The 527,325-nt window shown below is 38.3% G+C and overlaps 1 protein-coding gene and 1 pseudogene across 3 annotated transcripts; one reads left to right on the top strand and one right to left on the bottom strand.

Annotated features, from left to right (window-relative positions):
* Positions 1-62,287: 62,287 nt before the first annotated feature.
* On the top strand, positions 62,288-525,150 carry NELL2 (neural EGFL like 2). 3 transcript variants are annotated; one of them, XM_027542640.1, is made up of 21 exons: positions 62,288-62,306; positions 139,793-139,878; positions 140,347-140,475; positions 200,833-200,983; positions 236,142-236,315; positions 236,406-236,502; positions 239,457-239,529; positions 239,700-239,782; positions 241,260-241,388; positions 243,099-243,201; positions 297,743-297,834; positions 303,928-304,030; positions 317,389-317,517; positions 360,780-360,905; positions 424,393-424,515; positions 427,258-427,353; positions 498,203-498,343; positions 509,557-509,750; positions 511,674-511,850; positions 513,571-513,795; positions 524,436-525,150. In XM_027542640.1, the coding sequence occupies exons 2-21, from the start codon at positions 139,824-139,826 to the stop codon at positions 524,484-524,486; spliced, it is 2,451 nt and encodes an 816-aa protein (XP_027398441.1). In that variant the 5' UTR covers positions 62,288-62,306; positions 139,793-139,823; the 3' UTR covers positions 524,487-525,150. The 3 variants fall into 3 exon arrangements, with proteins under 3 accessions (XP_027398441.1, XP_027398442.1, XP_027398443.1); XM_027542641.1 differs by lacking the exon at positions 62,288-62,306 and adding an exon at positions 138,925-139,090 and having other exon boundaries at positions 524,436-524,573; XM_027542642.1 differs by lacking the exon at positions 62,288-62,306 and adding an exon at positions 139,257-139,402 and having other exon boundaries at positions 524,436-524,573.
* Positions 187,093-187,572, bottom strand: LOC113893028 (annotated as a pseudogene).
* Positions 525,151-527,325: the final 2,175 nt, after the last annotated feature.

Below are 527,325 nucleotides of genomic sequence, written 5' to 3'. Positions count from 1 at the left end.
ATACAAGGTACTTGGCATTGCTGATGTTCTGTGCTCTTTCTCCTCCATTTGGGCTACACTGGTCCCAAGAGAAGTCAGAAAGAATCTAAGGAAATAATATAGTAACTTTTTGTTTATAGTGCACCCTATCTTCTACTTTCTTCTTTCTACCTTCTCAGCCTCAGATCAGCTTTCAACCATGATGAATAGCAAGAGTGAAGAAAAAGTAAGTAGCACAAGTAAGGTGAAATCAGGAGTATTCGCCTGGTGAGTATGGTGAGTATTTTTGAATATACTGGAAAAATCTTGCAGAATTAATTTACATCCTTTATAAACCAGTTCTAAAATAAGCACCTACCTGAAGGACAAAATGCTAGCCGCACCCCCCCTCCCCCCGCCACAATGGTTCTTAGCTTCCAGCTGTTAGTTGGGTTCCATTACATTATTATTTTTGGTTATAAAAGCTATATATGCTCATTATAAAAAGCACACTGGAAAATATAGCTGACAAAGAAAAATTTATGTGTAATTCTACCATCTGGAAATAGCCAATTTAGCTCTTTTGTGAAAATTTTCCCCTTTTGAATGTATTTATATGTAGATGTGTGTGTGTCTAAACAAATTTGGATCATAGTGTATGTCTAGGTTATCTTGCTTTTTTTTAACTCAACTTTATAGAGAATAGTTTCCCATGCTGTTAGAAATTCTTTAAACTTTTTATGACAGCTGTATGGTATTATTCCTTTATAATTCCTTCACTTCTTGAGGTGGACCAAGGGATGGGGCCAGGAGATGGCAGGTCATAGAAAGAATGATCATGGGCTCTTGTACCAGAAATTTACTTAAGAAAAACAATCTGATGCTTATTATTTCTTTTAACTGTTAATAAACAAAAGCCCAGCAAACATAAGACATAGAATGAAAATCGAGGAGTTAGGGCTTATGCTTTCAGTGGTCTTTAATATCAAGGAGTATCAGATATACAAGTGGAGAGCCTCTTCCGAAAAGCCACCGTGATGTTTATCAAAATGTCCTCCCATCCATGCAAAATCAAAGGGGTTTTTTGCACATGGGTTTCAGGAAGTAGCCAGCTACAAATATAACTAATATAAGGTAACAGTTTACCTCTCTTTAATCATGTTTTATAGTCACACTGATATATTATTTAACTTTAAAAAATACATCCTTTTGTTCACAACATGGGCAGAAGCCCAGTCAGCTGATGGGTATCTGACATGTGTTACCATTTTGAAGGCTTGGATGATAAGGCATTTTTGCCTATTTAGTCTAGAATCTCCCAGCTCTCACAGCTCTATGGATATTCTCTCAAACATGCTTGAACAACAGGAATTATGGAGAGAATCATTTGAGATCAGAACATTCCAAGGTTAAAATACAGCCTTGAATGTTATTTAAACCCAAAGCAGAACCATCAAGTGCTTGATGCTAATCAAAAGTCAAAAAATTAAGCATGTTAAATCTGAATAAAGTGCAGTGATACAGTTAATTCATAATATGTATCTAATCCTATTACAGGAGCTTCCCTGGTGGCGCACTGGCAAAGAATCTGCTTGCCAATTCAGGAGACATGGGTTTGATCCCTTGGTCAGGAAGATCCCCTGGAGCAGGAAATGGCAACCCACTGCAGTATTCTTGCCTGAAAACATCCCATGGGCAGAGAAGCCTGGTGGGCTACAGTCCATGGGGTCACAAAAGAGTTGGACATGACTTAGTAACTAAGAAACAACGACAATCCCATTACAATGGATTCCCATTGTGGTTTCCTAGGGATGTTGTAACAAATTACCACAAACCATAGCTTAAAACAGCAGAAGTTTATTCTCTTGGAGTTGTGGAGGCTAAAATCCAAAGTCAAGATGTCAGCAGGGCCTTGGTCCCTCAGAGGTTTTAGGAAACCACCTCTTGAGCTTCTGGTCCCTCTAGGAATTCTTGGTTGGGGCTGTGTGACTTTAATCTCTACTTCTGACTTCCTGTGGTTTTCTGTCCTATGTGCTTGTGTCACAAACTTCCCTGAGTCTTTCTTTTATGAGGACATTTGTCATTGGATTTAGAGCTGAGGTTCAGCAATATCACATCTCAAGATCCTTAACTTAATTGCATCTGCAAAGCACCGCACCCCCCTCCCCCCATGTTTTTTCAAATAAGGTCACATTCACAGGTTTCAGGAGTTATGACATGGGCATACTTTTGGGGGGAGCTACTATTCAACTCACTGGTCCTCCCAGATGGCTCAGTGGTAAAGAATGCTTCTGCCAATACAGCAGACAAAGGAGATGTGGGTTCTATCCCTGGGTCTGGAAGATCCCAGGAGAAGGAAATGGCAACCCACTACAGTATTCTTGCCTGAAAAATTCCATAGCAGAGGAGCGTGGCAAGCTGCAGTCCATGGAGTTGCAAAAAGTTGGATACGGCTAAACAGCTGAGCACATTCAACCTACTACATCTATGTTCCACAATATCATAGCATAAGATCTAGAATAAATAAAAACAGGAGACAGACTTCTGGCTTCCCTGATAGCTCAGTCAGTAAAGAATCTGCCTGTAATGCAGGAGACGCTGGTTTGATTCCTGGGTTGGGAAGATCCCCTGGAGAAGGGAAGGCTACCCACTCCAGTATTCTGGCCTGAAGAATTCCATGAACTGTATAGTCCATGGGGTTTGCAAAGAGTCAGACACAACTGATCGACTTTCACTCTCACTTTAGACGCCTGTGGCATCACCTATGATGGAATGTGGCTATATTGCTTTGACGTAGGCTTTTGTATCAACCAATGCAAGGATATTTGGGGCAAGGAAATTTTTGTAAAAATTGCCTCCATTTTGAATTTCTTTCTACACTGGGAAAATGTAAGAAAATACAGCACTAATTTTTTTAGAGCCCTCACATGGATTCCAGATGTTGACCATTTAATCCAAGAAGGTGTTTCCTTATTATATGGATGTGGTGCACATCAAAAAATTGGCATTGTTTAATTTATGACTCACACGTGAACCATTGTTTTTTGTGATGTAGTTATTTTAAGTGATTCATAAACTAAACAATGCCAATATTTTGGACACGTACCATATTTGTGTAATGAGGAAACACCTTCTTGCATTAAATGGTCAACATCTGGGATCCATGTGGGAATTTCTTTGAAATTTTAAGTCAAGACAAATTAGCATGGCAACATTTTCTCAGAGAGGCAGCTAGCTTGTAATCAAAATGCAGAGTGAACTTGGTACTATATTGTGGTTAAGAAAATAGGAATATTTTTGACAGAAAACCCAATGTTGTTTTTACAGCATTATTTTGAGGATGCATAAATGGAGGTGTGGAGTGAAATACAGTATGGGCAGCATTGAGTCAGCAATGAAAAAATCAGCTAAAGTGTACTTTCTTAGTAGTGGTGGCCCATTTGGTAACACAAAGTTGTTAAATGAGCATACCTTTTGACCAGACAATTCCATTTACTGGAATTTATCTTATGAAAACAGTCAGAAATGTGCAAACAGATTTGCACACAAGGATGCTCATCATAATACTGGACTTTATGTTTTAGAGCAGTTTTGGGTTCACAGCAAAAGTGAGCAGAAGGTACAGAGATTTCCCATATGTCTCCTGTCCCACGTATGCACAATCTCCCTTACTATCAACATCTCGCACAAAAATAGTACATTTGTTACAATGAAAGAATCTACATTGACACACCATTATCACCTGAAGTCCCTAGTTTACATTAGAGCTCATTCCTGGTGTACATTCTATAGGTTTTGAAATATGTGTGACGTGTAACTACAATTATAGCATTATACAGAGTAGTTTCACTGTCCTTAAAGTCCTCTCATAATATGTTTTGATAGCAAAAGCAATTTGATAGCAACAGGGGATGGTTAAAATCAGTTGTAACAAATTTATGCAATGAAATCCTAAGCAGCCATTGAAAATGTTGTTGAAGAACAATGATTAATAAAAATGGCCATGATTCATTGTTAAAGGGAAAAACAGATTACAAAACAATGTTTTAATACCTAATTTACTTATGTTTGTGTGTTTAAAGAAAAGCCTATACACCCATGTTTTAACTGTAACAGTCTCTGAGTAGTGGGATTAAAGATGACATTTGCTTTTTTTTTTTCACCTCCATTTTCCAAATAATCTACTACAAATACATTACTTTTAAAAAAATTTATTCATTATTTTAAAAATCTTTAAATTTATTTTTGGCAGCAGCACATGGCATGTGGGGTCTTAGTTCCCAATGAGGAATTGAACCTATTCCCTTTGTAGTGGAAGTGTGGAGTCTTAACCCTGGACTGACATGGAAATCCCCCAAATTGTATTACTGTTAAAATTAGAAAACACATGTTGACTTGAAAGTCTCACAGACATCTCAAATTTCAACAAGCTCTTCTTTGACCTCAAATCTTTACTGGTATTTCCTTCTTTTGGTGAAAGTAAAATAGGACAAACAGTTGCTGAATTCAGCAACTTGGGAGTCAGCTTGACTCTTTGCTCTCTGCCCCCCTCATATGTAATTAACTACCCAGTTCTGCATATGCATTCTCCTAAACATCTCTTCAGTTTGTCCCCATTCTAGCCAACTCCATAGTTGCAAATGCATTCCAAATCACCACTCCCTCTTGTGTGCGCTTGTTTCCTAGACGTCTCTTTGCTTTTCTTCTAGCTCCCTTCCAGCTTCTTCCTCAGGCTGTAGTCAGAAGGATCCTTTTTAAAAGTATAATCAGACTGATTATATTCTCTGCAGCCAAAGATGGAGAAGTACTATATAGTCAGCAAAAAACAAGACCAGGAGCTGACTGTGGCTCAGATCATGAACTCCTTATTGCCAAATTCAGACTTAAATTGAAGAAAGTAGGGAAAACCACTAGACCATTCAGGTATGACCTAAATCAAATCCCTTATGATTATACAGTGGAAGTGATAAATAGATTCAAGGGATTAGATCTGATAGATGGACTGCCTGAAGAGCTATGGACGGGGGTTCATGCCATTGTACAGGAGGCAGGAATCAACACCATCCCCTAGGAAAAGAAATGCAAAAAGGCCAAACGGTTGTCTGAGGAGGCCTTACAAATAGCTGTGAAAAGAAGAGACGTGAAAAGCAAAGGAGAAAAGGAGAGATATACCCATTCGAATGCAGAGTTCCAAAGAACAGCAAGGAGAGATAAGAAGCCTTCCTCAGTGATCAGTGCAAAGAAATAGAGGAAAACAATAGAATGGGAAAGACTAGAGATCACTTCAAGAAAATTAGAGATGCCAAGGGAACATTTCATGCAAAGATGGGCTTAATAAAGGACAGAAATGGTATGGACCTGACAAAAGCAGAAGATATTAAGAAGAGGAGGCAAGAATACACAGAAGAACTATACAAAAAATATTTTCACAACCCAGATAATCATGATGGTGTGATCACTCACCTAGAGGCAGACATCTTGGAATGTGAAGTCAAGTGAGACTTATGAAGCATCACCACAAACAAAGCTAGTGGAGGGGATGGAATTCCAGTTGAGCTAATTCAAATCCTAGAAAATGATGCTGTGAAAGTGCTACATTCAATATGCAAGCAAATTTGGAAAACTCAGCAGTGGCCACAGGACTGGAAAAGGTACATTTTCATTCTAATCCCAAAGAAAGGCAGTGTCAAAGGATGCTCAAAATACTGCACAATTGCACTCATCTCACATGCTAGTAAAGTCATGCTCAAAATTCTCCAAGCCAGGCTTCAACAGTATGTGAACCGTGAACTTCTAGATGTTCAAGCTGGTTTTAGAAAAGGCAGAGGAACCAGAGATCAAATTGCCAACATCCACTGGATTGTTGAAAAAGCAAGAGAGTTCTAGAAAAACATCTACTTCTGCTTTATTGACTATGCCAAAGCCTTTGACTGTGTGGTTCACAACAAATTGTGGAAAATTCTTAAAGAGATGGGAATACCATACCACCTGACCTGCCTCTTGAGAAACCTGTATGCAGGTCAGGAAGCAACAGTTAGAACTGGACATGGAACAACAGACTGGTTCCAAATAGGAAAAGGAGTACGTCAAGGCTATATATTGTCACCGTGCTTCTTTAACTTATATGCAGAGTACATCATGAGAAATGCTGGACTAGATGAAGCACAAGCTGGAATCAAGATTGCTGGGAGAAATATCAGTAACCTCAGATATGCAGATGACACCACCCTTATGGCAGAAAGTGAAGAGGAACTAAAGCGCCTCTTGATGAAAGTGAAAGAGGAGAGTGAAAAAGTTGGCCTAAAACTCAACATTCAGAAAACAGATCACAGCTTCTGGTCCCATCAATTCATGGAAAATTGATGGGGAAACAGTGACAGACTTTATTGTTTTGGGCTCCAAAATCACTGCAGATGGTGATTGCAGCCATGAAATTAAAAGATGTTTACTCCTTGGAAGGAAAGTTATGACCAACCTAGACAGCATATTAAAAAGCAGAGACATTACTTTGCCAACAAAGGTCCGTCTAGTCAAAGGTATGGTTTTTCCAGTAGTCATGTATGGATGTAAGTGTTGGACTATAAAGCTGAGTACCGAAGAATTGATGCTTTTGAACTGTGGTGTTGGAGAAGACTCTTGAGAGTCCCTTGGACTGCAAGGAGATCCAATCAGTCCATCGTAAAGGAAATCAGTCCTCTGAATATTCATTGGAAGGACTGATGTTGAAGCTGAAACTCCAATACTTTGACCACCTGATGTGAAGAACTGACTCATTTGAAAAGACCCTGATGCTTGGAAAGATTGAGGGCAGGAGGAGAAGGGGACGACATAGGATGAGATGATTGGATGGCATCACCAACTCAATGGACATGAGTTTGAATAAGCTCTGGGAGTTGGTGATGGACAGGGAAGCCTGGCGTGCTGCAGTCCATGGGGTCGCAAAGGGTGTGACACAACTAAGTGACTGAACTGAACTGATTCAGGGCATTTCTACCCATTAAAATCTTTCCATGGGTATTCCTTAAGTGCAGGTCAAGACTAACCTTTCTCTCATAGTTACGGTGTTCTCTGAAATCAGATTTCCGCTCATCTGGAAAAGACTCTGATGCTGGGAGGGATTGAGGGTAAGAGGAGAAGGGGACGACAGAGGATGAGATGGTTGGATGGCATCACTGACTCGATGGACGTGAGTTTGAGTGAACGCCGGGAGTTGGTGATGTACAGGGAGGCCTGGTGTGCTGCGGTTCATGGGGTCGCAAAGAGTTGGACACGACTGAGCGACTGATCTGATCTGTCTCCACTTCTCCTTTCCTAAATTCCAACCATGCTGAATTTTCTTTATTTACTTCAGTGTGTTCAGCTCTCATAACTCTCCCACATCTTTACCCAAGCTGATCCCAGGGTACTCTACTGCTATTCTCCCCACATTTCTCGTTACATGTTCTTACTTATCCTTCAGGTCTTCCATGCTGTCCCAGGTTCAGCCCCTTACCATAAACTTCCTACTTCCCAACACCTGTACTGCCTTTGTAATTGCCTATTCATTTTTTGTCTTCCTAATCTTACGAATCTAGATAGACTTTAAGCTCTATAAGGTCAAGAAACCTGTCTGCATTTTTCCTCTTTCCATCACTAAAAGCTAGCAGGGAGCCTGGGATTGGATTTGGTAATTCCACAATAAATATTTGTTGGTTTGATTTGAAATTAAATAATATTCAAGAGTTTTATCTCCAGTTTTCCCCACCATGCACTTGTCTTTTATACAGCTGTCTTGTTAAATGACAATAATGCATACATGAGGAAAAGAGTAGTAAGAGAGGCATGAAGAGCACCTGCTTCAGCATCTTAGAGATGGTTGTGACAATGTCCAAAGTGTGACAGGCTTAGTGTGAAATGCTTGTAGTTTTCATTTGTATCTACTTATTTACCTGGCTGCATTGGGTCTTGGTGCAGGATTTTTCATTGCTGTGTGAGGGCTTCTCTAGTTGCAGTGCATGGGCTTCTCACTAGTTGTGGCATGGGCTGTAGAGTGCACAGGCTCAGTAGTTGGGGCATGCGGGCTTAGTTGCTCTGCGGCATATGGGATCGAGTTCCTTCACCAGGGACTGAGCCCACAATCTCTGCATTGGAAGGTAGATTCTTAAACACTGGACCACCAGGAAGGTCTCTGCTTGTAGTTTTCTGAAATACAGTCTTTTTCTTCTTGAATTGTATAACTGAGCACAAACTCAATTTATGAAGGAATATGTAAGCAATTCGTAACATAATAATAGCTTTCTGATAAAGGCAAATTAGAAAGAATATTTGTATTAGACAGCTTAGGCTATCATGACAGAATACCACACTGGATGGCTTAAACAGCAAAAATGAATTTTCTCACAATTCTGAACGTTGGAAGTTCAAGATGAAAGTACCCGCAGTGTTGGTTTTCGGTGGGGCATCTCTTCCTGGCTTGTACATGATCAACTTCACACTTTGTGCTCATAGGGCCTTTCTTTTGTGTGTGTGCAGGGAGAGAGAAGTATCTGGAGACTCTTCCTTTTCTTATAATTTTTTTTTAAAGACTTTGAAAGTTGCTCAGTTGTGTCCAGCTCTTTGCAACCCTATGGACTATACAGTCCAGGGAATTCTCCAGGCCAGAATACTGGAGTGGGAAGCCTTTTCCCTCTCCAGGGAGTCTTCCCAACCCAGGGCTCAAACCCAGGTCTCCCGCATTGCATGTAGATTATTTACCAGCTGAGCCACCAGGGAAGCCCATAATGATGCATCCTATTGCATTAAACCAACCCTCCTACCCCACCGCTGCCACTTAATGGCCTCATTTAACTTTAGTTTACTTCATCTCCAAATATAGTTACCTTGGGGGTTAGGGCTTCAGTGTAAGAATTTTGTGGGGAACACAATTCAGTTCTTAACAATATTACCTACATCTCATTCTATTCTATATTGATAATATTATAAATATTTTAACATATAGAAGTATATAAAATACTTTCAAATTAGATTCCTATGGCTGTTGTAATAAGACATAACTACAAACTTGGTATCTTAAAACGGCAGAAATGTATTCTTTCATAGTATTGGAGGCAAGAAGTCCAAAATCAGTATTAAGAGCCTGAAATAGCAGTGTTGGCAGGGCTTGATTCTTCTGAAGGGTCTGGGGAGAATATGTTCCTTCCCCCTTCCAGCTTTTGCTGCCTCCCAGCTTTCCTTAGCTTGTGACTGTACCACTCTCATCTTCCTCCATGGTCATGTGACCTTGTCTTGTCTGTGTTTTCTCAACTTCTGACTGTGTCAGATCTCCTCTGCCTCCTGATTGTAAGATTACATGTGATTGCATTTAGGGTAACCATAATTCAGGATAACCTCCCAGTCTCAAGATCCCTAAGTCAATTACATCTACAAAGACCCCTTTTCCATATAAGGTGAAATTTACAAATGCCAGGAATCAGGATCTGATATCCTTGTGGGGAGCATTTCTCAGCCTGCCACAACCAGTATTTTAAAATATCCTAGTCTTTTACAATTCAATTCAGTTAAGTTCAGTCACTCAGTCATGTCCGACTCTTTGCGACCCCATGGACTGCAGCACGCCAGGCCTCCCTGTCTATCACCCAACTCCCGGAGTCCACCCAAACCCATGTCCATTGAGTCAATGATGCCATCCAACTATCTCATCCTCTGTCATCCCCTTCTCCTGCTGCCCTCAATCTTTCCCAGCATCAGGGTCTTTTCCAATGAATCAGCTCTTCACATCAAGTGGCCAAGGTATTGGCTTTTCAGCCTCAACATCAGTCCTTCCAATGAGCACCCAGGACTGATCTTTAGGATGGACTGGTTGGATCTCCTTGCAGTCCAAGGGACTCTCAAGAGTCTTCTCTAACACCACAGTTCAAAAGCATCAATTCTTCAGCGCTCAGCTTTCTTCACAGTCCAACTCTCACATCCATACACGACCAGAGGAAAACCATAGCCTTGACTAGACGGACCATTCTTGGCAAAGTAATGTCTCTGCTTTTTAATATGCTGTCTTGGTTGGTCATAACTTTCCTTCCAAGGAGTAAGCGTCTTTTAGTTTCATGGCTGCAATCATCATCTGCAGTGATCTTGGAGCCCCCCAAAATATAGTCAGCCACTGTTTCCACTGTTTCCCCATCTATCTGCCATGAAGTGATGGGACCAGATGCCATGATCTCAGTTTTCCAAATGTTGAGTTCTAAGCCAACTTTTTCACTCTCCTCTTTCACTTTCATCAAGAGGCTCTTTAGTTCTTCTTCACTTTCTGCTATAAGGATGGTGTCATCTGCATATCTGAGGTTATTGATATTTCTCCTGGCAATCTTGATTCCAACTTGTGCTTCCTCCAGCCCAGCATTTCTCATGATGTACTCTGTGTATAAGTTAAAGAAGCAGGGTGACAATATACATACAGCCTTGATGTTCTCCTTTTCCTATTTGGAACCAGTCTGTTGTTCCAGGTCCTGTTCTAAGTGTTGCTTCCTGACCTGCATACAGGTTTCTCAAGAGGCAGGTCAGGTAGTTTGGTATGCCTATCTCTTTCAGAATTTTGCACAGTTTATTGTGATGCACACAGTCAAAGGCTTTGGCATAGTCAATAAAGCAGAAATAGATGTTTTTCTGGAACTCTCTTGCTTTTTCGATGATCCAGCAGATGTTGGCAATTTGATCTCTGGTTCCTTTGCCTTTTCTAAAACCAGCTTGAACATCAGGAAGTTCACGGTTCATGTATTGCTGAAGCCTGGCTTGGATAATTTTTTTTTTTTACCTTTAAATTTCTTTTTTCTGTTATTTATTTTAATTGGAGGCTAATTACTTTACAATATTGTGGTGGTTTTTGCCATACATTCACATGAATCAGCGAAGGGTATACCTTTAAATTTCAATTACTAACATAATAGTCAAGTTATATCCTAGTACTCTGGAACTGTTCCACAAATCCATCCCTATTTAAGAGTTCATGGATGCATTATTTTATTTTATTTTTTTTCCTTTTTTTAAAATTTTATTTTATTTTTAAACTTTATAATATTGTATTGGTTTTGCCAAATATCAAAATGAATCCGCTACAGGTATACATGTGTTCCCCATCCTGAACCCTCCTCCCTCCTGGCTTGGAGAATTTTAAGCATTACTTTACTAGTGAGTGAGATGAGTGTTTAAAGTAGTTTCTTTTGGTCAAAACTGTATTTTTATATTGTGGGTCTGTGAATATACAAATCTTCTTTATAATGAAGAAACTCAAGTCATAAACATCAAATCAGAAGCCCTAACACCATTATTTTAAATAGGATATGATTGTCTTTTCTCTCTTTCTCTCTCTCTTTATATATATATATCAGATCAGATCAGATCAGTCGCTCAGTCGGGTCCAACTCTGTGACCCCATGAATCGCAGCACGCTAGGCCTCCCTGTCCATCACCAACTCCCAGAGTTCAGTCAGACTCACGTCCATTGAGCCAGTGATCTATATATATATATATATATATATATATATATATATATATATATATATATAAAACTTTTAAATTCCTTTCATGTAATTAATACAACTGGCCATTTAATTGCTCACTTGTACTAAAAGAGTTAGCTAATAAAATTCGTGTGCCCTATATACAGGGGAGGCCAAACAAACCGAAATATCAGAGTTTGGAGCAGAGAAAGGTTTATTTATTGTAGGACCATGCCAGGAGAAGGGAGTGGGACCTGGAGGTCATTCCCCCCTCCCCCAAACCACCCAACTACCTGAAGAGTATCAGGAAGGCCTTTTTAAAGGCAAGGACTGGAGAGGGGTATCCCAGGGTATGTGATCAGCTTGTGCAGAATTCTCTGATTGTTAATGTTAAGGTAATAAGGCAGTTAACATTATCAACCCTTTGACACCAGAAGGTCTGGGGGCTTATAATCATCAAGTAGTTCATTTCTTCCATTTGATGGTGGTTTTTAGCATCTGAAGAACTCAGGAAATATGCATGAGTCATCTGGGTGCTTCAGAGAGGAGCTACAGCAGAGGATATGGGGGAGTGGCCTGCCCTGGGAAGGTTCCATAAGGTCCTGCTTGGTTACAAAAAGGGATTATACGTTCACTTTAAAGGTTTTTTCCTGTCTTTATCATCTTCATTTATTTTAAGTTCAATTTCTGTTTTATTGTATGATCTCAATGATTTTCTCTAGGTATTTTGAATCACTGCATTTCTGAAGATTTTATTCCTTTTTGCCTAATTTCATGTTATTCTCTCTTCTTCCCTGGTGTGAAATGTCTATAGTAACTAGACTGTATGCTACTTCTTTATGCCATATTTTTTCTCCTTTGTAAGATTTGTCTTGACTTATCTTTGAGAATTTACATCTTAGGGTTTATTTTTTTACTTTTATTTCAGCAATGGAATTAAGTTTGAATTATGAGTTCCACAACTATTTGTTAACTTCATGTTTCATTGAAGACCAATTGCATCTTCCTCTCCAAGTGAGCTCAGCTTCAGACTCAATGAATGCACTGCTTTTATCTAGACATCTAAATGAGAAGCCTGCGAGTAACCCTGGATGTCTTTTTCTGTCTACCTGACTCTCTCTCTCAAAGTACAACCAACTCTAAACATGTACCCTATATCCAAACATCCTAAACATGTATTTACTTCTCTCCATACCACATTCTTTGTTCCAGTATAGGACATCCTCTCTTACCTGGAATAAGCTTATAATTTGTCTCTCCATTGCCAACCAAGGAAGAGACTAACTAGCAGTAATCTGTTCTTCACATTTTACTTTGATCTCTCTAAAACAAGATCTGTCACCTAGCACTATGAGCATTTGGGGCTAGATCATTCATTGCTGTGCAGGACCTTATAGGATGCCACCAGTAGCCCCAGTCTCTACCTACTAGCAAATCCTCCTCCTCCCCAAGTCATGACAATAAAAAATATCCAAATGTCCCTGGGGGAGGGAAGATTCCCCTCAGTAAAGAGACACTTCCCTAAAATATAAATTTTAGCATGTCACCCCCCTCCAGGTATGTCACTGATTGCTTATTTAATTTATTAAAAAAAAAACCAAAAAACTATGTGTTTGCAAGTCTCTGTCCTAGACTATAAGAATATCATGGTGAGCAAGTTAAATGTGGTCATTACCCACACAGTTTATATTCAGTTTCACTGAACAATCTAAGTCAATAAAAAAGAGTAAATTATAATAAGTTCTAGAAAGGAAACAAAATAGAGATGGCCCAGACTTTACCCTGAGTGGTAACATTCCAGGTACATTGTGAAAGATAAGAAAAAGTTAGATGTGCAAAAAATGGTGGGAGAAAGGTTCTTGGCAGGGGAAAGATGATGTGCAAGTGCTTTGAAGCAGAAGAACAAGCTGTGTTTGAGGAACTGGGGTAGAATATATGGACACGAGCACTGCAGAGGGGAAAAGTATGTAGAATTGGACAGGGACTAGATCAAGATGAGTTGTATAAGACGTGTTAAGCAGCATTCTAAGTGCAACAGAAGCTATGGAAGAGTGAAGGAATGATTACTTTTTAAAAGTCACTTTCTTGTGTATGGAGAATGGAATGGGAAGTGATAGGCAAGAGATTAAAAAGTAGGCAGAAAGAGGAAGGGAGGAAGGAAGGAAGAAGGAAAGAAAGGGAGAAAGAGAGAAAGAAAGAGAGGAAGTTAAACAGAGTCATCCCCCTAAAACTGAGTTCCCTTGCTGAGTCTATGATTAATCTATCTATAACTTTATTCCCTTCTTGTTTTGCCCCTGTTCCCCTTAATATGGTAGACTATCAGTGAAAAAGGGCCCTATGGGTCCTTCCCAAGTACAAAAGCCCCTCTGTGTTCCCTGTTTCTTGTTTTTATTAAAAAAAAAAAAAAAAGGCTTTAGTCTCCTAGACTTTCCCTGAGTTCCAAAGAGCAGGTTCAAGCAGTTAATGATTAGGACAATAGGGTCACAGGACTCCTAGTTCCTCCTGAATATATATATATATATATATATATATATATATATAAAACAATCTAGATGCATATCTTTGAGTTGTTCTGTAGGAAATAGGATCCTCTCCCCTCAACCAGGTGGAGGATGATGAATACACGTTATGATCACACATGCTACTAACCTCTCCCTTAGCTGTGTCTTTAAACACCTTTGTCTGAAAGCCATTGTGGCATTCAAGTATCCTGAGCATGAGCTGCCCATTCTCCTTGCTTGACTCCCTGCAAATAATTTAGCTGCAAACATCCGCTGTCAGAGTTTGACTTTCTGCGCTGTGGGCACATGAGCTCTTGCCCTGTAATTGAAGAAGGAAGGAGGAAAGGAAGGAATGAAGGAAGAGAGGGAGGGGAAAAAGGAAGGAAGGAAAAGGCTATTTAGTAGAGTAAATGGAAAATGAAGAAATGATGGTGGTATGAACAAAGCTAATGGCATTTTATTTATTTTATTATTATTATTGGCTACGTTGGGTCTTCATTCTTTTCACAGGCTTTCTCTGGTTACAGTGAGCGGGAGCTACTCTTCATTTCAGTGCACAGGCTTCTCTTGTTGCAGCTCACAGGCCCTAGAGCATGTGGATTTCAGTAGCTGCAGCACACTGGCTCAGTAATTGCAGCATACAGGCTCAATAGTTGCAGACTATGGGCCCTAGAGGAGAAGGCAATGACACCCCACTCCAGTACTCTTGCCTGGAAAACCCCGTGGATGGAGGAGCCTGGTGGGCTGCAATCCATGGGGTCACAAAGAGTAGGACACAACTGAGCGACTTCACTTTCACTTTTCAATTTCATGCATTGGAGAAGGAAATGGCAACCCACTCCAGTGTTCTTGCCTGGAGAATCCCAGGGATGGGAGCTTGGTGGGCTGCCGTCTATGGGGTCGCACAGAGTCAGACACGACTGAAGTGACTTAGCAGCAGCAGCAGCAGCATGGGCCCTAGAGCATCCAGGCTTCAGTAGTTGCAGCAAGTGGGTTTGGTAGTTACAGTTCATGGGCTTTAGAGTGCGGGCTCAATAATTGTGCATGGGCTTAGATGCTCTGTGGCATGTGGAATCTTCTGGGACCAGGGATCAAACCTGTGTCTCCCATATTGGCAGGTAGATCCTTATCCACTGCACCACCAGTGGATAAGATGTCCTAATGGGATTTTTTTTTTTTTTTCTGATGGCATTATAAATGGAAAGAAATTAATATATTTGAAATAGGTAGTGAAACTAGAGTCAGTGGGACTTTCCAATGGATTAAATGTGATGAATGATGGAAATGAAGAGGTCATGAAGATTTTGAGGTCTGTGGGTTGAGCAGGGAGATGAACAATGAAGACATTTACTAAGATGGTGAAAGTATGGGGAACGAGTTTGGACTGGCAATTCAATTATGGGCTCATGAAGCTGATGAGTCATTCAATGAACATTGTCTGAAGGTGGTTATAGGAAACTAGGCTTGAGAGGTGACGTCTATACTGGAGATACCAATTACAGGTCAAAATATAGGTGGTGGGAAACTACGGGGTGGGAGGAGTATAGAGAGAAAACACAAGACGGCTGTGGAGTAACTGTGAAGAATGCCAGCAAAAAGTTTGTGAAGGCAATAGCCTGTTGTGAGAAGGAGGAGGCACTGAGGTAAGAGGAGGTGAAAGAATGCTTTGTGTCAGGAAGCCAAGAGAAGATTATTGCAAGGAAGAGAAGGCTAACTGCCTCCGCAAGTACTTCTGAGAGGTAAGATAAGAACAGAGAAAAGTTCTTTGCATCTGACAACAGAGAATGAAAATGACATTGACAAAAGTAGTTTTAAATGTAACTGAAAGCGACTGCAGCCCACTGAATATGTTGCCAAACCCAGCTTTGTTGTCATAGTGAGGCCAAACAAAACCTTAAATGTTTGGAGCAGAGAAAGGTTTATTGCAAGGGCCACACAAGGAAAATCAGGCCCCTTGTGACTCAAAAAAACCTGAACTCTCCTATAGTTTTCAGGGAATGGTTTTTAACAGCAAAATCTGGGGTGAGGGCTGCAGGGTTTGTGACTTTCTTCTGATTGGTAGGTGAGGAGGTGACAGGGTAATGTAGGAATCTCAGTCTCCAGCCATCTTATTCCAGCCAGTCTAGGGTCCACATACTTGTGCTCAGCCTGAAGTTACAATCCTCCTGGAGGGGGCCCCAACTCCTGTGTAAGAACCAGTATCAGACTGCTATGCACGTCCCCTGAGGAGGAATCAGGCCACTTCCCCATGGCTATACAATTGATTCTCCGTTTCTTGACTGCCTTTCCTTTGTTTCTATATTCCCTTGCTCTCCTGATTAGTAACTGTTTGAATCTTCCCTCCTGAACTCAGTGAAGTTCTGGAAGGCTGAAGCCTTTTTCCTACAAACAAGAAACGGGGGACATGGAAAGGGTTTTGTACCCACGAGGGTCCTGCAGGGTCCTATCCAGTTTCAAAGAGAGAAAAAGTTTGAAGCAGTTTTGCTGTGATGGGGATGAAAAGACAGTGTGGAGTGTGGAGGGGCATATACAATGAAGTGAGGTCCCTTTCTTTTAAGTCAGAGCTACTAGAGAATATCAGGGTAACAGTGGAGTGCTACAGTTGAGAGGGAATGTTGACAATGTAGGAAAGGGAAGGAAGGAGACAATCTTGATGACAGCAAGAGGGTTTGGATAAAGGGCCATGGGTAGAAGAGGGCCCTTCCTTCAGGAGGGGAGAGCACTTTCTCCACTGGACTCACAGAGAAGAGCAGTGCAGAGGCATATCTGTGTAGGTATGTGGGACCCTTTCAAGGTCCGAGAGTGTGCTCTTGTCTAACACTTGGAAATGAATTGTTCAAGGAAAACACATCCTGACAAAGCAAAAGAATTTATTGGGAAGGTGCGCCCAGACAGAGAGCAGCGGGAGAAGTGCTCTGCCACATGGCTCACAGCCTCAGGTTTAATGGTAATGGGGTTAGTTTCCACGTTGTCTCTGGCCAATCATCTTGCTTGTTCCCACATTTGGTCTGACTTGAGGCCACCTGATTCGAAGAGCTGACTCATTGGAAAAGACTCTGATGCTGGGAGGGATTGGGGGCAGGAGGAGAAGGGAACAACAGAGGATGAGATGGCTGGATGGCATCACCGACTCGATGGACATGAGTTTGGGGGAAATCCGGGAGTTGGTGATGGACAGGGAGGCCTGGCGTGCTTCAGATCATGGGGTCGCAAAGAGTCAGACACAACTGAGCAACTGAACTGAACTGAACTAAGGTCCTGCCTGGTGGCGTGCCCATCTCTCAGCCAAGATGGGTTCAGCATGAGGGCTTCTGGGAGATTAGCAGGCAGCTCCTTCCTCCTTGTGGCCCTCCTCAATTCTCCCAGCTAATTTTCAGCGGCAGCAGGTGTTGCACAGTGGGGCCTCCCATTGTGAGACAATTCATGCAAGCAGTTCTTGTCCGGCTTGGCTAAGGTGGGTGGTTTCTGTCACCAGTTCCCTAACAAAGTCTTTAATGGCAAGTGAAGGTGAGGGATGAGGGAGGGTATGGGAGGTTAGGGGATAAAGGGAACGAAATAGGGAGATTGAAATAGGGGATAGGGAGGGAATCTATCAGAGAAACAGTAAGGCATCTGGGTCTTTTTTGTGTTCTTGTTACCGAACTCAAGTTCATTAGTGTGCCCTTCGCACAGAGAGGCCAAACCAAAAAGTCGGAATTTGGAGCAGAGAAAGACTTACTGCAGGGCCAGGCAAGGAGAATGAATCGCTTAAAAACTCCAAACTGCCTGACAGTTTTGGGGAAGACATTTTATAGGAAAATTTGCATAAGGGCTGAAGGGCCTATGACTTCCTCCTGAGTCATTAGTGGTGAGGTAACAGGGTGGTGTTCCAGGAATCTTGATGCTTACTCCTTGGAAGAAAAGTTATGACCAACTAGATAGCATATTCAAAAGCAGAGACATTACTTTGGCAACAAAGTTTCGTCTAGTCAAGGCTATGGTTTTTCCTGTGGTCATGTATGGATGTGAGAGTTGGACTGTGAAGAAAGCTGAGTGCCAAAGAATTGATGCTTTTGAACTGTGGTGTTGGAGAAGACTCTTGAGAGTCCCTTGGACTGCAAGAAGATCCAACCAGTCCATTCTGGAGATCAGCCCTTGGGTTTCTTTGGAAGGAATAATGCTAAAGCTGAAACTCCAGTACTTTGGCCACCTCATGCGAAGAGTTGACTCATTAGAAAAGACTCTGATGCTGGGAAGGATTGGGGGCAGGAGGAGAAAGGGACAACAGAGGATGAGATGGCTGGATGGCATCACTGACTTGATGGAAGTAAGTCTGAGTGAACTCCGGGAGTTGATGATGGACAGGGAGGCTTGGCGTGCTGCGATTCATGGGGTTGCAAAGAGTCAGACATGACTATGTGACTGAACTAAACTGAACTGAACCATCCTCCATCTCGATGGGGGTTGATCCTTTAGAAGAACTCAAAGATTTTGTTCTGTATGGTCCTTGAGAGGGAACCAGCATCCTGCTTTAATACTGACTATTGTTTCTTGATTGCTCCTCCTTTGTTTCTGCATTCCCTCCCTTCTCCAATTACTGTTTGATTCTGCCCTGTGGTATTCAGGAAGGTCTAGGAGGATGAATGAAACCTATTTCCTACAAACAAGAAACAGGGCAGGGGACACCACAGAAAGTGTTTACACCTTGAGGGCCCCAAGGGTCCTCCTGAGTTTCAGTCCGTGTTATGAATTTAAAGAGAAACTAGTAAGTTTACACATATAATTTTTCTTTACCAATTTTCAGATGCCAGTGCATGTATGAGGAAGGCAGATTAACAATCAGGGTTTTGACAAGAGTGTAGTATGGAGGGAGAAAAGAATAAGAGAGCTCAGGGTCTTTGGAAAGAGTGTGGTTATGATGGTTGACCATGATCTATGCTAGATGAGGGATGGGCTGAGGAAAGGGCTGAGGGCAGAGACTGGCTGTTAGAAAGTGGTGGGATCGACGTAGTGGCGGTCTTTGTTGTTATTGTTGTTCAGTCCCTAAGTCATGTCCAACTCTTTGCGACCCCATATACTGCAGCATGCCAGGCTCCTCTGTCCTTCACTATCTCCCAAGTTTGCTCAAATTCACATCCACTGAGTTGGTGATGCTACCTAACCATCTCATCCTCTGCCACCCTCTACTCCTCTTGCAGTCGATCTTTCCCAGCACCAGGGTCTTTTTCAATGAGTTGGTTCTTCACATCAGATGGCCAAAGTGCTGGAGCTTCAGCTTCAGCATCAGTCCTTCCAATGAATATTCAGAGTTGATTTTCTTTAGGATTGACTGGTTTGATCTCCTTGCATTCCAAGGGACTCTCAAGTCTTCTCCGTAACCAAAATTTGAAAACATTAATTCTTTTGCCTTCAACCTTCTTTATGGTCCAACTCTCCCATCTGTATATGATTACTGAAAAACCATGACTTTGACTATATGGACTTTGTTGGCAAAGTGATGTCTTTGCTTTTTAATGTGTGTCTAGATTTGTCATAGCTTACCTTCCAGTATAGGTCGTTATCTTGGGAATATAGAAACAAGAGATCTGGTGACTGGAAAGTGTGATGCTGTAATATTGTCTTATTATAAGAATATTGAGCAGAGATCCCTGTACTACACAGTGGATCCTTCTTGTTAATCTGTTAGTGTGTCCCTGTCAATCCCAGACTCCCAATTTATCCCACTCTACCCTTCTTTTCCCTTTGGTAAACATAAATTTGTGTCCTAAAAAAATTTAGAAATAATGAGGTTTCTAGTACTTATGAGATCTAGGTTGGAACCATGTGGATAGATGGCTGCTAGGATGGAGAGAAAGGTCATTAATGATAAAGAGGTGAAGGAGCTGAAGATTCCCATTGCTTTTAGAATGAAGCTTAAATTCTTTAATAGGACATTCACAGGTCTATGTGAAATTATCCCTGCTTTATTCTCAATCTAACCATCTCCTCACTCCAGACTCTTTACTGCATCTTGCTCTTCACACTCTTACTATATTCATGAGTGAGGTATGTAAGTAAATTATGTACACTTAATTACACTCTTTCACTCCAGGTGGACAGCTCTGCCACGCTTTCATCTTAACTAGACAAACTATTTGTCAATGTGCTCTCCCACTTGCTGTTGTGCAATTAGATATTAGATATCTAATAATAAACTTTGTACCTACATGTACAATTTTGCCTCCATGAGAAATGCATTTTTCACTGGGGGTAAAGATCCAGGGAAAGATAGCTTCTAGCCTCTAGCTCTTGGCTCACTTCTGCCTCACTGAGATCAGTTTGGAAATGTGAAGAGAGCAGTGGACCATATAGATGAGTGGTTCTCCAGGGACATTGTAATGTCTGGAGATATTTTTGATAATCATGACTGAGGTTATACTGGTGGCATCTTGTGGGTAGAGGTAGGAATAATGCTGAACATCAAATAGCGCATAGGACAGTTCCTATAGCATAGATTATCTGGCTCAAAATGTCAATAATTCCAAGACTGAGAAACTCTACCATAGATAAAGACATGTCCACATAGAGCCACAAAACTTTGAACACAATTTAAATAAAGACATGTCTACAAATACACATGGAATTTTGAACAAAACTTCAGGGGTTTCCTTAATAAACCAACTCTGAGTCAATTGCTGTTGTTTAGTCCCTCAGTTGTGTCTGAACTCCTGTGACCCCCATAGACTATAGGCCACCAGGCTTGTCTATCCTTTGGATTTTTTTCCAGGCAAGAATACTGGAGTGAGTTTCCATTCCCTTCTCCAGGGGATCTTCTTGACTCAGGGATTGAACCCACATCTCCTGAATTGGCAGGCATATTCTTTACCACTGAGTCACCTGGGAAGCCCCTGAGTCAGATGATCTCAGGTCAAAACCCTTTGCTGGAAGATTCTATGTAGTCCTATATCAGAAAGATAGACTTCTTTGAGCATTATTTCAAACAAGTGAATTAAATTTTAGAATAGTATCAAAAATGTATTTAATGCTTGACAGTCTTCTACAAAAGCACACATTTTTACAAAAACTTTCCACGTTATTTTCAAATCAATGCATATTTTAAGCCAAATATGATACAGATGTTTTTGATTCATATATTAATACATCAAGATGTTTTGTATGGATCATTTAATGTTAGCAAAGTCTCCAAAGGGTCATTTAATTTTCAAAGGTGGGAGGTCATATTTTTCCATTAGAAAATTCACTAACATGGGCTCAAATCATGTTCAAGTGCACAGTCCCATTAGGATTTGGAAAAAACAAGTCATCTCTTCTTTATTTTATCATGCTTATGCAATATGCAAGTGCTTGGGGAATGACTTAAGAAATGGCTAAATAGATCTTTGTTCTATTATATCACCGATAAAGTTTAGGTTTAAGTCTTTTTGTAACTGTTGCCTTGTTAAAACAGTTTAAAAATCCCAGGAAATGGCGTAAGTTCTTTGTTGAACAAGTGTGCTAATAACTTTCATAAAAATCTCACTATTTGGAATTTATAAAACTTTCTGCTGCAGTCTAGGAATTCATTTAAAGGTTGATTATATCAGTCCTGCATATATATTAAAAGGCACATTTCATTGATCATTCAATAATAGGCTCTGACTTCAGAAATGTATTATTAAATGCATGCTATTTACTATTCAAGTGTCTAGGATAGAAAAGCAAGCAGATTTAAGAAAAAGCACTTCAAATCACTGAGCAGTCTTTACATTTTTAATGCCATTGAATAACATACATGTCACTCCTTATGCTTTTAATTTTAGTTTGTATGTCTGGTTGGTAGAATATGAAGGCATATTATATGTAGCATTTTATTCCTCTAAATAAGGAGCTTAAAGTGCAAAGAATGATGATTATGATTGCAGTTAAAAATATTCATTATATTAGAATTTGAGAAGGGAAAATGAAGAACTGAGGCAAATATTTGGTTTTCATCTATTCAGTCATTCATATAACAAATATTTATGTGTTCCAGACTCGGAACTAGGAATTGCAGATAATATAAAAATGCATTGAATGGGGATCATCTCCTCAATGAGTTCACTATTTGAGATGGGAGATAAGGTAGGACATTCATTCACTCAGTCAGTCAGTCAACAAATGAGTACTGAGCACTTATTATGTTACAGGTATAGTTCTAAGCTCTAAGGAACCTTCAGCTTATTAAATAGCCAGAGTCTCTTTCTTTAAGTAGAGTACACTGAGTGTTTCTCGCATTGGGAAGATCTGATAAGAGATTGATGAGAAGAAGGCTGTTCCTTCAGAGGAATATGAGCAATGATGTACAAGAAAGGTATTAATTACTGAGATGATCATGATGGTGTGGTCACTTACCTAGAGCTGGACATCCTGGAGTGTGAAGTCACATAGGCATTAGGAAGCATTACTATGAACAAAGCTAAACAGAATTCCAGCTGAGCTATTTTAAATCCTGAAAGATGATGCTGTTAAAATGCTACACTCAATATATCATTAAATATGGAAAACTCAGCAGTGGACACAGGACTGAAAAAGGTCAATTTTCATTCCAATCCCAAAGAAAGGTGATGCTTAAGAATGTTCAAACTACCGTACAATTGTGCTCATTTCACATGCTAGCAAGGTTAGCATGTGAAATCCTTCAAGCTAGGCTTCAGCAGTATGTGAGCTGAGAACTTCTAGATGTACAAGATGGATTTACAAAAAAGGCAGAGGAACCAGAGTTCAAAATACCAAAATTCATGGGACCGTGGAGAAAGCAGGGGGTTCCAAAAAAAATCTACTTTTGCTTCACTGACTATGCTAAAACTTTTGCTTGTGCAGATCACAACAAACTGAAAAATTCTTAAAGATGTGGGAGTCCCAGACCACCTTACCTGCTTCCTGAGAAATCTGTATATGAGTCAAAAGAAAACAGAAGGGACATGGAACAACAGACTGGTTCAAAATTGGGAAAGAAGCATGACAAGGCTGTATATTGTCTCCCTGCTTAACTTACATGTAGAGTATATCATGTGAAATGCTGAACTAGATGAATCACAAGCTGGAATCAAGATTTCCAGGACAATTATCAACAACCTCAGATATATAGATGATATCACTCTCATGGCCGAAAGAGATGAATGAAAGAGCCTCTTCATTAGGATGAAAGAGGAGAGTGAAAAATCTGGCTTGTAACTCAACGTTAAAAAAACTAAGATCATGGCATCCAGTCCCATTATTTCTTGTCAAATAGAAGGGGAAAAGTGGAAGCAGTGACACATTTTGTTTTCTTGGGCTCCAAAATCACTGTGGACTGTGACTTCAGTGATGAAATTAAAGGATGCTTGCTCCTTGGAAGAAAACCTATGACAAACTTAGTGTACTGTAAAGCAGAGATGTTATTTTGTTAAAAACAATAAAAATGTATAGTCAAAGCTATGTTTTTTCCAGTTGTCATGTATGAATGTGAGAATTGAACCATGAAGAAGGCTGAGTGTCAAAAAATGGAAGCATTCAAACTGTGGTGTTGGAGAAGACTCTTGAGAGTCCCTTGGACTGCAAGGAAATCAAACCTGTCAATCCTAAGGGAAATCAACCCTGAATATTCACTGGAAGGACTGATATTGAAGCTGAAGCTCCAATATTTTGGCCACTTGATGCAAAGAGCTGACTCACTGGAAAAGATCCTGATGCTGGGAAAGATTGAAGACAAAAGGAGAAGGGGACAGCAGAAGATAAGATGGTTAGTTATTAATATCATCACCTACTCAATGAGAATGACTTTGAGCAAACTCCAGGAGATAGTGGTGGACAGAGGAGCCTACTGTGCTACAGTCCATGGGGTTGCAAAGAGTCAGACATGACTTAGTGACTGAACAACATACAGCTAATGGCCATACTTCCTTTACTCACTGAGTATATACTATGAGTCAGATACTGTGATAGGCTCATGTAATTCTTCAATATCCATTGAAATAGGCATTGTATAAAATGAATAAAGCGAGAGTTAAAGAGACTAAATATTTCATTCAAGATCATAAGCCATGTGTACTTTGTACTGAATTTGCATAGTTTATCTTCAGACTAAGTTGCTTGTGCCTTAGTATATAAGTACTGAGGAGCTACCAAAGGCTCTTTGGCAGTGCTTTAGGAAATTTGACCTGGCAGTAGGTGGCGGCCGTGGTAAAGAACCCACCCACCAATGCAGGAGATGTAAAAGATGAGGGTTCAATCCCTGGGTCAGGACAATCCCCCGGAGAAGGGCATGGCAACCCACTCCAATATTCTTGCCTGGAGAAGCTCCATGCCATAGGGTCGCAAAGAGTCAGACATGACTGAAGCGACTGAGCACTCACTCACACATAGTATGAATAGCAAGGAAGGATGCAAGATTAATGTAACCTTACTGCCTCTGAATGTTTTTCTTGATGTCTTTCTCCAAGAGAGATGTCTGACAATCTGGCATAAATGCAGTTTGACTTCTACATGTGGCACTTGATTATATTTGATTTTGTATTTTACAGTACCATGTAGATATGTCTTTGAGAACATTATCATCTTCTTGAAAATTGTAGAAATAATCTGTTCATCATATCTGTTGACAAACTCTTTCCATTGCTGAGGAGAACCCATGGCACATAATTTGAGCATAGATGACTCCATCCTTCAGATACAAAAGAGGACACATGGGCCAGGCCTAATTTGAGCACCTCATTTCCCTGACCATAGTACTTAGTTCAGGAAGAGTTGTCAATGAGCTGTCAAGAGTTGACAATGGAAATTGCCAAGTCTGAACAAAGAGAAAACAGAGAGCTATTGAGAGAGTTTCTTTCTTTCTGTGGGCATTGCTAAGATAGCAGGATGTGGGCTTTGGGGCTGCTATTCATTGTGCCTAGAAGATCTTTCCAAGATAGGAGGAGTGAGAACCATATATGAGCAACTGGATCCCACTGTGCTTGAAGGCAGAAACCTATGGGCTTTTTGTTTACATAAGCTAGTGAAAAATCTATTTTGCTAATTGGTTTGATATGGGGTTTTATCACTAGCAATTGAAAGAGTCCTAACTAGTAGAATGACATGACATTGATTTCTCATATCATTCATTGTGTCTTGGCCATAACATACTAATTGGTGAGCCCCAAACTCACTGAATTCAAACAATTAAGGATACATAGACAAAAATACAAAATACTTTCTGTCTTAGTTAACTACTTACTTCTATTTCATGAAAATATTGCATCACAAAATTCCCAAGTAACATACGAGGTGGTGGTAGAATTTTGCTTTTTAATAGAATGCTGACATTTGGCTTTTTGAGGCTAATTGTAATACAGTTTTCCAAGGAAATACAGCAATTCAGACATATTATAAGCTTGATGGAAATGGTGGAAATTAGATTTATGAGAAGCAGCTTAGGGTATTCAGGTTGTGAATCACAGAACATTTTCATTCAAGACAAAATAATATAATCTCATTAACTAGAAGCCTATGGTAACTTCAGAAACCCTGAAAACTGGTGAATAATCAGGCTAAGATACTGAAATAATAAATTTATGTACTCTGGGATGAAGCAACAGATGGACAGAGCAATGGTAGTTTAATCATATTTGCATAAAACCATTGCCTCCTAAAATTCACAGCAGGGTGAGCTTTGGGTAGACTCTATTACAGGACTGTTGCTATAAGTGTGGGAGATTGAGCGAATATCCCAGTCTTAGTAGGACTGAATGATCTCCACAATTAAGGTCAAGAAGGTTTCCATGAAGTCAGAGACTATGGCTTTGTACTGAAAGTGGGCGGTAACCAACAGAAGTTCAGTCACTCAGTCGTGTCCAAATATTTGTGACCCCACTGACTGCAGCACGCCAGGCTTCCCTGTCTATCACCAACTCCCAGAGCTTGCTCAAACTCATGTCTATCCAGTCGGTGATGCCATCCAACCATCTCATTCTCTGTTGTCCCCTTCTCCTCCTGCCTTCAATCTTTCCCAGCATCAAGGTGTTTTCTAAGGAGTCAGCTCTTCACATGAGTGGCCAAAGTATTGGAGCTTCAGCTTCAGCATCCATCCTTCCAATGAATATTCCAGGATTAATTCACTGGTTTGAAATCCTTACAGTCCAAGGGACTTTCAAGAGTTTTCTCCAACACCACAGTTCACAAGCATCAAATCTTCAGCACTCAGCTTTCTTTATGGTCCAACTCTCACATCCATACATGACTACTGGAAAAACCATAGCTTTGACTAGACGGACCATTGTTGGCAAAGTAATGTCTCTGCTTTTTAATATGCTGTCTACGTTGGTCATAGCTTTTCTTCCAAGGAGCAAGCGTTTTTTAATTTCATGGCTGCAGTCACCATCTGCAGTGATTTTGGAGCCCAAGAAAATAAACTGTTTCCATTGTCACTGTTTCCATTGTTTCTCCATTTATTTGCCATGAAGTGATAGGACTGGATGCCAAGATCTTTGTTTTCTGAATATTGAGTTTTAAGCCAGCTTTTTCATTCTCCTCTTTCACTTTCAACAAGAGGCTCTTTAGTTCCTCTTCTCTTTCTGCCATAAGGATGGTGTCATCTGCATATCTGAGGTTATTGATATTTCTCTCAGCAATCTTGATTCCAACTTCTGCTTCATCCAGCCCAACATTTTGCATGATGTACTCTATAAGTTAAATAAGCAACATGACAATATACAGCCTTGACGTACTCTTTTCCCAATTTGGAACCAGTCCACTGTTCCATGTCCAGTTCTAACTGTTGCTTCTTCACCTGCGTACAGATTTCTCAGGAGGCAGGTAAGGTGATCTGGTATTCCCATCTCTTTAAGAATTTTCCAGTTTGTTGTGATCCACATTCAAGGCTTTAGCATAGTCAATGGAGCAGAAGTAGATGTATTTCTGGAATTCTCTTGCTTTTTCTTTGATCCAACAGACGTTGGCAATTTGATCTCTGGTTCCTATGCATTTTTGCATTTCTTTTTCTTGGGTGTGGTTTGATCACCACCTCCTGTACAGTGTTACAAACTTTTGTTCATAGTTCTTCAGGCACTCTGTCTCTCAGATCTAATTTCTTGAATCTATTTGTCACTTCTATTATATAATTGTAAGGGATTTGATTTAGGTCATACCTGAAAGGTCTAGTGGTTTTTCCTACTTTCTTCAATTTAAGTCTGAATTTTGCAATAAGGAGTTCATAATCTGAGCCACAGTGAGCTCCCGGTCTTGTTTTTGCTGACTATGTAGAGCTTCTCCGTCTTTGGCTGCAAAGAATGTAATCAATCTGATTTCAGTACTGACCATCTGGTGATGTCTGTGTGTAGAGTCATGTCTTGTGTTGTTGGAGAGGATGCTTGCTATGACCAGTTTGTTCCCTTGGCAAAACTCTGTTAGCCTTTTTTCTGCTTCATTTTGTACTCCAAGGCTAAAATGGCCTGTTACTTCAGATATTTCTTGATTTCCTACTTTCATTCCAGTCCCGACTTCACTTTCACTTTTCACTTTCATGCATTGGAGAAGGAAATGGCAACCCACTCCAGTATTCTTGTCTGGAGAATCCCAGGGACAGGGTAGCCTGGTGGGCTGCCGTCTATGGGGTCGCACAGAGTCAGACACGACTGAAGCGACTTAGCAGCAGCAGCAGCATGATGAAAAGGATATCTTTTTTTGGTATTAGTTCTAGAAGGTCTTGTAGTCTTCATTAGTGCCTGGGGTATAGACTTGGATTACTGTGATATTGAATGCTTTTCCTTGGAAACAAACAGAGATCATTCTGTCGTTTTTGAGATTGCACCCAAGTACTGGATTTCAGACTTTTTGTTGACTATGAGGGCAACCCCATTTCTTCTACATACATCTTCTTCTTGCCCACAGTAATAGATATAATGGTCATCTGAATTAAATTCACCCATTCTGGTCCATTTTAGTTCACTGATTCCTAAAATGTTGATGTTCACTCTTGCCATTTCCTGTTTGGCCTCTTCCAATTTACCTTGATTTATGGACCTAGCATTCCAAGTTCCTGGGCAATATTGTTCTTTACAGCATCAGACTTTACTTCCATCACAAGTCACATCCGGAACTGGGTGTTGTTTTCACTTTGGCTCCATCTCTTCATTCTTTCTGGAGTTATTTTCCCACTCTTCTCCAGTAGCATATTGAGCACCTACCAGCCTGGGGAGTTCATGTTTTGGTGTCCTGTCCTTTTGCCTTTTCATACTGTTCATGGGGTTTTCAAGGCAAGAATTCTGAAGTGGTTTACCATTCCCTTCTCCAGCGGACCACGTTCTGTCAGAACTCTCCACCATGACCCATCCATCTTGGGTGGCCCTACACAGCATGGCTCATAGTTTCATTGAGTTAGACAAGGCTGTGACCCATGTGTCCTTCAGTTAGTTTTCTGTGATTGTGCTTTTCATTTTGTCTGCCCTCTGATGGATAAGGATAAGAGGCTTGTGGAAGCTCCCTGATGGGAGGGACTGACTGTGGGGGAATCTGGGTCTTGCTCTGATGGGCAGGGTCATGCTCTAAATCTTTAATCCAATTTACTGTTGATGGGTGGAGCTGTGTTCCTTCCCTGTAGTTTGGCCTTAGGCCAAACTATGGTATGGGTAATGGCTGTAATGGAGACCTTCTTCAAATGGACTTATGCTAGCACATCATAGCTCCCAGGACTGTTGTATTCAGTGCCCCTGACCCCATAGCAGGCCACTGTTGACTTATGCCTCTGCTAGAGACTCTTGGACACTTACAGGCAAGTCTTGTTCAGTCTTTTTTGGGGTCCCAGCTTCTTTCTCTTGGGTCCTGGTGCACACAAGGTTTTGTTTGTGCCTGCCAGGAGTCTGTTTCCCCAGTCCTGTGGAAGTTCTGTAATTGAATCCCACTGGACTTCAAAGTCAAATTCCCTGGGAGTTCTCAGTCCCTTTGCTGGATCCCCAGGTTGGGAAATCTGTTGTGGGCCCTAGAACTTTTGCAACTGTGTGAGAACTTCTTTGGTATAATTGTTCTCCAGTTTTTGGGTCATCTGGTTGGTGGCTCTATGGTGGGGCTAATGGCGACCTCCTCCCAGAGAAGTTATGCCACATGCTGTGCCTCCCACGTCTGCTATAACCAGAGCCCCTGTCTGTGCAGCAGGCTACTGTTGACCCGTGCCTCCATAGGAGACACTCAAATGCTCAAAGGCATGTCTGGCTCAGTCTCTTGTGGGGTCCTTGGGACCTGGTGTGCACAAGGTTTTGTTTGAGCCCTCTGAGTGTTTCTGGTGGGTATGGGGCTTGATTATAAATGCAATTTTGCCCCCCCCCTACTGTCTTGTTGGGGCTTCTCCTTTGCCCTTGGACGTGGGGTATCTTTTTTTGGTTGGATCCAGCATTCTCCTGTTGATGGTTGTTCAGCAGCTAGTTGCAATTTTGAAGTTCTTGCAGGAGAAGAGAAGCACACATTCTTCTACTCCACCATCTTAGAGCAAGAACAGAAGGTTTCTTCATTTCCCTGGAAAAACAGCAGAAATGTCTTCTACTTGTTACCAGTATATAAGCAGTTAGCAATATTTTTTTAGTACTAATTATATGCTAACTATATCCAGTTTGTTTTTCTCTTATTTATTCCATCCCCAAACCATGCTGCATACCAATGGCATATTATTCTTAAAATAATCATGATAGCTATGATTGGTATCTTATGCTTTTAATACTTTAACACTATTTTCCATTCCCAGTTTAAATACAATAGAAATATTAGGAGCTTTTCTCTAAAAATTATCTCTTCACCATATTTATTTCACATTTCAATTGATAGTATATCCATCTTTGCCACTCAATCACCTAATGTAATCAGGCCTTAAAATTGCTCTTCGGATGTCTGAGTCTGGGCTTCATTTAGGGAGTTACTGACAGTGGGGTTCTACAATGGACTTAACAGTTTGTATCTACTTCCAGTCAGATAATCCTGGACCTGACTTCATTCATTTCCTGTAGTGTTTTTTAAATGTTATTTTAGCAGCTTTATTAAGGCATTATTTATATATAGTAAATTACACATATTTAAAGTGTATAAAATAATACATTTTTACATACTCATATACCCATGAAAACATAACCACAATCAAGATAATTAAAATATGCTTCACCCCCCAAAGTTTCCTCATATCCATTTGTAATCACTTCTTTCCATTTCTTTCCATTTTTTCTCAACCTTGTGCCTAAAAGTCTACTGTTCTGCTTTCCTTTAATTTGCACTTTCATTAATTCTTATTTCTCAGACTTTTATATAACTGAAACCATACAGTATGTATTCTTTTGTCTGGCTTCTTTTGCTCACCTTAATTCTGAGATTCATGCATGCAGCAAATCAACATATCATTCTTTTATATTGCTGCATAATATTCCATTGTATGGATACACTTCAATTTGTTTATTTTTTATTCATTTGTTGATAGACATTTGTTTCACTTTTTAACTATGACAAATAAAGCTTCTAAAACATTTGTGTACAAATGTTCATATGAATATATACTTTAATTGTTCTTAAGTAAATACCTAGAACCAGAGTAGCTGAACAACAACAGCATTTCTCTTCAACATTATACTGCAAGTTCTAGTTTGTTCAACACTGTGAGAAGAAATAAAAGGCATCCATATTGGGAAGGAAGAAGTAAAACAGTCTTTATTTACAAAAGACATGCTCTTTCATGTAGAAAATTCAATTGAATGTATAAAAATCTGTTCAGTTCAGTTCAGTCAGTCAGTTGTGTCCGACTCTTTGTGGCCCCATGAATCGCAGCACGCCAGGCCTCCCTGTCCATCACCAACTCCCGGAGCTCACCCAAACTCATGTCCATTGAGTTGGTGATACCATCCAGCCATCTCATCCTCTGTCGTCTCTTTCTCCTCCTGCCCTCAATCCCTCCCAGCATCAGAGTCTTTTCCAGTGAGTCAACTCTTCTCATGAGGTGGCCACAGTACTGGAGTTTAAGCCTCAGCATCAGTCCTTCCAGTGAACACCCAGGACTGATCTCCTTTAGAATGGACTGGTTGGATCTCCTTGCAGTCCAAGGGACTCGCAAGAGTCTTCTCCAACACCACAGTTCAAAAGCATCAATTCTTTGGTGCTCAGCTTTCTTCACAGTCCAACTTTCATATCCATACATGACCACTGGAAAAACCATACCCTTGACTAGATGGACCTTTGTTGGCAAAGTAATATCTCTGCTTTTTAATATGCTATCTAGGTTGGTCACAACTTTCCTTCCAAGGAGTAAGAGTCTTTTAATTTCATGGCTGCAGTCACCATCTGCAGTGATTTTGGAGCCTCAAAAAATAAAGTCTGACACTGTTTCCACTGTTTCCCTATCTATTTGCCATGAAGTGATGGGACCAGATACCATGATCTTAGTTTTCTGAATGTTGAGCTTTAAGCCAACTTTTTCACTCTCCTTTTTCACTTTCATCAAGAGGCTTTTTAGTTCCTCTTCACTTTCTGCCATAAGGGTGGTGTCATCTGCATATCTGAGGTTATTGATATTTTTCCCAGCAATCTTGATTCAAGCGTGCTTCTTCCAGCCCAGCGTTTCTCATGATGTACTCTGTTAGAACTAACAAATTAGTTTAACACGGTTTCAGGATACAAGATCAATATATATTGTATATTGTACATTTTATTTCTATCTATCAGTAGATAGAACTGTACTTCTATATACCAATATAATCAGAAATTGAGGTTTAAAAATATCATTTACAACAGTTTATAAAATTAAAAACCTGCATTAAAAAGATTCTATTACCCCACGCCACCAAGCAACCTCATATACCATTCATTTATGTCCTACAATTCAACTTAATCTGCTACTCTCTACCTAGTAAAAGCATCAGATCTTTCAGGACTCAGTCCTGCAAGACTGATCATGCTACCCAACTGAAGATACCAGGTGCAAGTTCAGGTTGCCACCTCTGCTTCTTACTGACTGACTATAAACAGGAGGTTCCTTCTTCCCTTTTCTTGAGTTTGATTAGTTTGTTAGAGCAGCTCACAGAACTCAGAGAAACATTTTACTTACTAAATCACCAGTTTATTACAAAAGGATATAACTCAGAAACAGCTAGATGGAAGAGAGGCATTGGCAAGGTCTGAGGAAAGGGTGGGGAGGTTCCATGCTCTCTGAGAGCACCATTCTCCCAAGATCTCCACACGTTCACCAACCCAGAAGTTCTCTAAATTCCATATTTTGGGGTTTTATGGAAGCTTAATTACACAGACATAATTGATTAAGTTATTTGCCATTGGCCACCAACTCAACCTTCAATCCTTCTCCCATTTCTGGAGGTCGGGGGGGTGGGACTGAAAGTTCTAATCCTCCAATAACATGATGGATTCCCTTGGTAACCAGCCTCCATCCTTAAGTGCTTTCCAGAAGTCACCTCATTAACAAAAATTCAAGTGTGGTCAAAAGGGGTTTGTTATGAATATCTCGATACTTTTATTACTGTTACCACTTGAGAAATTCCAAGAATTTTAGCACCTAGAGTGCTAGGAACCAGGACAAAGATCAAATATACAGTTCTTACTACAAATCACAACATCACAGGGATAAACCTGATAAAATATGTGAAGGATGTGTACACTGAAACCTGCAAAACATTGCTGAAATTTAAAAAGACCTCAATAAATGGAAAAATATACATGTTCACTGACAGAAGATGTAAATTAGACTCAAAACGAGTTTTAGCTTCAATGCAAGCTCAGTCAAAATCCCAGAAGGGTTTTAGGCAGAAATTGACAAACTAGTTCTAAAATTCATATGGAGATGCAAAGGACCTAGAATTGCAAAAACAGTTCTGAAACAGAAGAACAAAGTTAGATGATAAACAGTAGCTAATTTTAAGACTTACAAAACTGGAATAATCAAGAAAATGTGGAATCAGTGTCAAGATAGAAAAACAGATCAATGGAAAATATTACAAAGTCCACAAATAGACTCACACATGTACACACAAGTAATTTTTTACAAAGATTCAAAGGCCCTCATGGCTCAGCTGGTAAAGAATCTGACTACAATGCGTGAGACTTGGGTTTGATCCCTGGGTTGGGAAGATCCCCTGGAGAAGGGAATGGCTACCCACTCCAGTATTCTGCCCTGGAGAATTCCACGGACTGCAAAGAGTCGGACACGACTGAGTGACTTTCACTTTCAAAGGCATTTAGGTGGAGAAAAGATAATCTTTTTAATAAATTATGCTTGAACAATCAGATATCCACATGCAAAAAAATTAACTTCAATTCATCCCATGCACAATATATATAAATAAAATACATAATTCAAGTAGATAAACAGATCTAAATATTAAATCTAAAAATACAAGAGTGATCTCATGAAGATGGTGATGTAAGTTATTCCTGACCTCACTGCCTCTCACAAGAAGACCAACTATCCATAGACAAGATATAATTATGAAAATCCCAGAACCTGAGGATGAGGCTAAGGCATACTTCTGGACAATGAAGGACCACATTAGAAGAGTAAGAAGTGCTGCTACACTTTGACTATGTTGTTTCTACCCTAACTGGCAAATGCCACACCTAGAAAGATTCCCTGGGTCGTCATAACAATATGTTATACTAATGCAACCACTGAAGGTGTTTTAATGGTTCAGTAGTACACTTGGCAAAGTAGCAAGGTGAGGAAGGTGGGATAAGTTATGTATTAATAATACAGAATCTAGAAAAATAGTACTGATGAACCTATATGCAGAGCAGGAATAGAGATGCAGAAATAGAGAACAGATTTTGGACACAGCAGAGGAAGGAGCAGGTGGGATGAATTGAGAGAGTTGCATTGGCAAATATATATTACCATGTGTAAAATAGATAGCCCATGGGAAGCTGCTGTGTGGGCACCGGGAACTCAACCTGGTGCTCTGTGATGACCTAGAGGGGTTGGATGAGGTGGAGGGTAGGGGGAGATGGGTTCATATGTGTACTTGTGGCTGATTTACATTTTTGTATGGCAGAAGCCAACACAGTATTTTATAGCAATCTCCCTCCAATTAAAAAGAAATTAAAAATTTTTAAATAAGTATATGAGGAGCCATCAAGAAGAAAAAGCTAATATATCAAGGGTAGAAAAGTTGAGTTCAATATACTCAGTGGAAGGGTACAGGCATGAACAGATGTTCTGGCTATGATTTAATATTGAAAAGATCAATTGCTCGATTGATCCATTTGACATTTCAGTGGTTTAGTATTTTAAGTATGTGTACATGATTCTTTTGTCTGTGTACTTATGTACAGAGAAGTTCAATATTTCAAAGTTGGTTGTTTAGAATTTTTGTGTTGAGCCCCTTAAGAAATGTTGCTTGTAGGTCAAGGAAAGCTCTTAGATGCACTATCCGATAACCATTTAGTTCCTTTGGAGGAAGAATGAATGACAGGTATTTTTGAGATAATTTTATTATTCCTGGTGCTAATGGAAAGAAGCTTCATTGTGCTGAATTGAAGGAATAAATGAACATGGCCCTTCTGCCTTTTTTGTTTCTTTGAGTCCAGAGTAAGAGGATCTGGACCGCATTTTGGGGATGGTCCCTTTTCCTCCATGGTCTAGAAAGCTGTAAAGTTGGGAAGCTGCCCCTCGCTTGGGCTGGGCTTCTCTCCTTGGCTCACCTCTGAAAATCCAAGCAGCTCCGATGGGCTGGGTAAGGTGGGTGGGCTAAACCTGCCCTCCTATAGACACGATTTCTCTCTCCTTTTCTGTGTTGCTATAGCTCCTCTTCTGTTCTCTTCTGGCAGCCAGCATTCTCTGGATCAGCCTTTTCCTGCATTGAAAGAGCCATCAAGAGATGGCTGAGATGAATGCTAGAGGGAGAAGAAAGCAAACTCAGTTTCTTAAAAATTATTTATGTGGTTGTACCAGGTCTTAGTTGTGGCATGTGGGATATAGTTCCCTGACCAGGGATCGAACCAATGCCTCCTGCATTGAGGTGGCAGAGTCTTAGCTATTCAACCACCAGGGAAGTCTTAGGTTTAGGTTTTATTTAGTTTGAGGTCTCTCAGGTCTCCTTCCCTCTTGTAGGAATCCTCCAGGCAATCACACTGGAATTCTAGTTTGGAGTTTGGGTCTAAATCCCTTGTTAGAAATGGTGTTCCATTGTCTAGTGAGCTCCTACAATTACCTTTTCTCTGGCAACCTGACCAGAGAAGGATGGTTGATTTAGGACAGTATTTAGGTGTCTGGAACTTAGGCCATTAACCTCTCCCAACACAACCGTCTATGGTATCCCATTTCAGTGACACTTATAGTAGAGACAAGGTAGTTTGCGGAAAACCCACATAGGTAAGGATCATTTAGAGTATTCTTTCAGAAGTGCTTTCCTTGATAATTACAAGTGCCTAAGCACTTGTAATTTATTAGCTTTCTTTGTAATGTAAGATAAGGTGTTCTAGGCTAGAAAGGTTCTCTGAATTGAGAACAAAAGACAGTTTTACCTATGGGGATTGAGAGGCTCAAGGTCTGGATTTCTGTCCTCACTCTACAGTTAATATATCTATGTGTAGATATATACAATTCAAGGGATCCTAAAACATGGGTACCTTCATCCCCTAAAGCCAAGTGTGTCTATGTATACACATCTTACATATGCATATAAATTCATATTTGTATCTAAGTTTTTATGTAAACTGTCTAGATAAGCACACAAAACTATGGCCAAACTATATAATAATTTAAAAATTAAGATTCTAGGCTTGAGATGCAGTCATTAATCACTTATGTGGTGCTTTCTGGAACTCAGCTTTTTCTACATTGTATTTGTATGGTGGATTGAATGCCTTCAAGATCAATTCTAATTCCAACTCTAAAATTTTGTAACTCTGAAACACTATGGTAATAATAAAATCTTTGTAATTGTATACACAGTTGTCTATCCCATCATTTATATTGAATCCAATCCCTAAAATATTCAAGTCGAATGAGGGGACACAAAAAGATAATGAAACATGGTCCCTTCTTAAAGGTGTTATCAATCCAATAGGGGATTTAACAATAAGAAAGCTGAGTGCCAAAGAATTGATGTTTTGAACTGTGGTGTTGAAGAAGACTCGGGAGTCACTTGGACTACAAGTGACAAGGAGATCCAACCAGTCCATCCTAAAGGAGATCAGTCCTGAATATTCATTGAAAGGACTGATGCTGAAGCTGAAGTTCCAATACTTTAGCCAACTGATGCGAAGAACTGACTCACTGAAAAAGACCCTGATGCTGGGAAAGATTGAGGACAGGAGAAGGGGATGACAGAGGATGAGATGGTTCAATGGTATCACAGATTCAATGTACAGTTTGAGCAAGCCCTGGGAGTTGGTGATGGACTGGAAAGCCTGGAGTTCTGCAGTCCATGGGGTCGCAAACAGTTGGACACGACTGAGAGACTGGGCTGAACTGAACAATGTACAAATAGTTTACACTTAGTAGGGCAACCAGACACAATTTCTTTATAATATGTTAAATTAAAAACTGAAATTTTCAACTCTTGATTCTTCCAGATTGTCCCTCACGCTTCAAGACACCACTTCCTCCAGGATGTTTTTAGACCTCTATACTGGACTAGTGGCTTTAGCTCTGTATCCCGAGAGTCTATGTATTCATTTATTACAGATGTCCCATATTTTATTTAGATTATTTCCTGGATGTTTCTCTTAGCCAGGAAACTGTAAGTTTTTTTGAGGGTAAGAGTAATGTGTTATTTATCTTTACATTCCCAGCACATAGCATATTGTCTGGCACATAAAAAATTCTTGCTCAATAGTGCCTGACTCTTTGCAATCCTAAGGACTGTAGCCCACTAGGTTCCTCTGTCCATGGGATTTTCCAGGCAAGAATACTGGAGCAGGTTGCCATTTCCTACTCCAGGTGATCTTCCTGACCTAGGGATCTAACTCAAGTCTCTTGTGTCTCCTGCATTGGCAGGCAGATTCTTTACCACTGCACCACTCGGGAAGCCCTAAAAAATTCTTAGCCAGTGATAATTGGGTGGAACAATAATTGAAATGGTTAATTTTGCAAAGCTGTATTCCTTGATATAAAGTATAATTTTATGAAGTTCATGAAAAATTTTCACATCTTTTTAATTTAATCTTCACACCAACTATAACATCTAGATCCTGTTTTTTTTTTTTTTTCCCCAATTTATAGGTAGAAGGAAAGAGACTCATACGTTAGCAATAGACTAAACAGGGAAAATCCCTAATCATAGGACCAGTATTTTTTGTAAATTACACAAACGTTCTTTGTAAGCTGTAAAAGACGTGCATACATACATACAGGCTTCTGTATTCTATCACTTTAAATTTTCTTTTTGCTTCTGTTAGCTTGTCACCCTCTTTTCTGCCAATTGGTAGAGTAGAAAGAGCTCACTCTGACCACTTCAACAAACATTACAAATTCCCCACACATCAGATGCAGTGGGGAATCCCTGCCAAGCAAAGGACAATAGAGTTTCAAGTCAATGAAATGAAATTTTGAATAATACAGGGAGATTAAATAACTATGTTTTTAAAATGAGGTTTCAGATGACAGCTGTGCCAGCTGACAAGCTTATCTACAGTCCTTCTCTGAGAAATGCTGTCTTTTTGACAATAGTGGCTACAGTCTTGCTGTTAAATACAGAATGCTCTAGTATATTCCAGGTGATCCTGACACTCTGATTTCAACGATAAGCCCAAGGATCAACATCTGACCTGGAGTCAAACCTTCCTAGGATAATAGTGGCATTTGGAGTGCCAATATATTCACTGTTGGCCAGTGGATGCTTAATCAAATTCTTATTCTTGGGAAATTCAAATGCAAATCTGATGCATTCTGTCTCAACGTCTTCATTGTTTACTTTCTAGTCCTGCTTCCTGGTATCTTGAAGGTACTCTCTCCACACCAGAAACAAAGATTTAGGAAATTGCTCACCAAGTTTGAGACCAAAGTTGCCAATGCTTGCACAAAAATCTTTGAGTAGGAGATTTTATATCCTATTCAGACAACAACAAGTAAATCTGAAGAAGGAGAGAGAGGAAAGGAAAAAGGAGGGTGGCTGGCAGGAGAAAGGAACAGTAGGGAGTGGATTTCTTCAATTGAGAAGGAAAAGGAGGATCGCAAGGAATAAATAGTGAAGTGAAGGGACTTCAGTGGTAGTGCAGGGGCTCAGACTCCGTGCTCCCAATGCAAGGGACCTGAGTTCGATCCCTGATCAGAGAACTAAATGCCACATGTCGCAACTAAGAGTTTGCATGCTGTAACTAAAAGATCCCACACGCCACAACTAGAAGATGAAAGATCCTGTGAGCCACAACCAAGACCCAGTGTAGTCAAATAAATCCATAGATGTTAAAAAAGGAAGTTGGAGAGGTCCAGCCAAGCTGACATGGCGGGGATAGGTGCCTCAGTGGCCTGTGGCTTGAGGTCAAATTAAGGTTCAAGATGGACACTTAGAACTTCAGAAATTGGGAACTTATGCTTCTTGTATGCAGATGGGGGCACACTATGATGGAACTAAACCAGGCAATGGGAATGTCCCTAAATTCTGGGGCAATCGTAGACCCACTGTCATTGTCACAGAAACCTTAATAAGTTGACAGTTGTTGTAGGCGTAGTGGAAGAAAACAGAGGTGGGATAATTGAGTCTCTATAATCTGAAAACACTTAAATATTGATCAACAGGTGAAACAAAGTGCTGCCAGCACACTGTATGTTTTAGGTTTGATTTGCAGCTACTAGGACTGTCTCCTCTAACGCCTTAGTTCCTTCTATACATATTACTATAATAAACACCCAGCAGCCAAGTAATCAGAAAATATCACTCTATTCTTTGCAAACTTCAAAAGATTAATGTAGCCATCTCTAATGAAACATGGGAGAGGGACTAGTCAGGATAAACCTGATTACATTGCAGTAACTGTCATATAACCCCAAACCTCAGTAGCTTAAAACTATAGGGTTTATTTGCTATGAATGCCCATTGTGGATAATCTGAGGGTTCGACTCTCCAGTGTGCTCTCTTCAGGACTCTGATGAATCTGCTCCAGCTGGAGGTCGCTGGTCACTGCACCAACGATAAAGAGACCCAGGTACTCTTTATTATTATGCACTGGCTCCTTAAAGTATCTGCCAGGCACGTACACTCACATTTCATTGGCCGAAGCAAGTCACACGGTCACATGTAACCTCAAACAAGCCCATAGGTGTGTCCTATTAGGTGCCAGATATGTTGTGGACAGCACCAATGGTGACTGCAGAAAGAAGGGGACAGCCAGATAAAATAGACTTTCTGTGATTTTGAAGCAATGCAATATTACCATCTTGAATATTTATTCCAAAAAAATGGACCATTTGTGCTATGGTTTGGAGATCTTTTGTCATATAAATTTATAGCTTTTTTTGAAACAGTACTTGTATTAGGATAGTCTTTTGCAAGAAAAATTATGACTAAGCTTTCTGGGCTTCCTTAGGGCTCAGATGGTAAAAAATCCATCTGCAATGCAGGAGATCAGGTTCAATCACTGGGCTGGGAAGATCCCCTGGAAAAGGGAATGGCTACCCACTCCAGTATTCTTGCCTGGAGAATTCCATGGGCAGAGAAGCTGGTGGGCTACAGACCACGGGATCACAAAAAATCAGCCACAACTGAGAGACTAACACTTTCACTTTCATAGATTATATTAAGACTCACATTTTGTGTTTTACATTTCAAACTCATAGAATGGACTTGAAAAATCATTTTTTTTCCAATGAGCAAAAGTAGTTGTAATTGAAAATATATGAGGAAATAATGACAAAAGAGACTAAATATATGAGGAAACAATGACAAAAGGAGACTACAGTCAGTTCTTACAATGTACAGTGCTTTACATTATTCACTTACGCTAAACAGACTCTGGTTCATATTTGACTGAGAAATCAAAAGCTATACAGACAAGCAACAGTTAAGCAAATTCAGCACCACCAAACCAGCTTTACAACAAAAGCTAAAGGAGCTTCTCTAAGCAGGAAACACAAGAGAAGGAAAAGACCTACAATAAATAAGCCCCCAAAATTTAAGAAAATGTCCATAGGATCATGTTTGTGCATGCTAAATTGCTTCGATCGTGTCTGAATTCTTTGCAACCCTATGGACTGTAGCCCGCCTGGCTCCTCTGTCCATGGGATTCTCCAGGTAAGAATACTGGAGTGGGTTGCCATGCCCTCCTCCAGGGGATCTTCCTAACCCAGTGATCAAACTTGGATTTCCTGCATTGCAGCGGATTCTTTACCACTAGCGCCACATGGTGGAGAAGGCAATGGCACCTGACACCAGTACTCTTGACTGGAAAATCCCATGGATGGAGGAGCCTGGTGGGCTGCAGTCCATGAGGTCGCGAAGAGTCGGACACGACTGAGCGACTTCACTTTCACTTTCCACTTTCATGCATTGGAGAAGGAAATGGCAACCCACTCCAGTGTTCTTGCCTGGAGAATCCCAGGGATGGGGGAGCCTGGTGGGCTGCAGTCTATGGGGTTGCACAGAGTCAGACACGACTGAAGCGACTTAGCAGCAGCAGCAGTGCCACATGGGAAGCCCAATAGGATCATACATATCAATAATTACCTTAAATGTAGATGGATTAAATGCATCAACCAAAAGACATAGACTGACTAGGTAGATGAAACATGTGCATGTATACACTTGCACTTAACACATCACTTGACTTAAACTCCCAAATTGTATGTAATTATTTTATATTGTTAGGTTAATCGTATTTCCATATGGCTTGCAATTGTAATTATTTTTCATCTATTGATTGTGAAAACTGATAACTATCTTTTACTATTGTGATTCTGTAATTGTTATTCATTTTAAAACCTTGTATTAATGATCCATCAACAGAAAATAATAAAATTCTATATTGCTGTAACTACCATTTAATAGAAAAACCTATAATCACTTTTTAAAATCCAGACGCATTTTAGAGTTATCTTGGAATTTTTTGAAAAATACAAAATGTCCAGGTATTGTTTTTTACTCCAAAGCTCCAGATGTGATTATAATAATCAGCTATGTTTAAAAACAGCTGTACTATCTGATGATGTTTTACTTTTATCTAGTTTGTTCACTTTTTATTTTTCATATTTAGTGTTCCCATCTTATTCAGTTTGTTTTCCAATTTCTCCATTTCTTTGTTTTGTTATTGTTCTTTCTCAAGTCTCTATCAAGTGTAGTAGAAAAGCTTTTGTGTGTGTATATATATATATATAAGTATATATATACATATATATATACATATACATATATATATATATATATATATATATATATATATGCTTCCCTGGCTCAAACAGTAAAGGAAAAAAAATCTGCCTGCAATGCAGGAGACCCAGGTTTGATCCTTGGATTGGGAAGATCCTCTGGAGAATGGAATGGCTACCTACTCCAGTATTATTGCCTGGAGAATTCCATAGACAAAGGAGCCTGGCAGGCTACAGTCCATGGGGTCACAGAGTCGGACATGATTGAGCAACTAACACTTTCAAACATATATATATATATATGGATATATACATATCCATATATATATATGCAATGTGCATATAATTTATATGTAACTTATATAATATAATATTTTAGAAAACATGAATTTTTGCTTAGCTAAAAAATTTATGACCTTTTGGTTCTACTTTTTAGACTAAGTATGAATAGAATGTTATATTGCTAACTTATATTCACTCATAACTTTGATATGGTTCCGTTTTTTCTGGCATCTAGTATTATTGCTAAAAGTCTAGAAAGTTTATTATTTTAGTAACTTTTATTATTAAAATTTTTTGAATGAGGCCTGAAACTTATAATCCAATTCTGACAATAAAAAGAAATACTATGTTGCAAAAAAAAAAAAAAGGAAATTAACATGTGACACAGTATTAACTAAAGCACAGATTTTGCTAAAATTTCACAAAATTTTAACCTTGTGTCCATTATTTGTTCTCATACCTTATTCAAGATTCTACATTGTATTCAGTTGCATTGAGCAGGTTCAGCTGCATGCAACAAATTCTGATACTTTTTAAATTTTTGTTCTGTTATAAATATTTTCTAGTTTTCCTTGTGGTGTCTTAGTACACCCATCATTTAAAAGTTGACATTTAATTTCCAAATACATGGGGTTTTTAAAGTATCCTTGATATTAATCTCACATTTTGATATTATTTTCTCATTTGAATGCTGTGCAATTACCCTCAGTGGTTTTTTGGTCTTTTAACTTTATTGAGGCTTTCAATGGGTAAGTCAAAGATCTCTCTTGGTAAATGTCACATTGCATTTGAAAATATGTGAGCTACTTTCAAATATCTTTTGATATTTATTTCTAACAAAGTTCTACAGGTATAAGAGAACAGAGTCTGTATGATTTCAATACTTTCGATCCATGAAATTTTTGCACCTTATGTCCCTGGATATGTTTCAGTGTCTTCTGGTTTATAGTCTATGGGAACTTGAATAGAATTTATATCCTGCTGTTGTGTGAAAATTGTGTAAATCTTAATTATGTTGAATTAGTTTGCAGTGCTTTTCAGGTCTACTATATGCTTCTACTTTGATGTCTATTCATATTATTAATTTTTGAACTTTTATATTGAAACTACAACTAAAAGTCTTAATTTTTCTGTTTAAAAAATTGTAATATATATAGTGGAACTATATGTAACTTTGTTCTCTATTTTCTAAGTTTCCTATAAATGTGTTATCATACTTTCATAGTTAAAAAAACTATCTCAATTAAAGAAAAAAATTTTCAGGTCACTCTAGATTTAAGCAGATATTTCATAGAAGTATTATATATTGAAACATTTTGAAAGTTTTTTCTACCATATGAAGATCTATAGAAATTATCATAAATTTGTATTCAACAATAGTTGGACCATAAAGAAAGCTGAGAGCCAAAGAATTGATGCTTTTGAACTGTGGTATTGGAGAAGACTCTTGAGAGTACCTTGGACTGCAAGGAGATCCAACCAGTCAATCCTAAAGGAAATCAGTCCTGAATATTCATTGGAAGTACTGATGCTGAAGCTGAAGCTCCAATACTTTGGCCACTTGATGTGAAGAACTGACTCACTGGAAAAGACCCTGATGCTGGGAAAGATTGAAGGCAGGAGGAGAAGAGGATGACAGAGGATTAGATGGTTGGCTGGTATCACCGACTGGATGGACATGAGTTTGAGCAAGCTCTGGGAGTTGGTGATGGACAGGGAGGCCTGGCATGCTGCAGTCCATGGGGTTGCAAAGAGTCGAAAATAACTGAGCGACTGAACTAAACTGATTCCGCAATAGAGCAAAACTAGCTTTCAGACACATTTTCAAGTCACACAATAAAGTAGAAATTAATAATAATTTTTAGGAATTCCAGTATGGGGATAAATAGGTTTTCTTTTTCACTTTTCAGGGAATATAAGGAATGAAAGCCTGAAATTATATTTTCTTAGCTCCAAACTGAGTTCATCATCATGAAAAGAAATCATGATTTAACTATTCAATGTGTCATATCTATAGCAGGCCCTTAACTAATTGTAGCCGTCTTAACTGGGTGTGCCAGATGTTGCCTGGATGTGTAAGCCACACAAGCATCATAACATTTTGTAGTAAAAAATTCCTGGCATCACCTCAGTCAGTCCTTTCTTGTGCAGGAGAGCTGTAGGGAGAAAATAACAGAAATGAATTTCTAAAGACTATAATTCTTGAAGATTTTCTGCTTAATGATTTTTATACCCCTCTCCCTCCACTGTTGCAGAGATTACTAAAAAAAAAAAAAAAAAAATTAACTTTAATCCTTGTAAAAAGCCCCAGGAATATTATGGCTAACATTTCAAAGCTCTTCTATTAATGCAGGAAACTGTTAGAGTGCTTTGAACGTTCACTGTTTAGTTTCCTAATTATTTCAGTTTAAAAATTTGACTGAGGTTTACTCCTGCTTTGAAAGTTCATACAAATGTTAAAGGATACAATTTGCTTCAAGATTAATAAGAGCCAGTGATGGTGTTGGATATTTCCATACCGTTTATAAGTATTTTCTAAGTGGATGATAATTTAGCAAATAGATATTTCTGTTAGAGTTAGTCTATTTAAATCTGAAAAGTCATGTAAACCTGGAAGCGGAGCCTTAATTTCCTTGGAGGATTATATGTCTTTTTAACTTTTTATTTTGAAAAATTGGGGGAAAAAAACACCTATAGAATATCTTGAGGGTGTATCACTTGTTAGCATTGATACTTTTATTTTCTACTTCATTTCGTATATGTGTATGCACTTTTGTTAATTTTGCAAAATCATTTAAAAATAAGTTGTAAGCACCGGTCCTCTGCATTCCTAGGTATGTCAGAATTATCTCCTAAAAAGTAGGATGTTTTCCTATATACTGCAATGCCATTATTGCACCCACAGTTTTAACATTAATACAATATTATTATCTAATATACAGTCAATACTCAAATATCCTCAATTGTGCTGATGATATTCCTCATATTCCCTCTTTAAAAAATTCAGCATCTAATCAACGATCATATATTTCATTCAGTTGTCTTGTTTCTTGAATCTCTTTAATCAAAAGGAGTTTCCAGGCTTTTGTTTTGTCTTTCACATTATTGACATTTTTGAAGAGTCACAATCAGTTGTCTTGGAGAATGTCCCTGGGTAATGATCTTTTCATCCTGCTGCTGCTGCTGCTGCTAAGTCTCATCAGTCGTGTCTGACTCTGTGCGACCCCAGAGATGGCAGCCTACCAGGCTCCCCCGTCCCTGAGATTCTCCAGGCAAGAACACTGGAGTGGGTTGCCAATTCCTTCTCCAATGCGTGAAAGTGAAAAGTGAAAAGTGAAAGTGAAGTCGCTCAGTCATGTCCGACTCTTAGCGACCTCATGGACTGCAGCCTTCCAGGCTCCTCCGTCCATGGGATTTTCCAGGCAAGAGTACCGGAGTGAGGTGCCATTGCTTTCTCCACTTTTCACCCTAACCAATGCTAATTAATTAGGTAACTTTTCTGGAAAAAAAAATATATATAAGCCATTTGTGCTAAGATTTTATAGCCACCTGTACATTTCTGATGCTGCACATCATCTACAACAGATTTGGATTAGAAGTGGATTAGTGTTATTTTCTGGAGACATTCAAGAACTTAGATGATGAGGGTAAGAGTCATTAGATATACCCTGTTTGTCTCCTTGGCTCCCACATAGCTCAGTTAATCCAATAGGTCACTGTTATAGAAAATTTCCTACAGTTACACTCTTTCTCCCAGTGTTTTCTCTACCTAAGAATCTGATAGTTATATAACATAGTGTTTAACTATTCTGAGCCACATTGCCCTAGATTTGAATTCCAGCCCCACCCTGTTTGAAACCCATTTCTCTTGTGATAAAAGAACAGTGCCAATGTCTTACATTCAGAAGAGGGACCGATTTTGAAACTAGCTTCATTACTGTTACTTGAATCACTGTGGCTATGAAATACTTTTGTTACTCATCCACTACCAGTGGCAGTTGTCTGCCACTGAACCTGTGTCTGGCTCTCTGCTCTCTTCATGCTAAGAACAAACCAACTTTTCTATTTCACTGATATGTGAACACTGCCAGCTATAGAAACTAAATTCAGAGAAAGTCACCACTGGCCTCTGCCTTACTAGATAGTAAACCACTCTGAAACCAAGAAAACAAAGCATGATATAGAACTGTACTGAATGCTTCATATTATTTTTAATTTAAAAAATGGCATCTTGTTTTCCCACAGATGGGGAAGTTTTGCAGAAAATTCTTGGGAAATATTTTTCAGTATTTTTTAAACTGTGCTTTAAATTTTTATTTTCAACTAAAAACAGAATATATGCTTGTGACAAAATCATTCAACATACTGTAAAGTAGAAAGTGGGAAATAAAAATGGCACAGAACTTTCATATGCAGATATAAGTAATGCTGACCTTTTGGTATATTTTTACCATCTACACTTTTTATATACCATTTTTTATCTTATAGTCATTTTGTCATCATTTTTAAATACATAATTATTAACATATCATATATGTACACATATATAAAGATAGTTTTTGTAGAGTTCTATATGTATACATAAACACACATACATACATAATTTTTATGTAGTTATAAGGACATAAAAATAAAAATTAAGAGGCTGAGTATTTCCTATTGCAAACAATGAAAGAGAATTCTTCTTTTGCTTAGAGCATTTACTTGTATTTTTAAAGTACTTTCTCCTCTCTGCAATGTATATAAATTCTTTTGAGGATTAGATAACTTTTGTCCCTTTTTGAACCAACGATGTCTTCTTCAGTGAACTGGGAGCCACCTCTTAGGATGAAGACACTGAGAGGGACAGTTTTTTGTGTTTTTAGCTCATGGTTATTTTCTCCTTCCACCTTATACTGACAAATATCAGTATAAGGGTTCTAGTTGTTTCTATTTCTCAGCAACAATGAGACTTTGAAAAAGTTACAGATTCCTGTAATTCTCCATTTATTCTTCTATAAAGTGAAGCTAGTCACAATAGTTCTGTCTGGTATACACGTATATGTGTTCAGTTCAGTTCAGTCACTCAGTCGTTTTGGACTCTTTGCAATCCCATGGACCGCCACACGCCAGGTCTCCCTGTCCATCACTAACTCCTTGAGTTCACCCAAACCCATGTCCATTGAATCAGTGATGCCATCCAACCATCTCATCCTCTGTTGTCCCCTGCTCCTACTGCCCTCACTCTTTCCCAGCATCAGGGTCTTTTCAAATGAGTCAGCTCTTCCCATCAGATGGTCAAAGTATTGGAGTTTCAGTATCAGTCCTTCCAGTGAACACCCAGGACTGATCTCCTTTAGGATACACTGGTTGGATCTCCTTGCTGTCCAAGGGACTCTCAAGAGTGTTCTCCAACACCACAGTTCAAAAGCATCAATTCTTCTGAGCTCAGCTTTCTTTATAGTCCAACTCTCACATCCATACATGACTACTGGAAAAACCATAGCTTTGACTAGATGGACCTTTGTTGGCAAAGTAATGTCTTGCTTGTTAATATGCTGTCTAGAGAAGGCAATGGCACCCCACTCCAGTACTCTTGCCTGGAAAATCCCATGGACAGAGGAGTCTGGTAGGCTGCAGACCATGGGGTCGTGAAGAGTTGGACATGACTGAGCGACTTCCCTTTCACTTTTCACTTTCATGCATTGGAGAAGGAAATGGCAACCCACTCCAGTGTTCTTGCCTGGAGAATCCCAGGGATGGGGGAGCCTGGTGGGCTGCTGTCTATGGGGTCGCATAGAGTCGGACATGGCTGAAGTGACTTAGCAGCAGCAGGTTGGTCATAACTTTCCTTCCAAGGAGTAAGCGTCTTTTAATTTCATGGCTGAAGTCAAAATCTGCAGTGATTTGGAGCCCTCCAAAAATAAAGTCAGCCACAGTTTTCACTGTTTCTCCATCTATTTGCCATGAGGTGATGGGACCACATGCCATGATCTTAGTTTTCTGAATGTTAAGCTTTAAGCCAAATTTTTTCACTCTCCTCTTTCACTTTCATCAAGAGGCTTTTAAGTTCCTCTTCACTTTCTGCCATAAGGGTGGTGTCATCTGCATATCTGAAGTTATTGATATTTCTCCCGGCAATCTTGATTCCAGCTTGTGCTTCTTCCGCCCAACGTTTCTCATGATGTACTCTGCATATAAGTTAAATAAGCAGGGTGACAATATACAGCCTTGATGTACTCCTTTTCCTATTTGGAACCAGTCTGTTCTCCATGTCCAGTTCTAACTGTTGCTTCCTGACCTGCATACAGGTTTCTCAAGAGGCAGGTCAGGTGGTCTGGTATTCCCATCTCTTTCAGAATTTTCCACAGTTTATTGTGATCCACACAGTCAAAGGCTTTGGCATAGTTAATAAAGCAGAAATAGATGTTTTTCTGGAATTCTCTTGCTTTTTCAATGACCCAACGGATATTGGCAATTTGATCTCTGGTTCCTCTGCCTTTTCTAAAACCAGCTTGAACATCTGGAAGTTCACGGTTCATGTATTGCTGAAGTCTGACTTGGAGAATTTTGAGCATTACTTTACTAGCGTGTGAGATGAATGCAATTGCGTGGTAGTTTGAGCATTCTTTGGCATTGCCTTTCTTTGGGATCGGAATGAAAACTGACCTTTTCCAGTCCTGTGGCCACTGCTGAGTTTTCCAAATTTGCTGGCATATTGAGTGCAGCACTTTCACAGCATCATCTTTCAGGATTTGAAATAGCTCAACTGGAATTCCATCACCTCCACTAGCTTTGTTCGTAGTGATGCTTCCTAAGGCCCACTTGACTTCACATTCCAGGATGTCTGGCTCTAGGTGAGTGATCACACCATGGTGATTATCTGGGTCATGAAGATCTTTTTTGTACAGTTCTTCTGTGTATTCTTGCCACCTGTTCTTAATATCTTCTGCTTCTGTTAGGTCCATACCATTTCTATCCTTTATTGAGCCCATCTTTGCGTAAAATGTTGTCTTGGTATCTCTAATTTTCTTGAAGAGATCTCTAATGTTTCCCATGCTGTTGTTTCCCTCTATTTCTTTGCATTGATCACTGAGGAAGGCTTTCTTATCTCTCCTTGCTAGTCTTTGGAACTCTGCATTCAGATGCTTATATCTTTCCTTTTCCCCTTTGCTTTTCACTTCTCTTCTTTTCACAGCTATTTGTAAAGCTTCCTCAGACAGCCATTTTGCCTTTTTGCATTTCTTTTTCTTGGAGATGGTCTTGATCCCTGTGTCCTGTACAATGTCATGAACCTCTGTCCATGGTTCATCAGGTACTCTGTCTATCAGACCTAATTCCTTGAATCTATTTGTCACTTCTACTATGTAATCATAAGGGATTTGATTTAGGTCATACCTGAATGGTCTACTGGTTTTCCCCACTTTCTTCAATTTAAGTCTGAATTTGGCAACAAGAAATTCATGATCTGAGCCACAGTCAGCTCCTGGTCTTGTTTTTGCTCACTGTATATAGCTTCTCCATCTTTGGCTGCAAAGAATACAATAAATCTGACTTCAGTGTTGGCCATGTGGTGATGTCCATGTGTAGAGTCTTCTCTTGTGTTGTTGGAAGAGGGTGTTTGCTATAACCAGTGCGTTCTTTTGGCAAAACTCTATTAGCCTTTGCCCTGCTTTATTCTGTACTCCAAGGCCAAATTTGCCTGTTACTCCAGCTGTTTCTTGACTTCCTACTTTTTATAGTCCAGTCCCCTATAATGAAAAGTATCTGTACATAAGTAATGGGATATTAAGCTGAAAGTTTTAGGCAATTACAGGGAAGAACCAATTTTGACTTCATGTTGGATCTGTTTTATTTAAGTTTTGCTTTCTGTTGCTTTTGTTCACTAAAAGCATACTATCCATATATAATAGTCTGCTTTGGGGGAACCCTGTCCTTCTGCCTGAATGTTAAACCAAAATACCTTTGTTCAGGACCCTGTCCACCTGTGGGTGGCTGCTGCTGCTGCTGCTAAGTCACTTCAGTCGTGTCTGACTCCGTGTGATCCCATAGACGGCAGCCCACCAGGCTCCTCCATCCATGGGATTTTCCAGGCAAGGGTACTGGAGTGGGGTGCCATCGCTAGGAGAAGAAACGAACACATTCCCTACATAAGGTTGGCCATTCCAGGACATATTTTCAAGATTAATGGCCTTTTTGCTTTACTTCCTTACCTTTTCCCATCTCTATTTGATAAAAGAACCTGGCATCCAGACCCTGATAAGATGGCTATTTTGAGATGTTAGTCTGCCATCTTCTTGGTCTACTGGCTTTCTGAATAAAGTTGTATTCCTTGCCTCAACACCTTGTCTCCAACTTATTGATTTGTTGTGCAGTGAGCAGAGTGAGCTTTGACTTGATAACAAGACAATAAAATAATATTGATACACTGTGCTAGGGTGCCACATCAAAATGAAGATTCTGGACGCATGTGAACAAAACATCAGTTTTGTGACTTTCGGACCTTTTACCTAGTGGCAGGGTTATCCACTGTCACGTTGCCTGGAACTGAGGGGCTTACCAGGATGCAGGATTTTCAGTGCTAAAACTGGGACAGTCTCGGGCAAAGTGGTAAGACTGAATCTCCTATTGATGCCAAAGGTGGAAAGTAAAAAAAGGAAGTATACGTGAAAAGATTTCTTAAGAGAGAAATTTTGTCAAGTTGTTTTATCAATACTCTCCTTTAAGGATGTAGAATGGAGATTTTTATTACCTTTATTTTAAGCCTGGAGCAGAGGGGTTCCAGTGCCACTATTTCAGGAGTTTGAGATGTATCTCTTGGATTGTGGGAGACCCAGAGCTGAGGTCTAATTGTGTAGGAGACATTGCTGTGAGCCACTTTGTGGAAGAGTAAGCACAAGTTGCTGTATCTGGGAAGTAAATGCACTCACCTCTAGCTGTGGGTTAGATATGTGACTGTTCCTTGTAGACTAGATATGGTCCAAAGAGCGAAGAGAGCTGTCTGGAGCCACTGGAAGTCCTGTCCAAGAGAATTTCCTGGAAGAGACTCTGCATAGGGGGTAAAACCAAAATCCAGGGACTGAGGGGAAAGGGATTAAGTGAATAAGAGGTATTGTTTCCCTCATTGAAGTTATAGCTCAAGCAGCCCAGCAGAAGTGTTTCTGATAAAGTTTCAAAAACACCCAGAAGTAAACAGGTCACCTCTAAACATTTGCCTGGTCCAGAGAATTACAGCCGTTTTGTAATAGTGTGTATGTGTGCTTACTTGCTCAGTTGCATCCGACTCTTTGCGACCCCATGGACTGTAACTCCTCTCTGCATGGAATTCTCCAGGCAAGAACACTGAAGTGGGTAGCCATTCCCTTCTTCAGGGGATCTTCCTGACCCAGGATTAAACCCGGATCTACTGCATTGCAGATAGATTCTTTACCATCTGAGCCCCCAGGGAAGTCCTTTTCTGTAACAGTCAGTTCTAGCCAAACATCAAAAACCAAACATCATATTCTTCATCCTCCCTAGATGGGAAAGTACAGGATTGAACTGAGCTGGAGGCAGCTGCTGCTAAGTCGCTTCAGTCGTGTCTGACTCTGTGCGACCCCATGGACGGCAGCCCACCAGGCTCCCCCATCCCTGGGATTCTCCAGGCAAGAGTACTGGAGTGGGTTGGCCCCTACAAAGGGAAGGTCATGAGAGGACCATGGGATATGATGAGGGAGCATTGGAAGGGGATAGAAAAAGAAAACGAGTGCCCACACATAAAAGAAAGGCACTGCCAGGGAAGGAGCAAAGACAAACTTACAAAATTGACTTACCCCTCATCTGCCCTATTGTTTCATAAATAAATTAATAATTAATTATCCAAGATTTACTGAGTCTTCTCACAGTGATATGGACTACGTTGGGTGCTGAGAATACAGCATTGAACAGGGCATTCAGGGAACTCGTGGTTCAGTTTAAAGGATAGACAGATACCCATACAATTAATTACATCCAGTATGATATATGCACAAGCTGGATAGAATTTTTATTTCTTTTATTCATGTACTGGTAGAATCAAGGTTTCATCTTTTATAATGACAAATCAATAATTTCCCAAGTACAGGGTTTTATGGTAAATCTAAAATGAGAAAATGTGGTTTTAGGCCTGAGGCCAGAATGGATCTTTTCCATGTAGGTTTCTTGTAGTGAATGGCCAAGCTGACATCTCCCAGACCCAGGTGGGAGATTCCCTAATGGCTCTGATGGTAAGGAATCTGCCTGCAATGCAGGAGACCTGGGCCAGGAAGATCCCCTGGAGAATGGAATGGCTACCAATAATTTTGTTTGGAGAATTCCATGGACAGAGGAGCCTGGAAGGCTACAGTCCATGTGGTCAGACATGACTGAGTAACTAACACTTTCACTTTTTCATCAGACCCAGGTGGAAAAGCCAGTCATACCAAAGCATGTGTCCAAGGGCCCAATCTGGAGGCTTTATTGCCTGAAGTCTGGTAGAGCTAGTCAATTAAATAGTCTTAGTTAAGGTCTTTGCAAATCAACTAGATTTCAATTTATTATGGTTATTTACATATTTAAGGTACTGGGCTTCCCAGGTAGTTCCAATGGTAAAGAATCTGCCACCAACTCAGGAGATGTGGGTTCAATCCCTGGGTGGGGAAGATACCTTGGAGAAGGAAATGGCAACCCACTCCAGTATTCTTGCCTGGAAATTTCCACACACAGAGGAGCCTGGTGGGCTACAGTCCATGGGGTCACAAAGAGTTGGACATGACTGAGCAACTGGGCACACACATGTAAGGTACAACATATTATCTTTTAGTTAAAGTCTATGATGATATTTTTTTTCTGTATAGTTAATATCTGCACATATGCCAGAGAAGGCAATGGCACCCCACTCCAGCACTCTTGCCTGGAAAATCCCATGGACGGAGGAGCCTTTTGGTGGGCTGCAGTCCATGGGGTCGCTAAGAGTCGGATACGACTGAGCGACTTCACTTTCACTTTTCACTTTCATGCATTGGAGAAGGAAATGGCAACCCACTCCAGTGTTCTTGCCTGGAGAATCCCAGGGATGGGGGAGCCTGGTGGGCTGCCATCTATGGGGTTGCACAGAGTCGGACACGACTGAAGTGCCTTAGCAGCAGCAGCAGCAGCAGCATATACCACTGATGAGGGATAGATAAAAGATGTGATATTTGATATCAACATCAAAGAGGTAATAGTCCATGCTTAACATGTGTGTGATAGAACATTAGAGAAAAGGTAGTGGCGGTGGGCTGCCATCTATAGGGTCGCACAGAGTCGGACACGACTAAAGCGACTTAGCAGCAGCAGCAGCAGACCTGAGACAACAAAGACTGACGGCAAAGTGAAGGGAGAGGGGACCCAGAAGGTGAGGCTGAGTGAAAGTTAGAACAGAATTTATTTCTCTAAGTGTTGCACTGGAGCACACAGTCCTGCAAGGCCTGTACTTGTCTAGCTTCAAGGCTGGAGGAGGAGGCTGGAGCCAGGTGACAGAGACACCAATGGTTTGATGGACAAGGGGAGCTTACTTGTTGGAAACAAGGTCCTGCAGCGACAACCCCTCCCCCCACCCTGTGTGCAGCAGACATGACAGCAGTGTTTGCTCCCAGGGGAGGAGAGATTACCAGCTATAGGGGAATCTGCCATCAGGTTGACTGGCTGGTTACTAGGGAAACTAACGGAGGGGCACAGCCCTCATCACTCCTTTGATAAGGGCAGTCACTAGCTAGATCAGGGACAAGTATGTAGGCAGGTCTGTCATGTGAGTAGGGTTTTGGTAAAGCAGGCACTGGTTGAGCAGAGGGTGTACAGAGAGCAAGAGAACAGCTATCTTGAGTGGCCTAACCATACACAGAGTTTTAAAATTACATGAGAAAGGATGCATATTGATTTCCTATTGCTACTGTAACAAACTACCACAAACTTATTGGCTTAATATAACACAAATTTGCTATCTTAACAGTTCTGGAGGCCAGAAGTCTAAGAGTCTCACTGAGCTTACCCCAAGGGGGTTCATACCCCCTTGGGATAATCCAGGAAAATTTCCTCATCTCAAGATCCTTAACCTTAATCACATCTGTGAGTCCCCTTTGCCATGTAAAATAACATAACTATAGAACTTGATATTTAGAGCATGGACACCTTTGGGGATCACTATTGTGCCTACTTTTGAAAAATAACACCATTCATTTAAGGTTTCTATTAAAATTAAATGAGATAAATGAATGAAAGTGCCTAAAATTGTGCCTGGCAGAAAGCAGAAGCTGGATAAACGTAGTTAACACTGAAAACAATTCAATAACCAGGAACTGGGAAGATGTAGCTGAAGATTAGCAGCACTAAAGAGAACGAGAAATGAGTATCTGCTTTCAAAGGATGCTTCTTGTATATCTTTCTTCTGCTGTGAAATAAATCATCTAGGCATAGTAATCAGAAGCTGTCACATTTGGGAGACCAAAAGGTGGAAACTTGGCTGGAGTGAAAAACTGGGGGCTAAAGGAAAGCCCAGACCCTGATATCCAGGAGACTTCTGGAATTCATAAACCTTTCAGAATGATTTTAGAGGCATGAACTTTTGTAACACTTTACAATTGAGAAAACTGAGGCTCAGAGAGCTTAAGTAACAGGTTCAAGGTCACACAGTTGGTTAAGGGTAAGCAGGGACTCAACCCAAGCCATCTGTTTTGAAATTTGAAGTTTTAGCTTTTAAACTCTTCTACTCCATATTTTTAACTGACATTTAAAATATAGCCTTTTTTTTTTTTTTTTTTTACAAAGGTGACTTTTTTTTTTTTTTCAATATCATTTGGAATGTTTTTTAAGAACTGGAGGCTTAAATCACTCTACTAAGAAAACCTATCCCATGGGTTAGCATGTGGCCATCTCTAAACTAGTTCTCTGAAAACAGGGAAGACATTTAAGTTGCAAAATCCATTTTCTCACTTTGGAATTTTAGAATGTTTAATAGATGACTATTGCATTTTAGAAAAGCTTGTTTGAGTCTTCATTGGATGTCTGATACTAATTCTTCAACAACTAGCAAGAATGTAGATAGTGTGAAAAATTAACTGTACCTGGTTAAAGTCTTCCTATGAATAATTGGAAAAAAGTAAATTTTTACTAATTCTTCCTGTGCTAAAATAAGAACTCAATATATTTTTGGAGGAGGTTGTTGAAACTAAGACCAGTTGTTGACCACTAAGACGTAGAAAACTGAGCCATTTAGTTATTAAACATTAGACCTTTCATCAAAGGAAATATACTGTGTTAGGATTTCTCCAGAGACAGAGAACCAGTAAAATATCTTAAGGGGTTTCCTACGTGCGTCTAGTGGTAAAGAACCCGCTTGCCAATGCAGGAGAAGTAAGGGATGAGAGTTTGATCTCTGGGTCAGGGAGATCCCCTGGAGGAGAGCATGGCAACCCACTCTAGTATTCTTGTCTGGAGAATCCCAGGGACAGAGGAGCCTGGAGGGCTACAGTCCATGGGGTCACAAAGAGTTGGACATGACTGAAGTGACTTAGCACGCATGCACAGATATATATCTTACATGAGGAGATTTATTATGTAACAGGGAAGAGCAAAATATGACTCTATATTGGATCTTTTTGTTGCTTTTGTTATTAATATTATAATCACTAAAAGGATACTGTCTATAGTTATAAGCATATACAATGATCTGCCTTAAGAAGCCCTGCCCCTCTGCCTGAATGTTAAAGTGCCTTTGTTCAGCTCACAGAGGAGACATTGTGACCCTGCCTACCTGTGAATGGCTGCAACAAAAGAAGAAAGTAGCACATCCCCTTTCTGATGTTGACTAAGCTAGAGATACTTTGCAAAGCTTATGGTCTTTTTACTTTACATCCTCACCTCCTCTCCATCTCTGTTCTATAAAAGAAACTGGCATCCAGACCCTCTGTATCATTTAGCCATAGAAGACTCTTGAGAATTCCCTTGGACAGCAAGGAGATCAAACCAGTCAATCCTAAAGGAAATCAACCCTGAATATTCATTGGAAGGACTGATGCTGAAGTTGAAGCTCCAATACTTTGGCCACCTGATGTGAAAAGCTGACTCTTTGGAAAAGACCCAGACGCTGGAAAAGATTGAAAGCAGGAAGAGAAGGGGTCAACAGAGGATGAGATGGTTGGATGGCATCACTGACTCAGTGGACATGAATTTGACCAAGCTCCAGGAGATGCTGAAGGACAGGGAAGCCTGCCGCGATGCAGTCCATGGGGTTGCAAAGACTCGGACACAACTGAGCTAACGAACAACAACAATCCAGACCCTGAGATGGTGCTCTAGGACATCAGTCTGCCATCTTCTCAGATGCCCAGCTTTCCAAATAAAGTCTCTATTCCTTGCCTCAACAGCTTGTCTCCTGACAATTGGCCAGTCCTCCAGTGAGCAGACCCGAACTTGGACTCAATAACAATTATAGGAATTGGCTCATGTAATTATGAAGGCTGAGAAGTCTCACAATCTGCTGTCAGCAAGCTAGAGAACACAAAGCCAGCAGTGTACTCAGCCTGAGAACCAGGAACACTGCTGACTGAGAAGAGATGCCCTAGTTCAAGCAGAGGTAGCGAATGAGTCTGTCCTCTGCTTTTTTGTTCTACTCAGACCCTCAGAGGATTAGATCTTGTGAGGGCCATTGACTTCATTCAGTCTGCAGATTCAAATGCTAACCCAGAAGTGTTTTTACCAGTTTTACTACATCCCCTAACCTAGTCAAGTTGACACATACAATTAACCCATACAAATATACCTTTTAACTTCATTGTGAACAACCCCCAAAGCCCTTATCTGTTCATCCTAAGTGTGGAGTGTCCTTTGGTATCTGATCACTTCTCAGGTACCATTACAGGTACCATTCTGATCCAAACCACCTTCATGTCTCTCTAGAGCTCTGTTCCAACTTCTGATTTGTCTCCTAGCTTCCATCTGTGCCCTTTGCAGCCTATTTGCACACAGTAGCAAGGGTGTCCATGATCTCACTGAGGTGGTGACATAAGTGATATCTTAATTCCCTGCCCAGGAATTGAACCTGGGTAGCCTGGATGAAAGCCAGGAATCCTGGCCACTAGACCAGCAAGAGTGAGAGGTTAGAAGCTATTTTTCCCTAGATCTTTGCCCCTAGTGAAAAATGCATTTCTCAAGGAGGCAAACTGTAAATGCAGGTACAAAGCTCATTATTAGAGACATAGCACAACACCAAATGAGAGCACAGAGAGAAACAGTTTGTTTTGCTAAGATAGAAGCAAAGCAGAGATGCACACCCAAAGAGAAAGGGTGTGTGCATCCCCACAGTGAGCAAGAAAAAGAAAGAAAGTGAAGTCACTCAGTTGTGTCCGACTCTTTGCGACCCCATGGACTCTAGTCTGCCTGGCTCCTCTGTCCATGGGATTTCCCAGGCAAGAATGCTGGAGTGGGTTGCCATTTCCTTCTCCAGGGGATCTTCCTGATCCCCAGTGAGGAAGAGTACAGTAATGAGGTAGTTAAATCATTTATATAGGTCAGTTCTTCTGGGTCTTTACCTTTAACCAATTAATCTGATTTCTTTTTCCACAACTGACCTGCCCTAGGACCCTCCTCAACAGGCGTGTGGGACATTTTTCCAAGATGGATTCTAGCCCAGAGGCCTATGGGATCATGTATTAGCTTCACATATTATGGGATGGTGCCCCCTCCTTCTGACCACCAAGGAGTCTTTCTGCACATGTGAAATGTTTCCTTTGCTTGAGGTGTGTGATCTCCCTCCTCTTTTAACAGGGCTTAGTCGCACTCTGTCCCTGCCATAAAAATGCCCAATATCTGATTATTTACCCTATTGCTGTTGCTGTTTTCTGAAGGATATGTATTTATCTCTCTGACTGAGGCAGGTCTTAGCTGTGGCACATGGGATCTTCTCTGCGTCATGCAGGGACTTTCATTGTGGTTCTCCAGCATGTGGGATCTTAGTTCCCTGACCAGGGATCAAACCCACATCCCCTGCATCTCAAGGTAGATTCTTAACCACTGGACCACCAAGGAAGTTCGTCTTGCTGGTTTTTATATTGAAGTGTAGATCTCAAAATATAGACCGAAATCCAGTCATAAAGATGTAGTCCTGGAGTCCATTTGTCTCTTGCTTCAGGAAAGGTAAACAAGAGGCTGGTAATGAATGGACAGCCTGGAGTTCATCTTCTTACTCCAGGAGGAGTGAATAGGAGGCCAGTTGTAAATGCCTAGTCTGCTATGTCCCTAGTCCCTCTATCTTCTTCTTCATCTCTATTCAAATAAAGGCCCACATAGTCTCCCTAAGATGATGTCTTGCCAATGTCTCAAGCCCTGATTCCGGGCTACTCCTCTGAGCTCATTACATATACCATTTCATACCAGCTCACTCTGAACTGCAGCTCTCACCCTTCCTCAAACATGCGAATACACTTCTGCATCATGGATTTTTCACTTGTTTTTTCTTCTTTCTTTCTTTTTCTTCTTTCACTTTCTTCTTCTAGATCACTCTGAGCTCTTTGCTTTCTGCTCTTCTTCCCTTCCTATATGTTGACACGTTAACAAAGCCTTCCCTGACCACCCTGTATAAAATCACACTTTCCCATTCCCTGTATGTCCCTATCTTCTTAATGTGCTTTTCCCCTTCGTAACACTAATATTCTATTTATTTACACATTTATTTGGTTACTGTCTGTCACTCCCTGCTCCAACCCCACACCCCCTTGAAGAACATAAGCTCTGTGAATAGGGCTGGGACTTAGTTTTTTGTTTTATGCCATACACCTAGTGCCTTGGCATTTGGTAGGTTTGTTTAAAAGGAATGTTATTTTGTCTCCAAAAAACAATGAACATTTATGGTAGAGAAAGTAAAAATACAGAAACATACAAAGAAAGAATATGCACCCCCACAAAAGATATCTATTACTAACATTTTCTTGAATTTCTTCCAGGTTTTTCTAAAAATATATTCTTTTCTTTCTGAGAAATCAGGATTATCCTTTATTTAAATCCAGCCTTTTAATAAACTATATTGTGATCATTTTGACATTATGCATGGTTTTTTGTTTGTTATTTTCCCTACTAAATTATACAATTTTGGGGCCTATTATGTTTTCCAATTGTTCATATAACTTTATCAAATAATAATTGTATATGTGCATTTATAGCTAAAGGATATGCCGTGATAGATGCCATGTGAAGAAACCTGAAATAGACATTCTACTCACATGAAATAAATACTTCAAGTATTACAAAGAAGTCCATGGTGGCCAACATAATTTCCTAAGGGGATAATTTTCTAGGTGAAGGTTACCGTGTTGTCATGTCAATATTTCAGGTGCCAAGATGGCTGAATTTGTGCCAGGACACTTTAAAATTGCTTTATGTTCAGTCTATGGATTGTTGAAATCGCAGCTTGCTTTTGGTTACCTAGAAAAAATGTATGTCATTAAAATACTCTTTATATGCAACCCTGGGAACAAATCCCATGCATAATGTATTCATAAAAAGTTCATTTTATTTATAGCTTGTCACATTATATGGTATAAGGAAGCACAGTTCTGATGTGCTTCAATTGAATTATGCTTCTCTTTTTGACAGAATAGGGAAATATATTTGTAAAAATGAATAAACATACCTTGAACTGCCTACCTTTTGAGAAGGAGGCAGAGGCAAACACATTAACATTATTCTGTTATTAAACCATTTATGGCAATAGGCATTTTGGACATTTAATAGCTGCTTGTTTTCTAAATTGGGTGCCTGAAATAGTTTATGTCAAAATCTGACGACAGTGACTTGAAAAAGCAGTAAACTCCTGGAAAAACATTTTCCAGAGTTACAGTTTTATAACTACAAGGAAATGAAAAATGTTACCTTTTCTGGCATTTAATCCTTTGATGTTTAATTCAATGTAATTCAAAGATTAGTTTTTATAATTGACTGCTGTGGCAAATTCTCTGTTTCACATAATGATAGAGTGCTTATTGTTGTAGGACAAAATGTACCAGTGCAGTATTTGAGTAGTTTTTTAAATAGCAATATTGACAAACATCCAGTCAAATAAATTTTCTTCCTCAACAAATTCATTAATTTATAAATCAGTATCTTTTATGCAACGTAGACTACTAAAGTGAGACCAGAGAGGAGATGGAAGTACTTTAAATACTTTAAGATGAATATCGGTGTCTATCTATTAGAAACTTTGAGGTCTAACAAGGTCTAAATTTTAGTGTATTACTATTTATTTAGTGTATTACTATTATTATTAATAGTGTAGGACTATTTATTACCCTTTGCAATTCATGGGCCATTAATTAATTACCATACCACTTACCTCCTATGTTGATATTCTGAAAATACATGCTCCTGGTTATTTGGGACTCCAGAGGAGTAAAACAGGTGGGCCAGTGGAAATCCATTACTATTACAAGAAAAAGAAGATGGAAAGAAAAAACTAAAGAGCAAAGCTCTAAGCACATGTCCTTTTCACAGAGCCTCGGTGCAGAAACCAGTACCAGGTGAAACTGGCAGAGGTCGGTTAGGCAGGTTGACCTTCCCACTACATGCCTTCCCACTGCTGGTTCTGGCGTCTGTAATTCATGATGAGGCCACACGTCCGTTGAGAAACCAGAGGTATGCAGATGAAAGTTGCAGTTAGACATATTAACTACATAAGTGGGAAAATGTTAGAAAGATAGGCTACCATCCGATATTCATGAGAACTATTAAACCTCAATGCCCAAAGTACAAAACACCGCAGGTTTAGGAGCAGTACATTTTTCTGGGGCACCTCACATTTCACCAGGTCTGGTTCTTACTGGTCTGGAGTCTGGATGGATCCTGACAGAGATGTCAGATTTTATCAAAGGTAGCTGGAGACAGCACTGAATACACCCAGAGTATCAGAGAGTCCAGTTGTATTAAGTTAAATAAAAATAAAAAACAAGTACAACTTCCTTTATCAAATAGATTCTGTTTTTGAAGCATCGTCTATACCAGGTACTATTCCTTTTCCAAATAAGGAAACTGAAAATTAGATCAAATACATTATTCATCATATCATGCTAGTAAACGGCCAAGCTGGAATTTGAATACATCTGTCTAATCTCAAAGCCAGTATATATTATATCTTATTATTTTCTAATTCTGACATACAATTTTTCTCCTTCAGGGCAACATATTTGGATACGAGTAAAAATTTCTAGGTGGGAATTTGTTTCTCGACTAAGCAAGTCAGGCATTAGTGACCCAGAAGACATCTTCACCTAGCTTCAAATAACTGAGATCCATCTCTCTATGTTCCAGTATTTCAGCCTCAGTGCCGGATGCTGGTTTGTGTCGGCAAGTAAACTTCATCACAGCCCTGGAGCTGTTTCCTTCCGCGACCCCCAGAGGGCAGCATGCATTAAGGATCCCCCTGAGTCCTCTAGTGGTCGGTTAGAAGCGCTAACTTTGCCTCGGGGGAGCTATGTTCCCAGGAACATTCTCAAAGCTCCGCGGGTGTTGCCCAGGGAAGAAAGGCTGTGTGACACCACCTAGAGTCACCCTTATACTTCCCTTTGGGTGCCTTCTGGGGTATGTCCACAAGCACTGCCCCAACTCAAGATGACTTCTCAAACCTGCCAAGTGTGCACTTTCGGATGCTACAGGGTAGACTCTATTACTAAATTTCAGGAAGAATCCAATACAGGTATCTAGACGATGTGGCAGCAAGTCCAACATTTATTTTATGTCCGTCAAAATGCACAGGGTAGTTTATTTAAATTGATTCCCAGAAGCAGCTCTGAACATCTACTTCCCCAAGGTAAATATTTGAATAGCTCTAGTGATATCCTTCGATTACATAGGGTGGTATAATTATGATTTCTGGGATATCTTGGAGTGTATTTATGGGGTATATTTAAAATAACATTGGCAAGCCTTACATGTTTTAATGTAGGAATGTAAAATTTCCCTTTAATATAATCATGATGACCTAGTACAGCAATTTCCTTATTATTAACTTAATGGCTTCTCAGGTGGCTCAGTGGTAAAGAATCCCCCGGCCAAATGCAGGAGACATGGGTTCGATCCCTGGGTCGGGAAGATCCCCTGGAAGAGGAAATGGCAACCCACTGCAGTATTCTTGCTTAGAAAACCCCCTGGACAGAAGAACCTGGGGGGCTACAGTCTATAGGGTCACATTAATACAGTAACTCTAGATTATTCTTATTATTTTGGAATATAAACATATGTCTATTTAAATATATGTATACTTTAACATATGTATTTTGGCTATCAAATATAGATAGCAATTATAAGTTTATTTTACTGCCTCCACTGGAGTTTATTGATATTATTTTATTATTATATTTAAAATAGACCAATTAACAGTGTTAAGTGCTGTAGAAGAGACAAATAAGAATATGACATGATTCCAAACCTCAGAGTTTGTGGGGAGAAGTAAAGTATCTAGATAACCTTTAAAGAGGATGTACAGTAGAATTCCATCATCTTAGCAAAATGGAAGCAAACTAAGCAATCCTAGAAATAGAAAAATTACAACTTAAATGGTGCTGGCAATAGTGTCCATCATTCAGTGATTATCTGAAGTAAGTATGGAAGGAAAGACGTGAATCTGTGGTTCCCTCATGTCTCTGTTCTGTGGGGCCTCTCAAGTTCAAGCATATCACTGAGCTGAGTGTGATTCTAACTTTTAAAGATATGCATGTATGCATTTTTCATATATAATGGACCCTAAAAGCAAGCCAACTACTTCATCTGGTGCTCAACCAAAGAAACAGGAATCTGTTCCAAAGCTGGAGGAAAAACTTGTGCTGAACAAACTCGTGGTCTCCAGTGGAATGCCTGTCGAAGGACTTTTCCAAGGTAATTTTTATTTTTATTTTATTTTTGATTATTCATGACTTTCTTATTTCTGATTTTAGGATCTAAGAGGTGTGATTTGATTGTAAGATAAGTATCATCAGAGAAATATATAAATTTTGCCACACAGTAGGAGGCTCTTAAAGATTTCTGGATAAAGGATGTTGTAACATTGAGTTTGGAAGATTAATTAGGCAATAATATTCTAGATAAACCAGAAGTTGGCAATTAAGATGATTGAGAAGCTACTGTGTGGAAGTCAATGAAAAGGAATAACTGTCAGACCTCTGGTGGAGGTAGGATAAGTAGGATAAGTTGACATTTAGGTTTGAAAAATAGGACAGGGGTGAGATAATTTCACGAGGAAGAGATAGCAAATGATTTTAAGTGTTGCTGAAATTTCAAGGAGGGATGGGTGCTAAATTTATAGAGATCAAAGTTTAAACCTCAAATTAGGATATGTGGTTTCTATCAAAGGACTTTTGTTAGATTTATAATGTGTGTAACTAACACACACACTACAAAAGTTAGCTCATATTTAGTTACATAGTTCATTCCTTATATGCTCAAAATAGTAAAAGTATTAAGTTGTTTCCGTCATGTTTGACTCTTTTGAGACCCCATGGACTGTAGCCCACCAGGCCCCTCTGTCCATGGGATTCTCCAGGCAAGAATACTGGAGTGGGTTGCCATTTCCTTCTCTAGGGGATCTTCCTGACCCAGGGATTGAACCCACGTCTTTTACGCCTCCTACATTGGCAGGCAGGTTCTTTACCACTAGCGCCAAGTATAGGAAACTGGGATTTTCTTAGAAATGACTATTAAAGTAGTTATTAGTGACCTTTTTATAGAATGTGGGCTGATGTCAGATTGCAAGCCAAGTAATGAGTTGGAGCTGAAGATATATAGGCTTTGCTTTTGAGAAACTTAGTGATAGGAGCAAGGAGGCAGAAGAGTATGATTAAAAGGCAAGAAAGACCTGGAAGACAGCTCAGACCAGCCTAATGTTCTCATTGCAACTTTTGGATTATTTTTCAATTATTCTTTCAGCCTTTCTCTTTGCACATACTATTTTGAAATCATTTGATATGCCACAGATTTTGTCCATGTAATAAAACAAATTGGAAAATACCATGCAGTATTTGCAGCCAGGCAAAACTACATTTAGTGCATTATCTGAGTGGAAAGATCATGCAAAGATTCAATCAAAGAAGATTGTTTCCCTGACTCTTTAGTCACTCCTAAAGTGTCTTTCAAGTTTTTCCTATCTGTGAAATGCTGTAGTTCTCCATTCCCTAACCTAGAAGTCTTTGAAACAGAGGGGTGGGAGATGCAGATCTTACTGTAGCAGAGACATTTCTCATTTCAGACATGTGGGATTAAGATGATATTGCAATATCAGACATTTCCCAAGTGCTCACGCTCTTTAGTGGGATATGATTTTGTCAACCAAACAATATTTTCCATCGGACCTATTCAGGCACTTAGAACACTGATTGATCATAGGAAATTAGCTCTAGCTTATAGAGCATAATAGGTTTGACGAGATAGGAAACAGGATCATTGCCCTTAAGGGAATGAGTCAGGCAAAATGGGAGGAAAATGAGTTGGAAATCTTTGCCTTGAACAAATTAGCGAATGTGAGCAAAGCATCCTATTCTGAGATGAGGAGTTAAATAAAGTAGTTTTACCTGGCAGATGACAGGTTTATTTTAATTTAGAATTTAAAACATCCATTATCACACAGAGCCTGGAGATAGAGCAGGTATTATGTTTTTATTGCAACTTTCAGGAAATAGCTCATTCTGTCTTCTCTCTCAAAATCTTTAGCTCATGGAGGTCCAGGAGGTAGGACTTTCAGTATTAAAACTGGGCAAGTTCTAGGCAAACTGGGACAGGTTGGTAACCTATATTTGGATTAAGGCTACTGACTGTGTATGTCCTTCCTTCTTGCAGTAATCTCCTGGTCAGTCTTCCTCATTTGGTGAAGAATTTAACATCTAACTTACATTCTTCTTTCTATCACTATTCCTGTTCATGTGGAAAATCCATCCAATGCCTGAATATTTTGTAGTTCCTTGACCTTTTCTCCTACAGTCTTTTCCTTAGCCTTCTCCCTGAGCTCCGTTGCCAACTCTTATGGTCACACTTTAGATTATGTCATTATGAATAACTGCTGCTCTCAAAATCTCAGTGTCTAACATCCCAGTCATCAACCACCTCTCCTCTCTTTCCAGTTCACTGTCTCTATGATAATTCTTTGATTACAACAGTGCTTCCAATCCATGCCTTCCTTACCTCCCCCTCTGCCTTACTTAAATGGTAGAAATCAATATTGCTTAATCCCAACGATGTACATAAAAATAGAGTCATTTAGTGGCTAAAGATGTGATCTCCTTCAATCCTGCGTCCAATATTTATTAGCTACATTGCCTTGGAAAAGTTTCTTAACATCTCTGTACCTCAGTTTTCTCATGAGTGCCCAACTCATAGGGTTGTTGTGGGCTCACAATAATAATAAAGGTAAGATGCTTAGGCAGTGCTTGGCACATGATAAACGTTCAATAAATGTTTCCCAAGCTTGGAGTTGATGGCTGGAGAAAAACATCTAACAATTCTGACTGATCTCTTTTAAATTTTATGACTGTGTGTCTCAAGTGGGTCTTAACGCAGTTTCAGTCAACCACAGTTCCCATTTCCTTATTGATTTATTTTCTGTCTTCAGAGATTACTATTTCATACCTTTTTTTCCCCTCAAATTTTCAACTCCTCTTCCCTGCTCCTCACAATCAGTGGATGATTTTGCTTCTTATCTCCCTGGTAAAGCAGATGCAATCAGAAGGTAAAGCTGTTTTCCCACCAACCAGCCCACCCACATCTGTAGCCTTCGGATGCAATGAAAACATCTCTTTATTTTAGGAAAATCCTTTACTTACTCAGTGGATTCCATTAATTTTCACTTTATCAAGAACTTTACTGCTCTGATTGCCTCTTTTCTGTCCTGCATCATCACACGTCTTCTTTTTTCTCTGCTATAATGTTGTTGTTGTTCAGTTGCTCAGTCGTGTTTGACTCTTTGTGCCCCATGGACTGCAACGTGCTAGGCTTCCAAGCCCTTCACCATCTCTTGGAGCTTGCTCAAACTCATGTCCGTTGAATCAGTGATGCCATCCAACCATCTCGTCCTCTGTCGTTCCCTCTGCTCCTACCTTCAATCTTTCCTAGCATCAGGGTCTTTTCTTCACATCAGGTGGCCAAAGTGTTGGAGCTTCAGCTTCAGCATCAGTTCTTCCAATGAATGTCCAAGGTTGATTTTCTTTAGGATTGACTGGTTTGATCTTCTTGTGGTCCAGGAGACTCTCAAGAGCCTTCTCCAACACCACTGTTCAAAAGCATCAACTCTTGGTCATTCAGACTTCTTTATAATGTACTCTGTTATTAATCAACAACCTTAAACAAAAGGAGAAAAGAAACCTCCCTTGCTTCTAGACCCTCTGTGGCTACCAACTTATTTACCATCCTTTATAGCAACCCTCAGTATTTCCACAGTCTCAGCTCCCATACTTACGACAATTCTAATCAAATTTTCATTTCGCTATTCCACCTAAAACCACCTTTGTGAGCCAACATTGGCTTCCATCTTGTCAAATTGGATCATCCATTCTCAGTCCTTATCTTACTCTGCTTGTCACTAGTGTTTAACACAACTGACCACGCCCTCTTTATTGCACCTTTTTAAAAAACTTGGCTTTACGAAATTATACTATTTTGATTTATCATCTACCTTTCTTCTCAGTGTCCTTGACTGGATTCTTCTTTGGACTATTAACTGCATTTTAAATAACAGAATTCTCCAGAACTTAGTCCTTTCTCCCTTGGGTTTGCTGAAGAGATTAAAGTGACTGAAACCAGGAGAAATTAATTTCATAGGCTTTTATGAGGCAATTAGAACTGTGTTATGAAAAAGAAAACAAGCATACTTTGTAGGAAAGTCATTTATGATTATTTTTTGTTAAATTTTATTAATAATCTGATTGTCTGATGGAAGCAATTTTACTGTGATAAATTCAGTTCTACAGTGTTATCTGAGCACTGGCACTGAAAAGGAGAGAAGGAGAGGGGCTATGCGAAGATGAAGCAGAAGGGTCTTTGCCAATACAGTCCTGAAAGTGGTCAAGTTATTACCCTAATTTATGGTAATTTCAGAACTAAATCAGTATGAGAATGAGAACCAGAATTCTTGGTAGTTCCAGGTCTTTGGTTGGTTGATTAATTTCAACCTGCCTCCAAGACTGAAAAACAATAAAGAATAATGTGTAGCTAAATTGCAAGTTTAAAAGATGTTAAAGTGGAAAATTGTGGGGGAAAAAAACAGCATGAAAATATCTTTTCTTGGCATTTTCAACTTAACTACCCCAAGAGCTGCTAAAACAACATATTCTTCTCTTTTTCAACAAGATCTCAAATATTTCAACCAGCCACTACTAGAATTTTTATATTGGTAAAATGGGATTTTCTTGTTGGAAAGTAATTTTTGATGAAGAACCAACTAGAATATAGGTGGCTAATTCACTTTATTATTAAAATCCCAAAGCTGAAGCTTTGAACAAATGTATTTTAGAAACATGTAAACATTAATGTGCTTAATCACCTTTGAAGTTTTCTGTATAACACCTAAAAGATCTGAGAGTTTGTCTATTTAGATTTGAATATGGTGAATGTTGTAAAGATTGGAAGTTTGGATAGATAGTTTATAACAAACAACTCTAAAAAATATTATCAATAGCAGTGCTAATAGTGATAACTACTCTTTACTGAGCAACTGTTTACAATTCACTATTTACATCTGTTATATCTTTTCTTTCTTTCAATAACTGGGTGAGGTAGTGTTATTTTCCTCTCCTGAAGAAACTGAGATTCAGACAGGTCTGATAATTTTTCCAAGAAAATGAGAAATATGCTCCTAGTCCTCTTACTTTGAAAGGGAAAAGAGAAGGAAACAATTAAGCACCAGATACCTGAACCTCTTGTGTTACTCCCTCCTTTAACCAGAAGTAGGAGTTCAAAATGGACTGGAATATGAGCACTTGTAACACGTAGCGCTTTGTGTTGCAAGAGTACAACTTGAAACCATTTAAACTGGAGAGACTGGCTGTGTGTTATAATGACTGTTCCCCATTTCAGCATTGCATTTGATATGTGGATGTGTGAATTCTTGACCCTATAGAAAACTGTAAGGATTATTTCATGTCAAGATTTTTTCTCTCATTTAATGATTGCTGAAGCATTTCTTCTTTACAAATCAGTTTATAAAACTGTTGGCCCTTGCTTAAAGTTGCTGAATTAGGGAATTGGGTAACTGATCCACATATGTGTAGAACAATCACACTGGTAACATTTCTTATTGTATTTAAAAATTTTTTTAATTTTATATTGAATTATGATTTATTTGACTCAGTGGTAAAGAATCTGCCTACGGTGCAAGAAACACGGGTTTGATCCTTGATCCCTAGGCTGGGAAGATCCCCTGGAGAAGGAAATGGCAACCCTTTTCAGTATTTTTCCCTGGGAAATCTTAGAGGAACCTGGCGGGCTACAGTCCATGGGGTCGCGAAAGACTTAGACAAGACTTAGGGATTAAACAACAAAAACAACGTGATAATCTCCAGGTCCATCCATGCTGCTGCAGATGGCATTATTTCATCCCTTTTTGTGGCTGAGTAATATTCCATTGTGTATGTGTATCACCTCTTTATCCATTCATCTGTTGATGGACGCATAGGTTGCTTCCATGTCTTGGCTATTGTAAACAGTGCTATAGTGAACACTGGGGTGCATATATCCTTTCAAACCATGGTTTTCTTTGGATATATGCCCAGGAGTTAGGGTTGCTGGATCATATGGTAGTTCTATCTTTAATTTTCTCCATACTGTTGTCCATAGTGACTGTACCAGTTTACCTTCCAACCGGCAGTGTTGGAATGTTCCCTTGTTTTCCACACCCTCTCCAACATTTATTGTTTGTAGACTTTTTGATGATGGTCATGCTGAGTGATTGAGGTGACATCTCATTGTAGTTTTTATTTGCTTTCCATGTGCCTCTTGGCCATCCATATGTCTTCTTTGGAGAAAAGTTTATTTAGGTCTTCTGCTCATTTTTTTGATTTGGTGTTGCATTTTTTATTTTGAGCTGCATGAACTATTTTTACATTTTGGAGATTAATCCCTGTTGATTGCATCGTTTACAAATATTTTCTCCCATCCTGTGGGTTGTCTTTTCATTTTGTTTATGGTTTCCTTTGTATGAAAGCTTTTGAGTTTAATTGCCTTGTTTATTTTTGTTTTTATTTATATTACTCTAGGAGACAGATCAAAAATGATATTACTGTGATTGATATTAAAGAGTGTTTAGAGCTTTTTAGTATATAGTCTTGCATTTAGGTCCTTAATCCATTTTGTCTTAATTTTTATCTATGATGTTAGAGAGTGTTCTAATTTCATTGTTTTTCACATAGCTGTCCAGTTTTCGCAGCATCATTTATTTAAACAACTATCATTCCCTCTATTGTAAAGCCTTCTCTATTTTAGTATCCCAGCATGCAGCAAGTGTAGGACACTTCTGAAATAAGAAGTTGAACTTGTTTAACCGTGGTTTCTCTAGACATCTTTACTTCCATTTGCTGGTTACGAGTTGGTGAGCTTTGTTTCTTGTTGCCATCAATAACACCAATGTGGATATCTTGAGGTGAGTGCCTAAGTGTGGCCAAATAAAATGGAAATAAAAGTTAGTCAAATAAGACAGAAATTGAATTCCAGATTGTTTGGTGTTAATGATTTCTAACAAAGTCTCCTTCTGTGTGTCTTAGTTGCTTAGTCATGTCTGACTCTTTTGCGACTCCGTGGACTATACAGTCCATGAAATTGTCTAGGTCAGAATACTGGAGTGGGCAGCCCTTCCCTTCTCCAGGGATCAAACCCAGGTCTCCAACCCAGGTCTCCTGCATTGCAGGCAGATTCTTTACCAGCAGAGCCACAAGGGAAGCCCATCTCTCGTGGCTGCTGCTAATTATTCTGTTATCCTGTGTTAATATTTTAGGTAAAAAAAAGAGAGTCCAGGTGAGGGCTGGGGGCTGAGGAGTGAGAACTAAAAGTTGAGAGAAGACAGAGGTGAGGAGGAGGGAAATGTACCACACTGAGAGATTTGTCGTCTTCTTAGATAATATTATTTTTCCTGGCTTTTATCTTTTAGTTCTCTAGCAAGAAAGCAAGCCACATTTTTAGATTTTTTTATTTGATTAAAAAAGACAATTTAGAACATTTAAGAAAAATTCATCTTCAAGTTCCCCACCCATAAATTAAGAACATGTAGATAGAGAAACAATTTTTCTTTTCTCCACTGCCTTTGTTTGGGAGATGGAGTTTTAAAAATAGACTCAGGCCTGAAAATCCCAAAACAAGAGCTTTGTAAATGACAACCTTAGAAACAAATCAGCACCACTACTGGTTAATGCTGCTCTTGTAACTTAAGGAACGCCGGAATCATTCTTACCCATGCGCTTATCACTGTGGCCAGACATGAATACTATCATAAAATATAACCGATTCAACTCAAGAAACGCGTTAAGCGTTGAGTATTCACTATGGTTGGTGTTAAGTATAATAGGGTGAGAAAGACCATCTTATTATTCAAAGAACTCCCAGTCTTAAGAGAAGCAGGCAGGTGAATATTGCTCAGAATTATTCATATGGAGTTAAGTTCCGTATTTGGTCACGAGCATATTGTTATGGGACCACAGAGGAAGAAGTTGTTCAATACCATAGAAGGGATATCTGTGCTCTAACCTTGTATGGACCATTAAGAAGGCTGAGTGACGAAGAATTGATGCTTTTGAACTGTGGTGCTGGAGAAGACTCTTGAGAGTTCCGTGGACTGCAAGGAGATCAAACAAGTCAATCCTAAAGGAAATCAACCCTGAATATTCATTAGAAGAACTGATGCTAAAGCTGAAGCTCCAATACTTTGGCCACCTGATGCAAAGAGCCGACTCATTGGAAAGGACCCTGATGCTGGGAAAGATTGAGGACACGAGGAGAAGGGGACAACAGAGGATGAGATGGCTGGATGGCATCACTAACTCAATGCATATGAGTTTGAGCAAGCTCTGGGAGATGGTAAAGGACAGAGGAGCCTGGAGTGCTGCAGTCCATGGGGTTGCAAAGAGTCATGACTTATAGCGACTGAACAGCAATGTTTTTTTGGGTTTGTGTGGGATACACAGTCATCTGTAAAGTACTTTGAAAAGTACATTAGAGGATAGGATTCACCCAGGGTTTTGGCATTTGGTTCTATCCACTGTTTTGGGAGAACGAATGAAAATTTTTCTTCTCTTTCTCTTACCTCTTAAGGTTCTATTCCATGTGCTGTGGACAGCAACTCCTGGAGTGGCCTTCCTCAGCATGTCCTCCACCTTGAAATGATATGTGTTCTTCACTAGTCTCCTAAATGTACTTAGGGAGGGACTGTGTATATCAGTCATCTCACTACTCATGCCTACCGAGTTCTTGACATACTGTGGCCTCCCAATGGTGGTGGTTTAGTTGCTCAGTTGTATTCAACTTTTGCAGCCCCATGGACTGTAGCCTATCAGGCTCCTCTGTCCATGGAATTCTCCAGGCAAAAATACTCAAGTGGGTGCCATTTCCTACTCCAGGGAATCTTCCTGACCCACAGATCAAACCCAGATCTCCTGCGCTGCTGAGTTACCAGGAAAGCCCAGAAAAGCCAAGACCTGAAGCATTATTCCTTTTTCATCCCCCTTTTCCCTTTCTCTTTTCAGATTACTTCTTTGGTTTCAGAGCAACCTCTAATAACGATATTAACCTCGTATTTCTCTCTATCCAAAAAGGACAAAAATCACCTGGTTTCTGTATTATGTATATTAATACTCTAGTCTTATACCATCCTTTGCTGTATGACAAACATTCCAGATTTAGTGTTTTAAAATAGTACATCATTGAAAGATACTTCCCTGATGACTCAGTGGTAAAAAAAAAAAAAAAAAAAAAATCCACCTACAATGCAGGAAATTTCTTGGACAGAGGAGCCTGGTGGGCTACAGTTCATGGGGTTGCAAGAGTCAGACGCTACTTAGCAACTAAACTCACCACCAAAAGAAACTACAGTCGGTGGTCAAGGTATTCAGTCACTTTTTTCCTAACAGTATCAAAGCAGTTTGCTAATTAGGTACTTTATTCCACAAGATGGCGCTGTAGTCCTTTTGATTATTTGGAGTCAGCAACCCAGGGTTTTAAAGTATCTGCCCCTCCCTCTTTTTACACATAAAAGTGACATAGAAGTATCTAAGAGTGTCATTTCATAAAAGACCAGATTTACTATCTGATTTTAAAGAGGTCCATAGGAATAACCATATAGTCAATAATAGGCATTAGTACACAATGAATAATTACCATAAATAAGATTCACAGTGTGTTTTTTTGCATTATTTTTCTTTGAGGACTTCAGTTGTTTATCAAGAGAAAGAAAATTTGTTAAACACAGTCTAACTCAAATATGAATTAGGATTTATTTTTTTAAAACATTATGGATAAAATTTTAATGTTCTTTAATACTACTTGTAGTTTGGGTGTTGCGAATAAGTTGTTGAATTCACTTGGCATTTTGTTGTTGTTTATACTCATGTAGAAAAACATCTTAGAGGACTAATTTTTTGACTAAATATTTTGGTGTTCAATTGCATTCTCACATTTGTTCTAAACAGTTTTTCACTTTGACTTTAAAAGCTTCCCTAAATTTGCATATGAATTTGCAGTTGAGTCACATTTATAATAGTGATCTAGAATCCCTTTTATATGTAAAGCATGGTTTTAATTGGATCTACTCAGGAAAAAGGGCTTCCCTAGTGGTTCAGTGGTAAAGAATCCTCCTGCCAACGCCCGCCAATGCAGCAGTTGGGGTTTGAGATCGCTGGGTTGGGGAGATCCCCTAGAGAAGGACATGGCAACCCACTCCAGTATTCTTGCCTGGAAAATCCCATGGACAGAGGATCCTGGTGGTCTACAGTCCATGGGGCAGCAGAGAGTTGGACACGACTTAGCCACTGAATCAATGAATGACTCAGGAAAATAAAACTTCACTGCTACTTTCAAAGAGTCTTCTAAATGTGAAAAATAAAAGATTGCTGCTAAAGAAATGTTCCTTAGACTTTGTATGACCCCATGGACTGCAGCATGCTAGGCTTCCCTGTCCGTGTTCACGGTCTCCTGGAGCTTCCTCAAACTCACGTCCATTGAGTTGGTGATGTCATCCAACCACCTCGTCCTCTGTTGACCCCTTCTCCTCTCTTCAATCTTTCCCATCATCAGGGTCTTTTCTAATGAGTCAGCTCTTTGAATCAAGTGTCCAAATTATTGGAGCTTCAGCTTCAACATCACTCAGATTTTTAAAATTTGGGAAGCAAATTATTTTTTTAGATTTACTTTGATATTACTGGGCCCACTGAATGAAAGTAACATATTGACCCCAAATACTGAAGATTTTAATGAATGCCTGACATAGTTTCTCTGTTAGAATAATAAATTTATTCAATTTAAAACATCCAACATGAAGAGAAAACAAATTACATAAATTCTTAATTATGTTTAATTGCAGTGAGCTTGTAATGCAGTTCTATTTATTAAATCACTTGAGTTGTCAATGTCTGAGACAGTTTGTGTTTATGAATTGCACATTTGTAAGGAGTGAATTCGTTAATGTGCTAATTAGAAAACTCTTGTAAAAGATTCCAGATTGTGGTTCACTTCTGTCCATTTACTCCTATATGGATCTTGTAATGATGAGTCGGTAGAAACGCTCTGGTTAAGTTTAAAATCGCTAAATTCACATTAACAGATATGTTCGTGCTTTTAGTTGGTGATTGAAGTATTTAAGCCATTTATACTCTCATTATTACTACTACCAATTACTTTTCCAAAAGGTCTACTATGTGTCAGGCACATCAAGCAAGTATTTAACTCACACAATAATGGTACGGAGCAGGTACCATATGGAGCAGGCTTTCGTAGATGAAAACACTGAGACTTAGAGAAATTAGATAATATAGCAAGAGTCAGGCAGCCGGTGAGTTGAGGCCAGGATGTGAATGCAAATGAAAGCCTGTTAACCATTTCAACCACGTACTTATATTGTGTATGTAATTACCGTGCCATGTGGCTCTTGGTCCAGTCTTCAAATTTAATATGAAATATTATGTTCTTAAGGTGTAAGGAATAACTTAGACTTTCTGTTCTACTTAGGGCACAATGAAAGGGCTTTTGCAAAGCAGATTTGTTATTATGATACAGGCAGCAAGCAGAGCATCTCTGGGGTGAAAAGGAAGTTCCTTTTTCTTCCTTCCTTTCACCCTTTAACTTTTGGCCATGTCACTTTGTCAGTATATGAAGTACAGGCTACTGTGGCTCTACTGGGAGGACTTGATTGTATTACTTTAAAAAGTACTTATCAAATTCATTACCTTTTGACAGACTTAGTTAAAAGATGAAATGTTTCTATTTCAAAACATTGTTATCTTCTTAAAAGATATGTTTTAAAAAATACTTGGTAAACTGACAGCTGGAGAGCTTTTTGTGTTATTTATTGGGGGAGATTTTCTACTTATTCTGTTGCAAAGTATGTAAAAGTTGTTAAAGGAAGCACAGCTGTGAATATCTCTGAAATGTAGCTAGGTGGTCATTTAGAAGAGATGGATATGGGTAAAGTCTTCATGCTGCTGCTGCTAAGTTGCTTCAGTCGTGTCCGACTCTGTGTGACCCCACAGACAGCAGCCCACCAGGCTCCCCTGTCCCTGGGATTCCCCAGGCAAGAATACTGGAGTGGGTTGCCATTTCCTTCTCCAATGGATGAAAGTGAAAAGTCAAAGTGAAGTCGCTCAGTCGTGTCTGACTCTTGGTGACCTCATGGACTGCAGCCTACCAGGCTCCTCCGCCATGGGATTTTCCAGGCAAGAGTACTGGAGTGGGCTGCCATTGCCTTCTCCGAAAATCTTCATAGGCTTCATAAATAAGCCTTAAGAAAGTTATGTCATGCTCAGTCCTTAAGTCCTGTCTGACTCTTTGTGACCCATGGACTGTAGTCCGCCAGGCTCCTCTGTCCACGGAATTTTCCAGGGAAGAATACTGAAAAAGTTGCTCTATTTCCTACTTCAGGGGATTTTCTCAGCCCAGGGATTGCAATTGCATCTCTTGCATCTCCTGCATTGGCAGACAAATTCTTTGCCACTGAGGCACCAAGGAAGCGCTAAGAAAGCTTGTGCATGCATGCAGGCTAAGTCACTTCAGTTGTGTCCAACTCTCTGTGACCCTATGGACTACTTCTCTGTCCATATGATTCTCCAGGCAAAAATACTCATGTGGGTTACCATTTCCTTCTACAGGGGATCTACCCAACCCAGGAATTGAACCTGCATCTCTTGTGTCTCCTGCATTGGCAGGCAGATTCTTTACCGCTATCTCCATCTGGGAAGCCCCAAGAAAGCGTGCTGTGCTGTGCTGTGCTTAGTCGCTCAGCTGTGTCTGACTCTTTGCGACTCCATGAACTGTAGCCCTCCAGGCTCCTCTGTCCATGGGATTCTCCAGGCAAGAATACTGGAGTGAGTTGCCATGACCTCCTCTGGGGATCTTCCCAATCCAGGGATCGAACCCAGGCCTCCCACATTGCAGGCAGATTTTTTACCAGCTGAGCTACCAGGGAAGCCCCAAGAAACCTTACTTCCTTCTACCTAAATTAACCCAAACCCTAAAGATTCTTCGCTGCCCTAAATGATGCCAGAAAGGTCAACAGCTACAAGCACAATGACAGGTATGAAGCAGACAGAACATGCCTAGTGCTGGAAGGTTTAAAGAATCAAATCTTTCTTCCCTTCATCCATCTGTCTGGCTGCTATTTGATAGTTCCTTAGTATTTGTACCGTATTAAATTCAGTAGTTATTGACTCCACTGTTACAGGTGCTGTGTGAGGTACTGCAAGCCTTAGCTTACACACAAAATTAAATCATCAGTTCAATATATTTGCCTCAGTATGTGATTATATCTTTTATGGGACTGCTGATTCAACTGTTTGGGGCTGTAGTCCTTGATTTTTATTGTCAGCTTGTTTAAGCAGGTGATAGTCTGTCCACTGATAAAGAGTTGATGGAATTTATGTATTTGGGTGACTGAATTGATTTGATTTTTTGGTTTTTAAAGGATTTGGCATGTGTTTTAGACACAGTCAGTCACATGTCTAGGAAATAAAATGCTGCATTGCATCTACATCATAGTTTAGTAGGGGTAGTAGTAAGAATCATATAATAATGTTTATAATAGTAAATTACACTACATTGGTGGGAAACAAGCTTCATGTGTTATGTTAGTGCTATAAATATTCTATTCAGGATCTGCCTTAGCAACTTCATTTCAAGAAATACAGCGAAAGTGTGTGTTATCTTGGGCAACACACTATTATCTCTCTCCCTTAGTTCTGTCCTGTGCAGGATAAAGAAGCTGCACTAGATGATCTCAAAGTTAAAGTCCAATACTGAAGTTTTACACTTTTAGGATTTGATTATCCTTCTGAAAAAAAATTTACTGGACTACAGTTGATTGGCAGTGTTGTGTTAGTTTCATGTGTGCCGCAAACTAACTGAGTCAACCATACATATACACACATCCACTCTTTTTTAGATTTTTTTCCCATGCAGGCCATTACAGTGGAGAAGGCAATGGCACCCCACTCCAGTCCTCTTGCCTGGAAAATCCCGTGGATGGAGGAGCCTGGTAGGCTGCAGTCCATGGGGTCGCTAAGAGTAGGACACGACTGAGTGACTTCCCTTTCACTTTTCACTTTCATGCATTGGAGAAGGAAATGGCAACCCACTCTAGTGTTCTTGCCTGGAGAATCCCAGGGACAGGGGAGCCTGGTGGGCTGCCGTCTGTGGGGTTGCACAGAGTCAGACATGACTGAAGTGACTTAGCAGCAGCAGCAGCAGCAGCAGCAGGCCATTACAGAGCATTGAGTAGAGGTCCCTGTGCTATATAATAGGTCTTTATTAATTAAAGTGTGTTTGTCAATCCATTCTCCTAGTTTATCCCTCCCTACCCAATTGCCCCCTGGTAAAAGAGGAGAGTGAAAAAGTTGGCTTAAAGCTCAACATTCAGAAAACGAAGATCATGGCATCTGGTCCCATCACTTCATGGGAAGTAGATGGGGAAACAGTGTCAGACTTTATTTTTTGGGGCTCCAAAATCACTGCAGATGGTGACTGCAGCCATGAAATTAAAAGACGCTTACTCCTTGGAAGGAAAGTTATGACCAACCTAGACAGCATATTTAAAAGCAAAGACATTACTTTGCCAACTAAGGTCCGTCTAGTCAAGGCTATGGTTTTTCCAGTGGTCATGTATGGATGTGAGAGTTGGACTGTGAAGAAAGCTGAGCACCGAAGCCTTTGAACTGTGGTGTTGGAGAAGACTCTTGAGAGTCCCTTGGACTGCAAGGAGATCCAACCAGTCCATTCTAAGGCAGACAGTCCTGGGTGTTCTTTGGAAGGAGTGATGCTAAAGCTGAAATTCTAGTACTTTGGCCACCTCGTGTGAAGAGTTGACTCATCGGAAAAGACTCTGATGCTGGGAGGGATTGGGGGCAGGAGGAGAATGAGGATGAGATGGCTGGATGGCATCATTGACTTGATGGACATGAGTTTGAGTAGACTCCAGGAGTTGGTGATGGACAGGGAGGCCTGGCGTGCTGCGATTCATGGGGTCGCAAAGAGTCGGACACAACTAAGCAACTGAACTGAACTGAACCATTAAGTTTGTTTTCTACATCTGTAACTCTATTTCTGTTCTGTAGATAAATTCATTTGTATCCTTTTTTAGATTCTACGCCTTCCCTGGTGGCTCAGAGGGTAAAGTGTCTGCCTGCAATGCAGGAGATCCAGGTTTGATACCTGGGTCGGGAAGATCCCCTGGAGAAGGAAATGGCAACCCACTCCAGTATTCTTGCCTGGAGAATTCCATGGATGGAGGAGCCTGGTAGGCTACAGTCCACGGGGTCGAAAAGAGTCAGACATGACTGAGCAACTTCACTTTCACTTTCTTTAGATTCTACATATAAGTGATGTCATATGATATTTGTCTTTTTCTGACTTATTTCACTCAGTATGACAATCTCTAGGTCCATCCAATGCACTGCATATGGCATTATTTCATTTTTTTATATGGCTGAGTAATATTCCATCATATATAGGTAATACATCTTTATCCACTCCTCTGTTGATGGACATTTAGGCTGGTTCCATGTTCTGGTTATTGTAAATAGGGCTGCAGTGAACACGGGGGTGCATGTGTCTTTTCAAATTATGGTTTTCTCCATATATACACCCAGGAGTGGGATTGCTGGATCATATGGTAGCTGTATGTTTAGTTTTTTAAGGAACTTCCATACTGTTCTCCATAGTGGCTGCACCAATTTACCTTCCCAACGGTTTAGGAGGGTTCCCTTTGCTCTACACCCTCTTTAACATTTACTGTTTGTAGATTTTTTTGATGTTGCCCATTCTCAATGGTATGAGGTGATACTTCATTGTAGTTTTGATTTGCATTTCTCTAATAGTTAGTGACGTTGGACATCTTTTTATGTGCCAGTTGACTGTCTGTGTGTCTTCTTTGAAGGAATGTCTATTTAGATCTTCCACCCATTTTTTTAATTGGGTTTTCTTTTTTTATATTGAGCTGCATGATCTGTTTGTATATTTTGGAGATTAATCACTTATGGGTTATGTTTTTCCTTCTGATATTTGAAATTTTTTTCTTGGCACTTTTTTTTTTGTATTTTTTGTTTTATGTTTGTTTAACTGAAGTGTAGTTATTTTATAATATTGTGTTAGTTTCAAATATATAGCAAAGTGTTTCAGGAATACACACACACATATAAACACACATATGTATAGTTATTCCAAGATACTGAGTATAATTCCCTATGCTATATGGATGGTCTCGGTTGTTTACCTACACACATAGTAGCTTATATTTGTTAATCCCAAACTCCCAGTTTGAAGAATTTTACTATTAGGAAGTACCCAGCAAGTTATCTTACACATAACTTGTATCTCAACTTACACAGCTGTTGAGTCACTATGTCATGTCTGACTCTTTGCAACCCCTTGGACCATAGCCTGTTAGGGTTCTCTGTCCATGGGATTTCCCAGGCAAGAATACTGGATTGCCATTTGCCATTTTCTTATCTGTATTTTACACATGCTGCTGCTGCTGCTGCTAAGTCTCTTCAGTCGTGTCCGACTCTGTGCGACCCCATAAACGGCAGCCCACCAGGCTCCCCTATCCCTGGGATTCTCCAGGCAAGAACACTGGAGTGGGTTGCCATTTCCTTCTCCAGTGCATGAAAGTGAAAAGTGAAAGTGAAGTCGCTTAGTCATGTCCGACTCTTAGCGACCCCATGGACTACAGCCCACAAGGCTCCTCCATCCATGTGATTTTCCAGGCAAGAGTACTGGAGTGGGGTGCCATTGCCTTCTCCGTATCTTACACATAGGAGACAATAAATATAGTTGAATGAATAAAAGGTCACATTAGATCAATATCAACGTTACATTCTTTTGGTGATGGTGGTGGTGCATTTAATATCTATTAATTGAGTATCAGTTACATGCTGGGCACTGATCTACATGCCTGGGAACCAAGCAGCAAATTAGGATTAGATTCCCTTTTCTTATTTAGTTTTACAATCTAGTGGGGAAGGATGGATTAAAAAAACCTTTTAATAGCAATGATTTTAGGTAGTAGCAATTGTCCTGCAGGATAGCAGTAAAGACCTGAGGTGGGCGGGTGTGTATAGATCAGATGTTCAGGGAAAGCCGTTCTGCTATGAGAAGATTGAGCGAGAATATTCCAGGCATTGGATAAAGCTAAAACAAAGATCTTGAAGTTAGATATAGATTGTCATTTTCAAGGGGCACATGATAGATAGCTAAAGAGCAGAGGAGAGTTCTGAGATGAGGCTGGCGTTAGGCAGTGTCAAAATGGTGATGGATCTTCTGCAACTCAGTGAGGAGTTTGGATTTTATTTAGTTACAGTGAGAACAAGAGAAAGTCTTAAGTGTATACCTAATTCTCCCATTACATAAATGCATATTCTGAGATTGTGGATATTGAGTCATACTTAGCTGAAAATTTCCTTCTCCTCCCTGTGTCCATAGTGATGCCCTATTACTTTTAGAGACTCACTTCTAAAATTACTTCATTATGTCAGGAATGAATGTTTTTCCCTGCTCATGAATTGAGGATTGCAATATTTCCAAAGGCCACTTTGAGAAATGAGAAGCAAATGCAGTAAACTTTAAGAGGAGGTAAAACTATATTTGTAATCCCTTTTTGTTTGTTTGTTTTATAAAATTCAGCATTTACAGACTGTTTTTGTTAAGTGAGAATTCTGGAACAGTGGAACTCAAATTCCTTTTTTTGTGATAAGATGTGAAGGTTTATGATTTCCTTTTAAAATTCTCCTTCATATTATAAAGTACAGTAAGATAGACTCATCATGGAAATACAGATTTTACTTTATACTGGGGTAGAGGAGCCTTCTAAATATCTCCTCACAATGAAGTAGAGAGAAGGGAAGCTCAAACTGAAGTGCACTGATATTCTTTCATAAGAGTTTCATTCTATTTAATATGGGATGCCAGTAACTATTAAAAGATAATTGGGAAGTTGATTTAGCTACTATTAAAGTGAAGCTCACTGATAGTGAGGTAAAACTTGTCTGTAATGATAGGTAGTGTCTGCTACTGCTGCTAAGTCGGTTCAGTTGTGTCCAACTCTGTGCGACCCATAGACGGCAGCCCACCAGGCTCCCCTGTCCCTGGGATTCTCCAGGCAAGAATACTGGAGTGGGTTGCCATTTCCTTCTCCAATGCAGGAAAGTGAAAAGTGAAAGTGAAGTCGCTCAGTCGTGTCCAACTCTATCGACCCCATGGACTGCAGCCTACCAGGCTCCTCCATCCACGGGATTTTCTAGGCAAAAGTACTGGAGTGGGGTGCCATTGCCTTCTCTGAGATAGTGTCTAATTCAGCACAAAGTTTCCCTTTAAAATGTGGAAAAGTGACTTATTACGTTTAAGTGCTGATGTACTGGTTTGAACCAAAGAAAAGTAAAAGTAGTGCGGGAGAAGTCAGTTAACGTCTCTGAGCTTCTGTTTCCTCACCTACGAAAATAAAATGGAACAAATGACTTCTAAAAAGGCTTAGAATTCTGAAATTTTTTATTCTTTGCAATCATCTCTGGTAAGTATGTAAATAGTAGGGAAAGAAGAGAGTGTTTATGAGTTTATAATCAATTTTTGAATAAAGGATGATGAAAAGGGACAGAATAGATAAATTTTAAGATGAAAGGCTCTTGAAGGATGGATTGGTTTTAAATAATCTTTGTTTTGTAAATATTAAGAAGGCATCTTAAAACTTGCATTTCCCCCCTGAACCCCTGAATTAAGTGGAAAATAGATTCTATAAACATCCCCTAATGTTGCCCATTTCAAAAGCAGTTTCTGGAAAGAAAACTCTGTATGTGTTATTGCCTCCTGCATGTGTTTTCACACTTTTATAACCCAAAGTTAGTTTTGTGAATTAGTCATGGTATTAAGTCATTGCACTGTTTCTTGCCTCTCTTCTGGTCATCAAGTTCTCAGTAATCCAAAGGAATATTGAGAATAAAAGAGCAGTTCAAAGTTGAGAAGGGATTGAGAATTCAATCTGGTGACAATACTTCTCTTGGGTTTGAGTTTGTATATTGATGTTTGTTTATAGGCTTCCCTGTTGGGTCAGATGGTAAAGAATCCTCCTGCAGTGTGGAAGACCTGGGTTCAATCCCTGGGCTGGGAATATCTCCTGGAGAGAGCATGGCAACGCACTCCAGTTTTCTTGCCTGGAAAATCCCCATGGACAGAGGAGCCTGGCAGGCTCCTTGGGGTCACAAAAGTCGGACACGACTGAGTGACTAAGAACAGCACACTGATCTTTATACAGAAAGCTTGAGTATTACAAGGCAAGTTGATACCTTATATGAAGAATGTATTCAAAATTTACTTGGGGTTGACAAATGTACAGAGTAAATGCAAGTGGTTTAGTTGCTATAAGTTTATCATTGATGGATATCTGAAGCAAATTAAATTTTATCATCACTGTTAAGTAAAATTTAGCATCTCAATGTTAAAAGTAAAATTCAGGAGATTTGATGTTTTTAAGCATGTGTTTAATTTTTTAAAGCAAATTAAGAAATGGAGAGCTTATTTTCAAGAAAATTAAAAATATTTCCTCTAGATTGTAAAGAAATTAAGGATATATCCAAGTGCCTTAGTTTCTCAAGACATAATCCAAGACCTTTCTCTCTTCTCTCTAAGTACTTTGATCAGTCACCGTCTCTACGTCTGTGATTCCTTCCAGTGATGTCTTTGGCCCAGGCCTCTCCACCAAGACCTAGACGCCTCTGTGACCCTGTTTACTCAGCATTGGCCTGTGGATATGTCATCAGAATCTTAATTCAACATTAATTCAGCATAGTCAAAACTAAATTCTTACCCATCCTTTGCTACCTGATTCTCTTCTAGCTTCTTTTCAGAAGAAATGATACCTCATTGACCCAGCAGCACAAACCAGAAACCTTGTTCTCATCCTTAACTCTGTCACATTTAATCCATTACAATCTTCTGCTTGTTTTTTTTTTTTAATACTTATATAATCTTTGAATCTTTCTTTGTAGCTAGTTTCCTGCTCTGAGCTACCCTTATCTCTCATCCAGACTGCTGTACAGCCCCCAACTCATCCCTCCACATCCATTCTTGTTAACTTTCAAAACCTAGTCAGGAGACAGAGAGAAATTTTTGAAAGGCAAATATGCTTATTCACTCTCCTTCTGAGAACCCTGCCAAAATTTCCCATTGTCTACTTGGAAAGGGTCAAAATGCTTAATCCTTAATCAGTGCTCAATACTTAATCAATGATCTGGCCACTGCCTGGTTCACCAGACTCACCTTGATGGAGCCTCCACTTTCACTTTTTGGCTCTTAGCCACTTTGACCTATGAATTTCTAAAATGTACTGTATTCTCTTCTCTAAAGCCTCAGGGCCTTCATAAATGCAATTTTCTTTGCTTAGAACACTCTTCCTGTCTGTTTTTTTAAATTAACTTTCATTCGTCCCTGGTGAGCAGTTAACTTCTATTTATAACACTGCCCAAATATAATTTCCACAGGGAAGGCTGTTTTGATCTTTTAGAAAAGGTCACATCTCCTTAATAAATATTCTGTTATTCTGTACCATTTCTCTTTCATTCATTCATTCTTTCAGGAATTATAGGGTGTCAACAATGTCATGTACTCTTCTAAAAACTGGAGATGGAATGAGAGGAGACTTAACCAGTCATAGAAAAAAACAAGTAATTTCATTATGTAGATGAAGATTAGAAAGAAAATTAAACTATTGTGTTAGGATGACTTGAAAGAGGTGCTTTAGGTAGGATGTTTGCATTCAGTTTCATGAATGTTAGTTTGTTTAATGTTTGTCTTCTCTGCAAGAACCCAAGTGCCCAAGAACTAGGACTTCATTGCCTTTGCTCACAGTATCTGCAGCACTTGCTTGGTGCAGTGCTCAGCACGTTGCAGATGCAATAAGCATTGCTGAGTGAATGAACTAACCTACTGTGTTAGTGTCTTGGGGTTGCCATCACAAAGTATAAAGACCAGGTGGCTTAAAACAGAGATCTTTATTCTATCAGAGACTAGAAAGCTAAAACCAAGGTGTTAGCAAGGCCTGACTTCCTCTGAAGTCTGAAGAAGAATCCTTCCTCACCTCTTCCTCGTTTCTGGTGTTTGCCAGCAATTCTTGGCATTCCTTGGCTTTAAGCTGCATCACTCTAGTCTCTTCCTTCATTATACCACCTTCTTCTCTTTGGGTCTATCTGCTGTATCTCTGTGTTCAAATTTCCCTCTTCTTATCAGATCAGATCAGTCGCTCAGTCATGTCCGACTCTTTGTGACCCCATGAATCACAGCACGCCAGGCCTCCCTGTCCATCACCACCTCCTGGAGTTCACTGAGACTCACGTCCATCGAGTCAGTTATGCCATCCAGCCATCTCATCCTCTGTCGTCCCCTTCTCCTCCTGCCCCCAATCCCTCCCAGCATCAGAGTCTTTTCCAATGAGTCAACTCTTCGCATGAGGTCGGCAAAGTACTGGAGTTTCAGCTTTAACATCATTCCCTCCAAAGAAATTCTAGAGCTGATCTCCTTCAGAATGGACTGGTTGGATCTCCTTGCAGTCCAAGGGAGTCTCAAGAGTCTTCTCCAACACTACAGTTCAAAAGCATCAATTCTTCGGCGCTCAGCCTTCTTCACAGTCCAACTCTCACATCCATACATGACCACAGGAAAAACCATAGCCTTGACTAGACAAACCTTTGTTGGCAATGTAATGTCTCTGCTTTTGAATATGCTATCTAGGTTGGTCATAACTATCCTTCCAAGGAGTAAGCATCTTTTAATTTCGTGGCTGCAGTCACCATCTGCAGTGATTTTGGAGCCCAGAAAAATAAAGTCTGACACTGTTTCCACTGTTGCCCTAATTACCACTGTCATCCAGGATGAGCTCATCATTTGATAACATCTGCAAAGACCCTATTTCCATGTAAGGTGATATTTATAAGTATGTGGGTGGAGGTTACCACTGTAATATATCTTTTGGGATATATATATATTTAGTGTATATATATATATATATATATATATACTAAAAGTTAAAGGAAAATTAAAAAGTTAATATTTTAAAAGTTTATACAGTTTTAAGACTTATTTTTAAATAAGTTGTATATGATGTACAGAATTTCCCAGGTGGTGCTAATAATAAAGAACCCACCTGCCAATGCAGGAGATATAAGAGACATGGGTTCAATCCCTGGGTTGGGAATATGCCTTGAAGGAGGACATGGCAACCCACTCCAGTATTCTTGTCTGAAAAATCCCATGGACAGTGGAGTCTGGTGGGCTACAGTCCATGGGGTTGCAAAGAAGCAGACACTACTTAGACATATATGATGTACCAGACATACATGATGTACAATTATTTGAGAAGGCATTCCTATTTTACTTTGAGTAAGCATGATAAATTATTTTTATTTGTATAGACTATTGGTTGAGTCATAACCACACCAATATCTGTGCCATCCTAAAAAATCAGTACCATGATGTGAACCAAATTCATCTCGTATTCTCTTTTCCCTTAGCAGACAAGCACTTACTTCTTCATATATTAAAAATAGATGAATGTGGAAGGATATTCATGACTCTTGCATCATAAAAATTCATCCTGACATTCTTGCAAAGACTGTGTGTGGAATATTGACATCTTTTTGTTATAAAATGACAGTTTTAGTACAAATTGTTCTCACTGTGACCAAGCAGGAAGAGCAAACAAAAGAAAAAGAATATGTTACAGTACTACCCACACATGAAGTGAACCTGTCAGGCAACAGGATGGCAGAAGTACTTTCTAAAAAGGTGGAGAAGCTCTTTTGTCTACGATGGGGAGAGGGGAGATGACTAATATTGTCTGCTTTATGCTCTCTATCTTAGGAAAGTATTCCTGATTTTCCCACTGAATGCCATCTTGCCCTCTCTTGCATTCCATTGCACATTGTTTTTAGTTTTCTCAAATGACCCTTACCTCAGATTTATTGCTCACACTGCTATAAGTGCTTTACATTAATTAACTCAATTAGTCCTCATGACAATCTGTGTTCTCATTGCACAGATGAGAAACTGAAGCACAGAGAAATTACATGACTTGTTAGGTTAGAGTCACAGTTCAACCCAGTTTAACTCTTGAGTCTTTGTTCTTACTGATCATACTATACTGCCTGTGTTGTTAGCGAATGTTAAACTTATTTTATACCCCTACAGATTGTAAGCTTCTGAAGATGGTCACTATACCTTTTTTATATTTGTATCTGACATAAAACCTAGCTCAGTGTCTTGTGTGTAACAGATACTCAATAAATGTTTGAAAATAAATTGAAGTTAGACCATGGTTTGCACAAGTCTATCCAGTGTCTGGGGCTCTGAGTTCCAAAGCATAGTTTACTTGAGAAGATGTTCATTAAAAAAAAAAAAATTATTTATTTGACTGCGTTTGTGGCATACAGGATCTTTGATCTTTGTTGCAGCATGTCGTATCTTTAGTTTTTCCATGTGGGATCTTAGTTCCCTGGCCATGGATCAGACTCAGGGCCCCTGCATTGTGAGTGAGGAGTCTGAACCACTGGACCACCGAGGCAGTCCAGTTTTGATGCTTCCAGCTCCAGGTGCTTCGTTCCTTCACTCTCTCCCCCAGTGTCGACTGAACAGATATAAAAATGTGCACTTAGGATGAGATCCTAAATGTTTTCATTGAGGATAGCTTAAAATGTTGTCCTCTTTAAAAATATTTGTATTATTCAGGAATCAATCACTCTAATAATTTCTTCCATCATTAATAGATGGGGGAGGTATTTATGCAGTAGCACTCCCCCTAAGCTACAAAAATTGTACCAATTTTCATGTAAAATATCATTTTATAAGTCTGTTGGTAACTTTTGCACTTGTTTGCACTCTCTTCATGTATAAATATGTACATGTGTGCATGCTAAGTTGCTTCAGTTGTGTCCAACTCAGAGACCCTATGGACTGTAGCCTGCCAGGCTCCTCTGTCCATGGGATTCCCCAGGCAAGAATACTAGAGTGGGTTGCAACTCCTTCTCCAGGGGATCTTCCCACCCTAGGGATCAAACTCACGTGTCTTATGTATCCTGCACTGGCAGATGGGTTCTTTACCACTAGGGCCACCTGGGAAGCCCTATGTATAAATATAATATTAATTAATAGTAAATAAAAACTTTAATCTTCAGTTTTGAATTTGGCAGTTCTGAAATAATGTAGCCATGTTTGTATTCATTCTATTATCTAAGAATTTAAATGAATCTTGCCTTTTTACTATGTGATATGTGTATCACAAGCCTGTGGGCAATAGATGAGCTTTAAGAAAGCTAAAAATAAATAAAATAGGAATGTTAATAAACCTTGTAGCACATAAATATTTGGATTCATTGAGCATTTATTAATTTTAGATGAAACTACATTAGAAAACCTTTGTTACCTGAAGGTTGTAATTAAGTGAATAATATATTCAAATTCAATACAAAACAACTTTTTCCACATCTTTTTACTGACAATTCTTTAGTAAGAAACTTCAAGGAACTGAAGACTTAAAAAGTAATGATAAAATATGCAAATATAGCATTTTATAATTCTTTGTGAAGAATTAAAATTTAAAAAGATATGTCCAAATGGATTATCTTCGGCAGCTCATTATTATCTTCTTAATCTATTCTGGCATTTGTGATTTCATCATTTTCTTAAGAAAGTGCACTTGTCTCTTAACCTTATTTATTGTTCTGTTCCATTTGTATACTTGAAAATTCCATCTTAGTTTCTGTTAAAATACATGCACTCTAAATTATTCCTTTCTCTTTCTCTGTAGAATATTCCTCTTTCTTTTAAGAATTTCTTCAGTGTCTGACCTAAGGTTTATCTATGTGTAAAGACTTTGTTTTGAGAGTCATTTTTTTGTACTACCATCAATTATCTATGAAAATAAACATCAGTATGATTATGGAAAAAGTGAACTTGTTTTCTGTAGGTTTTTTTTTTTGTGTGTGGTTTCCTTTGGAATTTGGGTTTGTTTTTAGCATTGACTTATGTATTAGTTTGCTAGAACTTGTTAAAAAACAAAATTCAACTGAGTAAATTTGAAGACCTAATTGGCTTTATTGAATGATTCATGAATCAGACAACATCCCGTCTAGCAAATAGAAAGGAAATTACAAAGAGCTGCAAAGAAGGAAAGGCTTTTAAAGTCAGAAATGGGTGGGATAGGAAATCATAAATAAAGTAAAGGATTATTTCTGACAAGATCACCTTCCTTTGGGAGATAGGTTCCCTGGTGGCTCAGAGGTTAAAACATCTGCCTGGAATGAGGGAGACCTGGGTTCGATCCCTGGGTCGGGAAGATCCCCTGGAGGAGGAAATGGCAACCCACTCCAGTATTCTTGCCTGGAGAATCCCATGGAGGGAGGAGCCTGGTAGGCTACAGTCCATGGGGTCGCAAAGAGTCGGACACGACTAAGCGACTTCACTTCACTTCACTATCAGGCAGAGTCTGTCACTAGTGCTGACCAAGAAGTTCCAAGATGACTGGTTAAGACTGCATTCCTAGGAGAGACTGAAATTGTAGTTAGATTAGGTTTTAAGTCTTGTTTTGCTGATCTGGGGCTTAGCACAATTTACCCCATTTAGGGCCTGTTGTCTCTTTTTAAACTGGAGGCTATGACAAACTACCACACACTGGATGTTTGTACAATAGGAACTTATTGTCGTGTAGTTCTGGAGGCTAGAAGTCCAAAACCAAGGCAATTGTAGAATTGGTTTCCTCGGAGAGGGGTTCCAAGCCTTTCACCTAGCTTCTGATGGTTTTCTGGCCATCTCTGGTGTTCCCTGTCTTGTGTTCGCCTCACCCTGATCTCCATCTGTTACTTACACAGGTTCTGGGATTCTTTAATCAATAGAAATTGATGAGGCCGGATGATAAATTCAGGCAAGGCTTTAATGAGACTCATGCTACAACACAAGGGAGTGAAAACAAGTGACAAGTGCTCCTTGGTTGCTCCCTGAGTGGGGGACAAGGTGGTTCTTTAAATGAGGTGATGGTAGGGGTGGATCGGTGAGTTGGGTGGAGGGGGTGGCTTTAGGTGTTCTGCTTACCCCCTCTGGTGGTTCTGTTTGCAGGGTGCACACTCAGAACCCTGCTTTTTCTCCCAGCACCTCAGAAGTGGCATTTGTTTTCTGGCCTTCTTGTATCTTATTGTTCACTATTTGACCCAACTGCACATGTGTGCAGTTATTTTTAGTCCCTTATAGTTTCTTTGTATTTTGTTGCTCTGGGAGACATTTGTCCAGGTGCAAGCACTGCAGCGAAAGGGTCCCAGGTCCCAGCCTCTCTTACCTTCACGTGCACCTGGCATTTATTTCTGTGGCTGTGTCTCTGTGTTCAAATGTCTCCTTTTTGTAAGGATAGAGTCATATTGGATTAGGGCTCACCCAACTGACATCATGTGATATTGTAATGTACAATAAGAAATATATATTTGTTCTTTGTCACAATTTCCTACAGAGATCTCCTAAAAACCTTGTAATTTCCTAAGTGTAATTAAGGTGTCTTTTGTTATGTTAATGAGGTAACTTTTAGAAAGCACTTAAGGAATGGGGGCTGGTTGCCAGTGGTGTCAGACATGATTAGAGGTTTGGAACTGTCAGGCCCATCCCTCAACTTCCAGGGAGGGGAGAGGGGCTGGAGGTTGAATCAATCACCAATGACCAATGAATAAATCAGTCATGCCTATGGAATAAGTCTGTAAAAGCCCAAAGGGTTTGAAGAGCTTCAGGTTGGTGAACACACAGTGGTGCCAGGAAATAGTGCTCCTGATGAGGGCACGGAAACGCAACTCCTTTTTCTCATGCCTTGCCTTCTGCATTTGTTTAGTCAGGCCCTTCCTGAGTTATATATTTTATAATAATAAACAGACAATCGAATGGGTTGGCCAGAAGGTTTATTTGGTCTTTTCTGTAAGATGGCTCTAGGAGCACTTAGTCGTCTTTAACTTCATTTGCAACAATTTTGTTAGATTATACTCTGACAAGTGTCATATCAGCGTGCATTTAAAAAGAACATCAAAACTGGTGAATTTTTGTGTAGCCATTTTAATATTGAAGATGGAAGATAAAAGCAACATTTTTGGTGTCTTACGCTTTATTATTTCAAAAAAGGTAAAAATGCACTTGAAAAAAAGATTTGTACAGTGTGTGGAGAAAGTGCTGTGACTGATCAAATGTGTCAAAGTGGTTTGTGAAGTTTCATGCTGGAGATTTCTTGCTGGATGATACTCCATGGTCAGGTAGAACAGTTGAAGTTGATAGTGATCAAATCAAGATGGACAATAATCAGTGTTATATTATGTGGGAGATAGCTGACATACTCAAAATACCCAGATCAAGTGCTGAAAATCATTTGTACCAGCTTGGTTATGTTCATTTCTTTTAGGTTTGGGTTCCACATAAGTTAAGTGAAAAAACCTTCTTGACTGTATTTCCTCATGTAATTCTGTACTGAAATGCAATGGAAACATTCCAGTTTTAAAACAAATTGTGACAAGCAATGAAAAGTGAATACTGTACAATAATGTGGAATGGAAGAGATCAAGGGGCAAGTGAAATGAAACACCACCACCAACCACATCAAAGGCCAGTCTTCATCCAAAGAACGTGATGTTGTATTTATGGTGCGACTGGAAGGGAGTCCTGTATTATGATCTCTTTCTGGAAAACCAAACTATTAATTCCAACAAGTACTGCTCCCAGATCAACTGAAGGCAGTGCTTGACCCCAATTGTCCAGAATTATTTAACAGAAAATGCATAATCTTCCATCAGGACAACCCAATACCAAATGTTTCTTCGATGACCAGGCAAAAAACTGTTAAAGCTTGGCTGGGAAGTTCTGATTCCCTTGCTGTATTCACCAGGCACTGTACCTTCAGATTTGTCTTTACAAAATTCTCTTCATGGAAAAAAAAATTCAATTCCCTGGAAGACTATAAAAGGCACCCGAAACAGCTCTTTGCTCAAAAAGATAAGTTTTGGGAAGACGGAATTATGAAGTCGCCTGAAAAATGGCAGAATATAGTGAAACAAAACGGTGAATCCGTTGTTTAATATAGTTCTCTGTGAAACTTAAAAATGCGTCTTTTATTTTACCTTAAAAGCAAAGGAACATTTTGGCCAACCCAACAGAAAGTGAAATGGAGGGAGTCTTATGATCCTCCAATTTATAGCCAGTTGGTCAGAAGCATAGGTAATCCAGGTTTGTGACTAGGATCTGAAGTGGCAGTGCAGTCTTCAGTCTTATAAGACTGATTTCTTAACTTGTGGAATCTGGTATCTACCCAGAGATAGTGTAAGAATTGAGTTGAATTGTAGGCCGCCCATCTAGTGTCCAAGAATTGCTTATTGATATGGGAAACACCTTCTTCCTATGCCATTCTCCACATATTGGAGTTGATACCAGAATCTGTGTACTTCAACTTGATCATCTGCAAAGACCTATTTCCATGTTTTATTTTTCCATTGCTGAAAAATCTAAGGATTAAAAACGTGAAAGTTATTAGAGATAGGCAAGTGTATCATTTAGGATATTTGTGGCTACAAGGAACTGAACACCCAGAAAGTGTCTTACACAAAAACTTGATTTTTTCGCCTTTGGAGAGATCTGGCAGAAGGGTGATTGAAAGTCTGGTTAGCTGAGCAATGTGGAGGACTCAAGCTCTTTCTGTCTTTTCACTCTGTCATTCTCAGCATGCTGGTTGTCTTTGTCAGGTCATATGCTCATGACCTCAATAAGGAAGGTGGAAAACTGCATATGTGGTCTTAACGGTGCCTGTATAGGGAATCAGGAACTGCCTGTAGGGGGAAAGAGTAGTAGTGAATGACTGTTTGACCATGTCCGTCATAGGAGAGATGCTATTAATTTTCTATGCATGTCATCTTATGGAGGCTATTAATAAGAAGGCTCCTTTTTTAAGTTAAAGATACGTAATTCATGTAGTCTGACATAAAATCATTAGTGAGCAAGGGTAGAAGAAGGAGGCTTCATGGTGTGTTTGGATATGCAGTGGCTGGAGGTACTTCTAATGTACTTTCTCTGCACAAATATGAAAAGAAGATAATAAGGTTCTGAGGTTTTCCTAGTTGGCAGGAGAATCTACGTGTGTGTATGTGTGTGTGTGTGTGTGTGTGCGCGCGCACATGCATGTACATGGATATATCCCCAAATAATGTAAGGCTAATGAGGTCTTTATACAACTCAAATGATTAATAAAAACTATAACAGATTAGTATAAATTATAATATAAGTGTATATGACTTTATGAAACCCTCCAAAACATTTTGCAAGCTTTGGTGTTATACAAGTTTCAGATTTAGTGGGTTACTTTCCAGATAGAAGAGAGGCTCATTAGCAAAACAGTTTGTTAACAAGAGTCCCTTTATCTTTACTCTAAATGTGAGGCTAATGCAACAGGGAGGAGTTGTATGTTAGGATGAAAAACACGGCATGATCAAATTTAATTGTGAATACCGTGTTTCTCATTAAGTTTAGGCCACTGCCACAATCTCAGATTCAGCATCCATTAATGCTTTCGGCCTAAATAAATTTTTACTGTGATGGTCACATTCACTTTTTTTGCAAGTCACACGTCACAGGAAATTTAGCTAAAGTGGAGATGTTTGCAGTGGAGTGACTAGTACCATGAAACGACTGAAAACATTCAAACAAAATGGTATTACTTTTATACTGCAGCCCAAACTACCACAAACTTAGTGGCAGAAAACAACATTGTATAATCATCAAGGAGTGTGTCATCATCTGTATATCAATGGTATAATTGATATGGTATAATCAACTTGGTGTGGAGTGAACGTAGTCTACTGCGATGTTTCTCAACCCTGGCTGCATATTAGAATCACCTTGGGAGCTTTGACAATATACTGATTCTAAATCAGAGTCTCTCTGGGTTAGGCCCCAGACACTGTGATTTTTTTAATGCTTTATTATCAGTAAATATCCCAGGTAAAAGTATTTAGTTTGGGTGCCATCACAATGGAATGAATAATAGGCTGAAGGTGAAATGGACCATTTTGGAAAATGGTGAATTCTCCTTCAGTCAACATGTTTCAGTAAAAGTAATACAGCTGCGTGGCAAGAATGTCAGAGGAAATTTGAGAATGGATACTTGGTTGGACTGGAAAACCTTCAACATCTTTTTTGACCTTGTGAATCTATGAGTCTATGATACTGGTATTTAATAAGTGTTAAACATGACTTATAATAAGTCAACCAGAAGGCTTTCAAATTTTGAGGTTTTCTTGACTTCCATACTCCATATAAATGTCTTTTGAAAAATGGGCATGTTGGGCTCTGGAAGGTAGTGTAATGCTAGATTCAATGAGGAGAGCTAGAGAGATGTATGTGTTAGAGAAGACAAGCTGTAGAGACTTTACTGGAAAGAAGAGCTAAGAATAATTCAGGGCCATTACCTATTTCATAGCAGTTTCCACATTTCTCTTGCTTTATTTACTCTCACCTTGTTTATAATAGTTTCTGTTTTTTAAAATGTGAGTTTAATGTGATGGTTGAGTAGTATCAATTTCTTTTCAACTTGGATCCTGAATCCATTTCATTTACTTGATTTCTTTTTTACTTACTGTTCAGGTTGCTTTTATATTTTCAGCACTCTTGCCTTTATATATCTTCTTTCATTCAATTTCCCTTGTCTATTTCCTTTATGAAATTTTAATTTCTATCTCAGCTTCTTCATCTTCATTACTTTAAACCAGCCGTTATTTGCAGTTTTTATACAGGTAAGGTTGGCCCATTGATTGCCTATCATCTGCTGAATCAGCACACTCTAATACATATTACCTGTTAAATTATGTAGGCTTTTCCAGTACTTTAACTTTGATTTAAACATACTTGAAATATATAATGCAGATTTTAGAAATTTAAATATAGTAGGTGATGAAATGTTACATTTTGGAAAGTGGTGGTTGTGAATTCACATTAAAGGTGTGTGGAAAAGCTCTTAGATTATTCTGCAGCTAGGCAACTTCCAGCCCAACTTTATTTGTATCATGTTGAAACAAATTACAGGGATTGATGAGTGATGTCATTTAAGAAGTACAATGGGTTGACAACTTTATACACATAATTAACACAAATTACCGAGCAGTAGTGGTGGTTATTTTATAATGCTTTCCCTACTTTGCACATCTGTTTCTACAAAATGCAGACAGCAGAGTCTTTGAAGGGACCATTCAGCATCCTAATGGCTGATTCTCACCAAAGTGTTGTCTGACCTCGGACTCTGCATTTGTATTTTGAAGAAGCTTCAGAATAAGTTTCAAGTTACTGGAAAGAAAAGCGTAATCTCCATTTACTTCAAAGTATATTAATTTCAGTTCTGACATGTCCTGACAGTTACCAGTTAAGGTAAAAGTTCACAGAAGATACAGACTAGAATGGGAAATTTTTAGGAACACATTACACGTGTTTCATTTCTTTATTAATGTTCCATGGTTATTGTTTATGATCAGGTGGTAGTCAGAGGGATGAGAAGACATACATGTTCTTCATTTGCTGAGAAAGTTAAGATAACCTTGAGTATGAAATAAAGCAAAGTGCAATTAGAAAGCAATTCAAATTGACTCAAACTGGAGTTAGATACATATTTGTATCACTTTAATTGCCTTCAGTTTTATAAATTTTGCTAATCTGAAATTTGCAAAAAGTATATTATTTTTGATCATTATATTATACTTTTCCAACAAATATTATGAAAATGAGTTCTCCTGAAAGTTTCCTCTATACTAAATCTCTCTAGGCTTTATTTTTGATGGCATCTTCACTGATGTCTTCTAAAATTATAGGTCCATCTCAGCCATCTCTCCAAATAACAGGAGTATATATGCAATAACCTATCTACTATCTTCACTTTCAGTTGACATTCACCAGATGTTTACTAAGCAGCTACTGTGTGTTAAGGGTTTCCCAGGTAGCTCTAGTGGTAAAGAACCCGCTTGCCAGTGCAGGAAATATAAGAGACATGGGTTTGATCCTGGGTTGGAGAGATCACCTGGAGAAGGGCTTGGCAACCAACTCCAGTATTCTTGCCTGGAGAATCCTAAGGATAGAGGATCCTGGGCAGCTACAGTCCATAGGGTCGCAAAGAGTTGGACACTATTGAAGCAACTTAACAGGCATGCACGCACGTGTGCTAAGCACTGTTCTAGCTTCTGGGAGGAATACCACAGGAAACAAAACAAGAGAAAAATCCTGCCTTCATGAAGCTTTCATTCTATTAAGAGAAACAATGAAATAAATAAGGAAAATACATAGGATGTTAGATGATGTAGAGAAGATTCTGGGAAAGATGATAGAAAATATATTCATGGGATGATTTGCAGTTTTAAAAGAGATAGTGGTCAGTTTTCCAAAGAAAATATACAGATGGCCAGCAAGCACATGAAAAGATGTTCAATATAATTAGTTACTAGAGAAATGCAAATCAATACTGCAGTGAGATTTGATTTACATTATCACCTCATGTGTCAGAATCGCCATCATTAAAAAAGTCTATAAATGATAAATATCGGAGGAGGTGTGGAGAAAAGGAATCCTCCTACACTGTTGGTGGGAATGTAAATTTGTGCAGCCACCATGGAGAATGGTATGAAGGTTCCTTTAAAAATAGAGTTACCATATGATCTTGCAATCCCACTCCTGGGCATATATCTGGAGAAAACTCTAATTTGAAAAGTTACATGCCCCCAATATTCATGGCAGCACTATTTACATTAGCCACACATGGAAGCAATATCTGGGCTAAATGTCCATCGACAGATGAATTGATAATGAAGATATAATATATACATATAATATAATATTATCAGCCATATAAAAGAATGAAATAATGCCATTTGCGGTGACACGGCTGGACCCAGACATTATCATACGAAGTGAACTGAGGCAGACAGGGAAAGACAACTATCATATAATATCACTTATACGTGGGATCTAAATATGATACAAATGAACCTATTTAGAAAGCAGAAATAGACTCGCAGACATAGAAAACAAACTTATGGTTACCAAAGGGGATGGGGAGGGGAGAGCTAAATTAAAAGTTTGAGATTGACATACACACACTACTATATACAAGATAGGTGAACATCAAGGACCTACTGTATAGCACAGGGAACTATACTCAGTATTTTTTAATAACTTATAATGAAAAATAATATATATATATATTCAGTATGTATAACTGAATCACTTCACTGTATACTTAAAACCAATACAACATTGTAAATTAACTATACTTCAATAAAGGGCTTCCCTGGTGGCTCAGTTGGTAAAGAATCTGCCTGCAATGCAAGGGACCGAGATTCAATCCTTGGGTCAGGAGGAAGGGAACCCCTGGAGAAGGGAATGGCTACCCACTCCAGTATTCTTGCCTGGAGAATTCCATGGGCAGAGGAGCCTGGTGGGCTACAATCCATGGCGTCGCAAAGAGTTGGACATGACTAAGTGACTAACACTTTCACTTCAATTAAAAAAAAAAACAACACAACTTTGTTATAACAGAAAAAAGAGGTAAAACCTTATAGATAAGGTGACGTTTGCACCACATAAACATCTGCAGGAAGAGCATTCCAGGCAGAAAGAGCAGCATGTGCCCAGGTCTGACTGACTTGTTCTGGAAACAGTAAGGAGGCCAAGGAGACTGAAATGGAACAGGGGAGGAAGACTGGGCTCAGAGGGGTAACGTGGATCAGGTCATGGAAAATTTAGCAGGGACTTTCCTTTTACTTCAAGCAAGATGGGAAAGCACTGAGAGTTTTGTGCAGAGTAACACATCAGACTTCTGTTGTAATGGGATCACTCCTTTGCATGCTGTTTGGGGCACAGACTAAGGGGAAGCATGGTGGCAGAGAGAGCAATTAGGACGTTGGTTTGGATGAAGGTGGTTGTGGGCTGACATGGTAAGTGGGCAGACTTGGAATATATGTTGAAGAGGGGCAGAAAGGACATATTGGACGATTGGATGTGGAATGTGAGAGAAATGATTCCAAGATTTTTGACCTGAGCATTCAGAATGATTCATCCAATTTTCGTGGAAATGCTTTTATTCAATCTGGAAGAAAAAAAAATTAGACTTTGTTATTATGAAATGTCTATAAGAAAAGTGAAGTCGCTTAGTTGTATCCAACTCTTTGCGACCCCATGGACTGTAGCCTGCCAGGCTCCTCCATCCGTGAGATTTTCCAGGCAAGAGTGCTGGAGTGGGTTGCCATTTCCTTCTCCAGGTGATCTTCCCAACCCAGGGATTGAACCTGGGTCTCCCGCATTGCAGGCAGACTCTTTACCATCTGAGCCACAAGGGAGCCTCCAAGACTCTTAAGTTTTAATCCTCAGAATTTGAGTTCTTAAGCTCTTACAATTTTACTTTTTTTTTTTTTTTTTTTAATTTAATTTTTTTTTTTAATTTTATTTTATTTTTAAACTTTACATAATTGTATTAGTTTTGCCAAATATCAAAATGAATCCACCACAGGTATACCTGAGTTCCCCATCCTGAACCCTCCTCCCTCCTCCCTCCCCATACCATCCCTCTGGGTCGTCCCAGTGCACTAGCCCCAAGCATCCAGTATCGTGCATCGAACCTGGACTGGCAACTCGTTTCTTACATGATACTTTTAAGGTAATTCTGAAAACCCTTTTTTCTCAAGAAGTACAGTGATCTGAATTTTCAAGCAGCAATGAATTCAATGTAAGCCATATTGCTTTCTTTAAAATATATTAATGTTCATGAATTTTTAAATTATGAGTTTTTGGGTTACTTTGGTGGTAAATTCACAACTATTTCTAGTTTGAAACATAATTCTTCATCCTACATTAGTTTCCCAATTAGCTGACCACTATTTTTTGGATTGAAAAGGAGAAAAGTTACTATATTGCATTCATCTTTGTTTCTAACTGTAGTTTGAAAGCTAACTTTCTACAGTAACTTTTTTTTTTTCTGGATAGAAAAATAATGCATACTGATTTTGGACAGTTTGAAAAATAGGAGGAAGTACTATAAGAAAACTAGTGATCAACTTTATTCCTTCATGCTTCTGTTACTTTTTTATATCCTGACTTTTCCAACCAGGTGTGGGGACAAAATAATGAAAGCTCAGAGACTCTGGCTCACTACCCAGGGTAAACATTGATGTTTCAGTAAAGTTTCCTACTTAAGGGAAGAACCCAAATGGCCTTGTTTCATCTCATTTTCACCAATCTCTAAACAGGCTAAAGATTTATTATGGAAATTTCCCAGAATAAATGTGCAATAAAATACTTTGGGAAAGGAAAGAAAAGCACTCCTTCTGATCCTAGTGTATTTACTTACTTAACATAAAGCCACCGGAGAAGGCAATGGCACCCCACTCCAGTACTCTTGCCTGGAAAATCCCATGGACGGAAGAGCCTGGTAGGCTGCAGTCCATGGGGTCGATAAGAGTCGGACACGACTGAGCGACTTCACTTTCACTTTTCACTTTCATGCATCGGAGAAGGAAATGGCAACCCACTCCAGTGTTCTTGCTTGGAGAATCCCAGGGACGGGGAGCCTGGTGGGCTGCTGTCTATGGAGTTGCACAGAGTTGGACACGACTGAAGTGACTTAGCAGCAGCAACATAAAGCCACATTGTGCTTATTCTATATCTAGCACTGATCCAAGCACTTTGTAAATGTTAACTTATTAAATTTATCTAATCATCAGAGCAACCCCTGACATAGGTAATGTTGCAGCTCCCATTTTACAGAGAAGAAAATCAGCACAGATTGGTTAGGTAATTTTCCCAAGGTCACACATCTAGTAAGTGGGATATTTAGGATTTAAGTTCAGACAGTTCTACTTTTAAGTCAGTCCTGACTGCCACTATACCCTGATGATTTTGTGTCCCTTACAATAAGAATTCAAGTTCATTTTTGTTTTGTTCAGATAAACCCAGATAGAATCTTATATTTTTATTCCTATGATCATAATTTGAATTTATAAGGCTGGTATATTTTTATTCACTATTAGGCTTAGCATGTAGAAGGTACTAAAAAAGTTTATTGAGTGAGAAATATATATATATGTATATATATACATATATATATCATATGGTATGGAATCAGTTTATATTGTAGTGATATTCTCATTGGCCCAGTAACATTTTTCAGAATACATTTCCACAAAATGTTAGTCTTCTAATATTCCCCCTAAAAAGGCGGGGGGTGGGGGAGGTGGGGGGCATTTCTGTGGTCAAATTAATCCATAAAACTGTGCATTTTCTTTTGAGATTGACAATGTGTAGTAATATATTAAGAAGTGCAGAAAAGTCTAGAGTGAAAAGATCCTTTAAATTTTGTTTAACATTATTTGATCAGAGAGACATTTTTTATGCCATATCTGACAATATTCCATAAAACTAGTATTTATGGAACACACTTTGGCAAATAACTACTTAACAGGAGTAAAAACAGTCTGCTTAGTCTAACAGACTACTTAACTATTTAAAAATAAATTACAAGGCTACATTTGCAATTTCATTTTACAAATATACCATCCATTGTTTCTCCTCATAAGCCACACCTCTCTCTTCACTATTAACCTAAATGTGCTGTGTATTTATTCCTCCAGATTTTGCTGATGATTTTCCATCTGCATGAGCTTCTTACTTCCCAAAACCAACTTCTCCCAGAACACAGACGTACATAAACCTTCCATCTGAGCCCTAACTCAGTCCTCCAGGCCCAGTTCAGATATCATCTATGGTCCTCCTCTGACTCAGCTTTAATCACCCTTCGTTTTTGGTGCCTTAGCATTTCATATGCAAATGTATATTGCACATATATATTTTTCTTATATGTGTGTCCTTCCCTCTAGTTTACGGGTGACTTGAAGGCACAAATGTGTCTTTTACTAGCTTTTGTTTCCTTACCACATAGTAAATATTGTCATGACAGATAGCTATCCTGGAAAGCTTCTTTAATTTTCATTTTCAGTTGACACTTACACAACATGGGTTGATCTGTGCAGATCCACTTATATGTGATTTTTTTCAATGATAAATACTACAGTAGTATGCCAGCTGTGGCTGGTCGAATCCACAGATGTGGAACCACAGATATAGAGGAACTGTAGATACGGAGGGCTGACTATGAACTATACTTGAATTTTTTTTCAAGGGTCAACTGTGCTTTTGATTCTGATACATTGACCCAAACCAGGTTGCCTGTAAGAGTTTTGTAGCTTTCTTTCTAGAAGTGGTGAAAATTAAAGAGATACTTACTTTTTGATGAGGTTTATCTCTGTGAAAGATTATAATTTGTGAGTATAATATGTAATGTAACTGGGAATATTTAGAGTTAAACTGCTGCTGAGTCACAATGCCATCGTAAGCTAAATGGTCACCACTAGAAATATATAGTATTTCTCATAGTCTCCTTAAGCTTGAACAATTGTGAACAGTGGCCAGAGTGATCGCAACAATTGTCTGAAACCTGCAGATTTCCCTGTTGACATATAGTAGTAAGAATATGCATAGGAGGAAATAATCTCATGTTAAATGGCTCAAACGTTTCCTTCCTTTGTATTCCTCCTGCCCCAGTATTTGAAAAATAGTACTTAATTTTTAAATATAACTACAATTTCCTTTTTAAACATACTTAATAAAGCATTGTATTGATTTCATAATTTCTCTGTTCTTATGTGCTCTGTGTATAGGTACTTTTTTTAAAGATAAAATACTTTAAAAGTAAATCTAAATAAATTATGTCAGTTGACTCTTCTTTCAGTGAAAGTTGAGGTACATTAGTCATATGGTTCATTTCTGAAGGACTCTTCCTACAGAATGAAGAGGTGTGAGCCAGCCTTAAAAATGTTCAGATGATTGACCCATGACTTAATAGATACAATTTTAGTCCTGAATGTGTAAATAGCTTTCAATTACCTGTCTTTCTAGTGTGGTCATTAATATTCTGTAAAAGGCAAAAAGCAGGTTCCCATTCCTTATGATGAATACCTACCTTTAGTAGTACAAAGATTCTTCAACTCATTTACTTTAGATTCCTTGTTGAATATAACCTTATTAATTGAGTATTTTAGCTCCTGGCTACTTCACTACTCCCATTTCTCCTGCCATAATTCTTAAACACTTTAATATCCATGTGAGTCATGTTTTCACTACTCTAGACACTTGATTCCTTGACACTGTCTCCTTCAGAGATCTTGCCCTCCACTGTTCCTCAAATACATCCTATGGTCATTCAAGACCATATCCTAATAACTGCAGTCTTGCCCTGGTCTGGATTCCAAGCATCCTTCCCTGATTATTTATCCATAGTTTATTTCCTAAAACCATGATTGAACAATCTTTTGACTCCTACCTACCTACTATCCTTCATTTCCTCATATTTTACCACCTTTTAAACCTATCTTAAATTTCATGATTAATCACTATATAATTCTCTTGTGAGAGTTGGTCCATAAAGAAGAATGAGGGCCGAAGAATTGATGCTTTCAAATTGTGGTGCTGGAGAAAACTCTTGAGAGTCCCTTGGGCTGCAAGGATATCAAGCCAGTCAATTCTAAAGGAAATCAACCCTGAATATTCATTGGAAGTACTGATGCTGAAGCTCCAATACTTTGGCCATCTGAGGCAAAAAGCCAGCTCATTGGAAAAGACCCGGATGCTGGGAAGGATTGAAGGCATTGTGTAAAGATAGGAGAAGGGGGAGGAAGAGGATGAGATGGTTCGATAACATCACCAAATTGATGAACATGAATTTGAGCAAACTCTGGGAGATATTGGAGGACAGAAGAGCATGGGGTGCTGTAGTCCATGGGGTTGCAAAGAGTGGGACACAGCTTAGCGGCTGAAGAACAATTCTCTTGTACGTTCCCTCTATTCTTTTGCCATCTTAGGACTGGCAAAAGTTTTGATCACTGAAATCGAGCAGACTTATAATTCTGCCTGGAAATCATACTTCCCCATGCCACTCATACTTTCATACTTACACATGTCTGTTTCATATCTGCCCCTCTTTCCCCAATCTCTAAAATCTCTGCCTCATCCTAACTTCTACTGAGAAAACAAGCAGCAGAAGAGATCTTCTTTAAGCTTATACCATCACATTTAACCACCTTCTGCCTTTGTGTGCCTAAGCTCTGTCTTCTCTTGTTAGTGTGGATGAAGAACTATCCAGGTTTTCCACAAATGCCAATCCTTTACTGGTGTATTAGAGTCCATTTTTAGAATGTACTCAAGAACATCACTCCAGGGTGATTCTCCCTTTTTTTCTCTCAGTCATCAGTTTTCTCTTCTGCAATGGTCTGTCTCTCCATCTTACAGATATACTTTTAAATTTTGAATTGTAGGAAAATTGCTTTACAGTATTGTGTTGGGCTCTGCCATACATCACCACGAATCGGCCACAGGTATACATATGTCCCCTTCCTCACAAATACGCTGTGATAGCTTGTATCTTACAACAAAAACAAAGGACAACCTCCTTTGATCCTACTCCTCTCCTGCTACCACTGCATTTTTCTCCTTCTCTTTATAGTAAAATTGCTCCAAAAGGTTGTTTATCCTCACTGTCTCTAATTTCAGTTTTCTCATTTTTCTCATGAAAATCCCAAACTGGCTTATGCCTCCATCATTCAACTGAAATTGCTCTGGCCACCTTTACTATTGACCTCCGTGCTACTAAATCGAAAGATCAAACATCAGTCTTCATTTCTCTTGACCTAAAAGCAGCACTTGACACTTCCATGACATTTCTTCCTTTAGTTTTGCTCCTGATTCACTGGCGTATTGTTTTCAGTCCTTTTCTATGCCTGTTTTTTCTCTCTGTCTTTTTTTTTTTTTTTTTTTAAAGCTTTTAATGTTGGAGTGCCCCAGAACTCTTATTATTTTCTTTCTGTCTACTCTCATAGTTCTTGTGATCTCATTTGGTCTTATAGCTTTAAATGTCATCTACATGTCAATGACTCCCTCATTTTTTATTTCCTCTGTGTGCCTTTTCTGTGAATCTGCATCATGAAACTTCAGCTGCCAGTTTAGTGTCTCCCTGTGGACATTTAATAGTCGTCCCAAGTTTATTGTATCCCAGACTTACCTTTTGATTCTCACTTCTCTTCCCCTAACCATTTCTTCCTCTAGATTTTCCATCTCAATAAATGCCTGTTTTAGATAAGTCACTTCAGTCATGTCCAACTCTTTGTGACCCCATGGACTGTAGCCTGCCAGGCTCCTCTAATCCATGGGATTCTCCAGACAAGAATACTGGAGTGGGTTGCCATTCCCTTCTCCATTTATCCCTCCTAGTTCTTCATATAAGATACTATAGCATTCCTTTGATTCCTCTCTTTTCCTCATGCTTTACATCCAATTTGTTGTTAAATTCTGTCTGTTCTGAATTCAATGTATTTTCAGAGTCTCATCACATTTACCCACTGTTTCCCTGGTTTGAGCCTCATCATTCTCCCTGGATTATTGTAGAAGTCTCCTAGCTTCTCCACCCTTCTGTTTCTCCTTCAGTCTTTGTCAGAGTAGCCAGAATGGAACATTTTCAATAGAACTCATTTGATGTCATTCCTTTGTTCAAAATCCTTTAGTGAGTTTCCATTTCACTGAAAGAGAAGACAATGTCTTACAGCTATTCACAGGCTCATGTGACTTGGTGCACTATTACATTTTTGACCTCATCTCCTTTTACTTTCCCCTTAACCCCACCGATATTGCTGCTTCTCCAGGCACACTGTCTTCTGTTCCTCAAGTATGCCTAGAACATTCTTTTGCAAGGCATTTGCTGTTCCCTCTGCCTAGAAACCCTCTTCTCTAAGATACTGTCACAACTCACTCCCTTGCTCCTTCAGGTCTTGACAGCAGAGCCCATTGGGAAGCTGGAGGAGGGCTCCACTTCCACAGTCATTCAGAGGTTTAATCTCCTCTCATCATGTGGCTTTTGTTGTATTTTTTTTTTCTTAAATCTTCGAGAATCTCAGAGCATTGTACTGGGGATTTTTGCATCTGGCCAGCATGCTAGGAAAGAGAGAGAGTATGGAGGTTTTAGGAGCCAGTCTTGGAAGTGTTGTGTATCACTTCTATCCATATTCTGTTTGGCCACAGCTCAGTCAAGAGCATTTCCTAAATACGGGAGCTTGGGAAATCTATTCTTATTGTGTCTTTAGACTAAAAGAAAATTGAGTTTGTTGAACATATAGCATTATTTCTATCACAGTGTCTAGTCTAGCTTTTTCCCAGCCCACCCCACCATATTTGAGATATTTAGTATAGTGAAATACAGTACAGTCTTTCTAAAATAATATTTAGTTTTAAATTTGCTGTCTTTATAAGCAAAAGAGCCCAAACGTGTCCTAGACATTTGATAGCTTTGTTTTGGCTTCTCCCGACCATACTGACTAATTTCCCTAGATTTTGAAGTTACTAAGTTTTAACACTGGAAAACATTTCTCTTTTCCACATCGTATTTTGGAAGTGTCAACCTTCATTGGTTTTCTGTTGTTTCTGAGAATGTTATGATTAGTTTCTACATTGTGTTCTGTAATCTGGCATCCCTGACAGGCATTTGACCAAGCTCACTAGATGATTAATAATTTATATTATCTTGTCAAATTTGAGAGGATTCATAGCTTCTTTTTAAGATTCTGATTTTACCAGCATTGTATACATGGGCTTTTTATGAAAGCATGTAATATGTATTTAGTATTTATTTGTGCAGGAGAACAAAGAACATTTCAAAGTTTTCTTATTGAGTCACTCTTGTGCTTAAAAACCAACAATTTTCTATTGTCTTCAAAATAATATCCAGAATTAATTTGGCTTTCAAAGCTACGAGCTTTACTTATCTGTGCATCATCTCCTATTTGTCCACTTAATACATCTAAACTAGACCTTTATTCTTCAGACAGGGAGGAAACATTTGCCTGTAATATACCATCTGTCTGGAATGTCCCTCATTCTCTCTTCTACCCTTTAAAAACCAAGTTTTTTAAAGTCCAGATCAAACCCTCCATTATCTGAGAAAACTCCACTAGTCTCCCAGTTAATCTATGGCCTTTGTCCCCTGAGTTCCTCTATGCTTTAAGTAACTTCTTTTTCATAAAACCAGTTATGTTTTGTTTTGCCCAGTAGTTTTCAGATGTAAACATCTATATCCCTGAGGCTAGACTATGCATTCCTTGAGGGCACGTGCCCTTAGAAATAGATAACATTGTAGCTTTTATCACTCCTGTGTATGCATTAGCCGTATAATTCCTTTAAATAAAGTTAGTTGATTTGGATTAAAATTTTGAAATTATGTTAATTTCTGTCATTTATTAAGAAAGGTCAGTTAACTAAGAGATGGAAGTCTTAGAAACCTCCTGACAGCTTTTTAAAAGAAGGCTATAAAGACTAATAGAGTTTTGCCAAGAAAATGCACTGGTCATAACAAACACCCTCTTCCAACAACACAAGAGAGGACTCTATACATGGACATCACCAGATGGGCCACACCGAAATCAGATTGATTATATTCTTTGCAGCCAAAGATGGAGAAGCTCTATACAGTCAGCAAAAACAAGACCAGGAGCTGACTGTGGCTCAGACCATGAACTCCGTATTGCCAAATTCCGACTGAAATTGAAGAAAGTAGGGAAAACCATTAGACCATTCAGGTATGACCTAAACCAAATCACTTATGATTATGCAGTGGAAGTGAGAAATAGATTTAAGGGCCTAGATCTGATAGACAGAGTGCCTGATGAACTATGGAATGAGGTTCATGACATTGTACAGGAGACAGGGATCAAGACCATCCCCATGGAAAAGAAATGCAAAAAAACAAAATGGCTGTCTGCGGAGGCCTTACAAATAGCTGTGAAAAGAAGAGAAGTGAAAAACAAAGGAGAAAAAGAAAGATATAAACATCTGACTGCACAGTTCCAAAGAAGAGCAAGAAGAGATAAGAAAGCTTTCTTCAGCGATCAATGCAAAGAAATAGAGGAAAACAACAGAAAGGGAAAGACTAGAGATCTCTTCAAGAAAATCAGAGATACCAAAGGAACATTTCATGCAAAGATGGGCTCAATAAAAGACAGAGATGGTATGGACCTAACAGAAGCAGAAGATATTAAGAACAGGTGGCAAGAATACACAGAAGAACTGTACAAAAAAGATCTTCATGACCCAGATAATCACCATGGTGTGATCACTCACCTAGAGCCAGACATCCTGGAATGTGAAGTCAAGTGGGCCTTGGAAAGCATCACCACGAACAAAGCTAGTGGAGGTGATAGAATTCCAGTTGAGCTATTCCAGATCCTGAAAGATGATGCTGTGAAAGTGCTGCACTCAATATGCCAGCAAACTTGGAAAACTCAGCAGTGGCCACAGGACTGGAAAAGGTCAGTTTTCATTCCAATCCCAAAGAAAGGCAATGCCAAAGAATGCTCAAACTACCGCACAATTGCACTCATCTCACACACTAGTAAAGTAATGCTCAAAATTCTCCAAGCCAGGCTTCAGCAATATGTGAACCGTGAACTTCGTGATGTTCAAGATGGTTTTAGAAAAGGCACAGGAACCAGAGATGAAATTGCCAACATCCGCTGGATCATGGAAAAAGCAAGAGAGTTCCAGAAATCATCTATTTCTGCTTTATTTTTTTATTTTTTATTTTTAAACTTTACAATATTGTATTAGTTTTGCCAAATATTGAAATGAATCCGCCACAGGTAAAAGCCTTTGACTGTGTGGATCACAATAAACTGTGGAAAATTCTGAAAGAGATGGGAATACCAGACCACCTGATCTGCCTCTTGAGAAATTTGTATGCAGGTCAGGAAGCAACAGTTAGAACTGGACATGGAACAACAGACTGGTTCCAAATAGGAAAAGGAGTACGTCAAGGCTGTATATTGTCACCCTGCTTATTTAACTTATATGCAGAATACATCATGAGAAACGCTGGACTGGAAGAAGCACAAGCTGGAATCAAGTTTGCTGGGAGAAGTATCAATAACCTCAGATATGCAGATGACACCACCCTTATGGCAGAAAGTGAAGAGGAATTAAAAAGCCTCTTGATGAAAGTGAAAGTGGAGAGTGAAAAATTGGCTTAAAGCTCAACATTCAGAAAATGAAGATCATGGCATCCGGTCCCATCACTTCATAGGAAATAGATGGGGAAACAGTGGAAACAGTTTCAGACTTTATTTTTCTGGGCTCCAAAATCACTGCAGATAGTGACTGCAGCCATGAAATTAAAAGATGCTTACTCCTTGGAAGGAAAGTTATGACCATCCTAGATAGCATATTCAAAAGCAGAGACATTACTTTGCCAACAAAGGTTTGTCTAGTCAAGGATATGGTTTTTCCTGTGGTCATGTGTGGATGTGAGAGTTGGACTGTGAAGAAGGCTGAGCGCCAAAGAATTGATGCTTTTGAACTGTGGTGTTGGAGAAGACTCTTGAGAGTCCCTTGGACTGCAAGGAGATCCAACCAGTCCATTCTGAAGGAGATCAGCCCTGGGATTTCTTTGGAAGGAATGATGCTAAAGCTGAAACTCCAGTACTTTGGCCACCTCATGGGAAGTGCTGACTCATTGGAAAAGACTCTGATGCTGGGAGGGATTGAGGGCAGGAGGAGAAGGGGATGACAGAGGATGAGATGGCTGGATGGCATCACTGACTCGATGGACTTGAGTCTGGGTGAACTCCGAGAGTTGGTGATGGACAGGGAGGCCTGGCGTGCTGCGATTCATGGGGTCACAAAGAGTTGGACACAACTGAGCGACTGATGTGATCTGATCTGATAGAGCTAACCTCAGCTGGATATCCTGAACTAAAATATACATTTTTTTCTTTTTTTAAAGTTTGCTGTGTATTTCATATTAGCTTACACTAGCAAATCTATTTAGCAAGCAACAAGAATTGTTTAGTTGCATGATTTTTGTGAAGTGGCACAACTTTTAGCCTTTAAAAAATGACATCTTGCTTTCTCATTTAGCAAAACCAAGGTCTGCCCTAATGGCCCCGTCTCCCTGTCTTACTGAATAGTAATTACTTCTCTAACTGCTCTGACCTAAATGGAAATCTCTGACTTATTTGCTTTTTTCTTCCCTTGTAACACATTGAATTCTTTATTTTCTCTAGCCTAATAAGAGAAATAGCAACCAATAGAAAATAGGTCTTATAATCAGACTGCTACTGCTACTGCTAAGTCACTTCAGTCATGTCCGACTCTGTGCGACCCATAGATGGCAGCCCACCAGGCTCCCCCGTCCCTGGGATTCTCCAGGCAAGAACACTGGAATGGGTTGCCATTTCCTTCTCCAATGCACGAAAGTGAAAGTGAAGTTGCTCAGTCGTGCCCAACTGACTCTTAGCGACCCCATGGACTGCAGCCCACAAGGCTCCTCCGTCCATTGGATTTTCCAGGCAAGAGTACTGTAGTGGGGTGCCATTGCCTTCTCCGTATTATCAGAGTATAGCACTTTGTAATACCAAATACAGCAAAATATTTTCTGTTTGTAGATGTATGTATTGTGTTTTATTAATTGTGCAATTCAGTATTTACCAGTGTAGACATGTTAGATGATAATGTAATCCAGTTGCCTGTTTCATCTCTATTTATTTTGGCAATATAATGCCACCACATAAAGATCGAATGACTCCTTTAAGACTGTGAATCTCAAAGAAGAATATGCCGTAGGGCAGTGGTATTGGTATGGAAGGTAGGAGGGTAATATATGCTTTCATAATATAAATTTAGAAAATAAAATTTTTAATCAACTACACTCCAATATAAAATAAAAATTAAAAAACTCAGCAAAAGTTTTATTGAGTGGTATGGATACAGATCATAGGGACAGGGAGGCCTGGCGTGCTACAATCCATGGGGTCGCAAAGAATCGGACATTACTGGCTACCTGAACAGCAACAACAATGGATACAGATTAGAATCCCCTGGGATTATGTTTAAAAAGGGAACATGAGATTAAATGAGTTGGAATATTATGCCTTTAGGACTTCTCACTCAACTGCATGGGATGGTGACAATTGTAAGACAAACTTTTTCTTTATTTGTTTGTAATGGAGATTTAGACCAAATTGTGATTTTGCATTTATCTGTAATAATATATGTTTTATTTAATCATCAGTATGAATACTAGTCAATTACACAGGTAGATATGGAAAATTGAAAGCTAATTTTAAGTACAGCTAAGATAAATAGAATTCTTGGATTCAAACTAGGAATTCCTCTTTGCATTTCAACTGTTTCACTCGTTTGTTTTAACTGAATTAATGGCTCTTTACTAAATTGCTTTAATGTCATCATTTCATCCTTTAAATAGAGTTGACCTTCACTTATCCAGATAAATAGATACTCATCTAGCACAAAAGCAAGCACTCAATCTGCTACTGTTTTCTAAGAAGCAAAGGGAAAGGCTGCAGAAAACTTCCTTTCTACTTTACTTCCTATGTTTTCTCCTGGCCATTTCCAACCAGTCAAGTGTGAAAACAAGTATCACCTGTTTTGCTCCCACCTCCCTTGTGATTCACACCTCTCACCTATGTGTTTACTGCTCATTATATCTTTTAGCTCCTCTCTTCATTGGCTCTTCTTATCTCTGTCACTACAGCTTCTAGACTGAGTCTTAGGTAGAATTTCTCTTTAAAAAATTTATTTATTTATTTATTTGGCTCCAGTATTCTTGCCTGGAGAAACCCATGGACAGGGCAATCTGGTGGGCTACAGTCTGTGGCATCGCAAAGAGTTGGACGTGACTGAGCATGCATGCAGCAGGAACACAACAAGCATTGGGTCTTGGTTGTGGGGCACACGGGATCTACACTGTTGCAGATGCAGGATCTTTGATTGCAGCCTGTGGGATCAGGTTCCTTGACAGGGATCAAACCCAGCCCTCCTGAACTGGGAGCATGGAAGAGAAGTCCTAGCTAGCTAGAATTTCTTATGGAAAGAGGATTTACCAACCCTTCTCACAATCTTTTTATCAATAGTGAATTGAAAATTCAATATTCAGTACACTCAGTTTCTACTCCTACATCATATTACCGTGCTTTTTAGAAATCAGAATGTAATTGAGGTTTAATTTTTTAATCAAAACTTTTTGTATAAAGATTTATTTTACTTGTATCAATGTAGACAAATATTTATTTTCATATTGAATTATTTACTTAAGTATTTATTTTCTGGCATTCACTGATTTTAATTGAATAGGGTTTGTAAATTGTAGTTACAATCTATTAACTATCATCAGATTACTGATTTGAAAAATCCCACATATAGCCATAGGCATCAGATAAATCAATTTTGAAGTTTTACAGAAATGGCAGTAATACAAATATTAATGCTTGTAAGCCAGGTCAAAATGGATATATTATATTAGGCTATTATGAATTTATGTCCTAAATTTAAGGCAAAATGTCACCATAGTGAAATTAATAAATTTAGAAAATCTGTACCTGCTCTCTTACTTTAGAGATAAATTAGGGCAGAACTTATCTCTTTGCTGCAGAAAAGTAGGAATGAAAAAATAATCCATAAAATATGGAAAACCTATTTGGTTAGCTTAAGAAGGTATTTTAAAGCAGAAAAGCCTGATATATATTTTTGTTATTATTAATACTGATTAAAGGCCAAATTCTAAGTTTGAACAATGAGAAATATGAAATTCTATGTCAGAATGTTTTGTCATCTGGGCATAGCATTGGAAACTCATCTCAAAAAGACTAACATGTTATGAGTCCATTTTTTTGACTGAAGGGCTGAAAGCATCCATATGGGAAACATACAGGGTCTGGTGATTTTATGTCCTTCTTCCCTGTCCTTATTCTAGTCTTATGTAAACCAGTGTTCTTGGTCTTATGCTTACCAGCTTAATTCTGTATCTTCATATCTTAGAACCATGCACAACACTTTCTCTAAAGTAGATTCTCAGTAAATCATTGTTGAAAAAATAAATGAATACTCAAAAGATACTCAAGTGAAGATAAGAAAGCAAATAAATTGTTCTAGTTCTGTGAAAAATACTATTGGCAGCTTGGTGGGAATTGGATTGAATCTATAGATTGCTTTGGGTAGTATACTCATATTCACTATATTGATTGTTCTTTCCATGAACATGTCATCTAAAAGTCTACAAACAATAAATGCTGGAGAGGGTGTATAGAAAATGGAACCCTTTTACACTGTTAGTGGGAATGCAAACTGGTATAGGCACTATGGAGAACAGTGTGGAGATTCCTTAAAAAACTGGGACTAGAGCTTCCATATGGCCCAGTAGTGCCATTGCTGGGCATATACCCTGAGGAAACCATAACTGAGAGACACATGTACTCCAGTGTTCATTGCAGCAGTATTTATAATAGCTGGGACATGGAAGCAACCTAGATGTCCATTGGCAGAAGAATGGATAAGAAAGTTGTGGTACATATACACAATGGAATACTACTCAGCTATAAAAAGGAATGCATTTGAGTAAGTTCTAAAAAGGTGAATGAAACTGAAGCCTATTATACAGAGTGAAGTAAGCCAGAAAGAGAAACACAAATACTGTATATTAACATGTAAATATGGAATTTAGAAAGACGGTAATGACAATCCTATATGCAAGGCAGTAAAAGAGACACAGATGTAAAGAACAGACTTTTGTACTCTGTGTGAGAAGGCAAGGGTGGGATAATTTGAGAGGATAGCATTGAAACATGTATATGACCATACATAATACAGATGGCCAGTGCAAGTTTGATGCATGAAGCAAGGAACTCAAAGCTGGTGCTCTGGGACAAGCCAGAGGGATGGGGTACGGAGGGAGGTGAGAGGGTGGTTCAGGATGGGGGAACACATGTGTACCTGTGGCTGATTCATGTGGATGTATGGTAAAAAGCATCACAATATTGTAATTATCCTCCAATTAAAATTAATTTAAAAAGGCAAATAGATAAAATTTCATAGGTTATTATGGCATTTTTTGTAATTATTCAGAGTGATCTGTTGTGCCCTCTTTTTCTTATCTAATTTTTCTCTCATTTATCTATCCTCATTTACTTCATCCTTAAAAGTTTCTTTTATTGCCTTTTGGCCTAACTTCTAACCTTTCCTGCCATACCCAGTTCCCTGTTCTCTCTTCCCCTAGTCCCTGTTCCCCACCCCTCACCCCCGTCCTTCTGACTTCTTAAGGTAGGAATATAAACCTTATTCATTCGCCATATCAGCAAACATATTGAAATCTATACTGGGCCAGGCACTAAACTAGGTTCTGGCACCTCAAAGATGAACAGCAATTCCTGCCCTCAAGTAGGATACATTCGAGGTAGATGGAAGATATGTAAGCAGAAATTTTTGTAAAACTGTGTGATATTTGTTACGTCAGAGGTGAATACCTAGTATTAGGATTTGAAGAATAGAGAGCTGGAAGCATTCAACCCCAGCTGTGTGCATGTGTGTGTAAGTAAGGAAGGTGATAATCACGTGAGTCTTGAGGCTGGATGGAAGTGCATCAGGTATGGTGCGGGATGAGAGTGGGGATGCAAAGTGAGATTTGGAAGGTTATTCTTGACAAAGCAAATGGCATAAAGCGGAAAGCTTAGCTGCTTTTGTACTTAGCTCTCTTCTGACTTTCATTCTTCCCTACCTCCCATCCCATCTTACCCCATCTTCCCTTTATTCCTTTTCTATTTCTACCTCCATTAGGCTCAGGGGCTAAATAGTTCCTGGAAGGATGCAGTCGGACTATTAAAATAAGGGGTCATTTTTCACTTTTGCTACCCAAAGAGTCTGAAAATGGTATTTTATGTTTTTTCTAAAGATATAAGACATTTTTGTTACACTTTCTTATAAACTGCTGTAGAAAAAATCTGTTCAGTGCATATTTATTGTATACCTGCAATTTTCCTGGCAGTTGGGATTTGATGATAAAAGGAAGGTAGACATAATCTCTGTCCCCATGGTGGTTACATTCTAGAAGGGAACACTGACATTAAACAAATAGTTATAAAAGTGACAAGCTCATGTAGTCTGTGGTATATATCTATACTAGGGGAAATATGGAGTGTGACGTGAGAGAGAGCTTGTGGTTTTTACATGTGACCAGAGTACAGAGGGCTTCCCTGATAGCTCAGTTGGTAAAGAATCCGCCTGCAATGCAGGAGACCCTGGTTTGATTCCTGGGTCCGGAAGATCTCCTGGATAAGGGATAGGCTACCCACTCCAGTGTTCTTGGGTTTCCCTTGTGGCTCAGCTGGTAAAGAATCTGCCTGCGATATGGGAGACCTGGGTTCGATCCCTGGGTTGGGAAGATCCCTGGAGAAGGGAAAGGCTACCCACTCCAGTATTTTGGCCTGGAGAATTCCATGTACAGTCCATGGGGTCACAAAGAGTCAGACACAACTGAGCCACTTTCACTTTCAGAATACAAAGAGTGAGAGGGAAAGTGGCAGGAGATTAAGCTAGAGATCTGAGTGAGGATAGATTATGTAGAGCCTTGTAGACCAAAGTTATTCAAAGTGTGAGGCTAGTTTTAAGCTGTTGATAATGGGTCCACATGAGGTAACTGAAGAGCAAATGTTTAGAAACTCTGATTACATTTTGACACTATCACAATATCTAAGCAGGTGTTTGCAGTTTCAGTTTTATGTGGAAGTGTCCTCTCATGGTGTGACAGTAATAACAGAAAAGCATTCTGGAATTAAATACCTGGATTAAGAAGCATGTAATTTAACACACTACCTAAAAAATTATTTTACTGAAGTCTAGTTGATTTATAATGTTGCATTAATTTCTACTGTACAGCAAAGTGATAGTTATATATTACATATATATATTCTCTTTAATATTCTTTGCCATTATGATTTATTATAGGATATTGAACATAGTTCCCTGTAACACAGTATTTTCTTTATCAAGAAAGTCTTGATGAGAGAAAAAAATATTAGTTGAACAGACAGTATATTTAGTGATGTAGCAAAAACTGTGAGATATGGTAAAGCTGATGTGTTAAATTTTACTACATTGTTCTCTTTACTTTATGATGACTTGAAGGACATGAAAGCTGGTCATAAGCATCTGTTTTTGCATGCTCAGTTATGATTATAGAGGGAAAAATTTCAGTTGAGAATGTTTAAGTCACAAAAGAAGCTCTTAATCTTTTTGCAAGATAAGAAATCAATTTTATTTCAACATTTTAAAGTTATGAATTGGACAGCACAGATTTGTATATATATCTGATGTCTTTGATATTTTAAATGATCTAAATACATTCAGGTAAGGAAGTAATGCAAACTATATTTCATTAATAGATAACACTGAAGGGTACAATTAAGAGTTTGAAGCTTAGAAGAACAGTTTCTTTTCAATTATTCCACAGTTTAACAAAAAATATTGATGGCATAACTGATCTTGTAATTTTGACATTTGTGAAAGTGAAAGTCACTCAGTTGTGTCTGACTCTTTGTGACCCCATGGACTGTTGCCCACCAAGCTCCTCTGTCCATGGAATTCTCCAGGCCAGAATACTGGAGTGGGTAGCCTATCCCTTCTACAGTGGATCTTCCCAACCCAGAAATTGAACAGGGGTCCTCTGCATTGCAGGTGGATTCTTTACCAGCTGAGCTACCAGGGAAGCCCCACTTGACATCTGTGAATACTTTACAAATTTGATAGAAGTTATGGGATTTTACTTTATATCAAAAGAAGACCTATGCATAAATAGTAGTGGATCCAACTTTCCTTTCCATTTTTGAAAAATGATGTAGGTTTAGCCATGACTTTACATGACAAATTGTTGTAACTATTTACTGATAAAGAATTAAAGATGAATTTTGAAAATATACATCATTTGCTTCACATTAGATAAAAATTAAGAACAAATATCCTGAGCTTACAGTGACTCATTTTCTTCCATTCCTGCCAGTATATCATGTAGGACTGATTTCTCTATGATGAGTGTTAATAAAACAAGACATAGATGTATGCTATCCCCTGAGAGCAGCATTGTCATCAATCCAACCCAGATAAGTTAACAAGCAGAAAACATTCAACTGTTGATATATGCAGTGTTCATTCAAAGCGTGTGTAAAGCAATTTAATACAGGGGATTTCTATTTTCTTTATAAATTTTGTTCTTTATGATTGTGAATAACAAAAGTTATGCACATAATCAACAATTCTCCATTTTAATCTCCTATGTGAAAGTTTTCTATAAACAATGTGCATAGTTTCTATAATTTTTCTCTTTTATGTCTGTTCTGATTAGATCTATTGAAATGTAATTTTAGGTCTGTTGAGTTTCTATGCCTTAAAAAATTTTTTTTCTAGAAGTTCATTTTATTATAGTTTACAAATATAAAATTTTGAATCTCTAATCTGTTGATTCATGATGGTTTAGAAATAAAAATTTGTCCATCACTTCAATAAAACTGGGAAAAAATTAGTCTGTCACCACAGACAGTTTGAACAAATCTTCTGTAGGCAGGTTTAGGGTTTTGGACACTGTCCCAAGGGCAGGAAGAAGCTTTTGAAGGTTCAAATATAACTGGTATCCCCATTGTTCAAGGTGCTATATGGACATTCACAATCAGAAGGCTTGGGAGACCCAGCTGTTAGGCTTGCTTAGGTGCTTAGAACAAGAGCGCAGCTAAGATTTGGACATGATTTAGTGACTAAACAACATCAACAGTCTCAAACCTTAGCCAGCTAAGTTGAAGATAGTACAGTGTTGCTCTGCAATACTTCTGACTTGCAACATCTACCTACTCTGCATAGGAAAGAAGTACCCATTAGATCTCAGAAGTACTTCAGTTCAGTTCAGTTCAGCTCAGTCACTCAGTCATCTCTGACTCTTTGCAACCCCATGAACTGCAGCATGCCAGGCCTCCCTGTCCATCACCAACTCCCGGAGTCCACCCAAACCCAGGTCCATTGAGCCAGTGATGCCATCCAACCATCTCATCCTCTGTCGTCCCCTTCTCCTGCCCTCAATCTTTCCCAGCATCAGGGTCTTTTCAAATGAGTCAGCTCTTCGCATCAGGTGGCCAAAGTATTAGAGTTTCAGCTTCAACATCAGTCCTTCCAATGAACACCCAGGACTGATCTCCTTTAGGATGGACTGGTTGGATCTCCTTGCAGTCCAAGGGACTCTTTAAGAGTCTTCTCCAAAACCACAGTTCAAAAGCATCAATTCTTTGGTGCTCAGCTTTCTTTATAGTCCAACTCTCACATCCATGTGTGACTACTGGAAACACCATAGCCTTGACTAGATGGAGCTTTGTTGGCAAAGTAATGTCTCTGCTTTTTAATATGCTGTCTAGGTTGGTCATAACTTTCCTTCCAAAGAGTAAGTGTCTTTTAATTTCATGGCTGCAGTCACCATCTGCAGTGATTTTGGAGCCCAAAACAATAAAGTCTGTCACTGTTTCCTCATCTATTTGCCATGAAGTGATGGGACTGGATGCCATGATCTTAGTTTTCTGAATGTTGAGCTTTAAGCCAACTTTTTCACTCTCCTCTTTCACTTTCATCAAGAGGCCCTTTAGTTCTTCACTTTCTGCCATAAGGGTGGTATCATCTGCATATCTGAGGTTACTGATATTTCTCCCGGCAATCTTGATTCCAGCTGTGTTTCCTCCAGCCCAGTGTTTCTCATGATGTACTCTGCATATAAGTTAAATAAGCAGAGTGACAATATACAGCCTTGACGTACTCCTTTTCCTATTTGGAACCAGTCTGTTGTTCCATGCCCAGTTCTAACTGCTGCTTCCTGAGTTGCATACAGGTTCCTCAAGAGGCAGGTCAGGTGACCTGGTATTCCCATCTCTTCACTTAATTGTGTTAAAATAATGTTAACAATTGTCATTTAAGTGAAAGAGACTCTTTTATGCTAAATTATTATTAGAAAAATTATGATTATATGATTATGGACAATTAGTAAATATTTGAAGGGTTAATTTGTCTGTTTTGTTTAGAATAATAGAATTTTGGAGCTGAAAAGAACTTGATGTATTTAACTTAGGCTCAGAGAGGTTTTATAGAAAGAACTGATAAAGAGTTTGGTCTCAGATGCAGAGACTGGAGTTATGCAACCACAAACCAAGGAGTACCTGAGGCTCCTAGAAACTAGAAGAAGCAAAAGGATCCTCCTCTAGAGGCTTCAGAGCATCACCTCGATTTCAGACTTCTACTTTCCAGACCTGTGACAGAAGTTTCTTTGTCTTAAGCAACCTAGTTTGTGGTAATTTGTTATGGCCACCCTAGCAAGCTAGTACATGTGCTGATAGAGTGTCACGAAAAACAAGTTTCTTTGGTATATGAACTTCCAAAGAGTTAAACTGACATCCTCTCTATGGTTACAAAGTTTTAAAAAAGGGTTTGGATGTTGGAATCAAATTGCTGTGTTTCATATTCCAATTGTGCCCCTTACTTGATATGACCTTAGGCAGTTTGCCTAATTTCTCTATGCTTTGGTTTCTTCATCTGTAATAGTTTGATGATGATAAATAATAATATAATAATAATAATTGTACTTAGTCTATAGGAAGAAACAAGATGCTACAATAGTTAAACCAAAGGAAAAAAAATTTGATGTGTGGATAAAGGAAGTAGGCAAAAAGATTGAAAATATGACTGTAATGTTGAAAAAATGGTTGCTAGTCATATTGATGCAGTTTTCTGGGGGAGAGAGAGGAAACTGAAGAAAATGAAATGAATTTCCATGCTTCATCCTAAATTGGAGGCATTTTGAGGCACGTTTTTATGTATAATCAATAAGAGCCTGAAGTACTAAGATAAATAGCAAGCAAAAGTAAGTTGTCAATTCCTTTTTGTTGCTAAAAAAATTTGTGTTACGGAACTGCTGCTAATTTTATACAAGAAGTTTTGCTTAGAAACTGAGACCTTAGACCTTAGACTTTAGGGAAAAAATCATATGTTGAACCCATTTTGAATGTATAACAGTGATCCGAACATGAACAAGGGGGCTTTTGCTACATCTTAGCAATTATGTAGAATGATCTGTAGAAGATACTGAGGAGGTTTTACATGCCCTTAAGGATTATGTCCTGTTGATAGAAAGCTTAAACACTCTAGTAAAAACTAAGTAATAATAGCTACCATTTTATTGAATGCTTACTATATGCCCAACACATACTAGGTGTGTTTATATATGTTATTTGAGTAATCAACATATTTACTGACACCTACAATGTGCCACGCACTGCTGTAGCTATTGAGCATAGATCAGTGAGAGGTCTGGCAAGATGGTGGAGGAGTTAGGAGGACATGGAGTTCGTCTTTCCCCACAGATGTATCAAGAATACAAATGGAACAGTTCTCACAGCGCACCTGCTGAATACAAGCAGGGAACCTTGGACACCTAAAAGGACAAGAGAGACCCCCATGTAAGTGAGAGTCTAAAATAAAGACTGTTACAAGAGACAAAGAAGGATACTATATAATGGTCAATGAATCAATCCAAGAAGAAGATATGACAGTTATACATGCACCCAACATAGGAGCACCTCAATATACCAGGCAAATGCTAACAGTCAAAAAAGGGGGAAATCAACAGTAACATAGTAATAGTGGACTTTAATCCCCCACTGACACCAATGGACAGATCACCCAGATAGGAAATTAATAAAGAAACACAAGTCTTAAATGAAACATTAGAACAGATGGACTTAATTGATATTCGCGGGACATTCCATCCAAAAGCAGCAGAATACACTTTCTTCTCAAGTGCACATGAAACATTCTCCAGGATAGACCACATCTTGGGTCACAGTCAAGTCTTGTAAATTTAAGAAAGCTGAAATAATATCAAGCATCATTTCTGACCACAATGGTATGAGATTAGAAATCAATTACAGGAAAAAAAAAACCTGTAAAATACACAAAAACATGAAGGGCAAACATTTTACTAAAAAAAAAATGGATAACTGAAGAAATCAAAGAGGAAATAAAATAATACCTAGAGACACGTGGCAATGAAAATACAATGATCCAAAACCTATGGGACACAGTGAAAGCAGTTCTAAGAGGGAAGTTTATAGCAATACAATCTTACTTTAGGAAACAAGAAAAATCTCAGCTATACAACCTTACTTAGCAACTTATACCCAAAGAGACTAGGGAAAAAAGAACAAGCAAGACCCAAAGTTACTAGAAAGAAAAAAATCATAAAGATCAGAATAGAAATACCTAGAGATGAAGAAAATAAAAACAAAGATCAATAAAATTAAAGGATGATTCTTTGAGAAGATAAGCAAAATTTATAAACCTGTAGCCAGACTCATCAAGAAAAAAAGGGAGAGGACTATGAAAAAGGAGAAATTACAAGTGACACCACTGAAATACAAAGGATCATGAGAGTACTACAAGCAACTGTATGCCAATAAATTGGACAATATAGAGGAAATGGACAGATTCTTACAGAGGTACAACCTTACAACCCTGAACCAGGAAAAAATAGAATATATGAACAGATCAATCTCAAGTATGAATTGAAACTATGATTAAAAAACTTCAAACAAATGAAAGTCCAGGACCAGATTGCTTCGCAGGCAAATTCTATACAACATTAAGAGAAGAGTTAGCACCAACCTTTCTCAAACTCTTTCAAAAATTGCAGAGGAATGAATACTTCCAAGCTCATTCTACAAGGCCATCATCACTTTAATACTAAAAACAGACAAAGATATTACAAAAAAAGAAAATTACAGGCCAATGTCATTGATGAGCAGAGATGCAAAAATCCTCATCAAAGTATTAGCAAACCAAAAACAACAACACGTTAAAAGGATCATACACTATGATCAAGCAGGATTCATCCCAGGGATGCAAGGATTTCTCAGTATACACAAATCAGTCAATGTAATATAGCAATTAACAAGTTGAAAAATAAAAATCATACGATCAGCTCAATATATGCAGAAAAAGTTTTTTAGAAAATTCAACACTGATTTATGATAAATATTCTCCAGACAGTGGGCATAGAGGGAACCTACCTCAACATAATAAAGCCATGTATGACAAACCCACAACTATCTTCAGTTCAGTCACTCAGTTGTGCCCGACTCTTTGTGACCCCATGGACTGCAGCACACCAGGCTTCCCTGTCCATCAGAAACTCCTGGAGCTTACTCAAACTCATGTCCATTGAGTTGGTGATGCCATCCAACCATCTCATCTTCTGTCATCCCCTTCTCCTCCTGCCTTCAATCTTTCTCAGCATCAGGGTCTTTTCCAGTAAGTCAGTTCTTTGCATCAGGTGGCCAAAGTATACATCATGCTCAATGGTGAAAAGCTCAGAGCATTACCCCTAAAATGATTAAGAAAGATGTCTACTCTAGACATATTTATTCAAGATAGTTTTGAAAGTCCTAGCCATGGCAGTCAGAGAAGAAAAAGAAATAAAACAAATCCAAATTGGAAAAGAAATAAAACTTTTACTGTTTGCATATGACATGATACTATACCTAGAAAACCCTAAAGATGCAACCAGAAAACTACTAGAGCTCATCAACAGCATTAAAACATGTATAATATCATATAAGAAATGAATCGCCAGTCCAGGTTCGATGCAAAATACAGGAAGCTTGGGGCTGGTGCACTGGGATGACACAGAGGGATGGTATGGGGAGGGAGGTGGGAGGGGGTTCAGGACGGGGAACACGTGTACACTTGTGGTGGATGCATGTTGATGTATGGCAAAACCAATACAATATTGTAAAGTAAAATAATAATAATAATAAAAGAAAAAAAATTAATTTGGTAAAGTTGCAGTATACAAAATAAATACCCAGAATCCTGTTTCATTTCTATACAGTAACAATGAAAGATGAGAAAGAGAAAATAAAGAAAAGATCTTATTTATCATTGCATTAAAAAGAATAAAATATCTAGGAATAAATCTACCTAAGGGGGCAAATGACCTGTACTCAAAAATCTGTTAGACCTTGATGAAAGAAATCGAAGATGGTACAAAGAGATGGAGAGATATACTATGTTCTTTGGAAGAATCAATATTGTCAAAAGGACTATACTATCCAAGGCAATCTACTGCTGTAAGGCAGCACCCATCAAATTACCAATAGCATTTTCCACAGATTTTTACTTTTACAGTTTGTATGGAAGCACAAAGGACCCTGACAGCCAAAGCAACCTTCAGAAAGAAAAATGGAGCTGGAGCAGTCAGGCCCACTGACTTCAGAGGAGACCACAAAGCCACAGTACAGTGTGGTACTGGCACAAAAAGGGCACAAAGGAGAGGGAGCCAACAGAGGGTGAGATGGTTGGATGGCATCACCCACTCAGTGGACCTAAGTATGAACAACCTCTGGGAGATAGTGAAGGACAGGGAAGCCTGGTGTGCTGCAGTCCATAGAGTCGCAAAGAATCAGACCCAACTTAGTGACTGAACAACAGCAACAACTAGCACAAAAACAGAAACATAGATTCATGGAACAAGAGAGAAGGTCCAGAGAGAAACCCACGTACCTATTTTCACCTAATCTATGGCAAAGGATGCGAGAATATACAGTGGAGAAAAGACAGTCTTTTCAATAAGTGGCTCTGGAAAACTGGACAGCTACATGTAAATGATTGAAATTAGAATAATTTCAAACACCATACACAAAGATAAACTCAAAATGGGTTAAAGACCTCAACATAGGTCCAAATACTATAAAACTCTTAGAGGGAAACATAGGTAGGACACTCTCTGACAAATCACAGCAAGATCTTCTTGATCCACCTCCAGAGTAATGAAAATAAAAGCAAAAATAAACAAATGGGACCAAATTAAAATTAAAAGCCTTTGCACAGAAAAGGAAACCATAAACAAAATGAGGAGATAATTCTCAGAATGGGAGAAATATTTGTAAAATTAAGCAATTGACAAGGCATTAATCTCCAAAGTATACAAATAACTCATGCAGCTCTATATTAAAAAAAAAAAAAACCCAATGTAAAACTAGGCTGAAGATCTAAATAGACATTTCCTGAGGAAGATATACAGATGACACAAGAAAACATGTTCAATATTACTAATTATTAGAGAAATGCAAATCAAAACTGCAATGAGATATTACCTCACACTAGTCAGAATGGTCATGATCAAAAAAAATCTATAAACAATAAATGCTGAAGAGGATATAGAGCAAAGGGAACCCATCTATACTGTTGCAGGGAATGTAAATTGATACAGCCACTATGAAGAACCATATGGAGATTCCTTTAAAAACTAAATGATGCCTTAAAAAACTAAGTGATGCCATCCAACCATCTCATCTTCTGCCGTCCCCTTCTCCTCATGCCCTCAATCTTTCCCAAAATCAGGGTCTATTCCAATGAATTGACTCTTTGCATTAGGTGGCCGAAGTATTGGAGGCTCAGCTTCAGCATCAATCCTTCCAATGAATATTCAGGGTTGATTTCCTTTAGGATTGACTGGTTTTTCTCCTTGCTGTGCAAGGGACCCTCAAGAGTCTTCTGAGGCATGGAGAAATATCTATTGTATAAATGACTAAATTAGGAGAATGAGGCTTATGTGGTAGCTTTGAAATTAATTAGTTGTGTGATTTTTTTGAACAGATTGCTTGACTTGTCTGCATCTTGGTTTGTAAAATGAGAACTTTCCAAGCTTTCTTACTAAATGACCATGAATGATAGCCAGTATTCCCAGCAAGTCCCTGATTCTGTGAAGGCAAGTCAGCTCATACAGGGAAAGGAGGAGGATGACCTGAAGACCCAATGCACCATGAACGCATTTATTTCCCTGCTCACTCAGCAGTTCTGTCTTCCTCTTTGCCTTCTCAACTCCAGCTTTCAGCCAAGACAGTAAAGGTGGAGATAGAGTCTGTCTCTGTCAGGGTGACATAACTCTTGAGGTTTTTCTTCCTGTCAGAGGATTTGATGATATGTGTGAATAGACACTTTGGCCAGGCTCATGCTGAATCTGGGTTCCTCCCAGCCTCTTTAAGACACTAACATAAACTTATCCTTGTTCTCAAGCCTTGCATTTGGACTTGGCTTGTCTGGCCTTTCCATCTAGTAACTATATGTTCATCAAAAAGAAAATTCTAATGTCAGTAGCTAAGCACTAAGAATTATGTGATGAGTCAGAAAAGATTTTGAATTATTGTGTCTTGAGGCCTGAACTTAATAAATTTCCTTGAAGATGTGGGCTATGAATAACCTTAGAAAAGGAGAATGATTTTTGCTGATAGCAGAGGCAGAATCAAGTAAAAATCTTCCTTTGAAAATGGAATTTTTAATGACTTCTATATTTACCATTTCTGGAGTTACGTTTACAAGATGAAGGGGAAAATCTGATATAAGTAAAGTTGGCTGCAGGATATCATTAGGAATATTCTCACCTTTAGCCTTCCTGGGGAAAGTTACTTTGTCTCTTATAGGCAAAGCCCTCTCCTTTAACAGAAAATTTTGAGCAAGGCCAGAAGCCAGCAGACCAGCTGAGTCCACATGGATGCTTTATTCTATTCAAATGAACACTAAGTGCTGCAGCGTATTGGCAAAAGCAACCAATGCTCAATCTGCTTGCCTATTGGCAGGTAAAAATAAGGGCTGCATGGTGGAATATGTTTTTAAGCCGATGACGCATGGCTCTTGCAGACTAGAAACATTTGATAAGCCAGTAAGTCAGTCCTCGTCTCAGAACTATATATGTATATATGTAAAATTAATATATATATATATATATACACACACACATATATATATTTCAACCCACAAGACTCACTAGCAAATAGTGCTATTTAGTTAACCATTTACACATATTCAGTTCTGTTTTCCTTGCCTGTTCTCACAGACTGATTTTAATTCATGGTATTTTGCATTATGTTAACTGAATCACAAAGAGGAATGACAGAAACAGGCCAACCTTGATGTGGCACAGTTCAATGTGACAACAGGGGAACTAGCATTTATATATCACACAGCAATTTTCAAAGTAGGCTTGACCGCCTGCAGTCCTGGGATAGCTAGACTTGACCACCTGCAGTCCTGGGATCGTTATTATGCTATCTGGATGGAGGGAAGTTGTGTTTGGCTCAGGAAAGAGGTGCTGGGCCAGGGCCTTGACTCCAAGCTCCTCATCAAGTTCCAACTTGTTTCTTTTTGCTATGCTGCTCCTAGAACTGGATTTGAAGCACTAACTTCCCTTATTTTTCTTAGAGAGTTTCAGTTAGGTTTTGTGAGTGGTTCAAAGCATGGGTAGAATATAAAAAATGTTGACTGAAACCTAACCTTCTTCCATGTCCCAGAGGGGTATGGTATTTCTTTTCCCTTCTACTGTCACAATGAGGGTACTTTGGCAGGAAAGGCATCTTTGTTAAGTAAATTCTCTTTTCTCATTTACCGCTCTTTTTTTCCCCATATTTTACATAATCATTCTCATTTTGAGATGCTGCTTTTACTAATCTTTATTCTTTTATATTTTTTCTTTTTTGCTATTTTAGTGTTATCAGTCTCCTTTCATGTTTTTGTACCCCTTCTAGTTTAATTCTACTTTTAGAATCATTCTGTTATAATCTGTGATTCTGTTGCTTTGACAAAACCTCACCAAAAATTTCTTGGAGTGTTCAGTTCAGTTCAGTTGCTCAGCTGTGTCCGACTCTTTGCGACCCCGTGAACCACAGCATGCCAGGCCTCCCTGTGCACTAGCTCCCAGAGTCCACCCAAATCCATGTCCATTGAGTCGGTGATGCCATCCAACCATCTCATCCTCTGTCATCCCCTTCTCCTCCTGCCCTCAATCTTTCCCAGCATCAGGGCCTTTTCCATTGAGTCAGCTGTTCGCATCAGGTGGCCAAAGTATTGGAGTTTCAGCTTCAACATCAGTCCTTCCAATGAACACCCAGGACTGATCTGCTTTAGGATGGACTGGTTGGATCTCCTTGCAGTCCAACGGACTCCCAAGAGTCTTCTCCAACACTACAGTTCAAAAGCATCAATTCTTCTGCACTCAGCTTTCTTTATAGTCCAACTCTCACATCCATACATGACCACTGGAAAAAGCATAGCCTTGACTAAACAGACCTTTGTGGACAAAGTAATGTCTCTGCTTTTTAATATGCTGTCTAGGTTGGTCATAACTTTCCTTCCAAGGAGTAAGCGTCTTTTAATTTCATGGCTGCAATCACCATCTGCAGTGATTTTGGAGCCCAGAAAAATAAAGTCAGCCTCTGTTTCCACTGTTTCCCCATCTATTTCCCTTGAAGTGATGGGACCAGATACCATGATCTTAGTTTTCTGAATGTTGAGCTTTAAGCCAACTTTTTCACTCTCCTCTTTAACTTTCATCAAGAGGCTCTTTAGTTCTTCTTCACTTTCTGCCATAAGGGTAGTGTCATCTGCATATCTGAGGTTATTGATATTTCTCCCAGCAATCTTGGAGTGTTGAGTCCTTTCAAATGACACGTGGGGCAAGGAAGATGTTAAGAGTCTATGGTTGGTTAAATAAATCTGAGCCACTCTATCTTGAGCCCTGGAATAGAAACCAAGGTTCTCTGATGATTCTTAATATAAAATGAAGGAAATGAGAAAATGAGTCAGGAATCACCCTCTTATCATCCCGAATTTGTCATAGTCAGCAGCACATGAAAGTGTTTTAGGAGTTCATTGCTTTTCAATGATGGATCATGTTCCATTGTATGAATTTACCAAAATTTAGTCTGTGGACATTTGGGTTCTTTCTACATTTGGTTAAAATTTATAAAGCTACTATGAGTCTCTGTTTTCATTTCTCTTGAGTATCATTTGATTCCCTCCAATAAAGTGTAAGAGTTCATGCCACTTTGTATCTTATTGGCACTTGGAATTCTCAGTCCTTTTAATTTTAACTATTTTAATAAGTGTGCCCCTCATTGTGGTTTTAATTTGTGCTTCTTTAATGACTGCCGATATTGCACTTTTCATGACTTTCTTTTTGCCATCTGTATCTTCTCTTGGTAAATCGTCTATTTAAACATTTGGGCTTCCCAGGTGGCACTAGTGGTAAAGAATCTGCCTGCCAGTACAGGAAATGTAAGAGATGCAGGCTTGACCCCTGGGTCGGGAGGATCCCTTGGAGGAAAAAAATGGCACTCTACTCCAGTATTCTTACTGGAAGAATCCCATAAACAGAGGGGCCTGGTAGGCTACAGCCTATGGGGTTGCAAAGAGTTGGACATGACAGAGTGTCTGAGTGCAGCACCATTTAAATATTTTGGCTGTTTTCTTCTTAAATTAAAAACTTTGTCTTACTGAAGTATGACTTCTTTATACAATATGAATGCATGTGTGTATGCTTAGTCACCCAGTCATGTCCAATTCTTTGCAACTGTGGATTGTAGCCCACCAGGCTCCTCTGTCCAAGGGACTCTCCAGACAAGAATACTGAAGTGGGTTGCCATTTCGTCCTCCACAGGATCTTCCCCACCCAGGGATCGAATGTGAGTCTCCTGTGTATCCTGCATTGCCAGGTGGATTCTTTACCCGGAGCCATCAAGGAAGCCCATATATTAATAATGTGAATATGAGTCATTTATTTGATATATGGTTTGCAAATATTTTCTTATATTCTGTATTTTGTCTTAATTTTCTTAATGATGTCTTCCAAAAAGTTAGTTTTAAATTTTGAAGCACAATTTATCAGTTCTTTTAATGAATGTAAGTTTTGTGTGCTGCTTAAGTAATCTTTGCCTAACCCAAGTCACAGAGATTTTCAACTATGTTTCCTTCTAAAAGTTTTAAAGTTTTAGCTTTTATACCTAAGATTATGGTCCACTTCAGGTAAATTGTTGTATATGGTGCAAGATAAAGACTGTAGATAAGATTTCTCTCCCTTCCTCCTTTCTTCTCCCCTCTCCTCTCCTCTCCTTCCCTTTCATACTGTCTCCTCTCTCCCTCCCCTGCTTCTCCGTCTTTTTCCTCCCTCTTATCTTCCTTTCCTTCCTTTCCATACAGATGTCCAATTGTTCAAGTATCATTGTTAAAAAAATCCTTTCTCCATTGAAATATCTAGTTGCCTTTGTAAAATAGCAATAACTCATATATATATATATATATATATATATATATATATGAGTCTATTCCTATATTCTTATTTAATTCTACTGGTAGATATATCCCAATACCAGACCATCCTGTGTACTTAAGCTTTATAGTATAATCTTGAAGTTGGTTAGCAGACATTTGATCCTGTCCAAAATATCTGTAAGACATTTGTTCTATGCCAGAGGATCCTTGGCATTTGGTCCCATACAAAATATTCAGGAGTATATTTTGGTTCATGCCAGATGGTTTTTGGAACAGGATGGAATATCAAGGATCTTTTGTTACGGACTAAATGTCATGAACATTTTAGACAGGACCAAATGCCCTGCGAGCTTGAAATAAGATAATGAAAATACTCTCAGTTCAGCCACTCAGTCGTATCCAACTATTTGCGATCCCATGGACTGCTAAAAAGCCTCTTGATGAAAGTGAAAGTGGAGAGTGAAAAAGTTGGCTTAAAGCTCAACATTCAGAAACTGAAGATCATGGCATCTGGTCCCATCACTTCATGGGAAATAGATGGGGAAACAGTGGAAACAGTGTCAGACTTTATTTTTTTGGGCTCCAAAATCACTGCAGATGGTGATTGCAGTCATGAAATTAAAAGATGCTTACTCCTTGGAAGGAAAGTTATGACCAACCTAGATAGCATATTGAAAAGCAGAGACATTGCTTTGCCAAAAAAGGTTTGTCTAGTCAAGGATAGACAAAAAGATAGATAAAAAGGATGCTTTTTCCAGTGGTCATGTATGGATGTGAGAGTTGGACTGTGAAGAAAGCTGAGCGCCAACGAATTGATGCTTTTGAACTGTGGTGTTTGTTTGAGAAGACTCTTGAGAGTCCCTTGGACTGCAAGGAGATCCAACCAGTCCATTCTAAAGGAGATCAGGCCTGGGATTTCTTTGGAAGGAATGATGCTAAAGCTGAAACTCCAGTACTTTGGCCACCTCATGAGAAGAGTTGACTCATTGGAAAAGACTCTGATGCTGGGAGGGATTGGGGGCAGGAGGAGAAGGGGATGACAGAGGGTGAGATGGCAGGATGGCATCACTGACTCGATGGATGTGAGTTTGAGTGATCTCCGGGAGTTGGTGATGGACAGGGAGGCCTGGCGTGTTGCAATTGATGGGGTCGCAGAGTCAGACACGACTGAGCAACTGAACTGAACTGAACTGAACTGAGTCAATTATTGCTATAGAGCAAAGTGATTCAGATATATATATATATATATATATATATATATATATATATATATATATAATTGTTGTTCATTTGCTAAGTATCGCCTGACTTTTTCCACCCCATGAACTGCAACATGCCAGGCTCCTCTGTCCTCCACTGTCTCTTGAATTTGCTCAATTTTCTGTCTGAAGAGTGAGTGATTCTGTTTAACCATCTCATTCTCTGCCACCCTTATCTCCTTTTGCCTTCAATCATTTTCAGCATCAGGGTCTTTTCCAGTGAGTTGGCTCTTTGAATCAGGTGGCCAAGGTATTGAAACTTCATCTTCACCAACAGTCCTTCCAATGAATATTCAGGGTTGATTTCTTTTAGGATTGACTGGTTTGATCTCCGTACAATCCAAGGGACTATCAAGAGTCTTCTCTAGCACCACAGTTCAGAACATCATTTCTTTGGTGCTCAGCCTTCTTTATGGTCCAATTCTCACATCCATACATGACTACTGGGGAAACCATCAGTTCAGTTCAGCTGCTCAGTCATGTCTGACTCTTTGCGACTCCATGGACTGCAGCACACCAGGCCTCCCTGTCCATCACCAACTCCTGGAGTTTAGTCAAACTCATGTCCATTGCGTCCGTGATCTCATCCTCTGTCTCCCCTTCTCCTCCCGCCTTCAGTCTTTCCCAGCATCAGGGTCTTTTCAAATGAGTCAGTTCTTCACATCAGGTGACCAAAATTATGAAGTTTCAGCTTCAGCATCGGTCCTTCCACTGTATATTCAGGACTGATTTCCTTTAGGATGGACTGGCTGGATCTCCTTGCTGTCCAAGGGACTCTCAAGAGTCTTCTCCAACACCACAGTTCAAAAGTCAATTCTTTGGGGCTCAGCTTTTTTTATAGTTTAACTCTCACATCCATACATGACTACTGGAAAAACTGTAGCTTTGATTATATGGACCTTTTTTTTGCAAAGGTATACACTGTCCAGGTTTGTCATAGGTTTCCTTCCAAGAAGGAAGCCTCTTTTAATTTCATGGCTGCCGTGACCATCTGCAGTGATTTTGGAGCCTCCAAAGATAAAGTCTGTCACTGTTTCCATGGTTCCCCCACCTATTTGCCATGAAGTGATGGGACTGGATGCCATGGTCTTCATTTTCTAAATGTTGAGTTTTAAGCCAGCTTTTCACCCTCCTCTTTCACCTTCATCAGGAGGCTCTTTGGTGCGTCACACTCTTTATGACACACCATAAAGGTGGTATCATCTGCGTATCTGAGGTTATTGATATTTCCCCAGTAATCTTGATTCCAGCTTGAGCTTCATCCAGCCTGGAATTTCGAATGATGTACGCTCCATTTAAGTTAAATAAGCAGGGTGACAATAAACAACCTTGATGTACTCCTTTCCCAATTTGGAGCCAGTCCATAGTTCCATGTCCACTTCTAACTTTTGCTTCTTGACCCGCATACAGGTTTCTTAGGAGATAGGTAAGGTGGTCTGGCACTTCTATCTCTCTAACAGTTTTCCACAGTTTGTTGTGATCCACACAGTCAAAGGCTTTAGCATAGTCAATGAGCAGAAGTAAACGTTTTCTGGAATTCCCTTGCTTTTTCCATGATCCAGTGAATGTTGGCAGTTTGATCTCTGGTTCCTCTGCCTTTTATAAACCCAGCTTGTACATCTGGAAGTACTCAGTTCACATACTGCTGAAGCCCAGCTTGATGGATTTTGAGCATAACCTTGTTAGTGTGTAGAGTGAGTGCAATTGTATGGTAGTTTGAACATTCTTTGACATTGACCTTCTTTGGGATTGGAATGAAAACTGACCCTTTCTAGTCCTGTGACCACTGCTGAGTTTTCCATATTTGCTGACATATTGAGAGCAGCACTTTAACACCATCATATTTTAGGGTTTTAAATTGCTCAGCTGGTATTCTGTCACCTCCACTAGCTTAGTTCATAGTAATACTTCCTAAAGCCCACTTGACTTCACACTCAGGATGTCTGGCTCTAGGTGAGTTACACACCATCACTGTTATCCGGGTCATTAAGACCTTTTTTATATAGTTCTGTGTATCCTTGCCACCTCTTCTATATACACTTATACATTCTTTTTCTCATATTCTTTTCCATGGTTTATCACTCGGCATTGAATATAGTTCCTTGTGCTTTACAGTAAGACGTTGTTTATCCACTGTCTGTATAAAAGCTTATATCTGCTAACACCAACCTCCTACTATATCCTTTCCTCAATCCTCTTCCCCTTGGCAACACTCAGTCTTTTCTCTATGTTTGTGATTCTGTTTCTATTTCACAAATAGGTTCATTTGTGTCATATTATAGATTCCACACATAAGTGATATCATATTGTATTTGTCATTCTCTTTCTGATTTGCTTCACTTAGTTGATAATCTCTGGTTCCATCCATGTTGCTTCAAATGGCATTATTTTGTTCTTTTTATGACTGAGTGGTATTTCTTATACAACTATTGTTAATTGCTACCAAAAAGCCCACTGACATTTTGATTGTCTTGAATCTGTAGATAAAGATGAGTATAACTGATACCTTAAAAATGTTAACTCTTCTAATTAATGAGGATTATAAATCTTTTCATCAATTTAGGTCTTCTTTAATTTCATTCAGCAAAATTTTGTCATCTTCTATATAAAATATTGTGTATATTCATATTTTTCCATGAATATTTTATATTTTTAATGCTATTATAAAATGGTATAGCTTTTTAATTTATATTTTCAGTTATTCCTTGCTAACATATAGAAACAAAATTTGTTTCTTCATGTTGGTCTGGTAACACTGCTAAACTCACTAATTCTAGTAGCAAATTTTTAAATGTAGATGCAAAATCATCTAAGGAAAAATCATTTCTTCCTTTCTAATTTAATGACTTTTATTTCTTGGCTCACTGCATTGATTAGAAACTTCAACCTAACGTTACCTTGTTAATGTAGAATCTTTTAAAATATCTTTTACTGTATTGAGGAAGGTTCCTTCTACTTTTACTTTGTAGTTCGTTATTCAGTTTATCATCAGTAGTCGTTCAATTTTGTCAAATGCTTTTCTTGCATCAATTGATATGACCACATAATGTATCTTCTTTAGATTTAAATGAGGTGGATTACACTGATTGATTAAAATACATGACTTAACCTTGTATTCCTGGGATAAACCCTACTTCATTGCAATTTATAATTTTTTTTACAGTTTGCCAGATTGGATTTACCAATATTTTGTAAGGATTTTACATGTATGTTCAAAAGATACATTCTGTGTGTTCAAAAGCTGTATTTTGTGTCTATGTTCTAATTTCCTTTTTTGTTTTATAGTGGCTTTGGCTGATTTTGGTGTGAGTAATGTGAATCTCATTAAAAGAGTTGGGAAATATTCCCTCCTCTTCTATTTTTTGGAAAGTTTATGTGATGCTGTTTTTTTTTTCTTTAAATGTTTGGTGAGATTTGGCACTGAAACTCTCTGATACTGGAGATTTTCATTGATTATGAGAGTGGAATGTGGGGAGTTTCTGAATATAATTTTGTATTTTCTTATATCTTCCTTCAGTTCTGGCACAATTTCTCTTGGGTTTCATGTACTTGGAAGTTTTGTTACTAGGTGCATGCACACGTAGGATTGTTATGTCTTCTTTGTGAATTGACCATTTATTTTCATGTAATGTATCTCTTTATGTCTGGTAATTTTCTTTGCTCTAGATTTAGTTTTTCTGATATTAATATAGCCACTCTAACTTTCTTTTGATTGATGTTTGAATCAAACATGAATGTCTGTATATCTGTATATCTTTTCTTAATACTTTGCCTTAGATCTTCCATATTATATTTGAAATAAGTATCTTGTAACAGCCAATAGTTGGGGTACATTTTTCAAGTCCATTCTGACAATTTTGGTCTTTTAATTGTTGCGCTTTTAGTTCATTTACATTTAGTGCAATGTGTATATGTTTGGATTTTGGTTTTCTAGGTTATTTCTTTTCACTTTGTTGCTTCATTTGTCTGTTCCTCACTTAATCCATTTCCTGTCTTCTTTCAAGTTATCTGAATGTTTTTAATATTTCATTTTTAAATCTTGTGTCTTTAAACTATATCTCTTTTTATGTGTGAGTGTGAAAATCGCTCAGTTGTGTCCAACTCTTTGTGACCCTATGGACTATACAGGCCATGGAATTCTTCAGGCTAGAATACTAAAGTGTGTAACCATTCCCTTCTCCAGTGGATCTTCCCAACCCAGGGATGGAATCCAGGTCTCCTGCATTGCAGGCAGATTCTTTACCAGCTGAGCTTTCAGTGTTCTGGAGAATACAATATGCATACTTACCTTTTCAGTGTCAACTTAGACTTACGTTACCACTTCAGTTGAAATATAGAGACTTTTCCACTGTATTGGTCCCTTTTTCTTCATCTTTTTATGTTGTGATTGTCTTGCGTATTAAATATACGCCCATTGAAATCACTTTGGAGAACTTTAAAATTTTCTTTCAGTCATTATAGTAGCCAGAAGAATGACTTCCCAAAGATGTCCACACTCTAATCACTGGAATCCAGGAATATGGAAAGGGAACTTTGTGCATGTGATAAAGAGCCTTCATGTGAAAACTTATCTTAGATTATGCAATAGCCCCAGGGTCATCATATTAAATCCTTAGAAATTAAGGACCTTTCTGAATTGTAGTCAGAGAATCAGAGAGAATGTACTGTGTGAAGGACTTAGCCCACTGTTTCTGGCTTTGAGGATAGGAGAAGAGAGCAATGAGCCAAGGAATGCAGAGACTCTCTAAAAGTTGAAAGATGTAGAAATGGATTCTCTTGTAGAAAGGGATACAGCTTTGTCAATGCTTTGAACTTAGCCTGGTGACTAGTGTTAGATTTATCTACTGTACTATAAGATCATCATTGTATTATTTCAAGGCACTGGTTTGTGGTAATTTGCTATACCAGCAATAGAAAACTAATAACACTATCAAATATATTTTATAAGACTCAAGAGAAGAATAATCTGTTATATTTATCCAGATATTTACCACTGCTATCTCTATTTCTTCTTTCCTGATATGCTGATTGTCTTTCTATTATCATTTCTTTCTGTCTGAAGGACTTCCTTTAGCAGTGTCTTAGAAGAGGTTTGTTGGCAATTGGTTCTTATAGATTTTCTTAGGCTGAGAATGCTTTCCCTTCATTTTTATTCCTGAAGAATATTTTCACCAGTTATAGAATTCTTTGCACAATTTAAAATATGTTATTCCCTTCTTTCTGGCCTTCATGGTTTCTGATGAGAAGCCTGCATTCATCCAAATTGTTGCGTCCTTGTAAGTAATATGTCATTTTTCTCTGTTTGCTTTCAAAATTTTTTCTTTGTGATAGTTTTGTATTTCTATTGTTTTCAGCAGTTTGATTATGATATGATTAGCCATAGATTCCTTTGCATTTATCCCATTTGGAATTCACCCTGCTCCTTGAATCTCTTGTTTATGTCTTTTTGCAAATTTGAGAACGGTTAGGCCATTATTTCTTGAAATATTCCTTTTTTTTTTTTTTTTTTTGCTATTGAACTCTTTCCCTTCTCCTGGGACCCTGATTATATTAAGGTTATTTTGTCTCAGGTTCCTTTTTCTATATTCTATATTCACATAAGTACAAACAAACAAAACAAAAGCAAAACCAAAAATCAACCAAACAAAAAAACTTGTTTCTGTTATTCTGATTGGATCATTTCATCTGATCTATATTTAAGCTCACTAACTCTTTCCTCTGTCATCTTCATTCTGTTACTGAGCCCATTCTAATGAGTTCTTAAATTTTGGTTATTATGCTTTCCATTTCTAAAATTTCCACTTTGTTCTTTTTTAATCTCTTCTATTTATTTGCTGCCACTTTCTATCTTTTCATGTGTTTGCCTTTATTTTATGGAGTATTTTAAAATAGCCTTTTAAGTGTCTTTTTCAGATAATTCCAACATCTATGTTATCTTGGCATTGGTAAATGTTGATTTTATTTTTCTCATGTAAGTTGAAGTTTCCTTCATTTTTCATATGCCAAATAATTTCAGATTATATCTTGAACATTTGAATATTGTTAAGTGCTTTGAATTTTAAGTACTATAGAGCACGTCATTTTTTTTTTTTTTTTAGAGCAGGCAGTTGGCCTTGTCAGATTTAGACTGTGAGTTTTGACTAGCCTTCTTGGAGAGATTTCAAAGACATTATAGTATATTCAGTTTTATCTCATGTGTGTATCACCCAGAGGCAGTCTATGACTTGAGTGATGGTATATTTCTTAGAAGTAGTCACTGCCACTGTGGTGGTACTCCAAACTCTGGTCTTCTTTCTCAGTTTTCCTGCTACTGCCTAATTTTCAGAGTCCTCATATACGCTATGCATTCAAATACTCCAACCATACCAGGTTTGGAATCATTAAGTGGGAGAGAAAGGGTGAGGTCTGCTTTTCCCGTCTCACCCAGGATTAGATTCTCATGCATACTTTAATTCTTCAAAGCTTTTCACTCTTATTTGTTTAAACATTTCCAGTGACACCATCTCCTTCCATTTTCTATAGTCTCTTATTTTACGTCTCTGAATAATTGTGTGTTGGCTCTTCTAATTGTAACATTCTTCATGTTTTCCATCTCCTTATCATTCTTGCCTGATTTTCAACAATATCTTGAGATCTCATTTTTTATTCCTACATTTCCCCCCTAATTTCCATCTTTATCTGCTGCTTTTTATAGCCAATGCTTTTAAAAATGTAATTTTTAAGATATATGTTTATTTCTAGAGGGCTCCCCTGGTGGCTCAGATGGTAAAGAGTTCCCTGTAATGCTGGAGACCTGAGTTTAATCCCTTGGTCGGGAAGATCCCTTGGAGAAGGGAACAGCTACCCACTCTAGTATTCTTGCCTAGAGAATTTCATGGACAGAGGAGCTTGGGGGATTACAGTTCATGAGGTCACAAAGAGTTGGACACGATTGAACAATTAACACTTTCACTTTATTTCTAGAAGTTCTATTTGGTTTCCTTTGAAATCTGCCTAATAATTACTCACATAGTTCTGCACCTTCATTATTTTTTCTATGCCTTAAAAACTCTAATGATTTAAAATATATTTTTTAGTATTTTTTGATTATGCTTTTCAGATATACTGAGTTCATGAGATACTAATTCTCTTTTTTTTACATGTGTTTGCCTCCTGAATGATTTTCATGGTATTTTACTTCAATGCAATTTATTATTGTTATTATTTTGTGCTTATATTTTCATCAGAATTTTTTCTTTTATATGCCAGAAGTTGTGGAAGCTCCCCTAATAGAATTCTTACATTTGCTTCTTCAGGACATGCTGGGGGTTTTATTCTAATTTTTGATTTTAGAATTTCTTATACCAGTGAAGATGTAATTTTAGATCATGTGCTCATGTCAAGGCTTGAGATTTGACATTTTTTATAGTTAGAACCAGACATGGAACAATGGACTGGTTCTAAATTGGGAAAGGAATATGTCAAGGCTTATGTCAATATACAAGTATATTGTCATCATGCTTGTTTAACTTATATGGAGAGTACATTATGTGAAATGCTGGACTGGATGAAGCACAAGCTGGAATCAAGATTGCTGGGAAAAATATCCATAACCTCAGATATGCAGATGACACCACCCTTATGGCAGAAAGCAAAAGGAACTAAAATGCCTCTTGATGAATGTGAAAGAGGAGAGTGAGAAAGCTGGCTTAAAACTCAACGTTCAAAAAATGAAGATCATGGCATCCAGTCTTATCACTTAATGGCAAATAGATGGGGAAACAAGAGAAACAGTGACAGACTTTATTTTCTTGGGCTCCAAAATCACTGCCTGTAGACTGCAGCCGTGAAATTAAAAGATGCTTACTCCTTGGAAGAAAAGCTATGACAAACCTAGACAGCATATTAAAAAGCAGAGACATTATTGACAAAGGTTCGTCTAGTCAAAACTATGGTTTTTCTCATAGTCATGTATGGATGTGAGAGTTGGACTATAAAGAAAGCTGAGCGCCAAAGAATTGATGCTTTTGAATTGTGGTGTCGAAGAAAACTCTTGAGAGTTCCATGAACTGCAAGGAGCTCCAACCAGTCCATCCTAAAGGAAATCAGTCCTGAATATTCATTGGAAGGACTGATGCTGAAGCTGAAACTCCAATACTTTGGCCACCTGATATGAAGAACTGACTCACTGGAAAAGTCCCTGATATTGGGAGAGATTGAAGGTGGGAGGAGAAGGGGATGACAGAGGATGAGACGGTTGGATAGTACCACTGACTCAATGGACATGAGTTTGAGTAAGCTCTGGGAGTTGGTGATGGACAGGAAGTCTGGCATCCTGCAGACCATGTGGTCACAAAGAGTCGGACATAACTGAGCGACTGAACTGAACTGATAGATGACTTTGTTTTCCACCTACAGTCATATGCAGCTGGCAAACATTCTTGTTCTTGGGTCAACATGCAAAATATGTGTGTGTATATATATATACAATATAATACTTCAAATCTCCATATTCTTATTGAAAGGCTCAGTAACATCCTTATGGCTTTGGCCATAATTCATTGTTTCTAGTTCTCGTGTGGATGATAAAGTTCTACTCCATTGTCTTGAGGTACGTACTGCATCTGAAACCTCTGTGTCCTACCCTCTGATAATCATCACCTGAATCAGTTTTTTTTTCTGCCAATTTTCAGTTATCTTTATTTTTCCCTGGCATCTGGGAATTTTTTCTTTCTTTTTTAATTTAAAGTTCATCTGTGAATAAAATATTCTTAGAAATTTTATTTAGCTTTGAGATGTATTTATGAATACAGGGTTTGTAGAAGCTACCATTTTGACTGAACTTTATGTGGTTAGTATTTATATTAGTTTTCTCTGAATACTGAAACAAATCACCACAAATTTAGTGATTAAAGCAACAGAAATTTATTATCTTACATTTCTGTAGTTTAGAAGTCTAAAATAGATTTCACTGGGCTACATCAAGATATTGGCAATATTGTGTTTCTTTGTATGTGTGTTCAGTTCAGTTCAGTCACTCAGTCATGTCTGACGCTTTGCGACCCCATAAACTGCAGCACACCGGGCCTCCCTGTCCATCACCAACTGGTGAAGTCTACCCAAACCCATATCCATTGATTCAGTGATGCCATCCAACCATCTCATCCTCTGTCGTCTTCTTCTCCTCCTGCCCTCAATCTTTCCCAGCATCAGGGCCTTTTCCAATGAGTCAGCTCTTCACATCAGGTGGCCAAAGTATTGGAGTTTCAGCTTCAACATCAGTCCTTCCAATGAACACCCAGGACTGATCTGCTTTAGGATGGACTGGTTGGATCTCCTTGCAGTCCAAGGGACTCCCAAGAGTCTTCTCCAACACCACAGTTCAAAAGCATCAGTTCTTCTGCACTCAGCTTTCTTTATAGTCCAACTCTCACATCCATACATGACTACTGGAAAAACCATAGCCTTGACTAGACGGACTTTTGTGGACAAAGTAATGTCTCTGCTTTTTAATATGCTGTCTAGGTTGGTCATAACTTTCCTTCCAAGGAGTAAGCGTCTTTTAATTTCATGGCTGCAATCACCATCTGCAGTGATTTTGGAGCCCAGAAAAATAAAGTCAGCAACTGTTTTCCCATCTATTTCCCATGAAGTGATGGGACCAGATGCCATGATCTTAGTTTTCTGAATGTTGAGCTTTAAGCCAAAATTTTCACTCTCTTCTTTCACTTTCATCAAGAGACTCTTTAGTTCTTCATTTTCTGCCATAACAGTGGTATCATCTTCATATTTGAGGTTATTGATTTTTTTCCCGACAATCTTGATTCCAGCTTGTGCTTCTTCCAGCCTAGCATTTCTCATGAGGTACTCTGCATATAAGTTAAATAAGCAGGGTGACAATATATAGCCTTGACATACCTCTTTTCCTATTTGGAACCAGTCTGTTGTTCCATGTCCAGTTCTAACTGTTGCTTCCTGAGCTGCATACAGGTTTCTCAAGAGGCAGGTCAGGTGGTCTGGTATTCCCATCTCTTTCAGAATTTTCCACAGTTTATTGTGATCCACACAGTCAAAGGCTTTTGCATAGTCATAAAGCAGTAATAGATATTTTTATGGAACTCTCTTGCTTTTTTGATGACCCAGCGGATATTGGCAATTTGATCTCTGATTCCTCTAAATATGTGTGTATATGTATATTTATTTTTTCCTCTGATTTTATCTTTCAGTTTTCAATGTCACTTTGTAAATAGTGTTACAATTCATTACTTTGGTTGTACTGCTATAGAAAGATCTTTAATTTCCTGATGAATAATTTCCTTTGAATTAATTCAATTCAATTACATTAATTTCATTTGTGTAGTTTTGAAAGTTTGTGAAGTTACATAAAACAATACTTCATCACATTTAAGTACGGATCTACTTCTCAAAAGTTTACAAAATTAGAAATAGAATCATATAGAAAAACTGATAAGGAAAGATCATTTAAATTTAATTTGGAAAAACTTCCAGATTCTGATATTTTTCCTTTAAAAATTCCAAGGACAGAGCTAAATATGTTCCACTCATCCTTTTATAGTATGCTACTAAGTTGCTTCAGTCATGTCCAACTCTGTGTGACCCCACAGACTATAGCCCGCCAGGCTCTTCTGTCCATAGAATTCTCCAGACAAGAATACTGCAGTGGGTTGCTGTGCCCTCCTCCTATTATAGTATAATTGAGTATATATTGCCCTGCTGGAACCTCAGACTCTACCCAGTAGGTATTTTGGTAACTGTGTAGGCTCCTTTCGAGAATTCAGAATGTACTTGTTTGGATGGAAAATTAAGAAACTCAATTGACCTTTGTTTGTATGCTGCTGCTGCTGCTGCTAAGTCGCTTCAGTCGTGTCCGACTCTGTGCGACCCCATAGACAGCCTCCTACCAGGCTCCTCTGTCTCAGGGATTCTCCAGGCAAGAACACTGGAGTGGGTTGCCATTTCCTTCTCCAATGCCTGAAAGTGAAAAGTGAAAGTGAAGTCGCTCAGTCGTGTCCTTTGTATAGATTAACATTTTAATCGCTTTTCAAACTTCCTCAATATGGGACTTAAGTGTCATTATTCAAAATTTACCTCAAAATTTAAAGGAACCTCTATCTATCGATCTACCATTTTTGTCTTTTTTTTGGCATAGGCAGGCACCCTGACTGCTGCCCTTGCCTCATGCTGTGTTCTTGTCCTGGAGAACCGGAGCCCGGACCTGGGCGCTGTGTTTGGCAGGGGGCGCGCGAGGTCCCGGAGCTGTCCAGCAGTTCCCGGCTAAGTTCTCCCCTGCTCTCTCCGCGCGGGGGAAGCTCTCCAGCGCCCCGCCCCGGGCAGGGAATCTCTCCCCGGAGCTCCCAGGGCTTCCCAGGCTCGCCATCAGTCTCCGCCCGTTTCTCCCTACTTCTAGCCCCACCGCGGGAGTCTAGCTGCTTTAGTATCTTCCTCCGCAAGCCTCCGAGAGGGATTCCCCTCTCTAGTCCGCGGGGCTGCGCTTCCCTCCTTTGCCTAAAGGGCGGGCGAGCGCGTCTCCATCTAGCCTCGCCTTCTGCTGTTGGGTGGTCCTTTCTCTTTCTCCGTCTGTCTTTCTAGACACGCGCCCAAAATTGAGGGGTGAGAGCAACGACCGCCCATCAACTTAGCACCTTGAAATAAGATCTTTCGATCCCGAAGGAGCTTAGCGTAGCCGGGATCGGCGAGAGAGGGAGGACGCGGCGGAGGTTGTCGCCGCTCCGGGGTCCGCTAGACGGGGCTTGGGGACCGAAAAGCCCGCGTAGGAGAGGGACGCGGGGCGCCGGGCCTCGCCCTCGGACTGCCTCCCTTCTCCTCCTCTCCCCGCCTCCCCGACACGCCCCTCCCTCGCCGAGGAGCAGTCTCTCAGCGCGTCTCCCGGCGCTCTCTCCATTGTCTCTGCCTTTACAACAGGTTCGGGCGGCGGGGAAGACGGGCGGGTGCGGGGCCGCCCCAGTCTGGGCTTTCTTGGGGCTGCCTCCTTTCCTCCCGGAGTGTGCTCCTTCCGCTGCTCTGATTGGGCTCAAGAGCTAATTTCCCGGCGGAGCAGCCCCCGGCGAGGCCGACCCCTCCCTCCGGGCCCCGTCCCAACCCGCGCCCGCCGCCTGGGCTCTGCGTGTGGGAATGATGTGCGCATTGGAGGGTCTAAGTTCTTCACGTGCTTGGGGGGTCCTCCCTTTTTTTTCTTAGCAACCAAATCGTACTAATCTTACTAATCAGTAAATCCAAGTCAGCGGCAGGAAAGACAAGCGATATTTTTTTCCCGCTTGATTCCAAGAACCTCTTCGATTTTTATTTTTAAAGAGGGAGACGATGGACTGAGCAGATCGGCACCATGGAGTCTCGGGTCTTACTGAGAACCTTCTGTTTGCTCTTCGGTCTCGGAGCAGGTGAGTGGCCGCAGAGCTGGGGCGGGAGAAGGGTTGGCTCCCACCTCGGGGCAGCCCCAGTTGCCTGGGGACACCTCGCTTTCCCTCCACCTGAAGTAGGTCTGGAGTGGGAAGCTTGGAGTCGGGGGTGGGTTTGGATTTGGATTTTTTTTTTTTTTTTAAATCCCTGTGCTTATCTTGGAGACCGCAGGGCGGGTCACACCCCAAGTCTAGGGTCTGAGGGCCGAGGGGAACTTTGCACCGAGCAGGGTTTAAAGTAGGTCACGGAAATGGGACTGGGTGCTCCGCTATTTAAAGCTGGGCTGCTGATCTCTGGTAAGGCTCTCAGCGGCCGCGGAGGCAGTCGCCTCTCGTCTTCAGTTTCCAATATTGTCTCGAAGACGCGGTTCTTTGCTGCCCTGAAAGAAGAGGCTTGTATTCTGATGGAGCTTTTTCTTTCTTTTCTCCTCCCTTCCCCACTCCCACCAGTTTGGGGTCTTGGTGTGGACCCCTCCCTGCAGATTGACGTCTTAACGGAGTTAGAACTTGGGGAGTCCACGACCGGAGTGCGCCAGGTCCCCGGGCTGCACAATGGGACGAAAGCCTTTCTCTTTCAAGGTATGAGGAGCGTGCTCAGTCCCCAGCGCTGTTTCAGTTCGGATAACCCCGGGAGGAGCTGGCCTGGCCGCTCCTCCTAACTTCTGTTCTGCCTCATGGATGACAGTATCTGAGCTGAGACGTGGAGGGGTCAGTGTGAAATACACACATCTTCCACCTCTTTTTAAGTGGCTTGTTTCTTTCTTCTCCCACCCCCTCCTCTTCCTTACTTTGTACTCTTGCCAGTCTAATAGATAGTTCCTTAATTACTGTGCAGAAACTCCGATGGCAGATGGTTGATTCTGGAGTCTGGGGAACAATGAATTATAGCAAACACCACAGCTGGGTGAAATTGATTTAGGTAGGAAATAGGGTAGCTTAATCTTAGTTAAGACATTGCTCTCTGAAAGTTTCAGGTACAATGGTGCTCAGTTGTGGACGAATTTCTTTATGTGGGTAGCTTTGTGGGAAAATTAAATCTTTCAATAGTTGTAAGCACTGTATGTCACAAACAATATATTTAAGATTCCTCATTGAAAGATAATGATTCTTCTCCATCGATAACAAGAGAAAAGAAATAATATTCTCTTAAAGTATTCTTTGTCTCACCATTAATTGTGTACTTAGGAATTTAAAACGTTTTTGTTGAAGTCAATGGACTGGCTATACACGTGTCTGCATTTAAATTTACCTGTTTTAGGTAGTCAGAAGCAAACTCCAATGAATCAAACCTTCAGCGTTGATTCACCAACACTTTTGAAGGTTTCTTGGTTTGTGGGGAGATGCTGTAACATGAATATTCTAAAAGGTAGCTAAACACATACAGGAAGAGTAGTTTCCCATATGGTGAAGTACAGATAAAGGCATAAGAGAAATGGAATTTGGTTTAACATATTTGGTGGACTGACTAAAGCATCTTTTCCCCACCCCACCCAGATTTTTCTTTTGTGATTTTGGTGCTGTGCTTTCAGAAACACGGCAACTCATAATTAATGAAGAGTTGGATATGCAAAATAAAACTTCTTCAGCAAAATTACCACCAAGAAATAGGCATAAAATAAAACTTGAGTGTTGCTGTAGAGGTGTTGTTGCTCAATATAGCCAGTATGTGTCACCATGGACAGTAATACCAAAGCTTACAGTTGGAAAAGGAGGAAACTGACCTGTGTTGCATTTATTTTAAACAAGTTTACTCTTACAATATGTTAAATGTAATTTTCTCTTTTAATTATGATGCACCCACTAAATGTTTTTATTATGACAGATATTTGTGATAATATTTTATTTACTTAAGTCTTTTTTTTTTTTTTTTTTTTGGTGGGGAGTGTGTGTGACTTTGATATTGAATCCTTTAAAAACAATGACCAAATCTAATAAAGGAAATAAGATTAGACTGTCAGCAAAATTCACAGAGTGGAATAAAGGTCTTATTAGGGTTAAACTCCTGTTTTTTCTTTTTCTTCTCCTTTTTTTTTCAGTCTCTGATTTTTCAATCCCTGTGAACTGTAAACAAAATTATTTCAGGACTGCCAGATTGAGTAACTGGAAAGCTTTATGGAAGCCAAAGCTCCTGATAAATAAATGGCATTGAAGTGTCCTTAAAATTTTGAAAGGTCCTTTAAATTATATTGGTGTTCTTCTTGGCTTTCTCTGAAGAGTGTCTGAGCTGTCACAAATAGAAACCTTCAGGACTGTGCATTTTATGTTCTAATGCTAGACAATTTCTCGGAAATAGTCAGAAGGCACCAATATCTTTTCTGGTTAATTTTAAAAAGAAATGTTTAGTATTCATTTTTATTTAAATTGTCAGTTGTTCAAGATCCGCATTGTGTTGCAAATGAGTTGTCCATAGTTACTATGTATCGGCGCACACTGATGAACTGCTTTTGTTTCTGTGTTGGTACCAAGACCAATATTTAGAAAGATTAAATGCCCAAGAAGCAAGGTTTTAAGAGATTTGGAGATGTGAAGTTTTATTTCTTGTCTAACTGTCAACCTTATTTCATATAGCCAATCAATTAGCAAGTTTTTGCTACTGGGTGGGGACTTCCCAGGTGGCACAGTGGTAAAGGATCTGCCTGCTACTGGTTTGATCCCTGGGTCAGGAAGATCTCCTGGAGTGGGAAATGGCAACCCATTCCAGTATATTTGCCTGGAAAATTCCACAGACAGAGGAGTCTGGCGGACTACAGGCCATGAGGTTGCAAAGAGTCTGACAGGACTGAGTGAGTGAGCTTGCACACATGCCCGTGTTCTCAGTAGGCTTATGTTACTAATGTGTTTATTATGCTGTAATGATTTCTCTTATTCTCAGATTGAGAATTTAAAATTGACAGCAGGTGGGTGTTTGAGCCTGCTTGATAGTTCTGTATTACCTTGGAAAGTTCTGTTCTCTGCAATTAGAATGTGGAAACTTGTTAAGAAGTCAGTTCTGACTCCTGTTGCTTCACTGGGATTTCATGAGTTTTAGAAAGACAAAAACTTTTAACCTCTAAAGACTTTATGGATTTGTTTTATAGTGAATTGAGGGTGCTGCAGATATTTTTGTATAGTTTGTAAAATGTCATAGCAGGAATAGTAACACATTACAAAACCTGTGAGATGCTCTCAGATTTCACGTAAACCTAGCAGATAAGTTAGTTTGTGCTGTCAGATATGTTCTAAACAGGTGGGAGAGATTTTCGAACCATCAATTTTCTTCTGCAGTCATATTGTCTTTTGTCTCTTATCTTTGAAGAAATCTCAGCATATAATTTCCCAATGACTTTTGCTCATTTAATATTTTGGTTACTTCATTCTTCGCTTTATTGGTTTTTAGGATGCTTGTAATTTGGTACTTTTCAAATTTAAATACTTCTTTGTAAATTGTCATGCAATATGAATCTACTATTATTTAATAATCATACTTATTATATATATAACAAAACAAAGAGAAATGTGTTTCAAAGTTATATCTGATCTTTATACAAAAGTTGTTTTGTTGTTGAAATTTGGTTTAAAATTGTTTTGGAAATTGAAGTAATAAGATACTAAATTATATCATCCATTGATACATGTGGCTTTTGATCTGTGCCAGTGATAATAATTTTCAAAAGAAACAGGTGAACAGGCAACAATTTGGAATCTGTATCAAGATCTTCCATGTATTTCTAGCTGTAATCTGACTAAGCCACCAAAATATACTTATGTTTTTAACAAATGGAGGACTGGATGCTGAAGAATTCTGAAATGTTGAGGGCTAGTACAATGATAAATAAAATTCTACCAACCTTGTTTACGGTCGAGGGCATATGATTTTAGATCTTTGGTTTTAACATTTGCCCTGGCTGTGTTCCCAAACTAGATCATTTCCTCTTTGGTTTAATAAAATTTCTTCTGGGGTGTCCACAGATTTTTATAATACCATTAGTCTCCACAAAAGAAGTAGATAAAATAAAAGCATATTTCCTCCCTGATTTGGTAATTTGGAAATACATTTTTTAGTAATTATTTTTAAAGAACTTTAATATTTTAAAGGGAAAAAGTATTCCCAAGTGTATCCTGATGACAGTATTTGAAAATAAGAATGAAATTGGACATCTGGTGGTGGGTCATTGGCTTGATGAGGTGGTAGCAACTGCATAAGGAATATGAGTGGCAGTGAATATTTGTCTTCAGTGAATATTTGACCTTCAGCAAAGGTCAGAGAGTATCTGTGGACTTAGAAACAGTGATCATTGGTGCCCCATTAGAATAGAATAGCACAGTGACTGAGGGACCAGTCACATGTGACTAAGGGCTAAGTGACTGGGCTTAGAAACCAGATGGAACAAGTGGAATTTCATTATTTGTGTTTCTGTCATAAAGTTAATTTCTATAAGCTTCAGTACCCTCAATTATAAAATTAATGTTGTTATGAAGAATTTTTTGTGCAATTACTGTTCTGCTAGGTATTAGGCATATAACAAATGAAGTTAGAACTTTCATGATGCCTTCAAAGTAGTTATTAAACAAACAATTACGCAGATAATAATTTAATCACTATTAAGATAAATGATATGAAGAAAAACTACATCTTGTTTAGGGAGTTGTAGGATCAGGGAAGCTCTTTGAAGAAGAATTGCTTAAGCTGATAGCCAAAGGATACCTAAGAGTAGTCTGGGGAAGAGGAGCTGTGGGGATTCAGAAAGACTAACATGGGCAAAGGAAATAGCATGAGCAAAGATCTTTTCCTTGAATGAGCATAGTGTATTTGAGAAAATGGAAGAAACCCAGAGTGGTGGAAACCTAAGCATTGTGATATGAAATGAAGCAAATGAAGATAGCATGGATCGGGTTACACGGTATATCATATTTATACAAGAGAATTGAAAGTTTATCATTATGCAATACATATTGTGGCAGGGTTAATAATAGTCCCTCAGAGATGTTCATATCCTAGGAACCCAATTATATGTTGTGTTACTTGTCAAGGGGGAATTAAGGTTGCAAACCAGCTGCCCTTAAGATAAGGAAGTTTTCTTGGATGATCTAGGTAGGCCTTGTGCAATCACAAAGGTCCTTTAAATGTGAAAGCAGAAGCTAGAATAGCCAGTGTCAGAATGAGGCAAAGAATGACTAGACCTGGACATTGCTGGCTTTGAAGATAAAAATGGGCCACGAGCAAAGGAATGTGGGCAGTCTCCAGAATTTGGAAAATGTAAGAAAACAGATTTTCATTCAGTGTGTCCAGAAGGAATACAGCACAGCTGACACCTTGATGTTAGTCCAGTAAGATTCCATTTGTACTACTCCAGAAATGTGAGATAATGAATTGATGTTGATTTAAGCCACTAAGTTTGTGGTGATTTGCTACAGCAGCAATAGGAAACTAATACAGGTTTTGATAAATGGAAGTGGGAGATGCTATAAGAAGTAAAACCATGGAAATAGCTTTGAAATTGTGCAGTAGGCACACGCTGGAAGAATTTTGAGAAGCATGATAGGAAAAAAAGGCTAGATTCCTTTGAATAGACTGTTAGTATAAATAGGGATGTTGGCTGTTCTACTAGTGAGGACTTAGAAAAAGATGGAAGGACATGGTAGAGAAAACCCAAATCATCTCAGAGAATACCTGAACTGTCATGAACAGACTATTTGTAGAGAGATGGGCAATAAAGGCAATGCTAGTGAGGGCTCAGAAATCAGGAACATGTTACTGGAGACTAGTGGAAAGGATATCCTTGTTAGATAGTGGGAGGAAACTGAGCTGAATTCTGCCCTGCCGTTATGTGGAAAGTCAAACTTGTAAACATGAATTTAGATATTTAGCTGAGATAATATATATGCAGAGGTGCAGCCTGGCTTTCTCTTACTGCTTATAGTAAAATGTGAAAGGAGAAAGATAGATTGAGGGAAGAATTGTTAAGCAAAAAGAACTTTACATTTGAGAAATTCTTAGCCTATCCAGATTGCAAAATATGCTGAAATTAGGAGATTTGCTGGTAGGAAAGCCTTTTTTTTGGAAAGAAAGCTGGTAGTGTGACCTAAAAACATCTTGGTAGTGCCTCAGAAGTAAAGCCAAAGTATTCAGTTCCAAAGAGGGCTCTTTAAAGAAATTGAACATGTGACATGAATTCCCTCACATATCTCAGTGGAAGCCCGTAATAGAGATAAATCTATCCAAGAGGTATTTGGGCAGGAACCTCTTGTCTGTTGGAATAAATCTCAATGACATATATGGGAAATGCACAAGGTTCTTAAGAAGATCATACCAGCAATAACACTTCTGGCCTGAACGGGGAAGTGAGAGGATTTAATGACAGAAGGTTGTTGGACCCCCTAAATTCTACAACTAAGATACTGATTAAACTGTTCAGCTGTAAACATGTGCTACCTTTCATGGGCAGAACTGAGACCCCAAAGGCAAAACTTACAGCCCAGAGGTTTATTCTCGGACCTTGAAACCAGATGCAGTTTACTTGGCTGGATTTCAAAATTGCACGGGTTGGGTGTCTAAATTTTTTAACTTGCATTTTCTCCCTTTTTGAATGGGAATGTCAATAACTGTTATCCCATGTCTATCTCACCATTGATTTTGGGAGGAGATAACTTGTTTCTTGAATTTCACAGATGATAGGAATTGTGTCTGAGGATGGATAATATCCAAAGCCTCAATTTTTACCTGATTTAGATGGTGAGATTTGGAGCTTTCGAATTGGTAAAATTTAGACCAGATTTTAAACTTAGAGTTGATATTCTAAAGGCTTGATTGAGTCTTTTGGGGCTTTGGGGATAGAGTAAATGTGGTTTCATTAGGGATGGACAGGTTGTCCATTTACAGGATAGATTGTGGTAGGCTGGATAATGATCCTCCAACTGTCTATGTACTAGATCCTTAGAACATGTGAATATGTTATGTTACATGGAGGGATTAAGGTTGCCAAAGGAATTAAGGTTCATAATCAGTGGACTTTAAGATATGGGCATTTTCCTGGATTATCTGGGTGAGCCTCATGTAATCACTCAGGGGGTTTCCCACTGGGTCCTGGAGGTGGTTCCCCCCAGGACAGTACGCTGGGCCATGGCCATGGCCATGGAGGAGGGAGGCAGAAGAGTCAGTGTGATGCAATGTGAGAAAGACTTGATTGACCCTTGCTGACTTTGAAGTTGGAATGTGGTCATAAGCCGAGGAATGTGGGCAGTTTCTGGAAGCTACAAAAAGATAGGAAATGGATTATCCCCTGGAACCTCCAGGAGGAACATAGCCTCACAGACACCTCGGTTTTAGCCTAGTGAGATTCATTTTGGACTTCTGAACCTCTAAAACTGTGAGATAATAAATTTGCATTGATTTAGCCATTAGATTTGTGGGGATTTGTTACAGCAGCAATAGGAAAGTGATGTATATGTTAAACATTTATTTTGTAAGTGAATTAAACTTTCTTTTGAGCCTGCCTTCAACTATGCCTGAGAATATATTTGTGCAATGACTGGAAATTTGAAGTAGCCAGTTAAAGTTAACTTAGTCGTTTGGGACTTAAAAGTTTAAGTATAAAGTCAGAGTCTTTATACTGTATTATTAGTCTTTAAGGGATTCTCTCTATCATTTAATTATGAGTTCAAACGAGTTGCCAGTCCAGGTTCAATGCACGATACTGGATGCTTGGGGCTAGTGCACTGGGAAGACCCAGAGGGATGGTATGGGGAGGGAGGAGGGAGGAGGGTTCAGGATGGGGAACACATGTATACCTGTGGTGGATTCATTTTGATATTTGGCAAAACTAATATAATTTTGTAAAGTTTAAAAATAAAATAAAATTGTAGTTGGAAAAAAAAATAAAAACTGAAACATGAAAAAAAAAATATGAGTTCATTCTCAGAACAAACAGTAAAATCAAGTGATGGGTTTTTTTTTTGTTGTTGTTTTTCTTTTTAAAAAATATATCCTTCCTCCCCACAACAGGTTAATCCAGAGGTTGAGAGGGAAAATAGAAAGCATGCATATTTTGGAAGTAGAATGGGTAGCACTTAGCATGGTGTTTGGCACCCTGTGAGTGCAGTCCTCAGAACTATGGACTACAAGAATAACTAGAGTTTTCCTATCAAAAGTGCCAGGGATCTCTGTACGATGCTAACGTGGGAGGAGCTGGAACAGTCTTGACAGGCTTTGACAGGAGAATGGTCTTTTCTTTTTTTTGGCTGAGCCAGAATTCCCATGGCAGGGGAGCCTGGTAAACTATAGTCCATGGGGTCGCAAACAGTTGGACACGACTAAGCAACTAAGCACACACACGGCTTGTGGGATCCTAGTTCCCTGACCAGGGATTGATCCTATGCCCCTGCAGTGGAAGCACGGAGTCCTAACCATTGGGCCACCAGGGTTGTGGCGTGCATCTTCAAAAATAGCTGAAGTGAAGGGCATTTCTTTGGCTTTATTCCATCTCCCACTGGCTCCTTTACCTCTTGCTGGTTCCAGACCCCATTTTTGCAGACACCTATTTTTGGGGGGTTATTTTCTATCTGTAATTCAAATAATTATCTGTCAATATGGTAACTGATAGCTTAGGTAATAGATATTAAAGCCTTGTTAAGGTGTGATATGTCTTCTATTGATTTTCAACTTAATTGATTCATTAATTCAACTTAACAAGTATTTATTTCACTGCTACTGTGTATGCTGCTGCTGCTAAGTCGCTTCAGTTGTGTCCTACTCTGTGCTACCCCATAGACGTCAGCCCACCAGGCTCCACCATCCCTGGGATGCTCCAGGCAAGAACACTGGAGTGGGCCGCCATTGCCTTCTCCAATGCATGAAAGTGAAAAGTGAAAGTGAAGTTGCTCAGTCGTGTTCGACTCTTTGTGACCCCATGGACTGCAGCCCACCAGGCTCCTCCATCCATAAAGAAGTCATAAAGTATATTAGAGAAAGAAAGATGTCTACATAAATTAGTACAGGAGGTAAAGTAGGAACTAAAATTTAATTGTAAATAGTGAAAAAGAAAATTTGAAACTGTAGCATAAAGAAGATAGAACTCTGAAAATTATTTGTCCTAGTCTATAGTTGATGAAATGTAGACAATAATTTAACCATGAGCCAATTACAAGAACAAATAGAATAAAGTCAAGTGTTGGGGTTTTGTTTGCTTATTTTTGCAAAAATACCTAAGGACTGTTCTTAACCTTCTATGAGAAATCTTTCAGTTTGAGGTATTTATTATTTTGGTCAAATTTTTATTTTTCATGTTAAAAATTTATCTATCTGTGTCAGATCATCAAAAGGTAGTGCCTTTGAATCATGTAAGCATTTCTCTTACATTGTTTTTACTGACTTTATGAAACTTTTCATCTTTTGCTAGGCTTCAGTTTAGAATTGACATTGAAGAGATAGATGCCAATCGTATGTGGAAACATTTTATAAGCAAATGGTGTATTGGGGGATATTTTTGTTATGGTAACTTTTGCGTCACATTTATTGAAACTCATATGTGGACTACTGTAATTAAAAGAATTAGCAAGAGAGCTGATGGGAAGAAAAGCACTACTCTTCCCTTTCTCATTAAGGCTGCTGCCAGGAGCTGGATATGGGTACTTGCTGAGTTGTTCTTGATGGGAACCTTCCTGACAGTCTTCATTCTGGGAAGGGATAGGGAGCCCAGCCAACCACGTGTCTCTCCCTTCAAAGGAAAAATTTAGAAGGAAGACAACAATTCAGTGCTCAGAAGGTCACACTTAGCTTGTCTAGCAAAGGGAAGAAATTATGGAGGCAATTCCAAGTTCATATTGATGTGCTGTAGTAGTTTCTAGTAGTCAGGAACATAGACTTCAGAGCTAGATATCTCAAGGTCAAATCTTGGTTCCTTTGTTAACTAGTGTGAACTTTAACTTGCTACTTATCTCCACTTCCACTGAGATAATGACGGTACTATTTCTTAGAGCTGATGTGTAAAGTATATCAATAAAACTGTGCATGGCATTTACCAAACATTCAATACTCATATATTGTTTTTATTTTGGAATCGGCTTAGCAGCAGGTCAATCTCCCTTGGATTGTTTTAGGGGCTCCCTGGTAGGAAAGCTGGGTTTTGTGGAGGAACTAAGGTAAGGTGACTTGCCGTGTGATGTGGGGATGAAGGTGAAGGTAAACTGGAGTTGGGGAGAAACTGGCCCTGCAGCAGCTCCTGTTCTGTTTTTTCTGTTTGGGCTTTATTGGGGTGAAGAGGACATGCTGATTTGGGTAGAGAGAGATGGAAACAATGGGTCCATTTGTAGAGGAAGAAGTATAATTTGCCCTGTTGTATACTTTTCACAAGTGGGGGTGGGGCATAGAGTAAATCAACAAAAGATTCAGAATATAGTTCCTCTATAGTCACCCCAACACACATTGCTTTTTTTTTTTTTTAACCATCTTTTATTTATTTATTTATTTTTTTAGGGGGTTTCATCATTTTCCATGTTTTGAAATAACTTAATTCTTTTTACTTTTTTTTTTTTAATTTTTTATTCCTTTATTTCTCATGTGTTCCCCATCCTGAACCCTCCTCCCTCCTCCCTCCCCATACCATCCCTCTGGGTCATCCCAGTGCACGAGCCCCAAGCATCCAGCATCGTGCATTGAACCTGGACTGGCATCTCGTTTCATACATGACATTTCACATGTTTCAATGCCATTCTCCCAAATCTTCCCACCCTCTCCCTCTCCCACAGAGTCCATAAGCCTGTTCTATACATCAGTGTCTCTTTTGCTGTCTCGTATACAGGGTTATCGTTACCATCTTTCTAAATTCCATATATATGCGTTAGTATACTGTATTGGTGTTTTTCCTTCTGGCTTACTTCATTCTGTATAATAGGCTCCAGTTTCATCCACCTCATTAGAACTGATACAAATGTATTCTTTTTAATGGCTGAGTAATACTCCATTGTGTATATGTACCACTGCTTTCTTGTCCATTCATCTGCTGATGGACATCTAGGTTGCTTCCATGTCCTGGCTATTATAAACAGTGCTGCGATGAACATTGGGGTACACATGTCTCTTTCCCTTCTGGTTTCCTCAGTGTGTATGCCCAGCAGTGGGATTGCTGGATCATAAGGCAGTTCTATTTCCAGTTTTTTAAGGAATCTCCACACTGTTCTCCATAGTGGCTGTACTAGTTTGCATTCCCACCAACAGTGTAAGAGGGTTCCCTTTTCTCCACACCCTCTCCAGCATTTATTATTTGTAGACTTTTGGATCGCAGCCATTCTGACTGGTGTGAAATGGTATCTCATAGTGGTTTTGATTTGCATTTCTCTGATAATGAGTGATGTTGAGCATCTTTTCATGTGTTTGTTAGCCATCTGTATGTCTTCTTTAGAGAAATGTCTATTTAGATCTTTGGCCCATTTTTTGATTGGGTCATTTATTTTTCTGGAGTTGAGCTGTAGGAGTTGCTTGTATATTTTTGAGATTAGTTGTTTGTCAGTTGCTTCATTTGCTATTATTTTCTCCCATTCTGAAGGCTGTCTTTTCACCTTGCTAATAGTTTCCTTTGATGTGCAGAAGCTTTTAAGTTTAATTAGGTCCCATTTGTTTATTTTTGCTTTTATTTCCAATATTCTTGGAGGTGGGTCATAGAGGATCCTGCTGTGATGTATGTCAGAGAGTGTTTTGCCTATGTTCTCCTCTAGGAGTTTTATAGTTTCTGGTCTTACGTTGAGATCTTTAATCCATTTTGAGTTTATTTTTGTATATGGTGTTAGAAAGTGTTCTAGTTTCATTCTTTTACAAGTGGTTGACCAGATTTCCCAGCACCACTTGTTAAAGAGATTGTCTTTAATCCATTGTATATTCTTGCCTCCTTTGTCAAAGATAAGGTGTCCATATGTGCGTCGATTTATCTCTGGGCTTTCTATTTTGTTCCATTGATCTATATTTCTGTCTTTGTGCCAGTACCATACTGTCTTGATAACTGTGGCTTTGTAGTAGAGCCTGAAGTCAGGTAGGTTGATTCCTCCAGTTCCATTTTTCTTTCTCAAGATTGCTTTGGCTATTCGAGGTTTTTTGTATTTCCATACAAATTGTGAAATTATTTGTTATAGCTCTGTGAAGAATACTGTTGGTAGCTTGATAGGGATTGCATTGAATCTATAAATTGCTTTGGGTAGTATACTCAGTTTCACTATATTGATTCTTCCAATCCATGAACATGGTATATTTCTCCATCTCTTAGTGTCCTCTTTGATTTCTTTCACCAGTGTTTTATAGTTTTCTATATATAGGTCTTTAGTTTCTTTAGGTAGATATATTCCTAAGTATTTTATTCTTTTCATTGCAATGGTGAATGGAATTGTTTCCTTAATTTCTCTTTCTGTTTTCTCATTATTAGTGTATAGGAATGCAAGGGATTTCTGTGTGTTGATTTTATATCCTGCAACTTTACTATAATCATTGATTAGTTCTAGTAATTTTCTGGTGGAGTCTTTAGGGTTTTCTATGTAGAGGATCATGTCATCTGCAAATAGTGAGAGTTTTACTTCTTCTTTTCCAATTTGGATTCCTTTTATTTCTTTTTCTGCTCTGATTGCTGTGGCCAAAACTTCCAAAACTATGTTGAATAGTAATGGTGAAAGTGGGCACCCTTGTCTTGTTCCTGACTTTAGAGGAAATGCTTTCAATTTTTCACCATTGAGAATAATGTTTGCTGTGGGTTTGTCATATATAGCTTTTATTATGTTGAGGTATGTTCCTTCTATTCCTGCTTTCTGGAGAGTTTTTATCATAAATGGGTGTTGAATTTTGTCAAAGGCTTTCTCTGCATCTATTGAGATAATCATATGGTTTTTGTTTTTCAATTTGTTAATGTGATGTATTACATTGATTGATTTGCGGATATTGAAGAATCCTTGCATCCCTGGGATAAAGCCCACTTGGTCATGGTGTATGATCTTTTTAATGTGTTGTTGGATTCTGATTGCTAGAATTTTGTTTAGGATTTTTGCATCTATATTCATCAGTGATATTGGCCTGTAGTTTTCTTTTTTTGTGGGATCTTTGTCAGGTTTTGGTATTAGGGTGATGGTGGCCTCATAGAATGAGTTTGGAAGTTTACCTTCCTCTGCAATTTTCTGGAAGAGTTTGAGCAGGATAGGTGTTAGCTCTTCTCTAAATTTTTGGTAGAATTCAGCTGTGAAGCCGTCTGGACCTGGGCTTTTGTTTGCTGGAAGATTTTTGATTACAGTTTCAATTTCCGTGCTTGTGATGGGTCTGTTAAGGTTTTCTATTTCTTCCTGGTCGAGTTTTGGAAAGTTGTACTTTTCTAAGAATTTGTCCATTTCTTCCTCGTTGTCCATTTTATTGGCATATAATTGTTGATAATAGTCTCTTATGATCCTTTGTATTTCTGTGTTGTCTGTTGTGATCTCTCCATTTTCGTTTCTAATTTTATTGATTTGATTTTTCTCCCTTTGTTTCTTGATGAGTTTGGCTAATGGTTTATCAATTTTATTTATCCTTTCAAAGAACTAGCTTTTGGCTTTGTTGATTTTTGCTATGGTCTCTTTTGTTTCTTTTGCATTTATTTCTGCTCTAATTTTTAAGATTTCTTTCCTTCTACTAACCCTGGGGTTCTTCATTTCTTCCTTTTCTAGTTGCTTTAGGTGTAGAGTTAGGTTATTTATTTGACTTTTTTCTTGTTTCTTGAGGTGTGCCTGTATTGCTATGAACTTTCCCCTTAGGACTGCTTTTACTGTGTCCCACAGGTTTTGGGTTGTTGTGTTTTCATTTTCATTCGTTCCTATGCAAATTTTGATTTCTTTTTTGATTTCTTCTGTGATTTGTTGGTTATTCAGCAGGGTGTTGTTCATCCTCCATATGTTGGAATTTTTAATAGTTTTTCTCCTGTAATTGAGATCTAATCTTACTGCATTGTGGTCAGAAAAGATGCTTGGAATGATTTCTATTTTTTTGAATTTACCAAGGCTAGCTTTATGGCCCAGGATGTGATCTATCCTGGAGAAGGTTCCATGTGCGCTTGAGAAAAAGGTGAAATTCATTGTTTTGGGATGAAATGTCCTATAGATATCAATTAGGTCTAACTGGTCTATTGTATCGTTTAAAGTTTGTGTTTCCTTGTTAATTTTCTGTTTAGTTGATCTATCCATAGGTGTGAGTGGGGTATTAAAGTCTCCCACTATTATTGTGTTATTGTTAATTTCTCCTTTCATACTTGTTAGCATTTGTCTTACATACTGCGGTGCTCCCGTGTTGGGTGCATATATATTTATAATTGTTATATCTTCTTCTTGGATTGATCCTTTGATCATTATGTAGTGACCTTCTTTGTCTCTTTTCACAGCCTTTGTTTTAAAGTCTATTTTATCTGATATGAGTATTGCTACTCCGGCTTTCTTTTGGTCCCTATTTGCATGGAAAATCTTTTTCCAGCCCTTCACTTTCAGTCTGTATGTGTCCCCTGTTTTGAGGTGGGTCTCCTGTAGACAACATATGTAAGGGTCTTGTTTTTGTATCCATTCAGCCAGTCTTTGTCTTTTGGTTGGGGCATTCAACCCATTTACGTTTAAGGTAATTACTGATAAGTATGATCCCGTTGCCATTTACTTTATTGTTTGGGGTTCGAATTTATACACCATTTTTGTGTTTCCTGTCTAGAGAATATCCTTTAGTATTTGTTGGAGAGCTGGTTTGGTGGTACAGAATTCTCTCAGCTTTTGCTTGTCTGAGAAGCTTTTGATTTCTCCTTCATACTTGAATGAAATCCTTGCTGGGTACAATAATCTGGGCTGTAGGTTATTTTCTTTCATCATTTTAAGTATGTCTTGCCATTCCCTCCTGGCTTGAAGAGTTTCTATTGAAAGATCAGCTGTTATCCTTATGGGAATTCCCTTGTGTGTTATTTGTTGTTTTTCCCTTGCTGCTTTTAATATTTGGTCTTTGTGTTTGATCTTTGTTAATTTGATTAATATGTGTCTTGGGGTGTTTCGCCTTGGGTTTATCCTGTTTGGGATTCTCTGGGTTTCTTGGACTTGGGTGATTATTTCCTTCCCCAGTTTAGGGAAGTTTTCAACTATTATCTCCTCAAGTATTTTCTCATGGTCTTTCTTTTTGTCTTTTTCTTCTGGAACCCCTATGATTCGAATGTTGTAGCGTTTAATATTGTCCTGGAGGTCTCTGAGATTGTCCTCATTTCTTTTAATTCGTTTTTCTTTTATTCTCTCTGATTCATTTATTTCTACCATTCTATCTTCTAATTCACTAATCCTATCTTCTGCCTCTGTTATTCTACTATTTGTTGCCTCCAGAGTGTTTTTAATTTCATTTATTGCATTATTCATTATATATTGACTCTTTTTTATTTCTTCTAGGTCCTTGTTAAACCTTTCTTGCATCTTCTCAATCCTTGTCTCCAAGCTATTTATCTGTGATTCCATTTTAATTTCAAGATTTTGGATCAATTTCACTATCATTATTCGGAATTCTTTATCAGGTAGATTCCCTATCTCTTCCTCTTTTGTTTGGTTTGGTGGGCATTTATCCTGTTCCTTTATCTGCTGGCTATTCCTCTGTCTCTTCATCTTGTTTAAATTGCTGATTTTGGGGTGTCCTTTCTGTATTCTGGCAGTTTGTGGAGTTCTCTTTATTGTGGCTTTTCCTCGCTGTGTGTGGGTTTGTACAGGTGGCTTGTCAAGGTTTCCTGGTTAGGGAAGCTTGTGTCGGTGTTCTGATGGGTGGAGCTCTATTTCTTCTCTTTGTTCAGTCGCGCTGTGGGGAGGGAGGGAGGGATGCTGCAAACAAATAACACTGGCGTGCGCTCGCAGTGCCTCAGCCACACTGGGTCTGCCCCCGCTCACGGCGCGTGTAGCCTCCCTGCCCACACTGCTCGGGCTCTAGGTTGTTCCGCCGGGAACAATTCGAGGCTGGCCCTGGGTTGCATGTACCTCCCATGTCCAAGCCGCTCAGGTTCAGGCACTCGGGTAGTCCTCAGAGGCACAGACTCAGTTGGGCCTGAGTTTTGTGCTCTTCCCAGGTCCGAGCAGCTCAAGTGATGAGGTGTTTGGCGAGCGCCAATGCTGTGACTTATCGCCTCCCCGCCACTCGGTTATCTGGGTGTAAAACCGGCGCACCTTCTCAGGCAGATGTTAACCGTCCAGACCCCCAAAAAGTTTTAGTTAGCAAAGAAGCCTGCTTACAGTTTTATAGATAATGTCTCTCTGGGGCTGCGATTGCCCCCTTCCGGCTCTGGCTGCCTGTCACCGGAGGGGGAAGGTCTCTGTTCAATTCTTTGTTCCGTGCGCGGGCCTGGCGGTCTTAGGTTAGGGCTGGCTTTTCGCGTGGTAGATATCCCACAGTCTGGTTTGCTAGCCCAAATTATTTCGCTCAGATAGTGCTCAGGGTATTCAGGCCAGATTCTTACTCTAAGCGATGCAGCCCGCGCTGCGCCTCCCTGCCCAGCCCCTGCTTGCTAATGGCGCGTGCAGGCGTCTGCGCTGCTTCTCCGCTGGGGGAGTTACCGTAGGACTCGCAATCTTCGAGTTTTAAATTGTTTATTTATTTTTTCTTCCTGTTATGTTGCCCTCTGTGCTTCCAAAGCTCGGCACAGATTCGGCAGTGAGAAGGTTTCCTGGTGTTTGGAAACTTCTCTCTTTTTAAGACTCCCTTCCCGGGACGAACTCCGTCCCTCCCTCTTTTGTCTCTTTTTTTGTCTTTTATATTTTTTCCTACCTCCTTTCGAAGAGTTGGATTGCTTTTCTGGGTGCCTGATGTCCTCTGCCGGCATTCAGAAGTTGTTTTGTGGAATTTACTTGACGTTTAAATGCTCTTTTGATGAATTTGTGGGGGAGAAAGTGTTCTCCCCGTCCTACTCCTCCGCCATCTTGGCTCCTCCTCCCCACACATTGCTTTTTAAGTGTGTTAAAAGTCTAGCTTAGATTTTGAGTCTCATATGTACAGAGGATAAGATGGTTGGATGGCATCATAGATGCGATGGACATGAGTTTGAGTAGGCTCGGGAATTGGTGATGGACAGGGAAGCCTGGCATGCTGCAGTCCATGGGGTCGCAAAGAGTTGGACACGACTGAGCGACTGACCTGAACTGAACTGAGTTGTATATAGATTTTGTGTCACAGTATAGTGGAGAGAAGCATTAGAAGTTCTCAGAAACAACCCAGTTTTTTTACCTGTTTCTGTCTGGGTAATCTTGGCCTTCCTTGGCAAAGTACAAATTTGGTCTGTTGGTGGGAGCTGGTGATAGAGGATAAGATTCTGTGGAACCTTGAATGGTGGTTGCAGGGCCAGTGTAGTGTTGGCAGGACCCTTGGGTGGCCCTGTGGGTCCTTTATGTATTAAAGTCACTTTCCCTACATTTCCTGCTACATCTTTGACTTCTCTTGAACATATCTTGTTGGAATGATTTTTTCTCCCCATAGTCTCTCTGCTAATTTTCATTCCAGTGTCACTGGGACTCTGATCTTAAGTAATTTACTGTCTTGTTTCCTTATTGAGACAATAAGTTCCCCAGGAGAAGGATCATGCCCTCTATTTTTCTTGGTCACTAACAACTCTGCCAGTTCCCTTCTCTGGATGGTTCTTCCTCTTTCTTTTTCTTGGTGAACTTTTATGTATTTTTCAGGACTCGGCTAAGCTACTAATCTTTCCTTTGGTGAAACTGTTGTTTCTTCTGTGCTGTCTTAGCTTTCTCTACTAAAAGAACCACCTCACTGTATTGTAGCTAGGTTTTTTTCTTAATATAAAAACTCGGACCACTTCTATTTTCTTGCTGCTACTTCCCTGGTCCACACCACTGCCTTCTCTGACCTGGATGATTGTAGTAGCTTCCTAAGTGGTCTTCCTGTTTACACTCTTGCCCCCTTTCAGTCTGTTTTCAGCATAGTTGCTAGAATGATCCTTTCAGAACATAGTTCACATCACGTCACTGCTTTGCTCCAAACATTTAATAGTTCTCCACTTCACTCAAAGGTGAAGTTCTTATTATGTCCTGCAAAGACCTACATGAACACTCCTACCCTGCCCTGTTACTCTCTGGCCTGCTGTTCTCCCCCTTGCTCTTGGCTTTAACTCTACTGGCCTCCTTGCTGTTCCTTAAACAGGCACAGCACTCTTGTGACTCAGGCCCTTTGCACTGGCTGTTTATTCTGCCTGGAATCCTACTGCCCCAGATATCTAAATGTTTTCCCCCTTTTTTCAAATATTTTATCAACTATCAATTTGTTAATGAGGCCTACTCTGAATGCTGAGTAAAATTTCAACTTGTCTTCTACCCCACAAGTATTCTTGATATACTTTAGTCTGATCTGTTAGTTTTCATAACATTTATCATCTAGAATGATGTGTAATTCAATTATCATATTAATTGTTTATTCACCCTCTTCCCTCTAAAAAGTAAGCTTCATAAGAGCGGGGCTTTGGGAATGTTTTATTCACTAATAGATCAGTCAAGTGTCTACCATATAGTAGGAACTCCATAAATATTTGTCACATGAATCTCCTTGTCTTGCTGACTAATCCGAAATCTCCTGAGGCTTGGAACTCTACCTTGTTCCATCTTGTGGCCTCCTGGCCTATTGTGGTGGCAAGCACAATGTGCTCAGTAAACCATCAGTAAGTGAATATTTGAAGCATTGAATTGAGTCCATTTGGTCATGACAGATCTGGTTGTTTTTGTGTGATGTTTTTATGCTTTATATTTATGTAACTTTAAAGAAGGCTGAAGAGCTCTTCTACTAAATCAAAACACTTCTATTCTCCAGTCATAAGAAAAGGCAAGAAGTTTGAGATGAATTGAAAAAGCGAGTTCTGCTTAACTTAGTCTCTGAATTATTCTGAGATGGCTCTTCTCCATCCCAAGATGAAGTGTGCCACAGGGAAAACAGCAGCATGGTGAGGAACCTGAACGTCATGAATACTTCTTGACAATGAGAGTTTACAGTTTTAGTTTAATATGTTGTGAATTCACCATTTAGCAGAGACACTCATATTCATATGAATGCACTAAGAGAGATTTCCAAGACAAGATTGATTTGGGTTATCCATGCTGTGGTACTTCTCCGCTACTGTAAATGAACCAAACTGGAGTCCTACCCAGAGGACAGCAACCAGAGAGTTGAGAGGTTTGGAAACCATGTCAGATGAGGAACAGATGAAAGAACTTGGGAATTTTAGCCTGGAGAATAAAAGACTGTAGATGTGACCCTGTATTTTAGATATTTGAAGGGTCGTCATGTAAGGGAGGACTTAGATTTATTTTGTGCTGTTCTGGAGCAAAATTTTATCCTGGAGAATAAAAGACAGTGTAGATATGACCTATATTTTAGATATTTGAAGACTAGTCATATATGGGAGATCTGAGATTTATTTTGTACTGTTCCAGAGCAGTGATTCCTAAGTATTAGTCTGATGATCAATGGTTAATTAATTACCTTGTTAGAAATACTCTCAGACCTTCCTAAACTAAGTTTGTATCTCTGGGGTTGAATCCTAGGAATCTACATTTTCAAAAAGCTTCCTGTGATTCTAATGTTCAGCCAAATTTGTGAACCATTGTCTAAGCTGTCCAGTAGAGCAGACACTGGCCACTTGTGGCTCATAAGTACTTGAAATGTGCCTGATACAGACTGAGATGCAGTGGAAGTATCAAAATATACTTGGAGTTCTGAAGGCAATCTATAAAATCACAATATTTTAATATGGATTATATGTTGAAATAATATTTTGATTAAATAGATATATTATTAAAATTAAAATGATGTGTTTCTTTTACTTTTTTAGTGCAGCTAATAGAAACTTAAATTTATTTATGTGACTCACATTTGTGGCTCTCATACTCCTTATACTAGGCAGAACTGTTATAGAGGACAAAACTAGGATCTGCAAAGAAAGTTAAGAAGGGACAAATTTTGAGTTGACATAAGGAAAGCATTTTTAACATATAAATTCAAAAATTAAGAGACTTATTTTAAGCAATATTTGTCCATCCATCCATCCATTCATTCATCCAATAAACGTGCTTCTAATAATACTCAAATAGAGATTAAATGACCTGTATCAAGGAAAATATTTCAGTGGGGGAAGGGTGGGGATTAGGCTGAATGATTTCTAATGTTACTTTAGTTCCAAATGAATGTGAATTATTATCTTTTCTCTTTTACTTAACTTTTCTTTCTATTGTAAGCACGGGTATCCAGGACATCTTCTTTTTCATCTCTCTGACAATCTGTGGCTCTCTCTTCAAAGCAGTTCCCTTTTAAAAAGCATCTTGGATTGTTCTAATACTCTGAAGTTTGCTACTGAGAGACATCTTGTCATTGACTACTGTGCTCTGCATTGTGCATCTCTTTTATAAATATTCCTTCTTTTACAAAATTGAGATATAGTTGACTTTCAATGCTGTGTTAATTCTGCTATACATCTAAGTGATCCAGTTAAGCATATGTACATTCTTTTAATATTCTTTCCGTTATGGTTTATCACAAGGTATGGAATACAGTTCCCTGTACAGTAGGACCTTGTTGTTTATCCATTCTATACATAACAGTTTGTGTCTGCTAACCCCAAACCGCCAGTCCACTCCTTCCTCCCCCTGCCCTGGCGCCCTTTGAGTCTGTTCTTTACGTCTTTGAGTCTGCTTCTGTTTTATAGATAGATGTTTCATTTGTGTCATATAAATATTCTTTCTTAATAAAGTGATCCACTTTATTTCTTCCATACATGGTGTTTGGTTTTTAATCTTTTTGCTTGTCTATTTAAATGGAGAATCCCTTTGGCAAACAGTATGTCTAATTCTATGTTCTTATAGTCTAACACATTGTACTGATGGACCATTAAATGTCCCAGAAAAAGTGCCAAATAGATTAAATATTTCAGAGCAGAACATAACCTATATTTTTAGAACTAATTTAAATTTCCGGCAGTAATTGGTAGCTGAACATCCTCACTTTGAGTTGTGTGTGTTGACATACACTTGTAACAGAGCAGAGTTCTTCCTGGAGACTGACAGATTGTTTTTTTTTTTTTTTTTTTAAAAAAAGGCACGTAAAAATGGTTGCTGTGTGCTACCAATGAGAGGCAGTGCTCCTAGTAATTGAATGTTGAACCTGAATGTTTCCTGAGAGCCTGTTGATTTTGGAGGAGGACATGTTGTTTGCTGATATGCTTTGGTATTTCTTTCTATGTTTCATGAAATTGCTAGTTATACTATAAATACAGATTTATTTAAGTGTATGACTAATCCTGAGAGGCAGCTTATTTTATGGTACTGTCATTCATATATTTGTTCTTCCTTCTGAGACATTTTCAAAAGTTGGGTTAATATATATTAATGTTACTGCTTTTGTTTATACTGCCTATACTCTGATGTTCAGAGTGAATTTATATAGGATACTTAGTAGATAATTCAAACATCTTAGAAAAGCACTGTGACTCTAGGCTTTCTGATTTTGCCTTTTAGGAGAAAACAGAGATTTTTGTTACAGGAGAAGAAACATCATACCCCCAAGTAAAAGGGACAGATACTTTAAGATGTCTCAAAAGTGGAATTGTTTAATCCAAATTTGAGACCAAAGAATCCACACTTGGGCTTGTCAGGGGTTTTAGGACACTTCTGTTTTATTATTATTCTAAAAGAAAACACACAGACATGACTTTACCAAATTTCTTCAACTTAAAATTAAAGGTTCAGAAATTGGAACTCATTTTAATTGGACTTTTAACATTTCAAACTCAAATGTAATTTGCTTTTAGCATAACCCTTACCAAATCCTTCTTGAAGTCCATCACTAATTTCTATGATGAACAATAATCCTGAAAAGATAGGACATTGTTTTAAATTGCGATTTTCATAGGCAATTATGGGTTAAAATTAAGAATTATTTGAGGTTGAAATGAACTGGTGATAAGCACTTGAGTTGGAGTGTGAAGATGACGTATGGGAATTTCCAAAAAATCAGGCCTATAAAGGGGACGAAAACACAGAATAGATGTGTTTTTATTGCTCCTCACCTTGAAAACACTGACTGTGATGGAGAGGTCAATTTTTTTCAAGTTGCTGCAAAAATTTCATTATCCTTATCATAGATACCTCTCTACAACAAAGTATCTCATAGTCCATTTCATCCCTTTGCTGCTGTGGGTCCACTTTTTAATAACTGAGTTGCATTTCTGGTGAAAATAGTGTAATTTAAATTGTTCTTTGATAACACACATCCAAATTAGAATATGTTTCAGAGACTAATGGAAAAAAATGAGTGTCGACTCTGTGAATCTTTGACCAAGCAGGGAACTGTTGTATGGGAGAAAGAACCTGCCTATTTAATGACAATTACTTTTTGTTATTTTGGTCAGCAAATTAGTGAAGTTGGAGGGCAAAGTTGGGAGAAGGCCAGATATTTTGTGGAAAGTTGCAGGCGCAGTCTTGTTTCTAAAATTTTCTGGGATTGATGTTAATTAATTTCACAGGCATCAGACAAGTAAAAGTCGGATTTTAAGTAAACATTCACTCTCTGAGCTGCCTCATAAAGAAACTGGAGGGAATGTTTAAATTGTAGCCATCTGTATGTAACAAAGCTTTTCTCTTGTGGGGAAAACACAGAAAAGAGGGGCAAATACAGATCTAACTCTAAAATTTTTAGACTTTCTGAACTTGTATAACTGTGCAACAAATATATACTATTGGGAGATATCAGAGGCTTCATTTTCTTTCCACGGTGTCTTAGAAGAAGTAGGTAAGGAAAATAAAATTTGTTTTTCTCCAACAGTGTGAGATGTGACTCCATGGAAGGAAACGTTTGTATTGTTAAACTGAGATACTGCTTTTCAGGTTCAAGTCTCTCTATTCAAAAAAAAAAAAAAGTATATCGAATGCTTTGTTGATATTGATGACCACTGGACAATGACTGCATTTAGGTTCTAATAGATTAAATGGAGAGGATTCGTAAAATAAATCCATAAAAATATGAGAGGACTATGGAAAGTCTGTAATAAATGTTCTTTGTTCTTGTGGCAGAGGGACTTATTTTTAATTATAGAAAGCAGAATGGAATGAAAGCAAAGATCAAATGTTTTTGAAGGGCAAAATCCGTCTTTGTGGCATTGTACGTATTGAAGAAGAATAAGATATGGCAGATGACGCACAAACAGATTCAGCTGTCAGTATGTGATGCATGAAAAGACCTGGGTAGTGCTGGCTCTGGAACTGGGTCTCACTGGCACACTATGCTGCCAACATTTGGAACTGAAATAGGCCATCTTGCACATGGCATATCCTCCCTCTGTAGGAGGACTGGGTTTATGATAAATGTTAGTCAGCCACTATTCCATCCTCCAGAGAGACCCATGAAACTTTTTTGCATTTTGATTTTAAAAGCACTGTATCTTTGGAACTACAGTTTAATTCTGTCTATAGCTAAATGCTTGTTAAGTCGCTTTAGTTGTGTCCGACTCTTTGCGACCCACTGGACTGTAGCCCGCCAGGCTGCTTGGTCCATGGGATTCTCCAGGCAAGAATTGTGGAGTGGGCTGCTATTTCCTCCTCTGGTCTATAGTTATCAGTTCAGTTCAGTCGCTCAGTCGTGTCTGACGCTTTGCGACCCCATGAACTGTAGCACGCCAGGCCTCCCTGTCCATCACCAACTCCCGGAGTTCACTCATACTCACGTCCATCGAGTCGGTGATGCCATCAAGCCATCTCATCCTCTCTCATCCCCTTCTCCTCCTGCCCCCAATCCGTCCCAGCATCAGAGTCTTTTCCAAAGAGTCAACTCTTCACATCAGGTGGCCAAAGTATTGCAGTTTCAGCCTCAACATCAGTCCTTCCAATGAACACCCAAGACTGATCTCCTTTAGGATGGACTGGTTGGATCTGCTTGCAGACCAAGGGACTCTCAAGAGTCTTCTCCAACACCACAGTTCAAAAGCATCAATTCTTTGGGGCTCAGCTTTCTTTATAGTCCAACTCTCACATCCATACATGACCTCTGAAAAAACCATAGCCTTGACTAGATGGACCTTTGTTGGCAATGTAATGTCTCTGCTTTTTAATATGCTGTCTAGGTTGGTCATAACTTTCCTTCCGAAGAGTAATCGTCTTTAATATAGCTATAGCTGTAAATAAATTGTTGGTGAAAAGTGAAAATTTAGCACGATGCTTAAAAAAGACTGAAAGAAGATAATACTTGACTTTTTATCATTCTGTTTAATATTACCATGTGCTAACAGTGATGATAGTAGTGGTTTAGTTGTGAAGTCATGTCCAGCTCTTTGCGACTCCATGAACTGTAGCCTGCCATGCTCCTTTATCCATGGGATTTTCAGGCAACAATACTGGAGTGGGTTGCCATTTCCTTCTCCAGGGGATCTTCTCTATCCAGGGATTGAACCCACGTCTCTTGTGTCTCCTGCATTGTAGATGGATTCTTTACCACTCAGTCACCAAGGAAGCCCTGTATTAACAGTAGTGGGCTATCTTTTTTTATATGTACATATATTGTTATTGACATGCCTTTATAAGTAAAAAAAAAAAAAAAAACAACAACAACAAAATCTGGACTTGTTTTCAGTTTTAGTCCATTTAATGTTTCAGTATTTTTTCTGATAGAAAATGTATAGAAATGACTACCATATCCATTACCACATTTTCCCTGAAGTTTACCATTAATTTTTATTTATGAGTATGAATTCTTTACTCACCTTATCTGTGGTGGTGGGTGGGTGAGTTTGGCAGACTAATCCAGTTAGATCTTGTTTACTCTTTCCAAGATACTTTGTGGTGACCAGATGAAAAAGCAGAGACATTACTTTACCAACAAAGGTCCGTCTAGTCAAAGCTATGATTTTTCCAGTAGTCATGTATGGATGTCAGAGTTGGACTATAAAGAAAGCTGAGCATCAAAGAATTGATGCTTTGGAACTGTGGTGTTGGAGAAGACTCTTGAGAGTCCCTTGAACTGCCAGGAGATCCAACCAGTCCATCCTAAAGGAAATCAGTCCTGAATATTCACTGGAAGGACTGATGCTGAAGCTGAAACCCCAATACTTTGGCCACCTGATGTGAAGAACTGACTCGTTGGAAAAGACCCTGATGCTGGGAAAAACTGAGGGTGGAGAAGAGGGGGATGACAGAGGAAGAGACGGTTGGATAGCATCACTGATGTGATGGACATGAGTTTGAGTAGGCTCTGGAGGTTGGTGATGGACAGGGAAGCCTGATGTGCTGCAGTCCATGGGGTCACAGAGTCAGCCACGACTGAGCGACTGAACTGATTTCTATTACAAACAATAACTGTCTAGGGTTCCTTTGTTAATTCTTTGAACAAAAAAAGAAACATTGATGAATTACTTGAGTAATACAATATGGATAGCATTCTAATCAGATTTCATTCATAATTATACAAATATGTAGCTACAATATAAGCGTGTTAAGCATGCTGTATGCAAGATAATAGATAGGCTCACAGAGCTCTGGATAACCCCAAGAGCTAAGTCATATTTGTCTGTTTCATCTAATCCCTTCTCTGGATTTACCACTTTCTTCCTAAATTGTACTTGCTCCTTGCTGATTCCCTTTGGCTATTCTCTTTCATTGACCTCTACGTTGTTGTCATTGTTGTCAAAGGTTTATAGAGTTGTTATGGGCTCCTTTTAATGGTATTGCCAGGGCTTTGTTGCAAGTTCCTGTCATTTTAAATTATGTATTCATTTTGCTACTGTTTATCATGAACTTCAAGTTGGTAAATTTTACAACAACTGTGAGAAACTTCAGTTTCATGAACTTTTGAGCTGTACTCCAATGTTTTAGTATATACTTCCAATATTAATTATTTATAGAGGGAAAAATTACTTTTGTATTGACACCTACTTTAATGAAAAAAGCCTCATGCTCTAATTAAATTTAATTTCTAAAAATGAAATTATAAAAAACTTTAATAAAGTTTATTAACACAGTGAGTAATATATAAGACAAATCAACGTATTTTTGAAAGGACTCTTTTAATACCATTTAAAAAATGACTAAATATACTGAATAGACATCATTGTCACTCAGTCTCTTACACTTTTCCACTTATGCAGAGATTTCTCTTTCCACTTAATTCATTTTTATGTTTTTGGGATTATTTATGTCTGCATTATTTTTGTAATCCTGAAAAATAGTAATTAGAAAATATTTTTAGTTCTGTCTCTCAAAATGGTTATTATTCCCTATAGGACTGTGTTCCTCTATACATACATGCTTTTATTGAGATACAATTAACATGCAATTGAATGTATAAATTTTGAGTGCTTAGTTTTAATTGTTGATAATTGTCTACAATTGTGTATCTACTATCTAAAACAAGTATAGAATATTGCCATTCTCCCAGAAAGTTCCCTGGGCTCCTTTGTAGTCTGCTTTCCACTCCTTGCTCCACAACTATGCTCTGATTTCTTCTGTGATAGGTGAAGATCGCCTATATTTTGAAATCATGCAGTAGGTATTCTTTTGGTATTTCTTTTCTGGCTTCTTTCATTTAATGCAATGTTTTTGAGTTTTTTCGTGTTGTATGTACCAATGCATTTCTTTTTATTGCTGAGTTTTATTCTATTGTATGAATGTACCACAATTTGGTTATTTCTTTGTTGATAAACATTTGGTATTTTTCTAGTAAGAAAAATACTGGTTATGTGAGTAAGGCTGCATAAAATTTCTTGTACAAATCTCTTTTGGACATATGCTTTATTTCTCTTGGGTAAATACCAAGTGAGAGGTTAGGTGAAAGTTGCTGTGTGGATGTATATTTAACTTTTTAAGAAACTGCCAATCAGTTCTTCAAAATGGTTGTACTGTTTTGTATCCCTGTGGTCACACAGAAATGCTCCACATCCTTACCTTATCTTACATTTGTTTTTGTAGTCTTTTTTTAGTCAGTTTTTGTGGGTATGAAAAGTATCTTATTTTGGATTCAGTTTTCATTTTTCTGGTATAGCACAATATATGATTTATTTTTGTGAAATATCTGTTCAGTTGTTCTGTCCAATTAAAAATAGGTCGTTTATCTTTTTATTGTTGGTTCTTGTAGAATTTCTTTGTATATTGTAGATACCAGTCCTATATCAGATATATACCTTGTAAGTGTTTTCTTCCAATTTATGGTTGTTTGTTCATTTTCTTAATAGAGTCTTTTAATGAGTAGGGACATTTACTTTTAATGAAGTTAAATTTATCATTTTTTTTTCTTTTATGGTTGGGGCATTTTGTGTCTTGTCTAAGAAATCTGATGTTCATTTAATTTTAAAAACCTCTTAATTTGTGAATTCCTTCTTCCCAACATGTAAATTCAGCAGAAAGAAACAGATCTATACCACCTTAAAATTTTAAAGCTACCGTAGCAAAACTGTTGCTTACGTGGTCAGGGCAAGTAAGATAAATAAGCTCACTGAACCGTTTATGAGATTATAAGGAGTACTGAGGTTAATAGCTAAATGGAAAGTTCAAGTTTCACTTAAAGCTATTCAAATTCAAATTTACATGCCCGGAGATGGATTGGCCAGCTGGGGGAGTTTGTAATCCCTGCCTTAAAGAACTACTGAAATAGAGTTTTATTAAATGATTTTTGTCCTATGACCGCTGCTTAAAGCATGAGCTCTTTTCAGGTGAGGAGGAGTAGATTAAAAGAAAAAAATCTAGTTTCTCAGATATTCTGGCCCTTTTGCCTTTTTCTACAGTGAAGATGGTTCATAACGAGAGAGATATGGCTTTGGTGACTTCATACCCAAAGGAAAGACTTGAAATCTTTGGGAGGCTTGTTGTCTGATTCCTCTATCTGCATGCGTGCGTGCGTGTGTGTGTGTTGATGTCCATCCCCCTGCTGCTCTCCAGGGTGATGTCCCAGGCCCACCTGTTGCTACTTGGCTGGCAACTGTGGCTCAAGCCTGTGTCTGCTATTACCTGTACACTGGCCTTTGTACTTGTGCACTCCATCAGAGCCAGTGGAGTCACCTGGATGACTGTCTTATCTTGGTCCTGCTGATGCTATAGAAGAGCCTCATGAGGTCTGGCTGTGACTGCCACATGAACATAGTCTGGCTATCTGGCTGCTTTGCATCACTCTCTGTTAAAGCAACCTGACCGTTTCTCTGATCTGTTCTCTGGCAAGGTCCAAATCCAGATCTTGGGAAAGATGAATCCCAAGACATCCCCCCTGCTTGGCACAATGCACTGCTAAGTTTACCCTGGTGGAGATCTCTATCAGGTGCTATCAGGGAATATCAGAGATCTCTAAGAGCTTGGTTCTTGTTATATACAAGGAATGACTTGAGAAATTTATAAAATCCTCTCTGGAGATAGTAGCAGGTTTGCAAGACTGTAGTCAATGCAAAATCCTATTTTTGACTTACAGAAATTGAATATTACTTAGGCTTTTTTTCTTTGCACTCCTTCTGTACTGAGCCAAAATCTTCCTCCTAGGCAGAAGGATACTTAGGCTAGCTGAGGTGAATGCATTCAGAAAAGTGCACTAATAATTTATAAAATATTCTCCCTGTTACTCATAAGAAATAGAAATAAGTCCACAGTGTTAAATCTACTGTGTTAATCTCAGTGGACTTAAACAGTAAATAGCAATAAGGTGTATGATTACAGTGCTTAAGAAACATGCATCTTAGTATGGAAGAGAGAATTAATAGAAGTAAAATACATATAATAAGAGAATAATCCAATGTGCTTACTTCATAGGAATGATGATTTACATATTCCATTCTTAAGGCTGATTGCATCCTTGCTGTACCATGGCATGGGGTCAGTCACTACCCTGACAATAGTAATAATGGTGATTGTATAGCTGAGTCTCTAGCTATTCCTGTGGTTCTTTTTCTGTCCTGGCTTTTCAGCCCTGGAACTGTTAGAATCATAGAGAGTTCTGGTATCATGCATTATGTAGCATGGGAGAAAACTTCACCTGATAGTCAGCTGCTATCTCTATGTCACCACAAGTCGTTCTGAGATTAAAAAGTCACCTTCCAGAGATCCTTGGCTGATACTGGCTTTAGAACATTATTGTTTGTGAGATGTCAGAATGCCATGGGTGATAGATGGATTGTTTTTAATTCTGGAAAGTGGTGTAACTGAAAAATTCAAAGTAATACCTGTATATATCATAAATGCAGATTTCAAATGGAAATGGAAAGATCATTTAGAAAATTTAAAAATTATTGGTCTGAGAAAAAACAGAAAAAAATGTTTTTTAGGATTTATTTTGCATTGCTCATCTTAAATGGGTTCCATTGCTTACAATAAAATGTCATAACACTTTGATCCGTTGTCTGAAAGGGGAGAGTATGGAAGAAAAATTATATATTTTTTAACTTGGAACCCAGGCTGCTCTGCTGTTGTGGCAACTTTAAAATACGATAGATTGCAACAGGAGCAATACCACCATGATAAATGAAAATGTTCCAGAGGAGCTCTGCTGATCAATATTGCTAGTGATCCATAAAGTGAGGACTTTCTTAGCGGAGTTTGACGTGGTTAGAAACTCAAAGCAAATTTGTGCATCATAGTACTTCTTTCCAGGTGATCCCTGCCACTCTAAAGAACGGGAGAAGAATCCCCATCTGTGGCATCAAACATCTTCATAAACGCAGAATGTCCATGTTGATGCTGACCCCATAGACTGCCTGGCAGTGCTAGAATTTTCCCTTAAGATAAATGTATCATTAACCGTGATGGCTCCAAAAGAACGTTTGTGGTCTTTTGGGGTCAATAATCTCTAAGTATATAGTAGCATAATGAACTGCAGATGCTGTGAAAGCACTTTTGCAGACATCTGGCCTATAAGTTGTCTTTTAAATGGCCTTAAACCATGTACATGGCCAAGTCAGTAACTTCAGTGGATCCACTCCAATCGTTAGTCAGTATGGTTATTAGTTCTCTTGGTAAAAATGTTCCAAATCCATTTTTATTATATTAACATTTTTATAAGTCCAGAATCAGCACTGCCTTACCATGGAGCTCAAGTCATTTTCTAATATAAAGTCTTGAATTTTAAGTGCCTTCAGGATTAAATCCTTGACATAAATGGAGAATAACCAGAGAAAGAAAAAGTACCACTTGGCTCAAAGATATTCCTTGGAAATGGAGGCAAATTGAATTTGCTGTTAAAAGATCTTTTGGATGACTCTCATGTGAACATAGAGTAAAAAAAATAATAAGGCTGATTGACCTTTAGTTTTTGCTTTAGGACTATGTGTGTTTTTTGTGTGTGTCTTTATGAAAAGGGCTTCCCTGGTGGCTCAGATGGTAAAGAATCCACCTCCAATGTTGGAGACCTGAGTTTAATCCCTGAGTTGGGAAGATCCTCTGGAGAAGGGAATGGCTACCCACTTCAGTATTCTGGCCTGGAGAATTCCATGGACTGTTTAGTCCATGGGGTCACAAAGAGTTGGACACGATTGAGTGACTTTCACTTCACTTCATGAAAAATCTCTGGTTCACAAGGTTCCAAATCTTAATTAGTGTTGGGTCATTTCCTTTGCTTCAGAATAGCAAGTTTCCATTGCATTAAAAATGCATCTTTTACCTTAAGGACCGTTTCTTGCCCCCAGCTTGCTTTCTAAATTGTAAGTGTCCAATAAAAACGTGTGATGTGTGGAATTGTCCAACATGGTAGCCATTAGTCCAAAAGGGTAGTCATTAGTTCAGTATGGTAGCCATTAGTCCAATATGGTAACCAAGCATGGTACTGCACACTTGAAATGTGTCTCTCGTGAATGAGGAACTGAGCTTTAAATTTTTATTTAAATTTGGTAGCTTACATTTAATAGCCTTGCATGGCTAGTGCACTGATACACCTACCGCAGGCCACGGTGTAGACTGCTCTGTATGCTGCACTGTACGGAGCAGCAGAGCTCTAAATACTGTCCCTCATTCCTGTCACCGTCCTATTCCTCTTGATGGACTTTAGGTCAGAAATGGCAACATGTGATTAAGAAAGACTTTTTACTCAATTAATCATCTTTATCCCTTTACCACTCATTTTGGATGGAAAGGTCTTTTGTTTGACACATAAACAATAGGACAGTTGGCTTTTTTGAGTATAGTTTGGAGTCTGTATTATTTAATCTCATTTTCTCAAGTTAGAAGTGATCAAATACTTTGAAGTTTTCTAGTTTGTATAGAAAAGGAGACTCACCTTCTATTTAGGAAATTTAGTGGAACTTTAGAACTCTCATTATTCACATTTTTGAGTGGTTAATACAGTTGATTAAGAGGGTATATCCAAAAAACAAAACAGTATGTCCAAAATATTTAGCAAGGGACAGGTTGGAATTATCTGCCAGTGTATGGCTTCCCAGAATTAAAATAAGAGACTGGGTACCAATTGTAATTTAAGAGATAGTTTCCTTTTATATCACATGTACACACTGATGAATACTCTCTAAGGTATTATTCTTTAATAATATGAGAAATAGAAAATAGAAGTTTACTGTGACCAGGTCCTCAGAATCGAATACTTCTTACTACAGTCATGATTTATTTGTTATAGACTGAATTTTAAAACTGAATAGACTTTGGAGAAGGCAATGGCACCCCACTCCAGTACTCTTGCCTGGAACATCCCATGGATGGAGGAGCCTGGTGGGCTGCAGTCCATGGGGTCGCTGAGGGTCGGACATGACTGAGTGACTTCACTTTCACTTTTCACTTTCATGCATTGGAGAAGGAAATGGCAACCCACTCCAGTGTTCTTACCTGGAGAATCCCAGGGATGGGGGAGCCTGGTGGGCTGCCATCTATGGGGTTGCACAGAGTCGGACACGACTGAAGCGACTTAGCAGCAGCAGCATGCTGTTCTTTAAAAGTATTTTTCAGATTCTAATTTATATATGGTGAAATGCACAGACACTAGGTGTATGGCTCAGTTAGTCTGATAAATGTGTGTATCTATTTATCTCATATTTCATGCCTCTAGGAACTCCAGCATTTCTCATGTAAAACAAATTCAAGCAGCATAGTCCCTCTTTCCAGGTGATCCCTGCCACTCCCCTCTGCCACCTCCACTTTTGAGGAAACTCTGATCTCCATAACCATTGCTCAGTTTTTTTGTTCTCTTTTCTGTGTCTAGATTCTTTTTTTCGGCATAATGTTTAAGAGATTCATTCATGTAGTACATCTGAAATTTGTCTTTTAAAATTGTCATTGTATACGTATATCACAACTTGTTTTTACATTCTTTTGTTGGTAGATATCTGGTTTGTTTCATTTTTAGCTATTATTAAAGCTGCTGTGAAAATTCCTGTTCAAGTCTTTTTTGTATACGCACTTCCATTTTTGTTAGTAAATTGAAGGAGTGGAATTGCTGGCTCATAAGGCTGGTATATGTTTAACTTATTAAGAAACCATTCAACTGTTTTCCTAGCACTTGTATCATTTTGTATTCCCTCCAGCAATGTCTGAGCATCCCAGTTGCTCCATGATTTCTCTTAGCTGTAAGGCTGTTAATGAGTATATAGTGGTATCTCTGGCTTTAATTTACATTCCCTAAAGATGAATAATGCTAAGTACCTTTTCATGTGCTTATTGCTCATTCATATATCTTTAATGAAGTTTCTGTTCAGTTCTTTTACTTAATTTTATAGTATATATGTATGTATATATATATGTGTATATGTATATATCTATATATAGAGAGTCATTTCTATCATCTCTAGCTCAGCTGTTTTTTTTTTCATTTTTAAAAAATTTATTTATTTTGTATTGAAGGGTAATTGCATTCCAGAATTTTGCTGTTTTCTGTCAAAACTCAACATGAATCAGCCATAGGTACGCATATATCCTTTCCCTTTTGGGCTTCCCTGGTGGCTCAGATGGTAAAGCGTCTGCCTGCAATGCGGGAGACCCAGGTTCGATCCCTGGGTTGGGAAGATCCCCTGGAGAAGGAAATGGCAACCCACTCCAGTACTTTTGCCTGGAAAATTTCGTGGACTGAGGAGCCTGGTCCATGGGGTCGCAAAAAGACCCAGGTTCGATCCCTGGGTTGGGAAGATCCCCTGGAGAAGGAAATGGCAACCCACTCCAGTACTTTTGCCTGGAAAATTTCGTGGACTGAGGAGCCTGGTCCATGGGGTCGCAAAGAGTCGACTTCACTGAGTGACTTCACTTTCACTTTGAAACTCCCTCTCATCTCCCTCCCCACCCCACCCCTCTAGGTTGATACAGAGCCCCTGTTTGAGTTGCCTGAGCCATACAGCAAATTCCCGTTGGCTATGTATTTTACATATGGTAATGTAAGTTTCCGTGTTACTCTTTCCATACATCTCACCCTCTCCTTCCCTCTCCTCATGTCCATAAGTCTTTTCTCTATGTCTGTTTCTCCATTGCTGCCCTGTAAATAAGTTCTTCAGTACCATTTTTCTAATGAAATCTTTTGATGAGCATGTTTTGATTTCCTAAGGTAGCTGTAACAAATTACCGTACACTTTGGGGCTTAAAACAGTAGACATTTATCCTCTCAGATTTCTGTAGGCCAGAAGTCTGAAATCATGATTTTAGCAAAACTCCCTCTGAAGAATCCTTTTTTGCCTCTTCCTACTTTCTGGTAGCCTTCAGCAATCCTTGCTATTCCTTGGCTAGTACCTGCAGTATTCCAGTTGCTACATCTGTCTTCACGCTGCCTGCTTCTTTCTCTGTGTGTCTGTGTTTCTGTGTCTCCATGAGTTACATGGCCTTTTTATAAAAATATCAGTCCTTGGATTTAGACTCTTCCTAAATCTTAAGGTATGATCTGATCTTAACTAAGTCCAATAAGGACTCTGAAGTTCTAGTGAACAAGTCATGGGGAGACACTATTCAAGATAACAGACTTGTCTATTTATTTTCTTAATGAAATCTTTTGTTAAACAGAAGTTTTTCACTTTGATGAAATCCAGCTTATCTGTTTTTTTTTTTTTTTTTTAATTGCTGATGCTTTCTGTGCTCTGTATAATAAATCTTTGTAACTCAAGTTCTAAAAAGATATCCTCTTGTGTTTTCTACCAGAAGTTTTGTACTTTTTAATTTTACATTGAGGTCTATCATGCCTTTTGAATTTCTTTTTGTTTTTATAGCATGAGAAGGAATTCAAGGATTATTTTCTTTTACATATGGACATCAAATTTTTTCAGCATGATTTATTGAAAACATTATCTTTTGCACTTTGAATTTCTTTGTCAAATTTGCTTTTGTCAAAATGTATTGAACAGACCTCTTTTTCTAGACTCTCTGAGCTATTCTTGTATCACACTGTCCTGATTACCCTGCATTTAATGGTAAGTATTGAAATCTGGTAGTGTAAGCCTTCCATTTTCTTTCTTCGCTCCCCTCCTCTTTGCTTTCGTCAAATTTTATTGAACAGACCTCTTTTTCTAGACTCTCTGAGCTATTCTTGTATCACACTGTCCTGATTACTCTGCATTTAATGGTAAGTGTTGAAATCTGGTAGTGTAAGCCTTCCATTTTCTTTCTTCGCTCCCCTCATCTTTTTCAGAATTGTTTTGACTATTGCAGACTTTTTGCACTTTCTTTTAAAGAGTACTGAGTTTTTTTTTTTTTTTTTATCAGGCAGATACTGGAGGATTATCATTTTTCTGTTAAGGTTTAGTTTTAAGATTTGTTAAGATGGCTCTAGAGTGGCCATTACTTTATAACTAGAGTGGTTCCACTTACAAGGCATGACCTTTCTGGCTTGTATTCTCTTGGAGTTTCACTCTGGATGGTCATAATCCCAGGCTTGTGTATGACCTCTGTACTCTATCTGGCTCCTACTCCACTGGAGCTGGTCTCTGCTGATCTCTTACAGTCTGGCTCAGTGTGTGCACAGCTTAGTAACTGGCCCAAGTTGATTCTTGGGAACCATATGCAGATTCCTGGAGCTCTTCCCCTGCATGCACATCTATTTTCTACCGCTGTATGGTGAAAACTGTGGCTGTGTCTTTGAGGCCATTTGTTTCTCTATGTTTGTGCCTCAGCTAGGAGGGTACATTTAAGCATAAAGCCAAGGTTACCTTCTTGCAAGGATCACAGTATCATGGTATCTGTTGTCCAGTGACCAAAAATAGTTGCTTTCTCCATTTTTTTCTAATATTAATTATAGTTTTACATAGAAGTGGTTAAGTCTGATAGCCATTTCTGCATTGTGGCTGAGACAAGAAGCATGCACTATCCTTTTGGAAACTGTATTACCAGTCAGATTCTTGATGATATCTATTTTTAAAGGATTCAATCTATAGAAAATTGAGGCAAGGTTCATGATATAGAAGTAAAGATGTGGAAAGACCACGGGGTGCACTTAAAGAAGTTTGGTTACTCCTGGCAATCACAGAGATTGCAATCATTTTGAAATATCATACCACAAAGCCTGCCTATTTCTGCTTTCTTCTATCCATTATACTTTTTGCTAATAGATTTCTGAGGCATTGTCCAGTGTACAGGTGTCCACTGGTGTATTTGTTTTAAACTGTTGAATTTTAATAAAATTATTATGATTTTCTCCCAATAGGTAGTTATGCCACCAACAAAACACTGCTTTCAGGAAAAAAAAAATCAAGCCTAGGGGTCTGCCTGCTCTTAGTGTTTTGCAAAACTACTTGTTATCTCCTCAAATTCAGACACAAACAACTGCCTTAGAAAGACATTTTTAGCATTTTAAAAGATATCTTTTCCGTGTATTTGACCTATTCCTGCCTTGGCAGAAAGGAAGGAAAATGAATTGCTGCAGTTACTGTAGCACCTTTAACTTATTCATAATATAATTTTAGAGATCTATAAAAAAGTGGTTGAAATTTATGTTGGTCAAGTAACCTTTATGACTCATTGCTTAGTTATGGTTAAGAGCAGATACAATATATATTATGCCATTTAGAAAGGAAGATAAAGAGCCTTGTTTAGGAAAATAAATTTCAACATCAAAACAATAGGTATGCATTTTGAACCTAATGTGGGCCAGTTTGGATTTTAACTTTTGGGTGTGGAAGAGACATTCATTACTTAAAAAAGCTCACTATATACAATGACTAGGATGATTTAGTCAGTATTCCTCAACCATGTGTATTGTATAAACCTTTTCCAAAGGAAAAAAATTCTTTCTGACTCCCATTATGTATGTAAATTATTTGTATTATATTGTTCCTTAAATTTATGTAAATATAAAATAAAGTATAAATTCTTTGTGCTAATAGTGCATATACTAGTTTTAATCAAAACATATTTAAAATTTAAATACAAACAAAGCTATAAATTCAAATTAACAACATTAGTTTCACACGATAGGTGATGTTTTACTGAAAAGCTTAAATTGTTTACAACATAAATGCGGCAGTGACTGCTATGATGCAGGTTCTTTTAAGCCCTCAACTGTCTCATCACTTTGCTGTGAATACTGCAAAACCTTTCTTGGTATTTATCCAGTATTGTAATTTGATCATCTCTTGACCTGAAAGCAATCATGTGTGTGTGTTATTTACCTGTATCATTTTATATTTGTCTCTGTCAATTATAATAGTACTGTTGGGGTCACTGTAGTTAAAAACAAAAATATTAAGGCAGTCACTGAAATTTGATGAGAGTGCTCAAGAAGGTGGCTTTCCAGATGTGCAAGAGTGTATTAATACTAACGTTAAATTTTTGTATCAAAACAAGTCACAAAATGATACAATTCTTACAGGTAACTTATGGACTCTTAAGAATTCATCCATGCACATACAATTAATAAACTGTTTTGTAGAATGTATTTAAAGAGGCAAAGATTAGATGCAGGGAGATTAGAAGAATACTGCAGTAGTCTAGAATTGGGGTATCAGGAGCTTGAACTTGAGTGGAAGTAGTGGAAATGAAAGAGTTAGTGGGTGGTGACTGGTCACTGGCCCCAAAATTCCAGTTTGTTTGAAAGATTTTTTTAATTCATTTAGCCATTCATTTCTTCATTTGGTGATTCATCACTGAGGAGACTGTCTTCTGTGATGACTAAAACATCTTATTTTTGTCATCTGTCATTTCCTCATAAGATTATTGAGTATGATCTTGGTACATAAGTTCTTGGTAAATTAGGATTATTATTAATCCACTCACAATTATTGAGGTTGAATTTTAAATTAAAATTAAGTTTTAAATTATCAATATAGTTTTAAATTGTGTCAGGAAGTAGATTAAATTGGGGTAGATAAAGCCTGAGTACTGTTGGCAAGGTGTTCAGAGTGTAGTGAAGGACACTGATGTGGAATCAAGTAGTTTTCAGTCGCTCAGTCATGTCTGACTCTTTGTGACCCCGTGGACTGCAGCACACTAGGCTTCCCTGTCCATCACCAACTCCCAGAGCTTTCTCAAACTTATGTCCATTGAGTTGGTGATGCCATCCAACCATCTTATCCTCTGTCGTCCCCTTTTCCTCCTGCCTTAATCTTTCCCAGCATCAGGATCTTTTCCATTGAGTCAGTTCTTTGCATTAGGTGGCCAAAATATTGGAGCTTCAGCCTGAGCATCAGTCCTTCCAATGAATATTCAGGACTGATTTTCTTTAGGATTGACTGGTTTGATCTCCTTGTAGTTCAAAGGACTTTCAAGAGTCTTCTCCATCACCACAGTTCAAAAGCATCAATCAAGTTAATACCCTGCAATCTGCTAAGCTTTGTGGTTCTGAACTCTACAGCTGTCAGTGGACTGGCATTCTGAGGAATAAATCAGCACTTCTGCCAACTCTAGTGGGATCTTCAGGAGCAGGGTGCTTGATTAAGCTGGAACTCGGAAAGCATTTAGGTGTTTGTATGACAGACCGACAAGGCAAGGAAGGACATTCTAGGCTGACACACAGCATTTGCAAAGATATAGGGAGTTCAAGAGCATGTGTACTTGGAGGCACGCAAGTACTTCAATATGGTCAGACTGTGACACACACATAGGAGTGTGGGCTGGGATGCAGTTGGAAAGGTAGTGACAATAAGGCAGTGGTGAATTCCGAGAATCCGAATGGAAACCTGACCTGTGGCATCTGTCTTGCAAGTGATGCCATTTGTTATGGGAGGAGCTGAGAAAGCCAGGGTTAAGCAGTGCAGCCAAGCCCAGTTGCCAGGTGCTGAGTAAGTGCAAAGTTGCTTCAGTTGTATCTGACTCTTTGCGACCCCATGGACTGTAGCCCGCTAGGCTCCTCTGTCCATGGGATTCTCCAGGCAAAGATACTAGAGTGGGTTGCTATTTCCTCCTCCAGGGGATCTTCCTGACCCAGGGGTTCAATCCTGGAAGGCAGCCGAATCTGTGTCCCCAGATGTCAGGCAAATCATGTCATCCTGGGCAAGAAGAGCAGAAATAGTATAGTCCTTTTCAGTGGAGTCGTTAAACAAACTTTTCACTGTGATCAGAGTCCTGACAGCACACTGAAGTAATGATAGTTTTCAAGTGAAAAATTCATTAAGTTGTGTTAGAAGTTTGAAAAATCATCCAAGAATGGAAAGAACTTTGAAATATTAAGAGATTATTATCAGTAGAGAAAATACACAGAAAATACAGTACCAGAAAATACATATTTTGTATTAGTATTTCTGGATGGAACTGAAACACCTTTTGGAAAGCATTTATGTTTTGATATTACTCAGTATTCACATCTTGCTATCATACTTAAGATAAAATAGAATTTTTTTGGCTTTACATACTAGTACTTGTGTTCTTCATCAATATTTATGAAGAGAAATCTTCAGTTCAGTTCAGTCCCTCAGTTGTGTCCGGCTCTGTTTGCCACCCCATGAACTATAGCATACCAGGCTTCCCTGTCCATCACCAACTCCCAGAGCTTATAAAACTCGTGTCCATCAAGTCAGTAATGCCATCCAACAGTCTTACCTCTGTTGTCCCCTTCTCTTCCTGCCTTCAATCTTTGCCAGCATCAGGGTCTTTTCCAATGAGTCAGTTCTTCCTATCAGGTGGTCAAAGTATTGGAGTTTCAGCTGCAGCATCAGTCATTCCAATGACTATTCAGGACTGATTTCCTTCAGAATGGACTGGTTGGAGCTCCTTGCAGTCCAAGGGACTCTCAAGAGGCTTCTCCAACACAACAGTTCAAAAGCATCAATTTTTCGGCACTCAGCTTTCTTTATAGTCCAACTCTCACATTCATACATGACTATAGGAAAAACCATAGCTTTGACTAGATGAACCTTTGTCGGCAAAGTAATGTCTCTGCTTTTTAACATGCTGTCTAGGCTGGTCATAGCTTTTCTTCCAAGGAGCAAGAGTCTTTCAATTTCATGACTGCAAACACCATCTGCAGTGATTTTGGAGCCCCCCAAAATAAAAGTCTCTCACTGTCCATTGTTTCCCTATCTATTTGCCATGAAGTGATGGGACCAGATGCCATAATCTTCGTTTTCTGAATGTTGAGTTTGAAGCCAACTTTTTAACTCTCCTCTTTCACTTTCATCAAGAGGCTTTTTAGTTCTTCTTCGCTTTCTGCCATATGGGTGGTGTCGTCTGCATATCTGAGCTTATTGATATTTCTCCCGGCAATCTTGATTTGAGCTGGTGCTTCATACAGCCTGGCATTTTGCATGATGTATTCTGCATATAAGTTAAATAAGCAAGGTGACAATATACAGCCTTGACATACTCCTTTCCCAATTTGAAATGAGTCTGTTGTTCCATGTCTGTTTCTAACTATTGCTTCTTGACCTGCATACAGACTTCTTAGGAGGCAGGTAAGGTGGTCCGGTATTCCCATCTCTTGAAGAATTTCCCACAGTTTGTTGTGATCCACACAGTCAAAGGCTTTGGCGTAGTCAATAAAGCAGAAGTTAATAAAGCAAAATCTTATGGTCACTTAAAAGCATTGATCTGGGTGATCGTTGCAAATAATTCTGTTTTTATGACATGTTGCATATCATTTATATATAATTTATCATCTCTGTTTTCTTCTAATACAGTTTTCATTTTCTTTAGTACCATCGTTATGTATAAGTAACATGAAAAAATAAACACAGACTGTTTTTTCTAATTATGACTATAGTGCTTTAGTTGTCTTTAAAATGTTTGTTCATAGTTACCAAGGTTACCAAAGGGACACATAAATATTCTTCAGAAATGTAGTTAATACAGTGGTACAGAATAACCCTTCCCAGATGGTAGAAAAGAATAAGAGAAAAATTTTACAAAGATCATGATGAGAACAGGAAGTAATGTAATATAAATTCACTCATGTGGCACAGATTGAAGTGTGTGTGGGGAGGTGTGGGAGATGCACAAAATTAAATTCTCTCATCACACTCTGAAAATTGCCATCTTGCAGTCATCAAGTCCTCCTCCTTCTCAGATGTTGAAGCTCTGCTCTCAGACCAGCAGAAGAAAATTTCATAGTTCAACATATTCCCACTTAGTTGATGAACTCACTTACAATTGTGGCTGCTAAAAGCTGTTCATGTGCATGTGAAATGACTGTTCATATCTACATCTGTTAGAGAAGTGTTTTATTCTTCCCGTGACTTTTCTGTCATGCATAGTGTAGTAAAAGTGTAAGTATTTTAGTTCTACTAGAAGAGTTGTAGATGTGTCCCTGTATCTGGCATTGAGGCTTGATTATCTATTTATTCCAATTTATATATCAGTTTACACACATCAGTTTGAATTCTTTGAATACCAAAGTGTGTGTGGTATTAATTGGGCACTTACTGTGTGCCAAGCACTGTTCTAAGTAGTAAATGTGTATGTGTATATATATATGTGTGTGTATATATATGTATATATATATACTAATCCTGAAAATGACCCCATGTACTATTATTATTATTCCCATCTTGTAGATAGTAATAATAGATGGGAGCCAAAGCCCAGAGAGGTTAAATAGTTTGATTAAGCTAAAAAATGATGGCAATAGCATAGACATTCAGTATACACTAAAAAATGATGGCAGTAGACATTCAGTATACACTCACTACAGAGTACACATGCATATTCAAAAATGCTTATTCAAAATATATGTCCATTTGTGCTGTGAAAGATTGGTACTCACAATTTGTAAATTTCCTGTGTAATTCATATTGACATTACTTACAAAAAACGTTTTTCCCAACGAGTGGTCGTTATTGGGTTTTCAATATAGTCAATGACGTGAATGTTCTTACTGACCTTTCAAGGTGTGCTCCACTGACATAATTTCAGACATGCTTTGTGCTTTGGGGAGTACCAGGATACCAAATTCTGGTACTGTATTATCAGTGGGTTTTATTACCTTTATTAAAGAATAGTTCATCCTACATATTCTGGATACTAAAGACAGGTAGAAAGATTTGATATTAAATGCTTTGGACTTCACTTTTTAGATAAATTTTTGAAATGAGAGAGAGAGAAACTCTGTGGGTTGAGGTTTGCTCCTGTTGTCTTAGAGTGGAGGCTTCTATGAAGAGCATTGACAGCATTACAATCAAGTTACCTACCCCCTGCGCAGGTTTCACAAATGCCATCTTCCTCTTGGAGCTCACATCTTTTGGAAACTATTCCCCACTGATTTGTGCCTCTACTTTAAGATGATTTTAGGATACTGTAATAAAACTGGCACAGTATAAGTCCTTAATGCTGAATAACAATCTGAATTGTTTTAATGTAGACAATCTAATCTGTTTAGTTCTGTAAGAAACACTGAAATTCTCAAAAATAGGACAGACAAGTCAGGACCTTAAACCATCAGAAAACCAAAATGTAGTTCTAGTCCTCCAGAAATATTTGAAACAGTATCTGGAATGTGAATCAACTTGTTAAGAAAAACACTTCAGGTTATTCTTCTGCAGTGTTTGGTTTCAAGGCAGCCATCCAGATGCACAGCGATGGTGATCATGAGATGAGATGGTTTGAGAAAGTGTCCACAGGACATCTGGCTCCTAATAAGCAGTCACTAGATGCTAGCTTGTGTGCTCGACGGGCAGCTGTGATGGAGAGATTAAGGGTGTTCTCTTGTGGATAACCTGAGTTCATATCCTGGCAGAACCATCTATCAGCTAGAATCCTAAACAGTGGTTCTCAACCAGGGACAGCTTTGTCCCCCATGGCACATTTGGCAATGTCTAGAGACATTTTGGGTTGTCACCCTTCAGGATGGGCTTCTATTGGAGGCCAGAGATACTGCTAAACATCACACAGTGCTCTGAACAGCCTTCTCCTTGCCCCCTCCCCCCTCACCCCCGCCTCCCGTGAAAGAATCATCTGGTTTGAAATGTGAATAGCACTGAAGTTGAGGAGCCCCAGCCTAGAACAAGTAACATTGTCTCTCTAAATAAGGACAATAACAGTGCCTCCTTAGCAAATACAAAGAAAGGACTTAGGAAAGTGTCTCACCTACAAAGCACATCAGAAATACTAACTCTTGTTATTCTTTAAACAGGTATTTGTAGGAGATTCACTGTGTGTCAGGCACTAGCCTAGGTGCTAGGTGTACAGTTGAAGTGGAAGGATAACAGTCCCGGTCCCTCCCCTCGAGGGGCTTGCTGTTTCTGGCTTCAGGGGTCACTGCAGAGATGACACCCCTCTTTAGGGGCAGCAGCATCTATCCCTGTTGGGGCCACCTTGTGCTCTCTGTGCCTCCCTCGCCTTGAAGTACAAGCTCCTTCTTCATCTCTTTATAAAAATCTCTCATTTAGAAGAATCCACCAAAAGCAGAAAAATATTAGCCCCAGCTTTCTCCTTCCACTCATCTGAATTTGAGCATCACAAACTCACCTGATCCACATGCAGACACCGTCAGTATCTCCAAGCATCTTTTGCCAGTGAGGAAGACTTTCATGCCAGTGGCTCTCACTTAGAGAATGCTCTTCACTCTGGGACTACTTCTCTTCCTTCTTTATGGCTTTGGATATCTTAGTCTTTTTCCATCAATGTTGGGACCCTTGAGTTTCTTCTCTCACCTCCTTCCATTATCTGCTCAGTGCTGCCAGCAGCACCGCAGGCTTCTGCCCTTGCTCCTGTAACTTAGTGTGACTCAGGGAGGGAGCGTTTCCATTCCCTTTACAGGTGTTGTTTAGGGAGGAGACATTCTTAGGTCCTAAGTGCGAAGATTAAATGTGGTTTAATCTGGAGGCCAAGCTGTAAAGAGTGGTCTGTGTCAGCACATGTAGGCTGGGGTAACTGAGGCTTTGTATGCCACCATTCCCAGTTCCTGAGTCAGTTCTGACCAGGACAGAGAGTTTATGGGGACCTCACCCCACTAGTGTGGGGGTACAACCCATTCGAATTCACCGTGCCAATGCCTGGAGCCTGGTGTTGTGCAGCCATATGCCTGCAAAGTCATGCCTCCTCCTTACGTCCCACTCTGTTGGTCTAGTTCATATAACTGGGCCTCTGCTTTGGTTTTGTCTTAGCCCCACAGCTCTCTGAGTAACACAGTGTCCCTGCAAAGGCTGATCACAGAACCATGATCTGTTCCTGACCACCTGACTAGACTTTCCATTCCCACCTCCCTCCCTCCCACACGCCTTATGCTTCAGCGGTATAAAACACTGGCAGGTCCATGAAGGATCTGTGCTTCTGTGTATCACGTGCTTTGTACAGATTGCTTCCTCTGCCTGGATTGCCTGACTTGAGCCAAGCCAGAATTCCTGTTTACTTCTTTGACTGTTAGGGATTGAACTGTTGGCTCCCTTCTTCAGGATCTAGTCTGCAGCTTGCTCAGTTATTCCATCCCTCTACTTCATTTTGGCTTTCATATTTCTCCCTTGCCCATTGAGGTGCCAGGTGTTCTGAGTTCAGCCTCCTGGATTTATGAAACCAGAATTTACTGGATTTAAATCAGCCACAGCATACTGCAGTAGGTTGAGTCTTTTCAGGACCTAGCCATCATGTGAAGTATTGCTTCTGAGTGAAAATGCAGGCCAAAGTCCTAAAAACTGATGGATCAATGATGTTTTAGAAATAGCAACATTTATAAATTGTAGATTGACCAGAGCAAAAATGTGTGTGAACTTATATACACAACACACATGAACACATACTATTTATCTTTGGCACTTATGCTCATACTTTATGAAATAAGAGAGAAAAATGAAATAAGAATACTAAAAATAAGAATTCAGAATAAAAAGAAAATTAAAGTATATTTCTAGTGAATGAATGTGAAGTTGTGTAGATAAGGGAGAGAAGGTATGCAAATGAGGAAAATGTGAGTGAATCATTTGCTGTTGATATTTAAATAGGAAATATTACTGTTGATGTTTGGGCTTAATTTCCTAAATTGGAAATATATCTTTGGAATATATGGACAGGCATATCTAAATGTGGCATTAAGGTGGAAATACCCATTTTATCTTCCAAATGCTAGAAAGAAAACAATTTTGTGGAACTAGAATATAAACAAAGAGGAATAAATATATGACATAGGGTAACATTCAAATAGGAAATTCTGGAATGAAAAGAAGCAGCTTGTTTTAGGTTATACTCAGATATTGGGGTTTCAAAAGAATTTCAAACTCTAGCAATTTTCCTAACTTGGACTAATAAGACTGGTACTTATAACACTATGGGCCACGCCTCTCAGGACCTCTGCATAAAGCCGAGTGCGCTGCCAGTTGTCTTTGCCTGGGTAGCAGGCATTGCCTGGGGCTGCACAGTGAGCTCAGGGTTGTATGCCTTGCTTCAGTGGGGAATTAAGAGGGGATGGGAGTGACACTCTCACTCAGCCAAGGTGGGTATGTTGTTTTATCTTGCAGACCTTGAAAAGGAAAATTAATTCAACTCTTTTCAACAAGTATTTTTCAGACTCTTTCTCTCTGTCTTGGACTATAATCGCCAGTAGTTAGAAATTGAAGAGAACTAAAAGGTGCAGTTGTTGCCCTCAAGGAGATAAAACCAGTTTTTCTGAGGATGTAAGACTGGCATATAAAGGAATTAGACAGGAAACAGAGAAAGATATAAGAGAGCAAAAGCGCTACACTGAAAAACAATGAAAAAGTCCATAATAAACAATCAGAGCTCTAGACTACCATGAAAGCAAAAGAACTGTCAAGAAGGCAGGATGTGACATGTTAAATCCTGATTTCTATATAAATCCAGGATAATTCTGATGCCTGGTTCTCCTCTCTTTTAAAGGGTGTAAAATGTAGTGAGGAAGCTATCTGTAGACCATTGTGTAGACGTTTTGCCTGAATAGTTTTTTTCATAAGAAAGAAAACCAAGAACATTAATTTATCAAAATGTTCTGAACATTTTGTGTAGGTCAACTCACAACTATCCCAAAACTGACGGTGGAGCTGAGGGAAGACAGGTCCAGTGCTTTCATTTGGTTCTAGAAGGTGTTTTTTGCCATTCAATTAGAAATTGTTTCCTCTGACATTCTGGAAATTGGTGACGTTTCTAAGAAAGTCTCAAGCCACAGTGTAATCACGTGAGGGGGAGGTTTTGTACCTCTCATTAACTGAGACCCTCTATTACTCCTTTTTCTAGGAACATGCTCATCTCAGTGCTACAAAAGACTGAGTTCTTTTCATAAATCTAGATTCCCTCTCCATACTTGCCAGTTTATATTCCAAGGGGAAAGGAGAGAGTCTTTGGTTTTAATATATAGCAATATAAAATATTACTGTAAATTTTTTTTTACATTTGTTTGGGTTATCATCTGTTCTAGATTTTAAATAATAAGTATTAACCTAAGTGCAATGCAAAGGAATATTTGAAGGCAAAATAAATCTCTAACTTCTACTTAGTTATTTGAGCAAACAACAAACACTGTTTTGAAAAGGCATAGAAGTAGATGGGAAAATCATCAGTGAACAAGACAATTGTCCACATATGTATTTTCTACATGAACTGTGCCAAGAAGGAGAATTACAAAGTTGATCCCTGCACTCAGGAAGCCTGTCACAGAGTGAAGGACAACAGGATATGCCCCCAATATAGATATTAACAGCAGTGATGAAAGCGAGTTAATGGGAATTTTCTCCTCCTTTTTTGATTCTATAGCATCTAGACCTGCTCTAATTAAGCAGATCATTACATTTTTTTGGTCTTACATTCTCAACATAAGTATAACTAAAGATATAAAATAATTTCTTTTTTAAAAAATTATTGTAGTTGATTTATAATGTTGTGTTAATTTCTGCTGTACAGCATAGTGACTCAATTATTCATATATCTTTTCATATTCTTTCCCATTGTGGTTTATCACAGGATATTGAATGTGGTTGCCTGTGCTGCACAGTAGAACCTTGTTGTTTATCCATCCTACATATAATAGTTTGCATCTGTTAATCTCAAACTCCCAATCTATCCCTCCCCTATCCTCCCTGTCCTTTGGCAACCACAAGTCTATTCTCTATGTCTGTGAGTCTCTTCCTGTTTCATTGATAAGTTCATTTGTGTCATATTTAAGATTGCACATGTAAGTGATATCATATGGTAGATGTCTTTTTCTAGTTTATTTCACTTAGTATGGTAATCTCTAGGCCCACCCACATTTCTGCGAATGGTATTATTTTATTCTAAAAGAATTGCTGTTTATCTAAGGGAAATTTTATCTACATTTGTTGCTCCTAGGGTTTAGTAAACTGTGGCCCTGTGGGCCAAATTTGGGGCATGTTTTTTATATGACCTTTTGAGCTAAAAGGGCTTCCCTGATGGCTCAGATGGTAAAGAATCCACCTGCAATGCAGGAGACCTCGGTTTGATCTGGAGAAGCACATGGCAACCCACTCCAATATTCTTACCTGGAGAATTCCATGGACAGAAGAGCCTGGTGGGTTACAGTCCACAGAGTTGCAAAGAATCAGACACAGTTAGACAGTGATTAACATTTCACTTTTTGAGCTAGGAATGGTTTTTTAAATTTTTGTGTGCTCAGTCTCTCAGTTGTGTTCAACTCTACATGACTCCCTGGAATGTACCCTATCAGGGTCCTCTGTCCATGGAATTCTCCCAGCAAGAATATTGGAGTGGGTTGCCATTTCCTCCTCCAGGGGATCTTCTGGACACAGAGACTAAACCCGCATCTCTTGTGTCTCTGGCATTGGCAGGTGGAGTCTTTACCACTGAGCCACCTGAGAAGCCATTTAAAATTTTTATTTTATTTAGTTTTTTTCTTATTAATACAGTATTTATTTGTCTTCCTTCTGTCAAGCTCTGAGCCAACCACTTTCCCCAGGTTGCCTGGGGAGGTACAGGAAAAGAAAAATACAGGGCAGATGAGACACGGGAGAGCTATGGGAGGTGGAAACGGCTCCTTCACACGGCAAAGAGGATGAGAAAGGCCACCATCAGGCAAAAGAGCCCCATGGCCTCCGAGAGGGCAAAGCCCAGAATGGCATAGGAGAAGAGCTGCTGCTTCAGAGAAGGGTTCCTGGCATAACCAATGATGAGACTCCCAAACACGGTCCCAATTCCAGCTCCAGAGCCAGCCACCCCTACTGTGGCAGCCCCAGCTCCAATGAACTTGGCTGCTGTGTCAATGTCCCTTGAGATGGCACTGGTTTGGAAGCTGCGGCTAGGAGTAAGTGAGGTGGTCAGGGGACGGGGAACTACTGCCAAGCTGCTGTGGCTCTCATCCGTCAGTGTCTCCGGACGTCTTACCACCACTGCAGACAGTGATCGGCTCAATAGTGTAGAGGTTCTCCTGATCAAGGAGGGGGTGGAGACGAACTTGGCGCAAGTGTACATTTTCAGGGGATGAAGGGCTGCAGCAGGAGAGCTGCTCCCAGTGCAGAGAAGACAGAGAGGGGTGGGGAGGGGGTGGGCCATTTAAAATTTTTAAATGATTGTAAACATAAATATTGGAGAAGGAAATAGCAACCCACTCCAGTATTCTTGCCTAGAGAATCCCAGGGATAGGGGAGTCTGGTGGGCTGCCATCTATTGGGTAGCACAGAGTCAGACACGACTGAAGCGACTTAGCAGCAGCAAACATAAATATGAATATAAAAGAGTGTGTAACAAGAGATGTATGTGACCTGCAGAGCTTAAAATATTTACTGTCTGGCCATATACAGAAAATTTTGCTGATGCTTGTTTTATTTACTTTGTTTTTAATTGAGTTATAATTAACACACATATTATATTTGCTTCAGGTATACAGAATAATGATTTGATGTTTTTATGCATTATGAAATAATCGCCACCTTTAAGACCAGTTATCATTCATCACCAAAGTTAACTTTAATTTTGACAATGGTGGTGGTTTAGTCGCTAGGTTGTGTCTGACTCTTGTGACCCTGTAAAACTATCTTAGCGATCCCTATTCTTTATTCTTGTCAATTAATAGGTTCAATTGAATGTTGGAGATACATAATAAAAATCTCATCTTGTATGTTTCTTCCTTCTTTTTACACTAATAAATCTACTAAGCCAATCTAAAACTAACATGCTGCTGTGCTGCGCTTAGTTGCTCAGTTTTGTCTGACTCTTTGTGACTCCATGGACTATAGCCTGCCAGGCTCTTCTGTCCATGGGGATTCTCCAGGCAAGAATACTGGAGCAGGTTGCCATTCCTTCTCTAGGGCATCTTCGCAACCCAGGAACCTTGGTCTCCTGCATTGCAGGCAGATTCTTTACCAACTAGGCTATGAGGGAAACCCATAATTGACTATATTCCCTATGTATACTTTATATCCCTGTGACTTATTTATTTTGTAACTGAGAGTTTGTACCTCTTAATTCCCTTCGCCTGTTTCGTCCATTCCCTTTGGGTAACCACAGATTTATTCTCTGTATCTGTGAGTCTCTTCTGTTTTGTTTTGTTTTTCAGATTTCACATATAAGTGAAATCATATGATATTTGTCTTTCTCTGTATGAATTATTTCGCTTAATATAATACTTTCCATGTCTATCCATATTGCTGCAAATGGGAATATTTCAAATTTATAGATGATGGAAAGGAAGAATGAAGAATTAAAAATTCTTTTTATTTTATGGCTGAGTAAATATTCCATTGTATATATGTACCACATCTTTTTCCATTCATCTATTGATGGACATTTAGATTGCTTCCATATCTTGGCTATTGTAACTGGTACTGCAATGAACATACGGATATATATATATATATATATATGTATAGTGAAAGTGAAGTCGCTCAATTGTGTCCGACTCTTTGCGACCCCATGGACTGCAGCCTTCCAGGCTCCTCCGTCCATGGGACTTTCCAAGCAAGAGTACTGGAGTGGGGTGCCATTGCCTTCTCCAATATATATGTATACACACATACATATGTAGCTTTTCAATTTATGCTTTTGTTTTCTCTCCTTAAATATCTGGAAGTAGAATTTCTGGATCATATGATAGTTCTAGTTTGAATTTTTTGAGGAGACTTCATACTGTTTTCCAGAATGTGTGCATCAATTTACATTCCCACCAACAGTGCATGAGAGTCCCCTTTTCTCCACATTCCTACCAACACTTGTTCCTTGTTTTTTTGATACCAGCCATTTTGACAGATGTGAGGTAGGGCTACATCAGAGCAGAAAGCTTTTCCAAAACAAAAAAATCCATGAACAAAATGAAAGGCAGTCTACTGAATGGGAGAGGATATTTGCAAACAATGTATCTAGTAAGGAGTTGATATCCAAAATATATAAAGAACCCATAAAATTAAAAAAGCAACCCAATTAAAAATAGGCAGAGGACTTCAATTGGCATTTTTTTAAAAATTATTTTAACTGGAGGATATTTACGTTTTGAAAGAAGACATCCAGATATACAGAAGGCAGATGGAAAGGTACTCAATATCAGTAATTATCAGAGATGTGCAAACTGAAACCAAAATGAGATGCCACCTCACATTTGCTGATACTTGTTTTAAAGAATGACTCTTCAAGGAGCATCTGAGGAAACTTGGAGAGATGTATTACCTAGGAAACAGGCTAATAAGCTGCTGTAACAGAGACACCTCAAATGTAGTGTTTAATAAAGGAAGAAGTTATTTTTCTCTCACCTTAGCAGGCTAGAGGCAGGCCATTGCTTTCTTGGATGATGGGTATCTTTGCCATGTGAGATTATTCAGGGTCCCACAACGCACTTGTCCTCATTGAAGAACTTCACTTACTACTGCAGTATCCTGATTCCAGTCTGAGGGAAAGGAAAGTGGTGAGCAGTCGGTCTCCTTTTTAATATTAAAATCTGGATCATAGCACGTATCACTTCTACTCCTTTTTGCCAGATCGGAGTCACTTGGCCTCTTTAGCTGGAACATAGTTCCTAGCTGAACAGCCATGTGCCCAGATGAAAGTATGGAGTTTAATTGCTAAAAAGAAGACAATTATTGCTAATGGAGGAAAATGAGCAGTCTCTGCACAGTAGACAGTTCACTGTATTGAATTATTCCTGATCTTTGTTGCTGAATGCTCACTTCATAGCAAGTGCTCAATATATATTTATTGAATTAATTAAAGTGAGCCAGAAACTGGAGGCAATACTTAGCAAAGGAAGGAGCACTTAAGGAGAAACCCAAGTCTTGAAATGGGAGAGACCTAAGCTTGGTAAGATTAGATTTAAGGCTCCTGGAAATGAGTAGTGGAGATTAAGGTGAAGTTCAAAGATAACCTTAGACAGTGAGTGAATCTTCTGTGCTTTATCTAGGGATAGAATCCTCACTTAAATAGTGAGTGTAATTTATAAAAACTCATAGGAGCAGGAAAAACTCCAGGAGGATGATAAAATAGGATGGAGGAGGGTATGAGGATGAGTGGGAGTTGGAGTGGTATACAGTCTGCTAATGAGGAAAGTCCAGTAACCCCTACAGTTCAAAGGCAGGCAGGCATCATTTGATGGATCTAGCATTCTGACACTTTTTAACAGGATTCATCTATTCCTGAGGATTAGCAGAGAGAATTGGCAAGATCCTGTCTGAACATCAGAGCTTCAACCAAACAGATGGGTGTGCAGGACAGAATTTTGAGTTCTAGGCTAGAAAACTGAAGCAGTGGCTCAACTTTGTAGATTGGGCCAACATAGCAGGGCTGGGAAATGATTTATTTTAGAGGCTGTATAAATTCTCAGAGCTATTTTATTATTATTGAATCTCTGAGCAGTAAGACTTAATTCTGAGCTTCACTTTTAATTTTCTGGCTTAATTATCATAACTGGTTCAGAAATGGAGGGGAGATAGATACGGGGCCTGGGGAACAAGGACAGAGGTAGACTTAAGGGCTGGTGTCTGAGACTCTGGATTGAGAAACTGATTATGCTATGCCCTGTATCCTTTGGTACTTTATAATGCTGTTTTCTTTCTTGCAGTGAAAATAATAATCATAAAAGAGCACAGTTTCAATAGGGTGATAAATCATGATAACTGATATTTTGTTGTCTTGTTATTCTAAAGTAATTTGATTATTGTAATTAAAGAAGGATAAAAGCGGAGCAAATTCCCAAAATTGATGTCTCAGGTCAAATTGGCCTATTAGGTAGAAGATGAAATTGTGTATTTCAGCACTTCAGCTCTGCATAATTGATGGGGAACTGTATACTGTCTCTTTGGCTATTCAGCAAATATTCTGTTAGAATCTGCCTGTGCAATCTGAGGTTGCACCATTTATAAATTTCACATTTTATAGATGTAAAACTATCTTAGCGATCCCTATTCTTTATTCTTGTCAATTAATAGTTCAATTGAATGTTGAGGATACATAATAAAAATCTCATCTTGATCCTATGTTGTTTTTCTTTCTTTTTACATTAATAAATCTACTAAGCCAGCTAAACACTAACATATGTGTGGATAAAAAGATAGCCAGCTTTGTGAATGAACATATTGTTTTTTCTGTCTTATCCTTCTCACGGACTGTATGAATATTTGATGAGGCTTCAAATAAAATAAATGAATGACATATGGTTCACTTAAAAAACTGTTATATATATATATATATTTCTTTTAAATTTCTAGTTACTCTTTTAATAGAAGAACTTACAAAGAGTAATTATATATGTATTAAAGATATAGCTAGGTACTATATATGAGATATCTTATAATAGAAAAGAGAGGTTACATAATCGATGAATTTATACACGTCACTGTTAAGGTGAGCATTTTGTTAATGTAAGCAACACCTCATTCATCCTAACTGTATCAATATAGGAAGGTGCAGTTGAGCCTCTTCACCTGTTAATGATCAATAGTAAGATCAATAAAAATTCATATATTCTCCTTTTTTAAAGAAATTCAAACATTTCACTTATTCAAGTTTATAATTACTTTAATCACAGCAAAAGCATGTTTTGTAAATCATGAAAGTCCATGAATTTAAGTTTCCTTATGTATTTAAGACATTGACTAATGATATTAGCTAAGACATTGTATACAGTTTGGGTTCAATTGTATATAATATTTTGGGCTACTTTAAATAAAGATGTAGCAAATTACTAATTCTCAGATCTACTACTTATGTTCAAATGATGTTGTTGAGACTACTATCCATAAGTAATGAGGCAGGATCAACAAAACAGTGCAGCCAGTCTACTGAAGTTGTAAATGATGTCATCATTTTAATCATTGACATTGTCATTGTCATCAGTCATCATATTCTCTTCTATTTGCTTAGTATTTCTGTCTATTTGATCTTATTCTTGAGCAGTATTGCAACTGAGAGAAGAGATGATAAAGAGAAATACTGTTTTGGCTAATTTACCTTCTTAATTTTGCTGGTAACAAAACAGCTGCTAATTTCACTGGTGAAGTTCTGAGGGACTGGTAAACACTAGCTAAAAGTATTAATATGATTATAAACTCAAGCAGCAGTTTTCATGGAAGCCAGTTTTCAGAAAGTTGCTTGTTTCCATGGAATCAAAACAAACAAAAATAAAGTAACATTAATATCTTCTCTTATTTTAAACTTCAAAGTGTAGGGCTTCCCTCATAGCTCAATCAGTAAAGAATTTGCCTGCAATGCAGGAGACCTGGGTTTGATCCCTGGGTCGGGAAGATCCCCTGGAGAAGGAAATGGCAACCCACTCCAGTATTCTTGCCTGGAGAATCCCATGGACGGAGGACCCTGGCAGGCTATAGTACATGGAGTTGCAAGAGTCAGACACGACTTAGTGACTAAAGAGAGAGAGAGAATATCTTGTCTGGTGGCTGTTGTGTATATAATTTTAAGCTTCAAAGTGTAGAGATGTTTTCTTATTTTAACCCCTTTACACCTTGACTACATTTTGTTCTGCTTTAATAAAATTCTGATAATTTACTTAAAGTCAATCATATAGTTGCTAAATCTAGTAGTAGAATCTGCTATTTGTTTTTGTTTCTTTGACTAGTTAGTGGATGCTTTTGTTTCTGATTTTTTATTATATGTATTTGTGTATGTCTATTTGTGTGTTGGGGCTTGCCAGGTGGTGCTGTGGTAAGGAATCTGCCTGCCAATGCAGGAGATGCAAGAGACTCGAGTTTAATCCCTAGGTCAGGAAATCCCCTAAAGTAGGAAATGGCAACCCACTCCAGTGTTCTTGCATGGAAAATTCCATGGACAGAGGAACCTGACCACTTACAGTCCATGGAACTGCAAAGTTGGACATGACTGAGCATGCACACAGGTATTCACAACACTAAGCCAACAAATCTTTTTGGTAAATAATATGTGAAGATATGTTTATTTTGCATTGAATCAAATTATAATTATCTGTGGATTTGAAATAAACTTTTGAGATTGTTTTGGATTTAATGAAGGGATGTTTCCAAGTTGACCTCCCAAGAGTGTGTCTTTGTACTCCCCGAACCCGGCAATGTAAAGAAGCATGTAGATGTCTAAAGGGTGAGGATGTGGCATCCTTAGATGTGTGTTTGCTGATGAAAAAGTTGTGGATTACTCATACATTTTGATCAGTAACTTTTTGAGGAAAATTATCTTTTAAAAAACTTTAAAATTTAGTGCCATTACACCTCAGTTGTTTCAATATTAGCTGAGAGATTGTGTGATATGAGTAGTTTTATAGATCTGCAAATCCTAAATTGAGCCAAAGATCAAGAAAAATGTATTTGTTTATCTTCAGAATAAATTTTTTCATAAACGTTAACTTAAAATGAGGGTTTATCTACTTTGTAGAGTATGTATCAGCCATCATGGCCTGGGTTGGGATCCAGGTTCTGTCAACTGAATTTGGTAGGTTTGTTCCCATGTAATTGCCTAGAGTACTCTACTGGAGAAGGTTGTTGAGAGGACATGACCGCCAGATGACCCAAAAGCCAGATCAGGGCAATCAGAAGCTCCTCACCCTCTCCCATCCTTGAAATGTGCATTCCAGGGTACCCACAGTGGGAGCTCTTTTCAACCATACGGCCACCTTGAAGAAGCAATGTGTTTTTGAGACCATCTGGGAGTTATATGTGACTGAACCCAGTTTAAGGTTTCTATATAAACTTTTAAGATTCTGGTAGGCAAGTGTGGAGATCTGTTCATCTTGCAACTGCCCAAGACAAGCCTGGTGTCTAAGTTCCTTTGTTTGTTAAACCTGCCACCTATCAATCTGAAGCTGTCTACCTCTTCCTACAGTCTCTCTTTGCCCTCTGTGTATGTGGCCAGTTTTAGATTTCATTCAGGAAGTTCCTGAAGTTTTGAACCAACAAGTTCCTCATATAGTAAGTTGATAGACATCAGCTCTGATTTTGAGCCTCTAGTGGAGATGAGTGATTTGGTTTCTCTGCACTGCTTTCCTTATCTGTAATTTTTACTACTGTAGAGCTACTAATCCCATTTATTCAAAGTTGCTGTGAGGCTTAAATGAGATTGCTCATGTTGAAAGACTTTGCAAACTGTATATTCTGTGTTAGTCCAGTTTTTATGGCTTTTAAAATTTTTATTTTGCTTTTAAAGTTTTGGACTCTAAAGGCATGGGAATATTGAAGGGAGAGCAAGAGCAATAGACAATAATGATAATAGTTATAACAGCATACGTTTCTAACCTGAATTTAGAAGACAACCTTTCCCAGTTAGAGACTGGGAAAATAGGGTATTTTGGTGAGTTTTGGAACATTCTAAGTTAACCATTCTATGCCTGAGATAGACTGTTTTTAATGATTGAATCTGCACATTTTATCTGTATTAGTCTGATTATGTGGCAGGAAATCAATTTAGGTTTCTACATACTGCAGATAGGAGAGAGACCTGTCAGGGAACAGAGACTCATTAGATTCATGATGGCAGTAGCAGTGATGCAGTTTAAGTGCAAAAGAAGAAAAGAATTATTAACAGTTGCTTTGTTATTGGGAGATGGACAGATTCCTTCTTTTACTACTAATGCACCAAAATTAGTACTTAAAGAAGCTCCAGTTGGATTCTTTATCAGTAAACATCCATATTTGTGACCACAGATACACTTGCATTCAGCTGCATTTTGATTTAGAAAGAAACCAGTCTCGCTCCATTTCACCCTCACTCTGTTTGTGTGTGTAGGGGGTTACTCTGCATTCACGTGTGAGCTCATGTCTTCATTCTGGAAGTCGCATGACTAAAAATGAATATTTTGATGTGATTGCTTCTGACATGCTTTATTATTTATTAATAACTACTTGAAAATGCCACTTGTGTTTTTGGTGGGATTTTTATGCACTGCACACAATAAATATGGAAAGCATGGAAACAAAGTTTTGCTTTAAATTCAAGCAGTTCTGCAATTAAAAAGACCTTGTATAGCATGGGCGTGTTGGTAAGTTCTTCTGTGCAGCTTCCTAGTAGTATTTAAAGACCCTTTTCTTAGCCTGTTTTTCTCTAAACAGGCAGTTCAAATGATCTTTGTCAGTTCTTCTTTGAAAAGAAATTCAATTCACTTTGACTTTTGTCCGTAAGAGAATGATCAGTTCTCTAGAAACAGAGGGTGGTAGGCAGGATTTATTCTAAGAATAATTTCATTGCCAGAAACTTTTTTTTATCAGACTCTTAAAACAATGCAGTGTTTACATTGCCCAAAATTTTATGTCAATTTTCATATGTGGAAACTTGTATTTTGTGGAGTGTGAGATACTTAGAATGAAAGTAAGCTCAGAAAGTCACAAGGGTATAATGGCTCTTGGTAGTTTGAGTAGGTACCACAGGCTCACTGCTTGTGAGAGTAATAATAATATGTATCATAATGTGAAAAGCCAACACATGGTGTTGCTACATGCCAAACACAGCTAGTCATCTGATAGCTGGCATTGGAAACTCATTATTCTGAGTTCAGAACCACCACACACATTCTATTTTTTATACGTGGTTCCTAACAGGAGGCCTTGTTGAGGAATTGCTTAATATATCCCTGAATTTAATTGTGAATTCTGAAAATTGAAATGATAACAAAAATAAAGTAGAATTATTCTCACATGGTGGTTTCTCTGCCTTGATTTTCTGGTGAGGAATAGAGTTGGGTCTTGAAGTAATAATCACGGGAACTAAGAAGTCTCTCTGAACATTATATAATCTTTGAGATGAAAATAAAAGGCAAGAATGCTAACTTTACGAATTGGGAAACAAATGCAAATGAGGAAAGTGACCTTTCTTAAAATCACTACTAAGCCAGTCACTTAAGAAACTAAAAATGTTATATAATTACTTTTTTCTACATTATTTTCTGTGTTCACATTCTTGAATTTACTTTTCTGCTTGTGAGAGGCAGTTGAGCATAGGTTAGGATGTGTTCAGAAGGCAGGGCAATTTAGTGGAAGGAATATGGGACCAAAAATTGTCATCCCCATTACACCTCTAGCATGCTGGATGCCTTTGGGTGACTCACAGAATTGTTCCTTGGTTTGCTTTTCCCATTGACAACTGTGATAACAGTTGTCCTTGTCAAGCTTTGTGAGAATAAAATGGAATGTGGGTTCAAAGGGGAAAATATATTATTTACACATTTTTGAAAGACAAATGTTGTATGGTATAGATGTGCAGCATTATGTAGTACGTATATAAAGTTAAATATGCTGTCCCTGCTGTTCTACAGATCTAGTGTCTTTATGGTCCATCCTTTTATCCTCCTCTCATTCCTGTGATTCCTATGATTTACTCAGGCATGCCTATCACTTTAGATGCTGTATTCCAATGACCTCTACATTTATACTGCCAACCTTGACCTCTCTCTTGAGATCAGGTTCTGTAGTGCCAGCCTCCTGCTGGACATGTCCCCATGCACGTCTCTGAACACCTCAGAATGACCGTTTCTAAAATTGAAATCCCATCTGGGTACCATTATGCTTGTCCTGCAGTTCCTTTCATTCAGTCTCTCAAGCTGGGAATTTTGGATTCAATTTTTTTCTTTTTTTTTTTACCTTTGGCATGTCTTTTATTGGTGACCAAATTATTTAGACTTTGCTTTCTAAAGACTTCTTGAATTCAACCCCTGCTAAGTTTTCTGAGCTACTCACAGAGTTCGGGCTCCCTTCAAGCCCTTGTTAGACTCAGACATAATGGATTCTTGAAAAACATGTTTTTCGGGGGGAACAATAGATATAAATATCATTAGGGTGAGGTAAGGGGTGGTGGAAGATGCTGTTCTATTGACAGAAAGCTGAAAATTATTCTGCTTCCTATAGGTGCTCTCCCTGTCTCATTCAATAACCCCCCTTCACTGTGTCTTAGGCTTCTGGACTAGGAATGCCAGATTCATGCCAGCCCCAGTTTTTAAACCTTTATAACCATGAACTTGGTTAATCAGGATGGAAAAAAAGAATTTCATTTTTCCTGTCAGTAAAGTGTAGATTGAATGGAGCTTCTGCAGGACATGTTCCATGTTGGAGGGTCTGTTCTTGCAAGTCATCCTAATCCTCATAGAGGGAGCAAAACAGGAAGTGTAATGGGCCAAGAGGAGAGCTTGGACAGGTGAGAGAGCTTGTCCTGAACTGTGACCCCATGAATGAATAGGTTTAAGTCTAAGCTGGATAGAGATCTTCTGGGACCCTGCCTACCACCCTGGTAGGATAAAGGATGGTTCTGCCTTGCAGGTCTCCTTAAGCACTTCCTGAATCTCAGTGCAAATAACATCTGGTGTTTACTTGGCCCTTCTTGCATCAGCGTTCCTGACAGGCAGTGAAATGACCAGTAAGTAGCTCTATATCACCATTCCTGGTAAATGCCAAAACATGTGAAACTTAACGAAAAGTCAACAATCATGTGAATTATTAGTCTCTCAAGAGTTTTCCCTATGTTCATTTTTTTTTTTTCAAATAACCTTCCATATGGCTACCAGAGAAATTTTTCCAAAATGAAGATTGAACAATTTTTACAAAATAATTTCCCTTCAACTACACTTGCCTTCACCATGTTTTCAACCATGGTGATGTACATTTTTACCAAGGATATTCAAATATAATCCATTTTTATGTCCTTCCTTTCATCATGGGTCAGTCTTCACATGTCATTTCATCTGAAAACAAGACAAACAAAACCCACAAAAATAATACAGCCTCTCAACCCTTCACGAATCTGACCCCAAAAGCAATGGAAAATAACAGAGGTTTTCTTTTGAGTAACAAATGATGAAACTTTCTAGAAATCCTCTTTAAGCATCTCTTCTCTAAAGTTCTTCCTTGTCAGGCAGCTGCTATCCTTTTCTCAGTTTCTTTCTCTCATTATTGGAGCTTAACCTCACTGGGCCACGCCTTTGCTTCTATTGGTGGCTCTGATCATCATTTCCATATTCAATGTAGTTCTTCCTCTGTTTCTCTCCTTGGAGTCCTCATCTATCACCCTGTTCAGCAAGACAAAGGATTTTGCTCAAGCTCTACCTTGAATCAACTCAAGCCTGAAAAGGGGAGGGGAGGGGGGAGCATAATAAATATTTATAATTCAATTTTAATTTGCTTCTATCTATAAGTTAGAATGAAGTTTTGGAATTTGTGAATAATTCACTTGTATGTAAATTGGAGTAGATTAAAAGTTAACACTAGGTAAATTCTTCTCAGAGTCACATCTTATGTGCCTCCTTGAGGCAGCAGAAGGTTTTGGAGCTCAGAGGAATTGGATTGCATCTCTGCAAAGCCTCTCTTCTCCTTCCTGGAGTCTGGGGAGAAAGTATTACACTAACCATGGCTGAAATTGCAGATTATTGTTATGCTTTTTGTTGTGACTGTGGGATAGAACTGAAGAAGTTTATTTTTGGAAACACCGAAGTTTCTTTGTCCTGAAACTTTGAACCAGTATCCTGAACCTGATTTCCTTGTCCTGGGTTAGGTGCCTGTTCCTGAATCAGTTACTGTGGACAGGAAGAGGTGATGCTGTGATAGATCAGAATCCTTCTAACACAGAGGAAGCTGTGGGTTAGGAGTGAGGTGGGATGGTTTTTCAGTGGTACATAAGAATTATTATTATTTATTTTAATTTTTGCATCCAGAGATTAAATCGTGGATGATGACAAAGACAAGTATCTGTTACACTGGCACACAAAGCCCTGCCTATCCTATCCAACTTTCCTGCCCAGCTCCATTCTGCAGTGGCTGCTGTTTGGTTTTTCAGCCGTATCATGCCCTTTCACACCTCTCTGCTTTTTCATCAGCTATTTCTATGGCTGGAATGGTTTTCCCTCTCTTCTCTACCTGGTGAAGAAGTTGAAAGTGTTAGTCACTCAGTCATGTCTGCCTCTTTGTGACCCCATTGCCTGTAGCCCGCCAGGCTTCTCTGTCCCTGGGATTCTTCAGGAAAGAATCCTGGGGTGGGTAGCCATTCACTTCTCCATGCAATCTTCCCAAGCCAGGGATCAGACCCGGGTCTCCTTCATTGCAGGTGGATTCTTTACCGTCTCCTCCTGACCAAATGCCATTTGTTTTATGAGCTCCTTCCCTCCAACTGATGTTGGCTACTTTTCCCTCTGTGATCCAAGAACACTTTGTATTTACCTGAAAGAACACTTTGTATTTATGCTGAAAATGACAGCATTTCTTTTATTTTATTAGGATTATTTGTCCCCTATATTTTATGACTATCTTGAGGGCTTCTCCATGTCTGTGCATTCCCAGTGATGGACACAAGCCAGATGGTTACATTTTATTCCATAAATTTATGGGGCTGGAAAAGTGGGAACGTTAGATTAATCCTGTAATCTCTGTTTCATCAAGGTAGTTATTCTGAACCTGATTTCTGCTACACTGTTCCGAAAGGTATGCTTGGCAATGTGTGGGAGAACTTTGGGTTGTCACAGTGACTAGGATTGGGTGCCACTGGCATTCTCTGGGGGTAGAACCAGGGGTTCTACAACTAGGAAAGTGTTGTGCTTTGTTGGAAGATGGCTTGAATGATAGGCTTTGTCATGTCCACTAAGTCTGTCCCTGGCTATTTTCCCCATATCCTGTGAGTCTTGAGGTTGGAGCTGCAAGACTAAACCAAAGAGAAGTGCAGGATAAAAATCTACTCTCCCACTCAAATCTCTTGTCTAGTTGCTCTTTAAACCAGGGGAGAGGGACGTGGGAATTAAGTTCTCTGCATTTCTTTCAAAAATATGGTATGATAATTTGATCTTAACGTTTCATCCAGTGCACAGAAGGCTGAGAGTGACTAATTTCAATGATCTTTTTAAAAATCTATTTATAGCAAGCCTTCTGGCTATAGATATCAATGTGTAAGGTAGCGCATTGATTTAAATCCAGTTTTCTGTCATAAGGTGTCAGAAAAGCTAAATGGCTCTATCATGGTCTCTTAGGTCCTTTTTTCGGAAGGACATCTTTCTGTTCTGTTTTGACACTGATGTGGCCATGGTATCCAGGATATAGGAAGAGTGTGAGCAGAAAACTTGGAAGCTCACTTCTTCAAACAGGCTTTTTTGACAGGCTTCTTTGATTCCTTGTCTCAAAGACATTTTTGAAAAAAGATCCCTGAAATACAAGCTCAGTCATTCATGTGGTTTACTGTCTGTGTTATGTGTAGCAAAAAGTGTTTTTTAAAGAATTTACCAGGAGAGTCTGGAGCTTGATATTTATCAGCAATTACTTGTAATGTTTCTGAAAGATGTTGCCTATAAAGGATAAAGGACCACATTCTAGTCTATTTACTGTTTGTTTCCCTTTTTAGATACTCCCAGAAGTATAAAAGCCTCCACTGCTACAGCTGAACAGTTTTTTCAGAAGCTGAGAAATAAACATGAGTTTACTATTCTGGTGACCCTAAAACAGACCCACTTAAATTCCGGAGTGATCCTTTCCATTCACCATTTGGATCACAGGTATGTGTGACTGCTGGAGTTTCCTGTGTTTTCATTTTATATAGTGAAATTAACACATTAAAGAGAACTAAATAAAAGTGAGATAACAGGGTTGGTTTAAAACAGCAAGAATAATTTTGCTATATTATGCAAAATCACAAACACAGGTAATTGAGATCAGCCTAAAAGCAGAAGGAGCTGCTGTTTTTGGTGTTGCTAAGAGCATACAGAAGTTACCATTTTATTAAAACCCATTTATTAATCACTAACTTCTTCATGAGATATGCTATTCAATGTTAAAGTCAAGCAAACTTCTTAATTGATAAACAGATAGCCACAAAAATACTGTATTCTATTTCTTTAAGATATTGCTTGGGTTTAGAGTTTAATAGTCTTAAAATTTTAATCACGGACAAATACATTCTTTTTCAACATGTTCTTAGACTGTGATAGTTACAGCTATTCTTGGATGTGTGTTGAATCAAAATGCTATCTGGTATTTCCTAGTTTCTCGCACATGTGAGAAACATGATTTGGGAGCTGGTGGGAGTAGTGAGGAGGAGTGGAGAGGGAGAAGAAAAAATTCATTCATGACACTTAGAATGTACATAAATTGCTGCTAAATAATATCAAGCAAGTTAAAGTGATTCCTTCCTGAAAGAATAGCCAGGGTTCTGACAATGAAATTTCTTTCATTGTTCGTATTTTGAGTACCCACTTTGTGACTCTTGGTAGACCTTGGGGCAAATTACATAACCTCAGTTTCCTCATCTATAGTACAGGGATGGTAGTAATACCTTCTTCATAGATTGTTGTGAGGGTCAAAGAGTTTATATATGTAAAGTGTTTTACATATATAATGGATTTAATGTGATGTGAGCAGAAACCTCTTTTCCTGGTTTCCCTTATGAGAGATGGGACAGTCTGGGACTTTGCAAATCTTTGCTAAACACTGAAGGCCAAATATATGTGGAGAACAAAATATAGAAAATCAACTCATAGAATAGGGTTTCTGATCACATTCTGCCTAGATTACTCACAGTATTTAAGATCCCATCTAATTTTATCTTTAACCCCAAAGGATTATGGTAACATCTCAAGCCTCTCACTTGGGTTTTTTTCCTCCCAGGTTTTGGCTTGTTTTTCGGAGGAGGATGTCACCCAAACATTCACTGAGTAGTTGACTTAGTAAAAAGGGAGAGTTCCATCTCCCAAGGATTCACTAGGATTTTCCCTCTTGGTATGTTTCTGTTCCTTGTCTTCAGGTGATTGATATCCTTGCTTATACCACTGTGACCCTGCCCTTCTCCATTGGGCTTTGGGCAACATGATTCACATACAGCAAAGGATATTGTTCCTTCACAGAGCAGCCTGATTTATTTCTGATTATTTCTGTTTGCTGAGAAAATTTCCCCTGTATTTCAGGCACTATATTTTTCTGCCCTGTGGCTTTTTCCCACTACCCCATTTGTAGATATTGAAAGGATGTGGTGGGGTCCAGCTGCTTGCTGCTCAAAAGCCAATAAACAGGCCAGGTTGGTGGAAAGGAAAGTTTGCTTTATTTCAGATGCCAGCAACTGGAAACGGGGCAGATTCAGATGGCTATCTGTCCAAAAACCAGCTCCTCCCCGCTGGCAACCAGTGGGGCAACAGCTTTTATAGACAGGAGGGGGCTACGTGCAGAGACAGCACAGCCAGCTCCGACAGTCATCTTCAAATTGGTCATCAGTGGTCTGACCAGTGTCATCTTGGTTGTTTTAGGTGTGGTTAATCTTCAGTTTCAAGGTCCACTTGTTCCCTTTTCTTTGAGACCAATTCTCAAAATCGTGGCAGCTTATGTCCAGGGCACAGTCTTGTCATCATGCAGTTAACTTCTCCGCCTGGTGTTTTGGTATCTGTAAGATAGCTCACTGGATATGCCTCAGAATATTATCTATAGCCCTTGAGAAAGTGCTAGAGGTCCTTGACTTTGCTTAATGACTGCATTATTATTTGGTTTCCTTTGATTGTTTTCTTTTGTTTCCATCTGTTCTCACTTTTCTGATTAAACTTATTCTTTGACTAAAGTTTTCCACAGACAAAAGGCAGGCAGAGGACATGGTGGGGAGAGCAAAGACCGCAGGGTCCTGCTTTGTTTCATAGGGATGTGAAACTCGCCCATCCTTCTTCCAGGTGATACCCTCAAAACCATCCCTTCTAAATGGACAATGTTTTGTTTGGTCCTTGGGTTGAATATATTAACTCTACAAATGCTTGACCAGCATGGATTTCATATTATCTATGTACTTTCTATCTGATGCTTCTTACAACAGTTTCAAATTTTTTTTTTTTAGCACCTTAGACATAGTAAGGGTATATTGATATCCCCAGCCTTTATCAGATAGGTCCTTGAAGGCAGATTGGTGTCAGACAGATCCTTTCTTACTGTTCCTATAAAGTAGACTTGTTAAAATGATATGTAGGGCTTTATATTGACTTATTTCAATTAAAAATAATGTTTACTTTTTTCAAATTAGCATAGCGATGTATTTTCATTGTAGAAAAATTGGAATACTGGTAAGTATAACAAAGAAATAGGAGAACTCATACAAATCATATCACCCGAAGAAGACTATGTTGAAATTGTCATATTTTAATCCAGAATTGTCTTTGTACAGAGATATGCCGTATTTTGTTTGATCAATTTCTTACTTGTGGGTACTTAACTCATTTCTTTTTTAACTTTAATAAATAGCACCAACGTGAATATATTTATATGAATCGTTGTGCTTAGCTCTCATGCTTTCGAGTTATTCTTGCTAAATTTATTATTAATTATTTATATTATCTATAAATATCTATTATTAATTATTTATATTATCTATAAATTTGATAACATTTACATAAATAAATACTGCATTTGAGATATAGGATATTTTTTATAATATTAAAATCATCTGTATTGGTAATTCACTTTCTCATTTGCTTAGCAGCAGCAGCAGCAGTAAGCAAATTATTAAAGGCTTATCATGTGCCAGGCAGGGTGCTCAGTGCATTCCATGTGTTAATTCCTGTTATCATCATGTATTAGATAATGGTTCAGAGTATGGACCTGGAGCTGGACTGTGTGCATTCCAGTCATAGCTCTAAGACTGACTGGCTTTGTGACTCATGTAAATTTCATACCTCTTCTGAACCTCAGGTTCCTCATCTGTAAATTCATATAAAGTACTTGATAATCCTAGAGAAAAAATTCCACAGAAGTCGATCATATGGCAAAGTCATTATTCTCATTATCATTTTACAGATAGGAAAAATAAGCATTAGAGATTAAGTTGTCACCGTATAAAGATACCAAATAGTTATTGCCTATATTCCCCACACTGTGCATTGCATACTCATGACTCATTTATTTTATAACTGGAAGTTTGTACCTCTGAGTCTCCCTCACTTATTTATCTCCTCCCCTCAAACCCTCTCTACTCTGACCACCACCTGTTTGTATCTATAACTCTGTTTTGTTATGTTGATTGTTTTAGGTTTTACATTCCATATATGAGTGAAATCATGCAGCATTTGTCTTTCTCTGACTTATTTCACAGTTGGCATCATTCCGATTCTTGAGTCCAGAATTTTTAACCTGTCCACTGTGATAGCTCCTGACCTCATGTTACCCTCCCAAACCTTGTGCTTTGTTGTGTTTTTTTTCCCTATTATTATTGCTGACATTATCTTTCTTTCCTTAAGTCTTATTCGCACCGGTCTCTTTAGTTTCATCATTTCCTGAATGCTTGTTTATTCTCTGCTGATTTTTACAAAAGATTAAAGTGGTATATAGAGAGATATCTATCTGGGCTTCCCTGGTGGCTCAAATGGTAAAGAATCTTCCTGCAATGTGGGACACCCAGGTTCGATCCCCTGGAGAAGGGAATGGCTACCCACTCTAGTATTGTTGCTGGAGAACTCCATTAACAGAGGAGACTGGCAGGCTGTAGTCCATGGGGTGGCAAAGAGTTGGGTACAACTGAACAACTAATACTTTCACTTTTACTTTCATAGAGATATGTACAGGACAATAAGATAAAAATAAAATGAAATATACAAATTAGGGCAAAGAAAAAATAGACACCCAGTTGGGTGATTAAGGAAATGCAACTATTCTTAATTTTGAGGGCAGAGACGTATTTCTCCTATGACCTATTTTTATTTTTTTTAGTTACTCAGCTCTTTTATTTTCATTTAACTTTTGAAGCCTCCTGTGACCTTTTATGGGAAAATGTATTGAGTGCCTTTAAAGGATCAAGTTCAGAAGACCTTGTGTCAACTGGTTGCATTACCACACAGTGCGCTTCAGAAAAATCAAGTCTATAACAATGCCAGTAACATGCATCTATGTTGAGGGTGTTTGAAGCAATACTGCCTGCAAGGCCTTAGGCAGCGTGCACGAAACTTCTGTGCAACCAAGTTTTACTGCTCAAGATGACAATAGCACCTCCTGTATGAAATCCTGATAAAATACCTTGTCTTCCAGGCAATAGTCCACATAGATTGCTTTTTCAAATGTCTTGAAAATATTAAATTCAAGTTAGACTTCTCTGATATATCCCAAGTTAGAGTTATTCTTTGTTGACAGTTAAGTGAGACTTAGTATTGAGCTTCAGCAGCAATTGAGTTGGAGGAAATACTGGCATTTTTTTTTACAAAAATTGAGGAGCCAACAAGGACATGCCCGAACAGAAGGTACCTATGTTTGGCTATGGTAACTGAAGTAGGTGATTCCCAAGGCCAGGGCCAGGCTTTTCCTGGGGAAGTAGCACAAGTTCCACTCTCAAGTACTGATGGATGAATCCTCTAGAATGTGGAAGTTTTAATTATGCTGCAAATTTGAAACGTTACATGTAATACTTATAGTGAATTTTACAAATTAGGAAAAATCACAAAGAAGGAAGCAAAAATCATCAGTAATTTTACTCTACTGGGGATCAGATCAGATCAGTTTTTACTAATACTTTCAGTTATACATGTCTATTTAAAATGAATAGATATACTATTTAAAATAGTATAGCCCTGGAGAAGGAAATGGCAACCCACTCCAGTACTCTTGCCTAGAAAATTCCATGGATGGAGGATCCTGGTGGGCTACAGTCCATGGTGTCACAAAGAGTCGGACATGACTGAGTGACTTCATGACTTCACGACTATTTAAAAAAGTGAATCACACTGGACATAATATTTTATAGCTTTTTAAAATTTAGCAAAGTATTTTGAGGATTATCCCATTGAATAAACATTTGTTTATAATCTATTTGTTAAAGACCAAAGAGTATTCCATTGCCAGATGTAAAGGAGGAGTGCAGGAGGAAAAGATTGGGAGTTTGGGATTAGCAGATGCGAACTGTTACATATGCAATGGGTAAACAATGGCCTGATATACAGCACAGGGAACTATATTCAATATATTGTGATAATGTAATGAAAAAGAATATGTATGTGTAACTGAATCACTTTGCTGTACAGCAGAAATGAACACAGCATTGTAAATCAAGTATACTCCAATAAAATAAAAAAAAGCCAAACGAAGTATCCCCAGAGTGTTAAATTTTAATCAGTAGAACTATCTGAGGTAGCCACTAAGATGACTAGTTTGCAAAACATATCCTGGATAAGTGAATACATTTATGTGCTTCATGGGATGGTCAGCTGTAAACTAGTTAAATGTTGAAGAATGGCCATCAGAATAAACAAGAGATCTGTTATCCTTTACCTGGCAGTGATTAGATGTGGGTCCAGCTCTCCATCACATCTGTCTTAGTTCACAGAAGAGCTCTTCCTGCTTATTTCCTAGTTGCTTTTGGGGATGGTTGTGGTGAGGTGGTAGCATTCCGCTGACTTTGAGTTCTTGACTGCTTGGTAGAAAGCAATAACTTGAATGATTCCCCATTAATAAGGCTCTGTGAGTTCAACCACATAGTGCCTGCTATGGAATAAACCCTAAATAAACATTAATGTTACTACTAGAGATGAGATGCTGCTGCTTCCCTGATCCTCATGTCAGTGCCTGACTTCACTTTCATTTCCATGCGATTGATGATAGTGAGTTCCGAGATATCTGGCTATTTGCGGCTTGCTCTGATGCCAGATGCAGTAAGGAGAATCAGAGAGAAATAGAGGCTGTGGGTTATGTCAGCTCCAGTACTGGCAGAGATGAAGAAAAGTGGCATCATTCAGCAGGAGTATAAATGCCGGGCACAGAGGCCTGTCTGCTCATCATCTATGTGTCATTCCCTTTCTTTCTGCTCATCCAAAGCGTGTTCACACTCCAGAACTTCACGCAGTGCTCCATGAAGCTTTTACTGACCTTCCCAGTCTACATTCATCACTTCCTCCATGAACCTCCAATGCCTTTTTGAAATTTGGGCCACTCCTTTTGCCATTCTAACATATAACATCTTACCTTGTTTCAATGTTTCACATATATACATATGTATTATTTACATATGAGACACTAGAAATATCATTTACTGCCTTTGATCACAATCATAGCAATTATTTATTGAAGATTTAAAAAGTTAAAATTTTAAAAAATTGGTAACACATTCTGTGGTTCAAAATTGAAAAGACACCATAGGATATAGAGAAAAAAGGCTACCTCCATCCATGTCCATGGGTACTTGATTTCTGTCCCTGGGGCCAACCACTATTATCCTTAAAAGACATTTTGAAAATAAGAAAAACATAAACAGGAAAATATCTCTCAGCCCATCAGTGGTGTGCTGGAGTGGGCTGGTACTGGCTGACAGGAGTTGAAACTTTGTGAGCTGACTGACATTACTGCTGTAGCTTGAAGAAGGCTATGGACATCAGCAAGTGCTACAGAGCAGAGCTTTTTAAAAAATATGCATTTTTATTGATTATTCTTTTTTTAATGAGTCCACTTTTTTATATTTTCTATCTTCCCTAAAGAAATGGATAAATGAACCAGTATCTCAGAATTATTTCTCTAGAGAACAGAGGGCCAAACGTTAAACATTTGCCAGTGTCACTGTGTGTAGTTCTGGCATCTAGAGACAACCACAACAACTCTCCAGGATGTAGCTTTCTAATCCTTTTCCCAGGTGTACTTATGCATTTGTGTGAAATTGTATGTAGCTGACAACATTGTTTTATTAGATTTTTTTTCCCTTTGTTGTGGAGGATTACACATAAAGTTTGCATACTCCATTTCACCTGCCATGCTGTCATGCAAAGTTAGATGCTAAATAAATATTTGGTGGATGAAGAAATGAGTGAAAGATCAAGAGAAAGATCATCATGACTGGACCAGGAATCGTAAATGACATGAGGAAGTTTTCTCCAGGCTAGGGCAAATGATCTGGAGAATGTTCAAATTGCTCTATTGATGCAGGGTGCCTAATCTGTCCTGAAATGTCATTAGCTCTAAGCATGAGGATTTCACTAACTGGCAGGTCCTGCCTCCAAATGACAAGTTCTTAGCGAATAACGACACCTATAATGAGCTACATGGCAACATCTCAGCCACAGTGTAAAAACTGGAAACCTAATCACAGAACTTTGTTGGTTTGGACATAGGAGACTAATGGATGTGCTCTGGGTTCGGGGGTGTCTGAAGTGAGCTAAAAGCAGGATGGAAGTGGGAAAGGCAGGCATCACAGTATCTTGGGATTGAAAGTGGGCTTAAGTCACATCTTGGTATTGAAACACAGCTTGAAACAAAGTGGCATCATTATGAAGCTGCTAGGAACCTTGTCAGGGCTTCCCTAGTGGCTCAGATGGTAAAGAATCTTCTTGTAATGCGGGAGACCCAGGTTCAATGCCTGGGTTGTGAAGGTCTGCTGGAGGAGGGAATGGCTACCCACTCCAGTATTCTTGGAGCTTCCCCGGTGGCTCAGACGGTAAAGAATCTTCCTGCAACATGGAAGACCCGGGCTTGATTCCTGGGTTGGAAGAAAGGAATGGCTACCCCACTTTTGCTCATTAGCAGTACCCTGGTGCACTGTGTGTAGGATCTCATTTGGTCTCCCAACCTGAGATGCAGGTTTCAAATGATGTTTTCAAGTAGGAGCTGCTATTAAAAACTGGACCACAAATGTCATGTGAATACAGTGTAAAAAGGCTGTTGGCTCTTCTGTCATGTCTGTATATGTTTAACCAACAATAGTTTTACCTAAAAAAAACAGACAGTAACATACGGTACTTTATGTCTGAAAGAATTAAGACCCATAGGCAGATCAAAGGAGTTTTCTCATCATTACAGTTTTCTGACTATTGTGTTTTGAAAGGAATAAAAAAAGACTATAGAGAAATAATTCTATGATGTTAGTTCACTTACTTATGTATACCAGAAACATAGAAGAGAAATATGAAAACAGTAAATACTCATTGAAAAGTGAAAGTGTATTTGTAAGTAAAAATGCATAATAAAATTTCCCCAAATTCCAAAAGGACTGTTTTGTTTTTCCATTTTACAAAACTACAGTTTCTTCAGAATAAGTAAAATCCTTTTGTTGTCCTTTGGTGCTGATTTGGTACAGTCCCCTAGATTATATTCTGTGATTTATAATACTTCTCTTAAGATAGTCTTGGGATTTATATATATAAATTGATTTTCATGAGATTAATATTAGAAAATTTCCTGATATGCAGATATTATCTATGCTTCTAACTTTGAATGTTTTGCAAATAGGATACATGGAAATAATTTACGGCAGTAGGTGTGCAACTATATACAGAACTGTCTTGCAGTTTGCCATGGTCTTCTATATTAATAAACTTAAGGTGAAATAAATGAGATTTTTTTCAACTCTCTTAGTAGTAATTATTGTACATTTTGAATGAGTAAGAATGTTTTTATGTATGAGGCTGATAAAATATGTCTTCATATTTGTGAGTGAGCGTCATGTATTAAGCCATTTCTTACTTGATATTACTCAGTAAAAATTAAATTTACTGGCAATATTTGCTTGGCTTAATGGTTCTGAACTAAAAGATGACTGTTTATTTTGGATAAAATTACCAGACTGATGTTATAGTTACTATACTCTTTATTTTTTGGTTGCACTTTACTTAATAAATAACATTAAACATAATAGGATTTATAAATTAAAATTTCAAACCCAAATTCTACATAATTAAAAAAAACTGCCCTTATATTGTGTTCTCTTAAAGTGTGTTTCAACATTATTATTTATCTCTAACAAAATTGCATCTTTAATTATTAGGAAAGTTGCAATATATATTCTAATGTGGTTAAACCTACATATACCATTCATTATAAGGCAGGGTGAGTTGCTCATCAAAGAAACTCAGTTGAAGTTAAGACTCAGCAAGCAAATGAGATTTCTCTTATTACTTATATGTACCAAATTTTTATATAGGTTAAGTGATAGAAAGAATATAGAGAGCTAATATAATTAATAAACTAGTATAATATAGTTAATATAGAGAGGTTATTTCATGGAGCACAGATCTCTTTCTCATGCTGAAGAAGCAAGGCATTCTTCTTCTGGTCAGCATTCCATTCTTTCTTCAGAGCCAATGAGTGAATCCATTGGCTGCTGCTGCTGCAACTAACCATGGACTAAGCAGCCATACTCACAGCCACACATCACATGTGTGGGCTATTCACTTCCCTAGACAGAGATGAAGAGGGCCGGGGTATTTCTGGGTTCCTTCTTGTTTTGACCATATCCAGTTATCAGGCCTCAAATAGCTTGGGCCATTATGAGACCCTTCTGCGGCATCCATCTTGTACCTTGTACTTCCTTACCTGCTCTCTTCACTCGGCATGATAGAATACCAGTCCCTTGGCTGTATTGGCCCATGTATCTACTAAAATACAGTTTGCTACTAATTATTTTAAGGTATTTTTCTTACACTAAAAATACTTCTAATAATTAAATTTTTAAAAATATGATTCTTCACTTGGGAATGGAAACTTTCAGAATGTTATTTTAATTCTTTTTTTTCCTTTAATAAGCCCTTGAGATTTTATTATTTTCACTTTCATCATTTTTGATGATGCTGACATGTTTAAATTTTAGGGGGAAGCAGATCTCCCAGATTGCCTTCAAGTAATAAGTTTATGACTAAATGATTTACCTACTGTGTTTCATATAGAATCTTTATGAAATGATATTGAAATGAATGAAGTTTTTTTTTTTTTCAGTTATTACCCCAGAATTTGTCTAGGATGAATTCTAAGAAATGCAATTTGTTGGGTAACTGGTTATAATAGATTTTTCCTGTATGTTAGATAATATTTTTTTTTCTTTTTAGATACACAGTGTCTGTGTGTGCATGCTCAGTTGTGCCTGACTCTTTGTGACCCCATGGACTGTAGCCTGCCAGGCTCCTCTGTTCATGGAATTCTATAGGCAAGAATACTGGAGTAGGTTGCTGTGCCCTTCTTCAGGGGATCTTCCAGACCCAGGGATTGAACCTGGGTCTCCTGCACTGCAGGCATATTCTTTATCATCGAGAGCCACTAGGGACTAAACTATCAAAATAAGAAAGTGATGAGTTAGAATGGACTGTGACTATAACCAACTACTATGGCTATTTCAATCAGTGCAAAAAAAATAGAGGAAAACAACAGAATGGGAAAGACTAGAGATCTCTTCAAGAAAATTAGAGATACCAAAGGAACATTTCATGCAAAGATGGGCTCAATAAAGGACAGAAATGGTATGGACCTAACAGAAGCAGAAGATATTAAGAAGAGGTGGCAAGAATACACAGAAGAACTGTACAAAAAGATCTTCATGACCCAGATAATCATGATGGTGTGATCACTCACCTAGAGCCAGACATCCTGGAATTTGAAGTCAAGTGGGCCTTAGAAAGCATCACTATGAACAAAGCTAGTGGAGGTGATGGAATTCCAAATAGCTCAGGATTTGACCTATTTCAAATCCTGAAAGATGATGCTGTGAAAGTGCTGCACTCAAATGCCAGCAAATTTGGAAAACTCAGCAGTGGCCACAGGACTGGAAAAGATCAGTTTTCATTCCAATCCCAAAGAAAGGCAATGCCAAAGAGTGCTCAAAGTACCACACAATTGCACTCATCTCACACGCTAGTAAAGTAATGCTCAAAATTCTCCAAGCCAGGCTTAAGCAATACGTGAACTGTGAACTTCCAAATGTTCAAGCTGGTTTTAGAAAAGGCAGAGGAACCAGAGATCAAATTGCCAACATCTGCTGGATGGTGGAAAAAGCAAGAGAATTCCAGAAAAACATCTATTTCTGCTTTATTGACTATGCCAAAGCCTTTGACTGTGTGGATCACAATAAACTGTGGAAAATTCTGAATACCAGACCACCTGACCTGCATCTTGAGAAACCTGTATGCAGGTCAGGAAGCAACAGATAGAACTGGACATGGAACAACAGACTGGTTCCAAATAGGAAAAGGAGTACATCAAGGCTGTATATTGTCACTCTGCTTATTTAACTTATATACAGAGTACATCATGAGAAATGCTGGGCTGGAAGAAGCACAAGCTGGAATCAAGATTGCCGGGAGAAATATCAGTAACCTCAGATATGCAGATGACACCACCCTTATGGCAGAAAACGAAGAACTAAAGAGCTTCTTGATGAAAGTGAAAGAGGAGAGTGAAAAAGTTGGCTTAAAGCTCAACATTCAGAAAACTAAGATCATGGCATCCCGTCCCAGCACCTCATAGCATATAGATGGGGAAACAGTGGGCACAGTGGCTGACTTGATTTTTCTGGGCTCCAAAATCACTGCAGATGGTGATTGCAGCCATGAAATGAAAAGACGCTTACTTCTTGGAAGGAAAGTTATGATCAACCTAGACAGCATATTAAAAAGAAGAGACATTACTTTGCCAACAAAGGTCTGTCTAGTCAAAGCTATGCTTTTTCCAGTGGTCATGTATGGATGTGAGAGTTGGACAGTGATGAAAGCTGAGTGCCGAAGAATTGATGCTTTTGAACTGTGGTGTTGGGGAAGACTCTTGGGAGTCCCTTGGACTGTAAGGAGATCCAACGAGTCCATCTTAAAGCAGCTCAGTCCTGGGTGTTCATTGGAAGGACTGATGCTGAGGCTGAAACTCCAATATTTTGGCCGCCTCATGTGAAGAGATGACTCATTGGAAAAGACCCTGATGCTGGGAGGGACTGGGGGCTGGAGGAGAAGGGGACGACAGAGGATAAGATGGCTGGATGGCATCACCTACTTGATGAACATGGGTTTGGGTAAACTCCGGGAGTTGGTGATGGACAGGGAGGCCTGGCATGCTGTGATTCATGGGGCTCGCAAAGAGTCGGACATGACTGAGCAACTGAACTGAACTGAACTAATGGCTATTTTTGTGTGTACTAGGTATGTGTCTCAATCTTATGGTATTGGATGGAGGTATCACTTCATGGGAAATAGATGGGGAAACAGTGGAAACAATGTCAGACTTTATTTTTTTGGGCTCCAAAATCACTGCAGATGGTGACTGCAGCCATGGAATTAAAAGACGCTTACTCCTTGGAAGAAAAGTTATGACCAAGTTAGATAACATATTGAAAAGCAGAGACATTACTTTGCCAACAAAGGTCTGTCTATTCAAGGCTATGATTTTTCCAGTGGTCATGTATGGATGTGAGAGTTAGACTATGAAGAAAGCCTAGTGCCGAAGAATTGATGCTTTTGAACTGTGGTGTTCAAGAAGACTCTTGAGAGTCCCTTGGACTGCAAGGAGATCCAACCAGTCCATTCTGAAGGTGATTAGCCCTGGGATTTCTTTGGAAGGACTGATGCTAATTCTGAAACTCCAGTACTTTGGCCACCTCATGTGAAGAGTTGACTCATTGGAAAAGATTCTGATGCTGGGAGGGATTGGGGGCAGGAGGAGAAGGGGACGACAGAGGATGAGATGGCTAGATGGCATCACTGACTTGATGGACGTGAGTCTGAGTGAACTCTGGGAGTTGGTGATGGACAGGGAGGCCTGGTGTGCTGCGATTCATGGGGTCGCAAAGAGTCAGACACGACTGAGCAACTGAACTGAACTGATACATATAGATATACGTATCTAATCTGGTATGTGTTTAATTTTCTTATGAATGTATATATATGTTTCAGGACAGATTTTAATACATAGTAATCTCATTAGCAGTTTAAAGTATCTACTTACCCACTTTCTTCAACAGTGATTTGAAAATTTGCCAATCCAGTAGGCAAAAAATAACACTTTGTTGGTAAGATTGAATACTTTCTCATATACGTATTGGCCATTCATATGTCTTCTTTTGTAAATAGCTTATTTAGGTAATTCCCTGGTGGCTCAGACAGTAAAGAGTCTGCCTGCAATGCGGGAGACCTGGGTTCATTCCCTGAGTCAGGAAGATCCCCTGAAGGATATGGCAACCCACTCCAGTATTCTTGCCTGGAAAAACCCATGGACAGAGAGGAGCCAGGTAGGCTACAGTACATGGGGTTGCAAAGAGCAGGACATGACTGAGTGACTTCAGTTCTTATTTAGTTAATTGATTAATTAAGTTCTTTTGGCTATGCTACACCTTCGCTGCTGCCCTTGCTTTTGTCTAAGTGTGGTGAATGGGGGCTACTCTCTAGTTGCGGTGCAGGGGCTACTCTCTAATTGTGGTGCATGGGCTTCTCATTGCAGTGACTTCTCTTACTGCGGAGCACAGGCTCTAGGGCATGCTGGCTTCAGTAGTTGCAGCTCTCGGCCTCTAGAGCACAGGCTCTGTAGTTGTGGCACACAGGCTTAGCTGCCCAGCAGCTTGTAAGATCTCCTGGATCAGGGGTTGAACCTGTGTCTTCTGCATTGACAGATGGATTCTTTAGCACTGAGCCACCAGGGAAGCCCAACAATGTATTTAGATACATTGTTTATTTTTGTACATTTTCTTACTGATTTAAGTGAACTCCATTTAATAAGAATATTAATTTCATATCATCTATAGTTTTCATTTGCTTTGAAGTCTTTATGGTGATTTTTGCTGTGCTAATTTTTTTTAATTGATATGCAGTCAAATCAATAATTTCTGTCTCTAAAGAGTGAAACTATACAGTCTCACTTTAACGACATAGTGAAGAGAGAATATATTTTCTTTCACCAAAGAAAAGAGAAAACCAATTAGAAAATTCCAGGAAAAGAAAATTTTAAATTGTGTTTATGAGAAATTTCTGGTCTACTATATAAAATAGAAAATATGGCATGATTTTGAGTAGTTTGGGTGAAGTATGAAAAATTGTATGTGTTCTTGATTCTACCTAACATTCGTCTTTGGATGTTGACAAGTTTGTGACAATAGACAGTACAATTTTTGACTCTGCAATGAATACTAGTACATAGGCATTAATGCAAATACAGTTGATGAATTTACTATTGATCTTTTAATTGGAGATCTGAAAAGAGGACAGTGGTATATCTGTATTTAACCTTCTATCTTAATCTGTCTCATAATACTCAATAAATAGTCCACCTGCAATTCAGGAGACCTGGCTTTGATCCCTGGGTTGGGAAGATCCCCTGGAGAAGAGAAAGGCAGCCCACTCCAGTATTCTGGCCTGGAGAATTCCATGGACTGCATAGTCCATGGGGTCGCAAAGAGTCGGACATAATTGAGCGACTTTCACTTTCATTTCACTTCATACTCAATGAATGATTTTTTTGTTCTGATTAATAATGAAAAGAAATGGCCTTCTTGAACTCAGATCTAGGTATACTTATCTAGTGTAATAGCTGGGAGGTAAAGCTGGAGGTCCCTGTGCCAGTTACCTGAAGCCAATTCTTTTCTCATGTATTTGTAACATCAGTTGTAGGACCAAATCTCTGAGGTTGGCTTCTGGGCCTTGTATTCTGATCTGCTTGTGATTCCCACAGCAAGAGCACACTACTCTGATTGCTGTAGTTTTGTAAGAGTTTCTATGTCATAGTTCAGGTCTCTGTTCTTCCTGTTCAGATTTTTTTTTTTTTGGTTATGTTTGCAACTTCATTCTGTGGTATAAACTTTTAAAATCAATTTAATAAGTTTTATGAAAAAAATGCTATTTGGATTTGTATTGGAATTACACCATATTTATAGATTGTTATATGTTACCATTCTCCTGATACTCATTTTTTAAAATCCAGGGATATGACTTATCTTTCCATTTTCTTTCATATCTTCTTTATAACTATTTCCATAATGGGTGTACACATATTTTGTTAGATTTTCCCCTAGGAACCTTTTGGGCTGTGTGTGCTCTTACTCAAATGGGATCTTTATTTTTCCATTATATTTTCTATTTGTAAAAGACTTAAATTGCTATAATGGACTCTGTTTGCTATCAAAAGTAACTTCTTTTTATAGTATTTAACTTGCTTTATCTTTTGTCTCTGTAAAAAAGTTGGATTCTTTGGTTGCAACTCAGTATAATAAGAAAATTTTCAAGATACATTCAAAGTTCACTTAACTCTCTTTTCTTAATCTGCCATACATTGATATGCACTGACATTTCAATGATCTTTTCGAAGATGAATGTTGAGGGACTGTTGTAATGTATTTTAATTCTTTGGCATTAAGACTCTTCTCTCTTTAGCCTTATGATGTCTTTATTAAACTTCCCAAATGCTCTTTAGGACTTTGATCAATCACATAAAATCATTTTTCAAAATACTCATTTAAAAAGGATAATCGACTTTCTGCAGTTTATTATGAAGTGAGAGGAAATAGAATTCACCTTATTTGTAACTTGTCTTGTTATTTTCTATAGTTTGGTGAAACATATACCTTTTTAAAAAGTCCACGCAAAATATTATTTTGGTGTCCTTATTGTCATGGAGTTTATATTATCTCCATTACTTAATAAATCTTTTTTCCCTTGATGGTGTGTGTACTTAAATTCCATTGAGCTTGGCAAGGAGTCATATTTTTATGGTTGAAACCATATATTAGTATATTTCATAGCAGTTGAATGAAAGTCATTCAGATTTTGCCTCTTCGTTTTAATGATGTTTACCCATTGAGCATTTTGAAAAAGGAGATGATTGACCTGCTGCCATTTTTTCTTCGTATCTTAACTTTTGATTAATTTAAGACTCTAGAGGGTTCAGGATGGGGAACACATGTATACCTGTGGCGGATTCATTTTGATATTTGGCAAAACTAATACATTATGTAAAGTTTAAAAATAAAATAAAATTAAAAAAAAAAAGACTCTAGGTGTTATAAAAATTGTGTTTGATTATTATTGAGGATGCTAACTGCACCAGAGAACACATGAATCACTGAATATTTTTAGCTTCAACCCATTTAATTTCCCTAAAAGAATAAGAACCCTAAATAGCACCAAAAAGAGAGATGTAGGTTCTGAGGAAACAATTTACTTTGGAGATACTTAAACTATACATTTTGAAGCACTGAACACTATGTTTAAGATATTTTTTGCTACTATGATATCTGAAAAATGACTGTCATTTCTAAAATTTACTGTTCTTTGATTAGTGATTTGTACATTTTTAATATATTTGCTAGTAAGTTGATGGCATCTCTGATTTCATGAATAGTTTCTAAATATCTTTTTGCCATTTTATACCAGCCTTGTCATTTTTCTTGTTTATTTGTAAGAATTTTTATATGGTAAGGATATCAACTCACTGTCAGTTATATATGCAGGGGAGTTCCCAGGTTAATGATTGCTTTTAATTAAAAAAATTTTTTAAATCATTTCAAACCTGCAGAAGGGTTTACAAAGACAGTACAAAGAACTCCCACATCTTCTTTTACCAGATTTCTAATTGGTAACATTTTTGGCCCATTTTCTCCATCATCCTCTATCTCATTTCAATATGCCTTTTACCGGCAATATACTCCATCACCCTTAAATACTCTACTGTATTTAAGGGACAGTAGAGACAAGGGGACTCTCCCTGTATAACCAACATACTTCTTCTAATTAAGATGTCAAAACTGACAGTGTAATATCATCCAATCTCAGACCTCACTTAAATTTCACCAACTATCTAAATAATGTTTCCTTTTCCTTCTTAGACCATGACTCCATTCTAGAACACATATTGCATTTGGTTGTCATATCTTATAATTTCCCTCAATTTGAGCAGTTACAGTCTTTCCCTGTTTTCGGTATCCTTTATGGTCTCAGTATAGGCATTTTATTCCATGTTATCACCCACCACCTGGGTTCATCTGACGTTTCCTCATCACTCAAGCTATGTGTTCTTAGGAATATCACAGAAATGATGCTGATCACCTCTGGACATAAACTGTGTCAATTGTCCTTCTGTTGATGATATCAACCTTGATCACCTGGTCACACTGATGATCTGCCAGGTTCTACACTACTTTTCCCTTTGTTTTTCATTAGTATTTTATTGGGAGATAATTCAATTTTATTCCAATATCCTATTCCTCATCAGAGCTTCATCCACCTGCCTTAACATCCATTAACTGTTCCCATCTGTATAAGATATGATTGATACCAAGTGACATGAATAAAATGGAAAATCGAGTTCATTCTAACTCAAATTCATTTTTTGTATTGTCAAAAATTTAAAGAATATGTGTTGTATAAAAATATATTTCTTTTTTTTAAATTTTATTTTATTTTTAAACTTTACATAATTGTATTAGTTTTGCCAAATATCAAAATGAATCCGCCACAGGTATACATGTGTTGGTAATTCAAACTTTTGTATCTCATACCTCCTTTTAAGTGTAGATCACCATTCACCATGCAGGGCATCTGTATATTAATTGTTCCTTCAGCTCAGTTGGTAAAGAATCCGCCTGCAATGCAGGAGACCCTGGTTCGATTCCTGGATCGGGAAGATCCACTGAAGAAGGGACAGGCTACCCACTCCAGTATTCTTGGGCTTCCTTGTGGCTCAGCTGGTAAAAAATCCACCCGCAGTGCAAGAGACCTGGGTTCGATCCTGGGTTGGGAACATCCCCTGGAGGAGGAAAAGGCTACCCACTCCAGTATTCTGGTATGGAGAATTCCATGGACTGTATAGGCCGTGGGGTCACAAAGAGTCAGACATGACTGAATGACTCACTTTCACTGTATTTTTCCTTAATGAAAGGTATTAATTTATACTGAATGAAATTCAGAGAAAATAGTATTTTATTTCCATAAAGGTGCTTTGCCTAACTTTTCTACTGTTTTCCTAATAGCTTTATATACAGGATTGCATTTATTGAACTAAAAAGACCTTTGTAAGAACAAGATCTGAGTGTATATAAGATACATTTTCAGGCAAATTTTGATGGAAATAAGTTTCTATGACATCTAGTTATTGGGTTTTCATTGTTTGACATTTCTAATAGGTTAAAAATGCATGTCAGAATTCAAGGTCTATTGCAGGAGTTTTATTCAATCACATTAAGAAAAGATGTGTTTATTATTAAGTTCTCCATTTCTAACTAGACTTGATAATGTAAAGTTGTTTTTTAGTCACTAAGTCATTTTTGAGTGTTTTGCAACCCCATGGATGGTAGCCCACCAAGCTCCTCTGTCCATGGGATTTCCCAGGCAAGAATAGTGAAGTGGGTTGCCATTTCCTTCTCCAGGGGATATCCTGACCAGGGACTGAACCTACATGTCTTGCTTGGCAGGTGGATTCTTTTATTGCTGAGCCACGTGGGAAGCCCAGTGTGGAGTAATAGGACAGTATAAAATGTCTGGCCATATAAAATAAAGATTTGGCAGAAATATAAAAATTCTAGACATGAAAAAGGAAGCCCTACAGTTATAGCAATTCATCATCCAAGGAAGTATAGATTCAGGAAAATGATGAAATGGGAACTTCTTTGAGGACCTGGACTTTGTCTGTTTTTCCCCAGTATTCTCTGTGCCTACTATGGTGCTGCTGTAAAGATGGCTGGTAGATGTTTGAGGAATGACTGAATGAGATGTGCAGAGCATCTGCTTATATCTGGTTGTGTGGTAGCTGGATGTTTTCTTAGATTCATTGAAATGTTTTCTCTGTATTATAAGGCTTAACACTTTATTAGGTTTTTACCTGGTGTCATATTGTCCTCTAAGCACTTTACATGGATGAATCTCATTAAATGTGCATCACAGTCTTGGAGGTAGATACCATTCTTAATATATTTTCCAGATAAGGAAATGGAGCCTTGAGAGGTTAAGTCTCAAGTCCAAGGTTATAATAAGTGGCAGAATCAACATTTGAACCAAGCTGCCAGGCATCAGAGCCCATTCTTCTATAACCGCTATCTTTACAGCTTCTTTCTCTGTTTGTTTTAGAGCAGCACCATGGCCTTTCTACTTCCTTAAAACCCAAGAATTCTATTTTTTTAAATTGCTGGATAGTTGCTTTACAATGTTGTGCTGATTTCTGCTACACAACAATTCTAATCAGCCATAGCTCTCTCTCTCTATATATATCTTCTGCCTCTTTAGCCCCCTCCCATCCCATCCCTCTAGGTCATCACAGAGCACCAGACTGGGCTCTCTGTGTTATGTAGCACCTTCCCAGTAGCTATCAGTTTTATGCATGGTAGTGTATACAAGTCAATGCTCCTTTGACAGGGTTAATACTCTTGCTTTCTATTGCTTTTGAAGACAGCAATCATGTATTTTTCTTCCATTGAACTTTTTGTTATAGTAAGAATTTTTATCCAGAAATTTTCTCCCTTAAAATTTATTTATTTCACCAGCATCATCATGGCTTGTTGAAGTTGATATAGTATTAAAAAAGTTGTTGTGGTCTGCATGATTGGGAAAACATTTTGTCTTTTCATTTTTTAAATCGCCTCTCCATAAAAGCTTGGGCTAAAAATTAAAACTAAGATTCCTACCTTTTTGGCCTTTCCGTAATAGAACTGGGGCCAGATTGGATATATTTTCTATAGTTAGGGGGAGTCCGGTGCCCATTTCAATTGGGAACACTTAAAGTAATAGGCTCACTGAGAGCAAGATGTCACCTCAGTGGGTGACCCATGAATCCTGTTGCCTTCTTCCTTGGTTCTTATTTATTCCGAACAATAGAGGAGACAAGATGACCCATGAAACATGTCAGAAAACAGATACTGCGGTGTTGACAGCTTACTCTCCCATGTGACTAATTCCTTTCTTTCAGATACAGCCTGCCTAGAACTTCTAGCCATCTTACACGCATCAGTGCTTCCCCTTTATTGTGTGCCCGTAGTTTCAGAACGTGTTACATACAGAGCCGCCGGAAATTCCTACATGGGCCAACCTCTGTTGGCCTAAAGAGCTCCTATCGATTTTTTAGAACCTTAGCAAAGCAAAATGTTAACTTAAGAGGAAAATTTGAAATGGGATAAAATACTTCCTGGAATCAAAGGGCATTGAGGGTCTGTGGGAGTCACTTAGTCACTCCGGATGGATGTATTCCTAAAAGCATCATGAATCATTGTTTTAGGTGAAGGTGAAGAGGAAAAGTTACCACCTTGAGAATATAATTTTCATCCAAAAATATTATTTATTTATACTTTGAGATAGTACTATTGCATGCACACCTTATTTCACTTGAAAAGCCACTTAAGTATCTGGAAAGTGAAGAGACCATTGCTTTATTCTCTTGATATTATACATGAACACACACAGATAAATCCCAATTCATACAAAACTATAATGATGTTTAATTTATTTACATAAACATATATGGATTTTAAGAGATCACCAAGTTCTTTCCTTCACGCGGAGCTGATTTAAGTCATTCTCACAGGTTAAACTACATTCAGAACAGATGTTTAACTGTGCGATGTTTTGTCATTTTTTTCACAGAAAACCTTGACTTAAGAAATCAAATTCAGAAGTTAAAAAATGATGCATAATGGACTTTTTAAAGTAAAATTAAGTTCATAGTGTCTTATATACTAAAGGATCAAGTAACTAATGATTCCTCAATGAGTGTATTATTCCCTTCCTGACTATGCTCTACTTTTCTAAGTGTATATATTTTTAGATCCTTTCAACTCAAAGTGGATGTTGTGAGAATTTGATGTATAAAATGTAATTTCTATATTTTTTCAACCCTGCTTGACCTAAATCCAGTCCCTTATGATTATACAGTGGAAGTGAGAAATAGATTTAAGGGACTAGATCTGATAGACAGAGTGCCTGATGAACAATGGACAGAGGTTTGTGACATGTACAGGAGACAGGGATCAAGACCATCCCCAGGAAAAAGAAATGCAAAAAAACAAAATGGCTGTCTAAGGAGGCCTTACAAATAGCTGTGAAAAGAAGAGAAGCCAAAAGCAAAGGAGAAAAGGAAAGGTATACCCATTTGAATGCAGAGTTCCAAAGAAGAGCAAGGAGAGATAAGAAAGCCTTCTTCAGTGATCACTTCAAGAAATAGAGGAAAACAATAGAATGGGAAAGACTAGAGATCTCCTCAAGAAAATTAGAGATACCAAGGGAACATTTCATGCAAAGATGGGCTCAATAAAAGACAGAAATGGTATGGACCTAACAGAAGCAGAAGATATTGAGGTGGCAAGAATACACAGAAGAACTGTACAAAAAGGATCTTCATGACCCAGATAATCACGATGGTGTGACCACTCACCTAGAGCCAGACATCCTGGAATGTGAAGTCAAGTGGGCTTTAGGAAGCATCACTATGAACAAAGCTAGTGGAGGTGATGGAATTCCAGTTGAGCTATTTCAAATCCTGAAAGATGGTGCTGTGAAAGTGCTACACTCAATATGTAAGCAAATCTGGAAAACTTAGCAGTGGCCACAGGACTGGAAAAGGTCCATTTTCATTCCAATCCCAAAGAAAGGCAATGCTCAAAAATGCTCAAAGTACCACACAATTGGACTCATCTCACACGCTAGTAAAGTAATGCTCAAAATTCTTCAAGTCAGGCTTCAGCAATATATGAACCATGAACTTCCAGATGTTCAAGCTGGTTTTAGAAAAGGCAGAGGAACCAGAGATCAAATTGCCAATATCCTCTGGATTATCAAAAAAGCAAGAGAGTTCCATAAAAACATCTATTTCTGCTTTATTGACTATGCCAAAGCCTTTGACTGTTTCTATCACAATGAACTGTGGAAAATTCTTAAAGGGATGGGAATACCAGACCACCTGACCTGCCTCTTGAGAAACCTGTACACAGGTCAAGAAGCAACAGTTAGAACTGGACATGGAACAACAGACTGGTTCCAAATAGGAAAAGGAGTACGCAAAGGCTGTCTATTGTCACTTTGCTTATTTAACTTATATGCAGACTACATTATGAGAAACACTGGGCTGGAAGAAGCACAAGCTGGAATCAAGATTGCTGGGAGAAATATCAATAACCTCAGATATGCAAATGACACCACCCTTATGGCAGAAAGTGAAGAGGAACTAAAAAGCCTCTTGATGAACGTGAAAAAGGAGAGTGAAAAAGTTGGCTTAAATCTCAGCATTCAGAAAACTAAGATCATGGCATCTGGTCCCATCTACTGCTGCTGCTGCTGCTAAGTCACTTCAGTCATGTCCGACTCTGTGTGACCCCATAGATGGCAGCCCACCAGGCTCTCCCATCCCTGGGATTCTCCAGGCAAGAACACTGGAGTGGGTTGCCATTTCCTTTTCCAATGCATGAAAGTGAAAAGTGAAAGTGAAGTCGCTCAGTAGTGTCCAACCCTCAGTGACCCCATGGACTGCAGCCTACCAGGCTCCTTCATCCATGGGATTTTCCAGGCAAGAGCACTGGAGTGGGGTGCTATTGCCTTCTCTGTCTAGGCCCATCACTTCATGGCAAATAGATGGAGAAATAGTGGACACAGTGGCTAACTTTATTTTTCTGGGCTCCAAAATCACTGCAGATGGTGATTGCAGCCTTGAATTTAAAAGACCCTTGTTCCCTGGAAGAAAAGCTATGATCAACCTAGATGCATATATAAAAAGCAGAGACATTACTTTGCCAACAAAGATCCATCTAGTCAAAGCTATGGTTTTTCCTGTAGTCATGTATGGATGTGAGAGTTGGACTATAAAGAAAGCTGAGCACCGAGGAATTGATGCTTTTGAACTCTGGTATTGGAGAAGACTCTTGAGAGTCCCTTGGACTGCAAGGAGATCCAACCAGTCCATCCTAAAGATCAGTCCTGGGTGTTCATTGGAAGGACTGATGTTGAAGCTGAAACTCCAATACTTCGGCCACCTGATGTGAAGAGCTGACTAATTTGAAAAGACCCTGATGCTGGGAAAGATTGAGGGCAGGAGGAGAAGGGGACGACAGAGGATGAGATGGTTGGATGGCATCACCAACTCGATGGACATGAGTTTGGGTAAACTCCAGTAGTTGGTGATGGACAGGGAGGCCTGCCATGCTGTGATTCATGGGATCGCAAATAGTCAGACAAGACTGAGCAACTAAACTGAACTGAATCTGACCATTAACACTCATCACAGATGGTTTCTCAGATCTAGGGATAATATACTCCAGTTTGTTTCTACAGAAGTAGAATTATGTATACTCAGTTGAAAATGAAATTCATGTTTTATATAGGTCTTTTAAAATATTTCTTCAATAGCATCCTTGAATTCAAATGAAGTGATATCTCAATTAATAAATCCCTTGGAACCAAATGTATTTCATTACTTAATGTTAAATACACAAAGCTATTAAATACACACTTGTGTACATGTGCACACACACAGACACACCCCTCCTCCAAGTCTTTCTAAAGAACTAGTGGCTTATATTTAAACGACCAAATCTTTAAATTTTCTTGTCCAACATGTTGATCCGAGTTGTAATAAAAGTGTGACCATTTCTGATATTAGAGCAATGTTATATATTATAAAGGGATAGAGAGTTGGAAAGGGGCTTCCCTGGTGGCTCAGCAGTAAAGAATCTGCCTGCAGTGCTGGAAATGCTGGAGACATGGGTTCTATCCCTGGGTCAGGAAAGTCACTTGGAGGAGGGCATGGCAACCTATCCAGTATTCTTGACTGGAGAATCCGCATGGACAGAGAAGCTGGGCTGGCTATGATCCATAGAGTTGTAGAGAGTTGGACAAGGCTAAAGTGACTGAGCAAGCACATACAGTGAATTGGAAAGGTCTTAGAAAGAAGGAAAGGGTGACCCTTTCTCAATCTACCATACTTCAGTATAAGCTCTCTTGGTGAGTTAGTAAAGGTTTATACTTGTAACTGGGCTTCCCAGGTGGCACTAGTGGTAAAGAACCCACTTGTCAATGCAGGAGACACAAGAGATGTGGGGTTCAATTCCTGGGTTGGGAAGATCTCCTGGAGGAGGGCATGGCAACCCACTCTAGTATTCTTACCTGGAGAATATCATGGACTGAGGAGCCTGGTGAGCTACAGTCAATGGGATTGCAGAGTTGGACACAACTGAAGTGATTTAGCATGCACACACATATTTCTAACTTCCCTTCTAATATCATTAACATCTCTATCTTGGAGCAAGGACTAGAAGCAGAAAAGCTTTGGAGATGCCATCAGGAGTGGAATGGAATGAATCCAGTCTCCAAACAGATGCCTTGAGTTTTCAGCAAGTGGGGATTTTATTGACATGTCCCATACTCATAGGTCATAAATATAAGTTGGAAATCACTGAAAAGATCTTTTTCTTGTATGAATGTCTAAGTAATGCTCCCTAGTTTTTTAAAAGAACAATTATATTCTTTTAGAATTGCAGTCACCTTTGCTATAATCCACTGAACCTGATATATATGAGCCTGTTTTTAAATTGGAGAAGGCAATTATCTGTATGTTTCCATCAGTCCATGTTTCTACTCATGTGCCAACTTTGCAGTTTTAACTACTGTTGTTTTATAATAATTTACATATGGTAGTGTAAACCCTCCAGGTTTTTTGTATCACTAGATTATATTTGCTAATGTTTGTTTCAGTTCAGTTCAGTCCCTCAGTTGTGTCTGACCCCATGGACTGCAGCACGCCAGGCTTCCCTGTCCATCACAAACTCCCAGAGCTTGCTCAAACTCATGTCCATCAAGTTGGTGATGTGATCCAACCATCTCATCCTCTGTTGTCCCCTTCTCTTCCCCCTCAATCTTTCCCAGAATCAGGGTCTTTTCTAATGAGTCAGTTCTTTGCATCAGGTGGCCACAGTATTGGAGCTCTAGCTTCAGCATCAGTCCTTTCAATGAATATTCAGGACTGATTTCCCTTAGGATTGACTAGTTTGATCTCCTTGCAGTTCAAGGGACTTTCAAGAGTCTTCTCCAACACCACAGTTCAAAAGCATCAATTAAAAACATCAAGTAAAGTTTGTTTAGGCTTCTTATATATTCTTATGAAATAAATTGATTTGTAGTTTCCCTTTGTTGTAATGTCTTTGTCTAGTTTTTGCCTCATAAAATGTGCTAGGATGTGTTCCCTTTTTGGTAATCTCTGGAAGAATTTGTGAAAGATTGCTGTTCTTCATCCTTAAAGTATTCAAAATAATTCAGATCTATCCATCTGAGACTGGAGTAATGTTTGTGGGATGATTTTAGTTATAATTCTCCTTCTTTTTAGGTTTAATGTTCATAACCCTGACAAAGGCCAGCATGCCAACTGCATTTTAAATTGTGTTTCCACTCAGGGCATTACTTCACTATTTTGCACTATTACTTTTGCACAATTGCAAAAGTAGTATTCTTTTGCACTATTTTGCACTATTGCTTGTACCCTCTCTATTGGCTATTTCCACAAGCATATAAATACACCACAATATTTATAGTCTCAGTAGCAAGCCAAAGCTAGAGCAGCAAGCCAAACCTATTCAACTACTGCTCCTTTGTTTCGCTTTGGTTTCTCTAGTTCTCTCTCCTCTCATTCTTTATTGAACCCACTCTAATGAGGCTCTGACTTTCTGCTTCACTGAAAATGTACTTGTCAAGGTTCCTACTGATGTCCTTGTTGAAAAATATATTCTTCACTTCGGAGTCCTTAATCTATTGCAATTTGATTATTCTGTCCTTTCAAACTCTTTTCTTGAGCTCCCACTTTTCTGGTTTTACTTCCTAACTCCTTCCTCTTCACATCTCTGACATCTGGATGTAGATCTATATTCTAAGGCTTGATGTCCAGACTTCTTCCCCATATTCATTTAATTCCTAAGTGAATTAAATGAATTCTCATTCTAAGGGCTTTAAGTCCCATCTCTATGTAATAGTGGATTCTTAATTTTCTCTTGTTTTGACCTTTGCCCTTGAGCTCCAGACTTGTATATGGAACAGCCCACCTGCGTCTTCACTTGGATAAGTTGGAATATCAAGCTGTGCCATGTCAGAATTCAAACTTGTTATCTTCTTGCTTAAACTTACTCTTCATTCAGTGTTCCCCATCCCAGTAAATAGTAGCTTCTTTTTTCTAGTTGTTCAGGCTAAAAACTTGAAACCGTTTCTTGATTTCTCTCATACTGCACATTTAATCCTAAGAAAATCTCTTCTCCATTTTCACCACCTTCCCTGGTCCAATGTACCCTTGACTTAACCCATGTGGCCTCCCACCATCCACATAGTTTATTCTAGACACTGCAGCCAAACTGATTATATTAAAATCAATTTTAAAAACCTCTCCAGAAATCAAACTTATATTGTAAAACAATCATCAATTAAAAATAAATATATTTAAAAAAACCCTCTTAAAAAAATAAAAAACCTCTTATTGTTTTCTATCTATGCTGCTGCTGCTGCTAAGTCACTTCAGTTGTGTCCGACTCTGTGCGACCCCATAGACAGCAGCCCACCAGGCTCCCCGGTCCCTGGGACTCTCCAGGCAAGAACACTGGAGTGGGTTGCCATTTCCTTCTCCAATGCATGAAAATGAAAAGTGAAAGGGAAGTCGCTCAGTCGTGTCCGACTGTTCGCGACCCCATGGACTGCAGCCTACCAGGCTCCTCCATCCGTGGAATTTTCCAGGCAAGAGTACTGGAGTGGGGTGCCATTGCCTTCTCCATTCTATCTATGCTAGGCAAACTTATTTATTAGACACTAAGGCCCTAAATGGTCTGCCTCTCTGAGATCTATGCCTTTTTGATCTAATTTTGTATTATTTTGACTCTACCTCTTTCCCCTCTAGCCACACAGGCGTCAGTGACATTCCTTGATTTGCCAGGCAGGCTCCTGCCTCCGGGTCACCATTCTTCTTCTGGGTTTCACTAGATGTCACTTTTTCAATGAGGCTTTGCTTGAACATCCTGTTTAAAATATCATCTTACCATAGTCCTTATCCTCTTCTACTTTAATTTTCTTCATAGATTTTTTATCACCATGCAGCCTACTTATTTGGTATATTTTGTTAATTTAATTTGTTTTAATATAAATGTAATGAGGACTAGTATTTTTTTTTCTTGATAAGCTTCCCTTTATTTATTCATTATTTTCACTTGATTTTTTAAATTGAAAGATATTAGCTTTACAGAATTTTGTGGTTTTCTGTCATACATCAACAAGAATCAGCCATAGGTACACCCATGCCCCTCCCTCCCGAACCTCCCTTCCATCTCCCTTCCCATCTCAACCTTCTAGATGGTCACAGAGCCCCTGTTTAAGTTCCTGGAGTCATACAGCAAATTTCCATTGTCTAACTATTTACATATGGTATTGTAAATTTTCGTGTTACTCTCTGCATACATCTCATCCTTTATCTCTTTGGTTTACTTGTGTTTCCCCAGGACCTAAAACAGAGCGTAGGACAAATAGGCATTCAGAAAATATTTGTTGGATGAATAAATGAGTTAGTGGTGAATGAATATAACAAATCCCTTTGAAATGTGTATGCTACTTGAATCAGCAATTTTATTTGTAATAACTGTGCAGGTTTACAAAGAAACATGTACTGAAATATTTTTTATTAAGAGTGAAAAGCTGGAAACCATAATTGGAAATTGGATATTAAATAGATCATGGCACAGCTATACTATGAAATACCATGGTTTTATTAAAGAGGATGTGACTTTATTGACTTGGAAAGATGTTCACAGTGTGATTAAAAGACAAAGACTACAAAAGATACACACAAAAATATTAATATTGGTCATCTCTTGCCAGCAAGACCATTAGAGATCTTAATTTTCTTTGTGTTTTATGTATCTTCCGAGTTTTTGTATAATTATAAACAATTATTTTATATCATAAAAGTTGTATACATATATAGAATCAGGTTTTCAAATCTTTTACAAGTAACCATATTCTCAGCTTGGAGTCTATGAATGGACCTCGTGGGATTGTGAACCCTTTGTAAAATCTGTAAGCCAAATTTTTGACACACTTGCATGTGTACATTTTTGATCATCAAAGGAGTCCATATCTCCCAGTTGATCTTCCTCAGCCTTGCAACAGTGTGTTCCTGAGTTCATTCTTGATAAAGTGGGGAAGACTCATCTTTTTTGAGTTTGCCCCTTCTTTGAACCCTTTTTCTCCAGGATTTCACTAATTTCCACCAGCTTGGTCTCACTCACAACTAAGTGAATGGAGGTTTTGAGAGGGCCCAGCATTCAGTCATTACCCCTTATCCAGCAACTGTTCAACTCCTTGATTTTTGTAGACACCTGTGCTGTGAACTGAGTACCCACTTATTATCAGTGCTTTATCATATCTATTCTTTCTCTATTCTTGTATAAGACCTTTCGCAAAGTGATTCTTTCAAAATACACATGATGCCACAAAATTCTCCTCCCCTCCAGAATTATAGCTCAAAGTGTTGTTCCCTAGCATTTTTTTTGTGTCATGCTCCTCTCATCATTAGTAGTAACAAATTACCCCCATTTCATGCATGGCCATTTTCTCTTTTATTTTATTGTAAACTCAGTTCTGTGGGGTACTAATATGGTGAGGTTTTTATTCAAGCCATCATGTTTGATGCCAGGGCTTCAATCATGAATCAATTCCATTTGCTACAGCACTTTCCCTGGTGATATAATTTTGGCTTCTAGCTATATTATTCATGAAGTAGCTTTGTTACCCTCACGGATCTAGCTACATTGCTCTTCTTGCAGCAGGACTTTTATAGTAGTAGTATTTTTAGTTTTGAAATGGCTAAACTTAATTTTCAGCTAATAATGTGTTTATTATTGAGACTCTTCAAGCCTCAGTGTTATTTGGCCTTATTCATTGGCATATTTTCAGTGTCCATAGTAAATATTTGCTGAAATAAATGAATGAATAAATCTTAGTTTAAAAACTATCTTCCCTTTGTGTTTCAATATAAGGAAGGTCTTTATTTTATAAAAATGAAATGATTGGCCTTAGGAAGTGATGAATTATTGATTACTGGGTCAATTCAAACAAATTGAATGACCCAAATGGGAATATCATAGATGAAATTCAGATACCTTTATTTGGCTAGATTCTCATCAAAATTTTCTATCTGATATTCATATTTAAGTTAACTTCAGCCCTGAAAATTTGCTGATGTTTAGATAACATGCATAAATATGTCATAGGAAATATAAATCATAATCATGACATATATGGAGTGCTTTTTCAGAAACTGTGTAAGTTAAATACTTATACCTTATTTCATTTTCAAAATGACCATATAAAACCACAACTTTTATGACCCCTGTTTGATAGGGAAGGAAACTGAGGGTTGGAGATTTTTTACTTGTCCAATTGTGAACTATGGAGACAGGATTTAGACTCTGAAGTCTTTGCTGGATTATACTGCCTTGCGGATGACCAAACACCATTAAAAACTAACAAAAATAGCATCAACATGATTCTAATGAAGGATGTCAAAAGGTACACATTTTACTCCCAACTCTTCCATTTCACTCAGTACTTGAGGGAATCATTGGGAGAGGTGAGGTGAAACCGCCTTTTTCGTTCTGATAAATGAACACAGCTGCCTAATTTAAAATAATTTTGGCTCTACCACTGGACTTCATGTATCATTTTTACTGGTTATACTATTTAAGTTAAATTTGGATGATGTTGTTGGTTGGTCTCTAAGTTGCGTCCAACTATTTTGCAACCCGGTTGACTGTAGCCCACTGGCCTCCTCTCTCCATGGGATTTTCCAGGCAAGAATACTGGAGTAGGTTGCCATTTCCTACTCCAGGGGATCTTCCTAACACAGGGATCGAACACACATCTCCTGCTTTGCAGGCAGATTCTTTACCACTGAGCCACCGGGGAAGTCCTTAGAGACCCCCATAATACCAGTACTGTCAACTCAGTTTCTATGAGAGTGGATTCATCTTCTGTTTTTTATCTGCAACATATACCTTGTGATTTCTGCATTTTTTTCAACTAAAAATTGTATGCTTTCAAGCTGAATTTTATGTTAGAGAATTTTGTCCCAATAAAAATATTTTAAAAATATATTCAAATTGCTTGCTATTTACAGAATTGGTTATAAAAGGCTAGACTTTATAAATGATGCCTAATTGGGACTATTGATAGAAAATAAAAATAGTTATCATTTATTGAGTTCTTTGTTTTTGACGCCACACTTGATATGGATTATGCCACTGAATTTTACAGATGAGGGAACTGAGGTGGTGAGTGGTCAGGTCATGGGTAGTAGTGAGAGGTGGATCTGGGTTTTCAGTTCCAAATCCTGTGCACATCAGTCCTTTGCAATTGTACCATTCATGAACCACACTAATAATATAGTTGACACTAGAAGTGCTTGTGGCTTTTCTTCAGGTAACTAATTTATAACTGAGTTGTAGCTTAATGTATTGAGATGATCTGATCATTTTTCTATTTAGGTGTTAATTTAAGGTGGCAAAAAAATTCTCATTTCATGTTGTGTGTAACCTCTTTGTCAGTTGAGACATGACCTTATTTTTATCCTTTGATCTTGAGTTATGAAGGAGATTCTTAAAATGAATGATGTCCTGCCACTGTTGCCTATTTCTCCATAGCCTAATCTTAGTTTATATTTCTGCCATTGCAAAGGATATTTGATTAACAAGGGCATAAATTATTATAAAGGGTGAACTTTATTTCTGATTTTAGTTACCTCTCCAAATTATGAATGACAAATCAGGGAGACATGGTATGTTGAAATGTGACAAATTATCTTCTTAGAATTTAAAATGTGATTTTAATGTAAGGCAGTAAATGCTCATTAAATGTAAGAGGGAAAATAAAGCACAATACAAAGAAAGTTAAATATCATACATAATTCTAGCACTCAGTTGCTATTAAAAATGTTAATACATTTTATTCCAATTATGTATTTTCCCCATGCCACAGTTATAATGTACTAGTAGAAGTTCTTGCTTGTAAGGTGAGTTTGGAGGTGGCGGGTAGGGAGGGCAGTTTACAGAACTGATGGGAAGCTGAGGTGCCAGAATTTGGAGCAGGCAATAAGCAAAGGTGCCCTGGCAGGCCAGCAAACAGGAAGCAAGGTGCAGTGACCTTAATGTAGCGACTGGGATGCTGTGTCCCACTGCAGTGCAGGAGTCTCTCCTCCCTCTCTTCCTCGCTGTGCTTCATCCAGACTCCCACTCCCAAGGAAGAGTGTCAGATTGCTAGGATGTGTCATAGGACTGTCCCTGGCTGTACCACAAGGAGGAAGAGGGAGGATTTGACCTTTACTTTTTTTTAAATTGATTTAATTGGAGGCTAATTACTTTTTGAAATGAAAAACATAACCAATGTGTTTTGTGTGTGCTGAGTAGTGTTCTGAGTGATTTCTTAAACTGACTCATCCCAGTCCTCATGGAAATCCTTTGAGACAAGTGCAGTTAGTATCCTTGTTTTCTAGCTGAGTAACTAGATGAGGCACAGAGAGATGGAATAGCTTACTGTTGCCAGGAGGGCTACCAGGATGTGAATTGGAGGTCAGGCTTTAGGATTTGCGTGTTTAACCACACTGATCTGCTGAGGTGGTGGGAGTTGGGAGTAGGGCTTCCCACTTAGATGCCGCCGAATGGAGGATAGGTGCAGTTTTGCAAATCAATAATATTTATTAAATACTCACCACATGCCAGACACACATCTGTTTCATATCATTTTTCATATATTTTTATCTTCACTATATTTTTTTGTGTGTATTACATATCTATTTCATTAAAACCTTGAGTGTATGATGCAGATAAAAATGTAAGTTTTGGTAAAATATTTAATTTCTTAAGGGTTGTTCTTGTTTGTGGAGCATAGTGTCAGCCTCTGCTATTAAGGATAATTTTAGTGTCTCAAGTTTAGGAATTCAATACAGGTGCCAGTAGTTTCTAGAGGAGGAGACCAGACCAACAGCAGTGGTAGAGTTCTTGCCTCTATGTGTAAAAGAACAGAAGGTATATAACAACAGGGCCATGTGTTTGCTGATGTTATTTTCTTTTAAACTGCAAACACCTATCTATCATTATAGAATTCACCAGTCGAGTTGATTAAATAATGAATACTTGTTTCCAAATAACAAGATAGAAAGGACTCTCTGGTTTCTTCTGTATCAAAAACCAAACAAGTTGGTGTTTTATTTATCTTTAATAATTTCTACACATATTTTATATACTTGAATACTTAATTTTTTATCTTAACATAGAATTTTACTATATATGTGTGTAAGCAAGTATTACATTACAGAAGAAGGAGAAACTTCAGGGTTATAAAAATATTTGAGAGATTCTTCACATCCTTTCCCCCCAATTGTACTCCCCTGAGGTAACTACTGTTAACATTTTGGCATATATCTTCCTTGATTTTTTTTTCCCTCCATATACACACAGTTTTGTCAAGCTAAATGAGATCCTATAGAGCTTTTATTAATATAATTAATAATTAACTATGGCCTTGTTCATGTCAGAATTTTGTTCTTTCAGAGGGTGGTATAATGTTCCAGAATATGGATGGATTCCCCTATGAGTGTATGTTGTGGTTGCTCAGTCATCCAGTCATGTCCGACTCTTTGCAACCAATGGATAGTTGGTATTTTATCGGGTTTTTAGTGACAGGCTCTCACTTTTTTTCTTCTCTACTCTCACCAGCCTTTGGTTTCCTTTGCTAGTTCTTCCTCAAAATGTTAATGTGTCATTCAGTTCAGTACAGTTCAGTCGCTCAGTCGTGTCCGACTCTTTGTGACCCCATGAACCGCAGCATGCCAGGCCTCCCTGTCCATCACCAACTCCCGGAGTTTACTCATACTCATGTCCATCCACCGACATCCACCGACTGATGCCATCCAGCCTTCTCATCCTCTGTCGTCCCCTTCTCCTCATTCACCTGTTATAATTCCCTAGGTAATCCCAGTGCCTTCATGGCTTTCAATATAGTTTATATGTCTATGACTCCCAATTCCTGTCTCCATATGAACCTGTCTTCATCTCAGACTTGTGGATCTAGCTGTCCTCCCTGCATGTCCTCTTGAATGTCCATTAGGCACTTTAAACATAACATGCATATGTTTAAAAGTTGATTCAGTTATCCTGTTCTTAATTTGAGAATGCCTTGATTTCTTTTTATTTCTGAAAGATAATTTTGTTGGGTATATAATTCTAGGCTAATAGTTTTTTCTTTCTTCACATGAATAATACTTTGCCACTTCCTTCTGGCTTTCATTGTTTATTTTAGGGAATTCATGACCATTCTAATTTTTTTTTCTATACATAATTGTCAATTTTTTTTCTCACTACTTTCGATGTTTTTTTCTTTATGTTTAGTTTTCAGAAGTTTAGTTACGATCAGTATTTCTTTGAGTTTATCTGTTTGGGGTTTGCACAGGTTCTTGAATCGGTGAGTTTATATCTCTTACCAAATGTGGAGAGTTTTCAGCCATCATTTCTTTAAGTACTTTTCAATTTCACCTTCTTTCTCCTCTTCCATGAACTCCAATTATAAAAATGTTAGAGCTTTTGTTTTAGTCTCCCAGGTCTCTGAGACTGATCTTTTCTTTTTAGTCTATTTTCTCTCTACTGTTCAGATTGGATAATTTTTGTTCTATCTTCTAATTACCTGATTCTTTTTTGATCCCCTCCATTTTTGCTGTTTAGCCCATCTCTTGAGCTTTTTATTTCAGTTATTGTATTTTTTCAGTTTTAAAATTTTCTTGGTTCTTCTTTATTTGGTGCTTCTATTTCTTTGCTGAGGCTTCTTCTTCTTCTTTTTTCATTTGTTGCAAGTGTATTGAAATGTTTGTAGTTGCTCTTTTTTTTATCAATGCTTATTTAAAATATTTGTCAATTATTTTAACATCTCTATCATCTTGTGGTGTTGATATCTATTGATTGTCTTTTCTCATTATATTTGAGATCTTTCTGAATCTTGGTATGACATTGATTTTTGATTGAAGCCTGGATATTTCTGTATCATATTTCCAAACTTGGATTGAAACCTGGTTATTTTTGTATAATGTTCTGAGACTTGGATCTCATTTAAGCTCCATATTTTATCAGGTTTTCTCTGACACTGCTCTGGCAGAGGCTGAGTGGGTGTCATCTTGTTACTTCCAGGTGGAATTAGAAATCCAGGTTCCCTACTTGCCTTCAGTTGACAGTTGAGGCAGTACTTTTATTATTTCTGGATGGGAAAGTGGAATCTCCACCTCTCCCCAGGGTCTCTACCAGACACAGTGGTAAGGATGCTGTCATTACTGCTGGGTGATGATGAAAATTCTGACTCCCACTAGGCCTCCTCTGAGAGGGCAGTATACTTTGTTACTAGGGATGGAACATGGTCTCCACTGATGCCATGGTTCATCTCATTAACCTTGGCTGATAGGGTTTAAATTCTTGGTTCTCTCTCCTTGGCTTTTGCTGACACCACTCTGGCAGAGGTGTTGCTCACATGATTCCTACCTCAAAAGACTGGAAATCTATCACTTAGCCTTTGCTGACATGTTTAGGGATAGAGTCATAGCTTTTCCTGTGATGCTTGGCTGGAATAGAGTGGTTGTTCTCTAAAAATGTTTCTCTTTACGGGCTTCTCCTTTTTTTGGTATTTTAGCTAACACAAGTAGGCTTTTGGGAGGAATTGTTTTGTCCACATCCATTGCTATTTTCAAGTTACTGATTTCTTCAGTTCCAAGACTGAGATATATGAGGCAAAAAGAATACCCAGTACACTGACCACTCTTTTGTTACTTGGGCCCTGAGTTCCCTAATTTTTTTTTTTCCATCTCTCAGATTCTTCTTATTGCGTGTTTTATGATATACTGTTTAGTTGTACTTACTGGGAGGAATAGGAAAAGTATGTCTATCCCATCTTTCTGGAGACAGTAGTCATGTCCATCTTTTTTGAACTTTGTTTTCAGTGGGCCCCATGTAATTCTTCTCTGCAGGTACCTGGAACTGGAAAGCAGTGGCCATCGGAATGAAGTCAGACTTCACTACCGCTCCGGCAGCCACCACCCTCACACAGAAGTGTTTCCTTACATTTTGGCTGATGATAAGTGGCACAAGCTCTCCTTAGCCATCAGTGCCTCCCACTTGATTTTACATATCGACTGTAATAAGTAAGTGAAGTGTTCTCAGTTCAGGAAACGGAAGAGTCTAAGAAGTAACGGTTAATACATATCACTTATCTGATGTTTTTTTTATTGTAGAATATATGAAAGAGTTGTGGAAAAGCCTTCCACGGACTTGCCCCTGGGCACTTCATTTTGGCTGGGACAGAGAAATAATGCACATGGATATTTTAAGGTATATTTTGACTAATATAAAATGTAAATACAAATGCTTTCTAATGAGCTTCTAATGAGTTTTGCTTTTTATGGTGTAAGCAAAATAAATAGATTTATGTAGTGTTTTTCCTACTGGTGTCTATTTCTGTTTTATTTTTTTAACACTGATGTTTTATTTAGCTGGTCAACTCTATTCTCTTTTATTATTTTTTTTCTTAATGAATTTGAGCTTTAGATATGACAGAGGTGATTAGTCTCTCAAGGCTCAATCAGGGCAGTTAACATACTCTTGAAATTAGGCATTCAAAATAATAAAAATCTAAAATGTTAATATACAAATAAACTCTCCACTTTTGAAATATAACCTTTGATGATGCTTTCATAAGGGTGTTAATAATAGAGGTTTAAAACTTTTCAATATTCATTACTCATAATCTCCTTGTACTTCTGAAAATGAGAAAGGAATACATATAATAATATATGCACAAATCTATCAAGGCTAGAAAGCAGTTATAATTGATATCTTTTTCTTATTGTCTATTTAGAGATATACTCTGTATAACTGCATCACAGGATCTAATGGATATCCCATTTAACTCTGTATTTTAAGGATGAGGAAATAAGGTCCAGAAAATTGCTTGACTACCAGCTCATAGCTCATTTTCCTCCAGTGATTCTGACACTACCTATCATACAAAAATTAATTTTTAGAAGGTGATAAGTGATGTGTTTAACTTATGGATTTCTAGTTAGAGAAGGTACAAGTAGCTTGAAAGTTGTGTTCTAAGAAAGATTTGTAAACCTTGAAAGGTGTTTTATTTACTTTATTAAAGAATATATTTTTTTTTTTTGCTGACAACGCAAGAGACTTTACTGAGAAGAGGTGCCCTGGCAGAGAGCATGAGCGTAAGGGAATCCAGGAGAAGTGCTGTGCCACATGGCTCACAGTTTGGGTTTTATGGTGAAGGGATTAGTTTTTTGGTTGTCTCTGGCCAATCATTCTGACTCAGGGTCTTTCTTGGTGGCACATGCGTTACTCAACCAAGGTGGATTCCAGTGAGGAGGTGGGACCTGTGGTGTCTCCTTTTGACCTTTCCTGACTTCTATGGTAGTCCAGTGTTAAGAACCCATCTTCCAGTGCAGGGGGCGTAGGGTTCCATCCCTGGTCATGGAACTGAGATCCCATGCTCTGTAGGGCAACTAAGCCCGAGCACCCCAACTAGAGAGAAGCCCATATGCAGCAACCAAGACCTGAAGCAGCAAAGTAAATAAATAATTTTTTTAAATGTGTTTTTAAAACTTAATTAGACTGTTATCTGGTAACCAGGTGCTTTGACTATGTTATTTCATTGAACCTTAGTCTTGTTGCAGGGCCTTTTAAAAAAAATCTCTTTTACACATGCATAAACCTGTTCAGAGAGGTTAAGTAACTTGTCCAAAGTCAGTCATGGGGATTTGATCCTGTGTTTGCAAATCTTGAAAAATCAGTACTCTGCCCACGTGGTGTGCTAGGTCACTCAGTCATGTCCGACTCTTTGCAACCCTCTGGACTGTGTGTGGCCCACCAGCCTCCTCTGTCCAAGGGATTCTCCAGGCAAGAATACTGGAGTCGGTTGCCATTTCCTTCTCCACTTTTTCCACATATAAAGGAGAGCAAATTTGTGCTCCAGGTATCAAGTTTCTCTTCTGTTTAATCATGGCAGTCTTTCCCCTGGAGCCCGATGTGGCCTCAGAAACCTTCTCACACATCAGTTATGTGTACTTCTCTAGAGTTGGGCATTGCACCAACCATAGAACTGTACATGGAAGCCTTGCTTTCATTTTGATGCTTTCAGATGATAGGAGATTGTTATATACAGGTTGCTTCTCTAATCCAAACCCCAAACAAACAACAGATACAGCAATTGCCATGCAGTATACTTAAATACTGACATTCTTTTTGTACCACGCTATTAATCTGATTAAATATGTAGAAGATATATAGGCCAGGATTTGACTGGTAAATCTTTGTAGGTACATCAAAATTGTCTTAATAACATATTGGTACTCTGGTCTTGGTCACCTCTGTCATTAAACATTCTGTTTGCATTTTTCAAAGGGAGAAAGTGAAATATTAATTAAAATATATAAAGATGATGAAGGAAGAAAATGGAGTGATGAATGAAAGGGACATATAGAGTATCTGATGAGGTCTCTACCTTTTGGCTATTGCTTTGAGAGTCTTGTGAACTGGAAGCTAATTATATCTTCATGAGGAAGGATGAATGTAAATTTCACATATAAACATGTGATGTGAACTTCTGTGTAAAATATGTCATTTCAAGTTGGCATTTTAAAAAATTTCATGCTAACCTTTCTGTATTCCCAAAGACTCATTACTCAGTCTTGCTGTAGCTGTTTAATAAATGTCTTATCCTTTTTAAATTGAAGAATTCACTTTAAAAGATCTAACTGAGAAATGAGAAATACTCAAATAAGCATTGTTCTTATGACTTAGTTGTTCTCTTTTCTTCTTGATGATTGTAGTTAACTTATATTTGTCAAAACTAATACAATTATGTAAAGTTTAAAAATAAAATAAAATTAAAAAAAAAAAAAAATTGCTTTCAGTTTTACTGTTGCTGAAACCTGAAGTGATTTTCAGGTTGATTTTTAAAGGTCATTTTCAAGTATTTCTTCAGGCTAACTAAAAATAGCTTCCCCAAATAAATGACTATTGCCTCTTAATTATATCTTGACATTTAATCTTAAGGGTTTAAAAATATTATCAATAAGAAAGTACATGGGCAATCATCTATTTTGCCTGATGTTTTTCTTTCCCTTTGGTTTGAAGTCAAAGCCATGTATTCAAAATATTTTTTTCAGGGACTTGGGTGAGTCTATCCTATAATGTTTCCCTTCATGAACTTGACTATTGAACATAATTTGGGTAGATGAAAGTAATACATCTTTTTAAAAATTTTTCACACGCAGGGTATAATGCAAGATGTGCAATTACTTGTCATGCCCCAAGGATTTATTGCTCAGTGCCCAGATCTTAATCGCAGTAAGTCCATTAGTTCTCTCACTATGTAATGAAAAGTGTGCTTCTTGCTTAATTTTGTCCAAAATGTCAGTTTGCAATTGGAGTTCTCATGTATTAGTTGTCAGCATAGACTTAACCAGATTGAACTCCTTATAAATATAACTTGACTGATGCGGTGTTTGTGATTCTAGCCTGTCCAACATGCAATGACTTTCACGGACTCGTGCAGAAAATCATGGAACTGCAGGACATTTTAGCCAAAACATCAGCCAAGGTAAAAGCTCCTTAGAAATAGAGTGTGGGGGAGTGTAGCTCAGAAATCCTTGAGGTTTCCTACAGTTTCTTTTATAACCACAGTTGTTCACCTTTGAGATTTTTCTTATCCCCTACTGTGTACTTGAACTGAATCAAAATCCTTGCTCAAGGAAGGGGCTTATAAATATTCAAACCCAAGCCATCTGTATAACAAATGACTCAGTAAATCAAGAATGAGGCAGATTACTTGGTTTTTACACTGCTTACTACAATAGGATTTATTGTTTAATTTAGTTTTTATTATTATTTAGGTTTTTTTTTGCAAGGAAGGAGACAAGAGGATATTGTAAAGAATATGGACCCTAGAATTATGTCGGGGAAATGGTCACACAAAAGCTTTCTACCATTGTGTTACCATTGTAGGATCATTGGCTGTCTTAACCATGTGTCAAATTTACCTGTAGTTTCACCAGGCTGTTGTCATGTTGCATAGCAGATACCGATGACCTAAAAGTTATGTTGCATATGGATGATTTGTTTCTGACAAATGTAATGTCTAAAATTTATGTTTGCACTTGAGCAAACATAGCCATGAAATTAAACATTTTTAAAAATGGAAAATGTTTCTCTGTATTGTGTATGATGCGATTTTGACTTAGACTTCTTTTCTGTTTTATCATAAATCATACAGCATACTTTTCTCTGCTTCCCCCCACACACAAAGTGAAGTGAAAGTCACTCAGTTGTATTCAACTCTTTGCGACCCCATGGACTCTACAGTCCAGGGCAGAATACTGCAGTGGGCTCCCTTTCCCTTCTCCAGGGGATCTTCCCAACCCAGGGATTGAACCCAGGTCTCCCGCATTGCAGGAGGATTCTTTACCAGTTGAGCCACAAGGGAACCCCCACCCCTACCCCCCTGCTACACTCACAAAGGCAGGAGGCAAATTTACTACCAGAAGAGGAGAAAAATCCTTTCTTTTAAATTAAAGGCTTAAGTCATTTGCAACAGCATGGGTGAACCTAGAGATTATCATACTAAGCAGAGTAAATCAGAAAGAGAAAGACAAATACCATATGATTTCACTTATATGTGGAACCTAAAATATGACAGAAATGAACTTATGTATGAAACAGAAAAAGACTCACAGAAATTGAGAACAGACTTGTGGTTGCCAAGGCAGAGGTGGGTGAGGGAGGCATGGATTGGGAATTTGGGATTAGCAGATGCAAACTATTATATAATATACAGAATGGATAAACAATAAGGTCCTACTGTATGGCGCAGGGAACTATATTCAATATCTTGTCATAAACCATAATGGAAACAAATATGAAAAAACAAATTAAAGCCTTAAGTATATCTGTAATAGATGATGAGCATAGCCATCATTACTGCTATTCACCTAAAAAGCAGTCAGATGCCTGTTGGAGTGTTTTGCCTTTCTGTGTCGCTGGAATGCTGAACAATACAAACCTCTTCCTTTGTACTGCAGCTGTCTCGAGCCGAGCAGCGAATGAATAGACTGGACCAGTGCTACTGTGAGAGGACTTGCACCATGAAGGGAACCACCTACCGAGAATTCGAGTCATGGACAGACGGCTGCAAGAACTGCACATGCCTGGTATGGCTTCTGCCGGAGTTCAGACTAATAGAACTCAGATGCCCCTACTCTTTAAAAATGTATTAAACCAATGTCATCATGAAAATTTCAAGACCCATTTCTTCAAAACACAACACTGAAGTGCCAGCAAACCCAGTCAAATCTGAAGAACCGTGTATTGCATTATTAAAGACACTTCCTAGCTTATAAAGATTATTGTGTTTTAAGAATGCTATAAAGTTTTAAGTTTATTGTCCACATGTGAAGGTAATGATTTAAATTGGGTCAGTAAAAGGATTCCCAGAGGATTCTATCCTGTTATGCTTAACTTTACCAGGGATTTCCCCCTCATGTTTTTATTAACACATTTTGATAAAGCTAAATGAAATGCAACAGGAAATACTGTGACCAGATTTGGCTGTATAAATAAATAATAAAGTTATTTAGCTTTAAAAATTTACCAATACAGTGGAGCATAAACTGTAGAGTTTAAATAAATATGATTTCTCTAATTGTTCACTAATTAGGTAGAATGGTTAGAAAGTTTAGTCACTCAGTCATGTCCGACTCTTTGCGACCCCATGGACTATAGCCTACCAGGCTCGTCCATCCATGGGACTTTCCAGGCAAGAGTACTGGAGTGCATTGCCATCCTTCTCCAGAGGATCTTCCTGACCCAGGGATCAAACCTGGGTCTCCCGCATTGTAGGCAGACGCTTTACCGTCTGAGCCACCAGGGAAGTCCCAAGGTAGAAGGTAGAATGGTTGGTGTATTATTATTTCAAACATATAAGTTTATTTTCAAAGAAAAGTTCAAAATGAGTTTGGTTTTGAACTTTAAACTCCACCTGAATTATTTGTGAAAACTGGTTGGCTATAAAGAAGTCAGAAGTCAACATTTTTTCCCAAGTTCATCTAGTTTACTCGAACGTGGAACATCATGATGTTAAGACGGTCAAAGTTAATGGTGAAATAACGGTCCATGTGCGTGTGTGTGCAGGCTTTGTCCGATTTCTATTTAGAAACATATTCCTACCAAAATTACATTTCACAAATACAATAAAACCTTTTCAACTTGTTAAATGGGTGACCCAAATCAAATTGAGTAGTAATGTGGTGAAGTCATAGTTTTTTGAAAAGACTAGAAAAGCAACTAAACTACCTGGGAGTTCTGGGTGACCTTCAGGAATCAAATTCACTGAGGTACCCTTTAGGTTGGTACCTCTTATGATAATTGTCAGCGTCCATTCATGGTGGTGGTCTGTTTGAGCTCAAATATCCCTGGGGGGATTTTTGCATCCTGAAACTGGGTCTCCAGCATGGCAGCTGCTATTCCAGAAATTTTGTTTGTTGATGCTAATTTTGTGAGTCATCTGGGGAGACATAAGTACCCCAGGCTGGCTCTCAGCCTGCTGTTTCCCTGCCAGTGGTACCCTTCCTTCCACCCCTGTCCTCACTCACTTCACAATAGGAGGTGAGACCTCTAGCTTAGTTGCTGAGCAGAAGATGGGGTCAACCACCACCTGTGTTATGACCCAACTTGTGTTACTGTGGGTCTCTGTATATGGATTTTACTGTAATTTTACTGTTAAATTATGGTTTTACCAAAGAGAATAGTGATATTTATGACATTTTACGTGAAGAATTTGAAATTTAAGAAACAACTTAAAAATACTTGAAAACTACCAAACTACAACTTGGAAATTCTTTAAAATACTGTTTTCTTCTCAGAATGGAACCATCCAGTGTGAAACTCTGATTTGCCCAAATCCTGACTGCCCCCTCAAGTCGGCTCCCGCATACGTGGATGGCAAGTGCTGTAAGGAATGCAAATGTGAGCATAACTTTTATGGTGAATATTTTCTTGGCAAAACTAAAGTTTGTATTAATAAATATCCACCCATCATTGGTTTAATCTGGGTAAGCTAAATAGCTTTGAGAAATGATGAAAATAGGAAGAATCCCTTCTTTATTTTGGTTGGGCAGTTCTTTTCCACTTAAAAATATTGTATTCTAGCAAGAAAATTTTTCTTTGAGGAATCTATTCTGTTTAGTGACATTAGTAGCAAAAATATGTAGTCAACTTTGTAGAAGATATTTCTCTAATTAACAGTGCTTGATACAAATACCTCCCAACTAGGTTAAGAATAGTCCACACTCAGCCAAGATAACCAAGAAAATCCGTGATACAAATGACCTTTACAAAACTCGCTGTATGTCCAAATCACAGAAGTGCACAGTAGTATAGAATAGTCCAGTGGGGACGGCCATGGCCTTGATCCATAAAAAGGTGCTCATGCCACTGAATAAAGAAGCTGTCTGACTTTCAGCGTCTGTTGTATACAGTTCGCTTCTGATGTCTGAAAATGCTCTTTGAATCCATAGCTATCATTAAATGGGTTCTATACAATTTACTTAGTAAGAGAAAACATTGCATCTATATTACTTATACTTTAACAGTTGCCTCAAGTCCTTTTTAAAAGTAACATTTAAAACTTAGCCTTTTTAAAAAAGCCAAGAAATAGTATCATGTGAAACCTGGGTTGTCATAAAATTTGTAGAATATATAAGGGTATGTAGAGTTAGTGTTAGTCAGTCGGTTGTGTCTGACTCTCTGTGACCCTATGGACTGTAGCCTGCCAGACTCCTCTGTCTGTGAAATTCTCCAGCCAATAATACTGGAGTGGGTTGCCATTCCCTTCTCCCTGGGATCTTCCCAACCTAGGAATCGAACCTGGGTCTCCTACATTGCAGGTGGATTCTTTAGTATCTGAGCCATCAGGGAAGCTCAGATAAGGCTACGTAAGTGCCATCTAATCTTGCACATGTGTGTACACCCAAGATAGAAAGAGAGGAAGAGTAAGGAGCTCCTTTTTTAGGGTTCTTTATGCTTACCTTGCTCTGCTGATGTTGCGATACCTTACTTTTCCCTACATAGGGTGCTCCTTCTGGTGAGAGTGACAAGTTATTACAGAAAATTCAGGAAGTCACTTTGTAGTTTACTGATTTAATTCCCCCAGGAGCTTATTTATATTTAATTTTGTTAGACTTTACTTTGAACCAATCCATTTCACGAGAGTGTATTAACCTAGTCACCCAGTGTATTAACCTAGTGTATGAACCAGGAAGGGTTATATATATGTCACTAGCTAATTTCCCTGGTGAGGGGTAATCTGAGTTCTTCCTTGAAGTTGTATTAATAATGAAAAGCTTGTACCAACATTCTGTGGTTTTCTTTGTAGATGCGTGGAGGTAGAAAGAAGAAAGGTCCTCTATAGGACTTTATATTGGTTACGTGACAGTAGCGGGAGTCAGTTTTTGCTTTTCTTTCTTTCATCTTTTCCACTGATACTTCTATATTTTTACCTATGAGTATGATAGCTTTGCATTAAGTGATATTGATTTTATTAGAAACAGGCTGATTGAAATAATGAACCATCATGATAGATGAATTAGTCAGAAGTTGTAAATTTTAGTTGTGGTTTTACCATTTGTCTCTGTTACCAACAGTAAGCTGCCTATTAAATCAGACTATGCTTGAAATCTTCTTCACAATAATGTAGTTAGACTTAATTAAATGGTAAAATATTTTAAAATTCATTAATGCAAAGTGCTTCTGGCAGACTTTGGTGTTAATGATTGGAAATCAGTTGTATTTCCTACATAAAAGTGAAAGCTGCACCTGAGTGACCAGTGAAAGGACCACAGCATCACTGGAATTTGAGTCTTTCATTTCATACTGCTGAAAAATAATGAGGATTAAGTGACTGTCTTTTTGGTCACATTCAGTGATATGAGTGCCATGGAATATAGAGAATTTGTGTCCCAATATTGAGCTGGCATGCTATTTTTAGTAAATACCCGTAGAGTTTTTTCATAAGAGAAATAAGTATTTAGGTCATATGGTAAATATTAGAGATAATTTGGGATTGTGTCTCCGCATGCACAAATTTTTTCATTTAAAAAATAGAAATACATAACTTCCTATTGAGTAAATTTATACATGATATAATTTATCCTTTAAAAAAGTGTACAATCCAGTATATTTTAGTATGTCTATAAGGTTGTTCAACCATCACCACTACCTAATTCCAGAACATTTTCATTGTGCCAGGAAGATACCCTCTAACCATTAAGAATGATTCTGTACTTCACTCTTCTGCCACTCCCTGGCAACCACTCATCTACTTTCTGTGCTTATTCAGGGCATTTCATATGAATGGGATTAAGCAATATGCACATGCATAAATTTAAAAACAGTCACTAAAACATTTCAGGAAATGTTCTCTTGAAAAGTTTTGCAAAAAATATTTTATAAAGGATAAATAATATTCAAAATAAATTTAATAATAATTAGCTGACTTGTTTACATAGTTCAGGTCTTCATGTGCTAAAAGTAGGAGAAGCCAATGGTTAGACGGATCTACAATGTTCTGTATGTGTGTGTTTTACTGTTATGTACGAGGGGAACAGTATCATTTTCCTATACTAATTTTCCCAGTAGAATCAGTGTTATAATTTATGAGAACTTAATTTCAGTGGAATACGAATTCTATGTTTTACTTTTTAAAACACAACCATAGCCTTCCTCTTCCACAGTGCCCTCATTCAGTCTTCAAAACTCTTTGCTCAATAGCCTCTTTTAGTTCAGTTCAGTTCAGTTGCTTAGTCGTGTCCGACTCTTTGTGACACCATGAATCGCAGCACACCAGGCCTCCCTGTTCATCACCAACTCCCGGAGTTCACCAAAACTCATGTCCATCAAGTTGGTGATGCCATCCAGCCATCTTATCCTCTGTCATCCCCTTCTCCTCCTGTCCCCAACCCCTCCCAGCATCAGAGTCTTTTCCAATGAGTCAACTCTTCGCCAAAGTACTGGAGTTTCAGCTTCAGCATCACTCCTTCCAATGAACACCCAGGGCTGATCTCCTTTAGGATGGACTGGTTGGATATCCTCACAGTCCAAGGGACTCTCAAGAGTCTTCTCCAACACCACAGTTCAAAAGCATCAATTCTTCGGCGCTCACCTTTCTTCACAGTCCAACTGTCACATCCATACCTGACCACTGGAAAAACCATAGCCTTGACTAGACGGACCTTTGTTTTCAAAGTAATGTCTCTGCTTTTGAATATGCTATCTAGGTTGGTCATAACTTTCTTTCCAAGAAGTAAGCGTCTTTTCATTTCATGGCTGCAGTCACCATCTGCAGTGATTTTGGAGCCCCCCAACATTAAGTCTGACACTGTTTCCCCATCTATTTCCCATGAAGTGATGGGACCAGATGCCATGATCTTAGTTTTCTGAATGTTGAGCTTTAAGCCAACTTTTTCACTCTCCTCTTTTACTTTCATCAAGAGGCTTTTGAGTTCCTCTTCACTTTCTGCCATAAGAGTGGTGTCATCTGCATATCTGAGGTTATTGATATTTCTCCTGGCAATCTTGATTCTAGCTTGTGCTTCTTCAAGCCCAGCATTTCTCATGATGTACTCTGCATATAAGTTAAATAAGCAGGGTGACAATATACAACCTTGACGTACTCCTTTTCCTGTTTGGAACCAGTCTGTTGTTCCATGTCCAGTTCTAACTGTTGCTTCCTGACCTGCACACAGGTTTCTCAAGAGGCAGGTCAGGTGGTCTGGTGTTCCCATCTCTTTCAGAATTTTTCACAGTTTATTGTGATCCACACAGTCAAAGGCTTTGGCATAGTCAATAATAGCCTCTTTAATGACATAAAATTAACAAAATATATTCTGTAGTGAGAACAGTTTAAAGAGGTTAATCATTTATTGTTTCTAAAGCCTTTGGAAGGTAAAAACATGTAACCTAACACTGAATGTTGTCTGGCAAGACTGAAACGAACAACACCAGTACATGTGGCCAGTCATTTTTGGTGTTCTTTATTTAATGCTTTCAGCCTTGCTTCACCAACGTTGTTTGTGCAACACTGGGCAGCCCTGTTTTGTAGCCTGCTCTGTATGTTTCCTCTGTAACTTCAGCTCTAGCCTTTTATCCAAATATAAATACTGTTGAACGGTAGGAAGGTTGTTATTTTGGGAGAGAAGTCAGAGAGAACCAAACCTGTCACGGATCCTTATTTGAATCTACGTAAGCAAAGTGTTGGAAGGAGGGGCTTAACTTTTGTGCCCTTATAATTGAGCTACCATGGTGGAGTTAGGATGAAACCCAAAGGCGGGGCTGCACCAATGCCAAGCCGTTAATGTGTTAATAATCACAACTATAACAAAGCCCTAGCTCTTCCTCACGTTGGAAGGCATGTACTTTGCTCCCCATTTGATCTTTATAACAACTGTATAAAGTAGGCATTGTCTCCATCTTCCTAATTAGAGGGATTACATGACTTGTCCAAGAACACACTTCTAGTTAGATGTTCCAGAGAAATTCTATCTGAAAGTGCTGCGCTTTGCCAGCCTACCTCCCTCGTTAAAAGCATCTGCTCTAATTAATCTCAGTGATCTACCTTCATCAATTGGTAGCTTACCATACAAAGGCCATTAGAGTCCTGGCTAAGTCTAGGTGAAGTTACAATGTAAACAGAGTTTGCCTTTGTCCATTTATCTTCTCCCATTTCAGCCACCACCACTATACTGTTTATTCCAGTCACAGGCTCTCAACTAGTCAATAGTAAGATGGACACAAATTCAAGGCAGCCCCAGAAAATGTAACTGTACATTTGTTCAGTAAATGTAGCTGTTTATATTGATAAGCATTTTGGGTGACATTAAATCTGAAATAGGATGAAGTCAAACTAATTAAAGTACATAACATCTCAACCCATTTAAAAATTATCAGAAAATAATCCATTATAATTCTATGAAATAGAAAGCTACTAAAATCATTGAACTTTGAAAAAAATTTAAACTATTCTGTGCATTCATTTTATTTTATTTCAGTGAACTGTAGATTCAAGTTTGAACAGAGTACTGCTTCACAGCAAGGTGATTCATGAATACAGAGAACCAGAAGCAAATGAGAACTAACATTGTAATGTCTTTTACAGAAAAGGCTATGTTTTAATAAACTACAACAGGGAAGGCAGATTTCCTCTCCATTTCTAGAAAGGCAACAAATACAGGAAATGTGAATGTGACCATCAAAATTGTTTGGTGCTCGCTTGTAGCCATAGTTATTTTAATTGATGTTTTCTCAGAGGACATATTTATATGAATAAATTATAATAATTATTTCGGTTGATTAAAATCAGAGTTTGAATACATAATCAGTTCAGTTCAGTCACTCAATCATGTCCAACTGTTTATGACCACATGGACTGCAGCACACCAGGCCTCCCTGTCCATCACCAACCCCCGGAGCTTACTAAAACTCATGTCCATCGAGTCGGTGATGCCATCCAACCATCTCATCCTCTGTTGTCCCCCTCTCCTCCCAGCTTCAATCTTTCCCAGCATCAGGGTCTTTTCCAATGAGCCAGTTCTTTACATCAGGTGGCCCAAGTATTTTAGCTTCCGCTTCAGCATCAGTCCTTCATGAATATTCAGGACCAATTTCCTTTAGGATGGACTGGTTGGATCTCCTTGCAGTCCAAGGGACTCTCAAGAGTCTTCACCAACACCACAGTTCAAAAGCATCAATTCTTTGGTGCTCAGCTTTCTCTATAGTCCAACTATCACATCCATACATGAGTACTGGAAAAACCATCACTTTGACTAGACTGACCTTTGTTGATAAAGTAATATCTCTGCTTTTTAATATGCTGTCTACGTAGGTCATAGCTTTTTTTTCAAGGAGCAATCGTCTTTTAATTTCATGGTTGCAGTCACCATCTGCAGTGATTTTGGAGCCCAAGAAAATAAAATCCATTACTGTTTCCATGGTTACCTCATCTATTTTCCATGAAGTGATGGGACTGGATGCCATGTTCTTAGTTTTTTGAATGTTAGAAGCCAACTTTTTCACTCTCCTCTTTCAGTTTCATCAAGAGGCTCTTCTTCACTTTCTGCCATAAGCGTGGTGTCATCTGCATATCTGAGGTTATTGATATTTCTCCTGGCAATCTTGATTCCAACTTGTGCTTCATCCAACCTGGCATTTCTCATGATGTACTCTGCATATGAGTTAAATAAGCAGGGTGCCAATATACAGCCTTGACGTGCTCCTTTCCCAATTTGGAACCGGTCTTTTTTTCTATGTCCCTAATTGTTGCTTCTTGACCTGCATACAGATTTCTCAGGAGGCAGATCAGATGGTCTGGTGTTTCTATCTCTTGAAGAATTTTCCACAGTTTATTGTGATCCATACAGTGTTCTGTGTTGATTAGACATTGTACAGTTTTAAACTTAAAACACTGTCAGCTTAGGTAAAATGGACTTACCATTCCTTTTGAGTGGTTAAGCATGTGGGTTATAGAGTTAGATTTTCTGGGTTTGAGTTCTGGCTCCACTGCTTATTAGCTTATTAGCTGTGCAGCTTTGGCCAAGTTACTTTACCTCTCCCAGTCTCAGTTTCCTCATGTTATATCTCAAGGTTGATGTAAGGACTGAATGAATTGTAAAGTGCTTAGAACAATGTTAGCTATTATTCCTGTTTTTATGAAAAGAATCATTTATTTTTTTTAATTTATATTTTTATTCAATCTAGTGAAACTATCTCATTTGGTTATAGATCTTAAAACTGCACAGGACCTAGAGATCTTCAGAGCTGCACTTTGCTTTTGTTGAGGTAAATAGGGACAGTGTAAAACACGAACAATGAAGCTAGGGAGGTTAAATGACTGTTCTGAGATCAATTATTTTGTAACGTAAGGTTATATTTTTTCCCCCAAGTTCTGTGCTAACACACATTACTACTATCTTCAAGACCATTCCTCCCTCAGTATTTTGGGTGGATCTTGATCAGGGTTGACACTTGGAACCAATGCATTATGTATTTTTTGGTGTTTGGCATTCATTTAAACTCACATTTGCAAGATTCTTCCATATTTTTTTGCATGTAGATGTTGATTTTTCATGTTTCTTGTTGTGTATGTCCCATTTGTGTTAATATATCACAGGCCAATCTGTTATTGAAGAGTGAGTCAGGTGGTTTCCAGTTTTTGACTCTATAAATGTAAATGTGATGTACATGTTTTTGGTGTCGTGCGTGCCTGTTGGATATTTACCTTAGAGTTGTTTGGGCACATAGTAAAGCTGTTTCATTCTGCAACAAAACTGTTTAACCCTTCAGCAAAATTGTTTTGCCAAACAGTTTCCCTAAGTGACCTTTCCAGTTTGCCCTTCCATTAACAATGTATAAACATTCCATTTGCTCCACAATCTCATCCACACTTGACATTCTTGGTCTTTTTAATTTTAAGCATTCAGTTCAGTTCAGTTCAGTCACTCAGTTGTGTCTGACTCTTTGCGACCCCATGAATCGCAGCATGCCAGGCCTCCCTGTCCATCACCAACTCCTGGAGTTCACTCAGACTCACGTCCATTGAGTCAGTGATGCCATCCAGCCATCTCGTCCTCTGTCATCCCCTTCTCCTCCTGCCCCCAATCCCTCCCAGCATCAGAGTCTTTTCCAATGAGTCAACTCTTCGCATGAGGTGGCCAAAGTACTGGAGTTTCAGCTTTAGCATCATTCCTTCCAAAGAACACCTAGGACTGATCTCCTTCAGAATGGACTGATTGGATCTCCTTGCAGCATTAGGACATATTATATTGATACATCATGTTGTACTGTACTTCAAATTTGCATTTCCCTGACAACTAGTGAAGATGAGCAATTTTTCATATATTTATGGACCAATTTCCTTAATTTTAAATAATAGAAAATAAGAGTAGATTTTTAAATACAAATAAGTACAAACATTTCCCCGAAGATCATTTTTCTTTTTCTTTTTTTTGGCAGGAGATGTTAGCTTGGGTGGTTTGATTCTTTTATTTTCACATTAGTATGCAAATATGGATGATCTAGCTCTCTCACTTAAAAAGAGTAGCAAAGTAGGGATTAAATGACTATCACTCAAGAAATTTGGGTTTTTTAAAAAAAAGTAATGACAGGAATGAAACTGACTCAGAGACTTTTAAACATGTGAATACAAAAAGGAAGGGAAAAAAAGCAATGGTATATAATTCACCAAGAATCTCTTTGTTCTTAAAAAAAAAAAGCCTAATTTATATCGGTGACATTAAAAAAGAAAATAATTTTGGAGAAACATAACCAATAAGCTTAGCTGTGTCTAAAGTAATTCTGGAAGCATGGGAAATATGCAGTATGCATTGGGGGGTCTCATGCATGAACACAATTATAAATTAGTTGGCTTTATATTTCTCCACAAGGGGCTATGTGACCAGAATGCTAATGCTGACTTGGGGGATCTATGCAGTAACGAAAAAGGTAGAAATAATAATCAAGAGGAAGATGTGTTGTTTTACATATCCCATGCAATATTTTTGGATAGTTTCCTGAATGTCTGTAGTTATTAAGGAATAGTATGTCAGCAAACAGTTGAAAGAGCTTAGTGCTAATGATGTTGCTATAAATCATGTGCATGGCCTTGGTTTGAATTGTCTTTTCTCATCAAAATTACCTTAATTTAGTATTTAAAATAATATTGAATACATCATAGAATTAATACCCTTTCTTAATTATATAGGTATGTGTGAAAAATGGGCAAAAAAATAGTTCACTTGTGTAATACTTAGTTAAGGTCATTGAGCTTGTGATAGGGAATACTTTCACTAAAGACAAATAGCTAAGTTTTATTAAAGAGAGATCTCATCTCTCTTTAATAAAGATAATCCTGTAGGCTTCCTGAACACCATCATTAATTTTGTGCTAATATTTTTTCATAAACTCTTCAAACAGGCATTTGGTATCCTGCTATCTTTTAGGCATTTTAAACACTGATAAATTTCACATCAGTGGAAAAAATACTGGACTGGAATATATTAGTAAGCAAGAATAATTAACAATATAGCCTTCAGATTAATGACTTATGAGACACCACATGATACATTTTAATGATCTTTAGAAAAAATGAAAAATCTATTGTTAAGTAGTTAGCCAGCGGAGCTGACATGCCAGGGAAATACAGGGCAGAATTACAGGATGATGGCAATGTCATAGCAATTTGCTGGTGTGTTCTCTACTTCACAGTCCTGAGATGTGTGACTCATTCTCTCTTCCTAATCCTACTATAACACTTTTAATATCTTAACTAAAATAATAATTCATACATTAATATTCAATCCATCTAAAAAGATATAACATAAAAAGTAAAAATCCCCCTTTCCCCCCCACCGCTGAGCTTGTAGTCCTTGTGTGTCCGTCAGAGGATTTCAATGAGTCCACTCATATGCACATGTAGGCTTTTCATGCACAGTAAGTGATGTCATACAGCTTTCTGTGCTTTGATCTTGGATATGTTTCCTTATCAACAAATGTTTAAAAATGGCTGCATGGTACTCCGCTGTACAATGTATCATAATGAGCCTTCCCCCTCAAAGTCTATCTTGATTGTCTCCAATCTGTTTTTGCTGTTTTTCTTATGAAAATCAATACTGTGGGATGTCACGCATGTATAATCTTGGGGTGCTTTTTTGCCCCTTTATCTATATGGTAAATTGCTGAGTGTGGCATTGCTGGGTCAGAGACTGTGGCACTTTTGAATATTGCCAGCTCTTGTGCTACAATTATTTTCTTGCTCTAAGTTACAAAAAGCTGGTGCAGCCTGTTCTTCCCTCTAGTAAGGAGCACTTGGTGGCAGCGCTGAGGGAAACCTGAAAACACCACTTTTCTCTCAGTGTCATGAGTTCTTTGAAAAGAGCATCGGGGACATTCTTCTTTTTCCCAAGCAACCTTGACAAGGTAATATCAATTCATGGGAGAGTCCTCCATGAAAGATAGTCTATAAAAGCCTGAACTTTATTGTTTTACCACAAACAACATTGTCTGGTGAGCTGATAAAATTAATTGCCATTCTACATCTTTGGTAAATTCTGTAGATAGCATGAGGATATATTGAATTTATTTATTTTTCCTGAAATGAAAGTGGTCTTCCAGAAGACATAACACAGGTACAGCCCTCTGATTTTGAGGCATTATACTGGGCCTATTTAATCATGTTCTATTTTAAAATAATAGAGAATACTCAGCCTCTAGTTCTTCACTCTGAATTGTAATTTCTCTTCATTATTAAGGTTCTTGAATAAATGTATTTTGTGGGTTTTATTATTTTTCATGCCCCATTACATTTTCTCAAAAGAATGTCTCTGCCCATCTAATGACATTGCTTAAATGGCCTAAAACTCTTCAGAAGAAAGCTTTATGCAAATTTGTCTATAATAATAATTAAATCAAACTGTCTAGCACAGCTCTAAGAGAATAAAAATGGGACTCTTTAGGTGATTGGAAAGCTCGTCCTTCTTAGTAGTATAAGGCTTTGAAACAAGCGAGAGGATTTCAGATTTATGCCAAAGCAAAAGATCCATAATCTGGATATCATTCATATGAGACACAATTTAAGAGAGAAGACAAAACACTTATCTTAGGCAGAAAATGCAGCTTCTTATCTGCTGCGTTGGTAGGTAATTGTTTTAAAAATGAGCTTATTTTCTTCTGAGAAGAGATCAAACAAAACAGCATTTTGAAATCAGAATAGGGAAAAATAAGGTATATGCAATTTAAAGCATCTTACCAGTTGATTTAAGCAGTTATGTTGAATGTAGTAAGTCAGGAAGACCAGCTGCATAATAGAGGTAAGTGGACATCAGAGTGCCCATTGGAGAACAAAGCCACAATTCCCACCAACCCCAAGAGGAAGGACAAAGCAGCAGCTCAGCTGCCTCAGCCTCTCCAGTGGATGCTTTGAATACTGTGTGTGGCCTGTGCTCCCTGGCACATATTTACAGACTGTGTAAAATTAGTATCGATTAAAAATTAGATTTAGAGAACACAATGATATTAGAGTTCCGTGTGAGGAAGGGTCAGTAAGGAATTCTCTTTTTCAGTTTAGAGACGCTTGTAATAAAGTACGATTCAGGCACATTTCTTTTTGTACAAGTGCTGGCCCTTAATTCAAAACTATTTCACTATTAAAAATACATATGAAATCATATAAAATTGCTTTAAAAGTTGTTACTGGAGTTGGTGGTGGTAAGAATAGAGCTGCATTCAACTCAGGAAATGATAAACTTGTAAAATCTCTCTTCTTTGGAATGGTTGCTATAAACCCATGGCCTGCTACTAGAATATTCTATCCACATTATATTCTAGAACCTTTGCCTAGATTTTGCTTCTAAATCGCAACAGCTGCTATTTACACTCTCTTCACCGCAGTTGCTGGAATGTTGCCTTTATTGAGGAAATGGATATATGGTCTCTGGAGTTGGAGCAACACCAGGTTTTTAGGATTTGATGTTCAGATCTTGGCCTTATTGTTTGTTTTATAATTTAGTTACATTGTTGGTATAAAAACATTTCTGGGCTGGCTGACTTCAGCGTGGTGCTCAATTATAAATATTATTTCAAATTGTAAAGGCATGTCTCACAAACACTTATGCAACAAACTCAGCAACTTAGGAAAGAGAATTTTATGTCTCCACAGCATAACAGATCATATACAGATATAATATTTATGATTTTAACTGTTGTCAAGTGACCCCAATGATCCATGGTACATACATTTGTAATTTTGCTGAGATCTGAATTTCCATTCATCAAGCTGTGAGGGCTATATGCAGGAATGCATCACTTAGCTCAGTGCTTCTCAAATTTTAATGGGAATATGAATCACCTAGGGATCTTGTTAAAATGAAAATTATGATTCAGTTGTTCTGGAGTGCAGCCTGAGAGTTTGCATTTTCAGCCAGTTCGTGGGTGATGCTGTTTTGGGGAACACTCTTTGATTAGCAAAGATTTAGTTAGTGGTTGTGCTTTCCTGGTTGTTTAGACTCTCAGTGGAGCTTCATTTTTCTGTCTTGGAAAACAAGTATGTAGTAAGGTCTCTGAATATATGTTTTAGGATTTATTTTTTAAGCTGACATTTATTATTTTCCGAGCATGAAAATTTAACATAAATCATCCTGCTGTCTCTCATAATGCTTTCCCATTTACAGACGAGGAAAGGAAAGGTCAGAGAGGTTACTTCACTTGCTGAAGACAATATAGCCAGTAAAGTGGCAGCACTACAATTGAGCACGTGCAGTGTTTCTCCTGTATTGCTTCATGTGTGTGTGACATGTTTCATTAATGGAAGTAGAAAATCAGTATGAATAGAGAAGTAAGAAAAACTTAGGGTGTTCCAGAGACAGCAGTTATGTGTTAAAATGATATGTAAATACTTAGGAGATAGAATATAACGCTTATTTCTATATGCAGTAAAAAGGAGAGAAAGATCAAATGTCAATTATCCATTATTCATTACTAAAATGAAGTGTCTTGTCTGTTATAGGAAGCAGAACTTTTCATTGCTTTGTAGTATCTTCTATGTGGGGCAGAAACTGTTGATCCTGGTAGTTCAGGAAGAGAAATCTTAAAAGCAGATGTCTTCTGGTTGGGATTTTTATTTGATTTTGGCAAAGAACAGGAGAAGTACTTTGAATTAAAACTTACATGTGTTTACAAAAAGATCCGGACCTACCTGGAATCTTGACTGGAATTTTTGAAAATCTGTGGTCATGGAGAATTCTTTATCCTTAGTCCCCCAATTTTTTTTTCTTCTTTTTGAAGTTTTCTTTGCATTTTTTAGATTAAATGAGGTCCTTTCCTAAATATTTTTGGTGGAATAATCCACGCCGGTCTGATTTCCTAGGCCTTTAGTAGCTTTCTAAATCTTATGAGTTATCTAGCTTTAGTTTTGTCAGGTTGGTGTGCTAAGATGAATTGTGCTTTCTTAATGTTAAACTGTTTTCATTGAGCTTGCAACTATTCGTGCCCTCCCCCACCCCCTCACACACACACTGAAGTCTTTGGTCTTTTTATTCTAGGTCTTGTAAGAACAAGATTAATAAAAGCAACCTAGTGTTAGAAAACTTGAGAACAAAACTTTCCGTCAGCTTGAATTCCCTTTTCTCTTTTGCAGAAATTCCCTGATCAATCCATGCCTTAGAATTGTGCTCTATGTCACTTAATTCCTGGGGTGATTTCAAAGATGGTGGGCCAAAGGAGCTAGTGAATCTGCGCAAACATACTTCATGGTGTAAAACTGAGTGTGTGCACATGGACTTGCATATTTTCTCAACTTTTATTCAACCTATTCAGGTCTTTTTGACCAGTTTTAGGTCCTCATAGTTTATGGTAGTATCATTTGTAAGAAGACATGAAAGAGGAACTTTTTCCCCTCCCTGGAATTGTTATTGTTAGATTTGGGAAGCTAATTCTTTATTATGTTTGGAGGAAGAGAATAAAAGAGCAGTGGGTAACACATTCTTTTCACACTGTTTAGTGGGTAAGTGTCATGTCCTTAAACCAATAAAAATGTGTGCTTTTCTGATCACAAATGAGTTTATCTCACAGCAAGCAGTGCTAAGAATTTCTCATTTGTGTTTATGCCTATAGTCTACCTCCAGTGTTTCTCAGGCCCCGAATCTCAGAAAGGTCACTTTGATTTGTTGGTTGGGAAGGAGGGAGGGGGTAGTCTAGTATAGAACAAAATGAACATTGTACTTGTTCACTGATTTATTTCATCTCTTAATGTCCCTTCGAACAAGGATTTTTAAATGCTGTAGGGCTTGGAGCAGGAGGAGACAGTCAGCTGAATGTGGAATGGAATTGGATTAACTCTCCTGGCTGAGTTTACCATATGCCCAAGAATGAGTTTAGGAGCTAGAGAGCTTGGAATAATCCTAGAAATAGTAGTATGGGGATGATTGCTCTATGCATATGGAAATTGTGTGAAATAAAGGTGAAATTATATGTCTTGCTGCTGTATCTCTTTCTTTCTAATTTTCATTCATTATTAAGTACCACCTACGAATTAGTTTCTGCTAGACACTGGAGATAGAGTGATGAACAAAATAAGATTTGTCTCTGCCCTTGTGAACCTAATAATCAAGTTGGGGAGACAGACATTAATCATCTTATAATCAAGTATGCAGTGCAATGTTGCAGCAGTAAGATGTTGATAAAGCACCTGCAGTAAGTGAAATTCATCTAGCATGGAGATCAGAGAAGGCATCCTTTAGAAAATTATGTTGAATTGAGATCTGATAAATAAATAGCATTATACCAGTAAAGAGAAAAAGGAAGAAATGTTCAGGCTGAGAGAATTTAATGTGCAAAGGCTCTGTGTATGGAGATAGGATGTTGTGAAAGGAGGCTGATGTGGTTAACGTGCAGACATGCCACTGGAGAGGTAAGAAGGACTGGAATAAGGAGTGTTATTTCTTTCCCAAGGGCAATGGGGTGCAAGTTACATATGATATTTTGCCTGTTTTTGCAGTTATCCAGAGAAGAGACGATGGTAGCTTCATTAAGTAGAAGTGATATATGTTTATGGTAGAGCCAATAGGATTTTCTGATGGCTTGATATGGGTGTGAGTTAGAAGGGTCAGGATGACTAAAGTTTTTGGATTGAGAAAGTAGGAGGATGGAGTTGCTATTGGCTAAGATGAGATCATTGCTAATTGAGTCGGATTTGGGATGGTGGCTAAAATCAAGACTTTAGTTTAGATGTGATTTGACAGATGTATTAGCCATTTAAATGGAAATATAGACAAGCAGTTATATTTTAGTCTGAAGTCTGGGACAGAAGTCAAAAGTAGAGTTAAGAATCAATCTGAATAGTTGAAATTTTTCCTATGGTTGATGGTTGTTGACAATTTGTGTTTATTTTTTGAATTAATTTTTTATCTATATTGTCCACTTTAAAATTCAATTCTTTGTATTTTTGTTTCAAAACAGCTCTTTTTATAATAAAACTCATGTTATGTGTGTTGCAAACATATTTTCATAATGTTACTTCTTCTATTCAGTGTTTTCCAGCGTGAAGAAAATTTAGAATTTTATGTAATTGAATCTTCTTGTCATGCTAAAAAGGCCTTTTCCTCTTTTTATTCATAAAAAATATTTACTTTATAATCTCCCAGTGGCTCCTTCTCCTTCAGGTTTACACAATCTGGGATTTATTTTGTGAATCTGAGGTAATAATTCCAACTAACTTTCCCAAACAAGTTAAACAATAATTCCAAAATCATTTGTTGAATATTATTTTGTTTACTGTTTAACATTCCACTTTATATTATATAAAGTGAAATTGTTAGTCACTCATTTGTGTCCAACTCTTTGTTACCCCATGGACTTTAGCCCACCAGGCTCCTCTGTCCATGGAATTCTCCAGGCAAGGCTACTGGAGTGGGTAGCCATTCCCTTCTCCAGCGATCTTGGCAACCCAGGGATCGAACCTGGGTCTCCTGCACTAAAGATGGATTATTTACTGTTTGAGCCACCAAGGAAGTCCATATTATATAAATATTTACATATTTACATGTATTTAAGTTTGTTTCTAGAATTTCTCTTATTTTCTATTAATCTATCTCATGGTACTGATTCTACAGATTTTAATTATTGTAGTGTTCTAGCATGAGTTTTTATCTGGGAAAACCATCATTGTTCTTTCTAAAAACTTCTTTGGCTTATTTTCTATCATTCATGCTTCCAGATGACATCTGCATATCATGAGAATTACCTGTCCCTAAATGGTTTTCAAAACTCAGTCATATTTGCATCTGATTCTGATATCATTTTTTGTGATAATCCTTTGACAGATACCACAGAAAGTATTCTGTGGCTGTTTTTGTTTTTTTTTTTTGTATGTATCACTGAGAGCAGTTTCATGGTTTAAGATTTGCAAAATTTCAAAGCTGAAGTATTTTGGGGTGTTGACAAGTTCAAGGGTATGGCTATGGTGAGAGTGTTTAACTGGTGAAGGAATGAAATTTGCATTCCAGGAAGCAAGGAAACTTAGTTTCTAGGTATTGAATAGATTTTTCTAAAGACCTTTCAAAGTTTCCCAAGACAAAGTGGAGAAATAGATTGTTTTTTAGGTTCTGATAACTCCATCATAGGCAGGTGACACTAATGAGGAGGAGTGATAGAGAGGGATGGAAAAAAAGGAGGATGGATTCCTCCAAAGGATGAATGTTTTGGAAGTAACACTTCCTTACTATCTCAGGCACACACGTGGTGTTGGAAAATGAAAAATCTAAATGACATGGTTCCATAGGAAGAAACATTATCCTTACTGAAAATATAAGTTTCAGTCAGAGGAGGGAAGTGAAGGGAGCATTCTGTGAGGTGCTAGGTTGTGAAGGATATATAGACAATGGTTAACATGGAGGATTGGAAGCCCTGAGGATAAGTTGGGTTTTGCTTTGTAGCAAAACATCCCCAGACTCCGTTTCTTAAAGCAATAGTTTGATAGGTTGGAAATCTAGACTGGGCACCTGGGTTTTTTGTTTTTACTTAATTTGGTTAGTCTAGTCTTGGCCAGGCTTGCTCATGTATCTGTGGTTAGCTGGTGGGTTAACTTGGTTTAGGATGACCTCACATTTTGTGGCTGGGATAATGGGAGTCTCTTTCCATGACATCTTTCAACACAGCAGGTTAGTCCAGGGTTATTCATCTGATGCTAGCATATTTCTACATCCAGGCTTGCAAAGTCTTTTGAAATCTACGCTAGGAACTCAGCTGAATGTTGTTGAACACTGTTACTTCTACAATGCATTTTGTTGGCCAGGTCAAGTCACAAGGCAATTGTGATGATGGAGGACCTGTAAAGTTATTTAGAAGGGAACATAGAAACAGGGATCAGAAAATGATAGTTTTTTCTACAGTCTTCAATACCCAGGAAAGATGATTGAAGGGGAAGGAAGTCCAAAGAGGTATAAGGATGAAAGCAGGAGAGATGTATCTGATTGTTGCTTTTGAATTGTGGTCAAGAATGAAGGAATGTGAAGTATAGTGGACTTCACTGAATTCAAGGACTCTATTTTTACTTTGGCATTAACTTTCAACACTGGTACAGCTTGCATGCATTCTCAACGGTATTAAGAACTCCGTAAACCTAGTGGCCCACCACCATGGCTGAGGCAATTCCTGATGGAGGTAACAGATGGTATGTAGTTGTTGTCCAGTTGCTCAGTTGTGTCCAACTCTTTGAGACCCCATAGACTTCAGCATGCCAGGCTTTCCTGTCCTTCATTGTCTCCTGGAGTTTGCTCAAACTCATGTCCATTGATTCAGTGATGCCATCCAACCATCTTATCCTTTGTTGCCCTCTTCTCCTCCTGCCCTTGGTCTTTCCCAGCATCAGGGTCTTTTCCAATGAGTTGGCCCTTTGCATCAGGTGGCAAAAGTATTGGAGCTTCAGCATCAGTCCTTCCAATGAATATTCAGGGTTGATTTCCTTTAGGAAATGGTTTGACTGGTTTGAGCTCCTTGATTTCCAAGGGACTCTCAAGAATCTTCTCCAGAACCACAATTTGAAAACATCAGTTCTTCAGCATTCAGTCTTCTTTATGGGCCAACTCTCACATCCATACATGGCCACTAGATGGTATATTGCACATGCCCAGTTGCTCAGTCATGTCCGACTCTTAGTGACCCCATGGGCTGTAGCCCACCAGGTTCCTCTGTCCATGGGATTTTCCAGGCAAGAATACTGGAGTGGGTTGCCATTTCCTCCTCCAGGGTGTCTTCCCAACCTAGGCATCGAACTCGCGTCTTTTGTGTCTCCTGCATTGGCAGATGAATTCTTTACCACTGAGCCACCTGGGAAGTCCAGATGGTATGTTAAAGGCATGAAAGTTTGCTTTTTGGAATAGTGATTCAAATAGAAAAAAAGAGGAATGTAATATGGTGCCTTTAATGAAATTCTATTCCAGAAATGCAAGGATCAGAAGTGGGTAACTCCTAGAAGGTCAGTCTCAAGTAGAAGTAACAGTGGGTGAGTGACAAGTGAAGAGAAAGGCTTCCAAAGAAATTGTAACCCAGGTTTATATAGAATGAATTGTTATTCTATTTCATACAAGGCAGGGTTCATTTGGCATTTATTTCACTTGTCCATCACTTGACACAGTATCAATACACAGTAGATGCTCAGTAAATGCTTTAGCATCATTTATTGAATAAGATGTTTCATAGTTTGGCCCTTTCCTGAGAATTTTTATCGTACTCTATTTCATCTATACATATGAACAGTAGGTTTAGATTATTATATTCATGCATCTTTTGAAGAAAGAATAATTGATTGCATGTTACTACTCTGTGGCAAGTGTATTCTTTCTATATTTTAAATTGGGGCTTTAATAAAGCAGAGTAACCAGGGGTTATGTGTGGCAGCAGTTGACACAGTTGATAGCATTCGGAAAAGCATTCATCCTGAAAATAACAGAAGAAACTGTCTCTTCTAAATTTTTCACTTTGTCATGAATATTGTAAACATTCATTCAGGACAAGTTAAAGCCATTTCTTTTTTTTTTTTTTTTTTGGTTTTAATTTTATTTTATTTTTAAACTTTACATAATTGTATTAGTTTTGCCAAACATCAAAATGAATCCACCACAGGTATACATGTGTTCCCCATCCTGAACCCTCCTCCCTCCTCCCTCCCCATACCATCCCTCTGGGTCGTCCCAGTGCACCAGCCCCAAGCATCCAGTATCGTGCATCGAACCTGGACTGGCAACTCGTTTCTTACATGATATTTTACATGTTACAATGTCATTCTCCCAAATCTTCCCACCCTCTCCCTCTCCCACAGAGTCCATAAGACTGTTCTATACATCAGTGTCTCTTTTGCTGTCTCATACACAGGGTTATTGTTACCATCTTTCTAAATTCCATATATATGCGTTAGAATACTGTATTTATGTTTTTCCTTCTGGCTTACTTCACTCTGTATAATAGGCTCCACATATACACAATGGAGTATTACTCAGCCATTAAAAAGAATACATTTGAATCAGTTCTAATGAGGTGAAAGCCATTTCTTGATTTTGACTTCTTTGAGAACAAAGCAATACCCGAATATTCAGTGATCATAGATAACATATCAGAAAACTAAAAACATTTAACTGGGATAGTCTCTTTCAGTTCAGTTCAGTTCAGTTGCTCAGTCTTGTCCGACTCTTTGCGACCCCATGAATTGCAGCATGCCAGACCTCCCTGTCCATCACCAACTCCTGGAGTTTACCCAAACTCATGTCCATTGAGTTGATGATGCCTTCCAGCCATCTCACCCTCTGTCGTCCCCTTCTCCTCCTGCCCCCAATCCCTCCCAGCATCAGAGTCTTTTCCAATGAGTCAACTCTTCGCATGAGGTGGCCAAAGTATTGGAGTTTCAGCTTCAGCATCAGTCCTTCCAATGAACACCCAGGACTGATCTCCTTTAGAATGGACTGGTTGGATCTCCTTGCAGTCCAAGGGACTCTCAAGAGTCTTCTCCAACACCACAGTTCATGGGATAGTCTCTTTAGATTATGCTAAAAACAGTGATGAGTTTGCATATATGCAGTACTAATGCTTGGTAAATATATCTTTTGTATCAAAAGAGATGTTTACTATCCATAAAAGAAAATACATTTCACTAGATAAACAAAGCATGATGTTCATTTGTTTGCAGGTTTTCACTATTGTAAAATATTGCCATAATTATTATATCAGGTTTTATCTAATAAAAACAAAATTTAAAGGTCAAATATTATATAAGATTTTAGAATTTTGACCCAGATTGCTGAATTGTTCTCAGAGGTTTCACCAATTTACACTTCAGTAATATATGGCTGCCTGCTTCTCTACACCAGTCCAGCATAAGATGTTGTCTTCATTATATTAAAAAGAAAATGTCTTCTAATTTGATGTATGGTGTTAATATATTGTCCAGTGTGACTCAAATATACTGAATGATGTGACAGTGTAAGTAGAGTATTTTGTGATAAAGGTGGAGAAAGATACAATGGCTAGATAATACACAGTCTTTCAGATGATATTAAAGATACTGAAAGATCTTCATATTTATTTGTTTAGTCATTAGAAAATGTACTGTATTTAGGTACAATTTAAATGCAATAAAATATACACTTTTAAAGTACAAATTTCACTGTGTTTTGACAAAAAATACATCCATTTAATTCATACATCCATTTAAATCTGCTACCATCCATATATGGTCCATTTCATCTAAGTCTTTAAATTTGTAGGCACAGAGTTATTCATACTAGTCCTTTGAAAGATCTTGATGCCTAACTCCAAAGCACTAGGAAGCATTTGAAGGGTTTTAAATAGAAAAATCTGATAAAGTATTACATTGTAGATAGATTACTCTGCAGCAGTATGAAAAGCTGAAGGGAACTGGAGGGGATGTGGGGACTTTAGGAAACATGAACACTAGTCCAACTGAGCAAGGCTGCAGTCTGGGGTAGGATGATGACTGCGAAATTGGTAAGAAGCAAATGGATTTGAGTGTATAGGAAGTAGAATAGATTGTGTATGCTGATTGGATTTCAGGGAATGAAGGAGAGAGATGTATTTCAAATAAGCTTTATATTTCAGATTGATGCAAAGAGGTGTGATTATGCTACTTACTGAGCTAGAGAGCACTGGAGTACAACTAGGTTTGGGGGAGATTATGAGCTTAGTTTGATCATATTGAGTTTGAGATGCCCATGGAGATTTAAGAGGAAATATAAAAGTTTGATATATAAACTTGTGTTTAGAAGAAAAGTCTGAATAAGAGATACAAATATGGAAGTAATCCATCTATAAATGGTAATTGAAGCCATAGGGATGGTTACAGTTACTTAGGGAGAGGATATAGTGAGAGAAAATGAGGACAAGGACCAATCCTTGAAGTATTCTGATCAATCCTTGAGGTGGAGGAGCCTATAAAAGAGACTGATAAACAGTTGTCAGAGGTTTACATGGAAAATTGTCATACTGGGGAAGCTAAGGGAGGACTGTTTTAGGAGGGAGGGAGTAGTACATGATTACAAAAGGTGTTGCAAGGACAGGAACGATTATACACAGCATTTTTCATTATATTCAAAATATGGAAGTGACTGACATCACAAGAGCATGTTTGATGGACCAGAAAGTAGCTAGATTAAAGTGGCTATGAGGAGTAGGGGGGCATCCCCAGTGGCTCAGTGGTAAAGAATCCACCTGCAATGAAGGAGACACAGGAGATGCAGTTTCTTTTTGATTCTTGGGTTGGGAATATCTCTTCGAGGAGGAGATGGAAACCCACTCCAGTATTCTTGCTGGGAAAATCCCATGGATAGAAGAGCTTGGTGGGCTACAGTCAGTGGGGTAGCAAAGAGTTGGACATAAATGAGCACATGCATGCATGCATGGGGAGTGGATGGGAGGGGAAATGGTGATACTTTTTGGAGCAAATTTGTCTTTTCTGGGAGAAAAGGTGAAATAATTACCAGAGATTTTTAAAAAAGATGTCAGGGAATAGAAATAGATAACATTTAAATGTTGCTGGCATGTAATGGGGTGGGGCAGATTGAAAATTGAAGGAGGAATTAATAGATGGTATAAACTGAGCAGAAAGGATAGGGTTCAGAACACAATTGGAAGACTTTTTATTGCCTTTGCTGGGTGGAGAGACACTCCCTGTGTAGAATAAGAGGGAAAGGAGAGTGGGAAGATACAGATGTAGGTAAATGTATTGATTTGATAGAAAGGAAGCTGAAGGAGTGGCCTCTATCTGACAGCTTTTATTTTCTCTGTGAAATGAGACCCACTATGAATTACTAGAGAGAAGAAGCAGCAGAGTCAGGGGTAGAGTAGAGATGTGTTGAAAGATACTTACCTAAGAATGTTAAAGTTGCTAATTAGAGGCTGCTCTTCTTCCATCAGTTTGTATGATTTTCCATTAACAGTTTGACAACGCAGATGTAGGCATGAGGAAAGCAGATTGATTTATCCATGATTGGGGTTGTGCTTTCTGGACAAATACCCCATAAAGAAGTTTATGATGTTAGCCAAAAATGGATCAAAACTAGAGACTCTCAAGACTTAAGATAGAAAATAAGGTAAGGAGAGTTGAGGGCTAGTCAATAGGAGAAAGTGACTTCATATTGAAGAGGAAGTGCTTATAGGGCTGGAGAGTAAATGCGGTGAGAACAGTTGAAGCAGCAACTTGAAAGCATAAAGAGTTTGAATTGGGGGATAAGCAGAATGTTTGATTTAGAGATTTTGGACATAGAGCAGTTTTTAGTGAGACAAGGGCAGAATATGACCATGTAGGTGGAGTAGGTTTCATTGAAAAAGACTTTGATGATGGGAAAGATTGAAGGCAGGAGGAGACGTGGACACAGAGGATGAGATGGTTGGATGGCTTCACCGACTTGATGGACATGTTTGAGCAAGCTCCGGGAGTTGGTGATGCACAGGGAAGCCTGGAGTGCTGCAGTCCATGGGGTCATAAAGAGTCAGACACGACTGAGTGACTGACACACATAGAGAAGTGACAGGAACTGTGTCTTCTGACTCTGAGGTATGGAATTTGTGCTTCATAGTGTACATGAATATTATTTTACTGCGGCTGCCATAACAAAATACCACACACTGGGTGACTTAAACAATATAAATTCGTTCTCTCAGCATTCTGAAGGCTAGAAGTCTTAGCTTGAGGTGTTGGCAAGCTTGATTTCTCTTGAGACCTATCCCCTTGGTTTCTAGACAACCACATCCTTGCTGTGTTCTAACATGGCCTCTCCTCTATTCCTGCACATTCCTGTTGTCTCCTTGTGTGTCCAAACTTCCTTTTCATAAGGACACAAGTCAAGCTGGATTAGGGCCCATGCTAATCATCTTTATCACCTCTTCAAAGGCCTTATCTCCATCTATAGATACATTGTGAAAAGTATTGGAGGTTAGAACTTCAATGTCTGAATTTTATGGGGACTCAAATCAGCTCCTAACAATGAAGTATCCATGATGGTGAAAGAACATTGAGAGGACCTTGAGAGGTCCATTAGGCAGGTGACATTCTTGTTGTGTGTGTGGGGAAAGCTTCCCAGTTGGCACTAGTGAAAAAGAACCCACCTGCCAATGCAGGGAACGTAAGAGCGGGTTTGATCCCTGAGTCGGGAAGAAGGCATGGCAGCCCACTCCAGTGGAAACCAGAACTCAGGGCCAAAGGCCCAGAGGATGAAGCTATAAAAGGGATAGAATTCCACAGGTGAGTTTGGTAGTGAGAAAATTTTGGGGTAGAAGGTAAAAGAAGAATCATAGTGCAGTATAAAGGTTGGTATTTAGAAGGAGTGAATGAATAGCATTCACCTGATTGGTTCACAAAGGGGGGAAAAGGAGACACTTGACTTTTTGTTGAATAGGTTGTCTCACAGTGTGGTCACAGTTGGTTCACAAAGGGAGAAAAAAAGGAGACATTTGACTTTTTGTTGAATTAGATGTCTCATAGTGTGGTCAGTGTGTTTTTCCTGATGGAAAAACAGTGGGTTTGCAGTGCCTTTCACAGTATTTTACATTATTTCTTCTGCTAAGTGAATATATTTTCTTTTTTATCTTATACTTTATTATTTCTGTAAAGGAAAGCTATTGATTTTGGTCTACTTATTTTATAACTCAATTAATGGTTCAGATAGTTTCCCAGGAATTATCTTTTTCTAGGTAATCATTCATATCTTTCATAAATAGGGATCATTTGTCTTTTTTCCAATATACTTTTAATCATATTAATTCTAATAATAGTGTTGGCTCTGAAAATCTTTATCATATATTGGGCTATGGTAATGACTGAATTTTATTCTTAGAAAATTTATGCAGCAGTCTAGTTAAAAGTTAATGGAATTTAAGCGACAGTTGGTGACAAAGATGAAAGAAAAAGAATAGCTTTCATAATACAATGCTTAGCTTTTGACTGAATATAGAATGTGGAAGAAGAAGAGGGCTAATGATGATTTCAGCATTTCCACTTAGATGCCTCTTGTGTCCCACTGTTAAATATAGGATTATTTCCTTACAATAAATGTATGGAAGGGTAAAAACTGGGCCAAAGACTATTCATCATTTTAATACTTTTAGCCACAAACTACAAAACTGCATACCAGCTATGTTAATGTACTCCTCCACCAACATTCGGTATCATCATTTAAACTTTTGTTGTTAGATCCATAGGATGACTATGATATCTCATTGTTTCTTTATGAATTCCTAAAATGGCCTTCTCTAACAAGTATTATGTTAATTTTTCTACTGGTATGACTTTAAAATTCAAATGCATTTGGGGTTATCTTTATACATGGTGTGAGGTACAAATGAGACTTTTTTCCTCCAATGAGTGACCTAGTGTTTGTAACTCCAGATGGATAGTATTTTGACAGAGGGAAATGTGACCTGGAAACCAGATGAAGTCAACTGCATTAACGCAGGTTATTTATTAGAATAATTTAGAATAAATATTAGAATATTTATTTATTCTAATATTCAATAACCTCAGATATGCAGAAGACACCACCCTTATGGCAGAAAGTGAAGAAGAACTAAAGAGCCTCTTGTTGAAAGTGAAAGAGGAGAGTGAAAAAGTTGGCTTAAAGCTCAACATTCAGAAAACTAAGATCGTGGCATCCAGTCCCATCACTTCATGGCAAATAGATGGGGAAACAGTGGAAATAGTGGCTGACTTGATTTTTTTTTGGGTCCAAAATCACTGCAGATGGTGACTGCAGCCATGAAATTAAAAGATGCTTACTACTTGGAAGGAAAATTATGACCAACCTAGATAGCATATTAAAAAGCAGAGATATTACTTTGTCAACAAAGCTCCATCTAGTCAAGGCTATGGTTTTTCCAGTAGTCATATATGGATGTGAGAGTTGAACTGTAAGGAAAGCTGAGCGCCGAAGAATTGATGTTTTTGAACTGTAGTGTTGGAGAAGACTCTTGAGAGTCCCTTGGACTGCAAGGAGATCCAACCAGTCCATTCTAAAGGAGATCAGTCCTGGGTGTTCATTGGAAGGACTGATGTTGAAGCTGAAACTCCAATACTTTGGCCACCTGATGTGAAGAGCTGACTCATTGGAAAAGACCCTGATGCTGGGAAAGATCGAGGGCAGGAGGAGAAGGGGATGACAGGGGATGAGACGGTTGGATGGCATCACCAACTCAATGGCCATGGGTTTGACTGAACTCTGGGAGTTGGTTATGGACCAGGGAGGCCTGGCGTGCTGCAGTTCATGGGGTCACAAAGAGTTGGACATGGCTGAGCGACTGAACTGAACTGATTAGAATATTTTATTAGAATAAATTTAAGAGTGTATATTAATTAGTTATTTATTAAATGCAAACTCCTCAACATGATGTTTAAAGCCCTAAACCTGTTATAGAAAACAGGCAGAAAACAAATCAAAATACTAGCTAATATTTACTGAATGCTTACTGTGTACAGCCCTTGCATCCATCATTTTATATACACTTATTATATACACTACCTCATTAAATCCCTGAAATGGTCCTATAAAGTAAGTATTATTGTCATTCCCTGAGGAAACAAAGTGTTAAAAAGTTAAGTAATGGATGCAAGTCACACAGCCAAGTTCTTGGCTGTATTTTACCAACCTTACTTCCTATGCCCTAAAAATACCATATATTTCACAACTCTATGCTTTTTTTTTGATCTGATTTGAAGCACACTGACAGCACTGTTAATTGTAAAGTCAAAGAGGGAAGGGAGAGTAGAAATTCAAATTCATTCATCAACTCATTCATTAACTCAGTGCTTTCAACTTATAGGCAGAGGTTGAAGGGCAGGGGACCTTTGAATAAGGAATAGAAGAGGCAGATGGAGAAGCAATGGCACCCCACTCCAGTACTCTTGCCTGGAAAATCCCATGGACGGAGGAGCCTGGCAGGCTACAGTCCATGGCGTCGCTAAGAGTTGGACACGACTGAGCAACTTCACTTTCACTTTTCACTTTCATGCATTGGAGAAGGAAATGGCAACCCACTCCAGTGTTCTTGCCTGGAGAATCCCAGGGACGGGGGAGCATGGTGGGCTGCCGTCTATGGGGTCGCACAGAGTCGGACACGACTGAAGTGACTTAGCAGAGGCAGAAATTTCTTCTGGCATGAGTAGAATTTATTATTTATCGAGGGAGAGAGGCTATAAACAGAAATTAAATGATGATGTGAGACTCAGGGTACCCTGAAGGTACAATGATGATAAGGATATGGAGCAGAATTGGACAGGGTGCTGTGGTCCCTTGAGAGGTGGCATTTGAGCTGAGACCTGAAATAAGTGAAGGAGGCAAACCGTGTGTTATTTGGGAGGCGGAATGTACAGAGGCTCTAGGCATGTGTGCTTGGCCCCACTTATTCAGTGAACTCTGAAAAGCCTGGGGCTGGGTGGGGAAGTCTGAGAGGCATGGAGGGATGGGAGTCCTGGCTTACAGGATCTTGTTAGACCTTATAAGGACTTCCCAGGTGGCTCTTTGGCAAGGAAACAGCCTGTCAATGCAGGAGACACAGGAGATGTGGGTTCAATCCGTGGGTCAGGAAGATCCTCTGGAGGAGGAAATGGCAACCCCCTCCAGTATTCTTGCCTGAAAAATCCAATGCACAGAGGAGCCTGGCGGGTTACAGACTATGGGGTCGCAAAGAGTTGGACATTACTGAGCGACTGAACACACAGACTTTATAAACTGAGGTAAAGACCTAGGATGTTATTCTCAGCCTGTGCAATGATTTAGGGGTGAGCAACAAGGACTCAATTCTGGTTAGTGGCAGAGAGTGGGGCACCCCTCTGGCAGTGCGGAACTTGGCAATTGACTGAATATCACTGGGTGCGGGGTCAATGACACCAAAATTCTGAAGCCTGTTGAGGCACAGTTGAAGTGACTGAGATTTATGGTGCTGTGTAGACAAGAAGAGATGATTTTCAGGAGAAGAGGATGCAGTCTGAAGATAGGAAGTTGGGAGCACATACATTTAGAGAATGGCAAATGGACCAGGTAGGATTAAAGATGTAGGCGGGAAACTAAGTTATAGCAGAGCCCTGGGCTGAATCACAGAGCATGTTCCAGAACTTTCTGAGTGGAGACTTAGTGGTCTTCTAAGAATGCCCTCACATTTGCTGGGAACCAAAGGCTGTAGTGTGGTTGTCATTAGCTGCAGGTGTAGTCAGATCTGGGTTAGAGGCCAGTCTTGATCACTCACAAACATTGTGAACCTAAAGTAACTTTAATTTCTTTTTTTTTTTTTTGTTCCCCTTCATTTCTGTGTGAGCTTTAATGAGACACTGTAAGTCAACTGTATTGCTGGAACAAAATCAGTTCAGTTCAGTCACTCAGTCGTGTCCTACTCTTTGCCACCCCATGAATCGCAGCACGCCAGGCCTCCCTGTCCATCACCAACTCCTGGAGTTTACTCAGACTCACATCCATCGAGTCAGTGATGCCATCCAGCCATCTCATCCTCTGTCGTCCCCTTCTCCTCCTGCCCCCAATCCCTCCCAGCATCAGAGTCTTTTCCAGTGAGTCAACTCTTCGCATGAGGTGGCCAAAGTACTGGAGTTTCAGCTTTAGCATCATTCCTTCCAAAGAAATCCCAGGGCTGATCTCCTTCAGAATGGACTGGTTGGATCTCCTTGCAGTCCAAGGGACTCTCAAGAGTCTTCTCCAACACTACAGTTCAAAAGCATCAATTCTTTGGAGCTCAGCCTTCTTCACAGTCCAACTCTCACATCCATACATAACCACAAGAAAAACCACAGCCTTGACTAGATGGACCTTTGTTAGCAAAGTAATGTCTCTGCTTTTCAATATGCTATTTAGGTTGGTCATAACTTGCCTTCCAAGGAGTAAACGTCTTTTAATTTCATGGCTGCAGTCACCATCTGCAGTGATTTTGGAGCCCCAAAAAATAAAGTCTGACACTGTTTCTACTGTTTCCCTATCTATTTCCCGTGAAGTGGTGGGACCGGATGCCATGATCTTCGTTTTCTGAATGTTGAGCTTTAAGCCAACTTTTTCACTCTCCTCTTTCATTTTCATCAAGAGGCTCATTATTTCCTCTTCACCTTCTGCCATAAGGGTGTTGTCATCTGCATATCTGAGGTTATTGATATTTCTCCCGGCAGTCTTGATTCCAGCTTGTGTTTCTTCCAGTCCAGCGTTTCTCATGATGTACTCTGCGTATAAGTTAAATAAACAGGGTGACAATATACAGCCTTGACATACTCCTTTCCCGATTTGGAACCAGTCTGTTGTTCCATGTCCAGTTCTAACTGTTGCTTCCTGACCTGCATACAGATTTCTCAAGAGGCAGGTCAGGTGGTCTGGTATTCCTATCTCTTTCAGAATTTTCCACAGTTTATTGTGATCTACACAGTCAAAGGCTTTGGCATAGTCAATAAAGCAGAAATAGATGTGTTTCTGGAACTCCCTTGCTTTTTCCATGATCCAGCGGATGTTGGCAATTTGATCTCTGATTCCTCTGCCTTTTCTAAAAGCAGCCTGAACATCAGGAAGTTCACGGTTCACATATTGCTGAAGCCTGGCTTGGAGAATTCTGAGCATTACCTTACTAGCATGTGAGATGAGTAAACCCTTATTAAATGGTGCTGTTACAATAATCAATATTGGGTGATTATTTTACATAATGTTTATGAAATAATTTTATAACATGAAAGCAACTAGGTGTGGAGTGTCAATAATGCTGATAAAACTGAGTTCTTGGTCTTTTCTGTACTGATTTCTAACAGCAGTAGCTCCTATACTCATAACTTCAGACAATAGTAGTCAGTGTTTTATAGAAATATATGTAAAGCAAAATGGTTGTGTTATGTTTTTTCAAAAATGTTCAAATTGCAGGCTTAGATAATTAATTGAAGCTCAGAATAATTCAATTTTGTGGTTTTATAGTAAAATTACAACTTCTCATATTGTAAAATTTGATGATCTTAGTATTTTTGCCCTTAAATTCAGCTAATTAAGGAAGACTTGCTTAAAAGTTGAAGTAGTGATGTTTTTATAATGTATAATTATATATACATTACTCAAAGTAATGTGGGGAAAATATAAAATGAAATTTTGGCCATACATGTAGGTATTGAACCTTTCAATAGTGTGTGTGTATATATATATATATATAAATTATATATGTATAGCTAGTAGTCAATAGTGTGTGTGTATATATATATAATTTATATGTATATAAATTATATATGTATAGCTAGTAGTTAATTTTAATGATTATTATAAAAATGAAGATAAAATGTGCTTCAGTTTTCAATGAAATATATGTGAAATATAGTTATGTCAGAGGCTCAGATGCTTACTGCATCTGAGCTACTCCCTTGAGACCATTAGGTTTTCTATCTAAAACAGAAAATAAAAAATTAAATACAGGTGAATGGAAAGAAATCTAAGTTCACTTTTGAATGTATTTAAGAAAAAAATGGTTCATCTGAAACCAAAACAATATTAATACCTTTGCTATTCCTTCCCTCCCCTTTTCGGTTACTTTGTAATTGTATTTTATTTTCTATTTCCCTGCCTCTCATCCTTTAATGACCTCAGTTTTCTGATTCGTCCTCTTTGACCTGCACAGAAACTTGCTTAAGCATTCAGTGAGTTTTTTATAAAATTCTGTGGTCATTTAATTTGCTGTGGGAGGTCGTTTTGGGAGCTTTGTTCTCTAACTTTAGAAGTGAAAGGCTACTGCCAAGTCCTAATTTTTATTTTTCCTCCTGTCAGTAGTATTTTAAGGATAATCCAAATATTTCCCACTCTGTTTTCATAATTACTCTTGTCCTAATTTTATTTTGATATTGGATCACTTTTTTTTTTTAAGATACATGCTTAAAATATATTTATTTTAGAGAAAAAACATACAAAATGTATCAATTTGTATCATTTAAAAAGTTTTGAAACTATGTATAATCATACAACCATTACAGTAATTTTACATCACTATAATTGGACAATTTCCATCAAGTTAAAATGTCCACTCCTGCTTCTTTGCAGTCAGGTCTCCCCTTCCAAATCTTTCCTTTCATATCTAATCTTACTTCATAGTGTTATGTGTTTCTCAGAAGGTAATAAAAATACAGTCAATTTGCAGTCTTTTGTATCTAAATTTTTTCACTTACCTTAATGTTTTGAGAATTCATCCATGTTGTTACATGTATCAGCAATTCATCTTTTTGTGTTAGACACTGGTTTAATCCAGATTTTGGCTATTATAGACATGGATTAGTGTTTGGATAAAGTGATATTTTAATTCATATTATGATCACCAGGAATATTGTGCTGTAGTTTTTGTTTTTCTTGATGAGGTCTTTCTGTTCATGATATGTTTCTCTATCAGTGTATTATCAGAATATTATTACTTTTGTAAAAAGATTTGGAAAATAGCTCTTTTAGAAATGTAGAATTCCAATTAAGTCATCTGATTAAATGCATTCTTAACCTGTTGATCTTCCTTTTTCCATTTAAAATATTTAATGGCTTGTTATCAAGGCTTATCTCTCTGGTGTGTGTGGTTTAACCCAGATGTATAGAAACATAACAGAAAGAAGTAGTCTTACCTGAAAGCTTTGGTCAGCCACGTTGTTTGGCTGTTATCATGGTACCTGAGAAGGAGGCTTTTCCACGGATAATGTTCACCTGAATGCAGTGAATTTTCTAGTAATGTAAGTTTCTTATTATTCTATTTTCTATTAGTGATGTTTAGCCTTGATAATCCAGAACTATTAATGGAATAAATAGATTTTTCAAGTTGCTCGATTTTGCTTGCATTATGTAGTGTCACATAAAAGCATAAAAGCTTATAACCTCATTAAAACTTGTTTCCTATAAGTGAATCCTCTAGCATTAATGTATTAGGAAATATCTGTCTCCTCATAAAAGTCTCAAAATAATTTGTCTTAGCATAAAATTTTAATAAAACTTCCCCTTCTTATCTGTTTAGCTCTGCTAGGCAATTATGGACTTCTCTGAACACCATCTGCTCTAGAGGCCATAAAGAAACATGCTTCTCCCTTTCAACTGATCTTTAGCAATGCACACTTGTTAATTCTATTTTGTTTTTGAAAAAATGTAAAAAGGAAAGACTAATCTCCTTTGGGTGACTTTCTTTCCTTGGAAAAAGGACATCTCTGTAGTTCCAGCCCCTTGTGGAGGAGAGGTTTTTTCTTGGAATGTACACTACATAGAGCTGGGTGTATGTACTTGGAATCCCTTCTGTAATTTCTCATTTCCTCCTCCTTCTAGCTTCCTAGGTTGGCTTTCTTGGTTCACATAAGGTTTTCCCCCTGTTTTTGTGGTGATAATCTTGTTGCTTGAGGAGCTCCTCCACCGTTTCAGTGCTGTGTATACTCACTCCGCGACAGAGGGGACACCACAGTGCCTCTTATACTGTGACTGTTTCTGGCTTTGGCATCAGTTTGCTTTTTCCGTATAACTACAGTCTGAATGATGGTGTCACCTCTTCTGTTTTCCCACCACAATCACAGTTGTCCTAATAACACCCTTGATATTCCCCTCTCCTCTCCTGCTCCTAAGAGGCATCACTTTTTTCTTAGCTAAGCGTAATGGCATCTTGGAAACGCACGTGCGCGCATGTGTGTTTATATGTGTGTTTGTGCTCAGTCGCTCAGTCATGTCTGACTCTTTGCGACCCCATGGGCTGTAATCCACCAGGCTCTTCTCTCCGTGGAATTTTTCAGGCAAGAATACTGGAGCGGGTTGCCATTCCCTCCTCTAAGGGATTTTCCCACCCAGGGATTGAACCTCTTAGGTCTCCTGCATTGGCAGGCATATTCTTTACCACTGTGCCAGCAAAATACATGCAATAATCCTCAGACGCCATTAATTTTTCCTGGTGTATCTTCTGAAGAGGTGACTAAATAGTTTCTTCTATAGGGGATGGAATGTTCAGTGCTGCAGTAATTTTTAATGTGGGCCACCCAAACAATATCAAAATAGAATCAGGAAAAATAGTAGTATGATGATAAAAATTTATATTCTTTTTTTCCCATTTGTCAGTATAGTTGAGAAAAAGGGTCAGGAAATATAGAGGGAAAATGAGATAACACTTAAAAATATTGAATATGTGTAATAAATATTTTTTTTAAAGAACTGATAATGCTTTATTTATCTTCTCACCTTTGTGGTAGCTCCTGCTTTTCTGAATCCTCAGGGAAATTTCTTTTGTAGTTTGCCTTTAGTTAAACCTGTTGGGAAAAACGGAATTAAAGTAACAGGCAGCTTCAAGAGGTTCAGTACCTGTCAATCTTTGATTTTAAAACCTTGTCAGTGTTAACGAAATATGGAGTCAGTCCTTTTGGAGTCAACTTTTTGTTTTAAGGACTGATTTTCTCACGCAAGGTTGATATGGCATGAGTGACATTAATTTAATGCTGAGAGCTCTGCTTCCATCAGAACCACTTTGCCCCTCATAGTCTCTAAACTATTTATGTGTGTGCAAATTTCCTGTAATACAAATCCTATGAAGTGGAGTAATATTAACTTTAATTGTCTTTTATTTTGTCTCTTCCTCTCTCTTTGCTAGCCTTCAATATTCCCTCTTTGGCATTTGATTTTATTGCTTGGATACTTAATTTGGAAAGCTGATCTTAAATTCTGTCTGTTTTAATTTGGTAAATGGATAGACCTTTTCATTGCTTTCACACTGTCCGAGTTTGAAAAATTTGGTTTGTGTAAGCCAAAGCTGCCTGGATGTTTACAATCCTACTCAATAAGCAAAGTATGCTCTGTTTAATTATAATGCCATGGAAACTAAATATTTCCCAGTATTTGGTCTACTGTATGACCCTTTTTGAGACACATTATAGGTATAGTATCTACTTCCCTAGTGGCTCAGACGGTAAAGCGTCTGTCTACAATGCGGGAGACCTGGGTTCAGTCCCCGGGTCAGGAAGATTCCCTGGAGAAGGAAATGGCAACCCACTCCAGTATTCTTGCCTAGAAAATCCCATGGACGGAGGAGCCTGGTTCAGGCTACTGTCCATGGGGTTGCAGACAGCTGGACATGACTGAACGACTAATACCTGTCTCCTGTCATGGGTAGAGTAAGGCTGATAATAACAATACTGATTTATTTAGGTTTGGTTCCTTGGCATGATTAGTAATACTACATATTTTAAGTATTAAAAAAAGGAAAAATCAAATATGCTGAATTCATTTGATAAGATTTAATTTTATTATTTCTATAAAGCATAGGATCAGGAAGAAATGCAAAAGAAGGAGTGATGCCTTATCTACAGAGATTAAGGGGATAGAATACATAATTCTCTTACCAATGATTTATGAAAGTGTATGTACTGTGAAAAATCTGGGGGCTTTTTGTTCTTGTTGTTGACTACATTTAAGATGCAAAGAGATATAAAGGGATACTTTTATTGTATATCATCTGCTAGTCTGTATGACTCTTGGTATTATTTGTATTCTAAGATGACAGTATTGACACATGTGCCCTTAAGTTTGAAATTTCGGAAAAACACTGTGGTGACTTTTGTGATTTCTAATCTTCTGCTGTCACAAAGTGCTGGTAATTTTCTCGTCCACATTTTGTAGAGTGTATTGCTCCTCTGATGAAGAATCCTCAGTTTAGAGGTGAGAAAATTGAGAGTGAGAGACTGAGCAGTGTAACATATTGCTTAAAAGCCTGGACTCTGGAACAAGGGACTTCCCTGGTGGCTCAGACATTAAAGCATCTGCCTACAGTGCAGGACGCCCAGGTTCAATCCCTGGGTCAGGAAGGTCTCCTGGAGAAGGAAATGGCACCCCACTCCAGTATTCCTGCCTGGAAAATCCCATGGATGGAGGAGCCTGGTAGGCTACAGTCCATGGGGTTGCAAAGAGTCGGACACGACTGAGCGATTTCACTTTCTTTCACTTTCTAGAACAAGACCACCTGGTTTCAAATCCTGGCATTGCTAATTACCATCTGAGTGACTTTAATTAGTCAAGTGGACTTATTGATAGAGTTAGAGTGCATGCACACATATCTATTATCTAAATATATATAAAGTACTTTGTAACATTGCCTGGTACATAATATGCTCCTGAAAGTGTTACTTATTATTGCTGTTATCATTTTTATTATGATCTATGTGACCACATAGATTGTCCTTGTCAGTCCTGGATCAGAGTTTTTATCTTTTGTCCATATGCTATTGCCATGATTCATATGCCCTAGAATGCTATGTTGTAGTATACCCTACCTCTATCTATAGTTCAAAGACATGCAGAAAAATGATCCATGCTATGGCATAGAGGGTTACTTGTGTGCCAACTAGTAAGTGGTACAGAAGAAACCAAGTCCAAAACTAAAGAATATTTAGTTCATATTCATTATAATATATATATATGAATGAAGAGAGAGAGACAGAGAGACACATTCACATGCATACTTTTTTCCCTCATTTTTTTCTCATTTCTTGTTTGTTCCTTTGTTAAACCTCATGCCATCCTTCATGCCATCTAGGCACATGTTTCTTAGCTTTTTATCTTGCATTGTTAAGTGTATAAATGTCTTTTCCTATACTAAATGTTGTAGCAAGTTTTGTTTTTTCACTTGTTCATGGCCCCATACCATGCCACACAGTTTGGGGTTTAGCTGTGTATTTCTCTGAGAACAAGTTGCAGAAAACTCTGATGCAAATTGACTGAAAATAAAAGAGAAAATGTATGGTATCACATGGCAAGTGCTTCACAGACAGGGCAACTCAGGGAACAGTGTGCCAGAGTCTCACCTCTGCTTCTCTTTGCTTCTTTTTTTCTACCCTCCTTTTTTTTATTGGTTTGGTCTTCAAGATGATAGCAACATAATTATAACAATTCCAGGCATTGCATTTAGATAAAATGCATCCAGAGGAATAAAGGAAACATCAGCTGGTCTGTATCTCTGTAGCATTCTTAAGGGCAAGAAAATCTTGCCCAAATGTCTTCTCAGATATTTTCTCATTTCTCATTGGCCAGATTTGTGTTACATCTCGTAATTTACCTTATCATTGGCAAGGGCAATTGGCTTACGATGTTTGGCAAAGAATAATAATTTAGGTGGAATAGAGACTGGAAAATTGTTTTCTGTAAGGGGCCATATAGTAAATATTTTTATTTTGCAGGTCACGTGTAATCTTTTGCAGGGTCACGCGTAATCTTTTGCAGCCACTGAACTCTATCTCTGCATATAAACAGTATGCAAATGAACCACAGTGGCTATATTCCAACAACCATGTTTATTGACATTGAAATTTGAATTTCATATAATTTTCACATCATTGAATATTCTTCTTTTTTATGTTTTCCCCAGCTAGTCTTATCTCCCAGGCTGTACAATATTGTACATCTATAACATATGTAATACTGTACATCAACTGCTGCTGCTAAGTCACTTTAGTCGTGTCTGACTCTGTGTGACCCCACAGACGGAAGCCCACCAGGCTCCTCAGTCCCTGGGATTCTCCAGGCAAGAACGCTGGAGTGGGTTGCCATTTCCTTCTCCAGTGCACGAAAGTGAAAAGTGAAAGGGAAGTCGCTCAGTCATGTCCGACTCTTAGCGACCCCATGGACTGCAGCCTACCAGGCTCCTTCGTCCATGGGATTTCCAGGCAAGAGTACTGGAGTGGGGTGCCATTGCCATCTCCGTACATCAACTATACATCAATAAAAAATAAAAAGGTGATATTGGAAAAAAAAAATGAATGGCAGATGGATTTGAACTATGGGACATAGTTTTTCAATACAAATCAACCCTCAGGACCACTACAAGTTATTTTGACTAAGGAAATTCTAATCTTGATATTTACACAAGTTCCATCTTAATATTTACACATGTTCAAGTAACTTTATTTTCTACATCATTTAGACATATAAAGAATATTCATTTTTCTTCTCTGAATCCAATTTTTTGGGGAAAAAACCCATAGGAAATTATCTTTGTTTTGAGAGTTTTTTTTTTAAATTGAGGTATATGTTTTAGGTATATGGAAAAGTGATTGAGTTATATATATATACACACAACAAATATACATGTGTGTGTATATATATATACTTTTTCATTATAGGTTGTTACATGATACATAATATACAATTTCCTGTCCTATACAGTAGGTTCTAGTTGTTTATTTATCTAGTGTGACTCCATAAGATTTATTTATACTTTTCATCTCCTGCTTTTGTAATTAAGGATATGTACACATCATTGCAAATTGTGTAAGAAGCATATAGGAAAAGTATGACACTCTGAGAGGCAAATCTTGGGACTTAATTTATACAGAACCTCAGAAGGCCTTTTGTAAAAAAGGACCAATTAGAATCAGAAGGATGAGTATGCACTGTGTGTGTGTATGTGTTGGACACAGCAAATATTAAGACCTCTGAGCCTGAAAGAGCTTAGACTTTAAATGCCAGTTTATCAAAGTCATTGTGGTCAATGAGTGGGAGACAGATGAGAGAGAGCACTCTTTGATTCATTGAACAAAATGTTAAGTTCCAGGTACTTGGCTAGATACTTGAGATATGAACATAATAATACAGTCTTTCTCAATAACTTTACAATTCAGTGAGGGGTGATAAATTACACTATAATGTGCTGGATGCCATGTAGAGTTCTGTAGAAAGTGCTGGGGATCCACTGAGTAGAGGAAAATTTCTCTCCTTTGAGGGATTCAGTGAAGCCTCCCAAAGGAAGTCATATTTAATACATCAGAACTTTGTTTGCTGTAAGCTTCTTGAACACTAGCAGCTGGTTCCTTTGACTTCATTATTGAGTCCCTTAGCAGCTAGTCTATGTTTTTATCTTGTTATTTGCAATTGGTCACACATTGCTTTGCACCTATTCTTTTGTCCTTTCCCCCCCTCGTTTGTATCTGCGTTTTTATTAGATAATGAGGGACTAGAGAGTTAAAAATTCTCTCTTGACTGGATACAGAGGGAGAATATTCAGAAATGGAGAGGAAGACTTACTTCAATAATTAAATGAAAATATGGAATTAATGAAAAGTAAAACTCATGTATAAGCAAAAGAATAGAAGAGTGAATCTCAGTTGGCTAATACTCATTTAGTAATGAAGTCAGATCAAAATTGTTACGCAGCCAGTTATATGTTAGTGCTGGATTCATGTATTTATCATAAAGGATCATTAAAGGGTAGTGAAAAGTATGTGTGAAAAGCAATTACAGCAAAAGAGGTAATTTGAAATTAAAATAACAGTAACAATATCCTAAAAAAATGTCTTGCATGAAAATTGGAAAGAAATATAGAAGGAGTGGTCAAACAATTACCATCTGTCTATTAAAGAGGCATAATTTTGCCAAGAAAAGAACAAACAGGTGTTTAGTTATTGCAATGAACTGTTGATTGTGAGCTAAACGTATGCTGGTTGACACTGTTTGATTGCCCCAATTATTATAATGACCAATATTGCTGTATTCTGAACAATTATGCATGGCCAGGAAAATGGATGTTTAAACAGCTACACATGAGAAACTTAGAGTAAAATAAAATACTCAAAAAACTGCACTCTGAAATGTTGGAAAAGAAGTAATTTTAGTAGCATACAGGCTATGAAGAATTTTTCTTACTTTTTACAGAATAAATAAAAATATTATTAGCTCTAAATATTTTGAGAGATGTTTGTATAACTGAAAAATAATCCTAAAATTTTAGGTAATTAATTACAACATTAAAAATAAAGCACAACAGCAAATCTGGTCAATGAGTAGATAGATATGATAAAATTTACATTATGATAGTAATTTCATTACATACATTCATAAAATAAATTAGGGAAAGTATTTTTTTACTTTAAATAAAAAACATGCTTGCATAGATAAATTTGTAGGCGGTATTATACTTTATACTACTTTCCTTTTAACTTCATATCACATTCTCTGAATTATGGAGGGAAACTATAAATTTGACTTTTGCTTAGTCTATAGCTGTAATTTTTATATAAATTAAGTATAAATTTGAATTTTGCTAAGTATAAATTTGATGTTTGCTAAGTATAAGTTTGCTTTTGCTTAGTTATAACTGTAACTTTTATATAAATTGTAATTTTCAAATATCCTTTGAAAAATATTATCAGTAGGGATAATTAGTTTAAAAGTTTAAGTTGTCTAATGGCAACTATTCTGGACTAATTTCTGGGAGTAGACTTTTGGGAGTGACTTCAATTCTGGTCTTTCTTTGCTTACTCTTGAATTTGTCAGCCGCATGCTAGCAAAAACTGACTTTAATTAAGAAAGTACCTAGTAAGATTCCAGAATTTACTTCTGTTTTTGCTCATGTTTTTTAAAAACTGGGCTGACCCTAGGAGATGTTTAATATTAAACAGTATTTAAAATATCTGCTTTGCACTTTGAACCTTTACAACTTTAGTTTTTGCTTTGGTTGCCTCCCAATTTTGATTGATTGAAGGGAGCTGCAACATTCATCTGTGTGCATGTTTTTCTTTGAACATTAGTTTTCAACTACTTTGGATAAATATCAAGGAGGGCAGTTGCTGGATCCCATGGTAAGAGCTTGTTTAGTTTTACAAGAAACTACTAAATGGTCTTCCAATAACATTTTGCATTCCCGTTACCAGTCTATGAGAGTTCTTGTTGCTCTACAACCTCTCCACATTATCAGTGTTCTGGATCTGGGCCATTCTAATAAGTGTGCAGTGGTATCTCATTGTTTTAATTTGCTTTTTCCTAATAAAATATGGTGAAGCATCTTCTCAGGTATTTATTTGACATCTACATATCTTCTTTAATGAAGTGTCTGTTCAGGTTTTTGGCCCATTTTTAAATCAGATTGTTTTCTTGTTGAGATTTATGAGTTCTTTGTATATTTTGGATAACAATCCTTTATCAAGGTCTATCTGGCAAATTCTCCAAATCTGTGGCTTATCTTGTAATTCTCTTGACATTTTCATTTGCAGAGTGAAAGTTTTAAATTTTAATGGAGTCTAGCTGTCAGTCATTTCTTTCATAAATCTTTGGTGTTATATCTAATATCCAAGGTCATCAGGGTTTCTCCTCCGTTGTTTTATAGGAGTTTTACAGCTTTGCGTTTTGCATTTAGTTCTGTGATCCGTTTTGTATTGATTTTTCTAACAGATTGAGATTTATTTTTTTACACATCCAGTTGTTCCAGCAGCATTCATTAAAGAGACTGTTTTTGATTCATTCTGTTGCCTTTGTTCCTTTCTCCTTTTTCAAAGATCAGGTGACTATATTTATGGGGAGTCTCTTTCTGGGGTCTCTGTTCTATTCTGTTGATCTATTTGTCTATTCTTGTGGCAAGTATCACATTCTCTTGATTATTGTAGCTTAATAGTAAATTTTAAAGTTGGGTAGAACCAGTCCTCTAATTTTACTCTCCTTCCAAACCATGTCCAATGTTTCACAATAGCAGCAGTTGAAAACAAAAGGGAGTGAAATGATATTTTCAATATATAGAAGGAAAGGGTTCCTGACTTGGAATTCTATTCTTTTTTTTAATTTAATTTTATTTTTAACTTTACAATATTATATTGGTTTTGCCATATATCAACATGCATCCGCCACAGGTATACACGTGTTCCCCATCCTGAACCCTCCTCCCTCATCCCTCCAACCCCAAGCATCCAGTATCATGCATCAAACCTGGACTGGCGACTCGTTTCATATATGATATTATACATTTTTCAATGCCAGTCTCCCAAATCATCCCACCCTCTCCCTCTCCCACAGAGTACAAAAGACTGTTCTATACATCAGTGTCTCTTTCGCTGTCTCGTATACAGGGTTATTGTTCCCATCTTTCTAAATTCCGTATATATGCGTTAATATACTGTATTGGTGTTTTTCTTTCTGGCTTACTTCACTCTGTATAATAGGTTCCAGTTTCATCCACCTCATTAGAACTGAATAAGAATGATTTCATGAGTGAAGTAAAAATCTTTCAGAAATATAAAAAGCTGAAAAAATGAAGTACATAGTGAGTAAATCTAAATGAATAGTGATAAAATAATATAATAATTATCATCATTTTAATAAGGTCTTAAAAATTTAAGAATATATAGAATGTTTAAAGTATGGCAATAACATTATAGTATAGCAGAGAGTAAAATATGCTAAAATGTGTTACTGAGTGAGTGAAAGGGAAAATACAATGAAAAAAATCAATTTAAAATTATTTATAAAACAGGGCAAAAAAGAAACAGCATAGGCGGAGGAAAAAAGCACAAAATAAAACAGTAGATTTAAAAATGAATTGCACTAAATGTAAATGGGCTAAATAGTCCAGTTTAAAAAGATATTTTGAAACTGAATTAATGAAATCCAACTCTCTACTGTTTAAAAGATGCACATCTAAATCATAAGGATTCAGAAAGGGTAAAAGTGAAAGAATAGTAAAAGATAGCCCATGGAAAGGAAGGCTAGTTTCTCCTGATTAATATCAGACAACGTGACACTAAGGCAAAGATTACTACCAGAGTTACTTCATAATAATAACATTGCAAATCACAGGGAAGATGTAGCAATTTAAATTAGTACATACCTAATAATATGGTGGTAGTGGTTTAGTTGCTCAATCCTGACTGATTCTTGGGACCCCATGAACTGTAACCCACCAGGCTCCTCTGTCCATGGAATTTCATATAGCCTCAATATATATGAAACAAAATTGACAGAACTACATGGAGCAATAGATGAATTCAGTCAGAGTACTAAATTGCAGGAATTGACAGAATACAAGTATACTAAAAATCATTAAGAATACAGAGCACTTGAATGTGATTGACAGTTCACACCTAATGAACTTGTATATAGAACATTATGTTCCCAAAGTGCACTTTATGTATTCTTTTATGTATCCAAGCAACATTTACAAATATTGATTATGTACTGGATGATAAAGCTCAACTCAATAAATTTCAAAGAATTAGATTATATGGGATATACTCTCTAACCACAGTGCAATAAGGTAGAAATCAATAACAACAGGTAAATAAAAAATTCTGTTAGAATTCCTTGTTTCTCCAATAAGCCATGCTAATTTCTCCCTCCGCTTAGAACTTTTTTCTTGTCATTTTCCCCTACCTTAGCTCCTCTTAGCCTTCAGTCTCAGCGAACATTTCATCGCCTCAGAGAGGTATTCCCTGGTCAACCCAAAGTATTCAATAGTATTCCCTAACCAAATCCAAAATAGCTGACTAGTTATTTAGTGCCTGATTCTTGTTTGTTTGTTTTTTTTTTTTTTACTTAGTGTTAGCCTTCAATTATTGCACATTTGCCTAATTAGTTGTTCTCGAATCCTCCTCTATATTGCATGTTTTGTGAGGGCAAAGTCTGTATCTTTTGTTCACATCTGTGTTGCTGTGCTGAGCAGTGTCTGGTGTATAGTGGCCACTATTGAGAGGATGAGAATTAATATTTCCATAATGTTCTTAATAAATGGTGGGGAGGAGAAGTGCACCAATACAGATGATAGTATCTTCAAAGGCATGAAAAATTGTGGGAAGTCCTTTCAGTTCTTAATTCCAGAGGCTTTGGGGGAATGTAATCAAACTTTGACATATTATTATGAGAAGTGTTAAGTTTGAGGGTAATTTAATTCTTAATTTCCAGACTTAATGTGTTTAACATTTTAACCTCAATGTTTCATTTAGCATAGCTGTAGAAAATTTTACTTAATTGGCCCCCTAAGGGGGAAAATTGTCTGAAAATAGGAAACAGCGAAATATTTCAACAAATATTTTGTCTCAAAATACAAGTCCAACTGTATTTAATGAGGCTCATCTCCAGTTTCACAGCATGCATAAATTCTCTCTTTCTCTGTCTCCCCCTGGCATCTCCTCCTACTCCTTCTCCGTTTCCCTTGTCCTCCACTTCCATTATTTTTTTTGAAGTTACAAGTAAGTGATTTAGAAGTTAAGAAGCTACTGGAAATAGATCTTTAGGTTTATAATGTTATGCTTAACTATAGCATAAGAGTAAAATAATTTTGGCCAGATTTCCTGTAAGTCACTCTTGTATTATCTAGGATGGAGATGCATGTTAAAAGATCCCTGAATTTATGATTCTCAACACTGGCTGTCCAGTGGAATCAATTGAATGCTTTAAAAATACTGATGTCCAGGCCCCTCCTCAAGAGACTGTGATTTAGTTGGCCTGAGTGTCACACACTGGTATTTTCGACAATCTCCCTAATTGATTCTTACGTACAAGCAGGGTTGATAATCAGTGATCTACAACTTCATGTCCCAAAGTGTGATCACTAGACTGGAAGCATCAGTATCACTGAGGAGCTGGTGAGACATGCCAAATCGTAGCCCCATTCCAGATCTACCTAATCAGGATCTTCATTTATATAAGATCTCTAGGTGATTTGAGAAGGACTCATCTGTGATTTTCATTGGTGCTATAAAAAAAAAGTTAAATATCAATGGCACTTGAGGCTAAGCCTATGTACTTATGCTGCCATAACAGCATAAGTTAGATTTGCATATTAACCAAGAAGTAGATTTTTTCCTCAGACCTGTTTATGGCAACTGTATTTGTACGGTAAGTCTAATATTATGGAAATACTATAAATACATCATATACATGCATAATATGCAAATCAATGAAATATGAATGTGAAACAAATACATTTTCTTTTAATAAAAATTGAGTGTTTTGGAAAAAGATGGTAAACTCAAACTGCTAAAAAATATACTCTTGAATTACATATCAGTAAGACAGCTGTAAAATACAAAAGAAAACATAAGAATAATCCCTCTTCAGATTGCTTTATGAGTATCTATCTTGTTACCCTTAAAGCAATCAAAAACTTAGAAATTGTAGGCAACACATTATAAATTTTATTTTATATAATCTAGATTACAATGAAGCATAATCAACAAATCTATACTGAAGAAAAGTGTTCTACTTCAAAACACTGAATGCATAAGGGTGTGTTTTTAGTTAAAATGTTCAAGGTACTTATTTATTGTGGTCTCTGATTTCTCACTTTAACTGATTTGTTTTTTAAACAATGGACCAAATATCTATCCAGATAACATGGAATAAATGGTTTTCTACTGAATATCTATGTGACTGTCTCTCTTTGAATGTTAATTGTATTTTTCTCTTTTTCTAGTTCTTTTTCCTCTGCAGAGTAAAGTAGTTTTCAAGCTTAGCTATATATGTGGACAGCTTTAAAAAATAAAGAAGCCCAGGTCCTACCTTCTGAGATTCTTATTACTATGCAGCTGGGTGTAGAGCTTTAAATGTTCTTCATGTGATTTTAATATGTATCTAGTTGAGAACTGTTGGCCCAGTAGATTTGGACCATATAAATTGGTTATAATCAATTGTTCATAAATCAATTCCAGCTTACAGATCCAGGTCCTCAGTATATTATTATGATTATTATTCTCTTCTGGTCTCTGACTCTATCATGAGTACTCTTTCTCTGATATAAATCACATTAAAGCGATTTTCCTGCAGTGGTCATTTTCAAATGTTCCTCCTCTGGAAACCATTTTCAATTTCACTCTCAAAAGATGCTTTTATTCCTCTGAGTTGTGTGAAGTTCCTTGTGTGCATGCTGCCTGTTTTGCATGCGAGGCTGAATGCTTCTTGAAGGCAGGAAGGCACCGTCAAAGGACAGCACCTGGCAGACATGAGGCTATCATAAATGCATCTTATTTCCAGGTGTTGCCACCTTGCTGCAAGCTTTTATGAAATTATTTTGCTTCTCCTGTTTAACCTGTTGTTGCTTTCTGCTTTCCTTCCTCCTGCTCCATCTCACTTTATAATTTTTCTGATCCCTGCTGCTCTCTCTCCTTTCTCCTCCCTCCTCATCGTGGTGGCCCTCTGTATATCTTATTCTACACAGATCCAGCTCCCCTTAACCTTCTGCTTCTTCTCTTCCTTTGGCTCATATGCTCTGTATAATAGAACGTGTTATTAATATACCCCTCAAGAAACAGCATTTGAAATATGTCCTTCCAAGAGAACTATCCTCCCAACTCCCCACCATTCTTTCTTGTTTTGCTAGTACATATAGGCCTTAAAACTGCACGGTCACTCAGGGTGTTTGCTTGTGATCCTTTGGTGAGCTCTAGTGTGTGGTTTATAATGAAAAGAATCGTGCTTTACAATTCACAAAGTATTCAGTATCTTTGTCCATATAATAATGAAACAATATATGCTAAAAGATGCAGGTCATTTTGGAAGTATGTTCTTCAAAGTTAAACTAAAGATTAAGTGTTTAAATTTTGACTGAGGTCACTGGATTCTTAGTGGTAAGAAAAGATACCCAGAAGTATTTTCAGATGAATTCTAGTCCTGGCTTTGAAACTGGAAGATTCAAATACGAACTTTTCCTTATTGTATTATGTATTATGTTTTCTTTGTAAAACCTGTCACCTCGTGTATGTTCATGTTGTCACGTTAATAGTATTCATGTATTAACATGAATATGTTTTTCTCCAAATCTTTATCTTCATTCATTAAACTTATTTTTGTTGTCTCTAGGAGAGTAAGTGAATTGATTACATTGTCTTTTTAAAAAGAATCCATTCTATGGTATATAAAGTAGGATCAGGGATGAAAAGGTAGCTAAATGAAAAGAATTTCAGGGTTTATCATAGTTACAATTGTGCAGAATTAAATTAAGGACAAAGGTACTGAATTCTTCTTTCCAGCCATAGGCTTGGCGTTTTATTGCTATGATCTTCTAAATATCCAGTTCTTGCTTTCCCAGTATCTGGCCTTTTAATCCAAAGGTTGGTCTGGTTAGGGTGTTAGAATTTTTGCTTCTGTTCTATTATGGAAGTTATTTCTATCCTCCTTTGTCTCTTCACTCCTCACTACTGCTAGATTTGTGGTGTTTCAGGGCCTGTTCTCTTTTTGGAAGAATTGGCTACTGAACTAAATTAAGGCCCCCTACGAAAAGTACTCTTTGGTCCTGTAGAAGCCCAAGGACAGGAAATATATAGGCTAAGAAAAGAGGTTGGCATATCCACTCTCATGCTCTCATTTCCTAAACTCTAATATTAGTTTTGCAAACAACTGAATTCCCAAACAATTAATGAGATTTAGTTAAAGGAAGCAATCATGTATAATTAATGAATTTGTAAATTATTTAAACAGTCTGAAATTCTGATCATTTAAGCAGCATTGACTCATAAAATTTGGTTTTATGGAGAGGAAGGAAAAAGTTTTATCATCAAATTATTCAAGTAGACTTGCATCGTGTACGTTGCCTTGTATCATTCATACTGCCTGACAGTGGCCAGCTACTTTTTCAGTAACTGATAGACAAATCTATTCCCATTTCAAGTATTACATCCTTGCTCCAGTGGAACATAAGCTGCCATTTTACGGAAAAGGCAAAATATTTCTGTGAGACCCAATTTATAGAACTTTTACTAGAAGAGGCAAAATTAAAGGATAAGGCCAAATATAAAGGGGCCCATGAAGATCAGAGAGGACCAATTTTCTTGTTTTCAGCCTTTTCATCTAATAGGAAGCTGGAAGAACCACTTACAAAAAAATAAAAACTTTTAGAGTTTATTATCCAAGGCCAGTGCTGGGTGCCAAAGACAAATTAAGACACTGTCAAAACCAATACAATATTGTAAAGTTTAAAAAAAAAAAAAAAAAGACACTGTCTCCCTGTCTCCTGTAGATAAGATAAAAAGTGTACAACTAACTAGAGGAAAGGAAAAATGGATTCAGTGCCATGAAAGATATTTAAACATCATAGAAGAGGGAAAATTAATTTAAAGCACTTAGTGCTCAAAACTTTATTACAACCATATTGTTAAAAACTGACTCCAAGTAAATCCAGATTTCAGAAAAGATTCTAGACTGGATAAATGCAGCATGGCTGATTAGGGTCTTTTAAGAATATTGAAACACTCTCAGATATTTTTGTTTGACTCCACAAAGTCTTAGCCTGTTTCAAGAATCCATTTAGTGTGTATTCTTTTTTTAAAGTTCTAATGAAAATAAAAATATACATAATTACATTTAATGAGATATTTTCTCATCTAACCATTTTGATTTGTATATTGCTAACACATAACTATCATGTTGACTCAAAATAACTGCCATTGTAAATGGGGTTTTTAAGAGCCCTCCCAGAGGATATCCAGATTTCAAAAAACACCATATGAAAGCCATTACTTTATACAGCTATGTCCTTAAGGGACAGCTTAAACAACCTAAAGATCACTGATACCTACTGTTTTCAAAGAGAATTTTAAATCATAAATCCCATTTATCTTTAAGTGAATTATACTGGTTTTCTCCTTGATATCTATAACTTTCAGTTTTGTGTTGTATCATTTTTAAAGATGTTGATACCAATAGGCAAATTTAGAGTAGACTTATGTGTTTTCAATTCAGTAATGAACAGGGAAAGCTAGATATGTAATGAGTGAGGAAATGTTTAGAAGTGAAATATGTCTTTTTGCTTTTATGTTCTAAAATATTGTTAGATAGACTTGGGTAATTTTTTCTACAAAGCTTTGTGGAAGTTGATTTAAATCTCATTAGAGGGATCTACATTTTTTTATCTTTGCATTAATGACTAATAAATCATGATTTTAATGTGTAATGTATGACCGAGTTTTACTGGCTTCTTTCACTTATCCATTTCTCAATCTGTTCTATAAATTCCTTTTCACTTTTTTTACAACTGATGACTTTCAAATTTGAATCTGTAGCATTTTGTCTTCCTATTTCTTATTTATTGTTAAAATGGGGGTAGTGAAGTGAAAATAATTCACATTAACTGCTTTTGCAGATATTCTCTTAAATATGGTGCTAAAACTGTGTAATTAGTGACACTTAATATAGCCTTGGTAAAACATATATATCAAATGTTATAGCATCCTATTGAATTTAAAGTTCTAATTACTTTTCCTACCTATGGCTGAATAGGCTGTTAATTGGACAGCTCTCAGTGACATAATTCACATGATGTGAATGTACCCCCTCATACCAGCATATACCAGAGTTATAGTAAATACACAGTTGACATTGGTTAATATTAATAATAATACTACTAATAAGAGTAGCTGCAGTGGTCTGGGTTAGTCTAACTTCAAGGGGGGCTCACTTCTTTGTCTGAAGAGTGTATGAATGAATGAATACCCACCCCCTAGAAACCTTGTATCTTGAAATATGTACATGTAATACACTCAGTAAATCGCTTAGATTAGATCTTTGAAGTTCACTTCAGTTCAGTCACTCAGTCATGTCCAACTCTTTGCTACATGATGGACTGCAGCACCCTGACCCACAGAGCTTGTTCAAATTCATGTCCATCGAGTCGGTGATGCCATCCTACCATCTCATCCTCTGTCACCCCCTTCTCCTGCCTTTAGTCTCTCCCAGTGTCAGGGTCTTTTCGAATGAGTCAGTTCTTTGCAGCAGGTGGCCAAAATATAGGAGTTCCTGCTTCAGCATAATCCTTCCAATGAATATTCAGGACTGATTTCCTTTAGGATTGACTGGTTTGGTCTCTTTGCAGTCCAGGGGACTCTCAAGAATCTTCTCCAACACCACAGTTCAAAAGCATCAATTCTTTGGCACTCAGCTTTCTTTGTAGTCCAACTCTCACATCCATGCATGACTACTGGAAAAACCATAGCTTTGACTAGACGGACCTTTGTCAGCAAAGTTATGTCTCTGCTTTTTAATATGCTATCTATGTTAGTCATAGCTTTTCTTCCAAAGAGCAAGCATCTTTTAATTTCAAGGCTGTAGGTACCATCTGCAATGATTTTCGAGCCCAGGAAAATAAAGTCTGTGACTGTTTCCATTGTTTCACCATCTATTTGCCATGAAGTGATGGGACCAGATGCCATGATCTTTTTGAATTTTGAGCATTACTTTGCTAGCATGTGAGATGAGTGCAATTGTGCAGTACTTGGAACTGGTGATGGACAGGGAGGCCTGGCGATTCATGGGGACACAGAGTCAGACATGACTGAGCGATTGAACTGAACTGAACTGAACTGAAACATTCTTTGGCATTGCCTTTCTTTGGAATTGGAATGAAAACGGACCTTTTCCAGTCCTGTGACCACTGCTAAATTTTCAAATTTGCTGGTGTATTGAGCTCAGCACTTTCACAGCATCATCTTTCAGGGTTTGAAATATCTCAGCTGGAATTCCATAACCTCCACTAGCTTTGTTCATAGTGATGCTTCCTAAGGGCCACTTGACTTCACAGTCTAGGTTGTCTGGCTCTAGGTAAGTGATCACAACATCATTGTTATCTGGGTCATTAAGATCTTTTTTGTACAGTTCTTCTGTGTATTCTTGCCACCTCTTCTTAATATCTTCTGCTTCTGTTAGGTCCATACCGTTTCTGTCCTTTATTGTGCCCATCTTTGCATGCAGTGTTCTCCTGGTATCTCTAATTTTCTTGAAGAGATCTCTAGTCTTTCCCAATGTATTGTTTTCCTCTACTTTTTTTTTTTTTTTGCATTGATCACTTAGGAAGGCTTTCTTATCTCTTCTTGATATTCTTTGGAACCCTGCATTCAGATGGGTATATCTTTCCTTTTCTTCTCTGCCTTTCAATTCTCTTCTTTTCACAGCTATTTGTAAGGCCTCCTCAGACAGCCATTTTGCCTTTTTGCATTTCTTTTTCTTGGGGATGATTTTGATCACTGCTGCCTACACAATGTTATGAACCTCTTTCCACAGTTCTTCAGGCACTCTATCAGATCTAATGCTCAAAATTCTCCAAGTAAGGCTTCAACAGTACGTGATCTGAGAACTTCTAGATGTTCAAGCTGGATTTAGAAAAGGCAGAGGGACCAGAGATCAAATTGCCAACATCTGTTGGATCATCGAAAAAGCAAGAGTTCCAAAAAAATCTACTTCTGCTTCATTGACTACATCAAAGCCTTTGTGTGGATCACAAAAATCTGTGCAAAATTCTGAAAAAGATGGGAATACCAGACCACCTTACCTGCCTCCTGAGAAATCTGTATGCAGGTCAAGAAGCAAGTTAGAATGGGACATGGAACAACTGATTGGTTTCAAATTGGGCAAGGAGTACATCAATGCTCTATATTGTCACCCTGCTTACTTAACACATATGCAGAGTACATCCTGCAAAATACTAGGATGGATGAAGCACAAGCTGGAATCAAGATTGCCAGGAGATATGTCAATAACCTCCAATATGCAGATGACATCACCCTTATGGCAGAAAGCCAAGAACTGAAGAGCCCCTTGATGAAAGTGAAAGAGGAGAGTAAAAAAGCTGGCTTAACACTCAGCATTCAAAAATTCAAAATCATGGCATGCAGTCCCATTACTTCATGGTAAATAGATGGGGAAGCCATTTAAACAGTGACACCCTTTATTTTCTTGGGCTCCAAATTCATTGCAGATGGTGACTGCAGCCATGGAATTTGAAGACACTTGCTCCTTCGAAGAAAAGGTTCATAGACAGTATATTAAAAAGCAGAGACATAACTTTGCAGTCAAAGATCCGTCTAGTCAAAGCTATGGTTATTCCAGTAGTCATGTATGGATGTGAGAGTTGGACCATAAAGAAAGCTGAGCACTGAAGAATTTGTGCTTTTGAACTGTGGTGTTGGAGAAAACTCTTGAGAGTCCCTTGGTCAGCGAAGGAGGTCAAACCAGTCAATCCTAAAGGAAATCAGTCTTGAATATTCATTGAAAGGACTGATACTGCAGCTGAAACTCCAATACTTGGTCGTTGATGCAAAGAACTGGCTTATTAAAAAGACTCTGATGCTGAGAAATACTGAAGGCAAGAGGAGAAGGGAAAGACAGAGGATGAGATGGTGGGATGGTATCACAGACTCTGATGGACATGAGTTTGAGCAATCTCTGGGAGTTGATGATGGACAGGGAAGCCTGGCATGCTGCAGTCCATGGGTTTGCAAAGAGTGGACACAACTGAGCAACTGAACTGAACTGAAATTGAAGGAAGTAGAGAAAACACTAGGGCATTCAGATCTTTGAAAATTCAGTCTAATTAGCAGAATTCTACTGTATAATGATAAATGATTTGGACATATGAATCCAGAGTTATGTCATAAGAAACTTAATGCTTAGTACACACACACACACATACACACACACACACACACACACACACACATGCACATCTCATATCTAGGAAAGAAATGAAGCCTCTGACTATGAACATGTGAAGGCAATTATATTAAAGAAGAAACCAATACAGCAAAATGATTATTCCTTGGTTGGTTTGTTGAGGAAGTGATTTACTTTACATGCTGCTGGGAATGGGTAAGAAGAGAGGTGCAGTTCAGTTGGGGAATTCTAGAGACTTTCTTGCAGTCAGTGTGGTAGCCAGTGATCATTCTTCCTTATAAGGTTTTGTCCCTGACACCTGCTAGGACTGGCCTTGGTTAAAATTGGAGCATGAACCTGATCTGCTTCCTTTCCTCTCCTTGCCTATGGATCTCATTTTGATAAACTGTCTGGATTTTTCTTTAAAATAGATCTGTATTTTTCTTAATGTCTCAATTTTCTCTCTTCAAATTTTATTTGTACTGGGTTCCACTGTCTCATGCTTGTCCAAGCAGCCTATCTTTGTAAACTGTTTCTCTTCATGGTCTAAACTGCATTTCTGTGATAGCCACCAGTGTTGGGGGCTGGTGATTTCTTCCTGGGAAACCCTTGCTCTCAGTTCTGTCTGTCTCCTTCTCTGCTCTACTCTGTGTCCTATAAGCTAGACTTCTGCAGACTACAATACTGTGGTCTTGCCAGCAGGAAACTGGAAGGCCAGAGGAGAGAGTATGTTGTGTTTGTTCTCTACACCTTCTCTGCACCAGGCTCGATTTCTGGTGGTACCTGTGTCTTTGATGATTTCAGCTCCCACTGAACTGCATCTCACTTCATAACTCTGGCCACCCTTGTGTCTCAGTAGAACCATTTCCTCTGCTTTTTCCTTAGCCCTAGGACGATGCTGACTAGTCGCTATTGCCAGAGTTTGGAAACTTCTACAACCATTATTTGTTTGCTCAGCCCTGATCCAGTTATCCCTTCCCATTTCATCAATGAATCTCCTGTATTTTACATCTCAGTCATGAATGTCTCAATTATAGCACTTGAGTTCGGTTTTCATTATAGTTATTTGTGTACACATCTGTCTTCTCTACTCAGCATTAGGGTGTGAATCGTGTCTCTTTCATCTTTGAGTCCTAGTACCTAGCAGACTACCTGGCATGTTAATAGGAGATCAGTACATGCTTGTTATATGTATTAATAAATTAATATGACTTTTACTTCTGCAGTGTACTCCTATTGCCCAGAGCTATCCTAATTGTACTTTGCGAATTCCTTGTAGTATTTTTAGGAATGATTAGGAATATATATATTTCTGAGTGTCTTAACATTTACTGCTAAAGAGCCTAAGGAAGGCATATCCTGATGACATTACTAGAATTTGAAGTAAACCTTAGAATTATGGAGAATCACAACAGTTGATCAAAAATCACTCACTTTGGATTCTCTCTAAGCTAAGCTCCTCTTGTTTGTGCTCATTGCTTGAAACAGAATGAAGCAATTGTGGTCTCATTCGTTTTGTTCTTCTCCCTCAGCCAAGCTCCATTTGGTGCCCTATTGTCTCACAAGTTGCCTGTTTGAGTCTTTTGAATTAAGAGTTTAGAACAGAAGGTCCATCTGCTCTGCATGAATATTAAATTATAATAAAACTTTGTGTAAGAAGTATTTATCCTTGTATTTTTTACAGCATTTAGTTTTCCTTCTGTTCTAAGAAAAAATTGGAGCATCAGTTTTTGGTGTTTTTTTTTTTCAACATACCCTTGGATTTGAATAGGCTGCAGTTATCAAGTTGTATAATATTGACAGAATAGGCCTAGGGACCTTTGATTGGCAGGTGCTGAAGAAGTAAAATTTTATTTATTCTCCTTTTTGAAAAATATGTAGTAGTTATTGATATAACTGAACACACCATATGCCAGATCTTGTTATTTTGAGGTTATACAATCTCATAAGAGAGAAAAAAAAACCTCTTAAAAATGACACATTGGAGAGGCATGTTTTACAATCAATCAGATTCATTAAGTCAATGCACATGCTATTTTAATTCATAATATGATAGATAGTATGCAACTGATAAATCTGTAGTTTCATTTTGAATATTCATGAATGAGCAAGCTTCAGCCAGCTTTTAAGTAATATAATTTATGCAAGTAAGTGTATTCTCTTTCAGCAAGCTTCAAAACTTTTAAACCAATTTGCCAGTAATGTATATTATGTAGTGAAATTTGTTAATAAGAGCTGAGTAAGGAGATCAGGTGAAGGATGGCATTTTAAAATGTGTATACTTTCCATTATTTAAATGTGCATCTTTTAAACAGTTAATTTTTGAGCAAGGATGAAAGTTGGATTAAATATGAATATTTGAACAACCATATATAAATATATTCAATATTATTAATAGAAGCATGTCTAATTTATTTGTTATAAATTTTATAGGCAAAGTGATACTTTTAAAGATAATGGGATATATAAATTCTGAAGAGGGACTTTATTCTAACTCACACAATGAAATTAAAAGGAAATGTCTACACCCATTTTGTAAAATTCATGTAGTTATAAAGGCTTCCCAGGTAGCATTAGTGGTGAAGAACCTGCCTGCCAGTGCTGCTGCTGCTACTGCTGCTAAGCCGCTTCAGTCGTGTCCGACTCTGTGCAACCCCATAGATGAAAGCCCACCAGGCTCCCCTGTCCCTGGGATTCTCCAGGCAAGAACACTGGAGTGGGTTGCCATTTTCTTCTCCAATGCATGAAAGTGAAAAGTGAAAGGGAAGTCACTCAGTTGTGTCTGACTCTTAGCGACCTCATGGACTGCAGCCTACCAGGCTCCTCTGTCTATGGGATTTTCCAGGCAAGAGTACTGGAGTGGGGTGCCATTGCCTTCTCTGGCCTGCCAGTGCAGGTAGACATAAAGAGTCGTGGGTTCAATCCCTGGGTCAGAAAGATCCCTTGGAGGAGGGAATGCCTACCCACTCCAGTATTCTTGCCTAGAAAATCCCATGGATGAATGAGCGTGGTGGGCTACAGTCCGTGGGGTTGCAGAGTCAGACATGACTGAAGTGACTTAGCATGTAACTGAAAATTGGATTTAGTAAATAGGGTTAACAAATTGCTCGTGTCTTTTTCTTTTTATCAGATGACCACTTCCTCTGGTCTTTTGGAGTAGTTAGCTTGGGTTGATCTAGGTGTCACGAAGTTCCAAAGCATACAATATTAAGGGCCCTTTGAAAGAAAAACAATACAAATTTGTGAAAAAAGTTGGTTCAGAGTCATAGAAGAGTGTCTAAGCTAGAGAAGGAAGCTGGAAGTTAAGCTTAATTAGCATCAGGGTAAATCTGTTTCTATTTAGGTGATGAATCAACATAGGTAGTGCAAAATATTCATTTCAAAACAAGCAAATGGTTTCCATCAAGTAAATGTGTGTATTGTAAATATTTTGAAATTTTCAAAAAATTATTTCATACCTTCTATGCATTTTTTAATTAAAAATATCTTCCTCAAGTCTGAAGTTTTGTTTTGTTTTAATTGTATGTAATTGTAATGCATATAAGGGGGATTCCCTGGTGGCTCAGTGGTAAAGAACCTGTTTGCAGTGCAGGAGATGTGGGTTCAATCCCTGAGTCAGGAAGATCGTCTAGAGAAGGAAATGGCAACCCATTCCAGTATTCGTGCCTGGGAAATCCCATAAACAGAGGAGCCTGGTGGGCTGCAGTCCATGGGGTCACAAAAGAGTCGCACACAACTTAGTGACCAAACAGCAACAACAACAATGGATGCAAGGCAGGATGTGACAGTGGCAGATTAAGACCTTTCAACATCTTAAATAGGGAGCCCTAATCCATGTCTACTTATAAATAACCCCATCCCATAAAACATAAAATAAATATGCATATATGTACTGAAAGTTAAATAGTTTCTTTCTAATTTTCTGTCTTAAAATTTAAAATTCGGCAGTGGTATGTAAAAAAATGAGCTTTTCTCAGAGTTGTGTTGCCCCTGAATCAGTAGCTGCCTTGAGCACCTGCTTAATCTGCCCTTAGGTGCGACATCATCTAGCAGGCAAGTAACTTGCTTAGAGTCTACTTATCAGCACCCCTTTTCCAGATTTTAATTTTGACTTGCCGTTACCTCTCATCCATGATGTACCTTATTTTCCTCTTTGAACTTAATGAGCATGAACGTAACTTGGGCCTACAAGTTACTTATGCTGGATTAAATTTAGGATTATAGTTACTCAAGCACCTTGAAAAATCGTAAGAATGTGAAATATTGAGGCAAAATTATATGAATACCTGTAAGCTATTTTTCATAACAAAACATTAAATATATATATATATATATTTGTATTTTTTATTCCAAAGCCATATGCCAATTTCAAGGACGGACATACTTTGAAGGACAAAGAAATACAGTCTATTCCTCTTCTGGAGTATGTGTTCTCTATGAGTGCAAGGTAAGGAAATTCTTCATGTGTGTTTTAAAATTCTTCCAATTATGTGAACATAGTAAATGTCTCTTTAAAAATCTGACTCCTGTAATACTTTTAAAACTTCTTAGGCAAAGAGAAAATTTAAAAAAATTTAAGGTATTAATTACAGCTCAACTGTACAGAAAATTCTAATTGTTTTTGCAATCATGTAAATTAGTGATTATAAAATAATTTTCCCAATAAATAAAAGCCCTGTTTTGTCAAATCAAATTTTTATGAAGTTGTCTTATGTTTTCTAAATACAAATCACCTCCTTGTTTGCTGTTTTGAAGAAAATGTAGATAAATGTAGACTCAGCCTGTTGTCATTTTAGTTTTGACTCATGTGACAAATATCACTCTGTCCAGTTAAAGACAAAATGCAATTTGCCTAATTAAAATTAGCTATTCTATGGAGACAAGACTAATATTGATCTTAATTTCTTTGGGAGGGATATTTTAATTGATTTGAAGGAAAATGCTTTATAGATGTGCGACCATGGTCTCTTGAAATATGCTTCTGAAGCAAACGTGATTCATTTTAACTCTGCTTCTTGACCTAATTGAAAAAGTAAATATGTTCCATAACACTGTTCACATATACCTTTTGTAAACTATCATCTTATATTCTTTTACCATAATGTTCTATTTCAAGCCCTACTCTCTTTAAAGGAAACTGTCTACATATAAGATTTCTGCTTTAGGGTTCATTTATATTTGACCACTAATTTTCTTCTTAAATGCCTCTTGTACTTGGTTTCAGGGGATGATTTAGTATGTATAGATTATATAGAAAATTAAGATAAGTTATTTACTCTGCTGCAATACACTGTGAGAATTCATTTGATTAAATGTTGGTGAAAGGAAAGTCCTCAGAATCTTTCCAAGATAAACTGAATCTGAAAAAAGCCAGCAATATACCTCAAGCATCTTAAATTGGAAGACTATGGGGATAAGCATGGAGACATAAAACAGCAAAACTGTGACAGATTTGATATCCAGAATGTGAAAGCTCTGATTTGTCCATGTTCATTATAAGGTATTCTGGCTGCTCCTTTTGGCTCTAAACCAGCTCTCTCAGGTTGTAGGTTACCATCTTAAAGATAAGGCAACTGGGGCATGGGCACATTAACACAATTGCTGAAGCTACATTTCAAGTTTGGGTTTTCTCATAAGTGTCTCTTCAAAAATGCTGTTTTGAGAATAGATTTAAGGGACTAGATCTGATAGAGTTCCTGATGAACTATGGACAGAGGTTCCTGACATTGTATAGGAGACAGGGATAAAGACCATCTCCAAGAAAAAGAAATGCAAAAAAGCAAAATGGTTGTCTGAGGAGGCCTTACAAATAACTGTCAAAAAAAGAGAAGCGAAAAGCAAAGGAGAAAAGGAAAGATACACTCATTTGAATGCAGAGTTCCAAAGAATAGCAAGGAGAGATAAGAAAGCCTTCCTCAGTGATCAGTGCAAAGAAATAAAGGAAAGCAATAGAATGGGAAAGGCTAGAGATCTCTTCAAGAAAATTAGAGATACCAAGGGAACATTTCATGCAAAGATGGGCATAATAAAAGACAGAAATGTATGGACCTGACAGAAGCAGAAGATATTATAAAGAGGTGGCAAGATTACACAGAACTATACAAAAAAGATCTTCATGACCCAGATAATCACGATGATGTGATCATCCACTTAGACCAGACATCCTGGAATGTGAAGTCAAGTGGGCCTTAGAAATCATCACTATGAACAAAGCTAGTGGAGGTGATGAAATTCCAGTTGAGCTATCTCAAATCATGAAAGATGATGCTGTGAAAGTGCTGCACTCAATATGCCAGCAAATTTGGAAAACTCAGCAGTGGCCACAGGACTGGAAAAGGTCAGTTTTCATTCCAATCCCAAAGAAAGGCAATGCCCCAAAATGCTCAAAGTACCACACAATTGCACTTATCTCACACGGTGGTAAAGTAATGCTCAAAATTCTCCAAGCCAGGCTTCAACAGAATGTGAACCGTGAGGTTCCAGATGTTCAAGCTGGATTTAGAAAAGGCAGAGGAACCAGAGATCAAATTGCCAACATACATTGGATCATCGAAAAAGCAAGAGAGTACCAGAAAAACATCTATTTCTGCTTTATTGACTACGCCAAAGCCTTTGACTGTGTGGATCACAATAAACTGTTGAAAATTCTGAAAGAGATGGGAATACCAGACCACCTGACCTGCCTCTTGAGAAACCTGTATGCAAGTCAGGAAGCAACATTTAGGACTGGCTGTGGAACAACAGATTGGTTCCAAATAAGAAAAGGAGTATGTCAAGGCTGTATATTGTCACCCTGCTTATTTAACTCATATGCAGAGTACATCATGAGAAACGCTGGGCTGGAGGAATCACAAGCTGGAATCAAGATTGCCAGGAGAAATATCAATAACCTCAGATATGCAGATGACACCACCCTTATGGCAGAAAGTGAAGAAGAACTAAAGAGCTTCTGATGAACATGAAAGAGGAGAGTGAAAAAGTTGGCTTAAAGCTCAACATTCAGAAAACTAAGATCATGGCATCTGGTCCCATCAGTTCAGTTCAGTTCAGTCTCTCAGTCATGTGTGACCCCATGAACCGCAGCATGCCAGGCCTCCCTGTCCATCACCAACTCCTGGAGTCCACCCAAACCCATGTCCATTGAGTCGGTGATGCCATCCAACCATCTCATCCTCTGTCGTCCCCTTCTCCTCCTGCCCTCAATCTTTTCCAACATGGGGGTATTTTCAAATGAGTCAGCTCTTCGCATCAGGTGGCCAAAGTACTGGAGTTTCAGCTTCAACATCAGTTCTTCCAGTGAACACCCAGGACTGATCTTTAGGAATGGACTGGTTGGATCTCCTTGCAGTCCAAGGGACTCTCAAGAGTCTTCTCCAACACCATAGTTCAAAAGCATCAATTCTTTGGCACTCAGCTTTCTTTATAGTTCAACTCTCACATCCATACATGACCACTGGAAAAACCATAGCCTTGACTAGACAGACCTTTGTTGACAAAGTAATGTCTCTGCTTTTGAATATGCTACCTAGGTTGGTCATAACTTTCCTTCCAAGGAGTAAGCGTCTTTTAATTTCATGGCTGCAATCACCATCTGAAGTGATTTTGGAGCCCAGAAAAATCAAGTCAGCCACTGTTTCCACGGTTTCCCCATCTGTTTGCCATGAAGTGATGGGACCGGATGCCATGATCTTACTTTTCTGAATGTTGAGCTTTAAGCCAACTTTTTCACTCTCCTCTTTCACTTTCATCTAGAGGCTCATTAGTTCTTCACTTTCTGCCATAAGGGTGGTGTCATCTGGTCCCATCACTTCATGGCTAGTATTTGGGGAAACAACAGAAACAGTGGCAGACTTTATTTTTGGGGGCCCTTTGGAGAAGGAAATGGCAACCCACTCCAGTGTTCTTGCCTGGAGAATCCCATGGATGGAGAAGCTTGGTAGGCTTCATTCCATGGGGTCGCACAGAGTCGGACACGACTGAAGCGACTTAGCAGTAGCAGCAAAATCTCTGCAGATGGTGATTGCAGCCATGAAATTAAAAGACACTCCTTGGAAGAAAAGTTATGACCAACCTAGAGAGCATATTTAAAAGCAGAGGCATTACTTTGCCAAGAAAAGTCCGTCTAGTCAAGGCTATGGTTTTTCCAGTGGTCATGTGTGGATGTGAGAGTTGAACTATAAGGAAAGCTGAGCTGAAGAATTGATGCTTTTGAACTGTGGTGTTGGAGAAGACTCTTGAGAGTCCCTTGGACTGCAAGGAGATCCAACCAGTCCATCTTAAAGGAAATCAGTCCTGAATATTCCAATGAATATTCATTGGAAGGACTGATGTTGAAGCTGAAACTCCAATACTTTGGCCACCTGATGTGAAGAATTGACTCATTTGAAATGACCCTGATGCTGGGAAAGATTGAAGGCGGGAGGAGAAGGGGATGACAGAGGATGAAATGCTTGAATGGCATCACCAACTCAGTGAACATGAGTTTGAGTAAACTCTGGGTGTTGGAATGGACAGGGAGGCCTGGTGTGTTCTGGTCCATTGGGTTGCAAAGTGTTGGATACAACTGAGTGACTGAACTCAACTGAACTGTGGTCCCACTATTGAAACAAGGACTGGAAGGCTTGGAGTGAGATACAGCAACACCAAGGAAATCAGAGAAAAGTTACATCAAGGAAGGTGGAAATTTTGTCAGCTGATTCCTAAGTAAAGTCTAACTTTGAAATATCAGCCTTAAATTTTAACATTGTGAGGGCATTTGAAGATTCTCCATTTTCTGTGTGTGATCTTTTCATTTGACAAATGTGTTCTGCAATACTGATCATTATGATTTAGAAATTTTCTGAGATGGTTTCCTATTTGATTTTAAAATACCTAAAAAATTGATTTTATTTTAAATTGGGTTTGTGAAACTTCTGGGTATAGTCAACTCTCCAGGTGCATAATAAATATTGTTGAATGAATACATGTTACCTTTTATTTGCTCCAACAAAAGACACCAATTTACTACCCTCTCATGCTGTGCTATCCAGTAAAAATATGATGCAGGCCACACATGTGATTTTTATTGGGCTAAACTTTCTGTATACAACCCCATATAGCCAAAATATTATCAGTTCCAATGTCATCAATATAAAATTCTTAAGGAAATATTTTACAGTCTTTTATAATGTGAGTCATCAAAATCTCACACGTGCTTTCATTTACCGTGTTTGAGTAACATGTAGCTTGTGGGTGTGGATTCTACCGCACAGCCCTCCCTCATCATCATAAACTTTTATTATTCTTCATGAAATTCTTGACATTAAGGACTTCCACTGTTTCTTCCCCCTTCAGGCCCTTTAACTTCGGTATTTTACATAATTGACAGCTCTCTTGGGCTTCCACTTTCTGGGCCGTCAATTCTAGTCCTTTGTTCTTTTATTGTCAGTTTTGTGACCTTGGAAACGTGTCCTGGGCAGTTTGTGAGCTTAATAGTAACACAGAAACACACCCTGATCTTGAAGATAAGATGATCAGAATGGATATTACTGTCACACCAAAGGAAGGACAGGGTTTGACTCCCACTGTATATGTGTCTCCTGCCACTTTCTTGATAAGAGATTATCGTGGCATGGAGAAGATCCTTTCCGTCAATAAACCAGAAAGAGGGGGATATTGAAGTTATTAAAACTTTTTCTTCAATAGAAGCAGTACTTATAGAAATAACATCTAAAAACCTAAGCTATTGAGCAGTGTTAAGATGGAAGCCTTCCATTTCCAATGATTATTTTATTTCTTATGCACTGGTAAGCATAATACAACAGTTTATGACTCTTGTTGTTAAGAGACTAGAGATTGGCAGTTTAGAAGCAAAATGTTTGCTTCAAGGCAGTGGTACTCCATTTATCAGAAAAGTGTTCTCTATTTTGGTTTTCTCTTAAAGTTTTATCTACTTTAGTGACTAGAACTATAATCATTTTGTATTATTCATTCACTCAGGAAAATTTTTTGAGTACCAATTATGTGCCAGAAAATATGTGAGACATTCATGCGCAAGAGACATAAATCCTACCCACATTTCCCTTTTTGGAAATGTTTTGTGAGAGATCCACAGCATTCCTTATCATACTCACTTGGTATAATCTCTTTAACAGTTTGGAAACTTTGAAGTGAGAATGTTTAAAAAGTCCAGTTTTTGTGTATTGTTTTTTCAAAGTGAGCTGTTAATCAAATTCAAGCTATCTCTTTGCCACAATTGTCATCTGGATGTGCAAATATGTTTTAAACTAACAGAATCTCTCAGGATAACTCTAATGTTTGGAAATTGAAGGCATGCTTCCATTCCCAAATCTGCTTGTCCCTTTGAAAGTCTTTCCAATTGTCATTTGATATCATTTTGCAAGTGAGTCTGTGACCTATGCAGATGTTCTCAGGATGAAAATTTTATTCTTATGTTTGAAGAGATGTCTTTAATGCTGGATCTGGAAACTTAGGAGTTTCCAGAATTAGGAGTTAGTCCTAACTGATAAGTTTGAAGCATTTATTTTCTGTTGTCTAACAGGACCAGAGCATGAAGCTGGTTGAGAGTTCAGGCTGTCCCGCTCTGGACTGTGCAGAGTCGCATCAGATTACTTTGTCTCATAGCTGTTGCAAAGTCTGTAAAGGTAAGATTTTTTGGAAAGTAAGATTTATGTGCATGAGTCATTCTAGGAGGCAATTTCAACTGACAGGAAATAAAACTTTTTATAGGGAAGTTATTTCCAAAGACTATGGAATTTTCCCTTTCTGCTGGGTGTCTTGTACCTGGCTCAAAGTCTAGGTTTCTAAACTCTCTCTGTGTATTGGTTCTGAGTCAGCATGACATTGTTGAAAACATACAACAGTGCTGAGTTATTTTATTGAGTTTTTTTTTGGGGGGGGGTGTGGATTTGCTTTTCTTTTCTCTTCAGTCTGTTTTATAATTGACTTAGCATAATTCCCATGTTGGCTACTTCAAATCCCTCTCTTCACAATTCCACTCTCCTTCACTGACAGGCTTCTGTATCACTGAGAAGAGAGAGGCCAACAAACATGCATTGCTTGTTCTGTGTTGACTTTGTGATAATAGACCTACAACCAATAAGTAGAAGGAACTTAGATTTTTAGTTCGATATAAGAAAACAGTAAAATTTGAGATATTCAGAAATGGAGTGGGCTGCCCACCATCAAAGATTCTTAAATTTGGTATTTTGTTGTAGATTCAAGTATTAAACTAAAGGATTGATTATATGGAACCTTTTATGATCCCCACCAATCATGAAATTACGTGTGCCTTCTTGCATTATCTTGAAATCATGTATTTGTAAATCTGTCTCCTTCATTGAACTTTGCACCTTGAGGGCAGGGCTGGGTCTTTCTCCTTGTATGACAGTGGGAATGTAGTTGGGACTCTTAACTCATGTAGTTGGTGTGACATTAACAAAGTGCCTCATATGAGCTACTAGCGTGTGTTTTAATAATAGCCTTTATTGATACCAAGTAAAACTTAAACAGAAAAAAGTAAGAAAAAGAAACCTTATAAAATATATGCTATTTTCTTTCCTTTTAATCTCATTTACTAAAAGGGAAATATAAGATCCTTCTCTCCCATTTTTTGGAGGATGGTGCAGGTTTCATTTTCTTTTTAGCTAATTGCTCCATCTATTCATTTAGGAGTTTTAAAATCTCAGTTCTATGAAAGGCTCTTTGGCAGTTTCAGAGTGATTTCAGACTTGGTCTGCCTTTCAAGAGCTTTAGGGATGGCTCTCAGGAACTAAGAGTACAAAGGATTGTAATCAAATAGACAAAAAAGAAGAGCCACTAGTGTTTTCAGCCTAACTTTCCATGAGCCAGTGCCTTGCATAGAGCATGTGTGGAAGTTGATACAAATCCAGAATGCTCATTCCAATCACTTGATTTGGGAACTGGACTCCCAGTATGCAGCTTGACTAGAGTGTCTTTGGCAGCCAAAGGTAGGCTATACCAGAACGTCTCAGGATTAAATGTGTATACAGATAACCTAAGGATTAAAGTACAGACCCTAATCTGGAAGGTTTGGGGTGGAGCTCAAGAATCTGCATTTCTCTTAAGCTCCTAGGTGACTACTGGTCAGTGGGACCACACTTTGAGTGGCTTTTGCTGCATAACAAATTACCGCAAAGTTCAGAGGCTTAAAACAACCATCACTTTATTATCAGGCATACCTCCTTTTGTTGCACTTTGCTTCGTTGTGCTTTGCAGATATTATGATATTTACAAATTGAAGGTTTATGGCAACGCTGTGTCAGGAAAGACTGTTGGTGGCATTTTTCCAGCAGCATTTGTTCACATCATGATTCTGTATCACATTTTGGTTATTCTCACAATAGCAATAATTCAAATTTTTTCATTATTGTTATATTTTTTATGGTGATCTGTGATCAGTGATCTTTAATATTCCTACTACAACTTGCTGAAGGCTCAGATGATGATTATCATTTTTTAGCAAGAAAGTATTTTTAAATGGTGAAGGACAGCGAAGCCTGGCCATAGTCCACGGGATCACAGAGAGTCAGACATGACTGACAGACTGAACAACAAATTTTAAATTAAATCATGCACATTTTTTACAGATGTAATGCTATTGCATATTTAATATACTAAAGTATAGTATAAACAACTTTTTTTTAGCCACATTGCATGGCTTTCAGGATCTCATTTCCCTGATCAGGGTTAAACCTGGGCTACAGGAGTGAAAGCCTGGAATCCTAAACACTAGACAACCAGGGAACTCCCAAAATATAGCTTTTATATGCACTGAGAAAATAAAAAAAATTGTGTGACTTGCTTTACTGTGATATTCACTTTATTGCAGTGATCTGGAACCACGCATGCAATATCTCTGAGGTATGCCTAGATATTGCAGTGTTGTGGGTCAGCAATTCAGACAAGGCTTAGCCAGGTGATTCTTCTGCTTCATAGGGTGTTAACTGGGATCACTCAGCTGGAAGTTGGTCTGAGCTGGAAGGTTCAAGATGGCCTCACTGTATGTTGGGCATCTTAACAGGCATGGCATGAAGGCTGGTCATAGCCAGAACTCTCTCCCTTTCTACGTAATCTCAGGACTTCTCCCTGTGGTCTCCCTAGTAGGATGGTCATCAGATTTCTTAAATGGTAGCTTGGGGCTGTTAAACAGTAGGTCTGGAACTGACACAGCATCACTTCTACCACAATTCATTGATCAAAGCAGTTACAGCCAAGCCCAGATTCAAGGGGTGGGTGTGAGGGGAATAGATCCCACTATGAAAGGAGGAGTGTTAAAAATTTTTGGCCATCTTTAATCTACTAGTGGTGTCCAGGAGATACTTAAAGAGCAGAGAGGTGAATACCTATTAGTCAGCATTGGCTGGATTTGGGTAAAAAGATGTGGGTAAGAATAGGGCATTTCAGAGGGCTTCCCTGGTAGCTCAGCTGGTAAAGAATCCACCTGCAAGGCAGGAGACCACAGTTCAATCCCTGAGTCAGGAAGATCTGTTGGAGAAGGGATAGGCTATCCACTCCAGTATTCTTGCCTGGAGAATCCCCATCGACAGAGGAGCCTGGCGGGCTGCAGTCCATGGGGTCACATAGAGTTGAACACAACGGAGGGACTAAGCACAGAACAGAGCATTTCAGATGTCAAGAAAAGACCTGATTACATTCATTTCTTTTTAAAGAGCTTTAACATATTACCAAAAGCAAGTTAAGAATGGAAAGTGAAAGTGAAATCGTTCAGTCACGTCTGACTCTTTGTGACCCCATGGCCTATACAGTCCCTAGAATTCTCCAAGCCAGAATACTGGAGTGGGTAGCTGTTCCCATCTCTAGGGGATCTCTCCATCCCAGGGATCGAACCCAGGTCTCCCACATTGCAGGCAGATTCTTTACCAGCTGAGCCACCAGGGAAGAATGGAAAAGCTAGGGACAAAAACTGTTATGTTTATATTACCTATAGTTTTAAAAGTTAATATGTTGACACAACACACTTGAAATACAATGACAAAGTTTACTATGATCTATACCCCTTCCATCTGAGACTGATATACTTGATTTGTGACCCACTGAAGCCAGAACTGAACTCAGGTTTGGCTGCTCATTGCTCAAAAGTTGCTATTCAAGAGAAAAGAGTTGGGGGGAGGGGAAGTGTTATTCAGGAAGCTGGTGGACTAGCATCCCCAAACCATTTTCAAGTTGCCAGACAGGGAACAGAGTTTGTAAAGGAACAGTTTCAGAGGTGTGCTGGTGGGGGCTATGTGTGAAGCAGCACAGTCTGCTCCAATAATCACCTTGAAGCTGGTGGGGCGGTGGTCTGATTAGCATCATTGTGTGATTGTGTAAGGAGAACAGGTTATCTGTAGCTGTGGAGTTGAAGCATCCTGTACTTCCTGAAGTTTCTCAAGAGATTGTTCTTTAAGTATTTAATCACATTATAGCATATTTAGTCCTACAGCATGGGTTTTTCTCACAATGGAACTGGGGCCTCCAATATGGAATTGCCCTTGCTAAGGTAAAAGCAGAGATTCCTTTTCCTTATTCCTGAACAAGTGTTTCAGAGTCAGGTGAGATTATATGATAGAACCTTGGTATCAGCTTTCAAAAAAAACTTGAGTAATTATTTTACACAGCCTGGGTTGAGAACCACTGGCTTAGTTAATACTGGAGCTGAAATTGGATAAGTTGACCTTTCTTGAAACATCTTAACACCATGTAAAATAAAAATTGCTTCCATTTTTTACTTCAAATATATAGAATAAACAAATGAGTTCTTCTGCTATTGTCTGACTTTTAAACTAAAAAGCAAATTAATTTTTGAAGGCTGAAATTTTGAGTCAGCTCCTATACATATGTTGTGACAAATTCATTCCAGGCCTGTCTGCCTAGTGCTAAAGATGACATGTTCACATCTGAAAAAGTAAGTTGTTCAACAATGCTTATTAAATATTCCCTGAGGGCAGAGCATGAGATTAAAGAGTTGACCTTTCCACTGGAGGCTCAGCCAGTGTTTGGAAACCAAGCTGTGCACCGAAATAAGGCTCCAAATCTCTAGGCACCAAGTCACATACAGGCAGGACTGTTTTCTAGATACCCTCTTCTCTTCTGTTGTAGCATCTCAGGAACAGTGTAGCAAAAGTGTTCTTTTCACTTTTTTCATATTTAAGAGCTCTTTCAAGGAGTCATATGACCAATTACAATAGGATAGAGACTTCATCATACAATGAGGACTCTGATTTAGGTACAGAAATAACGTGAAACTATGAGTTTTCATATCTCAGCCCTTCCCATTCTCTTCCTCCTCTCTTGGCCACCCCTTTCTCTGCCGGTAGACCATCATATCCTATTCACCAGATACCCACTTTTTTTTTTTTTTAATTTTATTTTATTTTTAAACTTTACGTAATTGTATTAGTTTTGCCAAACATCAAAATGAATCCATCACAGGTATACATGTGCTCCCCCTCCTGAACCCTCCTCCCTCCTCCCTCCCCATACCATCCCTCCAGGTCGTCCCAGTGCACCAGCCCCAAGCATCCAGTATCGTGCATTGAACCTGGACTAGCATCTCGTTTCATATGTGATATTTTACATGTTTCAATGCCATTCTCCCAAATCTTCCCACCCTCTCCCTCTCCCACAGAGTCCATAAGACTGTTCCATACATCAGCGTCACTTTTGCTGTCTTGTACACAGGGTTATTGTTATCATCTTTCTAAATTCCATATATATGCGTTAGTATACTGTATTGGTGTTTTTCCTTCTGGCTTACTTCACTCTGTATAATAGGCTCCAGTTTCATCCACCTCATTAGAACTGATTCAAATGTATTCTTTTTAATGGCTGAGTAATACTCCATTGTGTATATGTACCACAGCTTTCTTATCCATTCATCTGCTGATGGACATCTAGGTTGCTTCCATGTCCTGGCTATTATAAACAGTGCTGCGATGAACATTGGGGTACACGTGTCTCTTTCCCTTCTGGTTTCCTCAGTGTGTATGCCCAGCAGTGGGATTGCTGGATCATAAGGCAGTTCTATTTCCAGTTTTTTAAGGACTCTCCACACTGTTCTCCATAGTGGCTGTACGATACCCACTTTTTAATTTAGTATTGACTTTGTCAAGACTTCCAACCAGTCCATCCTAAAGGAGATCAGTCCTGGGTGTTATTTGGAAGGACTGATATTGAAGCTGAAACTCCAATCCTATGGCCACCTGATGCAAAGAGCTGACTCATTTGAAAAGACCCTGATGCTAGGAAAGATTGAGGGCAGGAGGAGAAGGGGATGACAGAGGATGAGATGGTTGGATGGCATCACTGACTCAATGGACATGGGTTTGGGTGGACTCCGGGAGTTGGTGATGGACAGGGAGGCCTGGCGTGCTTTGGTTCATGGGGTCACAAAGAGTCAGACATGACATCTGAACAATTAGAAGTAATGGAGGCATTGTGTGTATAAGGCTGAATGAGCATAGACTGTTTTCTCCCAACTTCTGGACAGTTCATAATTTACCACATCATTCAATTACACCTTTGTGATTCTTCTTATCTATCACAAATAACATCATTTAGTTAATTTTTTATTATCTACTGTTAGTTAACACATTTTGCGAAAAGTTAGTTTCATTCCAGTGGTATCCATGAAATGATTGGATTATTGAATTCATGTATTTTTTGTACACATTAAAAAAATTCCATTGCTATCTTTGAAAGTTAAATTGAAAGTTGCTCAGTCGAGTCTGACTCTTTGTGACCCCATGGGCTATACAATCCACGAAATTCACCAGGCCAGAGTACTGGAGTGGATAGATTTTCCCTTCTCCAGGGGATCTTCCCAACTCAGGGATCAAACCCAGGTCTCCTGCATTGCAGGTGAAATGTTTACCAGCTGAGCCATCAGGAAAGCCCAAGAATACTGGATTGGGCAACCTGTCCCTTCTCCAGGGGATCTTCCCAACCCAGGTCTCCCACATTGCAGGTGAATTCTTTACCACCTGAGCTACTGCTGCTGCTGCTACTGCTAAGTCACTTCAGTCGTGTCCGACTCTGTGCAACCCCATAGACGGCAGCCCACCAGGCTCTGCCGTCCCTGGGATTCTCCAGGCAAGAACACTGGAGTGGGTTGCCGTTTGGGAAGCCCATTGCTATCTGTACTTTATTTTAAATGTTCATCCATGCACATGAACTACATTTTGGGAAAAGTCATGATTACCCATCATCTCATAGATGGTACCAATATGAGTTAGTATTGTTTCAGGTATAAGTGATAGAACAGTCAATCCAACTGACCTAAGTGAAAAAATGGAATGCGTGGCCCTGGTGAGTGGATTGATTCAGATCTCAAACCTTGTCACTTTGCTTACATTCATCTATTTGCCTCCTCTGAGATGCCCTTATTTTCAAACTCTATGTGTTCTTGGGTAGACCCTGATATTCTTATGCTCACATTATTTTGATACTTAAGTAGGTGGAAGACAAAGTTCAGTATCTTCTTGAGTTTAACAAAAGTCCCAGAATTGAGATTTAATTATCTGCATTAACCTGCACTGGATCATTTGCTCAGACCTGAAGAAATTATGTTCAGGCTAGTAGGATGTATTGTTTGGTGTGGCATTGATCAGTAGGCTGTGGAGTCCATTTTCCTGTAAGCATCTAGGCTAATAGTAGAGGTAAAAAGTTCATTCCAGGTATGGCTAGGTTTTTTTTTTCCCTACTGTAAGAAGAAATAGACACCTTTAGGCAAAACCAACAAATAATCACCTCAAAATTATTGTATTCTTTTTCTCTTGGATATTATGAAAAACCTTTATTTGTGTTGTTCTTATGTATAATCTTTTGTACCCTTCCTTACCTCAACAGTCATAGAAAATGCATATTAACATTTTATAGAAGGTTATAGAAAGTTCTAGTATACTTAATACAAGAACTTCATATAACTTTGGAAAGCTTAAAAGGAATAGAAAACTTGGTATCCATGAGTTTAAAATTGAAAGGAGGAAATAAAAGAAAGACCTGATTGTATTATATCATTGCTCTATCCGTCTATAACAAATATATGAATTTTCTCCTATGATAGCTATCTCAGCACATTTATTTGTGGTTTATTAGTAATACTCTAATTACTTTAATTATTAACCAATGTGAAACTATTATACTTTTGCATAGATGATCTCATGTGAAGCTTACATTTTTGTGAGGTAGATAGTATCCTAATTTACAGGTGAGAGAATCTGAAGGTTTAGAAAGGTTAATTAACTTACACAGCTAGTAATTTATGCAGCCAGTAATTGGCAGAGATCAGATGTAGATCTTTCAACTCTAAAATCCAAGCTCAGATGAGTAGGAATGCAGCTATGATGGGAGTAGAACTACTGTTTACTGCCAACCCATCGTCTGATTTTTTTTTTTTAAGTTCTTCCGTATAGATTGGAAACAAATCCCTTTAAGTGAGTCTGAATTTTCTACCCATCAGTAGTTAGCAGTTAGCCTTTTAACCTTGGCATTTTTGAATCTAAGCAGTAAAATAACCAATAGATTCAGTCAACTTTTGTCTGTCAAGAGACTAAATCAAAATAGCTGACACTGTTTAGAGTAAGTTAAAATTTGACAAAATTTTCAATTTTCAAGTCTCTGGGTTAATTTATAAAAACTCATTTGACAAAAAGCAGTGTACTCCCTAAATGAACCTAAAATAGTAAAAAGTAGAATCACACTGTTATTTTATGTTTGTAAATTCTTGCAGCAATTAAGCACTGCGTGGAGTGTGCGCGTGATATTTGATGCTGAGATGAGGGAGTCTTACCATCAGTTAGGCCAAATCAGAAATGGATTGTAATAGAGAACGAGGATGACTTTTTAGCTGAAATTATCCCCTCAGGCATTGTAAAAAGACTCTGGAACACATTTTAAGAAAAATGGTCTCAATTTAGCTACTTAAAGAAGAAGGAAAGAAAAAAACCCTAGGAGAAAACATTTTTAACTTTCCTCTTCTTTGAACCTTTTACTTCAAAATTTTCAGGCTGAATCATAAGAATTTAGATCGTGAAGAATTTTGTGAAGTAAAGTTGTCAAGTGATTTTAGTGCTGTTATTTACTATGTAGTTTTCCAATTTTCATTCACCTCAGTTCTATTTTATTTAATTCCTGTAGAAATCACTCAAGCCTCACCCTTCCTAAGGCTTATTAAATTGTACAAATTTTTTTTTTACTATACATTTTAACACATCTCATGGGAGATATGTTTTAACTCTGTGATGATATTCAGCATAGTCATTATGGGCACAAACCAGTTGGAATGGACATCAGTCATTGTGCTGTGCCAGAGTATACCTGCTGGCTATGGTTCAGTCTTTCACTGAATCACATGTTCTATGGTAATTTGATAAATAAGATGAGCTGGTGTAGAACTTACATCTTTACGATTTACTCAAGTAAAAGTCTTTTCTTGCATGTAAGTAGATGAGTTTATTCTGAGCTACATGAAATGTATTTTTCTAAATGTCTTTTCTTTTATACATGCTGAAGTAATAATTCATTAGACAGCGTAAAACTAGCTAGAAAATTTATTCATCAAGCAATTTTAAAATTGTTTGAATGATGCATAATCATATAATTTCCATTAAATATAGATTCCAGTGTTCAAGCTTTTCATTTCGGCATCTTAGATGATCTTTGAACAAGGGATTCACACAGGAAAAAGAAATTCAAGAAATTACGCATGATTAGTGTCACTGTATTTGAAGTGTTCCATTTATATTTCCTCTCATAAAGACTCTGGAATCTTTATAATTCATAAACTTTTTTCTTTTGAGTAGACATACTTGTCTTGCAGATTTCCAGAGAAAATTAAATTAAATGGTGTATTGTTTTTTTTTAAAAAAAAGCATTTAGAGTTTTGGTATATTTTTTTCTTTAAGATGCCAGGTCATCTGTTTCATTTCTTAAATACACAATGTGAACATCTGGTCTGGTTTGGTCTGTGTTACTTGTAGTTACTGATAATGTTCAATCACTAATTCTCAGATTACTTTCCTTCCTCACTATGTTATCTTCAGTTCAGTTCAGTTCAGTTCATTTCAGTCGCTGAGTTGTGTCTGACTCTTTGCGACCCACGGACCACAGCATGCCAGGTCTCCCTGTCCCAACCATCTCATCCTCTGCTGTCCCCTCTCCTCCTGCCTTCAATCTTTCCCAGCATCAGGGTCTTTTCTAAGGAGTCAGTTCTTTGCATCAGGTGCCCAAAGTATTGGAGTTGCAGCTTCAGCATCAGTCCAGCCAACGAATATTCAGAATATTTAGGATGGACTGGTTCAATCTCCTTGCTGCCCAAGGGACTCTCAAGAATCTCCTCCAACACCACAGTTCAAAAGCATCGATTCTTTGACACTCTGCTTTCATATAGTCCAACTCTCACATCCATACATGATTACTGGAAAAACCATAGCTTTGACTAGACAGAGCTTTGTTGGCAAAGTAATGTCTCTGCTTTTTAATATGCTGTCTAGGGTGGGTAACACATGTATACCTGTGGCAGATTCATTTTGATATATGGCAAAACCAATACAATATTGTAAATTAAAAAAAATTTATGCTGTCTAGGTTGGTCATAACTTTCCTTCGAAGGAGCAAGTGTCTTTTAATTTCATGGCTGCAGTCACCATCTGCAGTGATTTTGGAGCCCAGAAAAATAAAGTCAGCCACTATTTCCACTGTTCCCCCACCTATTTGTCATGAAGTGATGGAACTGGATGCCATGATCCACCTATTTGTCATGAAGTGATGGGACTGGATGCCATGATCTTAAATTATTGAATGTTGAGTTTTAAGCCAACTTTTTCACTCTCCTCTTTCACTTTTATCAAGAGACTTTTGAGTTTTTCTTCACCTTCTGCCAAAAGGGTGGTGTCATCTGTGTATCTGAGGTCATTTTTATTTCTCCCAGCAATCTTGATTCCAGCTTGTGTTTCTTCCAGCCTGGCATTTCTCATGATGTACTCTGCATATAAGGTGAACAAGCAGGGTGACAATATACAACCTCGATGTACTCCTTTCCCGATTTGGAACCAGTCTGTTGTTGTATGTCCAGTTCTAACTGTTGCTTCTTGACCTTCATACAGATTTCTCAGGAGACAGGTCAGGTGGTCTGGTATTCCTTTCTGTTTCAGAATTTTCCACAGTTTCTTGTGATCCACACAGTCAAAGGCTTTGGCATAGTCAGTAAAGCAGAAATAGATATTTTTCTGGAACTCTCTTGCTTTTTCAATGATCCACCAGATGTTGGCAATTTGATCTCTGATTCCTCTGCTTTTCTAAGTCCAGCTTGAACATCTGGAAGTTCACGGTTCATGTACTGTTGAAGCCTGGCTTGGAGAATTTTGAGCATTCCTTTACCAGTGTGTGAGATGAGTGCAATTGTGCAGTAGTTTATACATTCTTTGGCTTTGCCTTTCTTTCAGATTGGAATCAAGACTGACCTTTTCCAGTTCTGTGGCCACTGCTGAGTTTTCCAAATTTGCTGGCGTATTGAGTGCAGCACTTTCACAGCATCATCTTTTAAGATTTGAATTAGCTCAACTGGAATTCCATCACTTCCACTAGCTTTGTTTGCAGTGATGCTTCCTATGGCCCCCTTGACTTCACATTCCAGAATATCTGGCTGTAGCTGAGTGATCACACCATCGTGGTTATCTGTGTTGTGAAGATCTTTTTTGTATAGTTCTTCTGTGTATTCTTGCCACCTCTTCTTTATATCATCTGCTTCTGTTAGGTCCATACCATTTCTTCCTTTATTATGCCCATCTTTGCATGGAATGTTCCATTGGTATCTCTAATTTTCTTGAAGAAATCTCTAGTCTTTCCCATTCTATTGCTTTCCTCCATTTCTTTACACTGATCACTGAGGAAGGCTTTCTTATATCTCCTTGCTATTCTTTGGAACTCTGCATTCAAATGAGTATATCTTTCCTTTTCTCCTTTGCCTTTCTTGTGTTTTCTTTTCTCAGCTGTTTGTAAGGCCTCCTCAGACAACTTTTTGCCTTTTTGCATTTCTTTTTCTTGGGTATGATCTTGATCACTGCCTCCTGTACAATGTCATGAACCTCCATCCATAATTCTTCAGGCACTCTATCAGATCTAATCCACTGAATCTATTTGTCACTTCCATTGTATAATCATAAGGGATTTGATTTAGGTCATACCTGAGTGGTCTAGTGGTTTTCCCTACTTTCTTCAATTTAAGTCTGAATTTGGCAATAAGGAATTTGTGATCTGAGCCACAGTCAACTCCTGATCTTGTTTTTGCTGACTGTGTAGAGCTTCTCCATCTTTGGCTGCAAAGAATATAATCAATCTGATTTCAAAATGTGTTGACCATCTGGTGATGTCCATGTATAGAATCTTCTCTTGTGTTGTTGGAAGAGGGTGTTTGTTACAACCAGTGCATTCTCTTGACAAAACTGTTAGCCTTTGACCTTCTTCATTTTATACTCCAAGGCCAAATTTGCCTGTTACTCCAGGTATCTCTTGACTTCCTACTTTTGCATTCCAGTCCCCCATAATGAAAAGGACATCTTTTCTGGGTGTTAGTTCTAGAAGGTCTTGTAGGTCTTCACAGAACCATTCAACTTCAGCTTCTTCAGCATTACTGGTTGGGACATAGACTTGGATTACTGTGATATTGAATGATTTGCCTTGGAAATGAACAGAGATCATTCTGTCATTTTTGAGATTGCATCCAGGTACTGCATTTTGGACTCTTTTGTTGTCTGTGATGGCTACTCCGTTTCTTCTAAGGGATTCTTCCCCACAGTAGTAGATATAATGGTCATCTGAGTTAAATTCACCCATTCCAGTCCATTTTAGTTCACTGATTCCGAAATGTTGGTGTTCACTCTTACCATTTCCTGTCTTACCACTTCCAGTTCCCCTTGACTCATGGACCTAACATTCCAGATTCCTATGCAATATTGCTCTTTACAATATCGGACTTTACTTCCATCACCTGTCACATCCACAACTGGGTGTTCTTTTTGCTTTGGCTCTATCTCTTCATTCTTTCTGGAGTTATTCCTCCACTAATCTCCAGTAGCATATTGGGCACCCAAGGAAGTTCATCTTTCAGTGTCCTCTCTTTTTGTCTTTTGATGCTGCTCATGGGGTTCTCAAGGCAAGAATACTGAAGTGGTTTGCTATTCCCTTCTCCAGTGGACCATGTTTTGTCAGAACTCTCCACCATGACCCTTCTGTCTTGGGTGGCCCTACAGGTCATGACTTATAGTTTTGTTGAGTTACACAAGGCTGTGGTTCATGTGATCAGTTTGATTAATTTTCTATGATTGTGGTTTTCATTCTGTATGCCCTCTGATGGATAAGGATAAGAGGGTTATGGAAGCTTCCTGATGGGAGAGACTAACTAGGTTTGGTTCTGATGGGCAGGGCCATGCTCAGTAAATCTTTAATTCAATTTTCTGTTGATGGGCGGGGCTTTGTTCCCTTGCTGTTGTATGACCTCAGACCAAATTATGGTGGAGGTAAAGCAGATAATGGCGACCTCCTTCAAAAGGTCCCATGCAGGCACTGCTGCACTTAGTGCCCCCAACCCTGCAGCAGGCCACTGCTGACCCATGCCTCCGCCTGAGACTCCTGGACACTCACAAGTAAGTCTGGGTCAGTCTCCTGTGGGGTCACTGCTCCTTTCTGCTGGGTCCTGGGGTGCACAAGGTTCTGTTTGTGCCCTCCAACCGTCTGTTTCCCCAGTCCTGTGTAAGTTCTGGTGGGGTTAATGGTGACCTCCTTCAGTTAACTCTTAATGGAGTTAAATACACTAAAAAAACTTTTTATTGCAATTAACATGTGGTTCTATAAACATTGGATGAAGATATCAACATAATTGTGTAAGAAAATATAGCTTCTAAATAAAAGAAAGATATTAAGAGACAAATGCTTTTGCTTTGTTATGAGTTCATTTACCATAATAATTTCTTTTTTCCTGTAGGTTATGACTTTTGCTCTGAAAGGCATAACTGCATGGAGAATTCTGTCTGCAGAAATCTGAATGACAGAGCTGTTTGTAGCTGTCGAGACGGTTTTAGGGCTCTTCGAGAAGACAATGCCTACTGTGAAGGTAAGCCTTGTAATGAAGTGTAGCTTGGCTGTATAAATTTCCTAGAATTACTGCATGCAAAATTTATTAATTTCCCAGGTTGTCAAATTGATAGGCCCATTAAAAGCAGCGAATTTAATTTGAAGCATATTAATCAGCTAAAAATAATTATCTTTCAAATTAAAGTTTTTCATCTTTCTGCTATGTCAGTCTAATAAGTTAATATAGCTAGGTTTCTTGAATTAGGACAATGCTTCCACTGTGAAATTGCCTTCTTTTTTTATAATTAGATATTCAGATAGTTCACATATTGACATGATTACTGTAGCTTGCGGTTAGGATTGTAGTCAGATTTTTGCAGGCAGTATTGTATAACAAAGACAGTCAATTAACGGGAAGATGAAGTGCCCACACCATTTTTGTTTTGCTGCTGTCAGTAATCTCAGTGGTTGTATTCATGCTCTGTGGTATTTAGTAAATAGCTCCGATGGAGTAAGCAGTTTCCTAGTTATTTGAAATCCTAATGAATATCTCAGGTAGTTTGTTCCCTCATTGAAAGAGTCCAGATACAGTGAGAAGGCCTGGGCATCCACAAATGCTGCAGCTTTGATTGTTTGTGAAGACCCTAGAATTACAAGAGGTGTAGAAGGAGATCAGTCTTGGGTGTTCATTGGAAGAACTGATGTTGAAGCTGAAACTCCAATACTTTGGCCACCTGATGTGAAGAGCTGACTCCTTGGAAAAGACCCTGATGCTGGGAAAGATTGAGGGCAGGAGGAGAAGGGGACGACAGAGGATGAGATGGTTGGATGGCATCACTGACTCAATGGACATGGGTTTGGATGGACTCCAGGAGTTGGTGATGGACAGGGAGGCCTGGCATGCTGCCATTCATGGGGTCGCAAAGAGTTGGACACAACTGAGTGACTGAACTGAGTAATATATAACTTCCCCAAGGCACATATTTGAATCATTTCATTAATTGTGTGACTAGCTAGTGGGTCTTGCAGGTAAGAACAGTGGTGTGGTGGTATTTGGACACTTGGAAGCTTCTGGTCTTACCCTTTCCAAATGTTTAGAATCAATGCCATCAGTCCCTAGAGATCATATTTAGTTATATAATGATTTATTGGCCCTTGTTCAGTCAGTAAGTTGTGTATGACTTTTTGTGACTGCAGCTTGCTAGGCTTCCTTGTCCTTAACTGTCTCCTTGAGTTTGCTTAAACTCACATCCATTGAGTTGGTGATGTCATCCAACTGTCTCATCCTTTGTCATTGCCTTCTCCTTCCATCAATCTTTACCAGCATCAGGGTCTTTTCCAATGAGTTCAATTTCTGTTGTTTCTCTTAGTTTTCAATAGATTTTCTCTGCCTTAAAAATTGGTATTCACTTTTTAAATTGACCATTCCCGCTAGCGTATTCTTTTTTTTTTTTTTTGTGGTCACAACAGCATCTCTGACTTTGTCATCACCGTGTTGAAATAGCACTTTAACATTTTAAAACTCAGCAACTCCATTTAAAAATACAGTAAGTCTAATTGCCAGCCTCATCAGGGTCTTACTTGGTTGATTAAGCCTTATTGAAAGGTCTAGTGGGGAACCTCCAAGCCGCTCGGTTGTCTAATAAGCTTGTATTAAGCGATTCCCCTCATTCATAGTACATGAATGAGTTTTTGTATGTTTTGGATATTAGCCCCTCATTAGACATGTTATTTGCAATTATCTTTTCCCATTAAGTAGGCTCTTTGTTTTGTTGATGGTTTCCTTTGCTCTGCAAAATCTTTTTAGCTTGATTCACTCCCATTTCTATTTTTTTTAATTTCCCATTCTCATTTCTGTTTTTGCTTTTCTTTCTCTTACATAAGGAGATAGGTCCAAAAAATTTTGAAGACTAATATCGCAGAGTGTACTGTCTATATTTTCTTCTGGGAGTTTTATAGTTTCAGGTATTTCATTTAAACCTTCAACCCATTTTGAGTTTACTTGTTATATGGTGTGAGAAAGTACAATAAGTTCCCTACGTATGGACAAGTTTCATTTCAAGAACACGTTTATAAGTTGAATTTGTTCATAATTCCAACATAGTTAGCCTAGGTACCCAACTAACACAATTGGCTGTATAGTACTGTACTGTAATAGGTTTATACTTCTCACACAAATAATACATAAAAAACAAACACAAAAAATAAGGAAAACACTTTTAATCTTACAGTGCAGTACCTTGAAAAGTACAGAGTAGGGTACAACAGCTGGCATGGAGGGGCTGACATCGAATGAACAGGGAAGAAGAGTTACTGACTGGAAGAGGGAGAGGAGGTAAGAGATGGTAGAGCTGAAGGATCATCGGCAATACAAAATAGAGGGCAAGCTGCAATTTCACTCATGCCTGACATTGTTGGCACAGGTTCTGGTTCCTTGCTGGATTCAGTTCTATCTGTCCTCTTGAATAAATGATCCAGTGATGTCTACGTAGTAGCTCTTTTTTTCTGGTCATAAGTACCATTGGATTGCATCATGAATGGTTGCTCCAGCCTTCATGTACTTTTCTACATCCGGCCCTGTGCCTCAAAAACTAACAGTGTCTCCTCGAATAAAGAAAATCTCCTTGCCATTTCCTGCATTATGCGTCTCTTTGTTTCTTCAGTTGCTTCTTCTTCCTCTTGTCACACCACTCTCTCAATTATTTTCACTTCTATTTCCATTGTTATCACTGGGTGCTTCTTAGCAGTACCAGCTACATCACTGCTGTTCTATGCTTGCTTCTGGACATACTGGGATTGAAATAAAAATATTGTACTACTGTATTCTATGCAGTACTGCTAGTAAAGTACACAAAAGCACAACCAGCTGTAGAGGATGCATGCATGTGACAATGTACACCAAACACATGAACTAACGACATGATTGGACATGTGAACATTTGCATCTTCGGAAGATTGCAACTTGAAGGTTCATATGTAGGGGATTTACTATTGTCTGGTTTGATTCTTCAGCATGTAGCTGTCCAGTTTTCCCAGCAACATGTGTTGAAGAGGCTATCTTTCCTTTTTCTATATTCTTGCCTCCTTATTCACAGATAAATCGACCATATAAGTATGGTTTTATTTCTGGGCTTTCTCTTTTGTTCCATTGATCTAGTGTCTGTTTTGTGCTTTGTTTCTTCTTTCTCTAGGTCCTTTAGGTATAAGGTTAGGATGTTTATTTGAGATTTTTCTTATTTCCTGGGGTAAGCTTGTATTGCTATAAACTTCTCTCTTAGAGCTGCTTTTGCTGGGTCCATAGATTTTGAACTGTTGTATTTCTACTTTTATTTGTCTCTAGGCGTTTTTTCCCCCTTGTTTTAACTTTTTTTTCCCCGCCTTCATGAGCTTGTATATTTTCCAGTTTTTTTCTTGTTGATTTCTAATCTCAGACCCTTTGGTTGGAAAAGTTGCTTGATATGCTTTTAGTCTTCTTAAATTTAATCTGAGATTTGTTTAGTGGCCTACTATGTGGACATTAAGTGATTTCCTCTTGTTTATTGTTATAGTCTTTGTTTTAAAGTCTATTTTGCCTTATCAAATACTGCTACCCCAGCTTTGTGTTTTTGTTTGCATGGAATACTTTTCTATCCCTTCACTTTCAGTCTGTGTGTGACTTTTAAATCTGAAGTGAGTCTTATAGGAATTCATATATATGAGTCTTACTTTTTAATACATTCAGCCACTCTATGACTTTTGATTGCAGCACTTAGGCCATTTGCATTTAATGTTATTTGTAATAAGTATATACTTATTGACATTTAAAAAATTGTTTTCCAGCTATTTTTGTTGGTCTTTTTTGTTCTTCTACTTTTGCCCTCTTTCCTTGTGATTTGATGACTATCTTTAGTGTTATCTTTGGATTCTTTCTTTTTGAATGTGTCTATCTACTATAGACTTTTGATTTATGGTTTTCATGAGATTTAAATATAACAGTGTATATGTATGTATATATATTATTTTAAGTTGATCTCTTAAGCATGAACACATTTTAAGAACCCTTCATTTTTACTCTTTGCACCCTGTTTAATGTTTTTTGACATTACATTTTTCATCTTTTCGTTTTGTCTATCCCTTAAATACTTTAGTGGCTATAGATCATTTTACATTTTTGTCTTTTAGCCTTTATATTAAATTTATCAGTGGTGATATACTGCCTTTATTGTATATTTGCCTTTACTAAAGAAACTTTTTAAAAATAATTAATGTATTTCTAGTTGTGTAATCTTTTCTGCTTAGGGTAGTCTCTAACATTTCTTGTAAAACCAATTTAGTGGTGTTGAAGCATTTTAGCTTTTGCTTGATAGCCTTGCTAAATAGAGTGTTCTTGGTTGTAGGTACCTTCTCTTCATCAGTTTGAATATATTGTGCCATTCCCTTGTGGCCTGCAAAATTTCTGCTGGAAAGTCAGCATGTGCTCTTATGGAAGTTCCTTTATTTGTAACTAGTAGCTTATTGCTGTTAAGTTTCTCTTTTTTTCTGTAACTTTTGCCATTGTATTTATAAAGTGTCTTTTTGTGGACCTCTTTGAGTTTATCTTGTTTGGGACTCCACAACCCCTAAAATGCAAATGTTAGTACACTTGATGTTGTCCTAGAATTCTCTTAAACTCTCCTCAGTTTTAAAAAAAATTATTTCTCTTCAGTTTGTGTAATTTCCTCTACTCTGTCTTCCAGTTCACTGATCTATTCCTCTGCATCATCTAATATACTGCATATCCCTAGATTCTAATGTATTTTTAATTTCAGTTATTGTACTCTTCAGCTTTGTTTAGTTCTTCTTCATATTCCCTAGCTCTTTGCTAACCTTTTAACTGTGTTCATCCATTCTTCTCCTGAGTTCATTGATCATCTTTATAATCATTACCTTGAACTCTTTCTGGGTAGACAGTTATCTCCACTTCATATAGTTCTTCTGGGGTTTTGTCTTGTTCCTTTGGAATATGTTCATCTGTTTCCTCATTTTGCCTAATTCTGTGTTTATTTCTAAGTATTAGGTAGGTCAGTTGTGTTCTAGGAGTGTGCCCTGCTGTGTGGATTGCCTTGGGCGTTTTGTTGTGACAAAGCAACAACTGTTGGTACACTCTTAGGCAAAGCTAGCACCCTGCCCAGTCGCTGCTAGTTCCTGCCCTGTGCCAAGGCTGCTTGCCAGTTCCTGCCCTATGCCAAGGCTGCTTGCCACTGTTGGACAAGGGTGAGTTCTGGCATGGCTGGAATACAGGAGCTGGGGGTCTTCGGACTGGTTCCTCCTGCTGGCTGTGGGCTTCCTCCCATTATGGCTGCCTGTGGGGCCAAGGGTATCCCATTAAGGATATTTTAACTCACTAGAAGTAGCTTTTAAAATTTTTTATGCAACTATGCATGTTGTCTATCAGCTGGTCTTATAGAATCCTTGTTCTCTAAGAAATTAGACTTCCCATTATGTACACAAATAAACGTGGTAAGTTTTTAAAATAAATTTTATTTGCTTAATCTGAGTGACTGAACTGTGGTACTGTTTTAATAATACAACTAATTGAGATTATTTATTCTTACTATATTTTTCTTGATCAGGATTAAAAATCACTGTTAAAATTTATTCATTTATTCATTTGACAAATATTTATTGAATACTTATTTTGTCCCAGTCTAGTCTAGAGGTGAAGCAGTAAATAAGGAGCACTTAACTGATATTCTCTCCGGCAAGGAAGATCATTGCACCAAACAGCATTTAATTATATATGTGGCAAGTGGCCTGAAAGAAAAATAGGTTAACAGGGTTTCTGATCTGGGTGGGTGGTCATGTTTGAATAAGTTTTTCTCTGATGTGTGAAGATTAAGTAAAAATCAGTTATGGACATAAGTAAGTGGGAAAGAGGGGGAATCACAATGGCTAAAGGCCTTAAGATAAAAATTATTTGTAATAAATGAAGGAAGGCAGAGAACAGGAAGAGGCCTGATGAGGTTAATGATGGGAAGCAGACCCTTGAAGGCCACAGTAGACTACAGGTTTTGTGCTAAGAACAAGGGAGAGTCAAGGAAAAGTTTTAAGCAGAGGAATGCCCTGGTCACAGTGGTGTTTTAGATAATTACTTCTGCTTCAGGCTGAATGAGGGTAAGACTGGATGTGGGCAACCAGTGGACGCAAGACAGCAGTGGCTTGCAGTAAAAATAGAGATGGAGATGTGGGTGTATTTGAGTGTTTGTGAGATAAAGCCAGTCCTGTTAATTAATTGGTGATAGTAGATAATAAGTAGAGAGGTTTCAAGGTTGCTACTCAATTTTCTGGCCTGAAAATAGGCAAGTGTTTGGTAGAAAAATCTTCATGTCAGGTTAGTGTGCCTGAGGGACAGGAGAGTACCAGTTGAATTATGCTTCAGTGTGAAGTTCAGAGAAGGTTAAATTATACATAGCATTTGGGATTTGGGGGCATATAAATGGTAGAAATTACCTAGAGAATTTTGAAAAACCCTAGTATTTGAGCATTTTATAAAGAAGATTTGGTGATGGAGACAGAAAATTTTCATGGCTGAAAATGAGAGAAGAAGAGGTGGTGTCACAGAAACCAAGGAAAAGAGAGTATTTCAATAAAGTAGAATGTTCTGAGAGATTGAGAAGGATGAAGACTGAACGCCGTCCTTTGTGGTGAACTTTAAGAATGCTCCTGAGGACATCAGCCATGGAGATTTTGGTGCAATGGTGATGAAAGAAGCCAGTTTAGAGTATATTCAATATTGCACAATGGGAAAAAAATGATATGATGAAGGAAGAGAACATATTCCAGATGTTTGCTTATGAAAGAAAGAAGAAAGAGAGAGCAATAGTTTAAGGGGCAGTGGAGCTAAGGAAGGGTGTTTCTTTCCCACCCTGTTTTTTCCTTTTCTGTACTGTCTACACCAACCCCCAGTGTTTCAGCCATGCAGATGATGTGCTTCCCAGTCATGTTTGATTCTTTGTGGACTATAGCCCACCAGGCTCCTCTGTCCATGGGGATTTTCCAATCAAGAATATTGGAGTGGATTGCCACACCCTCCTTCAGGGGATCTTCCCAATTCAGGGACTGAACCCAGGTCTCCCATATTGCAGGTGGATTCTTTACCATCTGAGCCACCAGGGAAGCCCAAGAATACTGGATTGGGTAGCCTATCTCTTTTCCAGGGTTACTTCCTGACCCAGGAATTGAACTGGGGTTTCCTGCATTGCAGACAGATCCTTTGCCACCTGAGCTAACAGGGAAGCTTCCTGTTTTTGAAAGAGTTTTGCAATTCCTTAGATACTTACAAACATGGCTTGAATTAAGATTTTATGACTAGATGGCTTGTCCATCTTTTGTATATTAAAGATCTAAAATATCTGAGAGCATATTGCCCTGTTTTATGTTTCTTATGAACCATATGTTTATCATATTTCTCTTTTAAAAATTATTTATCCATCTTCATCCATTCAGTGTCCTTCATTCCTTGTAGAGTGTTACCAACTTTTTTTTAGTACTTTCCTCTTCATTTTGTCTCTTGTCAATACATATAACCTATAGATTTGCCGAAATTATGTTGGACATTGTGTTTTTCAGAATGATTCTTTGCTACCTGTTTTCACTTTAAACTGAAAATTGTGAGAACTTTTGATGTTTTGACTATACTTTCTCTTGACATTATATTATCAACTACTACTTTAGGATCATCTTTTTTTTTTTAATTTACAATATTATATTGGTTTTGCCATATATCAAAATGAATCCACCACAGGTATACATGTGTTACACATCCTGAACCCTCCTCCTTCCTCCCTCCCCATACCATCCCTCTGGGTCATCCCAGTGCACCAGCCCCAAGCATCCAGTATCATGCATCGAACCTGGACTGGTGACTCGTTTCATATATGATATTATACATGTTTCAATGCCATTCTTCCAAATCATCCCACCCTCTCCTTCTCCCACAGAGTCCATAAGACTGTTCTATACATCAGTGTCTCTTTTGCTGTCTCGTATACACGGTTATTGTTACCTCTTTCTAAATTCCATATATATGCATTAGTATACTGTATTGGTGTTTTTCTTTCTGGCTTACTTCACTCTGTATAATAGGCTCTGGTTTCATCCACCTCATTAGAACTGATTCAAATGTATTCTTTTTAATGGCTGAGTAATATTCCATTGTGTATATGTACCACAGCTTTCTTATCCATTCATCTGCTGATGGACATCTAGGTTGCTTCCATGTCCTGGCTATTATAAACAGTGCTGCAATGAACATTGGGGTACACGTGTCTCTTTCCCTTCTGGTTTCCTCGGTGTGTATGCCCAGCAGTGGGATTGCTGGATCATAAGGCAGTTCTATTTCCAGTTTTTTAAGGAATCTCCACACTGTTCTCCATAGTGGCTGTACTAGTTTGCATTCCCACCAACAGTGTAAGAGGGTTCCCTTTTCTTCACACCCTCTCCAGCATTTATTGCTTATAGACTTTTGGATCGCAGCCATTCTGACTGGCGTGAAATGGTACCTCATAGTGGTTTTGATTTGCATTTCTCTGATAATGAGTGATGCTGAGCATCTTTTCATGTGTTTGTTAGCCTTCTGTATGTCTTCTTTGGAGAAATGTCTATTTAGTTCTTTGGCCCATTTTTTGATTGGGTCATTTATTTTTCTGGAATTGAGCTGTAGGAATTGCTTGTATATTTTTGAGATTAGTTGTTTGTCAGTTGCTTCATTTGCTATTATTTTCTCCCATTCTGAAGGCTGTCTTTTCACCTTGCTTATAGTTTCTTTTGTTGTGCAGAAGCTCTTAAGTTTAATTAGGTCCCATTTGTTTATTTTTGCTTTATTTCCAATATTCTGGGAGGTGGGTCATAGAGGATCCTGCTGTGATGTATGTCGGAGAGTGTTTTGCCTATGGTCTCCTCTAGGAGTTTCATAGTTTCTGGTCCTACGTTTAGATCTTTAATCCATTTTGAGTTTATTTTTGTGTATGGTGTTAGAAAGTGTTCTAGTTTCATTCTTTTACAAGTGGTTGACCAGTTTTCCCAGCACCACTTGTTAAAGAGATTGTCTTTAATCCATTGTATATTCTTGCCTCCTTTGTCAAAGGTAAGGTGTCCATATGTGCGTGGATTTATCTCTGGGCTTTCTGTTTTGTTCCATTGATCTATATTTCTGTCTTTGTGCCAGTACCATACCGTCTTGATGACTGTGGCTTTGTAGTAGAGCCTGAAGCCAGGTAGGTTGATTCCTCTAGTTCCATTCTTCTTTCTCAAGATTGCTTTGGCTATTCGAGGTTTTTTGTATTTCCATACAAATTGTGAAATTATTTGTTCTAGCTCTGTGAAGAATACCATTGGTAGCTTGATAGGGATTGCATTGAATCTATAAATTGCTTTGGGTAGTATACTCATTTTCACTATAATGACTCTTCCAATCCATGAACATGGTATAAGAAATGATCCCTGAAAGTATAGTCTTTAGGATCATCTTGACATTCAATTTTAGATATTGTTTTCAGAAGTCATTTATTTGGTAAGTTTCTCTCTTCAGTGCATAATTAGTGCCAGCTTTTGTCAGCCCAATAGTGCATTATGATGAAGAAGCTTATTTTTGCTTCCCATACCCCTTAAATTTGCTGGTATTGTTTCTATCCAAGCTTTTGGCATTATGCTAGGAACAGGAAAACGCTTCTGCATAGATGAGTCATGTATATAGCTGCATATCACATATATTTACCAAAATTGGCAATTGATGCCATATTAATGAAAGGAAGCTTGTGATTTATTTCTTCAAATTGATGAAAATATAGAAAATCTGAACCCCCTAAAAGAATAACCCCTTGCTAATGGACCAATTTTTTTCATATTCATCTTATCTTTTTCATTCTGACTGCTGATGCCAGATATAATTTTCTTTTTTTAATTCATGTCACCTTCTGTTTAGTCATTCTGTCTCTAGTGTCTCTCTCTCCTACCCAAGCAGGACCATTAAGGCTTACAAAATTCATTTCTTCTACTTGAGAGGCCATGGTGCCTTCTTGTTGCTCAACACATCAAGCCCTAACTCCTTTACCAAGATATCCAAGCTTTGTGTTGCCTGGTCCTACATAGCTCTTTATCCATTAATCCATAGCAAGTCATGTCTACTATTTTCATCTTTTTCTTTGCTCATGATGTTTTATCTGTGTTATGGGTTGACTTGTGCCTCTCAAAAATTCCTGTGTTGAAGTCCTAACCTGTAGTACCTCAGAATGGGAACTTATTTGGACATAGGGCTGTTGCAAATGTGACTAGATGTTTAGTTTAGATGAAGTCATACTGGAAAGTTGTAGAACCCTACTCCAATTTGAACTGTTGTCCTTATAAAGTGAAGAAATTTTGGCATGGACACACGGGAAGACTGTCGTATAAACATAGAGGCAGACATTGGTTGATGCACCTACAAGCCAAGGAGCACCAAAAATTTCCAGAAAAGTACCAGAAGCAAGGTGAGGAGCATGAAGCAAATTCTCCTTCTCAGCCCTAAGAAAGAACCAAACCTCTGACACCTTGATTTTGGAATGTTGGGCTATAAAATTATGAGACAATAAATCTCTGCCACTTAAGCTACCTGTTTGTGATGCCTTATTATTCTAGCCCTAGAAAACTAATACAATGTGACAGACACACCTGTTTCTTTTTGGTCTCATTTAATTGTTCTAGAGTGCCTAATTTTTATTTTTTCTTTGGATGAATTATGTGCACATGGACTTAATTTCTCACTCTATTTTTTATTTTATCTGACTGAAGAATTAATACTTTGTTCTTAACTGATTTATATCCAGTTGTCCAGTTGTAATATACTTTAGTGTATGCCATGTTAATTGTCAAGGGATTCATACATCATTCATTCATACATGTGCGTTTGTATATATTTCTACCATCTATAAGTGTTTTGTGATCACAGACTGTTTATTTTTATTTAATTCTCTAAAACTTCTAAATAGAGCTGGCAATTTAGAGTTTAAGAAATATTTGTTTATTGGTGGTTTGAAATACCTAGATATGCTGAACAGACGGGCACCTTTAAAAGGCAGCATACATGCAAAGTCCCTTCAGTAGTGTCCGACTCTTTGAGATCCTATAAACTGTAGCCTGCCAGGCTCTTCTGTCCATGGGATTGTTCAGACAAGAATTCTGGAATGGGTTACCACGTTCTCCAGGGGATCTTCCTGATTCAGGGATCAAACCTGCATCTCTTATGGTCTCCTGCAATGGCAGGTGGTTCTTTACCACTAGCGCCACCTGGGAAGCCCCACCTTTAGGCTACCTTATCACTAAAGAATTATGCAAGAAAAGTGTTGAACTGATTAACAATATAAGAAAGTCTAATTGTCTTGTAGGCTTTTTATAGCTAGAATTGATTCAGTTGTTTTAAATTGTTATATATTTTCCTTTAAGAATTATTTTGAGTAGTGCAAAGAAAGGAATGGCATGCATACTTGAAGGACCACAAATCCCAGAAAATTTCCCATATCTACCGTTGCTTTTACTGAATACTCTGTGTTCACCTATGATTTGAATACTAACTATAATTTTCAAACCAGTGGACTTGAACATCAAATGTTTGGCATGCAGAAGTTGTTTAAATAAATGCCACTTGACATAAATGAACATGAAGATTAAAATCTTAATAAACATTTGGTTAGCATTTGCAATGTGCCAATCATGCCACACCTCAAACATAAACTATTATAATTAGATATCCAGTTCAAATGCCTGTTTGTTTTTTTTGAATCTGTCACATCAAAAGAAACACTGTCTCCTCTCACCCTATTTCCATCTTTTTAATTCATTCTAACTTTTCTACTTTCTTTTTATTTATGCATTTCAGTGAACTGTAGCCCATGTACAAAGTAATGTGAGCATAAATCTTAAATGAAAACATGCAATTTCTCTATCTTTTCTCTGTTGTCTTCTTTTTTCTTCTTATATTATTTGTCAGTAGGGAAAATATAAAAAACAAAAAGAACAACTAATAACCATATTGTTGTTAAGAAATGTTTAGAAAGCTTTACATATACAACAGTTTATTTCATCTAGCAGTCCTATGATTATTATAATCTCTTGTTTTGTGATTAAGAAAACTGAAGATCTTGGAAATAAAATGATTTTCCCCTAAATCAGTTATTTAGATAGCAAACAGTAAGCCTAGGGTACAAATTCATGTCTCCTATCTTCAAATTCAGTGCTTTTAAACTTTTACTACTTTTGAATTACTTATTAGATACATAATCTAATTGTTATTTTTATGGGTAAGAATACCATAAAGATATTTTCTGCAGAAAGCCTTTTTTTTTTTTTTTTTTTTTTTTTTTAAGCAGTTAACTGGTTTTAAAATTTTAAATTTTCTGAACAGGAAAAAAAATCTTAGTCCATCTGAAAAGCAGCTTTTTGGCATTAGAGACACTAATAATCCACACCAGAAGACAACAGGAGAACTGTTTTATTCCTTCCTGCCTTACCACTCCCTCCCTCTCTTACTCTGTCTTTCCTACTCCCTCCCTCCCTCTCCTCCTTCCTTCTTTTCTTCCTTCCTTTCTTCTTTATATTAACCCCTTTTAACATTTGTTGTAAAGCTGGTTGGTGGTACTGAATTCTCTTAGCTTTTGCTTGTCTGAAAAGCTTTTTATTTCTCCATCAATTTTCAGTAAGATCCTTGCCAGGAAAGAGTAATCTTGGTTGTAGATTTTTTCCCTTTCAGTACTTTAAATATATCCTGAATTTCCTCCTAGAGAGTTTCTGCTGCAAGATCAGCTGTTAAGCATATGGGGTTCCCCTTGTATGTTACTTGTTGCTTTTCCCTTGCTGCTTTTAATATTCTTTCTTTGTATTTAGTCTTTGTTAGTTTGATTAGTTTGTGTCTTGGCTTGTTTCTCCTTGGGTTTATCCTCTATGGGACTGTGTGCCTCTTGGATTTGATTGACTATTTCCTTTTCCATGTTGGGGAAATTTTCAAGTATAATCTTTTCAAAAATTTTCTCATACTCTTTCTTTTCCTTTTCATCTTCTGGAGTTCTTATAATTTAAATGTTAGTGTGTTTGATATTGTCCTAGAAGTCTCTGAGACAATCCTCAGTTTTTTTTTTTTTTTTTATTCTTTTTACTTTATTCTGCTCTTCAGAAGTTATTTCCATCATTTTATCTTCCAGCTCACTGATTCGTTCTTCTGCTTCAGATATTCTGCTATTGATTCCTTCCAGAGTATTTTTAATTTCAGTAATTGTATTGTGTGTCTCTCTTTATGTTTATTCGTTAATTCTTATAATTCTCTGTTAATTGATTCTTACATTTTCTCCATTTGTTTTCAAGGTTTTTGATTATCTTTACTATCATCATTCTGAATTTTTTTTCAGGTAGTTTGCCTATTTCTTCATTTACTTGGACTTCTGTTTCTAGTTTGTTCCTCCATTTGTGTAGTATTTCTCTGCCTTTTCATTATTATTATTATTTTTTAACTTACTGTGCTTGAGGTCTCCTTTTCCCAGTCTTCAAGGTTGAATTCTTTCTTCCTTTTGGTTTCTCCCTTCCTAAGGCTGGTCCAGTGGTTTGTGTAAGTTTCATATGGGGTGAGATTTGTGCTGAGTTTTTGTTTGTTTGTTTGTTTGTTTTTCCTCTGATGGGCAAGGCTGAGTGAGGTGTTAATCCTGTCTGCTGATGATTGGGTTTGTTTTTTTGTTTTGTTTGTTGTTTCGATGAGGTGTCCTGCACAGGTTGTGTGATGCTGCGTCTTATATTCAAGTGATTTCCTTTGTATGAGTTCTCTCTATTTGATACTCCCTAGCATTAGTTCTCTGGTAGTCAAGGGTCTTGGAGTCAGTGCTGCCACTTCAAAGGCTCAGGGCTTGATCTCTGGTCAGTAAAGAAGATTCCACAAGTGGTTTGTTATGGCATTAAGTGAGATTAAAACAAATACCCCAAAGTGAGACTCTAAAGAGGAACCCCAGGCAAGTGGCAATTAGAAAATCAGCCAAATAATAATGGAATATACACATATACATATTCACCCATAAACAAAGTCAAAACTGTCCACAAAAAATAAAGTACAGTAGATTGACCCATCAAACAAAGGAAATCAAAAATTATATTTACCAGTTAAGAACAAAACTAACTAAAGCACAAACTAGAAAACAAAACTGAAGCAAGGTGCCAAGTGGTGATTAAAGCAGTGAAAACAAAGCTTAAGAAATTTGTTGAGAGGGAAAGAAAGAAAGAAAAGAAAGAAAGGATATGAAAAGTTAAATAGAGGTAGATGAAGAAGATTTATATACATTAAAGATTAACTGCAAGGGGGAAAGAACAGTAGGAAATGCAAACAAATGAATAGATGTAGAAAAATAATAATGTTTAAAAAATTAAAATTAAGAAAAGAGAGAGAAAAAAAAAAAGCTCAAAAGCTTATCTTTCCCTTGCTAGGAGTCCATTTCACCTCCCTAGGATGCCCTCCAACACTGTGCTGGTTTCTGGACCTGCTGTGGGGGTAGCTCAGATTTTAATCTCATCCTACTCCTGTGTGTACTTGCCTCCAATGTCCACAGCTGTCAGAACTAGTGTGTTTTCTTTTGTGGGAGCTCTCAGTGTCCTTTTATATATTCCGTAGACACAAAGTCTGCCCAGTGGATCGTGCGGATTTAATCTGCAGCTTGTACAGCTGGTGGAAAGGTTTTGGGTCTTCTTCCTTAGTCACATTGCCCCTGGGTTTCAACTGTGGCTTTATTTCCACCTCTGCATGTGGGTCCTCCACTGGGGTTTGCTCCTGAGGCTGGCCTGGAGGACTTGGGTTTGCCCCTGTGAAGGCCAGGTGTGGAGGTGGTGCAGCTGCTTGGGTTGCAGGGGTTCTGGCAGCACCAGGTACTCAGGGGAGTTGGCGGCTAGAGCAGCAGGAAATATAGTGCTCTAGAAAAGTATGTCAACCAGTATTGGCCAATATGCTCCAGTATTCTTGCCTGGAGAAACCTGGCTGGCTACAGTCTACAGGGTTGCAAAGAATGGGACATGACTGGAGCGACCCTGTGTGCACAGAAACAAGACTTTTATTTTTGCCTGTGGCAGCTCTGCCCCAGTGAGAGCTGAATGTGAAGGTGGTACATCTGCTTGGCTTGCGGGGACCCTGGCGGCACCAAGTATGCCAGGACACAGACTGCCTCCACTGCAGGAGTTATGCCCTATCAGAGTCTTTTTTCTAGCCCCTTGTAGCTGGAGATGAGAAGGCTTCTTTGGCCAGTCTTTCTCTGTAGCTCCGCCCATTCAGGCAGTTAGAGGACTCCCTTGCCTGGGGTCCTCCTCTGTTGTTTGGTGTGTCAGGCACGTAGAGGGGCCCCAGTGGATGGTGTCCCACTCTGTAGTTCAGTGCATCAGGTGTTTGATGGGCCAGTCTCTCTATTGTTCAGCTGCCGATGCTGGCATGTGGGGAGAGGGAGGCTATGGTGATGGCTCCTCGCCCTCCGTGTGACTCAGCAGTAATGCCTTGCTTCCATGGCTACTCAGCTTTCCTCCACAGGCATTTCCCATCACAGTCTCCTCCCTCACATCCCCTTGATCTGTCTCTCCTCAGTCAATAGCAGCCCTCGCCCTGGGATTGCTCCGCAATCCCTAAACTCCAGCTCCCAGCTTTTGTGCTTCCAGGGGACCTGCGTCCCTGTCCAGATTATGTATGGCTGTGGCAAGGACTGTCTGATTCTCATTCCATTTAGACTGCCACAGATCAGCTGTTTCACTATGACTCAGACTGTTGCCCTGATGTGGGGATAGTACCCCGGCTTCAGTTCCCTCATCCGCTGAGGGCAGGTCCAGTCCTACTAACACACCTGTTTTTCCCCTAGTTTCTTCATCCTACCAAGTTTTGCATGGTTCTATATATTCTTTTCTGCTAGTCAGATACTCCTGTCTGCTTTAAACTGGTGTTCTGCATGTACTTCTGTGTCTGAAGGTGTGTTCCTGTTGTATCCATGGAGAGAGATGTACTCCACGTCCACCTACTACATCATCTTGTTATCTTCTCTGGCAGTTGTTTTTTAAGACTTTATTATTCAACATGCTGGTCCAAGGACCAACAATATAGACTATCACATGGGAGCTGATTAAAAATGCAGAATCTCCTACTGCATCTCAGACCTACTGAATCAGATCTGCATGTTAACAAGTCTCCAGTTGATTCCTGTTCATATGAAAATTTGAAAAGCCCTGGTTTAAGGCATAAAGTTCATATGATAAATTTTAATAATTTGGTAACTATCCAGTGTTCTTTAGCCATATGTTCAACTGGAGGAAAATTTTAGTGTTCACAGACTCAGTTTATTTTCATCAGTATGCAATTTTATTTCAATTTAGTTTCTTAGAGTGCTTAGAGTTTAGAGATTCAAGCTGTATCAAATTCACCCAAAGAGCTTGTTTAAAATACAGATTCCTTGTTGCAGCCCTTATCTTGGGTTGAAATTCAAAAATATTCATTTTTACAGGCTTCCCAGGTGATTCTCATTTACATTCAAATTTGAAAAAGATTATTCTTACACTAGTTCTTTATGTATTGACATCTTTCTAATGATGGCTTTTTCAAAACATGTTATTATTTTTTTTTAATTTTATTTTATTTTTAAACTTTACAATATTGTATTGGTTTTGCCAAATATCGAAATGAATCCGCCACAGGTATACGTGTGTTCCCCATCCTGAAGCCTCCTCCTTCCTCCCTCCCCATACCATCCCTCTGGGTCGTCCCAGTGCACCAGCCCCAAGCATCCAGTATCGTGCATCGAACCTGGACTGGCGACTCGTTCCATATATAATATTATATGTATTTCAATGCCATTCTCCCAAATCATCCCACCCTCTCCCTCTCCCACAGAGTCCAAAAGACTGTTCTATACATCAGTGTCTCTTTTGCTGTCTCATATACATGGTTATTGTTACCATCTTTCTAAATTCCATATATATGCGTTAGTATACTGTATTGGTGTTTTTCTTTCTGGCTTACTTCACTCTGTATAATAGGCTCCAGTTTCATCCACCTCATTAGAACTGATACAAATGTATTCTTTTTAATGGCTGAGTAATACTCCATTGTGTATATGTACCACAGCTTTCTTATCCATTCATCTGCTGATGGACATCTAGGTTGCTTCCATGTCCTGGCTATTATAAACAGTGCTGCAATGAACATTGGGGTACACGTGTCTCTTTCAATTCTGGTTTCCTCAGTGTGTATGCCCAGCAGTGGGATTGCTGGATCATAAGGCAGTTCTATTTCCAGTTTTTTAAGGAATCTCCACACTGTTCTCCATAGTGGCTGTACTAGTTTGCATTCCCACCAAAAGTATAAGAGGGTTCCCTTTTCTCTACACCTTCTCCAGCATTTATTGCTTGTAGACTTTTGGATCGCAGCCATTCTGACTGGCATGAAATGGTACCTCATAGTGGTTTTGATTTGCATTTCTCTGATAATGAGTGATGCTGAGCATCTTTTCATGTGTTTGTTAGCCATCTGTATGTCTTCTTTGGAGAAATGTCTATTTAGTTCTTTGGCCCATTTTTTGATTGGGTCATTTATTTTTCTGGAATTGAGCTGTAGGAATTGCTTGTATATTTTTGAGATTAGTTGTTTGTCAGTTGCTTCATTTGCTATTATTTTCTCCCATTTTGAAGGCTGTCTTTTCACCTTGCTTATAGTTTCTTTTGTTGTGCAGAAGCTTTTAAGTTTAATTAGGTCCCATTTGTTTATTTTTGCTTTTATTTCCAATATTCTGGGAGGTGGGTCATAGAGGATCCTGCTGTGATGTATGTCAGAGAGTGTTTTGCCTATGTTCTCCTCTAGGAGTTTTATAGTTTCTGGTCCTACGTTTAGATCTTTAATCCATTTTGAGTTTATTTTTGTGTATGGTGTTAGAATGTTCTAGTTTCATTCTTTTACAAGTGGTTGACCAGTTTTCCCAGCACCACCTGTTAAAGAGATTGTCTTTAATCCATTGTATATTCTTGCCTCCTTTGTCAAAGATAAGGTGTCCATATGTGTGTGGATTTATCTCTGGGCTTTCTGTTTTGTTCCATTGATCTATATTTCTGTCTTTGTGCCAGTGCCATACTGTCTTGATGACTGTGGCTTTGTAGTAGAGCCTGAAGCCAGGTAGGTTGATTCCTCCAGTTCCATTCTTCTTTCTCAAGATCGCTTTGGCTATTCGAGGTTTTTTGTATTTCCATACAAATTGTAAAATTATTTGTTCTAGCTCTGTGAAGAATACCATTGGTAGCTTGATAGGGATTGCATTGAATCTATAAATTGCTTTGGGTAGTATACTCATTTTCACTATACTGATTCTTCCAATCCATGAACATGGTATATTTCTCCATCTATTAGTGTCCTCTTTGATTTCTTTCACCAGTGTTTTATAGTTTTCTATATATAGGTCTTTAGTTTCTTTAGGTAGATATATTCCTTAGTATTTTATTCTTTCCATTGCAATGGTGAATGGAATTGTTTCCTTAATTTCTCTTTCTGTTTTCTCATTATTAGTGTATAGGAATGCAAGGGATTTCTGTGTGTTGATTTTATATCCTGCAACTTTACTATAGTCATTGATTAGTTCTAGTAATTTTCTGGTGGAGTCTTTAGGGTTTTCTATGTAGAGGATCATGTCATCTGCAAACAGTGAGAGTTTTACTTCTTCTTTTTCAATTTGGATTCCTTTTATTTCTTTTTCTGCTCTGATTGCTGTGGCCAAAACTTCCAAAACTATGTTGAATAGTAATGGTGAAAGTGGGCACCCTTGTCTTGTTCCTGACTTTAGAGGAAATGCTTTCAATTTTTCACCATTGAGGATACTTATCTATAATTACCTTAAATGTAAATGGGTTGAATGCCCCAACCAAAAGACAAAGACTGGCTGAATGGATACAGAAACAAGACCCTTGCATATGCTGTCTACAAGAGACCCACCTCAAAACAGGGGACACATACAGACTGAAAGTGAAGGGCTGGAAAAAGATTTTCCATGCAAATAGGGACCAAAAGAAAGCAGGAGTAGCAATACTCATATCAGATAAAATAGACTTTAAAACAAAGGCTGTGAAAAGAGACAAAGAAGGACACTACATAATGATCAAAGGATCAATCCAAGAAGAAAATATAACAATTATAAATATATATGCACCCAACACGGGAGCACCGCAATATGTAAGACAAATGCTAACAAGTATGAAAGGAGAAATTAACAATAACACAATAATAGTGGGAGACTTTAATACCCCACTCACACCTATGGATAGATCAACTAAACAGAAAAGTAACAAGGAAACACAAACTTTAAATGATACAATAGACCAGTTAGACCTAATTGATATCTATAGGATATTTCATCCCCAAACAATGAATTTCACCTTTTTCTCAAGCGCACAAGGAACCTTCTCCAGAATAGATCACATCCTGGGCCATAAATCTAGCCTTGATAAAGTCAAAAAAATGGAAATCATTCCAAGCATCTTCTCTGACCACAATGCAGTAAGATTAGATCTCAATTACAGGAGAAAAACTATTAAAAATTCCAACATATGGAGGCTGAACAACACGCTGCTGAATAACCAACAAATCACAGAAGAAATCAGAAAAGAAATCAAAATTTGCATAGAAACGAATGAAAATGAAAACACAACAACCCAAAACCTGTGGGACACTGTAAAGGCAGTCCTAAGGGGAAAGTTCATAGCAATACACGCACACCTCAAGAAACAAGAAAAAAGTCAAATAAATAACCTAACTCTACACCTAAAGCAACTAGAAAAGGAAGAAATGAAGAACCCCAGCGTTAGTAGAAGGAAAGAAATCTTAAAAATTAGGGCAGAAATAAATGCAAAAGAAACAAAAGAGACCATAGCAAAAATCAACAAAGCCAAAAGCTGGTTCTTTGAAAGGATAAATAAAATTGACAAACCACTAGCCAGACTCATCAAGAAACAAAGGGAGAAAAATCAAATCAATAAAATTAGAAATGAAAATGGAGAGATCACAACAGACAACACAGAAATACAAAGGATCATAAGAGACTACTATCAACAATTATATGCCAATAAAATGGACAACGTGGAAGAAATGGACAAATTCTTAGAAAAGTACAACCTTCCAAAACTGGACCAGGAAGAAATAGAAAATCTTAACAGACCCATCACAAGCATGGAAATTGAAACTGTAATCAAAAATCTTCCAGCAAACAAAAGCCCAGGTCCAGACGGCTTCACAGCTGAATTCTACCAACAATTTAGAGAAGAGCTAACACCTATCCTACTCAAACTCTTCCAGAAAATTGCAGAGGAAAGTAAATTTCCAAACTCATTCTATGAGGCCACCATCACCCTAATACCAAAACCTGACAAAGATGCCACAAAAAAAGGAAACTGTAGGCCAGTATCACTGATGAACATAGATGCAAAAATCCTTAACAAAGTTTTAGCAATCAGAATCCAACAACACATTAAAAAGATCATACACCATGACCAAGTGGGCTTTATCCCAGGGATGCAAGGATTCTTCAATATCTGCAAATCTATCAATGTAATACACCACATTAACAAATTGAAAAATAAAAACCATATGATTATCTCAATAGATGCAGAGAAAGCCTTTGACAAAATTCAACATCCATTTATGGTAAGAACTCTCCAGAAAGCAGGAATAGAAGGAACATACCTCAACATAATAAAAGCTATATATGACAAACCCACAGCAAAGATGTTATTATTTTTGAGACTTTAATTAATTTATTCCTCTCTGCTGCTGCTGCTAAGTCACTTCAGTCGTTTCTGACTCTGTGGGACCCCATAGACGGCAGCACACCAGGCTCCCCCATCCCTGGGATTCTCCAGGCAAGAACACTGGAGTGGGTTGCCATTTCCTTCTCCAATGCATGAAAGTGAAAAGTGAAAGTGAAGTCACTCAGTCATGTCCGACTCTTAGCAATCCCCTGGACTGCAGCCTTAACAGGCTCCTCCATCTGTGTGATTTTCCAGGCAAGAGTACTGGAGTGGGGTGCCATTGCCTTCTCCCTCTCTAGAAAGATGAATTCTTGAGCCTGTGTGGCATATATCCCCGTGTATCACAGTGGTGTTAGTTTAACCAGGATTTCTCAAACTTGATACTACTGACCTTCTGGACTCGATAATTCTTTATTGTGGAGGCTGTCCTGTGCACTGTGGGATGTTTAACATCATCCCTGGTCTTTTCCCATTAGATGCCAGTAGCACACCTGTCCATCTCCCAACTTACAGTTGTGACAATCAAAAATGTCTCTGGACATTGCCAAATTTCCCTGGGAAGGCAAAATTGCTTCTGACTGAGAACCACTGTTTTAAACTAAGTAAAGAATAGAACATGGCTATAGGTGAGCATGATGTCTACCCCCAGTGTCTATTTGTGTTATTGGATTCTTTTGAGGGCTTTTGGTCTTATGCCAGAGGTGAGGAGGGGGTTATGTACAAGCTTGTAAGGGCTGCCTGGACCTCTGTGCTGGTTTAGCTCTGTGATGGGAGAGACATAATGTGATGATGGGGAAGGGGGCAAACTCTCATAAATATGGAAATAAACAAGGCTTCTGTAGGACCTACATTCCAAAGAACAAAAATAAGTAGGTAAAAAATCCCCTTTTTCCTGCTTTTCCTTTTTTTTCAAATTTATTTATTTTTAATTGAAAGATAATTGCTTTATAGTATTATGTTGGTTTTTACCAAACAGCAACATAAATCAGTGATAGATTTTCTTTTTTTTTTTTCCACTTTTTTAGTAGTTCTGAACATGCTGTGATGACTGAAAAAGCTGCTATGTGGTATCTTGAGAATTTTGTAGTTTGTGTATGAGAGCTTTTTAAAATTTTATTTATTTATTCTTGATTGTGCTGGGTCTTTGCTGTTGCATGTGAGCTTTGTCTGGTTGTAGTGAATGGACTTCTCATTGAAGTGGCTTCTCTTGTTGCAGAACATGAGTTCTAGGGCACACAGGCTTTGTAGTTATAGCACACAGGCTTCGTTGCCCTGTGGCATGTGGGATATTCCTGACCTGGGATTAAACCCAAGTCCCTGAATTGACAGGGGGATTCTTCACCACTGGACCACCAGTAAAGTTCCAGCAACTTCTTTTATAGGAGCAAAATTAAGAACACCCTTTTACTTGTCAATGCTGAAAAGTCAATTAGAACACATACTTATTTTGTACAACTCCTTGTGCATAAAGAGTTAATCTGGTAGCCAGATGGATATTTTAGAGATTTAGATGTGCATATAGCTATAATTTTTTTTTAAATGTCAGAAGAAATTTGAGGATTTAATAGACAAATGAGTGTAAAACATTTATATGATCAAATCATTTACTAAATGGAATGTGTGCAAATCACTTAATATATCTGAGTCAGTCACCTCATCTATTAAATAGGGAGAAATGGTCTTATGAGTTTGTTTGGGGGAAAGAAGATTAAATAAGATTAAGTATGTGAAAATGCCTTCCAGAAAAATAAGTCTTTGGTAAGATTTTACATTGAACTTGTGTTTTACACATATATTTATTACTACCAGTTTGTCAGTCAATTCATGCAACATGAATTTACTTGGGGAACTAAGATATTATTAACAAACTAAGATATTAACAACAAACTATGGAAAGTTCTTAAAGAGATGGGAATACCAGACCCTTACCTGTGTCTCCTGAGAAATCTGTATGAAGGTCAAGAAGCAACAGTTAGAACTGGACATGAAACAACAAACTGGTTCCAAATTGGGAAACGAGTACATCAAGGCTGTATATTGTCACCCTGCTTATTTAACTTATATGCAGAGTACATCAGGGGAAATGCTAGGCTGGATGAAGCACAAGCTGGAATCAAGATTACTGGGAGAAATATCAATAACCTCAGATATGCAGATGACACCCTTATGGCAGAAAGTGAAGAACTAAAGAGCCTCTTGATGAAAATGAAAGAGCAGAGTGAAAAAGTTGGCTTAAAACCCAGCATTTAGAAAACTAAGATCATGGCATCCAGTCCCATTACTTCATGGCAAATAGATGGGGAAACAGTGGAAACAGTGAGAGACTTTATTTTTTTTTTGGTCTCCAAAATCACTGCAGATAGTGACTGCAGTCATGAAATTAAAAGACGCTTGCTCCTTTGAAGAAAAGCTATGGCCGAACCTAGACAACATATTAAACAGCAGAGTCATTACTTTGCTAACAAAGGTCCATCTAGTCAAAGCTATGGTTTTCTAATAGTCATGTATGGATGTGAGAGTTGGACCATAAAAAAGCTGAGTGCTGAAGAATTGATGCTTTTGAACTGTGGTGTTGGAGAAGACTCTTGAGAGTCCCTTGGACAGCAAGGAGATCCAACCAGTCCATCCCAAAGGAAATCAGTCCTAAATATTCATTGGAAGGACTGATGCTGCAGCTGAAACTCCAATACTTTGGCCACCTGATGTGAAGAACTGACTCATTTGAAAAGACCCTGATGCTGGGAAAGATTGAAGGCGGGAACAGAAGGGGATGACAGAAGATGAGATGGTTGGATGGCGTCACTGACTCAATAGACACGAGTTTGAGCAAGCTCTGGGAGTTAGTGATGGACAGGGAAGCCTGGCATGCTGCAGTCCATGGGGTTGCAAGAAGTCAGACATGACTGAGTGACTGGACTGAACTGAAGATATTATATTATTAGTTTATTGCAAAGTTGAGACAGCAATACTTTTAGAGTCTGTATGATGATCGTATTTTAAGGCATTTATAATGAGATCTTTAGCTACTGCACTAACTAATTTAGTATGGATTATTTCTAGAAACAAACCACTTTATGCCAAATTAATAAAATTCAAACCAGTTTTTGGATATAGAGTTTATAAAATTTGTCCTTATTTTGCAGATTACATGGTAAAACTTTAAATGTAAACATAGGAATTCATGTTATTTTTCTATAAGTGAGTGGCAGGTTTAAATACTTGATCATTATATGTATATAATTTATTAATGTTAGGGGAAAATGCTTAGAATTAAGCAAAATCAGCTGCAGGTGTCGTATGTGAAGCAGTAGTTCTTCATCAGTTTTTTATTAGATAAACAAAAATAATTTTTGAAAAAAACCCTTGGAAAGTATACATTTGAAGTGATGTGTGACGCATCATATGATCAATAATTTTTTAAATTTATTTTAACAAGTATAGCTAATTTACAATATTGTTTTAGTTTCTGCTGTACAACAAAGTGAATCAGATATATGTATACATATATCCATTCTTATTTAGATTCTTTTCCCATGTAGGCCATTAGAGAGAATTAAGTAGAGTTCCCGGGGCTATACATTATGTCCTTATTAGTTATCTATTTTATATATAGTAGTGTATATATGCCAATCCCAATCTCCCAGTTTATCTCTCTCCCACTTAACCCTGGTAATAACTTTATTTTCTACATCTGTAACTATTTGTTTTCTATATAACTTGATTTGTACTGTTTTTTTTTTTTTTAGGATTTCACATGTAAGCAATATCATATGAGATTTGTCTTCCTCTTTCTGACTTCACTTGGTATGACAATCTCTAGGTCCATTCATGTGTGCATGCTTAATCGCTTCAGTCGTGTCTCACTCTTTGCGACTCTTTGGACCATAGTTGCCAGGCTCCTCTGTCCATGGCATTCTCCAGGCAAGAATACTAAAGTGGGTTGCCGTTCCCTTCTCCAGGGGATCTTCCCAATGTAGGGATGGAACTTGATTCTCCTGCATTGCAGGCGGACTCTTTACTGTCTGAGCACCAGAAAAGCCCCTAGGTCCACCCACTTTGCTGCAAATGGCATTATTTCATTCTTTTTCATGGTTGAGGAAAATTCTGAAAGAGATGGGAATACCAGACCACCTGACCTGCCTCTTGAGAAACCTATATGGAGGTCAGGAAAAAACAGAACTGGACATGGAACAACAGACTGGTTCCAAATAGGAAAAGGAGTACGGCAAGGCTGTATACTGTCACCCTGCTTATTTAACTTCTATGCAGAGTACATCATGAGAAACGCTGGACTGGAAGAAACACAAGCTGGAATCAAGATTGCTGGAAGAAATATCAATAACCTCAGATATGCAGATGATACCACCCTTATGGCAGAAAGTGAAGAGGAACTCAAAAGCCTCTTGATGAAAGTGAAAGAGGAGAGTGAAAAAGCTGGCTTAAAGCTCAACATTCAGAAAACGAAGATCATGGAATCTGGTCCCATCACTTCATGGGAAATAGATGGGGAAACAGTGGAAACAGTGACAGACTTAATTTTTTTGGGCTCCCAAATCACGGCAGATGGTGATTGCAGCCATGAAATTAGAAGATGCTTACTCCTTGGAAGGAGGGTTATAAACAACCTAGATAGCATATTGAAAAGCAGAGACATTACTTTGCCAACAGTGGTCTGTCTAGTCAAGACTATGGTTTTTCCAGTGGTCGTGTATGGATGTGAAGAGTTGGACTGTGAAGAAAGCTGAGCACTGAAGAATCGATGCTTTTGAACTGTGGTATTGGAGAAAACTCTTGAGAGTCCCTTGGATTGCAAGGAGATCCAACCAGTCCGTTCTAAAGGAGATCAGTCCTGGGTGTTCTTTGGAAGGAATGATGCTAAAGCTGAAACTCCAGTACTTTGGCCACCTCATGCTAAGAGTTGACTCACTGGAAAAGACTTATGCTGGGAGGGATTGGGGGCAGGAGGAGAAGGGGACGACAGAAGATGAGATGGCTGGATGGCATCACTGACTTGATGGACGTGAGTTTGAGTGAACTCCAGGAGTTGTACATGGAGGATTGGCGTGCTGCAATTCATGGGGTTGCAAAGAGTCAGACACGACTGAGCCACTGAACTGAACTGAATATTCCATTATATGGACTTCTGTGGTGGTTCAGTGATAAACAATCTACCTGCTAATGCAGGAGACTCGGGTTCAGAAAGAAGTGGCAACCTCTTCTAGTATTCTTGCCTGGAAAATAACAAGGACAGAGGAGTCTGGCGGGCTGCAGTCCATGAAGTTGCAAAGAGTAGGATACGACTTAGGAACTAAACAAAAGCAGTATTCCATTGTATATGTGTACTACATCTTTTTTATCCATTCCTCTATCATTGGACATTTAGCTTGCTTCCATGTCCTGGCTATGGTAAATAGTGCTGCAATGAATATTGGGGTGAATGTATCTTTTAGAATTATGGTTTTCTCTAGATATATGCCCAGGAGTGAGGATACTGGATTATATGATAATTCTATGCTTAGTTTTTTAAGGTACCTCCATACTGTTATCCATAGTGTCTGCACAAATTTACATTCTCACCAACAGTGTAGGATAATTAAAATTTAAATTGATGGGAAAAGTCTATTTTGCAACTTCATTAAGTTTAAGGTTAGTTTTAACTTAGAGATTGAATTATAAATATCAGCTCTATCTTGCCTTTCAAGAAATCTAAGTCATATGTTTTAGTTATATTTGTTAAAAGTGTTGAAGCCAATTAACAAATGTTTGTTTGAAATGAGACACAACTATTAACTCTCCTCTTACAAATCTCTTCCTCTCATTATATATTCATGAGTTTCAAAAGGAACCCCAATATAAAATAAGGTTATCCATGAGCAGCAAGTGAAAAAAAGCTTGGAGATAGGAAATGGGAGTTTGAGCATGGTTAATGGCAGAAATCAATATAGCTAGAGATACCTAAGAATTGCACAGATTCTGACTTTGATTCAGTGATCTAGAATTATGTTTGGAATCAGTTGTGATAATATGTGATACTGAGAGGAAAAATGAAATGGCATGGTCAGAGCAACCAGATATAGGAATAAATGTTATTTTTATTATTAATGTTATGAATAGAAATAGGCGTTTTTAGGAGACAGTAGCTGTGTATTGTGAGAAGCACAAATTAAATGCCATAGAAGAGTGAGAGATATATGTGGTGGAGGATTTAGCTTATTTGGGCAAAAGACTATTCCAGAGCAAAAAGAGCTTTGTGTGTTTGTACACAAGGAATTGTTAGGAAATTGGTGCTACTCTTAAAAAAGGTAAGGACACGTGGTTCTAAATTGCATCTCATTCTTTAGTACGATACAAAAATAGATCCCTAGTATTTTGATAATATGTAAAAATATTTTCATTTTTACTTTTGATTCCATTTTAAGTTACCTCCAAGTAGTTTTTCTTTAATATGAAAAAATATGCTTTTAAACAGATTTGTATACTGTTCATTTCCTTAAATAAGAGTGTGATAGTAAAGATATGGGACTGAAATTTTAAAACATATATGTTTGTTTGTACTGAATTGTTATGAGGTCATACTTCCTAAACAGCGTTAAACATTGATTAAAATTGTCAAATTTAGCAATGCCGTTTAGTCAGTGATTTATGGATAAACAAACAATTGAAAACTGGACCCTCTTTGTATCTTTCATGAGTACTGATATAATGTTTAGATTAATCTAATTCTTACTGAGCAACAATTTGAATATTGTAATGAATGGTTGTTGGCAAAATAAACATATATTTGTTAAATTAGTTTTTAATATTTAAAAATACTAATCTGCCTTCTTGGAATGAATGCTGTTCATCTTGATGAATTTTCAAATACAACATGACAAGCAATGTTTCAAATGAGTAGGTCTGTTTCTTAGTTTCAAGTAGGTTGGATTCAGCCAAAACAGCTACTAAGTAGCACAGATAAAAAGTGCAAAAGTAGAGACAGATGGACTCCCCATGGCCAAAAAGGCTCCGGAGACACTGTGAAGGAATTGGGACTTCATCTGGGCCTTGAAGTGTGAATCCAGTTTAGACTGGCAGATAAGAGAGAGCAAAGACAAAGAGCAAAGATGTGTTTTTGAGTTCTTCTGCAACAAAAGGCTTATATCCATGTGTGTTGGTAGGTTACACTGCAAAGATAGAGACCAGCTCACGGATGAACAGTGGGTTACATGGGGTGATTCTTCTCTCAATTTGCCAACCACTACCATACAACAAATACTTGAGAAACTTCTCACCTTGGAACATGTTCCTTGGCTGTGAAAAAGGCTTTGAAAAAGTATTTGTTCTCCCTGGGTCACAAGGTTCTTGTGAGAATTAACATATAATGTCTATAACATGCACTGTACGAATCCAAGTGTTACAAAAATGTCCAGTGGCCCACTGTACCGCTGTGTGTCGGCGGTTACCAGCCCCAGCTGCATGCTGCATGTACCCTGCTTGGTAACTGTGCATCTGCATCCCAGCTCAGTTTCCTCTCATGCTTACAATGCTTGTTACAGACCTTCACTATTCCCTGAAGACCTTTGACTCTGCCATTCTCTTAGTCTCAGCCAATAACTTCTTTACCAACCATACAGAAAATGGAAACAGTAACTTCCTCATCCTCCTGCTCTCATTACAACCATGTTCTCTACACCCACCCTTTCTTCCTCTCCTCCTACCAACGGAATAGATAATCTTACCCCTGGGAGTCAGGGGTCCATCTCAGTGCTGAATCTCATCTCTTCCTGTCTTCAGAGGAAACTTGCTCCATCTAGTATCCTCTCAAACTCAGTTTTCAACTTCTTTCTAGTTATTCCTTCCTGTCTCTCTGATAACCTAGATGGCTGGGATGAGGGGAGAGTGAAGAGAGGTCCAGGAGGGAGGGGTATACATGCATACATTTAGCTGATTCACTTTGTTGTACAGCAGAAAATAATACAACATTGGAAAGCAACTATAACCCAATAAAACAGGAAAAGAGTAAACATGCTTACATTTCTTCATTAACCCACTTCCTCTTCTAGCTCTTGTGTTATTGTCCCCCTTTCTTTTTTAGAGCCAAATTTCTTTAAGATATGATGTGTTTTCACTCTTTATTTCTTCATGTCAGCTGTTCTCCTTAAGCCACTTCAGTCTAGATTTTTTATCCCATGTCCCTTTCTTTTTTTATATATAAATTTATTTATTTTAATTGGAGGCTAAGTACTTTACAATATTGTACTGGTTTTGCCATACATCAACATGAATCCGCCATGGGTGGCATGTACACCATGTCCCTTTCTAACTGCTCTCACCAAAGTCACTGATCATGTCTATATTGTTAAATCAGACATCTTTCAGTCTGTATCTTGCTTGACCTGTAGGCAGCAATTAATTCTATTGATCAGTCCCTCCTTCAAACACTTATTTACCTTGTCTTCATGAGAGCACATTTTATTGATCAGGGGTCAGATTTGCAAACAACAGAATCCATTCTGGAAGTTTAAGCAGAAAAGGAATTTATTGAAGGATGTTAGGTGGCTTACAATATATGTGGGAAGACAGCTTTAGATGATGTTAAGCCAGGACAACTCCTATCTCATCTGGGTACAAATCCCACTACCTCTGCTTCTTGCTATCAACACCACAACTCACACAAACACTGACACGGGGACTGGACTCTGGAAGCTGACCAGTCCTAAGTGCTACATACCTTCTCCACCGTGCTTGCTAGAAGATCTCACAACCGGCTTAGTCAGGCGTTCTCTTCTGAATCGAAATGCTTGCCCCTGATTTTCTGTCCTAGGCTGCAGGTCTACATTCTAGCTGCCACCTATGCTGAAAACTAGAGTTGTGACTTCATCTTGCACGTGAGACAAGGGTTCCCCAAACAGAGAAGGTATGTTGAAAAGGTGATAGTTGCCACTATTTCAACATTCGTCTGCTTCCAACATGCTTTTAACTTCACTGCTACTTCTCTGAGGAATCTTTCTGTCTCTTTTCTTTACTTGCCCACTCCTTGAATATTGAAGTTCCCCAGGGTCCATGGGGTCACTAAGAGTTGGACACGACTGAGCAACTTCACTTTCACTTTTCATTTTCATGCATTGGAGAAGGAAATGGCAACCCACTCCAGTGTTCTTGCCTGGAGAATCCCAGGGACAGGGGAGCCTGGTGGGCCATCTGTGGGGTCACACAGAGTCGGACACGACTGAAGTGACTTAGCAGCAGCAGCAGCAGCAGAGTTCTATCTTAATTTTTCTCTCCTTATTCTCCACCCTCTCTCTGGATGTTGATGTCTAACACCATGTCTTTAATTACCTTCTCTGTTCTTAGGACTCTCAAATCTTGATCTTTAGTCCTATCCTCTCTCCTGATCTCTAGAGAAGATCCACATATCCGACTGCCTCTTGAACATTTTTACTTGCATGTGTCATATGCAACTCAAAATAAACATGTGTAAAGCCATACTCCTCTGCTACCCAAATGGATTCCTTCAGTTCCCCACAGGACAGGTCCACTCAGTTGCTGAGAAGGAAGATGTTATCCTTGAGAGCTTCCTTCCCTCATCTGTATCTGGTTAGTTCCAGAGTACAGTCAGTTTTAGATCCCATGTATTTTTTTTTAATCTGCCACTATCTCTCCATATTCAACCAGAATAGACAGTTGCACTGATTTTGTATGCCTGTAAGGTTATGCTCAAAATCCTTCAAGCTAGGCTTCAGCAGTATGTGAACTTCCAGATGTACAAGTAGGGTTTACAAAAGGTAGAGGAACTGGAGATCAAATTGCCAACATTTGTTGGATCATGAAGAAAGCAGGGAATTCTAGAAAAGCGTCTACTTTTGCTTCACTGACTATACTAAAGCCTTTGACTATGTGGATCACAACAAACTGGAAAATCCTTAAAGACATAGGAGTACCAGACCACCTTACCTGTCTACTGAGAAACCTGTATGCAGGTCAAGAAGAAATAGAACCAAACATGAAACAACTGATGAGTTCAAAATCGAAAAAGGAGTATGTCAAGGCTGTTTATTGTCACCCTGCTTATTTAACTTACATGCAGACTACATCATGCGAAATGCTGGGCTGGATGCAACACAAGCTGGAATCAAGATTCCAGGAGAAATATCAACAACCTCAGATATGCAGATGATACCACTCTAATGGCAGAAAGTGAAGTGGAACTAAAGAGCTTCTTGATGAAAGTGAAAGAGGAGAGTGAAAAAGTTGTCTTAAAACTCAACATTCAGGAAACTAAGATCATGGCATCCAGTCCCATCACTTCATGACAAATAGATGGGGACAATGGAAACAATGATAGGCTTTTTTCTTGGGCTCCAAAATCACTGCAGATGGTAACTGCAGCCATGAAATGAAAAGATGCTTGTTTCTTGGAAGAAAAGCTATGACAAACCTAGACATCATATTAAAAATCAGAAACATCACTTTGCTGACCAAGGTTTGTCTAGTCAAAGCTATAGTTTTTCCAGTAGTCATGTATGGATGTGAGAGTTGGACTATAAAGAAAGCTGAGTGCCAAAGAATTGAGACTTTTGAACTGTGGTGTTGGAGAAGACTCTTGAGAGTCCCTTGGACTGCAAGGAGATCAATCCTAAATGAGTTAAACCAGTCAGTCCTCTTTCAAGAGTCTTCTCCAGCCTTGACTTCTCCAGTCACCCTCAGCCTTGTCTCAGATTTTCCTATTTCATGTCTTTATCTCTCTCTGTATCTGCCTCTCTCTGCTTCTGTCTCTCTGTCTCTGTCTGTCTGTCTGTCTCCCTGTGTGTGTGTGTGTGTGTGTGTGTGTGTGTGAATGTATAAATAGATTTTTGGTCAGTTGCAAAGTTGTGTCCAGCTCTTTTGCGACTTCATGGACTGTAGCCCACCAGGCTACTCTCTTCATCGGATTTCACAACCAAGAATACTAGAGTGGGTTGCCATTTCCTTATTCTGAGGATCTTTCTGACCCATGGACTGAACCTGGCTCTCCTGGTTGGCAGGAAAATTCTTTACCATTGAGTCACATGGGAAGCTATAGATACAAAGTCAGAAATCCCAAAGATTGGAGTAATGTTTGTTAACTGTAGCAAGAAAACTGATATAATGCTAGTGCTTTTACTCTTCTTAAAGAATATTTGGCAAAACTAATACAATATTGTAAAGTTTAAAAATAAAATAAAATTAAATTAAAAAAAAAAAAGAATATACCATACAATTTACAATGAATGAATTCTAAAAAATGAATGGAGGAAATATATGGCTACTATTTTGAGATGTCAAAAGTTATGTGTTTCAGTAACATAGATATAGTTTTCAACGCATAAAAGTTAATATTTGGTAAACAAATTCAGTAATGCTACTGACTTTAAAACATGATTGCTAGCAATTCCTTGAAATGTTAGTTTATTTGTAAATCACATTTTAATTTATTCTTTACTGATTTTTCACTAAGCTGCCTACTTTTACTTGCAAATTTTTTGTTTTTAAAAATACTCGTCTTCCCAAATGTTACTCTCAAATCTCTTTCCAGAATTGCATTTCTCAGAACTTAGGCTTTTTCTTGTTTTATGAATTAAGTTATTGATCTCTTTGCCAACTTTACCAAGCTAATTTTTCACAACTGGTGAGCCAAGACCTTATAATAACCCATACTGATCTGTGTTATTTTTATAAGGAGTTCTTGAGCTGTTGAGCTGAATGACTTCAAGATCTTATTGGCTATGCAAGAAGGCATTAGTGTTCATTAACATACTAACATACCCCACTTACAGGACAGTACTGAGAATACTATGGCTTTAGAAGTCCACCATGCTGTATATAAAAAATGGCACCAGTGACATGCAAGGCATAACATGTGGGTAGCTGCATGGTGTGGCAGAAATACCTAAGTGAAAGGACAGCATACCTGAGTGCCCACTGCCTCCAAGGTTAGTGTGGACACTAGTGTATGGCCAAAAGGAACATTAACTAGGGACCTGTGCTCTGAGAACAGTATTCTCATTTTGACTGTCACTCAGAAGCCATGTAAACTTGTACTAGAGGGATCTTTCAGAAACACAGATCTGATTAAATTAACCCTCTCCTAAAACCTTTCCCAGTTCCTATAGGATGAAGTCTAAATTTTTTAATTTGGCTCATGAAAAGTTTATCATCTTACTGATCTCTGCCACCTCTTTAATTTGTCTCTGGCATCTCCATTTCTCCAATTGTAAGTGACTGGGATTAGGTTAGATGATTTCTAAAGTTTCCTTTCAGGTCTAAAAATCTGTGATTCTGAATAATTACAAAGTCGGCCTCAGCTTTCAGATAGAATAAAAGGGAATTTATAAATTTCTGTTTGTAAAACAGCTCAGCTTGAATTATCCTAGGGCAAGAGAAGTTGTTCAAGTATAAAAAACACAATTTGCTTCTGCTTTTTAAGTTTGGTAGAGTACGATTGTATGTCCTCTAGAATTCTAGAGAATCAGATTCTTCAGTGCAAGCCTGCAGATCATGTTCTCTTTGTTAGAACTGTGAAGTATGTGGGCTGGTAATGATTTGAAAATCTCTAGCCTTTGTCTTATAGATGATTAAATTAAGGTCCAGTTAGATGAAGTGCCTGTTTGGTTTATAATAGAGTCAAAGACTAGAATCCAGGCTTCTTTATTCCCACTGCAGTGTTTTTCTATGATACAAGTATATTTCACCACCATGGCTTATGTTCACTATTCATACAAAAAGCCCACATCTAAGTAAATGCCTGTAGAGTGTCCTGAGAAAACAAAGGATTCGCATCTGCCAAACTGAGCTCCAGGTCAAGCCAGTGTAAACAAGGAAAGTTATCTTTTCTCCTTCCAGATGAAAAACCATGAAAGGATCCTTTGATTCATTCAGCAAATATTTAGTGAGGGCCAACCATTGTTCTAGAACAAACGCTCTATCCTCCCGAAATTCATATTCCAATAAATATAAACTACAGAAGGCGAAGAATTGATGCTTTTGAACTGTGGTGTTAGAGAAGACTCTTGAAAGTCCCTTGGACTGCAAGGAGATCCAACCAGTCCATTCTGAAGGAGATCAGCCCTGGGATTTCTTTGGAAGGAATGATGCTAAAGCTGAAACTCCAGTACTTTGGCCACCTCATGTGAAGAGTTGACTCATTGGAAAAGACTCTAATGCTGGGAGGGATTGGGGGCAGGAGGAGAAGGGGACAACAGAGGATGAGATGGCTGGATGGCATCACTGACTCAATGGACGTGAGTCTGGGTGAACTCCGGGAGTTGGTGATGGACAGGGAGGCCTGGCATGCTGTGATTCATGGGGTCGCAAAGAGTTGGACACGACTGAATGACTGATCTGATCTGATCTGACAGAAGGCAATGGCACCCCACTCCTGTACTCTTGCCTGGAAAACCCCATGGACGGAGGAGCCTGGTAGGCTGCAGTCCATAGGGTCACGAAGAGCTGGACAGGACTAAGCGACTTCACTTTCACTTTTCCCTTTCATGCATTGGAGAAGGAAATGTCAACCCACTCCAGTGTTCTTGCCTGGAGAATCCCAGGGACAGGGGAGCCTGGTGGGCTGCCGCCTATGGGGTCGCACAGAGTCGGACATGACTGAAGCGACTTAGCAGCAGCAGCAGCACAGATATATTAAGACTTCCCTGGTGGCTCAGCTGGTAAAGAATCTGCCTGCAATGTGGGAGACCTGGGTTTGATCCTGGGTTGGGAAGATTCCCTGGGGAAGGGAATGGCTACCCAATCGAGTGTTTTGGCCTGGAGAATTCCATGGACTGTATAGTCCATGGGGTCACAAAGAGTTGGACACGACTGAGCTATGTTCACTTCACAGATACATTAACAATAACTTACTAGGATACTTTTAGACCCTGACAAGTAGTATGGAGCAACTGGGGCTGGGGAAGAGTTACTTTAGATTTAGTAACCAACTGAGACTGCAACTTTTATTTATTCATGAACATTCTCCTCACCTTGATTATATGTTTCTTAATAAGTCCACAGTTGTACCTTACCAACTCTTGTGAGGTGTATTTTTCACTGCTACTTCTCCACCTTCCTCCTTCCAAATGCTTTAATGTCTTCATATCACAGCAAAGAAGATGCCTTTCTTATATTTGTTGGGCACTTAAGTCCATTTGTATTGTGTCTCCTATCCCATAAATGTATTTCTTTTTTTTCCTGCAGAAACTTCATTCAAATGGAATATTGTTTCTCAATATTTCATATTTTTGCTGCCTCTGCTGCCTACACCAGACTTGAATCTTTACAGTACTGTTTGAACACCTCTGTTTGACAGGAAACTCTAAATCAGTCACTTTAAACCTACTTCTTCAAAAGCCACCTTATGTCCTGACATACCACGCAGATTCTTTGGTTGCCTGTCCTTAGTCAACAACCATCCTTTTTTTGTTTTCTTTTGGCACATAGCATATAGGGCCTCACGTTGTTATTCATGTAAATATTATATGTCCTGGCTTCTTAAAGATAATTTCATTATTAACTCCAGTTGGGGTAGGGAATGAGTTCAGTTCAGTTGCTCAGTCGTGTCCAACTCTTTGTGACCCCGTGAACTGCAGCACGCCAGGCCTCCCTGTCCATCACCAATTCCCAGAGTTTACCCAAACCCATGTCACTGAGTCAGTGGTGCCATCCAACCATCTTATCCTCTATCATCCCCTTCTCCCTCCTGCCCTCAATCTTTCCCAGCATCACGGACTTTTCCAATGACTCAGCTCTTCACATCAGGTGGCCAAAGTATTGGAGTTTCAGCTTCAACATCAGCCCTTCCAATGAACACCCAGGACTGAGCTCCTTTAGGATAGACTGGTTGGATCTCCTTGCAGTCTAAGGGACTCTCAAGAGTCTTCTACAACATCATAGTTCAAAAGCATCAATTCTTTGGTGGTCAGCTTTCTTTACAGTCCAACTCTTACATCCATACATGACCACTGGAAAAACCATAGCCTTGACTAGACGGACCACTGTTGGTAAAGTAATGTCTCTGCTCTTCAATATGTTGTCTAGGTTGATCATAACTTTGTTTCCAAGGAGTAAGCATCTTTTAATTTCATGGCTGCAGTCACCATCTGCAGTGACTTTGGAGCCCAAAAAAATAAAGTCAGCCACTGTTTCCACTGTTTCCCCGTCTATCTCCCATGAAGTAATGGGATGCCATGATCTTCGTTTTCTGAATGTTGAGCTTTAAGCCAACTTTTTCACTCTCCTCTTTCACATTCAAAAAGAGGCTCTTTAGTAGTTCACTTTGTGTCATAAGGGTGGTGTCATCTGCATATCTGAGGTTAATGCTATTTATCCGGGCAATCTTGATTCCAGCTTGTGCTTCATCTAGCTCAACATTTCTTGTGATGTACTCTTCATATAAGTTAAATAAGCACGGTGACAGCCTTGACGTACTCCTTTTCCTATTTGGAACCAGTCTGTTGTTCCATGTCTAGTTCTAACTGTTGCTTTCTGACCTGCATACAGGTTTCTCAAGAGGCAGGTCAGGTGGTCTGGTATTCTCATCTCTTTCAGAATTTTCCACAGTTTATGGTGATCCACACAGTCAAAGGCTTTGGCATGGTCAATAAAGCAGAAATAGATGTTTTTCTGGAACTCTCTTGCTTTTTCTATGATCCAGCAGATGTTGGCAATTTGATCTCTGGTTCCTCTGCCTTTTCTAAAACCAGCTTGAACATCTAGAAATTCCTAGTTCACGTATTGCTGAAGCCTGACTTGGAGAATTTTGAGCATTACTTTACTAGCATGTGAGATGAGTGCAATTGTGCGGTAGTTTGAGCATTCTTTGGCATTTCCTTTTTTTGGGATTGAAATGAAAACTGACCTTTTCCAGTCCTGTGGCCACTGCTGAGTTTTCCAAATTTGCTGGCATATTGAGTGCAGCACTTTCACAGCATCATCTTTCAGGATTTGGAATAGCTCAACTGGAATTCTGTCACCTCCACTAACTTTGTTCGTAGTGGTGCTTCCTAAGGCCCACTTGACTTCACATTCCAGGATGCCTGTCTCTAGGTGAGCACACCATCGTGATTATCTGAATCCTGAAGATCTTTTTTGTATAGTTCTTCTGTGTATTCTTACCACCTCTTCTTAATATCTTCTGCTTTTGTCAGGTCCATACCATTTCTGTCCTTTATTGAGCTCATCTTTGCATGAAATGTTCCCTTGGTATCTCTGATTTTCTTGAAGAGATCTCTAGTCTTTCCCATTCCATTGTTTTCCTCTATTTCTTTGCATTGATTGCTGAGGGGGTGGGGAATAGTTATAAAATTATTTATGTCACTAAATATAAATTCCTAAATGTGGTCTAAATTAATTGATTCTCAGAACATATAAACACTGTTTTAAAAATAGTTACTCCTTATTAAATACACTTTGTATATGTTTCTGATATGTATCACCTCATAACATTATAATTTAAGTGTTATTTCTACAGTTAGAATTTGTCTTTTTTTGCCTCATGCAATAAATGGACCTCTCAGTGAAGAACAGAAAAGCCTGGTGTGCTGTAGTCTATGGGGCTGCAAAGAGTCAGACAGGACTTAGTGACTGAGGAGAAACTTTGCTCCCTCAGAGAAGCAGAGTTAAAGTCCTTTGGTACAGCTGAGCACATTAATAATCCCATATGACTCCTATTATGATCCTAAAACTCTGGAAGCAAATGAATTTTCATCATATTACCCAGGGTGCTTGCAATTTGGTTTTTTTAGACTGTAATTGAACATGATACTTTTCTTATTCATGCATGTGTGCTAAGTCGCTTCAGTTGTGTCTGACTCTTTGAGACCCTGTCTGTAGCCCGCCAGGTTCCTCTGTCCATGGAATTCTCCAGGTATTGGAATGGGTTGCCATGCACTTCTCCGGGGGATCATCCCAACTCAGGAGAACCCAGGTCTGAGGTCTCCTGCATTGGTAGGCATGTTCTTTACCACTAGCACCACCTGGGAAGCCCTACTTTCCTTATAGACCAGTGCAAACATATAGAAGTAGCAGGGGTAGATAGTGCTCCATGCGTGCTTGAGATGAATGCATATTCTAATTTTTTTGTAGTGTCCTGTAAACATGGATTAACTCCAATTAGTGTATTGTGTCATTTAGGACCTCTCTTACCTAAACATTTTCTGTCTGAAAGATCTGGCCATTGATATCAGTGAGGCATTAAGTTCTCCTACTATTATTGTATTCCTCTTAATTTTTCCCTTTACGTCTGTTTATGTATTTAGGTACTCCTATATTGGGTGCCTGTATGTTAATGAATGTAATATCCTCTTCTTGTATTGATTCTTTTATTATATAATGTCCTTCTTTACCTTTCTTTATGGACTTTTTTAAAAAGTTTATGTCCTCTGAGATGAGTATTGCCACCCCCGCTTTTTTGTCATTTCCACTTGTATGAAATATCTTTTTCCATCCTCTCACTTTCAATCAATGTGTCTTTCGCCCTGAAGTGAGTCTCTCATAGGCAGCATGTTGTAGATTCTTGTTTTTTTAATGTAATCTGCCACTCTGTATCTTTTGTTAGGCACATTTAGTCCATTGATATTTAACGTAAAGTACTTATTTCCATCTTAAACCCTATTTTCCAGGTCCAAAAGGATGTCAGCCACATCCTTTTTCAGGCTGTGTTGGCCATTATCCCTTTGATAGGGGTTACAACTGGTGTTGCAGTATCCAGAGAGTGCACTGATGTGTTGGACAAGGCCTCTTTACTCTGTGGCAGTCGCAGCCCTGTCAGGGGCCGGATCTGCTCCCCAGTTTTTGGACTAGAAGCCCTGAGAGTCAAGTTCAATAAGGCTCTGTTGCCCTTAAATGTTTGCTCTGTCCCAAAGGATGTGACTAGTGAAGTAAGAGACTCAGTGAACCTATGTGCTGCCCATGTAGGCATCCATGGTTTTGCCCAGAAGTAGCCCAAGGTTGCATCCCTTTCTCCGCTTTTTGCCCCAGACCTGGTTCTAGGCTGTGGTGTGGAGTGGGTTGGGGCTGGGGAATAGGATGCTCTGGCTGCAGGATTCAAGGTGTTTACGCTGCTTCCTGGAGTCTTGACTGCCTCTGTGGCAGACCTCTCCCAAGTCCTGTGTGCCCCAGATCTGGCTGCAAACTGTATGATGATATGGGTGGAACCAGAAGGCTCTGTCTGGAAATGAGGCTGCTATATACTCTTCCCCAGGGGCTGTCCACTCAAGACATGCATTTATCTGGCACCACCTGACAAAGTCCACTGCAACCAGACCTCTGCTCACCCTATGAGCTCTTATGATGGGCTTCAAGGCCAGACTTGCCCCCTTCATATGTGAGCCCACAGTGCGCCACGACTGGACCCAACTCCACTTGTATGAGCACTGATGATGGCTCCAATGCCAGTCCCACACCTGCCACGTGCATGCTGTGCTGACAGTGGGCTTCAAGGTTCGACCTGAACCACTCCCCAGGACCCCTGGGCTGTCTCCGTGCAGCTAGACTGAGTTCCCTCCAAGTGCCCTTCTGACTTGGATATAACACCTAGTCATGGAGTGCTAGCAGCCCTGCCTGGCACACATTTCAGGTGTTTGGGACTGTGGTGAGGGGGCAGCCGTCTGTTCTGTCTCTCTCCTCCATGATTACTAGCAAGCCAGCATGCACACACTCCTCATGAGCAAAGTCCAGGCCCTTCTAGTGCCAGCTGACCTCTTAGGTGGAAAGGGATCCTCCAGGACAAGGGGCTACATGTGGACTTTCTCTTCTTTACAGATCCTTCTCAGAGATGCCAGTACTGTCCTAATGCCTTTTTATTTTTCTTTTCTGTCCAACCTCATTATGTGGAGAGCTTTCCTGCAGCTTTGGTTCTATAAGAGATCTTCTTCAGTTTCTAGTTGACTCTCTGTGAAAATTCCTGTATATGGATGTATTTTTAATGTGTTTGTTGGAGGAGGTTAACCTCATGTCCTGCTACTTTGCCATCATGGTCCTTCCGAGTGATCCTTAACTCTGATTATGCATTAAACAAGGGGTTATCAAACTATGGCCTGTGGGCCAAATCTTATTCACCTTCCTATTTTATAAATAAAGCTTTATTGGAACATTGTCAGGCTCATTCATTTACAGATTGTCTATGGTTGCCTTCACTGCAACAACAGGAGTTAAGTAGTTGCAATAGAGAGCATATGGACACCCAAAGCCTAAAATATTTACTGTCTGGTTCTTTACTGAAAAATTCTGCTGAAAAATTTAATTTTACATTAAATTCTTCAACGAGAAGATTAAAAATAATATTATGTGTGTGTTCCATTACAGATAATTAAATAAGAATTTGGAGTGAGAGTTAGGAAGTCAGCACAAAAACTAATGGTTTTTAAAAGCATCTCAGTTAAGTATAATGTGTAGCCAGAGTTAAGAAACACAAACACATGATCTCTGCCCTTCAGTAGTATATTTGACTTACTGGAAAAAAGAAGCCTACAAAAATTAATAAAGGTAAAGTGGATATGTCTTTGATGGAAACATTCACAAAGTTCCAAGGGAGTATTACATAGGGAACATTTTACTTCATTAGGGAAGTTTTCACAGAGAGATAGTTAAACAGATTCTTGAAGGTTGAATTGATTGGTAGACAAGACCCACTGAGGTGGTGATAGAGAGAGAAGGAGACTAGAGAATGACATATGCAAAAGCACCTAAATATGAAAAAGAAAAAAAAAAAAAGAAAGAGCATGGCCCCTTCAAGAAATGACCAAAAGCTCGGTGTGGCCAGAGCACTGAGAATGAATAAAGAGTGAGGTCATAGAATGTAAAGTCAGGAAAATAATGGCCAAACTGGAAAGGGCTTTGTATGCTGCTTGTAATTTACTGTGTTGACTTTCATTTAGAAGTTGAATGGAAAATTGAGTCTCTCTAAACTTCAGTTTTTTCATCTGTAAAATAAGTAGTTAGCCCAGATGATTGCCAGTGGTCCTTTAGCTCTAAAATATAGCTGCCTGAGAGACTCTGTCAGCTGCTTCTTTTGACACTCTCAGGAAGTATAGTTGAGTTTATATGAATGGCATGACTTTTGTGTAGTATGGGGTCATCTAGTTCTCTCCTATAATTGATGCATTTCTTTTAATAGTACAGATGAGGTCAGTGTTACTTTGTGGCTTCACCACAAGGATTTGAGAAAGTAGACTTCTAGAGGAGAAGCACCTTGCCTGGTCAATGCATTAAGGCCCTTAATAAAGAGTGCTACATAATGATAAAATACCTGTAAAATGCTTTATGTTCCGTGCAGAGAGAAACTGTAAAATGGGGACAGTTTTATTGTTAAAATTCATATTCTTCCCAATTAGTACTAGTGCTTATTATGACTTTGCACTCGCAAGTTTCTTCACTCAAAACTTGGAGTATGACAAGGTCCTACTGTATAGCACAGGAAACTCTGCTCAGTGTTATGTGGCAACCTGGATTGAAGGGGGTCTGGTGGAGAATGGATATGTATATGAATGGCTGAGCCCCTCTGCTGTCCCCTTGAAACTATACAACATTGTTAATCAGCTATACTCCAATATAAAATAAAATGTTTTAAAGAAATGTCACTTCATGTGGTAGTGATGCCATAACAATGTATAAAATTGCACAGAGTGGAGAGAGAGAAAACAGGTCAGGAACAAACCCCAGGAGGCACCAGCATTCACCTGGCAGGTAGAGGAAGAAGAGCTCCTTGGAGTCAGAGAAAGAATAATCAGAAGTATACATGAAATATGCAGTGAGATATGGCAGGATCCAAGGGACCAGAGTCCCTGGCAGGAGGTTATGACCAGCAAAGTATACCTGTGAACTAGACTAAGACGTTTCTTTCATTATAATACAGATCAAGAAAGCTTGTGGTTGGAGCAGTTCAAAAGACCTATGTTCACATGCTTTGATCTGCCAATTAATTATCTCTACGACTTAAGGAAAGTCCTTTAACCTTTCTGTGCCTCAAATCTCTCATCTGAAAAATGGAGATAATAGTTAAGCTCATTCTACCTACCTCAATAGGTTATTTGAGTTCTTTGAGGAAATGCATGTGAAATCCAGCCTATTGTGAACTAAACAGCATGTATGCATATAGTTATTTCTTATTTTTGATAGACAGTGATTGCTAATAAATGCTTGAAACTTAATGGTCTATGTGAAAGTGAGTGAAAGTTGATCAATGGTGTCCGACTCTTTGCGACCCCATGGGCTATATACTGTCCATGGAATTCTCCAGATCAGAATACTGGAGTAGGTAGCTGTTCCCTTCTCCAGGGGATCTTCCCAACCCAGGAGTCAAATCCAGGTCTCCCACATTGCAGGCAGATTTTTTACCACCTGAGCCACATGAGAAAAGCATAAATACTCCACTTTAATAAAGCTCTTTAAGTTGTAAAGAGTTTCTCAGATCAGTGAAGCATTATTTTTCCCAAGAACTCATAAGTCCTCTCTCACACAAGCATGTGGGGCTTCCCCCAACATCCTAGCAGCAACAGTGCTGGGCTGAGATTCAGAGGCCTTGCCCACCATCTTGTGCCATTCTTTGTTGTCAGCGTGCCACCCTCTCTGTGATTCTTTGATCTACTTCCCTTCTAGAAGGGAGGTCTACTTCCCTTCTAGAAGGGAGGTCTACTTCCCTTCTAGAAGGGAGGTCTACTTCCCTTCTAGATGGGAGATCCTTGAAGACACATCATACCTTACCCATGCCCTTCTGTTTTCATCAATAAACCCCAGAACAATGCTTGGAACGAGGAAAGGGGAACATAAATATTCACTGAAAGAGGGGATAAATGAATAGTGGCCTCTAGCCTTAGCCTCCACCTCATTATAAGAGAACAAAATTAGATTATTAGTTTGCACTAAATCCTTAGAGCATTAATAGTTTCTTCAGACACATTAAGGAATACCAAGAAAACAATACTTAGAATATGAATTACTATGAAAGTTCTTCAATATGTTATCTTATTTTGCTGTTTTACAGCTTCTTATTTATATCAGGCTCTACACTGTAATTTCATCTCTGTTCAACACTTACTGGGATAGCTATATCTCTAATAAACTACATGTTGTTGGTTTCATATCTTTAAGTGAAGATTTTCAAGTACTGGTGTTTATTGAATATTTTATTTACCTCTTTCAGGGCCTCCCCAAGTGTACAGAATAGCCAGTGAATCAAAAAATAATATATGGTATGCTCAGTGATTGAAGCTTCTAAGACCCTAAGGCAGCCCAGTCTCTGTGTTCTGATTCATTTTATCATTCTATCTAGGTAGATGAATGGGCTGGATATTTTGAAATATATTTTAGAATGATGCAAGTTAGAATAAAAAGATATATTTTAAACTCCAACAAGAGCTGTTAGGAAAAATATTATAGTTTTTGTCATTTCAACATCAAAGGTTTCTATTAAAAGAGATACTTTGACTACATTTTAAAAATTCTTCTCAATTAGTGACTTTTGCCCTCTCCCCACCAAAGAAAATTGTAGAAAAACTGTAATATTGGCCATGGTTGACCTCTTGCCCTGCTTTTTCTTCACAGACATTGATGAGTGTGCCGAAGGGCGCCATTACTGTCGTGAGAACACGATGTGTGTCAACACCCCGGGGTCCTTCATGTGCATCTGCAAAACTGGGTACATCAGAATCGATGATTATTCATGCACAGGTAAACAGTGGCTATTTGTGAAATAAATTACCTCTATGCCTTAAATTTACTTTTAAAAGTTTCTTCTAACTCAAGTATTTGGAGAAGCATGCTGTAAATACCCACTTACAACAAAACAAGTCATAAGTAAAAGCATATCTTCTTGATTTGATAGTTAATTCTGAATCTGTTCTAAGGAAATAACTATCTCCTTGCTCTGGATAAGAAATTCCTATTAGAAATATAAAGATAAACTGAAGAATAAAGTCATTAATATATAATTGTATACTTAAATAGTATTTATTAGTTCAGTTCAGTTCAGTTCAGTCACTCGGTCGTGTTCGACCCTTTGTGACCCCATGAACTGCAGCACGCCAGGCCTCCCTGTCCATCACCAACTCCCGGAGTTCACTCAGACTCAGGTCCATCAAGTCAGTGATGCCATCCAGCCATCTCATCCTCTGTCGTCCCCTTTTCCTCCTGCCCCCAATCCCTCCCAGCATCAGAGTCTTTTCCAATGAGTCAACTCTTCACATGAGGTGGCCAAAGTACTGGAGTTTCAGCTTTAGCATCATTCCTTCCAAAGAAATCCCAGGGCTGATCTCCTTCAGAATGGACTGGTTGGATCTCCTTGCTGTCCAAGGGACTCTCAAGAGTCTTCTCCAACACCACAGTCCAAAAGCATCAATTCTTCAGCACTCAGCTTTCTTCACAGTCCAACTCTCACATCCATACGTGACTACTGGGAAAACCATAGCCTTGACTAGATGGACCTTTGTTGGCAAAGTAAATGTCTCTGCTTTTAAATATGCTATCTAGGTTGGTCATAACTTTTCTTCCAATGAGTAAGCGTCTTTTAATTTCATGGCTTCAGTCACCATCTGCAGTGATTTTGAGACCAAGAAAATAAAGTCTGACACTGTTTCTACTGTTTCCCCATCTATTTCCAATGAAGTGATGGGACCAGATGCCGTGATCCTCGTTTTCTGAATGTTGAGCTTTAAGCCAACTTTTTCACTCTCCTCTTTCATTTTCATCAAGAGGCTTTTTAGTTCCTCTTCACTTTCTGCCATAAGGGTGGTATCATCTGCATATCTGAGATTATTGATATTTCTCCCAGCAATCTTGATTCCAGCTTGTGCTTCTTCCAGCCCAGCATTTCTCATGATGTACTCTGCATATAAGTTAAATAAACAGGGTGACAATATACAGCCTTGATGTACTCCTTTTCCTATTTGTAACCAGTCTGTTGTTCCATGTCCAGTTCTAACTGTTGCTTCCTGACCTGCATATAGGTTTCTCAAGAGGCAGGTCAGGTGGTCTGGTATTCCCATCTCTTTCAGAATTTTCCACAGTCCACACAGTCAAAGGCTTTGGCATAGTCAATAAAACAGAAATAGATATTTTTCTGGAACTCTCTTGCTTTTTCAATGATCCAGCGGATGTTGACAGTTTGATCTCTGGTTCCTCTGCCTTTTCTAAAACCAGCTTGAACATGTGGAAGTTCACGGTTCATGGTTCTCCTGGCTTGGAGAATTTTGATCATTACTTTACTAGCGTGTGAGATACTCAACACTAATTTGAATTCTATGGCATATCTGAAAAACAGCCCTTAAATAATATTTTTTCTACATGACAGTCACCTTTTAATAGAGAAATGATGACATAAATAATGTGATGTTTTCAGAAATAGATACTTGGTGTGCTAGGAAAAGGGAAAAACTTCATTCCTCTGGGAAGTGTGGTCGAGTACCTGCCTCAGAGAAGTTTTGCTTATGTTTGTGTCATGAAATATCACTCCCATCAGTACCATCCAGAGACCTGCTCAGGTGTATCTTGAGTGTTAATAATGTCTAAAGTCGGTCCTGGAATACAATAATCTATTCCCGTTATAGTCTATAGAATATGAAAGAAAACTGTGCTAGCAGAGTAGCTTGCAGAATATGGGGATTAAAGAAATGTAGGTGTGAAATATGACATTCTTTTGGCTTTTTTAAATAGAAGAAGCATATATATATTTATATATATGTGTGTGTGTACACATATATATATATATATATACACACACACACCATATTCTAGAAAAATGTAGAATCATAAAGCTGGAGAGCACTTAAAGTGTTATCTTGTCATTTTCACTCTACCTCCAACTTATAATTTTTATCAGGTGGATGTATAAACAATACTGAGAAGTTTCCAGGGAAGGACTCTATAATACTTCCTGGAAAAAATACAAAATCTATAATAAAAATGTTGCCTTTGTTAATGTGTATTCTTCCAAGTCTTCATTATTGTGATAATACTGCATACTCCAGATCTTTCTTGACTTAACAGTATGGTTATGTCTGCATGAACCCACCATAAATTGAAAATTTCTTAAGTTGATAATGTACTTAATGCATGTAAGCTTTCAAACATCACAGCTTAGCCTAGTCTACCTTAAATGCGTTCAGGACACTTACATTATCCTACAGGTGTGAATTTTCATTCAACTAACACAAAGCCTGTTTTATAATAAAATGTTGACTATCTCATGTAGTTTATTGAATACTATGATGAAAGTGAAAAGCAGCATGGTTGTAAATGTATCGGTTGTTTACATCGGCTCTCTACTGCTGCTCAGAATCACAAAAGTATCATGCTGCATATAGCTAGCCTGGGAAAAGATCAAATTCAGAAGTTTATTTACTACTGAATGTATATCATTTTTACACCACCATGAGGTCAAAAAAATCATTTATTGAACCATTGAAAGTGAGGACCGTCTATACTTGGTATCCTGTTTATTAGTTAGTGCACAGGGAAGGTCCTTCCTCTAAATTCAAGTATAGTATCTATAACACAGAACGATGAAAATAAATTGTAATGGGAAGTGCCTTCTTAATCTATGGAGAATAACCAAAGATACTCTGAAGATAGAAAATAGCAAAACCAATACAATATTGTAACGTTAAAAAATAAAAAAAATAAAATAAACACACACACACAAAAGAATTGCCAATGGATTTACAGATTCTTGCATTTTTGTTAGTTCATCCTAGGCATTTCCACAATATGGGAACAATTCTGCACTTTCTCTTTATAAAAAAATATCATCACACTGAGTGGCAAAGTATCCTGATGGAGTACTACAGAGATATTTTTCAACATAAAAAAGGGAATATAAAAGAACAAGTCTTAATAAATATATGAAGAATAAAATAAACAGTTTGCTATACTTTGGTAATATCAGTAAGTCTGAGTTTCAGTGTAATGAATAACAAAACTTTCTAAGATAAAACTATTCAGAGAGTGATATTTCAAGATGTGCTCATTAAAAATCAGTGTTAGCAATTTTCAAGAAGTCTGCTAATTTTTTGTCATTAGAGACTTAAAAAGCTTTGTACATTTTTGTATTTCCTAGTGATTCTTTTTGTTTTTCTCACAATCTTAAAAACTGTTAGAGATAAGTAAGGAAGAATACACAGCACAAAATTTGACATAGTGTTGAATGAGGAGTGTTTCTTCGGGGAGGGTATTTTCAAGACGTTCATTTCCATCCTGAGCCTCTCTGTTGGCTGTAAATCCTAGGGCTAGTTCAGCTGTCATCCCTTACAGAGCATCTCCTTCTTTGGCTCTAACTCTCCCAGTATATTTTCTTTCCAAATAAAATCCCACATTACTGTTTTTTTTTTTTTGACTACTTAGGGAGAATTTCCCTTAAGATTTCAAAGCATCTAATAATAATGGGATCGCAAAGAGTCGGACACAACTGAGCGACTGAACTGAATGATAAAAATGAACTGTTCCTTTGTTGGGATACCAACAAAGGTTGAAATCATCTTAGGAAAAGCTATCAAGGCCATGATTTTTTGCCTAAGGAACCAGAGCTAGGGATTTCACGATCTGGCAGATGCTAGAATGTGTTTCTTTATTGATGCACCAGCATTTCCAACAAGCTATTTCTATGCTTCCATCTAAAAGAGACTTTCTTGCCTCTGAAATTTCTATCTACTATGAGTAAGAATCCCATGGACAGAGGAGCCTTGCAGGCTGCAGTCCATGGGGTCGCAAGAGTTGGACATGACTTAGTGACTAAACCACCACCACATGAGAAGGTCTGCAAATTTGAGAATTTACATCCATACATAAAAGTTAGATTTTCTTGGGAATATGGGTGAATTTTATTTTGTCCTCCAGAGTCAGATGATCTTTGGCAAAACATTTTATGCTTTACCATGCGGGGTCAGCACATATTTAGGGTTCCTGTAAAGGAGTGCATTTTAAAATTCTCCCTCTGTGAATCTTTTCCTCCAGCCTTTCATATTAGCATCTGTACAAAAGGCTTGAAGAAATGACTCTTCTCTGATGTGGGTTTGCCTCATGGCTGAAAGCATCACAGCTGTACTTTTTCAAGAGCTCTCATAAGACCAGAGTAGGACTTTGTTTCTCTGAGAACATTAGGGTTTATTTTCTCTGAATATTAGAAACAGACATTCACATACTTGCAGGAGTAGGCCTTCCAGAATAAATGTCAAGACACCACTGCAGAGCTCTTCTCTGATGTTTGTGACTGAGCTCTTGAAGTTCTGAATTTTTTTTGCTTCTGTATCCACTCTTTAGTGAAGAGCACCCTGCCATAGCATGACAAGTGACATTGTCAACACTGTACCCAGCAGACACTCAAACGTGCTTACCCTATCCGAAAATAAATCATAGACGTTCTAATTTAAAGAAAAATCCAAGGCAATATGCGTCACTTTAGAGTCAAGGGCTTTGATCAATGAAAGAAGCCTTTTTTGTTTTTATAACCCTAAGTTCTGGCATAGAAATTATGTATAATACAGAGTATTCACCTTCCATAGTTGGTAGAATTGCACATTGTTTTTTTTTTTTTTCCCTGTCACTTTCAGATAATATGAGTTAGAGTTTCCTCATGATGAGATTTTAGAGATGGAAAAATTCTTGAGGATAATCTAGTCCTATCTCCTAACTTCCATAAATGAGGAAATTGTGGCTCAGAGAGATTAATTGCCTTCCTTTGGTCATGCAGTTAGTGGAAGGCAAAAGGGGGGGTCAGAGATAAGACTTCTTATTCTTAGTTCTTATGTTGTTCACCTATTGTGAACAATTCTATTTGTTCAATTTGTAACCACACGAAAACAAGTAAGGAGAAAAGATTTGTATTTTATCTACAATTGCATGATTGAATTTATAATGTTCAGTAGCTAAACTGCCTTTCTATAGATTGTTTCACTTCATTAAGTTCAACTCTAAAAGGAATTTTTCCCCTACAGATCTTATAGTAATGATCAGAAGTCAAGAGAAGAAATAGAAATTGTCACTTTCTGGGCCTCTGACTGTTTTGCAGTTTCATTGATGACTCAGTTGCACCATTTGCACACTTTATATTCTTAATAAAGTGTTGATGCCGCACTTTAAAATGCTTGTAAACTCATAAATTTTCCTTCCAGTGAGGGTTTTTTTCATGGTTAATACTTCATAGTCTCTATCCTCATGTTCCTTTCTATTCTGGAGAAAAACATGGGTCTACCTACAAGAAAAGAGAAAGTAAAGAAGGGAGGAAGAAAAGGAGGGAGGAAAAGAGGAAGGGAGGGAAGAAGGAAAGAAGGAGAAAAAACACAGAGGGAAGGGAAGGAAAAGGGTTTGGTTTGTACAAGCTGAGATGTTAGCAGTCCATTCTTTAATCTCTCTGATTATAAAAATAACTTAATTTTTATGCATAACAAAGTGTCTTGATTATCTCAACTAAGAGTTGGTGATCGACAGGGCAGCCTGGCGTGCTACAGTCCATGGGGTTGCAAAGAGTCGGACACAACTGAGCGACTGAACTGAACTGAATGCCTTTCTTGGTTCACTCGCATAAGCATTGATTAAATTGGAGACATCTTTCTGAATCTTATTAGCCCCCCTTTTTTTTCCTTTAAACTTTTAATTTTCTATTGGGATATATCCAATTGACAATGTTGTGGTAGTTTCAAGTGAATAGCGAAGGGATTCAGCCTTACATACACATGTATCCATTCTCCTCCAAACCCCTCTCCCATCCAGACTGGCACATAACATTGAATAGAGCTCAATGTGCTATACAATAGATCCTCATTGGTTATCCATTTTGAATATAGCAGTGTAGACAGTTCTTCTTGACACTAGTCTTGTGTAGTGGACAAAGAATAAGATAGTTCTGGTAATACAGATGGGGGTCACAGATTTTGGAATTATCAAAGGATAAAAATATCCTGAAGGAAAAGGTTTATTTCAGATTTTCATGATTTATATCTCTCTGCTTTGAGTATTCGGAGAAGGCAATGGCAACCCACTCCAGTACTCTTGCCTGGAAAATCCCATGGACAGAGGAGCCTGGTAGGCTGCAGTCCATGGGGTCACGAAGAGTCGGACATGACTGAGCAACTTCACTTTCACTTTTCACTTTCATGCATTGGAGAAGGAAATGGCAACCCACTCCGGTGTTCTTGCCTAGAGAATCCCAGGGGCGGTGAAGCCTGGTGGGCTGCCGTCTATGCGGTCGCACAGAGTTGGACACGACTGAAGCGACTTAGCAGCAGCAGCAGCAGCTTTGACTATTATAATGAAAAAATGGAGTTCTCATTCTTCTTTATGTTGATGAGCTTGTAAGCTTCCCAATCTTGTGTAGTTTTTTAGAGTGGGAGCAGGAATGGGGAGGGTAGACCATGCTACCACTGAGGAATGGAAAAGATCCTGCCCAACTTGGGGAGAAAATCGATCCTTTAGGGCAGTGGTATCCAAAAAGGGTGATTTTGCCTTCCTGCCTCTCAGAGATTATTTGACAGTGTGTGGACGTGTTGATGGTTACCACAGCTGTGCGAAAGGAGGATACTACTGGCATCTGACAGGTAGAAGCCAAAGACATGCTAAATATCCTATAATATTATTACACTAACTAACCTCTTTGAGGAAATTCTTATTTTTCTGGAACCCTTTCAACAGGGAGCTTTTGCTATGGTTATATTCCAACTAAGTCACTCATCTTTATCCTGCACAGGATATCCAGTATAAGACAGCTCCCCATAACAAAGAATTATATGACCCAAAATGTCCATGGTGCCAAGGTTGAGAAATCAGGGTCACCTCGTCAAAAATGTAGCATGTACACTTTCTTTTTAATTTCCCTTTTCCTCTGCTGTTTTTTTTTTTTTAGACCTTACATAGAGAGCCCTTCACTCAGTTCTTATGGTACCCAGTATCCTTTTATTGGCCTTTTGCCACAAAAGGGGCCCCTTCTTGATAAATCCAGCTCTCTCCCAAGTTCTTTTCTCTCTTTCTCTTATCAAAAACCTGTTCTTAAGCCTCACAGACATAGAAGGCAGACTAATGTTGCCAGTGGGAAAGGGAGTTGGAGAAGGGATGGACTGGGAGTTTAGGGTTAGCAGATGCAAACTGTTAGCAGATGGATAAGCAACAAGGTCCTACTATATAACACAGGGAACTATATTCAATATCCTGTGATAAACCATAAAGGAAATGAATCTGGAAAGGAATATATATATATATATATATATGTGTGTGTGTGTGTGTGTATGTGATGTGTGTGTGTGGGTGTAACTGAATCACTTTGCTGTAGAGCAGAAATCAATATAGTATTGTAAATCAACTATACTTCAATAATTAACATTAAAAAAAACAAAAAAACTGTTCTTAGCTTAACCTAGGGGAATGTGGCAGAGGGGTTTCTTCAGATCAGATCAGATCAGATCAGTCGCTCAGTCGTGTCCAACTCTTTGCGACCCCATGAATCACAGCACACCAGGCCTCCCTGTCCATCACCAACTCCCGGAGTTCACTGAGACTCACGTCCATTGAGTCAGTGATGCCATCCAGCCATCTCATCCTCTGTTGTCCCCTTCTCCTCTTGCCCCCAATCCCTCCCAGCATCAGAGTCTTTTCCAATGAGTCAACTCTTTGCATGAGGTGGCCAAAGTACTGGAGTTTCAGCTTTTGCATCATTCTTTCCAAAGAAATCCCAGGGCTGATCTCCTTTAGAATGGACTGGTTGGATCTCCTTGCAGTCCAAGGGACTCTCAAGAGTCTTCTCTAACACCACAGTTCAAAAGCATCAATTCTTCGGCGCTCAGCCTTCCTCACAATCCAACTCTCACATCCATACATGACCACAGGAAAAACCATAGCCTTGACTAGACGAACCTTTGTTGGCAAAGTAATGTCTCTGCTTTTGAATATGCTATCTAAGTTGGTCATAACTTTCCTTCCAAGGAGTAAGTGTCTTTTAATTTCATGGCTGCAGTCACCATCTGCAGTGATTTTGGAGCCCAGAAAAATAAAGTCTGACACTGTTTACACTGTTTCCCCATCTATTTCCCATGAAGTGATGGGACCGGGTGCCATGATCTTCGTTTTCTGGATGTTGAGCTTTAAGCCAACTTTTTCACTCTCCACTTTCACCTTCATCAAGAGGCTTTTGAGTTCCTCTTCACTTTCTGCCATTAGGGTGGTGTCATCTGCATATCTGAGGTTATTGAGATTTCTCCTGGCAATCTTGATTCCCGCTTGTGTTTCTTTCAGTCCAGCGTTTCTCATGGTGTACTCTGCATATAAGTTAAATAAACAGGGTGACAATATACAGCCTTGACATACTCCTTTGCCTATTTGGAACCAGTCTGTTGGTCCATGTCCAGTTCTAACTGTTGCTTCCTGACCTGCATACAAATTTCTCAAGAGGTAGATCAGGTGGTCTGGTATTCCCATCTCTTGCGGGTTTCTCAGGGCCCCTCAAATGGCACTGTCCTGCTGCCTCCCCACTGTGCACTGACCCTAACTGCCTCCATTGTTCCAGAGCTACTAATTCTGGCTTTGGTCCTTGTCACATATCACGGAAAGTTCATAAAGTGTCTAAGCACAAGAAATTCTACTGGATACTTGATTTTTGTTGTTAAATACAGAGCCTCCTCTGGTGTTCCCCAAAGAGTTTTACTTCTTAAAGTACTTAACTCTTTATAGCATTGAATACTCCTAGTGCTTACATTTTATGATCTCATTATTGCGGTTACGTCTTTTTCTCTAACATGGCCCATACTGACTTCTTAAAAAATCATTACCATCCTTTTCAGGTTTTATTACTGTTGATTTTCTAACATTTTCAAGAGTTTTGGACGCTATTTGACATACACAGAAGGTTACAAAGGATTTACTACTAAGCAACCAAAGCAAAGATTTTAAGTCTGCTATAACCCATGCATGCCCCTTCCGCAAATAGTTGTCTCTTTTGTGTGTGTTTGTTTGAATCCCCTATTAATTAATGCTAGAAAAGGTAATTTCCTTAAAGTGCTTAGAGAGGTAAAACACCACATAATATTATTCTTTTTCATCCTGCAGTCTTCCAAAAAGAATTTAAATTGAAGTTGATCATTTATTTTATGGATCTACAATAATTTTTTTTATCATCTGCTTTAATATGGCTCTCAGTGGATTTATCAAAATCACAAGTACAGAAGAAAATAGATAATTCATTGTGCGTGTAGCATGATAATTACTGGTATATAAATTGTGAAGGAAGTACAAGTATTGTGGACAATGGCAGAGAGGATAGGAGGCCAGGAGAAGCACAGATCAGAGACAACGATGGTAAAGAACAGGAAGTAAAAATATGCGTTATCAGCGCTCACAAAAATCCTAAATAAAGTAATTTTAATTATAAAAGGCCTTGGCTCTTAGTAAAATACCTAGCACAGAAGAAGTCTTTAATAAAGTTAGCTACTATCATTGTTGTTGTTGCTATTGTGATTAGAGAAGTGATCCTCTTGAGGAAATGTCTTATTTCCCTAGGACTTTTTCAACAGGGCACTTCTCTTTGGTTATTTTTCAATAGAATTATTTTTGTTATTATTATAAACAGATAGATTTGCTGGAGCAATAGATTCAATGTATTTTTATTTATTCAACTGACTTATTATGTACCTAGGAATTGGAGCTTAAAAAAGAAAAGAGAAACCTTGGTGTAACTGAATAGCACTCTATCTGGAAGTTAGAAAAGCTCCTTCCATAGGAGGATTTGTTGTACTTCCTAAGATCAGGGAGGTTCCTCAGATTGTTCTTGAGAATGAATGCTAGATGGGGATACCCAGGGGCTAGATAGCTGCATCCAGGCCTTACTGTGGATACTAATCTGCCCAGAGTAGAAATATGGCCTGTAGAGAATTAGTGAGTCTGGTCAGTTCTCAGGCAGGGCAGATTTTATGAGCCTGGACGCTTCCATGTGGATTTCTTTTCTAAAGACACACAATCAATGATCAGACAATCCTACCATCTGGCCACTAGTTGCCATGACTATTGGGAAAGACTTTTGCATTTTTATGAGCAGTCATTCCAAATTTTCCTTTTCTGGAATCAACATTACAAAATATGATACAATTGTGGTATATTTCATTAAACATGTAAAATAAGATTTGGGGTTTTAAATTTAAAAATACAGCCTCTAATGCTAATAGCTGCCTCTTTCATCTCCTACAGTTCCTTATATATTCTTATGCTGTATAGTTAAATTATTGAGTAATTTGAAAATCTAAACATGATTACAAAATTGAATTAAAATACCAAGCCTCAGGACTCAAAGAATTAATAATGAAAAGCAGTTTTTTAAGCAAACATAATCAAGAAAACTTCTCTAGAAGAATGTGTACTGTGGTTACCAGGAAGGGTTAATGTTTAGAAAACTTCAGACCACATTTGGAAAACTTACAGAGAACAGAAGTGAGACACGTCTGCACAGTGAGTGTGGAGGCCAAGGCAATGTGCTTATCTCTCTTCTGAAACACATATGTGCATGCATACAATTAGCAGTCAGCTCAAAATGGAACAGGCTCAAAGGCTCAGGGAGCTGAACTGCCTTTTTCAAGATGAAAAGCTTGAAAAAGGAGTCTGTGCTATCTGAATCTGTCAGTGAGTGGGGGTTGCACACCAGCGCCAATATTGTGGTTTCCAGGCTTGTCAGAGCCTTTATGCAGCATCTCAGCCCAGCCGTCGTATCCATGTATGGCCTCCAGCCCGGCTGTGGTTTGATCAGAGAGCACACCCAGTGGTGTGCGTCCACACAAGCTTGCCTCTGTACAAGGTCATCCGAGCACTGAAGTGATGGGAGCTGCCTCATTAAGCAGACTCACTGGCTTTGACTTGGTTGGTAAACCCTAATTCACCTTTGTCCTAAATGGATTATTATTTGAGTTTTAGTATGAGATTTTTATGTGTAAAGCACAGAGCTGAAAACTCAGAGGGGAATACAAAGATTATACATGCCAGGAATGGAAGAATAGTGGTGTCTTAGCAACAGACAACCTGTGGGGGACAGGATTATTGAAATTGAGGTTTAAGAGATGCCTTTCACATCCTTGCTTGATTGTTGGCTTTGGCACTCTAGCCAGAATGGAAGTGTGGCCTTCCTTCTGCCTCTTCACTGCATGCTCCGTGGAACAGAGTTCACCTGGCTCTGCTGCTGATCTAGTCTTGCAGTGGCTGTGTATCCTCCTGGTGACACATCCTGTGTTCCCCTTTTCTCCTCAGGCCACGGCGCCTTTGCAGTATCACGTTCAGGTCACGGGTTTGGACTCGGAGAGTGAGCTTCTTCTCTCAAATCCGGACCTCTTCTCTCCTGTGTGCCTCTGCCGGGTAACAGCAGAGCCTCACTCACTGTTTGGATGATACTTTCACTAGTCTATCTGTTGCCACCTATTTCAGTGATTGTTAGCTTTCTTTAGATAACTTCTGATACCACATAGAGGCTTTCTTTGCTTAAACTAAATTCTGTCAGAGGGACTAACATTGTTATTAGTTATCTACTGTTGCATAAGAAACAACCCCCAAGTTTAACAGCTTAAAATAGCCCACATTTATTGTCTTACAGTTGGTGGGTTAGGTATCTGGGCATAGAATAGCTGGATTCTTTTTTTCGGGTCTTTCACATGGCTACAGTCAAGGTGTGCACCAGGGCTGGGGAAGGGTTTTTCTCTAACCTTACCTTTGTAGTTGGGGGATTCAGTTCCTTCCTGGCTGTTGACCATTAGTTTCCCTCGGTTCCTTGCCATAGGGCCCTTTCCAACATGGCGGCTTGTTTCATCAAAACCAGTCAGAGAAAGAACCTGCTGGCAGGACAGAATCAACACCTTTTGTGACCCAACCAAAGAAATGACATCATATGACTTTTACTAAAGTGTATTCATTAGAAGCAAATCACTGAGATCCAGCTCATTCTAAAGAGGGAAATTACACAAAGCCATGTGTATCACGAGATGGAGATCAGTGGAAACTCTCTTAAAGGCTGCCTACTGCAGACATTAAATGTTATCAATAGTTAACTAACCCACTTCAGCTCTCCAGGTAGAAAAATAAGAGTCATGAATGAAGAGTAAAATGTGTTGTGTTATAACTGTGTGTGAATGATTGTGAAAAACTCAAGATGTCAGACATTTCTTTCACTTTTCTTGGCAACAGAGTTTTGATCTGGGTGCATAGTAGGGTCCAGTTTAATAGAAGGAGATGGTGTAAATGAATCATTACTGTACTTTGTGGTATATTCTATAACAAAGGGAAGCACAGAGAGCTGTGGCCAGCTCAGCAGGGCCAGTGAGTAGTCCGGTTTAAGCCTGGTTTGGGGCAGGCATCACCAAGTGACATTTTAAATTGAGGTTTTTAAGGATGAACAGACATTTCAGGAGAGTGAAAGAAGGAATTTCAGGAAGAAGGAAGAGTAAGTACAAAAGTATAGGTTGTTTATAATGGCAAGTTTAGTATGAATGGAATTGTTAGTGATAAAGCCAGCAAACTCTGGAAATTCTAAGACACATTTTATAGTTTCTAAAACATTTCACTCAGCCTCTGTACCTTCTAATTGAGATGTGCACATTGAAGCATCGGTATTTTACTTTGTTTTTGTTTTATGTTATTTTTCTTTTCTGCTGTGAAAATGATTATTAAATTGATGATACTTCTAACAATCAATGCAGAGCTAGAATCAAGGTGATAGGATATTTCATTTCAAAGAAGACAGAATGCTTTGTCAGGATTCTTGGAACTCCATGAAAGCATATTTTCAGTGTGGTCTGATGAGAGCTGAATTTAGAATTTTTTTAGAACAAAATCATAACCATTGAGTCACTACCTGAGGCATTTTTATACAATAGATTTGAGCATACATATCCCTTAAATGTTAGGAAATGCAACAACAACAAGGAAAAAGACAGGAAATGGCTAAGTGTTCCACAGAGCTTCTCTCTTTAGTTGGTCCAAAGCAAATCTTAATCTTCTCTCTAGCCTCCTCGTCTCCACAAATATTTTAAGGTATTTTAGTATGGATACTAGCTCATCCAGATTTCTTGGATCTGAGTCTTGGTTCTGCTGTCTGCTAGCTGTGATCTTGAGCAATGTACCTAACCTCTAGGCTTCATTTTCTTCATATTTAAAATGGGGTGATGTTGCATACCTTACACGTTGTTTTTAGAACCAAATGAGGTGAAGCATGCAAAATCATCAGTATAACAGCCGAAACGTAGGAAGCATTTAGAAGTGATAGTTATCTTTGTTCCTAGTTGTGGTAAACAGAATAATGTCCCTCCAAAGATGTCCACATCCTCATCCTGAGAACCTTTAAATATGTTCATTTACATGGCAAGAAGGATTTTGCATATCTGATTAAGGTTAAAGGCCTTGAAATGAGGAGATCATCCTGGATCATCTGGGTAATTTCAATCTAATCACACTAGTCCTTAAAAGACAAGAGTTTTGCCTGGCTATTGTCAGTAGAAGATGTGTCTATGGAAGGATGGTCAGAGACTTGTAACATTACTGGCTATGAACATGAAGTGGGTCAGGAGCTGGGAAACACCTGGAGGAAAAAGTGAACAGAGCTTCCAAAAAAGAATGCAGCCCTCTAGACATGTTGATTGTAGTCTGGTCGGACTCATGACCTATAGAACTATAATATAATGAATTATGTCATTTCAAGTCATTGAGTTGAGAGTTTGTTATGGTGATAATAGAAAACTAACATATTATTATTAGCTCACACTGTTGAATTGTCCAAAACTATATTTAAAAATGATTCTCAGTTCCCATCTCTTTTCTAATTGTTGAGCAGTAATTCAATTACAGTAATTCTGGAGCAAGTCTGGTGTTTATGGAGAGAGTTAGGAAGATAGTCTGTTACACAAAGGGGATCCAGTTCATATTTATCCCTGAATTCCTCACTTTAATGATTGAGTTGCTTTTTTCATATTCAGTTTCTGGTGTAAAAGTTCAGGGTGCCCCTTATTTTAAAAGACATTTTTCTAGTCTAATTCTAAAGAACACAAACACATGTACAAACACACAGAATTATGCAGAAAGATCAAACCAATCAATCCTAAAGACAATCAGTCCTGAATATTCATTGAAAGGACTGATGCTGAAGCTAAAGCTCCAATACTTTGGTCACCTGATGCAAAGAACTGACTCCTTAGAAAAGACCCTGATGCTAGGAAAGATTGAAGGCAGGAGGAGAAGGGAATGACAGAGGATGAGATGGTTGGATGGCATCACCGATGCTATGGACACGAGTTTGAGCAAGCTTTGGGAGTTGGTGATGGACAGGGAGGCCTGGCGTGCTGCAGTCCATGGGGTCACAATCAGTCACACATGACTGAGCGACCAAACTGAGCTGAGGCTATACATTTACCCAAACACAGTAAATCCAATGATAATATAGTACATTTCTTATCTGCCTACTTTTTAAAAGATTATTAACTTCATAATATGAAGAAAGTTGGCAGATAATAATTTTGAAAGTACTATTTTTAAAGTACATGTGTAGACTTAGTTGTTGGGGGATTGCTGCTGCCACAGATCTTTGGAATGGAATGCAGGGTGGTTGAGAATGACCTTTATATTCAGGAAGGCTCCACGCCAGCAAGACTATATCTGAGTCACAAATCAGTGACCAGAATTGGCTCTCAGGTTTGATATATTTGGCTTTGGGGACATTTTAATGATTCAACATTTAAACAGTCAGATGATTTCATTATGAAAATCAGGAATTCCAGCCAGATTTTCAGATGGTTCTCCATTAATTTTGGGTCTGTGTCACTGCACCTCAATTATCAAATGCAGCTGCCTAGTAGCAGCAACCCTCTTAGGAGGAGAGGGTTTCCCCATTCATTCAAAGTCCTCATTTCCCACTCACTGAGACTCAGCAGTTCCAGTAAGAAAACTGATGTCTGAATATCAGAATTCCTATAGCCAGGCTGCCTCATCCGTTTACTTTACCATGAATTAGAGTATTTTTAGTTTGCAGCCTATGATTTACAGTATTAAAGTGATCATAAGTATGGTCATTTTAAGCCATAGAGATTTTAATACAGAAATAATGTCAAAGGTTTGGTTTTTTTATGAGTCATGTTCCTACCAAATCCATAAATCACATTGACATAAACCTCAGGAAAACCATCAGACACTTCAATAAATTTTGAATACATCTATATTGGTTTTCCTTGTGAAATTAAATAACCTTAAATAGTTCATTGGCAGAACTGATGCTGAAGCTGAAACTCCAGTACTTTGCCACCTCATGCGAAAGTTGACTCATTGGAAAAGACCTTGATGCTGGGAGGGATTGAGGGCAGGAGGAGAAGGGGACGACAGAGGATGAGATGGCTGGATGGCATCACCGACTCTATGGGCATGAGTCTGAGTGAACTCCAGGAGTTGGTGATTGACAGGGAGGCCTGGCGTGCTGTGATTCATGGGGTCGCAAAGAGTCGGACACGACTGAGCGACTGAACTGAACTAAACTGAAATAGTCATGTCACATGCAGAATATGTATGCCATTCTAGTGTAGTATCAAATAGTTGGCCAATTTTTAAAACTCCTAAAAATTGAGTTCATTACAAAGTTTATACAGAACAAATTGTTTAGAACAAAAAAACATAAAATTTGGTGATAAACTGGAAAAGAGCCATGGAAGTGAAACTGATGTGAATAATAGATGTTGTTTTCTAATGGCCAGTTTATTCTTTGATGATGTAATATTTTTCAAAAAGGGGTAGCAGTCAGTGGCGTGTAAGGAGATAATAAGGTGTTGCATAGAATGTAACTATCTAAGGGAATATAAAACCTAGATTCAGTTTGCAGGATTTCACTCTGAATTAATCAGTGAAAGAGGCTATTACCAGTTGCAAGTCCTCTGCTAGAGGAGCTGGGCCAGGGTCTTTTGGCATTAGCTTAGCTGATATTAATGATGCTTTTGATTTTGTTTGCCTTCTGTTTATACACATAACAAGTCCTTTATTAGCCCTCCTTTAGCAGTAAAGCCTTCCACATTTCTATGCAGAACCTGAGCCCGATGATAAACAGCTAAGAGCGAAGGGGCAGAGAGCCTTGTGTGGCTGTCTACCAGTTGTCCTCGTGGCCACAGGCAACTCTCAGCCTTTCTGCATCTCAGTTTTCTGTCAGCAAACGGGGTGGGGGGCGGGGGGAATATGATTTGTGTGTATGTGGTCAACGCTCTTAGGTGCAAGTAATAGAAAAAACTCTGGCTCTCTTAACCTTAAAGGGATTTCCTGGAAACGTTTGTACAGCCTGAGAAGCAGTCTGTAAAATGTGCAGAGACCAAGGCATTACTGGAGGCTTCAAAGCTCTAATGGTTTTCTCAGGAAGGGGCAATTGTAAGATGTTGTTACCCATTGCTAGGGGACCACTACAGGATATGGAGTGAGAATGCACAGCACTGAAAGGTAAAGCTAACTCTCTCGCTGCTTCCAGCCACTCTGCATTCCAAATTCCTGGGCAGAAGCAGGTGGTTGTTTTAGTGTGTGTCACATGGCCATGTATTTGCCAAGTGGCAGGAGGTTGGCTGGGGTGGAAGGAAGCCTTCTTTTGGTTTCCATGGTGAGAGAGATGCTCTGACTCACACAGAAGATGATGTCTTCAAAACAGACAAACAGTTGAGATGCTGGATGGGTGAAGAGTGGGGTCAGGAATGGAGAGGACAGGAGAGACAGACAGGGAGAGGAATCTATGTTGTCCTCACTTCTTAATCTTCCCAGCTGAGGTGGGTTCTATGGTAAAACTGTATGTAAAAGAAGGTTGAAAACCTTTCAAAGCATTACAAAGTTATAACATGGTATGGTTATTGTTATTATTCCCACTGTCACGATCTCAGTTAAAACCTTCATTGTTTTTCACCTGGACATTTTCAATATTCTCCTGGCTAACTCACTGTCTGTAGTATTTTGCCTCTTCACTATGACTCAACTCTTGTCAACCCCTTTGTCTTCCTATCCAGTGCAGTCATTTCCTCTTCTAGAAACGTCAATGAAAGTAACACTGGCACAGCTTAGCAAAGCATATATGTCCACCTATATCCATGTATATGTCCACCTCTATCCTTCTACAAACCACAGGCTTCTCCTGTTTTGCAAAACGACTATAGAACTTGATAAGGTACCAAACTGCAGTGCAAAACTTGATAAGGTACAAATCTATAATACAAATTCTGATGCAGCTGGCTCCAGCCCCATTCTCCACCTGGATGAACCAAAGGTCTTAGGTTTTTAGAGGGTTGGGAGGAGGAAAGGAAGTAGGACGTCACCTACATGATCATCTGAGACTTTAATATTTCAATTCAAAGCATATTTAACCTTGCCAGGATTCAACAGAGAGCATGCTCCAAAGCCTTCCAGCAGGAGAAGGCTTTCAGGCTCCCAACCCACGTCAATCTCTGAGTCTAGGCATATAGCCATCCCTGTCTGCTCATGTGCAATTCTCTGTCACAGTAGGGTTGTATCCAATCATAGTGACCCATGTCACACAATTCCCTGCTCCTTCTAGTCTAAGCCAGGAAAACTGACCCACTAAATGCTAAAAACCAGAAGTAGCAACACCTGTCCGCTCCCCTTCCAGCCACACAATTCATCACACAGTAACTGGGCAACCGACTAAAAATAGTGTTTCCATTAACCTTGTAACATTGCTACCTTTGTCTTACTCAATTAGACTTTTAGACCCCACTTATCCTATTATGGTAGGTTTTATCGTACCATTCTCCAAGAATGTCTTTGCTGATACGGTTTTTATGGGCCAAAATAGCTTTCTTCCTTTTTCTTACTGAGATGCTGCTCACCTTTTCTGAGTCAGTGAACATGGCCTCACTTGTATGAAGTTTCTTTGAGTCTTCTCATTAGAAAGTGAGTTAATTTAGCAGCTAATGGCATGAAGTTCAAGTGGATTTAGTATTTACCTTCTTAGTCAGAGTATGACATGTTAATAGATTTCTTCATCTGCGTTTCTACAGCTCTTAATTCAATCTGTTTACTTTTGTGATTAGTTGTTTATACATTTGTCTTCCCCATTAAATTATATATGTTATTTGAAGACAGGCTTTATGTCTTTTTCATCTCCATGCTCACAGAGTAAAACTTAGTGAATTTAATAAATGTTTCTTGAATCAATTAATTAAAGTTGATATCTGTATAATAATGAGAGGAAGGAAGTAACAAGTGAAGCATTCACATAATCAGTGCATTTTAGGGTTTTCAAAAGTAGTTTTATCAACAGAATTCAAGAATAGGTCTTAGAGCTAGATAGCATTTCTGTGAAATGTATGGCTATTATCTTGTGACTGCTTCCCACATACTGTATATTTAATTGACATAATCCTATGCTGGAGATATCCCTGTTCATAGGTGAGAAGAGAGGTTGAGTAACTTGCTCAAGTTCTCGTTTATTATAAGTGGAGGAACTCTAGTCAAATAAGGAAAGAAAACACATTTGGCCACTCTCTCCTCTTCGTTCATCATTTTAAGGAAAGCAAAACTACCCCTAGAGTATAAGCCAAACGTATATTGGTAAACTTTGGTCTGAGTCTCACTGTGCTCAAGTTCATGTCTGTTAGGTTTTGTGTCAGAGCTAGTCCCAGATGGCATGGTATAGGAGACCATCTACCTACTCCTTGGCGTTTTCCTCAATGTCTGGTTTCTAATAGCCTCACATTCCTTCTAGTGGATTTAGAATGGATGCAAGCTATCACATTTTTTATGTCTTTTCTAGCAGAACTCATAAAGCCAGGCGTTCATTAAATAGCTAATTATTGAGCACTTATACATAAGACATTCTGCTTGTAATAACAAGAGCTAATGTTTGTGTTCACTATATGCTGGGCACAATGGTAAACTCCTCAGTATATACATTTTCTCATCTAATCTTATTAGCTATCTTTTAGGTTAATACTGTTATCCTCTCTATTTTACATATGAATAAATTGAAGCTAAAGAAGTTTATGTAACTTATCATAAATTTATCATTTATTTGTAGGTTTTTAAGTGATAGGGCCACTCAGGGAAGCTAAAAGTATGTCCCAGTAGTATTTTGACCTATCGATCAAAATAGCTGCATGGATCAAGAGTAATTTTAAGCCGCCATTCATTCAACTTTTCATTATTCAACTTTTTTCTGACTTCTTTCCTTAAGTTGGATTCTTCACTTTATATTCAATAGTTAGTGTAGTACTGTACACAAGCATCACTCTTGAGCCAGATCCCTAGGTCTGAATTCTGATTATTCAGCTTAACCTTCAGCAAGTTACTTAACTCTCAGTGCCTCTGTTTCCTCTTCTATAAAGTGGGAATGAAAATAATAATACTTATTCTCAGTGTGATGGGTTAATATATATTTACCCATACATATATGTGTGTGTGTGTGTGTGTATGTATGTATGTATAATATATAAGGTATTTACAGCAGTGCCTCACTTGTGTTTTTTTAATATTTATTAACTGCAATTTGGAAGATATATGCTTTTGCTTTGGATTATAAAAATATAAATAATACCTATACCCTTGAGAACTTTATAGTCTACCGGAGGAGGTAGAAATACATCCATTTAACCAGTTAATGAAAATGAATAAAAGACAAAATTAATTACTAAAAAAAGTTACAGGCAATGTGCTATGGCCATTTGCTTGTACAAAATTATAAGAATGGATGAAAAATGAGGGATAAAAAGAAATGAGGAAAAATACATTAAGTAGGAATTAGGAAGTGAGGAGTGTATGAAAGGACTGATATTCTATCTCCTTGAGACTTTTTCTCTCTTAGTAAAATGGAGAAATTATACCCACCTTATAAAGATACTGAAAAGACTAATGGTATTAATGTTTAAGTGACTACAAGAATGGCTGTAAAATAACATATGGCTTGCCTGGAAATTCCCATGGATGGAGGAGCCAGGTAGGCTACAGTCCATGGGGTCGTGAAGAGTCGGACATGACTGAGCGACTTCCCTTTCACTTTTCACTTTCATGCATTGGAGAAGGAAATGGCAACCCACTCCAGTGTTCTTGCCTGGAGAATCCCAGGGACGGGGGAGCCTGGTGGGCTTCCGTCTATGGGGTCGCACAGAGTCGGACACGACTGAAGTGACTTAGCAGCAGCAACCAGATAATATGAAATTTATCCTATTATTTAACTATAAAAGAGATTATTATACCCAAGGAGAAATTCGGAATTCAGAATTAGAAAACATTTCTTTCCTAGTCTAACTCATTTTTGCCTCAGCCAACACCTATTTGTATAGCTGTAGGCATCTAGGCCGCCATGATTCCTTGCTCACTGTCTACATCCAGTTCATCTACATGTCTTTTGTTTTTGCTTTCAGAATAAAACTCAAATCTGCACCCTTGTCTTTATCTGGCTCCCAGTATATAAGTCCAAGCTGCCCTATTGTTGTCACCACCATATTGGTTTTCCATGTTTGTTCTTACTATTTCCAACCTGTTCTGTGCACAGCAGTCAGAGCAATAATTTAAAAGCAAAAATTGAACCACGTTATACCCTTGCTTATTGCCTTCAGTGCCTTCAGTGGCCCCTCTTTACAAATCTGTGATGCAGTTTCTCCTTTCACTTCTCTTTAGTCTTATTCGATTCTGCCTTGCTTCTCATGTCTGGTCTCATTGGCCTCTTATTTCCTGGAAGAAATCCCAGACCTAGCTCTTCTTCAGAGATTTCTTGTATTCTGTCCCTTTTATTTGGAACACTTTCCTTCCCTTTCCTCTTGCTCAGTTCTTTTCTTTATCCTTTAGATTTTAATGTTATTACCTTCCTTGTCTATTTTATATAATTAGCCTCTTCTGCATTCCCTGTGATTCTCAATCGTGTCACCTATATTTCCTTCAAAAACTAGTATCACACACAAACCTTTCTATGTGTTTTTCTTACTTACGGCCTCTTTTCTTCAGCTCCTGTTAGCTCCACAAAGGCAAGGAAAATGTTGCTTCTGCTTTGTTCCTCATTGGATACCCAGAATAGTTCCTGGGAAGTACTTGATGACTGAATACCAGTAGACATTTGGATTTGTTAATTCATTCAACAAATATGTGTAGATTACTACCAAGAGTATCAAAGCACATCATATCACAGTTTTATGATATAAAAAATATTGTATTAGGGAATGTGGAATATTGTGTATGTATATACTTTATTGGAGAAGGCAACGGCAACCCACTCCAATACTCTTGCCTGGAGAATCCCATGGATGGAAGAACCTGGTGGGCTACAGTCCATGGGGTCTCGAAGAGTCAGACGTGACTGAGCAGCTTCACTCTCGCTTTTCATTTTCATGCACCGGAGAAGGAAATGGCAACCCACTCCAGTATTCTTGCCTGGAGGATCCCAGGGTCGGAGGAGCCTGGTGGGCTGCCGTCTATGGGGTTGCACAGAGTTGGACACGACTGAAGCGACTTAGCAGCAGCAGCAGCATATACTTTACCTCATCTAGTATAGCATGTCTGCAGAGTGTTAGTGCCTTTGGAAGACTGACAATCAAATACTTCACCAGGAACCTGAGACTGCATTAAATTAAGACTTTTTCTCCTTTGTCACACCCGGTTATCGTACTTGTCTGATTCTATTTGAGGAAAAGTTTGAGGTACACTTCTAAAATACTAGCAGATGGTTGCCATGGCTCTTTTTTTTTTTTTGCTTTCTAAGTTACATTGCATAGAATTTATCTCAGATGTATTATACAAAATGAAACTCAGTTACATGCCACACAGTGAGCTCATCTCTGTCAGCTTTGCTAGTCCCTCACTCATGTTTATTGCTAAACCAAGCCTATTTTTGTCTATATTCTTCTTCTACTGCAATATAATGACCTGAATGTGTTATTCCAAGCTTATCCCAGCAGAGGAATAGAATGACACTGTTAATCTCTTTGCACTGGTTTCTGTGTTCAGTCTATCGATAGCTAAATCTTTTTGTTAACAGTAGTAAGTATAAATTTGAGGCACTTTCAACAGAAATGTTCTTGTATTATTATTCCTTTCTAGTTTACCTTATCCTGTCAAACATCTCCCTGGTTCTATTAGATTTTCCCTGGAGATTTCATTGATATTGTTCCAAGTAGAAACTCTTACCCATGTTTCTAGTCTTTTTTTTTTTTTTAAGTCTTGTAAGTATTTTTCAAGTATAGTATTTTCTTTTTAATTTTGTAAAATCTTGTATGTACATAGTAGAACAAGTCCATCAAAATAAATTAGGTTAATGTTTATCAATAGAAGTCCTATTGAAATTCAAGGAAAAACAAACACATGTGTTTTTAAAAGTTCAACATTGGTGAATTTAAATATGCCACATTTATGTGAAACCCTAAATTTTTCTTTCATATTGCTATGTGTTTTATTTTATATATGCTTTATTTTCTTTTTGATACAGAAATATTAGATGTGCCCAGTAAAAATACTCAGAAAAGCCCCAAAAAGGAGGAAGGAAATTAAAATCCTCCACTATCCCATAACCTATTAGTATTTTAAAAATAGTTCTTTATCTATGCATGCAATGCACATATCTTTTAAAATTAGATCAGAATCATATTATAATATTATTTTTAATCTTTTAAAATGATTAATTGGTATGAATATTTTCTCATATCAATAATATTTCACAACATTATTTATAATGGTTGTTTAGCATTCTATAAAATAGATACACTCTAATTTATTTAGTCAGTCATATATGTTTGAAATTTTAAGGACTTACCAAATTTTCATTGTTAAAGATAACACATGGGGTGGGTTTTCTTTTAAGCCTCTTTGATAATTTCCTTAGGATACATTTCTATGAAGAAAACCATCAGGCCTAGGTTTTGCATATTTTAATACTTGAGATGTATATTATCAAATTTTGATAACTGTCCTCTGAAAGTCTGCACCAATTGTATTCCCAGTCAGCAGTATACAAGAAAGGCTGGTTCCCTAGTACTAGTACTCAGTTTTGCAATGGTACTTTATCCCTTTTATCTACCAATTTTAAGATTTAAAAAATATATATATCTTGGTGTTTTTAATGTATTTTATTACCAGTGGATATGAACATTGTTTTACCATGTGTGTATTTATTTCTTTTTCCTTTTGTGAGTTGTGTGTTCATGCCCTTTGACCCTTTTATCTATTTTGGCTGTTGAAGTTTTTCTTATTGATTTCTAAACATTACATGAATTTTCAAAATCTTCAGTTTGGTTAGCACAATTATCAGATCATAATCATTTAGAAATTCTTGCCTAGAAGATAATCTCCTGCTGCTGCTGCTAAGTTGCTTCAGTCGTGTCCGACTCTGTGCGACCCCATAGACGGCAGCCCACCAGGCTCCCCCGTCCCTGAGATTCTCCAGGCAAGAACACTGGAGTGGGTTGCCATGGCCTTCTCCAATGCATGAAAGCGAAAAGTGAAAGTGAAGCCGCTCAGTCGTGTTTGACTCTTTCCGACCCCATGGACTGCAGCCTACCAGGCTCCTCGGCCCATGGGATTTTCCAGGCAAAGAGGACTGGAGTGGGTTGCCATTGCCTTCTCTGAGAAGATAATCTATTATCAGCTTATTCTAGCAGCCCATACCTATAAACTGAGTAGTGGGAAAGTGCAATAGTGACTTCATTGATCAATCTTTTCTAGTTTCAAAAGATCCTGCGGGTATTCCAAGGACTATCATCTCCATTTCACAGAGGAGGAAATTGTTCTTCCAAAAATTGAGAAATTGATACAAGGCATCACAATTTGTAAATACCAGGGCTATGATAGAGTTTTAGGTGCTGAATCTGCCTTGTCCCCTTAATCATGCTCTCATGCTTTTGATTTCCTCTTTTTCCTTTTCTCACTATTATAGTTTATTTTTTCTCACCATTTTATCAACACATCAGTGCTAACAGGTGTTTTAATCAATGTGGTTTTAAATGGCCTCTCAAGTCATTAGGGGAAGCTGGCTTTATATCACATACTGAGCATTACTAGATGTCTTACAAAATGTGAATCATTTCATAATCATTTCATTTTATCATGAAATAATTTGATTGAATTTTACAATTTTACATTTAATTTTATTACTTATTTCTGGATAGAAAATATGTCAACAGATAGGCTGAGGGAAAAGAAATATGACTTAGCTGACAAGGAATTAAGATTGTCTTTGCATTGTTTCGGCTCTGTGTTTTGTGCTTATTTATTTTCCCCACTAATTTATCTTAAGTATAAGGTGATACCATTAAAGTTGGCATTTTTTCAGATATGTGCTTTTGTTTCTTTGATTTTTTGTTTGTTTGTTAGTGGCAATGGCTTTGTATGGAACTAGCCCTGTGCTCCTCAGGTACATCTGGTGCCAAGAGACCGTATCTGTGAGAATTCTGAGTAGGATTCCATATTTGTGGAACATTTTTTCCTCTTTATAAAATAAACATGGTTCTCTCCAACACTATTGCTCTTAACTAGTTTAGTTCTAAAGTGTTAATATCCTCAGTTCCATGTTATTATCCCAACTCTTTTGGATTCTAAATACATTTAATGACTGAAAGAAGTATTTGGAAACAAAGGTATCCCAAACAGAAAACTATCCACCTTATTGTTTATGCTTTATTGCAGAGTTCCTGCTTTACAGTATTTGCACTAGATTTACTCACCTTGTTCTTCAGATATTTCTGTATGAATAGCATGTTAACTATATTATAGCAAACATAATATGGAAGATCATTCAGTCTAATAATGCTGGTTGCTAGGAAACCATGTTCCCAAAATAGCAGCTGAAGCAATGCGATATCAGCTAAGATAGCTAAACAATGTCGAATGTAGAAACTGATCACATGTGTACTGACTGTTACAAATTTTGAGTTTGTTAACATGATTTTTAATCAAAGCTAGAGAAAAATTATGTGCTCCATTTAAAGCTTTTGGGGATTTCAAGGAGGCGGCCTAGTTAATTGTTTATAGAAAAAGATCAGGATTCAAATCCTAGTTCTATTATTTAATTAATCCCAGTAACAATGGGCAAAATATTTACAGCTTTAGTTTTATCATCTTTATTACAGTAGTGATGATAACATGTACCTTATGGGGTTGTTGTGAAGACTCAGTGAAAATGTTTTCACATAATTCCTGGTGCTTAGGAAGTCTTCAATAGGTTAATAATATGATGATTGTGATGATGATAGTATATGAAAACCATTTTTAACCCTTTATAATTTTGAAGCAATCAACAAATATTTTATGAGCATGAGCTTCAATTAATAAACTATAGAAATCAGTGCTTGACCTCAAAGAATTCACAGTTTCATTTAGGAAATATATATATACACACACACACACACGGGAAAAGATGATACTGTCCAGCATAGGCAAAGGCTCTAAATTGGGATAAAAAGTTAGTATTTGAAGCCTGAAAAGAAGCTTGGGTTTGTAGCCTAGTGAGCAAGGAGGAAGTTGGTATGAAATGAGAATAGGGGTAAGACGATGTCAAATCATGCAGAGTCTTAAACCATAGAAGGTGTTCTAACTTTAGGTATCATAGTAAACCTTTGAAGTGTTTGCAGCAAGGAGAGATGTGATTTGATTTATGTTTTAAAGACATTTCTGTGACCTGTTTGAAGAACAGTTTGGTTCAACCTAAGAGTGAATTTGGAAGGACCAGTTAGGAGGCTTATCTAGGCTAAAGATGACAGTGACCCAGGCCAGGACACTAGCCCTGGAAATGAAGAAAAGCTAGCAGATTCAGAATACCTTGAGAGAGGATCATCATAGCTTGTGATCTCTGGGTTGTACAGAATGACGTCAGGGGAGGAGTCAAGCATGACTCATATTTCTGAATTGAGCAGCTGGGTACATGGTGATCATGAAGAATGATTAAAATGTCAAGATTATCAAGGAAGAGGAATTAGCTTTTTAAACAAGAGAATTAGCAATGAAGGAACTCAAGGTCTTGTTAGGAAACAGCACATGGCCCATTTCAGCTCAGGATAATTCATGTGTGTGTCAGGAATGAGGTGGGATGGGCAAGATAAAGTTGGAAAGGGGTTGGTTGGCACAGGTTCTCAAGTGTCAAGCCAATATGTGTGGATGTGTGTTCTTTATCCACATGTGTGTTTATTTACAATCAAGTCTACTCTCTGTAGACTTTCTTTTCTGCTTCTTCCTTTAGGTAGACCTAATCCTCATGGCATTGCTGGTGGCTCAGAAGTTAAAGCGTCTGCCTGCAATGCAGGAGACCTGGGTTCGATCCCTGGGTCGGGATCCCTGGAGAAGGAAATGGCAACCCACTCCAGTATTCTTGCCTGGAGAATCCATGGATGGAGGAGCCTTGTGGGTTACAGTCCATGGGGTCGCAAAGAGTCGGACACGACTGAGCAAGCGACTTAATCCTCATGAAGGGTGATGAGGATAGGGAGAAGAACGCAAAGAACAGCTGAGTGTCCACTAAGGTAACTTGTGGCTTTTAAGCTCTTCAGATGTGGTTCAACCAAATTACTGTGTCATCAAGTATAAATTGTACACTAGATTTTGAAGACTTAATATGAAGAGAAAGGACTTAAAATATCTCAATGATTTTCTCTTCATATTAAGTCTTCAAAATCTAGTGTACAGTTTACACTTGATGACACAGTAATTTGGTTGAGCCACATTTGAAGAGCTTAAAAGCCACAAGTTACCTTAGTATATTGATTATATGTTGAAATAATATTTTAAATGATTGGGTTGGCTAAAATATTAAATTTTTCATTAAATTTTTAAATGTGGCTATTAGAAAAATTATGCATGTAGCTTAGATTATATTTCTGTTGGGCAGTGCTGATCTAGACTGGTTCTAACTCATGCCAGCTTACATGGACCACCTGAAGAGTAACTTTCCATATTGCTAATCTATACTTTCTTGAAGACAGTGATTTTGATGAGTAGAGAAAGTGAGATAGTGTGAATGAGACATGCCAAGATGTGTTATCAATAAATTCTTAACTAGGGTCCTTGGGTAAAGCTACATGTCAGCTTTATCCACAAGAGAGTGTTAATCTTCTACAACTCAAGATACAAGATATCTGCAAAACATCCCATAGCTCTGCCAATTTCTCTTCTCATTGTTGCTGTCCCTACAATATTTAGCTCTTTCTCCTCTAGATTTGCTTGATATATTTTCCTGTAAATTTTCTCTGATCAGCTCTTTCCACTCAGACTTATATGTCATGTACTTTATTGCCATTAGTCAGGTGTTCCTGATGCCACTCATCAATAGAAAGCGCAAATATATTGAGGATTTTATATAACCCTTATATATCTTAAAGTCCTCACCAGGTCATTTATCCTTCAGTGGTACCTATAATATGCTGATGCTTTTTAGTTGGTATTATAAGAGCACTACAGGGGACTCAAGCAAATGATTATTGAGCATATACATGAAGCAAAGAGTTGGGAATCTGATCAGGATAGAGTAAGACCTAATAACACTGTTTCATTGGTTAAGAAAGACTACATGAATGAGGAGATGTTTCAGGACTTATCAAATGGATAGAGTTTGCAGAGTAAAGGCATCTATGGGACATCATGTCATAAGTTTGTAGAGCAACAAAGTTCTTTGTGTTGAGGGTGAAAGATTCACTGGGACTAGAAGAAGCAAAGTATTGAGGAGTGTAGAGAGAATAAGGAAACCTGGCAAAGGCTTTTCATCAATAAGAGTCTTTGAAATTTTTGGTCTATGCTGTAGCATAAAGGTTCCAATGAAAGTTTTTGGAGCAATGGGTTGAGAAAAATACTATCAAAGTAATTTTGAAAATCAGCTAGATAAGACTAGTGGAGGTGATGGAATTCCAGTTGAGCTATTTCAAATCCTTCAAGATGATATTGTGAAAGTATTGCACTCAGTTCAGTTCAGTTCGGTTCAGTCGCTCAGTCGTGTCTGACTCTTTGCGACCCCATGAATTGCAGCACGCCAGGCCTCCCTGTCCATCACCAACTCCCAGAGTTCACTCAGACTCACATCCATGGAATCAGTGATGCCATCCAGCCATCTCATCCTCTGTCATCCCCTTCTCCTCCTGCCCCTAATCCCTCCCAGCATCAGAGTCTTTTCCAATGAGTCAACTCTTCGCATGAGGTGGCTAAAGTACTGGAGTTTCAGCTTTAGCATCATTCCTTCCAAAGAAATCCCAGGGCTGATCTCCTTCAGAATGGACTGGTTGGATCTCCTTGCAGTCCAAGGGACTCTCAAGAGTCTTCTCCAACACCACAGTTCAAAAGCATCAGTTCTTCGACGCTCAGCCTTCTTCACAATACAACTCTCACATCCATACATGACCACAGGAAAAACCATAGCCTTGACTAGATGGACCTTTGTTGGCAAAGTAATGTCTCTGCTTTTAAATATGCTATCTAGGTTGGTCATAACTTTCCTTCCAAGGAGTAAGCATCTTTTAATTTCATGGCTGCAGTCACCACCTGCAGTGATTTTGGAGCCCAAGAAAATAGTCTGACACTGTTTCCATTGATTCCCCATCTATTTCTCATGAGGTGATGGGACCAGATGCCATGATCTTCGTTTTCTGAATGATAAGCTTTAAGCCAACTTTTTCACTCTCCTCTTTCACTTTCATCAAGAGGCTTTTGAGTTCCTCTTCACTTTCTGCCATAAGGGTGGAGTCATCTGCATATCTGAGGTTATTGATATTTCTCCCAGCAATCTTGATTCCAGCTTGTGCTTCTTCCAGCCAGTGTTTCTCATGATGTACTCTGCATATAAGTTAAATAAGCAGGGTGACAACATACAGTCTTGACATACTCTTTTTCCTATTTGGAACCAGTCTGTTGTTCCATGTCCAGTTCTAACTGTTGCTTCCTGACCTGCATACAAATTTCTCAAGAGGCAGGTCAGGTGGTCTGGTATTCCCATCTCTTTCAGAATTTTCCACAGTTTACTGTGTTGCACTCAATATGTCAGCAAATTTGGGAAACTCAGCAGTGGCCAAAGGGCTGGAAAAGGTCAGTTTTCATTCCAGTCCCAAAGAAAGGCAATGCCCAAGAATGCTCAGACTACTGCATAATTGCACTCATCTCACACGCTAGTAAAGTAATGCTCAAAATTCTCCAAGCCAGGCTTCAGCAGTCGTGAACTGTGAACTTCCAGATGTTCAAGCTGGTTTTAGAAAAGGCAGAGGAATCAGAGATCAAATTGCCAACATCTGCTGGATCATCAAAAAAGCAAGAGAGCTCCAGAAAAACATCTATTTCTGCTTTGTTGACTATGCCAAAGCTTTTGACTGTGTGCATCACAATAAACACAATCACAATCAAGATTGCTGGGAGAAATATCTAACCTCAGATATGCAGATGACACCACCCTTATGCCAGAAAGTGAAGAAGAACTAAAGAGCCTCTTGATGAACATGAAAGAGGAGAGTGAAGAAGTTGGCTTAAAGCTCAACATTTAGAAAACTAAGATCATGGCATCCAGTCCCATCACTTCATGGCAAATAGATGGGGAAACAGTGGGAACAGAGGCTGAATTTATTTTGGGGGGCTCCAAAATCAGATGGTGACTGCAGCCATGAAATCAAAAGATGCTTACTCCTTGGGAGGAAAGTTATGACCAACCTAGACAGCATATTAAAAAGCAGAGACATTACTTTGTCCACAAAGGTCCATCTAGTCAAGGCTATGGTATTTCCAGTAGTCATGTATGGATGTGAGAGTTGGACTGTAAAGAAAGCTGAGTGCCAAAGAATTGATGCTGTTGAACTGTGGTGTTGGAGAAGATTCTTGAGAGTCCCTTGGACTGCAAGGAGATCCAACCAGTCCATCCTAAAGGAGATCAGTCCTGTGTGTTCATTGGAAGGACTGATGTTGAAGCTGAAACTCCAGTACTTTCGCTATCTGATGCGAAGAGCTAACAAATTTGAAAAGACCCTGATGCTGGGAAAGATTGAGGGCAGAAAGAGAAGGGGACGACAGAGGATGAGATGTTTGGATGGCATCACTGACTCAATGGATATGGGTTTAGGTAGACTCCGGGAGTTGGTGATGGACAGGGAGGCCTGGTGTGCTGCTGTGCATGGGGTCACAGAGTCAGACACGACTGAGCAACTGAATGGGATCTGTAAGGCTAGTATCACATTAATAGGTAGAGGAGGTTAATTTCATGAAGATAAATTTCATTTCTATACATACTTCTTTTTTCTCATGAAGATATTTTTCAGTTTTTTACCCACTTCTCTCTGAACTTGTAAGGCTTGTTTGGTATTGGATGGAAATGGATCAGTGTCAGTTATATTTAGGATTTGTGGTTAATTAAAAATGTATATTTTTGAGTTTGAACTTTTCACCTGGCAGCCTTTTATTATGTCTGAATATATTAATATTTTGTCTAGGATAAAAAGTTTTATAGGGATGGTGTGAGTACAGGAAGAAGGTAACAGTTTTTCCTACATAGTAGAAGCTCTTTTAACCAATCACGACTTAACCTACCCACCAGATATACTGATATTCTCCACAAATAGTGTTGTTTCACACACAAAAAAATAAGTAGAATATATATGAATAACTTGATTCAGTCAAGTCACTGAAAATGTGTTATCAAATTAGGTATGGGTAAGAAAATTGTAAAATATTTGGAAAAAGTGTAGAAATCTGTTCTTATCCATTCAAATTGCTCTGCAAGTGTCTTTAATTTCTCACTCCACTTTAAGTAAATTAAAGCTGGAACTCTTGCAGAATGAATAATCAGTATGATTTTTGAAGGATGTCTTTGAGTAACTCAAAGCAAAAGAGTTGGCCTACATTAGAAACTGGCAAATGCTCATCTGTATTATTTCAAGTGTTTAAGATATGTATGTATTACCTTTTGTGATTTCTTTCTTCATCTATCTCACGACTCTAATCACACTGGGCAAAAGATTTTCTATGAATTTGACATTTTATAGCATGGAGAGGACCCCAATCTAGCTACCATTCTAACTTACCACAACATATATGAAGAGTATGATTTATACTCTGACTTACCAGGACTCCTTTGACACTTGTTCACATATTACAAACTGGCTTATTTCTCTCCTCCTCTGAATTTGCTTACATGGAAATCACCTGAATGCCTGCACTAAATCCCTTTGCTTATGTCTCTCTGGTATTTTATACTGTTGCCCTTGACTTTTTTTTTTTTAATTTTATTTCATTTTTAAACTTTACAATATTGTATTAGTTTTGCCCAACATCAAAATGAATCCACCACAGGTATACCTGTGCTCCCCATCCTGAACCCTCCTTCCTCCTCCCTCCCCATACCCTCCCTCTGGGCCGTCCCAGTGCACCAGCTCCAAGCATCCAGCATCCTGCATCGAACCTGACTGGCAACTGGTCTCATACATGATATTACACATGTTTCAATGCCATTCTCCCAAATCTCCCCCCGCCCCCCTCTCCCACAGAGTCCACAAGACTGATCTATACCTTGACTCTTAAACCTCTCTTCTTCTTGGCTTATTAACCAGACTATTCTGACTTTTGCCTATCTGCACATGTTTTTTTCTCCTACTCCTTTATAAACTTATATTCAATATTTCTTCTTTCTACTTCCTTACTCTACTTCCTGTTCTTCCAATTTTGATTTTTGTTTCTTGACACAGTTTTCACTGGTAGCCCCATTCACTGCTGTAATCGGGAAGACTCTGTTGCTCTCTGTGGCCTAGTTAGAGCATTCTCCTTTGGTATTTAGTCTTTGGTACAAAGACTGTAGGGATAATTGAATTATATTAGAGCAAAAGGAATCTATGAGATGATTCTAAGAACATGGTGATATTGGTGTATATAGTCAGTATACCCCTTCCCCTTATAGTGAAGAAAGAATGTGTCAATTTTACTTCCTTCAGTTTCCCATTTCCAGGCTTTATGAAAACAGTGGGTTTTTTTCTTCTTCTCTTAAATATGCTAATAACATTGGTTGATTACATGTTTGGTCAACATCTCTGTTTCACTTTGTTCTTATAGCTCTTTAAGTGAACGTGATGATAATATTAAAAAAAAAATTCCTCCAATGTGTCAGGGATAGTTCTAGATGCCTTAATTTTCAAAATGATACTGTACATTTGGTATTATTAGCCTCACTGCATAAGTGAGGAGTATGAGGCATTGTAATTTCAATAGCTTGCCTAAGATCGCATTACAAATAATTACCGGTGTCCCAAGTCTGCTCATTTTGAAAGCCATGCTTTTATATATACAATTTATTTGTTGAGTTAGTTGCAGTGTGGGCCTTCACTGCAGTGGCTTCTCCTGTTTTGGAGCACAGACTCCAGGGAGCAGGCCTCCGTAGTTGTGGCGTGTGGGCTCACCAGTGGTGGCACCCCGATTCTAGAGCACAGTCTCAGTAGTTGCGTAGTTGTGGCGGGTGGGCTCACCAGTGGTGGCGCCCCGATTCTAGAGCACAGTCTCAGTAGTTGCGGCACAAGGGCTCAGTTGCTTCATGGCATGTGGAGTCCTCCCAGACTGGGGACTGAACCCAGGTTTCCTGCACTTCGGCAGATTCCTTACTACTGAGCCACAAGGGAAGCCCCCTAAAGCTGTGCTTTTTAATGAATGCACTTATCTATACATTTCTATCTAGTCTTTACTTAAGCTGCGTTCCTTTTTTATATCATTTACATCTAAATGATAAATTTATAATTTTTATAAAATTTTATAATATCCATTGTGATTCCTCCTTACCATTTGGGATATTTAGATGTGTTTTCCCTCAAAACATGTAGACATTTTGCTTTACTATTTTATTAACTTACGTAAAATAACTTTTATAGATATCTATTTTAAATTGAAATTTAGTTTGTTTACAGTGTTATAGTATTTTCAAGTGTGCAACATAGTGATTTGATATTTTTATAGATTATACTCCATTTAAATTTACAAAATATTGGTTGTATCCCCTGTACTGTACATTACATCCTTGTATGTTATTTATTTTACTCCTATTTGTTTGTACCACTTAATCCCCTTCCCCTTCCTTGCCCTTACCCCTGTTTCTCTCCACATTAGTAACCACTAGTTTGTTCTCTATATCTGTGAATTTATTTCTGTTTTGTTATATTCATTCATTTGTATTATTTTTTAGATTCCACACATAGGTAAAAACATATGGTATTTGTCTTTATCTGACTTACCTCACTAAGCATAATACTTTCAGATCCATCCATGTTGTTGCAAATGGGAAAATTTCCTTCTTTTAGTGGCTTCATAAAATTCCAGTGTACATATGGACCACATTTTCTTCATCTGTTCATCTGTTGATGGATATTTAGGTTGCTTCCACATCTTGGCCATTTTAAACAGTGCTGCTATGAACATTGGGATGCCTAAATATACATATCTATTTCACTCATTATGTCTTAAATTTTATTGTTTTAATTCTCAAGGAAATGAGAAGGGTAGCACAGCGTTGTTCCTATACATTACTCTCAAATGAGTAAAAGATATGGATCCTATTTTCAAAAAGCTAAAATTAAAAAAAAAAAAAGCTTAGTCTGTTAGATCATTCTATAATAAGGCCAATCAAAAGAAGAGAATATAATAAGAGCTTGGAGGATGAGAAATTCAGTGAATATTGTCTCAATCATTTTTGTGAAAATGATGGAATGTGAATGGGGTCTTATAGGGAGAATAAGTGAAAGTGAAGTCGCTCTGTCGTGTCCGACTCTTTGCGACCCTGTGGACTGTAGCCTACCAGGCTCCTCCATCCATGGGATTCTCCAGGCATGAACACTGGAGTGGGTTGCCATTTCCTTCTCCAGGGGATCTTCCCGACCCAGGGATTAAACCCGGGCCTCCCACAAAGCGAGCAGACGCTTTAACCTCTGAGCCACAAGGGAAGCCCCTACAGGGAGGATAGAATTTTGGTAAATTGGGTAAAAGAAGGGGATTTCAGGCAAGGAGGCCAACACAAATGAAGTTATCCTGGCATAAATACTATGTTCTTGGGTCAGTGACTAAGCCATCCTTATTTTGCCCCTTGGAACACAGGAAATAAGTCTAATCTTGGTTTCATTTGCGTGTGTGCTAAGTCGCTTAAGTCATGTCTGACTCTTCGTGTCCCAATGGACTGTAACTTGCCAGGCTCCTCTTTCATGGGATTCTCCAGGCAAGAATACTAGAGTGGATTGCCATTTCCTCCTCCAGGGGATCTTTCTGACCCAGGGATCGAACCCATGCCTCTTATGTCTCCTGCATTGACAGGTGGGTTCTTTACCACTAGCGCCACCAGGGAAGCCCTTTGTTTCATAGAATAGCACTCAAAATAATGTTCATAAAACTACTAAGTCTCTGGGAGTATCTTTTTTGAATTAGCTAACTTTCCTCAGTTATTATTTACTATTCCTAGTGAGTCTCTATGAGTCTGTTCATTATGACTGTTTATTGATATGTTGGGCTTCCCAGGTAGCTCAAGTGTAAATAATTTATCTGCCAATGCAGCAGCCACAAGTTTGATCCCTGGGTGGGGAAGATCCCCTGGAGTTGGAAATGGCAACCCACTCCAGTATCGTTGCCTGAGAGATCCCTTTGACAGATGATCCTGGCAGACTACAGTCTATGGGACAGACTGAAGTGACTGAGCACTGATATGTTAAATTTAATACTTTTAAATTGGATCCTTATCACAGGACATGATCCATGACTTCTTAAAGGGTAGTTCCCAGGATGAAATCCACAAGAAACACCAACAGTAAAATCTTGAATATGGAATAATACCTTGTAGTAGTCAAACCCAGGGTCCCCAACCCACTACCCTCCATCCTCTGGGTCTGCACAGCAGGATGTGAGTGACAGGGGAACAAGGGAAGCTTCATCTGTATTAACAGGCACTCTCCATTGATCTGCCTCCTATCAGATCAGCATCAGCATTTGATTCTCATAAGAATGTGAACCCTACTGTGAACTGCACATGTGAGGATTCTAAGTAGCATGCTCCTTATGATAATTATCCTGAAACCATCTGCCCCACACTGTCCATGGAAAGACTGTCTTCCACAAAACAAGTCCCTGGTGCTAATAAAATTGGGAACCACCTGTCAAATCTACAGTGTGGCCATGCGACTGGGACAATTAAGGAGTAACTAATTTATTTTTCATAAGTTATAAGACTTCTGTGGGCTTCCCTGATGGCTCAAGACAGTAAAGAATCTGCCTGCAATGGGGGAGACATCGATATGATCCCTGGATTGGGAAGATCCCTTGGAGGAGGGCCTGGAAACCCCCTCCAGTAGTCTTGCCTGGAGAATTCCCATGGACAGAGGAGCCTAGCAGTCTATAGCCCATTGGGTCTCAAAGAGTCGGAAATGACTGAGAAACTAGGCACACAAAAGACTTTTAAATGAAGAAGATCAATTAGATTGATTAGGTCTTCTTAATTTATAAAGTTTGAGTTCAGACTTGGAATTCAACAGATCTGACTTTGAATTCTAGCTGTTTCACTTAAAATTCTATGATGTTGGATGAATTTATTTAACCTCTTTATGACTCATTTGCCTCATCTATAAAATGAGAATAACAATACCCATTTCTTAGTGTTGGTATGAAAATTAGATCAAAGAACTGAGTCCATCATATGTAGTACTTGGCACATTGTAAATGTTCAACAAGTCATAGCTAAATATAAGCTTGGATATAGTCAGCCAAATGATGTAGCATTTTCCTATTCATATCAACTCTACTTCAATATATACCAGTATAAATTTTATATCCCCAAATGCTAGGATGTTAAATACGTAAAATATGCATGTAGGTATTGTTTCCACATGAATAATGAACCATAATTAATGTGGCTATTAGTATATGGAGCAAGAAATAGTGAGTGCTTTACTATAGATTATAACATGTAAGCACAATGTTATTCTTTTTTTACCCTGAGGACCTCTTCCAGGTCCATGAATTTTTTTATTTCAAAGGTATTTTTTTTTCTAATTTTATTTTATTTTTAAACTTTACATAATTGTATTAGTTTTGCCAAATATCAAAATGAATCCGCCACAGGTATACATGTGTTCCCCATCCCGAACCCTCCTCCCTCCTCCAATGTTATTCTTTAAATGGTCCTCTTTTTAGTGTTGTGTATTCTTAGTCACTCAGTTGTGTCCAACTCTTTGTGATCCCATGGACTATAACCTGCCAGGATCCTCTATCCATGGGAATTCTACAGACAAGAATATTGGAATGGGTTGCCATGCCCTCCTCCAGGAGATCTTCCCAACCTCAAGATTGAACTCAGGTCTTCTTCATCGAAGGCTGAGTCTTTACCATTTGAGCCACCAGGGAAGCCCTCTCTTTTTAGTTACACAATACTATTTATGGGAATCTTTTCAGAAAGAAAAAGGCAGATAAAGACATTTCTAGGGTAAACATATTCTCAAACCCTCCATGAGTATATCTAGGTTTGAAAATAACAATTGCAGTGTTGATGAAAATTTATGACAGTGTTGGCAAAAGTAATAATGCAAGCAAGCTTCTGTGGCTGATGATGTAGTCTGGGAAAAGCAATTTGCTAATATTTTCAGTCTGCATTTTGGTTCAGTTACCATGATATTCATAATGAATGAGGAAAATAACATTTTAACCAAGAAGTGCCAAAGAGAGTCACCAATGTATTATTTCATTGTATATGCCCAATTCATCTCTGAAATGTGGAGTCCGCCCACGAACACCTTGTATTAATATGTGACTGTGAAGATGACAAATAGATTCAAGGGATTAGATCTGATAGAAAGAGTGTCGGAAGAACTATGGATGGAGGTTCCTGACATTGTACACGAGGTAGTGATCAAGACTGCCCCAAGGAAAAGAAATGGAAAAAGGCAAAGTGGCTGTCTGAGGAGGCCTTACATATAGCTATGAAAAGAAAAGAAATGAAAGGCAAGGGAGAAAAGGAAAGATATACCCATTTGAATGCAGAGTTCCAAAGACTAGCAAGGAGAAATAAGAAAGCCTTCCTCAGTGATCGGTGCAAAGAAATAGAGAAAACAATAGAATGGGAAAGGTTAGAGATCTCTTCAAGAAAATTAGAGATACCAAGGGAATTTTTCATCCAAAGATGGGCAAAATAAAGGACAGAAATGGTGTGGACCTAACAGAAGCAGAAGATATTAAGAAGAGGTGGTAAGAACACACAGAAGAACTGTACAAAAAAGATCTTCATGACCCAGATAATCATGATGGTGTGATCACTCACCTAGAGCCAGACATCCTGCAATGTGAAGTCAAGTGGGCCTTAAGAAGCATCACTACAAACAAAGCTAGTGGAGGTGATGGAATTCCAGTTGAGCTATTTCAAAACCTACAAGATGGTGCTGTGAAAGTGCTGCACCCAATATGTCAGCAAATTTGGAAAACTTAGTAGTGGCCATAGGACATTCCAACTCCAAAGAAAGGCAATGTCAAAGAATGTTCAAACTACTGCACAACTGCACTCATCTCACATGCTAGCAAAGTAATGCTCAAAATTCTCCAAGAAAGGCTTCAACAGTATGTGAATCATGAACTTCCTATATTCAAACTGGATTTAGAAAAGGCAAAGGAACCAGAGATCAAATTGCCAACATCTGTTGGATTATTGAAAAACCAAGAGAGTTCCAGAAAAACATTGACCTCTGCTTTATTGACTATGTCAAAGCCTTTGACTATGTGGATCACAACAAACTGTGGAAAGTTCTTCAAGAGATGGGAATACCAGACCACCTGACCTGCCTCCTGAGAAATCTGTATGCAGGTCAAGAAGCATCAGTTAGAACCATATGGAACAACAGACTGGTTCCAAATCGGGAAAGGAGTACATCAAGGCTGTATATTGTCACCCCGCTTATTTAATTTATATGCAGAGTACATCATGAGAAACAATGGGCTGGAGGAAGCAGAAGCTGAAATCAAGATTTCCGGGAGAAATATAAGTAACCTCAGATATGCGGATGACACCACCCTAATGGCAGAAAGCGAAGAGGAACTAAAGAGCCTCTTGATGAAAGCGAAAGAGCAGAGTGAAAAAGTGGGCTTAAAACTCAACATTCAGAAAAATAAGATCATGCCATCCGGCCCCATCACTTCATGGAAAATAGATGGGGAAACAGTGGAAGCAGTGAGAGACTTCATTTTTGGGGGCTCCAAAACCACTGCAGATGGTGATGTCAGCCATGAAATTAAAAGATGTTTGCTCCTCAGGACAAAAGTTATGACATACCTAGACAGCATATTAAAAAGCAGAGCATTACTTTGCCAACAAAGGTCTGTCTAGTCAAAGCTGTGGTTTTTCCAGTAATCATGTATGGATGTGAGAGTTGGGCTATACAGAAAGCTGCTGCTGCTAAGTCACTTCAGCCGTGTCCGACTCTGTGTGACCCCGTAGATGGCAGCCCACCAGGCTCCCCCGTCCCTGGGATTCTCCAGGCAGGAACGCTGGAGTGGGTTGTCATTTCCTTCTCCAACGCAGAAAAGTGAAAGGGAAGTTGCTCAGTCATGTCTGACTCTTAGCGACCCCATAGATTGCAGCTCACCAGGCTCCTCCATCCATGGGATTTTCCAGGCAAGAGTACTAGTGCCGAAGAATTGATGTTTTTGAACTGTGGTATTGTTGAAGACTCTTGAGAGTCCCTTAGACTGCAAGGAGATCCAACCAGTCAATCCAAAAGGAAATCAGTCCTGAATATTCATGGGAAGGACTGATGCTGAAGCCAAAACTCCAGTACTTTGGCCACCTGATGAGAAGAACTGACTCATTGGAAAAGACCCTGATGCTGGGAAAGATTGAAGGCAGGAGGAGGAGGGGACGACAGAGGATGAGATGGTTGGATGTTATCACCAACTTGATGGACAGGAGTTTGAGTAAAGTCTCGGAATTGGTGATGGACAGGGAGGCCTGGTGTGCTGCAGTGCATTGGGTCACTAAGAGTCATACACAACTCAGTGACTGAACTAAACTGATGAAGGTGACATCCTGCACGTTACCAAATCAACTTGCCTCTGATATCTTTGAGATGCTTTTGCCTCTAATTCATTACTATAGAGTCAACACAACCCTGTGTTCTATTGCTAAGAACAAAATTTCATTAGTGGGACTTCATGTTTTAATCCTCTGAAACTGAACCTGGTTGTAAATAACTTCTATTGACTAGATAATCATATAAATAGGAAAAAATATTTTCAATAAACTTAAAAATATTCTCCTGAGGTGGTTTTCAAGAGACTTCTTTTGCAGATACATTTAACTCTGCTAACTCAATATTTTTCTTTTGTAGTGGACTCTTAATATGCTGGAACGGAAATTATACCCTTTCATGTGTCAATTTGAAAGTGGCTGTTTAGGCCATTTGTATAGAAATAGTTGTCATTCAGAAGTAGCATTAATAAGTAGAATGAAATTATATTATTGGATTCCTTTTTACCGAAATTCAGATACACTTTATATAATATCATATCTCTTGAAATGTGACTACATTCAAATAAAAACCTGATATTGTACAATTATTCTGCATCAAATAGAGAAGCTGTTAGTCTTATCACTCAATGCATATCTACTAGTTTTCAAATTTAAAGTTATAAAATGTGATAAAAGGCTTACAGAAGGAAAGAAGTCCTTTAATCTGAAGGACATATGGATCCATGATCTTTGAGAGTCTCCTCTGTGTGGGTACAATGCTAATCATGCAATTCCTGTGCTCATTGACTTCATCGTCTGTAGGGATAGGAGACTAGTAAACTTTGAGCAACTGGATGAATAGTATCAAATATTTGGTATGTACAAATGCTACAGAGACTAGCACTGGGAACCTACTCAGACTGTGTGTTCAAGTAGGGTCATGAGAGAGGAAGAACCTGGGGAAAAACATTACAGATGGAAAAATCAGGTCCAAATAGCCCGAAACAAAGTGCTGACCGGTAATAGAGGGCAGGTCTCAAGGCTGGGAGAGTTAAACAGAACCCAGTGGGATTGGAGATTGAAGTAACAGATTTAATCATCTCCATCTCAACTGCATGAGTACTACATTTTGACCTGGATTGTGTCACATTGCAAGTAGCTAAGTGGTTAACACTTTCTATTTATGAAGTCCTATAAAGTCTTGGGTATGCTACAGTTCTTCAGCAATCACTGTAAAACTGCAAAGTCTGAAAAACTAAGAGAGGGTTTACTGATTTACCATTGCTTCCATTTTCAAAAATGATATCATGATACCATTGTATGATTAGCTAGCATTATCATAGAATGATAGTCACTCAGTTGTTCCTGATTCTTTACAACTCCATGGACTATAGCCCACCAGGCTCCTCTGTCCATGGAATTCTCTGGGGAAGAATACTAGAGTGGGTAGCCTTCTAAGAAGAATTCCCTTCTCCAGGGGATCTTTGTGACCCAAGGATCAAACCCGGGTCTCCTGCATTGCAGGCAGATTCTTTGCCTACCATCTGAGCCACCAGGAAAGTCTATGTGTTGTTATATCTTGAAATGTATGGTTTTTCTGCTGTTAGTGCATTGAGATACAAGGTGTATGTGGAAATTTATATCCTTATATTAACTCTTCCTTCTTGACATTCATATAGCATTTCCATCTTGATGTTTGGATAGCACTTATTTATCTTCATTTTGTTACAAAAAAGCAAAGGATATCAAATTTAAAAGTTAAAATGGGTCCAGTTCTTTTGTGTCACTGTGGAATAATCACTGTGTACTTGAATTCCATATCAGTTCTGTTTTCTCATCATTGTGTTTCACTGCTGGGTGCATTCAACACTGATTATCAACTATAAGTCCTTTACTCTTGACCTCCTCACCCATTTATTCATCAGTTTCTGCTGATGATGCCAAACTATGTTGGAACATGTGAACCCGATAAGGACATAATTAGTTCCACTTAATGATAATTGGTCTTCTGGTGTGGTTTCCAGGAATATATTGCATCATTAAAGCAGGAATAACTTATTTGCAAAATCAAAGTCATCTGTTTATTCATATACTTCTGTTAACATATTGGTGTTACCCAGAGGGAGAAAAAGTGTATTCCCTGAATGTATTTGCAAAAAGAGTTTGTACAGCTTTCTCCTAAGTGGGCTGGTTTTTAATACTATCTGTTAAGCTATTCAATCTGTTAATCACAGTCATAGAATAGGAATTTGGCAATAGTACTTTTTAAAAAAGGTGAAGGAAAACGAGTTATATCTGCAGGTAAGGATGTATCTGTGCATTTTTATTTTTTATTCTGACAGCCTGCCTGTAATTTGTGAAGGATTTTGGCTGGCAGTCAAACTCAGAGCAGTCAACCTTTACAATTGTTTGTTTCTGTATGTATTCTCAAGTGTCTTTATAGCTGAAATGAAAGAAGTAACACATTTGGTGTACATCAGACTTCTCTAGATCAGGATTTTGGTGGATTTTTTAAAATTCAGTTCTCCTGACTCTTTTCATACATCTGCTTTTTTGTGAAGTGTTCTATGTATCTTCTTAACCTTTGAGAACACAGTCTTGATTTAAAGCAAAACTTTGTTACAAAGATTTGCATTTCAGTGCAAAGATTAGATTAGAGCAAAATGAATACACAATATTTGAATTATGTGAAGTAATAAATGTCCATTTAGATTTAGGTTTTAATTTTTAAACATTTATTTAACAAAATACTGCCCAAAATCTGTAGGCAAAGGTTTTTATTGAATTGACGGGGAAAGCAGTTCTGAATTTCATAAAGCATTCACCAGGGAGACTGTATTGTCAGCAGCAGTAATTACAGCAGGTAATTGTGTCATTTACCCTGTTACAGACCACTGAATGTGATGAGCAGGGGACATACCAGCTGTCACACCCTGTTAGCTTTCACGTTCTGGGATTTGCAAAATCACACTAGGACTCACTCTTGGAGACTGAAAGGAAAACAAAAATAAAGTGAGAATTAAAATCTATTGCGGTTTTTATGGAGAGACTGTTCTAGAAAACAAAAATTATAAATCTCTGTAAAGTTGAAAGTCAACCTAGGCATTCCTCTTGTTCATTTTTGTTTTTTATAGTCAAAGGCAGTTGGACTGGAAATAAATATAACTCAGACTCAATTCTGCTGCTTATTAACTGTGACCTTCGATAAGCCATTTAATCCTCTTGAGCCTCAGTTTCTTTGTGTGCTCAATAAAAATTTTGGTGAAGGATACACTCTCTAAGGTCCAATTTCCCTTTTAAAACCCTCTGTTTCTACTAAGAATAAATTCTCTTTCAGTTGTTGTAGATATACCAGTAAACATATTAGGGTTGCTGCCCTTATGAAACTTGTATTCTAATGAGGAATGAGGAAGACAGACCATAAACACATAAGCAAAGAATTTCAGATAGTTTAACATCAGATAAAAGCAGGTATTGTGAAGAAGGAATCCAGGTAAACAAAGGTGTGAGACAGAGCCTCTCCGAGGAGGCACCCTCTGAGCAGAGGCCTGAATTCAGTGACTAAGCCCTGATACACTGTGAGTTAAGAGCAACTCAAGAGGAAGAAAGAGCAAGATGTTTTTTGTGTTCAAGGAGCAGACAGGAGCCAGTGTGGCAGAGAGGAGGAAAGAAGTAGAAAATGACTTCACTGGGGTATGCTGTGGCTATGGCAAAAACTTTGGATTTTATTCGAAATGAAAAAAGTCAAAGTGAATTCAGGGAAAGGTTAAGAGCTGAAGAATGTTGTGGACATCATAAGTTTTGAAAGAATTTCTCTACCTGTCTTATAAAATAAGGCTTCTGGTGGAAATATCTGCATTTTAACAGAATTTGTTCAAATACACTGATATATGTGTGCATGCTGTTGCTTCAGTTGTGTCCAGCTCTTTGCAACCCTATGGACCGTAGCCCACCAGGATCCTCTGTGCATGGGATTCTTCAAGCAAGAATACTGGAGTGGGCTGCCGTCCCCTCCTCCAAAGGATATTCCTGATCCTGAAATCAAACTCATGCCTTTTATGTCCTCTGCATTGGCAGGCACGTTCTTTACTACTAGTGCCACCCGGGAAGCCCCACTGATATGGAAATCATCACTTTAAAAAATAACGTGATTTCAAATTTATGGAGATAAATTTTTGTAGAGATATCAGAGAAGACTCATGATCACAGGACTCTTTCAATATCTTTTGATTTTTTTAAGATCACCTTTGAGTTTCATTTTACCTTAGATAATGTAGAACTGGCAGGAATAATCACGAAAGAAGAAGAAGGCTAACTTCATTTACACTGTCATGTTTAGTTTTTAGCCTGATTCAGGAAAGATTTGGAGATCTTAATAGTGTATTATAAGATTTGATTAAACAACGAATAATGAACACTTTTCCAGGTATCTTTCTCTAGAATAGTTGAATTGGGAGAGAGAGTTAAGGTGCATATTTCCAATCAGACATGAAAATCCTGCACATATTCAGCATAAAGGCTGGTAAGTTTCTTCAAACATCCTAAATGGATTTTTTTCTTCTGTTGGTGTATCATGCCAAACTGATTTTTTTTTAATGCATGAAAACATTCAATCAACAAACATAGATAGAGCATTCAGTTCTAGTCAAACATTCCACCAAGCACTTGGGATTTAGCAGGGATGCCTACAGAAAGTTTGCTGGTGATAATATGCTTGAGTAGGGAGCTAAGATGGAGAAGGCAATGGCACCCCACTCCAGTGCCCTTGTATGGAAAATCCCATGAACGGAGGAGCCTGGTGGGCTGCAGTCCATGGGGTCGCTAAGAGTCGGACACGACTGAGCAACTTCACTTTCACTTTTCACTTTCATGCACTGGAGAAGGAAATGGCAACCCACTCCAGTGTTCTTGCTTGGAGAATCCCAGGGACGGGGAGCCTGGTGGGCTGCTGTCTATGGGGTCTCACAGTCGGACACGACTGAAGTGACTTACCAGCAGCAGCAGCAGCAGGAAACTAAGAATCTCTTTTAAAGCTGTGTTTACATTCACACCTGCATTCTGTCATTACTTAGATGTCCAGCAATGGCTGGGAAGTTGATTAATGCCCATTATGGCAGGACTAACTCCCCTTCCAAACTATCTACTTTGTCAGTTGTGTATAAAAACAGAACACATCTTCCTTGTCACTAAGGAGATCATAACCTATAAGTGAAAATTGATCTGTACACAGACAACTGCGGTTCAGTCCTATAATACAGCAAAGTGCAGCAAGCTAAGGAAACAGGTTAGGCAAAGATGCTGAGCCATGAAAGTGATGAGTCAGTGGCAAAGGAAACAGAAATTTAAAAAATAAGAACAAATCAATCTCTGCACATCTACCTTCCTGTTCCCAAAATAAATCTGTAATTAACATCATATTATACATTTCCTAACATTCAGTTACTCAGAAATATGTGTAGCTAAGGATTTCTGTCTCCTCTTCTAGAGAATTCTATTTCTCATAGGTTTCCAAACACGATACCATCATTTTGTTTTTCCTAGCTCTGGGACTTTTAAAAATAATGATTTTGATTTAGTGGCTTAGTCCCTTCAAGCTGTTATAACAAAAACACTACAGACTGGGCGGCTTAAGCAACAAGATTTTATTTACAGTTCTGGAGACTAGGAAGTTCAAGATCAGGGCAGTGGCAGGTTCATTGTTTGGTGTTGGCCTGCTTCCTGATTTATAAATGACAGTCTTCTCCTTGTGTCCTCAGATGGCAGAAGGGGCGTGAGAGTTTTCTGGAGTCTTTCTTATAAGGGTACTCATCCTATTCATTAGGGCTCCATCCTCATGATCTAATCACCCCCTAAAGCTCTACTTCCAAATACCATCACTTTGGGGTTTAAGTAAGTAAAGTTGCTCAGTCGTGTCTGACTCTTTGCAACCCCATGGACTGTAGCCTACCAGGCTCCTCTGTCCATGGGATTTTCCAGGCAAGAGTACTGGAGTGGGTTGCCATTTCCTTCTCCAGGGGATCTTCCTGACCCAGGGATCGAACCCAGGTCTCCAGCATTGCAGACGCTTTACCATCTGAACCACCAGGGAAGCCCACTTTGGGGTTTAGACTTCAACAAATGAGTTTTGGGAAGATCCAAGTTTCCAGTCCATAACATTCAGTTTATCATTTTGTCTTGGTTGAGACTGGATAATGCAGAGGACAGATTAGAAGATGGAAGCAGAATTGGCCAGTGGAAAATTAAGTCACAGTCCACTTGGTCAGTCTGCCATCATGGCCCAGGAGGCTGCTTGAGCCAGCTGTTCTTGGGGAACTTGCAAGTATTTCCCATTTTGCCTTCTGGCCTTCCTCCTTTTGTCCCAATTTGTCTGTCTTAAAGGGACATTTTCAATGAGCAAATGGATTTTGTCATTCAACTGAAGATACATGGAATACATTCAAGTAGCACTAAGAGAGGGAGGTTTTAAATATACTTGCTTGCCAGTTGTATTAGATCTGAGCCCCCAGAAAAGGAGGGGAGGAAATGCTGTGATGAGGGGGCCCTGGGTGTAATTAGAGGAGGGGAAAGTAAAATCTGTGAATACAAAGAGCACATGTTTTCCCCAGAGCAGGACATTGTTGATTGTAATTAAAACACACTTGCAGTCAGGCAGAAGATTGCTATAAGTTATCCATTAAAAAATTTTAATTGATACCGCAGAAGAATGAAAGAATGCAGGATGATTAAATTGGAGAGGGAAGAATGGAAATAAAGCTCACACTGAGTGAAGAAGGGCAAGAAGCCGAGAGGTAAGAAGGCAGGTAGTGAAACCACCAGAAGGGAAGGAAAAGAAAGTTAGGATCAGGATCCAGTCGAACTAGTTATTCAGCTGTTCATCTGGTTTTGAGATCTGATTTCTGTTCACATTCAAACAATTCAAATCGGATTCAAAGAATCTGATTGGGATCCTGGAAGCCAAAAGGACTGAGGATCCACGAAGGGTGAAAGGTGAAGGGAAGAGCTTGTTGAAGAGGGGAATATACTATTCAGTTCAGTTCAGTTGCTCAGTTGTGTCCCGACTCGGCGACCCCATGGACTGCAGCACACCAGGCCTCCCTGTCCATTGCCAAACCTGGAGTTTACTCAGACTCATGTCCATTGAGTCGGTGATGCCATCCAACCATCTCATCCTCTGTCATCCCCTTCTCCTCCTACCTTCAATCTTTCCCAGCTTCAGGGTCTTTTCCAATGAGTCAGTTCTTCGCATCAGACGGCCAAAGTACTGGAGTTTCAGCTTTAGCATCATTCCTTCCAAAGAAATCCCAGGGCTGATCTCCTTCAGAATGGACTGGTTGGATCTCCTTGCAGTCCAAGGGACTCTCAAGAGTCTTCTCCAACACCACAGTTCAAAAGCACCAATTCTTCAGTGCTCAGATTTCTTTATAGTCCAACTCTAACATCCATACATGACTACTGGAAAAAATCACAGCTGTGACTAGACAGAGCTTTGTTGGCAAAATAATCTCTCTGCTTTTTAATATGCTATCTAGGTTGGTCATAACTTTTTTTTCAAGGAGCAAGCGTCTTTTCATTTCATGGCTGCAGTCACCATCAACAGTGATTTTGGAGCCCAAGAAAACAAAGTCTCTCACTGTTTCCACTGTTCAGTTCAGTCACTCAGTCATGTCCGTCTCTTTGCGGCCCCATGAACCACAGCATGCCAGGCCTCCGTGTCCATCACCAACTCCTGGAGTTTACCCAAACTCATGTCCGTTGAGTCAGTGATGCCATCCAACCATTTCATCCTCTGTCATCCCCTTCTCCTCCTGCCTTCAATCTTTCTCAGCTTCAGGGTCTTTTCAAATGAGTCAGCCCTTTGCATCAGGTGGTCAAAGTATTGGAGTTTCAGCTTCAGCATCAGTCCTTCCAATGCACACCCCGGACTGATCTCCTTTAGAATGGACTGGTTGGATCTCCTTGCAATCTAAGGGACTCTCAAGAGTCTTCTCTAACACCACAGTTCAAAAGCATCAATTCTTCGGCATTCAGCTTTCTTTACAGTCCAACTCCCATACATGACTAATGGAACAACCATAGCCTTGACTAGACAGACCTTTGTTGGCAAAGTAATGTCTCTGCTTTTGAATATGCTATCTAGGTTGGTCATAACTTTCCTTCCAAGGAGTAAGCGTCTTTTAATTTCATGGCTACAGTCACCATCTGCAGTGATTTTGGAGCCCCCAAAAATAAAGTCAGCCACTGTTTCCCCATCTATTTGCCATGAAGTGATGTGACCAGATGCCATGATCTTTGTTTTCTGAATGTTGAGCTTTAAGCCCACTTTTTCACTCTTTTTTCACTTTCATCAAGATGTTCTTTAGTTCTTCTTCACTTTCTGCCATAAGGGTGGTGTCATTTGCATATCTGAGGTTATTGATATTTCTCCTGGCAATCTTGATTCCAGCTTGTGCTTCTTCCATCCCAGCATTTCTCATGATGTACTCTGCATAGAAGTTAAATAAGCAGGGTGACAATATACAGCCTTAACGTGCTCCTTTTCCTATTTGGAACCAGTCTGTTGTTCCATGTCCAATTCTAACTGTTGTTTCCTGACCTGAATATGCTCTTCGGGGAACATGAGTGATGGAATGGCAGGTTAAAATCTTTCTCCAACTCCTCTGCACATTTTCAGAGATTCTTGGGAGCAAGAGCTCCCCTCTGTGAAAAACAGTGAGAGAAGAATTGCTACATTTGAAGGAAACTCATCAAGTAAAAGTGAGTGATTCAGAATGAGGTTTTGAATGAAAGCCATTTCAAATTCTTTAAAAGAATATAATATAAAAAGAAGAGGCACTCTAACCATCAGGAGAGAAAATCCTTATTGGATTTTAAGAAATGGTTTCTAAATAACAGAAAAAAAGATTTTGCTATACTGCTGAATTGACTCCTGCCTCTTAAGAACTAAAAAAACATGGGTATAAATTAGTTGACAACTTCCTCTCTGTCTTCTCTCTATACCTAGTACATACAAATTATATGCATTCAGACATACAAATATATAAACACACATTCATACAAAATATATTCATACATATACTGCACACATTTAAAGAAATACACTTATGTGTATTGTCTTATGAACAAACCACAGCTATAAATATTTTGGAAACAGGTACTCTGCCTTAATCATCTTATAGCAATTACAACTCTTACTTAAGCATATTAGATGGGGAAACAGTGGAAACAGTGAGAAACTTTATTTTTTTGGGCTCCCAAATCACTGCAGATGGTGATTGCAGCCATGAAATTAAAAGACACTTACTCCTTGGAAGGAAAGTTATGACCAACCTAGATAGCATATTCAAAAGCAGAGACATTACTTTGCCAACAAAGGTCCGTCTAGTCAAGGCTATGGTTTTTCCAGTAGTCATGTATGGATGTGAGAGTTGGACTGTGAAGAAAGCTGAATGCTAAAAAATTGATGCTTTTGAACTGTGATGTTGGAGAAGACTCTTGAGAGTCCCTTGGACTGCAAGGAGATCCAAAAAGTCCATCCTAAAGGAGATCAGTCCTAGGTGTTCTTTGGAAGGTCTAATGCTGAAGCTGAAACTCCAATACTTTGGCCACCTCATGCGAAGAGTTGCCTCTTGGAAAAGACCCTGATGCTGGGAGGGATTGGGGGCAGGAGGAGAAGGGGACGACAGAGGATGAGATGTTTGGATGGCATCACCGACTCGATAGACATGAGTCTGGGTAAACTCCAGGAATTGGTGATGGACAGGGAGGCCTTGATCTTCATTTGCACTTCATGGGGTCGCAAAGAGTCGGGCATTACTGAGCAACTGAACTGAACTGAACTGATCTGAAGCATAATAGAACTAATTTGTAATATCAATAAATATTATTGCAATTAGAAATACTAAAAAATATCAAAAGATATTAGCTCCAGCATGTCAGAGGTAGCTATATACTGTGAAAGTACAGAGTACACAGAAAAGTGTGAGATAAAAGTATATCAAAAATACTTATATATATATAGATTATGTTTAATCAAGTATACTGAAGAAATATATATATATATATGTAAAATCCTTTGGAATCTAAAAGACTCTTATATCTTGTATTTTGCTGTAGTAAAGATGCAAGTAACTTTCTCTAAGAGATGAATTTTGTAATGAAGCTTATTATAAAAAGTCAGCTTACAAGTGAAAAGGTCAATGATTTTCCTTTGTCCCATAGTCCCAACCCTTTAATATTTGAGGATCATTTTACTTTCTGTATGTTGAACAATAAAAGGTCAGAATATTATGTCTGATCCAAGTATGAGAATCTGAGATCATCTTGAAAATCACTGGGAAGGCTTGTCTAGGTTGTTTCAGTTGGTTGTTTTTTCTTATATAATTTTGTATTTCAAAAGTCCCCTTTTATGTTGCATTTTTGAGATACTTTTCCTGATTCAGTTGGTTGAATATACTCTCTATTCTTACTATTTTTTGTAGACATTAAAGCAGAGCAGGCCTTAGAACTTTAAATGAAAGAATAGATCACATGGTGTTAGGTGGGGATGATCTTTTTCTCCATTAGAAGTTTTCCCTAGCTTAGTGAACATCTTTCTTTTCTTTCAAATAAATCTTAACAGATGGCGGGGGCGGGGGGGGGGGGAATGCCTCTTTCCTAATTTAGAGGCAGCACTGGTATTAAAATGTAGGAGCATCAAGCTTGAACCTTATATATAGGTACTGCTCTAAATGATAAATCCCAAGCATGTTACATGGATTTGGAATGAGTAAAATGTAAAATGTAAAGTACCCAATGTAAAGTACTCTGAGAAATTGAAAAGATGGATTTTGTGTAGATTGAAGCCAAATATTCATTTCAGTATTTGAATCCATGTTTACCAAGCACCTAAAATATGTCAGATGTTATGGCAAGAACAGAGGATTCAAAGATCTGTTATAAAAAATTTGCTGTCTCAGGGAGTATACTGATTCATGGGGGATGGGTAGAAGAATTATCAAAGAAAAATCCCTGACAGTGTGATAAGGGCTAAGCTCATGCTAATTTATGAAACATTTTCCTGCACTGGATTGTTTCATTCATTACCTCAGTTAACTCTGAAGAACATACAGATCCACAATCCCCTATCTACAGTTCTGAACTCCAGAATATCACAGAGAGCTCTGAACATTGATTGTTTTTATTTTTTAATTCATTTAGCAGCAGAATTGATCTCATGCCTGTTATTTTCTCATCTTTATCCAATTTGATATGAATAGTCATACCTTTACTACAGAAATATTTCAATACTGAGTACTAACCCAGATCCTTCTAGAGATACCCCAGATCCTGCTGGAGACCAGAGGGCTATAGGGTTGCAAAGAGTCAGACACGACTAAGCAACAAACACACACACACCCCAGATCCTGCTGGAGATTTCACTTGTACTGTTGTTAGGTCCATTTAACAGAGGAGGAAACTGATGTAAAGAGATTAAATAAACTATGTAAGATCTGACAGCTGGTAAAAAGCAGAGCCAGGATCTGAACTGAGGTAACCTGACTTTAAAGTCCTTACTCTTAATACTAGTACTGTGGCTTTTAAATGCTGTGATGTGATTAAGCATGTCCTAAGGGGCTCAACTAAATTAGAGTGAGGAAGTTTTAAGAAAGGTTTTCTGAAGAAGGAAGTTTTGTTTGATCTGAGTGGGAGGTGAGTAGGAGAGTTAGACAAAGAAAGTGGGGAAGAGCCTTTGAGACAAAGAACTCAGATGCCTGTGTGAAATATATAAGGATTGGCTGGTATGATCTTTGGCCGTTAGTAGAATCTTAATCGATGACATCATTAATAAATGGGTGCCATGGGGGAGTTGTAAATGATGCAGTTTGGTGACAGCAAAGTATCATAATGAAAGTCTTTATGAGTAAGTGGTGTCTTGATGGCTAGGGATAAGGTTGAAAACGGCCAAGGAAGTAGAATCTGGATGAACTGGCCCTTGGATGTGGTGGTTGGGATGAAGGGCAGAGAGGTCTATGGGCGTGTGCTACGTCACCTCAGTGTGACTCTATGGACTGCAGCCTGCCAGGCTCCTCTGTTTCTCCAGGCAAAAATACTGGAGTGGGTCACCATGCCCTCCTCCAGGGGATCTTCCCAACCCAGGGATCAAACCTGTGTCTCTTAAGTCTACCTGCTTTGACAGGTGGATTCTTTACCACTAGTACCACCTGGAAGCCCCAGAGAAGTCTATGGTGACTCCTAGATTCCCAGTTTGAGAGGAAGAAAGACCTAGGGGATACATTTAGCTACAGATTCATCTGTGGGTGGGAAATCTGAGGATGTTCTTTCCTGATGACCTGGATGTTTTCTGTGAAGTTGTTGGGAAGGAGTAAGGAGTAAGGGAGTGCCAGGAGTACGGGAATGAGAATGGGGCAGGTGTTTTAAGAGAAAGCAGCATGGCTATTGAAGGGATGGAAAAGAAAGCAGGAGATGCGCAGAATTGTCACTGCAGAATACGTACCTTGAATATTTTGCATTAGCAGGCCACTGGATGTTTTGCATGTTAGAGACATACTTTATAGTGATTGACTGACTCCTTAACAAATACTCACTGAAGATCAGTGATGTGCCAATCATTGTGTTGGATGTTGGGGCAGTTGATGGATTAGACCCAAGGCTTTAGCATCTAGGGGTTATCTATGAGACAGATTTTGGTTGGGGAATGTTTTCTTGGTTTCTTGTCACCATCAGTAGAGTAAATTCAAACTTCTAATATGATCTGTGCTTTTATATTTGACTTCTTAATTCTATTTTCTTCTTTTCCATAAAAACCAAATCAAACCAAACTAAAATGAGAACAAAAATAACAAAATCCCTAAAATTAAGATGCTTTCTCAATTCTATTCACCTCACCACCATCTTCCTGGTCATCCAGATTTGAAACCTAAGCTATTTTTAATGCCTTTATTCCTCATGGCTCAAAAATGGATTCACTGTGGGGCGCATTAGTTCTGTGTCTAACCCTGCCCCTCTCCCAGCATCACTGTTCATTTTATGGTAGGCCCTCTTTCAACATAGTTTCATTCCACAAGAGTATAGGAACTGGGACATATAAAATGAATGACACAGTTGCTGCCTGAAAGGGACTTGAATCTTAGGATCTGGGGGCTTGACTTTGCAGCTCTTCTTTCTGTGTCCTGGCAGCACTTCCTTATGCTGGCCCTGTGCATCGCCCAAGGCGGTGCTTGGCAGGTGATAAGCACACAGTTTCTGTCTGTCTGCTTTCTTCCCCTTCCACTACCCCTCCTCCTCTTCCTCTTCTGTATCCCTTTGTTTCAACTCTCAGTGTTGCACAGACACTTTTTTTTCAACTCTCAGTAATAATCTAACACCAATTTAAAAGGAGAAGAATAAAAGGAAGAAAGAGGGATTAAGGAGAGGGAGGCTGGCTTACTAACATAGGACTCCTCCCTGTGTCGAGGAAAGTTATTCTCTCCTCAACTGCATACTGCTATTAATTTCCCTAAAATCAACTCTAATTTTGTGATCCCACTTTGTATTGTACAGGGGAAGTGGCTCCTTATTGTCCACCTGATAAAATCATGCTGTTTTCCTGACCCTATTCACACTGTTCCTTACTCTTCCCTGTCAGTCATCAGCTGTAGCAGCTCAGTCTCTTCAGGCCCTGCTGTACCTCATCTTGTGTCTTTTGCACCCACGCTCTGTCCATGTGGAATGTTCCTTTCCATGTTTGTTCTTTTCCTGTTAAAACTCTTTCTGTCCTTCAAGACTCACTTGTTTGGCCTGTTTGCTATATGACATTTTCCCACAATTACGGGAATACTTCTCAGTTGTTCCTCATCTCTTCCTCTTTAAACCTTTGAGATCTCTGTTTATAGTTTTTTTAAAACCCCGAAGCCAAATTGCGGTCTTATCGCCTCCCAGCTATATGACATTGGCAAGGAAATGTCCTGGCTCTGAGAAAGCTCTAATTCCTATTTGTAAAATAGGAATAATAATAGGACTAATCTGAAAAGATTTTTGTGAAGACTGAAGGGGATAATGCATATAAAACACTTAATGTAATGCTTTAGAGTATGTAGTAAGCACTTAGAAATTAACTATTGTCATTATTACTATGATTTCTCCCTTACAGCACTAATCAATAGCTGCAGTATATCATAGTTATTCTCTCTTCACATCATGAATCCTGTAATAGTTCAAAAGTTTCTTGAGGTCACAAATCCCAGTTTGATGCATCTTTGCCTCTTCTGGAGCACTAGACTCACACAGCAGAAGCTTCACAAATGTGTGTTGAAAGAACACATGAAAATCACCTGGTTGATGCTTCAAAGTATTTTGTTGCCCTACATTGGGTTCAGACAAAGCTTACTCCACGAGACACAAAATAGGGCAAAGTAAGATTTTGCCATAAAAATTGAATTTTAATTTCTTTGTGAAATTACTGTAAGGGTAAAGAGGGAATTTGTGCTTTGGTTGTCAAGATTCTTGATCAAATAAGGATTAGGCAAAAAGTCTGAACATAGAGTGAAAAGACTAGAAGAAAATAAACCAAGCATGTCAAAGGAAGGAAATCTAACAAATTCCTAGTTGCCGAACAAACTGAAGAATAACAAGAAGTCAGTGTTGAATCGGTGTGGTCAGTGAACAGGAAACTTGAGTACTGAACAAGAAATGCTTGGGTGTAAAAATGAGTTTTAGTGGCTTTGCTACAGCTGTAGGCATTAAGCAGGCTGAAAATATAATTTCTTGTAGCTGCTTGAATGGTGTTAAAAGTAAAAGTAGATTTCTGTTAAAATGACCTTGTAATAAATAGACGTTTCTCTCTAATAAAAGTGAATAAGTAATGTAACTATAAGAAACAAAATGAATAGCTCTGGGTAGGTTTGATAGAGGCATTTTCCCTTAATGTAACCACTGAAAGTTGTTCAGCAGCATTTTAGAAAACAGAAGAATGTCCAGAATGTGTTTGATTTCAGAAAAGATTATGAAGAAAGCAAATTCTGTAAGACATTTAGGTTTTCTCCAGATAATTGAAATAGAAAAGAGAGGACATTATCTTTAGCTGTCCATTTGCTAATAAAGACAAAATGAGTTTTCCCACTGAACTAGGTAATGAGATGAGAGGGTAACTAATATCTGTTGAGTGTCTATTATTTGCCAGTGTGTTTACCTTCATCATTTAAGTGTATTCTTTGCAATAGTTCTCTATTGTAGGTCTTAATTTTCTCATTTTAAACTTAGAAAGATCGGCTAACTTTCTCAAGGCCACTGAGAACTTTGAATAAAACAGCATCTCAAACCAAGCCTGTCTGGAAAGCATATGTATCATGTCGCCTCCCTGCTATTGCTATTTATAATAGTACATAATTTTCTCATATTTCTACTTTGTCCTTCAAATGTAGTTAGGGTCCCCTTACAGAACAGTTTATGGGGGACATTTTAAACTGATAAATGGAAACAGTCTTCTTTAATCATTAGGACAGATGTTTTGATTTCAGAGATTTGTCTTGCTGGTGTCATTGAGCACTAAATATTTGTGGAGGGGGAGGAAGAAAGGAGAAGAGAGAAGGAAGCGCTTCAAGTTCTTTCCAATAGGCCCCCGAATTATCTAAAAATTGTTGAGTTGTAATAGAGATATTACTTTATATTCAGTGTGTACTCACTTTGAAAAGACCTGCCATTGAATAAATTATCTTGTGAATGGTCTAAGGAGCTATGCGTGCATGCTAAGTTGCTTCAGTCAAGTTTAACTCTTTGCAGCCCTATGGACTGTAGCCCACTAGACTTGTCTGTCCATGGGATTCTTCAGGTAGGAATACTGGAGTGGGTTGCCATGTCTGCCTCCAGGGGATCTTCCTGACCCAGGGATCGAACACGTATCTCCTGCATCTCCTGCATTGCAGGGGAATTCTTTACCACTGAGCCAACAGGAAAGCCTAGGAGCTATGGTCAAATTCAAAAAGTTATTTTGTTTGAGAAACAGAGATGGCATGTATTATCTGGGGACTCATCATTGTTGCCATTCTTTTGAGAGAAAAATAAGAGATCTCAGTTGCAGACCCATGGGCTGTCAAGTTCTGATGCTCTTTACAGGTCAGAGCACATTGACTTAGGTGGGGACACATATGATTGAAATTCATGGAGGAGCTTCTTCAAATCTCCTTGATACCTTCAGGCAAGCAATATGGTTTCCAGAAATGTAAGAGGACCATAACCAAGCAGTTCTTTGTTTTTGAGATAAATCCCCAATCTAACCATATAGTTTGATGATGTTATTAAGAGCTCCTCAAGGAAATGGCAACCCACTCCAGTATTCTTGCCTGGAGAATCCCATGGACGGCGGAGTTTGGTGGGCTACAGTCCACGGGTCTCAAAGAGTCAGACACGACTAAGAGACTTCACTTTCACTTTCAAGAAAAATTTATACTTCTGTGGGCTTCCTTGCTGCAAGACTTATCCAGTCTTAAGCCTGATGGAGCTTTGTCCCAGGTTTCTAATAATCAAATCATAGTAAAGGCCTGAGGTTGGTTGTCACTAGATTCAGAGCCACATCTTGCCACATTCAAAGAGAGAATATGCTCATTTTGAGCTCGTAGTCTAAAAAACACTCAGTTCAAAGAGAGTGAAGCAGTTTTCTTTGTGGAATTTTCACCTGTATATTGTGATAGCCACTGTTTTTCCCAGCATTTCTGGATTTAGACAAGAGAGTAGAAGATGCAGCATAGGTAATGTAATTCTTGTGACTGGAGAAATCTATCAGAGGAAAAGAAAGATTCTCTGAGAGTATTGGGCCAGTTATAAAGCTATGAAGATATATTACATTCTGTTGTCAGAAGAGTGGAATCTACTGTGTAAAGATGTCAGCCAAAGGATCTGGTATATTACAGGGATATAAACCAGAATTACCCAGAAGCAAAGGATGACATTACCAAAGCCTAACTGACTCCTGGACATTGGAGATATCTGTTTGCCAAACTGCATTTAGGTTGAACTTCCAAAGATTTCATTTGAGGGAAGCAGTGTTAGAGTTCAGGTTCTGTGAGGCGGTTACTTTGTTTTTCAAACATTTGTATTTGACCATATTGCTATTTTCCTTTTTTTTTTTTAAATGTCTCTCAACTGAGTGAAAATGTGAATTTTAGTATGAGCTGAAATTACCTCACTGCTTTGTCCTATGGAGTTCTATAATTTTGAATAAGGCTCCTATAGGGTTCAAAGTACTAGAAAATACAATAAAGAGATCAACAATGTCAGATGTGCAGATGATACCACTCTAATGGCAGAAAGTGAAGAGGAACTAGAGCTTCTTTTTGAGGATGAAAGAGCAGAGTGAAAAAACTGGCTTAAAACTCAACATTCAAAAAACTAAGATTATGGCATCCAGTCCCATCACTTCATGGCAAATAGATGGGGAAAAAGTGGAAACAATGCCAAATTTTATTTTCTTGGGCTCCAAAATCACATGGACAGTGACTGCAGCCATGAAATTAAGATGCTTACTTCTTGGACGGAAAGCTATGACAAACCTAGACAGCATATTAAAAAGCAGAGACATCACTTTGCTGACAAAGGTCCACATAATCAAAGCTGTGGTTTTTTCTGTAGTCATATACAGATGTAAGAGTTGGACCATAAAGAAACCTGAGTGCCGAAGAATTGTTGCTTTTGAACTGTGGTGCTGGAGAAGAGTCCCTTGGATGGCAAGGAGATCATACCAGTCAATCCTAAAGGAAATCAACCCTGAATATTCTTTGGAAGGACTGATGCTGAAATTGAAGCTCCAATGCTTTGGCCACCTGATAGAGCACACTCATTGGAAAAGACCTCATGCTGGGAAAGATTGAAGGCAGGAGAAGAAGGAGACAAGAGAGGATGAGGATAGCATCACCAACTCAATGGACATGAGTTTGAGCAAACTCTGGAAGATAGTGAAATTCAGGGAAACCTAGCGTGCTGCAGTCCAGTGGGTCACAAAGAGTTGGACGTGACTTAGCAACTGAACAGCAGTCACAGCTTCCTAACACTAAGCATTAGAAGACTTCTAATGTATAAACATTCAAAATTTCTGAATAATTACATCAAAGATCACTAGAGTAAAAAAATAGATCAGGGAAGACTTATTAAATGTCAGGAGGCTCTATTGCATAGCAATCAGTAGACTACTTTCTGGAGTCAGATGTCCTGATTCACAGCTCTAACAGTTATCAGCCATGTGATCTCAGGCAAGATAGGTAACATCTACAAGCCAAATTTAACTTCCCGAAAAATAATGTTTCCACGTGAATATGAGGATTAAATGAAGTGGTTTTTGTTACAAAGTGTGTAGTATGTAGTAAGCACTGAATTAGAGGTACAATTATTACAAAGCACTGAAGTTCATTCAACCTTGTAAGAGGCTCAAGATTCCAAAAAGAAAAGAAGCAAATAAATAAGTGCTGTTTTAATTTAGAATCTGTAACTTTCCTCCACACACATAAAAATATCTGTGTCAAATGCTCCCTTCTGCATAAAGTCATTCTTGTATTCCCACTTACCCAACTAGAAATGACTTTCTCTGTTGATCTCAACATTTTTAAACAGAGATTACTTCCTTGCTTCAGCATTTCTCATAATGAAGCCATGTATGGCTTTTATGTTTTTATCTAATCTCCCCAACTAAATTATAAGTTCTGTGAGGGTAACTACTACTTATAGTCATATTTTTAATCCCAGGAAAATCCTAATACAAATAGACATTGAAAATTTTGTATTTAATTGAATTGTAGATACATTTAAATTACTTTCACTCCTATTTTCTGTAGTATTTGCATTTTGTATCATAGTGAATTTCTTGAATAGAACATGTGCTATGTGTATTGTATGTCTGTGTTAAAATCACACTGAGAAAAGCTATGTGAATTTTAGAATGGCCATATCATCTCTAGATAGTATATTCATTCTGGAAACAGCTCAATATGAACACCAATTTTAAAATTCAATTTGAATCCAACCTAGATAGCATACTCAAAAGCAGAGACATTACTTTGCCAACAAAGGTTCGTCTAGTCAAGGCTATGGTTTTTCCTGTGGTCATGTATGGATGTGAGAGTTGGACTGTGAAGAAGGCTGAGCGCCAAAGAATTGATGCTTTTGAACTGTGGTGTTGGAGAAGACTGTTGAGAGTCCCTTGGACTGCAAGGAGATCCAACCAGTCCATTCTGAAGGAGATCAGTCCTGGGATTTCTTTGGAGAGAATAATGCTAAAGCTGAAACTCCAGTACTTTGGCCACCTCATGCGAAGAGTTGACTCATTGGAAAAGACTCTGATGCTGGGAGGGATTGGGGGCAGGAGGAGAAGGGGACGACAGAGGATGAGATGGCTGGATGGCATCACTGACTCGATGGACGTGAGTCTGAGTGAACTCCGGGAGTTGGTGATGGACAGGGAGGCCTGGCGTGCTGCGATTCATGGAGTCGCAAAGAGTCGGACACGACTGAGCGAGTGATCTGATCTGATCTGATGTGTTATTATGACTAATGATCTGTTGGGTATTGAGTCTTAAAATGATTTTAGATACATTAACTTACACAGGTTAGTGAAATGACAATATTTTTGTTATATGTAACATCTGCTGCTACTGCTGCTAAGTCACTTCAGTCGTGTCCGACTGTGAGACCCCTAGACGGCAGCCCACCAGGCTCCCCCGTCCCTGGGATTCTCCAGGCAAGAACACTGGAGTGGGTTGCCATTTCCTTCTCCAATGCATGAAAGCGAAAAGTGAAAGTGAAGTTGCTCAGTCGTGTCCGACCCTTAGCGACCCCATGGACTATACAGCCCACCAGGCTCCTCTGTCCATGGGATTTTCCAGGCAAGAGTACAGGAGTGGGGTGCCATTGCCTTCTCCGATGTAACATCTACATTTAGGTAAATTCAGGTGTGTATATTATTACTTTATTTTCATAAATGAATTTTACTGTGCTGACCTTTGTCACTGGTGTAAAACCAGTTTCACATATATGTGAAGATGCAGAGCAAGCAAATTATGGCATTCAAGAGAAATTTTTGCCAGCTACCACTATAAGGTCATCTGTTCTATATAGAATGTACTATAATAATTGACATCCATATTACTATTTTTTAAGAAATGTTAAAGGATGGAGTTTTCCTTCAATATTTCTTTCTTTTTTCCATTTTACTGTTTAAAATGCATAGATACAAAAATGATTATATTTTGATTAAAATTATTATGTGCTAATATTTTTAGTGAAAAGAAAAAGAAAAGGGTGCATTTGGTTTCAATCCCAGCTATTGTTTGAACTGTCATGTCACATGAACAATGACATTTTATCTGAGGATATGAGGATAGCATTGAATCTGACAGATTGAATATTCTGAACATCATACCTGAAATGTCTGCATTTCACTATATGTGAAATAAAACTTGGAATTCATTCACACTTACATCCTGACATGCTCTTCTCAAACACTGGTATATAATATTGATTTAAATTCTGTCATAATATTTCCCTCCTTATTTTATCAATTATATGTTTAAAATGTTGGAGGAAGTTTTAAAAATGGATAGGCTGACTGGTGGGTTGGTGGTTGAGTCCTTAGGGGTATGTGAGTCAGGGAAAGGGTAAAAAGATTGACATTTGACCAAAACTGGATATGGCACAGCAATCGTTAACTATTTATTGAGATAACCTTATAGGATATTTGCTCCTTGCTTCATTCACATTCTCTTTTGTAAAGAGCTGTCAAATTAAAGTTAATTCTTCTGTGAGATTTCAGGAAAGGCATTTTAAAAGACTTTTCTTAAGATCACCGTTTAGTTGATAATTGTATGACCAACTTTAAGTTGTGTGAAAAAAATTAAAGTAATGATGAAAAGGAATCAATATTTGTTTTCAAAGTGTATCTTGCTATCTTAATAAACATTTGAAATATTCCAAACCAAATAAAACACCATGATAGAAAAATCAGTAAAAAAAAAAAACAAACAAAAAAACAGCTTAAGTTTCAGTAGCTTTCCATTTGATATCTAGTCTCCAGTTAAATGGGGCTTCCCAGATGGCTCAGAGGTAAAGAATCCACCTGCCAGCATAGGAGACATAAGAGATAGGGGTTTGATCCCTGGGTTGGGAAGATTCTCTGGAGAGGGAATGGCCAACTATTCCAGTATTCTTGCCTGGAGAATCCCATGGACAGAGGAGCCTGGTGGGCTTTAGTCCCTGGGGCCACAGAGTCAGATACAACTGAGCAACTGAGCACATACACACACTCTACAGTTGAATGGATTAGGTTGACTTGAATGATAACAGCAGAGGAAGGCTATCCTAGCTTTCCTGATCTGGTCATTCATTCTTTGAATCATTTATTCGAAACACTATCTTTAAATGCTGAAATGAAATACAAAGAAAAATGTAAAATTCTTCCCCTAAACTTCACAGTCCCAAGTGGTGCATGAAAATAGAGGACCAAGGAGAAGCGGACATTTATGATAAAATATAGTAAGAGAGCCTTGTGCTAGGGAAAGCAGACAGAAGTCCCCAACTCTGCAGGAGGTAGGAGAAAGATATTTTCACAGAAAACATGTCATTTAACAGTGAGAGACTTTTTTTTGGGGGGGGGAGGGGTGCTCCAAAATCACTGCAGATGGTGACTGCAGCCATGAAATTAAAAGACACTTGCTCCTTGGAAGAAAAGCTATGACCAATCTAGACATGCATATTAAAAAGCAGAGACATTACTTTGTCAGCAAAGGTCTGTCTAGTCAAAGCTATGGTTTTTCCAGTAGTCATGTATGGATGTGAGAGTTGAACCATAAAGAAATCTGAGCACCAAAGAATCGATGCTTTTGAACTATGGTGTTGGAGAAGACTCTTGAGAGTCCCTTGGACTGTAAGGAGATCCAACCAATCAATCCAAAAGGAATCAGTCCTGAATTTTCATTGGAAGGACTGATGTTGAAGCTGAAACTCCAATACTTTGGCCACCTGATGCAAACAACCAACTCATTGGAAAAGACTCTGATGCTGGGAAAGATTGAAGGCAGGAGGAGAAGGAGACAATAGAGGATGAGATGGTTGGATGGCATCACCGACTCAATGGACATGAGTTTGAGTAGGCTCCGGTAGTTGGTGATGGACAGGGAAGCCTGGCATGCTGCAGTCCATGGGGTCGCAAAGAGTCAGTCACAACTGAGTGACTGAACTGAATTTAAAAGTAGTAAGAATTTTCCAGGAGAATCCATGGGGTAGGCACTGAAGGCCAAGAGAACAGCGTTCACACCTGTGTGCACTGGTACATTTGAAAACTGGAAAACTGTCTTCACCCTTGAATTGCTTAGGACCCACTTCTTCATTTCAGTGGATGCTGTGAGTAAAGGACAACAGAGGAAAGCAGATCCTGGGTTGTGCAGTTATTTACGTTTGTTGAACATTACCATACTGGATGTTAAACTAAATCTTGTTAGGTCCTTCCTCTACCCAGTGGGTGCCATCTAATTAAGAGGACAAGCAAGACAGGGATAAAAACAGCATCAAATCAATCAGCAGCTGTCTTTAAAGGGCCTGTAGCTATCCATATAGAGATTTATAGATTAACTGCAGCTCTTTGAATTGCACTGGAAAGAAAATTGGCAGCAGCTGCAAACTACACAGAGCAGATTTATTTTGCTTTAGGCAGCTGAACTCAAGTAGGTAGGCTGCCCGTTCTGGTCTCTCCGATATTTAATCATGTCCAAGGGTAGCCCCAGTTAAGACACCCATTTGTAATCCAGCTGTTTTCTAGGCTGCCATCAGTATGCATAAATTTATTAAAATCTCTAAAATATTCTGATTCTAAATAATAAAAGTGGAATTTTATACAATTGGGGGAAATTCAGCCAGGAATTTGTAGAATAAGGTATCTATTACTGTAATTCTAAAACCTTAGTGACTGAAATCTCTCTGTCCTCTGAAAAGTTATTGGGAATAATCTTTATAAAGTTATTATAGAGCTATAGTTAAAGGTATCCAACTTTGTGCTTGTTTAACACAGGACATAGAATCATGAAATGTTAACCTTTTTTTAAAAAAATAAGGAGCATCTGATTTTAGTAGTTAAATGTTAGTCTAATCTCAACTGCATATGTCAAAGGCAAGTTTTTTTCAAAATTAGATATATTACTGTTATGTTATTTAGAATAGTATCTATGTTGTTTGAAATACCAAGAATTCTAAAGTGAAAAAGAAATATTTCTTTTTGCTTTGATTATTTATATCATGGTGAATTAATGGCTTAATTAATGTAATTATATTAAAATACAATTTAATTTTAGACCTGAATAATATTTATGCAAGAGCCTGGGTGATCCGTGTGAGTATGAGGCTGTAGGGATTTCAGATCGCTGAACTAACTCGTATGCATTTCCTTATCTGTATTTCATTTCCTACTTGTCTTGATTCTAGTGTTAGATCTGTTTTCTTTCTCATATTGACTGTAGTTATTCCTCATGTTTACATTTTTGCTGAACACTGAGCTAGAATCCTGAAGTTGCCTGTTATGACTGTGAATTTGTGCAGGCCCCTGAAGCACTCTGAGCCACCATTGACTTGTCTTTAAACTAGTGATAATGACATCGGTTCTTCCTCTCTCATAGCAGAGCTGGGGGTATCAAGTGATTCAGTGCTTTTGAAAGTGTCAGGTTACACACAGTTAAAGAAGGTATCATGTTGACTGTATATCAAAAAGTTTGTGTTTGCACATATTATAAAGGCAAGTTTGTCTTATTTAAGAAAAGTGTGACCTCCTTTGCAGAAAGAGGCAACTTACGAAGAAATGCCAATACCCCCAACAGTTTGCATGTGTATCTTTATGTTTGCAAGTGTGGATGTGGGTGTTAACTGCATCTAATTCCCAGGGCTTCAGTTCCATTATCCTGCAGGTCAGGATTTGTGGAGCAATACAGTCACACCTCCTTTCCTATCATCCTTCCCTTACTACAGGAAAAAGTTAGGTGGCCGATTTATATCATGAGATAATTCCCCAAATATTAACCACTGAGACTAAACAGCTGGCTGTGGTATCTACTTCTGAGAATTAATTCCTATCCTTCCCTGTCTGCTCCTCTATTCATTCCTACTATTCATCTGCCTTTTGTCCAAATCTTTTTGTGTTCAAAGTTTGTGGATGTATGCACTATGTATGTACCTCAAAATACAAACTCTTCTTTAATAGATAATCTGTGCATGTTTTTGTTGGAAAGAAATACCATACAATAACAAAGATAAAGGTACAATTTAAAACACAGTGTCTTTGAAAATCTATCTTTGAGTAACAAAACTGTGTCCTCATTTCAGAACATGATGAGTGTGTCACGAATCAGCACAACTGTGATGAAAATGCTTTATGCTTCAATACTGTTGGAGGACACAACTGCGTCTGCAAACCAGGCTATACCGGGAATGGAACTACATGCAAAGGTAAAAGATTTTAAGTGCTAATACCTCTTCCATTAGGGATGATGCACTCCATCTCTCCTCTCCACCCTTTTTCATCACTGTTACCTACCTTCTGGGTGTTTCCCACAGCCACTGAGAACTTCAAAGTGTAGCTCACGTTCTTCCTCTTGGATCACATCAGTGTTTAAGTGGCCAGCTGTTCATCAACTCTGGTTTAATGTTCCATGACCTCAACCGCAGTGGTTTTGCACTTATTCCTCTCAAGCAGACCGTGGCCGTAACCATACCCTAGGCACTTTTGTACAGAACTGCTCCATCTTTGAAATCTAGACTTTAAATTTCTATTGTCTGACCCCAAGTCCCTTTGCTTCCAGTTTTCCCCTTCTGTTCTTTTCATAGATTTTCATCTTTAACCTCTCTGATCTTTCCTTTTCATCCAGTTTTCCAGTCTCCTCCCAGGTTCATATACTTCTTTTTGAGTCCAAACATTACAGCTGTATTTTTTCAGCAGTACCATCAACCCATTTGTTTTACTACCATGATTCACTGTAAAATATCTATTTGGGATCAGTCAGACTGTTTTTCTTCTCTGTTTTCTCTCTTGAGCTGTTAGGTACTAATTAACTGGGAATATTGGGTTCGTATGTATTGTCATCTCTGATTTTACCTGAGAATTATTTATCAATAATTCTCAGATTTTCATTTGCATCAGTGGACATTCCAACTAGTCTCCCACCATCCATTAATTCTCTCTTGCACCCATGCTCTCTTTTTCCTTCATCAGATGAGCTTACCTCCTAGTTCACAAGGGAAATAGAGGAAACTATTTTGGAAACTGTTTTGGAAACTCATACTGACTTCCATAGGATAAAGTCCATATTCCTTATTATGTCATATAAAACTTATGATTTGTCTAATTTAGGCATTTTAAGCTTCAAAACTGCCCATTCCTCAAATATGCTGTCATGGAGATTACTAAAATTAATTTTATTTGATGCCATGTATATGGGAGACAGGAAATAACACTAAATGATTATTAATGCAGTGGCCTTGGAGCATGAGTCTAAGGCCTGTTCTACAATAATACACTGGATACAGACATGGATGAGCCAGAGGATTATTCTGATTGTAAAAGTTATGGAAATCCATAATTTAGAGCATTGTAAAGATCTACTCATTTAGGGGTCCAAATCCCACAAAGATTTCCTCAGAATCTAGACTGATCCAGAGAAAAGCTAAATCCATAGCATAGTGTACCTGATCCCTTAGGACTTCCCCAAAGCATCTGGGTGTGCTGAGAGTTAAGATTTCATCTGGGAGCCCAACCTTCTCAGTCTTAGTTGTACTTGACTCCCACTCCTTATTCATATGAAGAGTAAAGTTTATAGTGTAAAGAATTCTTGAAGCCTTGAGTAGATGCAGATAGAAAGTTCTTTGAAATAAGGAGAACTTTCCAGGATCTATAAATTTCTTCTGGAAATTAGGACTATAGGTTATCAAAAGACTCTCCAGTCCTATGTGCCTTTCTGATGGGAATGTCAAAAGCTGGGAAGAGATATATTTTAGATATAGGATCTGCATCCTGTCCTCCGTCAACATGCTGAAATCTTGTAAATTACTCCAGTGAAGATATATACATGATATACCCTTTCTTTTTATGAGACTTAAATTCCTAATCTCTTTGCAAATTCCTGGTGACTAGGTATTGTTTTTGCCTAGGATGAAGACAAATTAGGACCTAGAATCAAAGAAGTCAAGTCAAGCTTCTTTTAACTCAGTCACAGAATCTCAGATTTCTACAGTTTACCTCTCTGAGAAAGTACATCCTAACTAACTATGGGAAGCATGTGCCAGAAAATTAGAGAAAAAGCTTTTGCTTGAGGCCTGGAAAATGCTGGTGTGGTTCATCCATGACAGACCTAGCCAGGCTGAGGGAGTAGCCCTAAGCCTTACAGAAACAAAGTATAAATTGAGGTGGAAACAGAAGTTTCTAAGGGTACACAGTCTTACCTACCTTGTTTTTCCCACTTTTTTTTTTTTTTTGGAAGCCAAACCATCTCAAAACATCACCCTTGCAATGGCTTGAAACTTGGCTCCCTTTTCTACTCACAGAAAAACTCCCCTCACTCACAAAGCCACTCTAACACAACAGGCCATGAAGTTCCTTTGCCCTGGATCCTGACATATCCTTGGCGGGGGAATGCAAGACTCTAAGACCCCTTTGGCAAATTCTCATTATTGACTAATTCATCCCTTTAGGATGGATTTATAGCTTTTTGAAAGATGGGGCATTTTTCTAGTATTTTTTGACATTTTGGACAGTGTGAAGAATGATCAGAGCCTCATAGGATTCAATCATTTCTAGTTTCTGAGTCTCATTCTCTAGATGGTGGTTTGCTCTTTAGGTAACTGTTTAGGATAGTTGCCATTTTTTATAGTTTTAATTTCAAGATTTTTAGATTGTTATAATGAGATATAATACTAATTCTAATGCACTTACTGCTGTGTAAGGTTACTGGTTTTTGTTAAAAGAAAGTTCAGTATTTTCTTTTATAGGTGAAACACTTAACATCAGAAAGAGTATTGTTCTACAAATTGTGTTGAAGTTTCTTACCTATATGGAAAGTGTATTATAAATATGAAATTATAATAGGATGTATAATTGGATGTCAACATCTCCAAGGCAATAAAGAAAAGCTAGTTTGAAGAATCTTGAATTGTTTCCTTATAAAGTGCTAAAATCATGTATCTGAATTATTTTAGCATTTTGCCAAGATGGTTGTAGAAATGGAGGAGCTTGTATTGCCGCCAACGTGTGTGCCTGCCCACAAGGCTTCACCGGGCACAGCTGTGAAACAGGTAAGGATATCATACCGTCTTCTAGAAAATGAACTTTTATACCAATGTATGAAGTAATCCATGAGGAAAATAGTGTTTCAAGTAGGCTCTCAAAAGCATGGTTCTATTAACACGGAAGCTTAGGATGCAGGAGGTAGAAAGTTTCAGGGAGAGGTATTCACTGAATGTTTGCCCAAAGTCTAAAGAGGTTTTGCAGCTATTATAACTAGAAGCATATTGAACTTTCTCAGGAAAAAAATGTGTGGGATTGCCTAGGATTTTATGACTTCATAATTCATTTTACTCATTTGGAGCCCTGTGTTCCTGGAAATTATATGATAATATCAAAACATGGAGTTCAAGCTTCTGGTCAGCTCACTTCCTGGAATATACTACTTCCTACATCCACATTTGAGATGTTTTAATAAATTTTTACCTGGTCCACTTAATGTTTTTTCATTGTCATATATTTACAAAATATTTAAAGTTCTCTACTCCTTAATTTTTCCTCATCCAAGTCCATTCTGAACTTGCTCTTTCTGATAGAGACTAATACTAGAAGCTTTTAAAAATATTTAAATATATATATCTATACACAGTATATGGCTTATGACTCAAAGTAAGATGGTTTTGTCCATTTAAATATACCTTAAGAATTTAAAAAGTACATTGATTATTAGGTTCTAATTAAAATCAAGTCAGTAGTAGTTTTGGTTGCTTTGGGCTGTGTGCCTGCTGTCGCTTTAGTCATGTCTGACTCTTTGCAACCCTCTGGACTTAGCTCACCAGGCTCCTCTGTCCATAGGATTCTCCAGGCGAGAATGCTGGAGTGGGTTTCCATGTCCTCCACCAGGGGATTTTCCCAACCCAGGGATCAAGCCCACATCTCTTATGTCTCCTGCATTGGCAGGTAGATTCTTTACCACTAGGGAGGGCCACCTGGGAAGCCCTACTTTGGGTTAAATGGATTCTAATAGCAGGTCCTCACAAAGTCCGATTAATCTCCCAAAGAGAAAGCTGCTGCCACCAGTGATTGGTGGTCACTGCCTCCCATTGCTTTTCATAAATCTCTGTGCAATAGACGCAGTGAATGTCCCATCTCCATCCCTCTTGCAGTCATCTGGTTTAATAAACACATCAATCAAAATGTAAGACAGAAAATGCTCTGGTCCACTTGGGAAGTGAAAATTTTGCTGAATAAGTACTGCCACTATACACAGAAGGTTGCTCACGAAAGGACTGCATCACTACATCCTTTGTTTCTGCAAATACGTCTAAGTGGTTCTTTTCAAACTTCAGTGACCAATGGGTTACAAATATCTCTAACAGAAAATGCCTAGTGACTATCCTTGATATATGGGGCTCTTTCTTAAGGAGATCATTTCTTAAATCAGGAGTTCCAAAACTCAGCATGCATGTGAATCATTCACAGAGCTTATTAACTACAGATTTCTGATAATTAACTATCTTGGATTTACTAGCTCAAAATCAAAGACTTCCAGTGCAGTGGTTCTACAATGCTTCTATCCCATGTTCTCTACTAGTAACTCTCCCCCCCACACACATGTATCAAGGTACATTGTAATTCTCCTGTACATTAACTCCTGTACTGACTGTGTCCCTTGAATACTACAGTATTTTATGCTGTTTCTGGTGCAGAATCTGGTTAGTGAAATAGTGGCTTCTTCAGAGCATTTCGGTGGTGTGTATTTTTGAAATAAAGACTGTCCCAGAAAATCTGGGATGAAAAATGACCGTGCTCAATCCTGCATATCATTCCGCCACTAAAAAAAAATTATTTGGAGAGATTGTGAAAGTGTGAAATGGCATAAGATTAATATGAGCAATGTAAAATTTAAAACTGGAGTTAAAAATAATGCAACAGAATATTTAGTTTTCTCTATATAATTATCCTTGAACTTTCAGTCTATAAGAGGAGAGTCTCACACTTGTTCTAAGTTCGGTTCAGTTGCTCAGTCATGACCTACGCTTTGCGACCCATGAGCCACAGCACGCCAGGCCTCCCTGTCCATCACCAATACCCGGAGTTTACCCAAACTCATGTCCATTGAGCTGGTGATGCTATCTAACCATCTCATCCTCTGTCATCCCCTTCTCCTCCTGCCCTCAATCTTTCCCAACATAAGGGTCTTTTCAAATGAGTCAGCCCTTCGCATCAAGTGGCCAAAGTATTGGATTTTCAGCTTCAACATCAGTCCTTCCAAAGAACATCTAGGACTGATCTTTAGGATAGACTGGTTGGTTCTCCTTGCAGTCCAAGGGACTCGCAAAAGTCTTCTACAACACCAAAGTTCAAAAGCATCAATTCTCTGGTGCTCAGCTTTCTTTATAGTCCAACTCTGACATCCATACATGACTACTGGAACAACCATAGCCTTGACTAGATGGACCTTTGTTGACAAAGTGATGTCTGTGCTTTTCAATATGCTGTCTAGGTTAGTCATAACATTCCTTCCAAGGAGTAAGCGTCTTTTAATTTCATGGCTGCAATCACCATCTGCAGTGATTTTGGAGTCCAGAAAAATAAAGTTAGCCACTGTTTTCACTGTTTCCCCACCTATTTGCCATGAAGTGATGGGACCAGATGCCATGATCTTCATTTTCTGAATGTTGAGATTTAAGCCAATTTTTTCACTCTCCTCTTTCACTTTCATCAAGAGACTCTTTAGTTCTTCTTCACTTTCTGCCATAAGGGTGGTGTCATCTGCATATCGGAGATTATTGATATTTCTCCCGGCAATCTTAATTCCAGCTTGTGCTTCTTCCAGCTCAGCGTTTCTCATGATGTACTCTGCATATAAGTTAAATAAGCAGGATGAGCATATACAGCTTTGACGTACTCCTTTCCCAGTTTGGAACCAGTCCATTGTTTCATGTCTGGTTCTAACTATTGCTTCTTGACCTGCGTACAAATGTCTCAGGAGGCAGGTCAGGTGATCTGGAATTCCCATCTCTTGAAGAATTTTCCACAGTTTGTTATGATCCACACAGTCAAAGGCTTTGGTGTAGTCAATAAAGCAGAAGTAGATGTTTCTCTGGAACTCTCTTGCTCTTTCAATGATCCAGCAAATGTTGGCAATTTGATCTCTGGTTCCTCTGCATTTTCTAAAACCAGCTTGAACATCTGGAAGTTCATGGTTCACGTATTGCTGTGAACTTGGAGAATTTTGAGCATTAGTCTGCTAGCATGTGAGATGGTTCATGGTGGAGAGGTCTGACAGAATGTGGTCCACTGGAGAAGGAAATGGCAAACCACTTTAGTATTCTTACCTTAAGAACCCCATGAACAGTATGAAAAGGCAAAATGATAGGATACTGAAAGAGGAACTCCCCAGGTCAGTAGGTACCCAATATGCTACTGGAGATCAGTGGAGAAATAACTCCAGAAAGAATGAAGGGATGGAGCCAAAGCAAAAACAATACCCAGTTGTGAATGGGACTGGTGATAGAAGCAAGGTCCGATGCTGTAAAGACCAATATTGCATAGGAACCTGGAATGTTAGGTCCATGAATCAAGGCAAATTGGAAGTGGTCAAAGAGGAGATGGCAAGAGTGAACGTCGACATTCTAGAAATCAGTGAACTAAAATGTACTGGAATGGGTGAATTTAACTCAGATGACCATTATATCTACTACTGTGGGCAGGAATCCCTCAGAAGAAATGGAGTAGCCATCATGGTCAACAAAAGAGTCCAAAATGCAGTACTTGGATGCAATCTCAAAAACGACAGAATGATCTCTGTTCGTTTCCAAGGCAAACCATTCAATATCATGGTAATCCAGGTCTATGCCCTGACCAGTAATGCTGAAGAAGCTGAACCTGAATGGTTCTATGAAGACCTACAAGACCTTTTAGAATTAACACCCCCCAAAAATGCCCTTTTCATTATAGGGGACTGGAATGCAAAAGTAGAAAGTCAAGAAATACCTGGAATAACAGGCAAATTTGGCCTTGGAGTACAGAATGAAGCAGGGCAAAGTCTAATAGAGTTGCCAAGAGAACTCACTAGTCATAGCAAACACCCTCTTTCAACAACACAAGAGAAGACTCTACACATGGACATCACCAAATGGTCGACACTGAAATCAGATTGGTTATATTCTTTGCAGCCAAAGATGGAGAAGCTCTATACAGTCAGCAAAAACAAGACCAGAAGCTGACTGTGGCTCAGATCATGAACTCCTTATTGCCAAATTCAGACTTAAATTGAAGAAAGTAGGGAAAACCACTAGACCATTCAGATATGACCTAAATCAAATCCCTTATGATTATACAGTGGAAGTAAGAAATAGATTTAAGGGACTAGATCTGATAGATAGAGTGCCTGAAGAACTATGCATGGAGGTTCATGACATTGTACAGGAGACAGGGATCAAGACCATCCCCAAGAAAAAGAAATGCAAAAAAGCAAAATGGCTGTCTGAGGAGGCCTTACAAATAGCTGTGAAAAGAAGAGAAGTGAAAAGCAAAGGAGAAAAGGAAAGATATAAGCATCTGAATGCAGAGTTCCAAAGAATAGCAAGGAGAAATAAGAAAGCCTTCCTCAGCGATCAGTGCAAAGAAATAGAGAAAAGCAATAGAATGGGAAAGACTAGAGATCTCTTCAAGAAAATTAGAGATACCAAGGGTACATTTCATGCAATGATGGGCTCAATAAAGGACAGAAATAGTATGAATCTAACAGAAGCAGAAGATATTAAGAACAGGTGGCAAGAATACACAGAAGAACTGTACAAAAAAGATCTTCACGACCCAGACAATCATGATGGTGTGATCACTCACCTAAAGCCAGACATCCTGGAATGGGAAGTCAAGTGGGCCTGAAGTAGCATCACTATGAACAAAGCTAGTGGCGGTGATGGAATTCCAGTTGAACTATTTCAAATCCTATAAGATGATGCTGTGAAAGTGCTGCACTCAATGTGCCAGCAAATTTGGAAAACTCAGCAGTGGCCACAGGACTGGAAAAGGTCAGTTTTTATTCCAATCCCAAAGAAAGGCAATGCTCTAAGTAACTGTCTATAAAAGCCAAGGGCTTTAAGAAAGATGTAGGTCTGAAATCTAGTTCTACTGTTTCCTTGTTACGTGGTCTTGGGCAGAGTAGTTAACTTCAGTGTCTTTTACTCACTACACATCACCTTCCTCTTCACAGATATCCTCAAAGAGGGGCATTATCTTGGAGCTAATATTCGTTTACAAGCAAAAATATTAGGTTCATAGTGATTAAATTTTTCTGATGTCACAGAGTTAGCAGCTGAATACTAGGAGCTTTATACCCCATACTCTACTTTAAAAAAAATCTATATCAGTGCTTTTCAAAGTTTTCAAAGTTTCTTCTGAATACACTAATGATGAGGGAGAGACAATGCCTTAATCTAGGGAGTTCCTGAAATGGCTCACCATGAGGGTAAATAAAATTTTTTCAAAACATCTTGTTTTAGCCTGTAAATCCATTCATTTCTATTCCATATATAAAATATTAAACTTGCTCACCATTGAGTAAAGTTGGTGTCAGGACAGTGGGCCATAGTTTATTTCTGCTTTATAGCATCTTTTAGACCCGGACCATATTTCACTATTTGAGTAGCAAGGCGTTCCTGCCTCCTATCTGAAAAAGTATAATAGCAATAATTGCCACAAGGTGTCTGTCCCAATAATTTCTCCAGGTTAGATCCTAATTCCTCACCTTCCGACACCACCACTTTGTTGATATCATTATAAATAGAAAGTGTGCCATTAAAACAAAAATACCTTTAGAAGAGAAGTGATGTGCAGTCCAACCTCCACAACCCAAATCTGATCATATCACCCCTGACGAAAGAAAAGTCAGTGCCTCCCACTGCCCTTGAGATAAAGGTCACATGTCTTAATGCCACATTTGAGGTTTGACCGCTGCTTATCTACCCGCTTTCGCCTTCTGGTCCCTCTGTCTGCTCACCTCATTTTCACTCCAGGAATGGAGTTTCATGGAGGTAAAGGGTATAACTTGTTCACTTATGAATCTTTGAGACATTGTGTTAGGCCTACACCTTATTAGGTGCTCCACAGATTTTTGTTGAATAAGTAAACAAAGGTATAAATGAGGAAGAAAAGATGATGTGGTTGCTTCCATATTTGCTGGGTATTTTAAAATAGTAATTTAAAGAGGCCTTCAGTATCATCTGATCTTGTGCTTTCACCTACTGAATGAGGTAATTTCTGCACAGAGTTGTGGAGTAACTTATAGATGGTGTTTAATTGTAGTTACAGGCCTGCACTGTAGAACTCAAGGCTTCTGATTCTTATTCCAGGGTTTCCTTTCTCCTTCTTCCCTTCTTTACTCCCTCCCTTGCTCCCTTCCTTCCTGCCTGCCTTTCTTCCTTCCTTCCTTCTTTCCTTTCTGCTTGCTGCTGCTACTGCTAAGTCACTTCAGTCGTGTCCGACTCTGTGTGATCCCACAGACGGCAGCCACCAGGCTCCCCCGTCCCTGGGATTCTCCAGGCAAGAACACTGGAGTGGGTTGCCATTTCCTTCTCCAATGCATGAAAGTGAAAAGTGAAAGGGAAGTCGCTCAGTCGTGTCCGACTCTTCACGACCCCATGGACTGCAGCCTACCAGGCTCCTCCATCCATGGGATTTTCTAGGCAAAGTACTGGAGTGGGGTGCCATGCCATGTTATATGTTCAGGAATTCATCCTGCTGTCATTACCCATTAAGTCTGTGTTTTTGTTATGTCTGCCCCTTCAGCTGCCATTCTTTAGGAGTGACGTCTGTGACAGTTTTTCTCTCTCGAGGTAGGGAAGCATCAGCATTGCCGAGGTTACCCATGTATAGGAATGGCCTAAATGTCTTCTGTAGTTGAATGCTGCCTGATAGCTTAGAAAGGAGGTTAATGCCTGGTTCCGGTCACTATCTACTGAGCCCTCACAATGGAATCTCTGAGAAGGAAGTAATAGGATTTCCTGATTTCTTGAAAGGTAATCTTAGTGTACATGAGTTTTACCAACCCTTATTACTTTAGTTGAAAAGTCTTCTCTGAACCCCTTCCTCCCTAATTTATTCAGTCTATTTCTCCATCATGTGTACATTGGTGAAATGATTGAACCCATTTACCAACTTCACAAAAGGGCTTTGTGTATGTTTTTACTGAGTAAAATTAATTTTCGTGGTCTTCTTTTTTAGCCACTTGTAAGATTACTTACTTGTAAAGCATAACTTCATTTCTAATTAAACATCCTAAGATTCCATCATGTGTTTAACTTGGGTTTAGCAGGGTGATTATTTCTTGGATAACTCAATAAAATGTATTTGAAATCTATGTGCTGAAGTTTAACAGCTCTATCACTGCCATGCTGTATTTATTGCTCAATTGCTAAATCTCAGCAAACATGTGTCTGATGATCTAATTAATATGTGAAGCTGTCATTATACTAAAAGTAAATCTTTCAATCATGATTTGCAGCATGGCTCTAAAGCAGTTGACAGTCCCCTATAGGTAACTGCTGACATATCAAATTAAAATGCTTATGACTGGGAAAAAGGTGATATCAAATGGCAAAACTAAATAAAAAAAAAATGTACTGCAGTATCAAAGAAAAGGATATCAGACATTTTCGTGTTAAATGGCTGTGTGTGTGTGTAAAATAATGGTTTCTTGACCACAAATCAAAACATGAGATGAATTTTTAATTATTTTCAATGAGTAATTCAGTTCAGTTCAGTTCAGTCACTCAGTCATGTCCGACTGTTTGTGACCCCATGAATTGCAGCACGCCAGGCCTCCCTGTCCATCACCATCTCCCAGAGTTCACTCAGACTCACGTCCATTGAGTTGGTGATGCCATCCAGCCTTCTCATCCTCTGTCATCCCCTTTTCCTCCTTCCCCCAGTCCCTCCCAGCATCAGAGTCTTTTCCAATGAGTCACTCTTCGCATGAGGTGGCCAAAGTACTGGAGTTTCAGCTTTAGCATCATTCCTTCCAAAGAACACCCAGGGCTGATCTCCTTTAGAATTAAATGAATGTAAATTTAGTTGTATTCCTAAGTGTTTTTCTAGCTTTTAATATCTCTAATTTCAAAATGATAAATGAAGCATGAGGCATATATGAATGTTGCTTTACATGCAAGGTAACTTTAAATTGGTTGTGGTGGATTGATTTTTTTTTAAGTTCATATTATTACTGTTATAGTGTAGGTAGTAAAAATACTTCAATTCCTTTATAGTAAAGTTATTTTTCTGGTAGTATGCATGCTGCTCCTGCTGCTGAGTCGCTTCAGTTGTGTCCAACTCTGTGCGACCCCATAGATGGCAGCCCACCAGGCTCCCCCGTCCTTGGGATTCTCCAGGCAAGAACACTGGAGTGGGTTGCCATTTCCTTCTCCAATGCATGAAAGTGAAAAGTGAAAGTGAGGACGCTCAGTTGTGTCTGACTCTTAGCGACCCCATGGACTGCAGCCTACCAGGCTCCTCCATCCATGGGATTTTCCAGGCAAGAGTACTGGAGTGGGCATTTATTATTAATGTCGAATTGTATTACATTTCCTGAAGTTGTTAAACTAGCAAAGTTTCAAAACATTTCTGCCATAGCATATTTTTTTTTTTTACCGAAATGATGCACAGTGACATTCCATTAGCAAAATGTATATCTTTTCATAGGAGAAGAGAATAATTTGAATAAAAATGTTGAAATAACATAGTTTTAAAAGAAAGAAAAAGTTTAGATGACTTTGCTTTACCAACAGCCGAGATCTTTTTTTTTTTTTTAAAGCATTGTTTTGAATCATTTTGCCCTCAGTTCAGTTCAATTCAGTTGCTCAGTCATGTCTGACTCTTTACAACCCCATGGACTGCAGCACGCCAGGCTTCCCTGTCCATCACCAACTTCCAGAGCTTGACTTCCACTCACGTCAGTCAAGTCAGTGATGCCATCCAACCGTCTCATCCTCTGTCTTCCCCTTCTCCTCCTGCCTTCAATCTTTCCCAGCATCAGGGTCTTTTCCAATGAGTCAGTTCTTCCCATTAGGTGGCCAAAGTATTGGAGTTTCAGCTTCCATCCTTCCAATGAATATTCAGGACTGATTTCCTTTAGGATGGACCAGTTGGATCTCCTTGCAGTCCAAGGGACTCTCAACAGTCTTCTCCAACACCACAGTTCAAAAGCATCAATTCTTCGGTGCTCAGCTTTCTTCACGGTCCAACTCTCACATCCATACATGACTACTGGAAAAACCATAGCCTTGACTAGATGGACCTTTGTTGGCAAAGTAATGTCTCTGCTTTTTAATATACTGTCTAGGTTGGTCATAACTTTTCTTCCAAGGAGTAAGCGTCTTTTAATTTCATGGCTGCAGTCACCACCTGCAGTGATTTTGGAGCCCAAAATGATAAAGTCTGCCAGTTTCCACTGTTTCCCCTTCTATTTTCCATGGAGTGATGGGACCAGATGCCATGACCTTAGTTTTCTGAATGTTGAGTTTTAAGCCAACTTTTCACTCTCCTCTTTAACTTTTATCAAGGGGCTCTTTAATTCTTCACTTTCTGCCATAAGGGTGGTATCATCTGAGTATCTGAGGTTATTGAGATTTCTCCTGGCAATATTGATTCCAGCTTGTGCTTCATCCAGCTTGGCATTTCTCATGATGTACTACCCTGCATATAAGTTAAACAAACAGGGTGACAATATACAGCCTTGACGTACTCCTTTCCCAATTTGGAACCAGTCTGTTGTTTCATGTCTGGTTCTAACTGTTGCTTCTTGACCTGCATACAGATTTCTCAGGAGGTAGGTCAGGTGGTCTGGTATTCCCATATCTTGAAGAATTTTCCACAGTTTGTTGTGATCCACACAGTCAAAGCCTTTGGTGTAGTCAATAAAGCAGAAGTAGATGTTTCTCTGGAACTCTCTTACTCTTTCTATGATCCAGCAGATGTTGGCAATTTGATGTCTGGTTCCCTGTCTTTTCTAAATTCAGCTTGACCATCTGGAGGTTCATGGTTCACATTCTGTTGATGCCTAGCTTGAAGAATTTTGAGCATTACTCTGCTAGAGTCTGAGATGAGTGCAATTCCGTGGTAGTTTGTCCATTCTTCAGCATTACCTTTCTTTGCGATTGTAATGAAAACAGACTTTTTCCAGTCCTATGGCCACTGCTGAGTTTTCCAGATTTGCTGGCATATTGAGTGCAGCACTTTCACAGCATCATCTTGTAGGATTTGAAATAGCTCAACTGGAATTCCGTCACCTCCATTTAGCTTTGTTCGTAAAGATGCTACCTCAGGCCCACTTGACTTTGCATTCCAGGATGTGTGGGTCTAGGTGTGTGATCACACCATCATGGTTATCTGGGTCATGAAGATTTTTTTATATAGTTTCTGTGTATTTTTGCCACCTCTTCTTAATATCTTCTCCTTCTGTTAAGTCCATACCATTTCTGTCCTTTATTGTGCTCATCTTTATGGGAAATATTCCATTGGTATCTCTAATTTTCTTGAATAGATCTCTAGTCTTTTCCATTCTGTTGTTTTCCTCAATTTCTTTGTATTTATCACTGAGAAAGGCTTTCTTATCTCTCCTTGCTATTCTTTGGAATTCTACATTCAAATGTGTATATCTTTGCTTTTTTCCTTTGCCTTTCACTTCTCCTCTTTTCTTAGCTATTTGTAAGGCCTCCTCAGACAACCATTTTGCCTTTTTGAATTTCTTTTTATTGGGGATTGTCTTGATCACTACAGTGTTGCAAACCTCCATCTGTAGTTCTTCAGGCACTCTATCAGATCTAATCATTTTGCTCTACTTAAACAAATACAAACTTCCTATACAAAAGCCATTAAACAAACTTCATTGTAAAAACTTGTGAAGAAGGAAGTTCAATTTCTGATCCTTCTCAATGTCTATTAAAGTCACCTTTCCAGATCTGAATTTCTCAATGGAAGAGACAAGACACAGAGCAGATATTTCAGTGGCATTTGTAATGTGGGAACAGACCTGTGGTGATTGTTTTCAGTCACTAAGTCATGTCTGACTCTTTGTTACCCCATGGTTGCAACATGCCAGGCTCCTCTGTCCTCCACTGTCTCCTGGAGTTTGCTGAAATTCATGGCCATTGAGTCTGTGATGCTATCTAACCATCTTATCCTCTGCTGCCCTCTTCTCATCTGCCTTTTCCAGATATCCATTAATCTGCCTAAGGTGGAGACTCCAATCATACTTGCCGAGATCTAAGTGATCTTATTGGTTTCTACTGATAAAAGTGAATGAATTACATTTGATGAATGAATGTATATTAATGAGCTTAGGATGAATTTAGATGCCAGTGTTACTTTTTCCTGTCACCAAATTAAGAACAAAGCTCCCTTCAAAAGCTTTTTGACCATACCTGTATATGAGTTAGCTTAGGTGCTTAAGACATGTCTTTTCTTTATGTTGGTGATCCTTGACCTCTTTTAAATAATCCTTTTAATTTTCTAATGTTTGCCAAACCTTGTTTCTCCTTGAAGCATTTAACAGAATGGTCAAAAATATAAAAATTAGAATCAGAGTAACATCGGCAAGGTTCTAGCTCTACTCTTGACCAGCTGTGTGATCTTTTCTATATTACTTCACTTTCCTATGCCTTAATCTTTATGTGTATAAAATTAAGATAATAAAACCTACCTCATGGGTTGTTCTGGAAATTAAAAGAAGTAACATTAACAGGGCACACCACCCCATGTCTTAGATGTGGTGAGCTCTCAATAAATCGCATTTGTTGTGTTTCTATTATACATTTTAAGTAAAATTTACATACAAAGTTATCTGAAGCTTTTAAATGTCCTTAAATTGGCTGCATGTACCCTGAGATGTTATAAAATAAGGGTTAAAAATAAGAAATACTTTGTTTTCTTGATTTATTTATAAACCTGCTCTAAGTATAATTTTACCACATTTCAATGGTTTTAAATGTTTAATTTAGGAATTTGCATTCTTCACATTTGCTTATAATTGCTTTATTTTAATTCTAATGCTAATCTTTAAAAAATAATATTTTATGGAAATTTAAGTTTTTGTACTATTCAAAAAGTAGTTAAAAGTTCTCAATGTTAAATCTCAAAGTCATTTTTCCAAGTCCTTCAGGTTAATTGGAAAAAAAAAACTCTTTCCATGTATTAGTCATGTATAATAGATAACAACTCTGATGGGGAAATTTTTCAAACTGTTTTATTGTAAGGCCTACCTAATTAACACTAGAAGTGAAGACATGTCATGGAGTTAATGTAAGGGGAGAAAAAAGTACATTTCAAGCTATTAGAAGGCTGGTCTCCAGAAATAAAATTTAGAAATTTGGAACAGAGCTCCACTTTTGCTTTAAAAATATTGATAATATTTTCATGGGATCACATTTGAATATAACTTATATTTGATTATAAACTTGAGTTCCTAGTATCCATATATCCCCTCTTATTTCTTTTATTCAAAGCAAACCAAATTATTTTTTAGATTTTTCTTTGATATTATTCTAAAATCAATTAACTGAATACATCATTAATATCTTGAATCAGCAATATAGGTACCTACCTGGTATAAAATTTCAAAGAACAAAGAACATATAATGAAAAGTAAATTTCCTTTGTATCTCTTCCCTAATCACTGCTTTTCTTCCCCCCTTAACAATATGCTTTGGAACTCATAGTATTGATACATTTTCATTAGAGACAGTGATTCAAATAGGAAAGTCAGTGTTACAGAAGCCTGCTATCCCTCACGTAAGTACAGTTTTAATTTGTAACTCTGGGGTCACTAATAGCAATGCACTTCCTGGGTATAAGATCTTTCTTTAAAAAAAAAAAAAAAAAGATCTTTCTTTTTCTTTGGGTACCCTCATACTTTGGTTGGGAAAGTTCTAGTACTTTATCCTTCATATATTCTAATTTTATTTACATACATAAGCTGATGAACTTCTGTTCATTGGAAATATAAGGAGGTATGAGCTGGATATCTTGGAGAGACTTTTGAAAGTGGTAAAGACACAAATAGGCGTCCCAGGAGGCTCAGCAGTAAAGAATCTGCCCGCAATGCAGGAGAGGCAGAAGACTCGGGTTCCATCCAGGGTCAGGAAGATCCCCTAGAGGAAGGCATTGTAACCCACTACAGTATTCTTGCTCAGAAAATCCCCTGGACAGAGGAACCTGGTGGGCTACAGTCCATGGGGTTGCAAAGAATTGGATGTGACTGAAGCGAGTGAGCACCACACAGCACAAAGAGGCAAACAGCTATCTCAGACTTCAGTTCAGTTCAGTTCAATTGCTCAATCGTGTCTGACTCTTTGTGCCCCCATGGATTGCAGCATGTTTAGTACTCTCAAGGAAAAAAAAAAGTGATGAAAGTGTTAGTCACTCAGTCGTTTCTGATTCTTTGCCACCCCGTGGACTGTAACCCACCAGGCTCTTCTGCCCATGGGATTCTCCAGGCAAGAATACTGGAGTGGGTAGCCATTCCCTTCTCCAGGGGATCTTCCTGACCCAGGGATTGAACCCGGGTCACCTGCATTGCAGGCAGATTCTTTACCATTTAGTCTTTTAGTGGCAAACTCTCCATCTTGGCTTGAAATAAGCTTTATGCTGTTTTAAGTTTTAGATGAGTTCGGTACAGAATTTCAGGTGTTTTCTCTAAGCGCATGAGGGAAATATTCTACTTGGAATTGAACTGTGGACGTAGCTGCTTCTTTCTTTTCACCCAATTTCTGGTGTGCCTAAAGAGAGTCTGTACTTCTTTCTGGAGGGTTCTTATCCATGGCTAGTTTCCATTTCTTTCTTTATGGAAGCTTTATGGAAGAAGCCACTGGGATTTAGGTACAACATAACCATAACAGTCAACTTTATGCAGATGACAAGTGACTCTCCCTTAAGAACTCTGCTGTTTTTTGAGAGAATGAAATATAGTCTAGGTCATTTATTTTTAGATTTAAACTAAACTGTTAGTGCACAGAGACAAAGGTAAATATCAAATGTATGGGTATATACTCAAGTCAAAGGAGATGAATCAAATTTGCAAATGACATAGATTGAGAAAGGTAGCTAATATGGCAAAAAACAGAACCAAGATTCAAAACTACTCAGACTGTAGGAACAAGAGGATTGAAATACCCGTATGACATTTAACAAACATTTAAAAGCACTTCCTGTAGCTGTCCTACTTTTCAGCTTTCAAATAAGGACACACTGCTTCTACCAGCAGTTCAATTTTAGAGTCATAATTCTGATCTCTTACATCTTGGGCCCACATTCATTATCCTACCATTTGACTTTCTTCTTTTCTTTTACTGTTCTTCTTTCTCTCTGTCCCCTTTTCCCTATTTCCTCCTACTGGTTCCTCAAGAGTAGAAAGGAAACCTACAATTTTTTGTTTTTCATGGGGCTCAGCATCATGCTTTGCATATAGTAGGCATTCAATGAATATTAATAAAATATAAACAGACTTGCATTTGGGTTAGAAAAAACAACTGTCCAAGATTGAGGAAACCAACTTTAACAGTTTCATGCTGTCCTTGACCACTGATCCAATTTAAGTATGAGAAAAAGTATATTGTGCTACTTCTAAAAGAAAGTATACACTAAGTCTGTGTTAGAAACAGAGCATAAAAACTAATACAAGTAATTTGTAGTTGTTCAGTCACTAAGTGGCATCCGACTCTTTGCAACCTCATGGACTGCAGTGCACCAGGCTTCTCTGTCTTTCAGTATCTCCCGGAGTTTGCTCAAACTAATGTCCATTGAGTCAGTGCTGCCATCCAACCATCTCATCCTCTGTTGCCCCTTTCTCCTCCTGCCCTCAGTCTTTCCCATGTCAGGGTCTTTTCCACTGAGTCAGCTCTAGCACATCAAATGGCTAGAGTCAGCTCTAGCACATCAAATGGCTAGCACATCAAAATATTGGAGCTTCAGCTTCAGCATCAGTCCTCCCAATGAATTCCTCTGGGGTTGACGGGTTTGATCTCCTTGTTGTCCAAGGGACTCTTAAGAATCTTCTCCAGCACCACAGTTAAAAAGCATCAATTCTTCAGTGTTCAGGCATACATGATTACTGGAAAGCCATAGCTTTGACTAGATGGACCTTTGTTGGCAAGGTGATGTCTTTGCTTTTTAATATACTGTCTGGATTTGTCATAGCTTTTGTTCCAAGGAGCAAGTGTCTTCTAATTTCATGGCTGCAGCACCATCCACAGTGTTTTTGGAGCTCAAGAAAATAAAGTCTGTCACTCTTTCTGCTTTTCTCCCATCGATTTGCCATGAAGTGATGGGACTGGATACCATGATCTTAGTTTTTTGACTGTTGAGTTTTAAGCCAGCTTTTTCACTCTTCTTTTTAACCCTTATCAAGAGGCTCTTTAGTTCCTCTTCAGTTCAGTTTAGTTGCTCAGTCATGTCCAACTCTTTGTAACCCCATGGACTGCAGCATGCCAGACTTCCCTGTCTTTCCCCAATTCCCAGAGCTTGCTCAAACTCATGTCCATTGAGTCAGTGATGCCATCCAACCATCTCATCCTCTGTCTTCCCCTTCTCCCGCCTTCAATCTTTCCCAGCATCAGGGTCTCTTCCAGTGAATCAGTTTGTTGCATCAGGTGACCAAAGTATTGGAGTTTCAGCTTCAGCATCAGTCCTTCAATGAATATTCAGGACTGATTTCCTTTAGCATGGACTGGTTGGATCTCCTTACAGTCCAAGGGACTTTCAAGAGTCCTCTCCAACACCACAGTTCAAAAGCATCAATTCTTCAGCGCTCAGCTTTCTTTATAGTTCAACTCTCACATCCATACATGACCACTGGAAAAACCATAGCCTTGACTAGACGGACCTTTGTCAGCAAAGTAATGTCTCTGCTTTTTAATATGCTGTCTAGGTTAGGCAGAGCTTTTCTTCCAAGGAGCAAGCATCTTTTAATTTCATGGCTGCAGTCACCATCTGCAGTGATTTTGGAGCCCCCCAAAATAAAAGTCTATCACTGTTTCCATTATTTCTCCATCTATTTACCATGGAGTGATGGGACCGGATGCCATGATCTTAGTTTTTTGAATGTTAAGTCTTAAGCCAACATTTCTACTCTCCTCTTTCACATTCTTCAAGAGGTTCTTCAGTTCCTCTTCACTTTCTGCCATTTGGGTGGTGTCATTTCCATATCTGGAGAAGGAAATGTTAACCCACTCCAGTACTCTTGCCTGGAAAATCCCATGGATGGAGGAGCCTGGTAGGCTACAGTCCATGGGGTCGCAAAGAGTCGGACACACTGAGTGACTTCATTTTCACTTTTCACTTTCATGCATTAGAGAAGGAAATGGCAACCCACTCCACTATTCTTGCCTGGAGAATCCCAGGGACAGAGGAGCCTGGTGGGCTGCTGTCTATGGGGTCGCACAGAGTCAGACATGACTGAAGCAACTTAGCAGCAGCAGCATCTCTATATCTGAGACTGTTGATTATTCTCCCAACAGTCTTGATTTCAGCTTGTGCTTCATCCAGCTTGGCATTTTGCATATTGTACTTTGCATTTAATTTAAGTAAGCAGGATGAAAATATACAGCCTTGATATATTCTTTTTGTAATTTTGAACCATTCCATTGTTCCATATCTGGTTCTAACTGTTGCTTCTTGACCTGCATACAGATTTCTCAGGAGGCAGGTCAGGTGGTCTGGTGTTCCCATCTCTTTAAGAATTTTCCACAGTTTGGTGTGATCCACACAGTCAGAGGCTTTGGTGTAGTCAATAAAGCAAAAGGAGATGTTTTTCTGGAACTCTCTTGCTTTTTCGATGATCCACCAGATATTGGCAATTTGATCTCTTGTTCTTCTGCCTTTTCTAAATCCAACTTTTACATCTGGAATTTATTGGTTCGTGTACTGCTGAAGCCTAGCTTGAAGGATTTTGAGTATTACTTTGCTAGCATGTCAAATGAGTGCAATTGTATGATAGTTTGAATATTCTTTGGCATTACCTTTCTTTGGGATTGGAAGGAAAACTGACCTTTTCCAGACCTGTGGCCACTGCTGAGTTTCCAAATTTGCTGACACGTTGAGTATGGCATTTAAACAACATCTTATAGGATTTGAAATAGCTCAGCTAATTCCAGCTGAGTACCTTGAAATCCTAAGGCATAAGTAACTGTCTCCATGAATTCTGTATTTCTTATTGCATGGTGGAATATTATATTCACTGTGGCCAACAGATGTAAGAAATTATTGGAAAATGGGAGTTTGATGAGGGAAAGTTTACCTGGGAGATGAAAGCCTTGGCAGATATAGAGGATAGTTCAAAAACTCTCAATGTTTAACCACGAGATGGAGAAAAAGAAAACAAAAGAAAAGGTAATATGCAAACTCTTCTTAAATACTTGAAGAGCTAAACTAGTATGTGAATTTAGGATATTATGTGTAGCTGTAATATGAAAAAAACTAGCAAATTTAGCCGGAGACAACTTGGAGTTCCAAAAGAAATACACTGATCACAAAAATCATATGAAAGTGAACATGGAGTCTAGATTACCAAATGTTAGGAGCACTTAAAGCCTAGAGAATTTCCACATGGGTCTCAGTGTATGTTAGTTATTATTATGACCTTACCCCTTAACCTCTACAATACCCCCTAGAGAAGTTAGTGTTATCAGATGTAGAAACTGAGATTCAAAAAGATTAAGTAAATTTTTTCTGGGCTATACAGCCAATAAAGTGGGGAAATAAGAAATCATACCCAGGGCTGATGAATTAAAATGACCTGTGGTCTTTTTGCTCTGATATTTGGCCTCTATTGCACCATAAAGATGATTAAATGCTTTCAAAAATGGCAGCCAACTTTGTGGAATACAGAAGCCAAATTACCTAAATTAAATATTTATTAAGTTCCAGGCACTCATAGTACAACATGATGTGCATATGAAGATGCAGAATGTAAAATGCAGGTTTTTTCCTCTTGGGAGTTTGTATCTCTATCTAACGCACAGGGGAGCATTTTACCTAAATGACAGGGAAAGTACAGATGGAAACAAAAATAATAGTAATACTTTTTAAGTGATTGCTAACTACTAATCTTATCTGATATGGTAACCCTGGAAGAAATTGCTCTCAAGAAGAGTGAATTCTGGAGCTGTAACCCTGAAGTTGTAATTTACCTGGAAAGCTTCATGATAGACTCTTCCTGGTGGGGCCTGGAAGGCAAGCAAACAACTGATTAAATGTGTGAAAAGTACACTCTACAGTATTAGACAGGGTTTTTATTGCCAATTTTCTCAGTATTCAGTCTGAAGGTAATTATAAAGCTGAGTAAGAGTGAACTTTGACCTCTTGTTTAATCAGAAGCCTTAACAAAACAAGTTAAAGAGATGTGGAACTCTTTCTTCTCTTTCTTAGATGAGATGTTTTCATTTGCTTTGAGAAGCCTTTAAAATATAAATCAATCACTCAAGCATGTTTTCTTTCAGATTTTAAAAGGTCCAACCTCGCCTTAAAATTAACCTTACTTTTTTTTTCTTTTTATGCAGAGCCAAGTATATTTTTGTGACATTATTCTCATTAGAAATGTTTAATTCAAGGAAAATAAAATCAGTTAACTGCAATTGTTTGTATTTCTTTTTTGCTTGAAAGTCAATCAGTCTGATGGAATCCATAAACATGACATTATAATCTTCCTGGTTTTGACCATTTAGAATAAAAAGAAATTAAACACAGAGGCCTATAAATAGTTCTGAATGCCAAGAATCAAAAGTAAGTTTCAAATTACAGGATGTCATAACCTTTACTCTGTGAATAATGGGAAGGGGACTCTTTCCGTAAATCACAAAACTAAATTACAAACCAAAGGGTGCTGAATCTCTATTTACAGATAATTTTGTACCCTGCACTGAAAGAGAGGCAGTATTTAGTGACTAAAATCAATTAGATTAAAATCAATCAATGAATTTTAGCTTATATAGGAGCAGAATGGGAAGCATTCTCAGATTTAGTTGAAATTATTGATAAATTCATAAGCATATTATCTGAGATCAATCAAATCTTTATTCTCATTTGCATTCTTGAAAGGCAAATTGATGGAAGGAGTTCGTTGTACATTCATTGTGCTTGTTTACCTTGTACCTCACCCCACTACTAGATGACCCTTCTGGAAATCAAATGTAACCTCTTAACCACTGTTTCTAATATGTTCAGGTTTCTTGATCTTCCTGCAACAAATTCTTTCAAGCAGTCTCTCCCCCGCCCCCACCTTTTGTTTTTGGTTTCCTTGACATGACATTTCTCCAGACTGTCCATATTGCAACAGCCTTATGTTATAGATGTTATGACTCACATTTTGGGGGGAAAAGATAGAGAAGTAAGTGAATTGCCCAAGGTGACATAGCTGTTCAATCAAAGACCTTGGAGTTAAGCACAGGGTGACATAAATCTAAAGCCCGTCAGTAAATGCTACACTTGGTGCCCCACTTGGCAGCCTCCACGTGCGTGAGCTCTTAGTGCCCTTCCTTTTCTGCCTCTCTGACTGCCTTTGTTTGCAACTGTTTCCTTGTTTCATCTCCTAAATGAGGAGCTTAAATTACACCCTTGACCTCTTTCTTAGCACTATCTCCTGTGTGGAACCCAGCTACCTTCAAGTCATCAAAAGGCATCCTCCTCCACAGCTTAACTGTCACATTCCAAAGGGCTACTCTGTATTTCTACTTGGACATTTTGCAGTACATGACAGCGTGCTTCCCTCTTGTTACCTGGATCCTGAGTGCTTCCTTTCCTCCATATTGGAATCACCTTGACCTGGCACAAATCATCTCCTTTCATGTCCTTCATTCCCCTCAAAGTAACACCAGTACAGATACCATATAGCAGAATGTTAACTACAGTTTTGATCATAAAGGCTGAGACCTAAATAACAAAGCAAGGCCAAAACCCAAAATTAAATAGAGATCCCATTTTTTGGACAATCCTTTGACTATTGCTTGCCATAGAGTCAGAGGCAGATTCTTTGTTAAGCCAGTAAAGCTTAAGCTGTATTTATCTGACCATGCTTCCTTCTTTCAAGGCCTCAGAAAGAGCCCTAGCAATGTGCTTACTTGGTCATATATTTTTGTAAAATAAGCAATAATTATGTTTTTTGGTAAACCTTTTTTCTTCTGAAGGGGCTCTTAATATTATAAAGACTTCTCACCCTAAGATTCATTCTTGCAGAGTCCATTCTCCCCAGGAAAGATATTTCCTGCTCTAAAGTCCTGGCATCATACTTCTGTTCCTTCTAGATCCTTCTTTTTCCTGAGATCCTTATCCTCCCTTGAGTTTAAACCTTTAAATTCTTCTTTCTATCCCCCCTACTTTCCTCTCCTCCCTACTTTGAAAGATGGAGTAGCACTTTTATACCCAAAGTGGTCATCAGGACATTTTCCTAAAGCAAAATTTTTTTCCACTGTTATTATATATCCCACTGTCCTGTTATATAAAAACTATTTCAATTGTTATTTGGGACTGCCTTTTAAAATTTCCTAACACATCAGCTTCCCTGGTGGCTCAGTGGTAAAGAACCCGCCTGCCTATGCAGGAGACCCAGGTTCAATCCCTGGGTTGGGAAGATTCCTCTGGAGAAGGGAATGGCTACCCACTCCAGTATTCTTGCCTGGAGAATTCCATGGACAGAGGAGCCTGGCAGGCTACAGTCCATGGGGTCACAAACAGTCAGACACAACTGAGTGACTGACACTTTCATTACTTTTTTTCCAAGACATCAGCTGGTCATGATTGAAAATGTACCATATGCCAAACATTGAGCTAATTACTTTACATTTGTTATCTCAATTTAATCAAGAAAACAATACTCTGAGGTATATGTAGCTATTTCCATGATCATTTTAAAAACCATGCTTAGTGAGGTTAACCAGTGCATCCAAGGTCATATGGTAGGCATATGGTTGGCTTTCTATTTAATTAGTTACACCTGGCACCAGACATGCGCTCATTACCCCTGCTCTATTTTACCATCTAGGTATCACTGTTTTGTGAATTTCTCCTTGATTTGTCCAACCAGGAGAATTCTTGTCTTCCTCTCAACAACCATGATTGTGCCAATTTTATTTTACTTCTCTAAGATTATGTTGTACTGTTATTAGTCTTAAAACACAAAAACATGATCTTAAACTCTTATGCAGTTTCAGTGTTTCATGGGAATCAATCCCGTAGTTTATGGATTGCTTCTACGACTAAAAAACAATTTCTGTTATATCTAGATAAAGGAGATTATACTATTAAATTCATAAGTAGTTTACTTTTAAAAAGTATATTGAAAAGGAAAATCACTTAAGACTTTAAGCAAAGCATTACTTATATGGCTTATGTCCCTCAAGTGATGAACCTTGGCTGCACTATGGAAAAATGTGTATTTGTCTTTTTCTTGAAAATGCAGCGTGTCATCTTCCCTAATGGGCGATGTTGACTGCAACAAGGAGGAGGATCTGTTACAACAAAAGCAGGTGTTCTTAGTTGATAGGGGAAACAAGGATAAACCTAATTGGTGACCTACTAAAAATAGCTTTCTACCAATAATAGAAGTAGAAGGGGAAATGTTAGAAAGCAGTGACATTTTATTTTCTTGGGCTCCAAAATCACTGTGGATGGTGACTGCAGCCATGAAATTAAAAGGTGCTTGCTTCTTGGAGGGAGAGGTATGACACACCCAGACAGCATATTAAAAACCTAAGATATCACTTTGCCGACAAAGGACTGTATAGTCAAAGCTGTAGTTTTTCCAGTAGTCATGTATGGATGTGAGAGCTGGGCCATAAAAAGGCTGAGCACCAAAGATTTGATGCTTTCAAATTGTGGTGCTGGAGAAGACTCTTGAGAGTCCCTTGGACTGCAAAGAGATCAAACCAGTCAATCCTAAAAGAAATCAACCCTGAATATTCATTGGAAGAACTGATGCTGAAGCTGCAATACTTTGGCCACCAAATGCGAAGAACCAACTCATTGGAAAAGACCCTGATTATGGGAAAGATTAAAGGCAAAAGGAGAAGAGGGAAGCAGAAGAGGAGATGGTTAGAGAGCATCACCAATTCAATGGACATCAGATCAGATCAGATCAGTCGCTCAGTCGTGTCCGACTCTTTGCGACCCCATGAATCGCAGCACACCAGGCCTCCCTGTCCATCACCAACTCCCGGAGTTCACCCAGACTCACTCACGTCCATCGAGTCAGTGATGCCATCCAGCCATCTCATCCTCTGTCGTCCCCTTCTCCTCTTGCCCCCAATCCCTCCCAGCGTCAGAGTCTTTTCCAATGAGTCAACTCTTCGCATGAAGTGGCCAAAGTACTGGAGTTTCAGCTTTAGCATCATTCCTTCCAAAAAAATCCCAGGGCTGATCTCCTTCAGAATGGACTGGTTGGACATAAGTTGGAGCAAACTCCAGGAGATAGTGAAGGACAGGGAATCCTGAAGTGCTGCAGTCCATAGCGCTGAAAAGAGTTGGACAGGACTTAAGAACAACAATAGTGATAACAATAATATCTCTCACCTGATTCTGATGAATTTGGCTACTGCCATTTGTACAAAAGGATAAATCAGTACTTATAGATTGGATTGGGGTGAGTATATTTTACACTCTGAGTTACAAGTTGAGTGACTCAACAAGGGGAGTATGAAGAGAGGGAAGCAGGGAAATTTCTCAAATGTAATGGGTAAAAGAATCAAGTGAGACTGAAAGTGGACACCAATCAGTTGAGCAACAGGCAGGGGGTGTAGTGAATTGGAGTCACTTGGCAATTACCAGAAAAAGTTTCTGTGCAAATCTGTGCACGGGTTCTATGGGGAGGACTTCAACAGACATTCTGGTGAAGAAGTTTTGGCTTGCTTTGGTTGTTACAAAGAAAATCAAGAATAGTCCTTAGAATTAACCTTAATGGATGTACTTTTTTAGCCAGCATTGCTTAAAACTAGAGCTTCTTTGGACTTGTAAAGACTGTCTGGAGCACACTTTTTCATCTTTCTCTGTGAGTTTAAATGCCATAAAAGAAGTTTTTTGGAGTCAGATGGTTCGTTTTTCACTGAACTGAGAGGAATGAGCACAAACTCAGTTTCCAAAATGTAGGCAGACCAACGTCATAGTCAAGAAGTGTGAGTCTGGGAGTCCGGATGCTAGAGTTCACTCTTCCAGGTCCAGTGCTTAAGGCTGTGTGGTACTTCAGTGAGCAGTAGCATCTTTCTTAATCTCAGCTTCCTCCTTTGTGAGAAACAACCAAGTACCTCTTATGGTGGTTATGAGTACTAAGTGAGCTAATTCAAGTGAAACACTTAGCACAGTGCCTGGCACATACTAAGTGCTAAATAAATATTAAATAGTACTGTTAGAATCAGTATTATTTATGAAGGCATAGAGACAGAAACTTGATTAGATGCTACCAGGGAGTGAGGGGAGGGGGAACTAGGGAGTTATTACATAAAGGATGCAGAGTTTCTGTTGGGATGATGAATCATTCTGGAAATAGATAGCGGTGATGATTGTACAACACTGTGGACTTAATTCATGTCACTGAATTGTAGATTTTAAAATGGCTAGAATTTTTAAAAATTGTGTCAGTTAGCATTTACACAATAAAAGAAACAAAAAGAAAGATTAGAAATGATGACTATCACTTAGACTCAGATTCTCTTCTTTTGGTTCTGCCTAATGCCAGGAAGCACACAGATTACATAATTTCAGGTCCAACACACTGACTGCTTTCATTGCTTCCTTCTCTGTCCTCTGAACCACAAGGGAAGATCCCCAAGGTAAGGTGTCCTCTAAGATGCCCCCTTAGTGGGCTAGGAGCTCATCTTGGCAGTCTTGGGGTCTCGAGCACAGGGTCAGGAGATAAATACTTGCATTAGCAGATCCCCACAACTTCGCAGTGCAGCATAGCTTGGGAGCTTTTTTCTGATGCTTCACAAGGAAGGGTGAGGCTTGGTGAAACTAATTCAGTCGTGGTGCTTATCAGTCATCACCAGATGTGCCAGCTACTTTCCTCTACACTCCATCTAGGTCAAACATATGGATTCCATCTCCTACAGCATCATGAGAACTGTTCCATCATTTTAGATCCAGAAGATTTTATTAATTTAGCAGTAGACAGGTGACCACCAAGAGGACTCATTATGTGGTCCATAAGAACCAGGATGCACTAGACCAAGACAGGACATTTTTCTCTGAGATTTCTTCCACAACTTAATGGATTTTAGAGAATCTAGAATTATGAAATAACCACCTTTCTTTTGTTACACTGAAACTACTCAAAATCTGATCCCTACTTGACACATGAGGTTAGATTGCATGACCTCAGAAGTTCTTTTTGATTCTTATTCTATGAATCGAATCCACCCAGCATAACTAGTCTTGAAAAGAAAAGTGATATCATTTCAAATAATTTCCTTTACCAAGCTATGCAAATATATATAAAATAACACTTGTGATAATTTTGTAATGTAACATGCACTTAATGAAATCTCAGACTTGTTATTTTTAAGCTACTATTGTTCATCAGTAATGATTATGATAATTATATTAGTTTTACTTGATTCTGATTGTGGTAGCTGTATACATAACTTTAAAATGCTTAAGTCAATACATCACTCAACAACTAGTGTTTTAGATTAGACATAGTTGTTAATTTGTGTAGAATGTGAGGTGGATATGTTCCTTAACACATGTATACTGAGCTCAGGCCTTGTGCAGGGCACTGGTCTAGGTACTGGGACTATAGTGGGGAAAGAGATTGGGCAGCATCCTTGTTCTCATAAAGCCTATTTCAACCTCCTCAAAAATAACCCTTATATCTAAATAATTTAGATGCTAATACACTGTAGAACAGAATGGGGGAAGTTGGCTACATCAATGTGTCTGTTATTATACATGACATAGAAACCCTGTGAAATAATTTTCATTATCCCTACTTTCAGTTCAGTCGCTCAGTCTTGTCCAACTCTTTGCGACCGCATGAATCGCAGCACGCCAGGCCTCCCTGTCCATCACCAACTCCCGGAGTTCACTCTTTAGAAGAGAATAAATTGCTTTAAGATACTTACAAGACCAGTAAAGTGTAGCTTTTCTTATTAGACTCCTTGGTAAAATTTATATAATTATTTTAGGTATCTTCACAAAATGGGGAAGAAATGTGAGAATTAGTTGGATACATAGGTGATCCTATTCTGAGTGAACCTATGAGAATGATAATTCATTATAAAAAATTAACAGCAACAAAAGAAATACTTGTTTTAAGGAATCTTCTATATGTGACATATAAATAACTGTGTCTGTATATCTGTCTAGTCCCCCTTCAAAGTCAATTGCTTCTACCCCACTCACTGTAGGAGCAGTTTCAGTCAGAGGTGATTTTGTCCCCCACAGTACAATGGCAACATTTGGGTAGTCACCCCACCATGGGGTGATGGGGACTACTGGTATCCATTAGCTAGAAGCCAAGGATGCTCCTGTCATGCGATACTGCACAGGATAGAGCCCCGTAACAAAGTAGCACTGAACTCAAGTTTAAAACCCTACCTTAGAGGTAACAACTATTACTGTTTGATGTGTTTATACACACCTGAACATATACACTCCCTTGGTGTGCAAATGGGATAACATACTTATTATCTTGTGATTTATTTTTACTTACTAAAAGTTGTAGTTCTTTCAGTCAGTACATTTAGTTCTGTCTCATTCCGGAGAACTGCATAGCATTTTCTATGTATGCGTAAATGTATCAATTTATTTAACTCTTCTCTATGAATATATGTGGAAGTTGTTTTCAGTTTTTTTCCCCCTATTTCAAGTGGTTGCAGTGAACATCCTTATATGTACATTTTTTGTACAAAGCTAACAACATTTTTCTAGGACTATTTCCTAGAAGTGAAATTGCAAAGTCAAACTGTATGAACATTTAAAAACTTGGTAGATATTACCAACCCCTCCAGAAAGGATATGCCCAAGTAATAATTCCAACTAATTGTCTGTGAGAATGACAGGGATATTTTCAGCTTCACAAGTGTGCTTTACTAAAAAGGAATATAACATAAGCAAATAAAACTGTACTTGATTTCAAGAATGTGTAGACAAAGCCTCAAAAGCTCATTAAGCTGTATCAAAGAACATAATGATGGTCACTGGAAAGTATTTCGTGATAATGATAGAAATCACTCTGTTATACAGGCAATAACATTGAGAGAACTAAACCCCATAGCAAGTGTATCCACTGTCTAGATTGTGCTGGAAAATTTACCAAAAAGCTAATGGATTCTGGCTGCCTTGTTAATATGATCCACTATGTCATCTGCCTTCACCTAACTGCCTGGTAGCGGGAGGAACAGCAATTGTCCACAGGATTTATAGCTACTTGGCCTTTCAGTAAGGCAGAAGAAAAATAAACCATAGAATAAGTCGCCCACTGAGATCATTAGAAAAGGAATCATGAATACATGAATTCTAAGAATGAGATATTGTTGGCTAGAAATGGAGTAGGTAAAATCTGAATTAAATAATCATTTCTACTAGTCTTTCCCAAACAAAACAACTGTATAAATAAGGCCCAAATATGTAATATAGAAATAATACCCAATCCTCTAATTTTCACATGAAACTGAAAGAGCTGGTTGTAGAGCTTGATAAATTTGTTGGCTGAAAGGGTGTTGTACAACACGAGATCCAGAATTGTGTGCCTGCTTTGTCAGCGAATCTTAAGGAAATCTCTGTCATTTGTATGACATTTCTTGCACGTTGCTCTGTCGTTAGGGTATTTGTCCTATGAAAGGGTTACTCTGGTCATCTGTGAATAGGATCTGAGGTGACAGTGTTAGAAAAGGTAGAAGCTTCCTCTCCTCATGGAGCTTACATGTTCAGAGGGAAAACACACATTTAAAGGTCAATTATATAGTTATTTAAGTTATCTTGTGATAAAGGTTGAAGATATGATGACAAGATGTAACAGGGCACCTGACCGAGTCTAGAGGGTGAGTAGGGAGGCCTCCTTCAAGATGTGACATTTGAGTCAAAACAGGGGGACCACCTGACTTGTACCTTTGAAAACAACAGTTTGTATCACACATAGGGTACATGTCAGATATTTCCTAGTGTTTTCACCCATTTCAAAAACTAAGCTTTCCTATAGAATAAAAGCTTCCGAAAGAAAACTAATAATATTAGAAATCTTTGTCTTTTCCTTAACAATTAGCACAGCTCATGACACATTGTAAAGCCTAATCAGTAGTTTCATTCATCTATTCATTTGTTTTACTCAGTCAGCAATGCCTAAGATGTGACCATTACTATTCTAGGTCTCCAGGAGGTAGTGATGACCAACATGACAAGGTCATGCTCTCAGTAGGTTTCCATTTTGGTGAGGGATCCCTGCAAACAAACACTTCCCTGGTGGCTCAGATGGTGAAGAATCTGCCTGCAATGCAGGAGACTCGGGTTCTATCCCTGGGTTGGGAAAATCCCCTGGAGAAGGGAATGGCTACCCACTCCATATTCTGTGCTGGAGAATTCCATGAACAAAGGAGCCTGGTAGGCTCCTTGGGGAGCCTGCGTCCATGGGAGTCTGACACGTGGGAGTCAGTCTCTCCTGCAGAGAGTCTGACACAACTGAGCGACTAACATTTTCACTTTCCATACAAACTTAAGAAGTAAATGATAAGTGATATGATGTACTATAAAGAAAATAAATAGACTAATGTGGGAGAGCATGAATATTAATGGTTAGAGAAATCCTTTTTAAAGAAATGGGATTTAAGTTTGGAATTTATGGCATCAAACTGTACAACTCTTCTCCTGCCACCCCAGGCTTCCCATTGTTCATCTCTTCTTGTTCATTGAAGACTCCTACGTCTGGATGATTATAGTCTCCCCAACACTTTCCTTGGCTCTCAGTATGCATGTGGATGACCCAACCAAAACCCTTTCAGCTCTTTATCTTCTCCTCTCCTCTGTAACCCACTCCTATAGCCATGACCTTGACCTTGTCCTCACTTACATCACCCTCAAAATCTCATTTTCAGGCATCTTTCTCTTTGGCTGCCATCTTCATCCTTCCATCTCACATACCATAACACTTTTACTCCTTTAATTGTTTCCCTTTATTGAGAACAGTAATCCTTTTATCTAAATATCTTTCTAATACTCAGCTTGATTCTGTGGTTCATCAATCTAAACACACCTTTATGAGTATTCATTAGCTCTCTTAGTCTTTCCCTCTCTGCATTGTGTTATCCAGAAAAACCCCAGTCCTTGTCAGATACAGTCCTTGGCTTCCTCCACTCTGCTCCAGAGCAGCTATCAGTGGAAAAGTACACTGTACTGACTGAACACTCTGAGTTCAAGAATGCAAATGACCAAAGGGATGCTGAGCTACCATTCCCTAGAATGTTCCTTTCCCACTCTCCAGAATAACTGCTTCGTGTCCATTTGTCTCATCAAGCTTTTAACATTTCTATCAAATTAACCCCTCACAACCTTCACCCACCCTCTTCTATTGATGACCCTACCTTTAATTTCTTTGATACTGAAATGAAAGAGAGGAATTACCCTTGAAAAGATTTGGGAAAAATGGAAGCATACAATTGTTATATGACTATTTATTCATATGTTTTCTCAAAAGTGGCTGCTTTAGCTAGTGGCTCAGTTGGTAAAGAATCTGCCTGCAATGCAGGAGATCTTGGGAAGATCCCCTGGAGAAGGAAATGGCAACGCACTCCAGTACGCTTGCCTGGAGAATTCCATGGACAGAGGAGCTGGGCAGGCTGCAGTCCATGGGATCACAAAGAGTCAAACACAACTGTGCAACTAACATTTAGCATTGTGTTTATGTAGCATGAGCTTAAAATTTCTGTTTAATTGACTTTTAAAAATTCCAGCCTAATTTGATTTTTTTTCAATATTTACATGTTTAGATCCATGTTTGACCTTGCTTTTTCTTTAGTTCAAATTCAGAACTTTCAACATATTTCTAAGATATCTATATTCAAGTTAAATCATATTTTCAATCATATGTTTTCAATTGAGTTTTATTACCTTATTATAATCTCACAAGGAATATGACCGTAAGCCATTTAGAAATCCTGTCACTTCAAAGAGAACTCTTAAGTTTTTTGTGGTTTTTTTTTTTTTTTTTTTTGAATGTGTATTTTATTCTTTCAACCAATCTATACAAAAACATTCACTGGAACTTCCCTGGTGGTCCAGTGGCTAAGACTTCAGGCTCCAAATGCAAGGGGTCCAAGTTCGATCCCTGGTCAGGGAACTATATCCCACATGCCGCAACTAAAACCTGGTGCTGCTGCTGCTAAGTCACTTCAGTCATGTCCGACTCTGTGCGACCCCATAGACGGCAGCCCACCAGGCTCCCCCGTCCCTGGGATTCTCCAGGCAAGAACACTGGAGTGGGTTGCCATTTCCTTCTCCAAGGCATGAAAAGTGAAAACAAAGCGAAGTTGCTCTGTCGTGCCCGACTCTTTGCGACCCTATGGACTGCAGCCTACCAGGCTCCTCCGTCCATGTGATTTTCCAGGCAAGAGTACTGGAGTGGGGTGCCATCACCTTCTCCAAAGACCTGGTGCAGTCAAATGAATTAAAAAAAAAAAAAAAAAAGACATGTAGTTAAAATGAGCCAACTAAAGGTTTTACACATACTTTTTTTTTAAGTATTAAAAGTTAGTTTATAGCTAAGATTGATTCCACAGGAATACCTCCTTCAATCTGTGATTTGACTGTCAGTGTTTAAGCAACTATAAAGACATTGTTCCAGATATTTAGAAGAGTGTTTTACAGCAAGATCTTTAATGAGCAGATAACATCTCAGTTATGACTCAAATTATAACCCTTCATTAATTTATTCTGCCTTCAATATATAAAGTGGGCGATGTAGACTGTAAACTGGAATTGCCTTTTTGCTTTTAAATTAAATTTCCATAAGATAAAGAGTTCTAATCACTTTCCTTCTAATTAAAACTTACATACACAAGAGTTGTTGTCCATTAGTGATACGTTGGTTAGTAAAGACTGGTGACTTTAAGTAAAAGTTTTATTCTACAACTATTAGAAAGTTTTATTTATTCACTGACAAACGTGAAATTATACACATATGGAAATCACCTAAAATAGAAATGGAATTACTTATATAATTGACTAAAGCTTTCAGAAGTTGAAATATAAATTATCTTATGTAAATATTTTAATATTTAAAAATTTTTTCTCAAAATGAGGTTTACCTGTAAATATTTTACCACACTGATCATTTTTACAATACTGTTTTCTATACTGACTTAAAAAAAACATTACAATGATTTAAATGTCAAACTCAAATTCTTTTTAATTATAAGGTCACAGAAACATGCATATGTTACAGGAGATGAAATATGTGGGTCACAGACAGTAAAACATCCTGAGGTTTCTCTTTAGTGATTTTTGTAATTTAAAGCAAATTTCCAGAAATTCAGCCAACCATAGCTTTCTAATTTTTGTCTCATATGTATATGGATATCTCCAAATAAGTACTTATATCTTAAAAAAATGGAAAGTGGTCTGAAATGGTTTAAAGAAGTAAATTTCTTTTACCACAATAGTGAATTTATTTTTCACATGATTTCTGGAGAATAATATACATCAGGGGAATAAATTCATGCACTGGGATCACTATAGTATCAGTAATTGGACAGTTCAGTTCAGTTCAGTTCAGTCGGTCAGTCACATCCGACTCTTTGCAACCCCATGAACCACAGCACACCAGGTCTCCCTGTCCGTCACCAACTCTCAGAGTTTACTGAAACTCACATCCATTGAGTCAGTGATGCCATCCAGCTATGGCATCCTCTGTCGTCCCCTTCTCCTCCTGCCCCCAATCCCTCCCAGCATGAGAGTCTTTTCCAATGAGTCAACTCTTCGCATGAGATGGCCAAAGTACTGGAGTTTCAGCTTTAGCATCATTCCTTCCAAAGAAATCCCAGGGCTGATCTCCTTCAGAATGGACTGGTTGGATCTCCTTGCAGTCCAAGGGACTCTCAAGAGTCTTCTCCAACACCACAGTTCAAAAGCATCAATTCTTCTGTGCTCAGCCCTCTTTATAGGACAGTGGATTGGACAGTAGATCTTTAAAAATATTTGATGGATTTAATTATATATAGCATCCATGTCTTATTACTGTAGATATTAAAAGTTGAGCATGGATGGTGTGTGAGTATTGGCAGATAATCCATGAGGTTGACTCCACTTTGCATTCTCAAAATGAGCCAGTTTCTGTGAAATGTTGAAAGATACACCAGAAGTCACTTACTCTGAATTTAGGTCCATGCTGTGGAAGAGAGAGCCTCTGAGGTCCATGGAATAGCATCTATCCTACCCCTGACCCTTAGAGTACTTCATGCCATCTCCAGGGTGCCTTTCCATCTGAGCTGCGCATCTGTTAAACAAGACTGTGAGAGGAATTGACTGCCTCTTAGTCCCAATTCAATCTCAACAGATACCTCATCTTTTTTCCCTTAAATCAATGTGGATCTTCCACATAACTATTTTCTGTTCTGATAAACCCATAATAGAAGAATGACATTATACAGTTTACAAGGTTATGTCAGAAGGTTTTGTCCAATTCAAATTTAATGTTAATTTGAGTGGGTACAAAATTCATTCAAACTTTTAGTCAGGTTCCCTTTCTAAACACATAGCACTGTAGCACATTTTAAACTAACTGTTACCATTTCAAGAACCATTCCAAGAACTCATTTCTTGGTTCCAAAAAGCTTTCTAGATAGTTTAAATAACCCCATAAAATTATTCCATAAAATCGATATTGTTATAAATATTTTAATATGGCTTAACAGTTTTGTAGTGTTAAGGAATGTATTATGTCTTTTGACCATCTCAGAAAGCCATATCTTTATGACAGAGGTTTCTTAGTCTAGAGGTGAAGTAATTAAGGCTTAAAGAGTTAACAGAATTTATTTTTCTGGTTTTCCACAACCAGAAAATGGCAGGACTAGAAATTAAAGTATTGTCTTCTGATTCTAAATGTGCCTTAAAAAAACAACTTAATCAAATTCTGTTGATTTAATTCTGTGAGAAAGAACAATTTAACTGTGTAAAACTAAACAGTGTTAAAACTAAATTTATACTTAAAGAGGGTGATACTAAATAATTCCATATTATAGGGTGAGGCATCTAAATAGCTGGGGATATAAATTTTCAAGTTAACATCTTATAGGACCTAATGGAATCTGGTCCCACTCAAAATCAGCTTACTTCAGCTACTCAAAAGTGCTTGATGAACAGGTATGAGGCCAGGGTGCTAAGTATTACACTTGTTGTGGAATAAAATTACTTTTATGCTTTGGGCACACCTACTGAAGGTCTCTGGTGAACACTTGTCCTTGTCCTTTAACAGATTAAAACTTAATTTCTGAAAAACAAAAAATGTCTTATCTGTAAGTAGCCCTATTGTATACCTGCGAGAGTAAGCAAACTCTGGGAGCTAATTCAAACTCCTTGTTTTTTACTGAAACTTAAATTTGTCATCAGTGTGCTTGAATTTAAAGCAGTGTGTTCTCTCTTTAATCACTAACCAAAATATAGCATTTCAGGGAATTAAAAATAAAAATGATATTTATCTAACACTAGCCAAAGGTCTGTCTAGTTAAGGCTATGGTTTATTCCAGTAGTCATGTATGGATGTGAGAGTTGGACTATAAAGAAAGCTGAGTGCTGAAGAATTGATGCTTTTGAACTATGGTGTTGGAGAAGACTCTTGAGAGTCCTTTGGACTGCAAGGAGATCCAGGCAGTCCATCCTAAAGGAGATCAGTCCTGAGTTTTCATTGGAAGGACTGATGTTGAAACTGAAACTCCAATACTTTAGCCACCTGTTGCAAAGAACTGACTCATTTGAAAAGACCCTGATGCTGGGAAAGATGGAAGGCAGCAGGAGAAGGGGATGACAGAGGATGAAATGGTTGGATGTCATCACTGACTCAATGAACCTGAGTATGGGTAAACTCCAAGAGTTGGTGATGGACAGGGTGGCCTGGTGTGCTGCGGTCCATGGGGTCGCAAAGAGTCAGATATGACTGAGTGACTGAACTGAACTGAGACAAAAGCTGGTTTAAACCTCTGAAATCTTTAGAGCATGATAATCACAAAGAAATCTCAAAATCCATTCCTCTGGGTTTTCTGAGCCCTGTCTTCCTTCAGGAAGGTAAGGTAATAAAGAACAAACAAACAAAACAATGCCTCTGAGAAAGGCCTTTACTAACTTATGGTTAAACTTAGAAGAGAAAGTAGACATTTGAAAACATTATTTCTTTGCAAATTAATAGTAAAATATTGACCATCACCTTAAGACATTGCACTTATAAATTACTCTTAGAGTCCAAACCAGGAAAAAGATTTGTTTCTTCAGGAAAACTTGTATGCACCATTTTGCTGGGTGTGAAAATCTCTCCATCTTTCCGTATGCAACTTTGTTGCCAGGAGCCCACTTGCAAATACCCTGGTGGCTCTTACTCTCTTGGCAAATTTTTCCTCTCTTCTTTTCAAATTAGTTATAATCCCTTTGAGAAGTAGATAAGGTATTAATTAAATAAACATATGTATCTAAATTTTGACTAGAACCAACCCAATGTCTAGAGGAAAGTAGAATAGCTTCTTATGACTTCATTGTAGTACTCTCATTCCTTTTAAGGAATTTTCTTATTTCTCTTAACTGTCATTTCATATGCTTAGGCCTTTTTTCTATCTCAATCAATTTTTTTACTTTAAATTTATTTTCAAAATTTGAGCTTTATAGTTTTTTTACCTATACCTAAAATACTGTATGAGAGGATGGGTTTTGTTGTTATTTTTCTATCTTTATATATTTAAATATATATTGTTTTGGTATATTTAAAATGTAGGTTGTAATATTATGTTTACAATGTTTGTAAAAGGAGAACTATGGCTCCTTGAAGAAACTTAAGATAGAAAAATATACTGGTAAAGTAGAGGTTTAGAGAACAGTGACTAAGAACAAGTTAACATAGTAGAGTCAAATAGAAATGTATGGCTTAATATGATACTTTAATTCACACATCTAAACTTAAGAGAAAATGTTTCGTACTGTAGGGTATTCAAGATAAGTGCAACCCAGCTCTTGTCTTGCTGCTGCTGCTGCTAAGTCACTTCAGTCATGTCCAACTCTGTGCAACCCCATAGACGGCAGCCCACCAGGCTCCCCCGTCCCTGGTATTCTCCAGGCAAGCCCACCAGGCTCCCCTGTCCCTGGGATTCTCCAGGCAAGAACACTGGAGTGGGTTGCCATTTCCTTCTCCAATGCATGAAAGTGAAAAGTGAAAGGGAAGTCGCTCAGTCGTGTCCGACTCTTAGTGACCCCATGGACTGCGGCCCACCAGGCTCCTCCATCCATGGGATTTTCCAGGCAAAAGTACTGGAGTGGGGTGCCATTGCCTTCTCCTTAGGTTTGTTAGGGTTATGTATTTTTTTAATTTTATTTTATTTTATTTTTAAACTTTACATAATTGTATTAGTTTTGCCAAATATCAAAATGTATTAAGAGTCAAGGGAAATAGGGTTACTATTATGAAATGCCATGATCAAAGGTGTACTAGTTCAAAAGGCAGGCTTTTAGGGTAACCAGAAGAAAAGCATCTACCAGAAATGATGATGATAGCGATGGGTAGAGTGGCAGTGAGGATGCAGTGAATCAACTCCACTTGCTCTTAGGATAGGCCCTGGAATTTAATGATGGAAAAGGCTCACCACCTCCCTCAAGGAGTGCATGGTTTAGGGAGTACAGAGGTCTAACCAACAGTCCCTCTGTTAATTCAGAAATCTGACTCAGCCTAGTCCTGCTGACGGTACCTACTGCCGCAATACACAGCTCCACAGACCACCTCCACATTGTGTCTGGAGGAGGCGGGAGGACTTGACCTATTCAGGGATACAAGAAACGCTTCACTGAGGTAAGTGGGCTGAACAGGGATCTACAGAGAGGGTAAAAGTTCAGTCAGTGAAGTGGGGAAAAGAGTGTTCCATGCAGGGGAAACAGCATGTGCAGAGCACCTGTGATGGGAGCAGTGAGGCCTGTGTTTGAGGAATGGAAGGGAGGTCAACATGCCCAGAACACAGAGGCAAGGAAGAGCCCGGTGTGAGATGAAGCTTTGTGGAAGGTAGGGGCTGAACTAGAGGGGCTGTGGGTCTTTAATATTTTGGTCCTTATCCTCCAAGGAAAGAAAAACTCTTCAGTGTTTTTAAGTGTGGTCAGATTTTTAATTTCCCAGAGAAGAAATTGGAAGGGGATAAAAGTGAGAGTGGAAAGAACAGTTAGCTCCTCTAGAGAGATGTGATAATAGTGGGGAAATGACAAAGTATTGAGCCCTTAATGTGTAGCAGGCACTATACTGAGTGCCTTATGTGCATCATTGATGACTTGCCTGGATAATTGTGGTGCTCTGTAAAGTAAGTTCACATTTCCACTTCCTCTCCAGTCCCAGGGCATTAAGCAGGCAAAACTCAGTACTGCTAAAATGTTAGACAAGATCGTGGCGACAAAGGGATGACCATAGGCAACACCACAGACAGAGACTCTACCTCAGCACATTTCCTTATAAATTACTCTTGTACTTTGCATCTCTCTGATGCCACATGCAGGCAGATGTCAGAGCTTTGTAGCAAAGAGACAGCAAATCAAGAAGTCCAGTTACTTCCAAGACTCTAAGACCCAAAGCTGCTAGGAGTTTATAGAAATTACTGGGATGTAAATGCCTAACTGAAAGTGAATCCTCAAACTTCAGTTATTCAGCTATCCTTATTTATTACCTGTCAGTTTTAAGTAAGGGAAAAAGTTATTTAGAATGGTAGCTAATAAGATGAAACTCAGTTGTGCTCACTAATTTCTATTTATTTTCCTGAGTCATTTGTATATTAGGTATTTGCTTTTGTGACTATTATGTACAAGGCACTGTATCAACACCAAGGATACAGTAGTGAAAAGAATAGGTGACAATTCCTGCCCTTGTGGAGCTTATGTTGTATGGCGAGTACACAAACTATGAACAAGATATGTTAATAAAACATGTAGTATGTTAGATGAGATTATATAACATGTCTTAAGAACAGGATATGTCTTGTAACTCATGCTGTATTTATACTGTAACATAGTTTGGGTCCCATAACATACATTTCTTAATGAGAAAATTAAAGCAAATGGAGAGGAATGTCCAGTTCAGATGCATTGCGTGCATACTCAGTCACTAAGTTGTGCTGCAGTCTTTTGCAACCCCATGGAGCCAGCCTCCTCTGTCCGTGGGATTATCCAGGCAAGGATACTGGGATGGGTTGCCATTTCCTCCTCCAGGGGATCTTCCCAACCTGGGGATCAAACTCATGTCCCCTCTGCATTGGCAGGTGAATTCTTTCACCACTGCCACCTGGGAAGCCCCATAGGTACATTGGAAGACTGAAATTTTAGACATCCAAGGAAGGCTTCCCTGAATCAGGGACATCATCTCAAATACTTAAAGGAGATGAGGGAGCCAACTGTGTGAATATATGGGGCAAGAATATTCTTGACAGAAGAAACATCAGTGCAAAATCTCTGAAATACTAGTATCTCTTGATTCAAATGGTATTTTCATGAACATTTACAAAAATGCTAACCATAAGATCTATAACATTTATTCAAAGTTGTCATGACACAGAATGAGATTAAGTAACTTTTTTGCTTTATCTTGTCGAATTCCATTTCATGTGGCATGAAAGATATTTGCTGGTTTTTATTACATCAAGATATATTATGTTTTAAAAGTTTCCTCTAAGTTTAAAAAAGAGGAAGATTATAAAAATGTGTTTGCTGTAGATATTTAAAATGTATTTTTCAGTATAAAACAATACAGACAAAGTCCTTGATTATCCCTGCCTCCGTTTTTTTTTTTTTCTCTACATTTTCAAAAGTTTCTGAAATTTAAGTTTTTTGGTAATCATAATTTGCGCACATTTTTCAGATGGTGAAAATGTGATGAAGCAAATAAACAGAACTCTGGTTATATAAAAGAAAAGGACTGGGGAGGCTCTTGGATTGCATGTTTCCGGGGAGGACTCTCTTAGTTAATATTGAGCCAAGGCCTAAAGATGGCAGCCAAGAAAAGTTTTGAAGGCAGTGTGTGTCCCTCTGAGCATTCCGTATCACATTTCCTAGAAAATGGTGTGGCCTTCCTGTGTGTAATTAAAATCTTTCTTTATTGTGAAGAACTATATTAAATATGTTTAAACAGTTTTCCTCTTGCATGTATTAGAGTCTCTATTTCAGAGACCCCAATTACCCTTAGCTGAATTATGTTTGCCAGTCTTCCATATCTATTACCTTCATCCTAATTACTTATGTCTTCCTTTTCCTTCTAACTATATATTCTGTGATTATGACAAGCTTTCTTTTAAGTTGGAAACTGTGTTTTAAGCCATGTATCATTTGCAGTTTCTAATATATGCATTACTTCAGTAGATATGTTGTTTTGGTCTTCAGTTTTATTTCCTTTAGGGTTGTAATTTTTCTACTTTTTTGTTTTTTACTCTACTATTTTGTTTTTCTACTTTCTCATTTGTAAAGCTTTTATTTTATTAATATATTCCTATTGAGTGCTGTGGGAAGTTTCCTTCTGACTTGAGGTCATGCTTTTTCCTAGGCTGAATATATTCTTTCTGTGCTATATGGTTTTGAGTGTTTTCCATAGTTTTTATGCATCTATTCAATTCCCTTTCTTCATATTTTACTCACACTCGGACAGTTTGGTCCAGATTTCCTGTTTGACTTCTTTCTCTCCATCTGAGAATTGTGTGCTTGTCCTTCTCCATTGTGGTTTCAGGATATTTGAGTTCTATCCACAATTTCCTCCGGCTTAGGGGGCCTGATGGGCTAAGAGGAAAGCTCAGCTGACGGAGGGATATCTGAGCTTTGCCTTCACTTCGAGGATTTCATCAATGTTTGTTGTAAGAGTTCAATCCATAAAATCAGAGAACTGTCCCGTTTCTACAGATCACTGTCATGCTTCATGTCAGCCCTTGATTCTACGCATCACTTTGGTGCTTTCCTCTGAGAATCAGTCATATCCTCTACAGTACCTGAATTTCGCCTGTTTTTCCCTGCTACCATTTCACCCACTCTCTAGTGGAAAGAGTAGCCACTTAGTTTTCTTCTTGCCAGATCTAAGAGTATGATTGGGAATTTCTGAATCTGGCCTATTCTCCCACATGGCTTCTTGGCAATGGTATGGGAATAGTAATTTGGTCAAGTCACAATGGCTATAGTTGGCTGCAGAAACTTAGGTTTCTTTAGGGAAGCCATTGCATTGTGCCCCTTTGCTCAGTTATTGGTGATGGTTTTTATTATGGTTGTTGCTAAAATTTGTGCTGTTGTCCATTCTGTCCTCTAAACTGTAAATCTCCCATCACCTTATATGCCTCTAGTTCTTTCATCTACCTGTATATAAACAGACTCAAAACCAAACACTGAAATATAGTTGTCCAAAAAACATCTTAAAACTGGTGAAATATTAAAGCTTTGTATATTGCTAAAAAATTCCTAATTGGCTGAGCTTTGCATTTATCATATTTCTTAAGAAAATCAAAATTATTATAAAAATCAACAAACATTTGAGTTATTTGACCTTAAAAGTATTAGATATGAATAAAATCTGTAAGGATGGGCTTGGAATAATAGAATTTGTTTAAAAAGAGGAAAAAAATACAAAATGACCATCATTACCCATCCAGAGTTATTTCTGTTTTGAGCTATGTGTTATTTTTCTGGTAATGTTAAAAAGTCCATAATACTTTTGTTTTTTCTTCATTTTCTTGTTTTGTTTATTTTTCATGTGGGTGACTATAATCTACATACTGACTATGAAATTTTTATTGTTGTGACTGAGCCATAAGTTCCCAATAAAATACCATTAAAAGCTTAGAAGCTGTTTTAGACCTGAGCCAAAAGAAATGGCATTATGTAATCAATGTCTTATGCCATTTATTTATCTTATAGTCATGTCCTCCCCCCCAAATATTTATAAAGCTGAGTAAGAACTTTTCATATGCCATGTATTGTGCTGAAATGCTTCAATATTCATTTTGATATCTTAATAAAAACTTATATCAAATATGGAAAATTAACTTATTAATATATCTGGTAAATACTTATTGAATGCTTACCATGTAGCTGGAACTCTTCTGAAGACTGGAGATGCTCTGATGAACAAAATAAAATTCCTCCCCTACTTTAAATGTAGGAAGTGGACAATCAATCTGTGAAAAAGTAATTACCTGATTGTGTTCTTAATAAGCATTCTCAAATTTAACCATTTAACCTTCAAACTCAGCCATTACTGATCTGAGATCAGAGATAATATATCAGTGTATCAGTGCAAACTAATTGTTGACTTGTGCCTGAATTGTGTCTTCCAAGTGACAGACCTATAGCCTGTGGGCTAAACCAAAGAGGCACTGCTATGCATGAAGATATATAAAGAGAGGAGAATGAATAAACGAAACTCTTTAAAGATTGCCCCATTTACTACTCTACCATCGAAAAAGGGGAAATGCTTGTAAGGGCTATTTAAAGGCTGACCTTCATGGTGGGTTTTCCTCTTGCTGCTAAAATGGCTTTTGTTCACACAGCTATTTTCCGAATACTCTTTGTAAGATTCCACCTGGCTTTTTTCTCTTAATATATAAAGTATGTGCTGTGCTGCGAGCCTATTAATAAAGCACAATAGGGTTGTTGTGACCTTGATTCCTTGTAGAAGAACCCCAATGGGGCTGTCAATGCAGCTTCCACAGCTAGCTTGAAATATTAGCTGTCTTTACAAGGCAAGAAGGCAGTACCACACATTTTGCTAAATTTGGTTTGGACAAAATGCATTTCTGTTCAGTTCTTCAGATGGCATGTACTGGCATTCACTAACTGACACCATATTCATGGGCTACAGGTAACAATTTTGAGATTTGGGAAAATGAAGCAATTTAAGTCCCAAGGACATTTGGCATTAAGTAGAGTATTACCGTTTTAAAGAGACAATCCTCATAAAAGATAGAAAATCAGGGTGTAACTTTTGGGGTCAACACTCAAGACTGTAATTGTGTTCTATCATTTAGAATAATATTTTTAGTTTAAATTTTAATGGGCATTGACATACTTGATGGCAATAATCCCAATGATACATTTCATGCAAGTTAAAAAAAAATTGAAGCATACAACTAATTCATCATGCCTAATTAAGTGTTCTGAATTATCAGCTTCGATTGTTACAAGTGTCATCTCCTTTGATAGTATTGGCCACATAATAGGAGATTGTCAACATCTCCATTGTCTTTGGACCTGTGATTGATCAATTTTTGACAACTTAGAAAAGTTAACAGGGCTACATAGCAAAGCAGTCACTGGAAAATCCCTTTCACAATGTTTCTCCCTAATTGTGAGAATCACCATCACTACACATGATATAGCAACACGATTAAATTTCCTTTTGCTCACATTTACTTGCACCTGTGGGGGTGTGCAGAAATCAGTGGGGGATCAGGAGCCTGGAAAATTACATACTTGAAGAATTAATGAACTATAATTCCGTATTACATTCTCAATCACATTGTGCTTCCTTTTCATTAATACAACTAAATTGGTTTTCCATAGACAGGGTTCTTTTTAAAAATGCAATCATGCTTTTGCTCAGATTGAAAAAAAATGTTACCTGCTTTTCGATGAGGCTTGTTCTATCATGAAACTTGTCAGTAGGAAATTTATAGAGAAGAACTTATATGCTGTGTTAACTCAATCTGTTGTAGTGCCTTGAAATCAGTCTTTAAATCCCTGGCTGGAAATTGTAACTAATTTCTTAGTCCTTGTTCTTTTTAAGAAGAAAAATGTTTTTGAGTTAGACAGTGCTACCTAATAGAGTGATAATCAAAGGCTTCTCTGAATACACTGGATATCTTCTAAAATTTTTCATAAATCAAAGTTTTAATATCTTAATATTTCAGTAGCTTCATATTATTTCTGGGTCCCAAGTCATAAAGTCCTTTAGATATATAATGTTCAAATTGTATAAAATTGAATTCTGAACATAACATTAAAAATCTTTAGCTAGGTCTAAACAGAGCCATTTATAAATTCAAATTAAGATTATTTTCCGTGTATGTAGCAGTGATTAGTTAGCTAAAGAAAGTAGTTCGTCATGGTAGGCATATTGCAGATACTGCTTTCTAATTTACAAGCTAGCTGTATTACAGTGTGCTTTACGTACACACATGCATGCACACACACACACGTACGTGCTGTAGTTTCAAATCACAAATGAGCGTGTGGCAGTCTCACTTTGTAAAAGCGAATTCTATCAGGGTTTATATGTCAGAAACAATTACATTAATTTCTAGTAATGTTACTATTATATGTACTCATCCCTCAGGTTCTAGCTTTTAAGAATCAATTTATATTTCCTTTCTTGGTGATTCTCTTTTAGGTGTTACAGTGATGATATGATAAGCTGTAAAAATATAGAATATAATACCTTATTCTAGATGAATGAATTCCAAAGGCTTTTATGCTTCCATGCTCTCACTATTATGTTTCATTTCCATGATATAAATCTCAAATCAAAATTCAGTTTGAATACAACTGAAGCATTGAAACTATGGAAATAGCACAATTACATAAAAACCAAACCATATTTTTTGTTATAAAGTAAGCCACAACTTAGATTTAAATTATTTAAGATTGGTTCCTAATTAATATGATTATATAGTCTCATAAAACTGTGATAATTGATAGGTTTGAGCCTTTTACTTTTTGAAGCATCTGTGTTCTCCCCTACGATACTGAGCTCCATTTCCTGCCACCAAACCATTTAGTTTACAATCATATATCAAATTAAATCCCTTTCCTTTTCAAACTTCCTTCATCCATATAACTTTTAATGAATCCAGTCTTGCCTTTTGGGCCAACTACACCAATATAAATAATGTTCATTTTTACTTCTGTAATTGTTTAGCATTCAAATGCATATTTTTTGATTCATGTGATTTTATATATTTATTTATGTGCATTTGGTGTGTTCTTGGATGTCTCTTTCAAATTTAAAAAATGCTCAACTAGATATTGCCACCTTGGCCAATTTTCCTTATCAAATGACTGAGGTTGTAGGAAAATCTTCAACTGTAAAGGAAAGTAACAAATACCTTACAAGATAATTGTGAAAATTTAGATAACTGATATCATAAGAGAGCATAGTGCTGGGCATGTAGTAGGCAAATTTAAGTATCCTTCTTATTTCTATGGCCTTTGTCTTTTTCTTCCATGTTCCACGTTCTTTTGTTGTTTAGTCGCTAACTCATGTCCAACTCTTCGTGACCCCATGACTGCAACACACCAGGCTTCCCTGTCCATCACTATCCCCTGGAGTTTGCTCAAACTCATGTCCATTGAGTCGATGATGCCTTCCAACCTTCTCATCCTCTGTCGCCCCTTTTCCTCCCGACTTCAATCTCTCCCAGCGTCAGGGTCTTTTCCAATGAGTCAGCTCTTTGCATCAGGTGGCCAAAGTATTGGAGGTTCAGCTTCAGCATCAGTCCTTCCAAGAATATTCAGGGTTGATTACCTTTAGGATTGACTGGTTTTATCTCCTTGTCATCCAAGAGACTCTCAAGAGTCTTCTCCAGCACCACAATTTGAAAGCATCCATTCTTTGGCACTCAGCCTTCTTTATAGTCCAACTCTCACATCTGTACATGACTGCTCTCTCTCTATATATATAGCTTTGACTATATGTTTTATTTTCTAATTCATCCTATATTTAGTCCATTATTAGCCACCTGAAGGGCCCTGATATGATTTCACTTCAGGATGATGTATTGCTTGACTCTCTCCTCCTCCCTCCCCCAATCCATTCCTATGGCTACTTCACTGAATCAGATCCTCCCCTAGAATATTGTGACAATGGCTAATTAGCGTCTGGGCCTTACTGGCATCTGTGCCTGTCTTCCCTCTGCTGCCCCTCCAATCTGTTTTCCACACTGCTGTCAGAATGCTCTTTCTAAAGTATTATTAATGATGTTGGATCCTGGACTAAAACTCATCAATGGTTTCTGAGTAATGTTACAATAAAGATCAAACTCTTTGGCATGACCTTTTAGCACTTTCACAATCTGATCTCTGATTGCTTCTTTAGCCTTGTGTCTTGCTTGTTTCCCTCGTTCCACCCCCAAGACACATACATGTGCCTATGAGCACAAACAGAGACAGCAGTCAAGTGGGTGCTCACAGAAGCCGGGTTTTTCTCTAGCCTCTTGGCCTTAATATGGTTCTGTCTTGTGCCATCTGACTTCTCTCTAACTCCCATGTATTTTTTTTTTTTTTTCAACTTAATGTATGTCTTCCTCTGGGAAGCTTTCTGAGCCCCAACATTCAAACTGGGCACTATTTTTAAGTGTTTCGACATATTCTATGATTCTTACACCATAGCACATAATACTCAGCATTGTAAGGACTATTGGATCATTCTTCTCTCTGTTAAACTGATAAACTTCATAAGGACCATGTCTACATAATTCATGGTTGTATTTCTAATACTGTAGGGCTAAGCACAGAGCAGGCTCCAAATAACTCTTTTTCTCTTAAAGAGTAACATTTTTACATTTTTTTAAAAGGACTGGAACAGGCACCAGATGTTTTATACACTGTTAAGATGGGCCTAGATCAGAATAAATGGACAGCTTAGGTAGGCCCAGGAAGGATATTCCTGTGCCTAAGGTAATAGTATGAAAATTAAGAAAAAGGAAATCTAAGGATAAATGCAGTATGAATAATGCCATATAACTAAAATATTTGTGTGCCTTTTTTTTTTTTTTTTTCTATTTCTAGGTTATGTTCAAGTACTAACTAAGTCATCATTTCCTTGTGCCTTATTTTGGTTTCTTCCAGTACTGTTTCCACTCTTTTTCACTTTCTTGTTACCCTAGGGTTATTTAGGAAAATTCTCTTTTTTAATTTTTTATATGAATTTTATTTTTTTTCATTTATTTATTTTAATTGGAGGATAATTACTTTACAGTATTGTAGTGGTTTTTGCCATACATTGACATGAATCAGCCATGGGTGTACATGTGTGCTTTTTATCATGATTAATTAAAACAGAGTTTTATGTTTCATAGAAAGCATGAAACTTCATATTAGTCAAAATGTATATAGCATAGTAAATATAACGTCACAATTTTCAAAAAGCTTTTACAAAAATTCTAAAAATTAGGTATAATTTTCCTGTTTTAACAGATGATAAAGTTGGATCAACAAAGTTAATTGCCTTAAAGCACAAGATATTAAATGGTTTCAGCACTAAGATTTGAACTTAGACTATATGATTCCAGCTACAGGACAACCTCCCTATCTGTGGATGTATGGCATGTTATTATATTCCTATTGTTACTCATGAGACTTTTGTATGTACATGAAGTCTCCACTGGGCTACATGCCAGAAAGAGTACGTGAACTTGGTGATTAATGTGTTGTTTTATTTTCCTAGTTAATTTCATCCATTCTTGATAATATTAACCTACTGTCCATGCTGTTTCTTCTTCCTAACATTATCTTCTCCTTATTTAGTGGTATCTATGAATACTAATTATATGTTGACTTCTAAGGTTTTCCATTTGAATGTTTAATTTTCTTAAGGGCAAAGGCTGTTGTAAATCTCTAAAATATGCATCTATGTTTAGAAATAAGTAATTCCGTAAATTAAAATACTTGGGAAATAGTCTCCCTATAATCACTCATTTACTACATCAAATTAGTCACAAAGCCGTGTAATCTTACCTTGTAAATAGCTTCTGAGTCTGTCTAAGAAATCTTTCCCAGCCTCCATCCCCACTGCTATCACTCTAGTCATCTTTCACCTGAGTCTCCTAAATGCTTTCCTTGTTTCTGTGGTTCTGTCAAAATCAATTGTCCAAACTGATGGAATACATTGTTCTAAAATACAAATCAAACCAGTCACTCCCCTGCTTCCTGTGACTCCAAGATTCTAGACTCCCTTGGAATATGAAGTCGTCAAAATTCTATTCTCACCACTTCAGTTTCAGCTTCTCCCACTTCCCATTCCTTCATATATACATTTCATATATATGTTTATATATATATTTCATATATATGTTTTTTTGTGTTTACTAGAGTGTGAATCTAGTAGGGCACAGGCTGTGTGTATTCACTTGAGGTCTAGCCCAGTTCATGGCACACTGTAGAGCCCCAACCCAACAAAGTGCTTCCACGCACGATTTCGTAATAAAATCCTGCACCTCACTGAGAACATTATCTAAATACGGGGAGCTGAAACAGTCACCCAAAAACTGTTAAAAATATTTAAATCATTTAGCTTTTCCTCTGATAATGGAAATTATATCTCTGCTTTTTTTTTTTCTCAATAAAGGATTTCCTGAATATAGTTTGATTTGCTGTCCTTTTGCCAGAAATATATATTTTTGTTTTCTAGTACTTTTTTTCTGCAGGCACACCTCACTCCTATATATTAATAACATTCACCTGCTAACATATTTCTTAACATACTGGCAACTTTAGGGATGATTTTAGTTGGGATTACTAAGTCAAGCATCATGTCCTTTCATTACTGAGATGGTCCAGCTGGATGAATATGAAAACAGAAGTGTTCCATCATGTGACATCACCAAGTAGTTGCTTATACCACGGAAATATGTTACCATCTTATTTATGCACTTTTCGCCAAAGGGTTGTCCTAGGAATATTCAGCAGTATAGGCTGTATTTTTGACCTGTAGGAAATTTATTAAAGTAAGATTGCTGAAAACCATGGTAGCAAGTATTCATCAGGAAATATTATAGCATCTTAGGAACCAGAAGCAAACTGGCAGTTCTGTACCTTTTGTAATATCTGTGACATTAACCTTTTATTGCTTCCAACCTATCTGTCAATGTATTTAGCAAGTCTGAAAATAGAAAAGGCCATTTCTACTAGAAAGTATCAAAAGAACTGACAGTTCTCTATATTCCATGATAATTAATATTTATAATGATGGCCCTGGGGCACTGTAAGTTCCTTCTAAACCAGTAAAGAAAGATTGAGTTATGTTCAGCATAATTTTAATAGATAATGGGTTTTCTTATCTGATAATTATTTGGAAATATTAATATATTCTTGAATGGTATATAGGATGATCTACTTAATTTGACTCACTCTTCTGTTAAGCAGGGTCACCCTTTCCCAAAATTAAGGATGAATGATAACTTACTAGGGTTAGTATTAGTTTTAGTATGAATGTTTACAGAGAAGGCAATGGTACCCCACTTCAGTACTCCTGCCTGGAAAATCCCATGGATGAAGGAGCCTGGTAGGCTGCAGTCCATGGGATCGCTAAGAGTCGGACACGACTGAGCGACTTCACTTTCACTTTTCACTTTACATGCATTGGAGACGGAAATGGCAACCGACTCCAGTGTTCTTGCCTGGAGAATCCAGGGGGATTCTGGACGGGGGAGCCTGGTGGGCTGCCATCTATGGGGTCACACAGAGTTGGACACAACTGAAGTGACTTAGCAATAGCAATGAATGTTTAAGTCATACAACACTTTTAAAGTGGTATTTTCTGCTCCAAATTCAGGACTCAGGATTTTACTGGTGACAAGGCAGGAAAAGAGGGAAAAAATTCTACCGATAGCTTCCATCTCCTTTCTAATGATCCATTTTTTACCTTGTATCTTGAATATCAGAGAAGAATAAAATACTTTGTTTTATGAATTATTTTTCACGCACGCAGAAATAATGAAATGGGATTAAAGCCCAATTATCCATTTTGTGTTTTGTATCATCAGTCTTCCCCTTTTGGCTGGTCTCATTTCCTCAGCCTATAGATACACTCAAGTTTCATTATCTCAATATATTCCTTGAATCCTTACTTTTCCTTTCCTTTCAAAATAACGACATACCTTATTCCTTTCTTTCATGGTCAAGCTGTTTTGAAATGAAATCTGTATTCACTGTCTTTATTTTATTTTTCTATTTACTTTTCATCTGGTTTCTATTTGTATCCCCCCACCTGCTCCCATCTGAATTGCTGCATCCAGTGGCCTCTTCCATTTTCATTTTATTTAACCCATTTGACACTGTTGAAAATCCTCTTTCTGGAAATCCTTTCAACCTCTTACTGTTTGAGGCTGTTCTTCTGCCTCTGATTCCTCTTCCTCAGTCTTACTTCCTATTTTGAATACTCTCCTTTAGCAAAGCTTTTTCTCATTCATGTTATGGCTTCATTTAAAACAGTATATAGCAAACAATATCAAATCTGTGCTTTGTTTCCAACCTCTCTTGAACCCTGGATATGTGTTTTCAATGGTCATTAAGACGTCTTTGCCTAGATCTCTCACAAGCACCTGAAAGTTAACAGCAAAGTGTTCTTCCATTTTTCTCTCCCTCTTTCTATAAAGTCCTGTGGATTCTACCTCCTCAGTATCTCTGCACTGATCCTCTCTGCTACTACCATCGTTATCTCTATCATCTCTACTGGTCTTCCTTCCTCTAGCTTAGCTTTCTTCTTACCATCCTCCCCTTCTCATCTACCTCTAAACAGATCTGGCCATGTGACTTCTCTGTCTCTACCTTTGGTTAGCCACATTTCAGAGCCTGTGTGTATGTGCTGTTTCAGAGCCTAGGACCATACAAAAAATATTGGTACTTTCTGTTCCCATTTTGACACAATATTTTGGCAGGTAGTGGGAGCAGTGGCTCCTTGGGGCGAAAATTAAGTCAGGGTTTGGTAAATAACATCGAATACAAATGGGACAAGACAGAGCAGACAGTCGAGGGATAAGCTCCCCAAAGCAGAGAATGAGTGGGAGCTCACATTCAAAGCTGGATCAACACATTTCCTAGGAAAATGGGTAAGGGTTTATGGGAACTCGTTATCTGCTTTTTGTCACCATTAGCCTGCTGATAGAGCTTCATGACTGAACACAGTCTACTCAAAAGCTGGCTTGTCTCCACATTGCTTTCAGGATAGTATCTAAAATTGCAGCTCCAACAAACAGGTCTCTTCAGCATTTTATGCCAACCTGTATGTTCTACCTGGTTTCTTGCACCTCCCCTCACATGAATGTGCCCTTGCCTGCTGAGTCACTTACTCTCCTCTGATCTTTGTCCTGCTCCTGTCTCTGTGTTTGGAATGCCTTCATCAGCTTGTTTTTCCAGTCAGTTTGAAAGTCACTGACTTTACCTACCCTTTCTGGCAGAGCACTTTCCACTAGGATAGCCCTTGTCATTCATGTCTAGTGATTTGTTAACATGTTTGTACCTGTAATATAGCTGCTGCTGAGCTGCATCTGGCTCAGTTAGTGCTCTTAACAAATCCCCTCATATCCTTAAAGAGACCCCAGCTTTCTACAAAAGAGCCAGTGTCTGTTTCTTTAGGAAGAAGAATTCTTCCAGGTTGACTCCCACTTCCTCTTCTTCTTCAGTTTCAATGATCTGGCACCTGACTTCTCCTCCTATTCCTACCCCTTTGGGCTGATGACTGGTAGTTCATCACCTTCCAAGTTCAGTGTTTGTTCATCACTGCCTGTTTTTCATGGTCCTTGATCTCACACACTCCCATCACCTCCAAGGGCAAGCTCTGCCCATCCTTCTGTGCTGGTTAGACTCTCAGACCACCCATCTGGGAGGAACAACTTGCTCATTTGTTGCTGCATCCACAGTGCCAACACGGTGTTTGGAACTTAGACTCAATATTTGATTGAATTGGACAGAAAACTCTGAAGGAAATGACAGAAACTGTATTTCCCCTTGTATCATGCCAGCTGCAATGGAACTAGATTAGAATGATCAAATTAAAGAAACTGTGCCCTTCCCCTTCCATGAATCATAGAGACCAGAGAAGCTCAAGAGTTTATTTTGGTAACTTTTCAGTTATGTGGACAAGTGCATTCTACCTGCTGTGTTCAACAGAGTGGACCTGAAGCAGCATGCATGTGTGAGTGTGAGTGTGTGTCCCTGCAGCACAGAAGCCTTTATGGCTTAACCTCACCAGATCCCCAGTGGCTAGTACCCAGTCATCCTCTCTTCAGTCTGTCTCCCACTGATCAAGAGGGGAAAGTGTCTATGAAATATAAATATTATGTTATGCCCCCACCCCCCGCCAAAGGCAGATCTACTGTTGGATTTGTCTCCTGAGTAGATGGATTGCTCAAACTCAAAACCTCAGTCGAGTTGAATCACATAGCAAGGCAAGCCCAAGGAGCTCTCTGAATTGGGGAACTGAGCAGAGATTTCTTGGCCTCCTGTCATAGTGGCTTCTGCAACCGTTAATAAAACGAGTCTGAGATTTATCATTGGTTAATTATAATTATCATTGTAATTTAACTCTCAGATTCTGGTGTCCATCCTTTACTAGGTGAACTAGGCGGCTGATTCTGTTTGTAGCAGAGTGTCTTTGAAGTAGATGATGGTGTTGACTGGGAAACAGTGCTAATAAGCTTTAGGAAAGCCTCCTAACATTATTTTATTCCTTCAATCAATTTTATTGTCAGCAACATGAGGCATCAAAGAGTCATAGGCAGTGCTCTCCACTGTAGGAATATGAGCTCAAACAGAGAGTTGTTGAGCTATAAAGCAAGTCAGTTACGTTAGGAGACATATGATGAGTCATATGATGAGTACTTATATGATGCTGTAAGTACTTAGGGGTAAAAAAGATTCCATCTCAAACTGGGCCTGACTTTCTAGCCCTTTCAAGATTCTGTTTCCCACAACTGGATTCATTGATTTCCAAACAGGGTGAGCAGCCTGCTGCCCACCAACCCTTCCCAGGAACCTGAACAGTGGGACCCAGTGCTACCTGGGCTGCCCTAGACCCTCATCTTTGCTTTCAGTGCTGTCTGGGAAGAACTGCCAGGCAGACTGACCTGCTGAGTTCAGTGAGTATCCAGGGCAGTAGTCCTCCTTCCTCTGTCACCTGCTTTCCTATTTTGCAAAGGAGGCTTCCCAGGCTGTGTCCCTGCACCTGTTCCTTTGTAAAATTTCTGTTTCTTAATATGAGGCTAAAATACTGTATTCCTGTTAATTACTCCTATCCTTGAGTTCCCAAACGCTCAGCCTCCCTTTATACTAACTCTCCAGTTTCTGTAACTGATTTTCTAAATTTTATTGCTATTTTTGGCTCCTTCTCTAAGTACAGTTTGATCACTTGAGGACTTGAAGATTATTTAGTCATTGATAGTTATACAGCAGTAAAGGATTAAAAACCAATTTCTGACTATTGTCATCAGATATATGCATCAAGTTAAGAACACATATTACTTTTTATAACATAATTTAATAGTGTATTGAGTTAAAATTGACAGACAGTAAACCCCACATATTGAAAGTATAAATTTGATGTTTTGGTATATCACTCTCCCCCCACCCCAGTTTTCCTTTGTTAAAAAATGGGCCATTTGGGGGAATTCCCTGGCTGTACAGTGGTTAAGACTCTGTACTCCCAGTTCAGGGGGCCCAGGTTTGATCCCTGGTCAGGGAACTAGACCCCATCTGCTGCAACTAAAGATCCCACACGCTGCCGCTAAGACCTGCTGCAGCCAAATAAAAAACGAAGGAAAAGGGGCCTTTGTAATGCCTCCGCCTTCCCCAGGGGACTATTGATTTACTTTCCATTGGTGTATGTTACTTTGCATTTCCTAGAATTTTATGGACATGGAATTATACACTGTGTACTATATCATTTATTTATATTTGATTTATTGATATTTATTGTTGGTTGACAGAGCACCCAGGCTGTTGAGAGGGACATATGAAGAATGATATTTTAACATACTATGGCTCAATTTGTGGGTCCACCACCTGTGAACAAGATGGCAGCCATTCAGAATTTTCAAAAGTGCAAGTCTTCTAAAATTTCTGTCATCAGAATGTTACATTATTTTATTGCTTAAGTTTGGAGTCCTTCCCGAAATTTATCTCTAATAACATAGTAACATGCCTTAGCAACCAGCACTACAGATAGTTTCTTTTACGTAGTATATGATGTCTGAAGTCGGTCCTGTTACATTAGTACCTGTTAGATCATGAATCAACCTCAGAGATGGAGGTGAAGAGATGCATTTATAGGAAATGTTCACTTTTAACCATCCCTCCATGGCCCCATTGAAATAGGGAGATAAATAAAGTAGATAATAGAAGCTGACCCAATAAAGCCTCAGCAATGAGAATCCCAAGTAATAGGTCATGTTGTACGACACCTTTGGGATCCTTGGCCTATGACAAAATAAAATTTGAAAGTCACAGCAATAACTTTAAAACATGGAGAAAAGAGCACTATTATTAATTCAGGGATTTGGGGATGTTTTCCTCAGCATGTAAGTACAATGTAGACAGCTCATTTTTGTTCTTTTTTCACGTTTTCATGTAGTCTTAGCATCATGTGCAAAACATCATTTTGTAAATGTCCTCCTTGTTGGAGAATCTTGTATAATAGGAGAGTGGTAGTAATATAATAATTGCTATTGGTAGAAGCCTTTTTTAACTAGGAAAAAAACAATAATCACATGTAAATTTTTAGAATGATTTGCTTCATTGTAAGAGACCCTGTAATTGAGACTTTCTGTGAAATTCCAGAAACAGTCACTCTGAGTGGAGAGAGAGTATGGGTCAGTCAGACAGAAAAAAAGTTACTATTTTGAAGAAAATATGTAGAGACTTTTTAGAAACCCTGGAGAATATAATTATAGGACTTTAATTTCAGAATCATCTTTAAAAAGGAAAAGTTATATGGGGTATAATTCATCTACTTCATAATGTTGAAGAAATAAGAGACCTGGAAACCAGATCAAAATTATCAGTTAATCCTTACATAACATTAATCTTTTGGAAAATTTTGTGTCTAAAACTGCTATCAAATTGCATACAGTGAGAAAAGTACCTGGATAATATAAGTGATCTCAGGGTAGTGTTTTTTAATTGCATAACTACATTCCAGACGTCACCACAGATACTGTATTGGCAGAAATATCCCAAGGCTGTGCACTGTGAACCCAGTGTTATTAGCAATTAGGCCAGTCACTTTTTGGGATCAGTCTCTTCAGTGTACACCCAGAGATGCTTACACATATGACCTGTGTTTCCCAGGGCCCTTCCAGTTTGTGTGTCCAGGATAGCTTATCTTACTTTGACAGGATTCTGGTAGGCAATGTTACAGGAAGGTGTTTGTCTTGTGAATAATCAAAACTTACTGGTGATTTCAACAGTCATTGTGAGGTCTCCACTCCAAGCTGGGCACCAGGTGCCATCTATGCTACCCTCAGATAGTTTCTGGATCCTTCTTCAGACCTAGCATCATCGTCTCATTAAATCCTTTCCTATTTTTCCAAATACCCTTAACTAGTCTTTCCACCTTTGAATTTTCCAGCCTTTGCTGCTATTTACAGAGTAAGTAGCTCAGTGTTCTGCGTGAGCTGGGGATGGGTTCTAGAGGAAGGAAAAAGGACCTTAGGAGAGAAAGCCATTCACAGATAAGAGAAAAAAGGGAGTGAACAGGAAGCACATGTCTTAGTACATCAGGCTACACATAGAGCTATCTTTCTTACTATAACTAAGAGCTTCTCAAAACCAGGTCCCATATTCTTTTTACTCCTGTGTCCTCAAGTTCTGCTCAATAGGCTCTCTGTCAAATCTGCTGCATGAGTGAATAAATTACTTAATATAAACATGATTATACATGACATGAATATTATATATGCTACTAGGAAACATATCTATGTTGAAGGTGACATGATTGGCATTGCTTAGATTTCCCATGCCTATGAACTAGAAAGATAGATTTCAGATAGTTTATATAGGGTACAGTATTGAATGAGGGGACTATTAGCCATGACAAATAGATTGACTTTATCATCATAGAAGTTTATTTCTCAAGTAACTGTTCAAAGCGTTTCTTTTTTTTTAATTGGAGTATAACTACTTTGCAATGTTGTATTGGTTTCTGCCATATAACAGTATGAATCAGTCATAATTATATCTATATCCCCTCCCTCTTGAGCCTCCCTCCCTCCCTCCCTGCTTCCATCCCACTCTCTAGGTCATCACAGAGTCCAGGCTAAGCTCCCTGTGTTTTTTATTGGTAGGAAGTTAAGGGAATGAAACTCCTTCTCTCTTTTGCCTCCTCTCCCATCCCTCCCTTTCTGTTTCTGGAGACCTTGTTAACTGTATCCAGCCAGCAGAAGGAGAAGAGTGTAGAGGTCAACACATCTGTTTCCTAAAAGCTTTGGCTACTCATACTCCATTGGCTAAAACTCAGATAGTCTAGCTGTGTGCCAAGGAAGAAGAAATTGGTTTCTGAGATCTGTTAGCAATCTGCCACAATAAGCTTACTGTAACTATTTTTATTCTTCCCAGGAATTTCTTTTAATAGTAGATAGTATGACTCTATTTTCTTCAAGATAAGAAGAGATTAAATATGTGAGTAGAAAAATTTTTAACCAGTGAGATAGAATTCATCAATTAATTTTCCCTGCCTGTCTAATAAATTTCACTTTTGTAGTTAAGTGAATTTCTTTTGTTCTCTAGGCACAGGAGATATTAGAGTGGAAAGAATTACAGAGGCTATCTTTATGGTTTAGAGCAAGCATGCCACCAGAGCATAAATAAAGTTGATTTAACAGAAGTTTTCCCTGTTTTTTAATGACCTGCAGTAGGAAATGAGAAGTCTAGACTGCTTAATTTTATAGTTTGCATTACAACTACTTTTATTCATTATCTTTGAAATAGTTTCAGTTTAAATGTAGACAAATTTAATATTTATGCTTTAGCTTTAAAGTCCCAAATTTAAATTTCAGAGCAGTTTTTGTTAGTGTAGTTCTTAAAGGAAGTGTTGGTTAATTGAAAATAAAATGGCATCTCTCAGTACATATCATATTCTTTAAGCCATGTAAAAAAATTGGATCACTTAATCTTTTAAGTCAACCTCCCTGATATTTTTTTCTTTGTTTTTAAAGTCCAAAAGTCCTTCTTATTTTTGGTTTATTCATTGTGAGTTAAAGTTTGAAAGACCAGTGCTTAAGTTATGTTCTTAAATTCACTCCAGAAGCATTTCCTTTTAAAAAAATATCATTGATACCTGGGACAGGGTGCTCAGGGCTGGTGCACTGGGATGATCCTGAGGGATGGGATGGGGAGGGAGGAGGGTGGGGGTTCAGGATGGGGAACACACGTACACCCATGGCTGATTCATGTCAATGTATGGCAAAAAGCACTACAATATTGTAAAGTAATTAGCCTCCAATTAAAATAAATTAATTAATTAAAATAAATAAATTCTAGAGGAAAAAAATATATATATATAACTGCTTAAATAAGTCCATTTCATTAATGGTCTTTGAAATGCTTTCAAACACTCATGTATCAATCCAGATGCCTCCTACTCATGACTCAGTCCTGTTTGTTAAGTATGAATTCATCAGAGTTCAACAGTTATTTACTGAGGCCCACTGTACACCAGACATATTCTAGAAACAGCGGGATTCGAAAATGGATGATGCAAAATTCAGGCCCTTTGAGGACTGTCATTTAGAAACAATCAAGTGTCCATCATTGGATGAATTTATAAAGAATATGTGATATATATATACAATAGAACATTATTCAGTCATAAGAAAGAAGGAAATCCTGCCATTTGTGAAAACATGAATGGACCCTGAGGGCGTCATGCTAAGTGAAATGTCAGACGTAAAAAGACAGTACTGTTTGATGGCACTTACATGTGGAATCTAAAAAAGCCAAATGTGCAGAAGCAGAGAGTGGATTGGTGGTTATCAGGGGCTAAGAGTTGGGAGAAATGGGGAGACATTGGTCAAAGAGTACAAATTTCCAGCTAGAAGATGAATATGTTCTGGGAATCTACTGCATGGCATTGTGATCACAGTTAATAATACTGTATTATACATTTGAAAGTTGCTAAATCTTATGTGTGTTCTCATCACAAAAATAGAAATGGTAATTACGTGACATGATGGCATGTTAGCTGAGCTATGGTCGTAATCATTCTGCAACATATAAGTGTACCAAATCAATATGATCCATTGCCTTCTCCTAGACTTATACAGTATTACATACCAATTATGTTTCTATAAATCTGGAGTGCAAAAAGTCTAACAGATTCTCAGCTGACTGTGGTAAACTCAACAAGTCCAGCAGGAGAACTAGAACCCAGGGAATTTGGAATGGTATCCCTGATACAGAAGACCTGAGAACAGCCTTGCAAATATGATTCAGATGAGTCCAAGCAAGAGAATATGTACTCCAGGAAAAGGAAAGCTTGCAGGCAGAAGCATGGAGATGGAAGAGTCCAGTTCATGTGCAGGGAAGGGGAGGGCCGGTATGAGTCTTGGAGTAAGCAAACTATGGAAGGGGGACCACAGGAGAGGAGAATAGACGGCCTTGACCATCTTCTTAAGACATTAATTTATGAGGGTGCATAACTACTCTTCCAATCCATCCTGGTTTTATTTATAAACTCTATACCCTTTTGTAAATCTTTTTAAATTATAAAAGTAATGTATATTTACTTTTTAAAATTTATATTGAATTATAGTTCCTGTATAGTATTATATAAGATAACATATTATATAAGAACAATGTTTTTAAATTATAAAAGCGATGTATATTTAATTTTATAAGATTTATAAAATGAAGAAATACACAAAATAAAAATAATCTGTAATGTCACCAACTGGAGGTAACTGCTATCTTATTCAAAATGAAATACACATTTACATACTGGAATAATATTTTCTTCATAATTTTAATCCTGCTTTTTTGCATGACATTAATCATATTTTTCATATCATTAATGATTTTCAGAAACATCATTTTAATAAGCTGTATAGCATTCCATTTTATGCATGTGCCATAATTTATTTAATTACTCCCTTATCATTGTGCTTTTAATCATTCATTACCTTTGCTCCAGCAGCTTAATACAAAGCCAGTGTAGATAAAACTAGACTTCCTGTTACTTCTGTTGTTTACTGATCCACTGAAACTACTAGAAGGGCAGATCTTGCCAGACTGCTTTACAATACTGAATCTCACCTCTAAGCAGCAGGATGAATTCCTGAGAAACACATGCGCTTCCATAGAAAACAACAAGTAGCTATGGCAGCTCTGCTTGCATAAGGATTGTTTTTCCTTTGGATCCCTACATATCATTTCTCCAGTTACTATGTGAATGATTTTTAAAAGTTTAGGTGTGTGTATATGTGAACAGTGGTATGATGGTGTGATGGAAATGGCAGTGTAATGGTATTTTGTTGCCAAATAAAATACCTGACACTTAATAGCCAGGCGGCTGTCAGTTATCTTTCCCTCTCCTATGCTCAGTCTCTCGGTCATGTTCTGTCCATGGAATTTTTCAGGCAAGAATAATGGAGTGGGTTGCCATTTCCTCCTCCAGGGGATCTTCACAACCCAAGGATCAAACCACCCAAGGATCAAACCTGCATTTCTTGCATCTCCTGCATTGGCAGGCAGATTCTTTACCTGTAGAACCACCAGTCCCTTATTTATTTCAGATAGTCATAAAAATGTGGTCTAAAGGACTTTTTTTTTTTCTTTTTAAAATGCATTACTCAAATACAGAATTAGGCTGAATCAAACACTCAAGATTGGAAACCCTTTGATCTATCGTTTGGTGTTGCCTTAGGGAATCAAATCTAATTGTACAACTAATCTAACTATCATGAAGAAATGGTTTGTTAAAGTGAACAAAAAATATAATTAGTCTGGAAGAAGTTTGATTAAGTGACAATATATTGACAGGACCAAGAAGTGGCCTTCAGCCTCTGTGGTTTGGGAGCACCATAAAAGAGTAAACGTGTGTTTAAGAAACCCATAGGATGTTTCGTTTAATTGTAATTGGAAGAAGTTATTGGTTTGTTCAATTACTTCCTTTCTGGTATCTTTTTCCCTTCAGTTATCAATGTGGGAGAGCTGTGATGTTTCATTACTGGCTGAGAATCCTGTATCAAGCTAATGGGTGTTTTAATAGAGATGGAAGCAGTTGTTATAATAAAATGATCTGAAAGTAGATAGTCTATCAGAGATCTGACACTTGCTCAAAGCCGATAGAAACCATCCATCAGTACATTTCTTGCTTAGGACCCACTCAAGGCTCTATCTGATGACTTCTCATTCAGATATGTGGAAATTGTAGTATTCCGTTTCTTTATTTATGGCATCAGTGAGCTCATTTCACTCAAAGCAGTATTTCTCCTGATATAAATTTGTCAGTTAGTTCTCTAATAAATATAGAGTAGCTATTTTGACTGTCATCTTACCTTTCTTGGCATGCCATTCAAAACCTTTTTTTCTGAATAACTGGTGAGTTCATCAAAATGCATAAAGCCTTTTTGTAGTGCTATGTTAATAATTAGAAAACTTGTGGTAGATTACTACGCAAAAGCACTCTAGCTATCTTATTCTTACTGGATAGTTTGAGAAATCAGCTTCCTTTTTCTCCTTCTGGAAAGAATCTCAAAATCAAGTAGGCAGTCTAATCCTTGCTATTAGAGGTGGCTCAGGGAAGCATAGTAGTTAAGAGCTTTCTGGTTTTACTCTGTTTTTTTTTTTTTTTTTTTTTAATTTTTTATTTATTTATTTATTTTTTAAATTTTATTTTATTTTTAAACTTTACATAATTGTATTAGTTTTGCCAAATATCAAAATGAATCCATCACAGGTATACATGTGCTCCCCATCCTGAACCCTCCTCCCTCCTCCCTCCCCATACCATCCCTCTGGGTCTTACTCTGTTTTAAAGCAATCTACTCCTTATTATAGAGCGAGCAATTCATATTATCTTGGGAGCCTAACTATAATATCATCTAATGTATGAAAAAGCATGTCTATTTTAAAAGTAACAAAATCATTGCAGATGGTGACTGCAGCCATGAAATTAAAAGACACTTGCTCCCTGGAAGAAAAACTATACCCATCCTAGACAGCATATTAAAAAGCAGAGACATTACTTTGCCGACCAAGGTCTATCTAGTCAAAGCTATGGTTTTCCCAGTAGTCATGTATGGATGTGAGAGTGGACCGTAAAGAAAGCTGAGTGCTGAAGAATTCATGTTTTTGAACTGTGGTGTTGGAGAAGACTCTTGAGAGTCTCTTGGACAGCAAGGAGATCCAACCAATTCATCCTAAAGGAAATCAGTCCTGAATATTCATTAGAAGGACTGATGCTGAAGCTGAAGCTCCAGTATTTTGGCCACCTGATGTGAAGAACTGACTCATTACAAAAGACCCTGATGCTGGGAAAGATTGAAGGCAGGAGGAGGAGGAGATGACAGAGGATGAGATGATTGGATGACATCACCAACTCAATGAACATGAGTTTGAGCAAGCTTCAGGAGTTGGTGGTGGACAGGGAAGCCTGGCATGCTGCAGTCCATGGAGTCGCAAAGAGTCGGACATGACTATAATGAATGAGTGACTGAACTGAACTAAACTTGATTACAATATAATAAATGAATAAATGTTTTAAGTAACTTGCTAGTATTTATAGGAATAAATCTGGAAGTTTTTGTTCATCAGTATTTTTACTCCAGTAGCTTAGTTTTTAATGATCAGAGTTTCAGTGTCTCTTTTCTGAATTCACATATTTCTTCATCTGTATTCTTCCTTCAGGACTCATATCTGTCTTGTATCTGAGACACTTGTGCTAATGCTACATCTTTTTCATTAGGCTATGAGCTCTTGAGTATACTGCCATAATGACTAGCATGTTTTCTATGAGAGACTTTTGGTCTGTATTTGTCAAGTGATTGAATAAGTAAAAGTATTCTAAGTCTCATATCCTACGCATTAAGCTAAGCTACCCAGTAAAAGGGATAGAACTGGCAAAGATTTTTAAATTTCTAGGAGTTTCCAGAATTCCATTTTATTAAACACCTTGTCCAACTTGCTGCTAACACATCAGAGAGAGTTTCAATTCTATGTTGAATGAGAAGTATCAGTTATGATTATATTATCCACATGCTTCTGGTCCTCATATCTTTCTCCAGAGCTTCTGGCTCATTTTTCTTTTCATCTAGATATCACTACTAGCAAAATTGCTATCCTGTTATACTCAACATTTTAAAGATGAGGGTTTCTGAAAGCTCTTTAAAAGTATTTCTATGTACATGAAAGAAAATAGATACCTGGTTAAAAAATCAAACATACAACTTGAAAAGCAATAGCATCCCTGACTCACTTCCTGCTTACCTTCTATCAGTTTTTCTAAGAGTAGTTCCTCACCTGAGCTACAAACCAGAAAATGGCTGGAGAGACTCATTTCTCAGATCTCCCAAGGATGGCACATAACTAGTACCATACCTGCTACATGGGGGAGAAGTTCATTTATAATTTACTCAGGATGCCTTAGGGCATTAGAACTTAATTCTCTTGTGAAATTCCAGTTGAGAGGAAGTGCTAGAAGGGACTGCTTTCCTATTCTTCTAATATGTTTATACGATGCTTTGTTTAATTGGTCCATTTTATACATTATTAGTAACTAATTGTTTGATAGATGGTGATTTACCTCCCTTGTACCACTGCCCATCTATATTCCCTTTAAGTTACCTTTTTAGCCTTTACCAGTATATGTTTTTGCCTTCATTTCTTGTTTTATCTACTAAAGAGAGTTTGTTTGTTTGTTTTAATTTCCTATTTCCAAATAGAGTTATATTCTGAGCTCTGAGTGGACGTGATGTTTTTAGGAACAGTATTCAACGCACTACAGGTAGTTTTCAGTGTATTGATGGTGTTTGAGTATTTAAAGCACTAGTATTAGATGAAATCATTAAGAAGTTAGTAGATGGAAAATAAAATACCTGAAAATAGATCTCTAAGGAGCTGAAACTTTTGGAGATTGAGAAGATAAAAGCTGCAAAGAAGACTAGATAATAGAGGCAATGAGGTAAAAGAACTAAGACAGGGCTATATCCTTGCAAAGTGAGAGGTTTTAGGAGAGGGTGTGAACTCCTGCTTGGTCTTTCTCTACCTGGATTTAGTCCTTTATTTTATTGCATTACATCATCAGTAACACCTTTTAAAAAATAGTGCATGACACAAAAACTTTCTAAGAAATTATGTCTTACAATATATTTATCTTGCTTTTATATAGGTATTTAATAGTTTTGCCAAGTGTAGAATTCTAGGGTCAAAATCATTGATTTATTGTCTTACCACAGTGAGAAGTGTGATGCTAGACTTATTCTTATCCCTTTATGTGTAACCTGAAGGTTGTACATAAAGGTTATCTCCCTTCTGGAAGATATTAAGATTTATATTTCGTTTCATACATGATGCCAGTCCAGGTTCGATGCACGGTACTGGATGCTTGGGGCTGGTGCACTGGGATGACCCAGAGGGAGGGTAGGGGAGGGAGGAGGGAGGACGGTTCAGGATGGGGAACACGGGTATACCTGTGGCGGATTCATTTCGATATTTGGCAAAACTAATACAATATTGTAAAGTTTAAAAATAAAATAAAATTTAAAAAAAAGATTTATATTTCGTACTTATTGTGAAATTTCACAATGTGAGTTTAAATGTGAGTCTGTTTAATTTATTTGAGGTGGTGTTGTATATGGGGTCAGGGTTTGACCTCTGCAACTAGAGTATCTGGATTCAAATAGCTGATCTCTCAAGTCTTATATTGCTTTTTTTTTTTAATTTCAGCTATCATATTTTTAATTTCCAAGAAATTAAATCTTCCAAGGAAAGATTAGAAATTTTCTAGGGAACTAAATCTCCTTCTTATTCTTTGACTACTCCTTTTTTATAACACTGTATCCCTTATGAATGAAATATTCTTCCAAATCTATCAGAAAGCATTAACTAGAAATATTTTAAATTGTGTTCTGTTTATTATTTCTGTTTCCTTCAGGGTCAGTTTTTATGATGGTATATCTTGGTTATTCTGTTAAATGTTATAGTCTTTTCTCAAGTATTTGTTTCTCCTTGATTTCACGATAATATTTGAGTGAATTTTCAAATAAAACAGTATTGTTTGATCTTCAATATGAAGATAAAATTTGTTGACCAACAGACTTATTAACTGAGTTAAAAAGATGCCACTTTTTATACTTTGAACTCTAAACTCTAAAATGCAGGAGACTTTCTTACAAAGGATAATTCCAACATTAGCTACTTAGTTTCCTCCACACATTATATTTATTTTCCTTACAGAAGAACAATCCATTCTGGCTGTGGGGGTAATTGCTTTCTTTCAGCTGTCCTCTTAAAGTGGGAGGAGGTAATTGGGTTGATTATTCATCAGTAGACCTTTAATTAACTCAAATTTCTTGAATTTGCTTCTTTTATTGATGGTGTTTTACTTTTTGCCTTTGTTTACATGTTTCTTTGTTCCTTTAACATATGTTTATAAGATTAGGAAGAAGAAGAGATTTAACAATGTTTTTAATCTTTCATCTTTAATTAGAAGTTTTTTGTACCCTTTTTGTTAAAAAATTAATAATATATGTTATAGATATTAAATACACCATTACATTTATATTGTATCTTATACATGTAGTGAACGTATTTTTTATACCAGTTCGACTCCATTTAATATTATAATCAAGTTTTTGACATAAATATTTGAAATAGGATGAGAAAGTGTCATCTTATCTTGTTATTGCTTCTTAGTGAATGCTTTTAAACTACCACCCCTGCTGTAGTTTCCCCTGATCTCGAAGGACTCAAAAGGTGAAATGCTGAGCTTGCCACTTAGTTATTTGATGTTACAAATAGATCATTCATTCACTCAGTAAATGCTTATGAACCTCTAACTATGTGTCTAGTACTTTGCTAGATGTTAGAGAAACACACACACACACACAGATGCAGTCACTGCCCATATTTACACACATTATTTTTAAACTATTGTAATATTAAGGAAATTTTGGGCATGAAAACAATTTATTATACCTTGATTGTGTAGTGGTTACATATCAAAACTCATGAAATTGTTGATCATTTTTGTATATAAATGTTACCTCAATATAGATGGTTTTAGGTGTGAGGAAATAATATGTGTACCATGATGACTATAGTTAATAACACTGTATTGTATAATAAAAAAATTTTTAAATAGTATGGTTTCAATGTTCTTACCAAAAATAAAAAGTAAATCTGTGAGGGGATGGATGTGCTAATTAACTAAATGGGAGAATCCTTTCATGCTTCATACTTATATTAAATCATCATATTTGTACACTTTAAATATATTATCATTTTGTGAATTACACCTTAATAAAGTGGGGGGGAAATAATGTTAGTCTTAATAAAATGAATACCAAAAAAAAAAAAAAAGTCATTTAAGAATAAGCCCAGTCAAAATATATAGAAGACATCCTTTTAAAAACCTATGAAGACCATAAAAGCTATAAAAATCATTAGAGAAAAAGGAAATACATCATGTATATGGATTAAAAGATTCAATAATGTAAAGAATCAATTCTCCCCAAATCAATCCATAGAACCAATTCAGACTTCCCCTCACCCTATTTTTTTGTTTTGTTTTGGGTTTTTTGGTGAAAAATTCACAAACTGATAAAGAGAAAACCCAAACAGTCAAGATAATTTTGAAAAGTGAGCAAAAAGATAGGGAGGAATACCTATTATGAGCTAGGCACTGTTTCTCCTGTAAGGAAAAGTTATTAGATTACTTAATAGCAGTAGTCAACAGCAAACTATTAAGAGATAGAGAGCATTACTTCTAGGTCAAAAACAGAAAACTCAGAGAGGTTTAGTAAAATACTCACTGTTACCCAGTTAGCACACCAAAGAGCTGAAAATTCACTCACATTAGGATATATTATTAGACATCTCAGAATATAAGCTGTTTCTGGTTGGCCAAACTGGTCTTCAGAGGCAGCCTACGGTAAGAGAAAGAGCACTGGGCTTGAGAGAGTTCTGGGCTGTGGTTTGACCGTGGGCAATGCATTTGCTTTCACTGCTTCTTTGTCTGTGACATAGGGATAGGAATAGTTCACATAGCTGTTGTGACGCCTAAATGACCTAATGAAGAAATGATATTATGCTTAAGAGCAGTCATTGGCTTCCTAATTATGAACTGTAAAGTAATTAAAGTAATTTTCACTAAATCTCCAATGTTATCCAACTTGTGAAAAGAATTTTAGGATTTTCATAGTTTATTTACATATATCATCATTTTACTTTTAAAAAGTTCACATGAGAAAATTAGCCTTCTTATGAAATTTTGGGCAATATTTTATTAATATATTCAAATCTGACATAGTTGTAAAAAACAATGCAATACTCAAATGAGTTTGCTTTCCTTGAGCACTCACATCTGAATGTTGAAAGCAGACTTCCCATAAATTCACAAAAGACAGAAGGAAATGACCTTTTGATTAAAAAAAAAAAACTGTTGCAGATAATCTGAAAAGCAAATAATCTACATGTGGGTAATCAAGAGTTGATTAATTGTTTTGAGGATGTTTAATTGCCTACTGTTATCAATATAATTTAACTACCAGTACACAGGATAGTGACATGAATAGTCCAAGCACTATTTTTTAATGAGAAATGATGTCTAGGTTTTTATTAATAATAAACACTTTGAAACACAGTACTCTCATTATTTGACTTTGCCATTAAAAATAGCTTTTTGATTTAAAAAAAAAGTCTTTTTCTTTTGTATAGGGTAGCAGCTTAAACTAATGATTAGGGTCTGTTTTAGACATAGGTGGTTCTAGATATTTGCACTTTATATTGTTCTCAGGTATGCTGTTATAGTAGAAATAACTTATCATGCATGAGAAGGCTTTGTTTATCATTTAAGTGTCTCATTTTACAACTACATTTAATTTTACAAAGAAATGATTTGTCACTTCCTGAAGTGACCTTCTAAATGCTGATATCAAAAGCCATTTTCATTTGGCTACCTCTGAAGCCAGTGTTCTGGCTTCAGAACATAGGAGGCACCCAGTTTTACGTCACCATACCTGAGGGAGATGAAAAAAGCAAGATACTAACATCTGTGAGCTTTTTTTTTACTCATACAGTTTCCTTTCTTGTTTTCTGCCTGTTGGTTTATTTTTAATGATTATGTAGTGGGTTTCCATTTCCTGCTCCAGAGGATCTTCCCTACCCAGGGATCAAACCCAGATCTCCCAAATTGTGGGCAGACGCTTTACTGTCTGAGCCACCAGGGAAGTCCTTAAAACATATGCACTTTCCAGAAAATCTATCCCCGCAGTGCTTCCACTTTTATTTTCTAAGTCGATTTTGATCCCTGGAGTATAACTGCTATTTGTAACTGCTATTGGATAGCTAAACAGTTTTTGGATTTTAGATTCTCTGCGCTCTGGGACAGCATCTTAATATCATCACTAGCTGACTGTTCTAAAAGTAGCTGCTGAAAAAGTTCTAAGCGTTCCCAAGGAACTACAAACTAGTTCCTTCCTAAGAAAGAATATGTAATGAAATCATAGTTTTTCATAAAATTTATTTTTAGCTTTTTATATAATGTACCTGCAGAGGGTAAAATTAAGTCCCTTGTAATCAAGAATAAATCATATGAACTTATACATCCTGTACTGATCTTTTTGAATACTCTTATTCAGTTGGAAAGTAATTTGTTCAAACTTGGTGGTTCTTATAACTTTTTCTCCCCTAGGTCTGCTGTTCTTTGTGTTTCTAACTTGATAATATGAAGGTTTGTTTTTAACTGACCTAAAGAAGTACCAAAGAAATAAATTATTTGATTTTTTTTTTTGCTATTTTCTGTTAATATATGATATGTAAAGCTTAATATGTATGTATCTGAAAATGCACACAGTGTGTGCATTTAGGTATTCTAACTCACAGTAATATTTAAATTTGTGATGGATAAAAATCTACTTAATTCTTAAGTGGCGGATCAGATTTCAATTCTTATTAAGGTTTACAAAGTAACTAACAGCATACATACCATCAGATAGCTTACAGTACTGCTTGTTTTATCTTTCACTTTAATTAGAACCATGACACAAACAAACATATCTCCTTTTGGGAAGTGCATACTTTGGCAATTCAAGCACACTTTCATTTTCTACTGACTTTCACCAAAGTAGAAAAGTTTTCATAAACAAATCAAAAATAGCAAGAACATGAAAGTATAAAATAAAGCAATGTACGTTATCTGGCCAGCTTTACTTTGCTGTCCTAAATGGTAACAAGTATATAATTTGAGCCATGACATATGGATATTTATACTGTATTTGATAAATTGAGTCATATTGTAAATGAATTAAGGCATTTCAGTACCTAAGGAATTACTCAGTAATTCGTTCTGAAATGTAACTAATTGTTCCATACTATATCAAAATTCCAGTTATTTATATGCCATCTTAATAAGTTTTATCATATTCATATATTGTCTGTGCCAATATATACTTAGTGTGGTTTCTGTAATCCCTCTCACTTTTAAAGTTTAAATATGATTTTACTACTGTACTATTAGCATCAATTGCTATCAGTTCAGTCGTTCAGTCCTGTCCGACTCTTTGCGACCCCATAGACTGCAGCACGCCAGGCCTCCCTGTCCATCACCAACTCCCGGAGTTTGCTCAAACTCATGTCCATTGAGTCGGTGATGCCATCCAACCATCTCATCCTCTGTCATCCCCTTCTCCTCCTACCTTCAATCTTTCCCAGCATCAGGGTCTTTTCCAATGAGTCAGTTCTTAACATCAGGTGGCCAAAGCACTGGAGCTTCAGCTTCAGCATCAGTCCTTCCAATGAATATTCAAGACTGATTTCCTTTAGGATGGACTGGTTGGATCTCCTTGCTGTCCAAGGGACTGTCAAGAGTCTTCTCCAACACTCCAGTTCAAAAGCATGAATTCTTCAGTGCTCAGCTTTCTTTATAGTCCAACTCTCACATCCATACATGACTACTGGAAAAACCATAGCTTACTATAAATAGAAATAATGCAGAAACATGAAATAAAATGTTTACCTATAATCACCTAAATACCATACCAGTGGTGGCAGATGTGTCACATGTTAGGAAACACTGTCCTGTAAGATTGTAAATTTAGACTTTAATCAATTTATTTTCTTAAAACACAATTTAGATATATACTAAACCCGGTGAGGGCAGGAATTACTTCTGCATTGTGTATCCTTGTTTCCCCAGCACTTAGTACTTGACATATAACAGGTATTCAATAAATATTGAATGGTAAATTAATGAGTGACATATATTTGCTTATTTATCTTTTAAAATAAAACTTAATAGTAACAGTTAAATAATAATAGTCAAATTGTATAGGAAAATGCACTATGGCCAGCATATGTTTCAATTCCCAGTCTTCAGGGGATATCCACTAATATACTGCATAGCATTTCTATTAAAATTTAATGGTTATAGATCAAGGAAGGCTGCTGTAATATAAACAAAGAGAAGTGGGGATGAAGCAGTATAACAGTGGTCCTGGTGATTAGAATGATTGACAAGAGACAATGAATGAGGAGTAAAATTTTAAATATATATCTGTGTCATATGACCTGAGATAACCCTTGTGTTGCAGAAAGATAAAAGGGCTAAATGCAAGTGCACATGAAATGTGAAAGTTGCTTCAGTAGAGAAGGCTCTGTTCCATTAATAGTTACTTCTAAATCACCAATGCTAATGAACAAATTCTTCTAAAATAAGGTACTCTAAACATCCCCCTCACAGCCTTCTTCCAATAAACTCACTTCCAAAGCTTAAATTCCAACCTGTTTTCTTTTGTCCATGCACTTAAGAAATGACATAACCAATTTTCTGCATCATTTGTGTTAGAGGAAAAGACCATATAAAGCTGAAATGAGCATAGCATTTTAGTCCCATTTATAAATCAGAGGTTCATCAGTTAGGGAGGCCCCTGAAATATAAATACAGTGTTTCATGAAACCTGTAAGGTCTTAGTAAATCGAAGCAGTCCACATCAGCTGTATGTCTGGAAGTTAATGGCTAGCTAATTTAACCACTAACAATTATTTTGACAATAGGAATTACTGACAGCAGGAGCTGACTCTTTAGAAGAGGAACCACAGTGACATGTCATTCATTCATGGCTTTGAAATAATGTTAAAATTTTGCAATCATATGAAATATTTATTTTTTCACTTATTACCTGATCTAAGAGAATGGTTTGTACCTTCTTTAAGAGAAGGATCTCTGGGTTTATCAAGAAGTAAATGAGTGATGACATTTTTTTCTCCTTTTAAAAAAATTTATTCTTTTATTCAAAGTCTGTCTCTTTCAAAATTGAACAAAGAAAAAGAGAAATTTTAAGACAGACTGAAAGAAATATATACTTCCCGAATTTGGAATTAGATGAGACTAAGAAGCAGTGGATAGTCCACTCCAGCTCAACAGTATTTACTGCCTTCTTAGTCTCATCTAACTGAATTAAAGTGGACTGTCTGGAGGGAAAGAACTCTAAAAAGTACTTGGTCTTCCCTTCAACAAGGAAGGAAGGACATTTTCATGATGGTCACTGCAGCAGGGAATATGACTCAGGTGTTCATTTCAGTCCAGGTCAGTCGCTCAGTCGTGTCTGACTCCTTGAGACCCCATGAATTGCAGCACTCCAGGCCTCCCTGTCCATCACCAACTCCCGGAGTTCACCCGAATTCATGTCCATCGAGTCAGTGATGCCATCCAGCCATCTCATCCTCTGTCGTCCCCTTCTCCTCCTGCCCCCAATCCCTCCCAGCATCAGAGTCTTTTCCAATGAGTCAACTCTTTGCATGAGGTGGCCAAAGTACTGGAGTTTCAGCTTTAGCATCATTCCTTCCAAAGAACACCCAGGACTGATCTCCTTTAGGATGGACTGGTTGGATCTCCTTGCAGTCCAAGGGACTCTCAAGAGTCTCCTCCAACACTACAGTTCAAAAGCATCAATTCTTCGGTGCTCAGGCTTCTTCACAGTCCAACTCTCACATCCATACATGACCACAGGAAAAACCATAGCCTTGACTAGACGGACCTTTGTTGGCAAAGTAATGTCTCTGCTTTTGAATATATGGGAAACATTAAGAAAAGCCTGTTCTACCTTGGCAAGTGGAATCTGCAGGCATGGCAAGGTTGTCAAGATGGATATGGCAGCAGATCATTTAGCAAGGTCTGGGGCGACCCCATGATGTGGTGATCACTCACCTAGAGCCAGACATCCTGGAATGCAAAGTCAAGTGGGCCTTAGGAAGCATCACTACCAACAAAGCTGGTGGAGATGATGAAATTCCAGTTGAGCTATTTCAAATCCTAAAAGATGATGCTGTGAAACTGCTGGACCCAAGATGCCAGGAAATTTGGAAAACTCAGCAGTGGCCACAGGACTGGAAAAGGTCCATTTTCATTCCAATCCCAAAGAAAGGCAATACCAAAGAATATGCAAACTACCACACAATTGCACTCATCTCACACGCTAGCAAAGTAATGCTCAGAATTCTTCAAGCCAGAGTTCAACAGTACATGAACCGTGAACTTCCAGATCTTCAAGCTGGATTTAGAAAAAGCAGAGGAAACAGAAATCAAATTGCCAACATCTGCTGGATCATCAAAAAAGCAAGAGAGTTCCAAAAAAGCATCTGCTTCTGCTTTATTGATCTCACCGAAGCCTTTGACTGTGTAGATCACAACAAACTGGAAAATTCTGAAAGAGATGGAAATACCAAACCACCTGACCTGCCTCCTGAGAAATCTGTATGCAGGTCAAGAAGCAACAATTAGAACTGGACATTGAAAAACAGACTGGTTCCAAATCAGGAAAGGAGTACTTCAAGGCTGTATATTGTCACCCTGCTTATTTAACTTATATGCAGAATACATCATGCAAAATGCCAGGCTGGATGCGGCACAAGCTGGAATCAAGATTGCTGGGAGAAATGTCAATAACCTCAGATATTCAGATGACATTACCCTTTTGGCAGAAAGTGAAGAACTAAAGAGCGTCTTAATGAAAGTGAAAGAGGAGAGTGAAAAAGTTGGCTTAAAGCTCAACATTCAGAAAACTAAGATCATGGCATCTGTCCCCATCACTTCATGGCAAATACATGGGGAAACAATGGAAACAGTGAGAGACTTTATTTTGGGGGGCTCCAAAATCACTGCAGATGGTGACTGCAGCAATGAAATTAAAAGATGGTTGCTCCTTGGAAGAAAAGCTATGACCAACCTTGACAGCATATTAAAAAGCAGAGACATTACTTTGCCAACAAACATCTGTCTAGTCAAAGCTATGGTTTTTCCAGTAGTCATGTATGGATGTTAGAGTTGGACCCTAAAGAAAGCTGAGCACTGAAGAATTCATGCTTTAAAACTGTGGAGAAGACTCTTGAGAGTTCCTTGGATGGCAAGGAGATCCAACCAGTCAATCCTAAAGGAAATCAGTCCTGAATATTAATTTGAAGGACCAGTGCTGAAGCTGAAACTCCCAATACTTTGGCCACCTGATGTGAAGAACTGACTCATTGGAAAAGACCCTGATGCTGGGAAAGATTGAAGGCAGGAGGAGAAGGGGATAACAAAGGATGAGATGGTTGATGGCATCACTGACTCAATGGACATGAGTTTGAGTAAGCTCTGGGAGCTGGCAATGGACAGGGAAGCCTGGTGTGCTGTGGTCCATGGTGTTGCAAAGAGTCGGAAATGACTGAGCGACTGAACTGAGGCAACCCCATGCATCCAGAAACCCAGACAATATATAAGAAGAAGGGGACAGTCTGCCAAGCAACTCTAGGCATTACTTTTTCTTCTGTGAATGAGTAAAGAGACTTGGATGAGAGCCAGATGTTCCCATTTATCAACAAACTGAATAAGGAGAATAATGACCTCATAGCATTTGGGATTAGTAAAAAGCTACTGGAACCAATATATTAGACTCAAGACGCATGCTCTGTTTAGGTAATTTTGCCAATTTGAACCTATGTCTACTTGTAAGAAGGAACACACAGCTGGAAGTTAGGCTACCATGAACTTTTAGGTGACCTTGGTTATATCCCAGTATTTCCTTTTACCTCATTTTTTTTCCCATATATTCAATATACTGTCTACATATCAAGATCTTTTTTGAGGGTTGAATGAGTTAATGATATATATGAACCAATTAAAAGGTGACATAAATGAGATATATTTTCAAAAATCAGAAGCATACTGATGCATGAATGCTATTGCCATATACTAGAGATTATGTTGATAGTAATAAAAGACTCTAAAATCTCAGTGACTTAAAGCAAAAAGGTTTATTTCTTGCTCTTACTGTATGTCCACCTCAAGTAGAGGAGGACTATGCCCCATATTATCTTCACTCAGGACTCAGGTTGAACTTCAGAGCTTCTGGAAATCACTGGTCATTGTGATGGGGAGAGAATATGTGCAAATCCACACACTGCATCTTTAAGATTCTGCCTAGAAGTGACACATATCACTTCCCTAGTTGGCTTCAGGAGGTCACACGGCAATCCCAGCTTGTGTCCAGAAGAAGAGCGGGAAGTATTTGGCAAGCAGCACTAATGAATATCATAGATGCTTTTCTTTTTCCGTTTTCTGCAGTGGGGTGACTTTTGCAGCAGGGAAACTGTCCAGATGTTTGTCCTATTACTAATACCACTGCATTCTTTCTGTATAGCTGTCAAAAACAACCAAGTAGGCTGCCTTTATTTTATATTTTCTCAGTTTTAAGGATTTGCTGGCACTGAATATTTTAGTACCTGTCTAACAGAATATTTTAGTTTCTTAGAGAGAGAGGCAACAATTGTATAACATTTCATTTGTGTTTTCTTTCCCAGACATCGATGAGTGCTCTGATGGCTTTGTTCAGTGTGACAGCCGTGCTAACTGCATCAACCTGCCTGGATGGTACCACTGTGAATGCAGAGATGGCTACCATGACAATGGGATGTTTTCACCAAGCGGCGAATCGTGTGAAGGTCAGTACAAGGAAAAGACCTAGAGTTTAAGGTCTTGAAATTGAGACACGTTCAGTAAGACGTAATTAGTTGACATTGATCTCATATTTCAGGTATTGGTGATTTTTGCTGTGTGTTTTTACGAGTGATTGGAAACATGTTAAAATCTAACTTTTGCATCCTAATTATAATAATTAATTGATTTGTGAATAATTAATACTTGCAACAGCAAACCAGTTTTCTGTGGATACTTTGTTGAAGGATATTTTTAGAATAAATAAACCTCTAGTATCAGATAAATTTTTTAATGGCAGCATGTAAAAATCTGACCCAAAAAGAGGTAGAAAAACAGGTGAAAGCAGGATAGAGGGAAAATGAGGTGAGAGAAAATAGGACAATGACGTGGCCAAGAAAAACATGATACATGCTTCTCTGGGCTATTCCTGATGTATCTTTTGCCTGGCAAAGTCAGATGTTTAGTAAATGTTGCAAGCAGAAGGTATGGTCCATGCTTAAAAGACGTCAATCTAATAGGAATGGAAATTTAATCAGATTATATTCAATTATTTAGTAGTAATTTTGTCTTATTTTCAGTGAATTGACAATTCTGCTCCTTTATATCCACTATTAAGGGGCATACATTTTAGAAGGTGGGCAGAGTAAGCAAAGCACAGTGAATAATTGCCAAGGAAACTACCCACACCAAAAGGGTTTGGCATGGACTTGGGAAACAAAACAGACCTCAAGAAGTCTTTGTTTTCTCCATTGGTGTTTACACCTTCATCGAGTAACAGCCTGAGAGAATGATGAGGCTAAAATGACACAGTCGATGAAAGCCTTGGAGAATCTAACTTAACAGTACTTGATGCTTAAATGATGAGATGCCTTTTATCCTCGGGCCTCTAGAGGTTTTCACACAAAGAAAAGTGACGCAGACTTGGGTGATAGATGCCAAGGTTCCGTGTGCGCTTTGCCAACAGCTGCAGAGCTCTGGACCTTGCACAGAGTGTTCATCTGGATTTTTACATGGAATGGGAATGCTGCTAGCTTGCTGCTGCTACTGCTGCTAAGTCACTTCAGTCGTGTCCAACTCTGTGCGACTCCAGAGACGGCAGCCCATGAGGCTCCCCCGTCCCTGGGATTCTCCAGACAATAACACTGGAGTGGGTTGCCATTTCCTTCTCCAATGCATGAAAGTGAAAAGTGAAAGTGAAGTCGTTCAGTCGTGTCCGACTCCTAGCGACCCCATGGACTGCAGCCTACCAGGCTCCTGCCTTACCGGGGGCTAAAACCTAGCATTTGCAAATAACCCTTAGCTGTTATCCGAAGGCTTTACCTTGTGCTTATGAGAATGCCGTTCAAGAAGCAGATCAAACCCTGTGATTTTGCCCTTCCCTGATAAACTATATTGCCTGTTTCTGTAGTGTATTATCAGGAAGAAGTCTTCAATGCTGCTTTTTTTAGCATTGTCTTTTATTTTAAATTATACACATAAAGAATAAACATAAACTGATTATAAATAATTCAATCATACAGAAATATAGAGAGCAAAGCTAAAAATGTGTCTTTATTTCATGTCCTCCTTTTCCCTATCTTTTCTTCTTCTGCTCTTTAATTTTGCTTGCTTTCCCTTTCTGTGCATCAAAATGTGACTAAAAAAAATACATACCTCTATCTTACTTTACATTTGTAACTTCTTTCAGTATCTTTTAAGTTTATGACCACATGTCTCAAAAGGGCTGTATTAGTTATCTCCTGATGCATAAAAAGTAACCCCCAAAGTGTAGCCACTGAAAATAATAAATTATCTCACAGCTTCTGGATAAGGAATGTATGACAGCTTAGCTGGATTCCTCTGGTTCAGGTTTCTAGTGAAGTTACTAATATCAAGTTGCTGCCCAGAGATGTGGTCTCATCTCTGTCTTGTCTGGGATAGGAGTGGAGGGAAAGGGAATCTGTTTCTAAGGTCACTAACACTGCTGTTGTCAGGGCTTGTTTCTTTAACCCATGAGCCACTCCAGAGGGCTAGGGGCTGGCTTCTCCTAGAAAAAGCATTCTAAGAGACAGCATGTGCCCAAGATGGCAGCAGCAGTCTTCCACAACTAAATCTCAGATGTGGCATTTCACCACTTCTCCCATAGTCTATCTGTTAGAAGCCACTCAATAAGTCCAAGGAGAGAGGACTACCAAAGAGCATAAATAGTAAATGGTGAGAATTGTTGCTGGCCATTTTGTTAAACTACCCGCTGCAAGAGCCATCAGCAATGTGCATTAATTTCCACTGCAACTCTCTGATGCAATCATGTCATAACTTCTCTACCCTCCTCACATCTCAGATACCACTTTCTCTTCTTTCTCTGTTAATTACTCTGCTTCTTATTTAACTGAGAAGAGAGAAGTACTTCACTTTTCCCCAGACATATGGTATGATATACAGTAAATCATATATACGGTATACACCACCTCGCTGGTGTCTCAGATGGTAAAGAATCTATCTACTTGCAATGCGGGAGACCTGGGTTCAATCCCTGGGTCGGGAAGATTCCCTGGAGGAGGGAGTGGCTACCCATTCCAATATTCTTGCATGTGAAATCCCATGGAGAGAGGAGCCTGGTGGGCTACAATCCATAGGGTCACAAAGAGCTGGACACAACTTAGCGATTAACACTTCTACTTCCTTCCATACAGTAAATACATACTAGTCTGGCGAAAATGACAAAACATAACGAGTGCATTCATTAAGTGTCCAAAAGTAACAAGGAAAACTAATCATTAAAATAACACATGATACAGATAAATATAGGGAAGTAACGGATTTTGTGAAATGCCTACACAGAAAAGGCTTTTTGAGGAAATTCCGTAAATACATAAAGAGTGGGAAATCTTATTCTTTAAAAAAAAAAAAAAAAAAACCCACAATTCTGTAAAGATAATTCAACTATCTTCCAGTAGAATTTATAATGATTATCGTAAAAATCTACTACTCTTTCAAGGACAGTGTGATCTGAAGAATTCTTTTAAAAGTACTAACCTTTGTCATATAAAAGAGAACTAAAATGCTTCTTTTTAACAACTATCTACTTACTGCAATTTCAGTGATCTGTAGAATTGTAATATTAGCATTTAGAAGGATGCCATTTTAAGACTATGGTTATATCTGATCAAGTTCCGTAGTTCTGTGCTGGGGAAAAAAACAAGAAGCCTTTCAACATGGACAAATCCACAGCAGTAGGTTTACAATTATTCTTAAGTATAATAGTCATGTTTGAAGATATGAATAAATAACTTTGTACTTTTTAGACTGTAATCTACAACATACATGTTAATAAACTGCATGCATACAAACTGTAAATTATTTTGCGCATCCATTTACCTCAGAGGTGTAGACATTTAATCCCCAGGAAATGTGCAAGGTTTTCTTATCCACATCATCATTTCTAATGTGCCTGAAAATTTGTCTCTCTCTGAGAACAAGGCCAACTATTTTTTTCCGTGAAGGAATATTGCATTTCATGCCCACATTTCCTTTTATTTAAAGCTTTTATTTCTAGATTACCTTTATGCTTGGTGGGTGTTTTTGAACTTGTATGACTAAAAAAAAAAAAATATTTATATGGTAGTATCTTTGAGTATTATGTTCAAAACAAATACTACAAATTCTTACCTTAAATCAAGGGAATGAGGAACTAAATCAAAAGCAATGAGGAACTAAAGTCAAAAGGCAGAATAGAGAGGGAAAGGCCAAGAGAACACAGTAGTCACAGAAAACACGCTATTTCAACAACACAAGAGACGACTGTACACATGGACATCACCAGATGGTCAATATCGAAATCAGATTGATTATATTATTTGCAGCCAAAGATAGAGAAGCTCTATACAGTCACCTTGTGCACACCAGGACCCAGGAGAAAGGAGCAGGGACCCCACAAGAGACTGACCCAGACTTGCCCATGAGTGTCCAGGAGTCTCCGGTGGAGACATGGGTCAACAGTGGCCTGCTACAAGGTCAGGGGCACTGAGCGTGGCATTGCCTGCATGGGACCATGTGAAGGAGGTCACCATTATCTTCATTACCTACACCATAGTTTGACTTCAGGTCAAAAAACAGGGAGGGAACACAGCCCCACCCATCACCAGAAAACTGGACTGAAGATTTACTGAGCATGGCCCCACCCATCAGAACCAGTTTCCCCCTCAGTTAGTCTCTCCCATCAAAAACTTCCTTGAGCCCATCCTTATCTATCACAGGGCAGACAGAATGAAAACCACAATCACAGAAAACTAAACAAATTGATCACATGGACCACAGCCTTGTCTAATTCAATGAAACTATGAGCCATGCCATGCAGGGCCACCCAAGATGGTCAGGTCATGGTGGAAAGTTCTGACAAAACATGGTCCACTGGAGAAAAGAATGGCAAACCATTTCAGAATTCTTGCCTTGAAAACCCCATGAACAGCATGAAAAGGCAAAAAGATAGGACACTGAGAGATGAACTCCAAGGGAGATCAGTGGAGAAATAACTCCAGAAAGAATGAAGAGATGGAGCCAAGGCAAAAACAACACCCAGTTATGGATGTGACTGGTGATGGAAGTCAAGTCCTATTGAAAGGTTGTTGTTGAATCATGCGAAGACACCGGTATTCTTGGCCCCTGGAGGAAAAGAAGTCAAGGCTTGATTGCTCAGAGCTTTTGTGTAATAAAGTTTTATTAAAGTATAAAGGAGATAGAGAAAGCTTCTGACATAGGCATCAGAAGGGGGTAGAAAGAGTACCCACTTGCTAGTGTTAACAATGAAGTTATATACTCTCCAGTGAATCCAAAGAATGTCTGGAGGTTGTAAAGACCTCACCAGACCTACTCTCATAATTTGCATTTTAAGATAATAGAATTAGCCAGAAGGTTTAATCCAGAAACTGTCCTCAGGCAGCATACATCCTTGTAAAGACCAGGTCTACTCCCATAATTTACATTTTAAGATAACAGAAGGTTTAATCCAGAGACTATCCTTAATCCAGAGATTGTCCTCAGGCAGGATACATTATTGTTATATAATCCTAAGGAATGTGGAGAAAGAAAAAAAATTTGTCCTTTCTTCCTCCTTGAGAATTCCACACCCCTCTCTCCTTGGGGACCCGTAGACTCCTTATCAACCTGCCTAGGAACTGACTCTCTCACTATGTAGTAAAGAGCAGTAATGCATAGGAACCTGGAATGTTAGGTCCATGAATCAAGGCAAATTGGAAGTGGTCAGACAGGAGATGGCAAGAGTGAACATCGACATTTTAGGAATTAGTGAACTAAAATGGCCTGGAATGGGTGAATTTAACTCAGATGATCATTATATCTACCATTGTGGGCAAGAATCCCTTAGAGGAAATGGAGTAGCCATCACAGTCAACAAGAGTCCAGAATGCAGTACTTGGATGCAATCTCAAAAACAACAAAATGATCTCTGTTTGTTTCCAAGACAAACCTTTCATTATCACAGTAATCCAAGTCTATGCCCCATCCAGTAATGCTGAAGAAGCTGAAGTTGAACAGTTCTATAAAGACCTACAAGACCTTCTAGAACTAACACCCCCCCAAAATGTCCTTTTTATTATAGGGGACTGGAATGCAAAAGTAGGAAGTCAAGAGACACCTAGAATAACAGGCAAATTTGGCCTTGGAGTACAAAACAAAGCAGGTAAAAGGCTAACAGAGTTTTGCTAAGAGAACACACTGGTCATAGCAAACACCCTCTTTCAGCAACACAAAAGAAGATTCTACACATGGACATCACCAGACAGTCAGTACCAAAATCATGTTGATTATATTCTTTGCAGCCAAGATGGAGAAGCTCTATGTGGTCAACAAAAATAAGACTGGGAGCTGACTGTGACTCAGATCATGAACTCCTTATTGCCAAATCCAGACTTAAATTGAAGACAGTAGGGAAAACCACTAGACCATTCAAGTATGACCTAAGTCAAATCCCTTACAATTATACAGTGGAAGTGACAAATAGATTCAAGGGATCAGATATGATAGACAGAGTACCTGAAGAACTATGGACAGAGTTTCATAACATGGTATAGGAGGTGGCAATCTAAACTATCTCCAAGAAAAAGAAATGCAAAAAGGCAAAATGATTGTCTGAGGAGGCCTTACAAATAGCTGAAAAAAAGAAGAGAAGTGAAAGACAAAGGAGAAAAGGAAAGATATACCCATTTGAATTCAGAGTTCCAAAGAATGGCAAGGAGAGATAAGAAAGCCTTCTTCAGTGATCAATACAAAGAAATTGAGGAAACAATAGAATGGGAAAGATCAGAGATCTCTTCAAGAAAATGAGACATAAAGGGAACATTTCATGTAAACATGGCACAATAAAGGACAGAAACAGTATTAAGAAGCAGAAGATATTAAGAAGAGGTGGCAAGAATACACAGAACTATACAAAAAAAGATCTTCATGACTCAGATAACCACGATGGTGTGATCACTCACCTAGAACCAGACATCCTGGAGTGTAAAGTCAAGTGGGCTTTAGAAAACATCACTACGAACAAAGCTAGAGGAGGTGATGGAATTCCAGCTGAACTATTTCAAATCCTAAAAGATGATGCTGTGAAAGTGCTGCACTCAATATGCCAGGAAATTTGGAAAACTCAGCAGTGGCCCCAGGACTAGAAAAGGTCCATTTTCATCGCAATCCCAAAGAAAGGCAATGCCAAAGAATGTTCAAACTACCGCACAATTGCACTCATTTAGCCTACTAGCAACATGATGCTCAAAATCCTTCAAGCTAGGCTTCAACAGTGTGTGAATAGATGGAAAAGCAATGAAGAAATAAAGTAAAAAGCACCCATCAGTTCTACAAAACATCTCTGGGAATGGCAAGCATCAGGGAAAGAAAGTGAAATTGTTAGTTGCTCAGTTGTGTCTGATTCTCTGCAACTCCATGGGCTGAAGCTCACCAGGCTAATCTGTCCATAGAATTTTTCAGGCTAAAATCCTGGAGTGGGTTGCCATTTCCTTCTCCAGAGAATCAAGGAAGGGATGTGTTAATCTCTTCTTTTCACAGGTGGAGAGGGTCTGATTCTCTGTGAGCTGAACAACGGCACTTTAGTTTAACAGTCAGACAGGGGCGGGACCTCTTATTGAATGATTATGATAACAGCAAGGTAAAGCAAGCCAAAAGCAGAGACATTACTTTGCCAACAAAGGTCCGTCTAGTCAAGGCTATGGTTTTTCCAGTAGTCATGTATGGATGTGAGAGTTGGACTGTGAAGAAAGCTGAGCGCTGAAGAATTGATGCTTTTGAACTGTGGTGTTGGAGAAGACTCTTGAGTCCCTTGGACTGCAAGGAGATCCAACCAGTCCATTCTGAAGGACATCAGTCCTGGGTGTTCTTTGGAAGGACTGATGTAAAGCTGAAACGCCAGTACTTTGGCCACCTCATGTGAAGAGTTGACTCATTGGAAAAGACTCTGATGCTGGGAGGAATTGGGGGCAGGAGGAGAAGGGGACGACAGAGGATGAGATGGCTGGATGGCATCACTGACTCGATGGACGTGAGTTTGAGTGAACTCCAGGAGTTGGTGATGGACAGGGAGGCCTGGTGTGCTGCGATTCACGGGGTCGCAAAGAGTCGGACACGACTCAGCGACTGAACTGACTGACTGACTAAAAGCAAGTCAAGGAAATAGTTCCAACCTGGAGTCAGAATTGGTTCTTCTCTGCAACATTACCACTCCCTATCAAAATCTTGCTCTTCATTATGTAAATAGCATCTACCAAATTTTCCAAGCCAGAAATCTAATCATTCATGACCCCTCTCTCTCCTTAGTCTCTGAAGCCGACAAATCACTAAATGGCTTTATCTTTGTTATTTCTATGTGTGCATCCCCACTGCTACTATTAAGTACAGCATTATGCCTAAGAACACAGACTTGGAGCCTGACAGATTGGGTTCCCCTCTGTGCTCTATCTATACCTTACTAGCTGTGTGATCTTGAGAAAGTTATGCAACATGTTTCTGCCTCAGTTCCCTGATCTATACAATGGGGATTATAACTGTAGTTTTCACGGTTGTTGTGAGGATTAAATGAGTCATTATATGAATGTACTTAGACTTTGGTGTTTACTTTTATTATATGACCATCTCTTTCCTGGAATACTGAACAGTCTACTAATTGGTCTTCTAATTGAAAGTTCTAATCCATTTTAAGTCCCTTTTCCAAAATGAAGCCAGAGGAATATTTCTAAAATGGATATGTGAATAGTTTTTTTGCAATTCCCTAAAAGGACATTTGATAGACTTCATTATAATGTTCAAATTTCTTATAACATGACCTTTAACTGAGCCCCGAGAACCCTTCAGCGTGTCTCCCCACTCTGCTCTCCCTGGCCATTTAAGTCATACCAACACTTTTGATTCTCTAATACACTTAATGGCTCTGAACTTTGGGGCTCAAACACACTCTTACCTCTGACTAGACCACTCTTTACCTCCTCTTTTCTTGCCTAAATCTTATCCATAATGTTTTTGCCACACCTGGAGAATGAGTATGTGGGCGGAAGAAAGATTCAGAAAGAGCTACCAATGTGATGTTGTTCAGTCACTCAGTCATATCTGATTCTTTGTGACCCCATGGACTGTGGCATGCCAGGCTTCCCTGTCCTTCACTATCTCCTGGAGTTTGCTCAAATTCATGTCCATTGAGTCGGTGATGCTATCTAACCATCTCATCCTGTGTCGCCCCCTTCTCCTCCTGCCTTCAATGGTTCCTAGCATCAGGGTCTTTTCCAATGAGTTGGCTCTTCCCATCAGGTGGCCAAAGTATTAGAGCTTCAGCTTCAGTATGCTAGTGTGATAGGAAGCAAGTAAATGAAATTTGTCAGGGAGAGGGAAGGACGTGTGTCAGAAACTGCTGTCAGCTGAAGACAGGAACTGAGACTTGACCACTGGCTTTGACAACATTATTTCTCCAATCACTCACTAAAGAAATAATCAATATTTTTAAAGTTGGAATTTCTGTATACTATAGTATAATTTTCAAAGCAGAATATACACTCTTTATGTATATGTAATGTAGGAATCTTACAATAAAACTGTATATAAAAATAAATTCCAAAATTTTATACTACCATTCAATTGAGAATAGTTTCTGCACTGAGAAACCCAGTATAGATAACAAGCAAGAAAGGTAAGGTAAGTTCAAATTAATTCAAATCTCACAGGATAGCAAAAGGTAAGAGTTAGTCCACTATGATGTTTCTGCTTAAATATTAATATTTCTCCAGGTATGACAAGTACATGCCAACCATTGTTGTAAGCAACTTTTTATTCTATTTCTTGGTCGTTAATATACTTTGAGTACATATTCTCTTTGTACCTAAAAATCTTTTCTTCTTTGTCTGCTGCATCAAATCCAAGGACTTTCTCTGCTTTTAACCAAACAAACAAACCTGTTAGTAGAAATTTTACTTTAAATGTCAGGCAAAATGAAATGATTGTTCAAGTCCAGCCATTGCCATTAATGCAATAATGTCCTTATATTAGTGGATATTTAAAGAGTGAAATATATAAAACATATATATATGTAATGGATATTAAAAGATATATTAAGAGGTATTTGTAGAGATTGTGGTCAGAGAGACCAAACAACGATGATCAGTGGTGGTGTTTTTGCTTCCTATAATTGCTAATTATAAGAATATTTAATGGAGACAAATATCAACTCTGAGGATACTTTATTATTCCAAATAGAGCAAATATAGACCTGCTATATAAAGTTCATTTCCTCACCAAAAGAAAATTTTTTTCGGATCTGATATACACATATATATCTGATATATAGGTGTATATATTAATACAGTTATATAAATGTATTTTTTAAGATTTTCATGTATTCTTATGCTGTTATTTTTTTATCATGGTCTTTTTTATACAGTATTATCCTTGACATATCAACCTATAATAAAGTTTACTATAGCTGTAATAGAAATCTTTTCAGCTATCCTCTCAATTCATAGGTTTTGTTGATATGAGAACTAATAAAAATCAAAGTACATAGAAATAATCATGTTACTTATTGTCAGGAATGCATATATGATAGAACTTAAATATTTAGGAATTGAAATGTGGCTAAAATATAATCTTGACTAGTTTATTTCCTCTACAATGTTGAAATCAAACCATTTAAGGAAGATAGTAAATCCTATAATTTTGAAGGAAAATCAGTGTACATTCTGCTGATTAAAAGCTATACATTCCATTTTCTCTCTATCCCACTTTTCCTGCTGTGATTTAGTTCTTTTTTCTTGACCTTTACTCAGATGATATAGGAAATAAGTCCTTACTGCCACTCGTACAATATCCCTGGAATGATTTTGGCTTATGACCTTTAAATGATGGGGATAAATAAAATGAATCACATCTCCTCGCTTGGACCTGATCTGTGGGTCAACATATGTTTGCTTTTCATCTGTATGAAAATGCTTTAGGCTACGATTGCCATGGAGTAGCTGAAGTCAGGTGAAGAATGGGCAGGTGCCAATTGAGTCAGGCAGGAGATGAAATTATGATACGAAATGGGAAAGCTGAGAAGTGGGGAATTCTTTGTAAGGGATGCTGATTGCTTGTGATCACTTGCCTTTCCATGGCTGAAGGGCAGGGTGTAAGGACAGTGTGCAAATGCCTGGACCATTAAGGGCAGAACACCTGAGCAGAATGCTGGAAAGAGCTTACCTGACAGTGACATGGCTGTGAGAACAGGGCTTGAAACTGGATGAAAATGCCTCAGGGCTTCCATAACATTTCATCCCCCATGAAGAAGGGATTTTCTGGAAGCACCTTTTTAACATTGAGGATGATTTTGCCAATTAAAAAAACATAGGCACTTTTAGAATTTCCACTGCCAAACTGTGTTTGATATATTGAGTCCTATCCTTAACTTTTTTAAAAAAAAAATATGTTTCATAAAGCCTAATGATATTTACAGAGATATAAAAGTTGAAAATCTAGCCAAGGTTATTTGGTGTTTAAAATCAAGTATGATATTTTCCTGTGAAATCCCAAGATCATTAACATTGCTTTAGTCAGCATTACTAGGAAATACATGCCAGTAAGATGAAAATTAATTTACAGTTGAGTGCTTTATGTCAGGAGACCACTTGCCTGATCGCAGTTATTTGAAACAGAGCATATTCTGAGCACATTGCCTGCTGCTTTTTCTTGGCTGTAGATATTGACGAGTGTGGGACTGGGAGGCACAGCTGTGCCAATGACACCATTTGCTTTAACTTGGATGGTGGATATGATTGCCGATGTCCTCACGGGAAGAACTGCACAGGGGATTGCATCCACGATGGAAAAATTAAGCACAACGGTCAGATTTGGGTGCTGGAAAATGACCGGTGCTCCGTGTGTTCATGTCAGGTTGGTATAAACAAAGCACTGTAACCATTTTTATCAAGGTGTAATTTGCATGTATTTCAAGTGTACGGCTTGATAAACAAATGCATACATCTGATTAACCTCTGCACAATTAATATAACATAACATTTCCACCTACCCACGTTGGCTGGCCTCTGCCCTTTCTTAATCCCATAGCCCCAGACACAAGTAAACACTGTGTCCTATTTCTACAGATTAGATTTGTATTTTCTACAGCCTCATATAAGTGGAATCATATAACACAGTTGGCCTTCCATATCTGCAGGATCCACATTCATGGATTCAGCTAACTGTGGATGAAAAATACTTAAGGAGAAAGCTCCAGAAAGTTCTGAAAAGCAAAACTTTCATTTTCCTGACCCCAGCAACTTTTTACATAAGTTCTATATTATATTAGATATTATAGGTAATCTAGAAATAATTTAAAGTATATGGGAGATTATGTATAGGTTATATGCAAATACTATGCCATTTTATATAAGGGACTTGAGCATCCATGGATTTTGGTATCCACCTGCAACCTGGAAATAATCCCCCAGGTATATGAGTGAAAACTATACTTATTCTTTTGTGTCTGACATTTGTCTCAGCATTATGCTTTGACACTCAATTATATTCGTTACCTGTATAAGTAACCCATCCCTTTTTATTACTGAATAGTGTTCCTTTGTACAGAAATACCACAGTGTGTTTATCTATTCAATGATAGAATTTTGATTCTAACTAGGCTGTTTTTATAGGCACAGTGTCATATTTGAATGAATGCATAAGTGAAGCCAGAATGAACACGCTATGGCCTGCAAGTGAAAAAACACCTATTTGGGTTATATTTCAGTTTTAAGAGGTGTTCTGTGTACCCAGTTGATAATAGAAATTTAAATTATAGTTAAATAATAATACCAAGGACTCAACTATTATTAAAGAAATTGATAACAGCTTGTACAAATTATAAGGTTAACATATCTATAAACTTAATAATATGTAAAACTCGATGACTACCTACCAAATATAAACATACAATCCATTACACAGAACAAACTTTAGTTAGTATTCAAATTATAAGTACATAAAAATTTATATATACATACACGAATTTATTTGCACATAAGAGCCATGCAGTGGTTATCATTCTATACTGGTTATTTCTGAAAAAAATTTTTCCAGTCAAGTCATTTAAACAGTAATGTGCAGAAAGAAAATTGGAAGTTCTCCAGCTTGAGTAATTTCTGGGTGTTAGCTACAAATAGGAATTTTAAAGAAAATCAGTTATATTGAGAAAACTGTGAGTTATCTCAAACTACCAAATCAACATCTGAAATTATAGCTATGGTGCTGATGCTCAGTCACTCAGTTGTGTCTGACCCTTTGTGGCCCCATGGACAGTAACCCACCAGGCTCTTCTGTCCATGGGATTTCCCAGGCAAGAATACTGGAGTGGGTTGCCATATCCTCCAGAGGATCTTCCTGGCCCAGTGATGGAACCCATGTCTCTTGCATCTCCTGCATTGACTGGCAGAATCTTTACCACTAGCACCACCTGGGAAGCCTGATTTTAGATATATTATGTAATATACATGTATATATATATAGAGATAATTATGAATATAGATATATTATGAATATATCTATATATATTCCCCTGGAGGAGGAAATGGTAACCCATTGCAATATTCTTGCCTGGAGAATCCTCATGGACAGAGGAGCCTGGCAGGCTATGGTCCAGAGGCTCCCAAAGAGTCGGACATGAATGCAGTGACTTAGCACAGCACAGCACATATGTATAATGTATATATAGATGTTTATCTATATAGGTACTCACACGTACAGACACACCCACATACACATGATATCAGTATATTGAGAAACAGAGGCTTTTGGTAACTACTTTTTCTCCTTGTCATACAGAATGGATTTGTAATGTGTCGACGGATGGTCTGTGACTGTGAGAATCCCACAGTTGATCTTTTCTGCTGCCCTGAATGTGACCCAAGGTTGAGCAGTCAGTGCCTCCATCAAAACGGGGAAACCTTGTACAATAGTGGCGACACCTGGGTTCAGAATTGCCAGCAGTGCCGCTGCCTGGTAAGTTTGGCTACCTAAAGTTCAGGAAACATTATGCCCAGAATCAAAATAGGAAAGCAACCTTCCCTGCCCCTCCACCAATATTCAGTACCTGGCCATAGCATTGGAAGTTACAAAAGGTGAACCAGTTATGATGACAAGGTGATGGTTCTGCATTCAGGACCTGAGAAGGAGTGTCCAGGGGTAGATGCAGTAAACCATGCCATGTCGTCTTTCAGGACAATCTCCAGAGCTCCAAAGAAGAAAAGGCTGTCCTCACTTTCCCAATCCCACTCAGCCTAGGTTTACTTAAAAACAGTTATGAACGGAACAATGGCATTCAAAAAAATCCTTTTTTCCAAGTAAACCTTTTGTTACTCCATTTCTGTCAATTATGCTCTGACTTAAAAAAACAAAAACAAAAACAAAATACCTTTTTTCTTTCTAAAAATTGTTACTGTCAACACTATTCCAGCGGTAACCCTGTTTTACACATAGTTTGAATTTGCAATAAATATTAGAATGTTAGAGTTGAATGTATATATATATGAAACTTCTGCTGGAAACAATAGGTTAAAAAGAAAATAAAGACTTGGTAAGAAGACCCCAGTCATTTTTCATGTGGCCAGATTTTTTGCTTCTTTCTATGGTATAAATGAAAATTCATCTACACGTCTTTATAGAAGAAAGTTTCATAGATACTGCTAAGTCACTTCAGTCATGTCCGACTCTGTGTGAACCCATAGACGGCAGCCCACCAGGCTCCCCCATCCCTGGGATTCTCCAGGCAAGAATACTGGAGTGGGTTGCCATTTCCTTCTCCAATGCATGAAAGTGAAAAGTGAAAGTGAAGTCGCTCAGTCGTGTCCGACTCTTCGCAACCCCCTGGACTGCAGCCCACCAGGCTCCTCCAACCATGGGATTTTCCAGGCAAGAGTACTGGAGTGGGTTGCCATTGCCTCCTCCAACATAGATACTAGTCTTAAAGTTAGGACTAGTTTCCTTTCTATTTGTGTGAGGATATTTTTAAAGCAATGCTTTTTTGTTGCTTCCTTTTTATACTTTCAACCCAAAAATCAATTGAAAGAGCAAGGTCAGTTTTGTGCCTGAAGGCTGCTTTCATCTCCCAAGACCATGAGACTCAGAATTATGAAGAAAATAGGAAACAGGTGGGAACTAAGTTTTAAAAAGATCCAGTTCACACAATTTTCCCATGTGCAATAAAAATGACTGAAATCAGCTCCTCGTTTTGTTTTTTTTCCCAAAGTCCATACACTGAGAAATGTATAAATGAACAAAGAAAAACTGTCAAATTTCCTTCATATTTCAATTTACTTTCTTGTCAGTGGACAAAACTTTCTTTTTGCAGAAGGGAATAAATGAGAAAGTAGGGTAAAAGACTGAAAGGAAGGAAAAAGCATCTCATAGGCAAAAAAGCTAAGTAAAAATCTCTTCTGTAGTAAACAGTTCTTTGTCATGGGAAAGAGAGGACGTGCCCATTTAATTGTTTTAAGAGAATTGGTTTTTGCTTTCCTTTATTGCTATTCTTATTTAACCCATGAAGACAGCTTCATAATCCATCTACAGTATAGAGCTCATGTGTGGATTCCCTACCACATTCATGGCTGTGAAGGTCTAAGTATGAATGTCCATCAAAGAAATTGAGTAATTGAGTATTCAGTAAACACTGTGTTCCCTCCCTTCCCCTCCCTTTACCCTTGTCCATCTGCTCTCCTTATAGCAAGGGGAAGTTGACTGTTGGCCCCTGCCTTGCCCAGAGGTGGAGTGTGAATTCAGTGTCCTCCCCGAGAACGAGTGCTGCCCACGCTGTGTCACCGACCCTTGCCAGGCTGACACCATCCGCAATGACATCACCAAAACTTGCCTGGACGAGATGAATGTGGTTCGCTTCACTGGGTCCTCTTGGATCAAACATGGCACTGAGTGTACTCTCTGCCAGTGCAAGGTAAAACCCACTATATTCAAGTAGGGAGCACTTGGCCAGCTGTGCCCAGGAATCATAGATATTAATGTGGCCAGTGAGAAGCACCTTCCTTCCTTTTACTGTTCAGAGTTGGGAGGAGGACCACTCAGCTTAATTAGTGCCAAAGCTAACTGTCCTGTGCATCCTTTAAAGCATTTTCAGGGAGAAGGAGGTGCTTGGTCTGGAACCAGAATGATGGTTATTTATATCACTGGAACAGAAAGAACCTATGTAAATTGCCCTAAAGCATCTAACTGCACACATCTTTTTAAAAAAATAGTACAACACCAAGCTTCATGTTTCTTTCATGATAGAGGACAGTATTATTTTATTGATTTTTATTTAGTCTTTTTATGATATAAGATATATCAACAAGGTAAGCATACTGCATTTTCCAAAGTGAAAATCAATATGGCAAAAATGGGCATATTTCTTGGTCTGTTGTGGTCAGTTACATTGAGTTGAAAAATTTAAGAGTTGTTTAACATATTTTATTCCTACAGCTGGAGAAAAATCATTATAAAGATTTTTCTTTTTATTCTCATAGGAAAATAAAGCATTATGTCTTTTACTTCACTAAGAACAAAAATACTGATAACGTAGACAGGGTATATAGAATTCAAAAATGGTGACAAACTTGAAAGCTTTCTACTTGGATTATTGTTCCTTACAAATATTTGATTCAGTGGTCATTGCACTTCAAAGTTTTAGAGTCAACACTAAAACTAATACTCTGAAAAGCTTAACAACAACAAGAAAGCAAAGATGTCAGATTTTTCCCAGCATAGCACAGCCAGATATCTCTAACTGCTCTGGTTCTTTAAATTAACACTTCCATTTAAATTTTTTTTTCAGTAGAGCAATTTAATTCCGATTCACATAGTACAAATTTCTTACTAGAGTGACTTGATGTAACAGGACAAAGAAATATGAAATGCCTTAAGTTATCTCAAACTATTATTATCTATTTCACACCGAAATTTCTAGCTCTTTCAGTCAATGCAATTTGTCAATCAAGCACAGCTTTTGGGGAGGAACATTTAATGGGGTCTTCTAAAAGTGCATTAGCACATTTGAAAGTTACTTTTACTACAAAAAGTTACTAGCAATGTATATGCAGTGCCACTTTAATATACATTTAATATGGATACATTTGAGTGCATTTAGTGGTGCATTATCTAGAAACTTCGGTATTAATGATTAATAGGGCAATACTTTCTGACATTTAATTGCCAAAGATATTTGAGTCTCTTTACACTCTTAATCTCCTAATAGATTATTGTTCTGAGCAGTGACAACAAAAATATATACTGAGTGATGCAATGTAAAACACACCAGATATAGCTCAGACAGATACTTCCAACAAGAAAAATGCAATCAGTAATAGGCAGAAAACATTACAGTATTTTCTGGGGGTAAAGAGTGTGAATGAGCTTGCCATTTACTGCCTTACAAACAAATAGGACTTTTTGACTCCTAGTAGAATTGTTTCCAGAAAGTGTATTTTGGCATTAGATTCATTTCTTGTCAGATAACTGCCATTTCTCAGAAGTTACTATTTGATGCCATTTCCCTTTTCCCTTCTTATTAAGTTGAGTTATAAGAATATGCTCAATGCTACCAAATGTATCCCTAATAGTCATTTTATTATATTTATTTTTTGCTATATTAAAAATAAAGTTTATGCCAAATAGGCTTGAGAGATTGCATTGGAGGTAAGCATTCTTCACAGTTCGACACTGTCAAAGCACTATTTGCATTTACTGTCTCTCCATCCTACCACTTCTGAGTTACTGGTGTAGTCAATAAATGCAACTTGTGTGGGGTGTTGTGCCAGGGCAGAATGATAACCAAAAACAGCAAAAATTGTTCCTGGAAAATTTTCCCCAACAGGTTATCGTCTAGAGCTCTGCTATCCGGTTCTGTAGTCAGAAGCCACATGTGGTTATTTAAATTCATTGAAATTAAATTAAAAATCCAGTTCTTCAGTCACACGAGCCACATTTCAAGTGTTCACATGTGCTCGTGGCTATCATAGTAGACAGCACATGCAGAGAACAATTCTATCATGGCAGAATATTCTATAGGAAAGCACTGGTCTAGAGGTGAAGAATGGGGCATCTGAAATCAGGCTACCTGGATTCAGAGCCTGGTCCACCACACTAGCAATGTCACCTCAAGGGACATTTATAAATCTCTCTGTGACTCTGTTTTTCTCACCTAAAACTTGGAATAAAAATACTACTTACTTAAGAATAATTTATATTGTCTACTTGAGAAAGTTGCTTTAAGAATTAAGTGAAAGGGCCCCCACAAAATGTTTCCTACACGTTTCATACACATTCAGAGTAAGTGCTCAATAAATGTTGGCTATTATTATTGTTGGTAGTGGACAGCAAAAACATTAAGTCATGAAACAGACAGAGACAACATTACTCACTGTGAAGGACACTCTGAAGGAAGAATGAACTGTGCTAAGAGGCTGTCCAACAAGCAATCTTACTTCCTGAGGAATTAAGAGTTAGCTGGGAGAAATAGGGTTAAGAGCTTCCCTTTCCTTTTTAAAGATATCTTTAAATTTAAATTGCTTGCTAAGTCACTGCTAAGTCATTTCAGCCGTTTTCAACTCTGCGCGACCCCATAGATGGCAGCCCACCAGGCTCCGCTGTCCCTGGGATTCTCCAGGCAAGAACACTGGAGTGGGTTGACATTTCCTTCTCCAATGCATGAAAGTGAAAAGTGAAAGGGAAGTCGCTCAGTCATGTCCGACTCTTTGCGACCCCATGGACTGCAGCCTACCAGGCTCCTCCTTCCATGGGATTTTCCAGGCAAGAGTACTGGAGTGGGGTGCCATTGCCTTCTCCATTAAATTGCTTAGGTTACAAAAAAAAAAAAAAATGTTTCCTTCACTCAGAAGTTGAATTCACATCAAAAATGAATTACTAATGCTGTCTTACCTAAATCTGATAGAAACTACACAACTCCAGAGAGCTTTCAGGCAATTGTGCTTTGAGTTCCAGGCTATAAAGAGAGATGTACCCAGCTGATAAATAAGGAAGGAGGAGATATTAGAGGGTCAGGCAAGAAAACTGGAATGGGTCGCCATTTTCTTCTCCAAGGGATCTTCCCAACCTAGGGATCGAACCCTGCATTGTAGGCATATTCTTTACCGTCTGAGCCACCAGGAGGCAAATAAAAAGTGAAAGTCACTCAGTAGCATCCAACTCTTTGCGACCCCATGGACTGTAGCCGGCCAGGCTTCTCTGTCCATGCAATTCTCCAGGCAAGAATACTGGATTGGGTTGCCATTCCATTCTCCAGGGGATTTTCCTGACCCAGGGATCAGAACCCAGATTTCCTGCATTGCAGGCAGATTCTTTACCATCTGAGCTACCAAGGAGTAATATAGTCAGAAGAGCTTAGTAGATCAAAAGAGAAGAAAGGATTATTCTATGAATACTGGAATGACTGGATAGCAATTTGAGGGATGTAAGTTGTATATACTAGTATGCTATGTATCAAAACAATTCCCATGTGGAAAAAGTGTTATATATTAAAAATAAATCAAAATAAAGATAAGTAATCAAATATTTATCAAAATTCTAGAAGAGAGATGCCTTTTCTAACATAAAAGTGATAAAATATACCTCAAAAAATTTAGAGCTTCTATAGATATACAAAATTAGCAAAGTATAAAATCACAATTAGAGACTGGAAAAATATGTTCAGCAGATATGATATCTTTATTAGATTAAAAACATGAAAATTAAAAATACTTATTTTCCCATAAATAACAGAGAATGAATAAACAATTCACTAGCGACTGAACTGACTGACTGACTGAAAAAATACAACTGTTAAAAAAGAGGAGAGCATTCAGCTTTTAAATAATTGAAATAAATATAAACTAACATAATGATTTATTATTTCCACATACTACAGTAAAAAAAAAATTCACAATAATTTCCAATGTTAACAGTGATATAGTGGAATTGTAGTTTTTTTGCAGAGTTAGTGACATTGAAAAATACAATCAAGAGCCAACATATACCTCCTAGTCCCATCCCCATCTCCACAGAAATATCCAGAAAATCTTATTAATCCTGAGTCTCAGAATCCAACCAAAAGAAATAATCTAAAATATGGAACAAACTGTGTGCATTCTAATATTCACCTCAACATTAATTGGCATGCAGAATCAAAAAGAAACCAAAATACCCAACAATGGAAAGATGGTTAAATAAATTATGATGAGGGCATGGCAACCTACTCCAATATTCTTGCCTGGAGAATCCACATGGACAGAGAAGCCTGGTGGGCTACAGTCCATGGGGTCATGAAGAGTCAGACACAACTGAGCAGCTAAGCACACAGCATCTGATATAACATAAACTCCAGGAGGTAGTGAAGGACACGGAGGTATGGAGTGCTACAGTCCATGCGGTCGCAGAGTGGGGCATGACTGAGTGACAGAACAACAACAAAATCTAACATATAATACTACAACTGTACATTATACGTAATTTTATGATTGCATCATTCAATCACTCAAGTACCAACAATGCTTATAATGAAAATTAAGATAAAAATACTGTGTGATTATATATGTACTTTGATTACAAGAAGGCTAAAAACAGAGAAATATGAAATGAAATCTATGAGGATATACTAAAATATTGATAATAGTGGAATTTAAAATATATTCATTTTTATGTAGATTATTTATAGACAGGGAAGCCTGGTGTGCTGCAGTGCATGGGGTCACCAAGAGTCAGACGACTTAGCAACTGAACAACAATTTATAGCACATATGTGTACATATATTATAATTATACATATATTTATTCTATCTGTTATATAATTTATAAACATTAATGTATTAATAACAGTATTTTATAAAAATTATATTAAATATATATGCTAATAAAATATTTTATGCTTTGTATATATTATATAGAAACATTTTACTGAAAGCTGAAAGTCAGCTGTCTTCTAATCTTGATTTTATAGAGTTTAGTATGCAGACTGATGAGGACTCCTTTACCAGTAAAATACAGCCAGAAATAACAGGGTGTTAAGGAAACTCACTGTTATTGTGTAAAAAATAATTAGATTTTTATGGCAGTGGATGGTTACTATTCATAGCAGCCTAAGTTTCAGTAGATCATCTTTTATTCTAGGTTTTATCAAGGTAATGTTTGTTAAGGTCAAATACATAGCGATTTTGTGCAAATTTTTTATGTTTGATGAATCAAAATATAGAATACTTTCAACAGTCTAGCAAGTAACTTTTTGCCCCCTTCTAGGAGAAAGCAATGGCACGCCACTCCAGTACTCTTGCCTGGAAAATCCCATGGATGGAGGAGCCTGGTGGGCTGCAGTCCATGGGGTCGCTAAGAGTCGGACACGACTGAGCGACTTCACTTTCACTTTTCACTTTCATGCATTGGAGAAGGAAATGGCAACCCACTCCAATGTTCTTGCCTGGAGGATCCCAGGGACGGGGGAACCTGGTGGGCTGCCGTCTATGAGGTCGCACAGAGTCGGACATGACTGAAGCGACTTAACAGCAGCAGCAGGCAATACCTATTCCTGTAGGAAACCTCAATTTTATTTCATTACAACAAATGTATTTTTCCTATTTAAAAATTCATATGTGTATCACACAGTATGTATTATTTTATGTCTAATGGTGAATTGACCAGTTTATCATTAAGTAATGTCCCTCTTTATCGCTAACAAGATTTCTAGACAAGTAGTCAGTTTTGCCTGGTATTTATGAAACCACACACTATGTTTTGATTCATCAACTTTCAACCTGTCTATAGTTTTATATTTAGAATGCATATTTATAGATAATATATAAATAGTTCTTACTTTTTAATCCAGTGTGACAGTTTCTGTCTTTTAACGGAAGTGTTTAGTCGATTTATATTTGATATTGTTTTTGACATTCATGTATTTAGGGGCCACCATTTTGCGATTTGTTTTCTGCTTGTTCTATATGTTGTTTTTTTAATAATCTTATGTATGCAAGGAAAGTATCCACTTGCTTTCCTTCTGTTTATTTTTATATTAGTTTTATATAAGTCTTTCTATTATTCAATTTAATTTTTCTTTTAGATTCTTAATTATAACTCTTTATATCGTTATTTTTTGTTGTTGGCTTATGCAACAACTAAAATAATAATATAACCAAAAACCTTTGGTTTTTATAATTTTGACTGTGATACACTTAAGTGTGATTTTTGTTGTCTTTATTCTCTTTGGGATGTGCTGGGTTTTTTGAATATCTAAATTGATTTTTTTTTCACCAAATTTGAGAAAAAATTGACAATTGTTTCTTCAGATATTTTGTCTGCCACACTTTCTCCCTCTTATTCTCCCAAGACTCCAATCACCCATGTGTTATATGGTTTAATATTACCCTGAAGGTCACTGAGATTCTATTTTTATTTCAATCCTTTTCTTTTTGTTTTGTTTTTTTTTTAAAGCAACTTAGTTTACAGTTTATTATAACTTCATCACTTCCACATTTGTGACGCATGTTAAAAATAGATTGCACATTAAAAACCATTTAAAATTTCCTCAGTAGTAGATTCTCCTTGTTAAAAATCAGAACTTAATAGATCAAACGAAAGTACCTCTGATTAGTCCCTCCTCCAATGCCCGCTGTCTTAGCCCTCTCCCTTGAAACAGTCACCATTAACAATGCTTCTAGATTTTTCTCCATGGGGTTGCCCCTATCTGTGTGCATATGTATTTTAACATAAATGATGGCTCCATTATTTCACTTAATAATATGACTTAGACAGTTTTTCATGTCAGTACTTACAGGTCCACCTCATTTTTAGAAAGTTACAGCATGATGTTCCACAGAAAGGGTGCACAATTATTTATTTAGACATTCCTCTTGTCATGAATATTTAGGTTGCTTTGAATTTTTCACTATTGCAAATAACATCTCAGAGACCTCCAGGACAATATTAAATGCTACAACATTCGAATCATAGGGGTTCCAGAAGAAGAAGTCTTTTTGTTTTAAATATTGGATAATTTCTATATTTTTTTCAAATTTACAGACTACTTCTGCCATCTCTAATCTTCTGTTAAGCCCATCCAATGAATTTTTCATTTCAAATACTGTGCTTTTCAGTTCCAGAATTTTTATTTAATTTTATTTTTAGTTTCATTACTCTGCTGCAATTTACAACCTTTTCATTCATTATAACCTTTTTTTTAAATTTTTCTTAACATCTTTGTACACATTTGTAATAGACACTTTCTAGTCTTTATCTGGGTTTCCCTGGTGGCTGAGACGGTAAAGAATCACTTTGTAGTGCAGGAGACCCAGGTTCAATCCTTGGTTCAGGAAGATCCCCTGGAGAAGGAAATAGCTAGTGACTCCAATATTCTTGCCTGGAGAATTCCATGGACAGAGAGGAGCCTGGTGACTACAGTCTTTATCTGCATTTATACCAACTGGATTAACTCTGAGTCATTTCTCTTTCACTACTTTTTCTCTTGATGAGTCACTTTTTTCTGCTTGTTTGTTTTTTCACATATCTAATAATGGTTATGGTTTATTGGATATTGTGGACAGAATATAGAATAGGTCCTCTATAGGTCCTCCATTCTGTTGGCTTCCCCTGAAGACTGTTGTCGTTCTAGCAAATTTCAAATTACAGCCAATAAACTTGCAATTGAGAAGGCTAGACTTTATATTAGTTAGATCTATTCCAGATGTACCCTTAGTTCTAGGGTGAATCTCTTAATCTTGAGACTGTTTTATTCCTAAACATGAAAGCCTGAAATTTTTTATCAGTCCCTTTTAACTTGGTAGGGCACAGATTTTAAGCACTACTACCCACAGGGAGCAGCATCTGAAATATCTGCTCAGAGCTCTCCAACTTCAAGCTGTGACTCTCTGATTGTCCTTTTAGAGTCTCCTCTGCAATTCAAAGACCAGCCACTGATTTGAGGGGAGTTTCCATGCTGATTCATTCCTTCCTTTCTAAGATATTTCCTTCTGAATTTCCAGGCACCCTGGCAGCCCCAAGTGTTGTCCTCCAACATCTGAAGTCTATCAGATTGTGGCTTTCTGCTTGAGTTGTAGTTATCCTAAGTTTCACAGACTAGACAGTGCCCTAAGGGAAAATGCCAGGTAGAAAAGAATCTCACACAATACATTTCTCTCCTTTCAGAGATTGAAATTCCTCCAGTGTCTGCTTGCTTTTAGTCACTAATTCATTGATTTAAATAATTTTTATATTTTGTCCAAACTTTATAGTTATCCATATGAGAGACAGTCTTGTGTAAGTAACTATGCCATTACTGAAATTGGACCCCAGTGGAATATTTTATTACTCTTTCTTATATCAACTAGGTTTCCTTAATTGAGGAGCTATCAATGGCATGGTCTGTAGCATTCATGTTCCTATAGCAGAACATACTGATAGGGAATAAGAAAAACATTACTCGAAGATTTGGGGAAATATATCTTCTCTTCCTAAAATCTACTTATACTCCAGAAATTTCCCTAACTCTCTCTGCTCAAAATCCATACAGTCTGAGGAACTGATATTCTTGGGAACTGGTATACCTCTCCTTTCACTGGGTCAGTGAGTTGGGAAAGATCATGTGACCAGGTTATGGTTAGAAATGCTCAGCCTCTGAGCAAAACAACAAAGCTTTAAAACACTGCTGGAGAGCTAAGAAATGGTTGTCTGTCACAGTTTTTTGCCATTAGAGTAAGAATTCTGCTTAATAACAATTAAAAGAAAGAGGGTTAAGTTAAATTGATAATATTCTTCTTGGATATAGACTGTCTTTTCTCTCATTTGGTAAGCTTTAACAAAGGCTAAAGTATTAAGGTCCTTTCTTAAGTTTTATCTGAACCTTTTGGTTTTATCATATTAAGGTCTGATACATTTTCAATCATGTAAAGTCAATTATCTGAGAGAATATATCAAATAGAAGATGAGCTTTAGAGTCAGACTAACCTGTATTTTAATCCCAGTTGTATCCTTATATTAGCTGTGAGACTTTGGACATGATATTTAAGCTTTCTGATGTTCAGTTTCTGAACCTAAAAATCATCACTATTAATAGTGATCCTACTGGGAATGCTCTGAGGTTGAAATTAGATAATGTATTTAAAGTTTCTGGTGAAGTTTCTGACACAGAGTATGCACTCAAAAAGTAGAAGGATATTATCATCTTGTGATTGTGTTAACAATGCTAACAATGATAACAACGCTATCATTATTATCAGCGAGCCACTGGAAGAAAGATTGCGAAAATTCAAAAGAATAAGATACAATTTTTTTTCTTTTCTGTAATACATTATGCTATTTTGGCTGTCATTGTTCAGTTGATAAGTCGTGTCCAACTCTGCAACCTCATGGACTGTAGCACACCAGGCTCCTCCATCCTCCAGTATCTCCCAGAGTTTGCTGACACTATCTAACCATCTCTTCCTCTGCCGCCGCTTTTTCCTTTTGCCTTCAATCTTTCCTAGCATCAGGGTCTTTTCCAATGAGTAGGCTCTTTGCATCAGGTGGCCAAAGTTTTGCAGCTTCGGCATCATTCCTTTCAATGAATATTGAAAGTTGATTTCCTTTAGGACTGACTGGTTTAATCTTGCAATCCAAGGGACTCTCAAGAGCCTTCTCCGGCACCACAATTCAAAAGCATCAACACTTCAGTGTTCATCCTTCTTTATACTATTTTTTTAATATAAATTTATTTATTTTAATTGAAGCTTAATTACTTTACAATATTGTATTGGTGTTGCCATACATCAACATGAATCCACCACAGGTATACACGTGTTCCCCATCCCGAACCCCCTCCCTCCTCCCTCCCCGTACCATCCCTCTGGGTTGTCCCAGTGCACTATTTTTTATACTATTTTGGTACTTTGTTATAAAAACCCATTGTGCTTATTTGGCTCTTCCCTGTTTTCCTTGCCTCATCTCTATAGTTTCTTCACTTAGAATTCTTGCCAAGACAGAACTTTTTTAGGCGTCTTAACTACACAGAACTCTTTTCACTTTAAAGCCTTTACTAATTCTGTTCCCTGTGCTCTTGGCATAACTTTTCACAGAACTATCTTGAGGTCTTGGGTTAAACATCACTTCTATATAGAATTCTACTCTGGCCACCCAATCTAAGTAGCCAGACTTTTTATTAATCTCATAACATCACCTAGTTTGTTTCTTTTCTAGCACTTTTTACAATTTTTGATTGTACACTTGATTATTAATGGATACAGCTATAGGCCCTGTCCTGTGAGAGTAGCAACCATATCTGCTTTATTCATCAGCATGTCTAGGGCTCAGTTTACTCAGTGCTTATTTTGTGAATGGGCAAATAAAAGAACAAATGTGATCTAAGAGAGTGCCATGGAGTAAAGAAAGCTGCTGCTGCTAGCCTATGATTTACCACAAATAACTGGCCACAGTTGGTTTTTAAGTGAGACATGAAAAGTGATTAGGACACTGAACTTTCAGGAGCATATAAATAACAAATACACTGTTCGGTTATGTGTAACAATCAGTGAGAACTGACTAGTGGCTTAAAAATTCATACTGTGCCTTTTTCCCCTGTCTTTTCTCTAGAATGGCCACATCTGTTGCTCAGTGGATCCACAGTGCCTTCAGGAACTGTGAAGTTAACTGTCTCACTGGAAATTTCTGTTTAAAGAATGTTTCATTAAAAAGACCAAAAAAGAAAAAAAAAAGGTAAAACTTAAAGTGGATGATTTGTGGGCAGCTAAGTGCAGCATTGTTATTAGCTGAGTGAACTTTCAATTATGAAATTCATGGAGCTTGAGAAAATCACAAAAGGAAAAGGCTTGGGGCAAAACTAGACCAGAATTCCACCTCAACGGTGTCTGACGTCAAGCGTGTGGAAGAATGGGTGTGAAATACATACCATGACATCATGATCCCTGGACATAAAGCCTGAGCTTATGGGGGCTTTGGAAACCTCTGGCTTCACTGGTGCAGAAAATACTCCTCTAGATCAGAATCTTCATGAATCAGTTCAGTTCTTCACTGCAAAAATAAAATGTAAGGCAGTGATTGAGTTCTATTTTCAGAAGCAAAGCAAAGAAGCTATAACATGTTATATGTACAATATACACTCTGAGAAGAAATCTGAAACGTTATTGTCATGATAAAAATAATGCACAGGCATGGTTACTTAATATTTTCTAACAAGAGAACTCATCCCTATTTCCTTGTTTTACTGCACTTAATATTTGGTTGAATTTGTTCAGTATAAGCTCGTTCTTGTGTAAAATTAAATAAATATTTCTCTTACCTTATAACATGTCCCAGTGTTTGCTTACTGTGTTCCTTTTGCCCCACACATTCTTCAACATACAAATTGCTTTCTGGTTCTGCTGATGAAACACTCCCACCTCCCAAACTGAAGGTGATTTTTGCTATATTACATGCCAAAATGGGGGGTGTGAAGGATACCTTCGTTCTGCCCCTGTGGATTCCCCAGGTTGCCTTTCACCCTCCCTCATGTCCTGGGGACTGACTTATGCACATCATATTAATCGGTTCTGTTGTCCTCTGAATTCTGACTCAGTTTGACTAGTAGCGACCACCAGCAGGATATCAGAAAGAGAGAGTTTGGCTGTTTACTCTGCTGGCTCCTTTCCTGTCAGGTTACTGCCGTGATTAGCTGTGTCACTGAAAGCGACGTCTCCTGGCAGGTGGCCCTCCCTGTTCAGCTACCCTCTCCCGACTTCTATTTTGCTTCTTCTGGCTTCAGGGATAATAACAACTCTGGCTGTTTTGTCTTTGTGGGTACCTGCTCAGTTTCTTGTCTTCCCTGTTTCCTATAGCCTCTTTATAAATGGTCCCTTTGTTAAACTCTCTTTAATTAGCCAGCTTGAGCGTGCCATCTGTTTCCTGCCAGGATTCTGACTGATGTCCATAAGGAAAGGAGTATGTGAGAGTTGGGAATATCTTCAAAAATTTGTCCTTCACAATTTGATATACAAATTTAAAGAATCCCAATGTTAGGAGGGATTATGATATTACATGTTAAAATTTTTGATGCACTAGAATCTCAGGAGGAAAAAGTAAACTTACAGATGCTCAAATCAAGTGACCAAGTGAAGTCGCTCAGTCGTGTCCGACTCTTTGCGACCCCGTGGACTGTAGCCTACCACGTTCCTCCATCCATGGGATTCTCCAGGCAAGAGTACTGGAGTGGGGTGCCATTGCCTTCTCCAGAGGACCTTCCCGACCCAGGGATCGAACCCTGCATTGTAGGCAGACGCTTTACCGTCTGAGCCACAGATGCTCAATAGTGATGGTAAATACAATATTTCCCTATTTGTATGTTTTGCACTAGGGTGAAAAAGAAATACAAATCTTATTAAATTTTAGTTGCATAGAGACTTCTTTAAAGAAAAAAGAATGGAAGTGGACAAGATGTAACTCCCGCAAGCTATGGAAAAGGTAAAGCGGTATTTAACTGCCTTTTCCCCATTGCTATGAAAATAACCTCATAGGAGCCGAGCTAAAGGATAATGTATAAATGTCTTAATATTTTGACATGTGTAGTATTTACTGAATGTGTCGATTCAAGTATCTCTCAGTATTCCCTGGACTTATAAATACTCTTTTTTCTGCAGCCTTTTTATACTTAACTAAAAATTTCAGCAGAGCATAAAGTTTATTTTGAGCAGGTATTACTTACTGTGGAAACTAGCAATTTAGTCTCCAAAAAGATACTAATTTGAAAGTTTTTCCACGTATTTTTTCCTTATATAGATTTGGGGTTTCATGTAAATCTCCATAAAATATATATTTTATTAATACTTGCTTTTCTGGGAAAAGTATGAAATATGTGCATTTGCATGTGTGTGTACTTGTATACACACTCACAGTTTACATCCATATACTTGTATATACTCATCATTTAGATGTTTTATGCCTTCTAGAAGAAGAAACGAGGTGGAATTGCACACTCCCACTCTATCATAAGTCTCTGTAGGGCTCTGAGTGTATTGGTGGTTTTCAGAGTCCGGTTTCTATAGACTTCTGAAAGAGAGAGAACTCATAACATGGAGAAGAAAAGAGGGAGAAAATAAGATTATATTCTTCCAAGGACTATTAAAGCAATAAATGTGTTCAGATTGAATTTTGTATTTCAAGGTTTATCCCATAAATAATAGATACTCGGGAGAATTACTGTTTACCCAGGCGAGCAGTAATCAATTGCTTCTTAAGGACTTTGTTCTTTGAAAACAAGGTTGTTAAATGCCTTATTTCTTACTCTGGAGATAATTGGCAGAATGCCATGGTTGAATTATGCCAGTGTTGTGGGGAAGTGAGAACTAAGAGGCATGAATTTAATTTGGGGGTACTTGGCTCTTTTAAGAGCACCCTTTGGTGGAAAAAGTCTTTATTACATTTCCTTTATTTTCCCTTTTCTGAAAGAAAAAAAAAAAAACACAAGAATATTTGAATATGATTCTTTGGT

The sequence above is a fragment of the Bos indicus x Bos taurus genome, chromosome 5, assembly GCF_003369695.1.
Source record: "Bos indicus x Bos taurus breed Angus x Brahman F1 hybrid chromosome 5, Bos_hybrid_MaternalHap_v2.0, whole genome shotgun sequence".
NCBI lineage: Eukaryota > Metazoa > Chordata > Mammalia > Artiodactyla > Bovidae > Bos > Bos indicus x Bos taurus.
The sequence above is the reverse complement of the archived record's forward strand: the minus strand, read 5'-3'. Positions and strand labels throughout refer to the sequence as shown.

Coding starts and splice junctions, on each gene's coding strand:
- NELL2 (XM_027542640.1), top strand. CDS start 139,824: ATGGAGTCTCGGGTCTTACTGAGAACCTTCTGTTTGCTCTTCGGTCTC. Junction 239,530..239,699: donor GTGCCCAGATCTTAATCGCA/GTAAGTCCATTA, acceptor TTGTGATTCTAG/CCTGTCCAACATGCAATGAC. Junction 511,851..513,570: donor GCCAGCAGTGCCGCTGCCTG/GTAAGTTTGGCT, acceptor CTCTCCTTATAG/CAAGGGGAAGTTGACTGTTG.